Raw genomic sequence first — 576,716 nt, forward strand, 5'->3', positions numbered from 1 at the left:
GAGGGACTCTGGACACTAATTAACTGACAGAATGTGAGGAGTACATGTGGTACAGAGGATCCATTGATGTAGGAAGGGATGCAACTGCAACCTTCATGTAACATGCCTGTCATTACCCATATACAGTGCCATCATGACCACTTTGTACTACTACAGTACACGCAGAGATGGAGGATGCACCCATTGACATGATAGCAGACTTGAGAGACTCATACCTACAGGTGAACATGTGTCACAGTATCACCACTTCTTATCCTACATGGCTCAACATAGCGACCGTCACACACTCCTACTTGTGGCAACCAGGACTGTACATTCCCTAAATCACATCTGACTACGTTCATTCTAAGTCCAAGGAGGGTGACAGAGCACAACTATGTGGTAGTCACTTGACAGTCAACACTTACCTTGTGGCTGCTGTGCTGCCTTCAAGCACCCATCCAACTCAGGGTACGCCACCCCCAGAATGCAGGCCATTGGGGGGCTCAGGGTCTGACGTGCACCCCTCCCACATTGGGAGGCCGTCCCCAGCTGGGCCTCTGTGGTCTTTCGGGCCCAACATCGCAGGTCCTCCCACCGCTTCCTGCAGTGGGTGCTCCACCGGCAACAGACCCCCAGGGTCTGCACTTCCTTGGCGATGGCTCGCCACAACCCTTTTCTTCTAGTGGACGCTGACCTGAATGGGAAACAGTGAGAAAAGGGGGGCATGCTGTAAATGATACCAATCCAGCAGTAAGCTTTGGCGATACACAACGAACACTGCTCATGCACACTGGCAATATCCCACACATATCATGAGCATGCTACACACCTGATCAGTCATGACATGTCAATGTGCACACACATACATCGTCAAACACCACCTGACATGTGGGACAAAGGACATTGTACTGACCTGTTGTCCTGGAGCTCCGTACAACCACCCATACAGCGGTAGGACCCCTTACATATGTTTCTCCAGCTCCGCTGTTGAGAAGGCTGGGGCCCTTTCCCCTGCAGTGCGTGCCTTCATTGCTCCAAGAGACAGGACACAGCAGCACACAAAGTGGAGTTCTGTCTATCCCGAATGCCAGGAGTCAAGTGAGGTGTCCCACACAAAATGGCAGTTACGACCGCAGCAGTCATGACCCTCACCGCTGGCGGTGATCGTCATTGGTCCCAGTCTGCCATTGCCATCATTGTTAACCAATGAGGAGCTGCACAGTGGCTCAGACCGCACTCCTGCACTCCGCCATGACGACTTCCGCCGGAGGAACGAGATCACTTCCAGCAGTCCAATGCATGGATGCCATTTTAATCTGTGGCATTACTGTCCTGAGTTTACACAGCGTAACTACCTGCATGTCGTCACAAATACATACTTCAGGTCTGACATGGTGAATATAGACAAATGTAGTACGTGTCTAGTGACATTTCCGAACTAGTCACAATTGTCAGCATATATGATCAGTATAGTGGAACACATGGAAGGTGTAGGTGTACGTGTCCTGGATTTGTCCATTCCAACAGGAATTATGTGCCATCGTCTGGTTAGGTACGGAGGGTGGAGTAATGTGTACTCCCACAACATGACAGGCAACTTGCATGACTATTACATAATGACTGTCGTGTGTCATACTGAATAGCCTACAGTGTGAGAGATTCCCAGATTGTTGTTTGTGTCCCTGCACAGATTTGGCCACAGTGGAGTGATGAGGAATGCACCAATTTACTGGCCACTCGTAGATCTTGAAACAGTGGAAGAGCACCACATCATCATGACCTATCGACTAAACCGTTGTGCATCAAGAAACTAGTTGCCCAGTTGAAGCCAGAACTCCTTCTGGATTTGAGGATTCCCCATGCCATCCCTCCAACAGTCCAGGTGCTGAATTTCCTGGCGAGTGGCTCAATTCAGGTCACAGTGGGACTGGCTGCAGGGTTTTGCAGCCCAAGTTCTGTAAGGTGTTGCAGGATGTACTGGATGCCCTACTCAAGCATGTGCACAGGTACATTAGGTTCCCACTTCCTCCAGATTTTCCCACTGTAAAAGCAGCCTTCTAAAACACCTCAAATGTCCCACATGTAATTGAGGCCATTGATGGGACTCACATTGCTCTGGTACCTCCGAGGATCAATGAACAGGTCTACAGAAACAGGAAAAGTACATACTTACTCCATGTACAAGTGGTGTGTCTTGCAGACCAATACATTACACATGTGAACACTAAATTCCCTGGATCAGTATATGATTCCTACATCCTGAGGAACAGCAGCGTACCTGCAATGATGTCACAGCTACAGGAAGAAAGGGCCTGGCTCATAGGTATGTGTACTGCCCTCCATGTCAGACGTTTATACCCCTCATGACACAGTCAGCACTCTGTCTAGCAATGTTACCTATGGCCATGTTTCCTTTTCCACCCAGGTGACTCCGGATACCCCAACCTGCCCTGGCTCCTGACACCTGTGAGACATCCAACTACAGTAGGGGAGAACAGGTACAATAAGGCACATGGCAGGATGAGGCGTGTGATTGAACTGACTTTCTGTCTCTTGAAAGCTAGATTTTGTTATCTTCATGTGCCTGGTGGTGCCCTACAGTACAATCCAGGGAAAGTCTGCAAGATCATTGTTGCGTGCTGCATGCTCCATAATCTGGCCCTCACAAATCACATCCCACTGTTGGAGGAGGGGAACATTAATGCTGGAGAAGTGTTTGTGGCCAGTGACTCTGATGCTGAGGGGGAGGCTGACAAGGATGAGGCACATGACAACAAGACTGACATGATTTGTCACTACTTGATGTACAGGTATGTCTGCATTACATATCATCTGCGCATGGGAGATGTTTTGCTGAAGCCAATCTGTAGCCAGTATTTGCATTCATCAAGATATGTGTGGAGACTAGAGCCTTACATATTCGTTAACGACCTTGAAGGGTAGGTGACTCACCATGAGAGGTAGTGGAAATACACAGCTGCTAAGTTAATCTGTGGAATGCTGGTGCCATTGCGGTACAGCCTTCTAGTTGTACTAAAGGTTTAGGGTCCTCAGGCTGCCTGTTTGTCGATATGTTAGGGGGACTTATCAGTCTTGTCCTGCTGCATAGGCATGTCATGCATTGTCATCTGCTGTGTGTCAAGTACCTGTTCCTGACTACTCAGGGAGTTGTGCAATTGAGGATGTTACCTATGTTTCATCTTTCCTGTCCCACACAGATCCAGACCCTTACATACGGTGTAACATTGCTGCTGGGACACTCATCCTGTGTTTGTGTTCAATTGCTATTGATGTATTACTGTGGATTACATTCTTTACAACATTTTTTCTCATTCCATTTATTTGTCCCTCTTCAGGTGGCATATCTGTTTGCAGTCTGCTTGCTGATTTGCCTGTTAGCATAGTTGACAGTGGATGTTAAAACAATATGGATGTACTTGCTCACCTTTTGGAGTATCCCACTACATCAGTAACTTTGACATTATTGTTGTGTAGACATGTGTATTCTTTAGTTGTTCTGTTACACATTTGGCAATACAAACAATAAAGAGACATAAACCATGACTTGTGATAATAGGTGTTTATTTAGTGTAGAATTTCACAGTACAGAGGAGTGGTGTAGTGCTCTAGGTGATGATCAGAGTGGGTAGTCCAGCTGTTAAGTTCATAGGTCCTGTGTCCATTTGCCTCGGAATGATGTGACCTTGGTATTGGTCAGCCAACAGGGTGTGACAGTGGCACACAAGGGTGACATTTCAGAAGAGGGATTACTTCCTGGTGGAGGGATTGGCCTTGGCCTGAGGTCCTTCAGGATGTCTGGATGGGCGACCTCTTTTATGAGGGGGTTCCTGAGCTGCAGGGGTAGCGATTCTGGTGTCCTGTGGGTCCTCCTGCTGTGCCTCCATTCCAGTAGCAGGTACTGATGTTGAGGGCAGAGGTGTTGACTGACTACTGGATGGGGCCTGCTGTTGGATGGAGAATGTCTGCAGGATGCGGTTGAGTTCCTTGAACTTCCCTAATATGGAGGCCATGGTGGCATTGTGTGCCTGTTACTGCTGCCTGGCCTCCTGGTGGTATTCCTCCTGCAGCCTTTGTGTGTCCTGCAAGGTGGTGAGTATCTGGCCCAACTGGTCCTGGGTTTGCTGGTAGGCTCCCAGGACCCTGGAGACGGCCTCCTGGCCAGTCGTGTCCTGTACAGCCTCGTCCCTTGTCCCACGGTTGGCCTTCCACTGCTCCCTGTGCCTGTGCAGTGCAGTGTCCCCCCTCCGACTGACACCAGGATCGTCATTGTCTTGGGTTTGCAACCTTGACTCCTGCTCCTGTCCTGTGGGGCACACTGATGACTGATGTGACCTTGGGACACAGGTTTGGGAAGGTGGGCTCTCCTGTGCACTGGCTGCCACAGGAGAGGTAGTTTTGGTTGTTGGCAGGGTGAGGCTGCTGGTGGTGGACTGACCACTAATGCCTGATGGGCCAGGTTTGTTGTCCAAATCCAGACTTGCAGGTGCTGCATTCAAGCCTGCGCTTCCTGTTACTGGGCTCCTCTGCTGTGTGTCAGTACTTGGGAGACCTGTGGGATGAGAGGTATTGTGTCAGATGATGGTATTGTAGTGGTGACACAAATGGTAGTATGCCGTCATTCACTGTATTTGCAGGACAGTAATGGCATTGACAGTTTCCAGTCCACTGCTTGCATTCCCATCAGTGGAAGGTTGCAATGGCCCTATTTTGGAGTACAGTTTACATTTGTCTTGCTACTGTCATTGCTATGTACTGATGTGCATTCCTACAACGTATTGGTGATGGGGAGTGACATGGTTTAACGTGCAATTGCAGAGATGTAATATGGACTTAGCAGTCAGGCAAGGGTAGGGAGTGTTGCATTGTCGTAGTTGTGGTACTTTCTGCTGTGTGAGGTATACATGCACTGGGTGGGGCTGTGAGGGAATGGCTTCAGTGGGGACCTGTGGCATGCAAGAGTAGGTATAGGGCCAATAGTGGGTTTGTACATGTTCGGGTGGTTTGAGGGGTGAAAAGGTAGTGGGGGTACATGCTGTGCACATGATCATGGTGGCCAGTAAGTACAGCAGACTTACCAGTTTCCAGTCCAGTAGCAATTCCCGTCAGCTCTTCCGGATGTAGTATGGCCAGGACCATCTCCTCCCACGGTGCCATTTCTGGGGGAAGTGGTGGGGGTCCTCCACCAGTCCTCATGACGGCTACTTGGTGCCTTTAAGCCATGGCCTGTGCCTTCCCCCTAAGGCCATTCCACCTCTTTCTAATGTCCTCCCTGGTGCATGGATGGTTCCCCACTGCATTCATAGTATTGACTATCCTCTGCCATAAGTCGTTCTTCCGGGCTATGGATGTCTGCTGGATCAGTGCTCCAAACAGTTGCGGCTCCACTTCGACCTTTACCTTGAGCTCCTCGTCTGTGAATCTGGTTTTTTTTTGTGGTGTCATGTTGGTTGTGTTGTAGGTGGGGGTTTATGGTGTGCAGGGATTCTGGGTGTGCTGTTTGTAGTTGTGAATATGTGTAATGGTATGTGCGTGTGCTCCGTGGTGTTTGTGTGCATTGGTGTGTTGTGTGATGCATGCTTAGTATGATGGCGCCTGTGGTATCTAGGTGCAGTGCCTCCTTTCAGTGTGCTCTTGTCTCACTCTGTCAGGGTTTCTATTTGCAAAGGGTTCTGGGTATGTGTGGGGGTGTGTTTTGTAGTGCTGTGAACAGGTGTGTGTATGTGTGTATGTGTTTCAGGTATTGGTGTTATCCCATCTGGTGCAGTGTTGATGCGGTGGTGGCTATTTTTTTTCTGCAGCGGTTTGGACCGCCAATGGATTACCGCCGTGTTGGTTTCCGCGATGCTGATTTGTGACTCGGAATTTGGCGGGTGGAATTTTCTCTGCGTGGCAGGGGTGGTGGTGCAGCCGCCTCCTTCATCCCATCAGAAACATGCTGCGCCATGGGCATCTTCCTGACCGAGCAAGCTGTTATTTTTCAAAACATAACACAAGTGCTAACATGCATCCTGAATGTCAAAAATAAATAATGTGCCATAATCTAAGTTTAAAAAAATTAAGGTTTGTCATTAAGTTAAACAGGACCAATATGTATCTCATCGGGGCACATCACTAATTTAAAGTACACATCAACCACTGCCTGCTATAATCACTTTATATGCTTTGATGGCAAGCAAAACAGCAGCACCTTACTCCAATACGCCACATTCATAGTGCTTATATCAGGAACCAGCTATTTCTAAGTAATTATACAGTGACTGTATCACAGCTCCCATGCACCTAAAAAACCTCTTGCTGATAACTCCTCCACTTACTAGAAGAGGAGAGAGGCTATACGAGACCCTCTGTTCTCAGTGAAGACCACATCTCAGCTTCAGTTGTCTGTGAAATGCTCTTCCCTAAGCATTCATGAATGTCACTTAAACTGATGCATGCAAAAACAACAGAAGATGGACGTAATGCAGAACACATCAAACATTCACCCCCAGTCACAGATCTGGGTCTTCCCTAAGCATTCATGAATGTCACTTAAACTGATGCATGCAAAAACAACAGAAGATGGACGTAATGCAGAACACATCAAACATTCACCCCCAGTCACAGATCTGGGTTTAATCCATCCGTTTTTTTTGCTTGCCATGCCATTACAACTCAGGCCCAGCCATATGCAAATCAGTCTTGACCCTGTTCCCCATGGGAACAGTCCAGCCCGAACTGCCAGGCCAGGTCCTCCCTGGACCAGAAACAAGCATCCTGGGACCGGTTTAGGGTATCACCCTTCATCAGCCAGGCTACCTTGAATCTGGTGGCATAGCAAGCACGGGACCCACATCTGGGCATACCCTTCCCACTTGGGGCGACAAATGCAAAAACAACAGAAGATGGACGGAATGCAGAACAAATCAAACATTCACCCCCAGTCACAGATCTGGGTTTAATCTATCAGTTTTTTTGCTTGCCATGCCATTCCAGCTCAGACCCAGCCATATGCAAATCAGTCTTGACCCTGTTCCCCATGGGAACAGTCCAGCCCGAACTACCAGGCCAGGTACTCCCTGGACCAGAAACAAGCATCCTGGGACCGGTTTCAGGGTATCACCCTTCATCAGCCAGGCTAGCTTGAATTTGGTGGCACAAACTGATGCAGCAATGCTCAGCCATCAGTTGCATCGTTATGTCCCTGCGTGGGGAATGAATGAAACATCCACTGTGGGCACCAAAACTCATAATTTGTGCACTTTTTCTCTGCAAGCTCTTTTTTCCTTTCCCAACACAGTTCTACTGTGCAGGTAATCCAACACATCTATGATTTATTAAAATGCACTTTACACATTTCAAAGCTGCTTTTCATTAAGTCCACTAATAGCGACCCGGTGTTGCATCTCTCTACACACCAGGCTCAGGACAACAAAAAATCCTTTAAACAGCTTGGCACCTTCTACACACATCTCCTCAGTAGGTATCTGTGGATTTACTGGAAGGCCCTACTTTACATTACCATACTAAGTATCTCTGCAGTTCTTACCCCTGCAGACTGACACAACAGCCTTGAAGGCTCTAAGCCCTATTCTCATCAAGTAGAAGATACCTTTCTTCTTCTTTGAGCCTGTTATATGTTCTCTTTTCCTTCAATTGTGGTTTCTTTAGGTCTCTGTTGAACCACTCCCCTTAGTTCTCCTTGCTGCCACTGTTGCATTGGCAGAAACAAGTCTTCTTCGTGCAGTGCATTCAGGTACAACATAAAATGACTAGTTACAGGCTACATTTGAGGTTCACGTACTTAGGCAACAATAAATCCTACCAGGAGCAATTCATGTTTCTATCTTAGTGTCCTAGTCCTCTCTGACGCTTCCAAGAGACACTAGTAGACTGTGACCAAAGGAACATTATATACAGATAACATTCCATGCACCAGGAGAGAGGACACACAGTATACTATAAAGCACTACTTGGAGTAATTATAAAATGTCCTTTTTGCCTGTGAGTGAAAAGTGGTGCCTGCTCTGCTACTTATTTTTCTGATCCATGTATTAATTTCATCTGGAAAAGTTTTCTGTGGCACATTTTTTAAATTGTATCTTATTAGCACACAATCCTTAGTTGGTAAAGTGTCTCAAATGAAAAAATATAGATTTTGACACTGCATTTTTCCTTCAGCTGGCCAATTTCGCTATTTTTTGTCTGGCCCAAAAGTTCTGTAATATTTCAAATTTTTTGCTGTGTTTAAGTGGCATCTGTTGTTATGATCCCTCAAACAACAACTCTAGTTAGTGCCTTAGTGGAGCCAACAGAGAACCAAATGCTCTTCTGGTTAGCGCTGGCAGACATATAGATTGTTGGGTTCTGCAGGGTGACAGTGGTATTGAGTGGGTAAGTTCTGTGGCCGTTGGTGTCTATTATGGGAAAGGAACTGGATGAGATTTATAATATTATTAGTGCCACTGTGAACTCTGCAATGTTTATGCTACCATCCAGTGGAGGGTGGGTGTAATTTCTAAAAATATTTGGTGACAAGTTAGGAAACAGTTTGACTGTTAATTTTAACGGTTTATTTATATTGAATATTGGCTTGAACTTAGCTTAGTAATATTAGGGAAGTACTACAAACTATTTGGCAGAAGATAAGAACTTTATTTGAGATTATCATGAGAGGTTGCTGGAGCACTAATAGTTAAGTGAGAATTTCCATTAGAAATGCATTTTTGGTTTTCTTAAAAATGTTGGCACAGTTCAACTACTTTGCACAAACCTTTTGCAAACAACGTTCATCTGCCCTGGCTCTTTCATGGAACATGTTGCTCCAATCCGTTAAGTGGAGGCCAAGAAAAGAAAGTGTGGGGGAAGGAGGTCCCAAAACATTGATTTTCCAGATTCATTTCCATTGGGAACTTTGCTATCTGATGCAGAAAAAACAGCTGAACTGAAGTACTTTAGATTAAACAAAAAGTTAGAACCTTACTCAGAAAGTGTGTCTTTTGTGATTTGGTGTAAATGTGTCCATCCATTTACAAGAAATTTGCTTTTAAAGAAGTATTTAGGGTGGGTTTGAAGGATATAAAAGTTAGGTATATCTGGATGGTTGGTCCCATGAGAATCTTGTGGTTTTGAAAATTTTAAAAGAAACAGCTCTATCTGATTAGTTGAGTGAGATTAACTCCCATGAGCCATTCTGGTACCACACGGCACATAATATAATGTCCATACCAAACAAATGAACAATAACAATCAGAGGAGTAATGTAGATAATAAACAATATGGAGCTCTGGGAAGAACCCTGTGGTACACCACAAAAGGGAGAAGATCCTTTAGAGCAGTACAGAGGGAGTGAGACAGTTTGGGTTTTGTCTGACAGGAAGGAACAGAGTAATTTTAAGGCATCTCTGCAGATGCCAATTTTGAAAAGGCCTTGAGGTGGCATGGGGACCACTTAAAAATGGGAGCCATGTCAAGTAAGACATGTGCTGCAGAGTTGCCTTTGTCCAACAGCATCTTAGGAGCAAGAATCTGGATGGTTTGGGCTCCAGTACACCATTACTTCCCAAAAAGTGCCAATGTTGTTTATTAACTGCTTTGTCTAAGACTACGGGCAAAAGAGGCAGAAGGTAAATGGACTTATAATTGCTGAGGATGTTGGGATTAGCCAAGTCCTGGTTTGCTTGTGATTTGGTTCAGAGGTCCTGTCCTGGCAGTTCGGGCTGGACTGTTCCCATTGGAACAGGGTCAAGATGATGTGCATTTGCATATTGCAGTGTCCAAACTGAGGTAGCATTGTGCGAAAAATAACAATAGACTGGGATTCAGCCTCAAGTAATTAACAGTGGCTGAGATTAATTTAAGAATTCCCTTATCACTTATTTGTATACTTCAGTGCCTCACCTACCTCAGCAATGCACTCAGTGGATATGCATGCATGGTTTCACCATTTTTCCATGTGTGTTAGTTTTAAACAAAGGTCTTTAATGATAACCAAATACAAACAGACCTATTCACAAAAGCAAATATACAACTGTACATTGACTTACTATTGCTAAGCCGAGGTGGATGGAAGTCTTCACTTTTTTGTAATTCACCTTTGTGAGTAGAGATTTACACCTCAGTGTAGGCTTACATGTTTCTATCCCTCAAATCAGGGGTGGGCCCTCCAACACACGGATTTACGAGCAAAGTTCTCTTATTAACTATGCACCTGTAGGAGGAGACCTCTGTCATGATGACGGACATATCCCTAGGAGAAGGCTTAGGATAAATTATTAATGTTTATTATTCTTTTAACAAACATTACAAATATACATTACATTCATTTTACATATCTATTTTTAACCAAAAACGAGTAAAATACAGTGTCACGGCCTATTAACTCAATAAATTAAAAATGTACTAAATAATTAAATATAGTAATTTAATTCATATAAATAATTTAAAAATGATAATTAAAGAATTAAAACGTTTTAAAGAAAAGCTTCAATGTTTCATTCACTTTATTGCTAAATTTGAATTGCTAAGCAATTTTTAAATATATTACAATAATTATTTAAGAATTATATACATTTGCTATTACCTACTGGGGCTTGCCAGTAGGTTGTTATAGTTGGAACCTAGTTTCCATAGACAAAGTGTTTTTTGTTTTGTGAATAACTTTGATGTAATTTGACGGATCTACACAAAATTAAAAAAAACTAGTGTACTAGTCACATCAGCTGCTGTCTGGAAACCTTTGGGATAATCTGCCAAGTGGGAGCCGAGGAAAGGGGGAGAGGGGAAAACATACAGATCTTAGTCACAACTACAGCCCAAATTGTTGGATGAAGTTACACCAAATTTGGCTGAAAGCTACCTCTTAGTCCAGAAAGAGCCCTTTTTGTAATTTAGTGTAAATCCATTCAGTAGTTTTAGAGTTATTAAAGAAAAAGAAAAGGATGTGAATGATCTGCAGATCTGACAGATCTCAAAATGAGACTGATTAATTTCAAATATATTATTAATAATATATATAGTTTAGTATTATATAACATAGTCTGCATGTCAGAGCAGTTAACTTGCAGCAAGCTGCAAGAACAATTACCCTGCCTTTGTCATCTCAAATCTTAGCTCACTTTTTTAAAAACAATTGAAAAAACCTGATTTAAGACTTCTAGTGACTGTGTAACTTGCATCCTCGACATAAACAAAATTAATTTCACAGTCCCTTAACCTGAAACCGTTGTAGGGTGTTTCATCAGCGTTGTTGGCTGAAGTTTATTTGTGTGTTACTTTTGTGCCCACAGTTGGAGACTGGGCCTTTCATTGCTGGGATGTTGAACCAAGCCTGGAGTTCTTCGCTGGATGCCTTCCACTCTCCGGGTGAAAGCACATGAGCTGGTCTTCTCTGCTTGACCAATCAATGTTGTTTATGAAGATGAACCTGTTGAACTACTTGTACCTGGAGAAGATGAATGTAGGAAAATGGCTCTTTGTTGCAGTTACCCCCCATTTTTGCCTGATATTGATGCTGACTTGACTAAGAAGTGTGCTGGGACCCTGCTAACCAGGCCCCAGCAGTGTTCTTTCACTACAAATGTACCATTGTTTCCACAATTGGCACACCCCTGGCACACAGATAAGTCCCTTGTAAAAGGTACCAGTGGTACCAAGGGCCCTGTGACCAGGGAAGGTACCTAAGGGCTGCAGCATGTGTTGTGCCACCCTAAGGAACTCCTCACCTGACACATGCACACTGCCATTGCAGATTGTGTATGTTGGTGGGAAGAAAAAGGCAAAGTCGACATGGCATCCCCCTCAGGATGCCATGCACACAAAATACTGCCTGTGGCATAGGTAAGTCACTCCTCTAGCCGGCCTTAAAGCCCTAAGGCAGGGTGCACTATACCACAAGTGAGGGCATAGCTGCATGAGCAAAATGCCCATACATTGTCGAAGTCTATTCTTAGACATTGTAAGTACAGTGTGGCCATATTAAGTATATGGTCTGGGAGTTTGTCAAAACGAACGCCACAGTTCCATAATGGCTACACTGAACACTGGGAAGTTTGGTATCAAACTTCTCAGAATAATAAACCCACACTTATGCCAGTGCTTGATTTATTAGAAAATGCACACAGAGGGCATCTTAGAGATGCCCCCTGTATTTTACATAATCCTTCAATTTAGGACTGACTGGTCTGTGCCAGCCTGCCACTGAGATGAGTTTCTGACCCCCGGGGGTGAGAGCCTTTGTGATCTCTGGGGCCAGAAACAAAGCCTGAACTGGATGGAGGTGCTTCACGCCCCCCCCCCCTTGCAGGAACTCATAACACCTAGCAGTGAGCCTCAAAGGCTCGGGCTTCGTGTTAAAATGCCCCAGGGCACCCCAGCTAGTGGAGATGCCCACCCCACCGGACACAGCCCCGACTTTTGGTAGTGAGTCCGGAGGAGATAATGAGAAAAACAAGGAGGAGTCACCCTCCAGCCAGGACAGCACCTAACGTTCCCTGAGCTGAGGTGACCCCTGCCTTAGGAAATCCTCCATCTTGTTTTGGAGGGTTCCCCCAATAGGATTAGGGATGTGCCCTTCCCCACAGGGAGGAGGCACAAAGAGGGTGTAGCCACTCTCAAGGACAGTAGCCATTGGCTACTACCCCCAGACCTAAACACCCCTCTAAATTGAGGATTTAGGGGCAACCTTGAACCCAGGAAACCAGATTCCTGCAACCTGAAACAAGAAGAAGGACTGCTGACCTGAAAGCCCAGCAGAGACAACGGAGACGACAACTGATTTGGCCCCAGCCCTAACGGCCTGTCTCAAGACTCAGAGAACCTGCACAGCGACGCATCCAGCGGGACCAGTGACCTCTGCCAACTCAGAGGACTGCCCTGCACCCAAAGGACCAAGAAACTTCAGTGGACAGTGGCTCTGTCCAAGAAACCAAGAAACAACCATCTATAAAGGGACTCCAGCCTCACTCTGGAAACGTGAGTCCCCAACACTCTGCACCCGATGCCCCCGGCTTGTGTCCAGAAGAACCAACACTGCAGGGAGGACCCCCACGCGACTCCCACGACGTGGACACCCTGAGATGAGCTCCCTGCACCCCCACAGCGACACCTGCAGAGAGAATCTGAAGGCTCTCCTTAGCAGCGACTGCCCGGTAACAAAGGAACCCGATGCCTGGAAGAAGCACTGCACCCGCAGCCCCCAGGACCGAGAGAAACCACCAACTACCGGTGAAGGAGTAACCAACAGGTGACCCTCATCCCTACCCAGTCAGTGGCTGGCCCGAGAAGCCCCCCTGTGTCCGGCCTGCATCGACAGAGTGTCCCCCGGATCTCTCCATTGATTTCTACTTCAAACCCGACACGTACTTCACACACTGCACTCGGCCGCCCCTGTACCACTGAGGGTGTACTATGTGTGCCTGTTTGTGACCCTCCAGTGCTCTACAAACCCCCCCCCCCCGGTCTGCTCCCAGAGGATGCAGGTACTTACCTGTTAGTAGACTGGAACTAGAGCACCCCTATTCTCCATAGGCACCTATGTTATTTGGGCCCTACTTTGACCTCTGCACCTGACCGGCCCGTGTTGCTGGTGCTGGGTGTTTGGGGTTGACTTGAACCCCCAACGGTGGGCTGCCTATGCCCCAGAGGCTGAATTTGTAAGTTCTTTACTTACCTGAAAAACTAACCAATACTTACCTCCCTGAGGAACTTTTGATCTTTGCACTGTGTCCACTTTTAAAATAGCTATTTGCCATTTTTGCCAAGACTGTGTACATTACTGTTTTAATTTAAAGTTCCACTTACCTATGTCAAGTACCTTACAATTTATGTACTTACTTCAATTCTGAATCTTGTGGTTCTAAAATAAATTAAGAAAATAATATTTTTCTATATAAAAACCTATTGGTCTAGAGTTGTGTGTTCTCATGTATTGCCTGCGTGTATACCACAAATACTTAACACTACCCTCTGATAAGCCTACTGCTCGGCCACACTAACACAAAACAGAGCATTAGTATTATCTGTGTCTTTCCTCTCATTTGTAGTCGATTTGTCCAAGCAATAGACCTGCTAATTCACTCAGTGCCACCATGTGACTTACGATATTGGCTTCCATTACATGGTCACCTGGTGATGAGCCCATGTCACATGTTTTTTGACTACCAATGTTCATTAATGGGAGTGAAAACCATCCCAGGACACTGGCAAAAGCATCAGCAAGGTTATTTCTATTCAGAGGAGGGGTTTGAGGCCTGGTTTTAGTTGAAGCTGGCATGTCTGGCGCAGCATTATTCCTGGTGAAACACGTATTTAAATCGACTGAACTGGTTGATGTTAACTGAGATAGGCAGTCTGATTTCCAAAAGGACAGTTTGAAACATGTAGCAAAGTTACGCTCTGATTATGCAAAGTTAGAAGTAACCAGTCGGTTACGTGTCAAGTGCTTTTCTTGCATTTGCAGTATATGTTTTTTTTATGGTTCAGTCATGCTTTTGAAAATCAATGTTAAGTCATAACTATATATGTTTAAGTAATATGTAGATAGACTTCGAGGAAAAGAAAGTACATTGAAGCAGAAAAATCTGCATGTTCCTCACTTTTACAAATTAGGACACAGTACTTGCTTTTGAAATAAAAAATATGATTTTATATTGTGTGCTTGTGTTTATGCAGTAATCCAAAAGTTTGCCACTTTTAAAAAGCAGTACATAGATTTTACTTTGCACACTAAGGCCCTCATTACAACCCTGGCGGTCGGTGTTAAAGAGGCGGTAATACCGCCAACAGGCCGGCAGTAAAAAAAATTGAATCACGACCATGGTGGAAACCGCCAACACAGCCAGCCACTTCAACACTCAGACCGCCACGGTCGTAGCAACAAACACCGCGGCAAGAACCGCAAACAGACAGGCGGAAGACAATGTACCCTCCACACTATTACAAGGCACCAGTCCGCCAGCTTTTCAGGGGCGGTACCAACGCCATCAAAAGCACGGCAGAAACAGTACTCTGAAGGGAAACCACTCACCTCTCAACATTCCACGAAGAACCATGACGCCATGGAGCCCGAATAGCAGATGCTACCCATGTTGCTGTATCTATTAATACACCACCACCACGACGGTGAGTACTGCACCTAGCACACAGGGGAGGGGAGGAGGGAAACGAGAGTGACACACACATGTAACAAGCAACACCCCCACCCCCCACCCACACCAACATACACACACACATATCCAATAACATCACAGATACACCCCATCACCCCCTGGAAGACTGCAAGGACCAAACAAAATGAGTTTAACTAGTGTAATATTAGAACAATCAGATAGACCAAGAGAACAGCAAATAATCAGTATACACAAATATTTACAGCAAGTACACAAGTCCGTACACTGTCCCATGAAATGTCCGTGGACCAGTGGTCCCAAAAAGCATGGGCGAAGCCCATACATGACACCTGCCTCAAAATGGAAAGAACACTGCAGGGGCATCAGGTTGAAAAAAACACAGGCACCTCAGGGGGAAGGGGAGGAGGGGCACCTCAGCCGGATAATGGTACAACACCACTGCTCCTCGAGGGGGTTCCATGCCCACTGCTTGGTCCTGGGGAGTGAAAAGCCACAGTCTCTCAAGTGGGTGCACTGCCCACTGCTTGGTCCTGGGGAGTGCAAAGCCACAGTTTCCCAAATGGATGCCTTTCTCCACTGGTTGTGGAGGGGGCTTTGTGCCCAGAGTGCTTCATCCTGCCAAGGACTGGGTGAGTGGATGCATTTCTCCACTGGTTCTGGAGGGTGCTTTGTGCCCAGAGTACTTCATCCTGCCAAGGACTGGGTGAGTGGATGTATCTCTCCACTGGTTCTGGAGGGGGCTTTGTGCCCAGAGTGCCTTATCCTGCCAAGGACTGGGTGAGTGGATGTATCTCTCCACTGGTTCTGGAGGGGCCTTTGTGCCCAGTGATGCTGCACCTGGGGTATCAAGAGACTACAATGCCCACTTGGGGAAAGAACCTATTAATAGTAAGCAGCATAATAAAATCAATGTAGAAAACACATAATTTATTAAAATACAAACGATTAAATCACATACAAAACTACAAAAAAAACCCTAACACAACCTTAAAAATATGTAGGACAGAATAAAGTGCTCGGAAATAAAGTGCACGTGATCATAAAAGAAAGGACAGATATGGTCCATCCAATAGAAACATAAATTCACAGCAAAGGAGCCTGTTGTTTCAACTTTCGCCTCATTGAATCATTAGAACAGGAAATAATAAATCCTCAATAAAGTCCAAGAAAAACTACATCCAGGCCCAAAATACTATAGTCGACGTTTCGACCCATCCAGTTCTCGGGCTAAATCTGGGCTCACATACGGGTCTTCATCAGGACTCAAACGATAGGGGTATATTGAAATAAAATAATAATCAATCTTGGTCCACTCTTATAAACAATTCCATAATTAATAATTATTTATTACTATGCTGCTACAACACCATTAAAACCAATACTTACACTGATCCCAATTCCATTAACCAAATCTTCTTCCAGAAAACACCACACGTCACATCTAAAAACATACAAAACACTATAGTGACTAAAACACTAACCCACACAATATTCCTAAATCAACCAACACAACCCATATTCTTACCAAAAGTTCCTAAAATGGTACTCCTTATATTTTCATTAAAGCCATTTACTCCACAATAGCACCTTAAAAGCAAACATAAATATATCATAAGAACCTCTCCAGACATAAACCAACTATCTCCTATACAACAGACATAACTCATTAGTACCGCTATCCCATATTTACTAATATACAATAATTACCTCCGACACCCTTATCTACTCACAGCACAAACCCTTCTTACACCTCAGGTATGGCAGTTGACTTCGTCTCACCTGGGTGTCTCAGCCACGCGATGTACCTGGAACAGGTAGCATGATACTCCATGGAGGCAGAGCCACACTCCATCCTGTGGCGACTTAGGCTGCCAATTGCTGGTTCGTGTCAGTGCTGGAGGTGGTGTCTCAAGTGGCGTGTCCAGGGTCCAGGACGTCACCTGCAGACTCTGATGGCTGCACACTGGGGATGGGGCTGACGTCCCACAGAGTGGCATCTGCTGTGCACGTGGCGGTGCAGGTGGCGGTGTTTGCGGCGGAGATGCTGCCAGTGGTGGCCGTGGGGCAAGTGACTGTTGTGGTGGATAGAGACACCATACCGTCTCCGGCAGCCTCAGATGGCTGATCCTTGGAGAGGATACTGTAGACTGACGTCGTGGCAGTAGCGGTGCAGGTGGTGGTGGTGACTGTGGTGCATGTGGCTGCAAACCCTGATGATATGGTGGTCACCAGCCTCTCACTAGGAGACATCGTGCCCAGAGGTGAGGTGCCCTTTGGCTTGTGGCCCTTCCCCATCTTGGCAGTTGCTGCAGGGACCTTGGCACTGTCCACTCGGTGTTTGGGCGAGGCCTTGCTGGGTGGGTGGCGTGACTGTTCCCTGCTGGAAGCCGGCCCCTTTTTGACCTTTGTAGGTGGTGGAATAGGGTGGTCCTTCTTTTCTGTCTGTGGCACACTGGCAGCTCTGACGGGTGCCCCTTTAGACCGTACTGGAGTAGCAGGGACCACAGCGAATGCAGACTTGGTGGCTGAGGTGCTGGGCTGGGATCTAGACATCCTGGCACTAGGGGAAGGACGGGGGGAGGTGTAGGGAAGAGGTTAATATTTGCTAGGAAAAGTTTTTTTGACACACTGGGACGGGAAGATGGAGGGGGTGTGGGAGTGGAGGAATAGGAAGTGGTTGTTGGAGGTGTACGTCTGCTGAGTTTGGGTGAAGGTGCATGGGTTGGAGGCTGTTGTGAGGTGGATGGCTGTTGAGTGGGTGTGTACCTGCGTTCGTGTACTTTGGGAGGAGGGCTCACAGACACACTGGGAGAGGACACAGGGGATATGTGAATGGTAGTGGGGTGGTGATTGCACGTGAGCGGTGTGTAGTGATGGGCGTGCTGGTGATGGAGGCAGTGGCTAATGATGTAGTGCATGCAGGTGTGAGTGGAGACGAGACTGGGAGGGAGGTGGAGGACGTGGAGCAGGGGGACACAGTGGAGGAAGTGGATGTTGGTGTGTGTGCATGGGTATGGCACTTGTGTGAGTGCCTGTGGGATGTGTGGTGCTTATATTTTCCTGAGCCACTTTTGTGTGTTGATGTGTGTGCATTCTGGTCTGATGGTGTGCTTGGGATAGGCTGAGGTAGAGGGGATTGGGTCTGGGTAGTGGAAGTTGGAGGGGGAGGCTTGACACAGGGACAATGGCTGCCATCAGTGCTGAGGCCAGAGCCTGAAATGCTCTCTGTTGGGCCACCATGCCAGAATGAATGCCCTCCAGGTATGCATTTGTTTGCTGCAAATGGCTCTCGACACCCTGGATGGCATTCAGAATGGTTGACTTCCCAACAGTGAGGGGTCTCAGGAGGTCAATAGCCTCCTCACGTAGGGCAGCAGGGCTGACTGGGGCAGGGCCGGAGGTGCCTCGGGCGAAGGAGATGCCCACCCTCCTGGGTGAGCGGGCACGGGAAACACGCTGAGGGGCTGCTGGGAGTACAGTGCTAGTAGGGGGGTGGCGGCTGTACCTGGAGTGGGGGTGGGCACAGAGGTGTCCGCCACCGCCAGGGAGCTTCCATCAGAGGAGGAGTCGCTGTCGCTGGTATCCCCTCCTGTCCCTGTCGTGGAGCTCCCCTCGCCCTCCGTCCTACTGGTGCCTTCACCCTCCATCGATTCACCCTCATAGGCCATGTGGGATGCAGCTCCCTCCGTCACCGGTCCCTCTGCTCCTCCGCCAGATGATGCTAATGCACACAAGGACAGGGTGACAAAACAAGAAGGGGGGGGAAAGACAGAAAACACACATGGTCAATGCCAGCAACATCACTGCCGTTGGCAGACACAACACACAGGGAGCAGCCCTATGCACTAGGCCATGCACTAGCAGTTAGTAGGAAATTCACCAGACCATGGGGTACTATGCCTAATACCATTTGCTGCACACCTGGAACCCACAGGAGCCTGGCCAGTTGTAGATGCCCACTAAAAATATTGGGGTTGGAGTGCCTCAGAGCCTGCCCAACAAGGGACCTACCCTACCAAGTTCGCCATGGCTTAGGGGAACCCACAACCGACATCCCCCACCCAGACACTTCGTAAAGCGTGCAGAGTCAGTTTAATGACACTGTACTCACCCCCTTGTGGCTGCTGTGATGGCCTCAAGCGCCCATCCAACGGATATGCCACCGCCAGGATCCGGAACATCAGGGGGGTCATGGTGTGACGGGCACCTGTTCCACATTGGGAGGCCAGCCCCAGCAGGGTCTCCGCCATCTTCTTGCTCCAGCAACGTAGGTCCTCCCATCTCTTGCGGCAGTGGGTGCTCCGTCTATGATAGGCCCCCAGGGTCCGCACTTCCTTGGCGATGGCACGCCAGATGTCCTTCTTCTGGTGGGCGCTGACCTACAGGAATTGTACAGCGGAAAAGAGAAGTAATTCCCAACTGCACCGTCACAGTCATTGGCCTGCATCCCTACCCTTGCCATGACGCACATGCACTCACCGTCGTTTCATGCACGCCTCATTCTCACCCCCCCTATCTTTCATCCACCCCACTCCACACAGGCATTGCCCATACAACATGCTCACAGTGTACTTACCTGTTTGTCTGGAGGACCGTAGAGTAGCGTGTACTGGGGCAGGACCCCATCCACGAGTTTCTCCAACTCCTCCGTGCTGAAAGCAGGGGCCCTTTCCCCAGACACACGAGCCATTGTCTCTTCCAGACTGAGGTCACAGCAGCACTAGCAGTGTAGGTCCTCTCCTGTCGATAGTCAGGTATGGAGTGATTGAACAGAGAGAAAATGGTGGTCACGTCCGCGGCGGTGTGTACCGTCACCGCCGACGTACATCGTCATTGGCTCCTGGGACCCATAGGGACCAATGTTAACCAATGCAGAATTGCGCTGCGATCTTCGACCGCCTACCGCAATGGTGTACAACGCCAGCGCAGTTACCTCATATCCCCTTGTCCCACCTTACAGGTCAGGCAGCCACCATTTCAGGGGCCCACATGGCTTTATTTGTGACTGCGTCACACATACCTAGGCCTTGCCTAACCACTCATACAGGCAAATTTCAATTTATGAATATGTTCAGAGTAAGCTGTGCTTATGTACCTCAGAGTTGGTTGACTCTGTGCTTGCTGTTCTCCTCCATAGGCACCGTCCGCTGGGGCATGTGAGGAGATGGCGGCATCCTCCGGTGTACAGACCGCTGGTGGACCTATCGACAATGGAAGAAAGACATGTGATCATCACCTACAGGCTTGATCGTGCCACAATCCAGGAATTGTGTGCCCAGTTGGAGCCAGACCTGATGTCAGCTATCCGCCATCCCACAGGAATCCCCCCTCAAGTGCAGGTGCTGTCAGTACTCCATTTCCTAGCAAGTGGGTCTTTTCAAACAACAGTGGCCATAGCATCAGGGATGTCCCAGCCTATGTTTTCCAATGTGTTGTCCAGAGTGTTGTCTGCCCTGCTGAAACACATGTGGAGCTACATTGTTTTCCCTCAGGTGGAGGAATTTCCTACAGTGAAAGGTGACTTCCATGCCCTGGGACATATCACCAACATCATAGGTGCAGTTGATGGGACACATGTGGCCTTGGTACCCCCCGCAGGAGTGAACAGGTGTAAAGAAATCGGAAGAGTTACCATTCGATGAATGTGCAGATGGTGTGTTTGGCAGACCAGTACATCTCCCATGTTAATGCAAAATTCCCTGGCTCAGTGCATGAAGCTTACATCCTGCTGAATAGCAGCATCCCTTATGTGATGGGGCAACTACAGAGGCACCGGGTGTGGCTATTAGGTGAGCACCTGGATCCAAATCAGTGGGAATAGTTGTCTGGGTCTGTGGATGTCCCTATGAGTTAGTGTGCGTCTAACAGTTGTCCCTCGCCATTTGCAGGTGACTCTGGTTACCCCAACCTGTCATGGCTACTGACCCCAGTGAGGAATCCCAGGACAAGGGCAGAGGAATGCTACAATAAGGCCCATGGGCGAACCAAGAGGATTATAGAGCGGACCTTCGGCCTCCTGAAGGTCAGGTTCAGGTGCCTCCATATGACAGATCATCGTGGCTTGCTGTATGCTTCACAACTTGGCTTTGCAACGACAGGTGCCTTTTCTGCAGGAGAATGGTCCAGATGGAGGTGTTGTGGCAGCTGTGGAGCCTGTGGACAGTGAAGACGAGGAAACAGAAGAAGAGGACATCAACAACAGGAACACGGTGATCCTGCAATACTTTCAATGAGACACAGGTAAGGAGACAAACCTGCCTGCTACATCTAATTTAAGTCGACTACCTCTCTACTGTCTGTCATTTTCACCCAGTGTATGGTCACTGAGTTGACACTTTCCCTTACGATTTCACAGATGTGGGTCCCACTGTGTGACATCTGCTTTGTTTCCTCATGGACTAGAGCTGTGTGACATAGGTATGTTGACATTACATTTGAAAGAGCATTTTGGCACTGAAATTGCTAATACACTATTTCGAAATCACAGACAGACTCCAGATTGTTTTGTGCTTTAAGGGAGTTTATTTAAGTGCTCAATATTGGAGGGGGTTGTAAAATGGTGAGGGGTGATGGTGGAGGAATGTCCATGGCAGAGTCCAGTCTATTAGACTCACAGGTACATTGTCCAAAGGGGCATAGGAAGTGGAGCTGGGGCAGTTTAAGTATGGACAGGGTGACAAGGTGGGACACATGGATGACAATCAGGGTGGTCTCATTTCTTGGCGGGGGTCTTGGCATTGTTCTCTGTCTTTGTCCTGGATCTCAGGGACCATTTGCGGGGTGGTTCTCCCTCTGCAGGGGGTGGGGTGCTGGTGTGGTGGTCCTGTGGCGGTGCCTCCTGTCCACTAGCGCCAGTGGAGGTGGTGGGAAGTGCATTGTCCAGGCTAGTGTCAGGGGCCCCTTGTTGTGCCACAGTGCCATCCTGGTTTTGAGGAGTTCCTTCAGCACCCCTACAATGGTGCCCAGGGTGGAATTGATGGATTTGAGTTCCTCTCTGAAGCCCAAATACTGTTCCTCCTGCAGCCGCTGGGTCTCCTGAAACTGGGCTAGTACTGTTGCCATCGTCTCCTGGGAATGGTGGTAGGCTCCCATGATGTTGTAGAGGGCCTCATGGAGAGTGGGTTCCCTGAGCCTGTCCTCCTCCTGTAGCACAGCAGCCCTCCCAGTTCCCCTGTGTTCCTGGTCCTCTGTCCCCTGAACTGTGTGCCCACTACCACTGCCCCCAGGTCCCTGGTGTTGTTGGGGTGGTGGCTTAGCCTGGCTTCCCTGTAATGGTGGACACACTGCTGCTTGACGTGTCCTGGGGACAGAGGTATGGGCCCGCTGGGTGGGTGCTGTGCTGGTGTTTCCAGAGGGGGGAAGCTCTGTGTTGGCCTGTGCCAGTGTGAGGGAAACCGACTGTCTCGAGGTCCCAGATGGGCCGGTCGTCTAGATCCAGTTGGACAGAGCTGCTGTCATCACTGTGGGCCTCTTCTGTGGGTGGAGTGGACATGTCTGGACCTTCCTGTCTGGTGACATTGGGTAGGGGTTCTGCAGGGGTGAAAAAGCATGATTATTGCATCTGTGTGTGCCATGGTGTGCAATGGGTGGGTGACCGTGTACCCCAGTGCTTGCATTCCTGTGAAGGACCTTGTGTGATGATGTTTTAGTGGGGTGTATGGGTATGTGCAGTGGCCATGCTTTGTGATGGGTGTCCATGCTTTGGTGTTACATGCAGGGCTTGGTGTTGGGATGGGTGGTTTGTGATATTGGGACATGTGTGAGGAGTTGGAGTGATGGGGGTGAGGGCGAGGGTGGGGGTGGCGGTAGGTGATAGCATGCAGGTGGGTGGGGGATGAAGTAATGAAAGAGTTGACTTACCAGAGTCCCTTCCTCCAGCTACTCCTGTGAGGCCCTCAGGATGCAGAATAGCCAAGACCTGCTCCTCCCATGTTGTTAGTTGTGGGGGAGGAGGTGGGGGTCCGCCGCTAGTCCTCTGTACCGTGATGTGGTGTCTTGAGACGACGGAACGCACCTTCCCCCGTAGGTCGTTCCACCTCTTCCTGATGTCATCCCTATTTCTTGGGTGCTGTCCCACTGCGTTGACCCTGTCCACGATTCTTCGCCATAGCTCCATCTTCCTAGCTATGGAGCTGTGCTGCACTTGTGATCCGAATAGCTGTGGCTCTACCCAGATGATTTCCTCCACCATGACCCTGAGCTCCTCCTCAGAGAACCTGGGGTGTCTTTGCCGTGCCATGGGGTGGTGTGGGTTATGTGTGGGGTGGTGTATGTTGTGATGTGTGGGGTGATAGTTTAAGGTGTGTTGTGTGAGGTGCGTGGATGTTATGTGGGAGATGGTGTTGAGTGCCTGTGGATTCTGGTTTGTAGATGGTGGTGTCTCTCTGTGGCCTTCAGTCGCAATTCTGGTCGTAAAGGTTTGTGGGTGATGTGGGTGTGTGTTTTATATTGTAGTGGGTGTGTGGGAATGGTGTGTGTATGTGTATCAGGTGTGTGCATTTCGAATTGTCCAATGTGGATGTGTTTTGTAAATGTGTGTGTATTTTGAGCGCAGCGGTGTGTACCGCCAATGGAATACCGCGGTTGAAAGACCGCCGTGTGGATTCGTGGGTCGTGATAGTGTGGGCGTATTCCTGTTGGCGCGATGGTGGAGGATTTCTTATCACCAGTTTATCACTGACCTTTGGTGTGGCGGACTTGTGTGGGTGTCTAGATTTTGACGGATTCCAGCCTTTGGGTCATAATGACCGTGGCGGAATTCCGCAGCACCGGCGGTGTGTTGGCGGTCTTCTGCACGGCGGTAAGGGGGTTTTACCGCCAATGTTGTAATGACCCCCTTAGTGTCTAAGGGGGTTTGGTGCGACATCAAGGCGCACACCGATTTCCCCTTTCTAACGAAGTTCATTTTTTGTTTTATGTACGTGCAGTTTGAAGGGCTTCTAATGGGCAAGTTGAGGGCGAAGAAAAGGGCACTGCTGCCCAAACTGTATTTGGCTGGGCAATGTTTTCACTGTCACCGCAGAGCGCCAGCCTCTTATGTTAAAGAGCCACATCAACCCCACCTCTCCTCCATTGTACAGCCCTACTTTAGGGACATAAACTTGAGTTTAATAATGGTCCTACAGAAAGAGTAGGCCCTGTTCTATGGATTTATTTTCAGTTTGTGCAGGGAACACTGTTAAGAATGAGGCCGGGGATAAGGGTGTTGAAACAGTTGCGACTTTAGTTTGTAGGCAAATAGGTTGTGGAATTTGGGCCCAGACACTTATAAGCCACGCCGGAAATGTACTTTATTCTGGAACTGCCAGCGACATGCAAATTTTTGGTTGAAGTGGTCTGAAGTATGTCCAGCAGAGAAACAGGGGGAAATCCAGATGTTTATAGTGAAAAACAATTATGCATTTATTACCTATTCAAAATTGCATGTCATGGGGCTTCAAATGCAGAATGGGATACCAAATACCAAATCAATGTGATATTTCATAACCACCAGTTTTTCAAAAGCAGCAATCCCACCTGCATGTCAGTTCCAGTAAAAAAAAGCTGTAATTGGATCACTTTGAATATTGTCAGTATTGGAGTCAGTATTTCAGGCATATTAGATCATTCAGTCTTTCCCCTTTGGACAAAATTCTTGTATATGTTGGATGATCTGCCTGTACCCAGAGATATTGTATATGAAATTGAAGGCTGTGCATGGCATGGGGTTGGCTGCATGCAGGGAGTTGGTTGAAGGGCCAACGCCCTTCTGCACATGCTCAAAGGCCATGCATGGCAGTTGGATTAACGTATGTTAATTATATATTACTTTGCGTTAAAAAAAATAGAACTTTACTGAAAAACGCAAAGTTACAGGGAAGTTATAGTTAGCAAAATCCTCAAACATTTACTAAAAAAAAAAAAACATTAAAGGGGCGCTATATTTAGGTTCAGATTTCACACACACAGAGCCATACAAATTCAGCAGTTATAATTAGAAGTATCTCAATCAACTACAAATCATGCCCTAAGGTAACTATAACTCACATCATTGCCATGCACTGCTAATTACTGCATATATTTACATCACTCATGACATCTTCTATGACATCATTGATAATATCACTGTAACACTTGCTGTAAAGTTATTCATGAGAAAACTGTGCATGGCCGGGGTGAATTATAGTTAATTTATGGCACAAACTGATACAAGTATAACTATAACTGCTGAATTTCGAAGGACTTGTGTGTAAAATCTGAACCTAACTATGGCATCACTGTAACCTGGTTGAAAACTATATATATATATATATATATCTGTGTGTGTGTGTGTGTGTGTACATATATATAGATTTACACACTATATATATGTACACACACACATATAGTGTATATATATATATATATATATATATATATATATATATATATATATATAGTTTTCAACCAGGTTACAGTGATGCCATAGTTAGGTTCAGATTTTGGGTCTGCAGAAAAGTTGCCACATCCACAGAAGATTAAACATGTAAACATGTAAAAGATCGCCATTTGATTCCATACTTTTTAGGAAATGGACACTTTAAACACTCCTTTTAAATCAAACAGCAATACAGTTATATTCAAATTAAGGATATACCTTTCCAACTGTCAAGGTAACTCTACAATGTAACCTGTTCATGCCCAGACAGGAATATTTCATAAAAGTTGATTTCTTGAACACTCGTGAAAGGATTTACACTAAGCCGTACTAGCAAAACAACACTTAAAGTGAAGTTATAGTTAGGAGTGGCCATAATACCCTAACATATAACGCAAATCCAAATTCAAAATAATTGTGAATTTGATAGGACAATGAAACCATTTTCCCTTCATCTGTTTTGGGTCATTAAAACCAAAGCTGAGTTTGGTGCACAGATTGTGATTTGTATGGCTGTGGTGTGAATCATGGATAGCAGAGCTAACCATAAATGGTAAAGTTCATGGTGTTGTTTTAGAAACCATAATGATAACTTAATTTCAACTGTTTTATATATGTGTGTGTATGCAATTAAGTATCTAGAATGATACTACACCATACTTTATGTCACTTTATCATAATTATCATAACAACCACTAACACATCCACACATCCCCCACGTAACACAAAGCCACATTATACATAACTTTCATCCATCCAGACATAAACTCCCTGTTCAAACAAAACACCAGCACTATCCTACTACTAAACCCCTTTTTATCATGACAAAACCTATAATCAGCCTTCCATCACACCATCCACCAACACCCTCCTCATCTTTTTACCAATTACACACAACCATACAATCCTTACACTCCACTCCACCACGCATATTACCTCTTCCAGTGATCAAATCTAACTCAAACACTCTTAACTCTTGTCTAACCCTCCTACATACCCCAGACACTCTTCTACAAAACACATCACCACCCCGTACTATTCAAATGGCACTCACCAACAGTATGCAAATACATCACTGGAAACCACTACATTAATATCTCCTCTCACTACTCCACAAAGCCTAAACAAACCACACACATCAGCACATCAAAATAACACAAACTTTCATAATACTTTCCGTCACACCCACTCCCACCCATAGGACTACCCACTCTTCAAAAACATCTACCACGTGCACCCCAACACAGCAACATTCATTCAGCTGTCTCTCATCCATTGTACAATTTAGAGCCTTAGATTATGATCCCCATGCTCCTCCACCACCCCTAACCCATACTCCTTCTACCCTAAACAGATGCAAACAAAATAAACAACATGTCACTCTTAACTTCGCATCCCCTTGTCTATTACACAACAAGGCTACCCTACAAAAAGAACTAACCTCATCATGTCACTCTCAGCCACCAAGCCCACCACCAACACATACAGACCCAACAAAATGCCTCCTAAGCGTGATGGATTAGGAACACAATATAGAAAAACAACACTATTGTGACACTCATACAGTTATTACAACTGATAAAACACCTGCTACAAGCTGAAAATATACTGCTCCCCCTTCTCCAAACCAAAATGACACCACCACCAAAACACATTTTCTAAACTGCCTGCTCATAAATGCTTGATCACTCCAAAAAAACAAGCACCACATCTACGACCTGCACACTGACACACAACCTGACTTACTATTAATAACTGAATCATGGTTGAGAAATGACATGGCCCCATTGTTGTATGAAGCCGTTCCTTCAGGCTATCAAACCATCACACAAAGTTGTACAGGCAGAAGAGGACTAGCTATTCTATTCAAACAAGCAATAAATCTCAGCTAAACAGAAAACATTTCCATACAAGGTTGTGAGGCCCTCATCACCAGATGCAACCCGACACCAATTTCCTCCTGTAACTTTCTCGTTCTTTACAGTCCTCCGCCTAACAATTCAACATTCCCAGAAACATTTCTAGACACAGTTTCATACCTTATAATGTTATACTCCAACCTTTGCATCCTTGGGGGCCTAAACATTTGGTTTGACAAACCCAGTATGCCACATCCAAAAACTATCATCACTGGCCTAGTCATATTGAGCCTACATCAGATTGTACACAATCCCAAACATATCGCTGGACACATCCTAGATGTCATTTTTCAGACCCAGAACTAGTTATCAGTCACATGTTCACACCACCATTTGGTAACTTTACAACATAAACCACCACAAATGAACACACCCAAGATCACTTTACATACATACATCTGTCAACCATGGAACAAACTCAATTGTGAAGACTGAGAAACACAACTAACAGCCAACACATATCTAGACACAATAAATTCTGTCCCCAAACAGGAAGCGTTCGATATCCTAATACCACTAAAAAAAAAACTAAACAGGACAAAAAAAACAACACCTTGGAGAAATAAAGAACTGAAAAAAAAGATAAAACAACCATTAATTTAATTTGATAATTAACCGGCCTGTCCAGCCGGGAAGGCAGCACCACTGCACATTTTCTCTGCTGAAGAAGGGATTGACCTAGAAACACGTGTCCAGAGATGATTTTATAACTTAAGGCCTGGAATAATGAAACTGCCTAAAGAATTCACTGTGAGTTGCTGGCTTTGCTTTTTCTTCCCGTTTATATAACCTGTTGGGAGTGCGCTTTCACATGAGGACAACTTAGTTTTTGATAATTAACCGGCCTGTCCAGCCGGGAAAGCAGCACCACTGCACATCGAAGCAGGTCTGTGTGACTAAAAATGGATTGTCACATAAGAGCAGTCAGGTTGGGATATTCACAGCAAATCTGACAATTTTACTTTCGATTCGCCTACAAAGGTTTTGCACTTTGGGTCATTATTTCGTTTGGCTCCAGCAACCCACTTGGGGCAAAATGAAAAAATTGCAGGACCACCACAACCAGCATGCACTGCTCACTTGAGAGGCCCACTGGGGTGGACTAGTATTTAAAGAGACTAATCAGGTGCCTGTAATTAGACAAGCTGAAGCCATGCCAGTCTTTTCAGTAATAAAGAGATGCCTGGAACACCTCCAGCACTGGCTGCACCTACGAGGGTGAAACACTTTTATATTTTTCTCTGCTGAAGAAAGGATTGACCTTGAAACACGTGTCCAGAGATGATTTTACAACTTAAGGCCTGGAATAATGAAACTGCCTAAAGAATTCACTGTGAGTTGCTGGCTTTGCTTTTTCTTCCCGTTTATATAACCTGTTGGGAGTGCGCTTTCACATGAGGACAACTTCGTTTTTGATATATATATATATATATATATATATATATATATTTTCGCCATCAGTTCTCTTGTAGTTGCAGCTTGCGTATTAAAAGCAATGCACATACTTCAACTGACGGGTTTCAACTGTAGCTTTTAGGCAGCAATAAAAAAGTCAAGTAACTTGTGATTATGTTTCTGCTACAAAGGGATCTGACTTTTGTCTAGTGGCAGTTTCTAGTAGAAGATTTATATGTCTATTGCAAAGATCAAATCTGTATTTTATGTAAATAGCTGAGTGGATTAGTAAAGCCAGCCATTACCTGCACTATATAATACAAATGAAATGTATGTGCAAGGGGGCTATGGAGAGTTGAAGGGCACTTTTGCTGGGTGGTAGTGAGGGAATCCGAGGAGGAGGTCATGGGAGTGGGAGCACCAATAATGATTGTTGGACTGGGCGCCAGATGCGCTAAAAACTGTGACGATTGGTATGTGACAAGATGAAATAATAGTGTGTCTTTTTAGTTTTTGGAGTATCTTGAGAGAACGTGCTGATTGAGAGAAGAAGCAAAGGTAAGGTGACCGACCTTCACTGTTGCACGCATCTCACACACACCCACCAGCGATTTTGTGACTGTCTTCGTAGGCTAGTGTTTTAGAGCGGGAGTTTAGCCAGTAGCAGAGATGGCATCTTGTTGGATGACTGCTGCTCAAGTCCTAACTCGGGTTATGGGGGACTGCTCTGACATAGGATCAGAGACTTGAGACTGCACATACTGAGACAGTATCTGAGGGATAGGACAATGGTGCAGACTCCTCTTCCAGTGATTCAGAGGAAGGTGATGAAGACAGATCTGTTGTCCCTTCGCAAACGCAGTCTGTGCAGCGGGACAATAGTGGGTTAGCCCAACCCAGAGAGCAGGTGCATGTAGCGGCAAGGACAGAGAGAGGGTGCTCTCTTGAGAGCTCCCCAATTTAGTTCAGCCCCCAAATTCCACTGCCCAAATCATATTGGGGAAACATCAAAATCATCTATCACAAAACAACCTGGTTTTGTAAGGCAGGCCTCTGCGTTTTTGGTCCTGGGCTCTGCTGAATTTTTGGGAAGCCTACCAAACCCAGACATTTCTGGAAACTAGACACCCAGGGGACTACACTGAGGTGCGACTTATGTGGATTCCCCAAAGTTTTCATCCCCAGAATAACCGGCGAAGGTGAAATGTTGAATAACAACTGTACTTCTTCTTGCATTTCTGTCACACAAACTACAGGAATATGCTGGGATCCACAAAATTCCTATCACCCACTGTTTCCCCACCTGTCCTGATAAAAATACTATCCCACTTGAGTGCCTGTACCTAGTGCCTGCGTTAGTAATGGATCACCCCAGGGTCAACAGTTGCCTTCATGTAAGGACTAACATTGACCATTGTGTGATCAATTCCTGACACGGGCACTAGGCCTACCCACACAAGTGAGGTACCATTTTTATTGGGAGACTTGAGGGAATTCTGGATGGAAGGAGGTTTGTGGCTCCTCTCAGATTCCAGAACTTTGCAGCACTGAAATCTGAGGGGAAAGTGTTTTTTTGACAAATGTTGAGGTTTGCAAAGGATTATGGTTAACAGAACCTGGTGAGAGCCCCACAAGTCACCGCATTCTTGATTCTCCTAGGTGTCTGGTTTTCAGGTTTGGTAGGTTTCCCTATGTGCCGGCTGAGCTAGAGGCCAAAATCCACAGCTAGACACTTTCCCAAAAACACCCCAGATGTCAATGTAAAAATGTGATGTATCCATGTTGCATTTCCTGTTGCGGGCACTAGGCATACCCACACAAGTGAAGTACCATTTTTATCGAGAGACTTGGGGGAACACAGAATAGAAGAACAAGTGTTATTTCCCCTTGTCTTTCTCTACATGTTTTCCTTCCAAATGTAAGACAGTGTGTAAAAAAGAAGTCTATTTGAGAAATGCCCTGTAATGCACATGCTAGTATTGGGGCCCCGGAATTTAGAGATGTGAAAATAACCACTGCTCTCATTACCTTATCTTGTGCCCATTTTGCAAATAAAAAGGTTTCCTTGATGCCTATTTTTCATTCTTTATATTTCGCCAAATGAATTGCTCCATACCCGGTATAGAATGAAAACCCATTGCAAGGTGCAGCTCCTTTGGCTCTGGGTAGCCCTATATATCTCCGCAACCAGAAGAGTCCACAAGACGCAACAAAATATTGCTTTCAAAAATCTGCCATGGCTGGAAAACTTTATAGATGAAAACTTGGAGAGAAATGGCTGTTCTTTTCACCTCAATTTCAATTTATTTTTAAATTTCAGCTGTTATTTTCTGTAGGAAAACCTTTTAGATCAACACAAGTGACCCCTTGCTGAATTCAGTATTTTCTGTACTTTTCAGAAATGTGTAGCTGTCTCCGATCCAGCAATGGCTTCACACCCATTTCTGTCACTAACTGGAAGGAGACTAAAAGCACAAAAAATATTTAAAATTAGGTATATCCCAGTAAAATGCCAAATTGTGTTAAAAAATGTGCTTCTCTGATTCAAGTCTGCCTGGTCCTGAAAGCTGGGAAGTTGGTGATTTTAGCACCACAAAGCCTTTGTTGATGCCATTTTCGGGGAAAAGTGCATGCTTTCTTCTGCATCCCTTTTTTCCCATTTTTCGGAAAAAAACCAAATTTTAGCTGTATTTTGGCTAATTTCTTGGTCTCTTCCAGGGGAACCCACAGACTATCGGTACCTTTGGAATCCCTAGGATGTTGGAAAAAAAATTACACAAATTTGGCGTGGATAGCCTATGTGGACAAAACGTTATGAAGGCCTAAGCACGAATTACCCCAAATAGTACAAAAAAGGCTCAGCACTAGGGGAGGGGGAAGGCCCAGCAGCTAAGGGGTTAACCTTAAATATTACAAATCTTGAAAGTGTGTTTATACAACACAACTTTTCTCAAATTATATCCATTACTATATTTCCTACACATATATTTCCTTACTATGTATTTAGGTATCTATTTATTTATTACATTAGTCCTACTGTACAAGGGGGAACAAAATAATTCTCTCTCGTAAGATTTAGTCTGTCTCCTCATCACCCTATACCTCTATCAATCTATCCTCCATCCCACTCTCTGACTCATCTGTAACCTATTCTACTACTATGATCTCCAAAATAACCCTGCCTAAGCTCTTCCCTCCTTTACTGCTCCTGGCTCACCCCGAACTACAGTTTACTACTATGATCTCCCAAACAGCCCCACTAAATTCTTCCTCACTTATCACACCTTTGACTCATCTAAAACCCCTTCTACTACTATGATCTCCCTCACCACTTTCTACAGATTCTTCCCTCCTTCATCTCTCCTTTCCTCATCCAAAGCCTCATCCCATTACTATAAACTCCCAATTAACATTTCTAGATTCTTCTCTCATCTATCCCTTCATTATTCTATTCAAACCTACTAATGAACTCACATATTCTCTGCTCAAATCAACTCATACTAATACTAATACTCTACTCATATTTCCCATACTAATCCACAACAAATCCTTTTGGGTTCCGGAGTAGCCTGCTACTTTCGAAAACGTGCTTTGACGCCTCGTCAGGGGTAGTAAGCACTGTTAGAAATCGGGTCTCTAGTAGGCATAGGTATACACCCTTGTCCAAGTAGGGACTACAATCCCAGTCTGGGTAAGTCACACACAATCCAAATTATCCAGTGCCCACCCTCTGGTAGCATGGCACTGAGCAGTCAGGTTTACCTTGGAAGGCAATGTGTAAAGTATTTGTGCAATATATCATGCAATAACACAGTGAAAACACCACAAAAATACAACACACAGGTTTAGAAAAATATAAGATATTTAGCTGATTGAATTAAGGTCAAAATGGTAAAGATTTGATAAGCAGAAGTCGCGTCAAAATTACATGCACGGAGACTGCAGAGGAGGAGATGTGTGGAAAAAGGAAAGTGTGCATCAGGTTCCCTGACGTGGCACAGACAGTGCATGCTGTAAGAGCTTTGCGTCGATTTCTGGCATGCAGAATTTAATCCTTACTGCGATGCAGGGTCTTTTTGATGCCCAGGGATGATGTGTAGAAATCCTGAGCATGCGGGATGAAGTCACAGGTGGCGCGTTGATCCGATGGGCGATGCATCAGAGTTTCTGTTGCATGGCAGGCTCTGTGTCAATTCTTCACTCAAGAAGTCGGGCTGCGTCGTTCCGGCTCAGCTGTGCGTCGATCTGGTGTGGCTGTGCGTCGAAGCTGCGGTCGCAATGCAGGTGCTGCATTGATCTCCACTCGTGGAGCTGGGCTGCGTCGTTCGAGTTTGGTGATGCGGCAATGTTATTGTCGCTAGACAAGCTGTGTGTAGTTTCCGGCAGGCTGTGCATCGAGTTTTGCTGCACAAGGAGTTTTCTTGAAGAGAGGAATTCTTTTTCGCCCTGAGACTTCAGGAACAGGAGGCAAACTCAATCCAAGCCCTTAGAGAGCAGTTCTCAGCAAAGTCAGAGGCCAGCAGGGCAACAGCGAGGCAGCAGTCCTTCACAGCAAAGCAGTCCATGTGAGTCCTTTGGGCAGCCAGGCATCTCCTCTTGACAGGTTGCAGGATCTGTTCCAGGAAGTGTCTGATTTGGTGGGGTCAGGGACCCAGTTTATATACCCAAAATGTCTTTGAAGTGGGGGTGATCAGTGTAGCAGTAGGGAAAGATGCGGAAGACATTGTAACGCGAAGGGTTAATTAGCTTGAACAGTGTAGATGAGCGTGATGCCTGCCGAAGCCAGAACAACGTGAAAGAAATTTACGATGTTCGCTTTCAAGCTTGTTTTCTTTTGACATTCCATAGATAAACTTATTCGCAGCTGCATGTGTGAGAAACAGGCTGTAAAGGAGTGTCAGTCTCAGCCTTGAGAACGAGACCACAGTAAAAGATGGAATGAAAACAATGGCCAGGGAATGGCAAGGCAGCCAAGAGACACGTACTGATAACATACATAGCTAGAAAATACTGGAAGGGGGTAGAATCCAAGCTTCAGGTTATTTAAACACTGAAAGGTGGGTGAGGGAATTTTGAAGCTCGCAGATGGAGTTGCAGACCCAGCGCTGCCACCCTGTTTTGCTGTTCCAAGACTGTGACGCTCGAGGGGGAGAGAGGTTCAAGCGGGCGGTAGAGGGCTTCCCAGCACTCGTGGACTAAGTGACTAAGTTAAGTTTCACCCAGGGATGAAAGGCTTTTCGTTTCTCTGCTCTATTATTATGATTGATTATTATACTTGCACTGTGTTTATAATCTGAGAAATTCAGCTCATTTATAGTTCTTTTCCTGCCTTACTGAACATCGTAGTGTGAGTCTGCCACAGTAAATGAAATGTGCATTTTAGTGTGCAGTAAATCAAAGCTTATCTGAAGTGCTCAACTTGTTAATATTCTGCTCCCTGAACATCGTAGTGTATCACATGTTGGTATACAGTTATTCCAAGTTTATATCTGTCAATGAACTCTGTACTCAGACGTATGCATAGATGCTCTTTGTAGTGTACTGATATATAAACATTTATATAGATTTTTTTTTTATTTACTATTCTTACTCTGTCAATGAACTCTTTGCTCATTCGTATACATAGATACTATCTGTAGTGTACATATATATGAATAGGTGCTTTTCATTGTCATGCTTATTTCACTATTGTTAATGTGCTAAATGCCTGCATTTATCTGAAATTGTAGTAAAGCCAAATTTATTCATAATTTGCGTGTGGTCCTTCATTGAGCGTCCTTATTGACTTATACCGAACAGGTGAACCAGACACCTGGATAGAACAGGGGGAGACTCCAAAGAGTGGTTTTGAAATGCACAAGGCCCCCTTTCAGTACAGGTCTGTCTGTCAGGGTCCCATTGAAATGGAAGTGTCAGGCCCTCCACCCTTCCAGCCCAGGAAGACCCATTCAGTATGCAGATAAGTGCAGGTGTGACTGAGTATCCTGTGTTTGTGGTTGTCTGGGTGAAATGCACAAGGGATCTGTCAACCAGCCCAACCCAGAAGTGGATTGGAGACAGGCAGTAAGGCACAGATTTATATTAAGTGCAGAAAAATGCTCACTTTCTAAAAGTGGCATTTCTAAAATAGCAATATAAAATCGAACCTCACCAATAAGCAGGATTTTCTATTATCATCCTGGCCACACTAAACATGACCTATTTACATCTTTCTGATCAGAATCTACCACTCAAACAGTATATGAAAGTAGCCCTAATGTTAGCCTATGAAAGGATCAGGCCTCACAGTAGTGGAAAACGTATTTAGGAGTTTTCCAATACAAGGACATATAAAACACACAGGTATATGTCCTGCCTTTTACCTACATAGCACCCTGCCCTATGGGTTACCTAGGGCCTACCTTAGGGGTGACTCATACGTAGAAAAAGGGGAGTTTAAGGTTTGGCAAGTACTTTCAAATGCCAAGTCGAAGTGTCAGTGAAACTGCACACACAGGCCTTGCAATGGCAGGCCTGAGACATGGTTAAGGGGCTACTTATCTGGGTGGCACAACCAGTGCTGCAGGCACACTAGTAGCATTCAATCTACAGGCCCTGGGCAAATGTAGTGCACTTTACTAGGGACTTACAAGTAGATCAAATATGCCAATTGGGTATGGGGCAATGTTACCATGTTTAAGAGAAATAGCATATGCACTTTAGCACTGGTTAGCAGTGGTAAAGTGCACAGAGTCCTAAAACCAGCAAAAACAGTGTCAGAAAAGTGGAGGGAGGTAGGCAACAAATTGGAGGATGACCACCATAAGGATTCCAGGTCTAATAAGCGCTATATGAATACAACTACAATTACAATAATGCTTTGAAGTCACTATTATTCAACATATTAGTACAATATAAAACTCCTAATTACATACATTAAATAAAGAAACACACCTGTTACCATCAGAACGTGTGTGCATATAGTTTTATAGATGCTATTTGTCTTACTTATTGCTCCAATTCAATTTTGTATATGGTCATTTGTGTAAGTCTTGAAAGCTACTAATAAATCCTATTATTAAATGGCAACATAAAGGCCACCAACTTATAACTCGAATCACCAATAATGAAGCATCAGATGTATGGCAGCCAGAAAGCGAAGTAAATATTTCACCTGACAAAACAATCCCCGTTGAACACAAATCCTATAAAACTATTCTTTATAGCGCTACATCCAAACAGGATTGCTTGACAGCAGAGCCCATGTACCTTTAGATACCACCAAATTAAAGTCTTCATGTTAGTATACAAAGTTTACAACTCAATGGAAACACTTTACCATATTTATCCGAACTTGTCATTGTACTCATTTTGACATAGCTCCAAAGTATTCCCATGCCCTGCGTGATATTTTCAGGCAGGTCTTGGTTTCAGTCAAACTCTCAATTTGCATTCAGGTAGTTTCATTTTCCCTACTGTATTTTGTTCGGGCATTCGAGCCCCAGCACGGCTACAAAGTCAGCACTGGCTTGAGATGTCGCACAGGGCCACTTAGCAGCAGTTTTGACTGTAACATTACAGGCCTTCTGAGAGAACATAGTTTAAGCTTGAAGGGATTCCAGTCGGAGGTGGCATATCAGGTATCAACGAGATTAGCATCTTGTCTCCCCCCTCTCTCTACTCCAGAAAAGTTAGAGTCAGGAGAGAGAGATGGTACCAGGTATGGCAAGAATTATGTTGATTCGAGGTTTGTGCTATGCAGCAAGCCTGGGAATTACCAGCGGGGAGGACAGAGACTAAAGCAGTTCACATGGGATTCGGGCTGGGCCCTAAGAGTGAGATTGCTGGAATTTACTTTTCTTTCCATTAACTGTAAAAGGTATAAGTTCACTGGCACCTTAATGCCTAAAAGACTTATCCATAGGTACTATTATTATTGTGAATAGGTATAGGCAGAACATTAGAGTATTGTTGGACGATTGTCATATTTCTGTCAATTTTAAAGGGCCAGTTGAGAGCAATAACTGCAGAATAATAAGAACAATGTAAAGTTTCCATTCTTTTAAGAAATAGTTCTTAGCTGATAAAAATTATACCACAAAAAATAAGTCACTAATTTATAATTTAATAAAGTTTATAGCCGATTGCTAATATTGTGCTCGAGAAATTGCTGGAGAGAACTAATTTTCAGGTCTCGCCTACAGACAAATAAAAATGACATCTTGTAGACGAAACGAAAAACTTACTGTGAGCCTACAGCTGACCCATTGCTTACCACTGGTTGTCTTTCTTTTCACTCTCATTTGCTTTCATTTTATTTGATGACTTTCTTTCCCCATCGTGTGTGTCCCACCCATGGAGCTCAGCCTTTCAGCCGACCTTTTGACTGGATGAATTGTATCCTTCAACTGCTCAGTTTGAAGGAACTACTAATTTCTTGTTGTTTCAGCACTCAATAAAAGGTGTGTGCTTTGCTCTCTCTCTCTTGTGTACTACTAATACTCCAAACACTCACCCCATGCCTGCTCCTTGGATCGCTCCTCCCAACACTTGCTTTCTCCGTCCTGTGCCGCAAACCCCTTTAAAATCCACTTTTCCTCCCATGCGATCTGTATTTCTATCTCAATCTCCCACCAATGCTTTTTTTTTCCTTCTGTATTCCCACGACTACTCCCTATTTCTCTCTCCCCCCCAACTGCTGCTCCATTGCTCTTCCACTCCTCACAATCTGCAATACTGAAATACATTATGTTTACATTTTTGGGAAGGCCTGGTAGCTTCTATTTGCTTCTGGGCTCCTCTGCTTTCAGAAACACTTTCACATAATAAAATGTATTTTTCATTTGCTGCTCACTGTTAGCATCTGCCATCTTGGATCATAAATAAAACAAACATTAGCATAGCCAATAGGTCTTGCCATTAGGACCTTGTAAGTATTTAGCCATGCAGTACATTACATTCGGGATGGAACATACCCTAGCTGACAATGTGCAACCACTGGTGAACCCCTAGAAGGGGCACCCAAACATATCAAGAGTGTTCAAACAGTCATAGTGTAATAAGGATGTTATGTTGGCATAAATCATGGTCATAATTGCAAAAAGGAGAGATCAATAAAACATATACAATCATACACCCAATAAAAACCTATATCAGAAAAAAATCTTTGTTTGTGCATTTCCTTGGTACACTTGGCATTAGAGTTCTATGCTCAAAAGATCCCCTTAGAGGGCCCCAAAATAAAAATAGCACTTGGAAGAAACATGGTAATGTAACCATATAGTCAGCCCCTAGAAGGCATAACCACATGAAAACAGAATGGCAGAAAGCAATGCAGTGTAACAATATATTCAGCCCCTAAGGGACATAGTGCATTACACATTTCAGGCCTAGCAGGTCTACTAGAATATTATTCCAAACAAGACCCTTAAAACACAAACTACTCCCAGCTGTAAAAGAAAAGTTCCAGCCTTAAGACAGCTTAAGAAGACACTCAATGGTGGGAGAGGTTATCATTTTGACGTAGACTGAAAGAAAATGTTGTGCTGAACATTTTGATGGTGGTCCCATTGTCCTAGGACCACCACACAGTGGGTTATGGACACAAATGTTTTGCAAAAGGAATGCCCCACAAAGCACAAAGGGGCGAGTTTCTGAGTGCAGTGAATATTGTAGTATCTTGGCTGTAATGCTCAGAACAGCCTCCAGAGGGCACCACAATAAAAATAGCATTTGCAAAAATCATGGTCATGTAACCATATGGTCAGCCCCTAGAGAACATAACCACATGAAAACTGAATGGCAGAATGTAATGCAACGTAACCATATATTGAGCCTTTAGAGGGCGTAGTGAATTACACATTTTCAGGCCTACTCGAATAATATTACAAACAAGGCCATTAAAACACACACTACCCCAGCTGTAAAAGAAAGGTTCCAGCTATGAGAGAACTTACAAAGACACTGAATGGTGGGAGAGGTTATTATTTTGGGGTCCCCCAACCTAGTGTGGGGACCCAGAGATAACCTAGACAGAAAGAGCTTGTTGTGCTGAATGTTTTGATGGTGGTCCGATTGTCCTAGGACCACCACATGGTGAGTTATGGGCAAAAATGTGTTGTAAAAGGAATGCCCCACAAAGCATTATGGGACGAGTTTCTGAGTGCAGTGAATATTGTAGTATCTTGACTGTAATGCTCAGAACAGCCCCTAGGGGGCACCACAGTAAAAATAGCATTTGAAAGAAATGTGGTCATGTAACCATATAGTCAGCCCATAGAGAGCATAACCACATGAAAACAGAATAGCAGAATGCAATGAATGGTACCTTTATCTTTAGCCCCTAGAGGGCGTAGTGCATTACACATTTTCAGGCCTACTAGAACAATATTACAAACAAGGCCCTTAAAACACAAACCACTCCCAGATGTAAAACAACATTTCCAGCCATGAGAGAGCATAATAAGACACTGAATGGTGGGAGATTTTATTATTTTGGGGGCTCTCCAACTTAGCGTGGAGACCCAGAGATGACCTAGACAAAATGAGTGTGTTGTGCTGAACGTTTTGATGGTGGTCCCATTGTCCTAGGACCACCACACAGTGAGTTATGGGCAAAAATGTTTTGTAAAAGGAATGCCCTGCAAAGCATTATGGGGTGACTTTCCGAGTGCAGTGGATATTGTAGCATCTTGACTGTAATGCTCAGAACAGCCCCTAGAGAGCACCACAACAAAAATAGCATTTGTAAGAAACTTAGGGGGTTATTCCAACTTTGGAGGAGGTGGTAATCCGTCCCAAATGTGACGGATTTACCACCAGCCGTATTACGAGTTCCATAGGATATAATGGACTCGTAATACGGCTGGTGGTATATACGTCACTTTACCGTCACTTTTGGGACGTATTACCACTTCCTCCAAAGTTGGAATAACCCCCTTACTCATGTAACCATATAGTCAGCCCCTAGAGAGAATAACCACATGAAAACAGAATATCAGAAAGTAATGCAGTGTAACCATATATTTAGCCCACAGAGGGTAAAGTGCATTACACATTTTCAGGCCTACTAAAATAACATTACAAACAATGCCCTTAAAAACGCAAAATACTCCCAGCTGTAAAACAAAAGTTCCAGCCATGAGAGGGATTAAAAAGACACTGAATGGTGGGAGAGGTTATTATTTTGTGCTCCCCCAACCTAGAGTGGGAATCCAGAATGTGTGCTGGACATACAGAGCACGTTGTGCTGAATATTTTGGCGGTTGTCCCATTGTCGTAGGACCACCACAGGCTGAGTTATGGCCAAACATTTTTGTAAAAGAAATGACCTGCAAAGCATTATGGGGCGTGTTTCCCTAGTGCAGTCAATATGCAGTATCTGCTCTCCCATTGTTTCAGGAGAGCCGCACTTAGTTTTCTGTGTTTTTCTGTTTAAAATGTGCTAGTTTGCATATTTTTCAACTGCTAAACTTGTATGTAAATGGTACCCATGTAAAGTGCTCTTTCGATCGAGTTCCCGCTATATAAAACTTCAAAAAAAAAAAAATAATAATAATAATTATCTCCCTCCAGCTTGCAGCTTTTGGGTGCAGACACCACAAAGAAACAGAGGCATGCCCAAAAAAACAAGAAAGAGGAAGAAACAACATATGCCACGGAGAGCGAAGCAGAGCGGCAAAAGAAAAAGTAGTGCGTCACACTAAGGCATATGGTCGATCGTGCAATAATCCATGTAACAGGGTCAGTCTCCAAGGTGGTAACAAAACAGCCTCAAGGCAGGACAAACATTAAGCCTTTACCTATGAAATCAAGGGAATTTTGAAAGGCAGGCCAAGGAAAGAATGAAAGTGATTGGCGTGGTTAAAGTCCATAAAGTAGATTGCAGCATGTTGAGAGTAGTACATGCGTGCTGCTAGGCACCACCTAAACAAACTGGTACACACATCATACCTTGGTCGTACGCATGTGTGGTGATGCATGTGCGCACATTAAGAAAGATGTACCAGTAGCAACAATGAATATATGCTCATGCACATCTTTTTCCTTTCTGTTTTTTGCTGATGCAGCACTGCATTGGCAAAACATATTTTGCTTTTCGATAATGTTTTACAGTATCGGCAACAAAAATTGGCTACGTGTTTAGGTTAACAAGGTGATCTAGTATGAATGCTTGATTAAAACTGGTACTTAAACAAACCGGCGTACAGAGTAAATAGTGCTCGCAAATATCTGTTTAAACTACATTCTCAAACTGTTGCTGAAGTGGTCACACTAGTTCTTTTAGAATTACTAAAAAAGTAAAGTATGTCAATGCTCATGAAGGTTCAGGTATTGTAAGTGATTTTAGTATTCTATTTTGTTGCTCGTGATATTTTATATTGTATAAATTAATTATTTTAAATGTCTAAATAGACTTGTCTATTAAAATTATTAATAATTATGTCAGTTTATATTTCTTGAGAAGGAATGTTGGGGGCGCTTTTTGTGAAACATGGCAATGTGATGGTTGTCCTCGAGCATCATGACGATGGCCAGGAAAAGGGGCACTACAGCGCACCTTTCCAGGAAGGAAGACGCAACACTGCATCATTTCCACTGGGTAATTTGAATTCTGGTGGACTCTTCTGGCATGCCCATGAATGTACAATGGCCTAATATAAACATAGGTTCATGCTTCTCTTTCAACTCCTGAATTGACAGAGCACAATTCCGCTTCACAGGGCTATTCATTTAGGTAGAAAAAATATTGTAGACTGACTGAGCTAATATTCTTATATATGTAGAGCCTTTGTGTTTACTATTAAAATATGCTTTCTGACAGCTACAGTATATTCTTTAGGTATCGTCTAGTGCTCTGATGCACTTGGAGTCACTTCATGCTTTGTAACATACTAAAGATGGAAATGTGTTTAATGGCAGCTGTCGGAATCCACACACTATGTTTGTATAAGATCTGTAATGCTGGTTATTTTTGTACTAATACTGTGCAATCCTTTCAAGAGTTTGCGAGTGTAAGAGCAGTTGTAAGCCATTTATACGTAGTGACATTGCAATGATGTAATGTCTTAATGGAAGCAACAAGAACAAGCATTTGCAATGCAATGGGGTCTCGCATTTCTCCTAGTTACAGCTATTAGCAGTTGTAAACTCCCAACCGTATTTTTCTTGCCACATTGAATGGAAAAAAACAGCATGATCGTGCTGCTACAGTTCACTCGTAGTGAAACCTATCGGCAAAAGTGCAATTATCTACATAACCAGCAAAAGTGCAATTAACTATGTAACAGGGTCGATGTTATGCAAAGCGCTCGACTTCTGCCAAGCGAGATCGCGCTGCAAACAAAAGATAAAAAGTAGTCCACAAACCTGAAGGGAAACAGCGAGCCTTGCATGTTTTCAGTACTTGGTCGCTGCGCTCGAGGAGGGCTAACCACCACAAAAGGCATGACGTATGTGTGCCTTCAACTAATGAAAGCAAGCAGATTTTAACAGGCAAGTCCAATGAAAGACACTGACGTGACATGGACGGGGCTCCGAGCCCTTTTTTAACTCCTAAAGCGTCTTGCAAGCAAAACGCATGAGCAAGCGCATGCGGCGCAGGCTCGACCCTAAAAATGGAACCCCTCACCACCAGCTGAGTAGTAAAAGAAAGCCATAGTTGAGATGTGTCAGGCCTCTTACGCTCTGGGCACCATTGATACCGCATCGGCTGCACTAATGAGAGATACACCCCACCTTATGCTTTGCAACAAAACGGAAATCTATTTGCAACTCACAATGTCACTTTAGTACTTTGTAAATAGTATTTTTAAACTCTCAAAGCTAGAGCAAAAGAAGAAATGTAACAATTTAGTGAAGTGAGAAAGCAATTGTAGCAGTGAACAAACATTTTAAATGTTCCCAAACAGCCTTTAGCAGCAGACGTTTTTGAACACAGACACAGATTAAGAACTGTGGAAGTACATGATTAGCAGAAAGTGCTGAATAACTGCTGTACACAGTGGCCCAGATTTGTGTCAGGTTTGCGTTACTTTGTTAATAGAAATCTGACACAAAATGTAGTGGTGATATTTACAATCCAACGCAAATTTGCATTGGATTGTAACCAAAGTAACACAAAGCTGCGCAATGTATTGCTTTGCATTAATTTGCATCAAGGAGGCATTCCTGGGGGTTCCCATGCAATCACCTATTGGATTTGATGCAAATCCCTATCTTCAAAGAATTGCCTCCTTGAGGCAGGAGTAACAAGGAGAAATATTTTCATTTCATCTCATTTATCCCTGTTTGCATCTGTGATGCATTTTGCAGCACACACACAATGTAGGAGATGCATTTAAGCATAGTTTTAAATTCAAAGAAACCCTTTTCTCTACAAAGACTATGCTTACCAAAATGAGAACACCCTTGCACTTTGGCAAAAGGGTGCCTGCATTGGCACATGGCAGCAAGGAGAGAGCAGACCAGTGCCATATCTTTGGAGATATAGCGTTATTCGGCTCTCTCCCATTCACAAAACGCAGCACTGAACCTTTAGTTTCTCTGTTGCGTTTCATGACGTTTTAGTAAATCTGGGCCATGATTTATGTTATTATTGTGGCAAACTTTCCCCAGCAGCAAAAATGTACTGGAAACATTTTTGAGAATTACTAGGAGATGTGTGTCATCAACCATGCATCTTTATGTAATAACAGACATGTTTTCGTAATGGTACAGAGTGGACAAAAATATCTGATTGCTGTACAGTTATGGCCCAGTTCATAATCTAGTCCATACCTGATGGACAGGTTACACTAAATCATTATGGTATCATTCAGTTTATTCTAGCAGAGGAGAATGAGTTTATGTTTGTAAAATTACATTCATTTTTCTTATTATTACAGCTCCAGGAAATTAACTAAGAGGTTCCATTCTTGACCTTTCAAGGTTGCACTTTTAAAGCAATGCAGGTAAATTTCTATGACCCATGCAGCAGGGAGGGGTTGGTTTGACATACTTGCAGGACCAAGCAGGCTTTATATTCCATCAGGCATTTCCCTACTGGGCTACCTCTCTTGGAGGCTGATTTTGAAAGCTCAGGGCAGCTCCAGGTGCCTCTGTCACTTTTCCTCTAAGGTAAACACAAAAGTGATGAATAGAATGCTTCAATTAATCTCAGCTACTGGTAATTACTCTTGCCACATCCCAGTCCACTGTTGTTTTGCACACCATGCCATCTGAGTTTAGACCCAGTCATATTCCAATCGGTCTTGACCCTGCATCAACCCAGCCAGAACTGCCAGGCCAGGTCCTCTCTGAACGGGAATAAAAGCACCCCAGGCCAGTTTTGCTCTTATTTGGGCTTGCCATTCGGTTTTAGATTGGTTCCGGTGGCACAGAGAACACGGGACCCACATCTGTGGGCATTGCACTTAAATGTACAAACATGATGGCTGCTCCCTGAGGTTAATTGCTGCTGGCATGTGGAGGCTTCAAGAGAGAAGGAGGGAGGGGTGCGTATAGGGAAAGCAATCCGAGTTAGAGAAGAGTACTAGGAGAGAAGGAAAGAAAGAGAGAATTGAAGGATGGAAAGAGAAAGACTTCAAGACAAAGAGAGTTGGGCAACTTTGAGCACTTTTGCTGTGACTGCTTTAGTTTCCCAGTCCAGCCCTGGTTTCTTGCCTCACCAGACCTTGTGGTTCTTGGGAGCCAATGAATAGTGAACATATGCCCACTGCATTACTATAGTATGCACGGACTCCATATTTGTCAATTGATCTCAGGGTGATAAACTAGTGTCACACTTCAAAATGATACCTCATCAGCTCCATCTCATGCCAAACCCCATCCCCACGCTCAATGAGGCAGTCACCGAACTGTATGCTTTGAAAGGAACAGGTATTGGAAATTTCGAACCTGAAAAAATACTCGGACCCCTGTGTTCACAGAAATCTCAGTGACATACCTGAGATTCTGCAGGAGAGGCTGACATCCTCGTTCTTTCGCACTGACTGGGAATGCAGATTGAGGATGAAACGAGGCGCTATCCTCAAAGGTTCAGTGGAGTCTGTCATCCTGTCATAGCACCTGAAATTGAAACAGGGATCAACAAATCATTAACAACATCTGCTTTTTTCTACTCAACCATTTGCGTGGAATTTTAAACGAGGTGTTAAAACCAAAAATAGCCATTTTAACAAGCATCTTTATCATAATTATACTACGTTCTCCAAGTGCACAAATATCAAACTATGTCTAGAAAAGGTCAAAAATAATTAGTATTGGCTGATAATGTAACTCGCAAAATACAATTTCTGTCTGTGTAGATGTGCTAAATAAAAATGAGAGGCACTGCAGAAAATTTGAAGCCGTCTGAATTCTAAAGTAGGTGTTGATGCAAAGTTCGGTCCATCATCTAATGACAATTTTAATTACATCCAATGATTTGTTACATGGCAGGTTAATCTATCACCGAATATGTTTAGATAGGTAAAAAATGTACTGTAATTTATGTAAAGAAAACTCATTAAAATAAAGATGAACAAGCCAAACTTCACGAATCACAAAAACAACGTAAAAATAAAAAATGCAATTTCAAAATACCATGCAGGCCATGATTTCTTTGTTTTTCGTTGATCATTTTTAACGCAGTGTCTATAACCTTCATGAGATACAGCCTGATTAGGATCGCTGAGTTACAAGTTCCATAGGATATAATGAAACTTGTAAAACATCTGCCAGGGTATTTGTCACATTGGTGGCAGAGTATTCCATCTACCAAGGACGTAATCAGGCTCATAGTGTTTAGTTTAGTTTGATCCTCCATGAAAAAGTCTGAACTAGAGCATCCACTGTCCTACATTAGAGCTACAATTACATTACCAACTAAAGTGATCTGTTGATTCTGAACTAGATCTGGATAGGTCTCGCCTTGGGATCTACTGACCAACTTGCGTTGTCAATGGTTTTGACCATGCTGCACAGCATTCCTGTGCAGCGTGGCTACAAAATAGAGAAAAAAAGCCTATGATGTGGCCAGCTGCATCATTTTGTAGGCGCATGCCCCATGCATGCACACATGCATGCACACACATACAAAATGGTGCAAGTGCTATTTAGGGGCGAGAGCAAAGGGGTATTTTAACCACGCACATGTTACGTCAGTCACATTCAGTGGTTCGTGGGCTAGCCTTTTGAATTCCGCTTGTTTTCATTCATGAAAGGCATGCATACGTCATGCCTTTTCCGGTGTTTAGCCCTCCTCGAGAGCACCGGTAAACTACCAGAAACATACGAGGCTCCATGTTTTCCATATGGTTTTTGGACTACTTTTTCTCTTGATTTCGCAGCGCGATCGCACTGTGTTTTACACAGCGTGATCACGCTCAGGTTTTTTTTCATCTAATGTGGCAAGAAAAGTCCGGTTAGGAGTTTACAATGCTAATAGCTCTAACTCGACGTAATGCGAGACTCGTTGCATTGCAAATGCTTGTTTTTCTTTGTGTTTACCAATCTGAGTCAGGGGAGAAGCACACGTTCGAAAAAGAAGCAGGGGTGAGACGCACACATGGGTTAGTGCATCATAGTGAAAGGGTGGGGAGAAGTACATGGACAGAGAAAAAGCAATGCATGCGTGGCAAAGGGGTAAAATACATGATGGAGACAACTAGGAAACAAATGAACTCTCATGGAGTTCTTAAACAAAAAGACAAAAGTAGTGCCTGAAAAGTGAGCAGTGGAAGGACATAAATTTAAGTCCATGCTCCAAGGGGGGGACAAACACATGAAGAGGAAGTGTAAAGCCCACACAAGCTAATGAGCAACTTAGAGTGACAATGTAGTCAAAGATGGCAGGCAATTGGCAAGTTCTAAGTCCACTGTAAGCTGACAAGAGATCTTTCCACATACACTTCATGCACTTTTTAGTAGACAAGACCTTAAAAGTAGCTTCTCATTAAAATAAAGTCTACTACTGTGGTGCGCCCTGCGGCCAATCCTGACGCTGCTCAAAGCAGCATCAAGATTGGCTGGGAGCGCCCTTGTTGGGTGCTCCCAGGCAGACTGGGAGGCTGTGCACGCACTCTCCAGCCGGACAACAGTGTTGTCGGGCTGAAGACAGCCTACTTCGCATGTATGTTTGACCGGCCGTCCAAACATACATGCTCACTGAAGGAAGTGCACAGTGCACTCCCCTCACTGCTCGTCACCCCCGTGGTCCCGCCCCTTTCATAAGGAAGGGATAATAAACACAGTTTATTATCCCTTCCTTGTGAAAGGATTCGCAGCGGTTGCTGCTGGCGGACTTGGGGCGACGCTCCTCGCCCATATGGAGGAGCCGCCCCTGGGGGAGACACAGGGACATGGAGGGAAGGGAGTCAGGTGAAGCAAGGGTGCGGTGGGGTGAAGGTCAAAGGTGTAGCAGGGTCTGCAAGAGGCAGGCTGCTGTGGGGTAGGCGTTCATCAGATGAGGTGCAAAGAGGCCAGATGACGCGCATATCTGCACACCACTGTCTCTGGCAGCCACTTCAGAGTCTGTTTACACAGGAGGAGGCCCTTTGTCTTTCAAAGTAGATTTACAAGACAGATGGCTGGGGAAGTTAAGGCCTCTACTACTGGCCTGTGACTCACCCGCCTTTTATAGGTCAAGTAGCAGAACAGAGCCTGTAAAAAAAAGAGTAAATTTTTATTTTATTTTTAACTTCATGTTTTTTGAAGGAAGTTTGTAAATATTGCAGGACTTTTACAAAGTGCAGATTTTGCTTCGTTTTTTTCATTTTTTGGCAAACTGCGAAATCCAGGGAGTTTGGGAGACTTAAACAGCGCGCACCTCGTCAAGTCTCCTGGCGACGCCTTGCATCATTACACCCTAAGCTACACCCAGGGATTTTCATACACTTTTCATGCACTCAATTAAGCCACACCTTGCTGTACTAGACGCACACATTTAATCAGATGACAAACAAAATAGACAAAAATATACATTTTCTCAACAATGTACAGCCTCTAAGCGTTTAAAAGGGGGGGGGGGTCCTTTACATCATTTGTAGTACCGCAGCGGTGGCTTGCATCTGCCTTATCTTTTTTTCCTAACGATTTTTAGCAGAATATATTTTTTACTGTTTGGTTATTTTTTAAAGTACCAGTCACTGCATTTATCAAATAGACTAAATCGGCATACAGTTTACACGTTTTCATGCCTCCAGACCATAATTTGTTATGCATGTTTTAAGTTTGGGTCAGAACTGCAAAATAAGTAATCTGCTCCACTTCTCAACCATTGCAGCTGCTGACCACTTTGCGTCGCTTCAAATTGTCTGTCTTTTGTGCTACTAAGGGCAGCAGTGTGAGACTGTCGCCAAATATTTCATCTTTTTTAGTAATAAATAATTTTCCATATCCCTTTACGTTTCATTTTGTTATGAGGCTACCGAAAAGGAGGAGATTACAGAAACCTATAGCGTACTGCAAAAACACCGATTTGCACCAAGTGTTTGCCCTTTTTAAATCTCTTTTCCGTTTCATCTCTTGTTTGACTCACCAAGGCGTGTTTATGCGGTGCTCCGCAGCAAGCATTTAGGGGTCCTGGGACCCTGTGAGGTTCACAGGGCACCCCAAAGAGGTAAGTTTATTAGGGGAATGACACACTCAACGCAAGGCGCCAAGTTTTCAGTTAGTTTATTTGTGGCATTTCCATGTTTGAGGTTTGCTTATGTGTGACGCTGTTGCATCTTATGCGTTACAATTAAGAGTGACACTTATGACTTCCATCTACTAAATGTTCTTGGACACACTCTTAATTTGGCTCTCAGTAGAAGACTCATGTGACCCTGAAAGTCACCTCGAACCTAGTAGTGTAATGAAAATTGAGGGGGCCACCTGCAAAGTACGTGGAGGGGCCCCCTCCAAACTCAGGAGTTCTCAGGCCGTGATACCGTGTTGAGGGGGGTCCCTGGACTTGGGCCTATGATACGCCACTGTCCGAACCCCTTACTGGCCCTGTTGAGACTTTACACTACAAAGCTCCAAGATTCTCCAGCAAATCTCAGAAGCGTAAATGCATAGTGCTTTGATGGAGGTAGGATTCCTGTCCGCCGTACACACCCCAGCTCAAGAAACTTGGTACATGCATATAAACACAGGCAATACAAGTATCAGTAACAGCAGGCTGCCATATTCCTTATGGATTTAGATAGTCCATGCATAAATTGTTCTATATTGTAAAGTGCATGCACAAACCCATAGAATATATGAATTCATTTGCTCAGACTGTAATGCACATTTACAATGGCACAATGCCCAGCCTGATGGGCAAGAGACCTGCTGCCTTCACGCACAACCTTTTCTAATCAATCAACTTGTGCAACAATGTAGCAGATGTATGGTACCGCCATCTCCAAAGTGACCATCATCTCAGGTAGGTGCATGTTCTTTCAGGATAATGCACATGTCTCAGACAGAAAGTCTACTACTATTCTCACCTGAGCCCCACACTCACTGACTCTGCTCATACGGTCCGCTGTGATTCTACGCATTCACTCTGACCTTGTGCTCTAACTCTGACCCTACATTATGACTGGTTCATGCTGCCATATTGCCATTTTCCTCTACTTTACCCCCTCATCCTACCTCTTCCCATCACTTTGGCCTTAATAATTCACTTTTTTTCCTGACCCCTCACGCAGCCTGGCACTCTGTCACAACTTCACTCTGCTCCTATCGTTTTTGCCCTCAATTTGCACCCCCTCATTATACCTCTCCTTCTACCCTTGGCTCTTTCTTTAATCTCATAAAGGCCTCTCACGCTGTCCCTACCTCCTCTTTCTATTACTATCATCTCAATCTGCTCCCGGTACCTCTTTGCTCAGCTCATAAGCTTCCTCTGTCTGACTCTCCAACCTCATTATTCCACACCTCTTCACTCTGCTTAAACCCATTTCCTGGCTCTTCTATCTCACTCTGCTTATAGCCTGTCAGTTTGCATCTACTCTGGCCCCAATTTATTGAACTGCATTCACTCTCTCCACATCTTGTCTTTTTAATGCTTCTCGTGCTCTCCCTCCAACTCCCTCTACCCCTATCTGGTCACACCTTTTTAGTGCCACACTTGTCTATTGTAGTCTACCTTATTTCACTCACTCTCCTTATACCCTATCCAACTGCCTACCCTCTGGTTGTGCCCTACCACCTCATGCTACGCCTAACCTCCCATTGTACCCTACTGCATTACTCTACGCCTACCCTCTCATTTTGCCTGTACACCTTCACTGTACTGGAGGTACATTCCACTGATAAGACTGTCCCTCTGCTCTACACCGTCACTTCACTGCTTCTCTTCACTCTGCTGCTAGCTCCTCACTGTTGCTTCCAGTATTGTGTGTACCCCTCACTATTTCCTTGCCCATGCCCCTGCCTTAGCAATCACCTTGCATGTATGTTACTCAATATAGTCCTTATGTGTAAAGCAGCCTACTCATGCTGTCCTTACTTTGCTCCTACCCCTGACACTCATCATAATCTACAATTCCCCTACTATGTCCTCACATTTCACTTTGCTCCTACTCCCTCACTCTCAAATGTTAACCCCTCACCTTTCCATAGCTCCTCACTGTGTTTTTATGATTTACTCAATCGGATTCCACCAGTATCTCTGCTTTTCCTTTCTACTCCCCTTACCTCTACTGCTTCTGCACATTCATCTCTATATACACACACTATCCCCCTGCCCCCTCAGCTGTGGCCCCACCTAACGCATGCCAAAACCAATAACTATTTGCTGTTAAATGTATACTTATGTATCCGGCTGGTTCTGTGGTTTATCACTTTGACCCTGATTATGATTTTGGTGGATGGAAAAGCCCATCCACCGAAATCCCGAAGGTTAGGTTGCCGCCAGTGTGGCAGCCTCCCCGCTTGGCCCATTACGAGTTTCCCACTGGGTTAGCGGGAGGAACCTCAGTTTATGTCTGCTGGCCCAGCTGGAAATGTCCTACAGCATTGGCTCTGGCTCGTAATAGAGCTAGCGGCAATGCTGTAGTGTGTAGGGTGCACTAGCAGCTTTTGCAATGTTCAGTGTCTATAAAGCAGACAGTGAACATTGAGGCATGCTGGTCAGGGGGGGCCCTGCACTGCCCATGTCAAGTGCATGGGCGGTGCTGGGGCCCCTGGGGAGCCTGCACCCCGTCTCCACCAGCCTTTTCATGGTGGTGTTACCGCCACAAAATCACTGGCGAAGAAGGGGGTCGTAATCCCCAGGGCAGTGCTGCTTTCAGGATGACTAATCCCGATAGTCCGACTGTGGCACAACCGCCGCAGTCATAACCAGGCAATCAGACCGATCGCCACCACGGGTTTGGCAGCCAGTAGACCCCCAGACTCGTAATGATGCCCTTTGTGTCTAAACTGCATCTCCCCCAATTAACCACCTATAAACCTTCCGTAGGACCACTGTTGTCCACAGAGAGCCTACAGCATCCCACTTACCTCAAGTGGAGCTATGCTGGAAAACAACAGGCTAGGCACCGCCCACAGATCCACATGAGGACACTGCAGTAGCCTCATTTTTTTATTTTTTTATTTTGATTACACCATGTGCCGGCTCTCAGACCAAGAGGTATTGCTGGAAGGAAAAGCCGGGCTTGGCTAAAGCCCTGTCCTGGGGCCAGGAAAAGGCAAATTTAACTATACAGACAGCTTGGTTTTGCTGCACCAATTAATATATTAAAGAGGCCACACTGTCTGTGAGCAGCAGGTACAGGCAGCACAGAGAGTGCACTCAATGGCAGCATGCTGGCTGCTAAATTTTGCTCCTTGTTGAGCGTGCCTTGCACTGGTTGGTCATGGCGCTATAAATGCATGACTAATGCATTTTAGTGCAGTGGTGCGTTCAACACACTAAAATGTGTGAGTCCAACCGCTCATTTGTGGCACTTGGCAGGGCTGTTAATGACTATTTATGGGGTCTAGCATGAGGTGCGTCGGGCAGGCTTTAGTCGGCTGTTAAAAAGTTCCCAATACAAACCAGCAGCTTCAAATACAGTGAGCCTGGCTGTTAAGGCTGCAGGTAGGGGGGCAGTCTAGGTAGGCCCCTAGTCAAAAGTAGAAGATTGTGGGTAGGGGTGGGCAAGCCAAGAAATTAAAAGGGGGAGCGCAACCAAGGGTCTGCACTGGCTCTTAAAGCTTATGCACGAGCCAAGCTTGAAAATGTTTCCATGTTAATTATGCACCAAACCTTACATAAAATACAATAAAGTCTCTTCAAAATTCTAAAATGTTTAATTCTTTAACATTCTGAGGCCTTGACACTAATATACAACATTATCTTACTGCACTGGGAGATATTTAGTTTCCAGACCTGCCAGCTAAATAAAAAAATACACGTGTGAGAAAGCGATGGGGCCTTGAAGAGGACTGTGCCTCGTGCTGAGAAGCACATTAAGAGGCAATTGTACCCCCACCCTGGCCCCGAACCCTCTTATAAAAAACAACAATCAAACAAAAAACATAGGGGGTTATTCTAACTTTGGAGGAGTGTTAATCCGTCCCAAAAGTGACGGTAAAGTGACGGATATACCACCAGCCGTATTACGAGTTCCATAGGATATAATGGACTCGTAATACGGCTGGTGGTAAATCCGTCACTTTTCCGTCACTTTTGGGACGGATTAACACCTCCTCCAAAGTTAGAATAACCCCCATAATTTGCTGAGGCTATTGCCGGTGTCCTGGGGTATTTTCACACCCAATAATGGACGTCAGAAGATCGAAGCCCCTGAAAACAAATTGAAAGCCATTATTTACAGTGGTTTTCAGCTCGTTTTCCCTTCCATCCTGTGATATCGGCTCCTCACCGGTTGACCGTGTAAAGCGAGTCGATATTGTGTGTCACACAGTGGCATCGTGAGAGTTGGCAAGTCTAATTGTCACTGTTCATGCTTCTTGCACCCCACCCCACAGCTGCATAAAATATATTGTTCAAGGCTAAAGGGTGTGACCCTGAGAGTGTATTAGGTGTGAAAGGGTGTGTGAGATCACTTTCGCCGCCGCTGGCGTTCAGGTGACTCAACATCACGTGTTCTCCAGTGTTAATGAAGGTACATAGATCTCACAAAACCTGCAGCATTATCCACAAACCTAACCATGTAACAGGCTTGGTTGCGCCATTAGCACATTCATGTTGCTGCAGCATTTCCATTTTGTACGAGCACATTCAGAACCTAACTATAATGTTCCTGTAACCTTTGGTTTTTTTAAGTAAATTTCTATGGTTTTTTAAAATTCTATTTCCTTAACTATAACCTTCCAGTAACCTTTGTTTTTTCAGTGAATTTCTATGTTTTTTTTCATGTAAAGTAACTTTAATTACTAGACGTTAAACTAACCATGGCCGCGCACAGCCTTTGATCACAGTGCCCTTACCCACCCTAAATCCTAAAAATACCCTTGCCGCCCAAACACCCTTTCCACTCTAGACTCTAAAAATACCCTTCCCACCCAAATATGCTTACCCACCCTAAACCATAAAAACACCCATACTACCCCAATACCTCTAACCACCTGAAACCCTAAAAATACCTTTACTACCCAAATGCCCTTAGCCACCCTAAACCCTTAAAATTATCCTTGCTACCCAAAAATGCTAACCTATCCTAAACCATAAAAACATCCCTACTACCCAAATACCCCTACCCACCCTAAACCCTAAATACACTCTTGCCACCCAAATATCCTTACCTACTCTAAACCCTAAAAAATACCTTTCCACCCAAATACCCATACCCACCCTAAACTCTAAAACATTCTTGCCATCCAAATCCCCTTGCCCACCCTAAAACCTAATATCTATACCACCTATACCCTTGGCCACCTTAAACCCTAAAAATACCCTTACCACCCAAATGCCCTTACCCACTATAAACCCTAAAAATACCCTTAACACCCAAATGTCCTTGCCCACCTAAACCCTAAAAATATCCTTACCACCCAATACATCTACACACCCTAAACCCAAAAATTACCATTGTCACCCAAAAACCCTAAAAGCGCCCTTATCTATCTATCTATCTATCTATCTATCTATCTATCTATCTATCTATCTATCTATCTATCTATCTATCTATTGATCTAGTGTTTTCCACATGCAGGAAGCTAGATCTTGGTGTACAGATCATGCTTTTTGTTATTTGCACCCCCCCACCTGGATCCACTAATGGCCCTAGGGACCACCTCCCTCCAGGTCCGGCTCCCTATCTCCTGACGTGCATACCCTTGGGAGATAGCAGTTTGCTTTTGCTTGGCGGGAGCTTTGACAGATCCTGCCAAGCTAGAGCAAACTTTAAGTCCGCTCCCAGCGGACGGGAGCAGGAGAAATGCTCCTATTTGCTGGGAGCGGACTTTTCATCTGTTTTGACAGCGGGCAGGAAAACAGATGAAAGGATTTCTCCCACACACAGGAAGCTGCATTTTTTGCAGCTCCCAGTGTGCGAGTGCAAGGCCGGCTCCCGCAGGAGGCTTGGAGCCAGCAGGGACAGCGGGGGCATTCAGGCTCCCCGCGGTCCCTTTTGCAAAGGAATATGGGCACATCTTCATCAAACAAAGAAGCACTTACTACATATAATTAGGAGGCAGTATCCTTGTTTGATGCTGATTCAACTCTTTGTAGTCTTGTCATCTTCACATCAGGTTTCATGTTTTTGCAGATTTCAGTATGTAGACATGTGAGGAACTATCACATTGCCAAAATTACAGACACAGGAGGTCACTGGAGACATTACCTCCATGTCCTTTATGCAGCTATGGTGCATAATATGCACAGTACATTTACCGAACGAGGTACTCAAGCTGGGTAGACAATTTGATCTAAACTGTGGGCTATTCTTACATAAATAAGCAGGTTTGAATGTATTCAGACACTGATGCTCATTTCACAGACGGGGAGCACTTACAAATATAAACAAAGCAGGAGTGTAGGAGGCTGGCCTGGCTTATAGTGGGTACGTTGTGGCATTTACACCTTGTGCCGGGTCCAGTTATCCCTTATTAGTAGATTAGTAGTATTCTAGCAGCTTAGGCTGATAGAGGTCGCTATAGCAGAGCAGCTTAGGCTGAACTAGGAGACATGCAAAGCTCCTACTATACCACTTATATCATATAGCCCTGTATCATAAGAAACACAATACTCAGAGTTACTAAAAATAAAGGTACTTTATTATAGTGACTGTGGCAGGTTGGCGCAATGAGGACAAGTAGTCAGTGGCAGTGGTGTTACGGGATTTTATTGGTTATCTCTTTTCAGTCTCATACAGTTAGATTTTCCACAGGAGTGCTTGAATGTCTCTTTAATCTTCTCTCTGTCTTCTCGTTATAGGGCTCCCAGGAGGCGCATGGGGAAACAAGAAGGAGAGAAATACAGGTAAGTGTTTTGAGTATTTGTCAGGGTTCTTAGATCTTTTGCTATTGTTTCTCTCTTCTTTTTCTGTTCTTCCGTCTTTCTCTGTCGTCTCTTTGCCTCGATCTGTCCCCTTTCCTCCTTTCCAGTGCCCTGTCCTGTCTGTTTTTTCTCCCTTTTCTCTCTTATTCTTGGGCTGGTGTGTGTGTGTTGCCTGGGTTCTTCCTTTCCTCCCTTTATCTGGGTGTCCCTTCCTTTTCTCCCTCACATAGACGTCCAATTTGGTATTTTCTCCTTCCTGTCTCCTCTATGATTCGTGCGACCCTTCTCGTTTCTTTTCTGGATCTGTATTCTAACTGACCCTATTTTGCTCCTAAGTCCTCAGGTTATCTTCCCCGGTCTCTGTATGTCCCACCTCTGTTACCCCAGGATGAAATAACAAAACAAAAAAACGACGATAAATGTGTTCTGAATCAAACAATATTCACGGCTTTGTTATCGGACTCTGTTTGATTTCCCCCTCAGCGCCTTCACCTCCCCTGCACTTCTCCCTCCCTCCCCTTTCTTGGTGTGAAGCACACACCTGTGGTTTACGCTTTCCTTCAAGCGTGGCCGGGTCTTGTGCAGGGTGCCTCCCGCGCCTCGAATTCGGCGTGTACGTCCTCCGGGTTCTCCTCCTTCGTCGGCTCCTCTTGATCCTCTCTGGTGACACTCCTTGGCTCCTCATTCCTAGCGTCCTCTCCGTCGCCGCCGCCCAGTTCCGGGCCCTCCCTTTTGAATCCACCAAAACCACACGTCGCCTGCTCCTGCCCTTTCACACCCGGAAGGGAATCTGGATTGGCCGCTACTATGTGCTCTTCCGGGTCGGAAGAGGTAGAGCTAACATTCTTTCGGCGCAACGGAGCCACCTGCCGTAGCAGCGGTCCGTCACAGGGACAATATGCCAAAAGTATCTCAGCGGGTATACTCCCTTAGGAGGTAAGAGAAATACACAAAATATACACACAAACCAAAATCAGGTAAGTAAAACACTTAGAATAGTAGTGCAAACACTATAGAACACAATAGAATGCAATAGGAGACAATAGGCCTAGGGGCAACACAAGCCATATACTCCAAAAGAGGAATGCGAACCACGAATGGACCCCAGGCCTAGTGTAGTGTGTAGAGGTTCGCTGGGAGTGTAAGAAAACACTAAGGGTGTCCAAGATACCCCACCCCAAGACCCTGAAAAGTAGGAGTAAAGTTACCCTACTACCCAAGAAAGACAGTAAAGGCGAGATAGGGGATTCTGCAAAGACAACAACTGACTGCAAAGCACTGAAGATGGATTCCTGGACCTGAGGACCTGCAAAGGAAGGGGACCAAGTCCAAGAGTCACACAAGTGTCCAGGGGGGCAAGAGCCCACTAAACCCTGGATGAAGGTGCAAAAGGGCTGCCTCTGGGTGAAAGAAGCTGAAGATTCCGCAACAACAGAAGGTGACAGGAACTTCTCCTTTGGTCAGAAGATGTGCCATGGCGTGCTGGAGGATGCAGAGTTGTTTCCACACAGAAATACTGCAAACAAGCCTTGCTAGCTGCAAGAGTCGCGGTTGAGGATTTTGGGTGCTGCCAGGGCCCAGGAAGGACCAGGAGGTCGCCCCTTGGAGGAGGAGACAGAAGGGGCGCTCAGCAATAGAGAGAGCCCACGCAAAAGCAGACGGCACCCGCAGAAGCACCTGAACAGGCATTCAGGATATCTGAGCATGGCGGTCGTCTCAGCACAACAAAAGAGGGCCCCACAAAGTCGGAGGTGGTCAACTCAGCGAGTTGGCCAATGCAGGACGAAGTGCTGGGGACCTGGGCTGTGCTGTGCATGAAGGAAGTCTTGCAAAAGTGCACAGATGCCCTAGCAGCTGCAGATCATGCAGTACACAGGATTACTGTCTGGTGTGGGGAGGCAAGGACTTACCTCCACCAAATTTGGACAGAAGGACCACTGGGCTGTCGGGGTCACTTAGATCCAGCTCCTGTGTTCCAGGGTCCACGCTCGTCAAGATGAGAGGGGACCCAGAGGACCGGTGATGTAGAAGTTTGGTGCCTGCGTTAGCAGGGGGAAGATTCCGTCAACCCACAGGAGATTTCTTCTTGGCTTCCAGTGCAGGGTGAAGGCAGACAGCCCTCAGAGCATGCACCACCAGGAAACAGTCGAGAAAGCTGGCAGGATTAGATGCTACAATGTTGCTGGTAGTCTTCTTGCTACTTTGTTGTGGTTTTGTGGGCGTCCTGGAGCAGTCAGCGGTTGATCCTTGGCAGAAGTCGAAGAGAGAAGTACAGAGGGACTCTGGTGAGCTCTTGCATTCGTTAGCCCCAGAGAAACCCACAGGAGAGACCCTAAATAGCCCTCAGAGGAGGATTGACTACCTAACCAGGTAAGAGCCTATCAGGAGGGGCCTCTGATGTCACCTGCTGGCACTGGCCACTCAGAGGTCTCTCTGCATTCAAGATGGCAAAGTTCTGGGACACACTGGAGGAGATATGGGCACCACCCCTGGGGTGGTGATGGACAGGGGAGTGGTCAGTCCTCTTTCCTTTGTCCAGTTTCGCGCCAGAGCAGGGGCTGGGGGATCCTTTAACCGGTGTAGACTGGTTTATGCAAGGAGGGCACTATCTGTGCCCTTCAAAGCATTTCCAGAGGCCAGGAGAGTCTACTCCTCTCAGGCCCTTAACACCTATTTCCAAAGGGACAGGGTGTAACACCCTCTCTCAGAGGAAATCCTTTGTTCTGCCTTCCTGGGACTGGGCTGCCTGCTGAGGGTCGGCAGCAGCGGTAGCTGCAGAGAAAACCCTAGAGAGCTAGTTTGGCAGTACCCGGGGTCCATGCTGGAGCCCCGGGGATGCATGGGATTGGCACCGTAATACCAGATTTGGCTTGGAGGGACAATTCCATGATCTGAGACATGTGACATGGCTATGTTCTGAGTTACCATTGTGAAGCTACACATAGGTATTGACCTATATGTAGTTCACGCGTGTAATGGTGTCCACGCACTCACAAAGTCTGGGGAAATTGCCATGAACAATGTGGGGGCACCTTGGCTAGTGCCAGGGTGCCCTCACACTTAGTAACTTTGCACCTAACCTTCACTAACTGAGGGTTAGACATATAGGTGACTTATAAGTTACTCAAGTGCAGTGTAAAATGGCTGTGAAATAACGTGGACGTTATTTCACTCAGGCTGCAGTGGCAGTCCTGTGTAAGAATTGTCTGAGCTCCCTATGGGTGGCAAAAGAAATGCTGCAGCCCATAGGGATCTACTGGAACCCCAATACCCTGGGTACCTAGGGACCATATACTAGGGAATTATAAGGGTGTTCCAGTGTGCCAATCAGAATTGGTGAAAATAGTCACTAGCCTACAGTGACAATTTAAAAAGCAGAGAGAGCATAAACACTGAGGTTCTGGTTAGCAGATCCTCAGTGATACAGTTAAGAACCACACAGGGAACACATACAGGGCACAAGTTATGAGCACTGTGGTCCTGGCTAGCAGGATCCCAGTGACACATATCAAACAATCTGACAACATAGCATTTCCAGTATGAGCACTGGGGCCCTGGATAGCAGGATCCCAGTGAGACATTAAAAACACCCTGACATATACTCACAAACAGGCCAAATGTGGGGGTAACAAGGCTAGAAATAGGCTACCTTCCTACAAGGAGCCCCAGTTGATGCTCTATTTCTGTTAAGTACGAATCGTTAAAACTTGTTGTGGACAAGGGAAAGCACTTGTGTTCTCTCTGAAGTTCCAATATTTAAACAAATTCCCTTTCGTGCAACCTTATTCAAAGACATTTAATACTATTGTCCGCCCTCAGATTTAATCAGTAATGCCTAAATGGGCATCAATTCACGAAAATGCCAGGGACGCTATTTAACCTTTACTTTGACTCACACACGCATGCTTGCACAGACACACATATTCACACACTCACTCTGTCACATAAACACTTTCACCTGCAAGCACGCACAGAACATACTTTTAAAAGCATTTTACTTGCCTTAGCTGCCAGATAGTGTTATATGCCAGCAAATTGTACCCATGTTTTATTACACAAAGAGTGAATAATATTATTCACTATTTGTATAATAAATACATTGACAGAAAACCAGGAAACTGAATGCCATCTGTATTCCATCTGTATTCCAGGCACTGGACTTTGCCACCTATAAGGCCAGGCGTCGCAAAGGTAGGGCCAAGGGTTGCAAGGGGCAAGCCAATGGTTGCAACCGCCTAATACTGTCTTTACCCGTTATTAGGTATGACTCTATGGGCTACTGATGTAAGTATTGATGCTCATTAATCTATATGAGCCTTGACCAGTAATCCCGAAAAACATGGACCTAGAATACATTTTAAGGAAGCTGTACTTGGGGATAGATTCTTATACTTCAGATAAGTGGTAACCATTGTATATTACCATTTGTATACCACTCATTTATAATGTTATTTTTAATGTCAATGGTGGTTAGTCGATTACAGTACTGCAGCATTAAATTGCTTTTACGTATCTTTTAGATATTACAGAATCTTTACAGTCAATATTTCTATCTAAAGGGAGCACCATTTGTTATACTCCTTGTTGCTACTCAGTGAATGACGCCATTATTTTAGTGTCCTTGTTTGCAAAAATAGGTTCTGTAGTACAAAAGTGGTAAGAGACTGCAGTTTTTCTCCACTCACTTAGGTGAGCAAAATAAAGTCTTTGGTTTAATTAATACTTTTTGCATCCTAGCATGTATGTCATTGATTCGGCCATTGGGTTAAGTAGTTGGCCTCTTTAGGACATAATTGCAAGACCTATGGTCCAAAAAGCAACGAAAAAAGGCTGCCTTCTGGTTCAATGTTGGATCAATCAACTTTTAGATGCATCGGAATGGCGTGTGAAGCTGAAATTTAAACCTCTGTGAAAGAGAAATCCCAAAGCAGGTCATTTTGGTCTCTGGTTCTACCCCTACAGAGCCAGACGTAGACACAGGCAGCTGACAACGACACCCGTTGGGGTTACTCTTTCATCAGTAGCATTGGTTCTCCTTTTGGTAGCTTGTTTCCTCAACCATGCACGAGGTGCAGGAGGGCTCTGCGAACAACAAGCACAGCAAGTAGAGAACAAAGCACTCAAGCTCAAGTATGTTTAGCACTTTCGGTGTTGCAGCCTCTGTACGCAGAAAAGACAAAGGAAAAAAGGTATATTACAATGAGCAATGTCATGGATTACACAACAATATTAACTAGTGGGAAACCACAGTAGCAGGGGCAGCAAAACATTCTGTGACAGTCAGAATTAGAAATTTGCACAAAATAGGTGGAGCTAAAAGAAAATCAGCAAGGGAGAGCAAAGAGAAAGGCATAGGATAACGGCAAGCACCTATTGGTCACAATAGTAGCTTCATCTTTGAGGAACAGTTGATTAGTCTTTGGCTAAGGAAACATGGCAAGTTACTGTCCCCTCACCCTGTGATGATTCAGTCTGATGACTGGTCCCAATCATCCCAATCCTAACCATCATCCTCCCCAACAACCTCATATCTTGGAACCACACCTATCCATGTGCAACATTATCCTTTAGCCAGGTAAAATATTTATTTTTAAGAGAATCCAAACACCGCTGTTTTGTGATTCTGACAAATTTCCATGTTGTAATAATCAGGGACCATGTTTCCTTGTCACTCATCAATGGGATGGGTAACGTTAAATTCAGGAGGAAGCTTTCAGAAGGTGCTTGTAGTTCCTGAATTTTGCTTTAGCACTGAGGCTTCACAGTTATTTTTCTTTTGGGTAATTATTTGTCGGTGGCATAACACAATATTATGGTGCACCCTACAGAATTTGATGAAGGCCCCCTCAGTCTCCCATATCTCACATATAAACATTGGTCTTGCCCTTATAGCTGAGGGAGCTGTGTGCTGTTTTTCACTAGCGGTGTAAACTGGGTTAAGTCTTGCCTGGGAAGCTTTGTCACCAGTTTCATGGCTGTTATGTATCTATTTTACTATCCAAGCTGTTGAACGATTACTTTGAGCTTCAATGTTGCTATCAGGTTGCTCTGCTGTCTCAAATAGGATTTCCCAGAGTTATTGCTGTTTGTACTGAACATTCATTCTACATAAAGTGATGGAAGTGAAAATCCTTGTACATGATTTCAAGAGCATCCTCCTAAAATCTTCACATTTTCTTGCCTTCGCTGATGCACGATGTGTGGGTCTGCAATCCAGTATTCACTTTATAATACGTGAAACCATGTAATTCGTACTTCAATGTCGCTGTTGGTTGATTGGCTTCTGAACTTGGGGCATTTATGGTCCGGAGCTCAAAAGTCATTTTTTGACTATAGCTGGATGTCGGATGAAACCTTGGAACAATATTATTGTCTTTTATTGGAGCTGTCTTTAGGACCATTGCCCCTGATTAATATCCATCTGCCCCAACCTCATTCCTCTACTGCCTCTAAAATGTATTTATTATGATTGGCAAACAATATAGGTGTACAAGACCTAGCTTCTCACACCAAATAGATTACATGTACCTAATGGGACTTTAGAGTGGAGACTTTTGAACTGGGAACATTCACCACCTTTGAATCGTGGAGCCTTGGGGACTGGCTAGAACCTGTAGCAAGATGAACCTTTGCTTTCTTTTGTCTTCTTCGCAGAGAGTGCTGGTGGCTTACTGTGGAGCATCTATCTTAGGAATGTGGCCCTCATTACGAGTCTGGCGGTCCCAACACCACATTATAACCCTGGCAGTCAGATCGGAAATCCCAGCGGTCTGGCGGTTGCAGCAGTCCTAATCTGCCAGGACAGAGCTGCAAGCAGCGCTGCCCTGGGGATTACGACCCCTTCTCTGCCAGCGGTTTCATGGCGGTAGCAGTGCCATAAAAATGCTGGCAGAGAACGGGTGCAGGGTGCCCCAGGGGGTAGTGCAGGGGTCCCCCTGGCCAGCACCCCCTCAATATTCACTGTCTGTTTTGCTTTGCAGACAGTGAACATTGCGAGGATGCTGGTGCACCCTGCGCTCTACAGCATTGCCACCAGCTCAATTACAAGCTGGAAGCAATGCTGTAGGCTGTTTCCTGCCAGGCCAGTGGGCGGAAACTCAGGGGCAGGTGGGGAGGTAGCCACCATGGCGGCAACCTCTCTGTCGGAAGTACACCGTCCTCCGAACTTATAATGCACCCCCATGTTATGTTATTTTTTTTATTTATTTTGTACCGCGCACAGCTGCCCCAGCAAAGGGGCGTCCCGGCGCTTTGAGAAGGTAAACACAACACAGCACTAAAAGCGGGCAAAAGAAGACAAAACACAACAGATAAGCTTAGACAAATAAAAAGGTCTTAATAGCCCACCTAAACTGAAGGAGCTCATCAATGGCCCGGATTTGTGGAGGAAGAGAATTCCACCAACTCGCTGCCAGGACTCGAAAAGAGCGGCCCCCAATTCTGCTCAGCTTAAAGCGCGGAACCACTGCTAAGTTCTGGCCTAACGATCTAAGAGTGCGAGAGGGAACATAAGGAATCAGCAATTTCTCCATGATTTGCGGGGAAGTACCCTTTAAGATTTTAAATGCAAAACAGAGAACCTTAAATCTAATCCTCTGCTGCACAGGGAGCCAGTGGAGAGAGCGCAGAGTATTGGACACCGAACATCGCCTGGGGAGACCAGTCACCAGTCGGGCCGCAGCGTTTTGAACCCGCTGGAGCCGCCGAAATTCTGACTGGTTTATCCCCGCCAGTAGGGAGTTGGCATAGTCCAACCTAGACAGCACTGATGCTTGAACCACCAGCTGTCTTGTAGGTGCATCAAAGAATTTGAGGATAGGTCGAAGTCCTCTGATGATGCCATAGCAAGAAGCCGCCACCTTCTTGGTATGACAGATGAAACTCAGAGAAGAATCAAACCATACCCCCAAGTTTTTTATCTCTGCCGCTGGGAGGGGAGTCACACCCAACTCCGAAGGCCACCATTTATCATCCCACAAAACCACCTGTTTACCAACCACCATAATCTCCGTTTTTTTGGTGTTTAACTGGAGACAGTTGGATTTCATCCAGTTAGCCACTTCCCGCAGACCATCACAAAACCTGGGAGCCTCCAGGTCTGAGTCCCCACTCAGTGTGACCGCCAGCTGCGTATCATCTGCGTAGGATACCATGGTTAGGCCCCACCGCTTGACGACCGCAGCCAACGGTCTCACATACAGATTGAAAAGGGTGGGACTCAGTGAAGACCCCTGTGGGACTCCCTGGTCTAACGGGTAGAGTGACGACTTACCGGGCGGGATCGCCACCTGGAATGACCTATCCATAAGGAAGGAACGAAAGCAGTGCAAGGCGGAGCCAGAAACGCCCACCTCCTCAAGACGCCGAATCAGAATTCCGTGCGAGACCGTGTCGAAGGTGGCACTAAGATCTAATAACAACAGTGCCGCCGTCCGACCGGAATCCATCACGGAGCGCAGATGCTCGACCATCGAGAGGAGGGCCGTCTCCGTACTATGACCCGCGCGGAACCCGTTCTGGGTAGGATCAAGAATGTTAAACCTACCAAGGTGGTCTGTAAGAGTGGCATTCACATGGGCCTCTGCTATTTTCGTGGCCCAAGGAAGAAGGGAGATAGGGCGGTAGCTTTCAGGTTTAAGGGGGTCAAGGGTCGCCTTCTTCAGAATTGGCGTAACTACTGCCTGCTTCCATCTAACGGGAACCACTCCAGAAGAAAGAGACAGGTTGATCAAGGACAGTACCGGGGAGCGGCAAACCGGTGCCAGAGTCTTAAGTTGGGCGGGTTTCAACGGGTCAGCCGGAGAGCCAGACTTAATTTTGGCGCTGAGATAGTCAAACATCTCCAGAGATAAGGGGGGTAAGATGGAAAGACATTCCCCCTCACCTAAGGTGCGACCAACCTGCTCTAGCATCAGGGAACCCGTTGGGAAAGTGCGATAGATGGCTTGCACTTTTTCATGAAAGAAAGAGGCCAAACCCTCACAATGTGAATCCGAGCATATTTCCCCTGCAATTACTCTCTTCGCCATCAGGTCCTTTAATACTTTAAAAATAAGTTTCGATGGATTGGTAGAATTCTGAAACTGTTGAGCATAAAAGGAGGCACGAGTTTGACACACTGCCCTGTGATAAATCTTGATTTTAGCAAGATAACATATTTTCAGATCAGAGTCATATGACTTCCTCCATAATCTTTCGGCCTGTCTACAGACCCTCTTAAGAGATGCCAAGGAAGTGTCATACCAAGGGCTTGGCTCCTTCCGGTGACACTTAGACCAACACATAGGAATCAGAGAATCGAGGGCACCAGAAATCCACTCACAGAAGGAGTCGTATCCACAATCGACCTCAGTGAGCGGACCTAAAGGAGCCTTCTCGAGCTGATGATAAAAATCCTCCAGACTTAATTTGTTCCAGTGTCGTTTAAGAACAAATCTATCCTGAGATACAAAAGGAGAGTCAGACAGAGAGCATGCCATTTTCACCAGCATGTGGTCTGTCCAGACCAACTGAGAGGAACCAAGAACTCTGAGACCTTCTAAATTTGTGAAGAACGGGTCAAGAATATGACCACCTTTATGTGTGGGGAAGGTAATCATCTGCGAGAGCTGTAAAGACTCAAGATCCGCCAAAAAGCTCCTAATAGTAGGTAAGGAAGGACAGTCCAAATGGAGATTAAGATCTCCCACAACATTAAAATTTGCGCATCCTAGTGCCTCTATGCTAATATACTCAGGAAGAGTAGCCCTAAAAACAGAATCACAGCCCGGAGGCCGGTAAATTAATAACCCAGAGAAGGTAAACTGATGACTAAATGCTATTTAAAATAGGGCACCCTCACACCCCAAAAGTTCAGCGGCTTTCCACTGACAGGGATAACACAGTTTGGTGACCATCGCAATACCTCCACCTCTAGTCGTACGATTTAAAGTAAAAATAGCATATTCTGGGGGAAAAGCTAAGTTAGTTATCGAGGAGTCAGAGTCCTGGAGCCACGTTTCCGTCAGAAAAAGCACATCCGGCGAACCATCAGCAAGAAGGTCGTAAATCTCCTGATAGTGCTTTACCACAGATCATGTCTCTGTGAACTCAAATCTGGACTAACTGGAGTGCCTGGGGTATTATTCTATCACACTAGTTTTGACAACTCAACACTTTGAAAGCCAATTGTAATGTCCTCCCAATTTACAATTTTTGGTAACTAAGCACTATGTATTGACAGAGTGTTTGATCACAATGTGTGATTTTACATCATTTTAGGGACTTGTATCCCCACTTAATCTATTTTTAGAGTCCCCAGGTTTACCCACAAAATAACATTCTTTCATCCTCTCGGCTGCCTGCTTGTGCACACCATTCTTGCATACCTCTCTCCTGTGGTATTAAAGCCCAGATTATGACAGAGATTCATTTTACTCTGTCCGATTACGAATGGACCGCCTCTCTGCTTACCTCCTTCATAGGGTACACAGACTGTGAGGTGCCATTGTCAAAGGTGTAGTGCCTTTTTGTGGAGGCTTCTATTTGATGGTACCTTAATCAGAAAAGATGGTACCTTCATCAGAAGGGATGGTGACTGTGAATAAGCTGGAGCCCCTGCACCTAGGATGCCTAGTATCACTAGATGGCTTCTGGGGGACCAAGAAAACAGCAAACCATGGAATGACACAGCAAGTGGCACACCAGATTCTCCATCTGATCTCAGGCTTTACAGCTCATAAGTCACTGCCACCTGACCCTGATACTTAATCATGTACCTACAATTTTTATTGGGATTTCTCTGCTGGAAATAAAGGCTCATCTGATATGTCACAAAGACCGCAAATCAGAAAGCTGTTACCTAACCTACTTTTAAGGCAGAAACTACCTACCTTTGCAACTGACAGCTATCTAAAATAGAATGCCTGTAAGGTGTAAATAGTTGCCCTACAGTATATTACCTGCGTACAATTACAGAGTAGTAATCTCGTAGAGAGTGAGTGAATCAAGGTGTGGTTTGACTTGTAAGTTTATGAAAGCCCACAAACTTGTTTATGAAAGACCAACTCCCCACCCTGAGAATAAAGTTTACTCCTGTTACAGTCTGAATCTCTTTGCAGGGTCTGACGCAAAATATATCATACCAAGGCTTTCTGGGGATTTAGAGGAAGGGGTTTCTCCATGGTGACAAATGTTTTAACAATGGAGGAAAAAAGAGAAATGCCATGCCATGTTATATTGACTAATTGTACACTATGTACGTTTCTACATTAGGAAAATAATTGCCTTTTTAAACAAATATTGACAATGCCAATGGGTATGACTTATTATGGGGGTCATTAAGACCCTGACGGCCGGCGGTAAGGTGGCAGTAACACCGCCAACAGGCTGGCGGTGTTCCGCCAGCAATTATGACTGTGGCGTAATAGCCACGGCCATACCGCCGGCCCCTCCAACATACCGCCAGGCTTCCGCCTGGCGGTCAGAATCCCCAGGGCAGCGGTGCAAGCACCGCTGCCCTGGGGATTATGAGTCCCCGACCGCCAGCCTGTCCGTGGCAGTAAACACCGCCATGGAAAGGCTGGCAGTAAGGGGACTTGGGGTGCTCCTAGGGGCCCCTGCACTGCCCATGCACTTGGCATGGGCAGTGCAGGGGCCCCCAGGCATAGCCCTGTGAAATGCGCGACGGGTGCTACTGTACCCGCTGCACATCAGCATTGCCGCCGGCTCTATTACGAGCCGGCAGCAATGTTGATGTGACATTTCTGCTGGGCCAGCGGACGGTAACACTGTTACCGTCCGTTGGCCCAGCAGAAATGTCAGAATAGGGAGCCAGGAATACCGCCGGCAATGGTGGTATTCTGTCTCCCGCAGCCTCGGCGGTCTTTTTGCAAGACCGCCGAGGTTGTAATGACCCCCTATGTGTGTTGCATGCAGGAAGTTGTTTTCCCTGCGGAGAAAATAAATAAATAAATAATATGCACTCGCACGTCGGGCTGCCTTTCATTGGAAAAGAAGAGTACACAATGTACATTTTGACACTGGAGAAATAGCAGCTTTCACAACAAGCTTTATCAATACCAAATGGTCTGGCTCGTTATTTATGTGGTGTGTAATAGTTGTGAGACTATGTGTCAACAACTGTTGAAAGAAAAGAATGTAGTGTTATATTTCTTTTTAGGTATACAATATAGTCGCATTATGATAGATACACATATAAATGTGTAATATTTGAAAAGGAATACTGAAATTGAATTGGAAGTCTTTAAAATGGAAAATAAAGTAAATTAGGTTGTAACATTGTAAATTGGATCGCATTTATTTAGTACTAGTACTTATGCAGTACTGGAAACGTAAACAATATAGAAAGTAGTGGAAACGTGTTGGCAGGAATCTTTTCTCCGGTATTTGTTATTATTAATTTTAACAATAGGTTTAATGTGCTTTTAAGGTTTGAAGTAGACAGAATTGTAATTTGTTTTAGTGCTATTGTTTTGAGGAAGTGAGTGGTTGGCTGCTGTGGGCATACCGTTAGAGTGTTAGCTTTATAGGAAAAGTGCATTATTAGTATATGTGAGCTGTTATGCATGGTGTCTGTTAATTTAGAAGCCGTTCCACGAAAATTGGTTTGTGATATAGTGCAAAAGGTTAGGAAGTGAAAAGTATGTGTTTAGTATGTGTGGAATGTGTTAACCTAATAACAGAGTTTAATAATTTCCACGCAGGAATGATAACTAAGTATGGTAGATATGATGCATGGCCAAGATGGTGACCCAGTAAGACCCTGAACTCTGAGCTCCGCGGCCCTTGGTCCAATCTAAATAATTCTGTGCCTTCCTGCGAGCCTTGTAACATGAAGATGGCCATCAAAGAACAGCCAGACCAGTAGGTTTCACAGTGAGGTCCCAATGTACTGCCTAGCACCTGATGCGGTTCCCGAGGGGGCTCCTGCATGAGACGGCCTAACACTTCCGTCCTGGAGGTAGTCATACCCGAGAGGACTGGTTGGACGTGCTCGGTGGCCATGCAAGGACCAAGCAACAGTGCGTCACATTCCTGAACTGCTGGAACTTGCAAGTGGTGATCCCTTGTGCACACTCACTCCAACGACATCTGAGATAGTGTTCATCCCCTCAACCCGGTACCTCACCCAAATGGGGAACGTGGCCTTCAGGCAGACTGCAGAAATATCATTCGAACAGCAGTGGAAGCCTGTCCCTGTGCCATTCTGCAACTACGACCCCCACAAGGTGAGCCCGCAAGCGAAGAGAATTGGCTCCCCCAACTGGCTGCACATTTGAGTGGTGAAAATAACCACATGTGTGGGCCATACACAGCACCAACCGTGACCTGTGACCCATCCCTTAAAACCCAGCAAGAATAAGCGATGACACATAAGCGACCCTGACCGCCTCACATGCCCAGAAGCGCACAATTGCCCGACCGTACCAGGTGACAAAGCCTGCGGAAAGTCCCTGATTTCTACACACAGAGGTTTGAAAAGTGGGTAATCTTATCCCCACATCCGCTGGACAGGTGGAACACTGGGGAGACCAATGGGCACAAGAGTACTGGCTCAAGGTTGCCCCCCCCCAGGCAGCATCCTGAAGCAATGGCAAGAGCCCGCAGGGAGCACTCAAACCCCAAATATTCAGTTAGGCAAATCACCCAACACCAGGCATGTAAGGCATCAAAGATATCTGCACTTGATTTAAGAGTCACTGGGGGACTATAACTGTGAGTGCCACCAGCTTGAAAAGGCCTAGTTGTATATAGAGACAGCCTTAAGGGGAGTCAGCCCCTCCCCTGCAGCCTCAAGAATCAAAGACTCCTGCCCCATAGTGATTGAGCAAACTGTATCTAGTGGTGGGGCAGGCCCTCTCACTGTCACTCTTCACCCCTTAGACTTTATTGCCTACATAGGGAGCTGTGGTGACACGCTGTGGTGGCACTGTTTGACACTGACAGGTCTGACCTCATCACACAATGGTGGTGCACAGAGTCAGCAAATCATAGAGTGGCCACCAGCAGCACCCGAATACATACCACACATTGCTGGCCATGGCACTGAGGTGCCTGCAACGCAACCAAACTTAGATCCTCTGCTGTATATTCCTGGTGCGTCTACCATGACAATGGACATTATCCTCAAAATGGTGCTCACAAAATCAGATAACACCCAGGCAGCACCAGCTGGAATTTGGGACATCCCGAAAGGAGAAGAGGAGGCAAGTTCCTCAAATGGCTCCCTCGCAACCATGCTGACAGAACACTCTCATAAGTTTGAAGAACGACTAACTGCGGTCTTAGATTTTAAATCTACATTGCGCCCAAAGATCGATGCACTGTGAATTGGCATGGGACACATGCGCAAAGACCACAAGAAATTAAAGGAATGAGTCCATAACACAGAATTGATGTTGGCCACCCTATGGTCACCGATAATGGAAAGTGTCTGCAGGTGCTACAGGACTAAGTCAACTTCCTCCGCAGATTAATAAAAGGCCAAGAGGGTTGATCGAGGTGTAACAATGTATGGCTTGTGGGCCTTCCAGAATAAGTAGGGAACCCAAGCATGGAAATGTATCTAGAGGACTGGTTTACCAACGTGATCCTGCTAGGCAAGCAATTGACCTTCTTTTCAGTGAATGTGCCCATATGGTACCAGGCAGACCCCCACCCACACTCCCTCATTGCTCCCCCTCATCTGGTGGTAGCTCGCCTCTTAAATTATAGAGAAAGAGATCACATTCTGCAGGTAACATGCACCATGGGCCCAGGGACTGTAATAATTCCCAAGTAAACATCTTCCCTGACTCACTATGGAAGTACAACGGCACAGGTCCTCCTTCCTGACTGTTAAGAAATCCTTGCTGGATAACAGCATTAAATATGTACTTCAATTTCGTGACACGCTCTAAATTATACAGGATGACGCCATCACCTTCTGTGCCACACCTGAGTATGCCTGGACTTGGCTGGAGCGCAAAGGAATCTCGAGCCCACCCAATGGTAGAAAAGACACCCATATGGAATATACTGCATAACGTAGATCACGACCTAACCACCGGGCACTCAGCCCATCCAAGGAACAAGCTGTCAAAGACAGAGCACAAGTGATTGCTGAGGTGAAGCTGCGAGTGATGGGAATGAGGAAGCAATAACATCGGCCCTTTAGAGACACCAGACTCCTTGACTGACATTCAATGAGGATGGCCCAGCAGTTACTCCTCAAACAGCTGAGAACTTGATATAGACTACCGGAGGCAGGAGGGCATCAGACCTTGCAGCAGTCCTTGTGAGTATATACAATAGTGAAGCACCGCATGGGTTATATGATATGTGTTAAGGCTGAGGATCGCGAGCTCACCCGCTAAATGTGAAAGCTATCAGCACTTCTACACCACCCCTCCTAAGATGAAACATTGACACTAATGTAGACGAGTGACTTCAACAGAGTTGTTATTGCATCACAAGGCATATGGCTGGGTTCCAGTTGGCGGACCAGCCAGGGAGTGGGCGTTGGGACTTAACAATATATGTTCATGACTGATTGTTCGGTTTGTTGTTGTGTTATTGTATTGGATGTGACAGGGGGAAGGAAAGATGGGGGCAGGATGTGGGGGGGAAGAACACACAAGGGGATGACAAGCCGTGAAGAAGCAGCACATTGCAGTACGGAAGAGCACCAATAATGACTCACTGGGGGCATGAACCCTCATTATGTCCTGGAATGTACGTGAGTTGGCAAGTTATAAGAAAAGAAACCAAGTCTATCAATAACTACGCAGACGCAGGATCCAGATAGTGTTACTCCAGGAAACGCACCCTACTGCCCCAACACTAGAGGCAATGCACAAATGCTGGAGAGGCACTACCTACTCTAGCTATTCTAAAGGAGTCCTTATATTGGTGGCCCCAGGGGTACCTCTGGCAGTATTACATACCACTCTAGATTCAGAAGGAGAGGCGGTATACTAGAAGGGCTTTTGGAGGGACACCCTCTAGTGCTAATCTCTTTATAACCCCCAACAGTAATCAAGTGAATTTTCTATGGAGACTTTAACTGCACTCCGGATTCAGACCTCAACAGATCTATACCACTAATCCCAGGAGCTCAATCAACTGTCCTTATACAACATTTACAGAAATGGGTTGCCAGTAACCAACTCATGGACATTTGGCGCAGACTACACCATAATCTTAAAGAATACTCACATTACTTGGGCCTTCACAACCTACAAATGCAATTGTATTGGGGGCGTTCTCACTCCCATTTTCCGACCTGGCGCTTACATGATGCAGCATTTCGTGCCAACCTTACAGACCTTATTACAAAATACTTTCCGGATAAAACTAACACAGCACCAAGCACCGGGTCTGAATGGGATGTAGTCAAGGTGGTGCTCCGCGGACACACAATCAAAGCAGTATACAGGACCAAACTACTCTATGTGAAGAACTACACACACTTGAGAAAGACGTTTGTAAGAATGAACAATTACTGCCAGTTGACCAGATGGCCGCCGCTCCTCTGGCACATTCCAAACTCACACACCGGGCAACAATGGACAAACTGAGCTCCTTGGACTATCGGGAATATTTAGCCAAAAGACATACGAAAGGAGACAAAGCAGGCAGTCTTCTAGAATGGCTCATCTGTGCAGATTCACCCAAATTCCCGATCACTGAAATCCGAGACACAACAGGTCTGCTACGTATTACTCAGGAAGAGATAAATACAATTTTTAGGTCATATTATGCTAATCTGTATGCAATCCCGCCATAATAAGATCCAATAGCGTTAACCTCTTTCCTGGAAGGGCTCAACCTCCCACAAATACAGGTGTCCCACACAGCAGACTTGGAAGTGCAATTTACGGAAACCAAAAGCACCGAAGCGAAAGCACAGATGGTGTGTGGCAAGACACCTGCAGCGGATGGCTGGACAGTGGAGTTTTAATCCACATATCAGTCTCAATTAGCTCTGCACCTCCTTAAACTCTATACTGGAGGTTTGACTGAAAGTATGCTTCCCCCAGTGTTACGCAAGGCGGTGCTGGTGGTCCTGCCTAAACCCGACATGGACCCGCTGATCCTGGGCTCATATCGCCTGCTTTCACTGTTAAATGCAGGCTACAAAATCCTTGGTGTTGTGTTAGCCAACCGCCTGATTCCTGTAGTACAGCATGTGATACACCCCATGCAAAATGGGTTTATACCAGGCAGAAACACATTCCTGAATATGAGTCACCTGATTTCATTAATGGACTGGGTGGGAGCGAGTGGCGGGTAGTGTCCCTAGACATCGAAAAAACATTCAACACCCTGGGGTGGGAATACTTCATGGAAACAGGTTTGGGATTAGTCCCAGATTCCTGAAATTGATATCATTGCTATACAACTCACCTTGCACCCAAGTGAAAACTGGCACAACTATATCAGACCCCTTCACAATAGAACGTAGCACACATCAGGGGTGCCCCATGTTGATTATTATTTTCACTAGTCATGGAACCTTTGGCATATGCACTCAGGCTTCTAACTGGGGACTATGCAATGGCAACCGCTGGCATGTAATCTCAATGTATACGGATGATGCACTGGTGTACCTTCAGAACAATAGTGCAGTGATCCTGAGCCTCATGGTATTGTTGCATCGATTTGGTGATGGCTCTGGGCTGCAGGGATTTAAATAATTATATACACTCATGATCGCTATGATATGGGGCAAAGAAAGAAGGCATGTGTTGCTCGCTTAGCAATATGCGCTGATGGAGGAAGGAGGGCTAGGGGCACCTAACTGCAAATATTTTTACATAGCTGCCCAGCTCCGGTGGCCTACCTGCTTGTTAACGAACCATAACGTAAGTGAACTGAGCCTACGTGCTGGGGAGCCGTGCTCAACTTGAGTATTAGAATGGTTGATGGGGACTGACATGGAGGTCACCAGGGCCTCGGAAAATATACTAATATGAACAACGATGACATGCTGGTCCACCTACATGATCAAAGCACACCTGTGTCTCCCTTATACTCCCAAGCTACCTCTTTACTTACATCACATGTACCTAATACCCGAGAGACAGGCCCGCATGTACCTGGGGTCTCCCGGCATCTGCCCTCGATGCCACAATACTGAAGCTAACTTTACCCACATGGTTGGGCTGTGCCCCCGAATTACCCCTATTGAAAAGAGGTAGCAAACTTCCTCTCCACTGCCTTAGGCTATACACTCACACATTTACAGATTTAGCATTAGTCTTGGTAAAACGCAGCATAGCCATGCATTGGAAGTTGACCACAGCCCCCCCACTGCAACAGTGGTTACTAGATCTGCGTGTTGGCATAACAGCTGAACAGACAGCTTTGGGAGGTGCCAGTTTGAGCCGACAGACCCCAAGTAACCATCCAAACTGACAAAAATACCTAGAAGCAAATACCCAAATCTAATTGCACGACATGAGATAGACCATAACCAAGAGTATCAACACTCCTGTTACGCCCCTTCCCCCCATCAGCTCCCCCTCATCATGAGTGAACATAACACTAGCTGAGTGATGACCTGAACCGGGCCACGCACCACACACAACTTCCTTCTTCCCCACTGAATGACCCCTTTCTAGCAACAAGAGAAGGTACCTACACATCCGAGGTTTTCTCAGTTGGGTTTTTAGTTACCTATTAGCAATATAATGTTGGCCTAAAGAGGACTGTATGGGTACTTATACTGTATAGAAACAGCGGGATTACAGTAACGGGAAACTCCACTGGATCTAACTGTAGGATAAACTGTATTCTTCCTTGTTGAAAATGACACCCATTGAAAAAGTCCTGCTTATTATTGTACTTGCAGATGATACATTTGCTAATAAAAGAATTATTGAAGAAAGGGTATGGTAGATATACTAGGTGTGTATGGAAGGTAGGAAGATATGGTTGGCAGGAAGATTTGGTAAGTAAGTGGATGGCTTAAGTATCTTAGGTTAGGTATGGTAGGTGTGATAGCTAGCTTAGGTATGGCATATATAGTATATAAGAATATTAGGTAGGTTTGATAGGTTAGGTATGGTAGAGGTAGGGATAGTAGCAGTTGGACATGGCAGGTAGCTAAGGAAGGTATTCTAAATTAGGAATGTTAGGTAGGTGAGGTGGGTATCATAAGTGTGATAGGTAAGTTTATGTTATCAAATCAAATCAAATCATTAGCATTTATAAAGCGCGCTACTCACCCGTGCGGGTCTCAAGGCGCTAGGGACAAAGGGGGTGGTTATCGCTGCTCGAACAGCCAGGTCTTTAGGAGTCTCCGGAAAGCGGAGTGGTCCTGGGTGGTCCTGAGGCTGGTGGGGAGGGAGTTCCAGGTCTTGGCCGCCAGGAAGGAGAAAGATCTCCCACCCGCCGTGGAGCGTCGGATGCGAGGGACGGCGGCGAGTGCGAGGCCAGAGGAGCGGAGGGGGCGGGTGGGGACGTAGAAGTTGAGGCGTCTGTTGAGGTATTCCGGTCCCTTGTCGTGGAGGGCTTTGTGTGCGTGGGTGAGAAGTCGGAAGGTGATCCTTTTGCTGACTGGGAGCCAATGCAGGTGTCTCAGGTGTGCAGAGATGTGGCTGCTGCGGGGTACGTCGAGGATGAGGCGGGCCGAGGCGTTTTGAATGCGTTGTAGGCGATTTTGGAGTTTGGCTGTGGTCCTGGCGTAGAGGGTGTTGCCGTAGTCCAGGCGGCTCGTGACGAGGGCGTGGGTCACGGTTTTTCTGGTGTCGGCGGGGATCCAGCGGAAGATCTTGCGGAGCATGCGGAGGGTGAGGAAGCAGGCGGAGGACACGGCGTTGACTTGCTTGGTCATGGTGAGAAGGGGGTCCAAGATGAAGCCGAGGTTGCGGGCGTGGTCTGCGGGGGTCGGTGCGGTGCTGAGGGCCGTGGGCCACCAGGAGTCGTCCCAGGCGGACGGGGTGTTGCCAAGGATGAGGACTTCCGTTTTTTCAGAGTTCAGCTTTAGGCGGCTGAGCCTCATCCAATCTGCGACGTCCTTCATACCCTCTTGTAGCTTGGTCCTGGCGCTGGCGGGGTCCTTGGTGAGGGAGAGTATAAGTTGGGTGTCGTCGGCGTAGGAGGTGATGATGATGTCGTGCTTGCGTACGATGTTAGCGAGGGGGCTCATGTAGACATTGAAGAGTGTCGGGCTGAGTGATGAGCCTTGAGGTACGCCGCAGATGATCTCAGTGGGTTCTGAGCGAAACGGTGGGAGGTAGACTCTTTGGGAGCGGTTTGCGAGGAAGGAGGCGATCCAGTACAGGGCCTGGTCTTGGATCCCGGTGGAGCGGAGGCGGGTGATTAGGGTGCGGTGACAGACGGTGTCAAAAGCAGCCGAGAGGTCGAGAAGAATGAGGGCGACTGTTTCACCGTTGTCCATCAGGGTTCTGATGTCATCTGTGACTGAGATGAGGGCGGTTTCAGTGCTGTGGTTGGTTCGGAATCCGGTCTGTGAGGGGTCCAGCAGGTTGTTGTCTTCCAGGAAGGTGGTCAGCTGTTTGTTGACGGTCTTCTCTATTACTTTGGCTGGGAAAGGCAGAAGGGAGATGGGGCGGAAGTTTTTCAGGTCGCTCGGGTCAGCCGTAGGTTTCTTTAGTAGGGCGTTGACTTCGGCGTGTTTCCAGCATTCGGGAAGGTAGCAGAAGAAAAAGAAGAGTTGATGACGGTCTGGAGGTGCGGGGCGATGATGTCGTCGGCTTTGTTAAAGATGAAGTGCGGGCAGGGGTCCGAAGGGGCGCCGGAGTGGATAGAGTTCATGATGGATTTGGTTTCTTCCGTGCTGATGTGGGTCCAGTTGTTGAGGGTGATGGTCGGGGAGGTGGGTTCTGTGGTGTTTGGTTGGGTCTGGTGTTCGAAGCTGTCGTGGAGGTCGCTGATCTTGCGATGGAAGAAAGTGGCGAGGGATTTGCATAGATCCTGTGAGGGCGTGACGGCGTTGGCGTTGGCGCTGGGGTTGGAGAACTCCTTGACGATGCTGAAGAGTTCTCTGCTGTTGTGGCTGTTTTTGTCCAGTCTGTCGGTGAAAAAATTCCTTTTGGCAGTACGGATCAGGTGGTGGTGTTTGCGGGTAGCGTTCTTGAGGGCGGTCATGTTGTCAGCGGTGCGGTCCTTGCGCCAGGCTTTCTCAAGTGCGCGACAAGTTTTCTTTGATTCTTTGAGGGTGTCAGAGAACCAGAGGGGTTTCTTGGTGTTGTTCTGTCGCTGCGAGCGTTGGAGGGGAGCAAGGTTGTCTGCGCAGTTGGAGATCCAGTTTGTGAGGTTGAGGGCTGCGACGTTGGGGTCTTGGGGAGGGTGGGTTGGTTGGCGGCGAGTGCGGCGAAGAGTTGCTCTTCAGGGATCTTGTTCCACTGTCGGCGAGGGATGGGTTGAGTTCGGAGGTGGCGGGTCTCGCGTCGGAATGTGAAGTGGACGCAGCTGTGGTCGGTCCAATGAAGGGCGGAGGCGTGGCTGAAGAAGACGTGTTTGCTGGCGGAGAAGATAGGGTCGAGTGTGTGTCCGGCGATGTGGGTGGCAGTGTTCACCAGCTGTTTGAGGCCGAGGTTGGCGAGGTTGTCGAGCAGGGTGGGGGTGTTGGGGTCGTTGTTTTGTTCCAGATGGAAGTTGAGGTCGCCTAGGAGGATGTAGTCCGGTGAGGCGAGGGCGTGCGGGGAGATAAAGTCGGCGATGGCGTCGCTGAAAGGGGCGCGAGGTCCGGGAGGACGGTAGACGAGGGATCCTCTGAGGATGGTCCTCGGGTCGGTGCGAATCTGAAAATGCAGGTGTTCAGCGGCGAGAGGGGAGTCTTCAGTGGAGGTGGTGACGCTGATGGAGTCTTTGAAGACGATGGCGATACCTCCTCCTACTTGGTTGGTGCGGTCTTTCCTGGAGATCTTGTAGCCTTCGGGGATGGCGGTGGCGATGTCTGGAGCAGAGGAGGCGTTCATCCAGGTCTCCGTGATGAAGGCGACGTCCGGTGCTGTGGAGTCTAGGAGGTCCCAGAGTTCAACGGCGTGTTTGTGAACGGAGTGAGCGTTGACTAGGATGCACTTGAGGTGGTTGATGGCGCGTGGGCTTGTGGTCGTAGTTGTTGCGTGGTGGAAGATGCGTTTGCAGGAGTTGCAGGCGAAGGGTCCATGGGTGCGTTTGGGGTGAGCTTGGAAGCAGGTGAAGGAGCGTCCTGGGTTGAGGGCATGGAGGGTGGTGGGGTCGTAGCGGATCATCGGGGCTTGGGAGCGCTGGGGACCAGGGGTCGTGGCGCTGGGCGCGGGCCAGGCGCGGACGGGCGCAGACGGGCTTGCCTCTGGCGCGCCTCCGGCGTGCCCGCTGCGCGGTCGCGCAGCGGCCGCCATATGAGGTAGGAGGGGGGGGAGGGGTCAGCTGGGGGAGAATGGGAGCTGGGGGCGGGGGCGTGCAGGAGGTCGCGGCGGGAAAGCGCGAGGGAGGCGGGGGGACAGGTAGAGTGAGAAGAGCTGGGGGAGGGGGGTTTAAGGGTGGAGGGGGAGAGTGTTAGGAGGTTTAGGAGATTAGGGAGAAAGATAGGTGTAGGGTTGTGAAGATAGGGGAGGGGGGGTTGTAGAGGTGGGTGTGGGTGAGAGGTAGAGTGAGGGGATAGGAAGATAGGTAATAGAGGGGGTGGCGGGAGGGGGGGAGAGATAGAGAAATAGGTAGAGAGAAAAGGTAGATAGAGAAATCGATAGATAGGGAAAAAGATAGAGGGATAGGAAGAAAGGAGGAGGTGGAGAGTGAGGGAGTTGGATGGTGGGATAGAGAGATGGAGAGATAGGTAGATAGGAGGAGTGAGGGAGGTAGAAAGTGAACGGGTTAGATAGGGGAGATAGAGGGGGGGATGCGAGTGGGGGAGGGGGATGAGGCAGGAGCAGGAGGGCAGGCGCGGGGAGAAGAGGACGGAGGAGGCAGAAGAGCCGAAGGCAGAAGACAAGAAGACAAGAAGAAAAGAAGAACAGAAGAAAAGAAGAACAGAAGAGCAGAAGACCGGAAGGACTGAAGACCGGAAGAGCAGAAGACCGGAAGAACAGAAGACACACAGAAGAACACAGAAGAACCGAGAGGAATACAGAAGAACACCGAGGAAGACAGAAGAACAGAGAAGAATACAGAAGAACACAGAGGAAGACAGAAGAACACAGAGGAAGAAAGAAGAACACCGAGGAAGACAGAAGAAGAGAGGAAGACGGAAGAACACAGAGGAAGACAGAAGAACACAGAGGAAGACAGAAGAACAGAGAAGAATACAGAAGAACACCGAGGGAGACAGAAGAACACCGAGGAAGACAGAAGAACACAGAGGAAGACAGAAGAAGACAGAGGAAGACAGAAGAAGACAGAGGAACACAGAAGAACACAGAAGAACACGGAGGAAGATACAAAAAACGAAGAAACAGAGTGCAGAAGACCACAGCAGAAGATGAGGAAGAAGAGAAGAGGAGAGAAGACGGGGAGAAGAGGAGTACAGAAGAAGAATACAGACGAGGAGCGAGGAGGAAGAACAAAGAAGAAGAAAAGAGGAAAAGAAGCAGGAGAGAGGGTGAGTAGCGCGGGGCAGAACGAGGGGCTGGGAGGTGGGGGGTACTTACTGTGGGGTGGGTCTCAGGAACTCAGGAACCTGGAGGAGCTGCAGCGGCAGGGGGAGCGACCTACCCTTGGGTCAAGGGTCGCTACCACTGTCGCGCAGCGGCCGCCATATGAGGTGGGGGAGGGGAGGGGTCAGCTGGGGGCGAATGGGAGCTGGGGGGCGGGGGCGTGCAGGAGGTCGCGGCGGGAAAGCGCGAGGGAGGCGGGGGACAGGTAGAGTGAGAAGAGCTCGGGGAGGGGGGTTTAAGGGTGGAGGGGGAGAGTGTTAGGAGGTTTAGGAGATTAGGGAGAAAGATAGGTGTAGGGTTGTGAAGATAGGGGGGGTTGTAGAGGTGGGTCAGGGTGAGAGGTAGAGTGAGGGGATAGGAAGATAGGTAATAGAGGGGGTGGCGGGAGGGGGGGAGAGATAGAGAAATAGGTAGAGAGAAAAGGTAGATAGAGAAATCGATAGATAGGGAAAAAGATAGAGAGATAGGAAGATAGGAGGAGGTGGAGAGTGAGGGAGTTGGATAGTGGGATAGAGAGATGGAGAGATAGGAGGAGTGAGGGAGGTAGAAAGTGAACGGGTTAGATAGGGGAGATAGAGGGGGGGATGCGAGTGGGGGATGAGGCAGGAGGGCAGGCGCGGGGAGAAGAGGACGGAGGAGGCAGAAGAGCCGAAGGCAGAAGACAAGAAGACAAGAAGAAAAGAAGAACAGAAGAAAAGAAGAACAGAAGAGCAGAAGACCGGAAGGACTGAAGACCGGAAGAGCAGAAGACCGGAAGAACAGAAGACACACAGAAGAACACAGAAGAACAGAGAGGAATACAGAAGAACACCGAGGAAGACAGAAGAACAGAGAAGAATACAGAAGAACACAGAGGAAGACAGAAGAACACAGAGGAAGAAAGAAGAACACCGAGGAAGACAGAAGAAGAGAGGAAGACGGAAGAACACAGAGGAAGACAGAAGAACACAGAGGAAGACAGAAGAACAGAGAAGAATACAAAAGAACACAGAGGAAGACAGAAGAACACAGAGGAAGACAGAAGAAGACAGAGGAACACAGAAGAACACAGAAGAACACGGAGGAAGATACAAAAAACGAAGAAACAGAGTGCAGAAGACCACAGCAGAAGATGAGGAAGAAGAGAAGAGGAGAGAAGACGGGGAGAAGAGGAGTACAGAAGAAGAATACAGACGAGGAGCGAGGAGGAAGAACAGAGAAGAAGAAAAGAGGAAGAGAAGCAGGAGCAGGAGAGAGGGTGAGTAGCGCGGGGCAGAACGAGGGGCTGGGAGGTGGGGGGTACTTACTGTGGGGTGGGTCTCAGGAACTCAGGAACCTGGAGGAGCTGCAGCGGCAGGGGGAGCGACCTACCCTTGGGTCAAGGGTCGCTACCACTGTCGCGCAGCGGCCGCCATATGAGGTAGGGGGGGGGGGAGGGGTCAGCTGGGGGCGAATGGGAGCTGGGGGGCGGGGCGTGCAGGAGGTCGCGGCGGGAAAGCGCGAGGGAGGGGGGGGACAGGTAGAGTGAGAAGAGCTGGGGGAGGGAGGTTTAAGGGTGGATGGGGAGAGTGTTAGGAGGTTTAGGAGATTAGGGAGAAAGATAGGTGTAGGGTTGTGAAGATAGGGGAGGGGGGGTTGTAGAGGTGGGTGAGGGTGAGAGGTAGAGTGAGGGGATAGGAAGATAGGTAATAGAAGGGGTGGCGGGAGGGGGGAGAGATAGAGAAATAGGTAGAGAGAAAAGGTAGATAGAGAAATCGATAGATAGGGAAAAAGATAGAGAGATAGGAAGATAGGAGGAGGTGGAGAGTGAGGGAGTTGGATAGTGGGATAGAGAGATGGAGAGATAGGTAGATAGGAGGAGTGAGGGAGGTAGAAAGTGAACGGGTTAGATAGGGGAGATAGAGGGGGGGATGCGAGTGGGGGAGGGGGATGAGGCAGGAGCAGGAGGGCAGGCACGGGGAGAAGAGGACGGAGGAGGCAGAAGAGCCGAAGGCAGAAGACAAGAAGACAAGAAGAAAAGAAGAACAGAAGAAAAGAAGAACAGAAGAGCAGAAGACCGGAAGGACTGAAGACCGGAAGAGCAGAAGACCGGAAGAACAGAAGACACACAGAAGAACACAGAAGAACAGAGAGGAATACAGAAGAACACCGAGGAAGACAGAAGAACAGAGAAGAATACAGAAGAACACAGAGGAAGAAAGAAGAACACCGAGGAAGACAGAAGAAGAGAGGAAGACGGAAGAACACAGAGGAAGACAGAAGAACACAGAGGAAGACAGAAGAACAGAGAAGAATACAAAAGAACACAGAGGAAGACAGAAGAACACAGAGGAAGACAGAAGAAGACAGAGGAAGACAGAAGAAGACAGAGGAACACAGAAGAACACAGAAGAACACGGAGGAAGATACAAAAAACGAAGAAACAGAGTGCAGAAGACCACAGCAGAAGATGAGGAAGAAGAGAAGAGGAGAGAAGACGGGGAGAAGAGGAGTACAGAAGAAGAATACAGACGAGGAGCGAGGAGGAAGAACAGAGAAGAAGAAAAGAGGAAAAGAAGCAGGAGCAGGAGAGAGGGTGAGTAGCGCGGGGCAGAACGAGGGGCTGGGAGGTGGGGGGTACTTACTGTGGGGTGGGTCTCAGGAACTCAGGAACCTGGAGGAGCTGCAGCGGCAGGGGGAGCGACCTACCCTTGGGTCAAGGGTCGCTACCACTGTCGCGCAGCGGCCGCCATATGAGGTGGGAGGGGGAGAGGGGTCAGCTGGGGGCGAATGGGAGCTGGGGGGCGGGGGCGTGCAGGAGGTCGCGGCGGGAAAGCGCGAGGGAGGGGGGGGACAGGTAGAGTGAGAAGAGCTGGGGGAGGGAGGTTTAAGGGTGGAGGGGGAGAGTGTTAGGAGGTTTAGGAGATTAGGGAGAAAGATAGGTGTAGGGTTGTGAAGATAGGGGAGGGGGGGTTGTAGAGGTGGGTGAGGGTGAGAGGTAGAGTGAGGGGATAGGAAGATAGGTAATAGAGGGGGTGGCGGGAGGGGGGGAGAGATAGAGAAATAGGTAGAGAGAAAAGGTAGATAGAGAAATCGATAGATAGGGAAAAAGATAGAGAGATAGGAAGATAGGAGGAGGTGGAGAGTGAGGGAGTTGGATAGTGGGATAGAGAGATGGAGAGATAGGTAGATAGGAGGAGTGAGGGAGGTAGAAAGTGAACGGGTTAGATAGGGGAGATAGAGGGGGGGATGCGAGTGGGGGAGGGGGATGAGGCAGGAGCAGGAGGGCAGGCGCGGGGAGAAGAGGACGGAGGAGGCAGAAGAGCCGAAGGCAGAAGACAAGAAGACAAGAAGAAAAGAACAGAAGAAAAGAAGAACAGAAGAGCAGAAGACCGGAAGGACTGAAGACCGGAAGAGCAGAAGACCGGAAGAACAGAAGACACACAGAAGAACACAGAAGAACAGAGAGGAATACAGAAGAACACCGAGGAAGACAGAAGAACAGAGAAGAATACAGAAGAACACAGAGGAAGACAGAAGAACACAGAGGAAGAAAGAAGAACACTGAGGAAGACAGAAGAAGAGAGGAAGACGGAAGAACACAGAGGAAGACAGAAGAACACAGAGGAAGACAGAAGAACACCGAGGAAGACAGAAGAACACAGAGGAAGACAGAAGAAGACAGAGGAAGACAGAAGAAGACAGAGGAACACAGAAGAACACAGAAGAACACGGAGGAAGATACAAAAAACAAAGAAACAGAGTGCAGAAGACCACAGCAGAAGATGAGAAAGAAGAGAAGAGGAGAGAAGACGGGGAGAAGAGGAGTACAGAAGAAGAATACAGACGAGGAGCGAGGAGGAAGAACAGAGAAGAAGAAAAGAGGAAAAGAAGCAGGAGCAGGAGAGAGGGTGAGTAGCGTGGGGCAGAACGAGGGGCTGGGAGGTGGGGGGTACTTACTGTGGGGTGGGTCTCAGGAACTCAGGAACCTGGAGGAGCTGCAGCGGCAGGGGGAGCGACCTACCCTTGGGTCAAGGGTCGCTGTTATGTGAAATATGGTAGGCAGATATGCTAAGTATGGTAGTTATGATATAGTAAGTGTGATAGTATTGTGGGTTAGGTATGGTAGGTATGATATGGAAGCACCGTATTGGTAGGTATGGTAGGTTATGTATGGTAGGTTGGGTTAGGTAGGTAGGTATGATATGGAGCTATGGCAGGTATGGTACAAAGGAATGGTATGGTAGCTAGATATGTCGATTAGATGAGGTACAGTAGGTGTGTAGGTTTGTCACAGTAGGTACGTATGGTAGGTAGGTAAGTATGGAAGGTGAAATGTAGGTCAAATGTAGAGTGGCTGCAAAGTTATGATATTATAATAAGTAGAACTATTAGTTTGTTTTCGGTTTATTGTTTTTATTGTGTACTAGATTAACCTGTTAAGTGCTGGCGTCAGCCAGTGGCTGATGCCCACACTACTTCCCTGGTGCAGGTCATGACAAGTGGCCAACACAAGGGAGGGCGTTGCACAAGAGTTTTTTTTTTTATTTAATTGCCCATTGAGAGACACGGAAGAGCTTCCATATCTCTCTGCACCCCCCCCCCCCCACTCGCCCCTTTGTGACGTCAGCGCACCTTGCACCCGCTGATGTCACAATCTGTTTTCCCCACCAGAGCAGGAAGTGGAGGTAAGGCCGCTTCCTTCTACGGTGGGGAAACGGCTCAAACGGGCCTCCCCACGTTCAGGAGGGCCACGTTTGAAAGGGGAGATTCTCTCCTTTCAAACAAGGCCTTCCTGAAACCCCACTAGACACCCGGGATTTCACTTGGGGGGTCGGCCCCCCTCTGGAAACGGGCAGCCCCCCGGGGCATATGTTTTATTAAAAAGTACGTTTAACCCTGAGGTTAAAAAAAAGAATATATATATATATATATTTTTTTTTTCATTAAATTAACAGTGGGCTGCCCGTGAGCAGGGCGACCCCCTGTGGGGGCAATTATTTTTTTAATAGCTGTAGGGTTTCCCTGGGGGCCACTATCTATAAACATATAGATCTATATATATGTATAGCTCTACAGATAGAGATATTTATATAGATATATAGATATAGATATATAGATATAGCGAGAGAGAGCGAGAGATCGCTTTTGTCAATGCGTGTGTAGTTTCCATGGGGGCTGCGATAAGCCCCCAGGAAAACCACACCCATATATAAAAGTGATCTCTTTTTTATAGAAATATTCGCCACAAGATCTCTTGCAGTTGCGGCTTGTGTCTTCAAAGCAATGCACATACTTCAACTGGTGCGTTTCAACTGTAGCTTTTAGGCAGCACTAAAAAGTCAAGTAACTCTTGTAATTATGTTTCTGCTACAAAAGGATCTGACTTTTGTCTAGTGGCAGTTTTGATGCTATAAAATAGCGCAGAAGGTTTATATGCCTACTGTAAAGATCAAATCTGTATTTTATGTAAATAACTGAGTGGATTAGTAAAGCCAACCTTTACCTGCACTATAATACAAATGAAATGCATGTGCGAGAGGGGCTATGGAGAGATGAAGGGGACTTTTGCTGGGTGATAGTGAGGGAATCTGAGGAGGAGGTCATGGAAGTGGGAGCACCAATAATGATTGTTTGACTGGGTGCCAGAGGCGCTAAAGACTGTGACGATTGGGATGTGACAAGGTGAAGTAATAGTGTGTCTTTTTTGTTTTTTTGAGTGTCTTGAGAGAATGTGCTGATTGAGGGAAGAAGCAAAGGTAAGGTGACTGACCTTTACTGTTGCACGCATCACACACACCCTCTAGCAATTTTGTCTACGTAGGCTAGTGTTTTAGAGCGAGAGTTGAGCCAGTAGCAGAGATGACGTCTCAATGGATGACTGCTGCTCAAGCCCTAACTCAGGTTATAGAGGACAGCTCTAACGTAGGATCAGAGACTGAGACAGCAGATACTGAGACATCATTGGAAGGATAGGACAATGATGCAGACTCTGGGTGTGTTTTTTTTCGACAACTCCTCTTCCAGTGATTCTGAAGGAGGTGATGAGGACAGTTCTGCTGTCCCTTCGCAAGCACAGTCTGTGCAGCGGGACAATAGAGTGGTTAGCCCAACCCAGAGAGCAGGTGCATGTGGCGGCAAGCACAGAGAGAGTGCTCTCTTAGGAGGTCCCCAATTTAGTTCAGCCCCAAACACCACCGCCCAAATCGTATTGTGGAGACATCAAAATTATCTATCACAAAACAACCTGGTTTTGTAAGGCAAGCACCTGCGTTTTGGTCCCGGGCTTGGCGGCCAGATAGGGAAACCTGCCAAACCCAGACATTTCTGTAAACTAGACACCCGGGGAAGTCCAATGAGGTGTGACTTGTGTGGATTCCCCAAAGTTTTCTTACTCAGAATACCCTGCAAAGGTGAAATGTTGACTAAAATCTCTATTTTTTCTTGCATTTCGGTCACAAAAAGTACAAGATTATGCTGGGGTCCACATAATTCCTACCACCTAGTGTTTCCCATTCTGTCCTGATAAAAACGCTACCCCACTTGAGTGCCTGTGACTAGTGCCTGCGTCAGGAATGGATCACCCCAGGGTCATGTAAGGATTAACATTGACCGTTGTGTGATCCATTCCTGACACGGGCACTAGACCTACCCAAACAAGTGAGGTACCATTTGTACCGGGAGACATTGGGAAATGCTGAGTGGAAGGAAATTTGGGGCTCCTCTCAGATTCCAAAACTTTCCCTCACCGAAATGTGAGGGAAAAAGTGTTTTGTTGCCAAATGCTGAGGTTTGCAAAGGATACTGGGTAACAGAACCTGGTGAGTGTGCCATAAGGTATCCCATCCTGGGTTCCCCTAGGTGTCTAGTTTAAAAAAAAAAACAGGTTTGGTAGGATTGCCTAGGTACTGACTGAGCTAGAGACCAAAATCCACAGCTAGACACTTTAAAAAAAACACGTCAGTTTTCAATGTAAAAATTTGATGTGTCTATGTTGCATTTTGAGGCGTTTCATGTTGCGGGCTTTAGGCCTACAAACACAAGTGAGGTACCATTTTTATCGGGAGACTTAGGGGAATGTTGGGTGGAAGGAAATTTTTGGCTCCTTTCAGATTCCAGAACTTTCCATCACCCAAGTGAGGAAAAAGAGTTTTGTTGCCAGATTTTGAGGTTTGCAAAGGATTCTGGGTAACAGAACCAGGTGAGAGCCTCACAAGTCACCCCATTCTAAATTCTCCTAGATGTCTAGTTTTAAAAAATGGATAGGTTTGCTATATTTCCCTAGGTGCCGGCTGAGCTAGAGGCCAAAAGCCACAGCTAGGCACTTTGTAAAAAACAGGTCAGTTTTATCTCGGAAAATATGATGTGTCCACGTTATGTTTTGGGGCATTTCCTGTCGTAGGCACTAGGCCTACCCACACAAGTGAGGTACTATTTTTATTGGGAGACTTGGGGAATTGGTGGGTAGAAGAACGTTTGTGGCTCCTCTCAGATTCCAGAACTTTGCAGCACCGACATCTGAGGGAAAAGTGTTTTATTTGCCAAATTTTGAAGTTTGCAAAGGATTCTGGATAACAGAACTACGTTACCCCATCCTCGATTCCCCTAGTGTCTAGTTTTCATAACTGCACAGGTTTGGTAGGTTTCCCTAGGTGCCGGCTGAGCTAGAGGCCAAAATCCACAGCTAAGCACTTTTCCAAAAAACACATCAGATTTCAATGTAAAAATGTGATGTGTCCATATTGCGTTTCCTGTCGGGGGCATTAGGCCTACCCACACAAGTGAGGTACCATTTTTATTGGGAGACTTGGGGGAACATAGAATAGTAGAACAAGTATTAGTGCCTGTAGGAGGCTGGCCTGGCTTGTAGTGGGTACCAAGGGGTACTTACACTCTGTGCCAGGTCCAGTTATCCCTTATTAGTGTAGAAGAGGTGTTTCTAGCAGCTTAGGTTGATAGAAGGTAGCTATAGCAGAGCAGCTTAGGCTGAACTAGGAGACATGCAAAGCTCCTACTGTACCACTGGTGTCATATGCACAATATCATAAGAAAATACAATACACAGATATACTAAAAATAAAGGTACTTTATTTTTATGACAATATGCCAAAAGTATCTCAGTGAGTACCCTCAGAATGAGGATGCCAAATATACACAAGATATTTGTACACAATACCAAACATATGCAGTAATAGCAAAAGGAAGTAATGCAAGCAACGTAAAGTTACAGTAGATTGCAATAGGAGCACATACGTATAGGGGCAACACAAACCATATACTCCAAAAGTGGAATGCGAACCGCAAATGGACCCCAAACCTATGTGAGCTTGTAGAGGGTCGCTGGGGCTGTAAGAAAACAGTGAGGGTTAGAAAAATAGCCCACCTCAAGACCCTGAAAAGTAGGTGTAAAGTGCACCTATAACCCCCAGAGAGCACAGAAGTCGTGATAGGGGGTTTCTGCAAGGAAGAACAACACCAGCAAAGCAACAACAGTGGATTTCCGGACCTGAGTACCTGTGAAACAAGGGGACCAAGTCCAAGAGTCGCGACAATGTCGAGAGTGGGCAGATGCCCAGGAAATGCCAGCTGAGGGTGCAAAGAAGCTGCCACCGGATGGTAGAAGCTGTGGATTCTGCAAGAACGAAGAGGGCTAGAAACTTCCCCTTTGGAGGATGGATGTCCCACGTCATGAAGAAGCTTGCAGAGGTGTTCCCATGCAGAAAGACCGCAAACAAGCCTTTCTAGCTGCAAGGGTCGCGGTTAGGGTTTTTGGATGCTGCTGTGGCCCAGGAGGGACCAGGATGTCGCCACTTGGATGAGGAGACAGCGGGGCGCCCAGCAAGTCACGGAGCCCTCATAGAAGCAGGCAGCACCCGCAGAAGTACCGGAATAGGTACTTGGAAGAGGAGTGAACTGGAGTCCACCCGAAGACACAAAAGGGAGTCCCACGACGCCGGAGGACAACTCAGAAGGTTGTGCACTGCAGGTTAGAGTGTCGGGGACCCAGGCTTGGCTGTGCACAAAGGAAATCCTGGAAGAGTGCACAGGAGCTGGAGCAGCTGCAAATCACGCGGTACCCAGCAATGCAGTCTAGCGTGGGGAGGCAAGGACTTATCTCCACCAGACTTGGACTGAAGAGTCACTGGACTGTGGGAGTCACTTGGACAGAGTTGCTGAGTTCCAGGGACCACGCTCGTTGTGCTGAGAGGGGACCCAGAGGACCGCTGATGCAGTCTTTTGTTGCCTGCGGTTGCAGGGGGAAGATTCCGTCAACCCACAGGAGATTTCTTCAGAGCTCCTGGTGCAAGAAGGAGGCAGGCTACCCCCAGAGCATGCACCACCAGGAAACAGGCGAGAAAGCGGCAGGATCAGCGATACAAGGTTGCAGTAGTCATCTTTGCTACTTTGTTGCAGTTTTGCAGGCGTCCTGAGCAGTCGGCGGTCGATCCTTTGGCAGAAGGTGAAGAGAGAGATGAGGGGAACTCTGATGAGCTCTTGCATTCGGTATCTGAAGAATTCCCCAAAGGAGAGACCCTAAATGGCCAGAAAAGGAGGTTTGGCTACCTAGGAAGGAGGATAGGCTAGTAACACAGGTAAGAGCCTATCAGAAGGAGTCTCTGACGTCACCTGATGGCACTGGCCACTCCGAGCAGTCCAGTGTGCCAGCAACACCTCTGTTTCCTAGATGGCAGAGGTCTGGGGCACACTGGAGGAGCTCTGGGCACCTCCCCTGGGAGGTGCAGGTCAGGGGAGTGGTCGCTCCCCTTTCCTTTGTCCAGTTCTGCGCCAGAGCAGGGCTGGGGGATCCCTAAACCGGTGTAGACTGGCTTATGCAGAGATAGGCAGCATCTGTGCCCATCAAAGCATTTCCAGAGGCTGGGGGAGGCTACTCCTCCCCAGCCTTCACACCTATTTCCAAAGGGAGACGGTGTCACACCCTCTCTCAGAGGAAATTCTTTGTTCTGCTTTCTTGGGACAGGGCTGCCTGGACCCCAGGGGGGCAGAAACCTGTCTGAGGGGTTGGCAGCAGCTGCAGTGCAAACCCTGAAAAGGCAGTTTGGCAGTACCCGGGTTCTGTGCTAGAGACCCGGGGGATCATGGAATTGTCTCCCCAATGCCAGAATGGCATTGGTGTGACAATTCCATGATCTTAGACATGTTACATGGCCATGTTCGGAGTTACCATTGTGACGCTATACATAGGTAGTGACCTATGTATAGTGCACGTGTGTAATGGTGTCCCCGCACTCACAAAGTCTGGGGAATTTGCCCTGAACGATGTGGGGGCACCTTGGCTAGTGCCAGGGTGCCCACACACTAAGTAACTTTGCACCCAACCTTCACCAGGTGAAGGTTAGACATATAGGTGACTTATAAGTTACTTAAGTGCAGTGGTAAATGGCTGTGAAATAACGTGGATGTTATTTCACTCAGGCTGCACTGGCAGGCCTGTGTAAGATTTGTCAGATCTCCCTATGGGTGGCAAAAGAAATGCAGCAGCCCATAGGGATCTCCTGGAACCCCAATACCCTGGGTACCTCAGTACCATATACTAGGGAATTATAAGGGTGTTCCAGTATGCCAATGTGAATTGGTGAAATTGGTCACTAGCCTGTTAGTGACAATTTGTAAAGCAGCGAGAGCATAACCACTGAGGTTCTGGTTAGCAGAGCCTCAGTGAGACTGTTAGGCATCACACAGGGAACACATACATATAGGCCACAAACCTATGAGCACTGGGGTCCTGGCTAGCAGGGTCCCAGTGACACATAACAAACATACTGACAACATAGGGCTTTCACTATGAGCACTGGGCCCTGGCTAGCAGGATCCCAGTGAGACAGTGAAAACACCCTGACACATACTCACAAACAGGCCAAAAGTGGGGGTAACAAGGCTAGAAAGAGGCTACTTTCTCACACACCCCGCCCCCCCCAAACGAAGGAAAATAAGGCTAACCTTGGCCAGTTGAGACTTTATTGTCTAAGTGGTGATAAGTGGAGAGTAGCCCTGCAATAGACTGGTTACTCCCTTTATCATCCACTATATGGTTACTTCCCTGTGGGGATGTAAACCACCCTGTTTGAAGTTTTTTAGCTAACCAACAATGTGAAGATATATTTTCAGAGTTTCTATCAGTAAGTTTTAGTTTAGAACAGTGGGAATTGTCCACTGGACCTATTTCTAGGGATGAAAATGCCAGACAGGGATGCTGTCTCAGTAAAGCCATAGCTGGACAAAGAAATTGTCCATATGGCTGTAAGAGAGAACAGGGATGCTGTTTCTCTTGAGTTGGAGCAGGGCAGGGATGCTGTCCTATGAGCTCCACACTAGGGCAGGGCTGCTGTCCTAAGTGTTGGGAGGCAGTGCAGGGTTTCTACACTAAACTTTCTCTGGGAGGGTTGGAGGGATGCTCCATGTTAACTAAAATGGTGCTCTTTTTCTCACCAATATTAGTTATCCCACAGAGAGGTACTTCCACCTCAGGGAGTACAGCTATGCCAGCTGATGATTCCCTTGGTACAGGTGCCACCCCAGGAGAGGTTTCTCCCACCACAGGAATGGTATCCTGAATGGTAGGGTGGGTAGGGGATACTGTGATACCCTTTTTACCTGTTGTTGGAGAGGGGTCCTGAGTTTTCAGGCCTTTTTCTCTCCTTTGCTTTTTCATTTCAGTAGAAATGAGAGGGAACAATTCCTCAGGGATACCCAGCATGGCTGCATGGGTACAAAACTCTACCTCAGCCCAACCTGAGGTCTCTAGATCATTACCTAAGAGACAGTCTACAGGTAAGCTAGGTGACACTACCACCTGCTTAGGGCCAGTAACTCCACCCCAACTAAGCTGAACTATATCTAAGGGAAGAAACTTAGTGGAGTTATGGACATCAATAATCTTGTACTGTTGTCCAATGATGTGTTGTTCAGGAGCTACTAGGTTTTCAGTCACCAAAGTGATACTGGCACCTGTGTCCCTGTAGGCCTGGGCCTCAACACCATTTATTGAAACTGTCTGCATGTACTTATCCATTGTAAGGGGACAAGCAGCCAGTGTGGCAAGGCCAATGCCACCAGGTGTGACAGAAACTGTCTGGGACTGACTACCCCAGTTTCTATGATGGACCCATAAGTGAACCCAACTACACCCTTAGTTTGACTGTTGCCAGTAGTCCCACCACTATTACCACTATTGCTAGGGGCACTAGAGTTTGATGTATTAGTGGTGGTAGTTTCAGGGGGTTTACCTGGACAGGACTTATCCCCTGGCCTTCGGCCTTTGTTTTTACACACAAAGCACCAAGGCTTTTTAATGTGTGTATGTTGTGAAGAAGAGGAAGAATTTGATTTATCCCCACCCCCTGAAGAGTGTTTAGGATTTGAAGAAGGATCTTTGGTTTTACCCTTATCCCCATGCTTATCCTGAGATTTCTCACCATATTTCTTCTTGCCATCCTTGTCACCCCCTGTATGAACTTTTCTGTTCACTCTTGTTCTGACCCATTTGTCTGCCTTCTTTCCCAATTCTTGGGGAGAGGTCAGATCTGAGTCCACTAGATATTGGTGTAACAAGTCAGACACACAGTTATTCAGAATATGCTCTCTCAGGATTAGATTGTACAGGCTTTCATAGTCAGAAACGTTACTGCCATGTAACCACACCTCCAAGGCCTTCACTGAATAGTCAACAAAGTCTACCCAGTCTTGTGAGTACTCTTTTCTGTTTTCTCTGAACTTAATCCTGTATTGTTCAGTGGTTAAGCCAAATCCATCCAAGAGTGCATTCTTCAAAACTGTAAAATTATTGGCATCACTTTCTCTAACAGTAAGGAGCCTATCCCTACCCTTTCCACTGAAAGATAGCCATAGGATAGCAGCCCACTGCCTTTGAGGGACCCCCTGTACCATACAGGCCCTCTCAAGTGCAGCAAACCACTTGTTAATGTCATCCCCCTCCTTGTAAGGGGGAACTATCTTATGCAGATTCCTAGAATCATGTTCTCTTACAGGATTGCTATCTGGAATACTGCTGCTACCACCATGGGGTCCAAACCCCAACCTCTGTCTCTCTTTTTCTAAGGCTAGGGATTCCCTGTCTAGAGACAGCTGTTGCTGTTTAAGCTTCAGCCTGGTCTCTTCCACTCTCAACTTATTGAGTTCCCTTTCTAACATCTTGTCATCAGGGTGGGTGGGTTGGGAATGTTTTGACACAGAAGAAAGATTTGAATGAGCAGAGGGAGAAATGTCCCTAACAGTTGGCACTCTAACAACCTAGCCTCCAGGAATAAAAACATCCCTACTGTTATGGGAGCTTCTATTACTACCAGCATTGCTAGGTGGTCTGCTAAGGGGCAAATTAAGAAGGGAACCCTGCAACACTCCTACTGGGGGCTCCCCTGAGTCAGAGTGTGAGCTATCTATCAACCTTTCAGATGAGGTGCCACCCTGGGCCTTATCATTCTCAATAAGCATATTAGACAGTAGCTCTCTAGAAGGGTTCTTACCTACCACTAAACCTCTATCAATGCAGAGACTCCTTGGGCTCTTAAAGTTAAGGTGGTCATAAGTAGTATTGAACAGATTAAGAGTAGTTCCTACACCAGACATGATAGAAAAAGATTTAGAGACAGATAAAGGATAGAAAAAGTTTTAGGACTTTTTAAAGAACAGGAAAAAAAACTTTTTCATACTTTTGAAACTTTTTGAAAGTTTAGGAGTACTTTTCAGCACTTAGCAGATAGTGTAAGAGAAGAAAAGCAAAACTTTTTGGTTAGGTGTACATACACTGAACTTGTTTTGTATATTATTCTCTTATGAAAAGTACACAATGACAAAGTGGTAAGTAGTTGCAAGTACTTATCCCACTGCTGCACAACCAATGAAGGAGGCTGGCCTGGCTTGTAGTGGGTATCAAGGGGTACTTACACTCTGTGCCAGGTCCAGTTATCCCTTATTAGTGTAGAAGAGGTGTTTCTAGCAGCTTAGGCTGATAGAAGGTAGCTATAGCAGAGCAGCTTAGAAAGAACTAGGAGACATGCAAAGCTCCTACTATACCACTGGTGTCATATGCACAATATCATAAGAAAACACAATACACAGATATACTAAAAATAAAGGTACTTTATTTTTATGACAATATGCCAAAAGTATCTCAGTGAGTACCCTCAGTATGAGGATGCCAAATATACACAAGATATATGTACACAATACCAAAAATATGCTGTAATAGCAAAAGGAAGTAATGCAAGCAACGTAAAGTTACAGTAGATTGCAATAGGAGCACATAGGTATAGGGGCAACACAAACCATATACTCCAAAAGTGGAATGCGAACCACGAATGGACCCCAAACCAATGTGAGCTTGTAGAGGGTCGCTGGGGCTGTAAGAAAACAGTGAGGGTTAGAAAAATAGCCCACCCCAAGACCCTGAAAAGTAGGTGTAAAGTGCACCTATAACCCCCAGAGAGCACAGAAGTCGTGATAGGGGGTTTCTGCAAGGAAGACCAATACCAGCAAAGCAACAACAGTGGATTTCCGGACATGAGTACCTGTGAAACAAGGGGACCAAATCCAAGAGTCGCGACAATGTCGAGAGTGGGCAGATGCCCAGGAAATGCCAGCTGTGGGTGCAAAGAAGCTGCCACTGGATGGTAGAAGCTGTGGATTCTGCAAGAACGAAGAGGGCTAGAAACTTCCCCTTTGGAGGATGGATGTCCCACGTCATGAAGAAGCTTGCAGAGGTGTTCCCATGCAGAAAGACCGCAAACAAGCCTTGCTAGCTGCAAGGGTCATGGTTAGGGTTTTTGGATGCTGCTGTGGCCCAGGAGGGACCAGGATGTCGCCACTTGGCTGAGGAGACAGAGGGGGCACCCAGCAAGTCACGGAGCCCTCACAAAAGAAGGCAGCACCAGCAGAAGTACCGGAATAGGTACTTGGAAGAGGAGTGAACCGGAGTCCACCCGAAGACACAAAAGGGAGTCCCACGATGCCGGAGGATAACTCAGAAGGTTGTGCACTGCAGGTTAGAGTGTTGGGGACCCAGGCTTGGCTGTGCACAAAGGAAATCCTGGAAGAGTGCACAGGAGCCGGAGCAGCTGCAAATCACGCGGTACCCAGCAATGCAGTCTGGCGTGGGGAGGCAAGGACTTACCTCCACCAGACTTGGACTGAAGAGTCACTGGACTGTGGGAGTCACTTGGACAGAGTTGCTGAGTTCCAGGGACCACGCTCGTTGTGCTGAGAGGGGACCCAGAGGACCGCTGATGCAGTCTTTTGTTGCCTGCGGTTGCAGGGGGAAGATTCCATCGACCCACTGGAGATTTCTTCAGAGCTCCTGGTGCAAGAAGGAGGCAGGCTACCCCTAAAGCATGCACCACCAGGAAACAGGCGAGAAAGCGGCAGAATCAGCGATACAAGGTTGCAGTAGTCATATTTGCTACTTTGTTGCGGTTTTGCAGGCATCCTGAGCAGTCAGCGGTCGATCCTTTGGCAGAAGGTGAAGAGAGAGATGCAGAGGAACTCTGATGAGCTCTTGCATTCGGTATGTGAAGAATTCCCCAAAGCAGAGACCCTAAATAGCCAGAAAAGGAGGTTTGGCTACCTAGGAAGGTGTTTAGGCTAGTAACACAGGTAAGAGCCTATCAGAAGGAGTCTCTGACATCACCTGATGGCACTGGCCACTCAGAGCAGTCCAGTGTGCCAGCAACACCTCTGTTTCCAAGATGGCAGAGGTCTGGGGCACACTGGAGGAGCTCTGGCCACCTCCCCTGGGAGGTGCAGGTCAGGGGAGTGGTCACTCCCCTTTCCTTTGTCCAGTTTCACACCAGAGCAGGGCTGGGGGATCCCTAAACCGGTGTAGACTGGCTTATGCAGAGATGGGCAGCATCTGTGCCCATCAAAGCATTTCCAGAGGCTGATGGAGGCTACTCCTCCCCAGCCTTCACACCTATTTCCAAAGGGAGAGGGTGTCACACCCTCTCTCAGAGGAAATCCTTTGTTCTGCCTTCCTGGGACAGGGCTGCCTGGACCCCAGGGGGGCGGAAACCTGTCTGAGGGGTTGGCAGCAGCAGCAGCTGCAGTGCAAACCCTGAAAAGGAAGTTTGGCAGTACCCAGGTTCTGTGCTAGAGACCCGGGGGATCATGGAATTGTCTCCCCAATGCCAGAATGGCATTGGTGTGACAATTCCATGATCTTAGACATGTTACATGGCCATGTTCGGAGTTACCATTGTGACGCTATACATAGGTAGTGACCTATGTATAGTGCACGTGTGTAATGGTGTCCCCGCACTCACAAAGTCCGGGGAATTTGCCCTGAACGATGTGGGGGCACCCTGGCTAGTGCCAGGGTGCCCACACACTAAGTAACTTTGCACCCAACCTTCACCAGGTGAAAGTTAGACATATAGGTGACTTATAAGTTACTTAAGTGCAGTGGTAAATGGCTGTGAAATAACGTGGATGTTATTTCACTCAGGCTGCACTGGCAGGCCTGTGTAAGATTTGTCAGATCTCCCTATGGGTGGCAAAAAAAATGCTGCAGCCCATAGGGATCTCCTGGAACCCCAATACCCTGGGTACCTCAGTACCATATACTAGGGAATTATAAGGGTGTTCCAGTATGCCAATGTGAATTGGTGAAATTGGTCACTAGCCTCTTAGTGGCAATTAGTAAAGCAGAGAGAGCATAACCACTGAGGTTCTGGTTAGCAGAGCCTCAGTGAACAGTTAGGCATCACACATGGAACACATACCTATAGGCCACAAACTTATGAGCACTGGGGTGAGACAGTGAAAACACCCTTACACATACTTACAAACAGGCCAAAAGTGGGGGTAACAAGGCTAGAAAGAGGCTACTTTCTCACAGCGCCCCTTGGTTTCTCTACACTTTTCCCTTCCAAATGTAAGACAGTGTGAAAAAGAAGTCTATTTGAGAAATGTCCTGTAATTCACATGCTTGTAAGGGGACCCCGGAATTCAGAAATGTGAAAATAACCACTGCTTCTCAACACCTTCTCTTGTGCCTATTTTGGAAATACAAAGGTTTCCTTGATACCTATTTTTGACTCTTTATATTTCACCAAATGATTTGCTGTATACCCGGTATACAATAAAAACCTACTGCAAGGTGCAACTCATTTATTGGCTCTGGGTACCTAGGGTTTTTGATGAACCTACAAGCCCTATATATCCCCACAACTAGAAGAGTCCAGCAGACGTAATGATATATTGCTTTAAAAATCTGCCATAGTTAGAAAAAGTTATAGAAGAAAATGTGGACAGAAATGGCTCTTTTCTTCACCTCAATTTCAAGATTTTTTTATTTTAGCTGTTTCTTTCTGTAGGAAAACCTTGAAGGATCTACATAAATGACCCCTTTCTGAATTCAGAATTTTGTCTACTTTTTATAAATGTTTAGTTGTCCGGGATCCAGCATTGGTTTCACACCCATTTGTGTCACTTGCTGGAATGAGGCTGAAAGCACAAAAATAGTAAAAATGGGGTATGTCCCAGTAAAATGCCAAAATTGTGTTGAGAAATGTGGTTTTCTGATTCAAGTCTGACTGTTCCTGACAGCTAGGAAGATGGAGACTGTAGCGCCACAAACTCTTTGTTGATGCCATTTTCAGAGAAAAAACCACATGATTTCTTCTGCAGCCCTTTTTTCCAATTTTTCTGAAACAAAACCAAACTTTTGGCTGTATTTTGGCTAATTTCCTGGTCTCCTCCTGGGGAAACCACAAACTCTGGGTACCTTTAGAATCCCCAGGATGTTGGAAAAAAGGACGCAAATTTGGCGTGGCCAGCTTATGTGGACAAAACGTTATGAAGGCCTAAGCGCAAACTACCCCAAATAGCCGAAAAAGGGCTCAGCAAGGGGGATGTAGGGCTCAGCAGCTAAGGGGTTAAGATTGGTATGTGTGCTGGGTATAGTAAGTGTGATAGGTAAGTTTATGTTATGTAAATATGGTAGGCATATATGGGAGGTTAGGTATGTAGGATGGTGAGTATGGTTGGTATGGTATAGTGAGCATGGTGGTATGGATGCTTAGATGTGGTAGATTTGGTTTGTAAGCACAACATTGGTAGGTAGGGTAGATGATGTATGGCAGATATGGTACATAGGATTGGCACGGTAGCTACTTAGGTAGGTTAGATATAGTATGTTAGGTACGGAGGAATGGTACAGTAAGTCCATATGGCAAGTAGGTATAATTAAGGCTCACAGTTTTCCGTTTTTATTGATGTTTAAGGTTAAATACAGACAAAAAAACATTTATTTTTCTCCCTGTGTTTATTTTTAAATATGGAAAATATGTCTTTTGGATGATTATTTCTAATGTCAACCGTGAGGTCAGTAGACATGCAAATTGACAGGACAAGGAGTTAAAAAGAGAGCAGATTTCCTAATAGTTTAAATAACTGCATATGCACTGTTTACAATGTAGATGAGTTCAGAGGATTGCATTGTAGTTAATGGCTAAACCCACTAGACATTAAAATGTGAATATACATTTATTGGTTAAATAAACGTGGGAACATACTCAGTGCACCTTCATGTTTATACTCACCCCAAAATATAAATGGATAAATACATATACAGTGAGCAAAAAATAAACAAAGATAAATACAGGTGGTAATATCAAACAGATAAATACCATAAGCCAGGGAGCCTTAGGTATAATGTAGGTCAAATATAGAGGGTTACAAAGCTATAAAATTGTAATAAGTAGTGCTAATAATTTATTGTTATAAATGTGTCTCAACAACAACAACAAAATCGAATAACAACTAAAATTGTGCGTTCATACCACTATATTACAGGCATTGATAGACTCGGTGACAATGGAATGCTGCAGTTTTTATTAAAGAAACGAGCTGTGAAACACCATACAATAGGTAACATCTCTTGTTTTGTAGAATACTTTCACAGTCTGGGACTCTGCATTATTGTGAGGTATTTAGGAAGCATATTTGCGCTCACCTATTGACTTTGTTAACAAAAAGGTAAATTAAATTATCATGACAGCAAAGTAAAACAAATGAACACGCATTGTGTTCATTTGATTAGGGAATTATGAAAGCAAAGGTATGTAATCTGCAGCATTTTCTCAATATTTTAGACACAGATCGGTAATTAAAATGACGTTGTGTCAGCAAAGTAAATACAAGAAAAAACACAAACTGGTCGGTGAGTCTTTAGTCAGACAAAATGAGTACTTAATGTCCCATCACCAAAAACTAGCATGAATACACTGCAGCAATGCAATCGCCCAATAAATGTCATATCCTTGACGGACAAGACATTGAGGCAATGGCAAACCAGGAAAAACACACAAAAGCTAATGGATGAAGAGGACTGACCAGAACACTCTCTATATATCATTCCTGCAGTTTGTTGATGACGTGATATCTTCCAGAGAGCTAAAGTTGTCTCTAGACAGGCCTACAAATCATGGCTCGCTTATTTGCACATCAGAAACACTGATACTGGCACAACTTTAGAGATTTACTCCTGCTAAATTAGGGACTATAGAGGAACACTGTAAATATGTACATGTCAAGACATGCACTTCTGCAAGTGCAGATTACAATTACTGAAAGTATTTAAACTACATGCAGAAATTATTTTAAAACAAACATGAATTTTATTTCAGATTGGTAAATTTACATTAATAGTTTTGCGAGTATATGGCTGAATCAAGGTGATCCTTGTTTCACACAAGCTGATTTCATATGCTATTGGAATGTTCACAGCTCCACTGCTAAATTAATCTTTGTAAACTCCCTGATTATTGCCACTTCTGAATAAAATGTGCTTTATAAAATTACTAACAGCATAATTGCAGTCACTGTAATTTCCCATGAGCAGGTACCGCCTAGCAAAGAGTACCAGCCCGAAACTACCCTTTAAGGTTATCTAAACGTATCTTGTTCATTTCTTGACTTAAAACACACATAGCACTAACTAAAGTGTGAAATCATACACTTGAGTTATCATAAATGTGACTATATGTGATTTAAAATAGTTATTTTCCCATTACAACATGTTGTGCATAATGAGGGTTGATTTAACATCATCTATAAAAATAATGTCAAGTTAAATCAAGGGGTTATACCGTTCATGAAGCAATTTTCTTCATTTAATAAAAAACTTGTCATGTGGCCAAAACAAATATTTATGAGGTCACTGTACTTATAAGACTTTCAGTGTAGATCATTTTTATAATTGTTGGTCATTCTAAAAACTGGATTCTACTCTTTGACGGTGACATGTTCAGCCCTTACTTTATAGTGAAGGCCTTTATCTTTCCCATCTTACTCCTTCATTTGCAGTGCAAAGCATCACCTCTGAAATAAATGAATCTTCACTGAAATATCAACTGAAGCACTAAACCTTCTAGAAGGCCTTTTGAAGCAAGGCATCACTTGCTAGACACAGGTGATAGATGTATCTCTTCCTCATGGATGGGAAAGCCTGAACAACTGAAAGGCACATTGAACCCTGCGCATGGAGGGCACAGCTCTGGTATTCATCCAGCCTCCCAGATATCACACTAGGAAGTTGTCAGGGAGACCAGATCCTCGGGGCCTGCGCACGTTCCCAACATGTCCACCAATAGACAGCTCCAAAGCTCCGATAGAAATATCACAGAGCCTGAGAGAGTCCTAGTGGGGGAAAAGGGGATTAGGTAGGGAACAGCTGGGAAGGAGACCTGTAGGAAGCAAAAGGTTAAACAACACAATATCAAGATATAATCACATTGATTTTCCTAAAAACTCTCTGTTGAATCTAGGGTCCCATGATACTCGAAACATGAAATAACACTCTGTTGAATCTAGGGTTCAATGATACTCGGAACATGAAATAACACTCTGTTGAATCTAGGGTTCTATGATACTCGGAACATGAAATAACACTCTATACTGAAGAAACATGAATGGCCTAGAACTTGACTCCAACTAGGCCTCAACAAATCTAGGTACCTGGAAAAATCAAGAATGGGTTAACACAATGTTTCATATGAGCTTTTCATGAAATGTCACATACTGTCTAGAATACAAGTACCTTCTAGAATAATGTTTCAGAACAAACATTGCCTTTTTACATGAGGACAAAAGACTATCTGGAACATTCCCTGGAAAACAATAGGAATTGTACTAGGGACTTAATATGCACAAAGAATGTCACATTTTTAATTTAGCACCTTCACAAAAAATCCAAAAGTTCAGGATAAATGTGTGCACTTCAACAAACACTACACACCAAAGTTTTAATTGCCATGAAATGATCGCGCACACTATTGCCGATCTGAACATCAAGTTTTACATGCTGGAAATGAATTACGCACACTGCCGATTCTAACAAGAATATGTAAATGCCATGAAATGATTGTGCATGCTGTTGCCGATCTGAACATCAAGTTTTACATGCGGGGAATGAATCGCACACACTGCCGATTCGAACAAGAATATGAAAATGCCATGAAATGATCGTGCAAGCTGTTGCCGATCTGAACACCAAGTTTTACATGCGGGAAATGAATCGCGCACACTTCCGATTCGAACAAGAATATGCAAATGCCATGAAATGATTGCGCAAGCTGTTGCCGATCTGAACACGACATAAGAGCAATGAATCACGTACTCGGAACATTTCCCGAGTAGGACCAAAACTCGAGTTTTTGAGAACGGGTCGGGGGCCCAGCCCGACCTCTGCCTTACCGCCCTGCTCAAGGATCACCAATATAATGCAGGGCAGGCCTGGAACATCAAGGTAGGCCTCCAGAACAGGAGCTCAGGAAGTTGCTGCTGCTCTGCCCCGGGACCTCTGAATAGTGAGCATGTGGAGCTGGGCTGGCTCCCTTATATAGAGTCTGGCCCAGCTCACAAACCACACCCAGTCATGCTCCAGGGAAAGCTTCTAGAAGGTCCTAGAAAGGGCCCACACCCTAACACACTCACTAAGCCTGCAGCAATACCTTGCAAATGAACATTATTTGCAAACATCATTAATAGTGGTTTCAAGGTAAAACTCTGCAATGCAAAAGGTTAACAAACTGCATATAAATACAGTGCATGAAACATGTTTTTGCAAAAAAGACTGGGTTTTTACATTTTAGCCGCCCGTAGAGCGCGCACTGTCCTGATGTTGACAGAAGTAGTATCTCCACTTATGTGTCATAGGTGATACAACAATGGCAGAGTACTGCTCACAAACCAAAAGAGTTAATAAATATATTTCCTTCATATTTCTACTTAACTAATCAATTGTTCTAGTGTAATGGGTAGGGATTGCACATATTTAGATTCATGTGGGCAGACACACTGCTGTAACTAGTGCCCTACATTCCTTTCTTGGACACGTTCCATGGGAATGTGGAGCCAACCGTGCCAAGTGGGAAACCCAACAGTAGTCCTACGTATCCAGCATATGGTATAAATAAACAGGAGCATGCAAGCGGAGACGTCTGTGTAGAAACCGAGAATGGCTACAATAAGAGGAAGAGATTGAACTGTTAAAAAGACCATAAAAAGACTGTCCCGTGTGGCCTGGCCTGAGCAGTACTTACCCCTACATGGACAACAAGCAGAAGGACATACAAGAAGTGCTGGTCCCCTCGCAGAGGAGTGGTGGGTGACGAGAGGCATAATGAGAGGGGGGTTGGTGGCTGGGCCTGGTGACATGTCCCACTGAAAGTGTGTAAGACCTGCTGAGAACCGGGGGAGTAAGAAAAATGATAGTCTTCCCTAAAAAATATGATGAGGGACCCCAGAGTCCTCCAGATGTTACAGAAATTCATTGGCTGTAACAACGCCTCAAGCGATCCGGGGAGGAGTGGGGGGGAGAGGGGGCAGACTCTGACCAAAAGAATCATCCGGCAGGTAACAGTGCTTTGTTTTAAGCAGAAAACGTTTTTGGCATTCTTAAAAAGGTAACAGAACATAACCGCAATGTTTAAATAAGTCCAGGCATGTTTAAACATTGCCAACTTAAAAGAATAAGTATGAAACATTCTGGGGGGAGGGAGGGTGATTGTTTTTTCCTTCCACTGCGGGGGGCGCGTCATTAAAAAGTTTGAAAACTATTTCCTTGAAGATAGGGGACCCTCTTGCAACGCAGGGGCTGTGTTTTGCTCCTGCCCATGACAGGCAGTTGTGTGGAGGACCCTCCAGCCCTGTCTCCTCGAGTAGGCTCGGTTAGGAAGCTGGAGTCCTGCATCCTTCTACAATGTACTTTATTTCCAACCTGGGCCCCAGTGAGCAAGTTCCTTCCTCTCAGTGAGTCCTGCAGGGTGTTTGTTACACCCACAAATTCTCTCTTTCTCTCTGCTCTCTCTCTCTGTCTCTGTCTCTGACAGTGAGACCCATTAGGAACCTTGGTAGTGCCCTCCTCTTAACTAGTAACATTCAATGAACACTGGCAGTTTTGTAACTTTCTACTGGGACAAACACTGTGCTGTTTCCCGGGGTTTTACAGCAACTGCAACCATTCTGCAGACAGCAGTGGTGAGAGGCCCCGTTCTGGATAGGGTAGGACCTGAGGGAGGCTGCGGGGCCCTGTGTTATGTCCCTGCTGAAAATCGCAGATATCCTCTGACTGAAATAATCAATCCGAGATTGCCCATTCGTTTAAAACCCTGACCGCTCCCCCATCCTTACAGTTAGCAATGAAATTATAACTTATCTGTGATGGAACGGAGTCTGGCTCCAGCAGCTATCCTTTTGCTGAAACCCGTTCCAGTCTGGGTCCTTGGGAACTCTGCCAACTGTGTCTTGGTGCAGTGTGCCCACACCAGGACACCTAGCAACAAGCAGCCCAAACAATATCAGTTCTAGCTATGATGTGCTGCGTCTTTCATGGAGACTGTAGACGGACTGAGGGTTGGACACCCCCACCCACCAATGCCTCCCAGGCAAAAGGCCTCACATTTTGGAGAATCAGTAATGTATGCCTTTTGTCAGAGTGTCCTGGCAAGAAGCAGGACACCTTTCTTCCGTCCTCAGCACGTACACTGTGTGTCACTTCAAAAGCAGCCTCTGCTTACATAAACCAAGTAAAGTGCATGCATGCTCCAGTACGTACATAAAGCATGTAGGCCTGTGTGTGATATTACACTAAAAATAATCACTTATACAGCATATCAAAAATTAATTATACTTGGCAACTAGTGATAGGTATACTTGTAACCAGCTTAGAACAAAAAGTTGCGTTTACAATGAGCTATTTTACCTAAATTGTTACCTGTGGCTTGCAGAATAGGAACTCTGCCCAATGGATTAACCCACTGAGCTATATTACTAGGACATGGGCATGAAGCCTGCAGGGTCCACGGGATAGGTATATAAACTCTCTAAGCTGTTCATGGCGGTTCTACTTCAGGACGAGCAGTTAGCACAGCGATCGCCACGATAAGTGCCTTAACCATCTGGCCTAGCTCCTTATACACTGAGACTTGCTGGATACACATTCCTACCGCCCAGATGCCTGAACCCTCCAGAATGTGCAATAAGGAGGTCTGTCTGTCACCAACATAGTAACCCAGGGAAAGCAGTTCTCTCTGTGAAATCATTTGAGGGCAGAGTTTCTGGAAAAGCACAATCGGTACGCACTGCACACCACAGGCGGTCACTGCCTCCACCTTCCTGCACTGGTCTCCCCCCTCCCGCCTCCGTTCCCCACTTCCATTCACAGTACGTAAAACATATTTGCTACACCTGCTGTTGGTGATACTTAATAGGAAACGCACTATTACAATGAACGTCATACAAAGTAGTTACATTAATAAATGCCAATTTATTACTTTCTACCAAACACGAGGTTGCTGGAAAAAAAACAGCAGAACTTTCACGCCGCAACACTTCGACGTCCATCTAACTTCTGCCACAGCGATTACCATAGACACCTTAAATGTAAAGTTTAGGCATGCCACGGCGGTACAGCGTGTTACCGCCAAAGGTTGAGCATTGCAGTGAAGACACGTTCCAGAGAGCCCTCGCCCGGCACCTGACGTGGCCCTCCCGCGTCAGGAAGCCCATTGCCCCGCCCCAGCCAACAACAGCAAACCGCAACGGCTATGGAATAGTTTTATATGTCCGAGTATGAAAGGTTGACAGCACACCTACCTTAATTCGCCCACAGGCTTATGCAAAGTGAGCAATCAGGCAGCAGCGCGAAACCCATCCTGCTGATCCCGGCTGCATCTATATTTAACCGCCTGCCAAGGAGCAGTAACTGACACTCAGAACATGTGCCTTTCACCCGCAGGAATCATACACGCAAAAAACTACAGGATTCAGCTCTGATGCGCCATGTTCTTGCTTATGTACGGTAGGGAAGGAGGCACGCCAACCAGGGCCGTCCTTTAGCATAGGCGAACTGGACCAAGGCCCAGGGCGCTAATATTCCATGGGGCGCATGGAGCTTAGGGTGACCACCTGGCATTGAGGTAAATTCTGGACAGGACTGTAAAAATTCAGGACAAAGGGTCAAAATTCAGGACGAAAATTCAGGACACAGGGTCAAAATTACACAGGGTCAAAATTCAGGACATAAATTCAAGAATAAATGTCAGTTTTACAGACACACCCAAGAGAGGCTATGCCTCATTGTTATCGGTGCATTTATTTACTATTTTTTTTTTTAACATATCACTATTTATTCACCGTGGTCTTTTTGTGATTGCCTCCTGGCATGCTATATTCAGGTGTCACATTACCTCCTTGTTCAGTAGTAAATTTATGCCCTTCAGCACAGTGTCACCACTACCTAAATCTACCCAATCTTTCCTGAAGAGAAAATAACAGCAACATTTTGATTATGTTTCTGAACATTTTAAACCCCTGGCAGACAGTTTGGGAAACATTAGGGTAATTAACCTTATGCTAGTTTGAACAAAAATATCTGACTCACCCCAACCGCCCATGGACTTTCAACCTAAAAATAAATTAATGAGGCAGGGCAGATGGTGTGGGTGACAGTCTCACACAGGATGTGAGGTGCCCACAACTTGTTTGCAGTCTCACAGCACTAGAGTGTATGTCTGGGACTCTACATTTATCTCAGAGCTGGTAGCCAGGACTACCTATCAAAGACAATAAAAGAGGAGGATGAAATTGAGATCAAATGGGAGAGCCAAGGCAACTGATTCATAGGGTTGTTGCTAGGAACTGGATAAATAAGGAAGAGAAAAACAAGGTGGAACAATTCCTAAAATCAGATAAGTTTGGCCCACCAAGACTATTGGAAGGTATTGAGTACCTGGGGAGTTGTCTCTGCGGACAGGAGAGAAACAGAAGGTGCAAACTCTTCTGGTGCAATAGTCTGCTGTTCGTGCTTGTGAAGGGTGAGCAGGGGCCTGTCCCCTTGAAAGGTTGTGCAAGGCAATTGCCCACTTTGTCCATGTATTAAAATGGTTTTGAAATTGGGCAAAAGCCAAACTAGTGATCTGGGTTATCCCTAAGTGGCAAGTACACATAGAATCTTCAAAATATTTGGGATGTAAATTGCACAAACAAAATGCAAAAACAAAATTAAAATGTAATTAGTGTTTCTTTCACACATGGCACTGTTTTCCCCTTTACATAAAATTAGACCTCAGATTGAACTGGGAACCAGTTACCTCTCGAGATCTAGTGATTAATATCTACCATTCTCCCAGTGATTTGCAGGATGGAATTCCCGGCAGAGCGTCACGGTTCCGCTGAGCGCAGTTTACTTTTTGGTCTTCTCTTCTGCTTTCTGTAGAGGGCCACATGGCACTAGTGAAGATGGTGGACTACCCCAGTGATAGTATTATTTTGCAAACCTTCCCCTGCTCCTCCTTCATTCCGTCTTTAGACATGCCACACATCTGATTTGGTCGTTGGGGCGCCATCGAGTAGCTCTTTCCAATCCAGAGCTACCCGTGACGGCGGGTGGATTAAGCCTTCTGGACTTAGAACGCTATTATTCAGCAGCACAGGTCCAATGAATGGCTTTCTGGCTTTCTGCCCACCCCCTGCATGAGATGGAGTTTATCCGTAAAGACTTTTAAGGAGGGTTTACTGCACTGCTCATTGTTTCCTACTGACCGTTCTACAGATCACCATCCACGATTATCATACACAGCTTTTCCTTGCCTTGCTAGAACTTGTAAACTTACTGACACGAAGAAACCATGTGCTCCTGCACTACCTTTGCTAAGCCTTCCCACTCGCACAGGACAGCTGTGCTCAGAGCAACTCCATCAATGGCATGTTGCAGCTGTTATAAAATTTGGGTATTTGTTTCTGGACGGTGAGCTACTAATTTTCCAAACCCTTGTGGCAGACTACCATCTTCACCTGGGTCAACTCCTTACTTACAACCACCTTAAACAATCATTAAATGCCCTATTTCATGTCTGCCGCCTAGCACTAACCCTACATGAGGTGTGTCAGAAGCTCTACATTCTAGGGACTGGTAACAAACTGATAGAATGGATGTACAGACCTTTCCTGCAGCATGGAGACCACTCCAGATCTTCTCGTCATACTAACGGAGTCATTGATGTGGCCAAGACGCTGCAAGATATGGAATGGACTAAAATACTGGACTTTCGCCGCAAAGTATTCCATGACTGTCACTTTAAGTACATTCATAGAGCTTCCTTGGGAATGCATTCCGCCTGTTTCTTGCCACTGGCTTTGTGGTTTGTAACTCACATTTCATTGCTTTCAATTTGCTGGCTGTATTTGTTTTAGGCTATGCAGCTTGAGTTTGTCTCTTCCCTTGCCCAAACCTTATTTATAGTATCATTCTGAGTGCTCCCTTTCTGTAAATAGGCCTGTAAATCTTGTTCTTATCTCATCACATTTGCTGTGCATTTAAAGAACAAGGTCAAATGTCAGGCTCTGTCTTCGGTGGGAACTCTGGCCCTCATTATAACATTGGCGGTAAATCCCACTTACCGCCAGGCTGACTGCCGTCAACATGCCACAGCTGCGGCGGATCTCTGCTTACCATATCATGACACACACATTCCAATCCGTCACTATACAGCCACAGACACAACTGCGCCACACCAAAGGTCAGTGATAAACTGGTGGTAGCAAAAACCCACGCTGTTACTCCAACAGAACTACGCCCACAACATTATGACCCACGAATCACCACAGCGGACATTCAATGATGGTAAACCATTGGCGGTACATACAGCCGCGCTCAAAATACACACACTCAAACAAAACACCACCACATTGGACAATTCAAACTACACACACCTGACACACATACACACACCACACCCACACCACTATAAAACACGCACCCACACTACCCACAACCCTTTACGAATACAAACAATTACCAACAGGGATACAGCAAGAGCACACACACATCAAGAGCCACATACCACCATCACCTATACACCACTCACGCACTTCACAACACACACCCTAACACATCACCCTACACACCCTCACCCACACCACCCACACAACACCCATGGCACCACAATGACACCCCAGATTCTCTGAGGAGGAGCTGAGGGTCATGGTGGAGGAAATCATCCGGGTAGAGCCTCAGCTATTTGGATCACAGGTGCAGCAGATATCCATTGCGAGGAAGATGGAGTTATGGCAGAGAATCATGGACAGGGACAACACCGTGGGACAGTACCCCAGAACAAGGGATGACATCAGGAAGAGGTGGAACGACCCATAGGGGAAGGTACGTTCCATGGCAGCAAGACACCAACTAGCTGTACAGAGGACTGGAGGTGGACCCCCACCTCCTCCCCCACAACTAACAACATGGGAGGCGCAAGTCTTGGCAATCATGCATCCTGAGGGCTTGGCCAGAGTAGGAGGAGGACTGGACTCTGGTAAGTCAACTCTCTACTACTACCACCCCCCTACCTGCATGCCATCACATACCCCCACCCTCACTTTCATCACTCCACCACCTTCCACACCCCCCACAATCACATCTCACACATCCCAATCCCAAGCCCTGCATGCACCACCAATGCATGGACACCACTTACAAACCTGCATGGACACCTATCACTAAAGCATGCACACCAGAGGGAAACAGTTAGCCCACCAAATACCAACTCACACAAGGCAAAGCTGCCAGGGCAACAACAACCATAGAGGGCAACCCACCCATGCACAATAGGTCACACACAGACAATAACACTGCATTTACATCCCCACAGGTATCCCTGCCAATGTCAGCGGAGAAGAGGTGCCAGCAACATCCAGTCCCCCCACAGAAGAGGCCCAAAGTGATGACAGCAGCTCTGCTCACCTGGATCTGGATGACCAACCTGGCCCATTAGGGACCTCCGGACAGTCGGTTACTCAAGCTCAGTCACACACCACCACAGAGCCTCCCCCTTCGGGAAACACCACCACAGCACCCACCCAGCAGGCCCATACCTCTGTCCCAAAGGCACGACAAACAGTCCACCTCCACAGAGACCTCCCCACAAACCCAGGACAATCAGGGACCTGGGCTCAGTGGTAGTGGGCACACGGTTCAGGGGACAGAGGCACAGGACAACAGGGAAGCTGGGAGGACTGCTGTGCACCAGGGGGAGGACAGGCCCAGGGAACCGACTCTCCAGGAGGCACTCACTGCGATCCTGGGAGCATACCAACATTCCCAGGATACGCTGGGCCAGATCATGGACAAGTTGCCAGAGAACATGTAGCTGCAGGAGGGATAGTACCTGGGGGGAGGACTTGAAGTCCATTAACACCACCCTGGTCTCCATTGCAGGGGTGCTGGCAGACATGGCCAACATTATGAGAGAGGCAGTGTCACACCAGCGGGCCCCTGCCACTAACCAGACTACTGAACAGCCCTCCACCTCCGCTGCCGCTAGTGGGCAGGAGGTCACAGGACCAACAGGCCACCAGCACCCCTCCCCCTGCAAAAGGAGAACCACCCCGGAAATGTTCCCTGCGATCCAAGCAGTAGCCAGAGGTTATTGCCAAGACCCCGCCAGGAAATAAGACTTTCCTGATTGTCACCCTTGTGCCCACCCTGTCCACCTTGAACTGCCATAGCTCCCCTTCCTATACCCCCTTGGACAATGCATCTGTGCTACAAAGAGACTGGACTCTACCCTGGACTTTCCTCCATCATCAACCCAGCCCATTGCACTTGCCCCTCTACTTATTAGCACTTAAATAAACACCCTTTGAAAAAACACAAGTATGGAGTATGTCAAATGATTTAAGCATGTATCCGTTTAACAAGGTTTAAACATTGCAAATCAACTGTACAGTAATGTAGCTGGCTGCAGTGAACACACCAGGAGCGATAGTGGGGCACCAATATCTGCAAATAGAGATGCCAAAGGGTACAGTGAGTGGCCATAGAAGTAGGAAGTCACAGCCTGCCAGTGACAAAGTCAAACATTAAAATGTCAATGAAATGTGAAGCTAGACTGTCTTACCTGTGTGTCATTGAAAGTACTGACGTATCACTGCAGTTCTGTTGTCCTCATCCTCTGCCTCCTCATCTTCACTGTCCACAGGGTCCACTGCTGCCACACGGCCATTTCCAGCCTCCTCTTCCTGCAGAAAAGGCACATGGTGTCTCAAGGCAGGGTTGTGCAGCATACAGCATGCCACGATGATCTGGCAGACCTTCTTGGGTGAGTAACACAGGAATCCACCTGTTAGGTGGAGGCACCGAAACCTCGCCTTCAGGAGGCCAAATGTACGTTCAATTATCCTTCTTGTTTGCCCATGTGCCTCATTGTAACATTCCTCTGTCCTTGTCCTGGCATTCATCACAGGGGTTAGTAGCCATGAGAGGTTGGGGTAACCAGAATCACCTGCAAATATCGAGGGACAACTGTGAGCCACACACTAACCCTTATGACCCACACCATACCCATACACCAACATCCACTGGGTGGGAACCAGGGCTCACCTATCAGCCACACCTTGTGCCTCTGGAGTTGGCCCATCACATTTGGGATGCTGCTATTCATCAGGATGAAAGCATCATGCACCAACCCAGGATACTTAGCATTGACATGGGAGATGTACTGGTCCGCCAAACACACCATCTGCACATTCATCGAGTGAAAACCTTTTCAATTTCTGAAGACCTGTTCATTTTGGCGAGGGGAGAAATGCTATATGTGTTCCATCAATAGCCCCAATAATGTTGGGGATATGTCCCATTGCAAAGAAGTCAGGCTTCACTGTGGCCAAATCCTCCACCTGGGGGAAAACGATGTAGCTGCACATGTGTTTGATCAGGGCAGACAACACTCTGGTTAGCACAATTGAAAACATTGGCTGTGACATTCCTGCTGCCAAGCCCACTGTCACTTGGAAAGAACCAGTTGCCAAGAAATGGAGCACAGATAGGACTTGCACAAGATTTTAATAATTCATTAGTGGCATATGTCCTGAATGTACAATTGTGAACAGTGACGCAGTTGGGATATATGGCCTGCCCCCGCCTCCCTGAAATGGCGTCCACCTGTCCTGTATGGAGGGACAGGCGAAAGTGAGGTAATTCCGCTGACGTTGTGCGCCGTTGTGGGAGGCAGTCGGGAATGGCCGTGCAACTCTTCATTGGTTATCATTGGGCCCTATAGGGTACAGTGGCCAATGGTGATGTATGCCGGCAGTGACTGTATGCACCACCGCGGACATTACCGCCATTTTCTATCTGTACACTCACTGGCTACCTGAGCTTCAACAGGAGAGGACCTACACTGCATGTGCTGCTGCGACCTGTGTCTGGAACTTACCATGGCTCATGAAACTGGGGAAAGGGCCCCTGCCTTTACGTCGGCGGAGGTGGAGAGACTGGTGGATGGGGTCCTACCCCAGTACGGACTGCTGTAGGCCTCCAGACCAACAGGTGAGTACACTGTGAGCACAATGCATGTGGCATGAATGCATGGAGTGGGGTGTGTGAATACTCGTGTTGGGGGGGTTGGTGGATGGGCCCTGGCCAGCGTGCAGCATTTATGCTGGGCCATGTCTGTGCGTAAGGGGAATGGAAAGGGGTATGGTTGGCAATGAGTGTAACAGGCAGGACGGTCTAACTAATACCTTTCCCTGTGTATATTTCCACTGCAGGTCAGCACCCATCAAAGGAAGGGTATATGGCGTGCCATCGCCAAGGACGTTCCACCCCCAGCTGCTGAAAGGAAGAGAAAGATGCCATCCCCAGCTTCTGAATGGAAGGGAAAAATGCTACCCCCAGCTGCTGAAAGGAAGGGAAAGGTGCCACCCCCAGCTGCTGCCAGGAAGGGGAAGGAGGAATCCCCAGCTGCTGCCAGGAAGGGCAGGGGGCCTGCACCATCAGTCAGAAAGGACACGGGGCCTGGTGCTGGGACTCAGTCTGAGGCTACACCACCAACCATGGTGGTGCAGCCATCCAAGGCTGCAGGGGATGAGCAAGAGCCTCCACCCACCACCAGCTCCACTAGCACCACCGCCACTAGAACGACCACCAGCAGCAGCAGCACCAGTGGGCAGCCGTCCGAGGCTGCAGGGGATGGGCTGGGCCCTCCCCCCACCACCAGCAGCACTGCCAGCATCACCACCACCAGCAGCAGCAGCACCAGTGGGCAGCCGTCCGAGGCTGCAGGGGATGGGCTAGAGCCTCCCCCACCACCAGCTCCACCAGCAGAACCGGCACCACCACCAGCAGCAGCAGCACCGTGGGCAGATGTCAGAGGCTGCAGGTGATGGGCTGGAGCCTCCCCCCACCACCATCTCCACGAGCAGCGCCGCCACTGCTACCACTGAGCAGCCGTCACCGCCGGTGGACAGTGTGTAGTCCTGTATCCATGGGCTGTTGTGCCCCTACAAATCCTGTGGGTATGACACCCAGCTGAGAGATTGTGACCTTGCACTCCCCAAGACCAGCATCACTGGGCACAATGCCCCCTCTAGAACCAGTGGAGAAGCCATCCACTCACCCCATTCTTCCCAGGAGGAAGAGCATAGGGCATGATGCCTCCTCCAGAACTACCAGTGGCGATGCCATCCACTCACCCCATCCTCCACAGGATCAAGATCACAGGGCACGGTGCCCCCTCCAGAACCAGTTGAGAAGCCATCCACTCACCCCATCCTCCACAGGATGAAGAGCACAGGGCACGATGCCCCTTCCAGAACCAGTGGAGATGTCATCAACTCACCCCTTCTTCCCCAGGATCAAGAGCACAGGGCACGATGCCCCCTCCAGAACCAGTGGGCAAGTCACCCACCTGAGAGACTGAGGCCTTGCACTCACCAGGTCCAAGCACAGGGCATGTTGCCCCCCCCAGAGCATGTGGGCAAGTCACCCACTCAAGGGACTGTGGCCTTGCACTCCCCAGGACAGCGCACAGGGCATGTTGCCCCCTCGAGGACCAGTGGATTTGTTCCATCTTCCGGCTGAGGTGCCCACCCGTCCCCTGTCCTCCTGAGATGCCTGCCTATTTTCAAACTGATGCCCCTGCAGTATTCTCTCCGTGTTGTTCCAGGAGACAAGTGGGGCCTTTGACTTTGTATTGTGGTCCTGTGGCCCACGAACATTATGGACTGGACAGTGTGTCTTCATTATTAAATATGTATATAGTTTTGGATTTGAATGCATGTATTTCTACTATATTTATCTTATTACACTCACTTTGACCTATTGCTGTAGTCCTTGCTTTATTCCTGAAGAGTTTGGGGTAAATATGTTATGTTACTGCATCTGCTTGCGTGTATGGTGTTGGGGGTGGAGGTGTTGTATGTTGCGTGTGTGTGTGCCACTCTCTTTTTCCTCCCCCCTCCCCTGTGTGCTAGGTTGTGGTGGAGCAGGACGTAGAAGATCATTGGGAAGATATGCAGCTTGGGCTCCATGGCGGCGTGGTTGTTCCCAGAGTCTCCAAAGGTGAGCCGTTTCCCTTCTGTGCAGTGTTTCCGCCAGGCTTTTGATGTCGTTGGTATCGCCCCGGAAAGGTGGCAGATTGATATGTCAATAATACAGTGGGTGGAACATTGACTTCCGCCTGACTGTATGCGGCTACCACATTGGTGTCTGTCGATTCCATCCTGGCGGTTGGTGTGTTAAAGTGGCTGTCTGTCTGAGCTGTTTCTGCCATGGTCATAATTTGGTGGTATTTACTGCCAGCCTGTTGGTGGTTTTACCGCCGCTTTATCACCGACCGCCAGAGTTGTAATGAGGGCCTTAATGTTTACTTTTCTTTCTCTGAGAGGATTTATGCGACAATCTTGCTGGATACTGAGGCTAGAAAAGAGTTTTTTCTATCACATGACAACATTTAAATAAACTTCAGAATATATCAGAATTAGGAGTTAAAATTAAGCACATTTTTGTTAATTCTGAACTGTGCTGGAAACAAAAACCTTTATATGATTAAAACAAATCATTGCATTAGGTGATGCAATTTCCACACATCATTGTCCGTGCGCTGTATAGTTTTATTAGAAAAACTGTATGTCTGTGCAAATGTAATGGTCATTTCAATCAAAAACATGTTGTCTGTAATGGCAGTGTGTTACCACACCATGCATACTCCACTCTGCGCTGCACCGCTCCACACCACTGCACTCTACTCTGCATCACTCCACTTTACACCACTCTATGCCACTGCACTGTGGGCCACTCCACTCTTCTCCACTCTTCTCTACTCCACTGTATGTCACTGCACTCTGTTACTTCACACTATGCCTCTCTACTCTACTCTGTACCACTCTACTCAATGCCAATGCACTTTACGCCTCTCTACACCACTGCGCTCTGAGCCTCTGCAAGCTATACCACTCCAGTCTAGGCAACACCAATCTAGTCACCACAACTCCACTCTTTGCCACTCTGCAGCACTGCACTGTACGCAACTGCACTCTATGCTAATACACTCTATGCTAGTGCACTTTATTCTGTAACACAACTTCATGCCCCTGCACTGTACATCAATACACTGTACATCACTCTAATCTACTCTACACCACTGCATTCTATGCCACGGCACTCTACACCACTTTACTCAATGCCATCACACTCTATGCCACTTTACGCAACTCCACTCTACCCTGCACCTCTCCACTCTATGCCACTTCACTCTACTGTGAAATAATCCACTTTCCGCCACTGTACTCTGCACCACTGCATTCTATGCCACTGCATCCTACCCTGCACCCCTCCACTTTATGCCACTGCACTCTACACTGAAACAATCTATTCTACGCCACTGCACTCTACGCCAATGCACTCTAAAAAACTGCACTATACACCACTGCACTCTGACACTCTACTCTGCAACACTGCAATGGTCACCACTATACTCTACACCACTCTACTCTAAACAACTCTACTCTGTACTACTGCATTCTGCATCATCACGCTCAATTCCACTGCATTCTATACCACTCTAGCTCTGCATAACTCCATTCTATGCCACTGCACTTTACAGCACTATACTCTGCTCTGCACTACTCTACACTGCTTCACACCACTCTACGCCACTGCACTCTGTGCCACTCAAGTCTACTCTGTACTCTATGCCACTGCACCACTCTACACACCTGCACTCTCTGCCACTCTGGTGTATGCCACTTTACTCCAATGCACTCTATGCCACTCTACTCTGCCCTATGCCACTCTATGCCACTCCACTCTACGCCAATGCACTCTAAACAACTGCACTGAACGCCACTGCCCTTTACTCTGCACTACTGTACTCTACACCACTGCTCTCTGTACAACTCTACTCCACTCTACACCACTGTACTGACATTCTACTCTGCAACATTGCACTCTCCGCCACTGTACTCTACAGCGCTCTACTCTGTACTCCTGCATTCTACACCACTGCACACTATGCCACTGCACACTATGCCACTCTACTCTGCATCCCTCCACTCTATGCCACTGCTCTCTACAGCACTATACTCTGCACTGCACCACTCTACATTACTCCACTCTACACCACTCTATGCCACTGCACTCTATGCTATGTGAGTCTACTCTGCACTCTATGTCACTGCACCACTCTGCACTACTGCACTCTCTGCCATACTGCACTGCACTCTGCCACATGCCACTGTATGCCACGGAACTCTACACCAATGCACTATAAACAACTGCACTGTATGCCACTGCCCTCTACTCTGCACTACTGTACTCTACACCACTGCTCTCTGTACCACTCTTCTCCACTCTACACCACTGCACTGACACTCTACTCTGTACTACTGCATTCTACGCCACTGCAGTCTATGCCAGTGCACTCTGCATCACTCCATTCTACGTAACTGCACTCTACAGCACTACACTCTACTCTGCACTGCACTACTCTACACTATTCCACTCTGCACCACTCTACACCACTGCACTCTATGCTCTGCTATGCACTCTATGAGTCTACTCTGCACTATATGCCACTGCACCACACTACACTACTGCACTCTCTGCCACTCTATTGTATGCCACTCTACTCCACTACACTCTTTGCCACTCTTTTTTGCCCCACGCCACTCCATGCCACTGAACTCTAAACCACTGCACTGACACTTTACTCTGCAACATTGCTCTCTCCGCCACTGTACTCTACACCACTCTACTCTGTACTACTGCATTCTACGCCACTGCACTCTAGGCCACTGCACTCTACAGCACTATACTCTACTCTGCACCACTCTATACTATTCCACTCTGCACCACTCTATGCTACTGCACTCTATGCCACGCGTGTCTACTCTGCACTCTGCGCTAATGCACCCCATTACACTACTGCACTCTCTGCCACTCTGTTGTATGCCACTCTACTCCACTGCACTCTATGCCACTCTATTCTGTCCCATTACACTGAACTCTAAACCACTGCACTCTACGACAATGCCCCTCAAACAACCTCACTGTATCCCACTGCACTCTACTCTGCACCACTGTGCTCTACACCACTTCTCCTATGCCACTCTACACCACTATGCCACTAACTTTTAGCCATGCTGAACAGCAGCCACTCTTGTGTATAACATGGCTAAAACACATTGGCAAAGCCAGTAACTCTTGCGTAGACAAGACCTATTGGCTTTGCCAATGTTTGTTAGTACTAGAGGTACCGAGGTTCCTGAAAGAATTGTGAGTATGTAAGCCCTTATTTTAAACATGCATTACACACATCATAATATAGGCTGCTAAAAAATGCGCAAATACATTTCGGTTAAATAAAAATAAAGTCCTTCTAAAATACAGATTTGAATAATTTACAGTTTATACCTAGTACATTAAAACCATATACTCCACAGCTCACCTTGGAATACCATTACAGTACCTCACTAAAAGAAAATATTTTCAGATGTCATCAGAAAGATTCAGGTGACTCCTTTGATTAAAGTCAATGCAGGTTCCCAAGCCCCTTTACCAATTTTGCACATTTGCATTTCTTTAGGGAAGGGGACTCCCTTGCAAGCAGGCCTGTTTCTTCTCTGTCTGTTCCCCCCCCCCCCCCCCCCAGAGCACAGGAGACTCCCTGCCTTTCAATCCAGCTGGGAAAACTGATCTGTCCTAATTATGTTTTGTCTTTTAGGTGAAAGGCTAAAATTACAGACAAATTACGGGCAGTCCATGAAAATTACAGACTGGTGGTCACCCTAATGGAGCTGCGTGCATTAAGGTGCCAACAGCAGAGCCCGTCTCATCTTGCTCCAGCCTTGTCCTTGTCCTGCCCGTTCGTTTCTCTGACTGTCTGATTTGCCAGTTTAAAGTGGTTTTAATCCTTTACTATTATACCCCGCTCGATGTTTTAACAGCCCCCACTTCCTTGCCTTCCCTTCACCCTCTCAACCCTCCTGACACACATCAACAAAACCATCATCTGTGTGAGGCAGCTAAGGTGAGCTCAGGGAGGTCCGGGGATGTTTGTGTTCAAAAGGGACCCCTTACTGCCCCATTTAATCACTGCCATCAATAAGGGCGCCAAATTTCTCTCTGCCCATGCCCAGGGCACCATCTTAGCAAAGCCCGGCTCTGACGCCAACAATGACAGCTTTCATCTCCATCTCCTTTAGAACAGGCACCGATCTGTCAGCCCTGTTCTATCTCTGCTTACATCACTATCGTACTACACAAGGAGTGTGCTAGCAGTGGTACAAAAAACAATGCAAAATCAATTTACACTTTTAAAATAGTTAAAAGTTATCTTTTTCAGTAAAAAATATCACTATGCGAAAAAGCACGGGTAGGGATGCGGAACGGCCTATCTCTTTCTTGGACTTTTTTAACCTTCTCTTTAAATGTATATTTTTCAGACGCATCAAGTGTTTCTTCACTTGGGTTCAAGTAGCTGCTTCGTGAAGAATAGTACTGAGTGGTCACTGTTGCGGGGATTGCCGATCTTTCTCTGCATTCGATTAGCCGTACTGCAGGCCAGATAAAGATGCTGTGGCTCGTCTCGCGAAGAGAAGCAAAGGCAGAGGGTGTCCTTGGACGACTGTGCTCTCAGATGAATTAAAGTATGTCTACAGTGAGGAAAGAGTTCCTCTTGCTTGCACGAGCAGCAGGGACACAAATATCATTACAACTAGTCCTACTTTTCCTCATCACAAACCTTATGGCATGAGGGCAAATCATCCCGAAGAGAATTTATCTCTGTGCCCCACAACAAATATTTTGAAATATCCCACCCCCAATTAAATGTCTCTATATTTTAAACATCTTCCTAGCCCCAGGACATAAAGCAAACCTTCTACAGGTGAACCCTATTTTCATCAACAAAGCCAGTAGGTTTTCCTATTTTAAGTGATTTTTCTTTGTAGAAGTGGCTGTGCTTATTGTGAGCTGTGTGGATGAACAATCAGACAACATAAAAACTAGTACCTGTTAGAAATGGGGTCTCTGGTTGGCAGACGTATACACCCTTGTCCAAATAGGGACCGCAGCCCTAGTCAGGGTAATTCACAACACAATACACATTATCCTGTGCCCACCCTCTGGTAGCTTGGCACAGAACTGTCAGGCTTAACTTAGAAGGCAATGTGTAAAGTATTTGTCCCTAAATCATACTTAACACAGTGAAAAAATACACCACACAGGTTTAGAAAAATAGCTAATATTTATCTGAACAAAATAAGATAAAAACGACAAAGGTCCAATAAGTACAAGTTGAAATATTACTTTTAAAATGTTTAAAAGAGTCTCAATCCTTAGAAATCAATAGTTGTTTCTTTGTTACACACAATACCTGTGATGCGTAAAAAATAACGACGCACGGAGACTGCAGAGAAGGAGATGTGTGGAAAAATAAGGTGAGGCGTTAGATTTTCTGGTGCGGCAAAGACGAAGCGTTGTTTTTTCCACACTGCAAGGGGTTGGGTTGTTTTCCAGGCACGTAGTCTTGGATCCTCACTGCGATGCGGGGATATTTTGATGTCCAGGGACGATGCATTGAAAATCCACTCAGGGGGATTCCACAGGTGATGAGTATGTGCAAAGGCCTGGAGATGCCCATGTGAACAAACTGATGTTGGGTGGATGGGTAGAAGGAGAACCAGTGAAGTATGTTTCCAGTGAAACTTACAGGGGCTGCTCCTTCGTTATGGCGAAGGAGCGTCGCCCTACTGGCTGTGCCAGAAGAGAGTTTTATTTTTCTGCTTCTGGCACAACCAGCAGTGCAAGGAGGGGCAGGGTTAGGCCACATGAGATGGGAGGGGGAAGTAGGGAAGAGTGCACCTAAGTGCACATGTGTGTTTGGCCGGCTGTCTGAGGCCGGCCAAACACACAAGTGCACTTAGGTTTCTCAAGCCCGGCAGGTTTTGCATGTTAGCAGCACCAGGATTGCTGGGGAGCCTGTGTTAGTGTCCCAGCAGTAAATGCTGGGACACCAGAAGAAGAGGAACGTGAGGTGGCAGGGACGGGGCAAGCTAAGTTCTTTTTACTTTTTGTAATTTTTCCCTCGTCTCCATTCTCCGCCCCCCATGCTCTCCCCATCCCTTCCCTTGTGTTATGCAGCAGCCGCCACCGGAAACCAATTTAAGACTGTGGGGTGTGGAGGAGTGTGGGATGATCAATGGTGTCGAAGGCAACTTCAACACCACTAGTCACTTTTAACCATGGACAGAAGGAAACTGTCCATTATTTGTAAAAAGTTGTATCTGTGTTACAGTATGATCTGAAGCTTGTGTAGGAGTTAGGCAGAGGATGGTTGGCATTTATCTGATCTCAGAGTTATGCGTACACTACTTTTTCAATGATAATACTGATGAAGAGTAGGGGAGCGATGGGATGGTAGCTGGCGAGATCTTTTGTGGGCTTCCTCAGGAGTGAGGAGTCTGTAATAAGAGCTTTTTTTGCATTCTTCAGTGATGACCTAACTGTGACAGTATGCTCAGACATGTGTCCCGTCTCACTGTGCCACTCAGACCAAGCTGCATCTGACTAAAGAGGGCCAACTAGGCAAAAACCAGTCTTGGTGTGTGTGTGTCTTTACGGTTCAGAGAGGGCTTGGTGTGGCAGGTCAGGCTATACTGTTGCTAAGAGAGCAGGACCAAAACTGATTTACATATAACTGAATCTAATCTAAGGTAGCATGGTTGGAAAATAAATGATGGGTTGGGATGCTACTTCTAGCTATTGGCTCTCCCTCCTTCCAAGTATGTATCCAGTTCAGGGCTCTGCAGATAAACATTGATTAGGGGCAGGCAGGCTTGCCTATCAATGTCATTTCTATCTTCCTAGGGAAAGTTCTGGCAATGCATGATCGCAGACATTGAATAAGTCTCCTGCCCATAGACAGGAGCAATAGGTCAAATGATCACCTGTTGGCAGACATCAGAGCTATTCCTTGGTCCACTGATTCATCCCGGGCTCTGTGCAGAAAACAGGACCACTGAAATGATGTGGCAATGCCATGCAAATAAGGCACAATATACAACACATTCTTCAGCATCCTTATCTAGATATTTACACTTTTAAGGCACATTCATACGCATGCGCTAGCAATTAATAGGTTTATTGGGAAAAAAGTTGTAAACATTCAGCTGATCATATTCAAAATGTATTCACTGGCAACGAATGCTTTTGTGCCACACGGAGGCTTAGGTATGCCATTTTAATATGACTGTCCTTTCAATTTCCGAGTGGCATAGATTGTACAAAACAAACAAATATCTACATTTATTTGATGCTTCCAGGTGTTGTTCGAAAAAGTGTCTTCAGATTTGAGTTTGCCTGTGTTAAGAATAAAGATGCAACCATGAATTTGTGTGAACAATGAAGCAAAACATTAATAAAAAAATATGGATTTTTTTCCCCCAGTGTTCGAATTACGTTTAAGAATTTTATGTTTTTCTTTCTGTTAAGGATAAAAGGCCTCCCCAAAGCCATCATTTGGAGATGATTACACAGCCTGAGCAAAACCCTCACCTTTTTTAATATCTGAATAAAGTTACCAAAAGTGGAGTTTTGACAAGCTGACTTTCTCAAACTGCCGAGCACCGCATTGCTCTCCATGTGCAGTGGCTATATAATTCTATTTTTCCAGTAGCCCTGGCTATTCTCTATTGGACAAAGACAGCAGACCTATCCCTCCCTTCACCCACGCAGTAGTGCCATGCCTTACCCCACTGATTGATCCTCGGCTCAGTCCGTGCCTATCAGTCTAGGTGTCCATTTGATCAGTCGTTCTGCACTCACCCACCCGGGGAAACCTGGGACAGAGAGTTTAAAGAACAGGACAACTCAGGGACCACGAGCCAGGGGACAATGACTAAGAGATGCAGATCATGTGATACAGGGAAATCAAAGTCACAGGGAGATCCAGATATTATCTCAGTGAGAGACTCTGGCTTCGTAAGCAAAATACGTGGGGGCAACATAATCGAGACCAATTGAAAGAGGGACATAAGTAGGTACCTTTGTAACAACTACAGGGAACAGGCTTAAGCAAGAAACCTCATCAAAACTGGGCTAACTCGACCCTACATCAGCTAAACACAGCACTGTTTGTAGAAAACTGCCATAGTTGTTTCAGGTTAAGTGGAGTCCAGCCAGACCTCAAAACCTCTACCAAGATCCTTATAGAATAATCCTTGACATGATTCTCACTCACACACATAATGACTGATGGTCACAAAATCCAACTCTCTCGCCATGAAAGATCACAGGAGGAAAACCCCCACCTCCACATCACATCACCCAGACTTACAAGAGTCATTGGAAGATTGACTGACTGGCCCCATGTCTGATAAACACATGAATTAAGGTATTTGCCCTTTAGATCCTGAAACACCAAAGGGGCAGCAGCTGGTGCCTCCTTTAGGGCGGAGGAGCATCACCATTTCAGCTGCGAGGGCAGCAGCTGTAGCAAAACCATAAATTTGATAAAATGGTCAATGGACATGACCATTTTAGTAAAGTGCACTCACTGTGTCTCATCTCAGGGGTGAGGCTGTTCCTGCTGCTGATTGGCAGCAGGAATGACTTGCCTAAAGTGCGCATGTCGGACTTGCCAGCTGTTTTGCGGTGACCAGACCGACATGCGCACTACAGCTCGCAACAATATTCTTACTTTGTAAGGGCAGACTGCAGGAACAGGCTCTAGTCTGAAAAGGAGCGCTGTGTTTGCCTACTCTGACCAATCATGGCACTACTCTCATGCTGAAAAAGGCATGAGAGCCGCAACAGGACTGGTCTCAAGTGGCTCTTCACTTCAGGCTTCATGGGTTTCCAGGAACAGAGCAGTGCACAGCCGAAGACACCAACCGGATGAACCAACATTGGTAAGTACTTATGTTTGTTTTTATTTATTTAAAGTACATGATTGCAGGTGCGGTGCACATGCAATGCACAGTGACCCTGGTGCCACCCTGATGGCCGGCGGCCTCCCCGTTGCAAGGAGGAGCCCTGCTGCATAAGCTGTGCATGGCATATGCTGGAGAGTGTCTGACAGCCATGCATGCCGCTCCTTTGTGAAAAACATTATCATGAGCTGTGTGAGCACCTGATTGAGCATTGAGCCCCCATGCGATGTACTTTAATGTGTCCAGAATGTTCAAAAGTGCGTGCCCACTGATCTACTGGTCATTTATTGTTTATCTGTGTATGGCAAGTTATTAATGAAAGTAACAGCTCATGCAGGGCTTGGTAACACAAATAACTGTACTCATATATTGGTGTATAACATAGCTCTTGACTGCTACTTTCCTTGAAAGAGTCCTGAGACCTGCTGCTCTTGATTCACCCCACCACTTTCAAATGTCATTAGCCATTCCTACAAAGGGGCAAGGAATTTGTAAACACTTTGTGATGCAAAACTGCAACATAACATACTTCTCTTCATGTATTTTTCCCACCATCCATTCTAACTAGGGGTGGGCAGAATTAATGGAGTTTCACTCTGTGGGATTCTGTGGAGTTACATAAAACTCTGCAAGATTCAGCGGAGTTCCACTAATGGGTAGAAAATATGCACCTCACACTGCAATTTACCATTGGTAGCGTGAGCAGCACTGAAAATTCAGTGCAAATGTCACCAAGTGTTGCAAAAGAAAGAACAGCCATTTGAGTTAATTTGGATGCAGCTTGAATATACAATCCACTTGAGCTGCAGCAAATCTACTAGTACGGCAGCCCTCTGACTACGAACGCCTGCATTAGAAAATCATGCTAGACGGCCATCAAATACCACCAGCACTAATTTTCTGGAGCCTCACGGGAGAAAAAAGCTGCCACAAGGTGGTTGGTGGAATTTGGCTAGAACTCTGCATTAAAGAGTAAGGCAGAGTGACCAAAATTCTACCAATTCCACTGACAGAATGATACATTACTCCCACCCCTAATCCTAACCTCTAAATTGCATGGCTGTCAACACCTTTAGGTACCCCTTTCTCATAATCACACGCGGCACAGTCCCAAAAAATAGCTTTATCAGGGAGTGGGAGAAACTTTATGCCTAATCAAATTTGGCAAAATGTCTTTGGGCAGACATAGGTAAAAGTATGTCAGGTTTACAATCGCATCTTAGGCAATGTTTCCACACATGCAACATTTGACATTGAGACATCATAATAAGCTGTCACTAATGCAGCCCTAATAATACAAAACAAGGGAGATGCTTTGAATGATCCTGCCCAAAGTACAAGAGTTTGGCGTTAAATGAAAATCCTCACATTTGTGGAGGAAATTAGATACAAAGGAGAATCTACTGACTGAGTTTCCACCACCAAAGGGACAGTATGGAATTCAGTTGGTCAATCAGTAGTTAATTTGTGCGAGTGGGTTCCATTGTCACTCATTTCAGGGGATTGTTTTTGCATCTCAAAAGTGTTGCATAAATAATGTGAGATAGGTGCTGCCCTGCTTGCACAACATGGTGGAAAAAGAGAGAGAGAATGTGTGTTAGTCCGGGATTTATGTGGATGGGTGCTCAGCACTTCCAGTATGTATGTATTATATATAAGGTATTTCTAGAGCGCAAAGTAAGAAAAAAGGCAGTGGAGTGCTGTACAGGGTCAAAGGCAAGCATAAAGTCAACTAGTAATAGGAGAGGAAACTGGTTTGTGGAAAGTTAAAGCATTGTAATGTAGTGTTCTTTAAAGAAATGGGTCTTCTAATCCTTGCTGAATTTGAGCAGCATTGGGGTCATCCTGGGTGCATAGATGAAAAAGGCCTGGTGCCTTGTTTTTTTCTTGTTTTTCCATTTTTTACACTTTTTATTCTGAAGTCTGATGGTGTCCTGGCAGATGTGTCAAGAACCACACGAGTTGGTGAGCATGTCTGCAAGATACACAGGGGTGCTGGTCGTGATGGCTGTGTAAATTATGCAGCTGTTTTGGCAATGATGTGGGATGCTAAAGGGAGCTAATGGAGTTTCATCTCTTTAAAATGAGACTTTGTAACTGGTGTGTATCTTGCCCTGTCTTTCAGGTCTTTAACCTTAGAAGCAAACAATGTTTTTGAGACAGTGTGTGTGCAAGAGCCTTTCTAGTAATCCAAGTAATTGATGCAAGCACTATTATATTTCACACATTTTACTCTATGTTAAGTGGTATGTATGTCCCTATTTCCTAAGAGTGTTTTTTCTAGGAAATGTTTCTGCAATTTGATTTTCATTTGACATATAAGTCTTCTACAGCGCAGAAGGAGAACTGCATATCTCAAGGTGTCAGGTGAGTTCAGGAAGTGCACGCGTGTTTATCATAGCATGACTGAGAGCTCTGAGTGGGGGTTGAAGGCATTGTGATTTTCTGCCAATCACTGTGTCATGAAGGTGTACTTACTACATGCTCATTCAATCTTTGGTCTGACTGTGCAATAATCACATGTGTCAATTGTTATTTTTTATGGGGAAGTGTGTGAAGGAACTACACAGTTTTTGAAACATGGAAAGTGCTAAGGATTTTTTTCTATTGGGAAACTCTCCCACAAAGCTGCCTCACTTGCTGTAGTGTCACTTCCGCATTCTCTGTACAGGCAGTGGGCAGCACCAGTGGGAGTTGGGGAAGTGGGAAGCAGCCTCCCAAGAAACATTTAGGGCACTTGTTCTTTTGTTTGATTTTATTTACAAATTACACACTGTGGTGGATTATACTGCATATTAGGAGTTTCCCTGAGAAACTGGAGCATTTTCAGTTACCAATGAGCTCAGAATCTTACCACATGTTTTTGACTATTGTTTTCTTGGGAGCTAAGAGAGGGTGAGAGCTGTGTGAGATAAAGACCTGGCTGTCACCTAGTGAAATATAAAGCAGATTAGTGCAATACTGGAATTGTGGAAAACGTAAGGCACATAGCTCTCAAGTTTCCAAAGTCCAAGAGTAACCAAATTTGTTATGTCCAACTACAAGTCCCAGAACGCAAGAAAAATTAGTTTGCCATACCAGTGAACATAAATGTGGCTAATGACAAATGCCATTTACAACAGGAATACTAATGTACACGTTCATTACTAAAGGGTACACATCAAAGTCCATGTTATCTCAAATGTACAGAGATGTTTTCTAGTACTATTGTTAACAGAGAGGCATCGCGACGTACTTGAGGCTTTGTCAGGTCCTGTTCTTCACACATATCCATGATAATAAATTGCGCAGCAAGTCTACACATCTGCTATTTTTACTGTATTGTTTTCAATGTGTTCAACTTCCCAACATGCATGGCTGAATGTAAATCACTCCATGTATCAGTTCTGAACTTTCTTATCACAAGTCATTATAAGATACACTGGTGCAACTGGTTCATTTGAAGCTAAAAAATAAGGCCCAAGTAATCAATTGAACACTTCTGAGTTCATACCCAACATCAATATGAGAGATGGAATTTTTCTAGAGTTGTTAAGGTCTATATTTATGGTCCGTGTTGTTCGCTAACAAGGCTAGCTGAAGGGGTCATGCATGATGGAGCACTACGTAGCCCAGTGCTGGGGCACATTCATTTTACAAACAAAAATGCATTTTACTGAAAAGAGTAAACACTTAGGCTAATTTCCATAGGTATAATAAATATAGTTTATACAGGTAATCAGACTTAAGTATTGCAAGCATACAAAAGAAACAGTAATGTTCTGACTTAAGATAGCCTAACTACTGGTACCATATTAACATTGATTCATACATCACAATTTAAACGCCTGTTTTTCGCACTTAACTGCTTTTTTTTGCACAAGATGTTTTTGTCTTTCACTGCAGATGCTGTAACATTCCAGAAACCTTCTATTAGCTAGTGAGTAGGCATTTGTTATGTGTAAGACAACTGACAGTAAGGTTTCCACAGGGAGGAGAGGAGATGACAGTACATATGATTCATGGGAAGAACTGTCTGAAATGCAAAATGTAGATGAAGTATTGTTTCAAGCCTGTGATTCCGTGGTCTATTGTGAAGATATGAGAGACTAGCGAGTTTACCTGTTCCAAGGGTTTGCTGAAATCTGATTGGATGCCGAGTATGTGGAATGCATAAACTGTAACCACATTTTTGGTAGAGAAAGGCATTGCGAGAAAATGTGAGCACCCTGTTCACTAGGCCATGGGGCAAGTAGAGCCTACTGGGCCCAACAGTGGGCGTTGAGGCCTTCCATTTCTGATGTCTGGGGCCCGACCTACTATGGGTCCAAAGCAACTGGACCAAGTACCCCTTCAACATTTGACTCTCAATGGTAGTGTGGATTGAGCAATGTTAGGCTTTTCAGGGGGTAGGTAGACACAGAGTAGTGAACACAGGCTCACAACTTAAAATACATCAAGCAGCAATAACTTGTTTTTATGTAAAAATGTGTATTTATATACGATCACAAACAAAACAACATCCACTAACAACATACATAGTCCCCTGAGGTCAGGGCTCTAATGCTTCATAGGTGAGTCCCTGAGTCTCACTCCCCTCAAACAAGCAGTAGTGGTTATTCCCCATTCACTGTAGGCTAATTAAGGTTAAGCTCAACTAGTAGTATGAGTCCCAGGAGTCCCACCATGACTCTTAATTAAAGTCAAAAGTCTTCCAGCGCCTCAATGGTATGGGCTGTTCGGTGCAGCAACGGTCATGGCTCACTTCATGGTGGAATGTATGTTATTCCAATATGTTGGTACTGTTTATTTTCTTCTCGCTGGTCACCACCATTCTAATATTGTTATACCTCTTTTCCCTAATAACTGCAGCTCATATATTTTACTGTAGATTGCATTGTTTTCAATAAATGTATTGAAAACGATCCTGCATCTCTTTCTTTGCCTATGTGTGTGTATGACACCTTTTGCTAATGAGAGAAAAGGGTGAGACTTGTCGATCATGACTTCCCCGGAGAGGTAATAGAGTGTCATGTTTCAGGCTGCCACAAATCACCTTCTCTTGCAGGTTTGGGTGCGGTGCTGCTAACTAGCCGAAAGGGTTGGGCCGACAGCGGTCAAGACAGTATGGGATTGACTCAGTCACCCACAAAAGGTGGTGCTGCCGCCTCTAATCCAGCAGTCTCATTCTAACAACGGGAGTCCTACGACAGAAGTTTCCCCCACCCACAGGCTGGCACTGCGCATAAATATGGCAAACTATTGGTGGGGTAACTGATGAAACCCCACTGCAAACAAATGGAATGCAAATTGAGAATGAGCCCAGACAATGCAGGCTGGAGTGTATTGAGTTCCGCTGAGAACTGCTACTACCAAATAATCTTGACCACCAAACATGTCACTTAGGCTGACTGCATAGATGCCAGCACTAACAGAAGCAAATAAATCTTGGCAATCATGAAAAATTTCACCTCACCAGCGGCCACCTACGACTTGATCACCTCCTCACAGGGCCCCTGTAACAATCCCTCTCAATTCTTTAGCAACAAAATCACCGCCATTTACAGCAACTTCAACCACAACCAACTCCTGATCTTACCCAAAGAACCACTGCTAACCACGTGGTGTGTCTTTGCCCTAGAAGAAACTGCTCCTACAATGAAGTCCATCCACTTAGGAGTCCCATTGTACCCCTGCCCCACCACCCCTACTACAGAAGACTGAATCCCACACTTGCCATGCTGACACCAATTTTGAATGCCTCCACCTCTTCTGTGACTTTCACAGATTCTGGGAAACATGTAACTGTCCTCCTATTGCTGAAGAAATGGACCCTTCAGTGCTCGCCAACTACAGACTCTGTTACCATTCCCACATGACGCCTCACCAAATAAATTAATGTCCACCAGCTCCTCATTACCACTCAATCTGGTTTCAGATCCAATTGTATCATGGAAACTGCCCTCATTGATGTCACAGATGGCATCCGCATGACGCTGGACAAAGGAGACCCAGCAGCCCTCATCGTCCTAGACCTCTCTGCAGCATTTGACACAGTCTCAAACCCCATCCCCATCCAACACCTAAACAATATCAGAATCCAAGTACATGTGTTTAGATGGATCTGCTCTTTCCTGACTGGAAGTATCCAGTCAGTTAGCCTAGCACTCTAGACCTCGGAAGTCCGCAACCTCATCTGCAGAGTTCTTCAAGGATCTTACCCAAGCCTGACTCTCTTTAATGCATAAGTGATCCCTCTAGACATCACCATCGACTGTCACTACATCAATAGGCCAATGAAACGCATCTCATTCTCTCCTTCATGAACAAGATGCTGAGTACCCGGATCAAATTCAAAGTCTGCATGACTAAAACCACCTACTAGATGAAGACCAATTGTCTGAAGCTGAACACCAACAAGACTGAAATTGTAATATTCCGAAATAACACTTTACAGAGGGACTCCACCAGGTGTGCAGCAAAGCTAGGACTGTCAGCCAGCTCGCTACCCACACCAAGAACCACATGATCATCATCGACAGCAAACTTGACATGACAGCCCAAGTCAATGTCATCACAGCCTCATGCTTCCATACCCTGAAGCTGCTGAGGAAGATTTTTTAAGTGGCTCCCAACCAGCACCTGGAAAACTGCTGCACACGCTCTTGTCACAAACAAGATGGGCTATGAGAATACCCTTTATGCTGGGATCAACAAAAATCTCACCTGAAGGATGCAGACCATTTAGAACTTGCCGGCCAGAATCATTCTCAATCTCCCATGCCGCACTCATATCACACCACACCTGATAAAGCTCTACTGGTTCCCCATACACAAATGAGGACAATTTAAACTCCTCATCTGCACTTTCATGTAACTACATAACACTGGCCCAGCATACCTCAACAATTGCATCTGCTTTCAAAAATCTTCTAGACACCTAATTCGTCTGGACCCCTTTTGCACACATCAGACGCATACAGAAAACAAGATCCAACAGTCAATTCTTCTCCCACATCCCTCCTAAAGCATAGAACAACTTGCCACTACACATAAGAAGCTCCTCCTAACTTCTTGAATTCTGACAGAAGCTGATGACCTGGCTGTTCAAGGAGCCCCACTAGGCCCTTGATTTGGCCCTATCCACTCAGCACCAGGATACCATCACAGGTGATAGTGTGCTTTACAAATCTGCATAACATAACAACACCACAGGTTGTTACCACTCTTCATAACACCTCAGGACTTGTGGAAGACAGAGGAAGGACTGCAGCTGTGATCTGTGAGGAGACCCCCAAGGGCTCAATCTCTTCCCACTTGCACCCAGGACTGAGAAGTGGACTCCAAGGGTCAATTTGCTGACCCCCTGTTAACCTACAGGTACACAAATGCTGCAAGAATCCCACTTTCCTGAAAAGCCCAACTGACCAGTTCCAACTGTAAATGCCCTGGATCTGCTGGAGGATTCTACAGGAGTGAATCCTGACTGCTAAGTAGTGTCCCTAAGGTCCTGGGGCCATTAGATAAGTGTTAGTGTGTACTCCCCCTGCCTCACACTAAAAGCTATGACTTATAAACTTTTTCAAAGATTTGTGCCTGAAGAACCAATTGAAGACTGGAACCAACCTGCCATGTCAATCCAATGAAGTTGAGTTGCTGCCGGGCCAAGATTTAGGTTACTTCCTTTCAGAGCTTTTGCAGAGCAGCAAATCTTTTTTCAGTGGGCTGTTGCAGAGTATGTATTGGGCCTTGTGGAGCCCTCTTCATCTACAGCTTGTAGCCTTGCCACACTGGAGGAATCTGATCTCTTCAAAAGTATTTAAGTCTGAAGTCTGAATTAAGTTTGAAATCTTCACCAGGCAAAGGTGCCGAATGTATCCAGCCAGCTTGTCGCTGCCCTTGGGTGTGAATTTTGATTTTTCTCCACTCTGAGCTTTCTCACTAAAAGCCAATGGCTTCACCGGGATTTTGTCCAACAGCTATCTGGCCTTGGGGAGCTCATCTAGGCCACAGCTTACTGCCTAGCCCTCTGAAGATTTCTGACTTCCATTTCAGAGACTAAATCAAAAGGTAAAACTTGTGATCAAGACAAACCTGGTCTCTGTATCTGACCCATACTCCATTGCTTTGGTCTTAAACCTCACCATTGTCCTGGCAACCAGTTGCCCACAGTTGAAGCTTTGCTTTTTTTGGCGTTATTTTTATCTAAAACTTTAAAACTTAATACCTCTGATTTTTGTCAATTTGGTGTCATTTTGTTCATCAAAATATTCTCTTTTTTTCTAAATTGGGATGGGAGTTTTACTGGGTTGTGTTTTTGACTTTCTGTTTTCGTACATCTAAATGCTTATACATTTTCTAAAGCCTGCCTGCTCTGTGCCATACCTACCAGGAATCGAGCTCGGGTTGAATTTAGTGAAAACATTTTTGAGCCTAATTAGGATGGTGCTGTAATTACCTGTGGGAAACTACCATCCACCGCAAATAATAATCCACTTTCTCACATTGGTGTGCAGTGGTAAAATCTAGAACTGAAAGCAAAAAATGCTTTTGATTTTAAATTGCCATCAGGTATTTGATTGGGTAATTTGTATTCCAATTTTGCACTTTTTAAAATACAAAGGAACATGGAGATGGATATGGCTCCACTGACAATTATCACAGTGTTGGAGATAAAAGCCCTATGCAAGAAAAGAAAGTTGAAGCTTTGACACACTGCCAAGAAGGTAGATTTTTTGAGGGCCCTTAGGGCCTGAAGGAAAGCCTGACAAGCACAGATGCCCTTTGAGAAGGAGGCAACTCCAGACAATGAAGAAGAAAGGAACAACTTGTCCCAACATGGTTTCTCTAGTGCACCATCCAGAACCTCAATTGATGCAAGGTCTGTAGCTTTTCTGAACTCACGCGTTGACGGTTGGAGCTTGGTTACATGCAATCAGAAAGGGCTCTGCAGGCCAAACTGGCAGCCATAGCAATGGGGGAAAAGAAACTGTTACAGGAGGAGACACAGTTGGCCTTGGATGAAAGGAATGACAATCTGGGTTTGATTCCTAATGAAGATGGTGGAGGCAATGGTGAGGTGCCTACATGGGGGCCGCACACCCTTCGCTTGCCCAAGGGTATTGTGCATAGCTTTGTTGTAGGGATGACATTGAGACTACGCAGAGTGGTTAAAAAGAATGTGGGAGCCTAGCTGTGGGAGTTATTACCAATGCAGGGGAGGGATACACTTTTGACTCTAGAAGAAGGGATAGCTAACTCCTACACATTCCTGATGTGTTTGGTCTCATACCTGAATAATACATCCTGGGACACACACAAAGACACACATCCTGGGTTGACTTTGTAGATGCCTCACTAAAGGCACTGGACGGCTGGGTGAAAGGCAGTAGAGTACTGCTTATGGTAGGCTATACATTCTGATCATGAAAGTGCACATCTCGAGTAATTGTCATTCAGAGCTACACTAGCATTTAGTAGATTCCAAGCTGTCTGACCCTAAAAAACATGGAAGGGCAGCTGTTATATGGGTATGCACTAAGGTGCCTAAAGGACCCCAGGAGGGTAATCCCAAAAAGATGGGCCACGGCTAACCAAGAGAAAAGAGGGTAAAAACAAGCCTCAAAAGACACCTCGTGTCCCTAAATGTCTGAGAATGGGAAAGAGTCCCAAACCACTTCTGACAACTGGGAAAGGAAAAACCCTTGAGAAGAGTTAGTGCTCTGATTCCCAGCATCCAGGGCATGGAAGAGGGGATGCCTCATGCCTCAGACCAAAAGCTAACACTAGTGGACTCCCCACTGGAGGAACTAATCTAGCTTTCAGGGAGGATTACCCAGAGAGGGCCTTAACAGACTTTAATTAAGTTGGTGATCCCTGAGGGTGGTAGGAATCACTTCCACTGGATCACAGTGAAATTGTCCCTTGCCTTTACTCTGAGAGATAAAGGTGCAAACCCCATGGTGTTGGGAAAGTTGGTTTCACCAGACTAGAATCTGCCAGGAGGGGTTTGGAGGGTAAGGAATGCCCATACGTGGAAGTCTCTCCACCCTGTGGTCTTCCTATCCCTTGAATGGGAGGGGGTATGCTCAGAGATGGCTAGTTGTATCTGTGGCAGTGAGTTCCCTGAGGCAAAAAAAGAGCTAGATGGGGCGGCCCCTCATGGGCCCCAAAAACCCAGATTTCTAGGGGCACGATCTCTCAGCAAAGGGTAAAGAGATGCGGGAAAAGATGAAAGGGTAGGAGGAGGAGGCTACCCAGAGTGAAAGGACTAGAAAACCAGGGGTTACCTGATCTGATCGGAGATGACCCCAATACTAGCACTAGTAAGGCCACTGCTGACCTAGAGATGCTGCCCAAGCTGTCAAAGTCACAAAAGAGACAGGATCTGTGCCAGACAGACTCCCCCATGATACCATCAGAGGGTGCCACCCTTGAGGAGGATAGTGTGTCCACCTTAGAAATCATAAATTGCCATTAAAATGCTCATTCTCAGGATCCAGACCCTGAAAGGGCAGAAGTGAGAGTAGGGGAGGGTGTCTGCATCCCAAGGTTGTAGCCACCCACTCTGGAAAACCTAAGGACCAGAGGGATCTCAGGAGCAAGTGGGGGACTCCTTACCAACCCCCAGGCTGGAAGTGAGGCCTGCTCCAAGCACCAGATTGGAACTTTCACCTGTCAATGGATTGCTAGGGGCCTGGTTCCTGACAATTACAGATATTAGTGGTTCTGCCTTTGGGTCAGCACTGGCCTTCACCAGGAGCGGTTTGCTGTGCTTAGTAGAGGCGGAGCAGCATGTGCAGGGGGGATTAATTTTTAAAAAACGTACCTGTATCATTGCCACTGCTGTTACCACCGCACCGCTCCTCTGCTGCAGGCAGGCTGCAGGCATAGGCTCCAATCCTGCCCTGCAGCCAATACTGACCCTGCTCAGAGTAGTGTTAGGAATGGCTGGGAGTGCCCAGCCAGGGTGCTTTCAGGCAGACATGGAGCCTGTGCCTGCTCTCTCCAGCCCGGCAACACAGTTCTGGGCTGGTTAGGGCCCAATGTGCATGTGTGTTTGGCTGGCCTGAGATGGTTGGCCAAACATACATGCTCAGTGCTCGTCACAGCCCGTGGCGCCGCCCCTTTTACTAGAAAACAATAACAGACATAGTTTATTATAATTTTTTAGTAAAAAGTTTACAGCTGCTGCTGCTGGTGGGGGGGGTGGGGGGGGGAGGGCGATGCTCCTCCACCCTAGCGGAGCAGCCGCGCCTGGCCCGCACACGAGCAGAAAAGTCTGACTTGGGAGGCAAGATGCGCAACGTCACCTTGCTGGCCATGGTGGTCGTATTTATCTGCTGGGTTGCTTCTGTACATAGGCTAAGGTGAGCTTCATCCAAAGAAGGGTCTGCAGATGAGAACGATGTCCCATGGACCAGGGTTGTTACTGGGGCTGAGCTGGACAAAGTAGCAATGCTGTCAAAGGCAGAATTTGAGGAAAGGCCTAGAACTGTTGAAGTGGTCAAACTTCCCACAGGAAGTGGATTTTACAGGCTGATGTGAGGTTGAAACAAACCTCGCCAAAAAGAGGGGGCTTTTGCACATCCTCTTCACTGAAAATCAAGGCAAACTGCCAAAGAAAAGGGCTACTGCTTCTTGCCTTTTTAGCTTGGGCCTGTGTAGGAAAATGTCCCGTTTTGGATGATAACCCCCCTTTTTTGCTAGGATTTGTTTCTGTTTTTTTAATCTGCACACTAGAACACTGATGTCCAGTGCCCAGGGCATGTGCTCTGCTGCCAAAAACATGTTGAAACTGACTGCACCCCTGAATGCCAAATTTGCCTTACTTTTAAGTCCCTAGTATATGGTACAAAGGTGTACAGAGGGCCTGTAAATTAAATGTCACTAGTGGACTGCTGCACCTTTTGCCACCCCTAAAGTGACAACGTAAAGCATGTGTCCAGGCTTGCCCCTGCAGCCTGGTACGCAGTTTTGAAATTTCCAATTTGACCTGGCAAAATAAACCTTTTTACACACAAAAGGTGATGGGAGGAATACTTGCAATAAGGCTAACCAGTGGCAATCACTCAGGGTAGTATACCAACCCATCTTTCTTTTGCTCACCATGCCAACTCAGTTTGGACCCAGCCATATACAAATCAGTCCTAACCCTGCTCTAATTGGAACAGTCCAGCCTGAACTGCCAGGCCTGGTCTTCTCTGAACAGAACACGAGCAACCCAAAACCGGTTTCGTCCTGATTGAGGTTCTTCGGTTGGATGTAGCTTATTTCCAGTGGCACAGTGAGCACTGGACCTACATCCGGGCATATCCTTGGCCCACCCAGAGCATCACATCGAACACTCAAAAGATGGTGGGAGGAATGCTTGTAAAAAGTCTAACCGCTGGCAGTTACTAGGGTACCATTCCAACAACTGTTCCTTTGCTCATCATGCCACCTCCATTTGGATCCAGTCATAGTCAAACCAGCCTTGACCCTGCTCCAGTCACAACAGTCTAACCTGAAGTGCCAGGCCAGGTCTTCTCTGAATCAGAACACAAGCAACCAAAGACCAGTTTCACCCTGACTCAGGCTCTTCAGTCGGTATAGCTTAGTTTCAGTGGCACAGCTGGCACATCTCATTTTGTTAAGTTAAACCTGACTGCTCTGTGCCATAACTAGCAGGGCTGAGCTGAGGTTTCATTTACTGAAACCCTTCCTAGACCTAATGAAGATAATGTCATTATCACTTGTGGGAGACTACCGTCCACCTCAACGAATCCACTATCCAGCAGAAACTGGGCACAAAGACAATGCTACCAACAGGCCCTCTATGAGCACTACAAACAGTATAATGCTGATGATTTAGGACTACAGCTCCAAAACTAGACTTAACAGGGACAAACTCACTTAGGTCAAACCACTGCTGCACAAGAGTTTCTTCTCCACTCCTCACCAGTGACTCTGGGGAGGAGAAGGGGCCCATGCCGCAGCTTTTTTTGTCCTGCACCCTACCCTTGAGCCCCCTCACCACAGGCGCCAAAAGTGCCAGCAGGTGACACAGAAAAAACAGGCACTACACCTTGTCACACACATTAATCTGTCCAGCTGCCATTCATTGCAGAGCAGTGGTGGTATCTAAAATGCTAACATCTTGCTTTGCATGTATGTGTGTTTATCTCTATGACTAAATGTGCATGCATAGCTATATATGCACACATACAGTCAGATATAAATATTTTAAACATGGGGGTATATATATATATATATACACACACACATTTATTGGAGGCCCTACCCCACTGCTCTTCACCTCAGCTACCTCATTACATCACTTACCTTCAGCCACATCTGCACCGTCCACGAACCTCCTCTCCACCCCTCCGTGGGCCGGTCCCTGGGAGGCACCTCCTCCGAAGCAGGAAGCGCACTGCCCTGCGCTATACCTGCGACTCCTGCAGATATGTCCGACGCGCCGCAGCTCCGCTCGCAGAACATCAATCAGGTGAGCGAGCCCCTGCGGAGAAAGGTGGCCGAGCTGCTGGACCACAGCAGCGACAGGGGCTGGAGGAGGCTGGCCGAGCTGCTGGGGGCCGGAGGGCGGTGCAAGCTGAGGTAAACCAAAGTATTTTCTCACCCTCCTCTCGCACGCTTCACACATAACACCCCTTTCAGTAAACCAGGTAGTGCTTCAAACTTAAAAGCAAGACGGAAACCCACACCAAGCCCACAGAGAGCTTCCGCTGTACGGCGTGTGTGTTACGGTGTGAAACACACCTAGGTAGCCAGCCTCTCAACTAACATTTCCGTAAAACGAAAACAGCAGGAGAAACTCGCGAGCCGGACGGTGCATCCTGGGCGTAGGACCGGTTTCGAAATAGTAGAAATACCAGACAAAACGTTTTTTTTTTTCACCCGCATTTTTTTGGTTTTTTTCCGTCCACCTGGGTTGCAGTGCCTTTGGAAAGTTTTGCTTTCTGAATGTTTAGAGGCATCACACAGGCGTCTAAGGGTTGGAAAAGGTCTTATCACGGCACATTAATCGCACAGCAATTTAGATTGTGTAGTTAACAATCTGTTTATACTTTATAATAGATAGTTTGGTTGTCTTGGAAACCTCCAGTTTGAAAGCAGATGAGCGCATACTTGGTTTCGGTTTCCTTTGTGCCTTTACAAGTGGCAAACATTGCGGTATTGTCTGTGGCAGTAGACTGGCGCTTTGTCCCAAATTCGCTATCACTTTTTTGGGCTCTGCGAACTTCTTAGCTGGTCTGTAAAATGTGTCTCACTCAACCCATAGTGTCAAATTATATAAACTGCACTGTTGAAAAATTGGAACAGATCTATTAAACCTTGGCAATGCTGTCATGCCTATTTACGCACATAATAAATAAAGCTGTGTTCTGCATACAGCACTTCATTGCTATAAGGAATAGATGTCATTATTAATTAATTTAATGGTACTTGGGTTACTGACCTCAGAAGGAAGGAGGTCTAAATTGGTCCCCCAGGTGTGTGACTTTCAGATCAGTGCATATTCCAGCGCCAAGCATTAATTGACGGAGACATTTTATTAACCATGTAGTTAGCAGTTAAAGAAATACATTCGAAATTTTGAAAATGAAACTGTTGGGGAAAAAAACAATCATTATCTAGATCCGTGCTTTATTGCATATGTGATGTAACTGTCGAAAAATCGGTGTTACTTATTGTTGGAAATGGCCTTTCTGCAGGGCCACCCCCAAACTTTTTGCCTTTCTCCTTCTCTTTTTCTGACCTCATTTTTGCTGGCTTTAGGGCTCAGCGCACTTTACCACTGCAAAACCAGTGCTAAAGTGCATATGCTCTCTCTTTAAACATGGTGACATTGGCTTATACCCAATTAGCATATTTGTTTTACTTGTAAGTCCCTAGCAAAGCGCACTACATGTGCCCAGGAAATTAAATACTACTAGCGGGCCTGCAGCACTGGTTGCGCCACCCACATAAGTCGCCCTTAACCATGTCTCAGGCCTGCCACAGCAAGGCCTGTGTGTGCAGTTCCATTACCACTTCTACTTGGCATTTAAAAGTAATTGCCAATCTTTAAATTCTTTTTTCTACATGTAAGTCACCCCAAAGGTAAGCCCTAGGTAACCCATAGGGCAGGGTGCTATGGAGATAAAAGGCTGGATACATACCTGTGTAGTTTATATATCCTGATAGTGTAAAACTCCTAAACTTGTTTTGCACTACTGTAAGGCCTGCTCCTTTCATAGGCTAACATTAGGGCTACCTTCATATACTGTTTGATTGCTAGTTTCTGATCTGAAAGGAGTAACCAGGCCATATTTAGTATGGCCAGAATGGTAATAGAAAATCCTGCTTAATGGTGATGTTGGATTTAATATTACTATTCTAGAAATGCCACTTTTAGAAAGTGAGCATTTCTCTACACTTAACTCTTTCTGTGCCTCACAATTGATAACGCGTCCAGCCCTTATAAATTACCTGTACCTGGACACGTTGGAGGTCGGTGGATCTTTTAACCGAGTCGGACTCTCCTCATCCTAAAATAGTCGAGTCACTCAGATCAATAATCGATAACTATTGTAATCGGTAATCAATACTCAATTAATACATCAATATAGCACATCAGAAATCAATAACAGTTGGTATTTCGGCGCACCATGACCTTTCAGTCATGAATAACCACACCAGTTTATTAAAAGTTAGTGAATTTATTTCCCTATATTAACAAAGCTAGCACGATATATATATGTCTCAAAACCAATTGATATATGTATATGAACATTACTAGCTGTCCATGACGGCGAAAGAAACGCAATCTACGTAAAATCTGAATAATGATACACTCTGTTATTGCAATGCAAATCACCAATGTGACTAACTGTATTTGACTAATTGCATACATTCGGTCAGCATAACAAGATTTCAATTCGGCATGGTACATTGGATGTATACCTCGACTAACCTCTAATTAGCATCGGCATGTGGGACTTCATGCAAAACGAATTTAGTCAACACAAATTTGGAAAACTTCTAGCTAAGGCCCTGTCAAAATAGCAGTTTGTACCTAAAAGGAAAAACACAATGCATAATACATTTATCCTTTCATATTTACCAAATACAATCAGCATTCAAGAAAAGTCTTCGTCCTTCAGGTACCGGTTGATCAGCATGGGGCAAGTTTCAAAGGGGCAAAGTTAAGGGCAAGCTTCCTTACAGCGGCAAGGAGAATGGGGCAAAGTTACTGCATGGGCAAGACTGGGCAAATCAAAGTTAAAGTCTCTAGGGTGAGAATTTTCAAAGTCTCTTTCTCTCAGATAGAGAAAAAGGCATCAGGGTGTCGTCCAAAATGGAGTCTGGCATCAGGCTTCAAACTGGCATCGAGGAAAAATGGCTGACTTCTCTTTGTCCGGTGAGTTTAAGTAAGAAACATTCCAAATTCTGCATGGTCTTCCATTGGAGGGTTCATAGGTTGGCTTCAAATTGTCCAATCAAAATTGTCTTTTACTAGCGCTCATTTATGCATACACTGTCCTTGGAGCCTTGGAACACAAATTGTAACATGGTTTGCCAATTATTTTACTATCTGTACCTTCATTGTCCGCACCTGCAGACTGACCTTGTATCAAAGGGGATGAAACCGGCCTAGCACGAAACCTTGAAGATAAGTGTACCAGTCAGCTCTACTGGAAAAATACAACTTCAAGCAAGAATATATGTTTCATCAGTTCAAGGAAAAAAAATCACGCAGTTAGAATTTGAGACCAGGCAACTAGGCCAAAGCCTATACTAAATTTGAGCTAAGCAAAACGGTTTTCAAGCAAGAAATCATAGCATACATTTGCAATTATGATGGATTACTAAATTTTTCAATACTTCATGATTAATAAAGCTCGTTTACAATGATGGCTAACTACCCCGAGGGCACAATTTCCCTCGTACATATTTTTCTTTACTAAAATGACTCTTTATTATATGTATTGATTACATGGTATGTATGAATATATGTCAGACCTTCTTTTTCTGCGTCATCACAATCCACGTCTGGCTAGGTTAGTTGACAGCGTCCTTGTGCATTTTCACTCAGACAACCCCAAACACAGGATGCTTCCTGGGCTGGGAGGGTGGAGGGCCTGACACTTACATTTGAAAGTACATTGGCCTGCCCTCACACAATGGACTGCTAAACCCCCTACTGGGACCCTGGCAGACAGGATGGAACTGAAAAGGGACCTTGTGCACTTCTAAGCCACTCTTTGAAGTTTCCCCACTTCAAAGGCACATTTGGGTATTTGAACCTGGTCTCTGACCCTACCAACTTAGACACTTCCTGGACAAGATACCTACTGGGAAAGAAACTCTGAACCAGAACCTGCAACCTCCCAAGAGAAGCTGCCTGGCTGCCCAAAGGACTCACCTGACTGCTTTGCTGAAAAGGACTGCTGCCTTGCTGCCCTCTGGCTCTGCTGAGAAGTGCTCTCGAAGAGCTTGGATTGAGTTTGCCTCCTGTTTTCTGAAGTCTCAGGGCCAAAAGGACTTCATCTCTGCAAAAAACTCCTTGTGTGGCGAAAATCGACGCACAGCCTGCCGGAACTGATGCACATCCTGCATCGCGGTGAGAAAATCACCGCATGCCAAACCGGAACAACGCAGTCTGGCTCCCGAGAGGAGATCGACTTAGCACCAGCATTGGGACCGGAACTTTGATGCACAGCCCACTGGATCAACGCATAGCCAAGCTGGAATGATGCATCTGACTTCCTGCGAGAAGAATTGATGCAGCACCTGCTGTGCGACAGAAATTTCCCCGCATCGTCCACCGTATCTACGCAGCTTGTGCGACTTTGTCTTGTATTCCCAGGATTTCTCTGCATTGTCCCCGGGGTGTCCAAATACCCCGCAACCCAAAGAGGATCCAAGATTGCGTGCCAGAAATTGGCGCAAAGCCCTTGTTGCGTGGAAAAGAATCGACACATCGTCTGTGTGTGCCGGAGAAACCAATGCACAACTCCCTGCTTTTCACGCATCTCTTCTTCTGCGGTCCCGTGTGGATAATTTTGACGCAAACCAGGTACTTTGTGCATGCAAGAGACACTGATTGCTCTTTAAGAACTAAAGACTCTATCACTTCCAAAGTGATATTTTAACTTGTACTTATCAAATCTTGATCGTTTTAAACTTATTTTAACCAGATAAATATTCTATATTTTTCTAAACCTGTGTGGTGTATGTTTGTGGTGTTTATACTGTGTTATTGCATGATTTATTGCACAAATAATTTGCACATTGACTTCTAACTTAAGCCTGACTGTTCAGTGCCAAGCTACCAGAGGGTAGGCACAGGATAATTTCTACTGTGTGTGACTTAACCTGACTAGAGGGTGGGCCCTTGCTTCGACAGGGGTTATCCTGACTGCTATCTGAAGCCCCATTTCTAACACTTATTTAAAAAAAAAATGGTTAGGGTTTTATGTGTTTGATGCATTGCTAACATTATCACAAAAGTAAACAATGAAGTCTTAAGTTGTTTCAAAATTAGTTTTTACTGCAGATGCAGCAGCACTAAAGATCATTTTCTCAATTTTTGAAAAAAGTGCAGAATTGTATGTAAAATGGCCCATGACTATTTCTGGTGAGTTACAGCTTGTGCTTTTGTTTGCAGTTCTTTGATATCCAATGTTTTTGGTACTTTTTACAGTAGGACAGTTTTGGTACATCTCAGTAAAACTACTAGGCTTTTGTGTGGCAGTGTGATATTTGTTAGTTGGAGTGCAGTACCTCTAGAGCACACTACTTTAACTTCTGAATAGGAATGCAGTAACCTTTATTGGGACAGTACTGGCATGTCTGCCATGTACTGTAGTACTTTTGACGACACAGTACTTGTACTTCGTCCCTGAGTATCATTACTATAAAATACAACTTTAAGGCATCCCCTCGAAGACTGCAATCGCAGTATCAGTCCTGTACATAGGCAGGTACAGTCAACATTGCAGTAACAGCACTTCTTTTTCTGTGAAGTGGCACTTATCTGAATGGACAACCAGCCTTGCAGTAATTACACTTCTTTTTCTTTTTAGTGGCTCTTCTCTCTCTTTGTAGTGGCATTTATTTGAATGTACAACCAGCCTTGCCTTAATGGCACTTCTTTTTCCATGTAGTGGCACTTCTTTCACGTTGTGGTGGCACTTATCTGAATGTACAATTATTCTTCCAATAATGGCACGTCTCGCTGTATGTGCGGCACTTACTTGAATGTACAGCCAGCCTTGCAGCATTGGCACTTCTTTTGCATTATATTGGCACTTAACAGAATGTGCCATCAGTAGTGACATTTACCTGCAGGGCCGCAGTATTTTATGCGAGCCCTTCGCAGCCGGACTGCAGTATTTCATTCAGAGCAGTTCTCGCACTTCTCTGCATGACTATGAACACACTTGTTTGGCTTGTGGTGTGACTTCTCTGCAGTACACTTGAAGGGACCAATCTGTGACCTAGCAGAACTGCAATACAGTAAATGCAACTAACCTGGCTTCTTTAAAAGATTACAGTAATGTTAATGGGGAAATCTGTCAATTGACTGCTATTTTTAAAATAGGACAGTGGTAGTGCTTTTCCACAAAAGAACAATAGTTCTATGAATAACTCACCCCGTTGAAAGCGTACCCCCGGTTAAATAAAATAGGGGTGCTATGCCTTTCTCCTATTGTTATTTTTTTATTTCATTGTAGAATAAGATGAGGGGGAGTTAGTTACCTATATGTTTTCAAATATTTGTCTCTCTGTACAAATCCAGATCTTGCTACCAGTGCTGCGAGGGATCCCTCCTGGCTTGTGGGCAAGATTTTTATGTATCTGTTGGCATCCAATCTAGTGGCATGCAAAGGGGCCTCCGTGATAAACACTGCACACCCTTTTTATCCTATGTACAGATGACCACTCTGCCTCCAGCATAGACCTAGTGGCAGTCATAAATTCCGGAAGTAGTTGAATAGGTTTGTTAGGGGGATTCATATAAGAAAATTCCACAATAATCTGTCTGCTTTGTAGGTTTTGTTAAGTCTAAGGTTTATAGAGCTTTATCTTCCTGTTTTTCTCTGTATTATCCTATTTTCGAACAAGTTGTGTGAGCTCAGCACTCTCCAGATACTCATTATGGTTCTTTTTTGATACTCCATATGTTTATGAAGCCCTTGAACAAACGTTACTGCAGCTGCTTTATGGGCTTCTTTAACTAAAAGGATAAGTTACCTGTTACCACCGACCCAATAACCAGAAACGACCTCATGGTAGTGCCACGTCTCGTGGCTCTCACTGAATACAGCCCCTACTCTTCTCCATGGATCCCATCCTCTGGCGAGAACTCTACATCGGAGTAGCAGTGTGACCACATGGCAGTGTGACTATCTAACTAAATTCCAACTCCCATTAAAAAGTAATATTTAAGATGGTGAATAATGCATTTTAAAATTCAGGTTAGGTCTCTGGTATCATTCAGTCCTCTTCATTTCCATTCATAGCGCCTTTCCTCCTATATTTGTTGTTTTTAGGTGCCTGTGGTTTGGAGATCTGCACATTTTGCGCTGCTGAATTCCGTGTCCATTTTCCACTGGCACCATCATACAGCCTTCAGTTAACATGAAGACATACCTATTTCCGCTGCAATTCTGCAACTGCAACCCACAGGGTGATAATGTCCATCTTAATCTAATTTTTATCTTCCTGTTAATTTTGGGCATCTGTGATGCCCTTGAGTTCTTTCCTTTGGAGCAGGATCGATAGCCATGTCTTCTACTCTTTGATTATTTGCCTTTCCTTGAACCTCTGATTATTGCTTCTTCTGATGAAGAAATGTCACTCTTCCAAGGATATCTGACAGCCTCTAGGCCTTGCCATTCATTTTTTGTGTCTGCCTTTTCAGTTCTTCCATCCACACCTTCCTTCAGGCCTGATTACTGTGCCTTGTTGTTTAAAATGGAAACCTTAATCTTGTCTCCTCTGGCCCTGTTCTGCAAGTCTTTACATTTTAAATGTAGCTCTTCTACTTTTGGTTCTCTGGTGGCCAAATATGTTGCTTGGTTGTGGTCGAATTCTTTGAGCTCCATAAGTGTTCTGAATTTGGTTAAGGTTGTGCCTCAAGCAGTAGTAATTCTAGAGACATCCTTCCTCATTCCATTTTAAAATTATTTTCCTGATATTTAACTTGACATGCTCAAGATTTTATTTTGTATGTTTCCTCACCATTCCTTAGGATGCATTTGAGTATTTGTTTTATTGCTCGGAATATCCAGTCCTTGTCTTGATTGCTTGATTGTCGCTGCTCCTTCTTCAGTTCCGAGGTGGGGAAGCTACACATCAGGCACACTAGAGGGAGGCCGTCTAATGCATTCATTGTTGTAAGCATACTGCTGTCAAAAGTCAAACAAAAATCAGGTTCTTTCATTCTCTGTCCAACATAGCAATTTTTGTAGTGGGTGTATTACACTGCATCTCCACATGATTCCCTGAACACAGATGCCTCAACTTGCCTCTGACCCTCTTGTTCGAGTAATTGGGGTGTCTTACGAGGCATTCTTTCCGTGGGATTTATGCAGTATCTTCCTAGCTCTCCATTGAGAGTATGCTGCTATTTGGGATCACATTGCACAACCTTGCTCCATATTTGCAGCTTTAAACCCACTTTTGAGGGTCAAGGTTAAATGTTTCCAGGTGTAGCCTGTCCTTTAGGGCTGAGGGGCCACCCCTCCCCACCTTTTGCCCCTCATGAAGAATGTCTGTCAGGCTGAACAAAGGTCAGCCTGACAGACACTCTTGATTTTCAGCTCAGACAGCCAGGAGTGAGACATGCGCGATTTGTGCAGACTCCTGGCTGCCTGAGCTGAACTTTGCGGGGCTGAGGAGGTCACAGCTCCTATGGGCGTGACCTCCTCGGCTCAGCAAAGGTGCCTTGAGGCACTCCCTTGGGTGATGAGGAAAGCGTCACCCATTGGCTTCGACCTGGGCGCTTCAGGTTTAAGCCGTGAAGCACCTTGGGCGAGTGTCAATCAGTGACACTTTGTCACAGAGTGGGGTGGGGTCAGCAGTCTCACTGGCCCCATCCCACTCTGTGACGAGGCTGGGACTGCTGCCTTCCCTCATTAAGGCAGCAGTCCCAACCCTCCTGGGACCTCAAGGCTGAAGGTAAGTGTGTGTGTGTGTAATGTTTTAAAATGAAGGTTTGCTGCGTGCGTGCGCGTTTGAATGTTATAAGTGTTGTTAATGGATGTGCGTGTGTGTGAAAGAATGAGTGTGATCTTTTAAAATGAATGTTTGGTGCATGCATGTTTGAATGTTATGAGTGTTAATGGATGTGCGTGTGTGAAAGAATCAGTGTGTGCGTAATGTTTTAAAATGAATGTTTGGTGCGTGCGTGCATGTTTGAATGTTATAAGTGTTGTTAATGGGTGTGTGTGTGTGTGAACTTTTAAAATGAATGTGGTGCGTGTATGTTTGAATGTTATGAGTGTTAATGGATGTGTGTGCGTGTGTGAAAGAATGAGGGTGTGATGTTTTAAAATGAATGTTTGGTGCGTGCTTGCATGTTTGAATGTTATGAGTGTTGTTAATGGATGTGCGTGCATGTGTGTCTGTGTGAAAGAATGAGTGTGTGTGTGCTTCCCACCCGCCACCTCCCACCTAAGGCTGCCGACAGCCACTGAATGTTTCTCTTTTTGTGTTATTTTGGACTTTGGCGGGTAAATTACTTACCGGATGAAGTCAGATGTATGTATAAAATCTACACACATCAGCTACGTTTGATGTTATTTATTAGGCACACAAATAGGATACGTCCGTTTTGAAAGGGGAGCATCAAGTAACTGAACTCAAAGTGCAATCTTTGTCAAAGAGAACACAGGGCATTTTGGGCATACATTAATTCCACAGGATAGGATGCATGAAGCAACTAACTATGTAAAGCATTACCTCTTGATAAAAGACTTTAAAAAGTAATTGTAAACTTGTAAATTGTAAATATGATTTAGAAGGTCCAATAGGACCTTCTAAATCATATTTTTGAAGCAAAAAAAAATATATATACAGCGATAACCCAACATAAGACAGTGTGTTAGACTTAGTCCATAAAGCCTTTCAAGCAAACTAGCCTCAGCTTCTTGCCTCGACACACCTTACAAACAGTCTGCTTCCACCTACCCTCTTTTGTACAATACTGTCAGGGACCGTGGACAAAGCTTTACTCATTAATTTTCCCAATTTAGCTCCTACCAGATCACCCACTTTGACTTCCTTCCCTCTTTTCCTTCTATAACCTCCACCCATTCATCTGATTCTTACCATAGTTTTCTTAATTTGACCACCAAGTTCTCCTCTGTTACACTTGTTCTCCAACATACATTCTTGCCTTAACAAAGTGCAAGTATTTCTTCCTCTCCGCTTTTCACATGGAGATTTATTCCTACCTTTGTGGGGCGTCACTCTATATGATTACAACAATTCATCAATCACCTCCTTCCAACATCTTCCATTGTCAATTGAATTCTGTGTTTGAGTCCTCTGTTCAAACCTTTCAGCCAAACCAATACTTTGTGGACAGTAAACAGACATGCGTATGGGTGTGAGGCCCAGTTTTTCCAGAAAATACTTCATCTTCTTAGAAAGTTGTATCTAATTTGTTAGCAAAAATTTCACTTTATTTTAGGACTACATTCAGTTGCTTGACTAATAAACTTACATTCAAGCCTTCGTGAGTCGTGATATAGTACTACTACAGTATACCTTGCTCCTGTTCCCCCTAATTGGAAAGGACCAGAAATACTGAGAGCATTTTTACCCATACTTTAGTAGGCCTTGATATTTCCTCATTGGAATATAAAGTTTCTTTTTTGTGACTTATTACTCCCAGGTGCATGTAACACACAAACATACCATTGCTTCTGCATTTTTGTCCACCTCTGGCAACTTAAGTCTGTGCTCAATCTGCGATTTTCCCACCAATCCCAGGGTGTCCTTCATGAGCCGGGTCTAGCATTTTTTGACTCTGCAGGTACCACCAAGAACTCTCTCCTATGCAATAGTCCATCATGAATATTCAGCTCATTTATCAGACCCTGGTATTTTCTGGCTGCTTCATGCAAGTACCTTTTACTCGCTCACCCCTGCTCAATATATGTTAACACTGTCTCAAGAATTTCATCTCGCTGAAGTGCCCTCAACCATTTGTCTTTGGAAATACCCTTCAATGTTGCTCCTGAAACACAAGCAACCATGATATTTTCATCATCTTCTACATACTTCTCAACATCCATGGTCAAAGACAACTGCAATATGCTATTGCATTTTTACAACTGAGCATGTATAAAAAATAAAAATTATAATCTTACATTTTGAAGTGCCATTTGGAATTCCCATGGTTTGCCTTACCACCACTTCCTGTAGTTTGAAGATTTATCAAAGTTCTATGGTTAGTGTACATGGAAAATGAAGTACCCTCAATAACAGACCAGTGTCTCCCTTTCTATCATTGAGTACTTATGCTTTACACGCATTAAAGGCCTTGAAGCATAAGCATTTGTTTCCATATGTCCAGCATTATCTTATAACAAACCTGCCCCAAAACCTATGTTGTTGACATCAGTCATGATTATAGTTTTGAGATTAGTATTGAACAGCTTTTAAGCAGGAGCACTTCAATCTTTTTTCACTGCGTTGAATTTCCCTCATAGTTCATCCCACACAAACCACTCATTTGTTTTCAATATGTTCCTCGTGTTCTCTGTTTTACTGCATACTTTGGTATAAACCTTGCATAGTATTCTGCGAGTCCACAAAACACTTTGTGATCCTTATTTTTTGTACTAACTGCCTCCACAATTGCTCCAATCGGACTCTCTTTGAGTGCAACTCCATTTTCACTGATCATGCCCCAAATTCTCACATTTTCCACTGCAGTTTCTCAATTTTCAAAACTTTTCCTTCTAAGATCGGTAACACTCTCTCCATCCTTCAATCTGAATTTGTGTGAAAACCCTCTAATAGCCCCAACTCTTCCTTGAAGAAGTCCGAACTCCTCTTTGAAGACCCCAGCATACCTTTATCTTGAGTGTCTATGCCTTTGTTTTCTGTGATTGACGTAATGTTATCTTCATACCCCAATCCTTTAGCGTGATGGGGATCAAGACTGACCATAAGATCACTTAGTGGAGGCCAACTGGCCAGACACAATTTGTTCTTAGCTACATAAACGTAACTTGAACATACTCCCCTCAATATTCTAAACTTGTGTTGAAATGTCCTAGAACATCAATATATTTAACCCCATAACTCTTTAATCCTATATCAGGTAGAATTCATTTTTGTCAATGAATTTTGTGTTTGATTATCTCTGATAAATATGTACTTTTCAATTAAATCTGCTATGACCGGTACTTCTACTTCATTCATTTTTATGGTGCAGTATTGATATTTTCTTCTATCCTCTTCCACTTCCATAACTTCTGGTGTGACTTCTTATGCCTGATACTTATTTTCTCATGCGTCACTTGCACATGTGTTGTTCCGCATCCTACTACCCCTCTGCCATTGGACCTTGCAGTTGGACTTTGCAAGCCCTCACATAGTGTTCCTTACATCTCCTGTAAACCTCTACTATGGCAGGACATAGCCACTGATAAGCTATGTGTCTATATGCCCACATAGAAAGCATACACATTGTTTATTCCCCTTGCTATTCTTCACACCCTTGACTTTATGCATAGTCTATTAGATATATTTACTAAACCTGTTTCTTGTATGCTTCTAGTTTGTTTCTCTAGTAAACATTTTATCCCTCCATCAGTTGCTTTAAATTGGCGTGCTCTTCAAATAGCCTTAGCCAAGGTGATTTTGTTTGGTTGATGTCTCTTGTAGCTTCATATTGGTGGTTCTATAAACAACCTGATCTCTCAACATGTCACATTGAAATGCCTCATAATTTCAAGGGCAGTTAAAGCAGGTAAGTCAGATACATAGTTATAAATGGATTCACCTAAATGTTGCCCTCAGCCCATAACCTCGCCTGGTCACCTTTTTGCTATAATGTTCATCAACTGTCTTTAACACTACTTCAAAATCATATAGCTCATATTATTCCTCATTTTCTGCTGTTGCCAGTGGTAAGCGTTTAAGGCATCTTCTGCCTACAGTCCCTAAGAAATGTTTAGGAAGGGCCTATTTGAAATTTCACCTCTTCCTGCTTCAATGTCTACATCAAAGCCCCCTACCATTATTCCTAGTCCAGTACTGGATATACAGAAGTTGTCAGGCGTGCATTTGAGCTGGTCAGTGCACTGCTCTGCCTCCCATAGCTCCACCTGTAAGTAGACCCCTCGTTCCTCTGAACTCCTGACCTCTGTCAGGAGTTCGAGGCCCTCCTCCACCCGCAGGCTTCTGCCTGCGCCTCATCCCTGGTGTCTAGTGGGAGAGCTCTGCTTTCCTACTAGGCTGCCCTCTGCATCTCTCCTCCTTTTCTCTGCTTCACTCTCAGTGTGCTCTCTCTTCCGTGTCTGCCCCCTTTGTGCCCCTTTTGCAGTTCTCTCTCCACAGTGCTCCCTTGACTTTTACATTACACTCTTTCTTCGGTTTTCCCTCCACTCCTCCCTCTCTCTCTCACTTTAGCTCTCCCCCCTCTTTATCTCCCCCACCGCTGCTGCCCCTGCGGCCCTGCCCCCCTCCTCTCTCTCGCGCTGCACTCCTGCCGCTGCTGCCCCCGCAGCCCCATCCCCTTTTTTTTTGCACTGTTTTCGTCCCCGCTCCCGCCTCCCAGCTGTCTTTTCCCCCCCTTCTTAATGGCAGCCGCTGGGCTGTAGGACAAGCAATACTACTGTCCTAGTCAATGAACTGCTCTGCCTCCTGTAGCTCCACCTGTAAGTAGAGCCCTCATTCCTTTGAGCTCTTGAGTCCTGTCAGGAGTTCTAGGCCCTCCTCCAACAGCAGGCTTCTGCCTGCGCCTCATCCCTGGTGTCTAGTGGGAGAGCTCTGCTTACTTACTAGACTGCCCGCTGCCTCTCTTCTTCTTTTCTCTGCTTCGCTCTCTGTGTGCTCTGTCTTCTGTGTCTGCCCTCTTTGTGCCTCTTTTGCCATTCGTTCTCCACAGTGCTCCTTTTGACTTATGCTTTACAATCTTTCTTTGCTTTCCCTCCACTCCTTCTCTCGCACCCCCCTCCTCTCTCTTGCTGCAATCCTGCCGCTGCTGCCCCCACGCCCGTTCCCTTTTTTGTGCCGTTTTCACCCCCACCTCCCAGCTGTCCTCTCCTCCCCCCTACTTAAGGACGGCCGCGCCTCTGGTGCGCCAAAGGCAAGCTCGTTTGCACCCGTCTGTGCCTGGACCGAACCCAGCACCAGAACCCCTGGTTCTCCCCCTTCCCACCACCGCTACACTGACTCCGCTACGACGCCACCACCTTCCACTCACTTAACACCGGCCACTCATCCACCTGCCATCAAGCAACCCCGCACCTCACCTGCGGGCCCTTCTCCTGCCGGAACTGCACCTTCACCAGCCTCCACGGCAACAGCGCACCCACCAAGGCAGGACGCAACCATCTCAGATGCATCCTACTCAACACCTGCTCCGGCCACATACATGTAGTCGAACTTTGTAATCTATTCGACTCAGCCTCCCCAGACGTCGCCTTCCTGACCGAGACCTGGATGAACCCCTTCTCAGTGCCATAGCCATCCCGGACGGCTAAAAGATCACCCGCAAGGACTGCACCAACAGGAGGCATCGCCATCGTCCACAAGAATACCCTCAGAATCACGATGAGCACTGAAGACACCCTCAGAACTGCCGAACACCTGCACTTCCAGATCCACACCAACCCAAACACCACCCTCAGAGGGACCCTCATTTACAGACCCTCCCAGCCCCTGACATCAGTTCAGCGACTCCATCACCGCCGTCATCAGAACGCACGCTCCTGCACCCACAGACTACATACTCCTCGGGGACTTGAACTTCCACCTTGAGAACGACAACAACTCTACCACCCTGCTCGAGAACCTTGGCCTCAAGCAGCTCGTCACGACACCCACCCACTCCTCAGGACACACGCTAGACCCCATTTTCTCCGCCAGCAAACATGTCTCCTTTAGCCACACCACCGAACTCCACTGGACCGACCACCGCTGCATCCACTTCTCCTTCGAGAAAACCACAACACATCATCACCCCCAACAGATTCCCCACTGCAGATAGAACAAGGTCACTGAAGACCAACTAATCACTACCCTTTCCCAGAACCCACCTATCCACACCACCGACACTGACACAGCAGCCCGCAACCTCAGGTAATGGATTGATGACTGTGCCAACAGTCTTGCCCGATCAAGAAACATTCTAACAGACGCACCAACAGAAAGGCCTTCTGGTTCACTGCCGACCTCCAAGATTTCAAGCAAAAATGCCAAAGACTCGTAAAGAAGTTGCGCCAAGATCAGACACCGGACAACCACACAGCCTTCAAGAACTCCATGTGCAGACAGCACCAACTCATCTGAACCGCCAAGAGAACTGCCTTCAAAGAACGCATCGACAACGGACACAGCTACAAGGAGCTCTTCAACATCGTGAAGGAGCTCTCCAAGCCCGGGTCTAACGTCAGCGACATCCTTCCATCACAAGACCTCTAAGACTGCCTAGCCACCTTCTTCTACCACAAGATTGCAGACATCCATGACAGCTTCAGTTCTCAGACCCCCACCCGTCAACCACCGACACCACAGACTCACCAGCCTCCTGCTCTCCTGGACCCACGTCAACGACAACAACACCATCAAAATCATGAACACCATCCACTCCGGCTCACCATCCGACCCCTGCCCTCACCACATCTTCAACAAAACAAGCTCCGTCATTGCACCCCAACTCCGGAAGATCATCAACTGTTCCTTTGAGACTGCCACCTTCCCGAAGAGCTGGAAATATGCTGAGATCAACGCCCTCCTTAAGGATCCCAAGGCGGACCCAAGGGACCTCAAGAACGTCTGGTCCATCTCCCTGCTCCCCTTCCCGGCGAAAGTCATAGAGAAGATTGTCAAAAACACAACTGACCTGTTTCCTCTAGGAGAACAACACTCTGGACCCATCCCAATCCAGATTCCGCAGCAACCACAGCACCGAAACCGACCTCATCGCCACCACAGACGATATCCGGACCATATTTGACAACGGCGAAGCTGCTGCCCTCATCCTGGACCTCTCAGCCATGTTCGACAATGACGCAGAAATGTGCGACAGTGCCCTGGACTGGATCACCTCCTTCCTCTCTGGCAAAACTCAGAGAGTCCACCTCCATCCATTCCGCTCTGAAGCCACCAAAATTATCTGCGGCGTACCCCACGGATCGTCCCTCAGCCCGCTCTTTAACGTCTACATGCTTCCGCTTGCTAATATCGCCCGATCTCACAATCTCAACATCGTCTCATACGCCAATGACACCCACCTGATCCTCTCCCTCACCAAGGACCCTGCCATCGCCAACACCAACCTCCACGAAGGAATGAAGGCCATCGCCGAATGGATGAAGAACAACTGCCTGAAACTAAATTCCGACAAGACTGAGGTCCTCATCTATGGCTCCACCCCCTCCGTATGGGATGACTCCTGGTGGTCTGCCACACTGGGAACCTCACCGACACCCACCGACCACGCACGCAACCTGGGATTCATCCTAGACTCATCACTATCCATGACCCAGCAAGTCAACGCCATCTCCTCCTCCTGCTTCAACACCCTCTGCATGCTTCGGAAGATCTACAAATGGATCCCCACTGAAACCAGAAGGATGGTCACCCAAGCCCTCGTAAGCAGCAAATTGGACTACGGCAATGCCCTCTACGCAAGAACCACGGCCAAGATCCAGAAAAGACTACAGCGCATACAGAACGCCTCCGCACGCCTCATCCTGGACATCCCCCGCCACTGCCACGTCACAGCCCACGTGAGAGATCTACACTTCCTCCCCGTCGACAAGAGAATCACATTCAAACTCCTTACCCACGCTTAGAAGGCACTGCACAACACCGGAGCAGAATACCTCAACAGACGGCTCTCCTTCTACACCCTGACCCACCATCTTCGCTCCGCCGACCTTGCCCTCGCCACCGTCCCACGAATCCACAGAACGACCGCCGGTGGCAGATCATTGTCCCCCCTCATCGCCAAGACGTGGAACACTCTTCCCACCCACCTGCGTCACAGGACCTACTTACCTTCAGGAGACATCTCAAGACATGGCTGTTTGAGCAGTAGCGCCTTGAGACTCTCATGGGTGAGTAGTGCACTTTACAAATACTCTGATTGATTGACTTATACCATCCATTAATGAGTTGGTGAAGTAGGTACTAAATGCTTTTTTCCAGACATTTTAAGTTACTGTAACTCTGTTTACTTATAATTCGCTTGACACAATGTTTAACTCTATCTCAGTATCTTACTTTACTGAGTGGTAAGTTATGATTCACATTAGAGGTGTATTTTTATGATTACCTTCATAGTTATCATAGCTTGAACTTAACACTGTCAAAAAATCTTCCCTAGGATGGAAACATGCTGAATAATGAGCTCAGGAATAATTTAATGTATTATTTCACCAGACACCAATGCACAAACCTAAGTTCCCAACATGGTGGCACGTAGAGCACAGTGATGTAAAACACCCAGGAACATTTCTTCGTGCTGAAGAAGGTCTTTCTGTAAACACTTGCTCCAGATCAGTGCGGCAGTCCTCATGAAATGCACAGACAGGAAATTAGTCCACTTGACACTTTAATTAAACATCCACCTACAATTGTTATTCCTGGGTACTTTGGAACCAGTACCCTAAAAGCAACAGGCAGCATATTTGAGTATATGCTGCACAATTATACTGCTGTAGTTGAGGACTTGATGTAAGCATGCGCCACCCGCTCACAGCCAGCTTAGACATCACAACCACCGCGGCAACTAAATAGTCCACACCTTGGTCACTGGGCTGAACAAAGCAGTCTGAACCAGCAGCAACAATTCCACTTTTTCAGTGCAAACAGCAGCGAGCACAGACAGGTTACATCCATTAGGAGAAGAATCACCTAGTAACGTTTGTCAAAGACAAACACACAGGGGAAGTTGGAGATAGAAACATTCCACTGTGTACAATGTATGAAGCAACCAACAGTAAGCTTACCACATTTACACCTCCCTGGAGGAGCCAGAAGTTCAGTTTAATCAGGAATTGATCTTTTGGATTACTCAGTATCCTCAACTTCACCTGAATCTTCTTACTGTCAAGGACCCCTCACTGTCTAAGAGGGAAGTGAGCCACTAACCTGCTCCTCCTGTCGAGTCACCATCTCAGATAGCCACAGCAACTGGAGTCACTCTTATGTTATCCTCATCAATACCATGGAGGGGGCCTGCAACCATTCTACCCTTCCTGATTGAAGCAGTAGCAGCATTCAGAACCCCAAAGATTAGATGGGGATGTTGGAGCCATGTGATCTTTGGGATTCCAGAGCACCAGCGTTTAAAAGGTGAGAGGAACACCCTGATCTCCACAGCCCTAATTTCATGGAATTATTTGTGTTGCAGTTTGTGAATTGTGAAAGGGAGCCACTGGATCACAGTATTTTTCAGAGGAGGTGCCTGATTAGGTATCCAGCACGGTCATGCCTCAGTCATCTTGGATTTTAAGAAGAAGTTGTCTCAAGTAACTTAATTATTTTATGATCTAATGTCTAGATCTCTCCTTTAAAGATATAGTTTTGTTCCCTAACCTCCTCGATCGCCTCATTATCTTTCCTCATTGACACAAGAGCTTGTCACTGTAAATATCTAGTACAGAGAGTGTGTACTTGTTTACCACCCACTTTTTTGGCTCTGGATTCTGCTTTCCTGTAATCCTATAGAGAGTGCTAAAATACTGATAGAATACTGCTGCCCATAAAGTGTTTGACCTATCCTGAAAGCTCATAGGCTTTTACTCCTTTGTATCTCCATGGTGTTACACTCTTAGAGAATTGATTCTGGAGGCCTCATCTGACTTTGCCCTCAGGGAAGGTTTAGTTGATAACCAGCTTTTCCCCAATCTCAGGTCGCAGCTGCAGTCCTAAATGACTCCTTTAGTGAGGGGAACGGCCTGTCTTCTTTACGTCCTTAAGAATCCTTGATAAATAGGCTAGTGATGAGAGCTGATGGAAATAAATATTTCTAGAATTTTGTTAGTGATGAACTGAACTTTTTTCCTGTTGGGAAAAAAATATCAAGCATTAACATCATGGCTAACTCACATTATCCGTGTCCAAATTGTGGCTTGTTTGTGATCCTTGATTGTTGTCACTGTCTTTTCTCTTTGTTTTCATGAAGTTTTCTCACTTTGTGTTTTTTTTCAGCGTTCCAGACATTAATAAAAAAAAACGAATCTTCTGTCCATTCTCCTGCCTTTCCTTGAGCTGATTGCCCTATGAGCTCTGGCTGCAAGGATCAGGGTCTGGTATCGGGTGTGGGTCTTTCCCAACCTCCATTTCGTGGCTGCATGCTGTGTCGGATGTAGTGCCTTCGGCTGTTGTGCTGGTTGAAATAGCCCTGGTTTCCTATTTTTTATCTTTGTTTGCATTTTGATTTCAAAACATTTTTCTAGTCGGTGGTCCAGCCTTTTCTTGCACGGTGCACCCAATGGTAAGACTGCTCTTGGGGATGCCACAGTTCTAAATTGTTGGAGACTATTTTCCAATTTACATGGATGATTTGTCACCACACCCAAAATTGCATTTCTCATGTGAAATGGAGTTTCAAGACAATCCCCATCTTGAGAGTCCTTTCAATCCACCAAACTGGCTATTTTACCACTCCACGCTGATAGCCTGTGTCAAGCATTGCTGAAACCTTTACATGCACTTCTCTGCAGTACAGCAAAAGCTGCGTCTTGCAGCAGGTACTTCAATACTTTAAGTTAAACAGCACTGGCACATTTTAAGCATCAGATTTTCACCCAATCCATTTTAGGCAATCCTATTATTATTATTTGATAGCATATTCAGCCAGCCTTTTATCAATGGTTTCAAGTTTTAAGCCCTTGTTCATAAGTAGCAGAGATGGGAATGGTATGTTATGTTATGATTGCTTGTATAGCGCTTAAACTGCCCAAAGGCCTCGTAGCACTTATATTGCAGGCAGAATCGCAGAAACAAACAACACCTCCTAAGTTCACGCTCTGAATAACCATGTTTTCAGGGTTTTTCGGAATGTAAATTCCTGAGAGCTTGCTCGAATATTAATAGGCAGACTGTTCCAGAGTTTCGCTCCTTGATGGGACAAGGATCTTCCTCCCCATCTCGCTTTCCTCACTAAAGGAACATTCGCTAGGATGGCAGAGGAGGATCTAAGTTGTCTACTTGGTGCATAAAAAGTGGCTAAAGGTCTAAGCATCTCAGGACCAAGGTTATGTAATGCTCTATACATATAACATAGGGTCTTGAATTGAATTCTCTTGGCAACAGGGAGCCAGTGTAATGAGGAAATTCCATTACGTATAGGCTGATGTTTTGGGATTTTTAAGAGCATCCGTGCTGCTGCGTTTTGTACCCTCTGAAGTTTAGCTATAACATATTTCGGTGACCCTACAAATAAGGCATTACCATAGTCAATCTGGGACCCTATCAGGGCCTGAACGAGCAATCTTTTTGCGGCAAAAGGCAAAATTGCCAGTACCTTCCTAAGAGTCCTGAGAAGAGCAAAGGAGGTTCCAGCTATTCTGTTGGCATGTTGGGACATTAATAGAAGGGGATCCAGCCAAACCCCCAAACTTCTTACAAGATCTTTAGGCGGCGGGAGAGTGCCCACCACTTCTATTATTGTTGAGGCTGGTGATACATTTTTTTGAGGGCCCAAAAAACGTTACCTCCGTTTTTCCGTCGTTCAGCTTCAGTTTACTCTCCGTCATCCAGGCAGCAACTGCTTGTAAGCAAGGTCCTAGTGCTGTCCCAAGATCCGGTTGCTTGGTAGAGAAGGAGACAATAAGTTGTGTATCGTCTGCGTAGGATACAAGTTTTAGACCAAACGCTTGAACAGTCTCTGCAAGTGGCAGCATGTAGATATTAAATAGCAGCGGACTCAGGGAAGAACCCTGAGGTACCCCGCAGCCACTCGTAATGCGTTTAGATAAACAGGATCTCTCTAGTACCTGATAGGATCTTCCATTAATAAAAGAGGAGATCCAATCAAGAGCAGTCCCGGAGATTCCAATCTCTTGTATCCTCTTTTTTAGAATATCCAAATCTACTGTATCAAATGCCGCACTGAGATCTAGGAGAATAATGGCTGTTTCAATCCCGTTGTCAAGTTGTATTTTTGCTTCTTCCGTGATCGTGACTAATGTGGTCTCTGTGCCATGCCGTGGCCTGAAACCCATCTGAGTAGGGTGAAAAATCTTATTTTCTTCCAGGAGAAGGGAGAGTTGGGCCTGCACATGCTTTTTGGCTATTTTAGCCGTAATGGGTAGCAATGAAATGGGGCGATAATTATTCATCACCTCTGGGTCCAAATTAGATTTTTTTAAGAGAGGCTTAACAATGGCCTACTTCCATAGGTCTGGCACTATTTCAGAGAAAAGTGAGACATTGATGAGATAGGCAATTACTGGACTTAACACTGGCGCTCCCATAAGAAAGATCTTAGGCATAGCTGGATCCAACGGGGAGCCTGATTTGATGGAACCGAAAAGTCGAGTTACATTATCCGTATTTATCGGAGTAAAATTCGAGAAGATTACTGCTTCCTTGGCCTTGTAACTGATGCCTTTGTGTTCTCCTTTTTGAGTAGTAGCGAAGGATGAATAAATATCCTGTACTTTTTTGTGGAAGAAGACCGCTAGGTTTTTAACATGAACCTGCGGAGCATCAATGGGGCCTGATTCGTTAGGGGGGGTAAATAAGGTCTTTGAGAGCCTTCAAGATTTCTTTTGGAGAGTTAGCCGCCGCTTCTATTTTTTGGGAATAGTAATTTGTCTGTGCAATTTTGATTTCAGTATGATAAAGTCAAATCAGTTTCCTATATTCCTCTTTCAATCGTTCATCTTGAGTGTGTCTCCATTTCCTTTCTCCCCTTCTACACTCCCTTTTTAGTTCAAGTAAGTCAGGGGTATACCAGGGAGACAGCCTTCTCCAAGATCTATCACTTGGATCAGAGAGCGGTAAGTGCATATTGAAACCCTATTTCATTGAACAGTAGAGCAAAACACACATATTTAAAGCAGTACCATACAGGAGCTGTTAAAAAACAGTTGGTGGGTTTTGTGTCTCGATAAATAAGCATATTTACTTTTTTCTCTGTTCTGCTTAGTGAGAATTTAGATTTGCATATAGTAACAATAACGTTGGATGCAAAGCCATGGCAGCGCACAACATCAAGCACAGCAGAGAGCGACTTTCAGCTCTCCCAGCTGGAATATTTCTCCCAATGAAACCAAAATGTTAACACTGTCATATAAGCTAGCAGCCGAATAAGCTCCTGAGTCCTTTAAATTTCAAGTAATATTGTGAACCAGTGTCTGTCCCCTCTCTGTTGTTTTTACCTCGTTATATTCTCTACTTTCTGGGACAAAGTGGTATTATGTTGACTGAGGTGATACTCCCCTCTCAGCCTCATGTGGTTATTGTGAGAATACTTCTGTGATCCCACTATCCCAGCTCATTTGTTCCATAAGCTTGCGAGACAGCAAATCTCCCTCCGTCCTTGAACTTATTCCCAATAAAGCAGCCAGATTAGTAGTTGGAAAGAAGCCCTAAGACTCCATTGTCTCAGCCTTTAAGTCACTATATTGACTTTGTTTCAGTGCTGAAATCACTTGAGGGCCTCTGAGTACCGCCAAAAATCAATGTGCGTAGCCAATGAAAAAAAATCGAAATTCTTATTTGTGTATCCAATTAATCCATAGTATGCTGGAGCTCAAAAAGAGACAACCTTTGAAGACCTTGGACCCCATGTGTAAAATTCACTTCCAATGGCCCTCAGCAGCAAGAACAATCATCTCTCATAAGTAGAATAATACTCACAAAATTTCTAGTAAGACTTTATACACTCCGACGTCATAGGCTGAAAGCACCTAGAGGAAAGTTGCTTACCAGATTCCCACATGCATTCACCTTGAAACAATCTTATTCTTTTGGGGTTTTATATATATATATATCCTTTTAGAAATGGGGGGGCTCTGGTTGGCAGTCAGTTTGCTCTCTGTCCAATCAGGGACCCTCACTCCAGTAAGGGCAATTAAGGTACACACTCAAGATAACCCCTGCTTACCCCCTTGGTAGCTTGGCACAAACAGTCAGGCTTATCTCAAAGGTAATGTATAAAGTGTTTGTACCAAGACACACAGTAATACAGTGAAAACACTACGAAATGGACACCTTATCAGTTTAGAAAAATAGGTAATATTTATCTAAATCAAACAAGACCAAAATGACAAACATCCAACATAAACAAGTCAAGATAGGAATTTTCAAAAGAATAAGAGTCTTACTCCATAGAAAACAATTTAAACGTTGATTTTACACAAAGTACCTGGTTTGCATCAAATATAAAGCCGCACGGCTGAGCTTGCGTTGGAAAAGTCAGCGATTCCTTGATTCCTTAGTCACAAGTGAGGCTCTGCATCATTTCTTTTCCGGTCGGGTCGGCGATGTGTCATTTTTCTCCCTTGCAAGATTGCGATGGGTCGATTTCCGGACAGGGCACCTCAGATCCACACAGGTTCACGATTACTTTGATGCTCAGCGACGATGCTTGAGAAATCTGGTTGCACAGTGTTAGAAAACCTCACTGTGTAGGGTTTGCATTATCAGCAGCCACAAGCGGGTGTTGTTGTTTCTCCAGCCGCGATGCATCGATATCCCAGTGCAATGCAGTTGGGGTGTTGGTTTCAGCCGCTAAGCAGGTGGCGCGTTGTTTTTCAGCTGCGTTGCAGGTGGTGCTTTGAAACTTTCCCTGCACTGTGTTCTGTGCATGGATTTCAGTCCTTGTTCTGACAACTTCACCTTTCAGGGACCCAGGGACTGGATGGGGCACCACTTGGCAGGGCAGGAGTCTCAGCAGAGAGTCCAGGTGCTGGCAGAGGAAGTCTTTGATGGCCCTGAGACTTCAAAACAGGTGACAAGCTCTTTCAAGCCCTTGGAGATTCTTCTCAAGCAGGTATGCACAACAAAGTCCAGCGTTTGTCCCCTTTCACCGGCAGAAGCAGCAACTGCAGGATAGCCCAACAAAGCACAGGCTGTGACAGCACTTCTTTTCAGCTCTTCTCGTTGGCAGAGGTTCCTCTTGAATCCAGAAGTGATCTAAAGTCTGGGGTTTTGGGTCCAATGCTTATACCCCTTTCTGCCTTTGAAGTAGGCAAACTTCAAAGGAAAGTCTCTGTGGTTTACAGGATCCTGCCTTTCCCAGGCCAGACCCCAGACACACACGGGGGTTGGAGACTGCATTGTGTGAGGGCAGGCACAGCCCATTCAGGTGTAAGTGACCACTCCTCTCTCCACTCCAGCCCAGATGGCTCTTCAGTATATGCAGGCTACATCCCAGCTCCCGTTGTGTTCCCTTCCAGAGGAGATTCACAAACAGACCAACTGTCACTCTGATCCAGACAGGGAGTCCACAAACAGGCAGAGTCACAGAATGGTTCAGGCAACACAAATGCCTACTTTCTAAAAGTGGCATTTTCAAACTAACAATCTAAAAACCAACTTCACTAACAGATGTATTTTTAAATTGTGATTTCAGAGACGCCAAACTCCAAATTGTAATCTACTCTCAAAGGGAAACTGCACTTTAAGATTATTTAAAGGCAGCCCCCATGTTAACTTATGAGAGAGAGAGATCTTGCAAGAGTGAAAACCGAATTTGGCAGTATTTCACTGTTAGGACATGTAAAACACATCAGTACATGTCTTACCTTTTAACATGCACTGCACCCTGCCAATGGGGCTACCCAGGGCCTACCTTAGGAGTACCTTACATGTATGAAAAGGGAAGGCGAATTGGCAGTGCAAAACTGCACACCCACACACACACATTGCAGTGGCAGGTCCGAGACATGTTTACAGGGCCACTCATGTGGGTGATACAATAAATGCTGCATGCCCACTAGTAGCATTTGATTTAAAGGCCCTAGACACCTCTAGTTCACTTTACTAGGGACTTACTAGTAAAACAAATATGCCAATCAGGGAAAAGTCAATTGCACATAAGCAGCACTTGCACTTTAGCACTGGTTAGCAGTGCTAAAGTGCCCAGAGTAATAAAAACAGCTATAACGGAGTCCAGCACACAGTCAGCAACCTGGGAAGCAGAGGCAAAAGGTTAGGGGCGACCACGCCAAGGATGCCAGGTCTAACATATCCTATTCATTTAACTTTTAGTTTTGTGAAGTGCTACTTATTGGCTTTCACATAATTTAAAGCACGGAAGGCTCTGATAAAAAGTGTACTTGGAGGGAGAGAATGGAAGTTAGAGTCCAGTTTGGCTGAGTTAGGCAACTTGCTACTTTAGTTCCACACAAAGATCAATTGAAAATAAGTTGTTGCCTGACCTGCATACAGTTCAATTCTCACATTTTCTTTCATGGCATGTGCAACCTGGATGCCTAGACTCCCATGGACATAACCACTCCATACATACATACATGATGGATCACGTTTCTTGTTGTTTGACTGTAGTTTTTTTTATTTGTGCCTAGTGGTGGGGCAGTGCCTTCAGATCTTTAGGGGCTTTCAATAAATAAAAACTAACTTGAATGTAATTCTTGGAACAGTTGTGCCTCTTTAATGCTAGTATGATACAGGCATACTTACCAAGGATTGAGCACACTGTGCATGTCTGGTTTTATAGCCATTGCAAGCAGATACTGAGTTTCTTTGGCTACTGATATTGATACACTTGTTCACTGTGTTGACCTGGGGTGTGAAGAAGAGCTTAAAATCTCAAAGAATACTACAGAATCTTTTCTTTTATTGTGGTTGGTTCCAGCAACTGTGGAACAGACAAAGAACAAATGATCCATCTCTTCTCCACTCATTAACAAAATCTTGGTCTAGCCTCAGCGCGTGGTGTAAACCATTCTTAATCCAGTGAAGCCCATAGTCCAGGCACACACTGATATTAGTCTTAGAAATAATGTATGTCGGAAGTTTCACTGATACTAACAAAGAAGCTGTATCAAGAGATTCTGGATTGGTATATAGGAGTGGGATGATTCTTGAGGTCCCATTCATACTTTTAGGGCTGCAATTGGAGAGAGAGGATTGAACCTCAACCAAGGCTGAACCAGACCACTCACCCATTTTCTCACTCTTTCATGTAGTATTCTGTTTGCCATATGACAGCCAGCAGGATTTGTAGAATATTTAGGTAGTTTCTTGGCTTCATCCAAATAAAGATGGTACTTTCTGATAATGGCTTTGGTGGATTACATGGCCGTCCGTGGCCATTTGAATGCCTGAACCCTTACATATGATCATGAACATGATGATTCAGTTCCACATGTCTTTGAAGTTATATCTTAACTCTCTTCTCACATTTTTGATGGTGATGGGTGGGTGGAATGTAGTGAAGTACACTGAAAAGTTGATAGTCTGTTCATAAGCTCCAGGCGGTAAGTGATGGTGGAGAGTTTAATCCATTTAGAAGAGGTTAATGTATCATTATTTCTGATGTATACTGTGTGAGAGGAGTATATTTATTTGATGGATTTAGTGGGCTTGGCTGCAAATGAAAGAGGTGTTCTTCTTGAGGCAAAGTGTAAACACATTCTTGTGCTCTAAAAGTTTGAATGTAATGAAAGTTGACCAAGTAGCAAGACTGCATGGGTAGTTAGATGTACTGGATTGTTGGAGATGGAACCCCCGGATTAGTTTGATCTCCTTGAAGTGGTGTTGTGATGCAAAAGGGTTTTTCCATGGAGTATCAGTATCCGCTCTTGCTATATATTGATCTCCCTTGTTTGGTTGGGACATTAACAATGCATTGTTTGACTTTTTGGCTATTTTGATGGATTTCACTGGTATCATGAAGGGAAATTTAGTGTCTCGTGTGTTCCTATTCCCCGTATGTTTGAGCTAGTGTCTGGAATGCGGAGAGAGAATTATGTAACAGAATTTTGGTGTGCATGTGCGTCATGTGAAGTGGAGACATAACCACAGTTGGAGGGAGAATGGAACCCTAACAAGACAAATCAGGATGTGGCTTTAACCGAAGGGCCTAACATGAAATAAAGAACTTACCTGAATTGCTCCAGAATCTTGTATGATGACCCTTACCTCCAGCTGCAACAAGGAATGTGCTCCATTTACTCATTTATGTGCCCCCTTCATGTTCTAGGCTGAAACCAGTAGGTTTCAGCTCCGTTATTCATGCCCCCAGATATCCACTTATTGTCAGATTTGATATAAAAAACAGACATTGATTAATCAGGGCCATATTCCACAAAAGGTGAATGTGTTTTTTGATACACATTGTTATTTCTAGCTATGATCTGCCATCTAAAGTGTATTCAACTGAAGTAGGCTGTATTGACAGTTCTTTCAAAGGGTGAATGAGGGAACTTTTATAGCATCCAACGCTTAACGATTGGCCTCTCAGCAGAGCAAGGCTGAATAAATTGATCCTTGCTATTTAAATAACACTTAACTCTCAGACTAGTTCAGACTTTTTCACATGTTTAGCCAACATGGTGAAAGACGCAACTGATGCATTTCCATTATTTTTCATGATTTCGAATAACAAAGCATGATTGTTTGACTATCACGAGGATTTGAAAAACCTAAAGTGTGCAAAACCTGTTGGAATGTCAGCAGTAGAAAGAGCATCTTACAATTGTACGGAAAGTGATATCCGAAACTGTACATTCAGGATCAATAAATTGAAACAGATGGCAGATTACAACCCCAGTTGAGAAGATCTTGCCTTAAGTTTTGTTTGTAAAGCTTCAGTGAAGCCCAATATACTTAAAATATTATTTGATGCATAATCAAAGCTGCAGGTCTTAGCTTTTTTTTTTAAATGGAAAGCTATAGTTTTCACTTAGAGGTGGAGCCCTTTAGACCTATCCATTTATTTTCCCCAGTGTGTTAAGGTCTTTGCAAGAAATTAAGGTGCTCATTTTCGAAATACCGCCGAAGCCGCGGGCACCAAAAGACTGCCAGTGCTGGCAGTCCGAAGACCACCATATTATGACAGTGTGCCAATTTCCACCCAATTTTGGATGGAAATCCAAGACCGTTGACCTGGCCGATGTCATAACAGAGGTGGTTTCCACCGCTGGACCCACCACGGCAACAGGGTGCTGCCTGCTGTATTACGATCCGTAATATGGTGCAAGGGTTTCCTGCGCGGCGGTGGGATGCCAGAGGTGGAAAGCACTGGGATCCATCCGTCCCAGACGGCCCCCGAAACAGGTAAGTTGATCGTCTGAAGGGTGGGGGGTGTTGTGTGGACGTGTGGTGTCTGCATGTGCGTAAGAATGCTGGGGGAAGGGGTGTTGTTGTCTGCATTTGTGAGTGCGTGTATGTTTGTGTGAATGCCGAGGGGGAACCGGGTGTCATTTTCAGTGCATGCGAGTGTATGTGTCTGAGTGCATGTGTGCGTGTGAATGGGTGTGCGTGTGTGAGTGTAAATGGGTGTTTCTGAGTGCATGTTTGGGTGCAAGTGTGTGGGGGTGTATGTAAGTGAATGAATGGGGGTGTGTTAATGTAGGTGTGTGGAGGTGTGTCTGCCGGCAACTGGAATGGAGATTCCTGTCGCCGGGTTCATGATCGGCAGCATTTTCGTGGCGGTGCGACTGCCACAAAAATGCTGACTGTCTGTTGAGTCGTAATACCGATGACGGAATTATGGCTACCTCCGGAGGTGCAAACCTCTGCCCGACGGCCAGACCGCCATGGTGGTACTGGCAGCGTTCCGGTGGTTTGGCTTCAGCCAAACTGCCAAAGTCATAATATGGCGGTCTTTACCAGTGGCGGTAAGACCGCCACTGCGAGTCTGGCAGTCCAAGACCGCCAGACTCATAATGAGGGCCTTAGTGTTTTTCAGAAATATGAGATGGCAAATTCAACAGGCTATATTCTGTTCCTAGCAATGTTACAAAAAAGTTTATAAGTTCAGATTATATTTCTTGATTCTAACCTGGGCTTTAACATTGGAGAGGGCAATTTTCAATTGACGGTAACATCATTAGCACGTTTGTATTTGTTTTGCAGCTTGCTGAAGGGTGTAGCTTTACTTAACCATACATGATAAATGTTGATCTCATTATTTCACTGGCCCACCAAAGGGGCTAAAGAAGCAGGAGGCAAGGCCTCACCCAAGGGACAGCAATCCCTTCCATCCCTCGTGCCATCTCATCTCATCCATCCCCACCATGGAGAGGAAAAGTTGAGTTATCCTCACCTGCAGCACAGGACGTGCACACCACGGGATCAAGAGTTTTCTGTAGAGGTTATTAGGAGTACTTAATGACAAAAATGATCATTCGGAATCTAACATTAATAAGGTGTCCTTCAGTAAGTCAGCTAGTAGCAATCTGTTGTTTACATCAGTGTCAGGGCCCAGCCATGATACTTGTTGTTAGACCTGACAGCCTTCTGGTGGTCTTCCCCCAACTTTTTACCTGCCTCCCTTCATTTGTCTGACCATGTTTTTGCTGGTTTTAGGACTCTGTGCACTTTGCCACTGCTGACTAATGCTAAAGTGCTTGTGCTCTCTCTCTCCTAAACATGGTAACATTGATTCCTACCCAATTGGCATATTTAATTTACCTATAGGTCCCTAGTAAATTGCAGTGTATGTGTCCAGGGCCTGGAAATTAAATTCTGCTAGTGGGCCTGCAACACTGATTGTACCACCCACAGAAGTAGCCCCTAAAGCATGTCTCAGTTTCAATGCCACTTCGACTTGGCATTGAAAAATATTTTATAAATGAATAGGAATGGCCTGCACACCACTTAACTAGTACAAGTTATAACAATCTCCACTGTATTCAATTCTTGTGTGCCACCGAGAAATGTGCCCTGCCTAGAGCAAGTGACAACACAACTGAATGACCCAACCACACATGGTGAGAATCCTGCACAGCATTAAAATATACAGTTAAACCTAGTTCTAACACAATTAATCACAACATACACGTTGTCACAATGCTTTAATGACAATGTAATTTAAATCACTTGAACAATAATCAATTCTCACATGGATTGATGTTTACTTAAACCTCTAAAATGTGGTATCTTGACCTCTGTAAATTGGAATTTTACCCTTTTTGTCTTGTTTTGTTCAGATAAATATTATCTATTTTTTCTAAACCAGTGTGGAGTACTTTTTGTGTTACTTTATGAGTTATTGCACAAATTCTTTATACATGCCGCCGCCTGCAACCGACTCCGTGATCTTCGCTGGAACGCGACGACCTTTGCAGGACCGACGCCGCTGCAGCCCTGCTGAAGTCCACGACTTCGTGGAAGTCGCCGCACCACGTCGTGACTGACGCCGCTCGAAGTACGCGGATTCAGCGTTTCGCACAGATGCCACGATCCCCGACTTCGCACATCGACTTGTTTTTTTTACTCTTCACCAAAGGTACTGTACTTTGGAGGTCTACGCGACTCCGTGTCCGGCGCCGCTGGTGTTGGCTTGTTGGGAACGACTCCGTCACGACGCCGTGTTAACACCTCATCGAAGCATTTTGTGTTTCTAAGCGCTATTTTTTAGTTTAATCTTTAAAAATTCATAACTTGACTTGTGTATGTTGGATTTTTGTCGTTTTGGTCCTGTTTTGTTTAAATAAATAGTTCCTATTTTTCTAAACTGGTGTTGGGTCATGTTGTAGGGTTTTCATTATGTTACTGTGTCTGTTGGTACACATACTTTACACCTAGCACTCTGAAGTTAAGCCTACTGCTCTCCCAAGCTAGCTGAGGGTGATTCTCTTTTACCCTTACTAGAGTGAGGGTCCTTGCTTGAACAGGGGGTAACCTGACTGTCAACCTAAGATCCCATTTCTAACTTTGGTAGTAGCGGTTGGAAGAGTTGGTTTCAGGTGGTTGTGAACCAGCTGAAATGACCATTGTCTCACTAGGGGACAGTGAGATGGTCCAGAGAACCCTAGTGCCTGAAAACACTAAGAAGTACAGGCAGTAGGTGAACATCAATGAACAGAGGGTGGAGGCTCTGAGAGACACAGGAGCCAGTGTGAATACAGTGAGGAGTCAGCTGGTGTCCGAAGGCCAGATAGATCCCCGGGTACTTCACCAAGTAGTTGCAGTTGACAACTCAGAGAGCCTGTGCAGAGTGGCGCCGGTTCCCTTTAAATGGGGGGGGGGGGGGTCTCAGGTTCCTTGAAAGTAGCTGTGAGTCCAACCATGCCTGTTGATTGTTTGCTAAGCAATGACCTGGAGGATTCCCATTGGAAGGAGGTGGAACACAGGTCTCACTTGGAGATGTTGGGTCTGCCTGGGTGGGTATGCGTATCCACCCGGTCAATGGCAGCCCGTCATGGTGATCAAGAGCCCCTGGAGCCTGAAACAGTGGCTCAGGGAACCGCCAAAAAGAGGAAGGGCAGGGGGCATGGGAAACCGACCCCCGAAGTTCCCATGGCCCGGGAGGAGGAGGCAGAGCCTGATGGTGTCGCCCTGGAGCCTACAGGGGAACAGGTGGCTGAACTGGGGGAAGTCCCTGAGCTGTCGCAGTGGCAGCAGGATGGGGGGCCCACCAGAGAGGTGTTCTGTGAGGCACAGAAGGTATGCCCTACTCTAGAGGGGCTGCAGCAGCAGGCTGCAGCCCAGGCGGCTGGCCAGGAGCCAGGATCACACCTAATCTACTGGGAGGATGGCCTCCTGTATAGCGAGCCTAAGGTTCCTGAGACTGGGTCAGCCCGTGTGATGGTGGTACCCCAGTGCTTTAGGGCCTTCCTACTGGGTCTGGCTCATGATGTGCCTTTAGCTGGACACTTGGGGCAGGGCAAGACCTTTGACAGGCTTGTCACCCACTTTCATTGGCCCCAAATGCGAAAGCACTCTGATACCTACTGTAGGTCTTGCCAAACTTGTCAGGCAAGTGGCAAGAGTGGGGGGAAGTGTAAGGCACCCCTCCAACCTTTTCCTGTAGTTAGTACCCCCTTTGAAAGGGTTGGTATTGACATTGTGGGCCCTCTGGATCCCAAGGCAGCTATGGGCAGCAGGTTCGTCTTGGTGGACCATGCCACCCGGTATCCCGAAGCCATTCCTCTAAGCACCGTCACTGCCCCTGTGGTAGGCCGTGCCTTGATGGGAGTTTTTACCCACATGAGTTTCCCCAGGAAAGTGGTATCTGATAGGGGTACCAACTTCATATCTACCTATATGAAATCTCTGTGGAAGGTGTGTGGGGTAACCTACAAGGTCACCACCCCAAAGGTAATGGTCTAGTTGAGAGATTCAACCGCACCTTGAAAGGCATGATCATGGGCCTGCCAGAGGACCTGAGGCGGAAGTGGGACGTCCTCTTGCCATGCCTTCTGTTCGCTTACAGGGAGGTGCCTCAAAAGGGACTTGCTTTAGCCCCTTTGAGCTCATCTATGGCCACCCTGTGAGGGGACCTTTGAGTCTGGTGGAGGAAGCTTTGGAGAAAGCTCCTAGTAAACCACCCCAGGATGTATTTAGCTACATGCTGGCTTTAAGAAACCAAACTGCCCGCTTTAGGAGTCTCGCTCAGGAGAACCTAGAAGCAAGCCAGGAGGATATGAAACGGTGGTACGACCGGAATGCCACTCTGGTCGAGTTTTACCCTGGTCAGAAAGTGTGGGAGATGGTGCCAGTGGAGCCTAGGGCACTCCAAGATAAGTGGACTGGGCTATTTGAGGTGGTGGAGCGCAAGAGCGAAGTCACCTACCTGGTGGACTTGCGTCTCCAAGGAACCCTTTAAGGGTCCTGCATGTCAACTGCCTCAAGCCACACTTTGAGCGGACTGAGCTGTTGATGCTCCTTGCAACAGATGATGGGGTGGAGGAGGAAGGCGAGCCTCTTCCTGACCTCCTATCTGCAGGAGAAAAAGATGGGTCAATGGAGGGAGTGATCCTCTCCGCCTCCCTGAGTGAGGAGCAGCAACGTGACTGTCGCCACGTGTTGGGGCAGTTTTCCTCACTGTTTTCCCTGATCCCAGGAGTCACAGACCTGTGCACACATGATGTGGACACTGAGGACAGTACACCTATTAAACAAAAGGTTTACAGGGTGACTGACAGGGTCAGGGCATGCACTCGGGGTTATTGAGCACTCCAGCAGTCCTTGGGCCAGCCCAGTGGTATTGGTCCCCAAAGCTGCTGCTGCACCTGGTGCCTCTCCAGAACTCGGGTTCTGTGTGGACTACCGGGGACTCAATGCGGTCAGCAAGACTGACGCACACCCCATTCCCTGAGCTGATGAGCTCATTGATCGGTTGGGAGCTGCCAAGTACCTCAGTACGTTTGATTTAACATCTGGGTACTGGCAGATTGCCTTAACTGAGGGGGCCAAGGAGAGGTCAGCATTCTCTACACCAGATGGACACTTTCAATTTAAAGTGATGCCATATGGGATGAAGAATGCCCCTGCCACCTTTCAGAGGTTGGTCATCCAGGTGCTGGCAGGACTGGATGAGTTCAGTGCCCCCTACCTGGATGACATTGCTGTGTTTGGTTCCACATGGGAGGAACACTTGCAACACCTCTGGAGAGTGTTAGAGGCCCTGCAGAAGACAGGCCTCACTATTAGGGCGAGCAAGTGCCAGATAGGGCAGGGTTCTGTGGTGTACTTAGGACACCAGGTGGGGAGTGGCCAGGTGGCACCCCTACAGCCTAAGATTGACACGATTCTGGCTTGGGAGCCTCCCAAGACCCAGACTGAAGTGAGAGCCTTTTTAGGTCTCACTAGATATTACAGGAGGTTTGTTAAGGGATATGGTACCATTGTTACCCCCTTAACTGAGTTGACTTCCAAGAAGCAACCCAGGAAAGTGATCTGGACAGAGGCTTGCCAGAATGCTTTTGATGCCCTGAAGGCTGCCATGTGCACAGCACCTGTGCTGAAGGCACCTGACTACTTCAAGGAGTTTGTTGTGCAAACAGATGCCTCAGAGCATGGAATTGGAGCAGTACTCTCACAGCTTAATGAAGAGGGCCTAGATCAACCCGTAGCCTTCATTAGCAGGAGGTTACTACCCAGGGAACGTAGGTGGAGTGCCATAGAACGTGAAGCGTTTGCTGTGGTCTGGGCACTGAAGAAGCTAAGACCCTACTTGTTTGGGACTCACTTCCGAGTTTAGACCGACCACAGGCCCCTCAGATGGTTAATGCAGATGAGGGGGGAGAATCTAAAACTGTTGAGATGGTCCATTTCCCTACAGGGGATGTAATTTTACGGTGCAACACCGTCCTGGTACAGAGCACGCCAATGCTGATGGTCTGTCCAGGTTCTTCCACCTTAGTGATGAGAACTCCCATGAGGTTGGGTAGTTGCTCCCCACTTTCAGCTGGGGGGGACACGTGTTAGACTTTTTCATCCTAGGCGTGGTCTCCCTTAACTTTTTGCCTCTGTTCCCCAGGTTGTTGATGTGTGCTGGACTCTGTTTCTGCTGTTTTTGTTACTCTGGGCACTTTACCGCTGTTAACCAGTGCTAAAGTGCAAGTGCTCCTTTACAAAATGTGTATGTCATTGGCTTATCCATGATTGGCATATTTGGTTTACTAGTAAGTCCCTAGTAAAGTGCACTAGAGGTGTCAGGGCCTGTAGATCAAATGCTACTAGTGGGCATGCAGCATTGGTTGTGCCACCCGCATGAATAGCTCTGTAATCATGTCTCAGACCTGCCACTGCAGTGTCGGTGTGTGCAGTTTTAACTGTAAATTCGACTTGGCAAGTGTACCCACTTTCCAGGCCCAAACCTTCCCTTTTTTTACATGTAAGGCACCTCTAAGGTAGGCCCTAGGTAGCCCCAAGGGCAGGGTGCAGTGTATGGTTAAGGTAGGACATATAGTAATGTGTTTTATATATCCTGACAGTGAAATATTGCTAAATTCTATTTTCACTGTTGCACGGCCTGTCCCTCTCATAGGTTAACATGGGGGCTACCTTTAAATCTGATTAAAGTGTAGATTCCCTTTGGGAGCGGATGGACATGTGGAGTTTGGGGTCTCTGAGCTCACAATTTAAAAATACATCTTTTAGTAAAGTTGATTTTAAGATTTTGCTTTTGAAAATGCCACTTTTAGAAAGTGAGCATTTTCTTGCTTATACCATTTCTGTGACTCTGCCTGTTTGTGGATTTCCTGTCTGGGTCAGTTTGACAGTTGGGCTGGTTGCACCTCACACTAGACTGTGATACAAAAGGAACTGGGGTGTAGTCTGCATTTCCTGATGAGCCATCTGTGCTAGGAGGGAGGAGAGGAGTGGTCACTTACACCTGAAAGGGCTGTGCCTGTCCTCACACAATGCAGTCTCCGACCCCCTGGTGAGTGTCTGGGGCCTGGCCTGGTCAAGGCAGGATTTCACATTCAAAAGAGACTTTACTTTGAAGTAGGCCTACTTCAAAGGAGATATTGGGTATAAGAAGGGCAGCCAAAACCACAGACTTTAGATCACTTCTGGACATCAAGAGGAACCTCTGCCTCGAGAAGAGCTGAGGGAAGTGCTGCCCTGCCTGTGACTGTGCTTTGTGGAGCTATCCTGCAGTTGCTGCTTCTGCCAGAGTAAGAGGGCAAAGACTGGACTTTGTGTGCCTTAAATCTTGTGAAGAAATCTCCAAGGGCTTGATTTAGAGCTTGCCTCCTGTTGTTTGAAGTCTCGGGGACAGCAAAGACTTCTCTCTGCCAGCACCTGGAGTCTCTGGAGAGACTCCTTCTCTGACAAGTGGTGCCCTATCCAGTCCCTGGGCCCTTGAAAGGGAAGCTGGTGGAAATCCAAGGAAATCGACTTTGGACCGATGCCGAATCCGGTGATGCCACCTGCAACCGACTCCGTGATCTTCGCTGGAACGCGATGACCTTCGCAGGCCGACGCCGCTGAAGTCCGCGACTCCGTGGAAGTCACCACGTCATGACCGATGCCACTCGAAGTGCGCAGATTCAACATTTCGTAAAGACGCCGCGATCCCTGACTTTGCGCATTGACTTGTTTTCACTCTTCACCAAAGGTATTGTACTTGGGGGTCTACGCGACTCCGTGTCCGGCGCCGCTGGTGTCGGCTTGTTGGGAACTTCTCCGTTACGACGCTGTGTTAACACCTCATCGAAGCATTTTGTGTTGCTAAGCGCTATTTTTGAGTTTAATCTTTAAAAATTCATAACGTGGGGGGCGTGGTCTGGCCGTCGAAGGAAATGGCCACCTGAGAGGAGAGCTCCGCGCGCCGGGTAGGCCATGCTGATAAATGGAGGGTCTTCCCCTACATTTCTGACCTCCGGCTTGGCCCCCCCAGGTGGTGGAGAGGACGGGCCTGCGGGGTGGCGGATCTGCGGGACACAAGCGACAGCGGGCGTGACCGGAGGCGCTGGAGTGGATGCGACCTCCATAACTACGCAGAGCCGCGGACTAAGGTACGGCGCCGCCCGGAATCGGGAGCACGCCGGGAAGCGGAGGTGACGCGGCTGGGTGCCCGGATCGACCCTCGACCCTCTCCCACTTCGGCTCCCCGGGTGCTGAAACCCTGCACTGCCCCCCCAATTATGGAGGTAGGGGGGTGGTGAACACCGGAGGCGATGAGACGCTACGGCGCCAGGGCCTAAAAACGACGGCGCAACGGTAAGGAAGTGCTGTATCATGAGGGCTACGGAACCCCCTGAAAACAAACAAAAACAACGAACCTGAGAAGAGGCGAGGTGGCAAAACTTGAAGCGGCCTCTGCATCCTGTGATGGGAGACTGAATCGTGCCTGCTGGGGACTGGTAACAACACGCTGAAGTGGAGAGCCAAATAGGTGAGATTCCCCAAGCAGTAATAAAACAACAAGAAGACCCCCCCAGCAGCAAACAAGGGGCACACCCCCTCCCCCTGATCCCTTGAACCAACATACGGAAGAAGAAGCCAAGAAAAAGACTCTCAGTGACACCCAGAGGGAGAGCGGGGGAGAAGGGGAAGGAAGAAAAGGGGGGACAGCAAAAGGACAACAGAGAGAAATGGAGGGAGGAAGAGAGGAACAAAGGATAAACACATGAGAAACGGCAAAGAAGAAAAGAGGGGAGAGGAAGGTCGGAATAGGAAGAATGAGGCAAGAGGGGAGCAGGACTCCGTACAGCACACGCTTAGCTAATCAACCCAGCTCCTAGCTCAGTTGCCCCATTGTACTGGGCAATAATACAGGGGACTCATCTAACACAAAGCATAGTTGAGATGTCCCCCGCTGGTGCACGCTGCAACTTAATCAAACTCGCTGATCCCTCTTTAACCCTCTATCAATGAACATACCTCCCCCCACTATTCTCGGAAACGGAGCGTATTCTAGGTTGTCTTCTACAGACCACGCTCTGAAGCCTCGTGGGTCACAGCAGAATAAAGAACCGAGTGGGAACCTTACCCACGGACCCTATAACCCAAAGACTAATCCATCCTCGGCAGACGTAGAATCCGCCCGTAGGTCTGAACAGACTCCTACAACCTCATGAGTGCTTTCTTTAAAAAAAAAAAAAAGTATCTCCTATCTGACCTCCACTCAATGAGAGGAATGCCCAACGACAAAACCGCAAGTAAACATTCTTGCCAATTGTTATTCTCGGAAGCCATTGCTCAACCCAAAACCATGGCGGCACAAACGGCGCCACAGGGACACGCATCACCCCCAGTAGACCAACCTTTGCTAGAAGCCGCAGATCGTATACTGCAAGAGATTGCCTCGGTTGGACGGCGCTTGGAGGTAATGGACCTAAAAATAACAGATCTTACTCTGGCCTCTTCCTCAATCCACGCTGACATAGCAGGCTTCAGAGAAACAGTAACCAATCTGGACCAACGTCTATCGGCAGTGGAAGACCATGTAGCGGCAATCCCTGATCAGGAAGAGGAACTAAGGTCACTCAGAACAAAACTCACTGACCTAGAGGACCGAAGCCGCAGAGACAATGTACGCTTTTTCCATATCCCAGAACAAAAAGAAGGATCCGATATAAAAACCTTCCTTAGCTCGCTTCTGACCGACCATTTCGGTATAGAGCTTTCGCAATCCTCCAGAATTCCAGAGGGTACACAGAATTGGTCCCCCACACAAAGCGTCTACAAATAAACCGTGCCCTATCATTGCATGTTTCCTGCGCCATGAACAAGCCCGCCAGGTCATCTCCATAGCCAAAACACAAAGACCGATATCACTGGATGGACATGAAATCAGAGTGGCGGCAGACTTCTCTAGGTTAACAAATGATAGAAGAAGGGCATTTCTTGCTCTCCGCCCACAACTAAGATCCCTGGACATCAAGTATGGTCTTTTTGAGCCGGCACGTATGTGGATCACACACCACGGCATATCCAGAGACTTCACTGACCCCGAGGACCTCAGCGCTTACTTAAACAGCGTGACCTCACAATCTATGGATACCACCTCCGGACATCTGGAATCTACATCGCCACATGCAGCGACTGCTCTTAGCCCGACATCTCCATGGCCTCAGCCCCAGCGTCCCTCCTCACAAAAAAGAGGCCGAATGTATGACGACCCCCAAAGACACAAGAGTCACAGGAACATATCCTTCAAGCGGTGATTGATCACACCCAAGATGCGGGCAGAGACAAATCCCGTTCCCCCTTGAAACCATCATCAGAAGACCATCATGTTGAACACTAATATCACAGTAGAACAGACGAATCGGGGATCCGAACCTGCTCCTTGACCAGCTATTCTCTACCTTGGGACAGCTAAGTGACATGCTCAACCACTCTATCTGTTGCTTGCTCAGAAGGGGGAGGGGGCCTGTCAAAAACACGCCTACTAAATGCTGTCTAATGCAATACAACGTATAGGGCATGACACGCCCACTGATTGCCAGCCCCACCACAGCAATGGGGCCCATCCAGGCCCCGATGTAGGGCTGGGGGGCAGAGAGAGGACTTCTCATACGAACAAAAACAAGAAATAGATAGAAACAGACTCACTAGGTAACACACAACACCACCCCCAACCTCATTGACGGGGAGGTCCTCAACATAGTCGTAATCAAATCATCTGTATGCCCCCCCTAAGACAGACACACACAAACGTGAAGATACACACTGCACCCCCCACACCATATCGTCTCGAACACTATACATTTACTGGACAGGCAACTAACAGGGGAGTTCACCCTGCTGACGGCCACTGTCTCTTCCTCCGCCCCCCACCTCCCCATTCCAAGAGGGAGCGGGCAGAACACTCGGTACCCTTAGCCCAAGCAGTACAAGCGCATCAGTGCTGATAGCACCCTCCAGGAGAGCCCCAACACCCCCACCCACAAGGAGGGCCTACAGATGATTTTAACAGATAGCATCACGCCCCTAACTCTATTGAAGGGGCACCATGGAAGGTACATCCGTCGAACATTACAGCAAACTCTCACGCGCATAATAACCACCCTGAGGGGAGTAATAAGATTAACACAACCCCTGTTTGCAGCGGCTCCGGGACTGCCCCGCGGGACGTCTTCACGGGCGATCACACAGAACGCAGCATAATAGATCATAATATACTGCAAATTTCTGCATTCTACAATAACTTAACAATTAGCAAGCATAGTATACGTATTATAAGATGTCCCGTGACTCGCCACCCCGGGCCCCTTCCTTTCCCCCTTCCCACCTTTAGACCCCAATGTCTATTCCGGGTCCATACCCGGAACCCGCAGCCTTTTATGCACCCAACTACACGCCCACACGACTGGGGGTCCCCCCAGGAGGTCTCACGAAACCATGAACAAAGCATGTATTCCCCCACTACGTCCCATTGATATAATACCTTACCGGCGCGCAGGCCTTGCAGGTTAGACCTGCAGATTAGAAGGCTTTAAGCAGTAGTAAGTGTTCTCTCACCTCGACCAATTTCCATTCCCTATTTTCTCTGTTTATTCTATTATTATTATTATTATTATTATTATTATTATTATTATTATTATTATTATTATTATTTACTCCCTCGTTTTAGTGAGATTCCTAGTCCCGCCCTCTTCTTACCCCATACTCACTCACACCCACGTAGTAATCACTGTTCGTTTCTCTAAACACCTTACTCTACCTCCTTCCATCCTCCTCCTCTCCTTTTCTTTAATATTTTTCGTATTGTGACTGAGGGGATCCTTCTCAGTATTACTTATACACCACCTCCCCTCTGTAACCCCCTTCCAAGTCCTAAATAAACAAGAAACCTTCATTGCTTGCCTCTCAGGCTTACCATCACCCACTTCTTGGACCTATCTCACGGACCTTAACACATCCAATATACCATAAACCATGACACACCCGGCATCGCTGGGAGCGACGACCCCACTCACAGTCCTATCCTGGAATGTGCACGGCATGACCCACTATATTAAACGACAAAAGATACTGTCCTATCTCCGCTCCAAACATGCCGATATTGCCTTGCTACAGGAAACACATCTCTCTTCAACGGAATCAGAGAAGCTGCGCAGGGTCTGGGTGGGAAAAGCACTATACAGCGGAACACCACCTATACTGGAAGGTACACAGGGAACAGGAAGGAGATGTGGAGTGGCAATACTTCTACGTCGCACACTACAATTCCGATTAATTAAAACATGGCATGACCCAGAGGGATGCTACGTACTAGCCAAGCTAGTGGTAGGATCCTCCACAATATGTGTAGGTTCAATATATGCCCCCACCGGCTCTAAGCGCTACTTTTTTCTCTCTCTGAATCGCCTTCTAACACTGATAGGTGCCTCACAATATATTATTGGGGGGGATTGGAACATAGTCCAAGATGCTATCCTAGACCGATCAAGTGGCCTTGACATGGGCAACAACGCAGATAGAGCCGTACTAAAAGACATCCTCTCAGATCATGGCCTAATAGACTGCTGGCGCCTCTCTCAACCCTCCAATAGGGAATATACCTTTGTCTCTTCGGTCCACGGGACTCAATCATGGCTAGACTATTTCTTACTTAATCATAGAATTATACAATCGATTAAGTCAGTAGAAATACTGGCGGCCGCACTATCAGACCATTCCCCGGTATTAATAACACTGGAACTCGGGATGATTACACCTGGCCGCAAACCCTGCCGCCTCCCTAACCCTAGGTACCGATCCCCGAAAGGGAAGGAACAACTCAAGACTCATATTGCCACATACTGTACCTGAATGATAACAGGGGCTCAGTAACCTCACCGCAACTTCTCTGGGCTGCGGCGAAAGCAACTATTAGAGAGCAACTAATGAGAGATGCAGACATCTCCAATGCTCATAGAAGGGCTCAACAGCGCACGCTAGAAGAGAAAATAACACAGGCCATGAAGAAATACACAAGACAACCCACCCTCCCCAACCGCCGTTCTCTGGAACAGGCCAAAATGGAGCTTAATTCCCTTTATACCTCACAGGCAGAATATGCCCTACAAAGGCTGAAGGGACGACACTACGAGCACAGGGAGAAAGCGGGCCGCCTGTTGGCTGCCCAACTACGTCAACGAGAAATAGCCATACCGGCACTGCGCACCCAAGATAATATGCTCATCACGCACCCCCAAGCAATTGCGGAGGAATTCGGTCGGTACTACCAAACTCTGTACTCCTCAGAAACATCGGAGGATACGGCCCGCCTAGACGCATTCCTGCAGAGGACACAAATACCACGCCTCACAGATGAGGGCAGAGCACTTTTAGAAGGAGGCATTAGTAAGGCAGAGATACAACAGGCAATAGCCAATCTATCATATCACAAAGCGCCGGGGGAAGATGGGTTCACATCTGAATTCTATATATGGACGGGAACCGACAAGGTGGATGCCTTATATGAGGCGTTCAAAGGGGCAGAGAAGGAGGGCTCCCTACACCCTCTGTCTAATAAAGCCACCATCACAGTCTTGCTGAAACCCGGAAAAGACCCACTTCTCAGCAGAAGCTATCGTCCTATCTCCCTCTTGAACGGAGATATTAAAATATTAGCGGGAATACTGGCCACCTGCCTCAAAAAAGTTATCACTCCCAAGTAGGCTTTGTACCAGGAATCACCTCCGCACACACTTTCGTGCTATCTGGACAGCCCGTGATACACGAGAGGAAGCCTTGCCCTCTCATTGGATGCCGAGAAAGCATTCGACCGCGTAGAATGGTGGTAGCTCTTTGAAATCTTAAAACGTTTCGGGTTAGGAGACAGTTTCATTAATAAAGTGCGCCTCTTATATGACTCCCCGACAGCACAGGTAAACTGTGGGGGGTTCCTATCGGACACTTTTATGATTCGGAGAGGTATATGTCAGGGTTGTCTGCTGTCCCCTCTCCTATTTCTACTTGCGGTGGAACCTTTGGCAGCGGTCATCCGTAGTTCTAACCTCATATCAGGAATCCCGCTACCAGGCGGAAACTCTGACATATACCTATACGCGGACGACATCCTACTTACCCTCACTGACCTACCCAACTCCATCACTGCTTTGAGAGAGATTCTAACGGAATTCGAACACATATCAGGATACCGAATCAATTGGGATAAAAGTGAAGCCCTACCACTTTCCCCAGTCACAGTTAGTACATCCATACAAGGATTACCGATCAAATGGAAACACTCCCGACTAAGATACCTAGGTATTGATGTAAATACAGGGCTGGTTAACGTAGTAACAGACAATATAGATCCACTGATCAGTGCTATGAAACGGGATTTTGAGAAGTTGGGTCAACTGGGCCTCTCTATGCGGGGCAGGGTACAAGCGGTGTGGATGGTGACCTTGCTGAGGTTTCTATATGTCCCAGGTATGATCCCCTACAGATCATCCTGTGTTACGAGAGATAGACCGCTGTATCCACACCTTTGCTTGGGGATCCATGCGCCCATGACTACCCAGAACCACCTTATTAGCCCGACGAGAATGCGGCGGACTAAGTCTTCCCTCAGTCGAACATTATGCTTACGCATTACACCTCTCACAAATGGTCCTCCTACTCCAGAATGTAAGAAACCCGCCGTTATGGGTAGACGTAGAACGAGCTCTTACAGGAGCCCCCTACGGCCTCCAGATATTATGCGATACGAGCCAAAAGCACCCCCGAACCACTAACCCTATGATAGGAGCCATGAGGAAAACCTGGCAACGGGTGCACCGACTCCTTAAAATAGACCCTCACCTGCATGACAGAGCCACACTATGGGGCAACAAAGGGCTCCAGATTGGAGGGAAAACTATTATCTGGAAGGACTGGTGCCAGCAAGGTGTCATGCGAGTGGACCAACTTATATCAGGGGAGACCTGGAAAACATTCAATCTCCCGGAATGTCACTCATGGCGCTACCTTCAACTCAGACATTGTCTTATACAAAGACTAGGTGTCCATCCCCGACAGCTCCCACGCTCTCCTATATTAAATTATCTGGAGACTTGGGGGCAACTGAAAGGAACGGTATCGGGACTTCAGGCATTGCTGAATCGTCATCTTTTCTCACTTCCACTCCTGACTTCCCTCAAGAATAAATGGCAGACGCACCTACAGACCGAATACGACTTGGAGGACTGGGCAGATCTGATCGAAGCCAGAGACCGCGGAACACGCAAGGCCCGCCTAAAGTTCTGTCTCTTTAAGACCCTACCTGAATGTTACTGGACCCCACAGAAATTACATACGGCAAGACTTCTCCCCCATGCAGACTGCTGGAGGTGCCCGCACACACACACTGTGACTTACTCCACATCCTTCACGATTGCACGGCCATACAGCCTTTTTGGAGGTAAGCAGAAAACACTCTTCAAGAAGTTCTACCTCTCCCTTCACTCCTCACCCCATCTCTCCTACTGTTAAACAATACTGGGGAACTCTATAAGATTACACGAACACAAAGTAGGCTTCTACACACCGCGCTAGCAACGGCCAAACTATGCGTCCTTAGACATTGGCGTGCATCGACCGTTCCCTCCCCTGATGAATGGTTGGTAGCAATGTACCAAGCAGCCACACATGAACGACTTCTCTATAGTCTACAGGACAGAACAGGTGTTTCTCCAGACCTGGTCACCCTTCATCTCGGGACACTAGGATCGGATCTCCCCCAAAGAACTCTACAATATATCATGCAGTGGGAATATGTCATTTCCGATACCATGCTTACGCAGTCACACCCTCCCATACTTAAAGCACCCTCCCTCCAGAACTCAGATGAACCCCCCACTAGAAAGCCACCACATAACTCACGGTAAACCAACTACCCATTATCCATTATTCATTGACCTTTCGCTATAACCCTTACCCCTATTCCTATCCAGATCCTTAGAGACATATTATCGCTGTTCATATCGCCGCACCGCCCCTCCGGCCCTTCCGCCCCATAACATCCTGTAACCTGGCCCTATTCTCTTCATATCGATGCAGCCAATATAATGATTTGTCTTTTGAGTCTACACGACCCCCCCCCTCGGTCACTATCACTATCAATATCATTACTACTGTGGTTATTACTATTATTATTATCGTTGCTACTTTCTTATTGTTCCTTTACCTATTGGATATCATAGATATTAATATTATTCACATGGATGGTTTTTCTTTTCTTATCCCTCCCATGTCTTTTCTCATTATTCTCTTTCTTGTATCTTTCCTGATTTATACCCTAAACCCCCCCCATCCACCACCCCTCTTTTTTTCTTCTGTTCATACATCCCACCCTAACCATGGCTTGTCCTTATACTTCTCAGAGAATTCCTAATGGTCTCCCATCACCCCTGACCATACCCCATCCTTATTACAAAACATTGCGACTTATACCCCTTAATGACTAGCAGTACATCCTTGAGAGACTCGAAGACATGACACCTGGGGCATTTGACTAATATTGAGCTAGACTGTTACTATAGTAGAGTTATATAATGAGAACATCATGGAGAGAATGGGTTCTTGTTCTTTTGGTTTTCTTCCTTTTCTTTTACAAGATTGTTATAATGGACCGTCAAACGAACTTCTGTTTGTATTTGTATCATTGTATGAAACATGTCACGGCTATGGCAAATGACATGGATGAAGACAAGTGAGATATAAAAATGTAATCACCCATACATAATGTTTAAAGAATGCAGACATGTATGTTGATTATGAATCACAGAATGTATATTTGTACTTGTTGCGTACACTAAGAGAAAATATGATTAGACGTAGAAATGGCATAGAATAATAGAATATTTTCTGTACATTATGTAATATGATGCAATCAATAATAAAAAAACACAACACAAATAAATAATTCATAACTTGACTTGTCTATGTCAGATTTTTGTCGTTTTGGTCTTGTTTTGTTTAGATAAATATTTCCGATTTTTCTAAACTGGTGTTGGGTCATTTTGTAGGGTTTTCATTAAGTTACTGTTTGTGTTGGTACAAATACTTTACACCTAGCACTCTGAAGTTAACCCTACTGCTATGCCAAGCTACCAAGGGGGTTAGCTGAAGGTGATTCTCTTTTACCCTGACTAGAGTGAGAGTCCTTGCTTGAACAGGGGGTAACCTGACTGTCAACTAAAGACCCCATTTCTAACAATTGCCTTCTAAACTAAGCCTGCCTTCTCTGTGCTAAGCTACTGAAGGGTGAGCACAGGATAATTTAGGTTGTGTTGTGACTTGCCTTGACTAGGATTGTGGTTCCTACTTGGACAAGGTGCATACCTCTGCCAGCTAGAGGCTCAATTTCTAACCATGGTGAACAGCGGTGAGGATAGAACTTGTGTTTGTGCAGTGCCATACAATAGCTACGTGTACACTACCTAGGAGAGAGAATTTCAGATGCAGTTTGCAAATTAACAAATGATGGCTGAGGAAAGGAAGGCTGAGCCTGAAAGACCCTTAGCTGAAAAGAAACTTTTATTGGCTCGTGAACTGAGTCGGAAAGTGCTGGAACTCAAGGCAAGACAAGCATATTCCAGCAGGGATGGTGGCAGCATACATACAGTACCTGATGGAGACAAGAAGGTTTGTATACTCAAGGATTTGATGCCCAGATATGTGGTGGGAGATGACATTGATACATGGTTTTGTGCTCATGAAGTTGCACCAAAGGTACACAGGAATCCTGAAGAGCACTGGGGGGCGGATCGGTGGAAACACATGTCAACACTTGGGAGGGACACACTTTTAACATTAGAGTTTGGGGTCCAGACCAAGAATACTCCTATGAAAGCCATTTTGGTTGCCAAATTTGGACTGACCCTTGAGAAGTATAGCCAAAGATAATGGGATAGTCAGAAGCTCCCCAACCAATCCTGGGTAGATTTAATTGATTACTCTGTTTAAGGCACTGAATGGCTGGTTGCGGGGCAACAAAGTAAAGGATTATGTTGGATGATTCAATTTAATCTTGAGAGAGCACATGCTTAGTATCTGTTTTACAGAGTTGGGCCAGCACCTAGTTGACTGCAAGCTGACTGCTCCCAGGAAACTTGCTGAGGAGACGGACCTCTGGGCTAGCACCAGAGTGTCCAAAAACACATCTGGGGGGGACACCCACAAAGGTGGTCAGGGTTCCTACCACAAGCAAGAGGGGGCGAGAAAAACCTGAAAATAAGGAGCTCTCTAAAGGCAGCCAAAATAATTCCCAGTGAAGTGCTGATATCTAATCCTAGGTTTGCACTCCAATGTACAGAGTGCTCCAAGTATGGTCACTCTAAGGGGGGACTTCAAATGCCCCAAGAGGATGCAGCTCCCCCGCTGGTGGGCAGACACCTGGGTTAGCCAGTGTAGCGCTCGGGGAAATGATAGTCCCAGCTAGTTTTGGGAAACAGACAGAGGTAATCCTAGTGTCTCTAGGAGCTAAAGATATGGTGCCAAAAGCCCACATACCTGCTAATACTTCCAAGTATTGGCAGTGGGTCACCATTAATGGGCAACAGGTGGAGGCTTTGCGTGACACAGTAGCCAGCATGACAACGGTCAAGTGCCGGCTGGTGTAAGCAGAGCAGGTCCTACTGAATACATTCTCCCATGTCCTAGTCGGCGACAATTGTGACAGCCATCTACCAGTGGCTCTGGTTCCCTTTGATTGGGGGGTGGATCTCTGGTAATCTGAAAGTTGTTGTGTGCCCTGCCATGCCTGTAGATTGTCTGTTAGGCAATGACCTGGAGCTCACTACCTGGAGGAAGGTAGAGCTCACGTCTCACTTGGAGATGATGGGATTGCCTGAGTGGGGTCTGGATGACCACATGGTCCATGGTTGCCTCGGAAGGGAGACAAGGGCATCTGGACCATGGAACAAAGCACTTCTGCTCTCTCTTCCCTAAACATGGTAACATTGCTTCCTACCCAATTGGCATATTTAATGTACCTATAAGTCCTTAGTACAGGGCACTATATGTACCCAGGGCCTGTAAATTAAATGCTACTAGTGGGCATGCAGTACTGGTTGTGCCACCCACATAAGTAGCCCTGTAAACATGACTCAGACCTGCCATGGCAAGGCTTCCGTGTGCAGTTTCATTGGCACTTTGACTTGGCATTTAAAACTACTTGCCAAGCCTTAAACTTTTATTACATATGTCACCCCTTAGGTAGGCCCTGGGTAACCCACAGGGCAGGGTGCTATGTAACTCAAAAGCAGGACATGTACTTGTACATTTTACATGTTCTGGTAGTAAAACACTCCCAAAGTAATTTTCCCTATTGCGAAGTCAGATCCTCTCATAGGCCAGTTTTGGGAAATTCACTTTTAAGTGGTAATTTCTGATCTGAAATGAGTGGCATTGTCATGTTTGGTATGGTAGTGAGAAATCCTGCTTACTGGTGAAGTTAGATTTAACATTACTATTTAAGAAATGCCACTTTTAGAAAGTAGGCATTTTTCTGTACTTACTACTTACAGCCTGTCTCTAATCCATGTCTGGTCTGTGCTTGCTGACCATTCTTCTTATGCATTCCACCCAGACAGCCATAAACACAGGGCGCTCAGCTGCATCTGTGTTCATCTGCATAATGATGGGTCTTCCTGAGCAGGAAGAATGGAGGGGCCCTCAATTGCACTTCAAAGGGTAGTGGCTTGACACCACACAAAGGACTGATAACCCCCCTCCCACCCCACCCCGCAGATCTCCTAGCAGACAGGGCTGATTTGAAAGAGGAACTGGTGCACTTCAAAACCATTCTTTGAAGTCTCCTCCACTTCAAAGGCACATTTGGATATATAAACTGGGTCTGTGACTCCTTAAAATCAGACACTTCTGGACCTACAAATGGACTCTGTCAAAAGGACTGCAGTGCTACCCAAAGGGCTCAACTGGACTGCTTTTGTGGAAGGACTACTCTTCTGCTTGTTGCCATGCTTCTCTCTGACTCTTCCAGAAGGACTTTGCCTTCCCACTCTAAGTGATTTCTAAGGGCTTGTCAGCTTGCCTCCTGTTGAGAAGTCTCAGGGCATCAAAGACATTACCTAAAGGAGAAGAAAATCCACGGCTCAATGCACCGCGGCCTAAAAATCGACACAACTCCAGTCACGGGGCTGACAAATTGATGCAAGGCCTGCAGAATCAAAGCAGTGCCTGTCTCTTCGCTGAAAAATCAATGCAGTGCCTGCAGAATCGACACAGTGCCTGTTTCACCGTGGTCCCATCATGTCAGTTCATCTGGATTTTCCATGCATCATCCCTGGGCGTCAATTTATTATTAACCCTGCACCACAGTAAGGAACTGAGGCTATGTGTTCAGAAATCAAAGCATTGCCTTTCCTGTGAAGAAAGAATCGATGCATTGTCTCTCCTGCACAGTAATGAAACAACACATTGCTTTGCATTTCCGATGCCTCACCTCCCCTGTGGCCTGCATGGTCTTCGTTTTTGACGTATCCCAGTTACTTTGCGTAAAAGAGATACATCCATTGATTCCTATGGCTTAAGACTTACTTAAATGTCAAGAGATAACTTGACCTGTGTATATTGGTCTTTTTCCTTTTGGTCTTGTTTTATTCAGATAAATATTATCTATTTTTCTAAACTGGTGTGGAGTGCTTTTTATGATGTTTTCACTGTGTTACTGTATGAGTTATTGCACAAACACTTTACGTGTTGCCTTCTAAGTTAAGCCTTCCTGCTCTGTGCCAAACTACCGGAAGGTGAGCACAGGATAATTTAGGTTGTGTTGTGACTTACCCTGACTAGGATTGTGGTCCCTTCTTGGACAGGGTGCATATCTATGCCAACTAGAGACCCAATTTCTAACACTTGCCCGGCTCACACTGTCACTGTTACTGTAGATGTAGACTGCTGGTACAGAACTCAAAAGACCTTTCATTTCATAAATGCCCCTGCATTCACAAGGGATAGTATTCCTAGAGGCAGTCTCAATCTTAAATGCAAACAACAGGCAAAGAAGAACCATTGTAGTGACCTTTACCCTTATTTTGATGCCTTAATAATATTATTAAGGGCATTATTTTCTCCAGTCATAATTGATATTAACCACTGAACTGCTGAGGGTCCCAAGTGCTAGGCTGTTTTTGATACTTGGGGCAATTTGCACTTAAGTGTTCATAACGTTTTAGCCACAAAAGGTCACCAGGCCAAATTTGCATCCTTTTCTCCTCATGTTGAGGGATGCTAAAGGTGCCCAAGGTTTATGTATCCCTCTGGAGTAAACCCAAAAAAAGACAAATGTAATATTTTTTTGTAGGGAAAAAAGTGATATGCAACAAGGTATAAGTTTGTTTTATAGGAAAATGTATTTTGTCTTGTGTACTTTCTGCCTCCTCCTACCCCCAGGGTCTATACCTGTTTTGTCTCCTAAAGAAAATGTACAAAAGGAGACGTTAAGTTAGGAGTGGATAAATCCTAGGCTGGTCCAACATCAAGAGGTCAGTGACTCTTATTCATCTCTTATTCATATCTTTCTTTGTCTAGATGTTGAGGTTGAACCATGTGATATACTTACTGTACACAGACACATTACTAGGACCTTAACTATTTCTGTTAGTAAATATCATCCTTGCAAAACTGGTAAATGATTTTATAAGAACTGAAGTATAATGAATGGGAATCTGCATAGTGGCTTCAAATAATCCTCTCATGATCATGGAACTGTAGAAAACCCTACAAAAAAGTCTTTATCAGTTAAAAGGCTGAACTTCCTATCAGCACCTGTCGCCTTCCTTCCATTTATTTTTGCTTCTAACACTCACCCCCATTGCATTTGAGTGATGTACTTTAAGGGGCCTCCGATGCCCTTTCCTAAATGTCCACTGTTACCAGGTTTGGTATAACAGGACCCTCTCTGGTCCCTTCACCCACAGTCACCACACTCTGTATCAACCGTTTAGCTGGTATAGGATCTTTCACCTGATAGTCTTGTAATGCCCTTCCTGTGAGACTTCTAGTGAGTGATCACCTTGGGCTTTCAGGAGTCTTCTTCTGTCCCCTTCCTCTTGTGTTCCTGGATTGGAACCAAATTCCATTGCTGCTTGTGTCATCTTGTGTAGCCCTGGGAATTACACTACCTTACCCTTCATTTGGAACCAGTACATTAAAGCCCTTTGGCTACAGCTCCTTCGAAACCTGTTAGCTAAAACTGTAGGTTTCTCTGGATTTCTTTCATTCAAGACAAGTGTTGCCTAAGTGGGTAGAGCACTCCTCCTCGAGTCACTCTGTCACCATCAACTGCTTAAGGGCATGAAAATTCTTAGAATCCAATTCCCCCACACCATGTCCTTTGTCATCTAACAGACCACAAATCAAAGTTTCAAATGGAACACCATCTGATCTCTTGCTTTATTTATTTCTGCAAAGGTACTGGGTTTTAGCCAAAGCTATCTGATCAGAGCATCCTTTTTTCACTATTAGTTCCTGTACTCTGCCATAGGCTTTCCTCTGATGACTACTGTATGTCTTCCATTAGAAAGCAACTCAGAGTGTCTGTTTTGTATACATAATTCAAAGCCTGTCCTCTGTAAGCATCTCAAAGCTCGCAAACAATTCCAAAATATCTTGACCCTCCACATACATACGCACAAACTCTTTTGGAACACTGGCAAGTACTCTGGTAGAGTTGGAGGTGAGATAGCTTTTCCCAGATGTAGCTGTCTTTGCTACCATCATGAGATTCTGTTTCTCTAAAGCTGTCCTCTCTCTCCAGTTCTCTCTTTCTCCTTTTCCTGTCTCCTTTTTAAATCAGTTTTTCTCCTTTTAGTTTTCCTCCTGAGCCCGTTCCCCCAGTCTCTCCCCACTTTTTCCCCCCTTCTTCCTGGTAAACCGATCTCAACGTTTCCCTCTCAAATTCTCTTGCATCTCCTCTGCCTTAGCCTCGGCCTTCTGGAGCGCTAACAGCAGGTTTTGTGACTTAGCTAGAATTAACCCATCCATGGAAATAACTCCTGAAGTTGGTGACAGGATACCCATGAAGTCAGATGAGGGAGAGAATATTGTCTTGAGCAACTATTGAAAATCAAATTTGGGAACAACTAAGGGACAGAGAAAGCCTGGCACCACAGCACTTCTCCTCCGGTTTCTATCTTGGTACCTTCCACTGAATCCCATTACTGTTTCTTCTCTACTGCCCAGTTTCTCTAACTAATCCTTAATAAACCTAATGAGGACCTCACTGTCCTCGTTCCTGGAAGCCCTCCACCCTCTATCCAAATACAGATCCCTGAAGTGTACACTAAGGATCGGGTGTCGAGGATCATCCCAATAATTGGTGAAGTATTCCGTCATTCTCAAGTATTTTACCACTTCACAGGATGAGCTAGTTCTCTCAGGGTTGCTTTCAGGTAGTCTTGTGCTTGGAAGGCTCACCCGCGCCCTCCTGAAGGCAGCGGGCAATTGACCAGGGCTGTGGGTATGCTCACCTTCTTGGTGGTAGCTAAAAGATCAGCAGTTCTGAGATGTTACTGTCCTATTTGGACCACGGGTAAGTGTAGTCCCTCAAGGCCCACCCATTTGGCAGCTGCAGTCTAAGCCTGGGCCAGCGGGACCACATGTGTAGTCCCTACTAGGTCCTCTGACACTTGGTTAGTTTCAGTCCCACAAGGGCAGGTCACACACTCAGCAGATGCAGCCCTACTTAGGCTAATCAGTAATTTGGTAGATGCAGCCTCAGCTAACCTGGTCACAGATTCAGCAGATGCAGCCTCAAATAGGCCAATCAGGAAGTTGGCACATACAGCTCCACACTGGCTGATTGGCAACATGCAATCACAGCCCGACCAGGCCTCAGCATTGAAACTGTCACTGAATCACAGTCCCTATCTGGAACCATTGGGAGAGTCTGGGAGGGCTGTCTTCTGACACCCAGGTTCTTCGTGATCACTTTCCTGCAGAATGCTTCCTACGGCTGTCCCACAGCCACCTGGGACTTACTGGACCTCACTCCTTCCTAAAAATTATCTCCTCGTACTACAGTCTCCTTCCCTCTACCAGCAGGAATGCAGGCTTCTAGGTGCTTCAGAACAGGTACTCGGCTCCTTTAGCAGGAGATTCACATGTCAGTTGTTGGGCCCTCACCTCGGCAGACTGGCTCTCAGGCAGGCACTCCTGCTGTACAGCAGCCCTCTGAGTACTCTGCAGAGCTCTCCCGTTCTTGGTCTTAGCGGGCTTGAAACTGGAAGAAAGTAAGGTTTTTGTGATCCCACTTTATACACAACTGACAGACAAAAGATGTGGATATGGTGTCTCAAACTGTAAAACCGATTCTTCTTTCAGGCGTCGTTTCCAGGCTGTTCTCCAGAGACATCATTTATGGAGTGATGCTTATTGCACCAGGGTTGTTGCCATCTTGGAGCACCCACAACAGGGCCACTAAGAAGTGTAAGGTTTCTGTACCTGTCTCTCATCAGCCCAACAGAAGCAAAAATCACCTTTCACAAGAGTCTGCAGTCCAACCTCACACCCCAAACAACCACCAAATTACAGACTTCAGGAAACTAATCAGCAGCTTCTTGCTATCTAAAAGGCTTCATAGAATATCTAAAGGAGGCCAGTCTAGACTACACTCACTTCAGTTTCTAGGGCTCCTCCCTCGAGCTACAGAAACATTCACAATACACTTCCACTGTCCTCCCCCTCCATCTTGTGCAAGACCAGGCCTGTGGCATCCAAAATGAATCCCACTACTTTCCATTACTCTCACCCGCTCACAAATATGCATGTACAACACATTATATGGTACTAACATCATAGATTGTCAGTTGTCTCTGTGCTCCCAGTGCCCAAAGAAAATACAACACAGTACTTAAAGTACCTTTAAGTTGTTGAAATCCTTGATTTTTTTATTTAATTACTTTATAATGCTTAAATTACTACTTTTGCTAAGCAATAGGAATGCTATCCAGATTATCTTCATTATATCCTCCTCTCTCTTATAGCTAACAGGTTGACAATAATATGCCAATGTATGAAAACGTAACGCTCTGCATGCCTGAGTTTGATACCGGTTTCCCAATGCATTTTTCACAGTCTTCAGGCAATCTGGTATCTGGGTCATTTTAGTGGTATGTGGTTTCATCTCATTTGTATATTTCTTTCTTTTTACAGATATTTTATATTCTTAAGTGGTTGTTGTTGGGCTTTTCTGCTTGTACATATATATAATATTTTATTTTTCCTTTGTTTGCATTTGACCTGTTCCCTTTTTTTTGTCTTCTTTGCATTTTCTTGGGTGTCATCAGTACTTCGATAGCTGTAAATACACCCTCGCATCAGGAGAAGCTGCTAACTTTGTGGCTCTTAAGTTTCATTAGCACTTAATTCACTATTTTGTTCTTGAAAATGTTATTTTTGTCGCCTATTTTCTTTTTTTCAATATGCTAACAGAATAATATGTGGAACAAAACACATACCAGTCCCTACTTTGTGGTCTAATAGGCCCCAAGCAAAACATAAGCAGCAAGATGGATCTGTACATTTGTTTCCATTACTTAAACTACAGGAGCACCCATTCTCACAGTAGTCATACAGATACATGGGAGGATGCAGGAGAGACTTCCTGGCAGGTGTTAATAGTGGAGGATCTGCCCAAAGCAGTCATCATCATCATATACTACTGTGTTTGAGTCCATAATTTCCAGAGTGATGGGGCTTACTGAATTGCATTTATGCACTCACATGTGTTTGCCAACACCTTACCATGTCTATCTGCTGATGTTCCCAGAAATGAGCTGGATGGATTCATAGAAAGGTCCAGTGCTTTATTGTGAGTCGGTGGTTGCTTGCAGGGCCCACCAATACTCTTTTTTGGGGGCCAGCAATTAGTTTTCCTTATTAGATAATGAGCTTGAGCAACAGAGAGATAAACATACAAGCTGAAACAAGGAGAAAAAGAAAGACCACAAAAGTCACAAACGGACAAAGCAGGGACTGACAAAAATGATGGGGCAGCAGTGTCCGGTAGTGGATCACAGAGTCCTGAGATTAATTCAACATAACGCAACTTTGGTATTTGTCACACTGATTTTTAACCACTGCTCTGGAGCAGAGCTCTGGGAGTAACAGCACTCACAAACTAAGCGTTCACAAATTAAGCACTGGAAAGTTCTAAATTGTGTATGCTGACTGGAAGCAGATGGACACCCAGCGACTAACCATTATAAGGAAGGAAGCAGGGAGTGTATATTGACATAATAGTGACAGAAACAACAGTATGATTTCATTTTCTATATTTTCAAAGCTAGTGCGAGAGATTTTTAATTAACAAAATATTGGGTGCAGATTTAAACATATAGAATAACATATAGATCTGAAAATGAGAAAGAAATTCATTTATTTGTTTTAATTTCTGTGCTTTCTTAAGCAGTTGAAAAAGCACATGGCAACAATATCAATAGACTTTAGTTGAAGAATGCACCATAGAGCATATATTTACTTCTTTGTCACTTGTTGACCCAGGCCAGCAATGTATTATGTATAACTGTTGATTCTGTTAGAAAAACTAAACAATTGTTCTGTGTAGAAAAATACATTCCTTTAGCCTTCACCCATTCATAGGTTCATTAAATGAAGAAACGTTTCAGTTTGAAATCACAAAATGTGTTTCTTTATGAGAACGTTGGATAGAAGAGGCATTTTGAAAAAGAAATGTGATATGCAGATATGCAAATATGCATTACAATAGCCATGATTTTTCTTTCTCTTCCATTTTCTACAACTGTGTGAACCAGCACTTAGTAGATAGTTTAGTTACAGCGTTAGAACATTATAAATAAAATGTTTCATAGCAGATAGATTAGTAGACTGAAGCTGCCCTGTTCCTATGAAGTTATCGAAACGAGATGGGCTGAACCAGTAGCGGAGATGAAGAAAGAAGTTAAAACTTATGTTGTTTGTTTATCATTAAATGCATGATCCTATAGTAGAGGGAGAGATTCTTTTAGGCCCTTTGTGGGTTTTCAGATTTCTGACTAGACTACTTGCAGACGCCCTCTGAGCTATTTCTTAGACTCACTTTATGATCCTTTAAACTTGACATTCTGATTCATTCTGAGAATCCTTGCCTATTTTGCTTTGGAAACTTCACTGAGTTTCTTAATGCTTTCACACCTTTGATTATGGGTTCTAACAAATTGATTATTTTCCTTTACAAAACCACCCTTTAGATTAGACTAGATAATATTTGTTATATGGTAAGCACCATATGTATTGTTCTGTTTATTATTGATTCTAATATTCTTTGATTATTAAATTTGTTTCTGTCAAAGATGAAATTCTAAAGACTAATAATAAATATTCTAAACCTTCTCCCAACTCTTATCATTGACTCTTAGATAGAAATGTGATTGATACATTAAGAATATTAGATGTTTTTGATTTGCGTCTCTTCTCTTCTTACTCATCTCAAAAGTTCATTGCCTAGGTTCCAGTACTAAGCAGAGATTTAAACGAGACAGAATTAAAAGGTTTTTTTTCAAGTGTCCACGCTGACACTGGAGAGCACAGTAAAGGAATTTTTAAATCCGCATAGAAGCCAAAGGCTGTGTCAGGTACTAGAAGCGATCAAGTCCTTTCTTTAAGCAGTCTTCACTTCTAGTTCCTCCTCTCTTGGTACACGTAACAATTGTTAGAGTGCTTTTCTTTCTTTTACAGTTCCCTGGAGCTGGAGCAGTGTTCTCTGCAAGTGCTGGAGTCAGATGGGAGTCCCAGTCTCAGCCTGCTTCGGATGATGGGTGAAAAGGGTTACACCGTGCTTGATCTCGTGGGCTTCATGCAAGCGTTGGGGCACATCGATGCAGTCCACCTACTGAAATCCTCAGGTTGGTAGTTATAATTTTTCTTTTACTCTGCATAATTGTTCTGCCATAACCATATTATGCACGTCGATAACGAGCAGCTGCTTGTCACAATCAATCTTCATTATTTTTGCACATCAAATAAAGGATCAATGGTATGCATATCCACTCTGACAAAAACATTGAACGCAGAATAAATGCTTAGTAGTTAAAGTACCTCTAAAGAGCAGAGTGAGAGCACCTTTAGCATACACTGAGATTTACCACAGGAGTATACACTAGAACCAAGATAATATTCATCCCTCATGGGGACAAGTGCCAGCTTCAGATAAGAGGGGTTTATACCACATCATACAGTTATTTTGAATAAATTAAATTACTGGTATGATTCCTTGCAAGTTGGCATTTTTGCAAACATTTTGACGAAATTACATCTGTAACCAAGAGTGGGCAAAGCAAATGTCTCTGAAGAGAATCTAGTTTCATTTATTAACAAAATTTGGAATTTTTGACAGCCTCCCAGGTAGACGTTTCCATAACATTGCTGCTTGCAGAAGCATTTATGTGGTTTGCAAACAATCGGCGTGCTTCCAGAAGGAATGGGTAACTACTTTTATAATGGGAAAACTCGTTTCTAAAAGGTACATTATTAACACATTAGAAAGCACATGCACTTGTTAGGTCTTGCCCATGCATAGTTGCTCGCAAGACATTTTGTTAGCTTAAAGAGGACTTGGAGCCCGCACATTAGTTTCCATTGATTGGCTTCATTGTCACTTTCATTTCAAGAATTCTTACTGTCAGACAGTGCCGGCTTCACTTCTCTCGTGTGTTTGGCTCTTCCCTGGAACTTGGACCAGACCATCTCTCTCCCACCTGGTTTCATGTTGTTGCTTGCATCCGCCTCCCCCCCCCCCCCCCACTGCATCTCGTTCTTGCTTGCCCATATCCTTTCCACCCCTCCTGCATGTCATTGTTGCTTGTCCCATCCCTCCCAAATACTCCAGAATCCTGTTGCTTCTTGGCCTGTCCCTCCCTCTTCCTCTGGCATACCATCGGTGTTGCTTGCTTCAATCCCTCCCACTCATCCCCACATCTGTCACTTAGCTTGCCCTGATCCCTCACCCTTTTGCTTCGCCCCTTTGTGGCTTGTCCCATACCTCCCTCCCGCACCCACTATTGTTGCTTGAACTGTACCCTGTGGCTGAAAGTTAAAAATAAATAAATAAAAGCGCTATGATGCAGTCACTGTTTTTTTTCTTATTTCAACTGTGCTCTACAGCATGGCAAACAAAAACCTTGAGAAAGCCAAATAGCTCTACTATTAGGATTTGCCATTGTTTTTTTATGCGCTCTGAAGCCACCAGTGTTAACTGCGTCATAGTGCTTACTTTTTTTTTTTTTTTTTTTTTTTACCTTAAGCCACGCTGCACAGCATTCGAGCTACTGTGCAACATGGCTAAAAAACGACTGTCAAGGCAATAGATCTTGCATAATACAGTTATATTGGCTGCGCCAATGCTTGTTGAAAGTAGCAAAGGGAGGAGCAAAGTGCCAATATGCATCAAATATACTCTTCCCTTTTTTAACATTTCTAGAAATAATTTGAATTGAATCAGAAGGCAGTGCCTTCCTGTGATGCTTTTACAGTGTAAGTGTATAGATAACAGCTGTTTCTGCAGCCACGATTTCTCAATGACTAGACACAGACCTTCTGTCAAGATAGGTAAGAACACAGCTGGTCCTCTTGTTCGTGGTTCTTATAAATGTCACGTTCTGTCTTTTGCTCCATCACCTTTTGCTTACAGCACTGACAAGCTGTTTACTACTTGTGCTCTGAACTCCCTTTCACATACCCCGGCTGATCGGACTCAGCAGCATGTGTGGCACCCCCCGAAGCCAGGCACAGTGGGCCCTCCCTAACACCTTAGCTATCGCACAAGAGTGGCCCACTAACACACTTTTTAGGGAAGTCGTCTCGAACAACAAGTCTAGGTTTACTGCCATGTATTACTTGCAGTCCTGGCTGCATCGCATTATATAGAGACAAGAACCCGCCCATTGCGCATTCAAAGAGCATATAATGCTGGCAGATCTCGTACTAATTGCTCAAGGGCGCAGTGCTGGAAAATGACTAGCCTTTTCCCTGATATAGCATTGTTAAACAGGCATATTATTAAAGGAAACTAAATGCAAATAAAAATGTAAATTACTTCTCTAAGGCACTCCTCCTATAAAATAGGGCGCTTGGCATCTTCGTGGTGGGTTAATCTGTTGTTATGGCATGAGGTGCGGTCTGGAGTGCCAGGAATTCGGAAAAAAAGTGTGAATAGACTGCTCGGATAGAACCTTTCACGAAAATGGCCGTGTTTAATTTTGAGTTATGTATCGAACGTTTTACCACTCTAGGCAATGGAGTAGCCAGAGGTTTAACCCATCTCCCCCTTGAAATAAACCTCTAGCCAAGCAAGCAAAGCAAATGAGCCCAACTCTTCCCTAGAACGCCCTTGTCTCTTCCATCCATGTATCTATCTATTCATCCTTTCACTCTTCCACCCATCCGCTAAAAGCCACTATTTAACCTTCACATTGTCATCCATCAACTCGTTCATCCATCATTCAATCTATCCCTAGTCCATCCGTTTATCGACTCTGCCATCCATTCAGCCACACTCTGCCATCCATTGGTCAGTCAGTCCGTCCACCCAGCCACCCATTGATTCTTCCATCCATTCACCCACTCTGTCACCCATCCTTTCATCTACCCACCCTCCATCCAGCTATCCATCCACTCTCCCATCCATCCATTACTCTATCCATCCATACCTCTGCTATCCATCCTTCCACTTACGCTGCCATCCACTCCGCTGTCCACCTCCCACTCATCCATCCATGCCCTCTGCCATCCCTTCACCCATCCACTTTGCCATACATTTATCCACCTACTTTGCCATACATTCACCCGTCCACTCTGCCATCCATCCTTTCATCTATCCACTCCGCTATCCTTCTCTCCACTCTGCTATCCTTCCATCCATCTATACACTCTGCTATCCTTCCATCAGTTCTGAAATCTATCCATCAGTCTTGCCACCCACCCATCCATCATACAGTCATCCACTCTGGTATCCACCCATTAATGCATTTGTCCATCTACTCCGTCATCCTTTCACTCATCTTTACACCCACTCATCTTTTTATCCTTTTATTTTGCCATCCTTTCACCTGTCAATCCACCTATCCATACATCCCCTTACTCTCTCATACTTTCACCTGCCCGTCCACATATTCATTAATCATTTCAGACTACCAGCCTTTCACTTGTCCTTCCCCCTCTGCATTTACTCACTCATCCGTTTACCCATTTTTCTACTTTGCCATCCTTTTACCTGTCATCCCCTATGCATTCACTCATCGTTTCACTCACCCATCCAACAACCCACTCACCCATCCGCTCATTCATCCGATTCTGGGCGGTGAGGGGGACACACACCCATACCCTAGCAATACAAAGCCTGGCCATAACTATTGCAATAGCCAACAGCCGCTTATGTCCTACATCAAATTCTGGTCTATATCCCAATAGGATATCCTTGGGTGTAAGCTGTATATCAAGTCCCAGACAAGGACATTAGAAGTTGGGTCACCCATACCCAGAAATCTTGCAGGGCAGGACAAGTAACAAACCTATGTAATATGTCAGCTGCTTGGCAGCCACACTAAGGCCACTTAGTCTTATCTGAGCATAGATTCCCATTTCATTTTGAAATTTTCTCGGCCATGTAATATAATATACAGATAGTTTTAAACTGTTGTAATTTTAAGGTAATAATGGAGTGCCATGAACCATCAATCGTCTCCAAAGGAGAATGGATTTCAGAGGTCAGGATCTCCAATGAGAGTATCTTACTCAATTTAACAGTGAGTTGCGAGCTATCATCTACCCTATGCTTACATAAACCCCGGGCTGATTGAGCTGATAAATCAACCCTGAGGTGCCCTATGTAGAGAAGAAAGGATATCCAACCCAAGAAGATAAATACATCTGTAGAAGACTGGCCTTAACAGAAGGCAGCTAGTATTGTCCAAGTTAATGATGTCTGATGAAACAATTAACTCATTTCATTGGCACAATTTCAGTTGTCAATAAGATGAAAATATCGAACATGTTTAGCCAAACCTACTTCATTCTGATTACTGGCTGTCCCTGGATGCTATCCAAATTGTTCAAATGTGGGTTGAGAGATCATGATAAATGCTGGCACTGTGGCAAAGGTTTTACTACATATTTTGACTGTAGGAATTTGGGTTATTGCTTGAAGGGGTGGAAGCCCACACAGGCAACACCCATAATCCTTGTCAGGTATACCACAAAAGTCGCTAGATTAGCGTGTGCTTAACTTTCTTGTCGCTTGGCACAAAAGCAATTAGGTTTATGTTGGAGGTAATCTATAAAGTATTTATGCAGTACGCAAACATTAATGAAGTGAAAACACAACACAGGATAAATCCCAACAAGTTTAGCAAAATAGAATACATTTCTATTAATTAAATGACATACAAATGAATTAAATCAAACCATTAGAACAGCAGTTATGAATTTGTAACATTTAAGTACAACCAGCACAACAACCAAGGAACCAGACCTGGTGGGCACCTTTTGGGGGGTTAACTCGCTATAGTTGAGGCTGACTGCAGGGCTCAAGACCTCAGAAGCTTGTTATGTCTCTATATATCACACAGGAAGCCAACCAATCAATATTTGGAGTTGCGTCTGGTAGTCCTGGGTCCAAGTATATGCTCCTGTTCTCCTTCAAGCAGTAAGGCAGTCCTTTAAGCAGCAGGGCAGTCTTCTGGTGGCAAGACAGGCGTTTCGGAAGGCTTCCACAGGTCCAGGGGTGTGCTGAAGAGTTTTCTAAAGGTCCATTATTTATACCTGGTGCCACCCTATGTGTGGGGGGGCAGCCTGTCCTACTCCCACATTTAGTCCTGGAAAGTTCTCCCCCCTCTACTGGGTGACAAGACTAGTGTTGAGTTCCTTTGTGTGCAAGTGGGGCAGGTAACAGCTCCATCCCCAGCCATCGGGCAGAATGGCCTATTCTGCCCACAATTAATCCCCCCTTTGTGTCACTGTATGGGAGGAATACACAAAGCCCAGCACCAGAGCGCCACACAGTCATGTGACCCAGGACACTAGCTGAAAGTACAAATGTTTAGGACAAGAAAATGCAAACTTTATACAAGTGTGATTTCCAGAACTGCAACTTAAATTCCGACTTTACCATTAAAGAGGATTTTAAATGACAATTCATTTGAGTCTAAACATAACATATCTACTTGCTCCCCATCCAAAGACAGCACTTATTAAATATAATAATGTAACTCAGTGTTAGACTCTAGAAGTGACAGGCCTTAACGTAGAGAAAAACTACTTTAGGTATTTTGTCAATACCAGGACATGTAAACCTCAACATTTCATGCCCTACATTTTAAATACAAGGCACCCTGCTTTCAGCTTTGACTTTAGGTCCTATCTTAGGGGTGACAAATGTATTGAAAAGGAAAGTTAAACCTGGCAAAAGGTTTATTTTGTGAAGTTGAAATTGCAGTTCAAAACTGCACTATAGGCTGCAGGGGCAGGCCTGAAAAAGCTTGGACCTGGCACATCTCTGCTCAGCTTGCCATGTATGTGATTAGAAGCTCTCCGTTCACTTCAAAAATTCATTTTAATTCACAGATGATTTATGCACTTAGGTATCTTACAAACGTAACAAAATGCAGTTTGTTTAATAGATGCCTATCTCTTTTTCTTTTTTAGGAATAAGAATTGTTGTGCAACCGGAATCCATGGCAGTCTTACCTGGTCAGCTGGTTAAGCTATGCTGCCAAGCAGATGGACACCCTTATGTCCAATATCAGTGGTTCAAAACGAAAAATGAGGTAATCCTTTGTCATTATGTAGAAAGGTGAACGAAAGAGAGAGACTTGGAGATAAATATACAGTTTACTGAAAATAACAAGATCTGTTTATTTATTGGACATTTAATTTACAGAATGTTAAACATTTTTTTGAAGTTTATAAAAGAGAGACATTCATGAGATTTTGGATCTCTAGTGGGGTGCCAAACACACCCAACAAGTACCAAAGCTAATTCATATTTTCACAAAAACTATTGACTATGTAAATTAGTTTCACTGGGATTCTTTCTGTGTGAATTTACCTGATAAAGGTCTCCTGAATATCTAGTATAATTCTGGCCCTCATTGGCCAATGTTGGAAACTGCGTTTGATCTTCTGATTAATATCTTTATCAAGCACTTTTATCAGTCCAAAATCAGAGTCTTTAAATATTCGAATATGTATATTCTTTGAGTAGGCACACCAATTCCATAGTCTTGATTCATTAAAAACCTACAGTTTAACTACAATACATAATTTACAAATATTTTGGACTGTATCTCCCTTCTTCAAAACTTAAAAATATTTTAACTTCTGTTTCTTCTTGAAACATTCTTTCAACTAGTAGCATGTCCCTTGAATCGTCCCGTCCTACTGTAAATTTTCTTCTCTTGTCCATAATTTTCTGTGTTGTTGCATAGTGCTTTGAGGCATTTGGTTAGTACCATTTTGTAGGTCATAGGAATTCTAAATAAAGGTGTGTAATTAATTTTGTTGCTGTACACTTTTCAAAAGTATTTGGTATGTTGGTTTTTCTTACAACAAGGTCTTAACCTTTGTCATTCCATTTCAGTAGTTAAAAGTATAAGCTGCTACCCCAGGTGTGTCCTTTTGTACCCCTACACAAACACTCGTCACCTCAATGGCTGCTTCTCATTATGGGTGGTGTGGCTGTGCCATCTGTTATCTACTGATTTTTAAATATTATACTAAAAGTGAACAATAAATTGTTATTCACTGTCAGTATAGTGGGAAAAAATGCGAACCCTTATGAGAGTCGGGCAGCCTGAGGGAGACAGTGACATTTGTGTGATGGCTGATGCAGGCATGTGAAGGTGCCTAAAGGCACCTGCACCAGCCATCAGACAAATTGACTAGGACTGATGAGGTCCAAGGCCTGGCCTCAGGGATATTCCATGCTTCAGTGCCTCCCCATTTGTTTTCCACTGCTGCATCACTGTTAAAGATGGCCCCAACATTTTAGGCTTTGACCTTGTAGTGCTTGGGTCTACAAGCCAATCAGCCAGCCACCCTACCCTTTCCCAGCTCATCAGAGTTTGCAAAGGGCAGATTGAGAGAGAAAGTGGCTGAAAGGTGGTGTCTTTTTCGTGCACCTGCATGGGCCTTGTGATGTTGGCCCCATGCTGATGCATTACCAGGTTCCAGCTTTCAGCTTACTGCCTGAGTGCTTGAGGGAGGAACTCTAAGTGGAGCACTGGCTGCTGAGGAACAAAAGCAAGAGTCCTTCAGACGGATGTATGACAATACAAAGCATGCCTTTACCACACATAATTTAGCACACTGTGCCTTTACAACACAATGCCTTTACAATGCATGCCTTTACCACGAAGAAGGGGGGGGTAAAAAAAAGTGTGTTTCCCATGTTAATTCCCATAGACTCTTCAGACACATGTGCAGCCTGAACCGCTGGACAGAATTACACTGAGTTTGGCAAAAAGGTATCTTTTGGCCTGCAGATCCCACTATTTTAATTTGGTGTAAATCCATTCAGTAGTTTTTGAGATGTTAAAGGGAAAATAAATTTGTATATCTAGGGTCGCGGATCCAGGGATATCTCCTGCTGAGATCTGATTGCCAACATTTCAAACAAGAAAAGTTGGCAGCTAAATCCCATACAAAAAAAGAAAAAAGAACGGAGAACAGTGGGCAGGGGATGTATGCCCTAACACCTAGCCTTGGTTTACAGGCCCCCGGGACCTCACCAGGGCTTAAAAATATATATATTTTTTAATCTCGGAGAAATTAGCAGCTGGATCCATGGATTTCGCTGAGATTTTCCGTTTTTTTAAATGGTACCCATCGTTTGTCAGTAATTACCCCCAGGTGGGCCAGGTCCTGGGGGCATTATGGGCCAAAAAAGAAGGGGGGCGCACAGTGCCCCCTCCCTCTAGGGCTTTTACAATTCCCGGGCACCACTACCTCCCCGGGGCGATGCTTAATAAATATGCGGGGAGCTCCTTGGGGTTAAATATAAAATAATATAATTAGGAGGCTGCATGGCCACCATGCTCCGGGGACCACCACCTCTCTGAGGCAACATGCTATATTATTAATAGGGGGAGTCCTGCCGAGCCTCTCGGTGACTGCTACTTCCCTGGGGCAGTGTATAAAAACTATGCGGGCTGCATGACACTCCCTCACACCGTGTGGACCACCACCTCCCTGGGGTAACATACTTAAGAAATAATAGGCGGGTCCTGCAGATCCCCTCCGGGAACCGCCACCTCCCCAGGGCTACAAAATTATTTGAGGAGGGGGTCCGCACAGACCCCCGATGACCACCACCTCCCTAGGGCAAAATAGAAAACACTGAGGGGGCCACGTGCCCGCTCCTGGAGCCATACATAGCCCTGGGGACTGCCAGGGCCAGCATCTGCTACCTCCTGAGGTGCCCACCCTCTGGAGGTAGCTGTTTGCTTTTGCTTGGAGGGAGCTGACTTCTCCCACCAATTAAAAAAACACTCTGCTTTCAGCAGGCATGAGCTTTTAAAATGCGCCCGCTTGCTGAAAACAGGGTTTTTATCTCTTTCCCTGCCTGTAGAAAGGAGGACATGGAAAGAGATGAAAACATTGCTCCTGCACGCAGGGAGCTGCTATTTCGTTGCATGCAGGAGGAATGTCAGCTCCCTGCATACTGTAGGTCTGAGCTGGCCCCCCCACAGGAGACAGGGGCCAACTAGGGCCTTGATACCCCTGCACACCTCAGAGTTTTTAATGGGTGCCCTGGAATATGTGGCCGGGCCCTGGAGGATGTGGTCTCCAGGGCCAAAATCAGCATAGTGAGGGGGGCCATGTGCCCCACCTCCTCACTTTTTTGAAAATATATTTAGCCTTGGGGAGGTGTTAGTCCCCAGGGCCTGGAGGGTCCTTGCGGTCCCCCTATGAATATTTTTTAATTATCCCCGGGGAGGTGGCGGAGAGGGAGGGTGGATGGGGGTGTGAGGTGTCCCAGGGGTTCTGAAAGGTGAACTTGTAAACGCTCAATAATTATTTGCATGAGCAGATCTACACGTGCATATTTACTCGTGGTAATACACAGTTCACAAATATTTTCTTGGAGTATGATTTTATAGTCCACTTGAATAGTCTTGTGAATTCATGAAAGCCATTCATTCAAAAACATATAGCATGGGTGCACTTTTGTTACTTTGTTAAAGATTTGGGCCCCTAACTATGTGTGAAGTTAACCAACACATTTTGGTTTTTCATTAAAATTCAATTTCTCTCTCTATCGGCTGGCTTTACTGTGAGTGACAGCATTCTGCTCTTCCACCAGGAGCATATTGGTACACAAAGCAGTTTTGCTCAGTGCCAGGAACCACTGGCAATGTTTGCTTTTTGAGACCAAAAAAAACTTTTTTTTTCTGCCAATGTTTGTTACAGTGGTCAGGGCCTGGCAGCTCCCACAACAATAAAGTGTAAAAAAAAAAAAAAAAAGCCATGTCAAAACAAGACATGCATTGACAAAACCAAAAGACTGACAACCAGTAGCCAATCGGTTGGCTTTGCCAGTGCTTCTTTTTTCATTTTTCCCATAATCCTGTTGAAAATGGTTACATTGATTTCCTATTATGAATATATTTGGAAATCATAGCATGCATCAACACATTTTACTAAATGATGCTCCAAAGAAATTGTATCTACAATTTCACAGTAATATACCAAAACGTTTTTTTACTACTTGCATTTTTTTCTGAACATTTTATTTTGAAAGCAAACAATCATCACTATTGCTTACAAGCTTCTGCAAACATTTGCATCTAATCAGAGAGCATTCTGGGATCATTTTACATAGCCTCATATTGTTAAACATTTTAAATGTGTACACTTTTTTTTTTTTTTTTACTGGAACCACGGTCAGAAGTGCAGTGTGACCTTACAAAGTTTATCTTGAGCGATCACCCTAACAATAAAGGATTTGCATTAATGAACTAAAATACGAGCTCGAACAGGATCAGCATAGGGACTCAAATATTACCTCAAGTACAGACGGTTCCCTTCCCTGTAAACTAGCAGCCAAAGGGTTTGTGTTGTAGGGGGTTGGGCCTCCGTGTGGGCCCCCATATAGTTTTTTAGTTTTGTCCTGGGGAGGTAATGGTCCCAGGGAGCAGGGGGCAGGGGCATGCTGAATTTCTTTGGTTTTGGTATGGGTAAAACGTCAACCTAACTAGAACATCCCTGTAACCTTTGGGGTTTTTTTCAGTGAATTTCTTTGGTTTTTGTAACACACACGTTAATATTTGTCAGGTTGTGGCCAGCCAATCAGGGCCTGGCTTTTCCTCAGGGGGTCAAGGAGGATCCTCAGAGGATTTGCAGATAGGTAAAAAAAAAAAAAAGGATACCTGTCCCTTGTGTTTTTACACTTTTTTTTCCCCACCCTCCCAGGCAATGTGAGAAACAAAATGGTGGCCGCAACTTTGCTGTCAGGTTGCAGCCAGCCAATTAGGGTCTTGCTTTCCCTCCGAATCTGCAGAGGGTCCACGTCCCTATGTATACTAGTTTGATTTTCATTTAATAACTAGAAAACAATAGAACAGATTTACCCCAAATCACAAAAAGGGTGTTTCTGGACCAAGAGCTAGCTTTCTGACAAATGTGGTGTAAATCCGTCCAGTGGTTCGGGCTGTAGTTGTTTTCAAAATTCCTATGGAAGTTAACATGGGGAAACCACGTTTTAGGATTCCCCTCCCCATTTTTTCCAGCCCCTACTTGACAGATCACCACAAAACATTCCAGACAGCAGCTGAAGTGAACGGCAAATTTCTTTGGAAAATGTTATGAAGGTTCATCAACTGGCAACAAAGATCTAGGCAAGTCAAAAAACGCTTTTTCAATGGAAATAACTACCTACTGGCGACCGCCAGTATGTAATATATATATATATATATGTATATATATATATATACACACACACACACACACACAGTTACACACATACCTTAAATACACTTGACTTGCGTTGTAAAGACATGTGTGGTAAATGTATGTATTGCCCTTGCAAGAAGCTGAGGGTAGGGTTAAAAAGAAAGATGTCCGCCAATGTTGTGTGTGGGGTGGGCATGTGAGTAAGCATGTGAAACAGTGTGGGTAATACAGTGATCATGTGAGTGAGACAGTAAGAATGTAAGTGGGTCTGAGAATTTGAGTGATACCTTGAGTGAGATGGCTTGTGAGCAAGGCAGTGAATATATGACAGTATGTGATGAAATTGTAAATGAGACAGGGACTCTGAGTGTGCCAGTGTGTGAACATGTCAGTGTACAAATGAGCATGTAGTAGCAGGAAGTAAACAGGTGTATAAGATTCTTGCTTCCTTTGTGCAGTTTCCAGTCCCAATCCAACCCCTAAGCAGCATATACAAGGTTGTTTAAGGGTATAGGTAGAAAGGTGCTTTCCTCTAAATTATGTATTTGGTGGTAAAATAGAAGTTACTTCCTTTACTTCTCGCATTTTGGTGAATCAACTTACCTGTTCATGGGGGGCATGGCCTAAGGATGCTCTAAGATTGCGGTGTTTTAACTCCACTCTGCTGTTTGGAATGCTTATCCTGCATGTCGCCCCAGTCTGGCCTGTGTCATCGGCCAGCCAGGGGGCTTAAAATGTTCATCAGCAGCATGTCTTAAGGTGGATGAGGCCAGGACCCACTGGGGTACCTGACGTGTGGTTCCTGGAGGAATGCTGCCATTGTCGAGCCTGCGCTGCTGGGTCGCTCTGGACTCCAGGCCTCCATGACGGTGATCACCGCAGGATTCAACTTGGGTGGCGGCAGGCCCTGCTGCACTGTATATGAGCCCAGGCTGCCACTTGGGGCTCTTGGTGGTGCTTGCCGTACTGGGGACGGCTGGGAGAGTGCCTAGGCGCCACTACGTGTGACGACCTACCCACGGCCTACTACCGCATGGCTTCACCACTCGCCAAGAAGATCCGAAGCGACATTGGAGTGATGTTCTCTGCTACTAGGGATGCCAAATCCAACACATGTTGCCTAGCAAATGAAGGGTGTGGAGATACTTGCCTGCATGTATGGATCACCATGAACGGACTACACTACTGCATTTTGGGCATATACGCTGACTCAATACTCACCCTTCACTCCATGAACTATTTGCCATTGCATGACAGTGTAAAACACAATATCGTCCTGCCCATAGGTGGGAGCTTTACTACTAGACACTTTTTAGGCCTGTTCTGCTGAGCCATTGCTGCCATTTAGCTTGGCTTACTATTTCTGCATACCTGATACTCGAACACAATATAGTGCGAAAAGCAGACACTAAGCAACAGTGCCTCACCTTTGAATCTAAAAGCCAATTGCACCAAGCGCACAACCAGCTGATCAGTTGCCCGGAGGAGATTGAAAACTTCCCCTCCCCCGGAGGACCTAAAGTGGATCCTCCTTGAAATGCGAAGCAGTCTAACCACTATTGATTTTAAGCTGGGCTGTCAGACCAGGTGTAGGAGAAACAATGTATGTATTTTGGGTTTTCCTGAAACCACAGGGTTGGGGTGCACTGAAGATTATATTCTTAATTTGCTTCTCAAGTTGTTTGGTGCTGAGAAGTTCTCCCAATGCTTTGTCATCAAGAGGGAGCATAGATCCTTGGCTCCTCAGCCGATTCTGGGCGCCACTCCCAAGCCTATTATTGTGAAGTTCCTCAACTACAGGGATAGAGACCAGGGTCCAGATGTAGGTAGGTTTCATTTTGCGAGTTGCAAATTGCGAGTACTAGCGGCTCGCAATTTGCAACTCGCAAAATGAAATGCAGAAAGGTGTCTCAGACACCTTCTGCGACTCGCTATGGGGTCGCAAAGACCCACCTCATGAATATTAATGAGGTGGGTCGCAGTTTGCGACCCCATAGCGAGTCTAGGCACTCACAGGGATGGTGGCCTGCTGGAGACAGCAGACCACCATGTCTGTGACTGCTTTTAAATAAAGTTTCGTTTTTTTCAGAGTAGGCAGTGGTCCATTGGACCACTGCCTGCTATGAAAAATACTTTTTTGTGAAAAATACTTTTTTGTGGCATTCACAAAGGGGAAGGGGTCCCATGGGGACCCCTTCCCTTTTGCGAATGAGTTACCATCCACTTCAAGTGGATGGTAACTGCGAGTTGGTTTGCGACTGCTTTCGCGGTCCAAAGCAACTCAACATCACGATGCGGTCGCAAATAGGAAGAGAACACCCCTTCCTATTTGCGAGTCGGAATCACATTTTGCGAGTCGGTACCGACTCGCAAAATGTGACACTGCATCGCGTAAGGCCTTTTGCGCCTCACAAACTGCGTTTTTCGCCGTTTGCGAGGCGCAAAAGGCTTCCTACATCTGGCCCTACGTGTTCTGTTTGGCCCGAGAGGCCAGGAAGGGTCGCTATGATAGGATGAACCTAACTTTCTTTCCTGACTCCACACAATCTGCACACGATGCCCATATGAAGTGCCTCCCTGTCAAAAAGAAACTCCAAGAGCAGAGCCTCACATGCACCATGCTCTATGCAGCAAGACTGCGTTTCTCATGAAAGGGTAAACTGAAGATCTTCACAGACTCAACAGCAGCTCTCTCCTTCCTGCAGAAGCACCTACCCTCACTGGGCTGTTCCTCACCGCATGAATGTGTGAATGATACATTGTCCCTAAACGAGGTTGAATAACTGGCTATCAGGTTTATGTATGCTCCTCAGAACATTTTAAGACAGACGTGTTGGTTACTCAAACAGCACTCTTTCTTCCGTCGCACTCTTTGTGCTACAGCTCCTGTTTGAGTTGTATGGATTATACTGCATGTTGTATCACATTGGCTCATTCTGTGTGTTTTACGTTGCTATCCACTGAGAGCCCTTTCATAAGGCCTATGTTGTCATGACTCTTTTGCTGGCTATTGATACCTTATCTGTGCTCTGCCCACCCTGGGCTTTTGGCCATGTTATCTAATGAGATATATGATGCTACAACTAGTTTGTGCAATTTACCGATTAGTCTATTCAAATTGTTTTGGGGGTTCACTGGGAGATTGGTTACTGGTGTGTGATGGAGGGGTGTTAGAAATGTTTGCACTGTTCATAAGTGGGTGTCTAGCATATCAAACTGTGCCGTGATGTCAAACACTAGTGGGCGAATTACTGTGGCAAATGGCTGAGTCTTCATGTACATGATCACATACTAGCAGCTCTTCTGGTTCTTGATGGTGTATAAAACTAACCGTGAAGGAATAGCATTAACAGTTATTCCTTGGAATGTCTGGGGTCTAAATAACTCTTATGAATGTCACCAGGTCCTTCCTTATCCCAATCGCCATGATGTGGACATTATTTATTTGTAAGAAACACACGTTAGGAAGAGGGACAAGCTTACCCACCTAATGGGGCCCTTACCAATACTTTGCTTCTTATTCATCCTACTTCAGAGGGGTGCTATCATCATTGGAAAACAGGTGCCATTCTGTCATCACTGGACCATAGCGGATCCGGACACGGTATTTAATGCACCAAGGTCTCATCACCTACACTAAGGTTATGCTACTTAATACATATGGCCCTAACATTGATTTTCCAAACTTTTTCGGCACAGTACTCAACCTGCCTTACAGTTGACCCTGGCACCATCCTCTTGGGGTGGGGAGAGGCCATAATTTAGTATTGGACATTGTCTTAGACTGCTCCGACCGCCACAAGTGCCACCTGAACAGAGTGTATGTTGCATTCTTTGACATCATGGCACAGTTTGATATGCTAGACGCTTGGCGTGAATTGCATGGAGTGGCCTGTGAGCACACATTTTACTCCTTGGTGCATGGTACCTCCTCAGGGCTTGATTTCTGGGTGGTTTCATGAGATGTGGTGGGTTGGACAAGAGATGCGAGATACCTGCCCAGAACTTTATCCAATCACTCTCTGGTGGTTTTACTGCTCACCTTGCCTACTACCTGGGTGCAAGTGTTGCTATGGAGCCTCCGACATAAAATGCAGCTAGATGCAGTATTTAGGGAAGCAATCCGCTCCACAATTATGAACTGCATAACTTCAAACAAGGGTTCCGTTACCACAGTTGCCACATTTTGGGAGGCCTTGAAGGTTGTTATCCGCGGTGAGTGCATTGCTAAGGGGCATGGAATCCTTAAATCAATCAGAGGGAAACTTACACAACTAGAAAACGAGCTTCATAACCTGGAACTCCATTATGAGGTCTCTAAAGTAAAGACCAAAGCCTATTGAAATCGCTGAGGGCACTACTCCTGGAGTTCCAGGACGAGGAATAAAGAGAGGGTAAATCCCTAAGTAAATTCTCATAGGCCAGAAAATATGGAGAGGGAGACGGGTCAGGGCACACACTTGCCATGTTGCTGGTGGACTTTTAACTATGTTCATAATGTTCATACTCCTGATGGGCACTCCCTGCATGACCCCAAGCAGATAATGCAGGAATTTGTTACCTTCTACTGAGGGCTGTATCCCTCTCATACACAGGCTACACCAGCAGAGGTGGAGACTTGTGTACAGTTGGTTGCTTTGGCATGGTTAGATTGGGCACACCATAGGGTTCTTTGCTGATCCATGTCAGTTATGGATATTAAGCAGGTTATTACACAACTCACGAATGGGAAAGCACCTGGGAGTGATGGACTCCCGGTGGAGTTTTAGAAAACCTACACCAAGGAATTGGCACCTATATTGCTTGAGGTATATCCTAAGGTGTTCCAACAGGGCTCACACTTCCTGATATTGAGAGAATACATCATAATCACTCTCCTCAAGCCAGACAAACCCCCGCATAGATGCAACTCATACTGCCCCCTTTCTCTTATAAATGTGGACAGCAAGATTCTGGCCAAATTATTGGCTAATCAATTAATGCCTTTGCCCAACTTGACAGCTCCACACCAGCTACACCCAGAGAGTTTATTACTTAGTGGCGTAAGTACAATACATCCATCACTGGTTCCACAATATTAGACATTCCCCCTATGTGGCTATTGAAAAGGGCCTGAAAAGTCCCACCCGTCTCCTGGTGGTCCCTTTTACTCCGCTCCCCAGACCAACTTAAGAATTCAAATAGTGCACTGCACTGTTTTGGCCTGGAGCAGACCTGCCTTTTTGTATAATGTATTCTTGCCATATTATAAGCACATAACCATCAGGCATTATCAAGGGTTACAACTGGACCTGGGGTTTTGCAGTCACTGCAGAAGAGACATTGTCTTATACTGAGGGATTTATTTAATGCACACAAATTTAAAACGTGCCAGGAATAATGTGGGGGACTTGCGGACCACTATGGTGGATGTGCTTAAGTATGATAAACTTGCACATGAATCCCGACTTCTTTTTTGTATGTTCCCAGAGGAACCCCAGGAATGGTCTGTACTGACCAACCTACTTACTAACCCACTGCCTTCTAAACTAATATCACAACTGCATACCGCATCAATGGACTACTAGGTCCCGGAACGCCACAGGACACTCCGGGTGTGGGAGGGTGATCTGGGGCAGGAGGTAACAGCAGTGGTGATTTTGTTGACAACAAACCAAGGAGTTGTCCTCCAATGGCAGGTACAGATTCATCCTTTATAAATATCTACATTGAATGCATCTTTCCCCAGTAGATCGTGCACAATACTATTATGATGTTGATACTAAGGGCCTGATTCTAACTTTGGAGGACGGTGTTAAACCGTCCCAAAAGTGGCGGATATACCACCTACCGTATTACGAGTCCATTATATCCTATGGAACTCGTAATACGGTAGGTGGTATATCCGCCACTTTTGGGACGGTTTAACACCGTCCTCCAAAGTTAGAATCAGGCCCTAAATGTACTTGTTGTGGAATGCCAGGAGCACATTTTCTTCATTTAGCATGTACATACTCAGTGGCGGCCACATTCTGGTCCCAAATTATGATGGCATTACTCAATATCGCCGATCATGCTTACCAACTCACACCCATCGTGGTGCTGTGGGGATATGTTAAGGAGATTCCAAAAACATTTCAGAAATGTACTACTCTTGCCCTGCTTCAGGGGAAACGTAGAGTGGCAATGAGATGGGTCAGTTGACTCGCTCTGAGGTTTCATGATGGCTGAAAGACATGTCACTGTGTGAGGAATGGTCAGGGTTATATGCATAAACACTGCCACCGGCGGCACGCCCATGAGACTTCTGGGATCTATTGCGGTCCTACCTGCTAAATCTAGATCCGAACGGAATAGATGGGTCACATCTGTGGTGAAGCACTGTGTAGGTTCCTACTATAGGAACTATAAATTTGTTCAATACCTGCCATAGTGATGACACACACCAGTCTAGTGAGATACTGTGCTGTAACTTATATGCCGGTAATTACTGCTCAGTTCTTGTATTCGCAGTATTACACTTGACAACATTGTGTACGGAAGATCTCAATTGTGCTCATTTTGTTTTTGATGATATTAACAAAATGTGAAAATAAATAAAAATTAATGTTCTGGATGCGTTGTGAAATAGCGTAATCTTTACACCTCTAATATCAAATTACAAAAAACCCTGTGGATGTGGCAGAGCATAAAATAGGTGACACCCTCTCTAGTTGCTTTGTAACATTAACACTGTGCTTTGTCATATTTTATTCTGTCTTTTAAACTGAAGAATAAATACGGTGATGTGTGCTATTTCTTCTGCTTCAGAAATACATTTCGAGCGTATGGTATGTTTCTGTAGAGCACTACTATGCGATTTGTACATAAATACATTTGGTGCTGCAGGGGCATAATTGCCCCAGGTGCTGAGGCAGACCATACAGTGTTGCATTATTTCATAACCTCACCTTTAGAACTTTCTCTAAGTTCATTTTTAAAACTTTACGTTTTTTGTCTATGATTTGTGTAGATTTGCAGCCTCTAGCGAATTCACAAAACTCCCCGTGAGTAGGGCTGTAATTGGAAACAAGCTGTGGATTTCCATTCATCTCTGTGGATTGTCTGTAGAAATTGTTCTCCTTACCACAATTAAATAAAGGGTTTTGGGGAACCTTCTGTCCCAATTAAACATTTAATTCAAATGTTTTTGTGAATACATTTATGAATGCAATTAAGCTTAAAAAACACTAGTAAGGTATACAAAACCCCCAATGTTTCAGTTATGTAGGTGTTTACTCACTTCGCCAAGATCCCCTCTTCAACCTCCTTCCTTTGAAAACACCATGCACCCACCCTAACACTAAACTTACAATGGCAGAGAGGTTGCTATATCAACCCTCAAGACTAATGCATAGGTGTAGGCCCACGAAAGTGCAGGTACCTACACTGTGGTATACTTTTTCATCAGCCTCTAGAGAGAAGCAGAATTACCTAATTTTCAGGAAAGCACTGAAAAAATGTTTGACTTTGAAACAATACCCTAAATCGTAGCATAGAGAAAGTATAGTTGTAGCTTACTTTACAAACTTTACAATATCTGCAGGCCACCAGTCTGATACTTTTCACACGCAGCCCACTATAGATGTCTACAAGCCTTGTCTAGAATGCATTAGTTTTCAACAAATGGACAGTCACTGAGGGTAGATAACAGTGGCCCAAACTGAAACTACCACAAGTAACACAGATGGCATTTACTTTTCTTATACATTTTTTTTAAGATCTCGCCTGTTAGACAGCACATGCACTATTTATTGCAAGATGAATTGTTGATTACAGTGGGCTCTAAGCCCACCCATTGCTTACCATTGGTTGGCTTCTTTGTCACTCTTGTGTGCGTGCTTCTTATTTGTTAACAAATGTGGGCTTTCCTTCTTCTTCTTGTTTCCCTTGAAGCATGGATGCATTCATGTGTCCTTGTACTGCTTTTTCAGGTGCTTTTTTCTTTTTGTTTAAGAGCTCCAGAAGAGTGTATGCATTTGCCAGCTGTCTCACTAGTGTGCTTCTCTTCCCCTCTCCATGTTTCTCTCTTCCATCCATGTGCTTCCTTGCCACCCCCTCTGTGATGCGCTTGCTCGTGTGTGCTCCCACATTCCATGCTGCGTTCTTGCTTGTGTGCTTCTACCTCCTCCCACTCTAAATGCTCTCTTACTAGTTTGCTTTTCTCCGTCACCCCCTCCTGCCCATTTGTTTGCTGTGTCCTCTGTATTGCTCCTCCCACATCTGCTCACGCGGTATTGCTTCTGAAACCTTTGTTGCTTCAGCCCAATCTGGCCTCTGTGTTGCTTCTGTGGCCCCTGCCCATGTTTTGGGGCTATTGCTGTTCAGAATTTCCTAAGGGAATTAATATTGGAAATGCTCTGATTTTGACCCTCCCCCTTTATCTTGCTCCCAGCTTGACGGATCACCCTTAAAACTTTCCAGACAGTGACTGTGGATTTTTTAAATATTTTTTTATTTTAATTTCCTGAAGATTTGTCAAGCGGCACCAAAGATATAGGCAAGTAAAAAACAGCTTTTTCTATAGAATCTAGTGTCTTAGTGTGTGACTGCCACTAATATATATAGTCTGCTTTTGGCTGCCCCCGCACAGGGGTGTCACATTGTGTTGGGTGTGAACCTGGCTTGTACTCCACCATTGGAAATCTAAACACTCACTCGATATAAATTTGCAAGATTTTATTTCAGCCCAGCAGCACAGGCTCCCACAATACAACCACAGACTAAAAGATGTAAAAACAAGACATTGCAAATAATTCTTACCTGTGACTGCCCTTCTTCCTTCTGGTGATTGCAGGAAGAAATGGGTAGGGGGGATCAGGCCAACCAGCTGGAGTACATTTCAGTTGATATTGCCTTATTTTCATCCTGTAAAAAATAATTATATACAAAATTGATAAAAAAATAAAATAAATTACATGGTAATAATCCAAGTATCTATTTTTCTCTATCAATTGTTACGTTTATGAGCCCAAAAACATTAGTGGCTATATTGTTATTATGCTGGGCAGGAGGAATATTAATATTAAGCAATAGCAAAGAATTACCTTTCTCCCCCTTCCTTATTCAATGGAAAATTAATCCTTAGACACTGAAGATGGTTATTATTGTATGGAATTAAATGAGTAGCCCAATCAAAAGCAACTGAAAGAAGGATAGGCAGACCACCTTTCGCATGACGCCACTTGGATTGATTGGCAGGTCTATGGAAAACATAATAAGATGTAACTGAGATGTCTTCAACAGACAAGTCTCCTGAAGACAAATAAGTTGTTTTTTTGTATGCTCAAGTTTTGATTTATCTTGCTTGGCCATGCTCCAGGTAATCATTGACATTTTATTGTTATAGATAACTAAACTTGCGCGTTATTGCCATACAAGGCTCCAAAGAGCCAAAACCACAAAATGTTGTAATTCCAGTCTTGGGTCATTATGTTTCGATCCTAGGTCTTTATTGTTCTCCCAGACATTGAGATATTCACCATTATAGAGTTATGCATGCTCCTTTATAAAAATTAAAGGTTTTAGGTGTTGTTTATTGCATAGTTTTGCAAACCCCTTTAATTGTTATTTACCGTTGTCTTTTTGTGGCACATTAAATTTACCTTTTTTAATTTAGATTCTAGAACTAAGACGTTACTTTGAGACTGAACTCAGTCTTCCGTAATATTTCCCCTCCCTTATTATGTAATTCATTGAACCACAGGTCACATAATCATCTACAGTGTAGATAATATTGCCCCATTAACTACCATTACTGATTGTGTTTGAAATTTAAGCCGACTGGGACTAACACTGTTTGTTGTGTGCATATTGCCACAACTATATCATTCAACTAATACAATGCTTCCATTTTGTTTTTATACAGAGAGGACCTTATATAGAGTGCATATACTGTTCAAAAACAACTTCCACGCTGAGTTCTTGAGAGCACTCTTTAGGATGAGAGGTTCTATGATGCCATGCTCAGCAAAAATTGCTAAGCAACAAGCCCAGTAACTGGTTATTTAGTACTCTCACTAAGAACCCACACCCAATCAAGAATTCCTTTCCACCCTTAGCAGGCAACCATTGTGACATTCACCTCCTCCCATTGAGATTTATACTTTTTCTCTTTATTTTGCTGAAAAATAAATTACTGTACAAATTTACAACAAACCACTAAGGAAACCCACATTGGCTCAAGCCTTCTTTCCCACCAGAATCTTTAACATGCTTTTTTTTTCTAAAGTTGAATGTAAATATTACCCCCATAATCACTCTGTCTTAAATGTGGCTACGAAGGAGTTATTGCTCTTCTGAATGTTTCAATGCATTTGAACATAAATGAGTTTGTTTGTAAAATGACTTGTTAGTTCTTAATGGTCATAGCAGATGGGCTTTGAGAATAAAGTGCAAGCAATATGCATGCAGAACAGCAGACACTAATAAAAGTGGCTAAAGTTCAGGACATTGAAGATTATGTAGAGGAGATAACATATAGTGAAATTTGATAGGAACGGTCTGTCACTCGCTTTGAGATGAAGTTGTGGCTGTCACCGCGTGTCAGGCTGCACTTCACTGTGAAAAGATTGTTAGGAGAATCTCATCTGAATGAAAAACACTTCATAACAATATTAATTGTGATTAACAAATGCAGAAAATGTATCTTGTTAAAAAAGGTGCTTACCACTTATTCCTTTGATGCAAGGAAAATATTCTTGTTCGATCTTCATAGAAATCTGAAAATGCAAAACAATATGTTCACTCATATGCATCACTATTTTGTGAAACAGGTTCCACATGGAAATTCCCCAGAACTAGTTTTCAATCCAGTTCATGCGAATGATGCTGGGTTTTACATCTGCCGTGTCAACTGTGGAACTTCCTTTGAATTCAGTCAGTGGGCACAAATGGAAGTGTGCCATGTCACCCCAGCAGGTTCTGGTAAGTCACCAGTTTCCTAGATTTCTACTGTGAGGTAGTGCTGGATTTAGTCATAGAATTTGACATGGGCATGCCCAGACATCTGTTTTTTAAATGTTTTTATTTATTAGTACTGGGCTAACGTTTGCATCATGTAGCATTGTTCCAGTCCTGGAATTTTGCATTGGCTAGAAATGACACACCACACTATTTAGACTGGTGGGCAAATGAACTAGGCAACTCATATATGTAGACATAATGCGGTGCTTTCCCCCATATTTTATACGTGTCACTACATTAATACTGTTCAAGGGTGTATGCAGAGAGCTCATTCCATCTAATTTCTACATAGAGCCCTCCCATTATTTATACATCTATCACTAACATGAATACTGTTCAATGATGTATCAAGAGAGCTCTTTTCTTCTTATTTTTACAGAGATCTCTACTTAGAAGAGGAGCATCTAATAAGAGTCTCTGAGTTAGATTGACTTCTAGACTCGAAACGCTTGTTTGCCAAATTTCGGAGTTTTTTTTAACCAAATTTCGGAGTTTTTTTTTATCAACTTAAGCATAAACACCATAGGTATACAATATTCGTTGCATCATTCAGTATCCTCATAGGTTCATGTACCTTATTCCTAAAAATTACAGCGACAACCCTAAGGATAGACGAATACCAGCCATGTATCTCTATTGTGCATCCCAGAAACCAAGTCATTTATGGTGGGCTCACTGCTTGAATTAGTCCTCGTATTGTGGAACTCTGTAAACTGAGATTACTGTTGGTTTAATTCCCTGTCCCGGACTAAGTCATCTTTGCAGAAAGTGACCTGGGGCATTGTGTTATGTGTGAGGAAGAAGATCTATCTGCATTAACAGTGCTTGCAGATCTTAGTAAAGGGCCACTGAACATGTTAACTTCCTCCCTGACTTTAGTCATTAATTTGAGTTTATTATCAACAAAATGGTAATTTGTTGCCTAAAAAGACCATTTTCTTGTCCACCTCTAGGTCTTTTGTATTGTATGCAGCTATAACAGAAATCAAAATTGCATAGTCAGCCCAATGAGATAACCCATCTTTTGCTATTTTGGGAAATGGAAAGCAGTTTCTCCATCTATCATGGTCGACTCTGGTCTACAGTAATGTTTACTCAAGGTATTTATGTAGACTCCCCTTTGTGCTTTTATTGTAGCCGAACACAAAAATATAAAAATCCATGATCTCAGAGTCGTAGAATACCCATTTTAGAAGTCAATTCAGTGAAAGTTATGCCACCACATGCTTATTTTCTTACACAAACTTGTTGTCAGACATATGGATATATTTTGAAATAATATCAGCACCCTTGGTACAATTAAAATGTTCCATGATGTCTCCTGACATGCAGTGCCCCCCCCCCCCCCGCCCCCCACACACACACACACAGCTCAATATGTCTTAGGAAAGTTTCCACTCCACTGGGGACATTGTGTTGTGGTAGATCTTTATCTGATCTATAAACCTATATTTGTAAGTATTTCAATGTATCTATTTATTTCCAATGATAGCATGGTTAATGTGTGCTCATCTATATTCTAGAGAATTCACCAGCGGGAGCAGGGTTTATGTAATAAGGAAAATGTTATTTGCATTTATTCGCTTTAAAAATATTTAAAGTGGGCATGTGTAGTAATGGGTTTATGTTGTAGAATGGTGAGGGTAGAACGGGAATTTAGAGTGCAGAATGTCTGGTATGCTCTATGTATTTAAGGTGCGGTGTTGGAATGTTGGGGCAGTTGGAGAGCTGGGATAGGACTTTTAATGTAATGTATTTGCCTGCATCGTATGAGGTTGTTCTAAATAAAGAGCTTGAACTTACCTGATGGTCCTTCATCACAACAGTGTGGCTTTGGGCGTCAAATGTTGGTCGCTCTCTGAGTACTCTGGACCCCTCCCTCATCCGCCGTCATAAGCTGCCCTCACAAAGCACTCCCAAGGCACCTCTTCGCCACCATAGATTGTTGTGGTCTGGTTGTTCCTGACAGGGGCTGGCAGGAACTGCTGCTTCCCCAAATGTGGCTCCAGATTGCAACCTGCTCTAGGAGCAAGCGCCAGTGATGCATATAATGGCGGCCCTCTCAGTCCACAGTCCTCCGCTACACTCATCACTTTGTCTCCGTGGGCCTAATGCTCCAAGGAATGCACTTGTTGGACATTGAATGTTTCTTCTTGCTCCGTCACTAGTGTAACAGGGCTTTCCACACTGGTTTCGCCCTGGCTACTGATGGGTGGCAGTCCTTTCCCGCTCCCTTCCCATGTAATCACCCAAGTCCTCCCCGATATAGCGCCCTGGAGGGTCGAGTGGAAGAGCGAGGCCTTAATCTGCTGTATGTCTAGCGCCCCCTTCTGGCTCATGTACCCTTTCTTCAGACCCTAACAAAACTCATTTTGCCATTCCCACAAGGTGTTACAGTGGTGGAAGGGGACTTCAGTGAAATCCTGGATTCCCAGTTTGACTCTATGGGTATTCCCTCAAGAAATAGTTGCACGGGGCTCATCGGCTGTCCAGCTGGATGGATACCCATGGTTTGGGTGACACTTGGAGACTATGGCATCCCTGACAGTGGCAATACACACACACTTCAGCAGTCCGTCACACTCCGGCTGCTGATTACTTGCACATTTCAGATATACAGATTCTTCCCAGAGGGGTTTCCAACTACTCTCCCGTGCTCTCCATCTCAGTTCCAGGGTGCCAACCAAAAACCTATTCGGCACCTTAACACATGGCATCTTAAAGACAAGAATTGCTCCTGTGCAGTCTCTGAAGTATACTTTCAGATTAATCGAGACACCGTAGAGTCGTCTGGCACCTTGTGGACGACATTCAAAGCTACCACCAGGGGGTACCCTAAAAGTGTTATATTGAATAAAGAAGTAGACAGTGTCCACCGTGTGACTAGGCTGGAGGCTCAGGCACTGCGTTTGGAGAAGCAGCTTCTAGATCCCCCTGCCCCCCCCCCCCCCCCCCCCCAGGGTGAGGTTTCTTGTCAACTTGCAGTGGCCTGTGCCAAGATACAGCAGGTATCGCTGGAGGAGGTGCACCAAGTCTGGCACACTTCCACTGTGAGGGTCTATGAATGTGGAGATTAAAAACAGCAAGGTGCTCTGCGGGGTGTCCACCAGACCCCCTGCATCCTGCTAAATCACTGAAGTTCTGGGCATTGAGGGCACAACGCTTCACGCGTCCACTGACATAGTACAACCATTTGCAGACTTCTACCATCAGTTCTATGTCATCGTTCCGAGGCCAGATGCTGAAAGGGCCTCCCGCTGCTTTACAACATCTCTTTACCCATGGTGTCACGGGCTGAATGGCACGAGATAGACAAGCCAATTACGGTCGAGGGGATAGTACCTGCCATCTCCGGCCTTCCCACCGGAAAACACCTGGCCCAGATGGCTATTCTACAGAGTTTTATGGTTCATATAAGGATATCCTTTCCCATATTTGCTTGCACTTTACTTTGTAGCCGCTAAAAAAGGGCCAGTTTCCGGTGTTGGTTCCACTCAATCTGTCTTGGGAGTGTATCGAATGGCAGATGTCCATTTCTGTGAAACGCTTGAGCTTTTATTACTTGGGAATCCATATTGCTCTCCTTCCTGAGTTTGAGTGGAGCCTTAACTTCACGCTCCTTCTCTGGAAGATGAAAGCTGACTTGAAGAGATGGGAGGCCCTTCCACTTTATGCAATAGAGAGGGTTGCACTCTATAAAATAACTGCTAAAAGTTTGGGTGAACTGTTCAAGGTGATAGACTCCCTGGCAAAGTGGACCCTCTGACACAAATCCAGGCCAAGAATTGCCCTAACCAACAGGCTTCACATGATGGGAGTTTAGCCATGACCAATCTCTACCTGAACTACTTGGCATCTCAAACCTTTGTCATCAGCGATTGGTTTAGTAGGGACTGGTTAGGCCCAGCATACAGAGTAGAGCTGACCTCGATAGGCTTCAGCATCATGCTAATGATGCTCTATGACACCCCATTCTCCAAAAGCTCCCCGTGGTGACTAGTGTAGTTCTTCTCTGCTGGTGTGAACCACTTCAATACACGGGCTGGGACTCCAGACTAAAGATGCAGACTCCCTTTTGGAGAGAGACCTGGCTGCGTGAGATGGCTGGCCTGTGGGCTTTACCCAGTGGGACTTCATAGGCATTTCCCTGCTTGGGGTCATTTGGTCCGGTGGCCATATACACTCCTTTTAGGTGCTCAATCAACATATGGTCTATCATCCATACAGTTTCACAAATAAATTCACCTGCAGCACGCATTAAGAGTACATGTTTCTCCAGGCTCTGAGCTCTCCAAACAGAGCCCCCTCGAAGCTAAGCTCTTGATGGTTGCACTGCCGAATGAGGGAATATCCCAAATCTACCACTCCTTAATGATCAATACCCCAGACACATTTGTGCAACAGCAAGCTCAATGGGAGGAGTAGATTGGACTCTTAGAGGAGCAAGACTGGCGGATTGCCAGGATGGCACCTCGCACCATCACAATCTCATCCTGGTTGCGACTTGTGCAAACATACCACCTTCACTATGTCTGTCTTACCCTCAGGGACCTGCACCAAGCATGTCTCCTCCCTGCCCCCACATGGTCCAGCCAGGTGTCCTCCATGCCCCAGCAGACGACTACCATATGTTTCTGAATTGCCAGCTACTGGGGTGAGATGGCTCTGATGCTATCAGAGGTGCTGGGTTGGGAAGTAGGGTTGTCATCGAATATTCTCCTGTTTTGTTTTTGAAGAGATGGGGGGTACGATAGCCGACCAGGCACTGGTCAGAGTGGCAACTATGGTTCAAAGCCCGAAGATGAAAATACCCACACTGGGCTCGCTGTCTCAGTGGTTCCAGGATGTCTACTGGTGTGCTCAGAATGAGAGGCTGGTGTGTGAGGTGTGGGCTGCCTGAAAAAACACACTAAGATCTGGAGTAAATGGTGGGATTACTTTGGCCTTGACATGTTATATTTAAAGTTAGTTATAAGGTAAAAAATTGCTGAAATTGGCAACTTGCATACTCAACCTTTAATCAGCTATATCAATAAACAAGCATTTGCAATGCAATAGGTCTAGCATTTGCTTGAGTTAGAGCTGTTGGCATTGTAAATTCGTAACTGGACTTCTGTTGCCACATAAATTGGTCAACCCTGCCTTATAATTGTGTCTTTTCCTGCCATATAATTCCAGTGGCCCTGCATATAACTAAAACATTCCATTTACCTTCTTCCTCTATCTGCAGCAAAAAAAATGTAAATGTTGCCATTTAGCATCCTAATGTAAATCCGCTATGCTAATTCCAAAAGAATACCACTTTCACCAACCCACCGTCAGAGTTGTTGGCTGGCTAAAACAATTCCCCCCCAAAAAAAGACACACGATGGCCACAGAGGAGTATCGTTAGCCCCCAGAGGGCATAACCCCATGAAAAAAACAGGAAAAAGTAATGCAGTGTAACCATATACTTAGCCCCTAGAGGGCATAGTGCATTACACATTTTCAAGGCTAGCAGGCTTATTGGAATGATATTAGAAAAAAAGGCCCATAAAACCTAACTTCTCTCAGCTGTAAAACAAAAGTTCCAGCCATGAGAGAACTTGAAAAGATAATGAATGGTGGAAGGGGTTATTATTTTGGAGTCCCCACCAACATAGTGCGGGGACCTAGAGATGATGTAGACGGAGACAGAAAGAGCACCTTGTGATCAATGTTTTGAATGTGGTCCCATTAACCTAGGACCACTACAGGCTGATTAATGAGCAAACGTGTTTTGTAAAAGTAATACCCAGCAAAGCATTATGGAGCGATTTTCCCGAGTGCAGTGATTATTGTAAAGCATTACGGGGCAAGGTCACGTGCCATGAATATTTTAGTATTTTGACATGACTGCAATGCTTAGAACAGACCCTAGAGGACACCTCAATGAAAATAGCATTTGAAGAAACATTGTCATTTAACTATATAGTTACCCTCTACAGGGCATAACAACACAAAAAGAAAATGGCAGAAAGTAATGCAATGTAGCCATATATTTAGCCCTTTGAGTTGCATTACACATTTTCAGACCTGGCAGGCCTACTGCTCTAGTGTTTAAATTCTATCAGTTATGTGCATCCACTGATTAACAAAGGGAACAGCAGAGATCCATGGGTATCACTGTAATCCAGTATAAGCTTGGACAAATGATATTTACTTGATGATAGACATTGCTATCAAATTAATTGGAGAGCTAGACATGCTGACCTAGTCTCTCAAGTGACCTACTAGAACCTCAGGGCTGCCTATGTCAAAGGACACCAACACATCCAGAAGATTATCCAACGGTGACACATAAAACCTCTATCTCAGGTGGTTCTTGGAGACCCTAGCTGTCATCACTACACGAAGATCCCGTGTTTGTATAGATTGGAAATCTAGCCGATTGTCACAGTGTCAGTTAGCCTCAGTCCCATCTCAGAGCTGTTGACAAATCGGTCGTTTCAGGGTTTTTACAACACTAGGGACGATTCCAAAGTGTTGCATGAGTTTTCAGATCAATGGTAATTTTGTGGTTGATACAACAATCAGGATTCAGTATGTGAGAAGAATGAGTAGAATGTAGTTATAATCACCATTGAAATTTAATTCAAAGTGGATGCGCTAAAGGCGCATTTGTTAATTTGGGATGGAAGAGAAAACAGGCACGAAGATGATATCAGAAATCTTAAAACTGCTTCTTAAAAATAGTCAGAATGCATATATTTGAAGAATGTTATAGACATTTATGGAAAAAAATACAGGAGTACTCACAGGAAGTACACCAAAATGTGCCTTGCCAACAGGTCACCATGAATTCTCTGCCACACCTTATAGCATCCATGCCCTTCTGTGATGTCCAGCTACCGGCATTAGGTTTCAATGTGATAAATCGGAGGAATGTCCATTTGTAACTGACGCACTGACATCCGTTTTAGGATGATCTGCAGTCTCCACATGCCACAGAGACATTCCACAGGTTATGCAGGGACAGACGGTCAAAACAGAACTGGAGACTGGTTTCACTCCTAGGTCAGCCCACAGAAAACAACTCCCAGAATTTAATCTACCAAAAAACTAGAATTATGGACCCGTCGCTCGGCTGTGTGTAGTTATATCTTTTCCACTAATCTGCCTCTGGCCTTCCTAGTTCAGCCTACTAAGCTTTAAAGGAAATCCCCCTGAGCCACCATACAGCACAGTCATCTTCTTGTGACTCGAATAACAGCAAACTTCCTCCTTCCAGGCTTTCCCATAGCCAAGCCTTTGAAGCACAGATGGTAGGCATCCCAGAAGTTGTGAAAGTGGTGTCATTCTAGACAAAAATGTGCATCCCTTTGCAAAGTGCTCAGCTTACCTCAGGCATAATATGTCTTATTTATAAACTAGTGAAAAGGTTAGAGATGAATTATTTTAACATAACGGCTGGTCTTTCTTTAGGATGTATTATTATCTGTATGCTGTGATTTTGTTTTGTTTTTTTAGCACTTTTTTACCGAATATTTTTGATTTGTGGTATAAATATGTTGCCATGTAGCCTGGCAAGCATCACATGTAACGCTTTACGTATAGGTGGGGAAACACTTGGTGCTCTCTGATTCCCCCATGTATTTAACATAAGTCTTTCTTCCGGCCCCTGTTAGCCTTAGCTTCTTCCGTTCACCTTGCCTGGAGGAACTGAGCTGTCTATCCCTGTGGATATATATTGGTCGTACCCTTAGATAGTGACCTACAGACTATTCTCCAAATAAATGCTGTCACCAGTAATACTGTCCACCAACTATGACTGCCAAAGGGTGTTCTGGCATTGCCCAACTGTTCCCCAGAAATCTCTTGAGTACTCCAACAGCTTACAACCCTACCCTCTCCAATGCATCTACCTCATACCTTCAGTGTTCAAAGTCATATAGTCAGTCTGTTTGATTAAGAATTGCCCACTGGCTCCCAGTAAATCTCGTTTCCTACTTCAAGAGGCCAGTTACTGAATGACCTCACTAAACCTACCGTCCAGCCAGAATCCTCAAGTCAGCCGATAAAGGTTTCTCGACTACTCACAACTGAATACCAGAGACACCAACCTCTTCCTTTTCTGCACTGACTGTGGAACTCCCCACGCCTAAGATTTGAAGAAGACTTTAAAACTCATTATTTTTCCTTGTCATTTGGATTACTCAAGCATTCAAACTCTGCTTATCCTAAGGTCCTGGCTGGTCAGATGCTCAAGGCTGGCTTTCTTGTTGTACCTTTGACTTTCAGATCTACAAGGCTTTGTCATCTTGGTATATGTTCGATAACAGGCGTAAAACTACATGTTTTACATCAACATGTTTTATTGGGAACTATCTTGTTACCTGCTACGTGGCCACATCCCAAAACCTCTCTGAGGGTACGGAAGGATGGTTTGCAGCGCTTTACGTAAAAAAAATCAGTTGACTTAACAAACTGACAGTTATAACAGTTTGAAAATAAAAATGGGGGACGTTTTCAACATAAAACATGTGGCTGAGGCACGTTCTGAAAGTCATGGTCAAAAACACCAGATGTTTAGAGAAAGGAAATGGGGAGAGTCAGTCAAGATTGATTCCCCTATACCTCACATTACGCCATTAACAATCCTTTCATAAATGTGTATTGCAATTGTGTGCTTACGTCATAAATGAAGGTATAAATGCATCCACGCAAATAGTGTTGTGACCTGGACCCCTACAGATGCTGAACATGTATAAAAACGTCAGTTTGGTTAGGCCTTGTCAAGTCCTACAGACCTATCCTTTCTCAGCCCATGCGCATCACTTTCATTTTCAGATTTATTTCTTTATCCTTAAAGAAAGTCCAAAAATTGGAACAGGTTTTTATCTGTCCTTGAAGATCATGCACATTTTATATGAAACACCATGCACGATTAAAAAAAAAAAAACGTTGCCGTTGTAATGTACTATATGTACATCACTGTTTTTTATTTAGCATACATACAAGCCTCGGGTTGGTAAAAGCATCATTATGCATGAGCAAATGTTCCTGTTGGCTAGTCATGAGACTAACCTTTGATCACGTGAACGGGTCTCTTACCACTAGTTCATGAATAAACATTGTACTTAAAGGCTAAATAGTTTACTTTTGCTCCATGCTTTAAACTGTAGGACTAAATGTTCATCTAAAAAAAAAAACTGCTTTGGGACAAAATGAGCGACACGGAAATAGCTCTTAGAAGCGGAACAAAGTCAAAATTATGTGCAGCAATGCCTCCATTTGCTCGTATTTTGTGCTAAGAAAGAAAAAAGCTACCCCTGGCTTGTAAATGTTTCCACGCACATGTAGGGCTTCGTAGGAAAGTGAATTGTACGCTGGGTAATGGTAATTTGGCCACAACTTTGAGGTGAGATTTGACGCAGCGCATGTAGTTCCCAAAAAATCTCTTCCTCCAAACACGCCAACTGGTTTCCCTCGCCCTTGGCAGTCTGACACAGAATAATTGCGCTTGTGCATCAGTTAAACAAGACAAGTGAGAAATACACACCAAATGCAAAGCACTTGAAATCACCCCTGATGTGACAGATGGACTTACAGACAGATGTGACAGAGATAACATATTATGTTACTCCTAACACCATGAGAGAGACACATTGAATTTAGTATTTCATTAAGTTGTTCTTTTATGTGGTGTTTCTTCTTGGGATAAATACTGTGAGCCTTTAAGCATTCCATGTGCTGTGCAAGTCATGGGTTTCTTGTCTATTGTGCGAGTTCCGAATTCGCGGTCTCTACCACAACTTGCAAATTTCAGTGTTTTTTCAGTTTAAATTCCCAACGATTACTTCATTTTTAACAGTTTTTTCGCTCAGTTTCTAAATGTTTTTGTTTAAATATATGCTAACGGGTTGTAACAAAACCTAAGCGTACCTGCACCATAACTTTGGGTTTTTTTGAGTGATTTTTTGATCATACTACAGGCAGCAGTTTGGTGTGCCCAAGCATCCATGGATAGCGAGCCACTACTGCGCATAGCCTTTGATTGTGCACATTGGCGGTTGACCACAGAGACTGGCGTGCCGCCATACCCTACACCCATCCTTCTACGGGAAATCAAAACTCATTGTGCATAACCTTTGGCCAGGTGTTGTGTTGTTGGTGGGCTGCAGCTCATGGTACACAACCTTCCGCAGGAGGCCTATCCCCTCTGGTCGTTGGCCATGCACAGCACAAGTTGGTTGCAGGTGGTCAGGTCCTACTTCCAATCCACAGTTAGTGCTTAATTTGAGCCTGTGTTTGCAGGTGGGGCCCACCGGCACTTACTGTTCCTGAACAGTCTAATCTAGATCAAGAGAGAGAAAAATGCAAAACAGGGACAGGAGGAGGAAGAGAAAAAATTAAATCCCTTACAGTGGGGGAAGCAGGTTTAACAGCGATAACAGTGGTATAAAGAGACAGGGAGTATTTGTTGGTTGATTAAAGAGGCATCAGATGGAAACAAGACTACAGAGCCTGAATATTCAGCACTGTGACCTTTGATAGTGCCGGACACAGGCTACTGAGCAAAACTTTGAGCCCAACACTTACTCTTTTCCAAATTAAGCACTGTGCACAGCATGTGGCCATGCTTTGCTGAACTTATTTTTCTATGCTTCTTCCCAAAGGTAGGCTGGGTAAAGAATAGCAAATTACACAAGTTAGGGGTTTGATTGTCAAAACCCCATCTTTTGCTCCAGAGGATGTCACTCCCTAATTAAACCTATCTGTGCTCTTGTGTGAGGCATAATAACTGATAAAATCCCTACCCTAATGACATCTCAGCAGTAAAATTACCTTTTGGGCAAACATTTTTTTTTAAAAACTTAATTCCTCCATGAAGAGTGCCTAGAATGTCTTTTGCCATGGAACAGCGTTTATCTATTTTTTGTTGATGTGACAGAGCTGTCCTCCCCTCCTTACATTTCATCTTGGAGGAGCTCAGTCAGCGCCTATAATGTTTTTTGCCTCTTCATTTATGGTGGTCTATAGGAAGTCCAGACCTTACCGCTTTCAGTAGGTTCATGTTTAGAGGCAATCACTGAACTGCTGGTGGTTTTCACTGAACATCATAAGGACATAGGCCTCACATCTCCATCCTTTTGTTTCTTTAACAAGGGTGAAATATGAATCAAATTGTTTGTGAAAGGTGGGAAAGAAGAGGTTAACTTAAATAATAATCTGAGGGTAAGACCCTGTGAATAGATGTTGGCCTAATGGTATCCCTTCATTTGGCCAATGTTTTTATCTATGAAATCTTTAATAATATGAGGGAATTCACTCATTGTCTCTATAATCTGCTCACATTTGCAAAGACAGCTGTGTTGATTGTGACACAAATCTTTCATTTGTGGAGATCGCTGACAGAACTTTTTCTTTTCTGTTTGCCAATTCATATTCTCAAGTGATGTGACACTTTACATTTTAGACCGTTTCATCCTCGTTTGATTTTAATTTTTTTGGGGTAGCAAACTGACTGTTTTGAAACCTTGGTCTGTTGGACCTTATAGTCACAGGACCTCTCTTTTCATCCCTAGGGATCCTAAATCATCAAATGAGTTTCTAAAGAAGTAAAGACAACAAGTGTTCAGATTGCTCTGTGTTCCCAGTACTTGCAGAAAACAATTGATTCAAGGCATATTATTTAAATTCTCAGGTATCGTAGAGGTAGATTCTATATCGGAGTAAACATTAGCTAATATTTGGGGTTTATCGATGTTAGTTGAGCAAACCAAGGTTAATAGAACATTGTCATTGCTGGTGTGTGATTTAAAGATGAGCAGAATGTAATGCCTTTCAATGAAGCCAAATAATCTGTGATACCCAGTTTGTGGGAGGATTTTTTCAAACAACAAATTTCTAAGATCATTACTGGATAGCACACCCTTCATAATATTTTTTGTTGGTACAATTTTATTTTTAGACTGTCTCCATTTCTGGCAGGATTAGTGGAACTACTTACAAACTCGATCTGAAATTTAGTATCTTCCCTGGACCTAGCCAGTGTCCAACAGCCAAGGAGACTTCAAGCTTTGCTCTCTCTGCTTAGTTCTGCTGCAACACACCACAGAAGGATGTTTGGTGTAAGGGAAAGCTGTGGGAAGAGCAAGGCTACAAAGCGATCCTTTCGTTTTGCTTGATCCAAGACCTTAACGGCCTCTGATCTCCAGCATCCCCAGTTCCAAGGCCATTGCTTCCAGAATGCAGCAGCGGGGTCCCAGCAAAGCCCCTAATATCAACGTGCTAATGCAAGTTCTCAGATTTAAAGTGCAGATCTACATGTTGCAGTGCGCTTAGTCACGTATGACGGGTAGAAATTAACACAAAGGACATCAAGTGGAGTGAAACCACATTCTCGGAACCGGAGTCTCTGTAAAAAAAAATTATTGAGACCCAGAACGGCTATTTTCAGTCAGCGGTATATTATATGCGCTGATCTACTAGTAGCCAGTAGCTTCATCTTAGTGTCTTACCTTAACCAGAAGGAAGTGTCTCTAGGTATAGAGACATGGTGGGATCTGTGAAAGAGTGAAGTGAAGTAAAATCACTTCCTACTCAAGGGAGTATTAAAACCGGATTGGGGTAAGATTTTTTAAAAAGTGAGATGTGTTGGGGATGAATTATATATCCTTCACATCTACCAATATGGTTGACAAGTTTCAGAAAACTTGCGCCTGGGAAGGTTGTCGTCTTTCTTCAGGACCATATTGTGTCAGATCCCAGATGGTACCAGATAGAATTTCTATTCTATATCCCCATCCAAATGTTCAGCCTAGGCAATTCTGTGATCTCATAGTAGTACCTGGTTCAGTAGGTTTCAGGGACAACAGGCAAAACTTGTTATAAGTATTGTGTTATAATTTGTTTTGCTTTGATTGCATTGTGCTAGAATTAAATCTCCTTGAGGTTCACTTTTATTTGTCTGAGTGGTGGTATCACAAGCTTGGACAGTTAATTCCTGGCCAGCTGGGGACCGACCACGCTTTGTTGTAACTCAAATAAATCTGCCATTTAAAGAAGGAAACTGTACCTGCTGTCTTGTTTACAAAAAATTGCCCAGTTGCCCTCTAGCCCACATTCCCACAAGAACTAGCCTGATAGCTACAATAACTGAAAACAATAGATCAGTCACTATTAGAGGCTTTTTCTGCCCAACCATATGGGCCTGGTCTGCACGTTTTGAGATTTACCCCTATTGAGCTTTGTTTATTGACTCCAACTTTAGTAAGTCTTTGTTTTTTCTGTGCTTTTTTTCTGGCAGTTCTGGATTACGGTGAGAAACATGAGCAGAAAATGGAGTGCAAACATTTTTGGGCTAGTGGAAATTTCTCACCTAAACGAGATAAATTATGTGGAAGAAACAGTGGTGAAAGCCTTTACTTATGACACGCTGGCAAGATGGGTCAGTGAGTTAAATGCTTGCCAGGCTTCCGGGAAAGCCCTCAATCTTCCATCTTTTGGAGGTCATTAAATTATACCATCAGATGGGGTATTATAACCCCTTAGAAAAAGCAAAAATGTTTAATGAAGTACTCCATAGAACAATTTATTAATATTGTTGGGCCGTGGCCCTCTTGTTCCCTACCGGCAAGATATAGCAATTTTTAAGCAAAAATGGTTGGCAACATTTTTTCTAACAAGTAATGAATGTTGATCATGGATTAATATTTATATGGTATTACTGTGGCACATTTTTGACAGCAGGAGATTCTGCAAATACCTAGGTTTGGATTCAGAAAGATAGGGGGCAGATTTGCAGCCCATGACCCTCACTGTGAAATGAGCTTTCTACAGACATTCAGGCTGTGCATGCATTTACTCAATTCAAAAAATGTGTTTCTTTTTTGCAGCTAGCAGGTGTCCTAGTTCCTTTTTACTCTCCTCTGCCATACCTTTCAATTCTTTTCATTTGTAATATTTAGGCTCCTTTGGTGTCTAGATATATGTTTCACGTTGTGCCTCTCACAAATCAAAAAATGGAAAGAAGGAGCCCCCAACTGTTTCTACAGTAACATTCAATTACGATCTAGTTCAGCGCTGCGTAACATATACAATGATTTGTGCGCACAAAAGAAAGGTGAACGGCTGTTATTGTGTGACGTTTTTGTTTCTCCTTTGAGGAGGGCAGCTGTTACAAAATTCTTGGCGAATAAATGTCTTGCAGAGTTACTGTGAAACCTTGTCCATTGTTTTTCATTTTTAACCTGGAGATTAGTTGAAGGACGTCAGGTGGATTATTTCTGAAATGTGCTGTGGCTCAGTTACTGTTCCATGGATAGCTTCCACGCTGACCTTTATCCAAAGGGACCTTTCGCTATGGGAGCTAGAATTTAGTAATTTAATAATAGGAGGTGCGGTGTTATTCAGATCTAAGTGGCGAACAATCGGGTCCCTTTGTTGCTAACCACCCTTTAGTGATATACCATGGCAAGCTTAGGAAAGTAGACTTTGTCTACTCATAACTTTGCTGTGTACTTGTTTTCACTTGTAATTTTGATGCTTATATTTTTCTATCTCCTATTCCTCCCATTTATTTATACAAAGGGCTAATTTGGAGCCTTTGATTACGTTATAAATTGTTGTATAAATACTTCCGACAGAATCAGCATATCTTAATGGAAACAGAAGGGTGGCATTGCACACGGCTAAGTGTCTGCTCCCTACTGTCCTCAAAGTCATGTAAAACAGTGACCAGGAGGACGGGGTAGAGAGGAGACAGAGCTCTGTGAGGCATGGTCAAACAGTGACAAGGATGTGATGCAAAATAGAAAGGCCTGAAACCGTGCCTTTCCCTTCCGGGTGCAGAAGCCGTGGACCTCTACAAAATGTAACTCCTTTTGTAAACAAGCCTGTGGCTGAAGGAGGCTACCGCAGTCTTCCACTCTGCGTGTTGTTCTGTGGACCCTGAGAGCTGAACAGCGCAGTAGCAGTCGCTTGGTGGGCCCATTAAAGCTGTCTCTACTTCAGACCTAAAAATGTATCATTGGTAACTAATACTGGGGCAAACCAAACATGAGACATTCTTCTTGCAGGCTGCATGGCTATTTTGTGATTCATTCTGCAATGATGTCTGCAGATCATTCAGTATTTTAAAACAGGTTTTCACTTTCCTACTTTCTGTATGTTCATTTCTGATGATTTGACAGATAATTTATATATTCTCGAAGGCACGTACATGCGTTATTATATAAACTATTCGTGAATCATGTGTCCTTTATCAGGAAATGTCGATCACTATTCAGTCCCTTGGGTTAAATCGGACCATCCTTAATCCCTTATCAATAAAACAGGTAGGGCTGGCCAAGACCGAACAGGAAACCTTCTCAGATGTAGCTGAGGTCATCAGTCAAACATGATGGTCCTGAGACTCGCTTGCACATGTTCATTAAACAAAACTGTACTTTGCTGGTGGTTGAGCCATTGATGCTTTGGGATGGTAGCTTAACTGTTTCCATTTCCGAGTTTCTGTTCCATACTGAATACAAAGTAGCAATTAAGATGGAGTCAGAATCATAAGTGCAGACCGTAAGGTTCCCCAGGAGGAATTGTCTGGAGGGATGATTCTTTAGTCTTTCTTCAAGCAAAAAGGCTTCTCTCCCTGTCCTTATTGGCTAGGCTCAAACATGATTGTGCCATCACAGTGTCCCATGGCTGAGAGACAGCGTAGGAGTCTGATGACTCAGTGTTTGGCTGCAGTAATAAAAACCAATAGTGGTTTGTGTGTAAAGAGACCTTCTGTAGCAAACAAAGCAGTCTTAGAGGCAGGTTGCGTGGTGCAAAGGCCAGTTACAGTGATGGCGGCCTTCGATAGTCATTGTGTAGTATTCCTATTCTGATGTCATCGGCGACAACAGAGGAGAATCCGAACGCAGACTGACGGAGTGGCGAGGGAGCTGAGAAGAGGGAGGTGAAGAAACGTTTCTGTCTTGTTGGATGGCTGAGCTGTTGTAACCTACTAAACTAAATAAACAAAGGTTACACACATCAACAAAACCGAAGTGAACTTTGTTTCACTGGCAACGAGGAGGGGATACGAACCCATGCGTGACCCACACAAAACGTGACCGGTGGGCAGCTGTTTAAACAGAAGGTGTACATCATCCAGGAAATTAAAAAAATAAATAAAAAGTAACAAAGACACTGCCACGGTCATGCTTCACTGTACACTTCTGAGACTACTGTTCTTCAAGTGCCTGAAATCGTTTTATTCTAGACCTTGATGATTGCGGTGATGGAATCTTTTGTCAACACTGTTTCTCTGCGCCATATCAGAATTCTGGCATTCCTAAGGCTTCACACTGACTTAACGAAGGATTTATTAGACACGCATACAACTTTGGCACATCACTGATGTGCACAGCTTTAACTGAGGATCTATTTAACAGCCATACAACTTTGGCACATCGCTGATGTGCAAAGCATTATTAATCTTGAAGGGCATTAGGCACATCTCTGATGTGCACAGCATTGATACTCTTAAGAAAGCACTGAGCACATTGCTGATGTGCAAAGCGTTAGTTATTTGTTTACTGTTGAATACAGAACTACAGCTGCACGCACATCGCGGATGTGCACAGCTTTAATTTTGGTTAAAAATATATGTTATGTTATTATTTCCTCCAATTGGTGATCTATGACATTTCATACATAATACTCTAACATTATTTTGTTAACACGTATTTTACAACATGCAAAATGTCACGGCACCTCCGTTTTTCCTGTCATCTCCTGGTTAGCCCCCTATCAAATGGGCCAAATGGAAAAAATTGTTTGAACGTTATCCAAAAGTATGTGGAACCTCTTTAAGTGCTGAAAGAAGAACAGCATTATTACTTCACTGTCTAGGCTCAGAAGGTCAGGAAGTATTTGGTCACCTACCAGATATTCCAGACAGTGAAGCAATAGACCTTAATGAGTATGAAACTTGTATATGCAAATTAGATATTCACTATCTTCCAAAAGTAAGCACCATTTTAGAGTGTTATTATTTTGGGAAGAGATTACAAAGAGAATGAGAATCTATTGAGAATTATGTAACAGATCTCAGACGTCTTGCATCTTTGTGTAAATTTGGGGTGCCAACTGATGAGAGAATAAGAGATCAGTTCATGCTAGGATGCCACATTGAGAAAGTACGTGAGGAGTTATGGCTCAGGGATGAACCCTCTCTTGAAGAAGTGCTTGCCATTGCTAAAAAAAATTAACATTCACTAAAATGTGTTGATATAATTAATAATGATACATCCAACCAGGTGTGCGTTGTTACTAAAGGTACCAATACTTTTGCAGGTACAAAATAGAAGGAAAACATGGGTTCCACAAGAGACGAGATGTTTCAGATGTTATAGATCAGGTCATTTTGCCAACGATAAAAACTGTCCTGCCCTAAAAGCTGTACTTACATATTGTAAGAAACAAGGTAATTTCTTCTCGGTTTGTAGAATGAGGAAATCTAAACAAAGCATCTGTGAAGTTCATACTAATGATAACGAGAATTTGTACTTTGCGGATTTTGATTGTAGACAAATTGTTGTACAGATAGGAACTGGGAACTGTGTTGGTCCTTTGGATTTCATTCAGGTCGAAGGGAAAAGAACCAAAGTTCTGTTTGATTCTGGTGCTAAGATCACAATTATCTCTAATGACTTCTTCTGTCATCATTTGAATAATACTGTTGAGTTGCTCAAACCTGACATTAAACCATGTGCCTATGGAGGCAAATTGATATATTACATGGATATTTCATAAGTTTAATTGAGTATAAAGATCACTATACCTCTGGGAAAGTATATGTGTCAAAGAAGGGTGATAGTATTATAAGCTGGCGGCATCAAAGGGACCTAGGCGTTATGTTGGATCCTAATAGTGATAATCCTATCATGTTAAAAGAGACAATTCCTGTCAACGCACTTACACAAAAATCTACTGAGATGGATTTGACTTTATAACAAGTATTGTGTGGTGAGTTTCCTGGTGTGTTTAGGAATTAACTGGGTCGTTTTATGGGTTATCCGCACAAAATTTAAAAATTTCCTGATTCAGTTCCTGTTTGTAGCAAGGTAAGGAGTGTTCCACTGAACATAAGAGAGGAGATGCAGTGTGAGTTGAACAAACTCAGGGATCAAGGTATAGTTGAGGAGGTTGAGGGTACTGCTTGATTGGCTCCTGTTGTTGCTGGTAGGAAGCCTAATGGTTCTCTTAGACTATGCATTGATCTTAGACAATTGAACAAATGTGTTGTGGTTGATAGTTATCCTTTACCTAACATTGCCCAATTGCTCATGATGATAGGCGATGCAAAGGTTTTCAGTACTATTGATCTAGCCTCGGCCTATCACCAGGTACAGCTTGATGAAAAGTCTATGGATCTCATTGCATTCATTACGCCCTTTGGTGCGTATAGATATACCCAACTTCCTCGGCTGCTTCTGTTTTTCAAAGGGTTATGGAAAAGGTTTCGAGAGCTTTGAAGGGAGTCTGTGTATATCAGGATTACATTTTGGTGTATGGTAAAGACCGGGATGAACATGATGCAAGGGTCAGACAAGTCTTAAAGAGGTTGTGTGATAATAATCTGAGTGTGAAGTTAGAGAAATGCAAATTTGGTATGAACACCATTGATTACCTGGGCCACACCATAACAGGTGAAGGTGTCATTCTGAAAGCTGATCTGGTAGATACTATTCAAGAGATGGTTCATCCCACTACTAAAGAAGAGCTCATGCGTTTTTTGGGTATGGTGGAGCACTATCACAAATTTGTTATGGAAAAGGTTTTGAGAGCTTTGGAGGGAGTCTGTGTATATCAGGATTACATTTTGGTGTATGGTAAAGACCGGGATGAACATGATGCAAGGGTCAGACAAGTCTTAAAGAGGTTGTGTGATCATAATCTGACTGTGAAGTTAGAGAAATGCAAATTTGGTACGAACACCATCGATTACCTGGGCCGCACCATAACAGGTGAAGTTGTCATTCCGAAATACTATTCAAGAGATGGGTCCTCCCACTACTAAAGAAGAGCTCACGCTTTTTCTGGGTATGGTGGAGTACTATCACACATTTGTTAAGAACTTTGCCGAACATACAACATGAGGGGTCTCTTAAAAAAAGTAGCAAGCTTTGTATGCAATGAGGAGTGTGGGAAGGAGTTTGAGTCAATCAAAAGAATGTTAGCTCTAGCCCCTAAACTTAAAAATGTTGATCCAAAAGAAAGTTCTCTTTTACCACTGATGCCAGCCTCTAAGGTCTTGCTGCGTTCTTACAGCAAGGTGGGTGTGGTCAGGATAATACTATTATGTTTTTATCAAGAAGCCTCAAAGGTTCAGAATGCAGGCATTCTGTGATTGAAGGGGAAGCCCTTGCAGTACATTGGGCTATAAAAAAACTGAAAACATTATTGTGGGGTACTACGTTCACTGTTAAAACCGATCACAAACCATTGTGTGAAGTTTTCAATAAGAAGGGCATTGATTCTATTTCATCCAGAATATCCAAATGGGTGGTTGATCTACAAGAGTACAGTTTTGAGGTGAAATACATTCCTGGTGTAGAAAATGTAATTGCAGATACTTTATCAAGATTGGTGGATGAGGACAAAACTGATCATCTAGACAATGGTACTACTGAGAACTATACAAATGTTGTGTGTGAACTTGATTATGAAATAATTTCGGAAAATAGATGGCGTGAAGTAGTTAAGGGAGATTCTACTTTACAAAAGGTAATGGATCTTATAAGTCCTGGTTGGGAATACAAACGTCAGGGGGGAGATCTGTGTAAAGCCTTTTGGTTGGTCAAAGATCAGTTGGCAACCAAGGAAGGCTTGCTATTACGTGGCACAGGACTAATCCCTCCAGTCAAATTAAGGGAAGAGTTGATAAACATAGCCCATAAGTGTCATTTAGGCATCTCTAAAACAAAGGAGAGGATGTGGGCCAGCTATTGGTGACCAGGTATGGATACGCAAATTGAATGCCTGGTAAAAGAATGTATGCAATGTGCTGGGAGTGAGAAAAGCAGGAAGCCAAAAGTTCAACCGTTGATGATGATAAATCTCCCTGAAAAACCGTGGAAAGACATTGCGTTGGACATTTTAGGGCCAATGCATAGTGGTGGCCAAGAAAGCTATGCCATAGTTGTGATAGATATGTTCTCCGGCTGGCCTGAAATGTGTTTTTCCAGAGGCTTTGAAACTTTACATGTCATAAACTTTCTAAAAGATCTTTTCATAAGGGAAGGTATTCCTGAAACATTGCCTACTGACAATGGAGTACAGCTAATTTCCAAAAAAATTGAGACATTTCTTGGTGTGTGTGTTGTATCAGGCACAAAAAATGTGCTCTATACCATCCGGAATCCAATGGAATGGTAGAGAGGTTCAGTAGAGTATTAAAAGAAAACATAGCCTTAGCTGAATGTGACGGTAAGAGCTGGCAGGATGAAATCATCAAAAGAGTTGGAGTGTACAGGTTTACACCTCATACAACCACTGGTATGTCTCCTTTTGAGTTATTTCGTGGGAGGCATCCCAATACTGTAATTGAACCATCTTGGGTTAACCCATTTTTGGGGAACGATAATCGGACCGGTAAAGATAAGCAATGGAGAGAGAGTGAATCTGCTAAAATAGATAATAGCAAGCTATATTTTGATCGTAGCCATTCTGTTAAGGTGACTAAGGTAAATGTAGGTGACCTAGTTATGATAAAACGTCCTGGTTTACAGTCTTGTGGTAACAAGTTGTCTAAACCGATGAGTCATCAAAGTTTTCAACAATGTAATCAGAACTAATGATCATCGTGTTTAGAATCTCAACAGAGTGGTTGTGTGTAAAGGGAGAGTTGTACAAGACAATTCACAGAAGGTAGAAGACAACATTCCCATCGGTGTACCGCTAAGGAAGTCTGATAGAAAAATGCAAAGCCCTGCTTATTTAAAAGACTATGTTTAATCTATATGGTGTTCTCGAAGGACGTCTGTTCGGAAAGTGCAGGGTTGTTTCTTTTTCTCAAAAAGTCTATGTTGAACATTTTTTTTTTATTGTCATTTGTATATATGTTTTTTTGTTGTGTTATTCTTAATTCTTGTACAGCAGTGCTTTAACTCCCTCAGTCATGAATCTTCAAGTCTGTATTGAAAGGAGGGGGGTATGTAGTATTCCTATTCTGATGTCATCGGCGACATAAGAGGAGAATCGGAACGCAGACTGATGGAGTGGCACGGGAGCTGAGAAGAGGGAGGTGAAGAAACATTTCTGTCTTGTTGGGTGGCTGAGCTGTTGTAACCCACTAAACTAAATAAACAAAGGTTACACACATCAATGAAACCGAAGTGAACTTTGTTTCACATTGCTTTCCAGAGCCTATAGAATCAGGAGTTCAGCCCAGGTGAGCCCCAATTTAGTGGAGACCACAAGCTCAAGATTTCCAACAAGAGAAGTGATATGGTATTTGATGAAGTTTTTCTGCCCTCATTACACATTTCTCAAGGATGGCTGGTACTCCTCTTTGCATGAGCAACAAGATGTCCCCAAAGGAGAAAGGAGAATCTCCACAATGAACAACCAGATATGTTTTTCAGACCAAAGTCCAACATCCCACTACAGGAATGGCGGATGGCAGCTAAGTTAGAAAGGAGCCAAATCAGAAATCTTTAAAAAGATACAACCATTCATCCTTGTGGTAAACATATAATTCTCCATACTTTCAGTCACCAATGTGCTAATGCATCCATCTCTTGACTCCTTCTTAAATTCACCCACTTATGCATCCACACAACCGCTTGTCGGTTTTACATTTCCCTTTAAAACATGGTGGCCTTGTTTCTCATGCAGGTGTCAGCCATATCTAAATTTGTGATTGGAGTGACAAAGAAATGATGGTGGCCTACATCAGAGTTCACTATCCATTCTGCCCCGAAAAGCAGGCTCTGAAAGTGCAGCCTTTGTTCTTGACTGAGGAACGGGCTGTGAGTGTGTGGTTATTTGAAACGCAAGGCGTGCCTTATGTTTGTGTTTGTGATTCATTACTACTGTGGCAGCTTCTGTCCAGGAGCAGCCTGAGTCCTGGTGCAGGCTGATGTGCATTGGAGCATGGAGACTAGACTGATATTTCGAAGCGTTACAAGGTTCATTATGAAGCAGGTCTTCTTCAGATAGCACGGTGACAGCACAGAAAGAAAGTCCACAACAAATACATTTTCTACATTTGTGAGGCAGGGCAACTGTTCATCTGAAGTGTTGCAGTGCTGGCAGAGCAAGCTTGCTGTTAGCAGTAGCCCTCCGGTAGAGAGGTTGTGGTTTGTGGATTCCCAGAATATCGAGCTAGGAATTTCATATGCACCAAATATCGTGGATGCGATATCTAATGACAAAATATCGAAAGTTAAGTAAGTATAGACTTTCTATACCTAACTGCATATATACATTGACTTTACATATACCCATTTATGGACCCATGCAACCGCTCATACGAACTCACCAGTCTTACTTTCAACCGCTCATGGACCCACACAACCGCTCACACAACCGCTCACACTAACTCACCAATCTTACTTTTAACCGCTCATGGACCCACACAACCGCTCACACAACCGCTCACACTAACTCGCCAGTCTGTCTTTCAACCGCTCATGGACCCACACAACCGCTCACACTAACTAGCCAGTCAATGAACAAGCACCTTAATTTTTAAAATAGTCAACCATATTGGCTTCACCAATGCTTGATCAATTTATTTTCTCTCAATATTTTGTAGGGTTGAAAATAAAGTTAGTTATTTTTGGACGTAGTGATAGTGCTAGTAGATTCCATTATTTCACCATCTTTTTGTAAACCGTTTCGGTGACGCAGCTGTTTATTCAAAGGCAGCCGTTGGTGTCAAAATAATGATGTCCTTGACTAGTCTTAACACTGACGTCAGGAACTAAATGTGTAAAGGGACTGGAGCGACATGTTTGCCATAGACACCTCGTATCTGGCTGTGAAGCGCTGCCTGAACTCCTACTTTACGAGATCATCACAAAAAGCAGTCGGCCATCTATATGTGGTGGAGTGTGAAAGTGAGCAGAGCGACGTGATTTATTTTGCTACAAACTGGGAACGTGACAAAAAATAATTCTGACACTTGTCCAGTGGAAGAATGTGGAGAGTTATTCTATGCATGTTTAAGGGGTAAGGCGCGGTTATGCAATGAATAGGCAATTAAAAGGCAAAATTATACAGTGCTTGCAAAATTAAGTTTTAAAGGCGGATACAAGAAGCAAAGTTCTTCTTTTATGGTATGAGGGGATATCCGCTGATCAGTAGGTAGCTCGATGCATTTAAATATTGATATGTGCTTATGTTGTAGGCAGCACGGCAGGCTTCTCTGACAACCGACTGAACATCGTGGTGCAACCCCAACCTCAAAAGCTGGCTGTTGGGGACACGCTTGTGCTCGAGTGTGAGGCGACTGGCAAACCCCTCCCTTGCTACCAGTGGTACAGAAATGGCTGCCTGTTGAAGGATGGAAACGCCAAGCTCTACAAGGTAGGACGTTATATCATATACCTTATCGAATGTCACTGCACTGCATTCGACAAGCAATAAAATACAGTGTCCTCTTCTTTAAGAACAGCTGGTGTGCCCTGATTCGAATATAATCTCATTTGCATAATTAAAATGGACCACAAAGTCTCATCCCAGTCTAAATACGGAATAAATACACACCTCCACTGAGCCAATGACACTTGAACCAAAACATGGGGTTTTATGGCTGATACTTATTTGTCTTTCAGATGAAGGCAAGCTGCTGAAGGCTTTGGTTCATCATGTGCTACAGCTGGGGTGTTGTAGTCATGTCCAGGTTAATTTTTAATCACGCTGGAGTAACTTGCGTAATTATGGGAATTTTGCATAACAAAATCTAAGCAAAACTATCAATATTACGTCATTGCTCCACATTGTATAGTTTTGGAGAGATTTATTAACACACTATGTAATGTTCGGTTAATTTTTTAACACAAGCAGCTTTTCAGGTAGATTTTTTACTCTGCTGACAGTTCAAGTAATTTTTGTGTGTGAAAGTGCAAATGTTAGTGTGAACTGCAGTGTTTTGAACGCCCGTGGCAGTTCCCTTACTGTAGATGGTCAACAAATATTTCAGGTAGATTTTTTTTTTTATTTTTTTTACCCGAGCTGACCATTTGGGTAATTTGTAAATGCAAAACTGTGAATCCGAACCCGGGTAACCAGAAATCAACTTGAAATTACATTTTCAAGTTGAATATTTACCCAAATGGACCGTTTGGCTAATCTGTTTAGTGCAAGATGCCTTTCGAGTAATTATGCACAATCTTGCGTAATTATTATGCATAATTTCGTGTAACTTTTCTGTAATTTCAGGGATTACACTACCTGAAATTACACGAGTTAGGCCCACCCCTATCCATGTCTCCTAGTTTAGTAATATCCAGAGAGTACTTTTGTAGCATTTCCCATAAAAAGCACATGGTTGTAGACACGCTACCATTAAGGACAAAGCTGTGCGGCTTATAACAGCCTTTTTGAGATGGTGACTTGCTAAAAAAATATTGTTCCAGTTTTATATAAAACATAATTTTAAATTCAGTAATAACTTTTAAACACAATCCACCAAATAACTGGATGCAGTAGAAATTACAATAGTTGTGAAAAATGTATTGCTCAAAATTAGCCCTACTTCAGAGCTCGTTTGATGAGACTTATCGTGTGCTCCATGAAGTGTTCCATAAAACTCCCAAAGAAATACTTTTATTCAGTAAATTTACAATAGAAATCCGATTTACATATGAATCTCTTGGTATTAGCCAATAACAGTCAAATCGCCTATCAAATTTTTTGTTTCCAAATTGACAAGCAGTATCTTTTAGTGGCATTTTAGTGTGGTTGGAGGCCATACTCATGCATACATTATTCTTACCTGAGCCTCGAATCTGACCAACATTGTTTTATTTTATGATAAGTTTAAGCCAGGTCGCACTCTGATCTTTGAACTCTAGTGAGGTCTGGGTCCAATATGCCTGCGTCAAACATCACTGGTTCCTAGTAGTAACCCACCCTTCTTATGTTCAGCACACAAATTAAATGACTGGCTTTGCAGCATGTAAAGGTAAAATAACGAGTCTGCTGTCTCTGGTTTGTAGAGCATTGAGGCATGCATAAATTGGTTTACAGTGCTCAAATGCAAGATTTGATGCTTTGTCATTTTGCAAGGATTAAATAGCTGCTTTTGGGGAAGCTTTAGTCGATTTTGCAAGGCTAAAAAGATGCATATTTTTTTATTCACAGTGCAATATAGGAAGCGTGTATTTCCCATAGAAACTTAGTGACCTTGCTTCTCATGGAAGTGTCAGCCACTTATAAATGTGTGATTAATATAGACTTCCTATACCTAACTGCACATAAATCTGCATTGACGCTATACATCTTCAAAGTTACCTTTTGATATTTCGTCCCTCGAAATTCTGTACACACTATTCGTGTATCTCAATATCCCTAGCTTCGATTCTGTAGTTGCATTGCTGCCACCATCTACCAGATGCACTGCACAGACTTAGAACTAGCGCTATCTGGAGATACAGCTGTTAGTTAGCTGTTCTTGGGTTTTAAAAAAGAAAGTTGTTTTAAATTGCACTGAATGTGAAGGCAGCCAGTTAAGCGTATTTTGAAATTGCAAAGGGAGCACAATCTTTTTCAGATTAGTTGTTGCATTTTAAAGTTTGAGTGCTTCTCGGCTATGTGCTTTGTGTGTGAAGTGTCTTGCACAGCACTTGCACAGTGAGTGTTGTGCAAATATGTTCTAAAATGTATTGTTGTCCTTTCTGATCTGCAGTCTTGCTCAGGGAATGTTGCTGCCCGTGTTTCAAGCAGGGAGTGTGACATAGCCTGTAGACACTGGCATAGCTCTGCACCCCCTATGACAGGCACAACCTCTTCTGGGTGGAGTTACAAAGCATTGCTTCAAACAAGCCCTTGCGTCCGAGTGTGTTACACGTGTCTTTCCAATAAAGTCACTTCTGGGGTAGGGCCCAGGTGTAACCTATGACCTCTTTTATGGGTCTAAGCCCCTTGGATGACTAGCATGGGGCCATGTTGTGGACTGGTCTTCTAGTGACCAGCAGCCAGTTTGAGTTTGGTTCGTATGAGGTGAGTTTAGGGTGAACGATCCTACTGCTGGGGCCTCTTGCACCCCCCCTCTCCCTTCCCAAATGCTACATTCAACAAATGCTCTCCTGCGCTCTGTGGACTTGTCGGTTGGTCAGTCTGACCTCCGATGTAACCACAATAGGGAACCAGCAGTCTTTGTTGCGGCTAGTGCTGCACCGCCAGCATATTAACATCTTGTGGGGCTTGACGGGTATCCGTTCCATTGTTTCATATGCCCTGCCTCAACCTTGTCATTTAAGCGGGCCCACATCTGTTCCTCAGTGATGGGTTGGTGCGCAGTTCCTTGGTAGTAGAACCAGCATTTTCATGCAAAACAGAACCCCAGTCCACCCCTTTCTCCCTATGTCCAGTGCCTTATTTTCAGCACTGCTTTGGGCTCTCGTCGTTTGTATTGTCACAAGTGTTTCACAGACCCAACATCAGATTCTTGAGGTGCTATCTAATATATAGTTTTGGAGACCTTGGCTCAGCAGCCTTGAAGAGGTCCAGCCTGGCCATTTCTTCCCCAGGGTGTTTTCCAGGTTGCATTAGAAGAAGTTCTCAGGTGCTTCCATTCTTCAGTTAACAGCAGGCGCTTGGAGTTGCTTGTCGTGGTTCGCCACATCCCAGTCAGAGGACGAGGCTGGGACAGCAACGGGTTTGCAGTGAACATATTTGGTTCTCCAGCAGGTAGCCTGGTCCACTTATTGAGTGATGCAGATAAGTAGCACTAGGTAAATCCTCCCTGTTCCCCCCCATTGGACAAGTCTGGGGATATTGTCATTGTTAGATGAGCCCGTGTGCATTCACATATATTAAACGAAATTACAGGTCCATTGGCAGATGTAGCTAAGACACACACTTTCCTTGATTCCATATGCTGCTATTGCACGTTTGGCCTGGCAGCCAAAAACCACAGCAGGAACGGTAACTATAAGTGCCACCATCAGGTGATTTGAATTTTGCATGGGGTTCACAAAATACAACATGGCCCTGTTGTTTGCTTTAGCACTTGGACTCGGCCTCACAGGAGTGTGGCAAATGAGGACGAGAGGTTGGGGCTCTACATACATACGGATACGGAGACGAGCTAAGTATGTCCGGTGATATACAACTATGGACACCCTAGCCAGTTCTGTTCGGCTTCAGAACTACTAATTTTTAGGTTTGGGGGACCATGCCTCACACCCTGTTTAAAATTTGGTGCAAAACGTGTGTCAACATACTGCATAATAAATCAATACACTGTATCAAAGTTGGCAGGGGTCTCCAGTCAAGAAATTGCATTAGATAAAATAAATTTTAAAAAAATGAATTAGAAAGATTTGTTACTCTACCTATTTGGATGGTGGTTTATTAGTCTGCACAAATGAAGTCTGTGTAGGCTTTCGATAAGGACAAGCAAATTCATTTTGACGAAATGCACTTAGGTATTTCAGAGAATCCCAAATCGAAAACCAAGCACACCCTTGGGTCAGGGCACAGAAAGCAGAGCAGTCAAAGGCACCACCAGGAAAGTCGTGATGTGGGTTTAACCCCCTTCACATACTTAACACTCAACATATTCTCAGTCTCGTTCTCAATTTAAAGGGTAGTTCTTTATAAGACAGAGGTAAATACCACACAGAATTACAGTTATATCCAAAGTATCCAGGTAGAACCATAGTATACGAAACTGAAGCCCCAGTTACAGTGAGACAACATTAGAGGACATTTCTGAGAACATTTAAACCTACAAGCTTTGACTAGCTAACGTACAAGTGATAGCCTATTGCCTTTAACAATACCTATGATGCGTTAGACCATAATTCTATTGTGTTTACAACAAAAGTACTTATCCTGACTTAAAGGCCAGACCTGACCGAATATTTCATTCGCAGTCTTCTTTCACACCGGGTGTCTAAGCATTGAAGGAGTGGACTTACCAGTTGTGGTACTCTAATCTTGTCCACACTGCGATTAGGATGCCTTCTCCTTGGGTCAAGTCATTTAAGGTAACGTCATAAGGTGTATAACATTCATAAGAATTATCCAATGTACAGGACCGTCTCAGTTCTCCTCCCCTAGTTTTTACCCAGGTTCCAACCTATCACTGGAGTGGTAACATCGGTCTGTGTAAGAACCACAGGTATGCAGCTAGGCAGCATGGCGGCGCAGTGAAATAATGCATCCATGGCAGGGAGCGCTGTTTGACGTCTTGGCACATACTCGATGAAGGCAGGTCTGCGTAACCTCTTTATCTTTAAGGGGTTGATACCAGGCTGTGGCAGCAATAAGTGTCTTTGAGTTCACTCATAATGCTTTCCATAGACACTGAGCTAAGTGTGGCGATCATTCAGGTCTATGACCCAGAAGTGGCCCTGGAAGCTGCACAGCACTTGGCTTGCAAGGCAGACTGCAGTTGATCACTCCCATCAATGCGCGCTTGGCAGCACCTGTGCATTCTCAGAGGACCATGACGTCATAACAGCCAAAGTTTTTTGTCACACTACTTTCTGATGCTGCACATTTCTGGTTGCAAGAGTCAACATTTAGCTGTCTGTATTGTGGCAGCAACAAACACCATAGCTACAACACCATATGCTTCCAGGATGCCCTGGCAGTTGAAAAATGCCTTTTGCAGAGGGGAATGGGCATAACTGGGTTTGTGCAGTCCCAGGAAGCAGGATGATTCCTGCCGTATAAGACCTTTGTCTGCAATAGAGCATTCCAAGGAACTTGACACAGATGTGATTGATAAAATTACCAGAATTCAACATTCACAGCACTAGGTGCACAGTAGAGTTATTGGGCCATTATAGTCCACAGTTGGCTGCTGTATTGGTAAAATGTCTAGCAAAAACACTCCAAATAACCAGTAGCTGTGTTTAGGATGTACTGAACTTCCACTCGGGGCATACCAGTTTAGAAATAAATTGAGCTCTAGAGGCGTGCCAGATTAACAGAAGGTGCATCTCTTAGGATAAACCTGTTTGTGCAGCATAGGTGGGTCAGACAAAGTGTCATGCCTCGGCAACCCCTACAAGCAGTTCATGGTTTGGCTATAATTGATTGGCAGTAGTACCTTGACAGGAGACTTCAGTAAAGAGAACATCTGGCACAGGTCATATTGTTCAACACAAATTGCCATGCCTGACTTGCAATGATCATTTGCTTTAACATATCCACTGATAACGCATCCAGCCCTTGTAAATTACCTGTACCTGGACACGTTGGAGGTCGGTGAACCTTTTAGCCGAGTTGGGCTCTCCTCATCCTTGAATAGTCGGGTCACTTAAATCAATAATCAATAACTATTGTAACCAATAGCCATTACTCAATTAATAGATCAAAATAACACATTAGGAATCAATAACACTTGTATTTCGACGCGCCATGACCTTTCGGTCATGAATAACCACACCAGTTTATTAATAGTTACTGAATTTATTTCCCTATATTAACAAAGCTAGCACAATGTATATAAGTCTCAAAACCAATTGATATATGTATACGAACATTACTAGCTGTCCATAGTGGCGGAAGAAACACAATCTACGCAAAATCTGAATAATAATACATTCAGTTATAGCAATACAAATCACTAATATGAGTAATTGAACTTGACTAATTGCATACATCGGTCAGCATGACAAGGTTTCAATTCAACATGGTGCGTCAAGTGCATACCTCGACTAACCTCTAATTAGCATTGGCATGTGGGGCTTCATGCAAAACGAATTTAGTCAACACAAATTTGGAAAACTTCTAGCTCGGGCCCTAAAAATAGCAGTTGGTACCTAAAAGGGAAAACACAATGCATAATACAATTATCCTTTAATAATTACCAATTACAATCAGCATTCAAGAAAGTCTTCGTCCTTCAGGTACCGGTTCGATCAGCATGGGGCAGATTTCAAAGGGGCAAAGTTAAGGGTAAGTTTCCTTGCAGCAGCAAGGAGAGTGGGGCAATTTAAAGTTAAAGTCTCTAGGGTGAGAATTCTCAAAGTCTCTTTCTCTGTGCCAGAGAAAAGGGCATCAAGATGTCGTCTTAAATGGCGTCTGGCGTTTGGCTTCAAAGATGGCATCAAGGAAAATGGCTGACTTCTCTTTGTCCAGTGGGTTTAAGTAAGAAACATTCCAAATTCTGCAGGGTCTTCCATTGGAGGGTTCATAGGATGGCTTCAATTTGACCAATGGAAAGTGTCTTTCTCCTAGTACTCATTTATGCATACATTGTCCTTGGGGCCTTGGAACACAAGTTGTAACATGGTTTGCCAATTATTTTCGGTATCAGGGCTCTTATTGTCCGCACCTGCAGAGACTGACCTTGCTTCAAAGGGGATGAAACTTGCCTAGTACGAAACCTTGGAGATAAGTATGTTAGTCATCCCTACTGGAAAAATACAACTTTAAAGTAAAATATTCATTTTATTAGTTCAAGGAAAAGCCACGCAGTTAGAATTTGAGACCAGGCAACTAGGCCAAAGCCTCTACTAAATTTAAGCTAAGTACAAACGGTTTCAATAAGAAATGATGGCCCACATTTGCAATTATGATGGATTACTACAATTTTCAATTCTTCATGTTTAATAAAGCTCGTTTATAATATTGGCGAACTACTCTGAGGGCACAATTTCCCACGTACATTGTTTTGTTTACTAAAATCACACTACATTATACGATTTTGGTTACATGATATATGAATATATGTTGGTCCTTCTTTTTCTGCGTCATCACCACTGATAGCCAAACGTATATATTGTGTTTAGAGGCCAAAGGTGTATAGGTACCCCAGACTGTAGTTTACGACAGGGGGAAAAGGAATGTGCATGGTGAGTAAGTTAGCTTAAAGGACTCTGTGTCAATGTAGGATGGCATAATTGTCAGTGATGCAGCCAGATAGACAATTTCTCACTATAGCATTTGGCATGCAGTGGAGGCACCATTTAATATTAGTCTATATACTCCTTGGGTATATGTTGATGCAATATGTGTGTATATTGAGCCATATGGTTCGCAGCAAGTTTGCAGGAAAGGGAACGTCCATAGCAAGTGTGTATATATAAGAGGCTTTGTGCCAAACGAGGATGTCCTGCAGCCAGATAGGTGCTTCAGCACTGTAGTATTTGGTGTGCAATGTTGGCAGCATTTCAATATTAGTCCAGATACTTTTTTGGGTGTATGTTGAAGCAGGTCATGTGCCATGCAAGATTCAACAGTTACCTTGTGTCATCAGTAGTGTATAAAATGTTATTCTAGTTGTAGGGATAAAACAAAAAAAAAACTAAGGGTGCTGTTTAATTTTCACCCCTCCCAGTCTTGCAGCATAACTGACAAAGAAATATTTCTCTGCACAGTGCAGCCATTGGAAGGTCTACAAGTAGACTAACTGGGGCAGGAAGCTTCTGGTGTAAACTCAGAGGTACATCAGTGGGGTGCACCTTTCCAATTTTCAGCTTGAGACAGTGCGCCATCTGGGCAAATGTAAAATGTAAAAATGTATGACTTTCCAGTATGACATTTTTCCTACACCATTCTTGCCATCCTCTCCAGGCCCAACTCTTAACGATTACAGATTCAGGAGGAATGCAAAATTTCCTAGCTATTGTGAAGGAAAGTTTCAATTCTATTAAGGACACGGAGGCGAGGATTATGCAGATCTTTCTTCACTTTTTATTATAGAGCAAGTTCAAAGTTAAACACAGAATAAACAAAAAAACTACAAGTTCCATGAAGCCGCCGCCATGGTAACCAGTGTCCAATGAGGTTCCGTTCCTAACGCCGGTATCAATATCCACGAGCGCGTCACACTTCCTCGACTTCACTGCGGAAAGAATCCTAGAAGACTCAATTGGTTGTAGTTTCGGATCCTACGAAAAAATTGTATAATTAGAAACAAAACTGATAAGACAATGTCGTATTCAAGTCGCAATATTGAATGGTTCATACAAGTCGTAAATACTTGAATCAAAAAATACAGTCATAATAGCAAGCAACTCAGCTTAATGTGAACTAGAAATATGATCAAGGAAAAAGAATAAATAAGGGGATGAATGCAAGCATACCACCGTAATACGAAGTTACAAGTGCTCGGGTGGGAAAAAAACTCGTGAGTAGTATTTGGGTGGGATAATCCTCGCCTCCGTGTCCTTAATAGAATTGAAACTTTCCTTCACGATAGCTAGGAAATTTTGCATTCTATATCAGGACCGGAGGCGAGGATTATGCAAGTTCAAAGCTTACGCACCACCAATGAGGCTGCTTCATGAATTGGTTTAAAATAAAACTTTTTAAAAGTAGATTCAGAAGACCAATCAGCAGCATGCATGATGTCCTCTAATCTACCCCCCACCTGAATGGCTTTTGAAGCCATGGCCCCCGAGTAGAATGGGCGCCAAACACCTGAATATTGATACCTGCTTCGGATAAAATCCATCTGACCCACCTGGCAATGGAAGGAGAAGAAACTGCCTTAAACGGTTTCTTTAGGGGAATCAACAATTGATTTTCACCTGGAGGTCTGTGATCCACTGTCACTTCTTCTTTTTGACTTTGAGACATCTAACTACGCATAATTTTGGGGAATTAGGAAAACCGGATAGGATACTGACCTGGTATTATTCTTCGTTCTCCTTGAAATAGTAAAAGTGACTCCTTCTGGAGTAAACACTCTAGCCGATATATCCAGGGCTCTGACATCTGACACCCGTTTACATGAGATGAGGCACAAAAGCATGGCTAATTTGGCTGACAACTCTTTCCTCAACAGATGCTGATTATCCTGCCATGAGGATAAAAGATTAAGAACTATGTTTACATCCCAGAGCTCTGCATATCTACAGGGAGTGCAGAATTATTAGGCAAATGAGTATTTTGACCACATCATCCTCTTTATGCATGTTGTCTTACTCCAAGCTGTATAGGCTCGAAAGCCTACTACCAATTAAGCATATTAGGTGATGTGCATCTCTGTAATGAGAAGGGGTGTGGTCTAATGACATCAACACCCTATATCAGGTGTGCATAATTATTAGGCAACTTCCTTTCCTTTGGCAAAATGGGTCAAAAGAAGGACTTGACAGGCTCAGAAAAGTCAAAAATAGTGAGATATCTTGCAGAGGGATGCAGCACTCTTAAAATTGCAAAGCTTCTGAAGCGTGATCATCGAACAATCAAGCGTTTCATTCAAAATAGTCAACAGGGTCGCAAGAAGCGTGTGGAAAAACCAAGGCGCAAAATAACTGCCCATGAACTGAGAAAAGTCAAGCGTGCAGCTGCCACGATGCCACTTGCCACCAGTTTGGCCATATTTCAGAGCTGCAACATCACTGGAGTGCCCAAAAGCACAAGGTGTGCAATACTCAGAGACATGGCCAAGGTAAGAAAGGCTGAAAGACGACCACCACTGAACAAGACACACAAGCTGAAACGTCAAGACTGGGCCAAGAAATATCTCAAGACTGATTTTTCTAAGGCTTTATGGACTGATGAAATGAGAGTGAGTCTTGATGGGCCAGATGGATGGGCCCGTGGCTGGATTGGTAAAGGGCAGAGAGCTCCAGTCCGACTCAGACGCCAGCAAGGTGGAGGTGGAGTACTGGTTTGGGCTGGTATCATCAAAGATGAGCTTGTGGGGCCTTTTCAGGTTGAGGATGGAGTCAAGCTCAACTCCCAGTCCTACTGCCAGTTCCTGGAAGACACCTTCTTCAAGCAGTGGTACAGGAAGAAGTCTGCATCCTTCAAGAAAAACATGATTTTCATGCAGGACAATGCTCCATCACACGCGTCCAAGTACTCCACAGCGTGGCTGGCAAGAAAGGGTATAAAAGAAGGAAATCTAATGACATGGCCTCCTTGTTCACCTGATCTGAACCCCATTGAGAACCTGTGGTCCATCATCAAATGTGAGATTTACAAGGAGGGAAAACAGTACACCTCTCTGAACAGTGTCTGGGAGGCTGTGGTTGCTGCTGCACGCAATGTTGATGGTGAACAGATCAAAACACTGACAGAATCCATGGATGGCAGGCTTTTGAGTGTCCTTGCAAAGAAAGGTGGCTATATTGGTCACTGATTTGTTTTTGTTTTGTTTTTGAATGTCAGAAATGTATATTTGTGAATGTTGAGATGTTATATTGGTTTCACTGGTAATAATAAATAATTGAAATGGGTATATATTTTTTTGTTGTTAAGTTGCCTAATAATTATGCATAGTGATAGTCACCTGCACACACAGATATCCCCCTAACATAGCTAAAACTAAAAACAAACTAAAAACTACTTCCAAAAATATTCAGCTTTGATATTAATGAGTTTTTTGGGTTCATTGAGAACATGGTTGTTGTTCAATAATAAAATTAATCCTCAAAAATACAACTTGCCTAATAATTCTGCACTCCCTGTAGGTTGTGGAGGTCTGGAGAGTCTAATACCCTTGAGAAGTTTACATATCCAAGGATGTTCGCTGATCGGGCAGTTATTAAGAGGGGGATGACCCACTGAAATGGCTGATCGAAAAGAATTGACGTACAATAAGCCAGGCCGGATTCCACTAATTCTGCAAGGAAATTGATGATGTCGGTAATACTGGCCCCCATGGGATCGCAGTGTTTGCCCACACACCAACAAGACCATCTATTCCACGTGGATCTATATCGTTTGCATGTACCAGGGGCCCAGGCCTGTGCAATGAACTTTTTAGCTTCTTGCGAAAGTCGGCCGTCCTGCCAACGAGACCTGAAATCTTCCAAGCTATGAGAGTTAGATGGCCCTGAAGGACCAGGCGGTGAGAAAAACCTGACGGGTCCCGGAGAATCGAGGGAAAGACCGGGAGACGAATAGGACACTCACAAGAGAGTTCCAGCAGAGTCAGGAACCACGCCTGAGACCTCCACCAGGGGGTTATCAGGATCACTGTTGCTTCTTGACGGCGAACCTGGGCTGCGACCCGTGGGATAAGAAGGAAGGGGGGAAAAGCATAGCCTTGAAGTTTCCCCCAGTTCTGGAGAAACGCATCCACTGCCGCAGCTCCCGGATCCGGGCGCCAGCTGAAGTATAGGGGTAGATGAGCATTCCACCTGGACGCAAAAAGGTCCACTGAGCAGGGACCCCAACGAGCTATGATCGCCTGAAAAATCGATTGATGTAGTTGCCAGTCACTGGAATCCGTGAGAAACCGGGAATTCCAATCTGCCCAAGTATTCTGGGATCCCGGAAGATACTCTGCTGTGACAGAGATTTGATGCTGTAGACAAAAATGCCAAAAGTCCTTTGCTAGCTGCGCTAGGGCCCTTGATCGTGTCCCCCCCAAACGATTTATGTACTGCACCGCAGACACATTGTCCATCCGTAGTAGCACTACACGTGAGATCTTGTCTCTCGTTAGAGATCTGATCGCAAAAGAACCCGCAAGGAGTTCCAGACAATTGATATGCATGGTGAGCTCCTGCAGGGTCCAGCATCCCCCAAACGAGATGTCCCCGCATCGAGCCCCCCATCCCTGGCGACTGGCGTCCGATTCTATCACCAGGTCCGAGGCGGCCCCGAAAATGGCCCTGCCATTCCATGCTTCCATGTGGTCCAGCCACCAATGTAATTCCGTCCTTGCCTCCTGAGACAGGGAGATCAGTTCGGAATACGTCACCCCCCGATGAAGGTGAAAAGCCTTCAGACGTTGAAGGGCTCTGTAGTGTAGGGGGCCTGGAAAAATGGCCTGAATTGAGGAGGAAAGCAGGCCGACTACTCTGGCTAACTGACGTAGCGAAATCCTGTCGCGCCGAAGGACCTTTCTCAGTTCCTTCTTTATCTTGGATATCTTTGGTGTCGGAAGACTGAGGGATGCTGACCGGGAATCTATGAGGAAACCCAGGAAGACCAATGACTGGGTCGGAGTAAGTTCCGACTTCTGTTGGTTGATCACGAACCCCAGATCCTGCAAAAGAGCAATAGTTGTGTTCATATTGGATAAGAGTTGAGACCTGGATTGATCCATTAGAAGAAGGTCGTCCAGGTAGATGATGAGGCGTATGCCTTGCAACCGCAGTACTTCCACCACTGGTTTGAGGAGTTTGGTAAAGCACCATGGTGCTGAAGAGAGACCGAAGGGGAGAGTGGTGAATTCGAATACTTGATCGTTCCAGAGGAATTGCAGGAATCTGCGATGGGGAGGAAAAATAGGGACGGTGAGATATGCGTCCTTGAGATCTAGACGAACCATCCAGTCCCCTTGTAAGAGGAGGTCGCGGAGCATATGAATACCCTCCATTTTGAAATGCCTGTAAACAACCCATTCGTTGAATGCACGAAGATTGATAACAGGCCGAAAACCCTTGTCCTTCTTTTCTACCAAGAAGATGTTGCTTACGAAACCTCTGGGATGAAGGGACGCGAAGGATATGGCATCCTTGCGAAGGAGAGCCTGAACTTCTAAGTTTATGAGCTCGGAGTCCGCTACAGAAAATACTATGGGCGCTGGCAGTTTCTCCTGGAACGGGGTACCCCAGAATTCTATCTGAAAACCTGAAACAGTTTGTAGAACCCAGGCGTCGGAGGTGATGCGACTCCAATTGGTCCTGAAAAAACGTAATCTCCCTCCGAAATTTTGAGGGGAAAAAGGGATAAGCCTTACCAGAAGGTCCTCCTGGGGCATTAGATGCTCCTTGTGCATTCCTGTTAGTTCTGCCTTTCCCCCTACCTCTGTTGGGGAAGAAAGTTCCCTGTCGGCCATCTCGCCAACCGTTTTTCCGGAAGGAGCCGGGGCCTTCCTGGTAGTGGCGGCCAGAAGAGCGACCCCTGCCTCGTCCGGCCCCACCAAAAACCTTATTGGGGAAGATCTTTTTGATGGATGATTGGGCTTTGTCGAGAGCCGAAAAAGTAGCAACGAATTTTCCCAATTCTTTAACAAAATGGTCACCAAATAAATTGCCTTGGGCAATAGCCCCTGCCTCCGAGTTAGAAAGCTCCCCTAATTTGAGGTCTATTTTGATGAGTAAAGACCTGCGCCTTTCAGCTGAAATGGCGCACTTTGCGTTGCCCAGGAGACAGACAGCTCTCTGGGCCCATCCCGCTACAATGTCTGTCTGAAGGGGTGTGCTTGATTGCTTGGCACGTTCCGCCAATTGAATTATCTGTGTGAGGGGTCCCAACACATCGAGGAGTTTATCCTGGCATGCCCTCCAGGATCGGTCAATCCCCTTCTTGGGATCTTTAGTGTACTTGGCAAAAAAGGTACACATTTTGGGGTCTATATCAGGTGTGAAAGCTACTTTATCCGACAAAGACGGGCATGGGCATTCCGCCCGTAAACGTGCACGCACCTCTTTGTCAAGAGGTTGTCTAATTTTACTGGCGACATATTCAGCCACCTTGTGGTCTGGACGCCACTCCGAGGAACGCGGATGGTAAATACCCTCCGGTTCAAACATATCGGAGTCAGAATCTCCCTGGTCAGAAGGATCCAGTATGGTAGCACCAGGACGCCAAGGGCGACCTGAGTCATCATCTAAAGATGAGGAATCGTCGTCTGAGCCTCCAGTGACACCTTTAGGTGACCCAATATCAGGGTTCCATAGGTGGTGAAACATGTGACCCATTGCACCGGGTAACAGACCCTCCCGGGAGGGTAAATGCTTATGCGCGCGCGCACTCTTGGATAAGTTATTTGACAAAAATTCAATATTGTCCAGGTGCCCCGCGTCGCGCTTGCGCAGTTTCTTGGGGGCCGAAAGGGTAGAGTTACCACCCTCTGCTCCCGTCACGCCAAACATGCACGTCCCTTTGGACACCTGTTCTGTGAGCTTAGCTACGCTTTCTTTAAGAGGGGCCAGGGCATGAGAAATAGCCTGCGAAAACTGTGCGTCCACCCCAGGGGGGAGGGTACGGTGAGAAGGTCCCTCACCTGGGGACATGTTGGCAAAAGGCTCATGGTCCTGAGAGGATTGCATCCTGAGGTTCAAACAAAATGATAATGTGACAGAGAACACCCTCTAAAAAATTATACAAAGGGTATTCCCTACCCCCTCTGTCAGTAAATAGCCAGTGAAAGCTAAGAAAAATTCTTCCCAAAGGGGTAAATCTTACCAAATGTGGTGTCACAGGGTGGGGAACAGAATGAGAGAAACAAATGCCAAAAAAAGAAATTGAAAAGAGAAAATGAGAAAAAAACCCGAGCGCCGAGTGTTTGAAAAAACACACGAGCGCTCAACGCGTGTTGAAAAACCAGCGCGCGCCCTCTGTCGGGCCCGACGTGTCCTCAAAGAGAAATAAAGGCGCTCGAGCGGAAGGCCTGCCGCGCCGAAGACACGCTCGTAGCAACACTAGTTGCTACCACAGAAATGCTAGGGAAAAAACTTGTTAAAGCACACAAGCAATGTTTAGAAATAAGCGTAATAACTGGGAGGCAGAAAGGCACTTATCTGGTTTGAAGCAGTGAAGAAAGAGGAAGTGTGACGCACTCGTGGATATTTATACCGGCGTTAGGAACGGAACCTCATTGGACACTGGTTACCATGGCGGCGGCTTCATGGAACTTGTAGTCTTTTTTGTTTATTCTGTGTTTAACTTTGAACTTGCTCTATAATAAAAAGTGAAGAAAGATCTGCATAATCCTCGCCTCCGGTCCTGATATAGAATTGTATTCAGAATACTCCTGCCTTTGGGACCTCATTTTACACCAATAAAGGCTTCTTTTTCTAGCGATAAATGAGTCTCCATCTATGACTTCTAAATAAGCTTCAGAAGCTTCATGCCCCTGCTCCCAGTTTAATGGTGATGTCCTAGGCAAAGGAGGAAAATGATGCGGAGCTGCTATTCTGTCCATGTTGTCTCGACAAAACTACAAAACTTTTATAAAAAATAGTATTTTCTGTTGGTTGTTGCCCCGTATTCAACCAAAATGAAAAATAACAGTACCAATAAGAAACAGTTTAGTTTCAACAGTATTTAAAACAACCATAAACTTTCACAGATTGGGGAAAGATGAGTAAAGTTAGGATGCGTGCCTGTCACAGTCAATGCAGGCTGATGAACCTATGAGTACCTGTAACGTGGATTTATAACTGGTGAATGATAGCTTTCTAAACAATTTAAACTAACTTCCAAAACAACATCAGAGGTATTTTCTCTGATCAGTAGGGCACAAAAACATTTCCCAAACAAAGATGGCTGCTGAAAAGATGTTCATGCAGCTTGACATTAATTCAATAGGAATTCGGACTTGTTCCGTGCATCACTGCATACATTTCTAAGGAAATTGAAGCAGATTATGCAACACATGAGTAGACGTCAGCACCCCAGTGTTCAGAGTCTGTCAACCAGCACTAAATCTAGCAAAAAGTGGGGCGATCCTGCAAAAAGGGTCTTTCCTTGCACAATTAAGTCATACAAGTTATCCTCTCTTTAATGCCTTAACCGCTCACTTCCAATCTAAAATGTCTGCCTGTGTTAGTGTTACCCAACACTAAATGCCCCTTTGCTTTCTTGTGCTCAGTTCTTAAAAAAAAAAAAAAAAAAAAACTAGTTCTGCCTGCCATCGCTGCTATCAAGGACCTCCCTATTCCTCCCCGTTCCCTGCCGGATTCCACCTATGGCAAGATTCTAGGCATTCTATTTTATCCTAAATCATTGTCTCTTCATGAAGACCAGAGGGAGGGAAAGGAGATACGATTTCTTTTTTTTAAAACACAGTTTCGCAATGGCTTATGAACGCATTATACTGCTAGTGTAGTAAGTGCCTTTAAATTCACTGCTATTTACAGGGTTTTATAACATTTGTTATGGTTCTAATAACATCTGAGCATGTTTTTTGACTCCTTTCCCTATGCAACATTCTGTTGTATTTTATGTTTACACAGATTCCATATGTTGCAATGGATAATCAAGGAGTATACCAGTGTCGCGTATATAATGACCATGGACACCAAGACAGCAAGGCCGTGGATGTTACAATAGGTAAGTAGTTGTACACTTATGTAAAATTCTGTACTGAGACAACATATGTGTAATTTTATTGAAAAGTATGCTACCAGCTTCAGGTTGTTTTGGACTGATCTCCATTTGCCTTATTTTACTTTGTGTATATATCTTTAGCTCGGTTTGCGTATTTGCGGATTTCTGTAATTATACATCCACAGAAGAAAAAAGTTGTCCCCAGTCAAAGGCATGTGCGGTTTTAATCCAGATTAAAAAAAAATACCACAAGCAATGGTTAAGGCAACGCCTAAAAAAAGGGCTTCAAAATTCTTACCACCATAGGAATAAAGGCTTGGGCGACTGTCTTCATGATCTGATCGAAATGGAGCTCAAGCAACCCTTCCATCGTTCATATAATGTGGTATTCTCATTGGAAAACAGCAGCCTGAGACTGCATATGTAGAGCTTGGCTAAAGAGTAGCTCAAGGTTGCACATTTGTCTCTTGGCACAATGAGTACCTCAAGTAATATGTTATCGAGATAGCCATAGCCCAGTTTCAAACAATATTTATTGCCTTGATCAGGAATTTAGATAAACCCGAACTTCAATAGTATCTTTTCTATTGATCACTGGGAGGGTCAATCAGTATATCTACTGGCTATCTGTCCAGGCTTTGATCTTCATAGACCCATGTGTTCTATTTCCATAAAAAAGTAAGACAACGTGACTAGGAAGGAAGTCAAACACAGAAACAATATATTAATCATAAATAAAGTATCTGCAGGAAGGCACTTGAAGGTGGAATATATTTAATCCTTGACTATAGTTAAGATTTAAGAAGAACAACATGCAGGTGTGTTACATTTGGTGTGTTACACTTGTGTTACAAGTTAGTGTGAGAGATTACAGGAACACGTGATGGAATAAACAGAACTGGGTTCTAGCTGAGGGAACAGAGCAAGGGTAACATATTACAAAATCAGGACTAGGCAAAAAGCAGGAATGGATTGTAAGAAACCCAAAGTCGAGCAGGAGTAATACAACACAGAAAGGACCAACAGATCCACTCTAGCTAGGAAAGCAAGGCTGGCATAGCAAATCAGACAAGCAACTGGAGTTTGGATTGGAAGTGTACAAAAAGAAGAATTAAGCAAATGATCAGGAAATGGAAGTCTGTTCAGTAATTGAGAGCAGACGTAACTATAGAAGTCAAACCAGAATTCAGGAACAAAAGGAGACATAGCATCAGGACACCAAAAAGGAAGTTGAAAATGAAAAAACGCAGATGAATAAGGAATTGTCCTTATAGCAGTAACCTAGGCCAACATCCAGCAGCATCTCGGAAGTTAATATGACTATAATGTATTACTGGTTATGATTATGTATCAGTGAACAAATACAGATGTAAGCTGAGACCAGGTGTGGGCAATTGGCCGGGGCATGGGATTTACACCTCCATCCTTCTGAACACCATGTGCCAGGTTTTGCTAATGTTTTCTTTGAGTAGGTGCAACTTACTGAAAGAGATTTAGGAGAAACTCCTAGTACTCACAAGAAAACAGCTTCTCACTCAGTGTCCACATATAATTTACTGGATCGCAAACCTTGAGAAGCAGTACCTTTCTTAGTGTGGGAACCAAAAACCATCAAGGCTCAATCACTCTTGCACTGGTGATGAAATCTGCAAAGCACTTCCATCCTATTTAAGATGAGCTGCATCAGCCACATACAGAATAGGTACCCCATATCATTCAAGATAACAACTGTGCTAATTCTGTTAAAGTTTTAATTTGAGGTTCGTCAGACAGAGGCTGATAGCATGCTGATAATTGTAGAAGATTCTATAGGCGGTACAGTAATCAATAAAAAGACCTTTGTAATGCACTGTGATGACAGGATGCTGACTGTAAGGATGGGCTTAAACTTTGGCATAAAAGAGAAGGATTATGCTAGGAACAAGAAGAAAATGTTTATATATTAATTGAAAAAAACCATGCTTTGACTTTTGGCATCAACAGTATTGCTTAACAGTTTGAAAGAACAAAGTAGATTTTTACTTGTTATATTTGGTTTAACCAGGCTTGGAATAAGGAGCATTCCTGGCCAGGTGTGGGCTAGCAAGCCCAACTATGGTGCCCTATTCATTAAGATAAATCTACATGTGCAGATTTATTACAAGTAAATTGGTTCTTACACTGTTGAGTACTTTACTACTTTTGGCTGTTCATCATTTATGAATGTAAATGTACTCAGGAACGTAGACTCCCATGTCCCCACCCCTGAAATACACACATGATTGTAAAGTTACAAATAGTAGTGCGTTTACAACCTTATTTGATGCTCCATGCACTTGGCAGAGACCTCCGCAATTGGGGCTTGGATCTCCTTATGGTAAAGTATAGGGAAGAGTTAAAAGTTTATTAAACTTAAAAAAAAATATAGAAAGTTATGTTTTGTTAAATAATAATGTTGATGTTATATATGGATAGATATGTTTTTACGTAAACAATATAAAAGTTATAGAATTAGTAACTTAATGTTAAGTTAAAATGTTAATTATTTTAAATATATCAAAAACAATGCACTTATTTTACTGATGTTTAAATTTAAAAAGATCTCACCAAAATGTAAAAAACAATATATATTTTATGTATGAAAAATGATTAAGTGGTGTATAGAATCAATTAAAAGTTAATGAAAATATTTCAACAATGTTACATTATTCTTTAAATTTAAAAAAGGTTAATAAAATATTTTAAAACAAAATGATTGTGTTATTTATAGACAGTTTTTCTAAACATGAAATACAATGTATTTATTTTATAGTATTTTTTTATTTTAACATTATTTGCTATCTAGTTGTATATTAAGTCCCTATCACCATTATTTTGTATGGGAAGATGTTGCAGTATCAGTGAGTGGGCATGGATGGTCTGGACTTACTCCGTCTCTTAGCCAGAATACATTTTCCACCATTTTGGGTCCTTTTAGGCTGCAGTAACTATGGAAGTGCTGTTTGTGAATAGGGAAGGACTTATTCTTTTGTTAGTTGGTGCCTATCCCTTCCTAGCTGCCCCTCCTTTACATTTCTCAAAACAACTCCTATTTAGCAGTATTTACTATTTTGCAGCCCCTCCCAAAATCCACCCACATTTATTACTAAAACATAGGTGTGCGGAGATCGCCACAGTCATGGTGGAGATCTTTCCACTTAAAAGTTTGTAGATTCTTAGACATCCACATGTAAGTATGTGAATAGCAGTTTTCAGTATTTGTAGTACAATTGTCATATTACAAAAATGCAGTTTGTTAATAGGCCCCTTTCTAGAAAGTTTGGAGCTGAGTTTGAAATTTTGCATATATTATCACTGTTTTTGGAGGTGGGGGATTGGAGCAATCTCACAATAGATTGAAAGCTTTGTACTATTAATGGTCACAAAAAAATAATGGGATCCATTTTAGGATAACTGATTACATTTCAAAACTGAATGGGGATAAATGGTTTTATTACCTATACTGAAAATTGTATTATATATGACAGGAAAACTATTATAATATGCCTAATGCATTATGTATTGTATTATAGAAATATTTGGGAGGTGAATAACTATTTTAAGAGTAGTATCTTAAAATAAATTAAATATATTATGGTACAAATTTCTCAAGTTGCAAGCACAATTTTCTCTGACCGCATTTTACTCCTGCATGAATGCTGCTCCCTGAATCTCATCCTTATTTTGGATGTTGTTTATGTTCCCCACAGTGGAAAGCTAAAAGAGACATTTCCAATCCCCCCTTCATTTCATCATAGATAATAAGCTGAGAAATGTCTTATTTCTGTCCTTATTCCATGTAACTGTTCAAAGAATCGGTGTCTACAGTCAAAATCCTCTTTTCATATTCAGATGTAGACAACAGTGGACTCTGGACATGAATTCTGTTTACTTTCACTATATTTTGACTGCACAGGTGCTCGCTGTTTAGGGTCTGAATATCAGGGTAAAGGTGGCTTAGAAGGCATAAAGTGTGCTGTCATGTACACCTACACCGACTACACACAATTCATTCTTTACTTCAAACACAATGCATGCAGTACCTGGATCAAGTTCAATGTCTGCCTGACTGAAATCAGCCAGTGAATGAAAACCAATTGTCTAAAGCTGAACACTGTCAAGTCCAAAATCATGATCTTCAGAAAGAGCACATCACTGTGGGACTCCACCTGGTAACCAACAGAACTAGGACTGACACCCACCACCTACCCCAAGAACCTCTGGATTATCATAGACAGCAAACTCAACATAATAGCCCAATCAATGCTGTCATTGCCTCGTGCTTCCAAACTCTGAAGATGCTGAGTAAGATTTTCAAATGGCTCCCAATTTGCAGTTTGATTGCAGCAAGCTAACCTACGGAAACACTGGATCAACAAAAACCCACCAGAATGCTGCAGACCATTCAGAACTCATTGGCCAGAATCACTCTTAATCTTGCAAGCAGCACTCACATCACACCACACCTGGAGGACCTCCACTGGCCCCCCCATTCACAAGATAGCACAATTCAAACTCCTCCCCCACACTATCAACACAAGTAGATAATACTGGACTAGCATAACTCACCCATCCCATCTCCTTTCACAAACCATCCAAACTCCTCTGCTCGTCCAGACTCCTTTGCACAAATCTGACACACATAGAATGCTAGATACAGTGGTCATTGCTCCTAAAGTATATAACAACCTGCCACTACATATAACAGCCTACTCCTCACTTGTTGAATTCCACAAGAAACTGAAGACATGATTTTTCAAGTAGTCCCACTAGGCCTTAGGTGTAGCTAGACTCAAACCTGCTGAGTGGCAGGAGACCCCCCCAAGGTGATAGTACAGTCTACAAATCTGCATAACATAGGGTATTCCCAGAGTTTTTCTTCCCTGATGGATCAGAAAATGGCCACCTTGTGAAGAAGTCTTGTCTAAGGATGTTGTTGTTTTATTGGTGGGTTGGTCCCACCTATTAGATGTATCTTTCAGGTGATATCAGCTTCATTCTTCTTGAACATGAATCCTGGTTTGAATGTTTGCTTAGGGAAGATGGCAATGAGGAGTCTATTTTGTGTTGAAACTAACTGCCCTGTTTTGTATTTAGTGGTTTAGTCGAAGGTCACTTTGGGACCTGAATTTGTGTAGGAGCCCTGCTGCCATGTGTCCTGAGGTGGTTTGGGAGAATCTTAGAGTAGCTGTGGGGTGTTGTTTGGTACCGGAATGGTGCTGTTCCCATGCTATATTTTTTCATTGGAAGATTAGTGAATGGATTCGTGATGGCAGCATTCTTGACCATTACACCCTCTAACTTTGGCAGAAAAGTGCCCTGTGGGAGGGTGGTATGAGGTTGTTGTTATTGGATTTTGGGGGATTATGAGCAGGTGTGAATGCATACCACTGCTGTCGAGGTCATTGTGGTTTAGTGGATGCTCTTTACAGAGTATAAGAGTACAGCACGATATTATGCTATTGCTGAGGTGCATCAAACTGCAAACTCTTTGAGAAAGAAATACCAACGAAAGTGGAACCTTCACAAAGTGCATTTCATCATCCCTTGAAGATTATTCATATTAACCATACTTTCCCTCCATCACTTTCACAGTTTGTAGATGATTTAATTTTCGAAATTTACTACTTTTGTTTCTAGTCAGTCTGCCAATGAATAAAATGGAGAATGTACTCCCTCATAGGTATGGCCTTTGTACGCTTAGTAGAGTTTTTTTGTATGCACTGACAAAGATTTTGAAGTGTGTGATTCCAGCTACATTCACAAACTTTATTAGAAAATCCGCTTACATGCTTCCAATTGCTTTTATTGCAGTTCTAAAGACCAGGTTTGTAAGAAGTCACAGGTTTGTGTTTAAAAATAAGTTTGATATCACTATATACTTGCAAGCATTTAGGGTTAAGCCCTGAACCATACAGTTTTCATGAACTGTATGAGGGTTAAAACTGAAACCTCATTTCATTAAATATATTTTATATTACAGCCATCACTTTTAATTGCTGTGGAGCATTTTTAGGTATGCTCTAAACGAGGTCGACAAATCTTTTCATCCTAAGCAGGGAGTAAGAGATGGCAATTACCACAAGCAATCAACATTTAACTTATGGGCATGGGCAATTTGTACACACAATGAAAACCCAATTCAGAAATAAAGTTAAAGTGTGTTTATTACAGATTAATACTCAGGTTAATGTAAACAATTCTCAAGACCAAACTATAAAGATACCGTACTATAATTGGGTAACAAAAGCGGCAGAAGAAGTTTAGAAAGACTAACCAGGAACAAACTAATCATTCGAAAAGTGCAATACAAATATCCATAGCAGGACTTGGTGTTTAGAACATAAATGTTATCCCACTCATCTAAACATCAGTGCAAACAGAAATCATCTGAATTGCTATGTAAGCAGTTGCAAACTTTCAAAGACAACAGGTCACTAAGTAACATGTGCCAGGCTACAAAACATGGGGACAAAAAGTAAAAAGGAAATATAGGCCAAAAAGATTTTGAAAAAAATGACATCTGGGGCAAAACTAAGGTTGGCAAAAAGGAAGTAAAAAGGAAAGGTGTCAGCACCTCAGAAGCTGTGTCAAGAGTCATCTCATGGGTCAAAGAAAAATCTATGTCCTCTAAGCAAGCCTTTGGGAAAGTGCATGGCAAGAGCAAAGAGGTCTGTACCTCTCAAAGTCCAAAGGGTCTTTTTCACTGTGATTAACTGGAAACAGTAAATTAAAGTCCAAAGTGAAAGATGATTTGTCCATTGACAGCATCATATGGATCGAAAGATTTCAATTGTCCAATCAGGGCAATCATATGACAGACATCTGCAACATCCAGACAAGTTCCCAGGACCCTCAAGGGAAGGTACACATCTTTGCTCTCCTGTTATGAATTTTTCAACAATTTATAATTTCGTCCAATTTTCACATTCTCAATTTCTCTGTGTAATTTCCTTAAGGTTACTTTCTCAGGCTCTCTATGGATAAGACAAACAAATATCTATTTCCAAACTAACATTTCATGTAAAAGTAATGTCACATTAACAAAAAGAAGACAACTTTCTCACATTCTATGATGCTGGGGCCTAGTAGGCCTTAACACGACAAAATAAATCAGAATTACAATGGCACACTTTGTCAATGTTAAACACACATAAAGGATTCAAATATAAACTCTTCATTAATAAATCTCATCTAATTTGATGTTACACTAATTTGCAAAAGTAAAATAACTTGTTACTACATGTCAGTAAATTTGAAGGGAAAATACATTTCTCAGCATTATCATTATTGCATTTCATATACATCCATCAAGAAATTAATTATTGTTTCAGTGAAAACTATTCCTTAACATCGTAAGGAAATGTATGAAATCAAGTTAGATGACTATTTCTTAGTTGGCATGTCTATACGGCAAGCATTACAGTACTAGCCTACAGTGAATGCACCTTATTATAGACTTTTAGTGCACCACTTTATGGTTAGCTTGTTAACGATTCTCAAAATATAATATGGTCAACGTTGTGATGTCAAAGGTAGTAGCCAAAACTCCACTGTACCACCCCTCTAGCCATGTAGGACTTTACAGACTCCTCTTAATTGGCATTTGTTTGTGCATAGAATACTGAGTAATGCATTTGTAAACAGTGAGTGTGTGCCAGGAGCACCTCTGTCAGAATATCGCTCAAGGTTGATCTTTGAAAATGATTCTAGGATGTCATGAAAAAAGCTTTCAACTTCAAGAGAAACAAATCACAGCGAAGGAGTGAAATGGAATAACTCAAAAAATTTCAGTGTTTTTGTTTATTTAAATATCTGCTGTTCGTGTTCATCTTTAAATAAGAGAATGCATAGGGCCTCATTAAGAACCTGCGGACTTATGACTGCCAGGTTCGAGGTGGCAGTCGGAACTCCACCAATGCTTCGGTCCGAGCGCCATATTACGACCACAGCGATAGCGCTGCCCTGGGGTTTACGCCTTTGTTTTCTGCTAGCGATTTCATTGCGGTAGCACTGCCATGAAAAAGCTCGCAGAGAATGCACCTGGCATGGGCAGTGCTAGCCAGCACTCTCGCAATGTTCACTGTCTGCTTTACAGTGCCCCTTGCCCACCACAGCGTTGCCTCTGTCTCGTTTACTAGCCGGAGACAATGCTGTAGGCCGTTTCCTGCTGGACCAGTGGGTGGAAACTGTGTTTTCCGCCTGCTGGCCCAGCGGAAAACTCTTAATGGGCCCAGGTGGAGGCAGCCACAATGGTGACAACCTCCCCCTTGGGATTTTGGCGGACGTCTGCCGAAATTGTAATGACCCCCCCATAGTGTCTTGATAAAACATAGTAAGGCCAAGAAATATGAATTGATGAAAATGGGAGCTCGTACGGTTTTCAGTGATCAAGAACAGTTTTTTTTATCAGTAAAGTAGCCCCAATCAGCCCGTTTTATGAGTGACAATTGCCAAAACCCTTAGTTATATTATACGGACCTTCTGTGCCACAAGTGAAGGCAGCCTATGTAAACCTGCTTGCTTGCTTGATTTACATAATCATTATGATATACATTTATCAAAGTTAATGTACAATTTTTTATTCGGCACTCAATGCACCTAATGTTCAGTAGAGAGAAAACACCTGGTCGGAGTGAAAGTTGCCTCACTCATTAGTTTCACTCAACGTAGTAAATAGTGACACAGCAAAGAAATTTCAGCCTGTGCGACACAATCTTCCCTGTTTTGTCTCTGATAGTTTCATGGGTTATAAAGGTGGGGCAGATCCGTGCTTGTTGGATCTTTGAGTGCTTCTAGCTTCCATGGCAGTCTGTTTGCAAATTCCATACATGGAATTGTAATATTGAGCGTACACGAGGCAAGTTGTACTTAACTTGGCTCACGTATTCATGATCTCTGCGAGCCTTCTATTGCATTGTTTCAGCATGTGTATATCTGAATGCAGAGGAAAGAAGGCAAGTAAGGAATCCTACTATTGGCAGTGGAGCCCAGTCCTGCCACATTTCAGAATTTTACATTAGGATGTCTGTCATTGCTCCAGACTGGTAATGCCTGTGTTTTTTTGCTCCTTGATATCAAAACTATGCACCAAATTAAAATACAGGAGCAAAAATGGGTGGATTATGAGACTTGGTCAAATCCCCTTCTACGGTGTGACCTAAATATCTCATGGGATGCAGTCCATGAAGGTATAGGTTATAATACAGTGCCTCTTTAAGAAGAAACTATCCTAAAAATGTAATGCAATATACTGTGTTGCTAATTAACCATTATCAGGTCCCCTTTGAAATGCAGCAAAACCTAATTACCACACTGTTTCTGCACAAGTAACTTTCACAATTTGTTCAATATTTGGTGCACTGAGCAGGGCAATCGAGCTTGTGTGCAGTTTACCTGTGATTATATTTGCTAATGAGCTACTTAGGTGAAATCTCCAGCCACTCTGTTCTACTAAACTGAGATTTCTGCGACACTAATGGTAAGTGTTATATGATGTGGGTACCTGAGCACAGATAACCCTAAAATGATACCTTTGTGAGTGGTTAGTTAAATGATGTTGCATTAAATTGTGGCCTTTACTTTCAGTATAAAAGAAAATGTCAATATTTTCTGCTTGAAAGATACAACTAAAGTTGCTAAAGATGTATTAAAATCAATGTGTGGCAGAAATACTTCTATATTGTTTCCATTTTTTAGTGAAGTGAACGCAATTGAAAGTAATATGTTTTTAAAGTCCTGCGAACACAACTTCAAAAAATATACAGCATTCTCATATGCCTAGGGGGCTTTTTTCCTTGGACATTTGACTCAAGAAGCTAATAGGCCCACTTTTTTAATTTTGATGATTTGATGTTATATTTTAACTGACATTTTCACCTAACAGTAATGTCTTTTTAACCTTTGTTTTTTTAGTGAATTTCCGAATTTTGTTTGAATGCAAAGTAAGATATTACTACCATGACTAACTATAATGTGTCTTTAACTTTGTTTTCTCCAGTGCCTATATCGATCTATGTAAATTATATATCACTCTATCACAAGCCAGTATGTAACTATGGTTAGAGTAGAATTTCTATAGAAGGGAACAGGCCTTTAATGACTGGAGAGTATAGCCCTCTACAGCAGGCTATTAGAATATTCCTCCCTATGAGGGTTGAATTTCATAATAAAAAAATGCCTCTCACAGCCTGAGAGATTTGAAACTGTCCCTCCCCCCGCAGAGACTCTGAAGCTTTTGTTTCACAGCTGTTGCTGTGATTGTTCACCAGATGGCATCACAACACTATCTGTGAAAGGAGGCTGAAGTTCGCACCTGGTTATTCCTGGGGTAAGCTAAACTGCTTTATCTCATTCAGCTTAACCAGGAAGTCCCAGGAGCTGAATAGCATTCTCTCGTCCATCCTTCTGAGGCTCCAGTGACTCTAAGATCTACAGGAGGACAATGGTGGATAAGGTCCTGGCTGCTATGCTGCTGAGGCTCAGCCTATCTTTCCCTTGTGCAATCTATATATTTTGGAGAAGCAGAGGCTGCGTATTAGGACACTGTAATGTTGAGAACAGTGGGACTATACAGTTTATATAGGCTGCAGCTGCTCTACAACGGAGCACTCAACATTCAATCTTATAATTATGGTTATATTAGAGTTTCTATTGAGAAGCCATTTTTGTCTTGCTAATACTTTAGACACAATTTGAAGAATCTGCATGACACTTTCTCAAAAAAAGATTACTCAGTTTGAGTTGGGCATGCTAAGTTTCATGCTTAAAATTAAAAGGTGCGTCAAAAAGTGGAATAATTGTTCTTAACTTCAGGAAAAAAACAATGAAAAAAAGCACCAAACTTGGCATAAAGATATAATTTTACTCGCAGAAATGCATTTGCTTGGTTTAATGTAAATTCATTCAGTAGTTTTCAAGAAATTAGTGTTATAAAATGTGTGAGTAGGCTACAAAGGGTTAAAAAGTTTGAGATATCTTGACAAATAAGGTGTTTTTTTTTTATTTGCCTACTATGACTTCTATACTAGTTGATGTATCTGCATGATATTTTGCAGAAGCTTAGCATATTTAGCTTACTCTTGCATTCAATTGTACAGATTTGTTTAAAGGGGGCTGGCACAATAAAATGGAAGTCAAAAAAGTGTTCAGTTTCTAAATCCAGTAGCAAGAATTGATGAATGCACATAAATAGTACCACAAAGTTAGCATGTTTAGTTCTCTGTGGATAGAGGAGACAAAGCTGAAACGTGTGTGTGAGCAAAAACATTTTATGTGCTAATAAATCTGGAGCATATTTTTATGAACCTGCATGAAATTCGCAGGATAAAACTATGCCCATTTATGGAGATGCAATAAAAGCCTAAGGCAAAGTTAACAGAGGTAAAAAAATAATTGATTTACTAATAATGTTGACATAGACGTTAGCAGACACTAATATATTTAGATTACTCTTAATACTTTGAGTTTCATATGTATTTCAAGCTGAGGGAAGGGGGCAGTAACCAAAAAGGAGAGCAATGAAATTGTGGGCAGGAAATAAGCTATTCCTATTTTAGTTGTCTTAAGAAAGTTTGCTCTCCACTACAGAAAAAATGCTGAACAGAATTACATAAAATCAAGCAAATCCAAGCAGTTGTACTTGCATGCAAGGTTTAGTGTAAGTGATACGGTTAGATGTTAGATACAATATTATAATTTACTTTAAAGTAACCTCTGTAATTCATCAAAAAACACATTAAAATGATTTCATAGTTAGAACTCACATAAAATAGCATAATTTATATTTTAGAAACATGGTTCCCAGTCAAGCACTGCTTATGTTCTCGTACATATCATCACTGATGACATGGTAAATGAAATTATTTATTACACTGTTGATGACATCACTGCTTACATCATTCAAATGGGCCTCTACTTTGTTCATTTTGCATTAAAACCTAAGAGTAATGTAATAGTTAATGAATATGTTACCTATCATAATATTATAACAAACAATGCACTCATTATTTAATTATTAAGCCACTTAATTTGCCCAACATGATCTGTATAATAATCAATGCTGGAGAAACACTTCACATTATAGTAAAAGACCTCCTTTGTTTTTTTCATAATACAACAGTTGGAATAAAACAGTAAACCAGAAACTATGAACACATACACACCCAGTATTTTACTAATACATGTTCACCAACACTGTATGAAACAATCAGCATAATAAACCACACAGCTGCTATAGAAACTGCAACACCACTTATCCAACTTCAACAAACCTGCCATTGTAAAAAAAACACTCATGGGACTAAACCTTGCAAGCAATGCTGTATGGAAAAACATCCCTTATTAAATAGAATCACTAAATCGAGACACTCAATAAAAGAATATTCAGCAAGAACATATATACCATAATGCACTCTATCACGCTCAAACAAGCTGCAACATGGACACCACTATACAGACACAAAAGTGGTGTTGGAGGCCCATAATCCATTCCAAAATATAGTCATACACAGTAAATCATCTAGCTATATAACTTATATAACTTATATGTAGACCTACAACTACTATTATTGTTAAAGAAACCAGTCATTACAAAACAACATACAAGTAAAATACAAATGTATGCAGTACTTTTTCCAAAACAGCACTGCAACAAAAGCCCTACTTCAAAATCAGTTCATTCCAAAACAATTTTATTCAGTTGTGTCTGTTAATAATAAGATCATCATTCACATCAATACAGAAATAAAAAACTAATGTTTACAGGACAATACTATATCAGTTATATCAGCAATAATGTCATTTGACATGTCATCAGTGATGGCATAAATGTCAGTTAGCATGTCATCCGTCATGTCATGTGGGAAGTTATAAGGAGTGTATTGAGAGGTCACGAGTTATGGTTAGTTAACCTAACCATTACTGCAAATTTCATTGGCTGTAGGCTTTGTTTGGTAATCTTTAGGCATGGATTTGTTTCAGTGAATTTCTGAGGTTTTTAAAAAAATTGGCTACAATAATTTATGTGCCTTATAACCATAACTAAATTTTAACTGGAAGTTTTCAGTGAATTCAAAGTGTTTTACTAAATTTTATTTATGAAAAGGAAACGTTTTCAACTTCTCTAGTGTCAAAAACACTGAGACAGGATCACCAAATCCTTTGTCATGACTTGTCTGGTTTATTGCAATATCATTAAATTTCTGCTCCACAACCAGACCCAAACATTCATTAGTTTGTCCTTTGGCCCTTGGTGCTGTTTGGTTTAGGGAGATATTGGTACACTGATTAGCTCAGACAGTGTTGCAGCCTTTTCTGTCCTATACGATAATACTACATGATCAGGAAAGTGGTGTTCTGGGTGCAAATGACCCTACACATTTGTTATTATGAATCCCTTGTTCTATATTTCAAGTATGTTGGGTTTATGAATACCATTTAGAAATTAAAGTTTTTAATGTCTGTCTTATTCTTTTCTAATTGCTGTTCGGTTTACAGAAATATTATATCAACAAACCATATCATTTCTGTTCTACTAAAGAACAACAAACACCAAGCAAACTGCCGGATATAAGTTCTTGATTGTACTTTTGTATCACTAAGTGTTGCATTCTTCAAACGGTTGTAAAGTGTGATTTGTCGCTCTATAATTTTTTAAAGTTACTATCTCGCACTTGAGACGAATATACCAGTGTTAGCTGTTCTTTCACTAACAGTGTGTCACTTTTGTTACATATCCGTCATCTGATCACTTCTGCTTAAAATTGACTTTGATCCAGTTCTGTGTTTTTAGGCCATCCGGATTGAGCATGCTATGAGTTGTAGTTTTACTTGCACTTTACTTGTATTTGCCTACAAGTTCCAGCATACCAAGTGGTCTTCAGTAAAAACTCAAAGCTGATTGAAAGTCACTGTCACAACAAGAGGCATCTGCCAGCTATGAAACCAGCATTTGCTTGTCTGGGCCCCACATAGGGGGTAGTAAGCGATATATAAATACTACAATACAATAAAACTGCCATACAGTACAACATCACAATATATTTTTGTTGAGTCTTTGGTAGCATTTCCCATGAATCATTTTAAATGTTTTTTCTCTTAACACTAAGAGGGACAGACAAATGCGAGAGCAGCAGTGGAGACCAGCGAAGGTAGTGTAACTCTACAGCCTGTGGTATGCTTGTGGGCTTTTCATGCTGGCAGCTTTTGGGAAATGGCTTGCATTGTTTGAGAGTTGCATTTGTGTTGCTCTCCTACATGAAGTATTCTAAACCACAAGCATACTGGGTAACAGCAGGTCCCTTGGTGTAAAGTTAAAGCTCAAGTACAGTTGCTTACACTCTGTCATTGGATTGCTTTTTTTGTTATGCCTAATATACGCAGCTGGACCAACAATGTATAGCTGGATCTTACATTTCAAACAAATAATCATGCCATACATGCACAAACAGGTTCACCTGAAACTCAAGAGTGTTTATGGCATTGTTATTTGGAACTGGCTATGGTGCTTTGCTCGCATTTAATATCTACATCCATTTTTAAAGCAAATGTATAATTTTGTGTGTGTGTGTGTGTGTGTGTGTGTGTGTGTGAGTTGTCTAGCTGGGTATCCAAAGTTAAAACTCTCAGCTGGATTGGCAGAGGCTCAATTCACAAATGTTTTGTGGGACAGTTCTAAATTTAAGCCTATGATTTGTGAACCTTTCCACTCATCGAAGGTTTTTGGATACCCTCGCAGTCAGTCTGCTAATGTATCCCTAGTGGAAATGTGCATTCGCAATTCTTTTCATTTGTCTTTTATTCCACATTTTGTAATGTTTCAAACAGACTTGTGGCTGCTGGGTTCAAACTGTTAACTTCGAGCAGTTTGTTTAGTGGTTCAAGGGCTTAGAGGGGTCTTTCCCATTGATCAAGGAAGACTTTAAGGTAAGGTTTTGAGTACTGATCAGTATATGTTCTGTACAATACATTCCTGGAATCCAGATCATCTTCACATGTAGGGAGGGGCATTAAATAGGCTTTCAGGGTGATAAGATGAGACCTACTTTGACAAGATATAAATCATTTGGTGAAGGAAAAGAACTGACAAAATTGGTTGTGACTTTACAGTCAAACAAGTGTGTTTTGTCTGGAACCAGCTGATATGGAAAGTTTATTTAAAAATAAAAACAACATACATAAGCAGGGTCTTGTCTGCTTTCTCTGTTTAATTTATGGCGGATTCGTCAAAATGCACTGCTTAGCCACTATTGTTTCTATGAAGTTCTGGTAAAAATATTATTCAATTTCTTGACAACAGATTTTGACAAAGGCTTTTATGGGATTATTTGCAATTCTTATCAAGAAATACTATGACTAAAAGCAACATTTAGGCCATCAGTACACTTATAGAGCGTCAGCTGGTCTGGGTTACTATTGCAGAACCTAAGTGCTGGTGATTGTCATGTGGCTTCCTAAATGTTCCTCTATTTCGTGCCATTTGCTTTGATCGGGGCTTTTTATTGCCATTGCCAATGGCAGAAAAGGGTGTTTCATATGAGACCAGTTCGAGCTCAAGTGTAGTTCCTAGTCCACCGAAATGCTGTGTAATAGGGAAAGAGCTGTATGTTGATTCAACGTGCTATTCTAATATGGTCTCTCCTTAGTATATTATGATTTGAGGAACAATAAATATAGAAAGTAGATGACCGAAGAAAAATAAAATTGACATTTATTAAAACATGGATCGATCGGCATCTAAAGTTGGAAATGTCTGTAGCTCTCACGCAAATTAGTCTCCAAAGACTTTTTCAAAACGATGTGTTGGCTCTCTCAATGTGGAACTATTTAAGGGGATCTTGAGGAAATGTGTCAAAGTTCAAAAGACTTTGGGGGAGGTGTTAATCCGTCCCAAATGAGACGGATATACCACCAGCCATATTACGAGTTCCATAGGATATAATGGACTCGTAATACGGCTGGTGGTATATCCGTCACTTTACCGTCACTTTTGGGACGGATTAACACCTCCTCCAAAGTTGTAATAACCCCCTTTATCTCCAATTGTGTACATTTTCTCTAGTCGAAACTGATATTAGTGCACAAGGATGGCACGTAATAGAACTGATTCAAAATTAGCAAGAAAGAACAATCCACTAAAAAGAAGGGTCAATGTGAAAATAATTTTAATATTATAAAACGAAATATGTATTTTTTTGAAAAATATATTTTTTCAAATTGTAAAAGGTATAGTTTTGTAGTTGCCTTTTTTCACGTGTACCTATTCGTCCTACTTTGCAAGAAATCTTGGGGGTGAAAATAAATTTGTACTTCCTGCCGTTTTTTGCTTCCCTTGGTATGCACACACTACTATAAATTAAGGTACCTCCTCGTTGATTGTGTGCCTGTGAACTATTGTAGATCTGTGAGTGAGTGAATACATGAATAAATCCATGGATGGATGAGTTGTTGCCCAAGGGCATGGATGCGTGAGACAGTGCACATATGATATGTGATTAAGTGCTTAAACTCTGCAGTCGATTATGAGGCACTGTAAGTTATAAGCCAGTCGTATGGAAATGCCAACGTTTTATCCCAGAGTGAGACAGAGAGGAGTTATGGTAACATTTACAAACTATTTGGCATTCAGCCTTGTGGTTTATGATGTCACCAGAACCCCTTGATGGCAATATGCAACGATTTTACACAGTTACCCGTTACATATACTCATATGTTGACTTTCTAATGCTGTCTGAAGCCGGATCTAAAAGGAGAATCAGCTCATGTTTAAAAGCTGCAGAAGGGCTTTATGTTTACGGTCTATATTGGGCTTCACATGTTTGCTAACATACATTTTATTGCTGCTGCAAACCTTATTTTTCATATCGTTATTTTTAAAGGACTTCCACTGAAATTGGGCTTTTATTTCTTCATTATTACTGGCATTATTATTATTATTATTATTTCATTGTACATACATCGATCCATAATTGACACATCACAACCATTTTCTGTAACGCCTATTTATCACATCATCATATCTCCATTATGCATCCATTGTACCTTTGATTGTGTTCATTTAGATAATGTACATATCATTTACGCTGTCTTAACATTTGCCCACGTCGGAGGAGGTGATCTTACTTCTGAGACGCAGGCTGTTGTGCTTTTAGTACCTCTCCCTATTCTAAAGTCCTATTGACTTCATGTTGAATGTTGTTAGAATGCACAAACTTTTGTACTTGGCATGTTGCTCCTCCTTTCAAGATATTAATGAGAGACAATATATTAGATATGCCAAGCATATGCTGGGTTCTGTGAGTCAGCTGGTAGTTTCCTAAGTAGTGGTTTTAATATTGTGTATAGGTATTTGAGGTTAATGAAACTGTCAATGTCTAGCATAATCATAATGCCATGTCTCTCTTATTTTCTTTTAACATACATCAGTGCTTAATTTGAGCCGGTGGTTACCGGTGTGGGGCACTAGCCATTATTTTTGAGGGCTGGCACTTATTTTTCTGCCTCAAGCATTTACTGCGAGCAAAAGATATATGGGAAAGATGAAGAAAGCGAAAAACGGTCACAAGGGGCGAGTGCAGAAAGCTGCAAGAGTGTGCTTGAAGGGCAGGAGTGGCTGCAAATGGATTAAAGAGGCCTTACATATTTAATTGCAGCAGCTACATGTTTCAGAGGAGAGCTTTGGGCACCGGCACATTTTTATTTACAAATTAAGCATTGACATATTTCCCTTTTGCCTAGCACAACCTCTATTACAAATGATAATTAAAGATTGAAACACAAACAATAGAAATGAAGCTCTGACAGAAGTGTATCATTTATATTTGAAGGTCACTTGAATTACCTTATTTATTACTTTATTGTATAATCTGATCAGAAGAAGCAAATACTGTTTAACGTATTGATAAAATGCTTTCAATTTTAAAACTTTTCAGATATTCAGTTTAATGCAGTAGGATTTCACTCTGTTCTAAGCAGAGATATGAGTGTAGGCTTTGTGTCTTGAGTACAAATTGTAATCTAACTGCCTGCTGTTCGCACAGAGAGAGGTGCATGTCTGTAATCAAAAAGTAGACCTTACAGATGACTTTTGTCATACTTATTTAGATTTTCTAATTTTGTTTTGTGAACAGAGGGTCTGTCATTTATAATATTTAGGGTCACATGCTTTAATCTTATTGTACCTAGGATGTGTAAAAAGTTACCATCCGCCATATTTCTTCTTGTTTGCATTTGTTTTGGGTACTGTAATAATCTTGTCTTGCTTTGGGTGTTTTTTTTGGTTATGTAATGTACCTTGCAAAGTCATACTGTGGAAAATATAGTTTCTCTTTTTATGTTTTGATAGATGAATTGACCTACTTCACAAACATTGGTAAGTAGCAACTGCACATAATAATTACTGGGGTTCTTTTTGCAGTGTAAATGAGACCTATCATGCTGGCATTTCTTTCCTCTGTTAAAGCGGTTTCCAACTACATGCTATATTCCCTTTAGCAATGAGACATAATAAGTTTGTGCGCTCACAATTGTCAAACTGCCAAAAATTAAAAATAAAATTTGTTTTGATATTGCCCTCTTCAGGGGCATTGAAGTTTAGACCATCCTTTATTTTTCATACATAAAAATGTCTTCTGTGCACATGGGCAAGATCAGGGCGTTGTGCACTGGTTTACATTTCAAAGTCCTTTTCTTATTGGATAAATGCAACTAACAGAACAAGCATTTGCAATGCAATAGGTCTCGCATTTGTGAGCGTTAGAGCTACTGGCGTTGCAAGTGACAATGTCTTTTACTTATGTGTTTTGGTTTAAAGTGTAGAGGATGTATTAACAGACACTCCACTATTCACATCCTGTGATTCGGGGCAAATCACGTATTCTCTCCTTGCTACCAAAAATGAATGTGTCCTTGTGTAATGTAACCGGTGTTCATGTAAAGTGCTCTAATACCTTTGTGTCTGGTTCTTGCTATATAAGGCTGCAAAACAAAAAGCGTTGTTGAGTTTGCGCTCCATAAAAGTGCAAAAAAAGTAAATAATAATACCTTCATGTCGAGTTTGTGCTATATAATCTGGCAGAAAAATAAAGTGCTACAATACCTTACCCTTAGACATCGCAAAGAAACAGTAAGCTGTCCGAAAACAAGCAATAGGAAGAAACAGCATACCACCATGAGCTCGTTCAACAATGCCATGTTGATACACCAGCCGAGGCAAACAAAAAAAACGAGTGTGAACAAAGGAAGCTAAATTTTAAAAAAGAGTCATCCCATATTTGCCAGGGTCAGTCCTGATGGGAGGTTACAAAAGTGCACAAGGAGGGAGTGGTAAGCATTTGTACCAATAGAAAGCAAGTATGTAGGCAAGACTATAAAAACGACCCAATTTCAAAGATGGGCAGAACTTAAAGCCCATATTCTAAATACTACATGTCTCGAAGAGACAGTGCAGGCGCTCCCAAGGTGAGACCTAAAAAGGTAAAAACAATGCCAAGAAATGAGCAGGGTTGGAAAACGAGTCCTGTACATCTCTGCAAGTGTTAATATATAAAGGAGGTTATTAGTTTGTGTAGCAGTGATCCTTGTGCATTCATGACAAAACACACAGCTAAGAGAAGAGATAAAGTTACAGTTGCTTTGTAGCATTACTTAAGGCAAGCACTGACAATCAATAACTAAAAGTTATCTACGGCGTTTCAACCCCTTGGAGCTCAGATTGGCAGGATCATCATCAGGACAAGAAGGACATAGTTGATGCCGCAGTTCAAGTCAAGAACAAAGGGGTTCATAGCCATCCACCCCAAAAACAATTTTTAAGGCTGGTGCCCCACATCAACCAAAATGGAAAAGGAAGTGGCCTCCAAAGTGACATGGAAAACATTGTGAAACAGAGTATATGTCATGCGCCATTGTATGCTCTCTCTTGTGGCAGCAGATATGACTCTGCTCTTTGGCGTTATTTAGTATCCAGTATTCCAGTGTATGTACCTGATACATAGGAGTAGGCTTTGCCAATGAAGGTTGAATGGATTGCAAGCTTTTAAAGAGGCAGGCTTGGCATCCCACTGCTGATATGGTAATTAAGTACTTTTGAATGCCGGATTGCAGTTGTCTACAGGAGCAGATCACCTTGCTCAAGAAGAAACGGCGGCATCTTAATTTTAGGAAGTTACCACCTTCTAAGCTGAAGCACTACTGAAAGCTAGAGGAAGGAAAAGTAAGGAGATGCAACCTGGGCTATAGTTCGCTCTATTGCATGAAGGTCGGTGAGCCAAAGGTAAGGTGGGACAGCAAGGATAGACTGGTGGATGGCCAACATGTGTTGAGATGCTAGAGTACAGAATAAATCAACTCTGCCTTCGGCTCACCATCACTGACTCAAATTTGCTGCTAGATCAAGGCATGGAATATTACTTCCACATGGTAAGAAACAGGAGATTAAGCTCTCAGTCAATCAGTTTGCCTGAGCCTAAACCTCCTGATCCCTTAAACATCTAAAAGCACATATCTGATTTATCATGAACTTGTACTCTGTTGTGGTGCCTCCTAAAATATATAGTGCACCTACTTTGCTTATTTTATACCAACTCTTCCAAACCTGTGCTATGCAGAACATGAATGTGCAAACTCACTTCACTCCCTGACAGAGGAGGCACTTCTTGAGCTAAAGGCACTAGAATGACCCAACTGCTAATGCTAATTCTGTTTTCATTAATGTGGGCCATGGTTACATTAGAGCAAATCATCTTTAACCGAAGAACAAAGGATGAGGAGACGTTATTAACTCGGAAATTGGAACAATTGCCTTTTGAGCAAGGTTATGGGGAACCACAAAAGCAAACAGTCATTAGGGCATTTTCTAAGGCACAGTTATGTGCCTGCATCAAGTGCAATAGCCATCGGCATTAGAACGATGTTTATGACATTCTATTTCAAGTTTTTTAATCTGATGTATAACATCAGACCATCATCAAAGGACCACAAAAACAGCATTATTGCCAAATTTCCCCAAAAAAAATTGGCAATGTTGGAGCAGATCTTCCTCACCTGCACATCACAGATTAAGAGGAGACATAAGTCCTGCATCTAGCACTAAAGGCTTCAACTATTAGGAAAGTCAGATGGCATTTACGTGGTGCTTACTGGGGTTAAATTGTGAACTGTGTTTAAAGATTGTTTTGTGCATTTTTGTTTAGTTCAGATCCTACCTTAATTTGTGTATAAATCACCTCGATTAATAATGCATTTTATTTTTTCTGGTCTATATCTTGACAGTGGGATTGTCAGTAATATTCTTTTCAGAAAAATGTCTGTGCCATTGTTTTGACGTGGGTATCGCTAAGTAATTTTTTTTTAGTATGTAAAATTGAGGAACAAGATATGGAGTAGGACGGGCTCCACTGTGGTGTTTGCTTTTCCACCATGATTATCATCAAACAAATCAAAGCGAGTAGCAGAGAGCGACTTAGCACCTTGAGGGGCAGCGCAGGATTGGACTGGGACTGGGAACGGTGTTGACTGTAACTGCCCCGTTGACTAGTATTTCATCATACGCTGGTTACGAACGAGAAATTACAAAACGGATATATCAATGTTGTTAGCAGAACTGGTGTCACCTTCTAAAGCGGAAGTGCCATGGATGCCCCAGTATATGGTTTACTGTGATCTCTTTCTAATCATGGAACCCTTAAGCATCCGACTCCACTCTCTCTTTGCGTTGCTACTGTCGTACCTGTGAGCTCTGAGGATGGAGGCCAGGTGCACATGCACTTTCCACTTTCAACTCCAACTAAACTGTTATTAACTTCCTTTCTCTCTGTCAGTGCTACAACCATTCAGAGAGAAGTGTTCATACTGGCTTCTGAATTAATTTGTCTCCCATTTAATCTCAAGTCCGTTGGTAGGAGCACATCTTGGGCCGTCAAACCTCCTACTGTGATACTCGATTTTCTCTGCTTCACAATTGCGTGGAAATGGTCTAATCAAGGCTAGCAACAGTCTGCTTTTATGTTTTGTAAAGTGACCTTTTGTCGCCTATGTGTTTTTTAAGTCCAGTCCTGGTTTTCCCTTAACCAATGTAGCATTCTATGAGTTGTAGTCATGGTTCACTGGAAGGCAATCAGGCGCATTAAACTATCAAATTACAATTTTTCCTAGTATGTAAAATATAGTTGTGACAATGGGCATACCTTTGTGAGACCCGCAGCCCCAGCTTCTAATCTCTGCAACGTTAAACTAGCCTTTCATCCTTCCACTGCTGTGTTAATTCTTTTACAACTCAATGTAGGCCGTTAGTTCCATGCCACTAGTTTGTTTCTAATCCTGTTCAGTGTAGCAGTTCCGTCCTTCTAATAATAAAGCTTACTTTATAAAGTGGGCTCCACTACAGTCTTGCTGTCTTGTGCTAATGAAAATATAACTATGTAAAAAACAAGGATTGTTGAAGGTTCAGGTACCAGCCATTCAGATGAGTCGGACAAACATGAGTAGGAAACAAGGACAAGCAGCAAAGCAGTACGGGTTTGGGGGATGGGGGAAATCCTTTCACTTCAGAGCAAGAAAATGACCTTGCATCTGGCATTTGACCTCCATCTTTGAAGGCACAGCAAATGTGAGGCGATAACAAGAGTTACAGCCCTGTTCACATAAACAGAAGTCAGAGAACATGCAAACAGTAACAGGAGCAGGGAAGAAATGAAGTGCTCTGGTCAAATGCTCTTAGAGAAAGGGAAAAGTAGTCCCTAAACACACCCTACATTGACACAAGTGGAAGGGTACAAGTGCTAGGTCACTGCTCCCTGGATTGAAAAGGAGGGACAAATAGGAACAATTGACCACTAGCAAGCGAGGATTTTTAAAGGCCACTGATGCAAGCCAATGAAAAGCAGAAAGCCCACAAAGAAGTATATACTAATAGGTACAAGAGGTCTCGAAAGCTCAACCTACAAATGGATGCTTTAGCTTGTAAAGGTGAAGCTCGTAAACATACCAGTAAATCTTTTGCACTCAGAAAATTCTAAACATATACCAAATTTCTCAATATCTAGTATTCACTTCGTATATTCATGTACAATAAATAGTGCACATAGAAAACACACCATTATCACACATTAATCTCTTTAATTGTATTTTTTGAAAGCTCCTTCTCCACTGAAAGTAGCATATAGCTCCTCAGTTGATTACCTTATAGTAGTACTGCATCCTTAGGTTTTATGATGGCAGGTCCTTGGTCAGTCCACCTAGATTTTGTGTCTCTAACCCCAAAGCCTGAACAGTACACCCTAAGTATGGACCTATATAATCTTCTAGGGTTTATGTAAGAGTGTCAGTACAAGTGTGGAAGGGGTCACAAAACTGTGGACTGGCAATTTTAGATATTTTTTCGACCATCTGGAGATCCTGTTGTCAACTGTCTGGTGCTGAGACTGTGTGGATACAAAGCTTAAGAACTACTTAGAGAGCTGGGTGCATCTGCAGTTCTTGCATTTTCAGTATAAAGTTATGACTTTGCAAAAAGTAGCTGAGAATTTTGAATGGCAGAGCATGCTAGCAGTACAAGACAAGAACGCTCTCACTCCAGTCTAGCACTTTCCTAGGCTGAATAGACTAACAGTTTAGGGGCTATTCTGACCGTTTTCAGTCCACACATCTCTCTGGATAGATATTAAGGTACTGTCCATTGAACATTCCATGCAGGAACTTTGAGGGATTAGAGTCATCCAAGTAGATGAGAGCTGTCTTACACAGTATACCTAGATCATTGGCAAGTTCTTGTGATGTTGCTTTATAGATCAAGCTTTTCAAAAACTCTTTCTTGTTGATTCGAAAGCCTTCCAGGGTTTGGGCTTTATGAAGAAGTATAGCAGTTGTTTGGGAACAAGAACTGTCAGTAATCTAAGTTTACAAAGGTCACCAGCATTACTAGTAGTGTTCGTGTGATCAAAATAGTACCTGAAATAGACTGGAGACTGTCAGGACCCAACAACTCTGCCTAATTTGTCAACATCTTTAGGGGCATTGTTTCAATCATGTGAGTGTAGCACCAATGGGATGCTTGTAACGTCATTGTACTGTCTACATTTTAGGATAGATATTGCACAATGTTTGATATGTTCTTGATGTTACCAGTGCTTGTTGCACTATACAGTGGTTTTCACTAATGCTTGTTGACACGTGACTGTGTCAAGTCCTCGTGTTTCTAAATGTGTTAGGTTCACTTGTTTATTGGTTGCCAGGCAACCACCACACCCCCAAGGTCTCCAGGGAGCAGCTGCCTCATGTTTTCAAAAGCACCAGTCGTGCAGACTATAAATGCTCTTGCTGTGCACATGACTTTGCTTGACTTTCTTCCTGTCTGGCAAAGAAAGCCCTCTGCACTCTGGAATTCCCTCCAGGCCCCACCCGCTGCCCTCTTGACTCAGCTGGCAGCAAAGAGCCTCAGCAGAGATCTTCTGGAAAGAACACACTTCTGTCAGCTAAGTGGAGCATGCTGTCTTGAATCTGTTTGTGTAGAATTTTATAATGGTTGCTTTGTTTTTTGGTGAAAGCTGAAAACTGAGACTGATTGTACTCTAGCCTTTTTGAGACTTTGAAAGGCCGCTTCTAAGGACCAAGGCATGATTTATGAGTGGGGGCTAGATGAGGGTTGAATAACTGATTTAGCTCAAGGGCCTTCTTGATGTGCCAACTTTCATTTGGCAACTGAGAACTGTGACAGAACTTCTCTATCATCCACTTGTTTATTTTTTGTACTAATACTGATTAAGCAATTCAGTGCTAGGATTCCTTTATGTGTGAGTTTACTTGCTTTTGGTATTGCAATTCATTTTCTGTTAATAGTTATTATGCAATTCAGTGCTACGAATACTCTATATGTGAGTTTTATTGCTTTTGGTATTGCAACTCGTTTTATGTTGTAGTTTTACCATAGAAAACTTAATGTGAAAGTGCAGATCCATGAAAGGGACTTGCAGAACTTCCTAATTTGTTTAGAGACATTCAGATTTTGTGTATATTAATCCATGAGAAGGGAGGGCCAAGTTGCTGATATTACCAGGTGAATGTGCTGTGATAACGAAATTAGATGAAATTAATGAGATCAATGCATGCCTTTTTGTATGCTGTTTAATGAGACCAGTGCATGCTTTATTGAATGTTGTGAAACAGTCTCTTAATAGCACATAGCTTCACCAATACATAATTCATCACAGAAAGGCAACTTCCAGGGGCTCCACTGACAGTCCTCCATAAGCCGAAGAACCCCACCCAGCTGGACCTGGTGAAAAGGAGTGCAGTGTTTCTTGTCTCTTTTTTCCAAATCCCCTTCCCTTTTGGGGCACCTGCCAGGGCTCCTGGTGCAATTAGCAGCACTGAGAGGTGCCTCAGGAGGTCGGGAGAACAGCCATCGTCCCTGCAGACAGCCTGGTTTTCAGGTGAATGGCCGTGCCACAACAGAGACAAAGGTATGATTCTCATTCCTTCATGGGCCCCATGAAAGGTGTGGCTGATTCTGGACCGCTGATTTAAACTAATCCCTTCAGGAAAGAGAAATTCAAAATGATGTTAGGTCAGGTCTTGTTGATCTTAGACCACAAGAACATGATTGCATTCTTTGACTTGCAGAATACAGATTTTCTGTACCATTCCTTCAATTTTGCCGGAAATACTTCAAATTGCAGCTAGGTATTCCTTTTGGACTTACATCAGACCCTCTGATTTTCCCAAAGGTCGTAGTGGTGGTTGGTGCCCATCTACACAGATCGATGGTACATGTATAACCGTACCTTAATGACTCGCCGCAACTAGTATCTGCCCACTTGCAAGGCATGAGGTCACTGCTGTTCAACCTGGGGTCCCCCATTAATATATCCAAATCCTGCCTCCAATCAATATAGAAACTGTCCTTCATCAAAACCATCCTGGATGTTGTTGTTTGAAGGCCTTTCTGTCCGCTGAGTTGAGCCCTAGGCATTCAGAATAGGATCTGATTTTTTGACCGAAAACTTTTCCTTCATTCTCAGGACTGTTGTAGTTGATAGGCCCATTTGCCTCCTCCAATTTTTTGGTGCCCTTCAGTTGGTTGAGTATATGGACAATTCCATGGAACATAGGCCTGCTGCAGTTTGCTCAACATTGGTAGTTGTCTCAGTCAGGATTTGCATTTTGAAAGAGTTCTCTTGAGATGTAGAGTTGTGGATGACAAAAAACAATCCTATGTGCCACAGACCCTTTTGTTCTGTCACCCCACCATTGGCCACAACGGTAGGAGATACATCAGCCAATAGCCGGGGAAATAACTTGGATAAGGTAGAAATCTAGAGTGTCTTGTCCTCTTTGGAACAACACTACCACATAAACCTGTTGAAACTTTGTACAATACAGTTGTCGCTGAATGATGATGATCTACTGTTAAGCACTAGATCTAGACATGTGCTCACTCACAACATGATCGCCATGTGATACTATAATAGTGGGGATGACATGGGTTCGCCGCCTCTCTGTCTAGAGGTACTTAGGCTCTGGTTAATGCTAAATAGGATCTCACTGTTTGCAAGTCATCTACCAGGGCTCCTCAGCCAACTGGCAAATTAGCTCAGTAGGTGTCATCTTGACTATCACAAATGGTTACTACACCCACAAGTGGTTTAAAGGCTCTTCACCAAATCGGACACACCTTTGGTGGACCTTTTTTCTACCTCGAAAATGCTCAGTGTCCTGCTTTTTGTGTGCCTCAGATACTTTTTCCATGTTCCCTGTAGATGAATTCTGAAAAAAATTAGATGGAACTGAATGCAGACCATTCTGGTAGCCCAGTGTGGAACTCCAAACCTCTGCCCATGAGCATCCATATTCCACGTTGTGGGAACTTCTGTCCCAGCAACAGAACTTTGACAATCTGTACCTTTATGCATCGAGAATGAGTGAGACCAACCAAGACATTTTGCCCTTTCAGTGGAGGTGTGTCTGTCATACTGGCTGCATTTAGCCCTTCCACCAAATTCATGCATCCATGTACTATGGTTGCTATGAGGAGAAACTTGTTGATCTAGTACGGGTAAAAGTTGGCTGTCATTTACCTTATCTTTGGCCCATCAAGATTTGTTTCAGTACAGGTACAATTAAAGTTTTCTTATTGACCTTGCTGGCCTTTTACTGCTTACCTGACCAGCCTTCATTATTCAAATCATGTCAATACCTCCCTCACTGTTCCAAGAAGACCTCAAGAAAGGCTGAATTAGCCCACTTCTAAAGAAACCTACACTTGACCCTAATGACCTCACCAAATGCCACCCATCATTCACCTACAATTAATTGTGAAGATCATTGTGAAAGCAGCCTATGTTCAACTATAAAATCATGTTAATGCTAACTATCTTCTGCATGGCTACAAGTCTGCTTCAGATCGCACTTCTGCACAGAGACTGCTGCCTTACACATTGTAGGTGATGCCCTGCTGACCACAGATATTGCCTCTTGGTATTGCTGGAACTCTCTGGGCAGGATGGTTGACACAGTTAATGTCCTGTCCTCATATGCACCCTGGAGCCTTTATTGGCAATGCCTTTCACTGATTCAGAGCTTCTCCGCCTACCTTTTCAACTGCAGGTCCCAAACAGTCCCTTCCACCTGCTGAGTCTTGCATGTTTCCATACCGTCCCCTCTCATGCATAACAGCATCAAGATTCACCAATACACAACTCCTCTGGATGTCTAGCACCTACCTGAAGCTGAGCACAACCATGACAAAATTCCTGTTATTTGCCAAGAACAATAAACAATCGAATCAATGAGTGGCTAAATGACATGAACCTTGAGGGGTTTGAACCCCCAACATTCACCAAAGCCAAGGCACTTGGATTCACCCTGGACACCAACCTACCCTTCATGGAATACATTGCCAAAAAAGGCTGTCTGCATCCAGCTCTCTCTTCTAAAGAAATCTCAACATTTATTTTCAGAAAATGACTTCAGACCTGCTGTTAATGCCCTTGTACTCTCACACTTATATAAGGCCCTGATCCATGGTCTCTCAGACTCAGCAATGACACCCCTTAATGGCATTCTTTAATGCTGCAGCAGGTTTCACCCAGGGCCTGAAGAAATATGATCATATTACCCCCATTCTGATGTAACTCCATTTGCTTCCCTTGCCGGTCCCCAGCATCTTCAAAAACCACTTTGTTTACAAATCCATCATGACCAGCATCTCTGTGTATCTTCTTGACAAGCTCACCATCTCTGGTTCTTCTAAGCACACCTACAGCCAGGACACAATCAGACTACAGACTAAGAAGTGGAAAAACAAAAAAACTAGGCAGCAGGCATTTTCCATCTGTGCACCAAGGATCAAAAACAACATCCTGTATCCATTAGTGCCACCCCAGCGCTGCTCTAATTTAGGAAAGAGTTGACAACGCACCTCTTTAAGGAGCACTACATCACAGTGTATTAACTGTCCACAAACCAGCTACCTTTGCTATCAATTGTTGACTTTATGGTTGTCTTTAAGCCATATAGTGCTCTGCTTGCTTTTGGCGAGGTTTGTGTGGTCTCGTTTTCACCTTCCTGATGTGTTCTCCTTTTGAGCCTCCTAATACTTGCACTCTTCAGCCTTCCAAACTGAAAATTGTTTTCTATATCACAGTCACTTCTGCACGCCACATTAGGAAGCTTCAGGTTTTGTCAGTCCATCCTCCATATCCATCCATTCTTTCACTGTAACTATTGCATTGACTCTTGGGTTTGTGGACTCTGCTGTTTTGCTTGGTCTTTCCTGCAGGACTTCTTGGTATAACCTAACGCCTCAGAACCACCGCTGTTTGTAAAGGGGACCAGTTTGATATTGATTCAGTAGGTGATGCATCTGCTTGGTAGAGCTATCCATCAGACAAATCACTGACTTTTAGCATATTTCAGGAGAGGATGGATGGAGTCATGATGGAGGCCTATGGTGCCATCTACCAATGAGTAGGAGCTATGGAATCCTTTATGTATTCAATTTGGGACCTGGGAGGATGAGGTAGGGGATTGGTGGGTTGATAGAATATCCACCAGAAAAAGCATTATAGAAGAGAATTATCATATTTTTCTGGACTCTGACACAGATATTCTGCCTAGAACTAGCTGCAATAGGAACTGCTGGGCAATATGTGTGTCCAAGGGCACTGAAGTTTTGGATCCATGAAAGAGACTATAAAAAAGGCAACTGATCAGGGACCAGGATCCATTTGAATGTCTAATGCAGTATTTCAAGCAACTATGTTGGTTTCACATTTCAGGGCCAAGCATTTTTGTAATGGGTTAAAACTGTGTGTAGTGAATTAAAGCACTGCAGACCCATTAATAGATATGAAATAGTATAATATAAAAGTAACAGAAAGACTGCACTTTAGCTACAATTGTAGAGCCTACAGCTAGTGATAAGCCATACCTTGCCGAAATTCACACTAGTAAGGACGATTCTGATGGATTAATTACATGGCTTTATGGCCGGAGTTCTAAACATAAGGTGATGGAACATCATACAACTTCATCTCATGGAGCTAGCCCTCAGAAGAGATAGCCTTTGCTTTGCTTAGAAGAAACAGTCAGAAATGTATTTTTGTCTCTGGGATCATAATTTCGTGGGGTTCACTTCGTCATCTCAAAGAGATGCTATTTTATTGCCTGTATAGTAACAATTCTCTGTGTTATGTTTTTCAGTCTGTGTGGCCATCCCTTTCTGTCCTCTGTTTTGAAACCTCAAATAACTTAAAATACTTGAGGCAATTGTTCACTAATTAGAACAAAGATTCATCTATGTACTCTGCTTGCAGTATACCCACCTCACTTTGTGTGTTGCTGTGTAACAGCCAAATAATCATAATTTATTAATATTGATTTCAATTTCAGTCCAAATTACTGGTTGTACCTGCTTAAAAATGTATTAAATAGTGCACAGAGCCAATGCACCTCATATGTCTGAATGGCTAAGGTGCGAGTTAGAACATCATTTTGAAGGATAAGGCAAATGTACTTGAAATATGAGTTGATGAATGGTAAACAGTTAGTTTGCATTTTGAATTCTACAAATACTTTGTTGTAGTAGTGTCATCATCGTTGACATTACACTTTATTTTATTAATGGAAATAGTCATCCTACGCATGTCTCCCCATTTGTATTTTTTATTTTAAAAGTAACACCACCATGGTTTATTTATGAAGAAATCTAATTTAATTATGTAAAACGTTATTGACATAAAAAACTAGCAGTATCAGAATGGAGTTCTAAGAGGCAGTTCAATTTGGGTGTAATATTTTAGATAGTCAAGACTATTGCTATCTGGAATATGGTTTGGAAAAAAGGGTTACTTTAGACAGCAATACCTCTCTCTAAACTGGCTGCAACCACTTAACTAGTATATTTAAAAATATCCTGACCAACAATACAGCCAGTGATGGAGATGTTTAAAAACAGTTTTTTCCATCACTACTTATGGTTTAGAGTCTCTGTCAGGGCTAAATAAAGATCAAGATTTTGGCCAATGTAATTTGTTTTGCTCTATCTTTGATCTCCCCCAATTTACAGCTGAAACTCTAATCTGAATGAAATTTCACATTTTGTTGTCACTCCTTGTCATTAAGAGCACAGATGGTAGGTATAAGAACAAATATAGTAATCTTTTGTGACCTGCAAAGTCCAAGACTGTGAAACCATTAATAAGGATCTAATTTTGCTTACTGAATTACAAAAGGACTTAGACAATTTATCTAGCGCCAGCCGTAAACCTATTAAAGATTATAACCTGTTGGGAAGGGAGGCCCCAATATATTATGCTGAAGGCCACTTGAAAAGATAAGTAACCTAAGAAATTTGAGCTGTTCATTATATCAGGAAAAGTTAAAATATATTGTGAATAAAGACTACCATGTACGAGTTGTATTTATGTTTTTTCATGCCCTTACAAAGTTAGTTGCAACCAAAATGTATTAAGATTAGAATTTTTTCAGCTTACTTTGTCTCACATTAGGAGCATTTGCTACCCTAAAATGAATGGTAAAAAACAAATGCATATTGTGTTGACACCTGAAGGAATCCCTTGCCCATATTTTATGCGGTCGTCCTTATTGCAAATAGAAAGCAACATTAAAAATAAATTAGTTGGGCAGTAAGATTAGAACAGGTTAGGGTACATTTACAAGTGACATAAGCAGTTAATTTTTTGATATGACATTTAGGAAACTTACTATACATTCTTTATGTCATTGCAAGATGTCCGCATTAAGCAGTGTTCTAGAGCCTGACAAAGTATTCTACAACTATTAATATCTCAAGATCTTCTTTTACTGTGTCTGTTTTTAAACCATGACACTTCTGTTTAATTTAATAACTTCTCATAATTGCACAATGAACCTTTGAACCTAGAAGCTTGGGTGTAACTGTGATATTTGAAATTAAAATAAAATCCATGGATAAATATATGCTGAAGAACCATATTTTTTTAATTTTCTTTTAGCTGAACCAAAGGACAGACCCTTTGGTAAGTATTCAAAAGCATGTGTTTAGATTCACATCATCATGTCATAAAAAGTATATGAGGATTTCCTAAGCATAATTGCTCACTGACTCTTGGGTGATGGACAATGCGAACCCACATGTGAATCACTAATTGATCTGTGGCTAGCACAGGCCAACATAAGTTAAGACCTGAATACCAAATTTGTATATTTTTTTCTTAACTTTACTACAGCTTGCATGTTCTAATTGGCCTAGTAGGTTCCATCCTGGTCCCCTTTTCAGTCATCTTTACCATGGAGTTGTCTTTCAAACTATTCCTTCCTTCATTTCCTCCTCCCTTCTCATCACCCCCAGTATGCTTTGGTCACTGCCCATCCCATTCCTGTTGTTCCCATTTTCAATATCTGTTTCACTGTATTGTGTCAGCCTGTTGAAGCCCTAGCCTATCCATCAATTTCCTCACTCTTTTCTCTCTACATCCATTTCAGTTGGCTATCTTTTGTGTCTTTGTTTCTGCCCTGCACACCTAGGCACCTGCTTTTCATTCTTCCTATTGTTTCTTCATGTATTGATTTGATCTAGACATCTTCAGAACAAAGTGCTCAAATACATCTAAGAGGCAATTGGTAAATCTGTGAAACTATAAAACAAGCTGTGCAAGCACAATAGAAAACTAATTGTAAATATTGACAGTACACATTGTTCGATGTTGGGCTCTCTTCTCATCCATCTGTTCTAGAATCTCCGCTGTCTTGATTTCGGTTAGTTGTCATATTGCAGTGCACCAACTCATTGAGCAAAAATACCCAATGCTCTCTTTTGGCATATTGATTGACTTGATTCCGTGTGACTGCTCCCTTGCTGCAAATAGTATCATGAATAATATAGGTGGGGGGGACATTCATGGCTTGGTGAGAGGCATGGGGTGCCTGGTATGAAATATAATGTGTAATACATATGTGCATAATATATAATAGAGGAGGTCATGGGGTTTCCCATATCTGCAAAAGTTTGACAGAGTTCTTTTTATTCTCACCAGAGGAAAATCTATTCAGGATTATTTATTTCAGTGAGTAAAGGAAAGGAAGGTGCAGGCTTTGCCATAAAGCTTTTAACAGTAAAATGATAGAATAAAATATTCTCAAAAGCTATTTACTCCCTACTCAGGTCAGCTGTGTCTCTGCACTACTAAAATTAATTTAGATAGGCTTGTTGCATTGATCTTTCCAGCTACTTTAACAATAGAAGATGCAGAATACAAATATTATTCTATCGTTTTCAGAAAGATAAATGTGACATTCCTTGCCATCAATCAAGAAAGATGCATTCTGGACAACTCATCAGACAACCAATCCAAGAGACATCAACTACTGTGACCTTAGATAAAAAACATTCTTGTTTGGACCCTTATAGACTAATCCAGATCTAAAGCTCTAAATTAACATCACCCCAAGCCTATGGAGAACCATGTTTCAGAACAGGATATATATTTCCATCTAGCTGAAATTTGTAGCTCTCCATATCTCTTTCCTGTAAAAATATAGGCTTGATGTACAAAACACTGGTCACAAAATACCAATGGACAATGTCGGTACACCTCAAACATGAAGCCTTTAATACATTTCAGACATTGAGTTTTTTTCACTAGAACAATCTTTTTAAATGGTTTGGTTTCAATGCTTAGTGTATCTGACTTAATATTTCTGTATTTTTTGCAGCTACAGACAAAGTAGCTTTATTGATTGGAAACATGAGTTACTGGAACCACCCTCAACTCAAAGCGCCAATGGTTGATGTATACGAGCTGACTAACTTGCTGAGACAGCTGGACTTCAAGGTGGTCTCTCTTCTCGATCTCACAGAACATGAAATGAGGAATGCTGTAGATGAGTTTTTACTCCTGCTGGACAAAGGAGTATATGGTAAGGAGCCTTAGTGCAGAATTTGTGCACTATATGTATAAACATTTCTGTATCATGGTCTCACTTTTAGTGTATTCAATGTATATAGGTATGTGTGTACAGGTATTTGGATGATTATTGGGAATAGGAGCCTGCAGACGCTGCCAATTATTCTCTAAAAGATCTTTTCAATAGAAGTTTGGATACACAGGAATTACATATTCACTGTATCAATGCATATTCAGTTGAAGGTTTGTATAAACAGATAGGATTGTAAAAATTTCCAGAAAGGAATTTGTGTGTCTTTGCTTCAGGATGAGAATGCATGTACCAAGGAACAGAGCCTTGTACTTCAGATTGTTTCTGTGTGGTGCAAGTCTGACTGGAGTGCTGTACCCAATGCACAGGCGATTGTATATGATGAGAGACTTAACAGTTTAGCTGACCTCACTGAATGGAACCACAAACATGACATGCGCAGTAACTTAATGAAAACACTACAAAATGACACAACACTGGTTTAGAAAAATAGAGAATATTTATCTAAACAAAACAAGACCAAAAAGACAAAAATCCACAATACACAAGTCAAGTTATCAATAAAAAAGCAAAAAGAGTCTTCATGTAGTTTTAAACACACACTAACACTGTTAGCGTGAAAATGTACCTAGGGTGCGTAAAAATAACCCCGCACGGGCGAGTGTGCATCAAAAAGGGCTTGCGATGCATCGATTCCACTCACGAGCGGGACCTTGCGTAGTTTCTCCTTTTGTCGGGCCGGGGCGCGTCATTTCTTCTCTCCGCAGGAGAGTGATACATCGATCCAGTCAGCACTCTCGGCAGGGAGGCCTTTCATTGTTGTAACACGCCCAATGGTACTTGTGTCAGAAATCCAGCTGCACGATGATTTGAAAACCATGCAGTGCGGGTTGCGATCTCACCAGCTTCCGTCAGCGATGCTGTGTGTCGTTTCTCCAGCTCTGTGCGTGGATTCTTCGGTCGCGTTGCAGGCGAGCGTCAATTTCCAGCTGTGAAGCCAGTGGCACGGAAATTTTTCAGCCGCAGATCGTAGTCGCGACGATCTTTTCCCCGCACGGTGTTCTGTGCGTGGATTTCTTCCTCTTGGGCTGCCAGCTTCTCCTTTCAGGGTCCCAGGAACTGGATGGGCACCACAGGGTAGAGTAGAAGTCTTTCCAGAGGCTCCAGGTGCTGGCAGAGAGAAGTATTTGCTGTCCCCAATACTTCAAACAACAGGAGGCAAGCTCTAAATCAAGCCCTTGGAGATTTTCACAAGATGGAAGGCACACAAAGTCCAGTCTTTGCCCTCTTACTCTGGCAGAAGCAGCAACGGCAGGATAGCTCCACAAAGCACAGTCAGAGGCAGGGCAGCTCTTCTTCCTCGGCTCTTCAGCTCTTCTCCAGGCAGAGGTTCCTCTTGGTTTCCAGAAGCTTATTTATACCAGCTTGTGTGATTCAGGGACCCCAGCCTCTGACTGGAAGAGAAGTAAACATACAAAGGAATAGTGCAGATGAAGGAGAAAGTTAAAATATGGTGATGGACAACTAAGAGAGGAAAGGTTAAGGTTTGTTTGAAGAGAGTGGAAAAAGGCTCCAAGTCAACAGAGCAATGACCTTGATTGTGGTGAGGGGCCAAGGAAGAGAGGTTCTATGAGAAAACGGGTGTTTTTGGAAAGGATTCTGAACAGGAAAGGGCATGGTGCAGAACCCTATGAGACAGACACTAAAGGAAATTCTTTCTGTGTTCCCTGTAGTCACCACCATTTTGCAACTCAGACAGACAGGAGAGTGAAGCAGGGTATTTCGTAGACAGACAGTGTTCATTGACATTTTTCAGTCACTGCAGTGAATCTTTTATTAACCAGGAGCAGGGGTTAAGGTGTGAACTGTCAAGGGTGAAAGGGCTCAGTATCTTCTGGGCCCAATTGAAATTTGTAACCAACAGCTACATCCACTATATCTTGCTGAGAACCCTCCCATTATATCCCTTATGCACTACCTTGTAGGGAATTGACTGAGCCCTCTCAAATGGCAACAATAGTATGTGAGGCCTTTATCCAGAGTAACTCCCCAAATAACCCCCTGCACATTTACAAGAAAATCAACATTTTGGTATTCTACCTCCTTTGGGCTGCATAAGGTTCCAGAAGCATTTGACAACATTCCTTTCACCTCTGTCTCAGGTTTTTCACCCCCTTGTGGCAGAGCATATCCACTGAACTGTAAACTTGAAAATAATCAAATCTAGTCAAAAGATGGATCGCTTAGTCTTCTATCCGGTCCAACATTTGCAGGGGATATCCTCTCTTCTTGACAGCATCATCTTCCAGGCTCATGCATGCCATTGAGTTGCTTGAATTCACAGGGGTGTATTTATATCCTTATCTATCATGAAATCTGCATAACCAAGCTAAATGGCTATATATTGTTTGAGTACCAATATCGCAAATGGAGGATTTGGAATTCTTTTGAGTTTGGAGTCATATGTATGTAATAGGACTTTTTGAACCTCATGTGATGATGTTTACAAATACGATTTTGAGGCTATGTAAAATGCTTCAAGATTATGTACAGCACCAATAAATGTTTCAAAATGTATTTAACATTATATTTCTTTGTCTTGGTTTTTGATTTTGACATTTACTCCCCATGTCCCACTAGTAAATACTGTATTTACATCCATGCTCTGAGGCTTCTCCGTCTCCAGTTAGTGTATCTCTCGCCATATTCGTACCTTGCAGTGGATCCTGGAGAGGACAGGCGTACATCTCTGATTCAATCTTTGTGGAACACTCTTGAATCACCAGTTACTCCTGTAGCTGCCTATTATTTTATACCAGTAGGGGTGGTTGGGCCAGACACATGCTCTAGTGGAAAGAAGCCTGTGTACTGAGGGAGTTGGGATTCATTACAAAGAGAACCCAGGAACCAGTTCCAACTGAAACTTGCAATGTGGGTCAGTAGTTATGGGGAACTCCCTGCAACTGGGAACAGTTAACTGATGTCTAAGGAAGGAGTTCTGAAGATCTGAACATTTCTCCACTGGCTATTTTTTTAAAACAAACATCTACTGCTACAAGTGAGTAGACATTTTAAGGACTAAACAACTAAAAACTATTCTTTCACACAAAATAGGCAATGGGCATTGTTTTCTTACAGTGAAAGAACAAATGCATTTTTGCCCTTTAGTGGTTGTTTTTGAGAAGTACATCTAACATATTACTTTGTTAGATTGTCTCTCCAAAACTGTATTGTGATTCCATAAAAATCCAATATTTGCTATCACCATAACCTTTGATCACTACATCTGGTTCCCTTTAATTTCGTTGTATCTTTCTTATTATATTCATACTTTTCAAACCAACGTTACACTAGCTTTTTGTATTCTTTATTTTCTTAACTGTAATGTTATTTCGGTGTAGCTGCGCATGTAATCATGGTCATTTTTCTCTTACCTGGTCCTTTCTGCTTCTGTCAATATAGCAATAGTGCATGAGGGATTCCTAACAGAAATCAGTTCAACCATTCAGAATTAGATTGTTTTGGTTTCATGGGAGCTCAGCCACAGTTTGGTAGCTGTAGCAGTGCTGTAGCCTCTCCCCCACCAGCTCACCAATTCAGTTTCCTAAAGTATTAAGGCATTTTGCTCTAGGAATGGCCTCTGTGGTATCCCCATTTTACCTTGGAAAAATGGAATGGAGCCTGAGGAGTCTGGAGTCTGAGACCGAATATATTGGAAACTATCTCAAGGAGGCAGTGCTACCAGAAGATGTACACAAATTTGGGACACTGCTGGAGTACTGAAACAACTCTAAATGACAAAGATACAACCTTGGAAACGTTTTCTCAGAGTATTGTCTCTGCTCACAGCATTCTGACAGGTGGATCGAGACTACAGCAGGGTTATTCAACCTATGTGACCACGTGGCGCCCTTTACGATTCCAGCATTAAGACTTGCCCAGTTTCTGATACTTTCCTCCCAAAAAGTGTTTAAGTAGGAAGTTCTAAACTTTCAGAAGGATCAACCATTAACATTTACCGAGGTGCAGTCACTCACAAAAGATGCATCCTTCCTACTGTCTGATTTAACACATATACCACATTAATTAACTAGGAGGAAGATTCTGCTGCATGTGCCAAGATACCAGGGGTGAGCCAGGGATTCCTCACTAAAGCCAGTTTGCCTTAGTGACTGATTGAGCTGTGTTCTCATGCAAGGTTTTGCTCTTTCTCCCTTTAGAACACATGGATTTCATAGCATCACTTTAGGGAAGAGTATGGTTATGTAAAAAAAAAAAAAAAAAACATTTGGATTCGTTTTCCAATACTGCTCTAACTGGAGTTTGTGGCTTAAACATCACTGCTTTCAACAGTTGTCCCTGTGTTCCTCAGATAAAATATTTCTTAGGTGCATTAAGCAGCCCATTGTGAGGCTGTCTCTTGAAAGGTGCAATTGCAATATAGCTAACATACAATTCTAGGAAGTCTACTTTATGCCATAGAGTTCTGCAACCCTTTACATTTCATAGGCAATTGAATACTTTGCATGACACCCAAAACAGCAGGGAGGATGCATTAACCTAATTGTGTTTAAGATTAAATAGTTATTGTTAGACTTTTCATCCTTGGCGTGGCCTCCCTTAACTTTTTGCCTCTGTTTCCCAGGTTGTTGATGTGTGCTGGGCTCTGATTTTGCTGTTTTTGTTACTCTGGGCACTTTACCACTGCTAACCAGTGCTAAAGTGCAAGTGCTCCTTTACAAAATGTGTATGTAATTGGCTTATCCATGATTGGCATATTTGATGTATTTATAAGTCCCTAGTACAGTGCACTAGAGGTGCCCAGGGCCTGTAAATCAAATGCTACTAGTGTGCCTGCAGCACTGGTTGTGCCACCCACATACGTAGCTCTGTAATCATGTCTCAGAGCTGCCACTGCAGTGTCTGTGTGTGCAGTTTTAACTGTAAATTCGACTTCGCCAGTGTACCCACTTGCCAGGCCTAAACCTTCCCTTTTCTTACATATAAGACACCCCTAAGGTAGGCCCTAGGTAGCCTCAAGGGCAGGGTGCAGTGTATGGTAAAGGTAGGACATATAGTAATGTGTTTCATAACAGCGAAATATTACGAAATCCATTTTTCACTGTTGCAAGGCCTGTACCTCTCATAGGTTAACATGGGGGCTACCTTTAAATATGGTTAAAGTGTAGATTCCCTTTGGGAGCAGATGGACATGTGGAGTTTGGGGTCTCTGAGCTCACAATTTAAAAATACATCTTTTAGTAAAGTTGATTTTGAGATTGTGTGTTTGAAAATGCCACTTTTAGAAAGCGAGCATTTTCTTGCCTACACCATTTCTGTGACTCTGCCTGTTTGTGGATTTCCTGTCTGGGTCATTTTGATAGTTGGGCTGGTTGCACCTCACACTAGACAGTGGCACAAAGAGAGCTGGGGTGTAGTCTGCATTTCCTGATGAGCCATCTGTGCTAGGAGGAAAGGAAGGAGTGGTCACTTACACCTGAAAGGGCTGTGTCTGTCCTCACACAATGACGTCTCCAACTCCCTGGTGAGTGTCTGGGCAAGGCAGGATTTCACATTCAAGAGAGACTTTGCTTTGAAATAGGCCTACTTCTAAGGAGAAATTGGGTATAAGAAAGGCACCCAAAACCAGGGAAGGAGGGTGGTCTCAGAAGGGCCCCCTTTCCCAGGCTACCTCAGATCTCATTGATTGCTGGAGAACTGCATTTTGTGGTATGGATTGATGTGCTTTCCTACTGTAGTTTTCAGAATTTGTCATTGTGTATATTTTTGTCCCATTTCATAGGTTACTTTTTGAGCAGCTTTGCAAAGTTATACAGTTGGCAGTGTCTCACTGCATACTCCAATAAAGCTAAAGTTAAAAAACAAATAACATCACTGATGTCACTGCATCTTCACTACCTCAGATACACTATCTCGATCAGTGGCAAAGATTTGAAAATATCATTATTGAGAATAGCACTGCATTGACCAAGGTAAATCTATAAATAAGTGTAAGGTTTAGTGTTACAGAAGGGGCTAGGTTTAGGTTTGCCATTTAGGGTAGTGATTTGTTAGGATTCATGGCAAGGCAGAGGGATAGGTTTAGTGGTAGGTTAGGATTAGTATTCCGGCTAGAGTTAGACTTTGTGTTAGGGTAAAGGTTAGGATTAAGATTCAGGTAAATTATAGGGTTAGTGTATAGATTAGGGTTAAGGTTTAGGTAATGCTTAGGGGTTTGACCATACACCACTGTGAGAGTGGAGACACCAGGGCAATCTCAGCAGTGCAAACGCTCAGCTACTCACTAAAAGAGTTGTCTCAGAACATGCCGGCTTACAACATGAATAGTGCTCCTTCCTCTTCATGCCACACAAGGCCTTTGGTATGGTCTCAACTCCATTCTTGGTCGAGATGCCCCCTTCAGGAGCTCCGGACATAATGGAGTGCTGCGGAACGAAACAGTGAGACATAATTTTCCTAGGAATGCTCACTGGAGGGATAATCTTTCTAGTGGATCAAGGATTGAAGTTGATCTCAAATCTTCAGTGAATCAAAATTTCTTTAAACTCCTCATCTCGTTCTTGAAACATAACTGTGTTAGGCTCAGACGGAAGCTGATTATGGAACATGAACATATAGCTTCAGTGAAGATGAATGAAGGACAGTGTGAATCTGCCAAGGGGCAACTTCAGTCAAAAGGCCACGTTATTGATTTGATGAAGAGTCACAAATGGGCCACAAAGTTGCAGTTGAAAGTTGATTGACACTGTTATGACAGACAGAAAACAACAAGTCTACTAAACGTTCTCTCCAGGAACAAAAGAAGCAGAATTTCAGCACATTTTGTCATGTTGACCTTTGACTGGCACAACATTCAAAAGCAAGCTGCCTATGCTTCTGTAACAGATTCACTACAGATCAATATGAGAAGAGGGTGAAAAACTCCCGGGTGAAATCCTTGCATACAGAACAAAGGGTGAAACCTAAAATGCATAATGAGTTGCCTTATTATTTGAGACTTTCACAACTAGCAAGTACGAGTCCTAATTATCTTGAGCAGAATTAGAGCAGCATTGCAGTTGTTGCCTGACTTATGATTCATTCTGTTTGTTCATATGCATGAGGGAATAACCAGAAGAAAAAAGGAGCTTACTAACCACCCAGTGCTTCACACCAGGTTTTCTAAAGGTGTGAATGATATTGAGTACCATTATCAGAAAGGATTACATCAGGCAATATATGAAGTAAAAAAACAAACCGTCAAAAACACTGGGCAGTTTATTCAGCTGTTAGTGATTTTGGCTAAGGAGAACAACTGGGCCTCACTGGTAAAAATGTCTACTGTGAGCATTATCTCAAAATATCCTTCTGAAAATTGAAAATCTGGTAAGCAGTTTGAAGAGATCACATAATCAGGAGTAACATCTGTAAATAAGTAGTTTAGAATGTTAAGATTTATGGCGAGCACAAGTAGGAAAAGTGAACACATCCAAAACTGAATCCAGACTAGTCCTAAATCCTCTATGACAAGAATTAAATGAATCATGACACATCTTCATTAAATCCACGTGTAATTATTGCTTGTTGATTAAAATACAATTCATATCAGTGAAGTAGAGAAGTCTTTATCTGAATTTCTAATTTCTTGTTTGTTCTGTTCTTGAGCATTCTTGACGTTGTCCTAATAGGATTGCCCAGATGCAGCCATATGCTAGGAGGACTCACAGGCTGGGCATTTGTGAGTAATTACGCAGGATAACATTGGGGTAGAGCATGAGCTAACACATTCTTCAAACCAGAGATGTATGTGGATTCCAACTGTGCAAAAGAAAATGCCCATCAACCTTAACTGCTGTTCTTACAATGAAGATTTCTCATATAATGTAAATTCATCTGTTGATGGTATCCAGTCAGTGCAAGCTTTATCCAGTCAGTACGAGCTGTCTTCATGGCTAAAGGTTCCTTCTCAAGCACTAAATAATTCTGTTCAGATTCTGGCAATGAGTTTTACCCAAAACAAGAATGTTTTGACCGTCACCTTCTTGCCTTTATAAAAGACCTGACGAAGCTGCTCTTTCAGAGGCATCGGTTTCCACAGTGAATTTCCCTGAAGTAGCATGATGACATGAGATTAGTGTTCGGATAACATCTGTTTGAGTATAATAAAAACGTTGTCAACTTCACCATCCCAACAAAAGTTTCTTTTCAAAGCCTCCTTTTTCAAGACACAAGTCACTCTTGAAATGAAAGTTTATAAGCCCCAAGGAACTGAGTCTCTTTAATATTTGTACATGAAGACCAATCCAAAGTAGAAACCATATTCTTATGATCCATAGATCAACCAGAACCATTTTGTCTATTAGGCTTACAGGTAAGATGATGGTATTAGAGCATTGACATCACAAGTTTCACATGTGCCCTGTGTTCTTGCAAGAGTCTTTGAAAACAGTCAAAACACTACAATATACTCTAAATAAAGTAGATTCAGACTGATTCGAAACATCAGAAAAGATAGAATCCATAAAACGTTGAAAAATGGCTAGAGCAATGCACAAACCATATATCATGACACTACATTCAGATTGCCCAAGCGTGATGCTGCAAACAGTTTGCTCCTCATCGCCTTCCTTTATGCATTGCAAATAATGAGCACCTCATAAATGAAGCTTGCAAGTCATGAACTGACTCCAGTAGATCTTTTACATGGAGCAAGGAGTATCTGTGCTAGATTGTGATCTGATTTAAGCCTCTCTAATGAACATAAAGGTAAAGAGTATAGTCTTTCTTGGGTACAAAAAAGGGTGCCCCAACAAGTAATGAAAAGTAAACCATTTCCTAAATTCTCAAGTCAATCAGCCTTCAGTTTTTTTTCTCTTTCTCAATCAAGGAATGAATTTGGCCAAAAGGAACAAGAGTGCCTAGTTTGATTCCTTTAGTGCAGTCATATTTTTTTTGAGGTGGAGGAGAGCAAAATCAGGAAACATCATACTGCAGTGGCATTGATGATAAATTGTCCAGTGTTAAATTAATCACTCAAGTATCAATTACTTTCTAAAACATAATTATAATCATGATAACTGTAACAATAAAGACATTGTTTGAGTTGATAAGTTCACTTACAGATTGTGCCACTTCACCCAAGGAATTCCTAAAATTGTAATTTTTATTATTAAACTATTTTTTGTATTATATTTATTTTATTATAATTAGGAGAGACAATAATGTTAAAAATAACACTCCTGTATGATCCACAATGGAGTTTTGCATTGGAAAAGAGGCCTCTCATGTTTAACCAGATGTAGGGGGGTGAACCACCAACTGTTCGAGTTACTTCAGAAGTCGTCTTGGCTCTCTTATAGATTGATTGTTATCCTGATGGTTAAACATACCACAGTTGTCACTATCCAACAAAGTAGAACTATTGATAATGTTTCAAATTTCTGTCTTGATATCAATGTGCAACGGAAATAAATCAGTGTTATGCATAGATGATCCAATATGAGGACTTCTCACTGGAGCCGATTGAATTCTTCCAGTCTTCTTGTAAGGCAGTTTAGGATAGGCTTGAATCCCATGTCAAGCATCACCACAATCCAGATGCACTCCAGCTTTGCACCACCACTCCTTCTCACTTAGTCAAAGGCCCTTGTACAGCTCCTACTTGCATAGTCTCCTCTTCTTCTGACCCAATTGAAAGTGGAGCAAATTCATCCCTAACAACCTCTTTAAGCCCAGGCAGTTTCAGCTGCCATTGGTGAAAAACGGATCACAAAATCAAATCATCCATTTCACCTTGTTAAATACCGCTTCCTTTGCAGAGTACTTCAAATCAAGAAAAATGCACCACAATAGAATCCAAAAATTCCTTAATTTCGTAGTATTACCAAGAAAATGCAAAACACCTTGAAGGGGACTACTGGAATATCTAAAGACTGCACCACCAAAGATTACTATAGTGTCAAATTCTCAATGTGCAGGTTGCAAAAAGGATCCATAGCGTTAATAATGCAAGATGCTGTTGTAATCTTTTAAGGACTAGACACTGTCTGTTGAGTACTCTTCTGGATTGCATGAAGAAAGGGCAACTCCTCTGAGTAGCCACAGTGCCATTCTGAACAGAATAGTATACGTAAAAGATGTCTAGTGTCTTCCAAATGCAGTCTTAAGTAGGAGGAAAAACCTACAAAGGGGAATAAAACTTCCTAGCCAACATCATGAATCTTGATTGACGATGAACATTATTATTGAAAGAGAAGAGCAGGGTACCAAACTCCAGAGGTTGCATTCAGTACAAAATTTAATCCACAAGGAGCAGGAATTAAGCAAATGAAGAAAGTAACATGAAATAAGGGAACAAATATGTTGCCACACATCGTACACTAGGAAATGTGTATACACATATGTGATTCTAACAGAAACTAATATCACAGGAAGAAGAATTTAATTAATCTTGTATTGAGAACATCAAATACATGTTATGGACTGACCACCATCTTGGAAAAGGCATGTTAGATGGCTTGACCACACCTTATTCCAGAAATCATGGGGTTCACTCGTGAAGTGATGAAGTCCATGTTTGACATCTTTCACTGAGTAATGCATTCCGTGATCCTAAGGACACCCATTGAGACAGAGGCATCAGGGTCGCACTGGAAGTGCAAGCACTCTGCTGTTCTCTGAACATTTTATGGTGCACTTCTTGACCACGTAAATAATGTTCCTGCCTCCTTGTTGGAAAATGGGTTATTGGTAAGGGCAGGTAAGTACCTACACTTAGCAATAGGCCACTAACCTCCACTTAGGTCCAGTTAGGTCTCAATAAATTAAACCCAACTCAACCCTTGGTAGCTTGGCAACGAGCGGCAAGGCTTAATTTAGGAGACATGTGTGTAAAGCATTTAAAAATCACAAAATAGAAAATAAGTAAAACACAAAACACAATAAAAATCCAACACCAATTTATAAAAGTAGATTATGGGCCTGATTACAACTTTGGAGGAGGTGTTAATCCGTCCCAAAAGTGACTGTAAAGTGACGGATATACCACCAGCCGTATTACGAGTCCATTATATCCTATGGAACTCGTAATACGGCTGGTGGTATATCCGTCACTTTACCGTCACTTTTGTGACGGATTAACACCTCCTCCAAAGTTGTAATCAGGCCCAATATTTTTATCTTTAAAATGACACCAAACTGAATAAAATCGGAATTAATGCTTTCTAACGCATAGAAACAAAAAGCGCCAATCTGGTCGCACCTCAACCAGGGCAAAGTCAAAGTTTAAAGCTGTCCGCGATGGAGCCCGGCTCGGCTACAGCCAGCGGGAGGCCTCGGTCAAAAGTTTACCTTAGGACGTAGTCGTTTTTCTGGAGATCTTCTTCAGCCGGAACCAAGTCGCCAGTCCAATCCGACCTACTGGAACTCTTCCTCGGATACGCGTCGCAGGAGTCCTCGGTGGAGATTTTTACCTTCGGACGTAGTCGTTTTTTTGAGGTGAAAATCCTTCGACCGGGGCAAACCTGAATCTTGATCCAACATCCTTAGAGCCCTGTTCCGATACACTGCCTGGTAGGTCCCGGTGAACTTCCTATTTTCGGAGATTTTCTTCACCGGGATGAACCTGCAAGTGAGGCCGGGTCGCGGTTGAGGCAAGCCGGCTAAAGTTGCTGCAGCGGGTAAGTCCCTTTATGGAGCTTTTTTCCAAAAGTTCTCCAAACTTCTGGATCTTCTTCCAGCTGTTACTTTGAGGTTCTTTTCAGTCCACAGCTCACCACAAGGTTCCAGAAGCTCTGAGATGCTCCTTGAGGGTACAGACTACAACTCCCAGAATGCACCTGGCGCAAACTCCTTTTTGGCCACTGGACAGTGGTCCTCTGGTCAGTTTCTTCAGGAGTTGGTGCAGGGGACTCTGGTTAGCAATTTTTCACCTGTAGCAAACAGGGAGTCCCTCCTTGAACCAGTTGAAGTCAGGCAAAGTCCTTCTTGTGGTGAAGCCCAAGTGTGCCGCTGGTGCAGTCCTCCAGAGTGCAGTGTCCAGGTGCAGGTCAGGGGTCCAGCAGGGCAGTCCTTCTTCTTCTGTAGCTCTTCCTTGTTAGAATCTGATAGGGATCTGTGGTGTGGGTGCAGGCCTGCCAGTTTTATCCTTGCTCTTGAGTGAAAAACAGGGGGGTCCTGGTTCTCCAATCAGGGGTAGGGACCTTCCCCCTGTGATGATCACTTCCTGGGAAGTTTGGCAAAAATCAATCCCAGGGTTCAACATTCCACACAAATCCATCATGGCTGAAAGTGATTTTTGGAGGTTACATTTGGCTGAGCACACCCACTGGTGTGGCTAAAAATCCTAAACACACCCCTGTCCTGCCATCTCCTAATCTAATCAAGGGGGCACCTAATTGTCTGGGTTTGCAGGATGTGAGGGTGTTGCTGGGTTGCTCCAAATTTCCTTCCCTGCCTTTGAAGACCAGTTTGGCAGCCCTCCCCCCTTCCTGCTTCCCCATCTGCTGAGGGGAGATCTCCTCCCTCAGGCACATCTCTTTGTGTTGAGCCAGGCCACTTCACACCTCATCCAGGCAGCCTGGCCAGGCTGCCAGAGGCTGGCCGATCAGAGCAAAGCAGCAAAAACACTGCAGGGCTGAAGTTGGCAACTTTTCAGGTAAAGTTTTAAATTCCTTACCTGAACAAGTTATATTAAATACAACAACTAGAAGTTGTGGGATTTATTATAACAATTAATTTGATACCAAACTTGTGGTATCTGTTACTTAAGGGGACTTTTAAAATTAAGTATCCCCATTCTAGCCTATGAAGGCCATTCACTACTATGAGGGAAAAACTAATTTGGCTGTTTTACCTCACCAGGGCCTATAAAACTATTTTATAAGGTCCCTGTTTATATTTACATGGCACCCAGCCCTATGGGCATTATTTGTAAAAATAAGGTAGTTTAAGACTTTGGAACTACTTTTAATTCTGAAGTCGAATTTGCATGCAACTTTGATTTAAAAGCAGCCAGCAAGGCAGACCTGCCTTTAGAATGACACTGGGCACCTCAGATGTGCGCATATGGGGGTACCACCTATGCTGGGGTCCCTAAACCTACATGCCCTACCATATACTAGGGACTTATAGGTAGCTTGACTAAGTCGATTATAATTAGCCTAATTTGCATACTGATTTTACACAGAGCACAGGCCCTGGGACTGGTTAGCAGTACCCAGAGTACCATTAGAGTTAGGAAAACACCAGCAAAACATGAAAAATGGGGGCAAAAAGTCAGGGGGCCTCTGCAATCAGCCCTGTTTTCTCACACTCCTCATCCCTCACAGAGCCACCTGTAAACCATGGCTGAACGGATTTACAAGTAATAAAAAGTGCACTTTCTGAGTAAAGATTTAACTTTCTTCCATATGTGGTGTAATTCTGTTCAGCTGCTTTTTTTCCACTTCCCAAAATTACCTATGGGAATTAACATGGGAAAAGAACACTTTGGGACCTGCTTCCCTTGTTTCCCGGCCCCCACTTGACAATTCACTTTGTGAAGATTTGTCATACAGCTCCAATTTTCTTGGAGAAACAAAATATAGATTTCCTTTTTGCTAGCTCCCTAGTTACCAATGCTATATCTTTTGCAACTTAGGTTTCTGAGGGAATTTCTTTATAAAGTAGGTTTTAAGAAAAACACTTTATGTATCATCTAAATAGGTATGAAACACACTATTATCATTTTTTGTAAAACGAATAATTTGTTTCCTAATTTTTTGTCATATTTTCAAACCCAAAACAGACAATTATATTGAAAAATAAAACTGAAAGTATTATAATCAGTTACTTGTGTCATGAATGCAGTTTTTCATTTTAATCCATTGTTCACCCAAAAGATATTTGCCATTGTGTAAATACTGAACCCTTTACTGTGTAAGCCATCATGTAACAAGGTAATGGTCTTAGAACTCTGCCATCTGTCTTGGAAACCATTTTGGAAAGGTGAATTTCCCCCAATAGAAGCAACACGAGCCACATAAAGAACATCAACTTTACATATTATGCAAAAAATAATCTTCGGGTCTTATTGTTCGATAAAGTCATTGTTTTTCTATTTGACTGCCAAATATAGTAAACTACATTCTTATTTACACCGGAATTGTATTTTTATGCTGCTAAAACACTTCCCTTAAAGCTATTTGCCATTCTAAGATGGCCAAAACCCCTTTATGCATAAGCCTATAATCATACAATCATGACATGGCTTGCAGAAATCATATTAGAAAGGAGATAAACACTACTTCAGCATGACAAGCTCCACACAACGCAAACATATACTTCAAATGTCATCTTAAGTATGTACACACTATGGCATCAGATATTTTTTCAATAAAACAATTTTACTATTTGTTAAGCATCTTTGTCTTTCTGCACAAAAATTAAATAATTTAATTGAAATACAACTTTCATTGTACATTGTAGTGCTTTCGTATACTTGGATCATACCTCAGCTAAACAGCTGAGCATGTGGGGTATGTTGCATTTCATGGGAGAAGCTGTGTTTTCAAAGTGTATTTGCCATTTACCAAGTAGTTCCTGTCAGTTGCTGCTCCTGAAAACAATGTACCTCAGGCACTGCAATAAAAGCATTCCCTAAAAGGTGGAATATTACTCCAAACCGCCAATAACATGGTGAGAGAGAAGTGTTCCTTTGACGCCACATTGTGACTGTCTTCAAAAGTAATTTGTATTTTATTTTTTGGAAATTTTATGTAGCTCAAACAAGATTTAAAAGGGTATCTGAGCTCTTTACAAGAGAACAGCTACTCTACTGCATGCAGGCAGTTTCCAAAAGAAGTTTCATAGGTTTCATTCCATCACAACATTTTACACAGTAACATTAGTTTAAACAAACGTGTCACAAAATAGCGTATTCCTACAGGTCATTATAGAATTTACCAAGAGGTTTGTGATGTCTGTAGGTGGCCATTTTTACTTCCAGCATACCTACTGCAATCCTACAAAAATTGAAAAGAAATAGTTAAAGTAAATCGGCTATCTTCTTATTGTCAGGGACTTCAGGGCATTTCATGACTACCGTCATAGAAACCAGATGGAATTGTAAGTCAAAACAGACCCCGCAGTCATGCCAGCATACAATCTATCTGCCCTGAAAATACTCCTACAAAAAGGGAAATGCTGCACTTCTGTGGGTGGAAGCAGATGGCTGGATGCAATAAGGCAATGGCACAGATTGAGTAGCTTTTTTTGTTCCTGGGTATTTATATACCCAGTAATGAACCCAAAAGTAAGTGCAAGCAGAAGGTAGAAGGTTGGGCCGCTGCCCCGTGGCTCCCAGAGCCCAGAAGTGCCCTGTGCCCAGCGTAGACTACTGGGCAGCTTGCTGTGAAGCTTAGCCCTGGGGTCACGTGGCACCTCTCTACTGTCTCTCGGTAGCCAGTGCTGTGCCATTAGATGCAGTCAGCTGAAGGCAGCAGACAGCTGGTGGTGAGTGCTGTTAGACGTTTGGGGGAACCATAGTCCTTAGAACTCCGTGAATTAGTGCCTGATCTTCAGACACAGCCCCTTGTTAAGGGCTGAGGGGCCCCACTAACCCCCACTTTTTTCAAACAATAAAGAGTGTCTGTCAGGATCAGCAAATGTCAGCTTGACAGACACTTATCTTGTTTGGGTCAGGCAGCCAGGTGCACATAAATTGAAAATGAAAAGTAAAACAGTTGACATAAGCATATCAATTCAAAGCTCCACGGCTGCCATGAGAATCAGCGCAAGAGTATTTTGCTCCCTGCGTGAATGTCTAGAAAGGATCGCGGCTGGGATAAAAGGAAAACCGAAACCGGAGGAGGGGCCATCACATGCTGTAACAGAAGGAAGCATCACGTAGTGGGATGGTCAACAAAAATGTTCACTTAGTGAAATCGCCTGGGAGGGAACACAGCACACAAAGGAGGGACATTTCACAAAATGCACCAATAAAAATGAAGCATTTAAGACCAGCAAAACAAAGAATGAATAGCAGCAGTGGGTGTGGTTAAAAGCCCACAGAGATATTACAACTGGCCAGAGCGCGTGTGCACTCGACCCTAAAAATTACACTTACGGGCACTAAAAGGATACACCTACTGGCCAACGAGATAACATCTTGTACACAAGCAGCAGACCAGGCGCGGCTCCTCTGCAGTGTCGCCCCCACCCCAGCAGCAGCTGCAAACCTTTTACCAAAAAAGGATAATAAAGTATGATTATTATCCTTTTTTGGTAAAACAGGCAGAGCCACAGACTGTGACATGCACTGAGGGGGAGCGCACTGCAGTCCCCCTCACTGCGCATGTATGTTTGGCCAGCCGTCTTGGGCTTTTGTACATCAACCTTAGTAGAGCGTTTTTTTCCTACTTCGGGAAGAGATTGCAATATAGTACTTGTTCCCCGTGTAGTTCAGGTCCACAGGAAACTTGTTGCCGTGAACATACAGTGGTGGCAGGAGCATCGGGCAGCTAGATTTACGGCGGAAGTTCATGGGAGTTGGTCGCTGTTATTTTATGTGCTGTGAAATGGATTGGCCGTGCGTCACGAAACTTGACGAGTTACAGCAAGCTAGTGTCTACTACCTTTTTATAGGCCCTGTGTTCACTGTAGGTGCTGACAAGCAATTTAAAACAAGAGCATTCCATTGGACACTCAAACCTGCCAGGGCTTTTCACGGCGTTGGGTTTCTGGTATTCAATTTCTGCGCAGTATCTTTTTTACTGCCCCCTTTTGTTTTGTTTTTCACTGAGCCAAAAGGTAAAATCCACACAGGGCTCCCCTTTTTAATAACATTATTATGAGGTTATGTTAATGTAAAAATGACCAGTGATGTATTGACTTTAGCGGGCTCTGCTCAAAATGCAAGGGAAGCAGCTGTTGGCATATTCCGGCCTCGCTGCACATATTCCTAATACCTGTAATAGCACAGCTTTAACACACTTGACTGCCAGGAAAGTGACATTTAAAGCACACAGCTTGAGGAATGTTGCTGGTAAACAGCGCGCCGATATGTTAATACAATTAATTATTCTTACAATAGCTGTTAAATTGAAAACAATCAAAAGGTATTTCCTCGAATGAAGTCAGATGATTTGCGTGGCATGCTTTATACAGACCCACCAAAGTAGAACACGCTTCACTTAAACAGTTACGAAGCAGCAGGCGGAAATACAGGAGCTCTGCACTGGCGAGCTGCCTGGCACCAGGAGATAGGAGCTACGCGCTGAATGATGGGATTGGCTGCTCCGCCAACAACTGTCCAAAGAATGTGTTTATTTTGATTTCGAAAAATGGAAGCGCTTTTAGCCCCTGCCTGTGCTTTAGTTATCAATTTGTAGCACAAACTCTCCAGACCACTGGCTTCCTGTGGTGTTCCCTTGCTGCTGATTTTGGCTTCTAACATTTAGCAAAATATGTGTCGCTACTAGTATTGTTGAAGTGCTAAGGAGCCATCACTTCAGAGTCCAGAGTGGTGCAGTTTCTGCCTCAGTTCAGATAATGTGGGCGCCTGGAATGGAACGGTATATTGTGGTGTGCCAGAAGGGGCTTGAGACTTAGGGACCTTTCCAGTGCCTCTCCTGCTTACCCCCTGAGGGGTGAATGTAGATGGGTGGAGTGGAATATGGTGGTACGGCCAGAGCTGACAACCTGAGAACTGGGGAACTTGGTTCGAGTGTCTGCGTAGGCTCAATATCCTGTGATTTGGGGCAAATTACTTAATCTTCATGAGCTTTAAAAGCAGAGCCAAATAGATCCCGCCTACACAAAGCTATTGGCTTTGCCAAGGTGTTTTGGCTATGTGGTGTACAGGAGCGTGGTGTGGAGTGGAAGGGAGTGACTTAGGGCCAGATGTAGCAAAGGGTTTTTCCCATTCTGTGTCAATGGGAAAATGTGTTCGTACATATGGCCTTAGAGCAGTGGTCTTCAAACTTTTTAATGTCGTGCCCCCCCCAGTTAAAAAATAAAAATCATTGGGCCCCCCCTCAGAATTCTTCACAATTATTTTAGAAAGATGGCAATGTTTAAATATGTCTAAACCTATTTAAACATTGCAGTTAAGTACGGTTACCTTTTTAAAACTGCAATAACATGCTTCTGCTTAAAACAAAGGCATGTTATCAGTATAATATTTCTTTTGGCCAGAGTTTGGCGCCCCCCCTGGGATCACTTAAGGCCCCCCAAAGGGGGCCCGCCCCCCAGTTTGAAGACCTCTGCCTTAGAGTGTTGTGGAGGGACTACAGTGTCGTAGAGTAGAGGGTTAGAGTAGAGAGGAGTGTCATAGAAGAGTGTCACGGACTAGTATTGTAGATCAGAGTGGCATACAGTGGATTGGCATAGAGTGCTGTAGAGGGGAGTATTGTGCCTTAGGTGAAGGGACATAGAGTGGAGGGTCGCAGAGTGGCATAGAGTGGAGTGCCGTAGAGTAAAGTAAAGTGTTGAGTGGAGTAGAGGGGCGTAGGGTGGAGGAGTGTGAAGGGCCTGTTGTAGAGTTCAGTGGGCTATTGTAGAGTGGAGGGGCGTGTTGTACAGTGTTGTAGAATGGAATTGATTAGAATGAAGTGAGGTAGAGTTTAGAGACTTTATAAAGTGCAGTGTTGTGGAGTGTCTTAGGGTGGTGTGGAGAGGAGTGTTGTAGAGTGGATTGGTGTGTCATGGAGTGGGGTGTTTGGGAGTGTTGTCGGGGGCATAGAGTGGCATAAAGTGGAGTGATGTAGAATGGACTGATATGGTATGGAGTATGCATTATATGGTAGTGCCCTGCCATTACATACAACACATTTTCAATTGACAGACAACATATTTTCAATTGAAATAATGACCAATACATTTGCACAGACATATAGTTTTACTGATAAAACTATACAGCACACAAGCAGTAATGTGTGGAAATGGCATCACATGCGGTATTGATTTGTTTTAATCGGATTAAAATATTTAGTTCCACCACACTTCAGAATTACAAAAAAGTTGCTTAATTTGTGCTTTCCTAGTTATGATATATTCTGAAATGTCTGCACAGTTCATTTACAGACATCTAAATTTTGTTGTGTGCTAGAAAAAACCTTTCCTTTCACAACCCCAGCAAGATTGTCACATAAATCCTCTCACTTCGAAATCAGAGAAAGAAAAGTCAACACCAAGTTCCCTTGAAGACTGAGCCTGACATTTGACCTCTGTTGTTGAATGCAGAGAAAATGTGACAATGATAAGAACAACATTGAAAGGCCTGTTTACAGAGAGCGAGCACTCCAGGAAAAATACATGAAGCCAGGTAAACGGACCATGCTCCACGGGAAGAACTAACTCTAGCTAGACAGCCTAAAATAAAAAAAAAAGTCAGCAAATGGAAAGCAAGCAACTGTGAAATACAAAAAACAAAGGCAATGGTAAGCCTATAGATTGAATGCATTACCAGGAATGCTTTCTGAATGTCCCCAAGAAGTCTTTAACAGACCAGACAGATGCATTGTCAAGTAGGCTCTGTCCTAAAAAGTGACTTTGTATAATGGAACTGGTGCTCATGTAAAGCACTCCAATACCTTCGGGTGGAGTTTGCCCTAAATGAAACTGCAAAAAAATAATGTAACAAATCCGTGGGTCTTTTGGAGTTATCTGATATGAATGTACTGCAGATGATTTCTGTTACAGAAGCATTGTACCACTGCGTCTCCTGGAAGTTAGTTTGGTTAATGTTACCCCATGGGAAGGAAATGTCCCTTGCATTGTGAAAGATGTGTAACCCTACCAGTTATGCCCCAGCTGCATGGATATCTGGATTCGTGGTACTGATTTATAATTATGGGTAAACACAGATCATACGTGTCTACTATAGCCTTACTGAAGAAAGTCAAATTGCAATGAAAGGACAAGAAGTTCTATGAGTGTGTTAACCCAAAATGGAAAATGCATATTTGATTGAAATATATTTAATTTGAGATACTAACATACAGATCTTGGAAAACAAAATGATAGAAAATCCAAAATATAATTAAGCTGCTCTTTAATGATAGTTCATACTGAGTTGTGGAGCTTCACAGCTAATAGTATTTCCTTTGTGCCACAGGGCACTCACGACTGTGGTTGTCATTTCATTAGACATTTGGAGGGATTTTACTATGATAAAACTTCTCCTGATGTTGTTAGTAACCGTCGGTGTGAGTTGGGGTTGTTGATATTCTCCTACAATATTGAATTTTAAATATCCTCTTGCCAATATATTGTATCCAGAACATAGACTACCACAATATAATGAAGGGAAGTATATATAGTACGCATCATTTTAAGTTCTGAACTCTCTATCTGCTTATCTTGAAAATATGCTCTTCTTCATGTTATGTAGACAGATTTTTAGAATGGTAAATCTCTACTAACCTGTATATGCTCTTTCATGATTTTGTATTACTCAATATTCTTATTGTGATATTTTGTATCACTCAGTGTTGACACATACATCTGGGTGGTAATTGTTATTAATCCTGCAAGGTGTGGCCCCTACGGTAATTGTCTTTGATGGGGCCACCACTGAAGTAACTATCAAAGTCAGTTTCTCAGGACTATTTTCACTGATCAGACGTAGCTCAGTTTATAAAAAGGGATAAAGACCGTGGGCCTAGAGTCTGTCTATCAGAGAGCCTTGTTAGGAGGACAAGAATGACTGGTGGGAGCGAGGCCCAGCGGTGAAAGTGTGAGACAACTGTCCTGCCGGGACCATTGTGGGAGTGTGGGCCATCTGCCCGATCCTGTGGAAGCCAGGGCTATTTTCCTAGCATGTGGGCGCTGTAGTCGATGACTTCATGTATCCGGAGGGGACTGCTTTGAAGTGTGGGTGATTGTCTCTGAGAGTGCTGTAGTCGAAGAACCCATGTGACAGGATGGGGCCACCATGAAGTGCAGGCCATTGCCCATGCAAGTATTGTAGACAGTGACCCCGTGTGCCAGGAGAGGGGCCACTGTAAAGTGCAGGCCTTTGTCTGTGGGAGCACTCTAGTCTGTGACCCATGTGCATTGAGGGGGCCTCTGTGGAGACCGCACCGTTGCCCTGGTTCATTGTGCCAGGGATGCTATAGGGCACATTTACCGATTGCTGCTAGACCTACAAGAGGGTGCCTGAAACTAATACGGGTCGTCCCGTGACTGAGGAGTTCCAATTCGATGTTGGGAAAAAGACCACAAGAGTTTGCAGACCCTCGGAGAGGGGAGACCAGAATTGCGAAGGAGTACCCGTATCTTCCTGTGATCGCAGCCTGCCACTGGAGCCATGTAAAACTATTCTGTGCCATTGAAGTTGCTGAAGACTTGCACAAATGTAGCACTGATGCTCAGATGAACTCTTAAGGCAAACCTTAGGCTCTGGGGTGCGTGAGACTAGTGTGGGCACCTCCATTACCCATTGTAGAATGGACACAGGCTCTCAGGCATCCCACCCAAGATAGTGCTAGCATGCTGCCCTTAAAAGGGCTGTGTGCAGGGTCAGACTGGGAACTCAAAGCAGCCCTGGCAAATCTTGTCAGACTGGCCCTCACAGGGTGCATAGCGAGTGAGCCTGACCACTACAATGGGGCTTGCCTCCCACCACCCCAAAACATTTTTGGAAAAAAATGACAAAAACAATGCATTCTGCAACAAATATTTCATTATATATTCAATTGTTTTAGATTTTAAATCATAGTAAATAATGGCCTTACAGTGCACCATGCAGCAATCTTTATTGGGGCTCTTCAATGATTGCCTCACCATCACCCTCTAACAGTGCCTTTCATCTCTCCATAGCCCCTCTATCACATATATTTAATTTGTTTTGTGGCACCTCTCTTACCAGCGTAGGGTGTTGGAGCACTTTCCATTAAATACACATACAGAGTAAATCAGGGTGTAGAAAAAGTTACATAATGTCACATAAGACAAAGGGGACTACAAGTTATCAGATTCACGTCATCCATATTGGTAGGCATTTTTTGAGAGTGCGTGGTCTAGGGAAGCATAAACTCAGGATTCAGAATGTTACACAGAGGTTAGGGTTAACTTTACTAAGAACAATTTATTTATATCCAAAGAAACCCTTTTTAGCAAAATTAGGATAGTCAAAGACTCAGAAAAACATAACTTTCTGACCTGAACCATGAAGTTTGCATGCAGATCTTTGATGACAGCTCATAGCACACTGTGATAGATTATTATTGTAACTTATGAACTGCATAGTAACAAAAGGAGATCTGTGACAAAAGCAGTACCCCACTTAACCATGCACATGAAATATGGTTCTGTGATCTGCATAGTACCCGTTCAGTAGCCATATTATCCCTCTGCACTACCTTAGATGAGTCAAAACTGCCACTAGACAAAAACCCCTATCTCTCTCCCTCACATACATTAATCACCAGAGTGATCTTGGCACCTTTATTGTTGCCTAAAAACTGTTGGATGTACAAGGAACTCTGCAGTACTTTTAAAACTGCTGCACTGCTACAAAAATGCCCCCTCAGCAACAAAAGCAGCCCCATACCCTTCTATCCTCCCGGAAAAAACCCCGATGCCCGGCACAGCCAGTCGGGCCATGGCTGTGTGAATATTTAGTGCGTCAGACATGCTTTGTTTACATTAAATATTCCTTTTTTTTAAAATAAAAGCAAGTATTTGACTAGACAGTTGTCTTATTGCTGCTACTGTACGTGTGTTGAGTTCTGAGCCTTTGTGGAATCGCTCTCAGTAAGATGGAAGCCAGGGCCAGCATTATTGAGATTCCCTTCTGTAGCTTAAAGGTTCGAGGCAGATTTCGTCATAGAATGCACTGTCCCCCGAGTTATGTTGTCTGGAGGAACATGGTGGCATCTTATTGACTGTATTGTGATTATTCAAAGTTATTTTTACCCACTGCTTCTAAATGGCCCATGAACTGTAAAAGTTGTAAAATGTCTTGAGGCTTGAAAATATCCTAGCGGAGCAGCAAGGTGCTGGATGGAGAGGATTCCGACAGGATTTAAATATAAGATGATCCCTATCTGTCTATAATCCTGTGGTTTCCAAACATTTTAGAACCATGACCCTGTTTTTAGAACAGCAAATGTTTGCGACCCGCCTACCTTTAATAGGCGTGGTGGGGCCATTATTGAATGTAACTAAAGGATGGTGTGGTACAGCATTGTCAATTACAACATTTTCAATGGAAATGGCCAATTAATGAGATTGTGTTTTTTTTGTATCCAACCAAACAGACAAAAAACAGAAATTGGACAATGCAGAATGGTATTTCACTTATGTGACCACTGTAATCCTTTCATTTCCTCATCAAAGAGAATTAGTTATGACCAAACCCCTGTGTAATATCAAAATAGGAAGACCAACAATTTACAGACGATTTGGAAAACAGCAAGAGTAATAATGCAGAAAAGCAAAATGTTGGCAAAATCTTACACAAGTTATAAAAATTTAAATGCCCCCGCCCAAGTCAATTGTTTAATTAGATTTGTCTTTAACACAGGCGTATGTGTAATAAATGATGTAATGTAAGAAAGACTGGAGGGAGAATAAGAGGGAAAAATAAATAGGAGGAAAAGAATGGACAATAATCATAACACGGTATTATGACAAATCTCAGTCAGGTTTCAGTTAAGTGTTCGGTGTCTGTGGAGTTGAGCTTTTTCTCTAAATATGGAATTAAGACACATTAATTGCTGAAAATAGTAATCTTTTTAGGCCATGGCAAATATTAATTACTGGAAATATGAATAATCTGATCCACACTAATTGCTAAAAATTGTGATCTGTGTAGAATAGCGGGAAATCTGATCAGTGGATCTTTCTTTCCAAATAGAATCAGGCTCGTGTTTTGGTAGTTCCAAGAAAATGCCTCCTTTTGCACAGTTACCCCCATTTTCTTGGTCTGATGCTATTGGATTTTGGACTCCTTCATTGGGACCCTGCTAGTGCATGTGCTCTGATCCCTTCAAACTTCTTGAATTGGCTAAGAATCCTAATTGGCACATTTAACTTACCTGTAAGCCCCTAGTGTATGGAGCCCAGTGTACCCAGGCCTGTAAATTAAATGTCACAAGTGGACTGCAGCACTTATTGTGCCATCACTGAAATAACCATGTAAAATATGACTCTAGGCTTTTCATAGCAGCTTAGCGTAGCAGTTTTAAAACTGTCATTTCAACCTGAAAGAATCACCCTTTTAATAGGCCTAAACTTTCCTTTTTAATACTTACAAGTCACCCCTAAAAGTGGCCATTAACTGCCCACAGGTCAGCGTGCATGGTATTTGAAAAAGTAGGACATGTGGATTTACAAGTCCTGGTAGCGCAAAATCACCAGTTGTGGTAAGACTGGCTCGCCCATTGAAAAGCACTGGGTTACATTTTAACAGCTTATAGTGTATAACTTCAGTTTGGGAATAGATGAAGCAATGACTCAAGGACTCAAATTAATAGTAACTTAAAATCCAATCTGATGGTAAAGTTGGATTTTAAATTACTATTTTGAAAATGCAACTTTCACAAAGTTGGTATTTTCCTGCCTACAAGCCTCTAGTAGACTTTTCAGAAATTAATTCCCAACTGTTACCTGGCAGCCTGCTGGGACTTGGCCTTGGCTGGGAGATGTGAGCTCATCCTAATAGTTTGTGGTTGTGCCCACTAACTTTCCTAGCATCAAATTGGCATCCCCTCTCACAGGCAGCTATACCTAACACTTAGATCTTTGTCAAAGTTGCCAGAGTGGCAACAATGCCAGTGGGGGAAAATCATGTTCCAGAATTGATTTCCAGAGGGAGTTTCTCATTTGCCTAAACACACTGTATAGGTGTGCCTAGAGCTCTAATTAGGGGAAGAAAGGTTCTGGCATGTTGGAGTTTGGCAGAGCAGGGCACTGTGGGGTTGTTTAGGCCCAATCCCCCAGGAAGTAATGTCAAATCGCATAGGGTTGCCCCAGGGAACCGTTTCCCTATTGGTGAAATGGCCACCCATACCACAAGCTGATTCTGTACAAAAATGTGGCACTACCTTCTTCGGAACACTCCTGGACTTGAGGATGTCCAAAGAAGGAGTATACCTACTGGTCCTTGACAGCAAAAAAAGATAAGTGCAATGCTGTAACATGTGCAGAGAAACTTTAATGGCTGGAACCACTCCTACTTGAACCAATGATAGAAGAAATGTTGACTTTGACCTGGTCTAATGCCACCAGATAACTGTAGTTGGCTCTTTGAGCTTTTTGGCGCTAGAAACATTTAAAACTTTGAAACATCATATCTTGGGTCCCCTAAATCGGATTTGTGTTGATTTTGTGTCTATTTAACAATTAGAATGTACTCTATTTTTATAAATTAGAGTGGGACATTGCTAAACGTTTGGGTATTAATTGACTTGGGTGTGAGCCCTGGTCAAACAGCAACCATAATACTAGTTACGGTAAGGTATAAGCAACCCCAAATTAACCTATTCTCAACCCCCTGCTAGCTTGGCGGAGAGCAGTCAGGCTTAACTTAGAGGCAAAGTGTAAACTATTTGTGCAATACTTCAAACAGTAAAACTGTGAAAACACCTCACAAAAAAATCCCACATCTGATTAGAAAAATGAATCTGAATTTACCAAATACAACAAGACCAAAATGACAAAAATCCAATCAGTAGAACCAATGTTATGAATTTAAAAAAAATGAACTTCCATATAGAGCCTAAAAGCGTAAAGTGGCAACCATGGCTAGCTGGTCGTGCTGGACTTAGTCAAAGTCAAAAGTTCAGGCTGTCGGCAATGGAGCACGGGTCAAATACAGTCCCGTATAGTGTAGTTGGTGACAGTCAGCTTGGTGTGAAGAGAAGGCCTGAAGTTGTGGACAGGCAGGCTGGTGGTTCGTGTTGGCTGTCCCCTATGGACTGTCGATGCTACTCTGCGAGGAGGCGGGCTGACAGTGGCTTGTGCTGAATTCCGATGCAAGTGCATGGTTCTGGTGTGAACAGGCCTGTTTGCTGTCACACAGAGCCCAAAAGCTTGATTTAAAGAGCCTGTGGGCCACATCAAGGGTGCAGGACCTGAGGAGCACCAGTTGGGGGTTAGGAACTCACTGAACGCAGGTCCAGGAGCTGTTGGGGAGTCTATTATGTCCCTGAGGCTCAGATCAGGAGGCCAGTAGACTAGTCCTTTGAATCACTCTGAGGTCCTGGGTTCAAGATGAAGTTGCAGGCCCAGTTCTTCTTCCCCAGACAAGTGGGCAGCAGGTCACCACAGCATGACAGCAGCTCCTTTAGAGCATCAGTCCAACGGAGTTGGCAGTTCTTCTTGGAGAGTAACCACAGGTCCAGAAGAGTACTGAAGAGTTGGGGTCTGAGGCCCTTCTTTAATACAGAGATGTGCTCTTGAATTGACGAGAAGCTTCTAGAGGCATGTCTATGAAGTGCACATATGCCCTGCCTGCAGTCAGACTTGTTTTCTCAGTGATCACCCCTCCTCCTCAATGGAAGTTCCTTTCATCTATTCACTGTCTTTCTAACCATAAAGAGATGATGCTTACACTGGGCTAAACAATGGTAAAAGACTAATAGAAAAGAATCAAAGAGAAAGCCAGGTGCAGAAGCACATGAAATATCCATGAAATACAGTGTCCACAAGCATTAAAATTCTTGGAAGAACTCCAAGCAATAGTAGTCCGCTACAGTCCATATTTTCTGGAAGGCTGCAAAACAAATTATGACCAGGGTCGCAATACTTACTGTGGCATTAGATGCTAACTGGCATCTCCTGTGTATAACTGATGGTGAGACATGCCCCAGATACCTCAAAATATGCCTTAAGCTGGCATCTGGGGTTGCTATGTGGAACATAGCATGGGTTTGGTGAAGGGGGGAGGCACAGCGTATAGCTGACTGGGAAGCCGATTTAGATTGGTCTCAGAGGACTGAACAGGTGATCTACCAAAGCCGGGGTTGTCTGACGATAAGGGAAAAGATTTGGGGCAACTAGAACGCCTACAGGGGATAGTGAGATTCATCATCAAGGGGATCACTAACAAGGGAATTAGTTTTAGGCTACTGAGGAGAAGTGGCCCTCAGGCACTAATTGAGACTGTCTGCAATTGTCTTTCCAGTGTATTCTGACATACGTTATTTTCTATGATGCCTATTGGGATACTAATGAATCAGTTATGTATGATGTACATTTAGCAATTGTTTAATAAAAGTATATTTAAAAAAAGACTGTGAGCCTAATGGATATGAGCTAAAATAATCTGTGTAAAGTTGCTTCAGATGTTATCACTCTCTGAAGCCCTTACTATGTAGCTATTTCCAAGTGACATACTGTATATTTCTGAAACCATGCACCATTAAAGGTATAGGAGAAGTATGACCACATATTGACTTTGTCATTTTAATCACTTACTTCCTTATAGTACAGCGTGCATACAGGTGATTCTTTCATTAAACACCGGGTGTACCATTTCAAAAGCAGTCAGACTTGGTTCCTCAGTGATCACCCCTCGTCCTCAATGGAAGTTCCTTTTATCTATTCACTGTCTTCTAGCCATGATGAGATGATGCCTAGACTGGGCAAAACAATAGCAAAAGACTAATAGAAAAATATCAAAGAGAAAGCCAGGTGTAGAAGCACATGAAATATCTACAGATAAATACCATGTCCACCAACATTACAATTCTTGGAAGAAATCCAAGCAGTAGTAATCCACTGAATGACGAAGACCTCTTGATGAATGTATGCACTAGAGGTGGGCGAGCCAGCAAATTAGACTAGACTAGATTAGAGTGTGGAGTCAAGAGTCGGCTCGGTCTCTAAGAGCCTGCGACCAAACAGAGCTTTGAAAACATTGGGCATGTAACTCATGCTAAAACCATCATATTACATTATGATATGGTGTCTTTAAAATTCAAAAAGAATATTTCTTTAACACAAGTGTTCCATTTTATTACATCAGATTATATCTCTGCATTGAGAAGAATTTATTAAAAGTCAGGGTAGTTGCACTGGGAAATATTCCTGTCCCCGTCCTGATGACAATGCTATTAGTGAACTAAAAGACAAGTCATTTGGAATGTGTACCCTACGTGTGCGCTAGATTCATGCATAGATGGAGCAACATTATAGGTTCAAGAGTCTTTCTGTAGAGCCCACATCCTGAACTCAGGTATTTGACAGTTCTGTCAAATAAAATATGGAACAAAAAGGAGATTCGCTGAAATAATGTATTGTCATATGATCATAGTATTTTTTCATGCTGGGAAGCCAGGATCAATCACAGGTTTTTCAGTTTCACACTGTGCAATTCAGCCACTATATGGGTATCTCTTTTCATGTCAGAGTTTATTGCTTTCTCCTCAATTATTTTAGGATGAGATTTGAGTGTGGTTGAGAGTCATAATCCACATTTAGCTGTTGGCAGTTTCACACAATGCAAATCTTGCCCCAGGACATGAGTGGTTCACATCAGAGAGAGACTACATTATACACTTTTTTCAACACAGGAAGACTTGAAAACAATTTGCAGGATGCTGATGCAGACTGGGATTCAAACTTGTTTTCCCATGTTGCATGGTTGGTGGCTGTAGCCACTAGGCCACATGATCTTCCATGAAAGCTTGGTTTATTTTGGGCTCGAGGTTCCAGGAAGACCTCAAGCAAAGCTAGATCCAGCCATGAGCCTTGAGTTTGCCGCAAGCTTTCAGTCGCTCGGCTACCTTTAGTATGCAGCCAGTATTTATATAATGTGAACCTAGCGGAAAAGCAGCAGAGCGGTATACAAGATAAAAGTCAAGGGAATAGTCAACACGTCATAGAAGGGGATATGTGTGGACTGGCACTGCATCATGATATAGTGTGAGTCTTTTTAAATTTTCAGCAGAGTTACAGCAGTCCCGATTACTTTCTTCTTAGAAGTACAACCAAGTTGATTTGTCCTGGCAGTCCAGGGTCATCTGCAGAAGGCCACTGCAATTGCACACTAGATCTCCTCCATGAAAAGAATGAAAGCATATCAATACCATTGCATGACTGCCTTTAGGAAACAAAGGGGCAATGTTCATCGCACATCTTCTTTACCTACTTATGTCCCCATGCAGCCTGTGAGAAAATGCTTATGTCCATGAGAAGAGTGGTCCTATGAGATATCCTCTACCCAGCGCCACAATTTCCATGAAGAGGTAATGGAATTGCTTAAGATTGTGGATCCCATGTTTCAGCAAGACTCAGATTCTGCTTTCCATCACTGAGGGCCCATTCTCCTTCTATCTGCCACCACTTAAGGAATCCTCCATATGCCTTAAAATGGAGATGGCTGGTTGGACCCTGTAGATCCTTTTCGAGTGCTGGAAAAATGAGAGCGACGTATGTAATATATTGGACACTTTTCCCATCGCAAATGGTGGGTCCCCTCATAATACTTAGGATTAAGAAGAGGTACTGACTACTCTACTGCAGTTACTATGCGGTTAACCATTTCCTATACGTTTGTCTATCTAATAATGTAATCAATCACATGGTCTACCTATTGAAAATATTAATATAAATGCAGGAAAATTGATTGATTAAAATGTTATCTATAATATTGTAGATTCAATAATGTTGGCATGTTTCTTCTTTTACAGATGTTGGTATGGTGCACTGGCTTTAATGATTATTATTTTTCATTCCAGGTCTATTGTATTATGCTGGGCATGGATATGAAAACTATGGTAATAGTTTTATGGTGCCTGTTGATGTCCCAAACCCATACAGATCTGCAAACTGCCTCTGTGTACAAAGCATCCTCAAGTTGATGCAGGAGAAAGAAACAGGGCTCAATGTATTTCTGCTAGACATGTGCAGAAAAAGGTATTTAGCAAGCTTTGAAGAATATGGAATTGTTAATACGAACACTTTAATTTAGTGGACGTTTATGGCACATACAATTTAACTTAGCAGCTGGGATGATGTGAGATGGATAGGTTTGCGTGTGGGTGTTCATTCTATGTATTGAGCGGGTGCTCATTGTCTCTTTCCTCTAAAACTATGTAAGTACCCACCATGTTCTTGACCAGAAGGAAAGAACTTATTGTGTAGCGGTTATCACCTAGCAGACACTGTTATTTCAGTTTAAAGTCTAAATGTCAAGGAACGTTAATAAAGTGGGTAAAATTGGACATCGCATTGTGGCATTATGTCCAATTCATCACTTGTCACTTGCTTCTAGCACTGATAGTGTGGAGTACATAAACCTGATTCACATGACTCTGGCATTGATCTAGTATTGAAATGTAACCATGGTGCCGATCCCGGTGATCCATCCTTGTGTGATCCGACTGTCACATTTGGTGTTCCTCCATTCCTGTTTTTTAGTGTACTTTTTACCCCATTCTGTCTCTCTCGCTGCCCAGGCCACTCCCAGTTCTGATCTGTGCACTTACCCTTCCTCCCCTTTGCCCATGCCTACCCTTCTCTCAGTCCCTTTATTCCCTTCTCTCTCCCCTACCTATCATGGATGGTGTCCACTTCTTTTTATCTCATTCAAATCCCCTGCCTCTTTGTCCACCTGATGGGATCCTTCCATGTTCCTCTCTTTGCTGGTCCTTGTTCAACGGTCTCTCCTACTCCACTCGACAATTTCTAATAGTGGTCACCTTAGCATTTATGCCAGTAAGTTCTTTATTACTCTAATCACCCAGCACCTCTGTTCCCTAAGCCTTAGATAGGGTTTAGGTTGTATGTAAATGGCATAATTTACATATGATATCTGTTTTTTTCTTGATTCTTCTCCCTCTCAGGATCCTCTAATACTGTTTAAAAAGCAACTTTTTACTGTTCTAGAAGATTTTCTGCTTTCTTTTCCTTAATTTGAACTTGCTAGCCAGGATGATGGGGAGATGGAGTGTAGTAAGTCAGAATGCTGAGCTGTTGTTTTTTAGAGGCTACAGACTTGTTGCGTACAAAGTGCTGCACAGATTACACCTGGATTCTGTAAGAATTTATTTGCCCACTGTATGTTGATTGGCCCTGGCAGCAAGGCTTTTCTTAGAGAAAGTATGTTTTTTATGTGTATGACAGCTAGTCAAACAGCAGTACAGTTAGAAAAAATACATCCTATTGGTCCAAAATGGGTTAGTAAAAAAAAAATATATATTCTTAAACAACTTAGTTAGTTTCAGATTACAGATATGCTAGGGATCCAATGAGTAAAAATGATGTGATGGAGATTTCATTGAACAAAAAAGTAAGTAAATATTATAAAAATATATACTGGTGAAACTATTGTGCAGTGGTGTTGCACAGTGGGACAAACCGTGAAGGATGAGCTATTTGAGTTGAGATCAAATCCAGATTCAGGAGGTTCAAAGTCTTTGGCAGAGACAATACTGTACAAAAGTCAGTGTAGATACCAGTTATGGAAGTGATTTGATGATGGCTTGCTGTGGTTATCTTGGCTTGAACATGAGCTTGATGTAGGCATTATTTGAGAAAAAAACTGACATTGTTGATTTCTTTAGGGTTAGCTTGTCACAAACCAACATCCTCAGAATATGCAGTTGTAATTTCATCAGGCGCCAGTGAGTGATTATTTCAAATGATTGGTTTATTGATCTTGGTTTGAAAGGTATCTGTTTAGAATGGTATTATTTTGATGCTGTACTAAATATGCAGTATTGCGCTTTTTAATAATGTTCTCAATCTGTTTTATAGAAATGAGTATGATGACACCATACTGATCATGGAAGCCTTACGGGTCACTGCAAATATCGTTTTTGGATATGCCACGTAAGTGAGCTTTATAGTCGGAGCACTAGACTTTATTGTGGAAGCATCAAACTTTACCTCTGGATCACTGCACTTCCTCTTAAAAGGATACACCCAAGTATGACATGCAAAGAAATGAATGAACCCACTTTTATTGGTCTTTAGCAATACTGTAGGTTGTCTTGGCATGGGGCCTATACCACTCACCCTCCCTGTTTGTTATGATGCATGATCACTACAAGTATCTGTTTGTGGAAGAATTGAATTTACTTTGTTGCACTTCTGGCTCCTAACTGCAAAGGAGCTCAAATGTGCAGTTTTACAGAAATGTAAATAGGCTGAAACCTGAAGGGAGATAAAAGAATTTCTGGTCTTGGTACATTATTGCTACGTTAATAAAATTCCATGTGAATCAGTGTTGGGACGGGAAGTCTTCAGCATGTCGCTGGAGAGTGTGCTTCCCCTGCCTTATGCTGATATCCAGGCAAGCCACTTAAAAGTTACTATATGGTTTCTAGATCCCTGCCTCAGTGAATATGACAATCATGCATGTACACTGAGGATCTCCCTGTTTACATGGACTGACACCCTATAGCTTAAATCTGAGATCAAGGGGGCATGCCTATTGCATCCCTATTTCTGCCTTCTCTATCCAGTCTGTGGTAGACTGACCGTGGTGTCAGAAATACATCTATAGTCAGGCTATCCTTGTACCCTTGGTGAGGGGAAATACTAGACACTCTCCTAATCAAGCCTGCAGTCTTCTTTGCCTGTGGTCCTGTTGCTTTTGTCTACCGGGGATGTGTGCTTCAGAGCCAGTAGGCTCCCTAGGGGAGAATAGTGAGGTGAAACATTGTGTTTAACGTGAGCTCAGCTGTTCTGCTTCCTTGTAGAAGCCTGGTGGGCTGGGGGGTAGACACTTGCTCTTATGTGTTTAGTTGCACTTACTCTGCTAGGAGGGAGGATGATCAGTGCCTCCTGGTCTGGAGTTATTTAAAATCCTCTCTGGGGAATAGCCTGGGATGGCACCAAGACCCTGTCACAAAGGACAGTAATTCATGCCATTTAACACATTGTGAGCATGACACACGTGCTTCATGATGATTGGAGGGGCACCCAGGATTCAAAAGCAGCAGACCCTCTGATTGGATGAGCCTAGCAATTAGAGGTGACAAAAGTCTGACCCGACTGGTCAGTTATTAAAGACTGGTCTTCTGCTCTAACAAGTATTTTCGGAAGCCAACTGAGGCCCGTGGTGAAAGGCAAGGGAAGCTTGCTCACCACTTCTGAACTTGAGAGAGTTTTCTCTGTGATGGATGGATTCTGTTGTGAAGGAATTTAGCAACTTGGCGAGGAGCAAGGGTATCGGTCAGCATTCTGAATGCAGAGAACCAGCTGTGGTGTGAGGCTTGTGGAGCATCCACTTAGAACACAGGGAAATTGCAGACAGCTGCTCAAGATAAGGAACTTGCAGCACATAATCAGAGACAGGGGTAGAAGGGGAAGCTTTATCCCAGTCCTTGAAGGTGAGATCACTTTGCCCAAATCCCTCCTGTGTGCTATGGGAACCTGTTGGATACTTCAGTTGCAATCTGAAGCTGGTAAAGTGTGTCCTGTGATACAGGTCCCCACCTTTCTCTTTGTGACATCTGGTGTTACCTGGGTGTACTGGCACTCTGGCCAGCCACTACCCTCCGACAGTTAGATAGTTTGCTACTGGACTAGTGGGACTCCAGTAAACTGTGCCAAGACATCAGGCCTCTGTGATCAGATCCCTGACACCATTAGAGTGGTGTCCTCGCTTAGGATGGGAGGGCACTTCTGTTCATTGGGTGGGGGGTTCTGGGGCTGATCTGAAACATTTGACTTCACATCATATGCTGAAACTACATCATTGCAATAGAAAGATTGGTATCACGGCTCTAGCTATTGAGAACAACCCTGTGCAACATAGTCTGTAATATGCATTGCCAATTGTGTGTCAACATATTAACTATGTTTTCATAGTGCTTAGCATCTAAGCGTTATAATACTGTTTGGGATCACAACTCTGGCCCAGAGGGTTGTAGAGATGTCTGGTTTTCACTGTTTATACTGGTTTTATGTGCAGTATATTTCTCTTATGTGTATTAAAGTACTTTTTCTTTTTAAAAAGTAAAGCACTGACTGGACATTGATCATATTAGCTGGTAGTACGGTGTGCATTGTATTCTGAATGTGTAAACCTACCTCACCTCCTTAAGTAAGCATTGGACTGTTCTGTCTCGCTACCCTGAGAGAGTCAATTGCTGGAGAGGGGAACTTGGTTATCCCGTTTTGGATCCACTAGCACTGAGGCCCCAGGTCACCAGTGGGGAACATTCCAGTTGATGCGATTGGAGGGAAGTAGCCCCTGAGGTGCCCAGGAAACTGGGCCTAACAATCCGTATGTATGTACTGCCAATGTAAAGTCTCACCCCTCTGTTCTCTATGGCGAGACACCTGTGAATGATTCAGTCCAGGGCCATTTAGATGATTGGACGTCTTATGGTGATTTCTTGTAATCGTTTACCAAAAACCAAATTGTATAAACCTTGATTCCTCCCATTGGTGAGGAAGAATAAATGGGTGGTTTGTGAATCACATACAGGACAGGCAATTCTCAGGGTAAAGGTAATATACTAATTTGGGATGATAAAAATGCTGTATGCAGGGCTTTTGTCATTCCTCTTGATCATTTAAAATTTCAATTTTTCCACAAAAATATTTTGGATGCTGGCAATAGTGTTATAGGAATTCACTGACAGTTCACAGTCTGGCCTCACAATATCCAGGTTAAATTCCATATTTAAGTTGTAGATTCAAGCCAAAAATGAAATACTTATATCAGAAGCAATAGCCTAGCCTGCTACTGAATTTAGCACAAGCATCAGACTTCATTTTGGGGAAAAGTTCTTGAGTCCCTTTAAAGAGCCTAGTCTTGTTTATAAATGTGGGAAGCACTTGAATGCTGTAGACTAAATGAGCCCTCTTGTTACATGTTCATTATAGCTATTGCAAACTGCAATGAGATTTTCCACCTACTCGCCAAGGAATGCCTTTGCTCAGGTTAGATCTAGCTCCATCTAGATAATTGTAGGGAATTACTGATGATAATTGTCGGGAATTGGCCGAAAAACATATATTTTACGCTTACTTCAGACTCTTTATAAAAGCTTACGGTCGCATAATTGTTGATAGCCTTTCCATTAACAGAGTTGTTTTCAATGATGAGTCATGTGGGCCTGATGTGCAGGGCCATTATGCGGTTCCAAACTCTGCGATTCTCAAAATCACAGACTTTGCAACAGCGAAATAGCTTTTTCTATCTACTATACTCATTTTGTTATTTGGTGGAGCAGAACAAATTTAGGCATTCATTATGACATTGGCGGTAAGTCCCGCTTACGGCCATGCTGACATCAACATACCGTGGCGCGGCAGATTGCCTCTACCCATATTATGACACACACACATAGCAATCCGTCCCTATACTGACACACACACAAGTCAGCCAGCCCAAATGTCAGTGATAAACTGGCAGTAGCAAAACACTGTTAAGCCAACAGAACTACGCCCACAGAATTATGACCCACGAATCACCACAGCGGACATTCAACCGTGGTAAACCATTGGCGGTACATAGCGCAGCTCTCAAAATACACACACACATACAAAACAACATTACATTGGACAATTCAATCTACACACACTGGACACACATACACACACCACACCCACCCACCCACACCACTATAAAACACAAACCCACACTACCCACAACCCTTTATGACTAAAATAAAATGACAACTGAGAGAGAGAGAGAGAGAAACACCAAGAGCACCCACAGAACCTGAGCTACATAACACCATCACCCATACACCATCCATGCACCTTACAGACACACCCTCACACATCACCCCACACACCCTCACACACACCACTCACACTACACCAATGGCACCACAAAGACACCCCCAGGTTCTCAGAGGAGGAGCTAAGGGTCATGGTGAAGGAAATCATCTGGGTAGAGCCACAGCTATCCTTCTTGTCCGCCCATGTGCCCTTGTCCTGGGATTCCTCACTGAGGGGTCAGTAGCCATGAGAAGATAGGGTAACCAGAGTCACCTGCAAATATTGAGGGATACCTGTTAGACACACACTAACCCTTATGGCCAATACCATACACCAATATACACTGGGTGGGAACCAGGGCGTACCTATTAGCCACACCCAGTGCCTCTGGAGTTGAATCATCACATATGGGATGCTGCTATTCCTCAGGATGAAGGCATCATGCACAGACCCAGGATACTTTGCATTGACATGGTAGATGTACTGATCCGCCAGGCACACTATCTGCACATTCATGGAGTGAAAGCTATTTCAATTTCTGAACACCTGTTCATTTCTCTGGGGCGTGGGGTGACAAATGCAATATGTGTACCATCAGTAGCCCCAATTATGTTGGGGAAATGTCCCATTGCATAAAAGTCAGCTTTCACTCTGTCCAAATCCTCCACCTGGGGGAAAACGATGTAGCTGCACATGTGTTTCATCAGAGCAGACAACACTCTGGTCAGCACTATTGAGAACATTGGCTGTGACATTCCTGCTGCAAAGTCCACTGTCACTTGGAAGGAGCCAGTTGCCAAGAAATGGAGCACAGATAGGACTTGCAAGAGCGGGGTGATCCCGGTGGCCTGACGGATAGCAGATATCAGGTCAGGCTCCAATTGGGCACACAGCTCTGTGTTTGTGACCCTGTCAAGTCTATAGGTGAGGATAATGTGCCTATCCTCCATTGTTGCCAAGTCCACCAGGGATCTGTACACGGGGGTATGTCTTCATCTCCTATTCATCCACAGCAGTTGTAATCTAGGGGGCAAAACGGGGAGCAGCTGGTCAGTATTCCACATTTACAAACACTATACTGCATTGCATTTTGTGACTGTAACAGTATATTGTTGAATAGGCCCAAATGGTGCGTATGTGTACTGTGACGCAGTTAGGTGCCATGACCTGCCCCCCCCCCCCGAAATGGCGTCCACCTGTCCTGTGTGAATGGACATGTGGAAATGAGGTAATGCCGCTGACGTTGTGCGCCGTTGCGGGAGGCGGTCGAGTACCACTGTGCAACTCCTCATTGGTTGTCATTGTGTCCTATGGGTTACAGTGGCCAATGGTGATGTACGCCGGCGGTGACGGTACGCACCACAGCGGATGTGACCGTCATTTGCTATCTGTTCACTCACTTGCTACCTGACCTTCAACAGGAGAGGACCTACACTGCAAGTGCTACTGTGACCTGTGTCTGGAACTGACTATGGCTCGAGTCACTGGGGAAAGGGACCCTCCCTTCACCGCTGCGAAGTTGGAGAGACTGGTGGATGGGGTCCTACCCCAGTACCGAATGCTGTATGGGCCTCCAGACCAACAGGTGAGTACACTGTCAGCACAATGCATGGGGCATGAATGCATAGGCTATGCGTGAGGGCCTCGTGTAGGGGGAGGTTGGTGGAAGAACCCTGGGCAGTGTGCTGCATGTATTGGGGGCGATGTCTGTGCGTAAGGGGATGTGAGGGCTATGGTGGGACATGAGTGTAATAGTCCGGACGGTCTGACTGATACCTTTTTTCTATGTGTATTTTTCTGCAGGTCAGCACCCATTAGAAAAAGGGTAGATGGAGTGCCATCCCCAAGGACGTGCGTACCCTGGGGGTCTATGGCAGGCGGAGCACCCACTGTTGCAAACGGTGGGAGGACCTGAGACACCGGGCAAGGAAGACGGCAGAGGCCCAGCTTGGGATGGCCTCCCAACGAGGAAGGGGTGCTCGTCGAACCCTGACCCCCCTAATGGCCTGCATACTGGCGGTGGCCTATCCGGAGCTGGATGGGCCCTTGAGGGCATCACAGCAGCCACAAGAGGGTGACTACAGTTCCCCAGTCTACTACTTGGGCATGGTGGGGTGGTCTCCGGGTGGGGGATGTGGGCCTGTGGGTGCCCCTAGGCCAGGCCGGACATTGCAGGGTAGGTCCCATGTTGGGAAGGGTCTGATGTATTGCACCACCTACCAAGCTAGCAGGCATCCACTCATGGGCAGGGGTCTGTGGTTATCAGGTATACTGCAATTGGTGTTAGGTATCCCTGTACAGTGGGACGGAGGCGAGGGGAGCACCACGACGGTGACAGGAGGGGACAGTTCGGACAGAGATACCTCCTCCGATGAAAGCTCCCTGGTGGTGGTGGGCACCTCTGTGGCCACCCCAACTGCAGGTACAGCTGCCTCCCCTGTACCAACACCGCCCCCCCCCCCGGGAGCCCCTCATCGAGTTTCCTGTGCCTGCTCACCCAGGAGGGTGGGCATCTCCTTCGCCCCAGGCACCTCAGGCCCTACCTCAGCCCTGCTGCCCTGAGTGAAGAGGATATTGACCTCCTGTGAGCCATCTCTGTTGGGCAGTCAACCATTGTGAATGCCGTCCAGGAGCTGGCAGCCCATTTACAACAAACAAATGCATTCCTGGAGGGCATTCACTCTGGCATGGCAGCCCAACAGAGATCAATCCAGGCTCTGTCCTCCTCTCTGATGGCAGCCATTGTCCCTGTTGCTAGCCTCCCCCCCCCCCCCAACTTCCTCTACCCAGTCCCATTCCCCTCGACACCATCCTATCCCAAGCACACAGGCAGACCAGCATGCACACAAGACAACACACAGGAGTGGCTCAGGCAAACACAAGCACCATACATCATCCCACAGGCACTTACACAAACACCATCCAGATGCAGACATACCAACATCCACTGCCTCCACTGTGTCCCCCTCCTCATCATCGTCCACCTTCCTCCCAGTAGCGCCTCCACTCACAGCTGCATGCACAACATCCTCATCCACTACTTCCATCACTCCTATCACTACACACCCCTCACTGGCAGTCACCACCCCCACATCCATGCACACGTCCCCTGTGTCCTCTCCCACTGTGTCTGTGCCCCTCCTCCCAAAGTACACAAACCCAAGCACTCAGACACCCAACAGCCATCCACCTCACAACAGCATCCAACCCATGCACCTGCACCCAAACTCAGCAGACACCTCCTACAACCACTCCCTCTTCCTCCACTCCCAAACCTTCACCCTCGTCCCACCCCAATGTCCCTAAGAAGCTTTTCTTCTCCACCGTTGACCTCTTCCCTACGACTCCCCTCCCTGTCCTTCACGTCTGGCCAGGGTGGTCAGAACCTAGGCGACACCCAGTCCACGGCCACAGTAGTGTCGACAGCTACGGCAGGTGGGAGAGGCTCCAGGGAACCAGGCAGCAGCACTGAAAGTGTGCCTGCACCTGGTGCGTCGAGGAAGGGCAAGGAGGCACCAACAGCTGCCAAAGGGAAGGGCAAGGAGGCACCACCAGCTGCCAAAGGGAAGGGCAAGGGGCTTGCACCAGCATACAGGAAGGACAGGAGGCCTGGTGCTGGAACTTATACTGAGCCCCCACCACCAACCATGGCAGTTCAGCCGTCCGAGGCTGCAGGGGAAGGGCTGGAGCCTCCCCCCACAACTGCCAGCACTGCCACCAGCACCACCACCACTGGCAGCAGCAGCCCCTTCCCCCCCCCCCAGTGGGCAGCCATCCGAGGCTGCAGAGGAGGTGCTGGAGGGTCCCCCCACCACTGCCAGCACCGCCACAGGCAGCAGCAGCCCCAGTGAGCAGCCATCCGAGGCTGCAGGGGATGGGCTGGAGCCTCCCCCCACCTCTGCCATCCCCTACACCAGCCCCGCCACTGCCACCACTGAGCAGCCGTTCACTGCCGGCGGGCAGTGTGTAGTCCTGCCTCCATGGGCTGTAGTGCGTCCTGGACCCTGCAAATCCTGTGGGTGTGACACCCAGGTGAGAGACTGTGAGCTTGCACTCCCCAAGTGCTGCATCACAGTGCACAAGGCCCCCTCCAGAGCCAGTGGAAGAAGCCATCCACTCACCCCATCCTTGCCAGGATGAAGCACACTGGGCACAAGGCCCTGTCCAGAACCAGTGGAAGAAGCAATCCACTCACCCCATCCTTGCCAGGATGAAGCACATTGGGCACAAGGCCCCCTCCAGAACAAGTGAAGAAGCCATCCACTCACCCCATTCTTGTCAGGATGAAGCACACTGGGGACAAGGCCCCCTCCAGAACCAGTGGAGAAGCCATCCACTAGAGAGACAGTGGCCTTGCACTCTCCAGGACCAAGCAGTGGGCAAACCACCCACTAGAGAGACTGTGGCTTTGCACTCCCCAGGACCAAGCAGTGGGCAAACCACCCACTTTGAGAGTCTGTGGCTTTGCTCTCCCCAAAACATCGCACAGGGCATGTGGCCCCCTCCAGGACCAGTGGCGTTGTACCATCTTCCGGCTGAGGTGCCCCCCCATTCCCCGTCCATCCCCCTGAGGTGCCTGTGTATTTTCTACCTGATGCCCCTTCAGTGTTCTCTCCATGTTGTTGCAGGAGTAAGGTGGGGCCTTGGCCTATGTGATGTGGCCCTGTAGCCCACTGACATTGAGGACTGGGCAGTGTCCCTCCATTTGTAAATATGTATATACACTTGGTATTTGAAGCACATATTTATACTATTTTGTCTTATTACACTCACTTTAATCAATTCCTTTTGTCCTTGCATTATTCCTGAGGGGTATGGGGTGAATATGTACTGTTAGTGCATCTGGTTGTGTGTATGGTGTTGGGGTGTTGCATGTTGCGTGTGTGTCACTCCTCCCCCCCTTGTGTGCTAGGCGGCAGTACTCACCGTGGTCGTCTTTGCCTGCGTTGATGTCCGTAATGCAGAAAAAGGTATACAAGCATGAGGAAGATGTGCAACTCTGGCTCCATGGCGTTGTGGTTGTTCCCTGATTCACCAGAGGTGAGTCCTTTGACTTCTGTGTTTTGTTTCCTCCGTGCTTTTGATGTCGCTGGTACCGCCCCGGAAAAGGTGGCGGATAGGCCTGTCTTAATACCGTGGGTGGAACATTGACTTCCGCCTGGCTGTTTTTGGTTTCCGCCGTGGTGGTCTGTGTGTTAAAGTGGCTGACTGTGTGTGCGGTTTCCGCCCTGGTCATAATTCAATTTTTCTCGCCGCCGGCCTGTTGGCGGTATTACTGCTGCTTTGTCACTGACCACCAGGGTTGTAATGAGGGCCTTAACGTTTTATAATGTAATTTTATCTTATTTGCCTTTTCTTGATTGAAACACGTTCTCATGTTTAATGAACGGTCTACACCAGCTTAAACCTTTTGTCTGTAGCAATTTTAAGCCAAGTGTGGATTGACAGCAGTTCATTGAATCACAATATTGATGGAATCACTGAGCCGACTCCTCTACACTCACCTCCTAGACATGTTCTCAGTTCTGGGAGAAGCCTGGTAATCCAGTGCCTGCTCTTTTGGCAAATGCATATGGTGTGCTGGCATATATTATATCCCAAAATCGGAAGTCAGCCTTCAAACCAGGTGTGGGAAAGTCCTCCTTTTTGCCCTGGTCACCCCCACACTTTTTGGACAGGTACTGGTGGTTACTGACTCTTGGCTGTGCCCTGGGTACTGCTTACCAGTCCCAGGGCCAGTGCTCTGTGTAAAGTGGATATGCAAATTAGGCTAATTATAATTGGCTAAATTAACCTACTTATAAGTCCCTAGTATATGGTAGGGCATGTAGGTTTAGGGACCACAGCATAGGTAGTGCACCCATAGGTGCACTGCTGAGGTGCCCAGTGTCATTTTAAAGGCAAGCCTGCCTTGCTGGCTGCTTTTAAATTAAAGTTATATGCAAATTCAACTTTGGAATTAAAAGTAGTTCCAAAGTCTTAAACTACCTTATTTTTACATATGTCACCCCCAAAGGTGTGCCCTATGTGCCCCTGGGGCTGGGTGCCATGTAACTATAAGCAGGGACCTTATAAAAGTAGTTTTATAAGCCCTGGTGAGGCAAAAACAGCCAAATGTGTTTTTCCCTCATTGTAGTGAATGGCCTTGATAGGCTAGAATGGGGAGACTTTATTTAATTTTTAAAGTCCCCTTAAATGACAGATACAAAGAGTTTGGTATCAAATTAATTGTTATAATAAATCCCACAACTTCCAGTTTACCTGAAAAGTTGCCAATTTCAGCCCTGCATTGTTTTTGCTGCTGTGCCCTGATTGGCCAGCCTCTGGCAGCCTGGCCAGGCTGCATTGATGAGGTGTGAAGTGGCCTGGCTTCACACAAAGAGATGTGCCTGTGAGAGGGAATTTCCCCTCAGCAGATGGTGAGGCAGGAAGGGGGAGGGCTGCCAAAATGGTCTTCAAAGGCAGAGAAGCACATTTGGAGCAACCCAGCAACACCCCCACATCCTGCAGCCCCAGACAACTGGGAGCCCCCTTGATTAGATTAGGAGAGGGCAGGAGAGGGGTGTGTTTGATTTTTAGCCACACCAGTGGGTGGGCTCAGCCAGATGTAACCTCCAAAAATCATTTTCGGCCATGATGGATTTTTGAAGAATGTTGCCTCCTGGGATTGATTTTTGCCACACTTCCCATGAAGTGGTCATCACAGGGGGAAGGACCCTGCACCTGATTGGAGAATCAGGACCCCCCTGTTTCTCACCCAGGAGCAAGGATAAAACTGGCAGACCTGCACCCACACCTCAGATCCCCATAAGATTCCAACAAGGAAGAACCAAAGGAGAAGGAGGACTGCCCTGCTGGACCCCTGGCCTGCACCTGTAACGTGCACTCAGAAGGACTGCACCAGGTGCACACTTGGGCTTCACCACAAGAAGGACTTTCCCTGGCTTCAACCGGTTCAAGGAAGGACTCCCTGTTTGCTACAGGTGAAAAATTGCTAACCACAGCCCCCTGCACCAACTCCTAAAGAAATCAACCAGCTGACCACTGCCCAGTGGCCAAAAAGAAGTTTGCGCCAGGCACATTCTGGGAGTTGTAGTCCACACCCCCAAGGATCATCTCAGAGCTTCTGGACCCTTGGGGTGAGCTGTGGACCCCAAAAGAACCTTAAAAGAACATCTGGGAGAAGACCCAGAAGTTGGATAAGTTTGGAGCACTTTTGAAAAAAAGCTCCATAGAGGGACCGACCCGCCGCTGCAACTGTAGCCGGCTTGCCTCAACTGTGACCCGGCCTGATTTTCGGGTTCGTCCCGGTGAAGAAAATCTCCAGAAAAGAGACTAAGGCCCTCATTACAACCCTGGCGGTCTTTGACCGCCAGGGCTGTTTTGTTGGAAGCACCGCCAACAGGCTGGCTGTGCTTCCCTGAGAATTACGACCACGGCGGAAGCGCCACGGTCGCACCGCCGGGACCGGCAGTTTCCCGCCACTTCTGTCCCGGCGGTTTAAATCCACCAGGGCAGCGCTGCCCACGGGATTACGAGTCCCCCTCCCGCCAGCCTTTAAAGAAAAGGCTGGCGGAAAGGGGAGTCGCGGGGCCCCTGGGGTCCACTGCACTGCCCATGCAACTGGCTTGGGCAGTGCAGGGGTCCCCTGCAGCTTTTCACTGTCTGCATAACAGGCAGGGAAAAGTGCGACGGGTGCAACTGCACCGGTCGCACAGCCGCAACACCGCCGGCTCCCGTGTTGCGGCCGAGATACCCGCCGGCGCAGCGGGGATCTCCAAATAGACCCAGCGGGAGTGCGTCCGCATTGGCGGCCGCCCGGCGGTTTCAACTTGCCAAGGTTGAAATCAGGGCCTAAGTCTGAAGGTAGAAAGTTGACCAGGTCCTCCCAGCCAGCGTATCCGAGGAGGCCTCCAGGGACGTCGGATCAAGATCCAGGTTTGCCCCGGTCGAAGGATTTTCACCTCGAAAAAATGACTAAGTCCGAAGGTAAACATCTCCACCGAGGGCTCCCGCGATGCGTATCCGGAGAAGAGTTCCAGGAGGTCGGATTGGACTGGCAGGTTCATCCCGCTGAAGAAAATCTTCAGAAAAGAGACTAAGTCCGAAGGTAAATTTTTGACCGAGGCCTCCCGTGAGCTGTAGCCGAGCCGGGCTCCATCGCGGTGGGCCTTAAACTTTGACTTTGCCCCGGTCGAGGTGCAACCAGATGACCCGATTGGCGCTTTTTGTTTCTAGGTGCTAAAAAACTATAATTCTTTAAAATTTAATATCTCCGGTTCCCCTTATCCGAATATATTTGTTTTTGTGTCATTTTAAATATAAAAATATAATCTATTTTTATAAATTGGTTTGGGATTTTTAAACTGTTTCCTGTGTTTTATTTAATTACTGGTTTGTGATATTTCAATGCTTTACACTCTGTCTCCTAAGTTAAGCCTTGTCGCTCGTTGCCAAGCTACCAAGGGTTGAGCTGGGTTTAATTTACTGAGACCTAACTGGACCTAAGTGGAGTTTGGTGGCCTATTGCTAAGTGCAGGTACTTACCTGCCCTTACCAATAACCCATTTTCCAACACCAGGGATTACACATGACCCACCTGCTGAAAGCGGTCTGTGAGAGCACTCTTGAGCAGGAAATGCAACTCTTGTCACACAAAATTTAGTTTGGCAAAGGGCGTAGGCTTTAACCTTTACCAAGAATGGTAAATGTTATTACTCCCAATTTATTTTCCAATAAAACATCTTTGTCTTTCACCGTTTCATAGTGCATTTTAATAAATCACGATGTTTAAAAGTCTGACCCCCAAAGCATTTCCCGGAACTGTTCTTCAAGGCATCAAATCCTTTACAACCAGCCCTACTGGCATTATCCTTGTAGCCCTGAGAAGCACCAGTGAATCTTGTGGTAAACGGTTCAAAGCTCCAAATGTTTCTGCCAAGCAGACTTGAAATTCTTCTGGTTAAATGTAGGGCCTGTAAAGTACTCACCACGGTATCAGTCAAGGAGGGACATTCCCATGTGTGCAATTCTTTATCACCCTACTAGTCAGGTGTATCCCAGAGGCTGTAAAAGATCTTCATCTGATGTACCACCAGCGATGTACGGCACGGAGATCTGTCTACTTAAGCACAGCTGTACATCAGTGATGATTTTATCCAGCTAAGTATGTGTGGCAACACATACTAAAGAAGTATTTGCTTGCACATTGTTAGAAATTGGGTCTTTGGTTTGCACTCAGGTTACCCCCTGTCCAAGCAAGACCCTCACTCTAGTCAGGGCGAAGGAGAAACGCAAAGGTCAACCCCCACACACTCCCTTGGTAGCTTGCCAGAAGCAGCTTGGTAGCTGAGCTTCTTAACTCAGAAGCAATGTTTAAAGTAGTTGTACCAACACACACAGTAATACAGTGAAAACACTACAAAATGGGCGAGTGTGCGTTGGAAAAGTCAACGATGTGTCGATTCCTTACTCGTAAGTGAGGCCGTGCGTCGTTTCTTCTCCAGTCGGGTCAGCGATACGCGTTTTTCTCCGGTCAGATCGGAGGTGCATCATTTTTCTTGCTCGCAAGAGAGCGATGTGTCAATTTCCGGATGGGGCACCTCGGATCCGCGCAGGGTCAAGATGACTTTGATGCCCAGGGACGATGCATTAGAGAAATCCGGTCGCACGGTGTTAGAAAACCATACTGCGTGGGGTTTGCGCCATTATCAGCAGCCGCAAGCGGGTGTTGAGCACAGTTTCTCCAGCCTGATGCGTCGATCTCCCTGACGCGATGCAGGTGGAGCATCGATTTCAGCTGTGAAGCCGGCAGGGTGTCGTTTATCAGCCGTGTTGCAAATGGTGCATCGAAAATTTCCCCGCACGGCAGCCTGTGCGTGAATTTCTGCCCTTTCCGACCAACTTCACCTTTCAAGGCCCCAGGGATTAGATGGGGCACCACTTGGCAGGGCAGGAGTCTCAGCAGGGATGGTCCTGAGTCTTCAAAACAGGAGGCAAGCTCAGTCTAAGCCCTTGGAGATTCTTCTGAAGCAGGAATGCACAACAAAGTCCAGTCTTTGCCCCCTTTCACATGCATAAGCAGCAACTGCAGGATAGACCAACAAAGCACAGTCACAGGCTAAATCACCACTTGCTCTTCAGCTGTTCTCCTTGGCAGAGGTTCCGCTTGAATCCAGAAGTGATCTAATTTTCAGGGGGTTTGGGTCCACTACTTATAACCCTTTCTGCCTTTGAAGTTGCCCAACTTCAAAGAAAAGTCTCTGTTGTTCACAAGATCCTGCCTTGCCCAGGTCAGGCCCCAGACGCACACCAGGAGTTTGGAGACTTCATTGTGTGAGGGCAGGCACAGCCCATTCAGGTGTAAGTGACCACTCCTCCCTCCTCTCTAGCACTTATAGTTCATCAGGATATGCAGGATACACCCCAGTTCCCTTAGTGTCATTGTCTAGAGGAGATGCACGAACAGCCCAACTGTCAAACTGACACAGACAGGGAATCTACAAACTTTCTAAAAGTGGCATTTTCAAGCTAACAATCTAAAAACCAACTTCACTAAAAGATGCATTTTTAAATTATGAGTTCAGAGACACAAAACTCCATATTTCGATCTGCTCTCGAAGGGAATTTGCACTTTAATAATCTTTAAAGGCAGCCCCAATGTTAACCTAGGAGAGAGATAGGCCTTGCACAGTGAAAACCGAATTTGGCGGTATTTCACTGTTAGGAAATGTAAAGCACATCAGTACATGTCCCACCTTTAACATACACTGCACTCAGACCATGGGGCTACCTTACATGTATAAAAAGGGAAGGTTTAGGCCTGGCAAGTGGGTACACTGGCCAAGTCAAATTGGCAGCGCAAGCCTGCACACAGACACTGCAGTGGCAGGTCGGAGACATAGAAAATAAGAAGAGTCCAGCCAGTTGACTTCCTTAGAATGCCATTTTTATAAGATAAGTGTGAGAACTCTAGACCGGAGGGCCTGGACTCTATGCCTCCCAATAGTAATAGTGCTAAATTGATTATAGGTGAGTTCCCACTTCAAAAGTTTCAAATAGTAAGCACAGTGCTTGAATAGTCGTTTAATGCATCAGAATAAAGAATTCAGTTCCATAAATATATGATCCAATTGATTAATGACAGTCTTGAAGTTGAAGTTACGTTCCAAAAAATCAACAAAGTAGTAATCCAATCAACTAATAAAGCGATCAAACCAAGGTTGAGAAAGTGATCGAGTAGCAGTTTTTGATGGAGGAACAGCCAACACGTGTTTCGCCCCTTTAGCGGGTAGGCGGGGGCTTTCTCAAGGCCTGTTCAGAACCAAAATGCGAACTTCTGACATCAATTGTCATAAACTTGAAAAAGTCAATTTTAGTTTGTGTTATGTTCCAAAAATTTGTAGGACAGTAGGACAGACCTTTATTGAGAATGTGTAATTCAGGTGGAGAAAGAGAATGATCTGAGAGATTAACTACTAATTGGTCATTGTGTTTGGAGGTCAAAGATTCTTGCTGCGTGCCCTTGTTTGTATACCGGAGGTGCCCGGCATAGTTGTTGTAGTATCTGGTGGTTTTGACCGGGATTCTTGTAAGGATCCTAGGCGAAATCGCCTTGCTTCCTCTAAAAAATTAACCCTAGGTCTGGTAGGAGGATCCCTATCTGAGTCATCAGATGTTTCAACTTCTGAGGAAGGAATGGTGTCTGGACAGCTGATAATGTCTAGCTGGGAATTGGAATCCTGAACATGATCATATTTCTTACTAAACGTGTACACTCTCCCCTGCTGGTAATCACGGAGATCACGTCTGAATTTACGATTTTTCCTCTGAATAATGTCTGCCTCATAGTTATCAATGATATTATTGAGAATGGCGTAGTTCTTTGTTGAAATGTCACCCCACTTGGCCTCATCTATTCGTTGAGTAAGCTGATCTACTTCTTGTTTATGACGCTCATACTGTTCCTGGGAGATGTCAATGAGTTGTTGGATCATGTTCATCGAAGCCATTTTAAGATTAGCTTCCCACTTCTGAAGACTCTCTTGGGAGGTGGTATCAGTGGGTGGAAAGATCAATATGCGTAACCCCTGGGGGATACGGTCGTTATCCAAATATTTTTTAGGTGAAGCCACCTCCCACCATTTAGCAGTTTCCTTTTTAAGTGATTTTTCCAAAGCCAAGAAAGTGCTTTTTGCAGAAGTCAAATTTGTATTGCCCGGGTTAGGGGTGCCAGTATCAGATGTATTAAAGACTTGATCCAGTTTGGCATTGCGTTGTTCTCTTCTATTAAGTGTAAACGACATCATGAAGTAGGGCTTAAGCAGGAAGTCTGTACGTATGCAACTAGTTGCTACAGAGAAAATAAGAAGAGTCCAGCCAGTTGACTTCCTTAGAAGCTTACTCAACGAATAGATGAGGCCAATTGGGGTGACATTTCAACAAAGAACTACGCCATTCTCAATAATATAATTGATAACTATGAGGCAGACATTATTCAGAGGAAAAATCATAAATTCAGACGTGATCTCCGTGATTACCAGCAGGGGAGAGTGTACACGTTTAGTAAGAAATATGATCATGTTCAGGATTCCAATTCCCAGCTAGACATTATCAGCTGTCCAGACACCATTCCTTCCTCAGAAGTTGAAACATCTGATAACTCAGATAGGGATCCTCCTACCAGACCTAGGGTTAATTTTTTAGAGGAAGCAAGGCGATTTCGCCTAGGATCGTTATAAGAATCCCGGTCAAAACCACCAGATACTACAACAACTATGCCGGGCACCTCCGGTATACAAACAAGGGCACGCAGCAAGAATCTTCGACCTCCAAACACAATGACCAATTAGTAGTTAATCTCTCAGATCATTCTCTTTCTCCACCTGAATTACACATTCTCAATAAAGGTCTGTCCTACTGTCCTACAAATTTTTGGAACATAACACAAACTAAAATTGACTTTTTCAAGTTTATGACAATTGATGTCAGAAGTTCGCATTTTGGTTCTGAACCGGCCTTGAGAAAGCCCCCGCCTACCCGCTAAAGGGGCGAAACACGTGTTGGCTGTTCCTCCATCAAAAACTGCTACTCGATCACTTTCTCAACCTTGGTTTGATCGCTTTATTAGTTGATTGGATTACTACTTTGTTGATTTTTTGGAACGTAACTTCAACTTCAAGACTGTCATTAATCAATTGGATCATATATTTATGGAACTGAATTCTTTATTCTGATGCATTAACCGACTATTCAAGCACTGTGCTTACTATTTGAAATTTTTGAAGTGGGAACTCACCTATAATCAATTTAGCAGGTCGAAGACATGTTTACAGGGCTACAAATGTGGGTGGGACAACCAGTGCTTCAGGCCCACTAGTAGCATTTGATTTACAGGCCCTAAGCACCTCTAGCGCACTTTACTAGGGACCTACTAGTAAATCAAATGTGCCAACCATGCAAAAGCTAATGACACATACATTTTACACAGGAGCACCTGCACTTTAGCACTGGTTAGCAGTGGTAAAGTGCCCAGAGTATCAAAAACAGAGTCCAGCACACAACAACCTGGGAAGCAGAGGCAAAACTTTAGGGGAGACCACGCCAAGGATGCCATGTCTAACATACATCATTCGCCAATTGCTTTGTTGGATTAACTGCAACTCAGTTAAGGCAAGAGGACACAGTAGGACTGGAGTAGGTCTCCCCTGAAAAGTGGCTGGTGCATTTAAAGATAGGTGTGGACTGTCACACCAGTCGGCCATGTGGTTCAGGCCAACTCAGCCTTGAGCTGGGCTAGAAGGTCCCCACAATCATGAATGCTTGGTTTAATTACTGAGTTCTCACTCGCTCTTGCTGATTAGGTGCATCAGTGCAACCACAAGCAGCCTGGCAGCTCTAAAGTCCCAGTGGCATGTATGTCTTTGCAACATGCATTCCATTCAACCGCGTTTTGTTAATACCTTTCTTCTCTTCTGCTTCATTTTCAAGGAGCCCTAGCGGAAGATGGACAAACCGTAGGAGGGTGGAGGTTGGGAGGGAAGGGGTGGTGAATTAACTTTGCACCCAGTTAGTGCATCCCCTTAGTGCGACCATAGGAAGGGTGCTTAGAGAGTCAGATGGACTCCTGCAAGGGACAACCCTTCCAAAGACAGGACAGTTTGCAATTAGGGAAACAATGCTCTTTCACTGTTCTACTTTCACTAGAGAAGGAGTACACTTCGAGATTATGCCTCTGCTAGAGAGACTATTTCTAGGTCTCGGTTACAGACTGCTTAGGCTGTCAATAGGCAGACATATTGTTCTTAATGCATTACATATATTTAGAGTAGGCTTTGGGTCAGCCCCATGCTCGCGTTTGAATGGCTTTATTGTCTTTCTCACTTCCTGCTTCTGATTCAGTGGCTTTGATTCTTTTTCATGTAATTATCCTTCTGAGGAGCATGTTGGTGTCCGTGTTTTGATTGTTGGTTGATGTATCCATCCACTGCTGTCAGAGCTGGCTTTGTAATGCATCTGAAGGACTCTTTTCTCTCTCTGTCCTTCCCATCCCAATCTTTTTTATTTCTCTTCCCCTTCTTTACACCTCTTACACAGCACCCACTATCTCTCCCAGCACCTTTGGTTATTCTCTGTTGGTCACTGTATTATAGAAAAATACAATTCTTATCATATCAAAATGGTTGTGTACACTTTTCTGTTACTGTGTCTTGTAAAGTGCACTAATACCAGTAAGATGTCCTGGTGCTAAAACTGTATATAGTGACCAAAATCAACTGCCATGCATTCATTCAAAATGACAAACATGCTGAAAACCAGCTGACGTGGATGTGTGCTCGTCTGCAGTGGCCATTTATTGGGGCAAGAGAGCATTGGCAAAGCTTGTAGGTTTCACTTTGGACACGTTTGACTTTCCCAATTCTGTTTTCTGAAGGAGTTGTATACGGAGGGCGCTTTTGTTGCTCCCTATTGTCCTTTAGTAGTTTGGGCTGGAGGCAGACTTCTTTATACAACAGATTGTGCTTTCTTATCAACACACCTTGGAAGAGTTTGATTGCACATGCACTTATCCCCCTTCATCCGCTAAATCGAGGGTAGCCCTTGTTACGTAAACTGTGGAGAGTGGAGGTGTCTGTGTGTGTGTGTCTTTTAACAATTTTAGTGTGTAAGTTGTATAACATGTAATTGTCCTAGGAGATAAGCTAGTTTCCATTTCCAAGAGAGGAATTGCCATCTTTTAACTGCACACTACCCATTCTGCAACAGCAACGTTCTGCCCTTTATTTAATTTCAAGGTCTGCGCAGTGGGCATTCTTTCTGTTTATCTCAGGTTACCAGGTCTTTTTTTTACAGTAGTTCTTTTAACTATCTGTGGTAGAGGGTGAACAATTTTCTCAAACTTATGAAGTCTCTTGACATCATCTCTGAACAATGTTACATGTGCTCCTGTAACTTACAGAACATAATAAAAACTTTATTTTGGTCAAATACTGACCATAAAAGCCACAGTAATAACAATTCAACCACATAATTTAAAACAAAATGACAAAAACAAAATCAATGTATTCGATAAAACAAAATCATTAATGCAATATTTCATCACATATTTTCTCACAGAAACCCACTTAAAAAATCTTTGAGTTAAAATGCATATCAGCGTCTGACGACTAGAGCACTACTTATAAAATTGAATATTGCTATACCAACTTCTAGCGACTATATACGTTGTAAGAAAGTGAAGGCCGCTTTATGCTGTCTAATGTTTTCCAATTTTAAACAAGGTAATAAAAACCTCTTAGGTCGGCTAACAAACAATGGACAAAAAAAGAGTAAAGTGCCAAGTGCTTAAAATTATCATAAGTGCAACCTGCCAGCATTTTGAACCAAGATCCCTGGGTGGGAATGGCACATAAAAAGGGCATGACGCTCAATCTGAACCTTGTTAAATAAAATCTAACCTGGAGACTTCTAAAAGGAACAAGATATAACTCAACATCTTGGGACAGGCCCAGTTCTACGTAGGCTGTTAGACTTTTCATCCTTGACGTGGTCTCCCTTGCTTGCCCCTTGTGCCTCTGTTTCCCAGGTTGTTGATGTGTGCTGGACTCTGTTTTTGCTGTTTTTGTTACTCTAGGTACTTTACCACTGCTAACCTGTGCTAAAGTGCAAGTGCTCCTACACAAAATGTGTATGGAATTGGTTCCTCCATCATTGGCATTTTTGATTTACTTGTAAGTCCCTAGTACAGAGCACTAGAGGAGCCCAGGGCCTGTAAATCAAATGCTACTAGTGGGCTTGCAGCACGGGTTGTGCCACCCACATTAGTAGCTCTGTAAACATGTCTCCGACCTGCCGCTGAAGTGTTTGTGTGTGCAGGCTTGCACTGCCAATTGGACTTGGCCAGTGTACCCACTTGCCAGGCCTAAACCTTCCCTTTTCTTACATATTAGACACCCCTAAGGTAGGCACTAGGTAGCCCCAAGGCAGGGTGCAGTGTATGGTTAAGGTAGGACATATAGGGCCTGATTCTAACTTTGGAGGATGGTGTTAAACCGTCCCAAAAGTGGCGGATATACCACCTACCGTATTACGAGTCCATTATATCCTATGGAACTCGTAATACGGTAGGTGGTATATCCGCCACTTTTGGGACGGTTTAACACCGTCCTCCAAAGTTAGAATCAGGCCCATAGTAATGTGTTTTATATGTCCTGACAGTGAAATACTACTAAATTCGTTTTTCACTGTTGCAAGGCCTGTTCCTCTCATAGGTTAACATGGGGGCTATCTTTAAATATGATTAAAGTGTAGATTCCCTTTGGGAGTGGATAGACATGTGGAGTATGGGGTCTCTGAGCTCATAATTTAAAAATACATCTTTTAGTAAAGTTGATTTTAAGATTGTGTGTTTGAAAATGCCACTTTTAGAACGTGAGCATTTTCTTGCTTATACCATTTCTGTGACTCTGCCTGTTTGTGGATTCCCTATTTGGGTCAATTTGACAGTTGCGCTGGTTGCACCTCACACTAGACAGTGACACAAAGGGAGTTTGGGTGTAGCCTGTGTAGGAAAGTACCATCTTGCCTGGCATGTTACCCCCATATTTCACTGTATATATGTTGTTTTAGTTGTATGTGTCACTGGGACCCTGCCAGCCAGGGCCCCAGTGCTCATAAGTGTGCCCTGTATGTGTTACCTGTGTTATGACTAACTGTCTCACTGAGGCTCTGCTAATCAGAACCTCAGTGGTTATGCTCTCTCATTTCTTTCCAAATTGTCACTAGCAGGCTAGTGACCAATTTACCCAATTTACATTGGCATACTGGAACACCCTTATAATTCCCTAGTATATGGTACTGAGGTACCCAGGGTATTGGGGTTCCAGGAGATCCCTATGGGCTGCAGCATTTCTTTTGCCACCCATAGGGAGCTCTGACAATTCTTACACAGGCCTGCCACTGCAGCCTGAGTGAAATAACGTCCACGTTATTTCACAGCCATTTTACACTGCACTTAAGTAACTTATAAGTCACCTATATGTCTAACCTTTACCTGGTAAAGGTTGGGTGCTAAGTTACTTAGTGTGTGGCACCCTGGCACTAGCCAAGGTGCCCCCACATTGTTCAGGGCCAATTCCCCGGACTTTGTGAGTGCAGGAACACCATTACAATGTAGCTTCACAATCGTAACTCCGAATATGGCCATGTAACATGTCTATGATCATGGAATTGCCCCCTCAATGCCATTCTGGCATTGTTGGCACAATCCCATGATCCCACGGGTCTCTAGCACAGACCCGGGTACTGCCAAACTGCCTTTTCAGGGGTTTCACTGCAGCTGCTGCTGCTGCCAACCCCTCAGACAGGTTTCTGCCCTCCTGGGGTCCAGCCAGGCTTGACCCAGGAAGGTAGAACAAAGGACTTCCTCAGAGAGAGGGTGTTACACCCTCTCCCTTTGGAAAAAGGTGTCCGGGCTGGGGAGGAGTAGCCTCCCCCAGCCTCTGGAAATGCTTTCATGGGCACAGATGGTGCCCATTTCTGCATAAGCCAGTCTACACCGGTTCAGGGATCCCTCAGCCCTGCTCTGGTGCGAAACTGGACAAAGGAAAGGGGAGTGACCACTTCCCTGACCTGCACCTCCCCTGGGAGGTGCCCAGAGCTCCTCCAGTGTGCTCCAGACCTCTGCCATCTTGGAAACATAGGTGCTGCTGGCACACTGGACTGCTCTGAGTGGCCAGGGCCAGCAGGTGACGTCAGAGACTCCTTCTGATAGGCTCCTTCAGGTGTTGTTAGCCTATCCTCTCTCCTAAGTAGCCAAACCCTCTTTTCTGGCTATTTAGGGTCTCTGCTTTGGGGAATTCCTTAGATAACGAATGCAAGAGCTCATCAGAGTTCCTCTGCATCTCTCTCTTCATCTTCTGCCAAGGAATCAACTGCTGACCGCGCTGGAAGCCTGCAAAACTGCAACAAAGTAGCGAAGACGACTACTGCGACACTGTAACGCTGATCCTGCCGCCTTCTCGACTGTTTTCCTGGTGGTGCATGCTGTGGGGGTAGTCTGCCTCCTCTCTGCACTAGAAGCTCCGAAGAAATCTCCTGTGGGTCGACGGAATCGTCCCCCTGCAACCGCAGGCACCAAAGAACTGCATCACCGGTCCTCTGGGTCTCCTCTCAGCACAACAAGCGAGGTCCCTTGAACTCAGCAACTCTGTCCACGTGACTCCCACAGTCCAGTGACTCTTCAGTCCAAGTTTGGTGGAGGTAAGTCCTTGCCTCCCCACGCCAGACTGCATTGCTGGGAACCGCGTGTTTTGCAGCTGCTTCGGCTCCTATGCACTTTTCCAGGATTTCCTTTGTGCACATCCAAGCCTGGGTCCACGGCACTCTAACTTGCATTGCACGACCTCCTGAGTTGTCCTCCGGCGGCGTGGGACTCTCTTGTGCAACTTCGGGTGAGCACCGTTTCACTCCACTTTGTAGTGCCTATTCCAGCACTTATGCGGGTGCTGCCTGCTTCTGAGAGGGCTCCTTGTCTTGCTGGACACCCTCTCTGTCCCTTCACACAATTGGCGACATCCTGGTTCCTCCTGGGCCACAGCAGCATCCAAAAACCCTAACCGCAAGCTTTGCAGCTAGCAAGGCTTGTTTGCGGTCTATCTGCAGGAAAATACTTCTGCACGACTCTTCACGACATGGTATATCTATCCTCCAAAGGGGAAGTTTCTAGCCCTTGTTGTTCTTGCAGAATCCTCAGCTTCTACTGTCCAGTAGCAGCTTCTTTGCACCCACAGCTGGCATTTCCTGGGCATCTGCCCACTCTCGACTTGATCGTGACTTTTGGACTTGGTCCCCTTGTTCCACAGGTACCCTCGTCTGGAAATCCATCATTGTTGCATTGCTGGTTTTGGTCTTTCCTGCAGAATTCCCCTATCACGACTTCTGTGCTCTTTGGGGAACTTTAGTGCACTTTGCACTCACTTTTCAGGGTCTTGGGGTGGACTATTTTTCTAACCCTCACTGTTTTCTTACAGTCCCAGCAACCCTCTACAAGGTCACATAGGTTTGGGGTCCATTCGTGGTTCGCATTCCACTTTTGGAGTATATGGTTTGTGTTGCCCCTATCCCTATGTGTCCCCATTGCATCCTATTGTAACTATACATTGTTTGCACTGTTTTCTATTGCTATACTGCATATTTTTGGTATTGTGTACATATATCTTGTGTATATTTGCTATCCTCATACTGAGGGTACTCACTGAGATACTTTGGCATATTGTCATAAAAATAAAGTACCTTTATTTTTAGTATATCTGTGTATTGTGTTTTCTTATGATATTGTGCAAGTGACACTAGTGGTACTGTAGGAGCTTCACTCGTCTCCTAGTTCAGCCTAAGCTGCTCTGCTAAGCTACTTTTTCTATCAGCCTAAGCTGCTAGACACCACTATACACTAATAAGGGATACCTGGGCCTGGTGCAAGGTGTAAGTACCCCTTGGTACTCACTACAAGCCAGTCCAGCCTCCTACATTGGTTGTGCAGCGGTGGGATAAGTACTTTGCAACTACTTACCACTTTTGTCATTGTACTTTTCATAAGAGAAAAATATACAAAACAAGTTCAGTGTATGTACACCTAACTAAAAAGTTTTGCTTTTCTCCTTTCACTTCTTTGCTAAGTGCTTAAAAGTACCTCTAAACTTTCTAAAAAGTTCTCAAAAGTTTAATAAGTTTTTTTTCTGTCTTTCAAAAAGTTCTGAAAAACTTTTTCTCACTTTTTCTATCCCTTAAACACTTTCAAAAATGTCTGGCACAGGCCAAACTGTTGATCTGTCCAAACGTGCTTATGATCACCTTAGCTGGAAAGGAGCAAGGAGTCTCTGCATTGAAAGAGGTTTAGGGGTAGGGAAGAATCCCTGTAGAGAACTGTTGGTTAATATGCTCATTGAACAAGATAAGACCAGAGTTGGCACTTCTGTTGAGAAATTAGCTGATGGTTCCCAATCTGACCCTGGGGCACCCCTAGCAAAAGATTTAGAAGGGAAACTTCCTAGCCTGCCCATTAGCAGACCACCTAGCATAGCTGGTACTGATGTAGAGTCACATCACAGTAATAGTGTTGCCTCACATCACAGTAAGAGTATTCCTTCTCATCATAGTAGAAGTGCTGTTTCTGTTAGCCAGGCTGTTAGAGTGCCATCTGTTAGGGACAGGTCTCCTTCTGTTCATTCTCACCATACTTCTGTTTCAAGGCATGTCCCACCCACCCACCCTGATGACAGAGTGCTAGAAAGGGAGCTCAATAGATTGAGAGTGGAACAATCCAGACTGAAGCTCAAGAAGCAACAGCTGGATTTAGATAGGCAGTCCTTAGAAATAGAAAGAGAAAGACAGAAAATTGGGTTAGAACCCCATGGTGGCAGCAGCAGTATTCCCAATAGTCATCCTGCAAGAGAGCATGATTCTAGGAATCTGCATAAGATAGTTCCCCCTTATAAGGAGGGGGGTGGCATTAACAAGTGGTTTGCTGCACTTGAGAGGGCCTGTGTTGTACAGGATGTCCCTCAAAGGCAGTGGGCTGCTATCCTATGGCTATCATTTAGTGGAAAGGGTAGGGATAGGCTCCTTACTGTAAAAGAAGGTGATGCCAATGATTTCAAAGTTCTTAAGAATGCACTCCTAGATGGTTATGGCTTAACCACTGAACAGTACAGGATGAAGTTCAGAGAAACCAAAAAGGAGTCTTCACAAGACTGGGTAGACTTTGTTGACCATTCAGTGAAGGCCTTGGAGGGGTGGTTACATGGCAGTAAAGTTACTGATTATGAAAGCCTGTATAACTTAATCCTGAGAGAGCATATTCTTAATAATTGTGTGTCTGATTTGTTACACCAGTACCTGGTGGACTCTGATCTGACCTCTCCCCAAGAATTGGGAAAGAAGGCAGACAAATGGGTCAGAATAAGGGTGAACAGAAAAGTTCATACAGGGGGTGACAAAGATGGCAAGAAGAAGGATGGTAAGTCTTCTGACAAGGGTGGGGACAAATCTAAAAATGAGTCTTCATCAGGCCCACAAAAACACTCTGGTGGGGGTGGTGGGCCCAAATCCTCTTCAAATCAAAACAATGAAAAGAAACCATGGTGCTATTTATGTAAAATAAAAGGCCATTGGACAACAGATCCCAGTTGTCCAAAGAAAAGCACCAAGCCTCCTACCACTACAACCACTGCTGCTACACCTAGTGCCCCTAGTAATAGCAGTGGTGGTGGGAGCAAACCTACTAATAGCCAATCCAAGGGAGTAGCTGGGCTCACTTTTGGTAACTTAGTTGGGGTTGGTCTTGTTAGGGAGACCACAGAGGCTGTGTTAGTCTCTGAGGGGGCTATTGATTTAGCCACCTTAGTTGCTTGTCCCCTTAACATGGATAAGTACAAGCAACTACCCCTAATAAATGGTGTTGAGGTTCAGGCCTACAGGGACACAGGTGCCAGTGTTAAAATAATAATGGTAATAGAGAAACTGGTCCACCCTGAACAACACCTACTTGGTCACCAGTACCAAGTAACCGATGCTCACAACAACACACTTAGCCACCCCATGGCTGTTGTAAATCTCAACTGGGAGGGGGGGTTACTGGTCCAAAGAAAGTTGTGGTTGCCTCAGATTTACCTGTAGACTGTCTACACCTAGTGCCCCTAGTAATAGCAGTGGTGGTGGGAGCAAACCTACTAATAGCCAATCCAAGGGAGTAGCTGGGCTCACTTTTGGTAACTTAGTTGGGGTTGGTCTTGTTAGGGAGACCACAGAGGCTGTGTTAGTCTCTGAGGGGGCTATTGATTTAGCCACCTTAGTTGCTTGTCCCCTTAACATGGATAAGTACAAGCAACTACCCCTAATAAATGGTGTTGAGGTTCAGGCCTACAGGGACACAGGTGCCAGTGTTAAAATAATAATGGTAATAGAGAAACTGGTCCACCCTGAACAACACCTACTTGGTCACCAGTACCAAGTAACCGATGCTCACAACAACACACTTAGCCACCCCATGGCTGTTGTAAATCTCAACTGGGAGGGGGGGTTACTGGTCCAAAGAAAGTTGTGGTTGCCTCAGATTTACCTGTAGACTGTCTACTAGGGAATGATTCAGAGACATCAGCTTGGTCAGATGTGGAGTTGAAGGCCCATGCAGCAATGCTGGGCATTCCAGGGCATATTTTTGCTTTAACCAGGGCTCAGGCCAAAAAGCAAAAAGGACAAGGTGACTTGGATCCTGGAAGAATGGACCAAGTGCTCACTAAAGCTAGGGTTAGTAAAGGTAAATCACTACCTACTATCCCTCCCTCTACAGTGGATTCTACTTCTGAGGAAGAAGAATTTCCACCCTGTGCAGAACCTACACCAGAAGAGCTGGAAGCAGACACTGCTGAGCTTTTGGGTGAAGGGGGGCCTGCCAGGGAGGAGCTGAGTGTGGCACAGCATACCTGTCCCACACTAGAGGGTCTAAGACAGCAAGCTGTCAAACAAGCAAATGGGGATGTCAGTGACTCTCACAGAGTTTACTGGGAGGACAACCTCTTGTACACTGAAGCAAGGGATCCAAAACCTGGAACTGCCAGGAGATTGGTGATTCCTCAGGAGTACAGAAAGTTCCTCCTAACTCTAGCCCACGACATTCCCTTAGCTGGACATTTGGGGCAAATGAAAACTTGGGACAGGCTTATCCCCTTGTTTCATTGGCCTAGAATGTCAGAGGACACAAAGGAATTTTGTAAGTCCTGTGAAACCTGTCAAGCCAGTGGCAAGACAGGTGGCACTCCAAAGGCACCCCTTATCCCACTGCCTGTGGTTGGGGTTCCCTTTGAAAGGGTAGGGGTTGACATAGTTGGCCCCCTTGACCCTCCTACTGCTTCAGGCAATAGGTTTATCTTGGTGGTAGTGGACCATGCCACCAGATATCCTGAAGCAATTCCTCTAAGGACCACTACAGCTCCTGCAGTGGCAAAGGCCCTCCTGGGAATCTTTTCCAGGGTAGGCTTCCCAAAAGAGTTGGTATCAGACAGGGGAAGCAATTTCATGTCTGCTTACTTAAAGGCCATGTGGAAGGAGTGTAGTGTTACATACAAGTTCACTACGCCCTATCATCCACAAACAAATGGACTGGTGGAGAGATTTAACAAAACTCTCAAAGGCATGATTATGGGACTCCCTGAAAAACTCTGCAGGAGATGGGATATCCTCTTACCTTGCCTCCTTTTTGCTTACAGGGAGGTACCCCAAAAAGGAATGGGCTTCAGCCCCTTTGAACTCCTATTTGGTCACCCTGTGAGAGGTCCTCTAACACTTGTTAAGGAGGGTTGGGAACAACCTTTAAAAGCTCCAAAGCAAGACATATTGGACTATGTACTTGGCCTAAGATCTAGGATGGCTGAGTACATGAAAAAGGCCAGTAAAAACCTTCAGGCCAGCCAAGAGCTCCAAAAGCAATGGAATGACCAGAAGGCTGTTTTGGTTCAGTACCAACCAGGGCAGAAAGTGTGGGTCTTGGAGCCTGTGGCACCAAGAGCACTCCAAGACAAATGGAGTGGACCCCACATAATTGTGGAAAAGAAGGGTTAAGTCACCTACTTAGTTGACTTAGGCACTGCCAGGAGTCCCCTTAGGGTGCTCCATGTCAATCGCCTGAAACCCTACTATGACAGGGCTGATCTCACCCTGCTCATGGCAACTGATGAGGGACAGGAAGAAGAGAGTGACCCTCTCCCTGATCTCTTCTCTTCCACAGAACAAGATGCTTTAGTGGAAGGTGTAGTTTTGGTAGATTGTCTTACTGCTGAGCAGAAAGACCACTGCATAAATCTCCTGGGTCAGTTTTCTGAACTCTTCTCTACTGTGCCAGGTACCACTTCTTGGTGTGAGCACACTATAGATACTGGAGACAGCTTGCCTGTCAAAAGTAAAATCTATAGGCAGCCTGGCCATGTCAGAGACTGCATAAAGCAAGAGGTGCAGAAAATGCTTGAACTAGGAGTGGTTGAGCACTCTGAAAGTCCATGGGCCTCTCCTGTGGTACTTGTACCAAAACCTCATTCCAAGGATGGAAAGAAGGAAATGCGGTTTTGTGTAGACTATAGAGGTCTCAACCAGGTAACCAAAACTGATGCTCACCCTATACCCAGGGCAGATGAGCTAATAGATACACTGGCATCTGCCAAGTATCTAAGCACTTTTGATATGACTGCAGGGTATTGGCAGATCAAATTTTCAGAAGATGCAAAAGCAAAAAGAGCATTTTCAACCATTGGAGGCCATTACCAATTCACAGTAATGCCTTTTAGATTGAAAAATGCACCTGCCACTTTTCAGAGGTTGGTGAATACAGTCCTGCAAGGGCTGGAAGCTTTTAGTGCAGCATATCTAGACGATATAGCTGTCTTTAGCTCCAGCTGGGATGATCACCTGGTCCACCTATGGAAAGTTTTGGAGGCCCTGCAAAAGGCAGGCCTCACTATCAAGGCTTCAAAGTGCCAGATAGGGCAGGGGAAAGTGGTTTATCTGGGACACCTGGTAGGTGGAGAACAGATTGCACCACTGTAGGTGGGTGTCGTTCACCTCGCCTACCGCGCTGCAGTCCTGGCGCCGATGAAGTATCTCTTCTGTCTCCACTATGCGTCATCATGGAGACGCGTGGAGCTTGGACAGCGGCGCGCAACCGGACTTCCGGGTTGCCGACTCAAAAGGAATGGAGGGCGCCATAACGAGGAACGCCGGAGCTGATAGGGGGCCGCAGACCGGAGCAGCAGGCGAGCGAACAGGAGAAGAGAAAAGTGTGGAGCCGCTGGAGGACGAACCAAGGAGGAAGAAGCAGGAGCCCTGCCCTCGCGCTGGAGCGGAAGAAACCTCCAGAGGATATGAAGAATCCTGCCACGACCCAGGAGGGTCGTGGCTAAGCAAGGTACGGAGCCTGTTCAGGGATACTCTCACTAGAGGGGTTGAAGGGAGGGGAAAGGTGGGTAAAGGAACTGGGGAGGGTGGAAGGGGAACAGGGCAGCCTGGGTTGGGAAACTGGGAGCTCGGGAACCACAGAGCACGTCAAAACCCCTTCACTACTCTGGCACAGCCTCAGTAATCACCCAGGTTTTTGCTCTCTCTCTTTTCCGGATCCAAAACCCAGTAACAACACCAATCCCATTGTTTCTTTTCCTCACACCTCTCCCCTATACTAATAAGATAACAAAGATAGTAACTTAACATTCCACTTACCAAGATCTGTCCTGTTGTTCTGTCGAGAGTCCATGAGCGTCCAGGAAGAAGCCGTCAGCAGACCACCACCTGTAAGAAGGACAGAAGGAAATATTGAGGATCTACACCACCCATCACACCCCTAAACCAGAGACTCCCCGGAGAAAAGACTAAGGAGAAGACCAGTTTTCTATTTTGAACATCATTATTTAGAACCAATAAACCTTGGCTTCGGCCTTCTAAACCCTTACCAAACTGACTCTGAGCCTCTGTACTATTGAGCCCTAGGCCCACGCCCCTCTACAACCACTTCAGGGGAAAATCCAAACTATTATAGATTGGGTTCCCCCTACAACTCGGACCCAGGTGAGAGCCTTCTTATGCCTCACTGGGTATTACAGGAGGTTCATAAAGAACTATGGCTCCATTGCAACCCCTCTTAATGACCTCACATCCAAGAAAATGCCTAAAAAGGTATTGTGGACAGCTAGCTGTCAGAAAGCTTTTGAGAAGCTGAGGCAGGCCATGTGCTCTGCACCTGTCCTGAAAAGCCCCTGTTACTCCAAAAAATTAATTGTCCAAACTGATGCATCTGAATTAGGGGTAGGGGCAGTCTTATCACAGCTTAATTCTGAGGGCCAGGATCAACCTGTTGCTTTTATCAGCAGGAGGTTGACCCCTAGAGAAAAGTGTTGGTCTGCCATAGAGAGGGAGGCCTTTGCTGTGGTCTGGGCACTGAAGAAGTTGAGGCCATACCTGTTTGGCACTCACTTCATTGTTCAAACAGACCACAAACCTCTAATTTAGCTAAAACAAATGAAAGGTGAAAACCCTAAATTATTGAGGTGGTCCATATCTCTACAGGGGATGGACTATACAGTGGAACATAGACCTGGGAGTACCCACTCCAATGCAGATGGACTCTCCAGATATTTCCACTTAGACAATGAAGACTCATCAGGTCATGGCTAGTCTTATTGTCCTTCGTTTGGGGGGGGGGTTGTGTAGGAAAGTACCATCTTGCCTGGCATGTTACCCCCATATTTCACTGTATATATGTTGCTTTAGTTGTATGTGTCACTGGGACCCTGCCAGCCAGGGCCCCAGTGCTCATAAGTGTGCCCTGTATGTGTTACCTGTGTTATGACTAACTGTCTCACTGAAGCTCTGCTAATCAGAACCTCAGTGGTTATGCTCTCTCATTTCTTTCCAAATTGTCACTAGCAGGCTAGTGACCAATTTCCCCAATTTACATTGGCATACTGGAACACCCTTATAATTCCCTAATATATGGTACTGAGGTACCCAGGGTATTGGGGTTCCAGGAGATCCCTATGGGCTGCAGCATTTCTTTTGCCACCCATAGGGAGCTCTGACAATTATTACACAGGCCTGCCACTGCAGCCTGAGTGAAATAACGTCCACCTTATTTCACAGCCATTTTACACTGCACTTAAGTAACTTATAAGTCACCTATATGTCTAACCTTTACCTGGTAAAGGTTGGGTGCTAAGTTACTTAGTGTGTGGGCACCCTGGCACTAGCCAAGGTGCCCCCACATTGTTCAGGGCCAATTCCCCGGACTTTGTGAGTGCGGGGACACCATTACACGCGTGCACTACATATGGGTCACCACCTATGTGTAGCTTCACAATGGTAACTCCGAATATGGCCATGTTACATGTCTATGATCATGGAATTGCCCCCTCAATGCCATCCTGGCATTGTTGGCACAATCCCATGATCCCACGGGTCTCTAGCACAGACCCGGATACTGCCAAACTGCCTTTTCAGGGGTTTCACTGCAGCTGCTGCTGCTGCCAACCCCTCAGACAGGTTTCTGCCTTCCTGGGGTCCAGCCAGGCTTGGCCCAGGAAGGCAGAACAAAGGACTTCCTCAGAGAGAGGGTGTTACACCCTCTCCCTTTGGAAAAAGGTGTCAGGGCTGGGGAGGAGTAGCCTCCCCCAGCCTCTGGAAATGCTTTCATGGGCACAGATGGTGCCCATTTCTGCATAAGCCAGTCTACACCAGTTCAGGGATCCCTCAGCCCTGCTCTGGCGCGAAACTGGACAAAGGAAAGGGGAGTGACCACTTCCCTGACCTGCACCTCCCCTGGGAGGTGCCCAGAGCTCCTCCAGTGTGCTCCAGACCACTGCCATCTTGGAAACAGAGGTGCTGCTGGCACACTGGACTGCTCTGAGTGGCCAGGGCCAGCAGGTGACGTCAGAGACTCCTTCTGATAGGCTCCTTCAGGTGTTGCTAGCCTATCCTCTCTCCTAAGTAGCCAAACCCTCTTTTCTGGCTATTTAGGGTCTCTGCTTTGGGGAATTCCTTAGATAACGAATGCAAGCGCTCATCAGAGTTCCTCTGCATCTCTCTCTTCACCTTCTGCCAAGGAATCGACTGCTGACCGCGCTGGAAGCCTGCAAAACTGCAACAAAGTAGCGAAGACGACTACTGCGACACTGTAACGCTGATCCTGCCGCCTTCTCAACTGTTTTCCTGGTGGTGCATGCTGTGGGGGTAGTCTGCCTCCTCTCTGCACTAGAAGCTCCGAAGAAATCTCCCGTGGGTCGACGGAATCGTCCCCCTGCAACCGCAGGCACCAAAGAACTGCATCACCGGTCCTCTGGGTCTCCTCTCAGCATGATGAGCGAGGTCCCTTGAACTCAGCAACTCTGGTCAAGTGACTCCCACAGTCCAGTGACTCTTCAGTCCAAGTTTGGTGGAGGTAAGTCCTTGCCTCCCCACACCAGACTGCATTGCTGAGAACCGCGTGTTTTGCAGCTGCTCCGGCTCCTGTGCCCTTTTCCAGGATTTCCTTTGTGCACAGCCAAGCCTGGGTCCACGGCACTCTAACCTGCATTGCACGACCTCCTGAGTTGTCCTCCGGCGGCGTGGGACTCTCTTGTGCAACTTTGGGTGAGCACCATTTCACTCCACTTCGTAGTGCCTGTTCTGGCACTTCTGCGGGTGCTGCCTGCTTCTGAGAGGGCTCCTTGTCTTGCTGGACGCCCCCTCTGTCCCCTCACGCAATTGGCGACATCCTGGTCCCTCCTGGGCCACAGCAGCATCCAAAAACCATATCTGCAAGCTTTGCAGCTAGCAAGGCTTGTTTGCAGTCTTTCTGCAGGAAAACACTTCTGCACGACTGTTCACGACGTGGGACATCCATCCCCCAAAGAGAAAGTTTCTAGCCCTTGTCGTTCTTGCAGAATCCTCAGCTTCTACTGTCCAGTAGCAGCTTGTTTGCACCCACAGCTGGCATTTCCTGGGCATCTGCCCACTCTCGACTTGATCGTGACTTTTGGACTTGGTCCCCTTGTTCCACAGGTACCCTCGTCTGGAAATCCATTGTTGTTGCATTGCTGGTTTTGGTCTTTCCTGCAAAATTCCCCTATCACGACTTCTGTGCTCTTTGGGGAACTTTAGTGCACTTTGCACTCACTTTTCAGGGTCTTGGGGTGGGCTATTTTTCTAACCCTCACTGTTTTCTTACAGTCCCAGCGACCCTCTACAAGGTCACATAGGTTTGGGGTCCATTCGTGGTTCGCATTCCACTTTTGGAGTATATGGTTTGTGTTGCCCCTATCCCTATGTGTCCCCATTGCATCCTATTGTAACTATACATTGTTTGCACTGTTTTCTATTGCTATACTGCATATTTTTGGTATTGTGTACATATATCTTGTGTATATTTGCTATCCTCATACTGAGGGTATTCACTGAGATACTTTGGCATATTGTCATAAAAATAAAGTACCTTTATTTTTAGTATATCTGTGTATTGTGTTTTCTTATGATATTGTGCAAGTGACACTAGTGGTACTGTAGGAGCTTCACTCGTCTCCTAGTTCAGCCTAAGCTGCTCTGCTAAGCTACCTTTTCTATCAGCCTAAGCTGCTAGACACCACTATACACTAATAAGGGATACCTGGGCCTGGTGCAAGGTGTAAGTACCCCTTGGTACTCACTACAAGCCAGTCCAGCCTCCTACAGCCTGCTATCCTGATGAGCCATCTGTGCTAGGAGGGAGGGGAGGAGTGGTCACTCACACCTGAAAGGGATGTGCCTGCAATCACACAATGCAGTCTCCACCCCCCTGGTGAGTGTCTGTGGCCTGGCCTTGGCAAGGCAGGATTTCAAATTCAAAAGAGACTTTCCTTTCAAGTAGGCCTACATCAAAGGGGAAAATGGTATAAGAAGTGCGCCCAAAACCACAGGCTTTAGATGACTTCTGGAAACCAAGAGGAACCTCTGCCTGGAGAAGAGCTGAGGAAGAAGAGCTGCCCAGCCTGTGACAGTGCTTTGTGGAGCCCTCCTGCAGTTGCTGCTGCTGCCTGTGCGAGAGGACAAAGACTGGACTTTGTGTTGCCTTCCTTCTTGTGAAGAACTCTCCAAGGGCTTGATTTAGAGCTTGCCTCCTGTTGTTTGAAGTCTCTGGGACTGCAAAGACTTCTCTCTGCCAGCACCTGGAGCCTCTGTTGAGACTCCTACTCTGCCAACTGGTGCCCATCCAGTTCCTGGGGCCCTGAAAGGAGAAGCTGGCTGGGGACCAAGAATGAGAAATCCACGCACTGACCGGCATGCGGGGAAAAGATCGACGCAAATCCAATCTGCGGCTGAAAAATTGATGCACCGCCGGCTTTGCGGCTGAAAATCGACGCTTGCCTGCAACGCGACCGGAAGATAGATGCCCGTGGCTGGAGAAACAACGCACAGCATCGCTGACAGAGGCTGGTGAGATCGCAACCCACGCTGCATGGGTTTCGGATCATCGTGCAGCAGGATTTCCGACGCAAACATTGCTGGGTGTGCAAAAACGATGCAAGGCCTGTCTGGACCGAAGAGTGCGGTTCGAATTGATGCATCACTCTCCTGCGGAGAGAAGAAACGACGCACGCCGACTCGACTGAAGTAGAAACGATGCACGGTCTCGCTAGTGAGTGATATTGATGCATCGCAAGCCCTTTTTGACGCACACTCGCCCGTGCGGGGTTATTTTTTATGCACCCAGGTACATTTCCACGCTAACAGCGTTAGCATTGTGTTTAAAATTACATGAAGACTTTTTGGTTTTTAATTGAGAACTTGACTTGTGTATTGTGGATTTTTGTCATTTTGATCTTGTTTTGTATAGATAAATATTTTCTATTTTTCTAAACCTGTGTTGTCATTTTGTAGTGTTTTCATTAGGTTACTGTGTGTGTTGGTACAAATACTTTACACCTAGCACTCTGAAGTTAAGCCTACCTGCTCGTGCCATGCTACCAAGTGGGTAAGCAGGGGCTAGCTGAGGGTAATTCTCTTTTACCCTGACTAGAGTGAGGGTCCTTGCTTGGACAGGGGGGTAACCTGACTGCCAGCCAAAGACCTCATTTCTGACACTAAGGTTACCATGGCCATGAAAGGTGGGAAGTAGCTTAATTAAAGCCTCACCATAAGGAGTGTGTTGAAAATGTGTAATTGAATCCCCATTTGGGTTAGTCAAACCCACACACTGATGTGGTACAAAATGTACAGAGCTTTGAATTAAAATACCTAGCCCATAATAATGTGCATTTATGATCATTCGAAGAACCCTATCAAATTGTCCACCACCTTAGTCTCTGGTCAAAGATATTATAGTAATAATTCACTATGACCAAATTCCTACATTCTTTAGTTGACAACTGGAGCATCTAGAACAAGCTCGAGGCATATATTTGTGTTACTTTGACAGCAGATGAACTTATAGATATCAAACCAGTTAGCCCTTCTTTCGAAGCCTGTAGCTGAAGCACCGCAGGGCTACAATAAGTGTGGAAGCCGTCAATTTGGAGTGTGGTTGCAGCCCGAGTTTCCTGTAATAGGATCAGATCAGAATTATTTATGAATGCAAGCCAATCTGGAATATTAAGTTTACTCCTCACGCCAGCAATACTCCATGATAAAACACGAATCGCACTCCGTAAAGACCTGATATTCCTTAACCCGTTTAGTGCAGGTGTCGGCAGCCACTGGCAGACGCCCACACTCCCTCCCTGGTGAGGGTCACGACCAGTGGCCGAAACCAGGGAGGGGGATTTTTAAAAAATAAGATTAAAAAAAAACCCTGGGAGACACTAAAGATCTTCCGTGTCCCCACTTTCGATTTTAAATCTAAAACATGCTCATACTTCCCAGGAGATAGGGTACAGGGAAATTTTTCAAAATTATAACATACGGGTGCAAGCCAGGGCCAGGTGTAAGTGGTTCCACGAGATATTATCTGTCAGCCTGGTTCTAGCATCTCTGGTGGAAACCCCCAATGGCCTACTTGGGCCTGTATTACTGTTTTCAAGGAAGAGCAATTCGTCTAACCTTCCTTTACTGACCTTTGATTTACACTTTTCTCTACCACATTAGAAGGCAGCATTACAGCATCACTACAAGTGGGCGATTCTGGTACAAGTTCAGCCTGAGCTAAATTTGAGGAAACTCCTTACAATTACGTTTTTCCTCACGCATCTCCAAACGCCCACATACACTTTCATAAAATGTTTTCAATTTTAAATCCTAACTATTTAATAAGTCCGTACACGTCTTTTGAAAGCAAGAACTAAGTGGGTTGATTAAAGCCTCAGCAGTCTGAGGGGAGGTAGTCCGCTGTAATGTACTTAACACATGTGAATTGCGATGTACTTTGTCAATTCGATCTTCCACTAAGTTTTTTTTCACATTAATTGCCCCCATTACCGAGGTAAGGTGCGAAGTAATAGTTGATGTCACTTTAGAGTCCTTGGCAGCATCCCCTCTTCCATTTCCTGTCTTATGCTTCCCCATGGCAGCTTAAGAAGACACCAGAAGAACCCAAAGTATTAAAGAGGACCAGGGCCAAGAGGGGTGTCCCAGCTCAGTCTCCTCTGGGCTCTGAGGGATACAGATGGGCCGGGGCGCGCCCCTGAACATCCCGCGATGCAGGAGCGCTATGCTGGATTCATCCCCGCGCCTCCTGGGGCACAACTGACAAAGGCAGAATCCAGCAGTGCAACCTGGAGGAGCAAGTCCCGACAGCATAGCACGTTGAGCATCTCGCTATTTGGGAACGCTATGCTGGATTTATCCTCCTCCGTCCTGGCGGCGAAACTGATACAGGTGGAATCCTGCAGTGCAGTCTGAGTGAGCGAATTCCACCAGCACAGCGCATTGAGCAACTCCTGTAACTTAGTTAAATAGCCATCACTGTCTTGTAACAAAATTGAGGATATCCAGCAATTGGTTCTTACTGTATGTGTGAATAACCATTAACATATAGAACACCAGTGGAATCTCCACATTGTACTGGTCTGCAATAAAACAGAGCCTGCAGATTAAATGGATTCATGGAATCTTGGCAGTGCTGTGGAGGCACTGATCACTTGGCCATCTGGTACCCAAAGTCCCCTTCCATTAGTTAGGCCTTCACACGTATGCAATTGAAACTGGAAGTGTATGAACAGCCTTTCCTTCTTTGTAGTAGTATTGCTTATTCATGGCGTATACGAAAGTTGTACTTTTTAATGCTCCATTAAGAAAGTAGCATGCTCATAGACAGGATCTGGCTAGTTGACAGTGTCGCGTAGGCTCTCATTATCCTAATGAAACTACTAGATTTGGGCGGCAGAATCACTTGTGCTGTGGGGAACTGAGTCTAAACCCACTACAGGTGACACCTGTCACCGTATCCGGGTTTTGCTCCAGCTATTTAGCAGTGCCTTATCTCCACCCAAGAGCAGGGATGATTGGTGGCATCTTGCTATTGCTACTTTTTTACAGCCGAGCGCATGACACAATTGATTCCTCAGGGAAATCGTGGTCACTCAGATCGTATCGGTTTCTCTCAGTTAAATTAGTCTCACATATACAAGGACAATCAGTGGGAGAATATACTTCAATACGATTTTATTGAAGTAGCTGCATCTTAGATACTAAAGCATGTCCTGAGGCTGTAAATAAAATGGCTACACAACACCATCCCCTTGCCGGTTCAAAGGTGGTTCAAAGCCTAATTATGTATAAAAGCTATCAAAATCTAACCTAAGGCATAAATAAAAATTTGAATAATGACAAGTTAAAAAGACACTTGAGCATATGAAAAAAGGACAATTAAAAATGTTAACTGTGGTGTAAAAAAGGCTGAATTTCAAGAGTCAGAGTCATTTTGGAAGTTGCCAATCGAATCCGGGATAATTGAAGACAGGAAATCTTCCACTTCGGCAGGTGGTAAAGTAGGAAGTTCATTGCCAAGGAAAACCAAGGAGCATTCGTGTTCCAAAGCCTGAGCTCCAGCCAAGGGAGCAGCGTTCCGTGGTGTGCCCAACAATGAGTTTAGAGCTTAACCCTCCATGAAGGGCAACTCATAAGCAGCTTCTCGTAGCAAACGTACCCTAAACACGCATGTCTGGTAATGAGCCCTCAGCGAGAACATCAACAGATCAGCGTCCAATGAAAGCAAGTGCTGCGTAGAAAGACAAACTTTCAGTGAATGTTCGAACGAGCACCAGAGGCACCGAAACACGGGCTGCACACAATGCAAAACTGGTCTGAATGACAGAGACCAGTCACACTCCACTTGCTCCAGGTGTGATGCTCCAAAGTACTGCATCATACGTTCACGATGCAGCTGAGCTGGTGGAAGCGCTTTCCGTCCTCCTTGCTGCGGCGTGACAGCCATTGCGCAGAAAAAGTAGCAATAGCAAGATGCCACCTATTATAGCCAAAGTTATTGGAAATCCCATGAAAATACAGGAGAATATTGAGTGGATGGCTGATGGAATTAAACCAAATATAGAGGAGAAGGTGTGAACGAAACCAGAACCAACAGCTTTAAGGAAATTTGGGATTCCAGTAGTACTGGACGTATTAAATATTCATCCCATGAGCTCACCAAAGTGTCTTGGAAAGTTAGTACTTAAAAGGGACTGTATCTCTGCTGATGACCTTGCCACCCGAAGCACAATAAAGCCTTGAGTCTGCTCACCTTGTCAAAATTCACATTTGAAGTAGCGATATGGGACCAAATCTCAGCTACTGCCCTCTGTCTTGTGAGAGAAAAAGTACGTTCCCGCAGCATATAACAAACTTTGAGACCAAAACAACATAGACTATTCCGGCTCGCATCCCACAACAGTTTTCACAATTGAGGAAGACATAGCTGCCATTGGAGAGCACCTGGAACGCAGGTCTAATCAAGGGGACTGGAACTCCCTTCAGATAACAAGCCAAGTTCAATGCTGAAGCGTTACACGCCCCGTGCATGGGCAGCTATTTACAAACCATCAAATGGCTGACAGAAGTCTTGCATTTACTACTGCTAAGAAAGACCCCTTTCATGCCACTGAGAGATTTGCATGAGAAGGGCAGCTCCCACACCTCATGGATGTAACTATCTCCTAGCCTTGCATATCTTCCTACTGCAGGATGTAAATTGAAGTGTTGCAATGGGCAGATTAATGACCCCGTGTATTAACCACTCAGCAGATGGTATTTCAGCCACAGTAAAAGGCAACTTTTCTAACTTTTCAATATTTAACATGACATAAGTCACTTCTTTCTTAGCCATTAGTTGTTGTTGTCGCATTAAATTAAAGGTAGAAAATATATCCCTTGTGCTAACGTGTTGCTAGGGAACGCGAATGCGACCTGCCTTCAGTGTTTGAAGTGTCCAACCCAACTGCATAATGGACTTTAGTTGACTCTGGACAGTTGACTCTGTCCATTGTGTAAAGAAGACATATCACATTGTATTATGTCTATTGTAGAAGAAATTATGTTGTTTAAGATATATATCCGGTCGGACAGGGTTTTAGTCCCATTACCTACAACAGACAATGCCTTCTGTAAGTTTTACTGATCTATTTGCCTTAACCGAGCAGCAGCTTCTTGTTGAGAAAGCTTCCAAATTTCATTATAGACTGCATATAAGAAACACTTTCTGCATTGTTTTCTGGGGCCTAACAGGAAATTCTGTAAGTCAGTGTTATTAGACAGTAGACTGAGGTGTTCTCTAACACCATCTAGTGAGGAACTCTTCAACCATTGCTGGCATAGTTTCCCTACACTGTATGTTGTTACTATACCCGCATGTTCGGATGACACAGAGCGAGGGTCCAGCCTACTTGTTCTAAACCCCCCCGGAGTTTATTAACTGTTTGACACCCATTGGTATCTATTGGCCACAATAACCATCCACCAGGACATGACAGTGAAGCATTAAACATGCCATTCTAGACCCATTCATCGAGCTGATCTTCATTTGCATTTATTTACTTTTGCCATTTGTAAAATGTTGCAGGGGTAGGAATACTGGGTGCATTCAATTCCTTAATCATTGCTAAGCCTAAGCAGCTTGTCTGCTGTACAGTTTTATTTACAAAATATCTTTGAACAGGTATTCAGCCATGCTCTGAATAAAGCTTCCTTCCCCCTTATTTGCCACTTTTTTGTTCCCCACACACTTTTTAAGTCAATCGACTTCAGCCAATATTCATAGCCTTCTGTAGCCAACCGGGAAACAAAGGAATCCAAATAAATGAATTTTGTATCTGTCAATAATATATGTACATTTTCCATCAATGGCAATTTGAAATAATATGACTCAGCATTTTTAACATTGTGCCCAGAAAAATATACAATTTTTTCAGAATATTTTTTAGAACTCCCTTGTGGTGGAGTTGCACAGTGTTCCCATTGTGTGTAATTAAAAATATTTTTGGGGTACTTGCTCTGTGAATGAAATGGTGTCCATAATAATTATAGCAAAACATGTCACCATAATTCTCTTTAGATTGATAGAGATCCTCACTTTCAAATACAGTAAAATACTGCAACTCAGTCATCATAGAATCAACTGTTTTCACATCTCGGTCATCAGAAACAACTCGCTCATAGAAAGTTTATACACATATGGTATTTGAATGACCTCCATGGGGCTGTATATATTAAATGTGACATTATCCCAAACAATCCAATCAGGAATTGGTATAGTGGATATGTTCACGAAAGACAAGTCTCTGTGGACCTTGTGAGAAGTCTGTTCTGGTCTTTCTGCATCTCGTACTGGAACTCCTCTCTCTCTGGAACTCGTGTTGGAGCTAACTACTGGAACTGACTCTCTTGCCAAGTGTAGTTGGGGTATATTAGAAGTAGACAAAGTATTTTCTCACGTTGTCATTGGTCAGAATATCGGCTGTTCAAAGTTGAACCAATAATTATTAATTCTCAAATCTGTGATACAGTTAGACAGTCTTTCACATGTCATAATTGGCTCCTCATCTCCTGTCACCAGTTTCCGTTAGGTAACTTTTAGTTGCAATTCATACTTTACTCAGTGAGTCCATTGTTAGATCCTGAGAACATTTTTCTTCTCGCGCATCAATGCTACAAAAGTATCATAAAAGGTGCACTACATTACAGCAGACAGTTCTCATGAGAAAGTTAAGACATCATCTAGTAAACGTTGCAACATTACAAACTATTTGGTCAACTCTGTGTGTGTAAAAGGACAAAGAACAAGGAAACGTTTCTCTGTGCATCAGAAAAACGTTTACAAACACTTATTCAATGCCATGAAACTTAGCATGAGTCATAGGGCCAGATGTATCAAAAAAAATTGCACTCGCAAACGGCAAAATCGGCCGTTTGCGAGTGCAAAATAGTGGTCTGCAATGCATCAAAGGCATTCGCAGACCACAAAATAGAAATCGCAAAAATTCCGATTTTTTGCGTTGCGACCTGGATTTTGCGAATCGCAATTTGCGATTCGCAAAATCCAGGTCGCAAGGCAATTCTGCAAAAAATCGCAAATTGCGATTTTTCGCAGAATGGTATTTTGCACATGCAAAATACCATGGTCTGCAACCAGGTGGTAACCTGGTGCAAAAATTAAAAATGCAGTAAAACTGCATTTTTAAATGTAACATGTGAAGCACACATGCCCTTTTGGCATGTGTGTACTTTACATGTTGAAAAAAAAAAAAAATGGGGTGCAGGAGAGGGGGCCTTAGGCCCCCCAGCACCCTGCCCTTTTGCATTTCCAAAATTGCGATTTCTGGTTCAGAAATCGCAATTTTGGAAATGCAAAAAATTCGCAGCTATGGGCCAACAGGCCCATAGCTGCGAATGGGACCAGTATCGCAATTTGCGATTAGGTAATTGCATTTGCGATTTGTAAGAAATCGCTATTACCGATTCGCAAATGTGATACATGGCCCTTTGCTAGTCGGTAATAGCGATTTCTTAAAAATCGCAATTACTGAATCGAAAAGGGCCTTGATGATACATCTGGCCCTTAGTCGAGTAGGCCTAAAATTCTCAACTAGTCTATGCATAATAAGTTTACAAAAATACATACCAATTATAAGTTAATATGGTCTACTAATATTTTATTTACTTATGCACATTATTTTAACAGTTAATACGATGTATTTATTATTGTTGCACACAAAGGGGTGGTCACTTAGGTGGGCACATTTTCCAAAGACACTAGTTTTCTCTATATTAACTTAAATCATGTAGAATTCTTAATTACTTTTCAATGCTAATTTATTATTGATTAGTTCAGCTTACACACTATAACTATCTGAGAGTATGCCTCTCTGATAACAGAAAGGATCATGCACAACTACATTATCTTACGAAACAGTGTCTGGAGTCATATTTGCTATCTGCAAATTAAATAAACATCTACACAGTTTCCTGTGGTCATCAAACTTACCTTGGGAAACTGTCAATCACACTAGACAAGATATAGTGTAATACCTAAGGGCGAATTTTCAGTTTTTACCAAAACACACAAGGCAGTAGCTGTTATGGCTGGAGTTCAGCCTTACTAGGCAAAAGGTGGAGTGCAAGGCATTGCATATAAAACATTACCCCTTACTAGTTACTGCTGACCCAGGACACTTAAAGAAGGCCCTACTTGAGATTTATAAGACCGTGAATAACCCTGGGGGGGGGATTGGCGGGGGGGCGGGGGTCATACTTAGCAGCCACGGCCAAACATTTAAAGATCAGTTTAGAGTCAGTCTCTACATCAACTGTTACATCCTCGTCTATTAGGCCTACTCTGAAAAAATAACGTGCGTCCATTTCTTGTAAAGATGACATTGAGAAAATAGTGGACATGCCCTACTCACATGTAATCTTTAAATCATGCGAAAATGTAAAGATCAAGCCTTATCTTAGAGTCTTTAAATAGAGCGACTAGATGCTCAGTTTTATGCCTTATGCTAATGACTCTGCCTATCCAAGAAAATCAAACAAACTAGGCAAAACAATTGAACTGGCAACTTAGTAGATTTTGTGACTACTGGCGAAAATTAATGCTTCATCTACTATGCTGCTGCCCGGCATTTTAAAAAGCATGTGGCACTTTGAAACCAATGTTTTTAACTTGTGAAATTCTGACCTATAAGTAGGCCTTTGCATACTCTCTGAGTACCAGCAGACTAATGAACCTCATCGGTTTGTAAAATATACAAAAATCTTGCAAGCTGCCATGAACTGCCTTAACACCCCTGCATAATAGAGGGTTCATTTCAACTACGTTAGGTCTCTAAACTGTTGTCCTTTTTGCACAAAACCTGTGTGGCTCCCCGTTCTTTTAAATCCATTTTATCATATTGTTATATAATACTATAACTTTAAAAGGTGTTATTGTACCATTTTTATTAATTGCCGTAATAAAGGTTTTAAACTGTATTTTGTGCGATCTATTGTTTTTTTTTTTTTTTTTTTTTAAACCAAAACTCTAAAAAGGGCTTTTAGCCTGCCCATTACGTATCATTGGTGCTTTTAGCCCGCCCAGTGCTTACCAATGGTAACCGCTAATATTTCCTTGCTACTCATTGGTCTGCGTGTCACTTTCACTTTGAGCTACTTCCTGCACTTCACTGTTCAATGGACCTTGGACCCAGTACAGATTGTTGCTTTATTGGTATACTTCCACTGCTGGCATGCCATGAACAGTAAAAGAGAACTACATTTCAGCAATGTATCTTGAACAGACCCCAAACATTTGCATTCCGTTTGTTATAAAAGCAAAGACCCGATGTGCAAATATTAGCGACGACAAATCTCAGCCACAGGTTTCTGTATTATAACAAAAGATGACGTTTTGTGTACTATTTAACAATTGCCAGATTTGCTTTTCCGTCTTTTTAAATGTAATAAAATATTTATGGATTAGTAAATATTTTCTTCCTAACGGAACTACGCCGACAGCGCCAATAGCTTAGCTTCCCATAAAAACTACAACTCCCTGTGCGCTCTGCGCAAACTGTCCCGCCTCCAGAGGCTCACTTGCACTTGCGTTATCTATTGAACTTCCATCCTACTGCACCAAGATGACGAAGAGTGTTCTCTCGGACCTTGGGTTAAACTGGTCTCAGAGTTTAAAACTAACAACTCGGGATAAGGGGCTTAGATTTGGGAGAAGCTGCTGTGTTGTACAGAAGCATCCAGTACCCTTGAAGTAACGGCCAGAGCTGCTGCCTATATGGAGCTAGGGAACCAGTTTGAACTTCTGTGTCTGCTCAACACCCTGTGTTTCTGGCCAGATCGCGTAATCTCCCTGCGTCTACTGAAAATTAATGTGTGTAATGTAACTGGCGATCATGTGAAGCGGTACAATTTGTTCGAATCGGATGTGCGCTGTAAAGAGTGCGCGGAGAGCCATGCGGGCTCTCCCTGTTTGCATAGCGTGCTCTGCGTGTCCGGGAGGGGCACGGAGCACGAGGTTATAAAATAAAGAAGGAACTGCGGGTGACGCAGTTCCATGCGTGTTGGCAACCAAGCACTGTCTCTGTGTCTTCCATGAACGGCTGCCTGTTCGCAAACTACATTGGCGACAAGCGGGATGTCGAGGCATCACGCAGTAAACACAATAAACAAAATGTCGACATAAAGCTGGCAGGCCCCTGCTGGGAGGAACAACATACCGGGGAAATCGTGGTGCAGTGTCGGCTGCTGCGCGAGCGATGACGAAAGCGACCGGTGGAGCCGGACCGCCTCGCGGCGTGTGAAGAGGAAGTGCGGGTCGGCTTCCCGATTGAGAAAGCCAGAAACGGTGAGCCGCGCCCCGCCCCCAGACGGCAAACACCACGCTGAGCTCCAGCGCTCCACCTCAGGGCGTCTCCTCGCTGCCGGAGAGCAGCTGAAACTGACGCGTGCTCTCCCAGCCGAGCGCTCCGCTTCCGAGCGTCTCTGTGCTGCGAGAGAGCAGCGAATACTGACGCGCATCTTCCCCGAGGCCGGGGGATTTCGCAATCACGATGCCGGGAAGGCGTGTCTCCACCTTAGAGCAAGGAGACCAACTTTAAAGTAATAGCAGGTGGGGAAAACAAAAAAAAAAAAGAGAAATAGTAGCAGAGGGCATTTGTTCAATAAAAGAAAAGGAACTTGAAGATCAAAAAAAAAAAAAGAAAAAAAAAGGAAACAAAAGGAGGGTGAAGCCTAAAAGAAAATAGGCATTAAAAAAAAGACAATATTAACTCTTGTATATCACTGGAGTGAGAGGGTGCAAATATGAGTGCCCCACCACAAGATAATGCCAATCCTCCACCGCCACCAGGGAACCCCCAACTCCCAGCACAGCTAAACAATAGTATTCACTCCTCACTCACTTCGTTACCACCGTTTAGCCAACTGATTGACCCGGCTACTGTTGCACCCAGGTGGCGCTTATGGATAAATCGCTTAGAAAATTATTTCTGCGCCACCCGGTAAACAGATGGGGCAGTGCGGAGGTCTGTAATGCTGCTGATGGGTGGAGATGAACTACAGGAGCTCTTAGATTCTCTCCCTGATACAGGGGACAAGGGGACAAGGCTGACTTTGATGCAGCAGTAACTGCTTTGAACAGGCATTTTGATCCTCAACTTAACTCGGATTACGAACGTTTCAAACTGAGACAGGCACAACAGACCGAAGTCGAGTTGATGGACATGTTTTACGCTAGGTTGAGAAAACTAGTGAGCTCGTGCACAGGACTCAACCAGAAAGAGGAGATCCGAGCACAGATCATCCAAGGCTGTCGGTCCAATGCCTTGAGAAAGCTTATTCTTCGACAACAGGGTATGTCCCTTGATGACATTCTGATTCTTGCAAGGTCACATGAACTGTCTGCGGTACGAGCAGATGCGATGGCGGCCGTGAGAGGTCAGTCGTTAGCTGCAGCGTCATCGTCTTGTGTAGTCCAGGTAAAAGAGGAACAAGTGGATGCTATCCAGACACGTCAGGCAGCACAGCGCAAGATAAACCCTGCCAAACCCAGTGATAGGGCCTGCAAAAGCTGTGGCTATGAACACCGACCGAACATGGGATGCCCGGCAAAAGGACAGTCCTGCAACCGCTGTGGCAAGCCAAATCATTTTGCTAAAGTGTGCAGGTCCAGGAGGAACAAGCCAGGAGAGCAGAAGGGACGGGATACAAGTGTCATAGCTGTATCCAAAAGTACGGAGGAGGTAAGGGACCAGGCGACGGCGAGTGGCCTGGTCTTTGAGGAAGACGAAGAAGAGGACATTTTTGTGATATCCCTCACGGGAGGGAAGCCACGGAAAATGAGACCGCCGCCCATGAGTGACGTTCACGTCAATGGCATGCTTGTCTCCGTACTCATTGACACAGGAGCATCTGTCAATGTCATGGATGAAACTCTCTTCCAAAAACTAGTACCTGCACCGCCACTTACCCTGACAGCTACTAAGATATATAACTATGGAGGGCGAGACCCCCTTCCCCTCAAGGGAATAGTGGAGGTGGCTGTAAGCAGTGGGGACAGATCAACGGAAGCAAAGTTCTATGTGGTGGCCGGGGATCACAGCACTTTGCTAGGGTGTCACACGGCAGAAGAGTTGGTGTTCTTTGCACGACAAGTATACGATACTCAAGTGGAAAGCCTTCTCAATGAGTTCCCGCAGCTCTTTGAGGGGTTGGGACGGCTAAAAGGAAAACGCATCAAATTGCACATAGACCACAGTGTGGTTCCGGTGGCACTAAGACATCGTCGTTGAGAAAGAGCTGCAGCTGTTGGAAGACCAAGGAGTCATCGAGAAGGTGGATGGGCCTACGCCATGGGTGTCACCGTTGATGATTGCGCCGAAACCCAAGCAGCCAGGAGCAATTCGCCTCTGTGTTGATATGCGCCTGCCAAATAAGGCTATTCGAAGGGAGAGGCACATAACGCCCACCATGGATGACATCATTGCAGACCTGAATTGGGCGCAGTAGTTCTCAAAGTTGGATCTCAATGCGGGGTATCATCAGCTGGAGCTAGACCCCGAAAGCAGGAACATCACTACCTTCTCGACACATGTGGGGCTGAGAAGATACAAGAGACTAAGCTTTGGAGTGTCCTCCGCTGCTGAAGTGTTTCAGAATGCGATTAGAGAAATGTTGTCGGGATTACCGGGAGTAATCAACTTAAGTGATGATATCTTGATACACTTCAAGACGAGAGAGGAGCATCATCGTCATCTAAGAGCAACGTTGAAATGGCTGACTGAAGCAGGGCTAACACTTCACAAGAAGAAGTGTGCCTTTTATCAAACCTCCGTAGAATTCTTTGGCTATGTATTTTCGAAAGATGGTCTGCAAGTAGACCCACGGAAGGCTGAAGCCATCCGTCAGGCTCCTGTTCCGCAAAGTCCCACGGAAGTTCGCAGTTTTCTAGGGATGGCCACGTATTGTGGAAGGTTCATACCACATCTGGCCACCATGTCTGAACCTCTCTGACGACTCACGAAAGGGCAACACCGTTGGGACTGGACTCCAGAGGCACAGCAGGCCTTTATGGATATTAAGGATGCGTTGCTAGATAAGGCGACTATGGCTTACTTCAACCCCAGCAGAAGGACAGAAGTGGTGGTAGATGTGAGCCCCGTTGGGCTTGGAGCCGTTCTCTTGCAAGAACAGAGGTATCAGGAGTGGATCCCAGTTGCATATGCCAGTCGGGCGTTGTCTGCAGTTGAAGCCAGGTATGTGCAGATTGAGCGTGAGGCTCTAGCCATTCGATTGGCATGCCGCCATTTTCATTTGTACTTGTACGGGCACGAGTTTCAAGTAGTGACTGACCACAAACCTTTGGTTTCATTGTTTGCGGGCAGCCCACGTCTTGCACCTCCAAGGATTGAACGATGGACAGTTCTCCTTCAACCTTATAGGTTCACAGTTGTTTATCATCCGGGTACGAACAATCCGGCAGACTATCTGTCTCACGACCCTTCTCCGCAGGTGTTCAATGCGCAGCAAGAACAAGATGAGGAAAGTACTGAGGTTTTTGTCAGCATGGTCGTGCAGTCGGCGTGTCCTAATGCTCTTCTCGTAACTGACATTGTAAGTGCTACACAGGAAGACGTGATGTTGAGTCATGTCAAAGAAGCTTTGAGCCATAAAAAATGGAAATATTTTCTAGAGAAGACACATGCGTCTTGCCCTGATCAGAAGGTGGCTATGCAAAGTATATGGAAGGTGCGTGATGAGCTGTCTACTGATAATGATGGATTGCTTCTGAGGGGAAGAAGAATCGTGCTTCCACAATGTCTCTGGTCTAGAGTGATTGAGTTGGCTCATCAAGGACATCAAGGGGCTGCTAAAACCAAAGCGAGATTACGTGCCAAAGTGTGGTTCCCAGGTATGGATAGCCAGGTTGATGAAATGGTAGGGAGGTGTCACTCCTGTATGATCACATCGATGGAACCTCCGAGTTGCCCAGTGGTGACCGAACCGGCCACTCTGAAACCTTGGGCTAAAGTAAACATGGACTTTGGGAGCTTTCCGGATGGGAGGTTGACTGCTGTTTTAATTGATTCCTATACTAAGTTCCCGGTGGTTGAGGTGGTGGCGTCAACGGCGTTTGAAAGTGTGCGGCCAGTTCTGCAAAAGACGTTTGCCTTGTTTGGTCTGCCTGACGAAATTCGAACTGACAATGGTCCCCCATTCCAGGGGCAAGAATTTCGGTCGTATCTTGATGGTTTGGCAATTCGTCATCGGAAAATAATGCCTTACTGGCCTCAGGCAAATGGGGACGTGGAAAGGTTCATGCGGACTTTGAACAGGGCTCTTAGGATTGGAGTGGAGCAGAAGGAAGACAGTGAACAGGGTTTGTACCAATTCCTGAGTGCTTATCGTCAAACGCCCCATAGCACCACTGGTTGTGCTCCCTCCTCTTTGATGTTCAAAGTATCTCCACGTGACTGTATTCCATCAGGTCCTAAATGGAAACCTCCTGTATTGGATGTTAAGGCCACTCAAAAACGACGAAGAGCTACTAATCAGAGGGCGAGTATCCAACGACAAGCAAAGTATCGAGGGTTTCAAGAAGGAGATCAAGTGGTAGTGAAACGTCGGAGAGGAGGAGGAAAGTTTAGAACACCGTTTGAGCCCGAGGTATGGGAGGTTATTGGCGTAAAGGGATCAATGATAACTGCGGCCAGAGGAAGACAAAGAGTGACACGAAACGTGTCACATTTTAAGAGAGCTGGCCGGAGGGAGTCGGCTGGTAAAGAAGGAGAATTAGATGACATCACAGGTGGTTCATCAATGATGGCCAAAGAGACGGAGAGTGTCACTGGGCCAACGCTGACTGAACAAACCCGGCCTGGTTGTGCTCCCGAGCATGGAGGTTTGCGCACAAGAAGCACGAGATATGACTTACGCCCCAATCCTGTACCGAGCAGTCAGTTGAAAGACTTTGTCTGTCAAATATATTGCTTATAACTTGGGTTTCGTTGCCGTCTGGTAATGGCAGGACACTGTTGGAGACGGATGTTGACAGCGTGGAAAGATCTACAGCTGTTTAAAGTGGACAGTGTTTGCGATAATGGGGCTCGGGGTGTTAAGGAGTTGCAGTTTTTCTTCGTTATTAGTTGTTTACATTGTTTCTCTCAAGGATTATTTCTGAAGGGCTCGGCATGGTCATGTGTTAATCTTTTGCTTAAGTTTTTCTGTGAATCCTAATTCCATGTGGAGTAAAACATGGGGGGGATGTAAAGAGTGCGCGGAGAGCCATGCGGGCTCTCCCTGTTTGCATAGCATGCTCTGCGTGTCCGGGAGGGGCACGGAGCACGAGGTTATAAAATAAAGAAGGAACTGCGGGTGACGCAGTTCCATCCGTGTTGGCAACCAAACACTGTCTCTGTGTCTTCCATGAACGGCTGCCTGTTCGCAAACTACATGCGCTATGGAACAGAGACATCCTGACAGTTCCTGTCATGTACCCAGGGCATAAGCGTGTTAGCACATTTACGGTTCTACAACCATGTGCTTTGTATTCTTATTCCCTTCCCCCACTCCATCCTGTCCATCCTTGTGTTGCTGTATCCCTCGTGAGCTGCTTTCCCCCCTCTGTTGCCCTCACCCCCTCCTCCTTTGCACCCCACTCCACAGTTTTTTTTATTTTTTTAATTTTGTTTTGCTGTTACTTCGTGTGAATAACACAAGTAAACCCTCTGCGCCAGGAAAGTATTGAGTGTGGCTGCTATGCTTAATGTATGAAAATATAAAGTTGTATGCTGACTTAAGAATGTTGGGTGACTTGTGATGCACTGGCTGAAATTACACACATTCCAAATACTCTTTGTCCTGTTGTGATTAATGCTAGGGGTGGGCGAAGAATTCCGCTCTGCAGGCGGAGTTCACAGAGTTTTGTCCACTTCGTGCTCTGCCTGGAGCACAGAGTTTGGAAAAACTCCATAAAATGACGTGTAGCGGAGTTTTTTCTCTTGTGAGGCTCGCCAACGTTAAGTTGGTGAGCGAGAGACATTTCTGTGTCCGTGAGTGAGATTTCTGAATGCGGGCAGTCGTGGCAGGTCATGCCCGCTCGTCTTGAGGAAGCTGCTGCTCGAGTAGAAAGTCTACTCGAGCTGAAGAAATAAATTAGTGCCCTCTGGCGCTCCTGCGTGATGCCGCTAGTGCTGATTTTACAGTGTGGAAGAATCTACTGGCGCCGAAGATCTGGTGCTGAAGATCAAGGTGAACAAGGTGACTTTACCAAACTCAGCCGCTTGTGGAACTCTGCGTAGCATGGCTGAGTTTTTTGGCCAGGTAACACACTCCCCATGCGCACAGCACCACCAAGCCGTGCCCGTGTCTCCCCATCCCCGCCCGCGCTGTGTCTAGGGATCGAGGCCCTTCGGGACCCGTTCCGCTAGAGTGTCTCTCTGCCCCTTCAGCCTTCACTCCTTTTTCAGTCAACTTTGACTCTCTTCTCTGCTTTCTAGCCTTTGACTCCTTTTTTCACCTCTTTTCTGCCTTTCTGCCTTTTCCATCTTTTTCCATATTTTTCTCTTTTGCCTTTCCGATTTCCTTGCTTTTTGCCGTTACCCGCTCCTTTTCCCGCACCCCCGCACCACCATTCGCCCACCCCGCCCGCCTCCCAACTGCTCCTCCCTCCCACCTCCCGTCTTAATGGCAGTATCTGCACGCTAGGTCGAGTGTCTACTGACCTATTTTGGCCAGGTAGCACACTCCCCACGCGCACAGCACCACCCAACTCATCCTTTCCCTCACCAAGGACCCTCGCACCACCAAAACCAACCTCCATGAGGGACTGAAAGCCATCGCCGACTGGATGAGAGACACTAGGCTAAAACTGAACTCGGACAAAATAGAGATCCTCATCCTGGGCCCACCCCCTCCGCCTGGGACAACTCATGGTGGCCGACATCGCTGGGTCCGCCGCCGACACCCACCGACAGCGCACGAAACCTCGGCTTCACCCTCAACTCATCCCTCTCCATGTCAAAGCAGGTCAACGCCGCCTCCTCCTCATGCTACAACACCCTCCGCATGCTCCGCAGAGACTACAAATGGATCCCAACAGAAACAAGAAAAACAGTAACCCAGGCCCTCGTCAGCAGCAGACTCGACTACGCCAACGTCCTCTACGCCGGGATCCCATCAAAACACCTACAACGCATCCAGAACGCCTCCGCCCGACTTATCCTCAACATCCCTCGCCACAGCCACATCACCCCCCACCTTAGAGACCTTCACTGGCTCCCCGTCGAAAAGAGGATCACCTTCAAGCTCCTCACCCATGCACACGATGCACTCCACAACACCGGACCAGCATACCTGAACAGCAGACTCAGCTTCTACACCCCTACCCGGCAACTCCGCTCCGCCAACCTCGCCTCCATCCCCCGCATCCGGCGCAAATCTTCCGGTGGCAGATCGTTCTCGTACCTCGCCGCCAAAACCTGGAACACCCTCCCGTCTGACCTAAGACAGACCCAGGACCTGCTCTCCTTCAGAAGACTCCTCAAGACCTGGCTCTTCGAGCATTAGCAGCACTCCACCCCACCGCCCCCCCCCCCCTACAGCGCCATGAAACCCTCACGGGTACGTAGTGCGCTTTACAAATAATTGATTGATTGATTTTGTCACTCCGCAGAGTTCCGCATAGCAGAACTCCGCAAGCTCTGCCCAGGCCTAATTATTGTGCGACTTCGCCATTAACAAAGACATTATCTGGTCTGTAAGAATAGCTACAAAGAAAAAGTTAAGCACTCTCATTCTGCGACCTGGGAAACTTGAAAACTTTGTAACCAATGGAGCCTCTGCTCACGGGGAACATGTCCTGATTTAGAAGCAAACAGAAGGGATGGAGCTGGTTCAGTTTGTGCTCAGCTGGTTGCTGGGCGAAAGCCAGAACGCATCACACATTCAAGTGTAGAATGACTGTGTATTAAGTGTTGCATATCTAAACGAAATACAAGTGTCTATGATGGGGAAAAAAAGCAGTAAGAAAGGATGCGAGGCACCCATCGCCAACAAACCCAGTCATGCATGGGCGCTTTTTCATGTTGATGGCAGTGAAAAAACACACTGAGAAAGCCAGTAGACCTATATCTAAACTGGCACATGAGTTTTTTCCCCGCCATCTCGTATATATGCCACATATTTTACTACAACAATGCACTTCTTAAAAAGAAAAACAATACACCATTCCTATGATTTAGTAATTTTGTTTTTCAGTGTGAAATAGAAATTTGTGTGTGACGCTGCCATTTAGGCGGATGGTTTATTAATTTTTATCCTAAAGCAATCTCCAAGTACACGTTGAGATTCACAGTGACTTCTAACAAATATGTGCGATGTTAAGTCTTTTTGACACTTTAATCATCGAGTTTAGTTAAGCCTCGCTGCTTTCCACTCCAAAAGTGCCACATCTGCTTAGAATTCTTAGATTAGGAGCAACGCAGGAAGGGCCCTTTCTGGTAGGCACTGAACAAATATTCCAACATCTACTAAAGAAAAAAATCGTGAAAGTGCTTGAAGTTTATCTACCTAGCTGCAAAGGTTCTGCAATACAGTGAGCACCTACAAAGTTGATGGGTAAAAATGTTTTACCATTGTTCGAAAGGAGTTGTTTTCTTAAAAATGTAGGAGAAAACCTAAGATTTACCCTCGACTAATTTACACCGGGGGTAGGCATCTAGTTGGAAAATAAACTGTCTGTACTTCCATCCTGCAACACTGGTCAGGTCCACTGAACTTGAGATTTAACTAGTCAATGATTAATAGATTTGATTTTAGTATCATTGAAATAGATTATGCCATATTTGTTCTGTTCATTTATTAAACTCTTAAGCTACCACCAGAAGGGCAAGTGATATATTGGCGTAGTGTTTGAATCAGGGTGCATTTAAGTAATTCATTTTGATACTGACAATCCTGTATCTCAAAGATGAGTGTATTAGATTACTGTTGAATCCAGTGTGATCAAGAGGCAGCTAATATCTATTGACCTCTACAATCCCTAAAGAGCTTATTTTCTGGTGATATATGTAATTTCTTTCACATTTGTTGATTGGACTCTCAATTCTTTCTTATTAGACATGTATGATATCTATATTGTTCTATATCTACCATACTCCCTTAACTGACCTGATTAGATTATTCAACCTCACCTGTTTTTACTCTGCAGAAGAGCTGCAAATCATTCTAAAAATGGATGGCGTGGAAGGCCTCTACAACCCAAAATTTGATGGCCGTCTTCATGCCATAAAAACATGGATGATGAAACTTAGAGTTAACCATAGATTTAGACCTATCCTTCATACCACGTCAACAAGATAACAACGAGCATCTTCTAAGCACTGAAAACACTTCCCATTCCTAAAATGCCAATAAATCTCCAATCTTAATCTCCAGTCTCGACTAAGTTGACATCCTCTATCTTGGTGCACCCAGTACCATCATTTGCAAAATACAACTAATCCAAACCGCTGCTACAAGACTCTTTCTCCACCTTCACGCAAGAGAACTCATGACGCCAGTCCTATAATTGCTCCACCAGCTACCTACAGTGAGAAGAGCAATGTTCAAGGCACTCTGCATTACCCACACAGATTCCTAAGGAAAAGTATCACTACACCAAGTTAAATTCAGGCAATACAAACAAAACAGGACACTGTGTTTCACACTTGCACCATGGATCTTCATATCACCTTACTTTATATACTAAATCCACAGGAGGCACTGCTCTCAGTAAAAGCCGCCTAGCTACGAAACCCATTACCAGGCAACACTCGAAGGATGGACTGTGTACTATCATCCCTTATCTGATTGTCATTGTGAGATGTAAAGAAGTTAGTTTGGTCCTCCAGAAGAGGACTGTAGGAGTCCTAAGATTGGCCTGCAGTATTTGGCAGATCTCTATAGTTGTTCCATGCCTGTTCAGTTGCTGATGGCTAGTACAGTCCTAGGTGGTTGAAAATATCCACAGCAGATATGTGTCATGTCAGTGTGAAGACTAAGCAGAGTAAGCGTAAGCGCTGGAAGTATTGGTGCTGCCACACCCCCATAAATATGATGGAGTTCAGAAGGTGAATGAGCAATAAAGATGCCTTTAAATAATGTGTTTATCTTTTCACATTTGTTGCACATTCAAAGACAAAGGTAAAATATCAGGCTGTGTCCTCTGACACACTGCTGCTTATTCCGAAACAGCTTTTTACTTTTATTTCTCTCATCAAAGTGAGAGGATCTCATAATAGTGGTCTAGGTGACAATCCTGCTGTAGTACAGGAAACAAAAGGAAAGGTTGTCCGTTATCTGTTTTTTTCTAACACATTTAAATTTTGGTAAATTAACTATACAAATACTTCAAATTACATCGGTAGTTAAGAAAGCACAAATTTAGTGCTTTTTTTGTAATCCTTAAGTGTGATGGAAAAGATTTTAATAGGATCAAAACAAATCAAAACACTTTACTTGGTAGTTTGCGAATGATAAATATTTGCTGATACTTTGTGCTATGTAGTTTTACTAATAAACTGCATGTCCAAAGAAATTTAGTGGCCATTTCAAAGGAAAATTTACTGTCTGTAAATGACAGCACACTTCCTCACCAGTGCTCCAAAATGCACCATCAGCTACATACCACATCCTCATCACTCTTCTACTGAACTGGCATGACTCATTTGCTACACTTTTTTGTCTGATGCTTGGATTTTTCACAACACAGATATGGTTTCTTCTGTTCAGCTGACTTCTGTGAGAAACACCCACTGAATTTGAACAAAAGGAGTTTTGCTTATTAGATATAACAGTGAAAACTCTTTAGGAGTGCTTTCAGGTAGGCTTAAACAAAGATGTTGTGGGTGATCTACATGTGTCACCTTTGGGCAGTTAGACCACTTCCCTTGATTGCTATGATCTTCAGGGGCTTTCTGTCAAAAAGCATCCAGAACTTGAGTTTGAATTAGTCACAGATGTCACAGATGAGAACTTGATGTCTTGTATGTTTGATTGCTTAACCCTCCTCTTTTGCTCATTTAGTCACTTTTGTGAAGTTGATTGTTCCAGTTGGTGGCTGTTAGGCTCCACGAGTGTTGTGAGTGAATAGTGCCATGCACTGGGGGGGATAGCTAGGGCTACTATAAAAGATCGATAATTACAGAGTGAATTGGGAATAGTATTCACTTGAGATTTCGCACCAGGTTCTCATTTGGCATATGGGCAGTGTGGCATGATAGACCAGGGAGGTATCCTTTTTCCTAATGTTGAAATTCCTTGAATTGTGAGGAGGTCTTTTGTCAGTCTTTATTTCTAAAGCAATTCCAATTTTTTATGCATTTTTTTATTTTATTTTTTTAATTTTTAGGTCGAGCCTAGGCAAGCACGCAAGTGCTTTTGACATGTTGTAATCTACATCTGTGAGCATTCACCATGCCCATCACTTTCGTTCGTTCCATGGCCTGCCGTTCAAAATTTCCTTGATTTTGTAGGTAAATGCTTTACCTTTGTCCCGCCTTGATGGTGCTTTGTTACTGCCTTGGAGACTGCCCCTGTTACGAGGATTGTTACTGCACGATCGGCCATATACCTTAGTGTGGCACACTACTTTTTTCTTTTGCCTCTCCGCTTAGCGCTCCATGGCCGTATGTTTTTTCTTGCTCTTCCTTGTTTTTGGGCACGGTGTGTCCTTGTGGTGTCTGCACCCAAAGGCTGAAAGCTGGAGGAGTGATCTTTTTAATTTGTTTTTTTATTTTATTTATTTTTTAAGTTTCATATAGCACAAACTCGATCGGAGGAGCTCTTTACATGAGTACCACTTACATACATGAAGTTTCATATAGCGCAAACTTGATCGGCGGGCGCTTTACATGAGTATAACTTACATACAAGTTTAGCAGTTGAAAAATATTCAAACTGATGCATTTAAAACAGAAAACATCACAGAAATCCTCAAGCAGCTCTCCCGGTACAGCGGGAGAGCAGACACTACACTATTCACTGCACTTAGGAAACTCACTCCATAATGCTTTGTGGGGCATTTCTTTTTCAAAACATTTTGGCCCATAACTCAGCCTGTGGTGGTCTTACGACAATGGGACCACCACCAAACCATTCTGCACGACACACTCATTCTCTCTCGGCCATCTCTGGGTCCCCACACTAGGTTGGGGGGACCCCAAAATAGTAACCTCTCCCACCATTCAATGTCTTTTAATCTCTCCTGCCTGGAACTTTTTTTTTTACGGTTGTGAGTAGTTTGTATTTCTAAGGGCCTTGCTTGTAATATTATTGCAATAGGCCTGCTAGGCCTGAAAATATGTAAGGCACAATGACCTTTACAGGCTAAATATATGATTACGCTGCATTACTTTCTGCCATTCTCTTCATGTGGTTGTACCCTCTAGGGGCTGACTATATGGTTACATGACCATGTTTCTTACAAATGCTATTTTTATTGTGGTGTCCTCTAGCGGGTGTTCTGAGCATTACAATCAAGATACTACAATATTCGCTGCACTCGAAAACTTACCCCATAATGCTTGGTGGGACATTCCTGTTATAAAACATTTTTGCCCATAACTCACTGTGTGGTGGTCCTAGGACAACGAGACCACCATCAAACCATTCCCCACGATGCACTCTTTCTGTCTAGGGGATCTCTGGGTCCCCACACTAGATTGTGGGGATCCCAAAATGATAACCCCTCCCACATTCAATGTCTTCTTAGGCTTTCTCATGGCTGGAACTTTTGTTTTACAGGTGGGAGTAGTTTGTGTTTTAAGGGCCTTGTTTGTAATATTTTTCTAATAGGCCTGAAAATGTGTAATGTGCTATGCATTCTAGGGGCTAAATATATGGTTACATTGCATTACTTTCTGCCATTCTCTTTTCATGTGATTATGCTGTCTAGGGGCTAACTATATGGTTACATGACCATGTTTCATACAAATGCTGTTTTTATTGTGGTGACTTCTAGTGGTTGTTCTGAGCATTAGGACAATGAGACCACCAAAATGTTCAGCACAATGCACTTTGTCTGTCTAGGTCATCTCTGGGACCCCACACTAGGGATGGGGGGACCCCAAAATAACCCCATTCATCATTCAGTGTCTTTTTAAGTTCTCTCATGGACAGAACTTTTGTTTTTTACATGTGGGAGTAGTTATTGTTTTAAGGGCCTTGTTTGCAATATTATTCTAGTAGGCCTTGTAGGCCTGAAAATGTCTAAGGCACTACACCCTTAAGGGGCTTAAATATATGGTTACACTGCATTAGGTTCTGCCATTCTGTTTTCATGTGGTTCTGCCCTCTAGGGGATGATTATATATACGAGGTTCCCAACCTGTGGTCTGCTACCCCCCCCCCCCCAGTGGTCTGTGACAGATTCCCGGGCGGTAAAGGGGTGCAGCCCTGGGCCAGCAGCAAGGTACTTTTCCAACTGGAGCCTCTCGGCAGAAGTGCATGTTTTCATATCTATTACTTCCTTTGTGCAACAGTTTTAAAAGCACTGCAAAGCTCCTTGTACACCCAGCAGCTTTTGGGCAAAAATAAAAGCATAAAGATAACTCTGCAAGACGAAAAAGCAACCAGGGCACTCCACAATAATAAGTCCAAGATGAGTAAAGTTGCAGGAACTATTTTAATCCTTTTTAATGGGAAATTGAATTAGTCCTCAAAGAATGTTCAAATCCAAATGTTATAACAGGCACATGTGAATTCCAAAACAGCCAACACGTGTTTCGTCCTCTCTGACTTTTTCAAGGCTCAGCAACAACTACTCTGTTTTACAGAACACGGCAGCGTTATCACGCGCTGCATCTATTCACTTACGTCGGCTTTCCCCTGCCTCTCGACTCCGGGGCAGCACAGGCTGGGTCTACTCAGGCCCTAGATGTTAGGGTTATCCTATACTACGGATATACTCCACGGTACAACCCTCCGGTTCCCCACATCACAAGGAACAACCCTTACATTAATGGATCACTTATCGATTTTGGATTAGAACCGATTTTTTGGAGGTTAACAGAAGGACTCAAGGAACTTGCCTTCTTCAACTGTACTTGCTGAGCCTTGAAAAAGTCAGAGAGGACGAAACACGTGTTGGCTGTTTTGGAATTCACATGTGCCTGTTATAACATTTGGATTTGAACATTCTTTGAGGACTAATTCAATTTCCCATTACAAAGGATTAAAATAGTTCCTGCAACTTTACTCATCTTGGACTTATTGTGGAGTGCCCTGGTTGCTTTTTCGTCTTGCACTTTGTATTCTACAGCACATGGCATAGGTGGTGAGGTTTCTCCGCCTGTGTTCTGTGCATTCTGAAACCCTTGGTGGTTGAGTTTCTTAACCAGGATGGCACCCTTCACAAGACTGTACATATGATATGATACCCTGGAGCTCCCTGTTTCAGATGTGCAACAAGTAGCATCAATCACCTTTTCTTTAGTAATAAAGATAACTCTGGTGATTAATGAGCTTGCTAGATAGAGATGAGAGTTTTGTCTAGTAGCAGTTTTGTCCATGTAAGGTAGCGCAAATGGTTAATAGGCCTGCTGCAAAGAACAAGTATCTTGTAAAGAAAAGTATTTTATGTGCATAGCACAGTGGGTTACTTCTTTTGTCACAGAGATTTTGTTACTGTGCAGTTCAAAAGTTACAGTTGTAATCTTGCACAGTGAGCTATGAACTGCCATGAAAGAGCTGCATGAAAACTGCATGGCATAAATTAGAAAGTTATCTGTTTTCCCCAGTCTTTCATTATCCTGATGCTGCTAAAAAGGTTTGCTTGTGTAGAATTATGTTCTTGTTATTAAAGTCAATGCTAACCACTGTTGTTTTCTGAATCCGAGGCTTGTGCTTCTCCAGACCAAGCACTCTTAGAAAATGCCTACCAGTGTGGATGACATGTGAATTCTACTCCTTGTAGTCCCCTGTAAAGTGCTCCGACACTATACACTGGTATGAGAGGTGCTATAAAACAAGACAATTAATTACATGTTACAGAGAGGCTATGGACAGATGAGAGGCACTTATGGTTATACTTCCTTTCCCCACCACATATTCATGTAAAAAGCTTTCTCAAATCTTTTTTTTTGTTTTGTTGGTTTTTTTAACTGTGTTTATTGACATTTTGCTTTTTTGCTTCCTCAATACATAGTATCACAGTAAGATTAACTTTTCTAGTCACAAAGCATAGTTAGAATGAGACGTCCACGCACAAGTAAGTACAATACGTATACAAGGCAGACAATTGGGCCCAATATTAGAGTAAGCACCATACATCGTGTATTTGTTCCTGTGCCCCATTGCTTTGTCGTCTCTATTTCGTTTCAATCCCCAGGATCTTATGCTCTGTAACCGTAGTATCAGTATGTCATCCAAACGATAGTAAGTATAAAGTGTAACTGTGCGCTAGTAGGGTAAGTTAACACTGGTGCGAGGTTCAGGGTAAAGAGGGTCACTATCATGCTAGTTCAGATACATGCACCACCTCACTGCTGTCCCTCCCTACTATTCCGCCGCTGGGGACCGGTTGTTGCGCTCCTTGGCTAATGTCTCAGTATAGTATGCGGTAGGTTCAGGGTGCCCCCAACTACGTCTCTGCCATGCTGTTGCTCAGTCTCTGTTCTGAAGTTAGTCTCCGCTCCCCTCTAGGCGTCGCAGTAGTGTGCTGTTGGTCACCTATACCAGACGTTATATGCACTATGTCCGCACTCCCCTCCTGGGCCACCGGGCTAGCCCCATTTCTCGTAGCTGCTCTTCCCATGTGTCCAGTATTTCCACCCAGAGTAGGGCGATAGGACATTGACGAATCCCACGTGCCTCCTCCCGTCTCAATACTTGTAACTCAGCCCGTGCCCATACCGTCACATCACGTCTCCAGTCCCCTATCGAAGGGCTCCTAGGTGACTTCCAATGCATGGCGATGCGATGCTCAAAAAGCGCCAGTGCCGGGTCCAGGAACCTACTGCCAACCTTCTCGGAGGCTGGCCTGGAGCTCAAGCCCAGCAAGCAGAAAGAGGGATCTAGTTCCATACTTGCGTCCAGTGTTCTTCCCAGATCATCCAGTACACCCCGCCAGCACCGCCGCATCTCAGAGCAATGCCATACCACGTGGTCCAAGTCTAAATCCAATACACAACATTTGGGGCATGCCCTAGGGTCACCCCCATATATTACCCGTATCCTATGTGGGGTAAGGTACGTTCTATGAATATAATTGTACTGTATGTATCTAAGACGGGTGTTCCGTGATACTCTTCGAGGGTATTCTAGTGCTCTCTACCCTGCATCTTTCAAGTCTCTGCCTAGCGTTCCTTCCCACTCCACCCTGAGAATCTGGAGAGATTCCAAAGTGCCTTCGATCTGGGCTCTATAAAGCTTAGTGATGAGGTGAGTGCCCCCCCCCCCCCAAGGTCAGCCGGAGGTGAACAATCCTGTGTGTGTGTCCGGCTCCCCATTTACTGTGCACCAATGTTCCTGTATATGATGTGTCAGAGTTTGATATTGTAGGAATTGCCCTCTTGGGACTCCATTCTCCTGTGTCATATTAGCAAAGGTTCACATAGCTCCATCGCGGAAGGTCAGTGGTATCGCTGAGAAGTAGGCCACCTTTGTCCGCATACGTTGCATACATTTCCTCCAACAGGAGAATGCCACCGTCAGGAGAACGTTCCTCACCGGGAGCGTTATCCGGCGACTAAGCATTCGTGCTATTATTAAGTCTCCTCCCGTCTCACCACCAGCTGTGACCCGGTCCAGCCTGCCCTCCCCCGCACACCAACCGGAGATCCATTGAAGTTGGCACGACAAGTAATAGAGCTCGAAGTCTGGTGCCCCCAATCCTCCCTCTTCACTGGACAGCAGAGAATAGACAGAGCAGTTCGTCTGCGTCCCCCGTCCCAAATGAGCTCCCAGAGCAGCATATTCAGTTCCTTAAACCAGTTTGATGGAATAATCACTGGAATGTTGGTGAAATAATATAGGAGACTGGGCAGCATAATCATTTTGGACAGAGATACCCGGGCCATCGTGGATAACTTAAGGGAGCGCCAGAACCCCACGGATGCCCGAAGCGCCTTTCCGAGGTTACCCTCACGAAGTTCCCTCAAGTCATGGAAAACCTGGGTACCCAAGTACTTAAAGGTGCGGGGAGCCCACCCGATGTCCGCATGGCAAGCGGGAGGCTGCAGTTCACCCACCGTCCACAGGAAGACATATGTCTTACCTCTATTCAGCATAAGGCCTGAGTGGTTGCCGAAATCCTCTAGTAGTGCAAGTGCCCAAGGTAGCCTAGTTGCGCCTTCCCTCAGATAAATTAGTATGTCGTCTGCGTAGAGTGAAATGTTATGTCCCGCTGGGCCCCACGTCTCCCCTCTACCCCTACCCTCCACATGGAACTGGGCTGCCAGTGGCTCCATGGTAAGTGCAAACAGTAGTGGGGACAGGGGGCAGCCCTGCCTAGTACCTCTAAGTATGGGGTAGGCTGCTGACACCGTCCGGCCCGTCCTCACCCTTGCCATTGGTCTACAGTACAGCAGGTCAACCCACCGCACCCAGCCCTCACCCAGGCCCATCCGAAGCATCACTGCCCTCAGATAGTCCCAACGCACCGAGTCAAATGCCTTCTCAAAATCTACTGACAAGAGCACTGCCCCTGATGGTCTCTCTACCTTCGGCATGTGCAGAAGCGCGAACAATCGCCTGCGACTGAGGGATGTATTACGTGCCAGTATGAACCCATTTTGGTCATCATGTATTAGGCTAGAGAGATGCTGAACTAGCCGATTGGCCAGAATCTTGCTTAGTATCTTAAAATCGCAGTTAAGCATGGAGAGTGGTCGGAAATCAGTTACTGATGCCTCCCTGGACTCAGACTTGGGCAAAGGGACCACCAATGCCTCCCTCATTGACTCAGGAAGTATACCCTGCTGGAGCACCTACGCGTACAGCTCAACCAGCATGGGTGCCAGAATGTTCGAGTACTTCTTATAAAACTCCATAGGGAGTCCATCGGTGCTTGGTGTCTTATCCGCTGACAACTGTGAAATGGTATCTTTGACTTCCTCTAACGTCACTGGCCCGCCACATGGATCCATGTCTTCAAATGCCAGGGTTCTTAGCGGTAACAAATGTAGGCGGCTGCCCAACGATTCCGGTATGACCACTTCTGGTTGCCTGTAAAGGGAGGCATAGTAATTCATAAAGGCATTGTTTATTGCAGCCGGACTATGCACACGATCCCCTCCCATGTCACGCACGCTCATTATTGGTGTGCCCTACCCTTTGGGTCTCACTAACCACGCCCACATCCTACCCGACCTACCCTCCTCCACATGTATGGATGCCAAGTACCCCTGCAGACTGTGACAGCGTAGCTGTTCCTCGATCAGGGCGTGAGATTTTTTTCCCCTCGATAAGTCTGTTGCGCTGCCAGGTCTGCACCCCTGTTTCCCTCTTATTCATGTATAATCTTTTCTAAACGTGTGAGCTCTCGCTCCAGAGTCCGTTTTATCCCCACTGTCTGACCCAAACAATGCCCCCTGGTTGCAACCTTAAGAGTTTCCCATTCCACGTGTCTGGATGCAGTGGACACCCTGTTAATGTCAATGTGATCCGTGAGATAAGAGCGAAGCGCTTACCTGTATGCCGGGTAATCTAGTGCAGCTGGCCCCAGTCTCCACATTGAGATAGGCGGTCTGGTCTCCGCGCATCGCCAAGTGAGAAGTAGCAGGTTGTGATCTGAGAGGGTGCGTCCTAGATACTCAGAGTGTATGATTTTGTGTGCTATGTTCCCAGTGCACACCACCCTGTCCATTCTGGTATGTACCTGATGTAAACCTGAGTAGTAAGAGTATTCCCTATGCCCCGGGTGCTGATTCCGCCACACATCTTCTAGGCCCCAACACTGCATCCAGTCCCACAATCCTTCAGCTATCTTATGCGATAGTGCACCTGCTAGCGGAGGAAGACAACGGTCCAACTCAGTGTCTAGGACACCGTTAAAGTCCCATCCAATCATTAGTTCTCGCCCCTGTTGTCTGGTGAGGCAGCTCGAGAGACGCTACATAAAAGGGATCTGGTCCTGATTAAGGACATAAATACTGCTCAGCACTACCGGTCTTCCGTGCAGTCTATCCTCCACTATCACAAACCTACCTTCTTGGTCCACATCAGCCGTTGCGACCTCAAATGGCACCCCTGCTCTGATCCACACCAGTGCACCCTGTGCAAAAGCCGAATATGTGGTGGGGAACACCTGCCCTCTCCATCTGTGTCTAAGCTTATCAATCTCTCTTGAAGTAAGGTGGTCTCCTGTAATAGCGCCACATGCACTCCCCTTCTTTTCAAGTATGACAAGACTCTGTCTTTTGGTCAGCGTCCCTATCCCCGTATGTTCCAAGTTAACAGATTGTAATCCGCCATTCTATCGTAACAACATCAGGGTGAGTCTTCCACCCCTCCATTGATCCCACACCCAGTCCCCGCCCCTCGTCTCCCCAATCACTAGTATCAATTTTGGACAGTTAAATCTCAGCCCCTTGCACATAACTAAAACACATAACTGCAAATCCCAACTCCCTATCCCCAGGGCACCTCTCCAACTGTAGGTCGCCCAAGAAACAGTGCAATACCACAACCAAAACAACAAGTCATTCTGTGTTCTTGCCATTCACAACTCTGTGGCTGAGAAACCAAAGGGAGGGGTCCGTGGCCATCAGGGCCCCATGTTCAAGCCACCATCCTCACCTCAGGGCCGGAGCAGCAAAGTCTGTTTCAACCCAATTCATCAGCGGTTTGAGGTGTTACCTTGGGAGCTCCGCCAGAGCGGCAGGAGCCCGCTGCTGATGAAGTAGAGGCACAGTCCGAGTCTCTCTCACTGGCCTCTGATAAGGAGTCCGCGCACCGCAATGACACCAAAGCCTCCAGGGCCACTTTCTTTGCAGATTCCTTCTGGGACAAGGTCGGCTCCGCGTTCAGTCGATGCTTGCTTCACTGCCTTCTTGGTCCTCTGTGGCCCCGATGTCCCATGTTGTCCGTTTTGGCGTGGGGAACCCCCCCACCCCCGGCCTTGCTTGCCTCCAACCATTCCCATGCTTCGTCCGGGTACTGGAAGAAGGTGGTTTGGCCTTCGGATATCACCCTCAGTCTGGCCGGGAACAGAAGGTAGTATTGAATACCCTCTTCCCGGAGTGCTCTCTTCACCATGTAGGAGGCCTGCCTGTTCTGTACCTCCACTGTGAAGTCTGGGAACCACTCCGTTTGCCACCCTGAAGGGTCCAGCCTTCTGCCTCCTCTACTCTAGGCTCCAGCCGTTGGACCCGGTCTGTCAGCTGCAGAACTGTGGCTGTGAGTTCCCCCTGCATCGGAGAGAGTTCTGCCAGTGCGGTCTCCGTCTCCTGGACCCTATCGGCTAGCTTTTGGTGGTCCGTCCTCAGCAAGCCCACCTCCACCGACACCTGGCCAATGTTGCGTTGAAGCGTCTTCGTGGTGTCTTCTATTGCCCCCAAAATCTTGTCCAGTGTGGCCTGCATAGGAGGCTGTACAGGGTCCGCCATGATCCCTTGGTTCAGATCGCCCGTATGTTTGCGGGCTAGTGTCTTGCCCTTATTCCGGCCTCTGGAGGTCATCCTGTTCATGGGGGTGGTGTGCTAAGGGCCCGTGCATCTCAGCCCTACATGGCCCTGGAAATCCTGCACGTTGCCTCAGGACCAGGTATTCTCCCTGCCGAGACCACCCGCTCCCTTTGTTTCAAAATCTCCACGCAGATCGCTTCCGGAGGCATTGAGTGGGTCCCCGATGGTTCCACTCGGGATCACGGTGACCGCCCGATCCATGACCACTGCTTCCAGCCCCAGATGGGACCTATTTAAAAAGGATAAATGCTAGGCCCGGGCGGAGCCGTGATTTCACGCGTACGCCATCTTGGCCAGGCTAGCCACGCCCCCAAGCTTTCTCAAGTCTTATGTACAGAAATCGCTTGGGAAATGTAGAATCTGACCTGAGGATTCAGCTTTCCTAACTTAGACCAAACTTTGAAAAGTTAGTCGCTGAGATGCTACGCAAACCTCTAGGGTGTGTTCTGAGCATTACAGTTAAGATACTGCAATATTTGCTGCAATCAGAAACTTGCCCCATAATGCTTTACGGGGCATTCATTTTACAAAACATTGTGGTCCATAACTCACCCTGTGGTGGTCCTAGGACAAAGGGACCACCTTAAAATGGTCATCATGATGTTTCTGTCTAGATCATCTCTGGGTCCCGACAAAAGGTTGGGGGAGGGAACCCAAAAATAATAATATAAAAAAATATACTGAATAATGGCAATATTTTTTTTTTTTTGCTGCAGATAGAGGAAAAAGGTAAATGAAAGTTCTTTAGTTATATGCAAGGCCACTGGAATTATGTGGCAGAGAGGACCAAATTATGCCGCAATTTATGTGGCAAGAAACGTCCAGTTATGTATTTACAAGGCCAATAGCTCTAACTCATGCAAATGCAGGACCTATTGCACTGCAATGCTTGTTTCATTTGCCACCACAAAAGAAGTGGAGCATATAAATTCAATAGCCCAATATCAAGATTGTTTGCTATAATATATAGGAGAGCTGGTGGCCATATATGGCACTGCATAAATGGGTGCTCACTTTCTCCCATATTTTTTTCACACAGTGGTTTAGATGTGATGGGAGTCACTTGGTTCCCGGCTCTAGTAGCATAATGCGGAGTCAAGATACCTCTTGTTTCACTTGGGTATTTATTCCTAAACACTTGACTGCTTCGACAACTCTCGACTCTGTCTTCACCATGCCATAACATCCAGAGCGGGACAGTATCCACTTTCTTGCACCAATACTTTTAGAGTGACTGCTTTGGATAGAGAAACAGGGTGACCTGCCAGGACCCTCTGTGGAGTTTAGACTAATGACACTCCACTTTTAGGTCAATTTAAAGAAAAAAAACACTTTGCTAAGTTTGTACCCAATGATCAAGTACATTGTGAGGGTGATATGGCATTCTTGATTGATGGTTTTGTTTAGGGGGTTCATGTCAATGCAGATTCACACCTTTCCAATTCATTTCAGTTGTGTTACCATGAAGATTGTCAGGTATTGCAGTTTCTTCAGAGAAACTAATGAAGGTTGGTCAGAGCCTGATGGATATGAGATTTCTGATGCAAGTTCAAGACAGTCCTAACTGCAGCATTCTGGACAGGTAAAATGCACCTTATTAGATCCTCCAGCTCGGAAGAAATGTAACCATTGATTACATCCATTATTGGATGAATTGAGAAAACCTATGATTTTGAGGCCTGCCTCCATCTCTAATTGCCCCCAAAATAGATTTCAAACTGCGAATGACCCCACAGGATGTTGTGATCATATTCACACACAATTCAATGGTTTACCTCTGTTAAGTTGCTGTTTAAAAATAAGATAGCTATTCAACAATGTAATGGGAGAAAATAGCCATATTTATAAGCATGTGTGCACCCTCACTGAATGAAGCAATCATTCTTTATATCACTTTGTGGTTGGACAAGTTTTTTTGTTGTTGTCCAGAGTGGATCCTGACCTTGATATTTACAGCTTCACTGGGCACTCCTTGTAGTTTATTTAAATGCATTTTTCAGGCACCTTTGCTGTGGATTATTACCTCCGGGTGTGTATTCAAACTCCTTTAAGGGCGTTAGACAGAGCTTGTAGTTTAATACTTGTAAGCTGTTGGGTGGGCATAAATGCTCTTGTATAACCACAAAAGGCATACATAGGCTTTACTTGTTTTGACTGAGGACAGAAACATAAGTCTATGGGACAAGGAAAATATTTTTTTCAGCATATGTCTTACCTGGCTTCTCTCATGTCCTTTAAATTGTAGCACACAACAACATGTAGTGATTTAGCATATGGGTTGAGTTTGTATTCATGTCTTCTTGATACATTAAAAAAATTATACTTGTTTTCTAATAATTCCAAATACATAGCTCCAACCAAAACATTGCTGCTATGTATGGTTTTGATTGAGAATCATTAGCGTGAGTAACTGGATCCCATATCTGGTTATTCACTGCTATGATGCAGCAGCGAAAAGCAAAAATGGATTACCACTGTTGCTGCATTATTAGAGGAAGCACTCCCTTTCCCTATGATTCCTCTGCCTCTTTTGGATCATTACAGAACAGAGGTAGTTGGGAGAACATGAGCCTCCTTCCCCCGCCTGTCCTGTGGGTCTGCACCCTTCAGAGCTCCAGGCCCTGCTCCTTCTCACCAGCAGTCTATTGCTTTTTCTGTGTTCTGATGTTTCCCTGAAGTAGAGATTGGTGTTCTCAATTGTTGATCTCTTATTCTCCCACTCATTGTCCCCCTCTCAACCACAGAGGTCTTTGTCTCAGACACTTCTTCATACGGAACTTTGGTCTGGGGATATCCTACTTTCTCCCCTTCACAGTGGCTTTTGCTAGTGGGAGTAAGTAGATGCAGATAGTCAGGTATTTTTTAGTTTGGTTCGCAGAGACCGTATATACCTAGGGTGTGAAAAGAAACTGGGTATTTGTTTTATATGTGGGAACGCTAGATGTGGACTAATGCTGGGTGTGACGTGGGAGGGATGGCAGGATGCCAGGTATTAATTTCTTAATTTTTTGTGAGGCAGGACGAATGGCTAGAGGGTAGGGGTGATGGGTGGCAGGACGTGAGGTGTATCACAGGGTAGCAACCTGAGAGAGGTGAGGCCATGTTCTGTATGACTCCCCCCTTATTGTTATATTCCTGCTTAGATATTAAAAGCAGAGGTAGATCATTTAGGGAGCAGGTCATGCATAACGTAAAATTATAGATGGTCAAAAAGTGAATAATTGGGGATATTTTTCAACTCAGAGTTTGGAGTAACCTCGTAGACCACTCAGGCTTCATTCTCGTCTATTTCTTGTCACCCGGGACCTTTCAGTGAAAAAAATCTCTATTCGCTGGCAGCCATCTATAATTCTCTGTCATGGCTCTGCTGTATGGATGAGGTTACTTAAGAGGTTTGTGCTTCTTGAAAGGGTTATAAATGGAGTTCTCTGCATGCTCTCCTTAACAGTATTAATCTTCCTCTTGTTATGATTAACAGTTTCTCGTTTAGCAAGGTCCACAATGCATCACTTTTATTGTCTATCCAATCATGTAGGTCAGGTGTTCTACTTGTTATTGTTTTGTTAAGGGAGCATAGTGGGAACATCAGCTAGACTTCCCTCTGGTTGCATTCACGTATTTTGAAAGCAGATAAGCTCCAGGTTCTCAGATCAGTTGTATTTGTGGTATCTCAATAGCTTAAAGCTTTCTTTAAATATGATATTTGAGGAAGGCGCATCATGTTCAGTATTTTAAAAACTACATGAAAGTATCATAAGTCAGTGCTTTTAACCCATCCCTTTTTGCCACTGAGATGCCTGGGTGGCATGTCTTCTCTTTTTGATGCTTTTTAGAGGTACACTGAAATGTTTGGGATTTACCTATGGAATAAGATCTTATTCTAGACATTTTAAAGTGTTGCTGTTACTTGTTCAAGGAGCTATCTAAAACAGATTGTAATTGAGTTTTGTTTATAACGCTTCTGTCATTTGATGTGGGGTGCTTTTATAGGGTTCATTGTGAAGTTGCGAAGTTTACCGACTTTGCCCCACAAACCCCCATAGGTCACAGGAACGTAAACTCAACTACCAGTGTATCTTGATACATTGGTTTTGCTTCCCAAAATGTTAGGATATAGGTAATCCATAGTTTCTCATTTAATCACAATCTTGGACCAGTCTGCCAAATGCAGATTTTCATGTTACCTTTTTTATTGTGTGTTGATTATACAGGTGCCAAGGAGCTGAAGCTTTCGAAATCCAACATTCGGGATTAGCCAATGGAATTTTTATGAAGTTTTTGAAGGAACGTTTGTTAGAGGACAAAAAGATCACTGTGCTGCTTGATGGAGTCGCAGAAGGTAACTTATAGCTTGCCTTTCCATTAATTATATCAGTTTCTACATAACTGATGTCTCCAGTGAGTAGTATATCTATTTTTTAGAGCTGCGCCTAGCACAGAAAGTTGGTTCTCCTATTCTTTATGCCTGGCAGACTCACCTCGAGTAAGGGATACTTCTAACCGCGGGAGATTTTGAGTGACGATCACGGAGCCAAATATTGACAAAACCTGTAGATCTGGCTTTAGTGCAGTGCTTTTACATTGATAAACATGATCCACAAATGTACATGCACAGACAGAGCATGAGTGCAAACCAGTACAAACAAAGACTCCCATTTGCACAAAGACCAGCAGTTCTACAGGCATCAGTGCATACAGACCAACAACCCTAGATCTAGACCCAGAAGGAGGCACCAGTGAAACACAGAGTGAATTCCAGTAGCGGTACAAGGGGAAATGCATTAGGGAGGCACCGAGTGACCGACCCATTGGGAGCAGCGAGTAATGTACAGGAGAGCAATGTGTACTGCACCTTTGAGTGTACTTTGGGGGAAAGTTTTACCTCAGTAGAATAGACACAGGTGCACTGGATGCTATTCATGAGGTTAGCATTGGATCATGTGCATGAGGTTTGCATTCATTGGTATACATCAACATTCCATGATGTACAATTCAGAGGCACATGGTGATTTACATTGAGGTACATAATTATGAACAAGTATGAGAACACCTCTCGAGTGCCTGTCAGTGAAGCACATTCAGTCAGTCTTAGGATGTTGGTCAGCATCATTTTGATTGATGGGTTATTTCAAACCTATGCTTCTAACGGTAAACACCAAAGACGTCCCGCAAAGGTCTGATCACGAAAAAAGTAGAACTAATTGGAAGTATTTCACATGACGTGACTATCTGGGTAACTATGCACATGCACTGTAAAAAAAAAAAAAAAAAAAAAAAATAGAATTACATGGCGGAGTGAGACAGGAGGCCCTAAACACTGGGACAACTGTAACGAAAATTCGTTCTCCAGGATAATACATATATTCCTTGTGGGAAATAAAAAGGAAAAAGTAGTAATTAAACAATGTATACGTTAAATGTACATTGGTTACTTTATTGAATGGAAAAATGTTTTTGCATGTGAAAGCATGAAATTCACAAAATAATTCCAGAACTAATCCAACGAAATAGCAACAGTAGCTTCCCAGGAGTATTCCCGGAATCCTCTGAATTCCACATTGTCCTTAAACTTAAACAGGCCTAATTCTACAGTTTTTAATAGAATTGGCGCTTTCACATTTCCATATTACTCCCTTGCAATGTCAGTGCTACATCTATAGCTTCTTTCCAGATATATTTGTAACGGAGCTTAATTGAAAAAAAGTTTAGTAACTCCATGATGGGTACTGTTTTTACTGCACATTGTGACCACTATAATTCTAAATGTCTACCAAGGACTTACAAAAAAGAACAAAGCCAAAACAATGTTAAGACCATTGAGAGCTAGTCAAACAAGCATTGGCACAGTCAATAGCTCTCACTTTTGTGACCTTATAAGTGTTTAGCCAGGGCTATTGGCTTTGCCAATGTATTTAAGCTATGTTGTAGAGCAGTGTGGGTGCTGTGCAGCATGCCGAAAAGTTCTAGTCCAACAAACAAAAAAAAGTGAAAATCTACATAGTAAAAATTGCCAACTGAAAACCATTGAAACAATGAGACACCAACAACCAGCTTAATTGTGCTAGTGAAAACACTTCGAATTTCCTGAGTGTAGTTTGTTATGAGTCCAAACACCCATTTGGTAGGAAGTAGTAGGTATACTTCAACTGGCTGCCATTCAGTACCCAGGGCTCCAGAGTACAAAGTCCCCCTGGCCCTCTCAGACAAACCTACTCCCCCGTCACCCTCCACTCACTCAACCCAGGCCCCCGCCCCACGTGCACCCCTTCCAGCCCCACACACACTCGTGGCCCCTTCACCTGCCACACCTGTCATTTCTCCTGCTCCACATCCCTCACACCACACACCAACCATAGCGACCCCCCCTTCAACAAACACAACACCCCCAATGCCATACTCACCTGCTCTGCCCCACCCCACCAACCAACCCCGCTGCACACCAGCCCACAACCAGAACACACCCCGAAACATCACCCTCATGCACCACACCAATACCACCCACCACAACCACCTCAACTGCCTGCTCCTCAACACCCGCTCCCTTCACAAACATGCCATAGAACTCTGGGACCTCATCACATCACATCACACTCACCTGACATCACCTTCCTCACTGAAACCTGGACCAACCCCTCCTTAGAACCCGACATAGCCATCACCACCCCCAAGGGATACAAACTCCAACGCAAAGACCGCCTCAACAGGACAGGTGGTGGCATCGCTATCCTACACAGGGACACCATAAAAGTCACCACCAGCTCCCAAGACACTATAGACAACACAGAACACATGCACTTCCTGATCCACATTAACAACAACCCCAACCTCAGAGATACATTCATCTACAGACCACCAGGACCACGCCCTGCCTTCTGCGACACCATCACCGACACCATCAGCTCGCACGCCCTCACCTCCACAGACTACATCCTCCTCGGTGATTTCAACTTTCACTTGCAAAACCTACAAGACCACAACTCTACCTCCCTCATAGACAACCTCACCAACCTCGGACTCAAACAACTGGTCACCGCACCCACCCACTCAACAGGACACACGCTTGATGCAATTTTCACCTCAAGCCAACACTTAGACTACACCCACACCACCGAACTCCTCTGGACTGACCACCACTGCATCCACTTCTCCTTCACCAAACCCCCCACACACCACCATCAACACACCACACCCTACCGCATGTGGGACAAGATCCCCACAGAACGACTAAACTCCCAACTGGCTCACAACCAGCCAACAACCCCAACACAGGAGCACACAACCTCTCCAAATGGATCACCACCTGCGCAGACACACTAACCCCCCCTCAGAAAACACATCGCCACCCGCAACATCAAGAACGCCCCATGGTTCACCCCCGAACTCCAAGACTCCCTCCACAACAAACTTCTCCACCCTCAAAACCACCATTCGCACCCATCACCAACTCATACGCACCGCCAAAAGAGATCACTACAAGACACGCCTTGACAACAACTCTCAAAACAGCAAAGAACTCTTCACCATCATTAATGAACTTGCCAAACCCAAAGCCAGCAACATAGACCCCTCACACACACAGCCCCTATGTGATGCCCTCTCCAACCACTTCCACCACAAAATCCTGGACATCCACAACAGCTTCATACCACACACACCCACCGCACACACCCCTCACTCACCCAACCCCCACTCATGACCCCCCCACCACACTCACCATTGGGCCCCCACCACACACGAAGAAACCGAAAAAAACATGAACTCCATCCGCTCCGAATCACCCTCCGACCCCTGTCCACATTGCATCTACAACAAAGCCAGCCCAACCATCGCCCCCATACTCCGCAACATAATCAATTCCTCTTTCGACTCCGCCCCCTACCCAGACCCCTGGAAGCACGCGGAAAAATCACCGCTCTCCTATCCCACTTCCTCGAAGCAAACAACACTCTTGACCCCTCACAATCCGGGTTCCGCAAGAACCACAGCGCGGAAACCGCCCTCATCACATGCACTGACGACATCAGGACCAAAGTCAACAAAGGCGAGACCGTCGTACTCATCCTCCTAGACCTCTCCGCAGCCTTTGACACCGTCTGCCACCGCACACGCCTCCACAACATAGGAATTCGCCACAAAGCCTTAGACTGGCTCACCTCCTTCCTCACCGACCGGACCCAGAGAGTCTGCCTTCCACCTTTCCACTCCACCACTACCAAGATCATCTGCGGAGTCCCCCAAGGCTCCTCCTTCAGCCCCACACGCTTCAACATCTACATGATCCCCCTAGCCAAAATCCTCAGAGCACACGGAATCACTATCTTCTCCTACGCAGATGACACCCAACTCATCCTCTCTCTCACCCGAAACCCCACCACCACCAAAACCAACCTACACGCTGCTCTCCTCGACACCGCCAACTGGATGACTACTAACCACCTCAAGCTCAACTCCAACAAAACTGAGATCATCCTCTTCGGCCCCAACAAAACCACATGGAATGACTCCTGGTGGCCCACCGCCCTAGGCCCCGCACCCACCCCCGCAATCCACGCACACAACCTCGGCATCATCCTAGACCCCTCCCTCTCCATGACACAGCAAATCAATTCCCTAACCTCCTCCTGCCTCCACACACTCCGCACTCAAAAAAAAAAATCCTTCAAATGGATTCCCCCAGAGACCAGAAAGACAGTCACCCATGCACTCATCAGCAGCAGACTAGACTACGGTAACGCCCTCTACGCCGGCACCACACTCAAACTCAAATGCAAACTCCAGAGAATCCAGAACACAGCCGCACGCCTCGTCCTTGGCCTCCCCTGCCACGAACGAATCTCACCACACCTCAAATCCCTTCACTGGCTCCCCATAGACAAGAGAATCACATTCAAGATCCTCATCCACGCTCACAAATCCCTCCACAACACCGGCCCAACCTACCTCAACGAAAGAGTGAACTTCCACATGCAACCTCAGATCAGCCGACCTCACCCTAGCCACAGTCCCCCGCATCCAATGCACCACCACAGGAGGCAGGTCCTTCTCCTACCTCGCCCCCAAGACCTGGAACTCCCTCCCCACCAACCTTTGCAAAACCAAAGACCTCCTGCTGTTCAGAAAGAACCTCAAGACATGGTTGTTCGAACAATGACCCTCCCTGCCCCCCTCTTGATTCCCCCCTCCCCCCCCCAGGGCCTTGAGACCCTCACGGGTGAGTAGCGCGCTCTATACATTTTTTGATTGATTGACTGTGTCTCCTAAATCATCGTATTGTGCACTTGCACTATGCATGCTTGTGGCTCCCACCGTACAATGTATTAAAAAGTTCAGTTTGTTTATTGGAGTTCTGTCCTTTATACTGTACATCTATTTACAGAAATCATTGCACACTATGTTTTATACAGTGCAGTATATATTGCGTCATAATGTGTATTACAGGCCAGATCCCGTGTACTCCTCACTATTGGTGCTTAAAACTAAAAGGTATTATAGCAGGCAATATCTAGCCAAGAGTACCTGTCTGTCACTGGGAAGTGCCGGAACTCTGCCATTAAAAACACTGCCCAACTCCTTCCATTGAGATGTGCAGGTACGTTCCCTTTAAAATTAAGCAAAGGACTACAGGAAAAAAGAATGCTGTGTTGCTGAAAGGACGGTCACTCTGTTGGACTTTGCTGTGCCTGCCTTCCTGCCTGCTGTCTCCTTGCCTGGGAGTGAGTACGACTGGATCTACATCTCTACATCCCCAGAACCAAAGTGACTCCAAGGACTCGCCTCCTTTTCCGCAGTCTCAGGGACATCGAACACTGCCCGCATCTCTCCTACAGCACCTGGACTCTGCCACCTGTGAGTCCTGCTCTGTCAGGTGGTACAAATCCAGTCCTAGGCCCTAGAAAGTGGGTTTTTCTGTGCTGCAATCCTCAACGTCATCGCCTTGCTGCTGTTGCAAAAATAGGCACACTGCATCCCTCCTTGACGTGGAGGACGAGGCCTTCGCATTACTGACTGCACGGCTCAGGACCGACGCATCACCATCATCCTGATGCATCACCTTTGCATCACGGAATGGGCAGCTCGACAACAAAGCACACCTTTCATTGAAAGGGTTCGATGTTGCAGCTTGAGGACATCACATCGACAACTGCGCAGCTCGACAATGCACCCCCTAACTGTGTGAATCGGAACCAACGCATCACCTTCGCATCGCCTCCTCAACGTCGATGCAAGCCTCCATTCAAGGCACTGTTTCAGTGTAACAAGGTTGGTCATTGTAGCCCCTTGCACTCCATCAGCCTGCACTTTGGAATTAACCAGGTCTAGCATGAACAGATAGCCCCGGTTGCCACTTTTTTAGTTTCTAAGCACTACAAGTGCAGATATTCCTTTAAAAAAATCATATCTCGACTTCTACATAGTGGAGTTTTGTCATTCAGGTCTTGTTTTGTTCGTTAAATCAGGGATCTATTTTTCCAGCTTGGTGTGGATTGTTTTTGTGTGGTGTTTCCACTGTTTTGCTGCTTTATGATTTGCACAGATATTTTGCACATTGGCCCTCAAGTTAAGCCTGCCTGCTCTGTGCCAGGTTACCAGAGGGCAAGCAAAGGTTAATTTGACTTATTCTGAGTAGGGTTAAGTTCCCTACTTGGACACAGTGCATACCCCTGCTAACTAGAGATCCAATTTCTAACATTTGTCATCAGCAGCGATGATAGGACTTTGTACCTTACAAATATTTGGTGTGCACTGCCATCCACATAGAAGACCAATTTGAATCAATAGTCTCTGATCCCCATTAGCAGCTTATTTTATTCTATTCTCCTTGATTTGCATTTTTGCTTTTTCCTAAAATCATGTCTTTGACTTGAGGTTCTACATCTGCAAAAAAGGATTTGGTGGTAGCCAAGCTTGAGGGAACATTGTGGCCCAGCTCTGAGATTTCTGCAAGGACTTTGGGCTTCCTGTAAAAAACATCTAGCAGGAAGGTGGAGCTGCAAAAGGCACTGATAGAATGGCCAGATTCCCATGCTGCATTGAATGTGGGCCAGAGGAAGAACAGGATATGGAGGGTGATCTGGACCAGGGCCCAGAGGAGGGTCTTGGGCAGCTCCCTGTGGAGGAGGGGGACAACATCCTTCCAGGATTGGAAATTCCATCCCGGATGGGCAGCAGTGTGGCATCCAGAGTCCTGTCCCCAGAGGAGCTGGAGGACAGGAGGGACAAGAGGAAATTGAAACTGAATTTGGCCAAGCTCCAACTAGAGAAGGAGGGAGCCTTAGAAGAGAAAAAATGGCAATGGAGGAGGAGGAGATGAGGATGTTGGCTAAGGAACTGAGCTTGAGAGAACAGACCCCAAACCGAGGAGGGTGGAGCATTTCTTCAGTGCCCTCAGTAAGGTCCACATACACAAGGATGTGATGTCTGACATTGTGATGGGAGACGACATAGACAGAAGGTTTGAAGCCTATGAGATTGCTATGCCGATGCACAAGGTCCCTGAGGAGGATTGGATAGCTAGTGTGTTGAGGTAAATTCCTAGTCAGGGGAGGGACACTCTACTGGCCCTAGAAGGGAGAGAGAAGTTGAGGTATCCCCCCCATGAAGGAGACCCAAGTCAGAAAGTTTGGATTGACCGCAGAAAAGTACAGGCAGATGTTCAGGGACAGTCGAAAGCTATCCCAAGAGACTTGTGTGGATTCCTTTTGCAAGGCACTGGATGCTTGGGTGAGGGGCAGTGAGATAAAGGATTACCAGCGGCTGTATAATTTGATTGCAAAAGAGCACATGTTCAATCTTTGTTTTCCAGATCTGTGCCAACAATTGTTTACAGTAAGCTCTCTGACCCCAGGGAACTTGCTAAGGAGGAGGATCATTGGATCAGAACTCGGGTCCGCATGAAGGTACCTGGGAGCAACACCCAAGAAGGGTGGTTCAGGGTCCCCTCAGCAGTGTGAGGGTGAGGTCAAGGGAGGCACAGACAATTCTCAGAGTAAGGGGGGAGAAAAGGGTTTCCATGCCCTTACTGAAAAACAGGGAGGAGATTCTGGTAGGCCGTGGCTCAGGGTGCCCCAATTCCAACCATGCTGCTTTGATTGTTCTCAGTTAGAACACAAGCAGGCGGACTCTGTCCTAAGAAACCACCCACTGGTGAGATCTCTTCAAGGGTGGTCATTTTGGCCTGGCGGGTAAATAGCCCCTAGGGACAGGTAATAGAACATGCCGTGATCTCCCTCAGTTGGGAGGTGGACTCAGAGGGTGAGTTGGTGATCCCTGTGGGTGGAAGTCGTCAGGTGAATGCAGTCCCAGACACTGCTCTAAGGGATACCAGGGTGAGCTGTACCATGATAGTGGAAAGGGTAATTTCCCCAGAGAAGTACACCGGCCAGGCGTGCATAGTGAGTCTAGCACATTGGCAGGACTTCTTCCGCCCTATGCCCAAGTTATCCTGAGAATGGGGCAGGGAGGTGGCCCAGAGGAGGGTCATATGTAGTCCCCAGATGTTTCTGGGCTGTCTTCTGAGAAATGAGTGGCCCTGTGTTAGGGTAATTGGGAGGGGTGGCTGCCACAGGCAGGGTGCCTGTCAGTCCAGTTTTCTGGGGGTACCACTCCCAAGGGGAGGGTACAAGACCCCATGTTGGGGAAAGGGGTGAGGGAGAGCCCACACGTCTTCCCCACTTCAAAGGCACAACTGGGTATAAGAACTGGGCCTCAGACACCATCAAAGCAGTACACTGCTGGACCTGAGAACATTCTGCCAGGAAGTAGGACTGCTGTGCTGCTCAAGGGACTGCCACTCTACTGGACCTTGCTGGACTACTGCTATGCTGTGCCCACCCTGCTACATCATTGCCTGGGAGTGAGAAGGACTGGGCCTCCATCTCCACACCCTAGAACCAAAGTGACTCCAAGGACTTGCTAGCTTGCCTCCTGTTCTGCAGTCTCGGGAACATCAAAGACTGTCTGCATCTCCCCCACAGCACCTGGACCCTGTCACCTGAGAATCTTGCCCAGCCAAGTGGTGCTCATATAGTCCTGGACCCTTGAAAGTGGGTTTTTCTGTGCTACAACCCTTAACATCGCCGCCTCGTCACTGTTGCACCGATGGAAACAGCTGCATCCCTCCTTGATGCTGATGCATAGTCACTGAGGATGAGGACTTCACATCACTGACTGCGTGGTCAGGATCCACACATCACCATTAGCACCAATGCATCACCTTCACATCTCCGACTACCCAGCTCGACAACCTAGCATTGCCCTCATTGCAAAGGGTTCAATGCTGCAACTACAGCACATAGCATCGATGATTGCGCGGCTCGATGATGTATCCCTTGACTGTGTGGATTGGAACCGACACATCACCTTTGCATTGCCTCCTCAATTTTTAAGCAATAATCCATCCAATGAACTGTTTCAGAGGGACATCATAGTGCTCCACTGGCTCCACTGGGTCGGCCTGAGCTTTGGATTTACTCCTGTCTAACGTGACCACATAGCTCTGGTTGGCGCTTTAAGTTCCTAAGCACTGCAATTGCAGGTATTCTTTAAAGATTCATATCTCGACTTCTACTTTTTGGATTTTTGTCATTTTAGTCTTGTTTTGTTAATTAAATTAAGAACTAGTTTTCCAGCGTGGTGTGGATAGTTTTGGTGTGTGGTTGCCACTGTTTTACTGTTATAAGTGTTGCAAAAATACTTTACACATTGCCTCCTAAGTTAAACATGCCTGCTCTGTGCCAAGCTACCAGAGGGTGAGCACAGGTACATTGACTAGGACTGTAGTCCCTACTTGGACAGAGTGCATATCCCTGCTAACTAGAGACCCAATTTCTAACAAAGAGTAAAATGAGATAATTATGGAATGTATTTGGCACACTACACAAAATTGTGCATAGCAGTTATTTCACACAACCTTAGTATTAAATGCCCAGTCATTGCCACCTACATGGTAGAGGTTATTTCTACCTGTAGAGCAATGCAACTGAATAATGCCCTGTAATATGTTAAACTCTTCAGTTCAGTCTGTGTGGGCCGTTTGTACAGGTTAATGAAGAGTAATGCACTAATGATATGGCTTCATTCTGCCTGCCTTTCCAATTTCTGAAATTACCTGTGTGCTCTCAAGTAGCCTACATGACCTATAGTGCTTTATAAAACTTCTAAATAAATGTTTGTTTAATAAAGAAGTACTGCTCTATTCACTTTACTTTATCTTTTCTGTATGTGCCTTATTAAGTTATGCAATAATTACTGTACAGGTTGGACTCCTTTTTTTAATGGACAGTCTTTCTGTTTTTCACTTTTAAACTACTGGAATAAGATAGCTCAGTGAGGCCAATTACTACACAGTCAACTGCTGGCTACTGTTTTGGATCACTGGAAGTCCAGCTGGGCCTGCGAGCTTCACTAGATGTGTTAAATTGGTTTATAACAAGATATTATTCAAATTCCTAGAGGCGATTACAGCACTATAAATTTAGTCCTGGTTATTGGAATTAAACAAAGGTTTCCTATAGTGTTTCTTGAATTGTAAAGCAAGTGTCTCTTCTGATATTTGTTTCTTAGACATGGGCAAGTTCCACCTGACCAGAGGCAAGCAGGCCTTGGAGATCCGCAGCAGCCTGTCCGAGAAGAGAGCGCTGACAGATCCTGTACAGCAGTCGGAGTGTTCTGCCGAGTCCTTGGCAAGGAACAAGCAGTGGGCAAAAGCACACGGTAAAAGGATCTCATCCGCATTGACAGTTTATAGACATCGGATGAAACTGTGGGAAAGAGGAATACCCGAGGGTTATCATCAGCGGTCGACGTGAATTAAAAAAACATATGGGAACTGTAACGTTGTGCTCACTAGGGGGCGGGACAATCAATCTGGGGTCAAAGGCATGGTTAAAAAAAAAAAATTCTGTAGTTTTGTTGGTCTTTCATCTTCAGGTAATTACATATAAAATAATGCACAACTTGAATGAAAAAAATGCAAGTTAAGTTATTCAGTGTGAAATGGCCTATCGCACATTATGAAATGTCAGAGAGTCACAGAATTGAGCCCTGGTTGGGGCAGTGGGAGTAATGAGAGGTCCCAATTTTTAGCAAAAAAAACAGTGAATATGGAAGTCGTTATTTTAAACCTGCTTTACACACACTGAGATAGGCTGCTGAAAAATGTGCAAAAAGGTTTAAGCAAAAATATAGATTTAGTAATACACAGACTACTTACTGCAGTTTTTTAAATAACTGTCTTTTAAAAGGACCCACTGCACAGCTCAGCTGGTATCATTCTCGCATTATTACTCAAAAATAATACATTTGTGTCATCAGGAAGGTTCAAGTGTTACCAGTAGCGGCCCATCCTTTAGGGCGGAGGGGCCACGCCCCCTCACCCCATGAAGAGTGTCTGTCAGGCTGAACAAAGGTCAGCCTGACAGACACTCTTTATGTTCAGGTCAGGCAGCCAGGAGCAGACATGCGCGATTTGCGCAGACTCCTAGCTGCCTGAGCTGAACTTTGCTGGGCTGAGGAGATCACGACCCTTATGGGCGTGATCTCCTCGGCCCAGCAAAGGTGCCTCCAGGCCCTCCCCTGGGTGACGAGGAAAGCGTCACCCATTGACACTCTCCCTGGGCGCTTCAGGTTTAAGCCCTGAAGCGCCCAGGGCGAGTGTCAATCAGTGACACTTCGTCACAGAGTGAGGTGGGGTCAGCAGTCTCACTGACCCCATCCCACTCTGTGACGAGGCTGGGACTGCTGCCTTCCCTCATTGGCTGACCTAAGGTCAGCCAATGAAGGAAGGCAGCAGTCCCAACCCTCCTGGGACCTGGAGGCTGAAGGTAAGTGTGTGTGTGTGTGTGTGTGTGTATGTGTGTTATGTTTTCCTTTGAATGTTTGGTGCGCGCGTGCATGTTTGAGTGTTATGAGTGTTGTTCATGGATGTGCGTGCGTGTGTGTGTGTGAAAGAATGAATGTGTTTGATCTTGTAAAATGAATGTTTGGTGCGTGCGTGCATGTTTGAATGGAATGAGTGTTGTTACTGGATGTGAGTGCGTGCGTGTGTGTAAGAATGAATGTGTGTGAATTTGTAAAATGAATGGTGCGTGCGTGCATGTTTGAATGGAATGAGTGTTGTTAATGGGTGAGCGTGCGTGCGTGCGTGTCTGGGTGTGAAAGAATGAGTCTGTGTGTGTGTTTGTGTGTGTGCCCCGCCCGCCCTCCTCCCAAAGCTGCCGGCCGCCACTGAGTGTTACCATCAATTAAAGCCAATGCTGGCTTCTAAGAACACTTTACATTTGCAGATTGACCAGTTGCACACATTTACATTTCTTTCAGGCAAGCAGACACCCTGGTAAAAAGGTAAGTTTAGCAGACTGGGCTCGCTGCTCGGTGAAGGGGTAGGGTGGCACTGGGGATGTGTTTGGGGGGTAATAGACATTAAATTGAAAAAAAAAAAAACGTTTACTTGCCTCGCTTCCTTGCCGCACTGCTGCTCCTTCTTCCTGGTGACAGGAGGCACAGGCTCCCAGCGTGCTGTGCAGCCAGCCCTAATGTTGCATGAAAGCAGCGTTAGGATTGGCTAGAGAGCCCTGGCTGGGCGCTCCCAGGCAAACTGGAAACCTGTGCATACTCTTTCCAGCCTGGCAACACAGTGCCGGGCTGGAAAGAGCACCTTGCACATTGTGTTTGGCCGGCTCGAGAAAGCTGGCCAAACATACATGCGCACTGAGGGCAAGTGCTGTGCACTCTCCCTTGTCCCCAATGTCATGCCCCTTTACTAACGAAACGATAATACACATAAAGGCATTTCAACTCTCAAAATGAACCGTCGGGACAGTTGTCTTTTCACAATTAGTAAAGGGAACTGTTTTTCTTAAAGTATGGGCAAATCGTGCCCCTCAGTTCCCGCCCACCGCGACTACTGATTATAATCAGGAAACGACCAATGTACAAATATGTAAGAGCAGGATTTTAAAGAATAAAAGCATTGTATCTGTTTAGAGAATTTACATTTGCAAGGAAATTGAAAACCTTTTTATGAAATGATTATCAATTGAAATCAACATTTCACCATGCCAGATCAGGAAATAGCAGGGAAGCTAGTGCAATATTTAAGTGTGTTTGGCAGAGCCTCAAATCTCCTAAATTATGAACAAACACTGACAAAGCCAATAGTTTTTTTTCTATCATAGAATGCAGTACTTTATTGCTGAGCAAGGGATTTCCTAACAATTGAATGGGTGTCCAGATGATCGATGGGTGAGTGGACAGACATGCAAGTCGATGGGCCTTCAGGAGTGGGTACCTGTGTGAAAGATTGTGATGATGCATGACTGAGCGGCTAGATGAATGGATGGTGAATTATTGCGTCGATGAATAAAAGATTGATGGATGGATGGATACATGCATGGATGTGAGGATAGATAGATGAATAAGTAATGCAGTTGCTGAATAGTGATCTCTAAGTACATGGTGTGCCACCCACACAGTAAAAAGGTAGTGTCTTCAATCAGACATTCTTGGCATGCTTCTTGATGCCCATGGGGGTCCTCTGTCATCACCCAGTCACTCTCTGTCACAGTTTGCCTAATTTTTCACATTCCTTACATTAAATGTGTTAGCTGCAATTATGTCTCTTTATGCTACTGCAAAGGCAAAGTAATTACATTTGTAAAAAATTTCCTGTGGCTTATTAGTTTTAATAGTGTAAAAATCACTTGGGCATCTCATTTAATGAGAGTGCCTAGAAACAGGGAGACTGGAAACAACAGTGTTCTTCACAAGAGAAGGATGCGATCAACCATTATTTTAAAAGTTTCATTTTCATGGAAAATGGGGAGTGAAGTAGTTGCATGGTATGGTGTAGCTCTGTACTGACCACACAGGTACCTGCAAACAGTGACACATTGTGCTGAAATTTTAACTCCGACAAGAAATGCTGATACCTCCCGCATGTTAATTATAAAATACAATGTATGTGTTTTTATAGCCGGTGTTATTCTCATTTAGTAGCACTGTAGTAGGTCAATGGTGTGGCACTCTTTTTATTATAATGCACACAATATTCATGGAGGAATCATTTGCATTTAAATATTTCATCGATATTAAATACTATTAATGTAATTAACCATAGATTAAATTCTATAAATGAATAAATCTTCAAAAATCGTGTAATTAAGAATTTTTATGTATGCACTAATAATATATTCATCAATATAGCAAAGCAACAAAGATAATTTTTTGTGTTTTCAGAACAGGATAGTCTGTCAAAGTGGATTAACTCAAAATAATTGTTGCTTTTAACATCAGCTTCCAAGAACAGCACTGCTTAATCCTTTTAGTTCGGCACATCCGATGCTAGTCAGTTACTCCAGTATAAAGAAAGGGGATGCAATTTCACCACAGATACGTAAACTACAACCGGGCTCGAATCAATGATAGAGCTTTGACACATTGTCCTGAGGATGGTCTCATGGACGGTTTAAGCCTTGGGAGACTAAAACGTCGACCTTATAAACTCCATGACTCAATTCTTCCCATGAGCTGCTGGAGTCCATTAGGTGTGATTTCTCATTGCTTGAAAGACTGCACATAGGACTCAAACCTTTTGTGGTTGGAGAGTCCAAGAGGGTAGGTGCTTTCCTTCTGTCCCTTAGATGCAAAGGGATTGTGGACTAGAGGGGTCACCAGTGCATTTGTATAAAAATACTACAAATTATCTTTGTTGCTTTACTGTATTGATGAATATATTATTAGTGCATATATAAATATTCTTCATTTTTCCAGAAACAAATTACACGCTGTTTGAAGATTTATTCGGTTATGGAATTTGATCTATGGTTAATTACAATATTAATAGTATTTAATATCATTGAAATATTTGTATGCAAATGATTCCTCCATGAACATTTTGTGCTTTACAGTTTAGATTACCCAGTTCTGTGGGGAATATTGGGTTACCCTGTTTATTTGTGACTCATTTTATTGTGGCATCATTTTAGAAAGCCTGGTAAGATAAATAATTGGGTTAGCAGCAATCCTGGGATTTGGAGAAACAACTTGAAAGTAATGCATTTTTTGTTTTATCTGCACAACATCAGAATACAAGGACCCAGTCAGTTAGCCTGCCACCGTATTACTTGTGTGCCCGTGACCTCATCGGCGGAGTTCCCCAAGGATCCTCCCTGTCCCCAACCCTCTTCAACGCATATATGATCCTTCTAGTCAGTGTCATCTGCTGTCATGACATCAAAGTTCTTTCCTAAGCCGATGGCACACCACTGATTTTCTCCTTCACAGACAAGATGCCCGTACCCTGATCAAGTTCAATGCCTGAAATCACTCACTGGATGGAGACCAACTATCTGAAGCTGAACACCGACAAGACTGGACTTGTGATCTTCGGGAAGAGCATTTCACTGTGGGACTCCACCCGGTGGCCAAGAGAGCTTGGACAAATACCACCACCCATGCCAAGAATCTCGGGATTGTTATTGATAGCAAACTTGACATGATCACCAAAGTCAATGCCGTCACCCCCTCATGCTTCCTTACCGTGATGATGCTGGGGAAGATTTTCAAATGGCTTCCAAACAGCACACAGAAAACCATTACACAGCAAGCTGGATTACGGGAACACCATCTATGCCGGGGTCAATAAAAAATTCACAGAAAGGCTGAAGACCACTAGGAACTCGGTGGCCAGAATCACTCTCAACTTCCCACACTGCACTTACATCACACCACAACTGAAGGAGCTCCACTGGTTTCCCATACACAAAGGAGCACAATTCAAACTCTTCACCCACCCTTTCAAGGCATAACATAAACCTGGCCCAGCAAACTTCAGAAATCTCATCTGCTTTCACAAACCTTCCAGACGCCTTTACTTTTCCCTACTCCTACTTACACAAAGCATACAGAAAACCGGATCTGGCAGTCAAGACTTCTCCTAAAGCGTGGAACAATGTGCTGCTACACGCAAGAGCCTCCTCATGTATTGAATCCCACAAGAATCCCACAAGAAGCTGAAGACCTAGCTTTTTGGGTAGGCCTACTAGGCCCTAGGTTTGGATAGGCGCCCACTTTCTCAGCTCCAGGATGCCCCTCCAGGTGATAGCGTGCTCTACAAATCTGCATAATATAACATAAAATCTAGACACAACAGGGTAGCCATCTTGAAAGTATGGAAAATATAATTTTCTATACTTTCAAATTAAAAGATGAATAGCCACGGTTATTGGGTTTGTCAGTACCTGTACAATTTCAAAAGCATCTGTTGTGGCGACTCTTGTCCCTGGATCCTATTCTCAACCTGTTAACAGAGTTCAACCAGGTAAACACTCTTTTCATTCTAAATAATGTATTCCACAGTGGTAATTCTGACTATGACCTCTTTTAATTCTTAGCTGTCTGGTCCTTTGTATTCTGTCTCTTTGGGGGGTTGGGGTTAATCCTCTCCTTTTCTCTCTATTCAACTTGCAGCTCATAATCAATTTCTGTTTTGTATTTTTTCAGTGTATATGTTTCTCCTTTGTCAAATCAGTTTTGTTTCATTTAATGACTCACACACCCCTTAAATCATTTTGGCACTCTATTTCTTTCTCTTCTCTCCCAGTTTCTGTGCTTTCTGTCCATCTTTTTACATGAAGGTGAGTAGAAGTAAAATTCACATATCCCTCTTTCAGGATCGTGCACCTCTTTTCCCATTCTGCCATGACCTATCATTCTCCTCTGTTTTACTCTCTCATCTCCAGCATGCACTCTTGCCGTTATGATGGAGTCTTTGCATGCCACCTTCCTTTGATTTTCAGTGCACAAGCTGCCTGTCATAAATTTTCACCCTCCTATGTGCCCCACTTCAGAGTCTTTTCTTCTTATTCATACTTCTAATTGTGCCTTTTTATTTTGATATTCAAATATATCTAATCGCTGCCTACTTGCATTTCTTTATTTGATGATTATCCCTTTTGCTTACCATGTCTTCTTTGATTTTAATCTCTTTGTTTGCAGTCTGTAACACCTATGAAACCTTTCTATCAAGGCTCCTCAAAAAATAATTATCTTGCTGCTGTATCTGGGCATGTCGTATACATTGACGGGAGATGTGACTGAGCTCAAACATTACACAAACAAAAAAAATACCCATGGGTTGCACTGAATGGGCCACATTTAGCGGGAATTTATAGCAATAAGAAAGAGAGGGAGGGAAAGAGATACCCGTACAGCAGTTTATTTCAGTCTCAGCTCCTAAAACCGAAATAAAACAAATAAAAAGTCATGCTGTTACCTTCAAATTTGCTGAAAAGCAATAATAAACAAGTTGAGAGACTGATAAGGCAGCAAGGACTCGATGTACAAAGCAGAAATAAAAATATTGCATGGACTATAGTTCTCGAAGTGTCTGATTTGCATATACTTAGGGTTTCCTTATGGTTCTGAATGCTGTCGTTTTCAATAGCCATTTCCAAGTGCTAGACTAAAGAACAAGTGCAATTGTAACAGGTTGTAGATTGACCAAGAACGCCCATTATATGTGAAAGATGCAAGCAGTAAAGTGTCTGGTCTAAATTGGAATCCATAGGACTTTAGCCTTCACTGGTTCCACCTCATTCAAATAAGATTCAGAGACTGGAACACTTTTTAATGCTAAGAATGTATCTGTCCTATGGGGTAACCTTGGCAGCCAATTGATTCTCTCTAAACCAGGCTTCTCCAATGAGTAGATTGTGAGCTACTGGTAGCTCTCCTCCTACCTGTGGGCAGCCCAGCCTACTAAATTAGACAGTTTTGCTTGTTTGAATACATATATTTATTCCAAAATTGAAAAGTGTGTTTTTGAGATAACGTGTGTATTTTCAAAACTCATAAGCTAAGATTTAAAGAAAAATACTCAGATTTTAAAATAGTTTTTAAAGATGATATTTGAGTGATAAATGAGATAGCACTGGGATGACTTATTATTGCTAAATATTTACCACCACTGCAACTACGGATATTGTGTATTAAATATGTAAAGACATCCCAAAGAGACAAATCCTTTTTTTTTTCTATTTTTTTTTTAACATAATTGCAGGGAACCATATGTTATGCATGGTGACAGTCTTGCATGGGGTGCCCACTAATATTATCTTGTCCATTCGGTCAATATGATAATGCTTATAATATTAGGAGCTTAGGATGCTTTTCATTGAACATTCATAGATAATATTACAGAAAAGGTTGGAGGAACCTGATCTAAACCTTTCACTTGAAAACATGTTATAATCCTGCTGTGTCCCCCTTGGGCTCATCCCTCAGCCCCATGCCGTTCAACGGATATATAACCCTGCTGGCCAACATCATCAGATCCCATGCTCTTAATATAAATTTGTACGCAGACGACACCCAGCTCATCCTTTCACTCACCGATGACCCTCCACCACCAGAACCAGCTTCAACAGATGCATGACAAGTGTTGCTGATTGGATGAAGAACAACTGCCTGCAGCTGAACACAGACAAGACAGAAGTACTGATCTTTGGCAACAGCGGCAGGAATGACTCCTGGTGGCCATCAGACTTAGGACCCACACCCACTCTCTCCAACCACGCCAGAAACCTCAGAATCATAATTGACAACAAGATCACCATGAAATCACAGATCAACACCATCTCCTTCACCTGCTTCCTCACTTTGCTCATGCTACGCTTGATCTTCAAGTGGCTACCTCTACACAAGATGCACCATGACACAGACCCTCATCACCAGCCAACTACGGCAATGCCCTTTACATAGGAATCACCATGCACCTCCTACAGATATTTCAGACCATACAGAACGCCACAGCCAGACTCATCCTTAACCTTCCCTGATAAACCCACATCACACCCCACCTCAAGCAACTCCACTGGCTCCCAATACAGAAGAGTTGCCAATACAAGCCGGTGACCCACACACACACAAGACTCTACACAACCAAGGACCCATGTACATTAACCAGCTCCTGAACCTCCATCAACCGTTGAGAAGACTAAACTCTGCCTCCCTTTCACTTCCCCATCCCTTCTGCATCTACCGAAGTAGAAGTGGAGGACGCTTCTTCTCACGTTGATAAAAAAAACCTGGAATGGACTCCACACACACCTTTGGACCATCACCTCACTTCTGGAATTCCGAAGTGCCCTCAAGACATGGCTGTTTGAATAAGCCCCCGGGATCTGCAAGTGCCTGGATACCCTATTGGGTGATTAGCTGTGCTTTGTAAATCCTGATTGATTAATTGACATAAAATAGGTTCTGTTTTACACAAACTGGTCAGGATTGTGGTGTCTAAAGATGCAAGCACATGGGTAAATTAGTCAGCATCCTTGCTCATGACCAGTGACTTGTTGTAAGGAAACATCAACTATTTCGATGCTGGTATTCCTATGCAATGACGAGAAGTAAGGAAACCATTGGTACCCTGTTATAAGGGCCTTGAGCTTAGCAACCAAGGGCCTGATTAAGATTTTGGTGGATGAGTTACTCCATCACAAATGTAATTGATATCCCTTTCGCCTTATAACTAGTGCATTATATCCTATGGCACTTGTAATACAGTGGTCTGGGTGTCCGTCACGTTGTGATGGAGTATCTCATATGCCAAATTCTAAATCGGGCCCCAAGTCTTTTCCACCAACTAGATGCCAAAAGATTACCAGTAACCCTAGCTACCTCAGGGCATTCAGTCTTCCGAGTACATTCCCAGATGTCCTATTTCTCCTTTTAGCAAGGTTAGGTTTTTTAAGCCTTGCTGTAGGAGCACTTTTCCACACCATTCGTACTTTTTATGGTGGCAGAAAGAGTTTTTTGCTATTCTACATTTTCTGCCATACTTGGTGTGTGATTTCCCTTTAATTTCTGAATTCTACTGACAGGTTTGGTCACGAGCAACCCAGTTCTCACACAGATACCACAACATATTGATAGAGACCTAGTGAATCAATGCACAAGCAACCCAGAAAAGCTGTAAGTAGGGTGCAAATAGTAAACATGCATCTCACTTCCCTGGAATCACACATCTGTGTTCTTTGACTTTTTGCTATAAGTAAAATATTACACAATTGGTGCAAACTTGCTTAAAATCACTTGAATCAAGATATAAGGGGCTCTTAACCATATTCCTCTATCTGTCTATCAAATGGTGCCAGATTGATTAATTCTGGATTATACCATTGATTGGGCTACTATACTACCAATTACTAAAGGTATAATTTAGGATGAAATCTTCATGGGCTTCCACTGCATGCATGGTTTTCTGCTCCACCTAGAAGGCTGTAAACTCCAAAAAACACAACTAATTTGGTTGTCAAGCAATGCATACCAAGATCGCTGACTCACAGCATAACAGTCAGGCTTGATGCAAAGGAATGTAAGAAGAACAGGACCAGATAAAGAACAAGAAAAGATGAGACCTTCTCCTGCTATTCTCCAATATCTGGAAATCCCTCTCTACCCATATCTTGCAAGCACAAACACCTCTGATCTTCAGACGGAGCTGAAGCCTCTCATTTTAAAACAATACCACAACCATCTACCACTCTATGGATGATGGCCCCAGCTGGAGCCTATTTGTACTCTGAGTTCCTAGTCCCAATACCTCTGCCTCTCAGAGCTACACCATAGTTGGGCACGATGTCTAGCCAAAAGGATTACTCTACCGATAGAGAAAAGACCCAGCAGGCACACCCACCAGGGTCATCAATACTTGCCCCAAAGCCAGGAATCAAATCGAAAGCAGCATAACATTAATGCAGCTTTAGATGGCACCAGGCATCCCCCATGGATCACCCAACAATTGGATCCACAAAGTGGTAAGGGGCAGCATCACATATATTGTACCATCCACATCACTGTTGGCTGGAACAAGCTGATTTGTATGAAGAAGGATGTGATTGCCACTTCAGCAGTCCTTGGAGGTCACACCACCATGTAAAGGTTATACTAGACCTTTTGACTCCCCACCCCTCAAAACCCCCTTCCCAGAGAAGTCAGAACCCATCAAACCTAGACAAGTTGAAGGAGCTATAAGGCAATGTAGGGGCACCTCACTCAAGGGGACATTATTGGTGCTGTTTGAGAGATTGCAAGGATTTCCACTGGAAACCTGCTCTGGTTATCAGTGTATCTGGGTGCAACATGGATTCCCCTGCACTGCAGGGTATTGCTGTAGGTACAGAGTTGCTGGTAATATGCAGGTTCTCTGTCTGATGTCCAGCTGGTGGAGGAGCTCAAGAAAACAAGGCCGGCTATACCACCCCCATATTGTGAGCACAATCTAAGGAAGCTAATCCAATTGAAACTGCAGACCCATGAAACTACTAGCTAAATGGTTTGTTTGCTTAATGTTGACGTTTCAAAGAAAACCATTTGATCCCTGTTGGTAGAGAGGTACTTTAAACAAAGGTGGACAATAGCAATTGTAAACTCTTCTGCTTCTCTAAAGAGGAAACGTTAAGTTCAAGATAAAAATCCCCAAGGTAAAGAAAGGAGGAAGAGGCATTCTGGTGGGAAAATAGTTGTAGAGAAGAGTGGAGCGATCTGTTTCTCATATCCTTGGGAAACAGAAATGGCTCACTAAACACAATAAAATGTGATTTATTTTGAAATACTGGTCCTAGTACCAGAGAACACTTTGCTCTGCCCCTTGAAGCCTAGTGGTCAACTACTAGGGCATTATGCTTGCTTTAACTGGCTAGCAAAACTCAGGTCAACATTGTATGAATATTATTGTGAGCTGTTCCTATGCCATAAATGGCATCATTATGGAATTGTTTTAATGAAATATGGAAAAAAGATAAAGGCATAATGTTAGGAAAACCAAACGAAGCTGGTTTTAGTATGTATGATTATATTCCAAATAAGAATTCAAATATTGCACTGGTTGTCTTTCCTGGCAGCGTCGGACTGAGACAAAATATAGGCCCAGGCACCAACATAGAAGCGGTTCCCCAACTGGCGAACCAGACAGCTAAGTTGAGAGCAGGCCAGTTTTTAATTTGTAAATACACATTGTATGGGTATTTGCAAGGTATGAGAGACTGAATGCATTATGTTTGCTGTAGGCAATGTTTGTAGTAATATCAGGAAAATCAAGAGTAAAAACCACCCCACTTGGTCATGAAACAGGCCCGCAATCGATTACAAGCACTGGTATAGCCAATAGGTCTTTGCAACCAGCAAAAAAATGGAATGGTAAATGTTACAGTTTTAAACCATTTTTTTGCTGGTTGCTGGTGGTGGGGTGGGGGAGCAGGAAGGCATGAAAAGGACAATAACATGTGGGGAAAATGGTCAACAAACAGAACATCTGTGCTATGCATCACTGCCAAACTTCCAAGTGGTGCCAGCGCACTGAAGCACAGACAAGGGATCACGACCACCAGTTATTGCCGTTCAGATATTGATGAATTGAATGGGTGAAATTACTAAAACTCCAGTATGTTGCAGGTCGGGCTGAGATGAAGCATCAGCACAGGGGTGAATGCCTCCTTTATAGTGGAGCGGTGAACCACCGTGGTCTGCTCAGCTTTCCTTAAAGGAGACAGACCAATTCTTTTTCAAACCTCTGAAAATGAGGACAGGGAGAGTAATATACAACAAAGAGATCAGGGGAAGGGGATGCTTCAAGTTTAGTGTTCATCTACTGTATTTTATTACCATGGGCATGGACATCAATGCGGGTTCACCAGTTTCCACTGCTTTTCTCCTTTGCCTGCTGCATACACATGTGTACTTATCTACCGACTGGAGCTGCCTTTCTTGGGGCAGTGTGGTGCTCCACTGCTGCATTCTACTGTGTGCGCAAAGCAGTAAATCAGCAGGCTTTGTTGAAACAGCAAGCTCTTGCTAATTCCTTAAGGCACATATCTATATTTAATACTTCATAACTGCTGCCAGCCAAAAAGCAATGGAAAAGGGTATTGCATAAACCGACACATTTCAAATGCTTTTTTATTCTGCATTAACTGATACATTGTTAGTTGAGCGTGCATTTTGTCTGGGGCAAAATGAATGAATCTAGTATCAATATAGTTAACCAGGGGAGTCCGGGAGAGTAGGAGTTCGTGAAATGGGCACTACGCTGAGACAGGGAGATGCTCGATCAAATTATAAAAAAGTTCCTGAACAGAAAGTAAAGTAGAAAAAAGCAGAAGCCTACAAGTCCTAGGGTGATACTCCAGGGGAGTGAAAGACTTACAAAAAGGAGGGGCCAGGAAGACAAATTACCCACTGGCAAGCAAAGAATTTTAAAAGACAACTAATTAGACAAATGAAAAGCAGTGGGAGGAGTTCAAGCCCACAAAGTACATACAATAGATCATCCTGACAGCCCAAGCGCTGTTTAGGCTCGACCTAAAAAAACAACTCACACATTTATCAGTCAGACCAACTCGTATGGTGCTGCCAGATTACTTTAGAGGCCAGTCCGACCCTGTTTCCAGGTCCCATAAGCTACAGAAGTAATCTTGGGTATAAGTGTCTTGTGTCAAAGTTGTGAAAATACACAAACATCTTATATACCTAGCTTCTTACTTGCTAATTCCTGAGCCTGTTGGTACTCTGATTTAGCATATTAATGGTAGCTGGAGCTTTCCCGTTCTGGTTTTCCTTATGCGCCTAGCCTTTGCTTCAAATGCTCACAGGTTCTCTGTGAGTAAAAATTGATCAAAAATCTATTTGTAAACTAAGATTGTGTTTCAGTTGGGTGAAGCAGATACATATTTGTAAAGAATAATGTTTTATCAGTGAGGCAGTGATGTGCCCTTTGCCATTTCATATGTGTAGGTAAATTATTTGTATCTTTGAAAATTCAAATTGTTAAATCATGCCTGCAGTATCGCAGTAGTGCATTGCTTTTGTGATGGTACTGTGTGCACAGGTTCTATCGAATTGCGATTTCTAGCAGCATAATGCTAATATGAATGATTTGTTACTTGATGATTATCAACCAGTTTCCAAATGCTAATATTGCAGTATGGTCTTTACTAACTTCTTAAGGAGAAACCGTGAATAACCCTGTAGATATGTTTGTACTCCTAAATGTGTTTCACAAATTCTTATTTTTAGAGCTTCCTGAGAGCATGTCATTTGAATTTGACTGTGGAGTTCAGATCCAGCTAGGATTTGCAGCAGAATTTTCTAATGTTATGATAATATACACAAGAATAGTGCAGAAGCCTCCAGAAATAGAACTTTGTGAGGCGTACGTCACTGACTTCCCACTTGTAAGTTGTATTTTACTTTTAATAAGTTATATTCTCTTTATTGAGAACATTGTTTGGACCTTAGCCATTCATAGGATATATATAACGCATGTTTTATATAATGCAGTGCTGAAACTGACTGTGCAGATAAGTGTGAAATCGTTAGTATATTAGAATTAAAATGATAGAAGGTGTTTGACTTGTTCATGAGTAGCACCTCAATTGAGGCTCAGATTTGTTGCCTTTGTTCTTGGCCCAAGCTCTTTGCTTTCTACTTTTAAGAATAATTTACTGGGCCTACTCTCTGGGATAGGGAGTTGTTCAGAGAGAGTTGTCACATGCATTCCATGAGATCTCAGTATAATGACTTTCACTGTGCTCAGAGGACGAATAGGGGCATGATATTCAGCATAACAGCTAGAACATGGCATTAGTAAAACATGGAGACCTTGCCTTCTGATGAGATCATCATAATCATGATCTAGGAAATGTTTTTCTTGTACTAGATAGCTCTTGACATCTTTAAAACTGGCATGAAATAAGGTTAGGTGCTGCCTTATCCACCACTTCATTTAGAAGTTGAGAGTAATATGTGCATGAAAGACTGGTTAGTATAGTTACTTTATAGATGTAATTGGTGATATCGCACATTGCTGTAAGTTGCATTGTACAATTGAAAACATGTTTCATGTTAGAAATAGTGTTTCGGAGGGTTGGAGTTAAGGTTGAATGATGACATCAGGTTTAAAGCTAAAGTATTGTAGCCAGTTTTACAACCCCACCTCCCTTAAAAAGATTTGAAATCTCATAAATATTACCTGGTGAGACAAAATTAATTCATAGTTGCCAAAACCATTGTCCTAAGCATGTAGTTAATAACGTAAGAAAAAAATGAATCAAATCAAGTGAAAGTCTCTTGTAAGAAAGGGAGAGCCTTACTTGCTTTCTTCTTGCAGTCAAGAATGTTCAACAGACTCGGAACTCCTTTAAACAAAAGTATGCGTTGCCTTCCATAGTCCATGATGATAATTAATTTGATGGCACTTTTCAAGGGAAAAATTCAAAGTCTCCAATCATTCAATACCTAGATAAAATGTGCAATAACTTTTTATTCTTTGAGATACAGGTTATATATTCACTTAAATCTGTCTTTCAGACAAATTACCACAAATGTGCTTTTAGCAAAACTAAACATGAACCTCACTTAATCAAGCCTGCCTACTGAGTTTGTTGCATGAAGGTGGTCTTGGAAACTTAGAGGTCCTCCGTTGTTCCTTCTTTTGAGACTTGCCCAATTATGTGGGACAGCTTTGAACAATTCTTGAGTCAAATTGCCATTCCAACAGGATGTCATATTTGTCCCTATTTTCCCACTGGCAATACTCAACATTAAAGAGCCACACACAAGCCCACCTGTTAACCCATTGTGAGAATTAGAGAAAACTACAGTACAAAAGCACCTCCATATGATTTGGGTTATTGGCCCCTACACTTGAACAATTTACATGTTCTACTTTGTGATTGGCTTTCTAATGATAATCCCCCTGAGAAATAAGACCTTCATAACATAATAGTCATGTGGAAACAAAAACACTCTCTAAAGTTCAGAAGCAGAACTTTTTCTGGGCACAGTGTAGTCTGCAATGAAAATATTCCCAATTAAGAATCATTAGACATCCACTGCAGCAGTCACAGCTGGTCCTAGATCTGTAATTCTTGATGATAGGTGCTCTTGTTCTGGCATATGTGAGGACTGTGGCGTCAAACAGCCCTGCAATATCCTTCTTGTATGTCATGAAGGAAAGGCAATCCTAGGTGTCAGATTCTACCATCAGACACTAACATCTTTTAACAAAGTAATCTTGACATAAAGTTTGCTATGCCTAAAACTTTTAGTGAGAATACCTTGCATGCTTACCAGCAACAGCTCCTCTCAATGTTTTTGTTGTACCTTTGAGTGTTCTTTGATTTTTATATTGTATTTTATTATGACAATGTATTTCTCCATATCCACATCGATAGACATCATGATTTGCTCACAATGCATGCGTAATATGAAGAGCACAGATATCTAGCAGTGCGAATCCTGCACCATCTACACCAAAAGTGTGGATTTGAGTAGGTTATAACAATTCTGCATCTTTATGGAGTGCAATATATTACAACAATGTGGGATACACCAAACTTCAACAGGTCAGAATCTCTGATTCAGCATGACAGTTTTTAGATTTTGCTTCTGTTACTGGCTTGTATATTTGTATATGTTTGTGTTACCAGGACCTTGATGTGGATCCGAAATTGACCAATAAAGGCACTCCTGAGGAAACTGGCAGCTACTTGGTATCAAAGGACCTCCCTAAGCACTGTTTGTACACGCGGCTAAGTTCATTGCAGAAACTAAAGGTTACGTATCTTTGCTGCCTTATTTACTCAGTTCTATACTTGTATTTCTTTGGGTATTACATAATCACGTTTAAGATGACGAGGAAAAGTGGTGAATCATTTTACTATGTTTAGATGAACTTGACAACTATGAATGGATCATGTTGTATTTGGTCACAACTACCTGCTGATTGTTCTTGCTAATTTCAAAATGTGTAAACTATGCTGTTTTTAGATATAATGTGCTTTTATTGACACTCATGATTTAGTTGGTGAGCAGTATCAAACGTCAGGTTGATAATAAATTGTACAGTTGGAATTCTGTATTTTTTATGTATGTATTCTGCATTATTTTGCTCTGCCCAGTGGCCTAACAGTGACACTGTCTTCTTTAGAGTGTATTAAATACTGTCATTTGCTTACTGTGAGAAACTGGGTTACTTTTGGAGGGGGTGAGACCGATTCAAGCAGCAACCACAATCCCTGTCAGGTTGAGGCACAAGCAAACCCCAAACTAACCTGTGTTCAACCCTCCGATAGCTTGGCACAGAGCAGCCAAGCTTAACTTAGAGGCAATGCTTTGAAGTATTTATGCAGCACTTCAAACAGTAATAAGGTGAAAACACCACACAAGAAAAGTCCCAGACCAATTTAAAAAAATTGAATATATAATACAAAACTAAAACTTTAAAAATCCAATTGGTAAAATCGTAGATATTCAATTTGAAAGATTTTAGTGAAAATAGCACAAAAAATCCCAAGGATCCACTCACAGCAATCTAGTTGTCACAAGTTCAGACCGACCCCTATGGCGCACAGGTCAGATACAGGGACGAGGTTAATCCCACTAAAAAGTTACCTTCTCACTCCATCGCAGAGTCTGGAGGGGACCCCAAGAGGCATAGAATCAACATAGCGGCAACAGTAAGCCTGGCAGGCCTGTCATCGTGGATGGTCAGCACTGTAGCATGAAGATCCTGTTGTCATCCCAGGCAGGCAGGCTGGGGCTTTGTGGTGGGGGTCCCAGGGAGCAGGCAATGCTTTAGCACAAAGAGTCATGGATCTTCGCATTGTGGTCTGTGCAAGCGGAAAGATTTCAGTGCCAACTGGTCTGCTGGTAGTCATGAGGAACCCAAAATTGTCAATTCTGTCTCTCTTAGGCTACACAAAGGGTCTAGGGCCTCAGGGCCAGCACTTGGGGGTCGGTGGCTGGCTCCAGCTGGATCTGGATGCTGGTTTTGGTGGTTGAAAGCCTGTTATGTCCTTGTGGCTCTTAACAGGAGACCAGCAAACTAATCCTTGGAGTCATTCTGGGAGTCCTGGATTCTGGGGCACGTCAAAATCCCTCTGACTCAGGTAGGAAGGCAATAGGGCCTCAATGCAGCAAGGTAGCAGTCCAGGGCGCCCATAGAGACATGGGGATTTGCGCAACTGCTGGACTGTAACATGCACCTCCCACCCCAAGTGGCACTTTGGAACTCTGCACAGCAGGCTGTGGGGTCTGTTTTTTGCCCCACACTCCCAGTCTTGATACAGACCTGTCCTGTACAGTACCCCCTTCATTCGAACCGGGGGGGCAGTTAACCCATACTTTGTGGCGAAGTCTCCATTCTACTCCATCCAGCCAGGTAGGGCCTAAATTATACAGGCCCAGAACAGGGGTGCTACAGGATGCGAGTGCACTTTGTTGTTGCCTTCTGTGTGGTTATCCCAATATTTCTATCATGGGACTGGGAGTTGCTGGGGCCACCATACCCCCTATGTAATACCAGCCTTACTCCCACTGGGTGAAGCCTGCTTCTTGACTGCTGAGCCCTCACCTTGTTCATACTGATCCCTCACATTGCCTGGTACACATCCTATTTGCGCAGTATGTGTCACGTAGAACCTGTTTCATGTAGGAGCAATAATCTTGTCTGTCTTTCTTCTAAGCACACTGAGCAGAAAAGACTGGGTGCTTCATTTCTTTGTCGATCCCATACAACTGACTTCTTGGGGATCTGGGGACTCCACCCCTGACCTACACTCCGTAGCACAATGATCGCCCTCATGGTATGTACCAAACATCATAAGTGCCAGCCCGTGGTGCCTGGCACCTCCTGCAATGTAACTGATGGGGATTCACAATGCCCTGCCAAAGGATCGCTTTAGAGTGCATTAGCTGCACACTTAAACAGATTTGATGAAATCCTAGGGCCCGTGTTAGACATCAAATCCCAGCTGGAGCCGAAAATTGATGCTCTCTGGATAGACATGGGTCTACTACGAGAAGACCACAAGACATTGAAAGATGGAGTTGAAAACGTGGAATCCAGATTGGCCTCCATCAGACTGATAGTCTCTGACACTCCTGCTCAAAGCCCTACAGGAAGAAGTGGACTATCTCTGAAGATGTGCCGAGGACCAGAAGGGCAGATCATGGTTCAAGAATGTTAGAATAGTGGGCCTCCCGGAGGGAAGCGAGGGCCCCAGCATGGAATTTTACCTTGAGAAGTGATTCACAAAGATGATCCTGTAGGACAAACACTCTACCTTTTCTCCATGGATCATGCCCACCAGTCGTCGCTCAACTTTTCAGGTATAGAGACAGAGATCACATCCTACAGGTCCTCGGGCGAGGGGCCCAGGAATGGTGGAAAAAGCTCAAGCAAGCATTTACCCTAACTCCATCATGGAAGTGCAGCAAGGAGGTCTTCCTTCCTCGAAGTGAAGCAGTACCTTTGGGGACATGGCATCAAATATGCCTTACAATTTCCTACCATACTTAGGATTATGCAAGATGATAGTACCATCTTCTATACGACACCTGATGCGGCATGGGCATGGCTAGATAGGGGCATCCCCAACTCGCTTCAGTCAGCATCAGGCACTTCCTATGAATGAAAGGTGCATAAACAATGAGGCCAAGGAAAGAGCACTGGCAGTTGTGAAGGTGGAACATAGGGTGTCTACTCCCTCCCCTCCTGGATCAGAGGCAGGCAGTCCCGGCATGGAGACACCGGACATCCCATAGACTGATATTTTACTTGATGGGAGGGAGCCTGCAGGTCATCCCACAGATGGCGGAAGAGGTGATTTGATCACATGGGTCCCTTATACTTGCCTTTCTGCTTTGACTTCAGCCGTGGTCACAAGGTATGGCAGGAGCAGGGACCGGGCTACTATCGATGTGGCCAGGGGCTGTGAGAGCACCTTCTCTCTGTGCTACTACTACCCTGTTGATACTATCCCCCCAACATAGTGTCACAGTCTTCACTGTCCAAACGTTTTGCATAGTTGCATTTCAGTGCTGCTGGCCGGTCATTCGTTGGTGCATTGGCCTGGATGGGGTGTTCTGCGTTGAGCGTGAACTCACTATTTGAGTTATTCCGATTTCTTTTCTTGTTTGTTTACTTAACATATTGTAGGAATGGTGTGTGGGCAATTGGGTGGGGTTGGAAAAGCTGGGGCAGGTGGCAGTTCACGTTGTTCTGTTGTTTACATGACACTACCTCACACAAGAATGGGGACACCATATATGCAATTGAACTGGAATGTGCAGGGGTTGGCCAGGCACCAGTACCTGCGTAGACACCAGGTCCACATCACGCTCCTTCAAGAGACCCATTTGACAGCTCCAGATCTAGAAGCCATGCGTAGGTACTGGTGCGGCACACTGGTTGGGACCACATACTCCCACTATGCTAGGGGCACTCTGATTTGGGTGGCACTGGGTATACCGTTGGAGGTAGTGCACACCAGAGTAGATCAGGAAGGTCACTGCAGTCCTGAAGGGGAATCTAGACTGTCTCCTCATAACCATTGTTTCCGTATATGCCCCCAACCTTAACCAGGCACTTCATGTCCAATCTCTTACCCCAGCATTGATCCAAAATGCATTGGCACCCTGCAACTGGGGGTGGGGTTTAATTGTGGCTGTGATGGTTCCTGCCCGCCGGTGCTGGGGACACAATCAGTGGCACTTACACAACACCTCAAGCCCTGGGCCTCCCATACTCATATGGCTTAGCCTTAGCCCTCTACTTTGTGAGTACTCATTCTACTCTGAACGGCACGATCTCCATACGAGGATCGATCTTGTTTAATGCAACTCAGTAGCCCTCACAAATGTTACTCGAGCTGAAAACTTAGGTCCACAACATCAGACCACTGCCCCGTTACTGCTTCATTTGACTTGGGGCAATGGACACCCCTGTATACCTACTGGCACCTTCCTACAGATGATTTGTATGACAAGCCCTTTCTCGATACTCTATCTAACCTAATCGCCCATCCTCCCTGGCACAGGTCAGATTCTCACACATGATGAATGCATTGGAATGATTGGGTAAACTTGATTTCCAAGAATATCAGGCCAGGAAACAAATGGAGGGGAACAAGGCAGTGTGACCCTTAGCCTGCCTGCTGTGCTCAGACCACCCCAGGGTACCCATGACTGCCACCCGAGATGAGACAGGTTCAATACTCAAGAGGCTGTCAACACAGCTTTCTGCACTTATTATGTCATACTCTACACAGCCCTGCCTCCCATCAATGAGACCCAGATCTCCATGTTTCTAGACACACTACACTTATCGCCAATTCATACATCACAGCGGCAACTCTCAAAGCCCTCTTTTCAGTAGCAGAGATTATAGAAGCCATTGAACAAATGGCTTGTGGCAAAACCCCAGGAGTGGGCGGTTGGCTGGTGGAGTTTTACGCTGCCTTTCAGTCCAAACTTGCCCCAAACCTTTGATGGTCTATGGATCTGCCCTCACTGCAGGTGTGTTCCCAACCTCCTGCTCGGAGGCAGTGCTGATATTACTGCCAAAGACAGACAAAGATGCCCTGCTCATACCGATCCCTCTCATTATTGAATATGGACTACAAAATCCTAGGAAAGATATTAGCTAATCATCTGGTCCCTACAGCTCAATCCATAGTACACCCAGATCAAAGGGGGCGTATACCAGGTAGAAATACGTACCTAAACCTGCGTCACATATTCATGCTGATGGATTGGGCGCAGTCAACAGGCGTCTGCCCCTGGGTGCTTCGCTGGACATAGAGAAAGTGTTTGACACTGTGGTTTGGGAATACCTGAGGGAAGTGCTTTGTAGACTTCGTATTCGACCCACGTTCCTTAAATGGATTGCCCTGCCTTACAATTACAATGCACTTCTGGACCGGGTGAAAACTGGGCGTACTATCTCTGATACATTCACTATAGGTCACCGCACCCAACAGGACTGTCCCTTAGCCCCGATAATTTTTGCTCTAGCGATGGAACACCTCGTCTGTGCACTCAGGGCAAGCGCCTCTGAATACGGCATCTGTGCTGGGGGTAGCGGGCACATTATTTCATTGCACACCAATGATGCCTTAGTTTACTTGTGAAACAAATGCCACAATACTTCCCTGCGTTATGACATTACTGAAGCATTTTGGCATGGCCTCCGGCGTGAAGGTGCACTGGGACAAATCACAGCTGTTCCTACTGACGACTCTTACGGTGCCCAAACAGAGAAAGCTTCCATGTGCCCGGCTCACCTGGTTATACAACTCTATTAAGTACTTAGGAGTCAGTATATAACATTTAGACAACGACCTGATAAAGGCAAGGCCCTTACAAGTGCAAGGTTCTCGCTACCGTTCTGGCTGTCGTTGCCACTTTCGCCAACAGACAGGGTGGCTATTTCTAAAATGTTAATCCTCCCTAGATTTTTGTTACTTTTATCTGTCCTTCTGCTGCCAAGATGTTCGCAGACATGCAATCACTCCTAACAGCATTGATTTTGGAGCAAGGACAGACATCGAGTGGCACTTACCAGATCATACACCCCCTTGGTTCGGGGCAGCTTGGTTGCCCCAGACTAAGAACACTATTACGCGGCAGCCCAATTACAATGGTTAATACGTTGGCTTGCAGAAATAAACAAATTAGAACTTGGGCATTAGTTCGAGTGTACACCTCAGCTCTTGGTATTACATTCGCTGCTGGGGTCAGATGAAGTGCTACCAGGTAGAGAAGGTAACATATTATGCACATAACTAAGACATGCTGGGCTACCTCTGTAACTAAAAAGCATACTTGTCTGAAATATAAGTGCCTGAATTGTCCTTGTGGGCACTACCGGGATGTCACATACTACAAATGAGACTGGATGCAGCTGCTTGACTCGAAGCTGGCCTGTTGGATTGGGGTGACTTGTTCACAGATAAGACCCTTATCACATTTGAAACCCTGCCGGATAATTATGGTATGCCGAAGGGCTCATTCCTCATCTACGTCACTCTTCTACATGTGACATGGTGGAAATCGCACGACAAACCTGAAATCTCCCTTCTCCTACAAACCTAATCGATGCATGATGGTGCCTTCAAAGCTGTTACCCATTTCTATAACTCTATAGGCATGGTTAACAAAGCGCCCCTTCTTTCTCTAGGAGCTTATTTGGACACCGCTCTCAATGTCACACTGACAGACAAGCAATGGACTCAGTGCCTGGAAACACTGAAATTGATGTCTACAAATGCTAGGTTGAAGTATATGCAGTTCAGTTATTTGCATCATACATACTTTATACCAGAACGCCTGGTGCAAATGTACCCAGGCGTCACTGCTGCTTGCCCTCACTATCACACTGCCCAGGGGACTTTACACATATGGTGTGGTACTAACACTAGCTTATCCCCTACTGGGACAAAGTTATGGAAGTGATTTCAGATGTTTCAGGTGTCCCCTTGCGGAGAGAAGTTATACATTGCTGGATAGGCATCACCTCTTGTACGGCTGCATGCAAGCCGATTAATAAAATTGTAGACCTTGCTTGTGTGCTGGCAAAATGGAGAATAGCTATGTACTGGAAGTTATCTATGTCTCCTCCCATTAGACTGTGGCTGTCTAACTTGCGCATTTGTATTTTAGCAGAACAACATGCCTGGGCCAAGCGATGCCAACTACACAAATATTCGGAAAAAGTGGACGCCAAGTCCGAAACCCAGCCACCATAGATCTCTGTTAGACCACCCCGATAATCAATTCCATTTTTATGATCTTTGGTATGTCTCCTCCACGAACATTGGTTGTCAATTACAACTGTGTGTGATTCTGTTGGCTTGTGCTGCTGCCCTCCTCCCCAACATATTCATATTCTTATTCATATCTTCCCCACTTCCGTGCTTACGCCCCCACCATGAGTATGTAACTTCATGTCATTGATTGCATTATTGCTTATAAAATGTGAGCGTTATCACAATTGTCCTCCTTAATGTCTTGGGTATGTATACTGAGCTATTACAATATGCCTCGTGTGTGACGATGTACGCTTCTTGGTATACAGCTGTTCATGAGCTATTATGAGGAATGATATCCTGCATTACTAATAATGTATTGCCAGAGATATTTGAGCACTTTTGTAGGTTTTTTTGTTTGTTAAAACAATAAAAGAATTAATAAAAAAAAAAAAAGTAGGGTTGTGCAAAGCTCGGCCGTCCCATCTTGCCAGAAATGGCCCATCCAGGTACACCTAAGCTCTCTATTGCATGTAGCTGTCTAAGAACAATACACAACGCCCAATGTCAGCTACAATGTAGGCTATATCAAGTCATGTGACCCAGACATAGGCTAAAGGCACTAAGTGGCTAAGGCAGGAACATGGCAACTTTCTAAAAGTGGCATTTTCAAAATTGGAATTTAAAATCTGATTTTACCGTAAGAGAGGATTTTTCATTACAATTCCAAAGAAACCAAACATGAACTGGTACCTGTTTCAATTCGGAAGTTACAGTTTATTGAATGCAATAAGGTATTATCCTATGGTAGAAGTTGGTCTTGCTGTAGTGAAAAACCACAGTAAGGCAGAAGCATTCACTACCAGGACATGTAAACCTTAAAAGTCCATGTTCTACTTTTTAAATGCACTGCACCCTTCCCTCTGGGCTATCCAGAGCATACCCTTGGGGATGACATATGTATATTAAAAAGGAAGGCTTGGGCCTGGCAAAAAGTTTATTTAGCCAGGTCAACGTGGCAGTTTAAAACTGCACAAACAGGCTGCAAAGACAGACATTAAACATGCTGAAAGGGCTACTTAAGTGGGTGGCACAAGCAGTGCTGCAGGCCTTCTAGTAGCATTTAAATTACAGGCCTTTGGCACAGGTAGTGCCATTTTACTAGGGACCTGCAAGTACATTAAATATGCCAATTTGGTTTAAGCCCATTCTACCATGTTTTACGAAGATTGCACAAGCACTTTAGCACTGGTTAACAGTGGTAATGTGTGCAGAGCCTCAAGGACAGCAAAAACGAAGTCAGCAAAACAGGAGGTTTGAAGATAAAAAAAAGTTTGAAAATGCCCCTGGAGAAAGGGCTAAGTTCTTCATTTACCCTGTAGTTAAAGCCCCAAGTTGAATGAGAGCAATAACAATGAGAAGACATATCTATGAAGCACATAAGACACGAACTCATTCACCAATACGTTTATTAAAAGCAGTTTAAAATGTTTTCTGTGGCTGTCACAAGCTTGGCGAATTACTCACGTTTGCTTCTCTTGTATCAGGTCTTAGAAGTTAAAGTTTGAGCCACATCATTTGATATAGCAGTAGACAACGATCTTTAGGTATAGGTGTTTAATTTATTCTAATATCAGACTTGCCTGTGCATACTTGTACCAAATGATTATCTATTGCTGCTCATTCGATTATGTATCCGTAATAGGCACCTTTAAGGATGCTTGGATAATGTGTCTATTACCAAGATCACCTGAAGTTCCACATTTGTCCTATTGTAAATATCTCTGTGATGTCTATTATTTGATCTCTCCTGCATTCATGGAAACATACATATTTTCAATACAATTATAAATGTATAGTGTTTTAATCTATATTATTCAGTAATTGGCAAAGCTTCAATTAGTTATTCTCTAAAATGGTTGAAAAAATTGCTACCTAACCGTTTCAGAGATATTGTGACATCAGTTATATTCTGGATATGACTTGCAATTGGTCTTTTGCCCAGTGGATGATACAGTGGCATCTTTGACATGATGCACACGCTGCATAAGGAGATTTCACTATCAAAGGAGTATGCTGGATGATTGACGCAGAGGAGTAACCCAGAAACCCAGATACATTTTCTTTAAAAGAAGGGATCTTCGAATGGTTAAGGACTCAGATTTACCCATACAGTACTTAATTTCATCAGTTTACTTGTGCGTACCTCCCACTTGTTCATGGGTGAACTAAGGGTTAATTTTCCTGGGTTCCCACATTTAGCAGTTATGGTTCCACTGTGTGCTATCAGATTGTAGTACTGGCCAGTCATAGGGTCCCATCCCTTGCACTGGCGAAACCTGGGGGACCACTGGAACGACTGGATTGTGGAACCATTCAATAGAGGGGGAGACGAGGATGTGCAGTGAAGAACATACATATCCCTACTCAGCTCTTCCCTCTCATGCCTGTGTTCTGTCAATGCACAGCACCTTGCTGCCTTAGCCTGACCACCTACTATTAGCCTGGGAGCTGGCACATACTAGCCTCGGGCCAAGAAGGTCGAGAAACTACAGACTGTAGCTTACAACATGTTGGGTACTATTACACTATGCGGTGCAGCACTTTGTGGCTGGATCACCTGCTACATCACTCACCGGGATATTCAGAGCTGAAGGTGAGCTCTGAAGTTGGATTTCTGTGGAAACCCAGTACATTATGCTTCCTCCATGGCTTTGGGTTATACATAATGCACGTTTTGAGCCACTTCTGCTGGAAAAAGAAGTACCCTAAAACGAACACATGCTAATTGATTGCATTGGGATCTGAATTTCTGTGTATGTATGTGGTACTTATATAAAGCACACCTAGCCAAAAAACAGCAATGTACAGGGGCAAAGGCAAAGAGGCATTATGTGTGTGTTTATAAGGAAAGGATCTGTGAGAACCTTGTGTAATTTGCTTTCATGTAATTACACAAAATGTCAGCAAAATCGTGTGAAATCACTAGTAATTTCGCAAAAAGCGACTCCATCATTTCATGCTTAATTTTAGCGTGAAATATGTCCACCCGCTAATTGTTGTCACAAGGACACATGTAAATGAAAGCACCATGAACAACAGCCTTTTGGGTTCTGTTGTTTCTATTCGTTTGCAGTAAATTTTTACTGCAAGGGGCACATAATTACACAAACTGGCATAATGGTGTAGTTTCGGATTTCTTGCATAACAAGCATAAAGGGAAATTTTTGAAAGTACACAAATTAAACCAGCATAATGAAAATGTTGTCAACGCCAATAGAGACGTAGCTGGCTTCTAAAAACAAAGGAGGACCATTAGCTCACCATGATGTAGTGTTCTCTAAAGTATTATAGCTTCAACTCTTTCCTAAAGTGAAGCGGGGTGTGGATAGCAGTAATTCCATATCCCTGGTGCAAGTTGGAGAAGGCTTGTTGCCTTGTTTATACTTTTTTCACCTCTCCTGCGATCTGATGGTGCCTAGCTGAAGTTGTATGGGGAGCCACTAGAGACTTGTGAGCTTCTCCACTAGAGAAAAAGGAGTGCTTGTCGTGATGGCTTTGTAGCTGATGCAGCTGGTTTTGAAGATGGTGTGTACCAGCATGGACAGCCAGTGGAGTTCCATCATTGTGGTGTTGTGATCATTTTTCTTCAGGTCCTTAATGAAGCATGTTGCAGCATGCTGAATGCCCTTATGGAGAACCAGTATGAAGTCAGGGAGGCTGTGGAGTAGGGTATTGCCCGCACCCAGATGAGAGGGCATGTGATCTTGAACTGTAATCACTTTATGAGAGGAATGGCTTCAGTTTCATAGATAGAGGCGGACCGGCCATCTTAGGGTTTTTTGGTGATGGATTCTTTCGGGATGATGTTGGTGTCCAGGCTTAATCTGAGTGGTTTAGCATTGTGTCAAAGTTTGGTATAAATTTAAATCCATCCATTTTCCTCTCTGTGTACCAGTTCTTTGGGTTCATCGGAGGTTAAGCCTTAGCTATATTTTGTTGGATGAAAGCTTTCATGCTTACTTACCTTTTTGTCTTTTTGCCTGTGTACTTATATCTTGTGTACCTGCACATGCATGTGTATTTGTATATTTGCATATTTTTGCTCTTTTATGCCCACATGCAAGCTCATATTGTAGTTTCCAGAATCTGCAGAAATCCACAAAATTTCTACCACCCAGCATTGCCCTACCTGTGCCGATAAAAACTCTGCCCCACTTGTGTGGGTGAGCCTAGTGCCAGCTATATGAACTGATCCAACCAAGGTCAATATGAGTCTCCACACAAGGGTTCCAATTGTCCTTGGCTTGATCTGTTCCTGTTGCGCCACTAGATCCAGCCACACAAGTGGGGCAGTGTTTTTATTGGCACAGGTGGTGCAAGTCTCGGCAGTAGGAATTTTGTGGATTCCTCCAGATTCCAGAAGCTTCCATCACAGAAATGTAAGGAAAATGTGTGATTTCGGAAAATGTTTGAGGTGTGCAGGGCACTGTGGGTAAGAAAACCTAATGTGATCCACACAAGTCAGCATACCCTGGATTCCCCTATGTGTCTAGTTTTTAAAAAAATGTACAGGTTGGCTAGGTTTCCCTAGGTGCCAGCTGAGCTACGGTCTAAAATCTAGAGCTACCCCCATTGGAAAAAGAGGGTCAGTATTCGGTGGAAAAATGTTTGTGCATCCATGTTCCGTTTTGGATCGTTTCTTGCCACAGCCTACCCACGCTAGTGAGAAAACATTTTTATTGGGAATCAAGTGGAAGCATATAATAGTAGAACATTTGTTATTACCAATTGGATTTCACTCAATTTGTGCCTTTCATATGTAAGCCAGTGTATAAGAAAGATGACATTTTTAAAAATACCCTCCAAATCATATGCTAGTACCCACAAATTCAGAGATGTGGAAATAACCATTGCTTCTAAACTCTATATCTTGGGCCCATTTTCGAAAACAATGAGTTTTCTTGATACCCATTTTCCATTCTGCCTATTTCTCTGTAAGAATTGGTCTATGCTTGGTACTCAATGAAAAACCATTGTATGGTGCAGCTCAGTTCTTGGCTCTGGGTACCTTAGGTTCTTGGAGCACCTACAAACTCTATATATCCTCGCAACCAGAAGGGTCTAGCAGACGTAATGGTAGATCGATTTTGTCACTCAGCCATTGTGACAAAAAGTAACAGATAAAAAGATTGTCACAAATGCCTATTTTATTCCTACTCATTTTCAATATTCCTTTATTTCAACAGTTATTTTCCTTGAGGGATCTACACATCTGACCCCTTGCTGAATTCACAATTTTGTCTACTTTTCAGAAATCTATAACTTTTCTGGATTACCCATGGGTTTCACACTGATTTCTACCACAAACTGGAAGTAGGTTGAGAGCACAAAACTAGGGTAAATAGGCTACTGCTTAGAAAAATGCTACAATGTAGTGACTTTAGTGCAGCAAACCGTTTGTGGATTCCATTTTTAGGGAAAAAAGCAGACACTTTTATCGGGAGCACTTTTCCCCTATTTGTCTATTTAAAAATAGTTTTGCTACATTTTGCCTATATTCTCAGTCCCCTCAAAAGGAACCCATAAACCCTGGGCACCTTTAGAATCCCCAGTTTGTTGGAAAAATAGGACACAAATTTGATGTGGATAGCTTATGCAGATGAAATGTTATGGAGACCTAAGCTCAAACTACCCCAAATTGCCAAAGAAAGGCTTAGCACCTGGGGGGAGAAAAGGCCTTGCAGCGAAAGGGTTAATGCTAAACTAAGGTTCAGTACCATGAGTTTGGGGAGGGGGCTGACTGCAATGAATCATGCTATAGACTCGCTCCTCACAGGTTCTGAGCTACCATTTTACATTGCAGCATGGAATCTTATTTGTGGTCATCCAGCTTTTGGACAAAGATGATCTCCCGGTGTCAACTTTTAGAGGGCGGGGGTCGCCTTCTATTATTGATTGTATTTTTCCTTTGCACAATTTGCCCTCTATTGTTAACCAGGGCTATACGATAGTAACCGTCTGGGTTGAACATAACGGGCTGGTGGTAACTGGGCTCTTCCCTATTTTTAAAAGTGGTTCCCCTGCCAGTCAGCTTGCGCTGCCATCTCCTGCTAACAGTAGCCAAAGGCTATGTTCATCCCTGTCGCCATCTGGGCCTTTTTTTTCCTCCTTCATTGCTAACAACTTTTAGGGCTTTTTCTTGCCTGTTTATCAGATGTTTGAGGGGAGGAACAATATGTTGGTTTGTTTTGGGAATCTTTGTCTGTTTTAAAGGAAGTCTAATGAAGCCAGTGAAGGCTGTTCCCGTTGAGCCTAGATGCTTCAATACTGAATGGTGCGCAGCTAAGGGTAACCTCAGGAGGGTTTTGGCTGTCAAGCCGAGGGGTCAGGCCGAGGTTATAAATGAATGAAAAGTTTATAAAAGCATGCTAAACAGGGGAAGAAATGACTTGTTAATGGCAGACTGTGAACAGCTGGAGGCTACAGCGCTCCACAATAACAGTAAAATGTTCTTGGGTTTAGTTTATAGAATTTGTCAAAGGGATGCCCCAGCTAACATGCATTACTGGTAGTGAATGGGTTTCCTGTTTCCAGGCAATTTATCTAGTTAAGGAGGATTTAGAAGTTAACCCAGTTGTTTTCTAAGTAGGTTGGAGGACACTGCGTATTTGTCATCACATTAACCAGTCATCCTGGCTATTAAGCGGAGTCCAGGGGGCAAGGCCCCTGGGCCTGATGGTATGCCCATAGATCTGATTAAGTGTAAATCTGAGGACCGGGGATCTCTGCTCACCAACAAGTTTAACATCTTTTCGACCAACAGGTTACCAAGCTCAAGTTCTCACTCGGTGAGGGGTCTGATTTGTAAGAAGGATGATCTAAACATCCTTAGGTGCAATAGACCCATTTCACTGATTGACATCACTGTAAAGAATCTAAGCAGGGTTGTTTTCTCTCACCTTAAGCTCTAGTCTAAAGAAAATGAAATCATTAACCTTTGTCAGTATGTGTTTAGGACGGGACTGGGTACAGTGGAGCCGTGCCTGAACTTGCATCTTATTTTAGGCAAGCATAACATCGCCAGGCGCTGCCCACTGTACCTACCCTTTATGGCAAAATATAAATGATACACTGTTCCAAACAAAAAGAACGGAAACTAGTGGCAGGGGTCCTAAATTCTAGGAGCAAGAGGCCTCACACATCCATAGGATGTCATGCTTCATCATCGGCACTGCTCCTCGTCAGACCGGCACTGCAATGTCTGACGGTCACCACCCCTGGTGGGGGGGCTCTTTGCCGGAGATCTTTTTATAAATGGTGGTGCCGTGACCCCAAAGGTGAGAAAGTGACAAAGGAGATCAAAAGAAAGCGTGGTTAAAATTGGCTCTCAAAACCGCCACTGAGACAATAGTTTTATTAGACCAGATGGACGGTCAGGGCCAAGGTTAAAAAATATATATAGTCATAAGAGTGAAATTAGAAATTAAGATCAATCACTCTATAGGAAAAAATATATCAAAGGGAGGAGTCTGGAGATTTTCCAAAGACTACCCTATCATGGGTCAACATGTTTCGCATCCTGGTGGTCCATACGGATCCAGTGATGCTTCATCAGGACCTAGATGACTATGTGTATCTCCTAATTATAAGGGCCACATAAGCTTCCTTAAAAAGTGTACAAATTACTGAAGACCAGAGATTACCTTGGAGAAGGAACAGTCACTTACATAAATGCAGAACCAATAATTCCTAACTGTCGCCCTGTGAATGAAAGTACACAGGTTAAACAGGGGTAAGGGCGAATCATAATCAATATATATCGTGGGAAAAGAAGGCGACCGTGCTGTGCAGTGAAAGTGTTAACTCGTGAACAACACACATGCATTTACTCATGGTACACGCTTACCGTCCTAAATTAGAGAACGAGCTTCCTAGGAACACATAGACCAATGGTCCAGCGCTAATGAAGTCTAAAAGGAAGATATGAGACAGTTAAACACGGGAGGTAAAATACTAATTAGGTATCCAAGTAAAACACGGGCATAATAGCATGGAGATGTACTGTGTTGTAGTAACAAGTTCAAGGTCCTGTTGAGAAAGTCACAGAGACAACGCTGTTACAAAAGAGACCAGTACACCAATAAATACCTTATTTAACAGTAGACTGGCTGGTAATAGATTAATGGAGCGGAGAATGATCCCGCTCCATTAACGGAAGCTAGTGGCAGGGGTCCTAAATTCTAGGAGCAAGAGGCCTCACACATCCATAGGATGTCATGCTTCATCATCGACACTGCTCCTCGTCAGACCGGCACTGAAATGTCTGACGGGCACCACCCCTGGTGGGGGGGCTCTTTGCCACCATTTATAAAAAGATCTCCGGCAGATGCTTCATCAGGACCTAGATGACTATGTGTATCTCCTAATTATAAGGGCCACATAAGCTTTCTTAAAAAGTGTACAAATTACTGAAGAATTTAGGACCCCTGCCACTAGTTTCCGTTAATGGAGCGGGATCATTCTCCGCTCCATTAATCTATTACCAGCCAGTATACTGTTAAATAAGGTATTTATTGGTGTACTGGTCTCTTTTGTAACAGCGTTGTCTCTGTGACTTTCTCAACAGGACCTTGAACTTGTTACTACAACACAGTACATCTCCATGCTATTATGCCCGTGTTTTACTTGGATACCTAATTAGTATTTTACCTCCCGTGTTTAACTGTCTCATATCTTCCTTTTAGACTTCATTAGCGCTGGACCATTGGTCTATGTGTTCCTAGGAAGCTCGTTCTCTAATTTAGGACGGTAAGCGTGTACCATGAGTAAATGCATGTGTGTTGCTCACGAGTTAACACTTTCACTGCACAGCACGGTCGCCTTCTTTTCCCACGATATATATTGATTATGATTCGCCCTTACCCCTGTTTAACCTGTGTACTTTCATTCACAGGGCGACAGTTAGGAATTATTGGTTCTGCATTTATGTAAGTGACTGTTCCTTCTCCAAGGTAATCTCTGGTCTTCAGTAATTTGTACACTTTTTAAGGAAGCTTATGTGGCCCTTATAATTAGGAGATACACATAGTCATCTAGGTCCTGATGAAGCATCACTGGATCCGTATGGACCACCAGGATGCGAAACATGTTGACCCATGATAGGGTAGTCTTTGGAAAATCTCCAGACTCCTCCCTTTGATATATTTTTTCCTATAGAGTGATTGATCTTAATTTCTAATTTCACTCTTATGACTATATATATTTTTTAACCTTGGCCCTGACCGTCCATCTGGTCTAATAAAACTATTGTCTCAGTGGCGGTTTTGAGAGCCAATTTTAACCACGCTTTCTTTTGATCTCCTTTGTCACTTTCTCACCTTTGGGGTCACGGCACCACCATTTATAAAAAGATCTCCGGCAAAAAGCCCCCCCGTCTGACATTGCAGTGCCGGTCTGACGAGGAGCAGTGCCGATGATGAAGCATGACATCCTATGGATGTGTGAGGCCTCTTGCTCCTAGAATTTAGGACCCCTGCCACTAGTTTCCGTTCTTTTTGTTTGGAACAGTGTATCATTTATATTTTGACGTTTCCATTAGGAGGATATACACTGGACCATAATTCCTCCTGATCCCTCTTTTTTGAGTAACCTACCCTTTATGGACCTGTCCACTGCATTTAATTGTGATTACCGAACCAAGTTATGGCTACTGTTTTTGGATATAGGGGTTGAAGTTTCCACATTAACTTGTCAGCTAGACTTTTCTATGGCACTGCGGGGGAACTAACTGAGTCTTTTTAACATTCTTGGGGGGTAAGCCAGGGATGTATCCTGGCCCTGTATTGTTTACTATTTATATCAATAACCTTATACCCTGTCTAATTAATGCTTCAGTTGTTCTGGTGATGGGAAAGACCTGGATGCTAGCATTACTATACACAGATGACGCAGTTCTTACGGCCCGTACATCTAACACTCTTTGTAAACTTGTAGGGTCCTTTGTATCTTTCATAGGTGAACTGGAGCTAGTTACCAACTTTAGCAAGTCCTATATTATGGCTTGTGACCCAGGCAAAACTTACATTTTGAATTTACCCATTGGTGATAACATCTTAACAGGGGTTAGTAGTTTCTCATGCCAAGGTATTTATTTCAACTCTTCTGTCACTTGGCGCACCCAGGTTTGGAAAGCTTCTCTGAAGATGTCTAAATCTTCAGGAGCTATATTTAACGTTCCGCAGTCCCAAGCCAACCCTACTATGCTGCTTTTACTTTCTGTGTATAAAGCGGAGTGTGTCCCAGCAGCATCATATGGGATTGGTGTGTGAGGCTATTCCAATTCATCAACTCTCCAGTATGAGAAAACAGAGTCTGTAGGCGACTTCTCTCAGTCCCACAAGCCAATTCACACTTTATTTTGCATATGGAATTATCACTGCAGTATATCTCGGATTTAATGCCTCTGGCACCTCTGATGCATTGGGTATCTATCTGGTCCTCACTGGAAGCAGGCCGGAACAGGGCTTAGCATGTAAGCACTGGCTGAGACTACTGTGGCTTGATTATTTGAAGGATTCCTTATGTAAGATTGGCCTTCCACATTTTTTAAAAGGCCAGAGTCCCTTTCTAAGAGCGACAAACAGAGTGTCAAGCTTACTTTTTTGGAATTTAGTCAAATAGAGACGTTAAAAGATGAATAAGTGAAGCCCTCTGTTGAGGATAATAGCCAACTTAGGCGAATTAGTGGTACTATTCTGTACTTAGAACTCCCTTTAACTCAGTAGGAAAGGCCCCTTTTAGCTGACGTTAGCAATGGGACTGTTTGGGGATTACTAAGCTTTCTGCTTGGGCCTGACATGCTTAGTAGCAGCCCACAGGTTTTTTTAGGATGTATTTTGATTTATTTAAAAAACCTTTTTAAGGCATTTAGCATTCATACAGTGTAGAATTTTGTTGCTTTATTCGCAACTTATAGATAACGCTGAGATTTTAGATTTAGTTCCTTTTTGAAGGTGGTGGTTAAAGTATGTCAATCTATTGAAGGTTAACTGGCTTTCAGTTTATTTTAGTTTTTTTTATGTTGCTTTATAGGACCTTTAGAGGTTTTTTTTTATATTAGATTTGTTGATTGATGGCGGGTTCTGTTGTATTGTGTGTTGCTATTACCTTTTCTGATATATTCCACCCTTTAGAACTTTACATTGTGTTAGCATTTTACTGAGTTCCCTAGTGTGTTATGTTATTGTTTTTGTGCATGATATATATTGTAGTTGCACTTTTATGGTTTTACTTAAAACCGGATAAAGATTTTCAAACTGGAAACAGGATATAGTCAGCGTTAATGTGATCTTTAAATTGTGCATACAGTGCGTTTTCAATTATCTTGCTGATGAAGGGTAGATGTCTGATGGGCCAGTAGTTAATAAGGCCATTAGAGACTAATCTGGGTCTCTTCAGCAGTGGGAGGATCTGGCTTGTTTTAGAACTTCAGGTAACATGCCTTTAATGAGGGAGGTTATAACAATGATGAGTAGGTGTGAGAGAGCTTTCAAGAGCGAGATCTGATGACAGATTAGGGTAAGACATCTTTAAAAGAGTTGTGTTAAGGGAATTGATTATGTTGGGGAGACCTGTAATATATAGGGCTCTGAAGGATCACCATTGATGAGTTCTACAAGAAGGGGCTGAGTCTAAGAGGAAATGGCATTGCACTTGTTATTGAAGTGTGCAAAAGTAGGGTTGGCTATAGATTGTTGATGTACTATTCAGCCATTAGTTTATGCAATGATGTGTTGTACATGGAGGGACCTCATTATTGTGAGGTCATTGTTGGTTCTCTTTTTCTCTAGTTTTTCTCCTGTATGCAGATGAAGTGCTTATTTTCATGGACTACCAAGGTACTGAGGGGTTTGGCTTGCATGTTTGTGTTCTAGTTGGAGCAGTTTAATAGTTCACATGGTTTTCCAGAAAGGCATTGATGTCCTTCCTTACGACGTTTATTGACATCTGCTATAGAGGTTGTCAGGGTCATAGATGGTTTTTAGCTTTAGGTTGCATATTGACAGAGGTGTGAAGCGAGAAGTACGGGGGGCTGAAATAGGATATGTTTAGTACTGGTTTGAGCAACACCTGAAAATACATAGATTTTCAGTCTAGAATTATTTAATGAAATGTAGAGGTAACCATTTTCTCAACTATGGCCATTATGATGGGTTTGAGGACACCAAAGAATGGTGATTGCTCAACAAAGACATTTAACCACACTGCCCAGAGAGAGCACTGACCTCTACCAAAAGTGCAATTAGTACGACACAACTGAGGCTATGCAGTGACAAGTCAGAGCTTTATGCCTAGAATGGGAGATTATCCCAAGCCAATCTTTAAAAGGTTTGCGGTACAGAAAGGGGGTGGGCTCATCCATTGGTGCTGTGGCCACATGTTATGTACAGTGAATCTCCATGAAAGTGCAGGTGGCTCTTCTGCTTCTGGTCCAAGATTATCCCCAAACAGAACAGAGCAGATTGTCTAGCTGAGCAAGTCACTTGTACCCAGTGGACTGTCATTCAGCCAATCCCCACTTCCCAATGTTATATATGTCTACATATTTCTCATGTACTTAACCTCCTTGCAGGAGTGAGGAGGGGACAGTTGGATTGAGCTTTTGATTGACTCTCACCTGTGCCTGGCAATCAAGCCTCAATACTTAGCCCAGGTTTGTTTCAGTGCACAATAAAATCAGCCAGTGCCTGTCAGACTGGACCACCTCTGATCAGCAGCAATAAAGCCAGTTTCTGCGAAATTGTTAGCAATCGTAATAACTAAGGAATAGAGGTGAAGAAATAATTGTTCTATTATACAGGTTATGTCGTGCCCGCATCAGCAATTTGTGCATAATATGTCTTGGTTAAAAATGTAATCTTTAGAGAAAATGTATGCTTGAGTCAAACAAGCATTGGCAAATCAAATAGGTCTTGGCTCTAAAGGGCTCAGCTATTGGCTTTGCCATTGTGTTCTTATTAGCGGCATATACTTGTATCATAATATTTTTTATCAAGTGCTTCATAGCAGTTTCTGCCATTTTTAAGGCCTGTAAATAAACAACTTTACTATTACCCCACTTTTGGTATGCATGGGTGGTAAGTCTGTGGTTTATGTCCAACTCCAGTAATTTGCTTCACTGGTATGAATTCATGAAATCGTGCCAGTTTAGCACTGTGGCTTTGAAAGACAGAACCAAGGCTACAGATAAGCAACATCTGATTCCTGAGGAATCGGGAGCGTACTCCCAGCAGCAAAAAGGTGGGGAGTAATTTTAGATTCCAACAGAAAATATGGGAAGTATTGAATACACATGTTTATGCCCCCAGACCCACCCCACACTGCTCAGCAGACTGTTCATTTCAGTCAAGGCCACTGGAATTATATAACACGGGAGGATCAAATTATGCGGCAGGCTTGAGAACATTGTGTGGCAAGGAAAGGCAAATTATATGGCATAATGCAGCATATTTTATGATAGTTTTGCTTCGTTATTTTTTTTTCTTCCACATTGTATCACTATCTGGGCAAAGATCACAAAAAGGGGATGGTAGCAGTGGTTAAACAAATGCAGCACTCCTCTAAAGTAAATAGAGTTCTTACAGATGAGAGCTCTATGCTACCGGACTAGTGCCACGTGTAATGAGATAAACTCTTACATTAACATCAACAAGTAAACACCCAGATCAGATCAAAAGTTCCCTAGATTGTGAAAAGACATTCAGTGAATCCTTTCCAGACAAAACTTCAGTAGCAAGAATATGATGTTTATTCCATTTAGGAGCAGGCATCTGACACGTGTTTCGTCTTTGACTTAGTCAAGGCTGCAAACATACAACATTATACATCATGTATGGGCACAAAAAGTATTCCAGAAACTTTACTGTATATACCCAAACCTAGCACCAAAAACATGTCAGGGGTATGTTCAAACCTGTAATCACCTGAAATGTACACTGCAGTGTGCAGAGATGAATGCTCACTACAAAAAGTGATACAATGGACATAGGAGACGCAACCAGATACAATGTGCAATAAGAGAAAAAGAGTGTAAATGAATGTGTCAAACTAAATCATTCATCAAACAAAACACCAAAATTGATTGAGAAAATAAGAAACAAAGTAGTACTACACATACAATTGTCTAAATGTATGTTGCCAGTAAGCATTTAATATATTTGTGATCGAAAACAATTTGGAGTTTGGCGAATATATATCCTTAATATAGTCTAGAGAGAGAGCAGGGCCAAGATGCAGGCTCCTATGGATGAGTCATCATCTAAAAAGAGACGGTCAAGAAGAGGACGAGGGTAAAAGATATATAAAAAATGGTTGCTAAATTGTACTTTTAGATGTACATTTAGCGGGACAAGAACCCGATGATAGTGTACCTGTTTGTCACACACGAAAGCTCCTAGAAGTCAAGTCAACATGAAGCGCATGGGGGCTTGGCATTTTTTATGGACCTTGATAAAGAAAATTTAGCACAATATACTATGAGATTATACCCACAGTTTACTTGCTTTTTCTATGCTCTAACAGAAATTGGGGAACCTTATCATGGCTCTCCCCCATGCGCTTAATGTTGACTTTACTTCCTGGAGCTTTTGTGTGTGACAGACAGGTATGCTAAATTATACTTTTCTCACAGGTACATATTTCGCTTAGCGTACATCTAGAAGCACAATTTAGTGGGCAGTATTTATATATTTTTTACCCTTGTCCTGTTCTTGACAGTCTTTTTTAGGTTTGACTCATCCGTAGAAGCCTGTACCTTGGCCCTGCTCTCTCCGTAGACTATCTTACGGATCCTCCCATTCTCCAAACGGTTTTGGATCAAACTATATTGGATGCTTACTGGCATCATACATTTAGGTAATCATACGTGTAGTACTACTTTGTTTTTTCTTATTTTCTCTATCACGTTTGAGTTTTTCGGTTGATGAATGATTTGGTTTGACACATTTGTTTCCACTCTTTTTCTGTTATTGGACTTTGTATCTGGTTGCATCTCCTAGGTCACTTTTTGTAGTGAGCATTCACCTCTGCACACTGCTGTGTACTTTTCGGGAAATTGCAGGTTAGAACGTACCACTGACATGTTTTTGGTGCTAGGTTTCGGTATGTACAGTGAAGTTTCTGGAATACTTTTTGTGCCCATACATGATATATAATGTATGTTTGCATCCTTGATAAAGTCGTCAAAGATTAAATGCGTTTCGGCTACCTGCTCCTAAATGGAATAAACATCACATTCTTGCTACTGAACTTTCCTCTGGACTGGATTCACTGAATGTCTTTTCACAATCTATGGAACTTTTGATCTGCTCTGGATGTTTACTTGTTGGTCTTTTGGGCAAAGGTTGCAGCTCATTAGTACCAGTGTAGCAATCAAATACTGTAATAAACAATTGAAAGATGACCATTCAACCTTTGTAAAGGGCCATCAACTGCGTGGGCTACGTTTTGTAAAGGTGTTAGTAGCTTTTGATCCAATTGAGCTAGAAACAATATTTTAGTTAAAATCTGCGGATTATGCAGCAGATGATAGATTAAATGGCAAATGCAGCAAATCCATATTTATGAGGAAATGCTGTTTCCACAGAATCGCACAATTTCAGTGTCCTTAATTTCAATTGCTAAGTTCAACAAAGAGATGCTCCTGCTACCAGGTCTGTACATGGCATCAAAGGAAAAATTGTTTTAATTTCCAATGCACGTGCTTTTGGCAAAGAAAGCAGCGTGTCAATTCAATAATAAACACACATCTAATTTCTGTACCACATATTTAAGAAATATTTGTTAAGGTGGCTTTTTTTAACACTTTCATTGAAGAGCGTTACGTGAGGCAGGCAGTGCTTGCACACTGACAGGAAAACAGCCCTTCAAGTAAATACATTCCTTATTTGCTTTCTTGTTTGGAAGCTTTACACAAGTCACAATAATTGATCTTTCTTCACTGTGTCCCGAAAGCTGCACTCACACAGCTGAATTGTTGATTAAATTATTTTTTCCGCCGGTGGCACGTGTCACTTCATCCGGCTCGAAAGCTGCTTTTGAGGAGACCAACTCGCGAGGGATTTAAGTAATAACTCCTTGAATGCGTCATCCATCGGATCAGAAGCAGGAACTGCAGAGCCCACTAGACTGCAGCCATCTTTTGTCACGCACCACTGGAGTCCCTGTGTAATGACAGAAATATATAGCCAGTGAAATCCCTATTTTAGCAGGGAGAGCTCTGCTTTAGAGGCATCATTACTGCTCCACACATACTATGGGGTGTATGGTGCTTCTGCGGTATCTCAGCTCTACCAGTGTTGTTCGATTTTTAATTTAATGTTACCATGCTAGCCTATAATCTAAAGACTACATATAGAAATTAAAGGAGGAGGAGAGAGGCCAGTTACAATGCCCCCTCCTTCTCTTAATGGCTCTGTGAGTCACTTTTATGTAGGACTTTGTAGGTAAAGAGATTGAATTGTGTAGACGAATGCACGGTTCCACATAAACACGTGACAAATGTACCACTCAGAAGGAGCCTCTGTCTGCAGGTTGAACATTAAAAGAACACATTTTAAAAGTTGTTTTGACATTAACCTCTTAGATGCTGGGCCTCCCCCCCCCCCCAGTGCTGAGCCCTTTTTTGGCTATTTGGGGTAGTTCGGGCTTAGGCCTTCATAACTTTTTGTCCACATAAGCGATCCACGCCAAATTTGCGTCCTTTTTTTCCAACATCCTAGGGATTCTAATGGTACCCAGAGTTTGTGGTTTCCCCTGGAGGAGACCAAGAAATTAGCCAAAATACAGGGAAAATTTCGTTTTGTTTTTTTTTAAATGGGAAAAAAGGGCTGCCGAAGAAGGCTTGTGTTTTTTGTTTTTTTCCCTGAAAATGGCATCAACAAAGGCTTTCTGGTGCTAAAATCACCATCTTCCCACCTTTCAGGAACGGGCAGACTTGAATCAGAAAACCACATTTTTCAACACAATTTTGGCATTTTACTGGGACATACCACATTTTTACTATTTTTCGTGCTTTCAGCCTCCTTCCAGTTAGTGACAGGAATGGGTGTGGAAACCAATGCTGGATCCCAGAAAGCTAAACATTTCTGAAAAGTAGACAAAATTCTGAATTCAGCAAGGGGTCATTTGTGTAGATCCTACAAGGTTTTCCTACAGAAAATAACAGCTGAAATAAAAGAATATTGAAAGTGAGCTTAAAAAAACAGCAATTTTTCTCCACGTTTTGCTCTGTAACTTTTTCCTGCAATGTCAGATTGTTTAAAGCAATATACCGTTACGTGTGCTGGACTCTACCGGTTGCGAGGATATATAGGACTTGTAGGTTCATCAAGATCCCTAGGTACCCAGTGCCAATAAATGAGGTGCACCTTGCAATGGGTTTTCATTCTACACCGGGTATACAGCAATTCATTTGCTGAAATATAAAGAGTGAAAAATAGGTATCAAGCAAACCTTTGTATTTCCAAAATGGGCATAAGATAAGGTGTTGAGAAGCAGTGGTTATTTACACATCTCTGAATTCCGGGGTGCCCATACTAGCATGTGAATTACAAGCCATTTCTCAAATAGACGTCTTTTTTACACACTGTCTTACATTTGGAAGGAAAAAATGTAGAGAAAGACAAGGGGCAATAACACTTGTTTTGCTATTTTGTGTTCCCCCAAGTCTCCCGATAAAAATTGTACCTCACTTGCGTGGGTAGGCCTAATGCTCGCGACAGGAAACGCAACATGCACACATCACATTTTTACATTGAAATCTGACGTGTTTTTTGCAAAGTGCCTAGCTGTAGATTTTGTCCTCTAGCTTAGCCGGCACCTAGGGAAACCTAGGAAACCTTGGCATTTTTTAAAACTAGACACCTAGGGGAATCCAAGATGAGGTGACTTGTGGTGCTCTGACCAGGTTCTGTTACCCAGAATCATTTGCAAACCTCAATATTTGGCTAAAAAAACACATTTTCCTCACATTTCTGTGACAGAAAGTTCTGGAATCTGAGAGGAGCCACAAATTTCCTTCCACCCAGCATTCCCCCAAGTCTCCCGATACAAATGGTCCCTCACTTGCGTGGGTAGGCCTAGCGCCCACGAATGGAAATGGCCCAAAACACAACGTGGACACATCACATTTTTTCACAGAAAACAGAGGTGTTTTTTGCAAAGTGCCTACCTGTAGATTTTGCCCTCTAGCTCAGCCGGCAGCTAGGGAAACCTACCAAAACTGTGCATTGTTGAAAACTAGAGACCTAGGGGAATCCAAGATGGGGTGACTTGTGGGGCTCTGACCAGGTTATGTTACCCAGAATCCTTTGCAAACCTCAAAATTTGGCTAAAAAAACACATTTTCCTCACATTTCGGTGACAGAAAGTTCTGGAATCTGAGAGGAGCCACAAATTTCCTTCCACCCAGCGTTCCGCCAAGTCTCCCGATAAAAATGGTACCTCACTTGTGTGGGTAGGCCTGGTGCCCGCGACAGGAATAGATCACACAACGGTCAATGTTGGTCCTTACATGAGGCAGCTGTTGACCCTGGGGTGATCCATTCCTGACACAGGCACTAGGTGTAGGCACTCAAGTGGGGTAGTGTTTTTATCAGGACAGGTGAGGAATCACTGGGTGGTAGGAATTTTGTGGATCCCAGCATATTCCTGTAGTTTGTGTGACAGAAATGCGAGAACAATTGAGTTTTTATTCAACATTTCAGCTTTGCAGGGTATTCTGGGTAAGAAAACTTTGGGGAATCCACACAAGTCACACCTCTGTGGACTCCCCCGAATGTCTAGTTTCCAGGAATGTTTGGGTTTAGTGTGTTTCTCTATATGGCCGCCGAACCCAGGACCAAAAACACAGGGGCCTGACTTACAAAACCAGTTTGTTTTGCGATAGATAATTTTGATGTCTCCACAATATGATTTGGGCGGTGGAATTTGGGGCTGAACTAAATTGGGGAGCTCCCAAGAGAGCACACTCTCTCTCTGCTTGCCTCCACATTCACCTGCTCTCTGGGTTGGGCTAACCCACTATTACGCCGTTGCACAGACTGTGCTTGAGAAGGGACAGCAGGACTGTCCTCATCACCTCCCTCATATTTTACTGGAAGAGGAGTTATCGAATGGGACTCCTCCGACTGAAAAATCACTCCCAGAGTCTGCGCCATTGTCCTATCCCTCAGATGCTGTCTCAGTATCTGATGTCTCAGTCTCTGATCCTATGTCAGAGCTGTCCTCTATAACCCGAATGACGGCAGCAGTCATCCATCAAGATGCCATCTCTGCTATTGGCTAAACTGTTGCTCTAAAACACTAGCCTACGTAGACAGTCACAAAATCGATGGTGTGTGTGAGATACGTGCAACAGTAGAGGCCACCTTACCTGCGCTTCTTCCCTCAATCAGCACGTTCTTTCAAGACACTCAAAAAACACCTGTCACATACCATTCGTCAGTCTTTAGCACCTCCTGCGCCCAGTCCAACAATAATTATTTGTGCTCCCACTCCCTCCTCCTCGGATTCCCTCATTACCACCCAGCGAAAGTGCCCTTCATCTCTCCATAGCCGCCCTCCACCCCGCACATACATTTCATTTGTATTATAGCGCAGGTAATGGCTGACTTTACTAATGTACTCAGCTATTTCCATAAAATACAGATTTGCTCTTTGCAGTAGGCATATAAACCTTCTGCGCTTCTTTATGGCACTAAAACTGCCACTAGACAAGTCTGACCCTTTTGTAGCAGAAACATAATCACAATACTTACTTGACTTTTTTATTGCTGCCTAAAAGCTACAGTTGAAAAGCGTCAGTTGAAGTATGTGCATTGCTTTGAAGACGCAAGCTGCAACTGCAAGACAACTGGTGGCAAACATATATATATATCACTTTTATATGTGGGCCTGGTTTTCCTGGGAGCCGATCGCAGCCCCCAGGGAAACCACCCACGTATTGACAAAAGTGATTTATATATATATATATATCTCTCTCTCTATATATATATATATCTATATATATATATATATATCTATATATATATTTATCTACATGGATATATCTATAGATATATCCATGTAGATAGATATATCTATATATATAGATCTCTCTCACTCTCTCTCTCTCTCTATATATATATATAGATCTATATTTTTTTTAGTTGTTGTATGGTTTCCTTGGTTTCCCAGGGAAACCCTACAACAACTAAAAAAAATATTGCCCCCACAGGGGGTCGCCCTGCCCGCGGGCGACACCCTGTCCATTTCTTTGTCTTTTTTTTTTTTCTTTAAAAAAAAAAAACACAAATTAGCCCCTGGGGGGGCACCTACCTTTTTTTTTTTTTTTAAATATGCCCCTGGGGGGGGGGGGGGGGTGGACGTTTTCCGAGGGGTCCGACCTCCCCAAGTGAAATCACTGGTGTCTAATGGTGTTTCCTGGCACCCGAGCGCAGCTGTGCTGCGATCGGGGGCCAGGAAACACTTACAGGAAGGCCTCGTAAGAAAGGGGAGAGTCTCCCCTTTCTTACGAGGCCTTCCCGAACGTGGGGAAGGCCGTTTGTGGCCGTTTTCCCCATCGGAGCAGGAAGCGGGCGCAATCCACAAAGTGACGTCAGCGCGTGGGGGGAGACACGGAAAAGCTTCTGTGTCTCCCGGGGAATAAAAAATAAATACAAAATCCTCTGGTGCAATGCACCCGAGGATTTATTAACCCCTTCCCTGGTGTCGGCCACTGGTCGTGACCCGCACCAGGGAGGTAATGCGGGCGTCGGCCAGTGGCCGATGCCCGCACCCAAGGGGTTAAGCAGGACAGCTCAAGGTCATGCATGATGCTCCTGAAAGATTAATTTAATGGTTGTAGTTTCCAGTCCTGACAAGGGCGATAGTGCTTCTTTTGAGGCAGTTTGAAACAAAGGTGAAAAACTAGTTAAAAGATTGAAGTACATAAAAGAAAACTACACGCTAAATGCAACTCGGATTTAAAGCCTAGGTTGGTGCTTTTCGTGCATTGTGCATGACTCAACACCAAGCAGCAGAAAGTAGAAGCAAAGCAACATAAAGGGGGATGTGGCTGGTCAGCTAATAGAAACAGTGACAATGTTTGAATGCAGTCAACAAAATTAGGGGAGAGAACAAGTAAAAACATATGTTTTTGTGGAGCAATAAAGGCACAGAAGAAAGTTGATACCTGAATGCAAGCATTGGAAGGATACAAATCAGCATGCCGTGCATCCGAAATGCTCTTTGGTGGGACAAACAAATAAATAGGGAGGAAAGCCATCGAATAAATTGGGTGACCGACTGAGATCGACCTCAAAGCCATCCAATCATGAACAAGGGGCTGGCACAAAGCCCATTTTATGTATGTTGGAAACAGTAGGTCTGACCAACAGACACTAAAACAGTTTGTAGCCGACACCTAAAAAGATATGTGGGAAAACCTGAAAAAGGTGTTTGGGTACAAAACATAAAAGTCTGTTCTTAGCACCCTGGATGAGCTGAGATCAGTGGTTGATTCATTCAATGTCTGTGCACTGATGTTTTTAAATCTTTGAGCAATTTTTGCCGTTGTCAAACATTCTTCCTACCTGGCTATCAATGGGCGGTCAGACTGACTGTTTTTGGCTTCCAGCAAGGGCCTTCAAACGTGGGGGTGGGCTCCCCTAGGGGGCCTCAAATGATCCAGGGGGTGGGGGCAGGCCCTGGCCAAAAGAAGCATTATGTTGATAACAGGGCTTTGTATGAAGCTGACAAAAATGAGCAGCAGCAAGCTGCCCTGTAATGGGCCATCACTAACATGTTCTGTCATTTATATCCAAGCTGGAAGTATTTGTGATAAAGGAAAGGGACTCCAAATACTCTTCAAACCTCCAACCCTTCTAATAATCACACTGCGAATACATTTGCACGTTAGTGCGGCCTGCCTCACCAGAATAGTATGTTTGGCATCATGTATTTGAATGCATTTTTAAATCAGTAACAGAACTTAACTGCAATGTTTAAATAGGTCTATGTATAAATACATTTACAGAGGGGCCCAGTATAGTTTTTTTTTTGCTGGCGGAGGGGTCGCAGCTTTAGAGTTTGAAGACCACTGCCTTAGAGTGACTGGATTTTTTTTTCTTTGGAAAAACCAGTTTGATTTTCTGTCATCCAACCCGTCTGACCTTTATGCACTTATATAAATAGTCCCCCCTAGGGTCTGTGTGGTCTCCTCACATTTTTAACATTTATATTTAGCCAAATGCATCCACTCTCGTGGGCTCTGCAAGTACGACAATGACCATTTGACATCTGCTAGGACAGCACACTGTTGTCGAAAACACCTTTCCAGATACACAGAAGCACGTTAGGGAGTATGTGAGTGGTCATAGTTTAACCTAAATGCAGGTAAAACTGAGATTGTGGCAGTGAGTAGGACTACTAGACCAGTGAAGTGCATCTTTCACCTGTGCACTATCTTGGGACCTGATTCAATGCCAGATTGAACCTTTTTTTCCAGGTTTCCTGTTATATCCACATGTACACTCCGCCTGCACTACCTAAAGTATGTCTTTTGTTTCTTGGACAAGACTAGTGACTGCAGCTACCATTGACTCCCAAGCATGTCATGGTATTTTTTTTATTTATTGTGGCTGCCAAAATACCAATTTAAACACTAGTTAATCTAGAATCAAGAGGTATGGATGATTGCCACACTCCTTGGTTGACTCGCGGAGCCTGTTTTTGCTGCCCTCTACTGACTCGTCCTCAAAGACCGGGTTGGGTGGTGTTAAAACTACTGGCCATAGCACACAGGTTTGCATATGACCAATTTCCTGCTTTTATTAGATTGAGATTTTGGGACTGCAGTAGAGTTTACCTGTCACAAATGTGATGGCTATTCCGTCCACCTTATTACAATTCCATTATATCCATTATAAGGCCATCATATCAGGTTTGTGACACTGTACTCATCAGACAACCTCTAAATCAGATTAAGTTCGGATTTGAAACTTAAGATGTTCTTTAGTCATTCTGTTAATCATTCCAGGTTTTATAGGTTGTCAGTTTGGTCAATGTAGCTTTGCAATTCATGATGCTACAATTTGGAACTCTTCCCTCAGTCTTTCGCTCTATTTGTTCCTTTCAGTGTATCACCATACATTGGAGACGTCTTTTTATTGATATATACTGATTACTGAAATTTGTTGCTATAAAAGCAATTGTGGTATACCGATGCATAGGAAAACCAGTTAACACTAGACTTTGAAAATATGATTTAGTAGAAAAATGATGTTCCAGTGTTGATTCCATTATTAGAGCTTTGGACGGAAGTAATCTGCAAAAAGGGCCTGTTCAGTCTCTGCCTCATGGTACTTATACAGAGTCTGCAGTATTAAAATTATCATATTTCTTCCCAACCCACAGCGATACTAGCCACGCCCCTTTCCCCTCACTGTCAGTCATATTGGCTAAGTTGAATTTGACATGTCACTTACAGGGGTGCCATTTCTCTGCTACATCATTTTTATCCTTTCCCCCCTTAGAGAAGTGCGCCTCTCCTCAATTAAGATTAAAGTTAGGAGATTGAAGTAACTGCAATTAATGGAACTACCATGATTAAAGAAAGGGAGAAATGAACAATCTCGCTCATTGCTATTTGTCAGGACGTGTGCAAGTAGAACATTATAGGAACTTCATAGTGTTCAATGTGCCCATAGCACTTTGGGCTTCCAGTTCCCCACGACTGTCGAAAATTATGCGATAAAGTATTACTATTGCAACATCTGGCTGATTTTCTGCCATCTGGTAGCCAACATAACTAAACTAACAGAGTGATACTGTATCTTCACATTAGTGGAAAGTAGTGTGACTTCTCATCCCTGCAAATGTAGCTACAGTGCTGCAGAAACTGGGGCATGGAACAGGATGGCCAGATCCCGCATTCTTAGTCTGTGGTCTACTTACTACAGAATTTTCTTTCCTTTAGGGTGCATCATTTATATACCATTTATTTCATACTCCACCCTAACGCCTGAATATATACCTGTCCTGGTTATCTATATCTCACTTCTAACCAATAATATAGCACTAGAGCCTAGGCCAACGCTCTACTTTGTGTAATAAGTTGATTATGAGCTAGTAGTGACATGCATATATGTAGTTATGCTTTAAATTTAAAATAATTGCTTTCATGTTTTCCCTTAATGTGTTCGCTTATTTATTGGAGGGGATATGTGTTATTTCTGAGCTAAATCATGAGTGCTTGCATCATGTGTTGCTTTTTTTTTTGTTTTTACACAAATCTTTCTCTTTTTCTTGACATTCACTATCCACAGGAACCCTTAGTCTTCACGGTTTGCCTGCACTATCAGTACGAAGGAATGGACGAGACTGTTGAGGAGAGCAAACAGGTGGATGTTGGCAAACCTCTCATTGCTAAATTGGACATTTACACTACCTTTAAAAGAAGCACCTGTCTACAAACCTGCCAGATGCCTCACAGCCCATGCAGCAGCAATGTAGCCGGAGCAGCAGAGCCATATCTTTATGCACAAAATATGCAGGTTTCAAATTCACACCTCAGTGTCTATCACCCAGTTCCTGGTCCTGCATCAAGTGTCACACAATCAGAAAATTGGCAACACAGTGTCTATACAAATGCCTTGTTCTCAGGTCAGGGGTCACCACACTATTCTGTGTACTCAACTAGACCAAACATCCCAGTAGAAACTACTGAAGAGATCAATGATATGATCAATAGCTTTGTGGATAGTGTTAGAGTGTCAGATACTTAATGAGATGTTTCACTGTTGCTCCAGCGACTTGTTATTAAACCACTACACTGAGGATCTGTAAGTGGAACATGTAATCCTGTCATCAGAAGTGTCACATAAAGCAGATAGCCATACTCTGTCGATACAGCCAATGATATATGCAAAATGTGGTTGCTTAATATGTTGAACATGCTAATGTGCCTAAACATTAAGCATAAAGTGCCTAAGTCATAGTTAATAAGATAGATAGTGCTAATTGAAACGTAGTAAAAATTAATGACCTCCTTACTCATCTTCATCATCCCAGTCATTACATATATGACGATGTGAGCATCTGCAGAGACAGGAAAATCTCAATATTAAAGCCTGGAGGAAGACTGTTCACTCATTGAATCTCTTATGAAAGAATTTCTTCCCTTTTTACTTTTTCTTACCACAGCCCTTGCCCAGTATTCTCCACCTTTCCCAATCAGCACTTGTTTCTGCATCCTGACAGCCAAACCTGGTTTGTTAGCAAAGCTGTTCTGCAGCTACAATTGTTTTTTTTAATCAGAGATTGTGTTAGGACATACTTTGTGTTCCCAATTGGTGGTTTTAGTGTAGGGGGCCAGTCTTTATTGATTTGGGTATCTGCTGTCCGCTCACTTCTGTGCTGCAGCTGAAGTGGTGCAGTGGAATCTAGCTTCAGGAGCACACTGCTGCAGTGGGTGCTTCTGTTGCTTAATTTGTAAATAAAATTGTGCCTGAGCCTGAAACTCTCCTGTGAAACATGTGGCTGTTGCAATTAAATGCGCGAGCACAGAATACTGAAGTGGTGTAATCCTAAAGCCATCTTGGGCCTCTTTAATCCATTTACAGCCACTCCATGCCCCTTCATCTCACTCTTGCAGCTTTATGCTTTCTCCCTTTGTGACGCCTTTCCATCCTTCTTTTTCTCTGTCTTTCCCATTTGTGCTTTTGCTTGCAGTAAATGCCTGATGTAGATAAAAATAAGCGCCGGTCCCCAAAAACAAAGTGCCGGTGCTCTCCCGCCGGCAACCACCAGCTCAAATTAAGCACTGTTGCGCGGGAACACAGTTCACATTAGTCATGTGCTGCAGCAGGATCAGGGCGAGTGGTTCATCTGCCTCTTCTTCTGGCTTCCCTGCTTTAATTGGTGGTTCTCTTTCCTATGAGAGGCCTTTAAGAGGCTGTGGTCCATCATGCTCAGATGCTGTACCTTAGGTGAGGCAGGTGGTGCTCTCTGGGCCTTTGCATCAGACTACCCGTTTTGTTCCTTCCTTCATTTGGGAGTGTGCCATGGTATACACGGAATCTGCGATTTGTGGGACAGTCTGCCATGTGAGGAGCGAGAATATCTTGACATGTGGGATTAAAACAGAAAGTCTCCACTCAGCATTTTTCGCTGCTGTAAGGGTAAAGATCACCCAAAACCTCCCACCATAGCTCCCCACATAAAGTGTGCTCCATTGTCTGGGATGCTTTACATGGGAATGCAGCCATATGCACATGAGACTCCATGCTCTTCCATAGGATCAGCAAATGCCATCCTTTTGAAAGCATGGAAGAACCATAAAACTGGGTACCCGAGCCTTCTTTTTATGAAGTAAAAACAACTTTTGAAGAAGACTTTCTCCAGGTCCCTGAAGTTAATTCCACCCTAGCCAGCAGGGCCTCTAAATTCTGTTTGGCTTCTGAATTATCTGCTCTCTTTACACTACTTTTTTCGCTCAAGCTATGCTGGAAGACTGCAGAGTCTTCATCTGTGTCGTGAAAGGATGAAAGGAAACAATTTCACTACCTTGTTAGACACAACAGAACTCACGACGTTTCCTTTCAGACATTACTTTTGGTCTCATCTTTGGTCTTCTACTACTGCTTCTTAGGTGTAATTTGCAGCTAGATGTCACCTCTAGAAGAACTTTAGGAAACTGAAGGGTGGTCTGTATGCTCTGAAAAATTACTTGCCTTTTCTTAGCGCTAATCTGTTTGGTTGTGGATTGAATGATCAAATCCAGAAGTCAGATAAGGAATGGATGCATCCAACAATAGCCGCCTCCTTAGGATCCAAAAATTATTGAAGTCTCCCCATGGAGGCTGCTCTTTTTCTGTTTTCACTGCTAAATTATGGAATAGCCTCCCCCTAATCTGTGTCAGGTTGAGTCTTTGACAACTATCAAAGGGAAACTTATAAACTGCTGTGCGCGTTATCAAGTTACATTTGATTTAATTAATGATTGAATAAATGATTGATGCATCCACAGGCTTTTCAGGTAGCGCCTGTTCACCGATTCTTTGCCAACCACTGCGGAGGTTTCCAAAATGGTGGCATCAATTATGTTCCAAGCCCATGTCCCAAGGGGCTGCACTGCCTGATAACTTCTAGTACGTCTCAGTTGCAACAGCAAATCTCTAAAGCATGGCAAAGCTTCTCAGATTTTCATGAGAGACCAATTCCAGCTGTTCTTTGACTCTTTGTTACTCCTGATTCAAGACATTTTGATTCAGGGCATTATTTGAGATGTTTATTCATAGAACTTGGATTCCTTCTGCAAGAGCCTCTCTTCAGAGTTATTCCTGTTCCTCATTTGCTTATGTGTCACCAAGCCTTCCTGAATGAGGTCAGATATCTTCTTTCCGGAATTGCCATCATCCCAGTTCCTCTTACACAGACAGGGTTTTTCCCCTTTTCCAACATATTTCCGGTCCCTTTCCAGACAGGGTTTTTTCACATCATCCTGGACATGAAGTCACTTTGTATAACGTGTCCTCAAAGTTGTTCAACTATAGCCTGTGATTACTTTGTCTTGGGGAGATCTGCTCGTGGCTACAGACGTGAAGGATGTCATGTGTCTAATCAGGGTACACTAAAGTATACAAAAAAAATCCCTAAAATGTGATGAATGGAATTCTTGATTTAATCACAACCACTGGTAATTACTGGGGGCCACGTCCTAGTCCATCATTATTTATCAGGATAGTCAGTCTTCCCTTTGGCCACTTAACCCTTGGATGTTCCAGCTTTCGCCTCCTGTAGTAGCATCTTTGTAGTTGGAGGGGATATGTTAAAACCCTTTATTTAGCCAATTGTTTAATGTTTTATCCTTCTTTTTCTAAGGGAGAACACAGCACAAACATGTTGTAGTAGATTTAGAAGATCTTGATTGACCGTCTTCGGCCTCGTCGCGCCTGGTTTTCTGTCATTCACCAGCTGGTGGTGCCCCTTGTATTCACCTTCCATTCACTTTTAACCCGTTCAGCCTCTCGGTCTCTCCCATCGGATTATTTGCTCTGTTCACTTCAAAGGATGGAGGTTGGAAGGGTAGGGCTGCAGAAACAGATGTTCCACTAATGCTTTCTTAGCTCTCTATTAGTTCTGACAGCTGTTTGCAGTTGTTTGGTATGTAGAGAATTGAGACACTGTAGAAGGAGAGGTCAGTTAGTCCTAAACCCCTTTCTTATTTTGGATTTCTGTTGGGATGGTTACCTGAAAGGCTTGGCTTCTTTCAGGTTGGATGGTTAGTGGACTGCTATTCCTGGTTTCTTGGATTTGGTAACTTGATGCCTTAAGAGATTTGGTAAGAGGTATTCTATGGTGCATTCCTTTGTATCCTCCCAGAAGAGTTCTACAACTTTGAGCTGCTTGCACGGTCTGCCATTCAGAGCTTTGGTTTCTAGTGCACTCTCTTGGCTCATTGCTAAGGTTTCCTCTTTGGTTGCTATCATGTTGACCTGCAGATTTGATGAATTGGAGTCATTAGTGATATCTTACACTTACCTGAGGCTTTAGCCAGATTGGGTGATTTTGCAGTCTGACCCTGGGTTTCCCCTACTTTTTGCTCCGATTTTCTTGTGTCTCATAAAATGGTTTTACTGAACTGCATCCTAAAGAGAAGGATGGTGGGTCAATCCCTGTACTCTCTGGTTGTCTATTATGCTACGGTTATTTATCTGGAAAGGATCAGGGACACCTGTACTGGGGAATCTTTGTTTCTTTTGGGGCAACTATTATGATAAGAGACCTTCTACTGCCAAGTTGCTGGATTTGACTCCCCATTTCTCAGGTCTGTTCCCTTGAGCCAGATTGCTCATGTGGGGGCGCAGAGGCTTTCCAGTAGGGGTATGGATGCTTCTTGGTTGTTGACCATAGCGATTCTCTTAATTGGGTTCATACGGCTGCCACATGGGTTCATTCCCACATGTTTGTGTTCTACATTATCTTGGGTATTTAGAGCTCTGGTAATAGTATTTATGGCTCTGTCAGTTTCTGTGTGGTCATTTTCAATACTTTCTGTTTTCTGCATCCTGGGTCCTGTCTTTTTAGCGTTTTATTTGGTGGTCCTGGCGTTATACAAATTTATACAAGGACTAGAACAAGAAGGATGGATGACAAGGTAATGGCCCAATTACTTACAGATGATCTTATTTACTTCAAGTGCCATTTTTTTCTCATCCCATTTATCTCACCAACCTCTGGCTCTGCTTGTCTTCTTCCCCTTTACACCTTTGGCCATGGGTGGGGATTTTTTTTTTACTTTGCTTGACACTTCGGGTGTTGTCTTGTAGGAAGAGGCTATAGGGAAAGTGGCTGGGTTAGAAAAAGTACAAAGGGAAGAGTGGCTTACTTTAAAGAAAGTCCTAAGTAAACACCGATGTAAAGACAGGGACGTGGAAGACTAGGACTTAAAGTAATGTAAATTACCAGCAGGATAATTGAGATGCTACTAGCTGTTGTGTGTATCCCCATTGTAGAGGGGCATTTACACACATTTAATGAAAGTCTAACATAGAAATTGCACCAAATATTATATTTCAAGGTATTTTGGTTACGTTCTGTCTGATGTAGAGTGTGTAATGCCTTCCTTAGTTTCTCAAATCCTTCCTGGACTTTCCTAAAAAAAGTAATATCTTTTATATTTTTATATGAAATTATATATATATTTATAAATATGTATAGTAAAGGATTAAATACAATAGCACTCTATGGCACTTTAAATGCTTACTGCTCAATTTGAGTATATCGGTTCAGCAACAGCATTTTAATTTGTCATCATTGCAGGAAATGATGGACCCGTAACGTCAAACAGCAGCTTCAGATGACAAAGGCCATGGCACAAAATGCCTCCTTCCATCTCTGCATACATGTATTGGTTGGCAGTAGGTCTCAAATCCATCTCACATGATTTTGCGAGTATGCAGAGATGGAGGGAGGCTTTTTGTGCAACTTTCTTTGTCGTTTGAAGCTGGTGAGATGTTTTGATGATAAGCCGTTGAGTTGTGGAGCATTTATATAGCACTTTATATGCTGAAACTTCTCTAGGTGCTGTCATGGGGGCGGGGTACATAGGAACAATAAGAGAAATATAAGAATGCAATACAAAGACATTAATTCTCTTAGCATTACATATCTAGAGGGGCAGACACGTCATGGTTTCAGTCTGAGAGTTGCAAGATAATCTCTTTTATGAGGATCTTTCCGTTTGGGCCATCTTATGGGCACTAAACAGCACCAAAGTAATGGTGTGGACGTTGCACTATATAAAAACAACTGCCTGAGACTCTGCAAACGCATTAGATTACAAGAATCTAGAGATTCTATGAGTAGTCTGGGGCACCTATAATATGTACGGTAGCATAAGCAAACATTGAAGGTGAAATATTTTGCATTTCTATACATTTTACATTCATTTCTTACCGCTAAACTTCTGTATGGCCATCAAAGGTTGTTTTAAATGCAAAAATGTAAATAAAACTCTCTCATGTCAAATCAACAGTATCATAGTCTATGAGATTTCTTTGGGCAAAATGAATCTGAAATGAGTAGTGATTTCCTAGTTTGGCAGGTGAATTTATGGAATCTGCAATTACACACTTACATTATCCGTGAAGAACAGAGTAGTTTTTCATGAGAACGTAAGACAGCTGTCAAGTGCAAGTTATGCACTGTGTCCAAAAATAACTATATCCTCAGTAGTTCACTTTTAGCACACGGTTGCTAAGACAACTCTTTTGGAGTATGATTTTCTATACTCTGTTGCAGTGGTGCATGTCTACAACACAAGTGCCAACATTTCTAAACAAAAGCATTGATTCATGCATCATAAGTAGGTTGTGTGTAATCCATTATAAACTGTCCGTCTTGCATGGTCAGGGCTCAACGCCCCTTATTGCCTGTCCCTGTTGAAATAGAAGTGGTCTACATGTCGCCGCCATCTTTGTATGGAATTTAAACAGTGAAGTAACCCTTTTTCTATCCACTTGAGAATAGACAGAGGTGGTCAGGCCTTTTCAGGGTAACCTGAATTAAATGTACATTGGTTACAGAACCTGCCGTGTTGACCTACAAACGTTTGCCAGCAGCAGTGGCAGTGGACATATCTGCGCTTTGGTAAGTAGTTAACAAAAATATGAAAAAACAAAGTCCTCACATGCAACAAATGTAGAGCTGGATGTTTGTGTGCAGGTAGTTATGCTACATACATGCCTGCCTGGAAAATCTCTCACTCAAGATCTATCGGATTTAGTTTTTCCCAGTGGTTGGGGATGTATTTGCTTCTGGTTCACTCCTGGAGCTGCACACTTTTTGTTGGGTAATTTCTTCTGTCTTTCCTCTCCTGTTCATGTGGGTGGTACTGACGTGCCAGGAAAGTTTCATTTTTTAGGACGAAAACCCTCACCCACCCTTAGTTAGGATGCTTTATCATACGGTTCCTCCTGACATCCAACGAAGTTGCAGTGTGGGCTACAACTCATAATAAAATCAGGAGGAGCTCTTAGGATGTTCCGAGTCCCTACATAAAAAAGGGGTGAAAAAGTGCAAATTAAACTAACACTGCAACAATTCTTTATAGTCTGTTGGGGAAAGGTTTAAAAATTCTCCAAAGCGAGTGCTCAGGAAGGGAATCTCCAACCCTGGTTTAATCGAAATATACTTTCAACATGTTTCTGACTATAAGTTACCCTTGTTGAAAGTGTAAAGACATCAGGACCTAAACACTCTGCTATATCAGTGTGCTAATTAGTGCAATGAACAACCATGTACAAAATGTTAGAAGAAAAGTGGTCACCAAAGCTTTCAGGCAAATACCATGGCTACCCCAGTCTTGACATTACATGGACCTAAGGGTATGACACTTGCTCACAAATATCAGTCTAGCTGTTCAGATCAGGCAAGAAACATCATTATTTATGGGCAGGTGTATTGCCATATGGACAATCAAGACAACAGTATCACGGTACAGGTAGAGTAGAAAAAGGCCGGAGACTTATCACAGTGGCGTACTCTTGATTCTTCTCAAAGGAATCCATGAAAAGCTGTACAGAAACAGCACCAGCACACACCTCTGCCTGGCAACGTAATGATGGGGAAAAACATTAAGCATCGTCTGTGTGGACCACATCCATATATGACACCAATATTGAATGAGGGTGTAATCTCTTGAGCAACTCCCCTGCATTGCCCTCTAGCCCCTCTCCTTTAAAATCGACAACAGCTGAGCTCTGTTGACAGAGGAAACATGGATATTACCTTCTATCATATTTACATATTTGGGGATGGGGAGATTGAGATCGAAACAATGTTCAATAGTGGCCACACCTTTTGCCCATCAACCATCAGATTGGCTTCGTATCTGTGGCAGCGCTTAGGCCAGGTCTGCTAAAAGAAATGACATTCTTGTATATCTCCTGACATCATTTTATGCCATTAATGTTATTTAATGTGGGAAAGTAAATGTCTCCCCTCCCTTTAATGTGGCTAAACTCATTGACTATTCCTACATAGGTTGTAATGCATTTTGGAAGTGGCAAGGCATTCATTTTATGGTTATGTTTACATGAAAAACACTAACGGGTTTTGCCGGTTGGTAAACCTATTTTCTTTTAAGCAGATATGCATGAGTAATGATTGAGTTTTACTGGAGTTTATATTGATTAATCTATTCATGAATCTAGAATTTTAAGGTATGGATGCAGTAGTGAAGCCACTGATGTTGCTAAATATTGTAGGTTAACTGGATCTTTGAGTAGAGGGTTGTGTACTAGAAGGTTTGTTAGTTTGACTGATCAGGGATGGAGGGCAACCTAATTTAAACTGGGAGGTTCAAACAAAATATGTAAGAAAAAAGCTGATTTGGGGGTACCAGATTCCTATTTGTACTACCTGAATACTCTGGCATACCATGCTAAATGTTGGCTGCTATAAAACGTGGCATTTGCCACATGTTAAAATTGAGCATACATTAGCTCGACCATACTCACGCCAAGCAATACTGGGAAAAAGCCAGTGACTTGTTGTGATTAAATTAATGTAATAGAGATAACTGTGTGGGCCTGGTGGGAGATTGCAAAATATACAGGAGCATCCATATCATATTCCCCCTTACTTGAGATAGATAATAACTCACTGCTTACACCATCGTTAGAAAGAATGTCTATACGTTTCTTGCAAAGACTGGGGATGGCAGCAATGGGAGATATGTTCCGGAAGGGAAGTTCGTGGATCTACAGAACTTTAAACAGAAGGGTGGTGGTACACCACTGGGGATTCTACTCTATTACAGACTATAACATGAGCACGGACTGTGTTACCAGGGTTCTCTAACTCAACTGCAGAACTAGAGTTACTGACTAAATTGATGCAAAGAGGTAACAGGATCTCATTTATGTATGATGATCTATGTATCACTGGGATATTGCCCAGTTATTCGGCTAGAAAAGCTTTGGAGACTGAATTAGGCAGATTACTATCTGATAAGAGTTAGGGGTATGCTTGTGCACAAATGAAAGGCATACCCTTTACCCAGAGGCTTGAACTAATACACTTTTAAATATTGCATCACTTGTACTATACACCTGAGAGTATTTCCAAATTCCCCCAGCGAGTGTAATAAAATGCAATAAATGTAAGGCAATTACTGGAGCCTTTTTACACATAGCTTGGTATTTCCTCAAGATGGAAACATCTTGGTCAGAGGTATTTGAGGTGTTGTCTAACATGATTAAATGTGAATTAGAGCCTACCCCAGAGATTTCTACATTGGGCATCACTGATACTGTTTTATCTTCAGATTGCAGACTGTTACCAATGGCATTGCTGTGAAGAGGCGGGGGGCAATGAACTAAACATCCATTAGAGGCCCTATACTAGAGACCTGGCTAGGGGATCTGGCTTATTTTGGTGCACACACACAGTGAACTGTTACATCTGAAGGCATGGCCATGTGACTTTTAGGAACCTTTCAAGTAGTTTATGAGAAGCAAGACCTACATCAGACTAATGAGGATGATGATTCTGCTGGGATTGATCTTTAGGAAAGGGGGTGGAAAAATGCTTCACTCAGTGATCTGTAAGTTATGTGTTAAAACTCTTAGATTAAAATAAACAATATTATCAATGTATCTATATGAGATGACCTGTATGTTAATCTTGTAACAGATTTGTGAAGCACAAAAAAGGTTTTAAAAGCAAAAAAACTATGAATGGGCAGGCTCATCCTCATCTCGTTCAAGTCACTGACGTTCTTGAACCTTCCCAAACTGCCTTTTCTGAGCTGATATGTGTCACATACCTCACACCCAGGTCTTCATTCCAAAAGGCTTAAGCCATGGTTATTGCGCTAGGAACAGTTTTCACACCTCATTCAGGTGAAGCACTGACAGGCCAGTTGTTGAAAATGCTAATCAGCCTACTGGAGATTCAGGCAGGCAACGTCTAATGTTCAAAGGTGAATTTTCTTGAATATTTATTAAAAATGTAACTTCACCTCCTAATTTGTTTTTTTAATAAACATTAAAAAAAGTGTTTGAATTAATGTGGTAGCTTGTCCAAAACCAAAGTTATCAGAGTTATGATTTTTATTCTGAACCTTAGTTTTTCTCATATGACAGCTTCTTAGTGAAAATACATTTTGGGGGCTAGTAAATGTGGGTGCTTGCCAACTCTAAATTCATGTATGTACTACTTTTAAATACTAGGTGCCCTACCCTTTGGGGTACAAGCCTGATGTAGGGGTGACTTTCATATTTAAGAGTAAGGTTCTTTCCTCTCAAAAGGGTTATTTTGACAGGTTCGTTTACAAGATTAAAGCAGGTTTGCTAGCCTAATGGATGGCACAACACGTGCTGCAGTTTTTGTGACATTTTCCATGCCACATACGATGGCCTTACTGAAAAGTGAAGTAGGCCAATTAGGAGTTATCCAACTTTACTATGTTTTATGGTCAGAGCACAAACACTGCGGCTGGCAATGTATCTACCTCATTCTCATTGTCACAAGACGCTATTTTGATATTAATGCTATAGCTCTCCTGAGAAATAAAAGAACATGCACTACATGATCACCTGGGTAGTACTTGAAAGAGTTAAATGCCCAAAGGAAAGACATGTAGTATTGGAAAAGGAAGGTGTGGTAAAATTACTCATTCTGTACGCAAAGAAAGGAAAGGTCATAAAAAAACAACAGCTATAGGGTTAAGGCCACCTTTTCAAGTACCCAGATCAACAAGGCCAAGAAAACAAAAACAGGTTTTGAATGTGGTCAAAGTGTTGTCACAGCCACGTGATAATCCTAGGCTGATATCTATGCCAAGTAAGCTACATTTTTAACTCTTTAGATCTCCAACATTAGACAAACTTTGATCACAAGTTAAAACCAGGTGACTGCATCCAAATGGTTATCTTTTAAGAGGTTTACTTTAAAATTTCATTGGCACAAAACAATAGCAAACACCAAACCCCCATCCTTCACTGATGACCCAATCCCCGCTTTGTTCACAAAAAAGAACAAAAGCTGAATTTAATTAAGTATGGATAAACATCATTAAGGTCTCTGCTAAGCAAGGGGGATACCAGACTCTCAAAACTAATTGAAGGTTCTTGAAAGCATAAAATGGGTAGGGACACTGCAGACCCAATCACCAATCATTAGCCTACAATTTCTGCCCATGCTATTAAATCTATGTGGCTGATCTAGTGAAACGGGACATATTGATAACCAAATAATCAAAGGGAACACAGATCTGAGTTTAATTTGAGACTCTGATCCAAACCAAGAGAGACAAAAACACAAAAAGGGTAATGCAGAAACAGAAGGGCAAAAAGTGACAAAGGGAGAAAGCAAGAATGAAAACCAACCTGCAATAGTGACACAAAGAGGCAGTGAGTGTCTAGTGGTGGATTAAAGAGGCATGAGGGGGACTGAAGACAAGACAAGCTTGGTATTCAGCACCCCGGCATTTGATAGCGCCTGCTGCAAGCTTTAGAGCAAAACTTTGGGCCCTGACTCTTATCATTAATATTATTTTACAAATTAAGCTCTGAGTCTGGCAATCTAGTTTCAGATCAGAAGAAAATGGAAACTGCTTCTTGGGTAGTACAAGGTGCCCTTAGCATCTTAGACAGTAGAGACAGCTGTTTCTTAACCATACTTGACTTCTCTGCAGCTCTCAATACTATTAAGCATAACATACCCCTAGATACTCTGAAAAACAGGCTTGGCTTAGATGGTGTTGTCAATGGGTCCCTTGTATCTAGCCAGAAAATGGAAATTCTTGTGTGAAACACCCTTTCTCACTCTTACCCCATGAGGCATTAAGTACTCATTGCTGTATTCTTGCGCCACTATTCTGTGTTCCTTATTGGTTGCTTATTCTTTTAAAGCCATGCAAAAGTTATCAACTATCACCAATACGCTGATAATACTCATCTGTACCTTGTTAAAGTGCATGAAGACGTAGTTTCCACCCATTGCCTTCAACAAACAAAAACATGGGTGACACAGTACAAGCTCACCCTTTATATGTTATGTAGATTTTTAGAGTGCACTGTCACCCAGGAGGGTGTCCTGACATGAGCAGGTGTGGGCATAGCCAAACCTATGACATGGTGGGTCTGCTTGAAAAGCCAGGTCTTTAGCATTTTGTGGAATTAAAGAAGTGAGAAGGAGGCTCATATGTGTGCAGGTTATCCCACGCTTTAGGAGTGATGTAGGAAAGGGCTTGACTGCTGGATCTGGTTTCAGTGTGTGGGATGTGTGCAAGTAAGAATCTGGATGAGTGGAGATATTTGAAAGTGTTTTGAAAGCAAATGAAATTGTTGAGGTGTGCTGGGCCAGTGTTATATAGTGCCTTAAATGTATGGGTGAGAAGCTTGAATTGTGGTAGTTTGTGTATGGGGAGCCACTGGAGCCATTTGAAAATCTTCCTCAGCCTCTTCAGGGTATGGAAGCATGAGGCATTGATGGTGCTGACTTGGGCGGTCGTGTCGACTTTCCTATTGATGATGGTCCTGAGGTTCTTGGTGTGAGTGGTGGGGACAGGGGTTGGACCAAGTTGGCCACCAGGCGGAGTCCCACAGTGCAGTGCTCTTCCCAAAAATCACAATTTCAGTCTTGTTGTGTGTTCAGCTTTAGCCAGTTGGTCTTCATCAAGTTGGTGATTTCAAGTCGTGCAGCCTTGAACTTGATCCAGATACGGGTGTCTTATCCATGAGGGAGAGAAGGTGCTGTGTGTCATTATGGTAGAAGAGGAGGGTATGTGTTTGCCATTAAAACTAATATCTTTCTCCTGACAACACCATGAAACGAAGCCCCCTTTGTTTCCCTCATTTACTTATTAATTTTGCCAATGTCAACTTAAGAGACAAACTATTCGTGATTCATACTTGATACCACACTTCATTTTTTTCTTTTTTTCTTAAATCATTTTATTCATTTTTATACAGAGAGATAGAGATACAAATCGTATTCATCAATCGTAGTTGGAGAGCTAGAATTGCAACGTTCATTGCATAGCGTTCATTTCAATCATGCTAGGTGACGCAAAGACTTGCATCTGTTGACAAGTAAAATGTACAAGCAGCGCTGAGGTGGTGACCTGTTAGGACTATATAACAAAACCTGTCACCAACCTCTGGGGTTTTGTCAGCACGGAAGACATATTACATCGACACATTACTCAGCAGGCGGCTGTCGTACATTGTACATCAAAGAGAGTAAAATTCAGCATAATTCTCATATACAACAATATAACAACGCAACAGTAACCTTGTCCGGAATCCAGTCCCCAGCTGGCTCCCCTCTTCCCCCACTCAACCCCGACCCAACCCCGTGTCATTTCCCAGTCACTTGGTCGCGTTGCACCAACGCATGCCCCCGGGCCCCCACTTGATGTGTTCTGCCAAGCACCCCCTCCCCTACAGCGGGGGAGGCAAAGCCCGCTGCCCAAAGAGGACTACATTGATCCACCACATTCAGCCAACTCAACCCTCTGCCCTCAGCGCAGTGTCCACATTAGCTGCATCCGTATCAGGCCCTTGCTCTTGTTCCTGTAGCTCTAACACCACTCCATCCCAGCTAGAGGCCAGGGGAATTTTATGCAATCCCAAGCTGTCGTCCCTTCGCAGTGCCACCCCCTCTGCCTCTGCCCATACCATAAATGATCTTTTCCATGCTTTTATCGAAGGAAGCTCTGCAGGCTTCCATCTCCTGGTGTTGAGTCGCTTAGCCGTCAGGAGGCCCAGGTGCAGGAATTTCATGGAAGCCTTGTGCCTTTTAGCTCTAGGGAAAAGGCCCAGGATACATGCTTCCCACGTGGTCAGCCGCGGATGTGCCTTGCAGATAGAAAGTTGCGCTAGAATTGCCCTCCAGTAAGAACATAATGAGGGACAGGACCATAACATTTATAACAGGTCCGTTGATAAAACACTTCATATAGATGAGTATATAAAAATATTGTCAAATGCGCCCAACATAAAATTCGGAATGCATAGATAAAATAATTCGATATTTCTAAAGCAAAACCTAAAGCAAGTCGTTCAAAAGCAGGTCCTAAACATAACTGACTATGATAACATGCTCCTAATTGGTCTTCCTATATGTTGGTGAGCATCACTCAAAATAAAAATCCATAGAGATGCATTCATGCATCCAACAAGGATCACATCACCCTTGTGCTAAACGACACCCGCAGGATCCCACTTGATGCTAGATGCACCTTCAAACTTGAATGGATAATATTGAAAGCAGAAAGCACACCGCGGACACACCCAGCTACTTAGCACAGACATTTATGGTTTTTGAACCGTGTCTAGGGGTCCTGTATGTGGCCCTAAAGAAAGCATTCTGTGGAACAGCCCCTCTCCTTTGGGCCGCATTGTCCCTCTCCTTCAAACAAGCACCTGCCTTCAGCATCTGCAAGTCTGAACTTAAGAATTTATCACCATAACTGTCAAAATATATATTCCTCTTGCATGCTACACTGGCAGCCTTCTTTTACTACAGTACGAAATCACGTCTACATATGTTGATGTTATTATTACAGTGTTTTCCTTTGCTCTCTGTGGTGTGAGTTCCGCTACACGAAATTGCGAAACACACATTGTTATGCATATTCTTTCTGTACTGTGTTCTGATGCCCATGATATTTGATTTGTGGTAAATAAACGGTGTAAAATGAAGAATAAAACTAATGGATGTCCTTGAGGCTACGTCCCTAGCGCCTATGTGCCATGCTGTCAACTGTCTGCTCCTGTTTACTGTAAAGTAGTAAACATTTTTTTCTTGGATTAGAGACTGTTTAGGTATTAAACGTGGTTTTCAATATAAACTACGCGCAGTAGGAAAATCAGCAGCATATATACATTTGAGAAACTTATTTGACTGCTGTTTGAACAGTCTGATTTTTTTTTTTTTTATAGTTTATGCCATGTGTTTACTACTCAGCTAGTTTTTCAGGGCAGAACACGTTTGTGAAATAACTAAATGTTGCCTTTTCTCACACAGAGGTAGATAGGTTCATTTTGCAATATTTTATGTGATTTACCAAAAGTAGCTGAGCTGCCTCAGATGTGGCTGATTTGAAGTAATTTAAACTGACATCACTTCCCCCAATTACAATTACTAGAAAGTCATCACTGCTTCCTCTTTCCGTTTGTATTACTCTGGAAATGTGACGTGCTCTGAGACCTAAATAGTATGCTTTTGTTTGTCTGTTTTCTACAATACAATCACAGCCTAATCAGTGCTCTTTTGGTCGATTCCCATATGTTGATACAATATTTACATAGAGCTGTTTGCCTGCAGTTTCCCTTTAGGTTGGAAAAAGTGTAGCCATGTTTTTTCTGGCTCCCTCCAGATTTAACATTTTGTCTGCATGTTCTCGTGAATTCATATTTGATAATCCATTGTTCTTTTCAAGGAATCTGTGGGCAGATACTTCCAGACATTTGCACATAAAGTTGAAAAGAAAGATGTCTACAAATTGAGGCTCGTGTACATAGAACACTTTACAAAACGTCCCACTCCTTTTGTGTATGTGTGAGTAATTCCTTACTAACTTTGATTAAGTAATTGGAAGAACAACCAAAAATAATGTTAGATATCCGAAATAAAGTTTGTGACATTCTCGGGGGGCAATGCACGTGTTCCAATGATAATGTGAGGGATATTTGACCTCAAATCATTTCAGGTATCCAGGGTAGACCCACAAGTTTCTGTGTGCACCGAAATCACCATCAGAGATTATGCTATAACGTGGAAACCTTGAGATCCAGTTGTCTGAAACTTCGTGTGGGATTTAATTTGATCCTGAACCTTTGCTGTGAATCTATTGCTGTATCTCCTTTAGAGATTCTGTGAAGATCAGCAATAAATCTCGAAACCTAGCTCTGAAATGAACATTTGGGAGCAAATTAAAACAACAAATCTCAGGAAGACGAATCTTATATTCAGGGTGACTCTGATTAGTATTCTCATATAGCCCTTGTCCATTTGTGTGGTTAGTTCATCTGCAAAAGATTCAGTAATGGGAAAGTCACAGTAATAGCAGTGGGGCTAACCACCATGCTGTGAGCAGCACCTTTGCGGAGCTCTTTGCCCAGATGGGGCCTTTTTTGCTGATATCCTGTGGTCAACATTCACTCCGTCTGGGTGATGACGGCCCCACTATGGCTAAAGATCCCTAGAATGTAGGCAGGGCATCTGGAGGACATTGGTGTGGCCCAAGCAGGGTCTTGCTTGACCAAGATCTTTGGTCACCTACGCTCCACTAAAATGGCGGTGGTGAAGCACGATGGCTGAGAGGAGGAGGCTGGTGGCACTTGCTGCAGCCCGGGATGGAGCTGTACAGAGGGGAGCAACCTCTACTGTTGCCAGATTATTGACTTGCGTCCCTGCTCGGAGACTCTCTGGCTGAGGACCTAGTTTGATGAGCCTGCAGTATGAGGGTGAGCCAGGCTGGGACCTTGTTGAGAGTGGCATTCAGCCAGGGATCTGAGGAGCTTGTTGATGCATGCAGCTTGGGCCTTTCTGCATGGCCCTTCTGGGGTGCCCTGGAATAGAGCCGCAAAGACAGCAGATGGCATGAGGGCCTGGAGACTTTGGGGGGGGGAGGCACTTGCATGAGGTAACTGCATGATTGCCCTTAGGATTTCCCTGACAGCCTCCTACACCTAGTGCCTTCCCTGTGCTGCTCTCCATCTTCTACAACCAAGAAGAGTGCTGTGCGCTGGAGCAGCCTTTCCGTGCTCTAGTCAGGTGGACCTGTGGCCTTTCAGCTGTCTTTAATCCACTTGGCAACTTGGGTGGCACTGATAAGTGATGCTTCATGCTGAGTCGCTGCTGATGTGAAGGCTAGTTAGGGAGCTATACTGCGACTTTCCCCAGAAGTTGTTCTTTGTATGTACCTGCCTTGTCTTCCTGGCATTGGTATAACAGGGAGATACTTACCTTGGACCTGTGAAGCTGCTTGTGCTGTGGGCACTGGACAGTGGCTCATCACTGCATGGGAGGGAGAGGCCTCTGTTGTCCGGTGACCCTTGTTCGCCTATCCCCCTCCCCCCTTCCCTGTGACTTTTAGGAAAGGGTGCCCTTACTGGTGGAGGGCCTGCTGAGAGAGTTAACCACATTTTCAACCTGCTCCCTTTTCTCTGTACACTGACCTGCTCCAGTTCTGCTCTAGACGATAAAGTGGCTACTCTTGGTCATGGCTTGGTGGAGACTGGTCACTGGTAGCTGGTGTACTTGTTGGCTCCACCTTCTCCTCATGTACTGTCAGACCTGAGAGCGCAACATCTTTGTCTGCTTTTATTCAGTTGATATTTTATATAAGAACTCCCTGGTTGAGTCCGCCCTTGCAGTACCATCTTACCAGGGTGTGGATAGACTGCCTATGATGAAGCATGCCACGACTAGTGGGTGAGGCGTCTACTCCATTTCTTGGAAGAACCCACAGGTTGACTCCTTGGTGGCTTAGCTTCTTTTGTGTATGATGGTAAATACAGACACACAGGTACTGAAAAGCATGAAGTTCCCAGAGGAGTTCATGTCCTACTTCCAGTGGCACCACTGTGGTTGTTTCAGGTGTGTGCTGGGTAAATGTGTTAAATTTTTCCCAATTTATTTGGAGTCCTGATAATCAACCATACTCCTCTATATCATGGAAGGCCCCATCCACATCCGAACATTCACACGAAAAAAATAACAGGTCATCTGCTTACAGGGATATGAAGAGGAGGAGACCATCAAGTATATGCTCCTGAAAGTACTGAGCAGTAAAAATACCTGTTGGTATACCCTAGGAATGTCCTTTATTTAAGGGTACCAAAGGTATGAAAAAACCCAAATTAATTGGGTCTCATCTGAAAACAATGGTCCAAGGTACCTCAAACTCCAGCCAAGGTACTTCTCAATGAGCCCACTGGATCTAGGGGCCTGCGTCAGGGCTGTTGTAACTATCCCTACCTATAGACTAACTCAAACATACATGTGAGGCCTAAAGCTCTCACCTGATACTGGAGGATAACGCCTTCCAATGTACCTAAAAGGTGAACATAGAGAACAAACAAAGAATATTACTCCACCCGTGTTCTTATCAAACTGTAGCAAAGACCTTTAGATGTTATGTATATTCAAATATTTTACTTGATTTCTTCCTCTCAGGCTAGTTGCCTTATTTATTGTTTAATCACCCTGAGCTATTCAATTAATAGTCTCAGATGCATCCACTTTGTGGGACTATTAAGGGAGAAACCTTCATTCGAGCAAAATACCACCAACAATCTTTTCTATAGTACTATCAACAGACTAAATAAATATAATTTTGTTTTTACTTGTATGTGCAGCAGTGTGTGACCTCCTCACTAACACATGCTTGGTGAGTTTTTTTCTAATAATTAGTGAGGGCGTAATAACACCTCTTAAATGGCTTCACCCAGGCCATTATGCTATTAGTGGAGAAGTGTGGCACAATGGTTAGAGCGGCAGATCCTGATGCAGAGATCTGGCCCAGGACCAGGGTTCAATTCCCACCTGGTGGGTCTTGGGCTCCATTCCCTTGGACCAGATAATTCTCGCCTTGGTGCCTAATCTAATTAATGGGTCCCACTCTGTAACTCTGGGCAATAGCTTGCTTAATCTCCACAACAGCCCTCACAGCGCTTGGATGCCTGGCTTCACCCTGGGGCTGTCCAGGAGTGGGTGCCTCACAGGGAAAAGCCAGGAGGGGTTCCACAGCGGTATGCGTACAGCGCCTTGAGACCCTAACTGGTGAGTAGTGCGCTATACAAGTGCAAAGTTTACAGTTTACAGTTTTATGCTACTGGATTGGTTAGCCTAGTTAAAATACATCCACTATCAAACCTCCGAGTCGTTACATGATCCAAGGGAAAAAATGTCTTTTAATTCTGGTCATTGAACATTTCGATTCATTTTTAAGCTATTTCCAAACAGGCTTTTACGGAGGTTAAATTAGTACTGGATACTCTGTTAGGATACAGTCCTACTAATTGCAGCCCAATCATTGTGAAGTTAGCCATCTAAAACAAGGTAGCCCATCCCATCATATTAGCTTCATCAAGATCAAATTAAACAGATCTGGTGCCGGGTCAAGCACTGGTATACATGCAGATGACTGGTGTTCGCCGAACTTCGGTTGCCTACTCCACCACAATGTGAAGTAAGGTGTAAACATACCTTCATTCATGGGGCAGTCATAAACCTTACCCTTTATAAGGAATGTTCATGTGTCATGCATGTCCGGCGGGGTTGTCGTCCTGTAGTCGCACATTCAGGAGGTAAGAGTAGTTACAAAAATAACTAAATATGTTTTTTAGAAGTATAAACCAAAATAAATAAGATCATATCCTTCTGTGCCACCCATTCCTTTTCAAATCAAAGCTCCCACCAAGGGTTTGTATGCTTAAAAATGAGGCCAGATGGCAGTATACGTACGTGACGCTTGGTCTCGATCCTTAATTATACTCTAACTTACTGCCCACGCTCAAAGCTCCCACTAAGATTGTCAATGCTTGTGATTTCGGGACATGATTCATGTGCATGGGGCCCAAGTCTTGCACCCTTGAGAAGACTGAAGGAAAAGCCACGCTATGAATGAAATGATCATCCTTTATATGAAGCTCTTGTGTTATAGTAATAACTATGAAACCACCCTTTTTCTGCAAGAACCAAGTTATTAACCCAAGAACTTGAGCTACTCCTACTTCGTCAAGGATCAGAACACCGCTCCTGCACCTAGGAGTCCTGCCATCGGACTGCCAAAGAACGACATATTCCCTGTGGTCCCAAACATAAATGGATTACTGTCCTGCGTGTGATGCCTACGTGGAGAGCCCGGCGAGTGACATCTAAGTGGAGCGCCCAGCCCAGCTCTCCTTGGGAATTGTGGTTCATAGTGACGGAAGCTATCCGTCATGTTCATCAAGGCTCTTGCGTCCAATAATCCTAAAATTGCCGCCAATGGATCTTATTTACAGAGAACAGGAAATTATATATTAAAGGCTATTTTACATTAACAAACCTTTCCTACCTGAAAACGGGCCTATGATTTTAAAATAAATTTAAAATGGGGCTGGTGAAAAAGGATCTTAACAAGTAGTATCTGGGGACAGTGCTTGTGTGCTGAAAAATGACCCAATATTATGATTGTGCATCAAAAACATTTTTTTGCTGTTTATTTTCCATCACCAGGGATCCTGGGATGTCATCATTAAGGCCCTGACTATGGTGGTGTGCTGCAAAAAAACAAGTATTATGATTATGGATCAAAGTTTTTTTACTGTTTAGTTTCCCATCAGCAGGGACCATGGAGTATCATCGTTGAGGCCCTTACGTGCAGTGCATAATCTGTGAATCCATCTTTTTTTCCGGTTGAGTAGTTGCTGCTAACTTGCCCTGGGCAACTTTTCAATAACATAACATGTCAAATCATTTTCAGAATGACCACAGCTCACAAAGTGACACATCAGTTTTGTAGTTGTTTTTTTACATCTAAAAGTACTTCTATGTTCATTTATGCGTACTCTTACTTTCCGTGTTATTATGTATTTCAGATCACAGGGACAAATCAGAATGTAAATAAAATTCATTGTGTCACAATTCGTGTGATTCTTAAGGACCCGTGGAGTCAATAAGCCCATATCTAATTCTCTCTTTTGCCTCATGAGAGGACAAACATTACATTTACCACATGGAAAATGCCCTACGATTGGTGGTAGACCCCACATCATTTGTAGGGTTTTTGCCACCACCCATTTCCTGCGTGGTTTAGTATGGACTACTATAACTCTCAGGGATTTCCCTCATTTAAAGGCAAACAAAGGTTTATCTAAAGTCATGGGGCCCAAATTCAGAATTTTCCAATGTTTTTGGATACATTTTTTTTAATGGTTTTAGTGGGTGCCAAAGGTGGAGATACATATCAAACGATCAGTATGTGGTTTTTCAAAAGATGTTAAAGCTGTTCCCTGGCATTATTTCAGGTCTGTTTCTTTGCCTTGTTGATTAAAGTGAGTGGATATCCTTTTGTCATTAACTTATCAGAAAGTAAGCAAGCATGTTTTTCGAAATCACTTATATTTCAACAATTTCTTTTTAGTCTGAGGAATTGTCCAACTGGTAGATTGTCTCTAAGGGATTTTGAGTGGAAACTGTCATGTCTAATTAAGTTTTTGCAGTCAGTTGGTTCATAACAAACTTCAGAGCATGGCTTCCCTCCTTCCACCCAAATCCTCAAGTCCAGAAAAGTATTTGATTATTTTTCCAGAGTAAGAGCAAAATGTAAGTAGGTTTGAGTTTAACCACCCAACAAAGTCAACTGCCAATTGTTTATTGCCAGACCAGATGATGAATATGTTGTCTATCTACCTTTTCCATGGGCGGATACTCTTTATGAAGGGATACGTCTGCTTGTAAATGTATTTTGTCTCAAAATCATGTACATACAAACAGGCCACACTTGGGGCAAATCTACTGTCTATCGATGTCCCATGGCTCTGTAGATAAAAGGTATCTTCAAACTAGAAGTAATTTCTAGTCAGGGCCATGTGCGCAATCAAGGAAAAAAATCCTGTGATGTTAGACTCCCATGTCATGGCTTCTATTAGAGACTCCAGAACTTCAAGAGAAGCCTCCTGTGGAATACTGGTGTACAGCGCTTCCACATCCAAAGTGATCAACAGATCCATGCCTGGTTCAAAATCAATTTCCTGTATCATATTGAGAACATCCTTGGTATCCTTTAAAAAGGATGGTATCTTAGCCACCAAAAGTCTGAAAAAATGGTCTGTGAATTTAGGGTTCCAATAATGACCCTATTCCTGAAACTATAGGTCTGCCAGGGGGAGGACTTTTTCCTTTATGTAATTTTGACAAGATGAAAAATAGGGTACCATGGGATTTTTTTTATAATCTGCTTCTTTTTTTGTTATCCGTTCCTCCTCTAATGCCCTTTCAACCATATAGCTGATGTCATCCTGGATATATTTTGTCGGGTCTCGCTCAAGGACCTTATAGTTGCGAGAGTCACCAAGGAGTTTCAGACATTCTTGACTGTACATCTGCTTTGGAAGAATGATCGTGCCCCCCACCCCCTTTTATCAGCTGTTTTTATGACCACTGAATCTATCTCCTCAGTCTCTTTCAAGGCCTGTCTCTCAGCCCTCGATATATTCTGAAATATAGAACTTTTATCATCCCTCAGTCGGTACACATCTTGTGTTACTGCCCTTTCGAAAGCTAATACTTCCGGAGGCATAGTATGCAAAGGTGGAAAGAAGTTCTTTTTTTCTGTTTCTTTTTTCCTCAGACCCCGGTGTTATCAGGGTCTCTCAAATCCTGAGATTTATGATTGGCAAAAAAATATAACTAACCAGATGCGTCTAAATAATTCTGCCTATTCTTGTCTTAGGCCCAAGACATCTGGTCTTGGTTTAGGCACAAAACCCAATCCCTTCTCAAAAACCTGCATTTGAATAGCTGTAAATTCGTGTTGGCTCAGATTCAGTATCCCCCGCCTGTCTTGTTGGTCCCTGGTTGGGTACCCAGAACTTGGTCTTTTTGGGGTTCTTCTGCCCACTGTACTTTTGTTCCTCTCTTTCTTCCTCTTCCCAGATTTTGGCCTCTCTCTAAAAAAGGTGGCATAGGTTGCCCATGGAGGCCCTATTGTGGTGGGTACGGAGGGAATGCAAGTTGGGGGTTACAGGCATATGGAAATGGCATTTGTGATGGTTATGAGACACTACCTCTGCTCCAATGTGGGTAACCTCCTCGCCTACCCTGATGTCAGTTAGGTCAATTGCTAGATCTTGCTCTTGATGATTTCCCTGAGTAAAAACTGTCTGTGTCTGAGAGTTCACGTTCCTGTGGTTCATAATCCTGTTTGGAATAGGGAAAAATACCATTGTATGAAAATGTTTTTATTTTGCTCTCTGTCAAGTTCTCTTTGTATTCATTGATGGTCTTATTGTTTTCTTCAAGTTTCTTCTTAAAAACTGCATAGATGACTTGTGTTTTCAGCCCACTTTTCATCGTTCTTATTTCGATCAAAAGGGCATCTGACAACCTTTTTGCAGTCTTTCTAATCAATCTGTATTTACCACAGTGGCCGATAAGCTCAATGCAAGTTACCCTTTAGAATATTGGCCACCGCGTGGTAAATACAGACACCCAGGTACCAAAAGGTATGAGGGTCTCAGCGAAGATCATGTCCTACTCTACTCCTCTTCGTTCCTCTGTTCATTTGTGGCTCACCCTTCCTTTGTCGGTAGAGGGCAGTATCACCCTCTCAAAGATGGTGTTTCTTCCCCCTTTTTATATTATTTTGTAGCACTGCTGATTCGCCTCCTAAAAATCAACTTTAGTGAGATGGACAGCCTGTTAATTTACCTAATTTGGGACTGGGATGCAGATGACTGGTGTTCGCCAAACTTCGGTTGCCTACTGATGGTGGAGCACTTGCAGTCCCAGACCTTAAACTTTAGTGCCTTGTGGCGCAACTCAAAGGAGCAGCCTATTGGAGATATTGCAGGTAGGGGGTTGCCACTAGGGGTAAGTTTCATTCCACACCCTGCCACTTTACTATCCATATTGCTTAACACGAAGGATCATTGGCACAATGATCACCCTGGCCTCTCCCTGGAAACTCTGCAATTGGTATGGGCCAGAGCCTTGCAGTGCATGTGGACGAGTACCCTCTAAGCCAGTGGTTCCCAACCTATGGTCTGGGGACCCGCGGGGTCCTTGAAGCCTCCTCAGGGGGTCTGTGACTGCTTAGAAAATTCAATAATGTTAACAGATTTGGTCCCCAGCTTTCAGTAATGAATCATTGAGGGGGTCCCCAGATTCCAATAAGGATTCAGTGGGGGTCCCCGGGTTCCAGTAATGATAAAGTGGGGGTCCTCAGAAGTCAAAAGGTTGGGAACCACTGCCCTAAGCGAAGGATCTCCCTCTGAAGAGATTGCTACACCTCCCACATGAGGGAGACTGATCAGGGCTGTGAGATTGGGAGAGAAGGGGTATGACAGTGCTTGGAAATTGGTATGCAGATGGAGTACTGCAAGACTTTGCAGAGCTCATTGATGAATTTGAGCTCCTGCCCACCATTTCCTACTCTATGGGGCTGTCATGGCAGATGTGGGGGAAGAACAGACAAGAATACTAGGGCCATGCAGGCCTGGAGATGAAATGTGCCATCGCTGGCCAATCACAGGCAATTACCATTATCTATAAAGCACTGTTGATACAGACACAAAGTGCGAAATGGGTGGTCTCAAAATATGGGCCAAGTATTCACAGAAGGAGACTGGCACCAAAACCTAGGCAGGGTGCCTTGCACTTTTTGCAGCACCCAGTTACGGTTAATACACGTATTACAGCCATAGAGCATAACTTACACTAATCAGCATAAATCTTATGTTCCCGGGGACACAGGTGGCATGTCTTCATTGCTGAGAACTAGGGGTGGATTTCTTACATATGGTATGGGGGTGCACAGAACGTGCCTCTTATTGGGATACAGTAGTGTACTTCATTAATACTGCCAAGAGTCGTAAAATATCTGGATCTCCACCGACCTGTCTTTTGGGCCTGTTATCCAGAACTAAAGCCAATATGATCACTTCAGGTTTTTATTGATTTAGCTCTGATCCCAGCACGAAGGCAGAAAATGTTGTGTTGGAATTCTTCCAGGTAACCTTTGCTAACGCTCTTGGTCCTTAGTAAGTAAACTTGCAAGGGGACGCTTATAGGCCGATGAACCTTTTGTATCGCATGGAATATCCTAATTATGTAATGACCAATGACATCAATAACCAACTATAACCGTCAATTCATGAATAACCACAACTCGGTAAAGCGTTTAACAATTTTTATTTCCCTATTAGTTACAATACTAAGTCATGAGATTAGATCAAACTTTATTCAATCATCTCAGAATTAGTTCATTAATGAACACCAATAACACAATCTAATCAGAACTCGGTAAAACATATGCTCGAATGCTTCAACATAAGCCAACAAGGATGAATATAACAGCATTAATAGCAGAGTTCAGCAATCAGTCCGTCAATCATTGTCACTGTCAATGTCACGTACAGGGCCCTTCCCTAACCCAGATTAGCATTTAGCATGTGGGACTTCATGCAAAAACAATTTAGAAAACGTAAATTTGGAAAACATCTAGCTAAGGAGAAAAAGGCTTCATCTTCAGGTCATCAATAGATCAGCAACGCATCAGGCTCTCAAGAGTATGAGCCCAACAACAGAATCTTGAACCGCGTCTCCTGACGTCATCAATTCTCCTCTCGCATCTCAAATTTTAGCCCCTTGTCATGACTTTTTATTAGGGTTTTCCAGTCCATCCCCCTAATTTCCAATTGGTCAGTCAGTCAGCAGATATGACTCTAGCCTATAATATTAATTTTTCATCACCCCCAACCTCCGGGGTCTCCACTGGCTGCCTATGCACAAGAGGAGCAAATTCAAAGTTCTTACCATCGCATACAAGGCTCTCCACACCATCGGACCCAATCTAATCAACCAGAGACTCTCCTTCCACCAGCCTACCAAGAAACTCTGTTAAACAACTTGTGCCATCGTGCTTGTCCTGAGAGCTTGACGCAGCCAAAGAGGAGGGTGCTCCTTCTCCTTCACTGCCAAGATCTGGAACAACCTCCCGTCCACCTGTGCACCTTGCACACCCTCCTCAACTTCAGGAGAAAGCTCAAAACATGGCTCTTTGAGGTGTAGCTACTGATTCACACTGACAACTCTCAGTGCCAGGATACCCCCCAGAGTGATAAGCCATGATTTACAAATCTAATGATTGATTGACCCCTGTGAAATCATGCACAGTCGATCCTGATAGACCGAGCGGGTATATACGCTACGAGGCAATTGTTTGCATATGGGTTTTAAACTGTCCTAAAGTCCAAATCCGTTGTCTGCTGTCATGTACACAAAGTGCCTTTGTGGGAATTTTTATCAGTTGTCATTGACTTTCTATGTGTATATTACATCATGTTATTTATCAATATTAATTCAAACTTGTGTTATTTGCCATGGTGATAGGCAAAAGACTTAAAGCTGTACACTGGCTAGACCTGATGGTACGCATCTGTTTTCTCTGTCCATTTATAGCCAGTTTGAATGTGTTATACCAGATGGTGGTGGCCTTTCAGCCAAAGATTATGCGAGTGACACTTTACATCTGATGTACTGTATCCTTCAGTATTCTTCCATGCTGTGTCCTGCCACTGAACTGTTCTCAACACAGAAGACCTACAGCAATGGGATGACGAACATACAGTTCCCCCCTGTACTTACTATGGATATTGTTTGACTGTGTTTAAGTGAGAGCGCAAACACAATTTAACTAAAAGGAAGCAGGCCCACAAATCAGGATGTAACATTACAACCATGGGGAGTGTGGGAACAGATAGCACATAGGAGCGCGATGGTGGCCACATGATTGGTGTCATGGGGGTTGTGCTGTATCTTCTCGGACAATGCTGATTGCGGCCCTGACAATGGCACGTTATGTGCTAAGCACAATGTAGATTACTTAAATAGAAAAGGTACTTTACCTGCTACAGGATAACTGAATGGTGAATTGTTGCTGGTTCTAATCACAATCCATCATTATGGGAACCCTAGTGAACAACTGTGTTGTCTGAGTTGAGGACTGAGCTTTTGAGATGTGAAACCTAGGGTGATACGTTCCTTGAACTGAGCCTGGCATCGGGAGAATTTGTTAGGTGGTGAAATCTTAGTAGCCACTCCTCACAGGCTGGCACATCGAGCAGAATTCTGGCATATTTGAGTAGCACACCTAGCATGATAGCACATAATTCACCTTATTGACATTTTCTAAATCCTTTTTTTTTGTTATTATGCAGTGCTCTAGAAAGTTTAGGCAGCACTTGAATACTTATTGAGAATCAATTCGGATAGTCTTTATATTTATTTTAGATGTACTGAGTCAAAGTACCGGTGGATCAAGGTAGTGGTGTAAAGGTAGTGGTAAAGTGAGGCAGTAACTAGCAAACTGTCAAAAATACTGTAGGGATCATATGCAGTGCGGCAAATGTTGCATTGTCTGTCGGTTTGTTAATCCTTTCTCCTGACAACCTGGCAACATTACTTGTGAAAGGGATGGTGCTTCCCAATCAGTGCTGGGAACTTGGAATGAGACAGAAAGTTGACCTTGAAAGCCTGTTTGACTCCCTGAGTAGCCTGATAGAACAGCCAAAGATCACTCATTCCGAACTCTTTTCAAACAGCTCATTTTCCTATTCCCCAAAGAAATTCCCATACACATCCGTTGTCTATGTTTCTTGCTGCTTGTGAGTGGAATACATCCAAAACGGCACAGATATTTAGGTAACATATTAATGTGAATGTTTTTTGTTCACCCTACAAAGATAGATTTGAAACGGACCGGCAGTCACAGTAAATCTTTAATTGCTGAACAATCCTATAAATGTTACATTTTACTATCTTACAAGGGTCAGATAATATTTCAATTGCCTGGCATATAAAACTTTACAAGACCGTTACAATCTAAGCTCTGTATAGGACCTCTACAATAGGTTTTCACATTAAGAAAATATTCCTTTTTTTTTGGTACATTTAAAGTGTACCCTGCTAAAGAGTGACACACCTTTTAAAGACTAAATGGTTCCTGTGATGTAAATCAGTGGTTTCCAACCTTTTGACTTCTGTGGACCCCCACGTTATCAATATTGAAACCTGGGGACCCCCACTGCATCATTAATGGAATCTGGGGACCCCCAACGGAGTCATTACTGGAAGCCCAGGGCCCTGGCCTAAACAATGTCGATGATTTGAAATGTAAAACAATACACAAAAAATACAGAAATAAGCATGTATCAAGCGCACACACAAATGATAACACCTTTTATTCAATTGGCAATCAACTATAAATAAAACAAAAATATTAGGAAGGTTGCAGCTTTTCTATTGAAGCCACACATCGTCCATACTGTGTTCTGTTTGATGCACCTGCACTGCCCCCACAAATCAATCCGAGGATATTAATTTAATTTTTAGCCTCCAATTCACATTCCTTGACATTTACAGTAAGTTAAAAAAAAAAAATGTACATGTAACCACTTTATTTATATAAACGCTATTCATCTGTTAATATTATGTAATTTTCTAAGCAGTCGGGCCCCCCCTAAGAAGTCTTCTCAGACTCCTAGGGGTTCCCGGAGTACAGGTTGGGAACCACTGATGTAAATGGATAGCAGCCTCCTAAGAATTTGTTTTTAACAAATTCAGCTATAGAATCGCCTCGAAGCTATATATTCTTTTCAATAATTACTTCCACCTCCACCCTTTGGGGAATGGTGTGACACTTGCTTCAAAGAACCCCTCATTTTCTGCAATCTGGGAGCAATTCAAAACTGTGAAACGGTAATGTATGTGAGCAGGAAATAGTATTTTTATGCGGGCTAATTCATGAATAAGGAGTCTTAAGCATACAACAAAATCTGTGGTAGGAGGGGGAGCCCTTAAAGGAAAGGCACTATGGATCCATAATTTGAAACCTAGAAAAGCTCCATCTGCACATCAAAGTGAGTTTTGCATGGAAATGTGCCAGGGGGTCTTTGCTGATGGGCAGATTGAGAAGTGTGTCACAAAGACATAGATACCATGGAGCAGACCCTACCGGGGCCCTGTAAAGGTATAGAAATAATCATGCCCTCTACCTTTATCAAGGTGTTATTGAAACGTAAATTCAGATATAGGAAACATTCAGCGAGTTACTTTTTTTCACACCTAAATAATCTGCACGTTTTAGGAGGGCAGCCCTCATTGTAATGAGAATAGGTTTCTGGCACCTGTCTCATGTCCTGGGTTGCTCCAATTGTAGTCACTTCAGCTATGGTTGATGCACTCTGCCTAGTTTTAACCTTGCTTTGGTTTTCAATTCCTACTGTTTCACGTTGTAGCGTTTTTCATGCAAACTCAGTACCTGGCGTTTCAATAGCACAGGTCCAGGGCATTAGAGAGCCGAAATGTTAATAGATTGATACTTAAAGCTAAAACACGATAATTATCAAGCAACAGAGCTCGAAATTGTAAATTCTGTAGTCAGGATGTTTATAATTTGGAAATACCACTTCATATTCTGATGTACTTCAGACATATGTCTGCAAGGAGGCGGCCACGTCTGCTATGAACAGGTGCTGGTCGCTATTGTGTTAGGTTGGATAGGCAGAAGAGGCTGTCGAGAGATTGAAGTATGTTGTGCATACACACAGTTATTCATGGGGGCATGGGGCAGGACCAGTGCACCACTTAAAGCAAAGTCAGCTTAGGTGAAATCTTTTAATGGAAAAAGGTGTAATATTCGTGTAGGTATCAATAGTGTAACAGGTGCAGTGGCCTCAGGGCCTCCGGTTTGAGGGCCCTGCTGCACCCTACATGTAGCTGTTGTTAAATACTAAGGGCCTGATTTATACTTTTTTTGCATCATTTTTTGACGCAAAAGCGGCACAAACTTACAAAATTCAATTTTATTTTCTAAGTTTGCGCCGCTATTGCGTAAAAAAAAAATGACGCAAATGTGGCGTAAACAGAGTATAAATATGGGCCTAAATCTGGGAACAGGGCCCGTTTCCTTTCTTACATTAAGGCCCAGTGTACTTTTGCTAGGTCACTGGCTGCTTGTGGGGCAGGGAGACAACAGAGTTTATACCCATTTTCAGAGGGACAAATGCAGCAGGACTGTGAAGCCAATACACAGAGTTGCTCACAGGGTAATGGTCTTCTCCATTTTTACAAATTTTCGATCTGTTTGAATACGTTAGACTCGGTATTAAGAGAATGGATCATTCCTCCTGCCATTAGAAAGGACCCTCCCAACACGAATTGCCTCAGTATAACACCCCACAATCACCCAGTTACTTCTTTGCAATGCAACTTCTGTTAGAGCTACTACTTCTACACTTGGCAGCCACCATCTTTCTTCCCCCTGGCTGTTCTCTCACACATTTCACGTAGCCAAGAGGCACGTGATCCTGTGTGACTTTCTGTAGACATTTTGGAGTGTTTCACCAAAAGTCGCTCGTGTCTCTTTTGCGCTTAAAATGTGTCACAGAACAGCAAGGAAGTAGAAAGATGGTGGCTATCAAGCAAACAAATTCCAGCTGTTTCAAAGCTGGAAAAAGTAGACTAAAGTGGAACATTATAATGTCTAGAGGATTCTGGGACTTTGTACTGTGGGCCATTAACTATCCAAAAAACGTGGGTGACACTTCCCTTTAGTTGAGGATCATGTATTTATTATGTACTGTCAGAGTAGGAGAAATGTTTTAAAATGTTGCCTTGTTTAAGACTGTTTATTAAGGTAAATTTAAGAGTTGGACTGAAGGAAATGAGACATTTTCTGCAAGGCTAGTTCCTGAACAGAGTGAAAGTGAGTGGCGGCGTGGCAGGGTCGAATTCAAGATTCAAGTATTGTTTGAAAGAGGCTGGGAGACAGGCTCTGCTGCTCTCCGTTTGGCTGCCCAGCCAATTGTGCACATTCATATTGACAGTCCCTAGGCATCCGTGCACAAACAACCTTCTTTCGCTGTGGCATCCTCATCAATGGGTGAGGACAATTTGGGGAATGATGTGAGATGTGCTGAGATGGATTAGGATGCATGTAAGGGGAAATGAAAGGGGGAAAGGTGGGCACTCAGAAAGGGGGTTCAACCAAAGCAGCGCCAAGTGTTGATGACGTATTTACTTTCCAGCACAAACCAAATTGGCGCTGGAAAGTAGTATCACAAATAGAGCTCTGTACTCATTTGCTTCAAGGAGGTGTTCCATGGGTGCTACTGGGGTATTACAACGCTACCATCAACAGTTTTTGAACCAAAGACAGTCAGACCTTGCTTTGCATCAAAATCACACCTCCTTAAGACAGGCATAAAGTTGAAGAAATGTTTTAATTTCTCCAAACATTTCACTCATTGCATGTGTGGTACACTGTACAGCCCCCATCCAGTGCGAAAAATGTTGAAAAAGGTTGTTAAACTGTAAGTTTTGTACTGGAATTGTAGCCTTCACTACAAAACCTATGCTGGACATTTTGCACACACCTTTGCACTATCATGTAAAGGTGTGCGCATTGTGCCAGGCAGCCTGTTTTTGTACCAGGGCGTTTGCAACTTTGACTGGTTACTGTTGATTTCACAGGTACATAACCACACTTAGGTCCCCGGAAAAGTACAGGCAGCAGACTGTATATGCTGTCAAGCAGTGATAAACATTTGCTTTCTGACTTATAGCTAGGGCTTTAAAACCTTTAGAATTTTCTATGTCTGGCCTTGGTAACGCGTCCAGCCCTTATAAAATTACCTGTACCTGGACACGTTGGAGGTCGGTGAATCTTTTAACCGAGTCAGGCTCTCCTCATCCTCAATAGTCGAGTCACTCAGATCAATAAATCAATAACCGTTGTAATCAATAATCAGTACTCGATTGATAGATCAATATAGCACATCAGAAATCAATAACAGTTGGTATTTCGGCGCACCATGACCTTTCAGTCGTGAATAACCACACCAGTTTATTAAAAGTTAGTGAATTTATTTCCCTATATTAACAAAGCTAGCACGATATATATATATGTCTCAAAACCAATTGATATATGTATATGAACATTACTAGCTGTCCATAACGATGGAAGAAATGCAATCTACGCAAAATCTGGATGATGATACACTCTGTTATAGCAATGCAAATCACCAATGTGACTAACTGTATTTGACTAATTGCATACATTCGGTCAGCATAACAAGATTTCAATTCTTCATGATACATTGAATGAATACCTCGACTAACCTCTAATTAGCATTGGCATGTGGGACTTCATGCAAAACGAATTTAGTCAACACAAATTTGGAAAACTTCTAGCTAGGGCCCTAAAAATAGCAGTTGGTACCTAAAAGGAAAAACACAATGCATAATACATTTATCCTTTCATATTTACCCAATACAATCAGCATTCAAGAAAAGTCTTCGTCCTTCAGGTACCGGTTGATCAGCATGGGGCAAGTTTCGAAGGGGCAAAGTTAAGGGCAAGTTTCCTTGCAGCGGCAAGGAGAATGGGGCAAAGTTACTGCATAGGCAAGACGGGGCAAATCAAAGTTAAAGTCTCTAGGGTGAGAATTCTTAAAGTCTCTTTCTCTCGAATAGAGAAAAGGGCATCAGGGTGTCGTCCAAAATGGAGTCTGGCATCAGGCTTCAAACTGGCATCGAGGAAATGGCTGACTTCTCTTTGTCCGGTGGGTTTAAGTAAGAAACATTCCAAATTCTGCAGGGTCTTCCATTGGAGGGTTCATAGGTTGGCTTCAAATTGTCCAATGAAAAATTGCCTTTTACTAGAACTTATTTGTGCATACATTAGCCTTGGAGCCTTGGAACACAAATTGTATCATAGTTTGCCAATTATTTTTGGTATCTGTACCTTCATTGTCCGCACCTGCAGAGACTGACCTTGTATCAAAGGGGATGTAACCGGCCTAGCACGAAACCTTGGAGATAAGTGTACCAGCCAGTTTCTACTGGAAAAATACAACTTCAAGCAAGAATATATGTTTCATTAGTTCAAGGAAAAAAAGAATCACGCAGTTAGAATTTGAAGCCAGGCAACTAGGCCAAAGCCTATACTAAATTTAAGCTAAGCAAAACAGTTTTCAAACAAGAAATCATGGCATACATTTGCGATTATGACGGATTACTACATTTTCAATACTTCATGATTAATAAAGCTCGTTTACAATGATGGCGAACTACCCCGAGGGCACAATTTCCCTCGTACATTATTTCTTTACTAAAATCACACTTCATTATATGTATTGATTACACAGTATACATGAATATATGTCGGACCTTCTTTTTCTGCGTCATCAATCCCTCCTCTGATGACTAATTATGTCATCACATCAAATCTACCCACAAATTTTATTCCATTAAAATTCTGTATAGTAATTTGGCACTTCAGTCAATTCCCTTTTTCTTTTAGTCCCTTTTGATTTTTCTCTATAAATTTCCACCATTTTGTTTTCTATTTTCTCCTCTCTCTTTCTTTTGTTCCTTGCTTTTATTATTTTAATAACTTTCCATATTCCCCAAGGACCTAATAAACAAATTAATACTATTAATATTCCCTTTACTATCTTTAATAACAATCCGTTCCAAACGTTGCTGAGCCAATTTCCCACAGAAGCAAATCCCTTTTCAACCTTCTCCCAAACTCCGGGCTCTTTTAATTCCTTCAAATCCACGCTTTCTTTGGTTAAGTTCGTAAGCATTGTTCTAATCTTTCCACTACTGTCTGGTATATAGGTACAGAAGTGACGTGTACCAAGCATTTTGCAAACGCCGCCATCCTTTGCTAAAAGAATGTCTAAGGCAAGCCGATTTTGAAGAGTCATAGCTCTTTCTGCAGCAAGTTCAGCATCCATCAGGATTATAGCTCCTGAAAACTTTGTCAGCATGTTATCCACAATAGTAGACAACTTTCGTATTTTGATTGAATTCAATATGACTCCTACTGAAGGAATCAATGCTCCAAATATGTCTCCTACCACACCAGAAGCTGTCTCCCTTTTCTGAACACGATGTGATTCAGACAGCTTTGGAAATTTCTTTAAGTCATCTAGTTGGTAAACTTTTGGGAACACTATTCCCAAATAACACCTCCCATACCATCCCTTGGGAAGACGATAATAGGCGTTGAGTCCACAAATATAATATACTCCAGGAATAACTGGATCTTGCCCATTCAGCATGAACGTCCACTTAGATTGAAATGCATACGTATGTTTACATTCACTCGTTCCCACAAAAACTGTGTCATAATATGATTGAAATCTATGTATACAAAATCTGCCTACATGCAATGTATCTAAAGCTATTTTCCCTTGTGTTTTTATTGCCGCAAAAGCATAATTATCCACAGACGTCCTTTCGTGTAATTCCCTCTCTAATTTCTCCTTCATTTCATTCTTCCTATCATCAGTGCGATCTAAAAATTCTATTTCTACTGGTGAAAGCAAGCATGTAAAGTTCTCTCTATGTGCGTGAGCTGTGTGAAAAGGTGACATTGGTTCAAAGAATTCCCTCATTAATTTGGCATAATAATCTCGAGCTATCTTACTTAAATGCCCTATTATGGGGACATATGCAAATGTAACATCGTAATTAGTATAGAAATAATGAATGTCCTTTTGAGCATAAAATCTGGAAGCTACTATACTACATGTTATTCCATACGTAAGAGGCATGCTGTGATACGTTACCCCTTCCACTACTGAGGAAGGTATTTGTGTACACACATAACAATCTTTCGCATCCATGGTCTCAACATACTCACTCAGTAAGCGATAGAAAACGTTAGATGAAAGTTCCTTTTTATCATGCAAGTGTCTCTCGTCTTGTTCGAGTCTTTTCAGAGCGGTTAGTTCAGTAACAATAGTAGGTTTAGAAGTAGTAGCATCATTCGTCTCACTCTCACTTTTACCATGCATTCCAAGAATTATTGCTACAATTATTAGTACGCATGCGGTTATCAAGCCTATACACATGTATTTACAATACTTCATTTTACGCCCCTGTGTAGTGAAACTAGTCATGATCCGTATAGAATCAGAGAGTTGAGGACACCATATCAAAGCGGTTTTGCAGATATTTACAAAGCTGAACGAGTTCAATGTTCACACAGTTTTCTTTAGCAGCCTAGTCTCTTATCGGTTAGCAGCGTTGTCTCAAGATCAGTTTCAAAGTCAATCAAGTTAGCAATGTCTTAGCCGGTTGAAAGTCAATCAGGTGACCAATGTCTTCAATCAACAGAGTCCATAAAACTTTTGTTTCCAAAGTGTAGTTCTGCTTCTTCGTTCTCGAGACTGAGGGATACAAATTCGTCTGACCAATCGTTATTGGCTATGTAGGCCCACTCCGGACCGGAATACCTTCTGCTCGGTATCCTTTTTCTTTTCAATTTTGCATCTCTCTTTGATTCTTTCTCACTCGTACTTTCCTCTTTGGCCAAGTCTTTTTCTTCACTTGGTGTTGGTACTACGACAGACACTTCCTTTCTTTTCTCTTTCACTCTTGGCCCTTCACTGTCGTTCAACGCTTCTCTAGTTCTTAATTTTACTGGCGATATGCTTGGTCTTCTTTTCTCACTGGGTCCACTTGATGGACCTGCAATCTCTTCTGAAGGAGTTTGAGCAGTTTCGTTCTGTTCTGCCTTGTCCCCTCCTTCTGGGGAGTCAATCAGGTTTTCCTTTTCTTTTTCTGTATCGTCTGCTTCCGGGAAAGCCCTCCTCTGATCAGGCTCTCCTGCTTCTTCACCTGTTTCGAGCCCTTTGTCACAGTTACTTTCTTCAGGCTCTTTGTCACTTTCAGCTGCTTCAGGCTCTTTGTTACCTTCAGCTGCTTCGTCGCTTTCTGAGGCTCCTCCTTGGTCTTCCCCAAGTGAATCAGTTGCTTCGTCCTCAGAGAATATTTCTCCCTCCTCTATTTCTGCCTGTTCGCTTTTAGTTCTTTTTCGCTCTGTCTCAGCGCTTGGCACTTTGTTATCAGGTACTGGTAACTTCAGCGCTTCAACTTCCTCGTCTGTGGGACACAATACCCTCTTTGTGTGACTGGCGTGAATCCAATTGGGAACTCCCGCACACTTCACAGCGGTGGTAGTCGTCAAAATCACTTGGAAAGGTCCTTTCCAACGGGGTTCCAAACACGACTTCCTCACGTGCTTCTTTATCACAACCCAGTCACCTGCTTTCAGGGTGTGTCCTGGACCTTGGATCGGTGGCAAGGTGGTTGCCTCCACCTGGTGAGAGAAAGAGCGAACCACATCAGCTAGACCTTTGCAGTAGTCTAACACCATATCATCTGTAAAATTCAAAAGTGCATTTGCAGGAACTACTGGAAGTCTCATAGCTCTGCCCATGAGAATCTCGTGTGGAGACAGTCCAGTCTTTCGGTCAGGGGTGTTTCTCATTGACATTAACACCAAAGGCAATGCGTCGGGCCATTTCAAGTTTGTTGATGCGCATATTTTCGCCATTCTTGATTTCAATGTGCCATTCATTTGCTCCACTAAACCTGATGCTTCAGGGTGGTAGCTACAATGCAGCTTTTGCTCAATGTTCAGTGCTGCACAAAGCAATTTTATTACTTCATTATTGAAGTGACTTCCCCTATCTGATTCTAAAGAGATCGGGAATCCGAAACGTGGTATTAACTCTCTCAAGAGTAGTTTTGCAACTGTGAGACTGTCATTTCTGCGTGTAGGGTATGCTTCAATCCAGTGACTAAAAATGCACACAACCACCAACACATTCTTCAAGCCTCCATGCACAGGCATCTCAATGAAATCCATTTGCATCCTGCTGAATGGACCCCCTGCTCTTCCAATGTGGCTCAAATTTACTACGGTTCCCTTCCCTGCGTTCATCTGTTGGCAAATGACGCAACGGTGGCAAACTGCTTCAGCAACTTGACGGAATTTGGGGTTAAACCAATCAGTTTTAAACAACCTAATCATGGCATCCCTCCCAAGATGAGCTTGTCCATGGTAAAATCTGGCTATCTGTGTCAAAAGGCTATTTGGAAGAACGAATTTCCCTTCACTTGAAACCCATAATTCATCTAGTCTCTTTACACATTGTGATTTGGTCCACGAGAGTTTCTCATCCTCACTGACATCATTCTGTAAGGATTTCAATTCGTCCATTGTATCTATAACCTTTAGAGCAAAGATTTCGCTTTGTTCAAGTTCTGGTTCGCTTATCAAATTCCATTCATCCCTGAGCAATATACAGTTCAATGCGCAAAACCTTGCGACTTGATCCGCATATCCATTTCCCAGGGAAACAGAGTCTTGTCCCTTCGAGTGTGCACTGCATTTCACCACTGCTACTTCCCCTGGTAACTGAATGGCATGTAACAATTCTCTTATTCTTTCACCATTTTTCACTGGTGATCCTGAAGAGGTCAAGAAGCCTCTCTGTGACCACAATTGTCCAAAATCATGCACTATTCCAAACCCGTATTGGTTGTCAGTGTAAATAGTAACTTTCATCAATGCAGAAAGTTGGCAAGCTCTAGTAAGGGCTACCAATTCCGCTACCTGTGCTGAGTAAACCCCTTGAAGCCAAGAGGCTTCCAGAACACCTGTTACAGTACATACAGCGTACCCTGCTTTCAATACGCCCAGTGCATCTCTTAAACATGAACCATCAACAAAAATGATTTGATCATTTTCTTCTAATCTGGTATCTTTGATATCAGGCCTTGGTTTGGTGCAAAATTCAGTCACCTGAAGACAGTCGTGCTCGATGTCTTCAGCGTTCTCAATTTCAGCATTTTCACTGGGAAACAAGGTTGCTGGATTCAACGTAGTGCACCTTTTCAGCTGCACATTAGGTGATCCCAGAATTATTGTTTCGTACCTTGTGAGTCTAGCACCAGTCATGTGCTGTGTTCGGGAACGTGTCAAAAGTATCTCGACTGAGTGAGGGACCATGACTGTTAAAGGGTGTCCCATCACTATTCCTTCACTCTGAGTGAGGCTGATACCAACTGCGGCTACGGCGCGCAAGCACCCTGGCAGTGCTGCTGCGACCGGATCCAAAGTAGCTGAAAAATATGCTACTGGTCTGTTTACGCCACCATGGGCTTGGGTCAAGACAGACAAGGAACATGCATCACGTTCATGACAAAACAATGTGAAAGGTTTTGTGTAGTCAGGCATACCTAAAGCTGGAGCCCTGCACATGCATTCCTTTAATTCAATAAAAGCATCCATCTCATCTCCTTTCAGCTCAATCTCATCCAACGCATCTTTCTGGGTTAATTTCAGCAAAGGTTTTGCTAGAGTTGAGAAGTTGGGAATCCATTGGCGACAGTAGCTCACCATTCCCAAAAACTTCCTCACTTCCCTCCTCGTCTTTGGGGGACTCATTTGAAGTACACTTGTTATTCTTTCGTTTATTATTCTCCGTGACCCTTTCTCTATTTGGTGACCCAAATATTTCACTTTCTTCCGGCAGAATTGTAATTTTGAAGGAGACACCTTGTGTCCATTTCTTCCCAAATGGTTCAATAGGGCAATGGTGTCAGCTGTGCAGTCACTTTCTGTCCTGGATGCAATCAGTAAGTCATCAATGTACTGTACTAGGGTTGACTCGAATGGTAATTCCAACGCTTCCAAATCTTTCTTTAGAATCTGATTGAAAATTGACGGTGACTCCGAAAACCCTTGAGGAATTCGACACCAACTGTAAACTCTGTCTAAGAATTTGAAACAAAAGAGAAATTGGCTGTCCTCATGAAGAGGCACCGAAAAGAATGCTTGTGACAAGTCGATGACTGAGAACCACTCAGCATCGCAAGGGACTTGAAACATTATCACAGCTGGATTTGGTACTACAGGGCAACATTTTATTATTATGTCATTTATTTTCCTCAAGTCCTGCACAATTCGGACCTTTCCACTTGGCTTTATTAGTCCCATGATTGGCGAATTACATGGACTGCTTAACACTTCTTTCAGTACTCCCTGTTTTACAAACTCATCAATGAGTTGGGCGACTTTCATGAGGGTGTCTTGTGCCATATGGTACTGTGGGGTCTGGGGAAAGGTTACATTGGGTTTTACAGTCACTTTCACTGGTTCCACTCCTTTCACCAATCCTACCTCTTTTCCTGTCATATCCCACACTTCTTTTCCGACTGTTTCCTGTAACTCAGCTGGAATATCTGCTTCAGTGATCATCGGAAAAAGGGTAATCAGAGGATACTCTTCATCGACAGTCTCCATCTCATCCCCTTCTACACTGTCCTCTTCTTCCCCATCACTACTCGTCTGAATTCTAATTCCATCGTTCGAACACATAATCGAACATCCCAATTTGCACAATAGGTCTCTCCCTAACAGTGATATCGGGCTCGAGTCACATACCACAAAATTATGTGACCCTTGATAGTTGCCAATTCTGACTTGTACTGGATCTGTGATTGGGTTTGTCAGGTACCTGTTTGCTACTCCCACTACTTGAACTGTTCTCCCTGAAAGTGGCAGATTTGGCACTTCAATGCTCCTAACAGTGGAACGTGTAGCTCCTGTGTCAACCAAGAATGAAACGCGATGACCCATAACTCTTCCCTCCACATACGGACCCTTTTGATCAACTTCCAAAGATGCTGCAAGCACACAATTTCCCTCCTCATCTGAACTTCCACTCTCCCATACATCGTTTATTCCGTTCTCGCTGTGTAGTGGGAATTGGTGTACTGTGTCATTTTGACTCATTCCCTGACCCGTGACCTGTTGAGGAAGCATTGCTTGCTGCTGATTCATTGGTGCTAAGGGTATTTGCATTTGCTGATTAGGTACCATGGGAAACTGCTGTTGCATTGGCTGCAATTGTGTCATTTGCACACGGGGCATTTGCACCTGCTGCGGTTGCATGGGTTGTAGACCCTGCATCTGGTTCATATTGTTTTGAAAATTTGGGTTCGGACCTCTCAGTTTCGGTCCTCTCATAGTTTGAAATGCATTGACATCATTGTTTTGCTGACCTACACCTTCCTGCACCATCATTGGGCACTCCCGTTTCCAATGCTCGACAATTCCGCACGTGTGACATGGCATCACCTTCTTCATTGCCTGTATACCATTTGGAATCATAACAGTATTCAAATCAGGACCATTATTCACAAAACCTCCTCGGCCTCTGCCTCTCATCTGCGGCTGAAACATAGCATTTCCCTGTTGCTGCTGCTGCGGCATCTGTTGTTGAAAACCTTGCAAACCTTGTAAACCTGTCTGAGCTGCTCTGAGCTGCATCACCATCACCTTTTCCTTCAATCTTTTCTGCTTTGTCTCAATCTCATCACTGCAGTATTTTGCATAATTCAACACTTCATCGATCGACTTTGACTGCCAACAAATCAAATGCGATTTAATCATCTGGCTAATTTCAGGTCTCAGCCCTTCCACAAACCTGAACACAAAATGAAGCATGTCCTTTGGCTCAATCATTTCCGTGCCACTGTAATTTTTAAACGCTTTCAACAACCTCTCATAATATGCGTGTATAGATTCTTTAATCTCTTGGGCGGTCCTGTCAATCCTTTGCCAATCCACATTTTTCGACGCAACCTTGGTTTTCAAGTGGTCGATCACCTTGTGGTACAAACTCATTACCGTAGGTGATGGCGCACCTGTGTCCCTATCTCTCTCTGGTTCACTCGTCAGCCAACCTACAGCCCTTTTACAATCTTCCCACAAATCAGCCGGAACCACAATCTCAAATAAGGTATTCAGGTCTTCCCAGAGACACTTCGCGAGTTTCACAAATCTATCTGTTTGTTGATACCACTCGATCGGTTTTTCTCTCAATTTGGGAAAGTCGTCCGTAAAGGATTGAATATCGCACCTGTGCCATGGTACATGCACAAGTTTTCCCCCTGCTGTCTCTCTCATTGGTAACATGGTTATCAGATCGTCATTCTGTTGTTTTTTCTCACTTCGTTCTGAAGTATTTTCCTTCTTTTTATCCTTTTTCTTGACCCACCTACTTTCCCACTTGTCTAAACATCTCCAGACCTGTGCACTTTGCAGTATCTCTTTAAGGTGTGTTTTCATCCCTGCGGATCTCATGTGTTCGAAGTCTTTTGTGTCGAAATCTAACCTGTAACTTCTACTCAGGTGTTTAGTCTTACCTATATCAATCTCGTGTCTGTCTGCAATTTCTTGTAATTTCTTATGTATGCTGCTCACTTCTCTTGTAATCCTAGGGCACATGTATCTTAGTTCTTCCTCCGTGTATGATTCTAATCTGTTCAAACCCATTGTTCCCTCAACCAGTTCATCTGCCTCCATACCCAACCTTATTTTATTCAGGTATTCTTCTCCCTTCCCGCTGGATACACTCTGTGGGGAGTTCAGGCTGTTGAACCATTGTGTTAGCTGTTGCGCGTTCAGTCCCATCAGTGTAGCAGTTACATCAACTGCCACTGACGGTTTCTGTAATGTTTCAGTCTGTGAGGTTAACGGTACTAATAGTGGTGGATGTGACCTTACCACGGTTGACGGAGCACAAATTGGAATTGGACTAAATTCCGACAAGGACCCAGATCCATTTGGCAGTGCCGCTATCGGAGTTGTCTCTGGAGTGGTTTCTATGCATCTTCTCCCTGTCCCATTCTGTATCATTAACCCTTGGTCGCTGGTGCTTGAATTTGCCTGTATGTACAGTGGTACTGGTGGACCTACAGTGATAGGTAGGGATATCGCGTCTGGATTCTGTCTGTTCCCCGAATTCTGTGGCATGTTAATCCCCACATTGTGGTTCATCATTGCTGGCATACCTAACTGGCTTTCTACTACTCGCACTTCTTGTGTCTGCTTTTGGGGCATCGAGAACTGTGTTGATTCAGCTTGAATCAATGTCGGTCTCTGATAGTTTTGTCCTCCCTGCGCCATTGAATCGGAAGTCATTCCCACATTATGCTCATCACAACAGTGCCTTTGAACCTGTGGCTGATAGTTATCAGCAGGTTTCAATGTTGGCACGTCTGGGTACATCCTCTGAACCCGTGGTATTCGTGGTGAGAAAGGCATGTCAGAACTGCTCGGCCTCTGAGATCTTCTCAAATTTGGCGTTACATTACCCTGTATTGGTTCTGGAGGGGCAGTACTAATGCTTGAGCCTTTTTCGCTTTCCACATATGGCGGTGGGCGATCATTCAGCAATTGTATAATGAACTCCTCATCATCTGACTCGTCTCCCCTTTTCGAGTTTCTATTGCTCTCTCCCTCTCTGGACTGACTCCTGTTTGTCTTACAGGTGGCTTTCCTTCCTTCCGTCTCCGCTTCCTCGGCAATCGCTGGAAACAATTTAATTCCCTGCAATACGTCTGATCTCCAAACCTTTTGTGTGCTGTCCCATCTAGCATCCGCTAGTGTCTTTTCTACTTTTCTTATTCTTGTCTCAAATTTATTTTGTTGTTGGTTTCTAGCTATTAGCTCCCAAATTGCCAATGCCTCAAACTGTGCTGGCCTTGGGGGTACTTTCATGTCGTATAGCGCAAACCTCAGATTTTCTAAAACCCTTAGGTTAAACGACCCGTGGATAGGGAACGCTACGCTTCCATGTTTTTCTGTTAATTTGCACCATTGCTTTAGCCAAAGACATGGCGCTACACCCTTTTCTTCAATGACAATGTAAGCTGGTGTACCCTCAGGCGGTGTTTCTTCTCCTACATTTGCTTTAATATAAACATCTCCCCTCACGGCACTCTTAAATGCTTTGAAAAATTTCATCTTTCCGTCTTTTGTTTTTCTAAAAAAAAATATGTAATCAATAAGTGACTTTAATTCCCGCAATACTCTTCGCTTGCCTTTCCCCTTCCAATTGCGCTTCACGGACTGCGTCCAATCCGTGCGCGACCCTCCTCACCAACCGACCTATCCCAGCGCGGCTCCTATTGACGTCACACTCACACACTGCGGCTGACAAAGTCCTGCGGCTTGTCCTCTTTTCATTCCGCTTCACTCATAAACTAATTTCTGCAATATAACGCGAGCACTTAACCAAAAGAATAAAACAGATCTGTCGGTTTACTACAGGAAAGGTAATACAATCGCTTCAGAAACCTTAGGGATTTTTCACTAGCCTCAGCAGTTATTCCATCTTTCTCACTTTCGCAAGCAAAATTTGACCTGCAAACTTTACTCTCAACTGATCAATGAACTATTCTAGTGCACTTTAGAATTCGTCAAATCTCAAAGTCGAAATTTTCTTTCACTCTGCAACATTCATACCGACTTGTTGACCACGCCCGATCAACCTATTAAACCGACCAGATCACAACATCAAACAAGTGTCACATACACTTTTCAACATACTCCGGAGTCTCTTGACCTCGCAGGGCCCGTCTCAACATCAACAACCACGTGGACAAATTTTTTCTGCTCAAAGCGCTACACACACGTGAAGTTCGACGACTTCCCTACTCTCACACCTTTGGAGGAACAGTCCTCTAATATCTTTTAACCCCTTAAATCCTCACAAACTTCTCAATTAATCTGCGGCGATAAGCTGTGCAAGGGCGAAACCCTAACTTCACTCATACCGTCACTAGAAATGCTGAGACCATTCTCATACCTCTATATTCCTCATTCGCAAGCTCCGAGATCCCGGGAAAGTCATTGGGGACTTAGGGCATCATCATCTCTCCGACTTGTTTTATCAAAGAAAATTCTAACCTGACTCTGTCTATTGTTCGGATGGGGTCCCAAAGAGCTAAACCATCCTCTGCTACCATCTACTGGTAACGCGTCCAGCCCTTATAAAATTACCTGTACCTGGACACGTTGGAGGTCGGTGAATCTTTTAACCGAGTCAGGCTCTCCTCATCCTCAATAGTCGAGTCACTCAGATCAATAAATCAATAACCGTTGTAATCAATAATCAGTACTCGATTGATAGATCAATATAGCACATCAGAAATCAATAACAGTTGGTATTTCGGCGCACCATGACCTTTCAGTCGTGAATAACCACACCAGTTTATTAAAAGTTAGTGAATTTATTTCCCTATATTAACAAAGCTAGCACGATATATATATATGTCTCAAAACCAATTGATATATGTATATGAACATTACTAGCTGTCCATAACGGTGAAAGAAACGCAATCTACGCAAAATCTGGATGATGATACACTCTGTTATAGCAATGCAAATCACCAATGTGACTAACTGTATTTGACTAATTGCATACATTCGGTCAGCATAACAAGATTTCAATTCTTCATGATACATTGAATGAATACCTCGACTAACCTCTAATTAGCATTGGCATGTGGGACTTCATGAGAAACGAATTTAGTCTACACAAATTTGGAAAACTTCTAGCTAGGGCCCTGTCAAAATAGCAGTTGGTACCTAAAAGGAAAAACACAATGCATAATACATTTATCCTTTCATATTTACCCAATACAATCAGCATTCAAGAAAAGTCTTCGTCCTTCAGGTACCGGTTGATCAGCATGGGGCAAGTTTCGAAGGGGCAAAGTTAAGGGCAAGTTTCCTTGCAGCGGCAAGGAGAATGGGGCAAAGTTACTGCATAGGCAAGACGGGGCAAATCAAAGTTAAAGTCTCTAGGGTGAGAATTCTTAAAGTCTCTTTCTCTCGAATAGAGAAAAGGGCATCAGGGTGTCGTCCAAAATGGAGTCTGGCATCAGGCTTCAAACTGGCATCGAGGAAATGGCTGACTTCTCTTTGTCCGGTGGGTTTAAGTAAGAAACATTCCAAATTCTGCAGGGTCTTCCATTGGAGGGTTCATAGGTTGGCTTCAAATTGTCCAATGAAAAATTGCCTTTTACTAGAACTTATTTGTGCATACATTAGCCTTGGAGCCTTGGAACACAAATTGTATCATAGTTTGCCAATTATTTTTGGTATCTGTACCTTCATTGTCCGCACCTGCAGAGACTGACCTTGTATCAAAGGGGATGTAACCGGCCTAGCACGAAACCTTGGAGATAAGTGTACCAGCCAGTTTCTACTGGAAAAATACAACTTCAAGCAAGAATATATGTTTCATTAGTTCAAGGAAAAAAAGAATCACGCAGTTAGAATTTGAAGCCAGGCAACTAGGCCAAAGCCTATACTAAATTTAAGCTAAGCAAAACAGTTTTCAAACAAGAAATCATGGCATACATTTGCGATTATGACGGATTACTACATTTTCAATACTTCATGATTAATAAAGCTCGTTTACAATGATGGCGAACTACCCCGAGGGCACAATTTCCCTCGTACATTATTTCTTTACTAAAATCACACTTCATTATATGTATTGATTACACAGTATACATGAATATATGTCGGACCTTCTTTTTCTGCGTCATCAGCCTCATATGTGAATTCACCATCCCCTATGAATGTTTTAGCAGAAGCTGAAACAGCTTTCTATCCCCAGCCCGCTAATGCTGAAACAAGATGGCTGAACAGTGGAGGTTTAAAAAACAATACGTATACATTAGCACATCAGATCAAGGATGGGGCCCACAGTGATGGGTTGTGTAAGACTGTTGATTTTTCCCCAAATGATTTGCCTAACCTTCAGCCAATCACTAAGCTTTCTTCACCGGCAGAATGTTTTGATTTCCTGTTGTAGGCTCAATAGACCCGCTTTCCGGAATCCTTTACATTTTTTGAGGTGCGAGTTTGGAACTCCTGCTGTGACAATGCTGTCTCGGGTGTACGTCTAGACCAGGAAGGTTTCAGAGTTACTGGCTGGTATTTTTAGATGGTGCTATAGTGACCCAGTCAGTGTCATATGTATGGATTGGGTGTCCGACTAATGTAACAATTTTCATCTATTTTCATAATATACCTTTATAACAAGGTCACACAAATATTAATACAGGTTCAGGAGTTTTATGCAATATGCTTACCTTCCAAAAATGGTGTTAGTCGCTGCCACCATCTTCCTTGACCTGCAAACCCTATTAGGGCCTGGCTTGGAATCCTGGCACAAAGGCATGGGGGTAAACTTATATTGTCCTCCTGAATGATTTTAAAAGGTTAGTAGTGCCAGGCAGGAATGTCTGTCCACGTGCACAGGGATTATTTTTAAATATGCACTTACCATACAAATGTATCCTCAGACTGGTAGGCAGTACTAGTGTGTGGATACCAGGTTGAACGGTGTTCCCTTTACAAAGATACACATAAGGGATGGAGCAAAACTAGAGTCCATGGTCCTTATTGGAGGTCCACAAGCGAGGGTCCAGCCATCTCTTGGCGTTCTAACAGTGCAGATGGTTGCACAAGGTGTCCACTGTCAAAGGACCTCTGGTAGTAGGTCAACATGACTACCCAATGTTTATCGGAGTTAAGACGTGGTGTATTGTTGCAGTACAATGATTGCTCTTTGATTAATGCGCTAATGTGGTTGCCTGCCTTTTCAAAAAGCTGTGGGTGTCTTGGTCTCAACAAGTAGAAGGGATATTTGTGGATTTCAGGTGTGACCTTTATGGTAATTTGAAAAGCAAGGCGGAGGAAGTAAGAGTCACTGGAACTGCTGGTGTCATGGCAGATCAGCACACTAGAAGAACCTTGCGCTATTCGGAGATGATGACGATGGACAGATGTCAGCATCTGGGGTGAGTTACTTTTCAATGTTTATATTTGTTTCAATTGCTGACCTATGCTGTGTGACTTTTGTCATTCCTTTTCAGATGGCTTCCTGTACAATTTACCGCACACACATTATCTGCTATGTAAGTGAGCAATCATACTCTTTCAGAGCATCTTAGATGTGTATAAAAATTATATCTCTCACTTATTTTTGACAAACAGTTCTATCAAACCACTGCCTAGTCGTTCTCTAGTATGGACATTGTATAACTATCTATTCAATATGGATCTGCTTCCATCAGGACTAATGTTCCTAACATTGATGGAGTGTGTTTCTCTAAAAACGTTCAGTATTACTCAATGGCGGCTGGTAATTTTAGGAGGGAGGGGGGCAGGCGTGACACACTGCCACACATTCACACTCGCACTCATTCATTCACACACACGTGCACACACACACATCCACAACACAACACTCATTATCAAATATTCAAACATGCATGCATGTACCAAACATTCACTTTAAAAAACCACACACACACTTACCTTCAGCCCTCTTTGGAGGCCCCAGGAGGGTTGGGACTGCTGCCTTCCCTCGCTGGCTAACCTAAGGTCAGCCAATGAGGGAAGGGCAGCAGTCCCAACTTGTCTCAGAGTGGAATGGGGTCAGTAAGACTGATGACCCCACCCCTCTCTTTGACGAGGCGTCACTGATTGACATTCAGCCCTGGGTGCTTCAGGGCTTAAAACTGAAGTGCCCAGGTCCGAAGCAATCAGTGACGTTCCGCCTCCTCGTGGGGGGAGGACCTCGAGGGACCTTTGCTAGGCTGACTAGGTCACACCCACAGGGCTGTGACTTCTTCAGCCTAGCAAAGTTCAGCTCAGGCAACTGGGAGCCTGCACAAATAACGCATGTGTAGCTCCAGGCTTCCGGACCTGAAAATAAAGAGTGTCAGGCTAACACATTTCTCTATTGACTACAAGAATAAATCAAGCACCAGATGATTTGGGGATATTTCCCCTGAAGACCCAGAACTGATCAAGACGGTAAGGACCACGTGCATCTGTATCTCACTCTGCAATATTAGCACACTAGTACTAGTCATTCCGCCACACAAGACACAAAAACAAGCCCCACATAAGCCCACATATAACCCCCCCCCAACCACAATAACTTAATATAAAGCTATTGTGGTAAATTCTTTGCTCATCCTTACCTCACTACTCACTTAAAATACCAAAATAAAGAACATAATATAGCAAAACACAGAACAGAACACAGAGCATAACACGGTAAATATACTACAATACATTTACAAAGAGTGAAGCTTTAAAAAGCAATCTTTCTGCACTCACTCTAAACAACTGCACTGCCCTTTACTCTGCACCACTGTACTCTATGCCACTGTTCTCTGTACCACTCTACACCAAAGCACTGACACTCTAGAGATAAATGTAGAGTCCCAAACATACACTCTAGTGCAGTGAGACTACAGACAAGTTATGGGTACATCACATCCTGTCATTAGGTGTGAGTCCGTCACCCACACCATCTGCCCTGCCTCTTTAAAAAAAATTAGGTTGAAAGTCCATGGGTGGTTGGGGTAAGCCAGATGTTTTTGTTCAATTTGTTTAAACTAGCAAAAGGTTAATTACCTTAATGTTTCCCAAACTGTTTGCCAGGGTTTTTGAAATGTTCAGAAACATAATGAAAATGTTGCTGTTACTTTCTCTTCAGGAAAGATCGGGTAGATTTGGGTAGGGGTGATGGCCTTGCCGTGAAGGGCATTAACTTACTACTGAACAAGGACGTAATGTGACACCTGAATGTAGCACACCAGGAGGCAATCACAAAAGGTCCACAGTGAATAAATAGTGCTATGTTAAAAAAGAGTAAATAAATGCACTGACAACATAGTGAGGCATGGCCTCTCTTGCGTGTGTCTGTAAAACTGACGTTTGTTCTTGAATTTTTGTCCTGAATTTTGACCCTTTGTCCTGAATTTTTGTCCTGAATTTTGACCCTTTGTCCTGAATTTTTTACAGTCCTGTCCAGAATTTGCCTCAATGCCAGGTGGTCACCCTACCAGCAACGAGGAATGTTCAGTAAAATCTGGTGAAAACGAGTTAGCATGTAGGCCCAGAGCAGCTGTTAAAAAAATCATTTTCTATTGTTTTCCCGCATATCTCTTGTATCGATGCCTACATCTTTGGCCACAGCGGCGTGCCAACTTGCAATTAAAGAACATATGTTGAAGGTCCCCTGTAGCTTGCCCACATCACCAGTATGCATCAGAGCCTCTCAAGCCAAGTGCGTGAAGTCTGGATGAAGTCCAGTATGTTTTACGAATAGACCAAAATCTAGTTTGAGCTAGAACTGGTGTGGTTTGTGCTAAAAAGAGAGATTGCTATATTTTCTCCCCGACTATGTCTCTGAAATCCATGGATCGTGTGTATTGTATGCAGGCTTCTCATTTCCGGGCACCTGATCTCAGGATATGTCCCTTGTTTTTTTTAGACATTTGTAGATATGTGAGGCGGTGTGACCTTCCTTTTAAAGTTACTCAGTGATCTTGGGAAATCCAGAGGGTGTGGAGACTTCAAGCTTCTGATTGCATTTTTCAGCATTACAAACCTATAAAAGCTTAGGTTGGGTAGGTCAAACTTAAGTTGCAAGGATGAATATTGAATAGGGTTTGTTCGTGACCCTAAATCATTTATGGAGTTTATGCCTTTCTTTGCCCATGAATCCCAGAATATTGTTTATCCATCTAGTTTGATAGTGTGGTTGTGCCACTGGGAGGCCATGGAGGAGCCACCTAATCGATTGTATAAACGCTTATCGAATAGTAAAAGGGACGAGACTGTGTCCATTAATATAGATCTAGAATGTTCCATGGGGAGATTGGACAAGTTGTGTATCGTGAGGGTGGCACTGAGAGGTAAGGGATAAGTTAGGTGGGACTCAATGACAAGCCATGGGGGAGGGCAGTTTTCATGTGTCGGAAACCACATCGAGACCTGAATTATTAGGAATACCTGTTGATATTGCAGGTAATCTGGGAGGTTTATACCCCCAGAGGTTTACTCATCTTCAGAATTTTCAAAGAAATTCTCAGTTTTGTGTTTTTCTATAAAAAATTGGAGATGCATTTATCCACTATTTAAAAAAAGGAGTGGGGCACAGTCACTGAAAGCATGCTGGCAATAAAGTTGACTAGGAGAGCTAGCTTCATCTTAACCGTGTCCACTCACCCCCACCAGGTGATGTTATTTGGGGATCAGGTGTCAAGGGCCTCTTTTTATTTTGGAGAGCATCTTTTGTTCGTTAATGGTGATAGATTACTTAAGGTCGGAACTGAACCACATATCCATGTATTTAATGGTGTCTGGTTGCCATTTTAAGCCAAGATCAATGATAACTGCTGATGTACAATGAACGCTCAGGGTTACTCCTCAATTTTATCTTTATTGAGGGACTAGCCCACCACTAGCTATTTTCATAATAGTTGGGACAGCTCATGGTGCATCTTTGCTGAATAGAAGCACTTCGTCTGCATGAGCTGCCACTACTTGTCTACCAGAGGTAAGATTGATATCTGTGATATCTGGGTTCTCCCTAACAGCTAAGATTAAAGGTTCGATGACTAGCAGGAAGAGTAGGGGTGACAGCGGGCATCCTTGGCAAGTTCCTTGGTAGAGTGTGCATGGTTGAGCTAAGTGGCCATTGTCCCTGACTCTCGCTATTGGGTTTGAGTACAAAGCCATAATCAAGCAGATTAACTCTTCCCCTAGTTGGTGTCTATGTAGGATAGCTTGCAAAAAGCACCAGGAGACCTTGTCAAAGGCCTTTTCTGCATCTAGTGAAAGGGCCATACTGGGTATGTGGGATAGCTTTGTTTTTTCCAAGACATGGCAAAATGTTCTACTGTTGTCTGATGTAAACCAAACTTTTAGGAATCCCACTTGTAAGTTAGCTATCAGGTTTTGAATAACCGACTCCAGTCTGTGGGCTGCAATCTTTGTGTAAACTTTACAATTGAGGTTAATGAGGGAGATCTGTCTGTAGTTTTTAATGTTTAGATGGCCTTTCCCCTCTTTTGGAATCACTACAATTGTAGCCTCAGTGGCCAAGGCAGTAATGTAGCTTGAGAAAGCATATTGGTGGATGACTGCATGGAGAGGACCTGTCACTTTGTCAGAAAAGATTTTTTACAATTTGGTCGAATAATCATCCGGGATGAGGGCTTTCCTGATTTGAGAGTGCATATTGCGGTTTTAATTTTGTCTTCTGTGATGGGCTTATTGATGTCAAGGGCATCTTGGTGTGAGATCTTTGGTTCAGGAATCAATTTAGTTGTTGATTGCCGATCGGGAGGTGGGTCGTTGGAGTTGTAAAGGTTGCATACAATGATTTAAAAGCTTCAAAGATATCTTGTTATGAGGAACCCCTAACAGATAAAAGTGCTTTGGTTTTCATATATTTTAGGTAGTTAGCCAAGGTTTTCCTGGCTCTATTTATGTTACAAAGCATTGTGGCGTTTGCCACATCAATCCATTTACATGCTCACTGACTATGAATTTGGTGATATTCATATCGTGTGGTGTGAAGCTTGGTCAAGTTAATTGAGCCTTTAGTGTGCCTGAGTTTTGTGTTTAATGTCTGAATCTCCTCTTCTAGTTCCTTGAGATAGCTTTTTTTATAGGGCCATTTGTTAGATCGTAGTGCCGCTCAGTGTGGTTTTGAGGGCATCCCCACAAGATGGGTCATCTGGGTGATTTTCTATGTGGAAGTGGTCAATAGCCTTTGCTATTTCTTCTCTGTTATTAGGGTCATCTAATAGATCATCATTTAGGCACTACTGCTGGGGCTGGGGGTAGGGTAATTTAGAGTTGGTTCTAAAGAGCCCACCATATTATAGTCGAAAAGGAGTGATGGGGGGATGAGTAAAATGTGTAATCGCTACAAGTAGGGTTATATAATCACTAGATGTCTACTAAATTATTTTTGCTGCAACAGATTCTCATTTTTTTGTGGCAGTTGTTACCTGTGAATTTATGTGCTGATATTCTGTCAAGGTTATCATCCATTGGAAGGTTGCAGTTTCCACCCATAATTATGCCATGGTTGTGTGGGAAATCTGACAGTTGATTATCGAGAAACCACTGCATTATCATTTGGTGCATAAATATTAACAATAAGGGATTCTAGAACTCTTTTCTTCATCCTTGAAATGAGACATCTGCCGTGTTGGTCATGTATGTGTGATAGTACCAAGATGTCTCCTTCTGCTACCTCGCCCCCAAAACCTGGAGCTCCCTCCCCACGACCTTCGCAAAACCAAAGACCTCCTGGTCTTCAGAAAGAACCTCAAGACATGGTTGTTCGATCAGTGACCCTCCCTGCCCCCCCTGATTCCCCCACCCCCAGCGCCTTGAGACCCTCACGGGTGAGTAGCGCGCTCTACAAATTTTTTTGATTGATTGATTGATTGAAGATGTCGAATATTTTGGATTTTAATGTGACAATTCAGTTCTTTTTTTTGTGGAGCAGGAGAGAGGTCGATCCTCACAACCCACAGGCTATAGAATTTCGCATCTTGAATAGATTTTAACCAGGTCTGTTGCAAAAGAATAATGTCCTGTTTAAATTTGTTGCACTAGTCTCCCATCACTTCCTGCTTTACCGGGTGATTGATGTCCTTTGTTTTCAAAGAGAGCAAGATGAATGAAAGTGCCATTATGTGTACCTGAGATATCTTAATATAGTAAAAAGATGCCTGGAGTGTAAAGTTTCTGGCCTGAGATCATGAGCGAAACTACATGGGTTTGAGTATATTGCTTGATATAACACAGCAGATAGGGCCATATGTATGAAAGTTTGACCTTGTGATTCCAAATAGAGAATTTGTAGAAATCGCCAGTAGGGAATCGCAAAATGAAATGTACATAGGATTGTATTCCTCTAATAGCAATTTCTACAGATTCACAAAGGCAATTAAGAAATCGAATTTAGGAAATTGCTAACTGCAAATTAGGAAAAGTCACCTTCTGGATGCAGAATGATGATGTTAAAAATACCGTGAGGGATCTTAATGAAAACACCTTATACACTACATACAACACATACAACAAAAAGAAACGAAATACCCCATTGGCTGTAGATTTCCTATGCTTCTCTACAGTGTATGAGATGAGTGATTTAAGAGAATCCACTGGCAAAGAAATTAAAGAGCCAGTAGTGAGACAGGTGCAGTCCTTTCTTTCTAGACAGGTGGGAAGGCCTAGACCAATATACACATCGGAATCAGAATAGGAGTATCAGTGTACAAACGGTCCTGTGCTATCATAAAATAAACTGTCTCACAAATAATGCAAAGGTAATGACTTTTTAATGCCCATGTAACTAAGTATTTGAAATATATATAATTATTCTGAAATATGACACCTTTCTATGTCCGTTGGTCTGTTGTTGTGCCTTCCATGTTTTTTGTTCCACCCAATACAGCATACAAAATGGGGGAAAGGGTGAAACCACTTATGGCGAAGGCTTACATCACTGTGAGTGATGGCATCCTGCTCCTTCAGAATGTGCAGTTACACAGAAAAATTAATCCACTTCAATACCAGGGACCACTGGCTAATATGTGCCTTATCATGAAACAAAAACTCCCTTATATGTTTAATATTTGTTTATTTATTTAATATTATTTTTGGCAAGGACCTGGCAGCTCTCTTATCACTGTCACAGGGCAGTTCATGTCTCTTCATGTGTGCATGTTGCATGCATAATTCAATACTGCAGCTGTACCTTGAGGCGCCGCACCTAGTTGAGAACATCTGGCTTTTCAGGGGATGTCCAATCCACTCTTACGGACATGCCCTTTGATGGAACATGTCTCTTTGGAGACAAAGCAGACTCGTCACTCGAGCGCTTTAAGGATTCTCGGGCTACGGCCCAGTCCCTAGGCCTCACAGCTGCCCAACGCCCCCTCAGTCTGCTTTTTGACTCTTTTGTGGCTACAGAAGGGGTGCCCAGCCACGTCCGTTCCCTACAAGCCGCCTTGCCACGCATGCTGCACAGCCTCTGCGCAGCCAGGGAGTTAGAACCAGTGTCTGCGTGGATCAGGGAGCCAGTGGTCTAGCTAGACCACTGCTATCCCCCCCCCCCCTCCGCTTCCACACCTTTCTAGTATGACACTTCCCCACCAGGAGCCATTCGGAGGCAGGATTTGCCATCCACCTGAAATGCTGGCAGAACATCACGTCAGACAGGTGAGTTTTGCAAATAGTCCGAAGGGGCTACTCCCTCCCCTTCGAGACTATCCTTCTATCCATGCCACCATCCTACTAACTCATGACGGAGGATCTCATTTGGCACTTCGCCGCTAGGAGGTTCCGTCTCTCTTGGTAAAGGGAATTATAGAGATGGTCCGTATGCCAGAAGTAGGTCGTGGCTGTTATTCCTGCAACTTTCTGGTACCCAAAAAGGACTAGGGACTCAACCCTATCCTAGACCTTCAGTCCCTCAATCTCTTCCTCAGGAAGGAGAAGTTCAAAATGCTCAACCTAGCTCAGGTTTTATCTGCGCTGGACCCAGGAGATTGGATGGTAGCTCTGGACTTGCAGGATGCTTATTTTCACATCCCCGTCCCGCTGGCCCACAGATGTTACTTGGGGGTCAAGGTGGGCAACACGCACTTTCAGTTCACTGTGCTCCTGTTTGGCCTCACCAATGCTCCTGGGGTGTTCACCAAAGTGATTGTGATGGTCGCAGCTCATCTGCACAGGTCAGGGGTTTCAATCTTCCCCGACCTCGACGACTGGCTGTTGAAGGAGGGCTCCCCCCAGACTGTTGTCTTCCACCTCCAGACTCTGGTGGACCTCCTGCATTTGCTGGGGTTCAAAATAAACATGCCAAAGTCACACCTGACTCCCTCTCAGACGCTCCCTTTCATTGGAGCTGTTCAATGTGGTTTCGGGCCTATGCTCCAAGTGGCAAGTCCAGGAGATTCAGGCCATAGCCATGTTTCAGTGTCTATTGTGGATTTAGGTGAGAATGACTGTGAAGCTGCTGGGCCCCATGGCCTCCCCCATCCTGTTGGTCACACATGCCAGAAGGCATATGTGGGCTCTGCAGTGGGACCTGAAGTTCCAAAGGGCGCAGCATCCGAGAAATCTCTCTGAAATGGTCCAGATCTCAGAGGGAACTGCGCAAGACCTGCTGTGGTAGCTAACAAACTACAATTGGGTCGCAGGCCGATCCCTCTCCCTGCCCCAACAAGATCTGACAGTAGTGACAGTTGTGTCACTACTGGGATGGGGTGGCCACATGGGAGAGGAGGAGATCACCGGCATTTGGTCTCTGGCGGCGCTCGGGGTGATTGGACTGGCAGTGAAAGCATTCCTTTCATCTCTCGAAGGGAAAGTCGTGCAGGTGTTCAAGGACAACAACACTGCCATGTGGTACTGCAAGAAGCATGGTGGGGTGGAGTCTTGGACCCTTAGTCAAGATGCTCTCGGCCTTTGGACATGGCTGGAACAGCAGGGCATATCTCTGGTGGTTCAACATCTGGCAGGCTCTTTGAACGCCAGAGTGGATGAACTCAGCCGACAGTTCCTGATCGATCATGAATGGCGTCCCTATCTGAAGGTGGCGCAAGGTCTCTTTCAGCAGTGGGGAGAGCCTTGGTTAGATCTGTTCACCTCTGTAGACAATGCACGTCAGCAGTTTTACACATTGGACTTTCCAAGGCGGCACTTGCTATGCAACGCGTTTTGTCTCGAGTGGAGCTCAGGCCTCCTGAACGCCTTCCGGCCCATACCACTTCTGCCCAGAGTTCTCAAGAAGATCAAGAATGACCGGGCCCAAGTAATCCAAGTGGCTCCGGTTTGAGCATGAAGAGTTTGGTATCCAGAGCTATTGAGCATGGCCATCGATCTTCCGATCAGAATGCCTCTTAGGGAGAATCTTCTGTTGCAGCAAACTCAAATATGCTGCAGAACCCACATCTAGTGCTTAGTAAAGTTTGCCCCTAAGCAAATCACCTGCCCTTGCATGGGCCAATGATAGCTGTTGCCTTTGAGAAATGCTTACTTGAGCCAATGCTTGATTTAGAACTTGTGTAGGAAGCTAGGGCATGTGTCAACTTGTTGCCTGAGCTTGTGGCATCCTCATGACTAAGACTGGGTGTGTCCAGGTACAGCAGCCTTATGACTCAGACTGGGTGTTGTCAGGTGACTCAAACTGGGTGTGACCAGGTGCAGCAGGTATTTAAAACCACACCAGTCTTGAGGTGATTGCTTGCTCTCAGAGGTCTTCAGATGCAGAGTGAGATTCCTGATACTCTGCGCTTGTTCCTGGATCATCTATTCCACAGCCCAGTGTCGCGGATGCAGATCATAGATAAGAAGAGATCAAGAAGATTAGCATCATAAAAGGAAGTAACACACTGCACTCACTTGAAAGGCTTCTTACGGGTTACCTTTAATAGTTAATTGCCAGATGTTCAGATGGGCATGTTATAAGTGTCCTTGGTTACTTGAATACTTGCTGTCGGCCGAATAATAACGCTCATTGTTGGTAGCTCGCAATGACGGTACAGAATTGAGCGCATCTTGGACAATTGTTATTTTAACTATGTACTATGCACATGTTTGTTATAGTTGAGTTTTATGCAGCATTTCTGTGGTACAAATCATTGCCTATGATAAAGAACAGTCAGTGCTTGGCACACAATATTTTCAAAATGTAAATCAAAGGTCTGTTATTTCCATGTCCAATTGTCACTTTGATGTAACAGTGATGACACCAATTACATACGAAAGTGAGCTTTAGTATAGTAACCCCATGCTCTCAGTGTGGGTAAAACACTGAACTGTGTTCTTTCCGATACTAACACGCTGCACTGAATAATCCCTCAATATTTGAGAAATCTAAATATTTAAGAATTGATTTTCATTTTTGATCCCTGTTATATGTCTATGATTGTGAGTGTGACTGTGTTTTAGAAAGTGTCATCAAGACCCAATGAGCAAGACTCACACTGAATTTATAGAACATTTTAGGTAGGTCTTCCAGTGGGGCCTCATTGACTTGGGAACAGAATAGGAATACATATAAATAGAATAGAAGGCTAAACATTGTATCTGGTTCCAGGTCCCATACTGTTTCTTGAAGATCCCTAGAGAGAGGGGAGAGCCATCAAAAGCGGGAAAGGGGACCCCGACAGGTACACTTAGTTTGTGGGAATTGGCGAAGAGTAGTTTTAGGGTATCGGTTAAAAGAAAAGTGTTATTTGACTAAATGTTTAATTCAGCATAGGAGATGTGTTATTTGACTAAATGTTTAATTCATCATAGGAGATATCTGCTCTTGGTAGACCACCGCTAGCCAATCTGATCCTGCCAGGAGACGTGCGTGTTTCTCTCTCTCTCTCATCCATCCCCCTTTCCCAGGAACATTACCGTGATGATCACTTACAAGTAAGTGGGAGGCACGCTACGTCTAGGTGGAGCTGGGAACAAGCAACTTGAGTCAGCACTGTGTCTCCGTGGGACGAACAGGTTAGTGCTTGATAGGAGGGTTCTCCGCCCGAACCTGTCCAGTCTCTTCCTTCTTGCGTGAGGATTGAGCGGTGGCAGTTGACCGTTTTTGACCTTCCGCACAAAGTCTGTAACGTTATCTTGGCAGCCAAGTATCCTTCCACCAAAACGGTATAAACCTGTCAATGGAACAAATTTGTAGCATGATCTTCAGATAAGTCTGTTGACCCTCTGTCTGCCCCTCTTTCTGCAGTTCTGATGTTTGATCTTTCTCTAGCCCAGCAGGGCTCTGCTCTGGGCACCCTCAGGGGCTATTTGTCTGCCATCTTGGCTTTTCTGAGACTACCTGACCAACCCTCTTTGTTTAAATCTCCTATTGTAGGTAGACATCTGAAGGATCTTACCCATATGTTTCCTTCTTCTCCGTTCATAATCCCCCAATGGGATTTGAACTTGGTTCTTATTTTCTTGATGTGTGCTCTCTTTGAGCCACTTCATAACTGTCTACTTCAGCTTCTTACTCTAAAGACAGCCTTCTTTGTCGCCACACTTCTGCTTACAAAGGGAGTGAGCTGCAGGCCCTTTCTTCGAAGCCACCTTTCATTTCAATTCATCCTGATAGTGTGGTGCTTTGTACCAGGGATTCATGTTTACCTAAAGTGGTCACGCTCTTTCTTGTAGGCCAATCCTATTTTTTACGCGCCCCCACATCCTTCTAAGCAAGAGGAGAGACTCCATTGCCTGGACACAAAAATAGCATTGGCGTTCTATCTTGATCATACTACAGAGTTCTAGGGGGATGACCAACTCTTTGTTATGTTGTTATGTTTTTTTGTAAAGTGCATAGCTACCCAGAGGCCTCCCAGCACTAATCACAAACCTATAAGACATAATCTGAGGGTTAAGCTCTAAACAGCCAGGTTTTAATTGCTCGCCGAAAAGTAAGTTCATGGCTGGTAGGGCAAAGACCAAGAGGAAGTGAATTCCACAGCCATAGAACTGCCCCCCATTTTGATTTTTTTACTCTGGGGATTGAGGCTAAAGTTTCTGACAAAGACCTGAGCTATCTAAAGGGCTTATGGAAAGAGGCTAGTGTCTTTCGCAGTGGGGGACCTCTATTGTGTAAGGACCTGTGGACACAACACAAGGTTTTAAACTTTATGCATTGTTCAACTGGGAGCCAATGGAGAGAAGAGATAACCGATTTGCCTGATTCATGTCTCGGTATGTCTAGGAGAAGATGGGCAGACGCGTTCTGCACCACCTGCAGCTTTTTTTTCACATATTTCGGGGAACCAAGGTACAATGCTTTGCCATAGTCCAACCGAGAAATGATAAGAGCCTGAATAATGAGTGTTTTCACAATGACCTTCCTCAAGAGCCTAAACAAACCAAAACATGTGGAGGAAATCTTATTAACATGATAATCCATGGTAAGCCGCGGGTCAAGCCAGACTCCTAGGCTCTTAATATATTCCTTAGTGGGGTGGCAGATCCCCCAGGGATTCCAAAATAGCAGTGTTGAACCCTAGCCGAGGGCTCTGTCCTAGTATCATCACTTCGGTCTTGTCTCCATTAAGCTTACATTCAGACATCCATCCTGACACCGCCTGCAGGCAGAGGGCAGGTGACGAATAATTAGTGCTAGAGGTTATGTGGGTGTAAAGAAAGGTTGGGTAGTGCAGAAGAGAACCATCTCTAGATGGGTTGTCCTCTGCATTAAAATGTGCTACGCATTGGCTAAGAAGCAACCTCCAAAGGCTTTGAGTGCTCACTCTACCAGAGCAACAGCTGCAACCACTGTGTTAGCAGGCAGAGTTCCAGTTCTGGATATCTGCCAGGCAGCAATGTGAGCGTCATTGCACATGTTCACATAACACTACGGCCTAGAGAGTCTGATCCAAAGGGACTGGTACTTTGCCCGTTCGGTCCTGCAGGACTTCCTAGTTTGAACTTTGTTCGCAGACCTTCCTCTGGGGATGGTATTGCTTGGCTATCTATTCTAAGGTAAGGAATCTGCAACTAGAAGTCTATCAGATGAACAAATTACTTACCTTCTGGATCGAATTGTCTGGTAGAGACATATTCTGGTTGCAGATTCCTTACCAACCCACCCACACTTCCCACTCTGTGAACTGATTTCTAGGGACAAGGGCTTCCCTTTTAGGGCCCTAGTTCTAGCGCACCAGGGTTAGTGTTCTTCATGGCTCTGTCCTTGTGGCGTGGAAAGTCGTGAAAAGAAACTGATGACAGCATGCCGGGATGACGCCTAAATGCGACCTGAGATGTTCTATCCAGCAACCACAATGCCAATGACAGAGGTGGAGTCAACCAACGCCACCTCACGGCATGCATGGGTACTGCTCGAAGAAAAATCTCCGGATCCAGACTAACGCCTGGGAGAAGTTCTAAGGTAAGGAATCTGCATCTGAAATATCTCTGTACCAGATAATTTGTTACCAAGGTAAGTAACTTGTTTGTTATCGATTCGCTATTTAGAAATCCCCATTTGGGATTTCCAATTTAGCGATTTCCAAAATCTGATTGCTACTACATGGTAATCACATTTTGCACCACAGCACATGCCTTTCATACATACCAAACGGACATTTTGCATTTTCTAATGATCCGAAATAGCAATGTCCACCATTAAGAAATGCAAAATGTCTTCGTACATATGGCTCTTAGCCTCTGGGATTGGGTGCGATGTTGGAGAGTTTGGTGTGTGTTGGAGAAGTGTAAGCTGTAGGTCCACCAAGGCAGCTGAAGGGAGAAAGAGAAGCAACAGAGAAGAGAAGAAATGGAATACAGACAGAACGAGGAACAGGGAAAGAGAACCAGAATAACAAGACATTCAATCAAACTAGAACAAAAGCCCCAAACCATACCCACCCTCCACCTATCCCCTGAAATGTGAATGGGACACATTTCGCCACCCCTAATCTAAGTGGGACATGGACAGGCCACAAGGTGGCATGTCCCAAACCAACTGGATAACTACCTGATCCGTCAGGTAGGTTAACGTGCTTCAGAAAACAGACAAATGGAAATGGCAATGCACCAATATTGTGAAAAAACTTTGAGCTTAGTAGCAATACAGCTGTCAGTGTGTTGATAGTTATCTTGCCTATATATTCCTTTATAGCCATGGTACAGTTAGGATATCCATACTTTAGTACGGGTAGTGCGTCTTTAGTACATATTGAATTGTGTTTGTCGAGATCTGGTAGGATTACATAATAGCAATGCACATGGAGTTCTGCCCTCCACCACTGCTGGTGAAATGGAGCTAGACATTTGATATTTATAGGGAGTGAATACAGATTTACGTCGTTGTTATCGTCCTATGCAATGGTGATGTATGCATAAAATCTTTAGGTAATAATGAGCGTAACACTGTACAATGTAAACCAACAACGATTATTGTGAATTGCATCAATAAAAGGTCATCACATCAAGATGTGGTTAGGCAAGATTACCGATAAGGACCAGTTGCAAAGCTTAATCTTAGCTATATGTGACTATAGGGCCACCATGAAACCCAGTAAGTAGTCCCTGATGTACATTATGTTACCATATCAGCAGGACCTGAGGATTCCATACATTGCAGGTTATTGGGTTCCGTAAAGAACAGTGATTTTGCTTGGATGACAATGTGAAATTTTGATATGCTAGCAAATCCAAGTGGGATGCTGTGACCTTTGAGTGATTGGTGGAGGGCAAGAAATCATTTCCTGATGGATACCATCACTTTTCAGTAATCCTGCACGATGTTGATTTTGGACCTGTTCCATTGGATATGTTAAGTTTTCCTCATGTGGACGAAGATAAGTTTGGAGTGACAATATCATGTAGGTCAGAATATCACATCTTTTGGAGTGGAGGACGAGTTCTGTGTCAAATTTGATTCCCAGAGTACATGGTATCCAAGCTTCTAGAAATTCGACACAAGCGTTTGCAAAGTCTTCCACCTTTTCTGGGAGACCAAATACCCACCAGTTGCTTCTGTGGTTGCAATCTTCTAGTTCAGATATGTCTCTATTTAGAGCTTTAAACCTACTGGTAGTTGAGGCAATTATTTTTTTCTCAGACAATGCTGAGACTTCTAGTGCACCGATCCTTGTCTCCGCTTTTGTTAGCCCGTCTGCATACTCTGCAAGTCATTCTGTAAAGCCTGAAGATCATGATGCATGTCATCTGTATTCACTTTTGTTTCTTGGACTAGGTCATGCAGGGCTACAAGTCGTTGCAGCATCATATCCAAGTTTGCCCTGGGTTCGCTTTTGGTTTAATTGGGGAGTCTGGCAGTCGAGGCTCATTTTGCAGTTATTTTATTGTCTTTGGATTCTCTGCTCTCTTTAGAATCTCTGTCTCTTTGATCCGCCATTATGAGGGGGTGAGAGGGCCTGGACCTGTGAGCTAAAGTGACCACTGGTGAAGTATCTAATAATGATGAACTCTGTTTGGTAGGTTACTAGCCCACTGAAATTTTTGTGGGGATTATGTCAAAATAGCTTGGACTAAATGGACAGTAAGAATCCAAAGGTGAGGTCTTGTTCTGCCAGGTACGATAGAGAGTTTATGATGGGAATTGCCACAGTGTCTTTCACATAACCAGCAGGAGCGTGATAACTGATTCACACGAGTAGCGGTATACCATAACACAGGTGGGCTGATAGTCTGTATTGAGGAATTTTTAGGTTGCTGTCACCTTGAAATTGGTCATTTGTGGCAAGTATTTAGTATTAGTCCACGTGGTGTGACCTCTTATTGGGTACACGCACCATTTACATTATTTGGAGAGAAATAGTGACATTCATGTAAGGTAGAGGAAGTCTCGCTGAGTGAGGTCCTTCACTCGCAGATCTCGATGGATTCAACCGTTTCTCATCCATATGCCTGCTCATACAATTCTATTCTGATATTTGGGTGCGTAGAGATATAATATGTTGTGACCGCTCGCCATTTTGTCTGACACACGCACATAGTCGCAGAAGCATCGGCTTCAACAGAGTGTGCACCTAAAGGACTGTCCTTTTGGGAGGCCCCATGTAATTTTTGGCAAGGGTTCTGTTGATTTATGCTGTCTTATTGGAGGTGTATCTCATGGGCTGTGTGCGCTACTGTCATACCATTATGTAGGGCCCGAGTGCTGTGTTGTTAGAAGTCATGAGGCAATCTATTAATACATTGCGTTGAAGTTGGGATATTGCCAATAATGACACTGGTGCACATAGTCATGGCAATCAGGAGCCCCGAAGACCCCTGAGTTCCCCTAAGTGAGAGCATTAGCGTTTGCCTAAGGCAAGTCTATTTATTTTTGCTGTAGCATTTCCTGATGGTTAAGCGGAGCCCCATGCAGTGCTGTAATCATTGGAGAGTACTTAGTACCTTGAGTGATACAGTGGTCTTCTGGGCCAGGCTATAGCAAGATTTTATGCTTCATACCTCCCTTTTGTATTAAGGTTCCTGTCTATAAATCATTCTGTGGGACGTTGAGCTGAGCTTGGTCACCATCTTGTTTTTTTCCTGCAAGGAGTCTGCACTTCCAAAAAAAATTCAGAATCTGTCATGTTATACCCTGGATCCCCGTTGCATAGCACACCACCGGAGTTTGTGTGCTCTGACGGATGTTGATGCGTTGTTAGTGGTGGAAAGGTGCACTCTGAATCTTTAAAACTGAGGATCGGGAGCAGAGCAGTCCGTTCAGGCAGCCGTTTCGCTTGGGCTCAAGCCACGCCCCTCAAAGCACTTGAGTCCGTGTAGTTGACCTCCTGGCCAGCGTCTGTTGCCCTCCCCAGCTCCTCCTGTGGCTGTTGCTGCCTCTGCCTCAGGGAACAAACTGAGAGTCTGGCTGACTCTCAGTTCGAGGCCCTCCTCCACCCACAGGCTCCTGCACAGAGGCAAAAAGATTCCTTCATTTGCAAAACACCCTCTGATGATAGCGCAGAAGCTACAGGTGCACCAGCGCTATCTGTATTACAGAAGGGGCTGCATCAACATCTGAAGCCCAATCTGTAATACCAAAGTGTCCTGGGGGCATGCAAAGTGGGCACAAACACCTGTTGCGCCCATGGGGCTCTTTGTGTAATATGTCCCCTGGAGGAGCAGGCATATAACCCAGGCAGCCAGAAAACGCCTTTCAGCCCCTCACCCTTTCATGCACTAGCCAATGTCACCTCAATCCCCACTCTGGCATGGTGTCCTACAGCTTGCTGGACAAAGAGGCGGATGGCACTGCAGCTCAGTATATTTCATTCGCATTTGAATGTGCTGGGTCAGTCATCAACAGAAATCTACTTCAGGTCGTGGACACTGGGGGGCGAGGAATCACTCCACAGAAGTGGTCTCCAGCACACGACACAAACACACAGGAAGGTGCATAATTGGGATCAACTGTGCCCGTAAAAGTTCTTATAAACTTACCAGTGAGGACGGTGCCAACATGATGCATTACTGTGGTCATCTCCTGTCACTGATTCTCCCTGTCTCTCTGCTCTGAGGGACAAACGGGGGGGCTTTAAAGATAGGAAGTGAAAAGCGACAGTGATGAGGACTGATTGGGGGAGGCCTCTTAAAATACAAGGTGGCGCCTATTACACATTTACCTTCATAAAGCATTCAAAAGAGGGCCCATCCACTCCTTGCAGGGGTCTTCTACACAGCTTGCAAGATGATTCATCTTTCAAGGTCACTGAGGTCAGGCTCATTCTGAAGATCACTGAAGCTTTTGCACAAGCAGCAGCTGAAAATTGCATCAGCTGTACTACCTGAGATCCCAAGGGCTGCCTTTGTCCTAGGATCCCTCATGCACCACGAGGCCTGCAGGAACTTTTGTTGCACACCTGGCAGAAGTGATTTGTATTTTGTCATAACCTATGTGTCTAGAATCTTGCTGAGCAAATGCCATTACTTCTATATTAATATTTTCTCCGTGTGAAGTCAGATCATCAAGGGCTTTTGTTCTATGTATATCTTCAAGTATATGTAGAATTTTTTGTATGACGTTTTATGGGTGGTTGTGCTTCCCGATGTACTCGGCCATGGATATCCGTGCATTATCTGATAAAGTAAAATGACCAATATTAGTATCAGTCACCCAAAGCATTTGTTGATCAATAATCAGCAAATGGTTTGTCTGGTGAAGGATTTGTGAACCACAGAGTAGGCAGTGGTCTGTTTCGTCAGGGTGCTGGATCCACCCAGGGAAGAGAGACTAGCGTTTGTTTTCTTCATTTAAATTTGAAGACACTGAGCAGCCGGGCCACAGTAACGATGTGTCCTTAACATTATCCATTGCAATATTTAGGTCTCCTCCAATTCTTACTTCCTCTTTTGCAAGCACTATGATATTTGAAATAGTGGTCGAAATAATTTCTCCTGGACAGATTTAGGAGCATAGATACTAGCTATTGTATAAGTCTATGACCCCAGCCATAGGACAAGTGTTAGAGATTTCCGGCTGTCACTGAACATAACCTTCAGGCTTTCCAGTTGGCAGTCATGAGATGCAAGACTTCAACCTCACCTGTTTTATTATTACCCGGCAAGAGATGCCGATATGGAAACCACTTAGATCTAAGAAGAAAACAATATTTATTTTAAAAGATGGGCTTATTCAAGTAGGTATGAGTAACTCCCAGACCCGTGTAAGAGGTTCAAAACTACCAGTTTTTTTGTCAGTGCACGAAGGTTTTTGTGTTAAAACAGATGAGTTTCACCATATATCTGGGTGGTATTTAAAGGACAACATAATTATGCTTACTTTTCTGGCAGCATAAGTGGGATTTGGGTCAGTCAGGGTTTAGTAATGACTATGGAAATAACCAATAAATCTTCCCTCAAACCCAAGTGTAGCAATAAAATAAAAAGAGCACGTAATACATTTTCAACTAGATAACATATAGCCTATGTGTCCAAAGCAAACTGAAAATAAACTAGTAAGAATTTTCTACCCCTAATACAATGACGGGTTCCATCATTTATGAAGACTTCCTCAACAGCGCCTCCACCTCTGCCCCCTCTACCCAATTATACTTCAAGGCAGCCATGCTGTTGGAAATGGCCGTCTCTGCAAGGTCACCCCCAAACATTTTACCTTTTTCCCTCCACTTTCTGCTGAATTTGCTTTTGTTGGCTTTAGGACTCCGTGTGTTTTACCACTGCTGACCAGTGCTAAAGTGCTTGTGCTCTCCCCCTAAAACATGGTTTAAATGGCATATACCAAATTGGCATAGTTAATTTACTTATACGTCCCAAGAAAAGTGCACTACATGTTCCCAAGGTTTCTAAATTAAATGCTACTAGTGGGCCTTCAGCTGCAACCCACTTAAGTATCCCTTTAAACATGCCTCGGGTCTGCCATTTCAAAGCCTCTGTGTGCAGTTTAAAGACTTGGAATTTAAACCCCCATGCCAAGCTTTAAACTCCATTTTTACTACATATGTCACTTCTAAGGTAGGCCCTAAGTAGTGCATAGGGCAGGGTGCTATGTACTTAAAAGGTAGGATATGTACATTTTAGTTTTATATGTCCTGGTAGTGAAAAACTCTCCAATTCGTTTTTCACAACTGAGGCCTACCCTTATTACATTTAATAAACTGTAATTCCTAATTGCGAAGGAGTAGATATATAGGCCCTCATTATAACCCTGGCGGTCGGTGATAAAGCAGACAATGTACCACCCACACTATTACCAGGCACCAATCCGCCAGATTTTCCGGGGCGGTACCAATGCCATCAAAAGCACGGCGGAAAAAGTATTTGGAAGGGAAGCCACTCACCTCACAACACTCAACGAAGAACCAGGACGCCATGGAACCTGAACTACAGGTCCTGCCCATGTTGCTGTATCTCTTAATACACCATGAAGTGGGAAGAAGGCGGCGACGACCACGGTGAGTACTGCACCTAGCACACAGGGGAGGGGAGGAGGGAAAAGAGAGTGACACACACACGCAAAACGCAACACCGCCACCCCCACCCACAACAACACACACACACACATATCCAATAACATCACAGATACACCCCGCCACCCCCTGGAAGAACGCAAAGACCAAACGAAATGAGTTTAACTAGTGTAATATTCAAACAATCAGATAGCCCAAGAGAACAGTAAATAATCAGTATACACAAATATTTTCAGCAAGTACACAAGTCCGTACACTGTCCCATGAAATTTCCGTGGACCAGTGGTCCCAAAAAGCATGGACGAAGCCCACACATGACACCTGCCTCAAAATGCAGAGAACACTGAAGGGGCATCAGGTCGGAAAAAAAACAGGCACCTCAGGGGGAAGGGGAGGCACCTCAGCCAGATGATGGTACGACGCCACTGCTCCTCGAGGGGGCTCCATGCCCACTGCTTGCTCCTGAGGAGTGCAAAGCCACAGTCTCTCAAGTGGGTGGGTTGCCCACTGCTTGGTCCTGGGGAGTGCAAAGCCACAGTCTCTCAAGTGGATGGGTTGCCCACTGCTTGGTCCTGGGGAGTGCAAAGCCACAGTCTCTCAAGTGGGTGACATGTTCCACTGTTTCTGGAGGGGGCTTTGTGCTCAGAGTGTTCATCCTGCCAAGGATGGGGTGAGTGGATGCATTTCCCCACTGGTTCTGGAGGGGGCTTGGTGCCCAGAGTGCTTGATCCTGCCAAGGACTGGGTGAGTGGATGTATCTCTCCACTGGTTCTGGAGGGGGCTTTGCACCCAGAGTGCTTCATCCTGCCAAGGATAGGGTGAGTGGATGTTTTTCTCCACTGGTTCTGGAGGGGGCTTTGTGCCCAGTAATCCTGCACCTGGGGTGTGGCACGTTGACTTCGTCTTACCTAGTTGTCACAGCCACAGGATGTACCCGGAACAGGTAGCATGATACTCCATGGAGGCAGACCCACACTCCATCCTGCGGCGACTTAGGCTGCCAATTGCTGGTTCGTGTCCGTGCTGGAGGTGGTGTCTCAAGTGGCGTGTCCAGGACGTCACCTGCAGACTCTGATGGCTGCACACTGGGGATGGGGCTGACGTCCGACAGAGTGGCATCGGCTATGCACATGGCGGTGCTGATGGTGGTGCAGGCGGCTGTGGCTGCAGCGGAGATGCTGACAGTGCTGGCCGTGGTGCAAGTGACTGTTGGGGTGGATCGAGACGCCATACCGTCTCCAGCAGCCTCGGATAGCTGATCCTTGGGGAGGATGCTGCGGACTGATGTTGTGGCAGCGGCGGTGCAGGTGGCATTGCAGGTGGCGGTGCAGGTGGCGGTCGGAGCAGCGGTGGTGACTGGGGTGCATGTGGCTGCCATCCCTGATGATTTGGTGGTCACCAGCCTGTGGTGCAAATCGTGCCCAGAGGTGATGTCCCCTTTAGCTTGTGGTCCTTCCCCATCTTGACAGCCACTGCAGGGACCTTGGCATTGTCCACTCTGTGTTTCAGCGAGGCCTTGCTGGGTGGGTGGTATGACTGTCCCCTGCTTGAAGCCGGTCCATTTTTGAGCTTTGCAGAGTATGGAAGAGGGTGGTCCTTCTTTTCTGTCGGTGGCACACTGGCAGCTCTGACGGGTGCCCCTTTTCACTGTACTGGAGTAGCAGGGTCCACAGCAGATGCAGATTTGGTGGCTGAAGTGCTGGGCTGGGATCTAGACATCCTGGCCCTAGGAGAAGGACGGGGGGAGGTGTAGGGAAGAGCTCCAGGTTAGCTAGGTAAATTGTTTTGGAAACACTGGGACGGGAAGATGGAGGGGCTTTGGGAGTGGAGGAAGAGGTAGTGGTTGTAGGAGGTGTGCATCTGCTGAGTTTGGGGGAAGGTGCATGGGTTGGAGGCTGTTGTGAGGTGGATGGCTGTTGAGTGGGTGTGTGCCTGCGTTTGTGTACTTTGGGAGGAGGGCTCACAGACACACTGGGAGAGGAACCTGGGGACATGTGAATGGTGGTGGGGGTGGTGATTGCACGTGAGCGGTGTGTAGTGATGGGTGTGCTGGTGATGAATGTAGTGGCTGAGGATGTAGTGCATGCAGGTGTGAGTGCAGACAAGACTGGGAGGGAGGTGGAGGATGTGGAGGAGGGGGACACAGTGGAGGCAGTGGATGTTGGTGTGTCTGTATGGATTTTGGTGCTTGTGTGAGTGCCTGTGGGATGTGTGGTGCTTATTTTTGCCTTAGCCACTTTTGTGTGTTGATGTATGTGCATGCTGGTCTGATTGTGTGCTTGGGATAGGCTGAGGTAGAGGGGATTGGGTCCGGGTAGTGGAAGTTGGAGGGGGGAGGCTGGACACAGGGACAATGGCTGCCATCAGTGCTGAGGCCAGAGCCTGAAATGCTCTCTGTTGGGCCGCCATGCCAGAATGATTGCCCTCCAGGTATGCATTTGTTTGCTGCAAATGCCACTCGACACCCTGGATGGCATTCAGAATGGTTGACTGCGCAACAGTGAGGGATCTCAGGAGGTCAATAGCCTCCTCACTGAGGGCAGCAAGGCTGACTGGGGCAGGGCCTGAGGTGCCTGGGGCGAAGGAGATGCCCACCCTCCTGGGTGAGCGGGCACGGTAAACACGTTGAGGGGCTGCTGGGAGGGCGGTGCTGGTAGGGGGGGTGGCAGATGTACCTGTTGTTGCGGTGGGCACAGAGGTGCCCGCCACCGCAAGGGAGCTTCCATCAGAGGAGGAGGCGCTGTCGTTGGTGTCCCCTCCTGTCCCCGTCATGGCGCTCCCCTCGCCCTCTGTCCCACTGGTGCCTTCACCCTCTGTGGATGCACCCTCCTGGGCCATGTGGGATGCAGCTCCTCTGTCTCAGGTGCCTCTGCTCCTCCGCCAGATGATGCTAATGCACACAAGGACAGGGTGACAAAACAAGAAGGGGAGGGACAGAGGAGACATATGGTCAATGCCAGCAACACCACTACCGTTGGCGGTCACAACACACAGGGAGCAGCCCTATTCACTAGGCCATGCACTAGCAGTTATTGGTAAAATCACCTGCCCATGGGGGACTATGCCTAACACCATTTGCTGCACACCTGGAACCCACAGGAGCCTGACTAGTTGTAGATGCCCACTACCACTATTGGGGTTGGAGTGCCTCAGAGCCTGCCTAACAAGGGACCTACCCTACCAAGTTTGCCCTGGCCTAGGGGAACCCACAGCCCACATCCCTCACCCAGACACCTTGTAAAGCACGCAGAGTCAGCTGAATGACTGTACTCACCCCCTTGTGGCTGCTGTGATGCCCTCAAGCGCCCATCCAACTCCGGATATGCCACTGCCAGGATCCGGAACATCAGGGGGGTCATGGTGTGATGGGCACCCCTTCCACGTTGGGAGGCCATCCCCAGCTGGGCTTCCGCCAGCTTCTTGCTCCAGCGGCGCACGTCCTCCCATCTCTTGCGGCAGTGGGTGCTCTGTCTATGATAGACCCCCAGGGTCCGCACTTCCTTGGCGATGGCACGCCAAATACCCTTCTTCTGGTGGACGCTGACCTAGAGGAAAGGTACAGGATGAAAGGAAATTACTCTCCTGTCCGGACCGTCGTACTCATTGTCCACCCGTTCCCACCCATGCCCTGATGCACATACACTCACCATCCTCACATGCAGGCCTCAGCCCCCCTCTCATGTATCTTCCATCCACACCACTCCATACATTCATGGCCCATGCATCATGCTCACAGTGTACTCACCTGTTTGTCTGGAGGACCGTAGAGCAGCGTGTACTGGGGGAGGACCCCATCCACCAGTTTGTCTAACTCCTCCGCAGTGAAGGCAGGGGCCCTTTCCCCAGACACATGAGCCATTGTCGCTTCTAGACACAGGTCACAGCAGCACTTGCAGTGTAGGTCCTCTCCTGTTGAAGGTCAGGTATCAAGTGAGTGAACAGATAGAAAATGGCAGTCACATCCGCAGCGGTTATGTACCGTCACCGCCGGCATACATCGTCATTGGCTCCTGGAACCCATAGGGCCCAATGATAACCAATGCTAAATTGTGCGGCGGTCTTTGACCGCCTACCACGACGCTCCACAACGCCAGCGCAGTTACCTAATTTCCCCTTGTCCCTCCTTACAGGTCAGGCAGCCACCATTTCAGGGGGGCACATGGCATGGCACCTAACTGCGTCACAGCACATTTTGGCAGAAATACGGACAAACAACGCCACAAACGGATTTTCTCACATTACAGCAAAAACACTTGTGCAACCTATGTGGTACATGACCCTCTGCTCACCATTCACCTCCATAGGGCACATCCGCTGGGGCAGATGAGATGGCGTCATCCTCCGGTGTACAGACCCCTGGTGGACCTGTCGACAATGGAAGACAGACACATCATTATCACCTACAGACTTGATCGTGCCGCAATCCAAGAACTGTGTGCCCAATTGGAGCCAGACCTGATGTCAGCTATCCACCATCCCACAGGAATACCCCTCTAGTGCAGGTCCTGTCAGTGCTCCATTTCCTGGCAAGTGGCTCCTTTCAAACTACAATGGCCATGGCATCAGGGATGTCTCAGCCAATGTTCTCCAACGTGTTGACCAGAGTGTTGTCTTCCTGCTGAAACACATGCGCACCGACATCGTATTCCCCCAGGTGGAGGATTTGCCCACAGTGAAAGCTGACTTCTATGTCCTGGAACATATCCCCAACATGATTGGTGCCATTGATGGTACACATGTGGCATTTGCCCCCCCCGCAGAAATGAACAGGTGTACAGAACTCGAAAAAGCTACCATTCTATGAATGTGCAGATGATGTGTTTGGCAGACCAGTACATCTCTCATGTGAATGCCAAGTATCCTGGCTCTGTGCATGATGCATACATTTTGAGGAATAGCAGCATCCCTTATGTGATGGGCCAACTCCAGAGGCACCGGGTGAGACACTGATCATTTCATATCTGACTACTGTAAAATATTGTATAAGTCAGTCTCTTAACCTCTGTGTGTGGACACTGACAGTTCACTTTGACTTTCCATTTCACAGATCTGGGTACCTCATTCTGCCTTCTGCTATATTTACTGCTGCCCAACAACTGTCATACATTGGTATGTGGAAATGAACATTTACGTTGATATTTGTGGAAGAAGTTGAAATTATACATTTGTGAAAGTACAGACTGACTCCAGATTGGTTTGTGATTCAAGGGTGTTTATTTATGGGCTAATGTGTATAGGGGTATGTGGAAGGGGCTGGGTTGATGGTGGAGGAAGGTCCATAGTAGAGTCCAGTCTCTCTGTATCACAGGTGCATTATCCAATGGGGCATAGGAAGTGGTGCAATGTCAGTTAAAGGTGGGCAGGGTGACAGAGTGGGACAGAAGGGTGACAATCAGAAGAGTCTTATTTCCTGGCGGGGGTTTTGGTGATGTTCTCTGTCTTCTGCCTGGATCGCAGGGACAGTTTGCAGGGGGGTTCTCCTTCTGCAGGGGTGGTGTGCTGGTGGCCTGTTGGTCCCGTGGCGGGACCTTCTGTTCATTAGCGCCGGCGGACGTGGAAGGCTGTTCATCGTTCGGGCTGGTGTCAGGGGCCCGGTGGTATGCCACTGTCTCCCTCATGGTATTGGCCATGTCTGCCAGCACCCCTGCAATGGTGACCATGGTGTTGTTAATGAACTTCAAGTCCTCCCTGATCCCCAGGTACTGTCCCTCCGGCAGCTGCTGGGTCTCCTGAAACTTGGCCAGTACCGTGCTCATGGTCTCCTGGGAATGGTGGTATGCTCCCATGATGTTTGATAGTGCCTTGTGGAGGGTTGGTTCCCTGGGCCTGTCCTCCCCCTGTCGCACAGCAGCCCTCCCAGCTTCCCTGTTATCCTGTTCCTCTGCCCCTGAACCGTGTGCCCACTGCCACTGACCCAAGGACCCTGATTGTCCTGTGTTTGTGGGGTTGCCTGCGGCCCCTGTAGTGGTGGACACACTGCTGACTGATGTGTCCTGGGGACATTGGCATGGGCCCGCTGGGTGGGTGTCCAGAGGTCCTTGATGGGCCGGGCTGGTCATCTTGATCCAGGCGTGCAGAGCTGCTGTCGTCACTGTGGGCCTCTTCTGTGGGAGGACTGGATATGGCTGGCACCTCCTGTCCGGTGACGTTGTGTAGGGGTCCTGTTGGGGTGTAAATGCATTGTTATTGTATCTGTGTGTGCCATCTTATGCAATGGGTGTGTTTCCCTCTACTACTGTGCTTGCAATATCGCCTTGACCCTTGTGTGAGTTGTGATTGTGTGCCCTGGGTGAGTCTCTCCCTTGGACATGCTTTGGTGATGGGTGTCCATGCATTGTTGTTGCATGCAGGGCTTTGTATTGGGATGGGTGGGTTGTGATAGTGGGGTATATGTGAGGTGGTGGTGTGAGGGTAGGGGTAGGTGTTTGTGGTGGCATGCAGATAGGGTGGGGGATTTAGTAATAAAGATTTGCCTTACCAGAGTCCGGTCCTCCTGCAAGGCCCTCAGGATGCATGATCACCAAGACTTGCTCCTCCCATGTTGTTAGTTGTGGGGGAGGAGGTGGGGGTCCACCACCAGTCCTCTGTACGGCAACCTGGTGTCTGGATACTACGGAACGTACCTTCCCCCGTAGGTCATTCCACCTCTTCTTGATGTCATCCCGTGTTCTGGGGTGCTGTCCCACTGCTTTGACCCTGTCGACAATTCTCCGCCATAGCTCCCTCTTCCTAGCAATGGATGTCTGCTTCACCTGTGATGCGAATAGCTGTGGCTCTACCCGGATGATTTCCTCCACCATGACTCTGAGCTCCTCCTCAGAAAACCTGGGGTGTCTTTGAGGTGCCATGATGTGGCGTGAGTGATGTGTGAGGTGATGTGGTTGTATTTTGTAGGTGTGTGTGTATTTTGAGCACGGCGGTGTGTACCGCCAGTGGTTTACCGTGATTGAATGACCGCTGAGTTGATTTGTGGGTTGTGATAGTGTGGGCGTATTCCTGTTGGCATAACGGTGTGGGTTTTGGTACCGCCAATTTAACACTGACCTTTGGTGTGGCGGACTTGTGTGTGTGTCTGTATTATGGAGGATTTCTAAGTGTGGGTCATAATACCCGTAGCGGATTTCCGTCGCGGACACGGTATGTTGGCGGCCATCAGCACGGCGGTCAGCGGACTTTACCGCCAGGTTTGTAATGAGGGCCATAATGTTTAGGGCCTATGGAATTGTAATGATGAAACCTCTTTAATGGTAAAGTTGGATTTTTCAAAAGTTAGTGCTTTCCTGCTCCTAGCCCTGTGTGCCTGCAGCCTTTCTGCAATACACATCTGGGATGGGTGATAGCTGGACTTTGTGAAATCCCTCTAGTCAACTACACATAAAGGGGGCTTTGGTGTGACTGATGGTCCATCAACATTTTGGCAGGCAATCAGGACAGGATGGGATGGAGGAGCTGGCCACAACATCACACTTACACCTAAAGAGGCTGTGTCTTGTTTGCATACAAAGGGCTGCATACCCCCTTTAGTGAGTCTGGAGCCAGGGCAAGGAAAAAGGACCTCTGTGCATGCCAATTACCTTTTTTTTTTATGTCACCCCCACTTCAAAGGCACAACTGGGTATAAGTACTGGAGCTCTGATCCTACCAACGAGGTACACTACTGGACCTGTGAAGAAATCTGCCAGAAGGAAGGACTGCGGTGCTACTAAAAGGACTGCCACTCTGGCCTGCTCCTCTGGAAGGGCTGTGTTTATGCTGTGCTGCTCTGCTGCCTGCTGCCTGCTACCCTCTGCCCTGCTGAGGAAGGACTGGACCCATCTTAGCACGGAACTTCCACCAATAGATCTCCAAATGCGTCAACACCCTAGCACCACTCCGAATAACCTCAGGTAAACACAACCTCAAGAACACCAGCTTGTTCTCCCCCCACACTCCAAAATTTCAGGCATACCTGCAGACGTCTAGAAAAGAGATGGAGAAACAGCAAGTCCCCGGTGAACCTTCCAGCCTTCAAATCAGCCATCATATGGCTCACCACCACCTCATCAGATCCACTAGAAAAGCTGCCTTGCAGGACCATATCAACGCCACCGCACACAATACCAAAGAGCTCTTCATTGTGGTTAAAGAGTTTGCCAAACCCCAATCAGAGGCTACAAACATCCCTCCATCTCAGGACCTCTGCATCAGACTAGCCAACTTCTTCCATCAAAAAATCAAGGACATCCACGATAGCTTTGGACCCCGAGATCCTTCGAGCCTACCAACAACCCTCCAGCTCGGATCCCCGGAACCTTTATAGATCCTGCACTGCTGGGTCACCCTCACCAGGGATGAGACCCGCTCCATCATGAGCAGCATCAACTCTGGGGCCCCTACTGATCCCTGTTCCCACCACATTTTCAACAAAGCCAAAACCTCCATCACACCCGAGCTCCGCTACACTCTCAGCTGCTCTATGGAGATAGCTACCTTCCCCGAGGACTGGAAGCACGGCAAAGTCTGCCCACTGCTTAAGAAACCCACGGTCGACCCATTGGGTCTCAAGAACTACGCCCCATCTCTCTGCTGCCTTTCCCAGCCAAGGTCATCGAAAAGGCCATCAACGCACAGCTCCACAAACACATTGAGAATAAAACTCCTAACAACGTCCTGGATATCTCCCAATCAGGTTTCAGGAGCAAACACAGCACGGAGACCACCCTACTCACTGCCACAGATGACATCCGCTTGCTCTTCAACCACGGCCAAACAGCAGCCCTCATCCTACTGGACCTATTGGCTGCCTTCAACACAGTCTCCCATCGTACCCTCTGCTCCAGACTCCACGCAGCTGGCATCCGCAGCAAAACCCTACAGTGGATACGCTCCTTCCTGACCGGTAGAACTCAGAGTCAGACTCCCACCCTACCAGTCAGAACATACAGAGATCAGCTGCTGAGTGCCCCAGGGATCCTCCCTGAGCCTCACACTCTTCAACATTTATATGGCCCTGCTCACGTCGATCGTCATAAACCCCCAACTGAACATCATCTCCTATGCCAACAACATCCAGCTGATCATCTCACTGACCAAAATGCTATAACTGCCAAGAAGAACTTCCACAATGGGATGAAAGCCTTTGCCACCTGGATGAAGGAGAGCGCCTCAAGCTCAACTCAGACAAGACCGAGATCCTCATCATGGGACCCTCCACAATGGCCTAGGATGACTCCTGGTGGCCTGCGACACTCGGCACCCCCTACCCCAACGAACCACGCATGCAACCTCGGCTTCATCCTAGATTCATCTCTCGCCATGACCCGCCAAGTCAACTCTGTCACATCTTCCTGTTTCCACATACTCCGACTTCTCTGGGAAATCTTCAAATGGATCCCAAATGACTGCTGCAAGACCATAGCCCACGCGCTGGTTACCAGCAGGCTCAAATATGGCAACACCCTCTACGCCGGCACCACCCAGAAGAATCTGAAGAAACTACAGCACATCCAGAACACCTCAGCCAGACTTATCCTGACTGTCCTCCACCGCTAACACATCACCAAACACCAGGGAAACCCCTACTGGCTCCCCGTTGAGAAAAGGATCAACTTCAAACTCCTCGTCTATGCATACAAGGCTCTCCATGACCTAGGACGATACCTACCTCAACCACCGCATCACCTTCTACTCCTCTGCCAGACCTCTTCACTCTGCTCAACAGGCACTAGCCACATTTATTCGCTCTCTCTTCGCTGAAATGAGTGTTTATCGAAAGTAGTATTTTAACCAGAATGCAGCAGAATATTGTTTCTCCTCCTGCCTTTTTGTCTACACCAGGGGCTCCCCAGATTGAATGGGAACAGTGTAAAGACAGCTTTGAGGCGTATTTGGAGGCCATAGAAGGGGAAATGTTTACACAAAGAGGGAATGTGCCATTTTTAGAGATTTCTTGGGTTACAAAGGCAGAAAAGTGCTAAAACATCTTCCTACTGTCAATGTGATGGAGGAGGGTGATGTTGTAGATGAGTACACAACAGCCATTAAGACCTTAGATTCAAGGAAAATAAACATTATAATGGAAAGGCATGCATTTTATGCCAAGCAACAGCTGTCTGGTGAATCCATCAATTCTTATGTGGGAGCATTAAGAATTTTGGCTGCTAGGTGTAATTATGGAGTATTCGAGGAGGAGATGCTCGGGGACCAGATTGGGGAAAAAACAAACAACAAAAAGATTCAAGAAAAGTTGTTGACCACAGAGGCCCTAGCTCTGGACTAAGCTATTGAGATTGCTAGCATTAGAGAAGCAACTACAATTTACATAGAACAAATGTACATGCCTTTCAGGGAGGGGTCTCTATGAAACATATGGAAAAGAAGTTGGAAACAAAAATAAAATGGTCATGGAATGTTACAGATGTGGAAACAGAAATCATTAAGGAAATTCTGTTTGTCCTGCTACAGATAAAAAAGTGTGTGAAGTGTAAGAAAAAGGGGCATTTCACCAAGGTGTGCTAATCTGGCAATTACAAAAGTATTTCTAAACAGATTAATGCATTGAAACCACTGGTAACAAGGGAAACAGCTCTGCATTGGATGAAGATAATGTTGTATTTTGTGTGCAAGAGGTAGGGGAGGATGGTGAACGAAATCTAGGTAATGACGTAATACGAATTGGGTCTAAGAATGTAAAAAGGCCATTTAGTTTAGTGAATGTGGCAGATGTTCCTGTCACCATGATGGCTGACTCAGGATCCTTTGTCACTCTGATTGGTACAAAGTAGTGGGAGAGATTCAAAGAACCTACTATGAAAATGTCTAGTGTGTGACCAGTTGCGTGTGGAGGAAAGTTCGATAGAGATAGTGGGCGAATTAGATATGGTGTTGGAGTTCAAAGGGAATAAGGCACAAGCCACTGTGTAAGTAGCGAAGGATGGGTCATGTCTATTAAGATATGTAGAGCAAAGGAAATTGGGGATAATCCTCGACCCCAACAGTCCTAAACAGGTGTTGTTGAAGGAACAATGTGTGTGGCAACTGTGAGTATGTGCCCACGATTGAAAGCATTACCGGAGGTTTTCCAAGAGAAATTAGGAAAACTCAAAGGATTTTTCTCATCAAATAATAATAAAATCTGGGGCTGTTCCGGTGGTGCACAAGGTGATGTGAGTGCCTTTAACCATGAGGAAGGAACTCAGCAGGGAACTTAAAAATCTATGTGATCTACTTCCAATGTACTAGCAAGGAAAGCTAATGGGTCGTTGAGGATGTGCATCGACTTAAGGGACCTCAACAAAAGAATTTGGGTGGACAGGCATCCTTTACCAAACATAGCAGAGATGTTGGCCACTCCTCTTCGGGTGCCAAAGTATTTACGACTCTAGATATGACAGCCGCCTACCACCAGATTGCATTAAAAGATGAGCAAGGAATTTAACATCATTCATTAAGCTGGAAGATGCATTCAGATTTAAAAGTATGCCATTTGGTTTGGCTTCCACTTCCTCTGTTTTTTCAAAGCGTGGTGGAGGAGCTATGCAAGGGTATATCCAACGTTTCATGTTTTAAGGATGATATTCTGATTGTTGGTCAGAATAGGTCTTCCCACGACAAATCATTGGAGATGGTTTTATCAGTTTTATGAGAGAGAGGAATGACATTGAGGGCAGACAAGTGCACATTTGCAGTCAAGTTTGTTGACTATTTAGGTTACAAGATTTCTGAGAAAGGTGTGGAACCAAAGGAGAGTTAGGTAAGGGCAATATCCAAATTTCCTACTCACACCAACAAGGATCAGGTTCAATAATTTTTTGGCATGCTGGAATTTTATTCTCGCTTTATTCCCAAATGTTCTGAGCTAACCTAATGTTTAAGGAAATTGCTTACAAAAAGCGAAACATTTGTGTGGAGTGAGGAGGTAAATAGTGAGTTTGAGGTAATCCACAAAGAAATAGCAAACATTATTCCTTTGAAGCCATTTGACATATGGGACCCTTCGGTCATAGTCACAGATGCCACTCAATATGGATTGGTGGCTGTACTGTTGCAAAAGTGTGAAGAGATAGGATGAAGTGATGGCCTTCGCATATTGTGCCTTAAAGGGAACGGAGAGTACATACTTGGTTACTGAACATGAGGTTTTGGCCTGCTGGTGGGGGGGGGGTGGGAGATTCATCATTTTTACCTACTACCTGTGAAGAGTGGAATTCACTATCAGGGTGGACCACAAGTGTTTAATAAATCTGTTCACCACTAAAGGTGCTTAAAATGCCACGCCACATATTGCTAAATGGCATTTTAGACTTTCAGAGTTTCAGTACTGGGGTAGAGTACATTCCGGCTGGGAGAAACATTTTTGCAGACTGTCCTGCTTACTCCAAAATGATGTGAAGGAGGTTATTGATATGGATGTTGATGATTTTTACACAGTGGGAACGATCTCCAGTATTACTAATGGGTGCATTACTGAAGTTGAATAGAGTTCCGCTTTAGAAGGAGATAAAGATTTGTTGGATATCAGGAGTCTCATTGTCAAGGACAAGTCTTTTGTACATGTTGATGCTTAAAAGCATGTATTTTGTGAGTTAAATGTTATGGATGGGTTGCCAAGAAGAGGAGATACTTTGATTGTACCCAGTGGAATTCATGGTAGAGTGTTGGAATTAGCACACGGTGGTCATGTAGGAATGAGGGCCATAAAAAGGAGAATTAGGGACAGGTTTTGGTGACCAGGTTTCAACAAAGAATTAGAACATTTTGTGAGAGAGTATATATCGTTGGCCATTAGTGAGAAATCCCCCATCACTGTTCCTAGTCTGGTGGAGGCTGTGCATTTCCTGACAGAGCATGGTCCAAGTTGGGTGCTGACATAACTGGACCCATTAATGTCGTGAAGGAAAACTCTAGGTATGGCATGGCACTTATTGATTACTTTTCACGATGGCCTGGGGTGGATTTTATGAGGCCATCCGACTCACCTGAAGTTACTGAGTACCTGCAAACAGTGTTCATGAGAGAAGGTGCTCCTGATGAGGTTGTGACGGACAACAGTGTTCAATTTACGTCTGGCATGTTTAAACAATTTTTGTCACATTGGGGTGTAAAACACACCAAAACGTCTTTGTACCATCCACTCAGTAATGGCCTGGTTGAAAAGTGTAATAGGGTCATCAAAGAAAACATTAAGCTGTCTATCGCCAATGGACTGGATTGGCGCAAAGAAGTAAGGCGTTTACTGTGGGCAATCTGTACTACCACAAGTCACTGGGGAATGTCCCTTCACCCTTCTCAAGGGCCGTGAACCTGCAACTAAGTTGTCTAGTCCGTGGATGGGAGGTTCTATGAAGGAGAGAGACCTAGCATGTGTGAAATTAAGACATGAGTTATCTCAGAAGAAGCATACTCTTGTAGTAAAACTGGAAAGGGCTCACACTTTGTTCATTAAACCGGGAAATTTGGTCAAGGTTCGGCTTCCTGGTTTCAGGTAGAGGTGTGGGTGTGGCCAGGTGTGCTAGGGAGCACAAGCCGTGCATTATCCATTCCCTGGCAGCTCCATGCTCCCCGTTGCAGGGGGGAGCACTGGAGTTTTCTGAGGCTCTGAGCCCCCCCTCAACCGCAGTAGAAACTAGCAGAGCGAGCCAAGAAGGAGCAGGTGATGTAGGCCAACGAGCAACCGGACGCATGTAAGGCAGCGAGGTAAAAGGGAGTGTAGAGTATTGAGGTTGCCTCTCCTTGCACAAGGAAGTGAGCACACGGTACAGTGAGTTTAGGCAAAGCCCCAGGGCTGTGGTGGATCTCTGGTAGGTACGGAGGTGGCCGGCAGAAGGCCGGTGCGACTTCTGCCCAAAAGTTTAGCCCCATGCGCCTGCTCAGCCCCCCCCCCCCCCCCATTCCCCATCAATGGTTATTTAGAGAACAGTTGGAGCCTCTTCAGACCTTTTTGGCTGCATTGGCCAGTAAGCCGTCCCAGAGTCTTGTTTTAGGCTCTGAACCGGTTAAGGCTATTCAGCTTATTAGATCTTTGTAGTAGGGTCATGCTTCCCTCTCCATCAAGCAAGTTAAACATCTAGGGAGAGAGGTGTGGCGATGTTTGGGCCTGACTAGATTCTGGGCACTTCTTTCCAGCTCACGTGTATTTACTTCCTGATTAACCTGCTCTGCTGTATTTTCCTCTTGGAGGCCTCTTTAAATGTTATATTACACCAGTTACAACAGTGTGCCCGTTTCATTCTCTTCACTAAGTGCAGCAACAGAGTTGTGTACCATTCGGATGCAGCAGTCAGTTCTAACAGCTGGGAGGATTTTGTGTTGAACGGGGCAGGCCCTTTACAGTTGCCGCGGACGTTGTTCTCTGCGCCTCAGAATTGCTCCAACATCAACAAACTGCTGGCTCTCTCCTGTTGGAATTCAAATGAAGTTGTTGTCTGCGCTGCAGAATTGCTCCAATATCAATAAACTGTCGGCTCTGTCCTGTTGGGATTTGAAAGAAGGAGCTCTGCACCGTTGACTGATCAGTCAGTGCTTGGCTTTGAGGGAAGAACTGGGTGAGTGCGGAAGTGGCTCTGCTAGGTCTGAGGTGCGACTTGCTCTCCTCCGAGTGCTTCTCTACCATGGCTTTTGAGGGTCTTGCAGCAGATAAAGGTGTTGGTGCATTACCATCTGCAAGAGGTTCAAGGTATTTCCACCTCCATGACAAACAAAAAACTAAGAAATCGCACCATTGTATTGAAAAGGATGGGTACAGCTGAAGCCTTAAAGCAAAGTAAGCAGAAATCCGCACACATCGGTGCCCTAGAAGGGCTAACAGCAATCCATACATTTTTTCCCGAGGAGCTCCTCGACACAGAATGGAAACGAGCAAACAGAAAAAGGATGCATAGCAGTGCTTGGCAATGTACCTAACGTTATCCTAAAAACAGACTGTCAATAAGTTGTGCTAAAAGTTCCAAGCACTATTGAAAACCTTGGGTCCAACAATTCCGCTGTTATAAGTAACCAGAGGTCAGTCCATTAGGTTTCTTCAATATGTTTACACTTCACGATATTGAACGGAGCCAGTTCCCCCGCTCAGCCAAGAGTAAACCTCCAAATGAGACTCTCAAACTCCCCAATAGTACCCAAGCAAAGCACTGGATTTAGACTCTAAACTATCTCATTACCCGGATCTACCTTTATTATCATCATTTCATGCTGTAGATGAGCACCTAATAAATTTCTGATTATTTTACAGTCTCTTCTAAGGATACTGGAGTTTATACTCTCACTATTAGAAAAAAACAACAAACAACTTGGTCCACTCACTGGAAATTCAGTCTTTAATTCTAGAGGCCCTAACTAATCGAATTGGCTTGCTCACAACCGCAAAGGCTGCCCCCGTAGAGAGTGGGCCCATAAGTGAGATCCTGGTTTCAGGGTAAAAGTTCGATCAGGTTTTCTCAACCTAAGAAAGTCATGGAAGTTAAAGATTGTGTGGTCACGTTGAAGGATAAGAAATGGTGGAACAAAGAGAGGGTATCATGTCAGCATACCAGCAATAGGCAGGCAAAATGTGATGGGGTGATCTTGTGAATGGGGCTGGTGTTATGTGTGCTGGGAATACACATGTTAAGGTCATCTGGTGTGGGGAGGCCTCCTTCAAAATTCTAGGACTATGTGTAAACTATTGGTAGTGAGCTATGATGATATTATATTGTTTCATCCCAGATCATTCTATTTTTGTTGGGGTTTTTTCTTTGTTTTTTTTTATGGTAGTGTTTATTGTTTGTAAGGGGGAAAGTGTGTTGGGTTTTGATTCTGACACTAGAACCCTAATGGGTTCTTAGATTGCTATGTTGAAATGGTACAGAATGAGACCAGCAATTGGAGCTGTTTTCTTCTGCCTGTTCGGTGGTGTTTACGGAGCTTGCTTGTGTCTTATGTAATGAAAGGATTTACCCTATATCTGGCATCTTCAAATCATTCTTCACACTGTGTTTTGCTGCTTTCAAGCAGCTTTATCAAACAGGAGTCATAAGGTGTAGGAGAAGAATAATAGTGAAAAAATAAGAGAAAGACAAATGACATAAGAAAAAGCATAAGTGAATATGTTCCAAAAATTCTAAACCATTATTTAACCTTTTATTTTACATTTCTAAATCACTGTAAGAGAAGTAACACCTCCCTCTTAAAATATTTATAACTTTGGTGTATATCACAAAACATTCCCAAAAACAATGTCAAACATTTTAGAAGTAGAATAAAGAGGCACCACAGCTTCATTGTACGTAAAAATGAATACATACCCATTACTAAATATGCATGCAATTTCATCATGGAGATTACTTTAGATTCATTCTTATGATAAATTCATACTAGTAGCAACTAGATTATGTTGCAAGGGCTTTTGCAGAACTGTGCCTTGGGACATCAGGACGTCAAAATGCAGGGACTGTGCCACTTCTGCCATATCAGTACAGTCATACCAAAATACATGACGAGCTCACAGTGCCTTACTTCCCCTCCTAACCTTACAGAGTGATTGTGGCAACCCAAAAGGCACAACACTCGAGCCCCTTCTCAGGTAACAGTGTAAAAACAAGTCAGTTCTCTATGTACATTAGCTCAGTCATACATATCCATAGCAACAGAAAAATGACATAATTAAAGTACACAATATATTTATCGAACAAAAGTCTTATGACGAAATTAGATGTGATTGTAGTACTGGCAAAAATTATAAAAATCATAATAGCAGTTAAAAAACTGTATACCACAAATAGTGCCACCATAATGCAAATCCAGTGGCCTTAGCCTACCCTGTAATTGTATGCGCAGGAAGACTATTATTATTATTTATTAACTCTGAGAGCTGAGAAACCCGTACCACTGTTTGCGTAGTTAAGCAGTCCTCATAGGGGATTGTAAACCCCGTTTACACAGGCTGCATGCCATGGAGGGCCTCTCTTCCACAGACAAGTCAGGACTGCTAGAATCTTCCTCTCTCAAAATAAACACTAAGGGACCTAATTTATAATGCTACCTTGATACAGTGAAAAGCTACTAAGTTATCTCTATAGGAGTATGGGAAAAATTGCTGGATGGGCAGAAAACAACACATGGCACTTGTTGTACCCATTGAGCAGTCAGAGAATGTACAGACAGAATGCCAGGCAATTGTCTGACCAACAAGCAAAATGAAAGTGTGTTTCAAAACAGTGGCACAAAAGAAAAAAATGTGCAATGTATGACAGTGCACAGCAAAGACATTGTGATTTCTAGAGTACTAAGAAATGAGGCATAACTTTAGTGAGTCCATGAATAGACCTCATGACACTATTGATAAATAAAAATATATTTAAACTATGCGGCATTCATACTTAAGATACTTATATTATGTACATTCAAATTTACGATGTCTGCATATTGTTAGATCGCAGTGGTAATGTTGGATATAAGCAATCTACAAAAAGAGATAGAGCAGCAAGTGATAAATTAGTACCTTATGAGTCCAATATGCAAATTGTACTTCAAACTGTCAAAAACTTTACCTTATAATCACTATTTAATTGAACAACGTACTGCGTCTTAAAAATGTGTAGTTGTTTGAAGACATGATACTGTTCCTGAAAATAATATCCGCTGCTAATCATTAAAAACTAAAACTAAATGCAGATCAAATTAAATAGCTTAAATCTATAAGTGTACCACATCTTGAGTCACAATACTTACCAACAGGATTTCCTCTTGTGACTTATATGGGCAGGCACAATCTGAACATGAGCCAAGCGGGTCTATTTTTATCCCCTCAGCACCAAATACAAAACTCATGCCTAAATTTTGCATGGGGTTGGCCATCCCTGACATGGTTGGAATCCTTGATGTTTATTACTAGAGGATACCATCTTGGATGTACTTACCGACTACAGCTTTACTAGAGCTAAATCACCTTGTGGAGGTTAAGGCCACAAACGTGGATGGTACTTGCAATAGATGGTAAAAATAGGTGCCAAATATAGGCCAATCCTGGGAACCGAACACACAATGGAAAGATGGAAGTTTGCTGTGTTACTCTTGGTGCTATTCCTATAGTTGGATAATCAGTTTTCCTGTCAGGATAAAGGTCATTAAACTTCTAATCCCAAGATAAATTGCAGTTTTGAGAACATCTTTCAAAATACAACAGAAACATGAAACTTGATTGTAAACGGAAAATCTTTTGGAAAGTGGAACCTCGTTAAATGCCATATCAGATATGGGATAAAGTATCCCTCTGCTGTAAAATATAAGGATATTGCTAGTCAGTTAAGAGAACCATGACCATGTAGAGGAACAAGGCCAAAACTCAAGTTCCTTTCTAAAGTTGTGGAACTCCAAGGTTGGTGAGCCCCTGCAAGCTTGACCAAATACCTTGCCTTGGCTCAGGTTGTGGTCCTTTGGGCGCCTCGAGTCCAAAACAAGTTGAGCTTACACTGCAAGCAATGTGGCTACAGCTTCCGACCATGTATCATCAGGAGCCAGGTTTGAATTGCTGCCTCTGCTCAACGTCCTATGAATTCAGGAATCCTGTGAGGGGAAAAAAGGACATGTAATATAGTGTGTCTATTGTGAAGGCTCTTATGCCCTTGGCTAAAGTCCACCTGTGTAAAACTGCCAAAAATAAAATGTGGATTCCGCCTGTCACCGAAACTCCACTTTCATCCTCCGAGATTTAAGAACAAAGCATTAATCTTTGATGACATAAAGAGATATCAATCTAGTAGCTCAATTGCACAGTGTGAAAATTGAAAATCTGGGATCAAATCCTAGCTTCCCTGTTTGACAATGTAGGGTGATTTTAGGCAAATACTTTATTTAGAGCATCGTTTTTGTTCATTATCACATATCAGAGCACCTTCAAATACTTGAGTTCAGGTTGTGTGTTGTGCAAAAACTGCCTTGTGGTTGAATAAATAGCTCGATCTGTGTTAAGAATCTAGGCCAGGTATACTGCAGACATGATAACTGACTTGCCTTTTAGTTCACTAATAGCATTCTTGTCAGGTTTGGGGCAGGGATGTTTCCCAGCTCATGTTTAAAAGGACCACTTTCACAAATGCTTCTCAGGTGATCTCATGTTGGAAGGTAAACTGCCTCTCCCTGTTAAATAAATACACTTTCTTGAATTTTGAAGCCATCTTTTCATACTTCAACTTGATGTTTGTTGCATGATTTATATGTGAAATATTATCAGTACTTGGCTCGTGACATCAGCAGCCAGTGCCCACCCTTGTCTCTGGCTCGGTTCGCCCTGATAATTTGTTGGCTCGCCCACCTCATCACTAACTAACCCAATGTTAGTATTTGAAAGCGAGGAACTGAACGATACAAAGGGGCAGCACCAACCTCCCTCTGATGCTGAAGAAAAAAAACACAACCTCAGCTTAGTTGGAAAAAAAGATCGCTATTTCCGTTTTTTTACTGCAACGCTGGTACAAAATGAGATCTTGCCAGATGCTCAGAAAACTCCCAAGGTACTCGGAAGCATGCAGAAGCCATGCCTCTTTATCTGTCAGTGCAGAGGCTCGCACACCGCCAGACCTTGAAGGCCTCTGTGGGGGAAAAACATGGCTCCTCAAATGTGATGTGACAGAGGCCCCGAGAGACACAACCAGGAGCTGGAGTGCGCATGCGCTCTCTTCCGTAGCTTCATCCCACAACTATACGGTGTCGGGTCTTTATCAAAGAAAGAAACCCAAATGGCGTAACGAAATTTTGTGCGTGTGTGTTGGTGGGGTGGAAGGGTATTGGTCCCCGCAAAGTACATAGATTTACTCCCCCACACCCCACCCAAACCAGCCAAGAGCTTTCAGACCAGAGTCCAGCCCCGGTTAATAGTGTGCTGTGCAGAGGGGGCCTCCTGGAGCCCGGGGCCCTCCCCGCAACGGCGAGGCTGCTGTTATCCCCTGTGAAAACTAAAGAAGCAGACTTTGCACTGTTCAACCGGCATAAATCCTGTAATACAAACAGGTTTGGCTTCCGATTCTTTGGTGTGGTCTGCGTTGCATAAACAATCTAGATTAATACCGTGATTGGTACAGTGATAATACTTCACCGGAGCACTTCAGAGCTCTATCGCGATACATGAACGTTGTTTTAACGCTAACACGTTTATAACATGTAAATATGTTAAAGGGCTATGTGCCATTGTATACTGCTCAGAATACTTCTGCAATGAAACACATCCATAATCCATGCTGCAGCTGGGCCATATGTATCTGTTTATTTTTCTCCCCCTTGTCCGAAATGTTTTCAATGAAACGACACTGCCCTCTAGCGGCACGCGCTTTTGTTTAAGCATGAAATCTGAATTCCATGTGTAACATAATAAACCTAAGCTATATTTAATGGTACGTATATTATCATCAAACTTGCTGCCTTATGACCTGTGACCCATACCATTTTAATAAGCATTAGCAAAGTCAAGTGGTCTCGCTTTTAAAAGCTGTTGCCTGATCTATATGTCTTCACCAATGCTTGTTGCCCACGTTCCCTGAATGTAAGCTCTGGAAGATACAGTTTATCCACGCAGAAGCAATGTTAAATAGAAATGTTTCGTGAGAGGTGCGAACTTAAAAGAATATGGAGGAAAGCCGTCGAATAAGGAACAGAGAGCTACGATTGACAGGTAAGCCATCCATTTATGAGCAAAGCACACTCATATGTATTTTACACAATGGTTTATGTAGAGAGACTGAGGCATATCCGTGTCTGGTATCTACTTTAACATGGTAAAATGTGTCAGAGAATGTTACAAAATGGGGTTAATGGAGGACACTAAGGACTGGAAGAAGCCAAAATGGATGCCATGGAAAAGACAAAAAGCTTGATTGAGAAACAAATAAGATGAAAAGCTATCAAAATCCTGGCACCAGTACAATTAACGGAAAATAAACCTCCCCCAGCATACTAACATAAACTGATGGCTGCAAATCCAAGCCATCCTGTAGAAATGTCAGAACCATTGGGAGATTGCAGGACTCGGAATGTACACAGTTGTACATCAATTAGGGAAGGAGAACCAGTGATGTTGCTAACCGTTCAGTTTAGATCTTTCGACTGCAAGCCGAATGCATATGCTTTTAATAACCAGAATATTGTGCTACCAGAAATAATCTGGCCCTTTTCCTACCTGATCATTTTCAGCAGCCTGGGATTCAGATTGAAATGAATACAGAAATATAGGCAATGGAAAATGAAGCAGAAGGTTGGCCTTGTTTACAAATATTTCATTATCACGATAGCGTGGAAGACAGGGAAATAAAATGACTCTTTCATACGACAAAAAGGGACTCTCATGAGAGAGACAGAGAAATAAACTTTCTGTCATGACAGAGAGAGAGGCAACTCCAGCTCTCTTCCTCTCTAATAAGAGAGAAAGAGCGAGGAATTAAATGGAAAATTATAAAGCAGAGCGATAGACAGATCTAAGATTAGCAGACCTTTTCCCTGATGCCTTGCACTTGTGCGTGGAAATGTCTTTCGGTTTTTCAACGGAAAGAAGAAAAAGGAGAGAGAGAGATCAAACGATGCAAATATCTCCTGAGCTGGTCATATGATTCTCCAGAGATTCGTCTATCCCCTGGTGTACAAAGACTTCAGATACAACAAGCATTGGCAATGGCAATAGGTTGCGCCTGTGGGTGAGCTTTTGTCTTTGGCAATGTTTATGCAGGCGGTCTCAGTATTGTGAATGTTGTATGGTGACTGTGACGGCATCACAGGAAGCCCAGCCTAGTCACCGGACGTGCATAGCTAATATGACTTCTATTAGTCAGTCAGCAAGGAGCTGTGATTGACAACATACGGGTCTCAACACACGCTTGTGCACGCGGCCTGCGAGATGTGCTTTGGGAACTGGAAAGATGCAGTGAATATAGGTGTAAAGTTACAACGTCAGGCCAGTCCTGTGTTTCACCAACAACAATGTGAAATTTGTAGTTGTGTGTGTTCCATAACAATCATGAGCACGAAATACAAGCATACCAAGTGTTATGTGCTAAATAAAAACTCAGGATTCACAATAATAAATGTCATAGATTATTTCGGTAAATTGGTGATTTCCTCAGCTATGCAAATTCACCTAGCATTTCACATGAAGTATTTTGATTAAAAGCACACCCCGTTCCTAGTATTAGAGCGTGCACCTAAGTGATTGGAAACCAGGGGTGTCACAATCAATAGCCAAAGGGCAGAGGCACTGGAGCTCGAAACTGGAAGGGGTTCTGTGGAGCCTGGGACATGACTTTTGCTTGCATGAGAGTCCATGACACCCTTGCTATGCCACTGCAGGATACTGTTCCTGTTCCAAAGAATACTCTGCACCGTTAAAAAGCACAATCTTCCAAAGAGTTGTTTGAGCTCAACGTCCGTATATAACCAATAGTGGTAGGGTACCCCTCCAGTACAACACTGGAAGGGGGTTCTGGAAGGGGTTCTGCTTTCGTAATAAGCCACAAGCCTGAGGCCCAGCAGTTTGCTTGAAGCCCCTGATGCTAATTATTGACCCATGTCATAGGTTGTATATTATTATGTGCAGTGCTTGAAATGGAAAAATTAAAGTGCAGGTACTCTGTGCCAGAGTACCTGCTTGTTTCCCAGAAGTGCCGGTACTCTCCAATTAAAAGTATTACGTTTTTCTTGAGATGTGCCGGTACTCTCCCTCTCAAAATAAAAAAGTGCCGGTACTCAGTACCGGACAGTACCGGCCCATTTAAAGCACTGATTATGTGCATTTTAACAAGTACAAGAATGTATTGTTGACTTACCATTGGTTGAAATCTGTAATTGCTGCCTAAAGCCTGACTTGAAGTTGGCTCTGCCAAATCAAAGCCATTACCGGGGAATCCCCAAGCAGTGTTTGGCTGGGAAAACCTCAGTTCTGATCCTGGCCTAACAATTGAATAAACATTTTGAACCTGTGCACAGTGCTTAATTTGTGCTTGTTGATTCCGGCGCTGAGCACCGGCACTTATTTGTGAGGGCCGGGGTTTATTCTTATGCCTCAAGCATTTGCTGCAAGCAAAAGACACATATGTGAAAGACAGAAGAAGGAAAAACTAACAAGCATTTGCAATGCAACGGGTCTCGCGTTTGCTCATGTTAGAGCTGATGGTGTTGTAAACTCCTAACCCGACTTTTCACCTATCGGGCAAAAGTCCATTTATGTACATAACCCGAAAAAGTGAAATTAACTATGTAAAGCAATTGACTTCTGCCAAGCGAGATCGCGCACGTAAATGAGAGAAAAAGAAGTCCACGAGCCCGATGGAAAACAGCGAGCCTCGCATGTTTTCTGTACTTGGTCGCTGCGCTCGAGGAGGGCTAGCCACCGGAAAAGGCATGACGTATGCGTGCCTTCGACTAATGAAAGCAAGCAGATTTTATTAGGCAAGCCCACGAACCAATAAAAAACACTGATGTGAAGTTGACAGGGCTCCGAGCCCTTTTCTAAATACTAAAGCGTCTTGCTGCGATACGCATGCGCGAGCGCATGCAACACAGGCTCGACCCTAAAAAGGGTCATAAAGGGGGAAAGTAGAAAGTTGCAGGATGAGCTGAAGGGGCAGAGGTGGCCGTAAATGGATTGAAGAGGCCCGAGATGGCTTCAGTATTACGCTGCCTCAGTATTCAGTGCTGGCAGATTTAATTACAGCAGCCTCGTGTTTAAGAGAAGGGCTTTGAGCACCGGTACCTCTTAATTTACAAATTAAGCACTGCCTGTGCACACCCTCATTCTTTGTTGAATGCACCAGCACAGCCTCCCTCAATACCTAACCCCCCTGGAGGTCTGCGTCACCCGTGGCCGGAACCGGTCGCTCTGAAGCACTCCCGCCCAGGCGGCTTCAAGGCACTTTATTCACATCAGGATCTTTAATGACATAGCGCTAAAAGAAATGTATAAGTGCTCGCATTCTGACTTTAAAATTTAAGTGCTTCAGGAAATGGGACATATGGGCGATCTCGGTATAGTGTCTCGCGACTCGAATCCATGTTCTTGCAGGCGTGGTCTACCAAGAATGGGCATGCAGCACCTTGAGATGGCCTATTGCAGAGTATGTTGCAATAATGGGCACGCTGTCAGGCTGGTGTCAGCGCCCGTCCCAGACCAGAACCGGTAGCTCTAGCACGTCTTGCCTGGTAGGCTTTGAAGCACCGACATGTTTTTTTTTAAACTTTTTGTTCTGGTTTTATGAGGTCCACCCGCCAATTAAGTTAGAGCGTTTTACATCTATTATAAAGTTACAAGTGAGTGGCAAAAATATATAAGTAAATGTATCTTAAAAGAAAAGAAGTGCAAAACTACTCGGGAAAAGAAGGTGACAGTAGCAAAGGGAAATGTACTTTGCTAATGCCAGGATAGGGCCATGTGTCTACATACATGTATTGTAGATTCCCCATTAAGGCCTAGGGTCCCCCACTCTGGATCGACACTCGTTTCAGAAATCCTGTTCCAAGGCGTTAATGCCGAAATCGCATCTTATGGGAAGTGTCCGGTGGCCAGCGCTTGGAGGTAGTGAGCTGTGGTGTAAAGCGCTATACGAGCGCTGCCTCGTTCACACACTTACCCCTCTGCCCGCGATGGGCAGGAACCCAGTCGGCATGGCTCAGACCTGGGTGGGAAGCTGTTTAAGTCTCGACCTTGGCCAAGGTGAAAGGTCACCAGAGGTTGGGCCCCGTTGAGCTTTCCTTTTGCAAGAGGTTCTCAGTTCTTCGCGAAGCCATGGGATGGGGAGTCAGGGAGGGACAATTAAAGGGTGATGGGGTGAGAAAGCAAAACTATTTCACAATAGCGCCAGTGCTGTGCAGGCAAAACCAAAAAAGTGCACCTCTGGCAAAAACCTAATCTGAAATTCTAAATCTGCTCAGCTTCTGGAATTAGTCTCCCCACTCAGTTTGCACAGGACTTTATTTTATCAGATTGTCCGCCTGGACTACCGCAGCCAGGGCTTGAGGCTGAGCACTGAATACCTGTAGGAAAAACACAATATTGATAGCTCATTCTGACTGGGAGGCTTGAACTTCTCTTTTTGAGGCCACAGATACAGAGTGGATGCCACACCCCTGGTACATTCTGGAGAGACAACCACCGCTCCCCTCACTCTGCTTTGAATAAACTCCTTGCAAAGTTGGGAACGTAGCCTCCTATAGGAGCTGGCCCAGATGGAAGCTTGGAGGTAGAGATTTTCTTTTAGACTCCACCCCTACCCCCCCCCCCTGTGTGGGGGGCGGGGGGTAGCGTGGGGGTGGGGGTGTTGGAGCCGTTACAGGGCTGCCCTTTGGAAGGGGCTCGTAGAGAGAGAGGGATGTAAGCAGATGAGACTCAAGGGGCAGCATTTAGTTGCCACTGAAGGATGGAACTATGTGATAGCATCTTTTATTCCCCGAGCACGAGCTGAGAAACTTTCCTACAATCACTGGGGGAGAAAATATGGCATTTTTTCTTTCGTTCACTGAAGCCGTATTCCTCATCACAGACTAATTTCACCATATAAGATATCGTGTTTGAGCAACACCCAGCAAAGAGGCGACCAGTCTAAAGAAGAAAATAAGGTTTTCCTGATTGCTACGTTGAAGAATTCCTATGTCAGACAGAGACCTGCTGAGATATTTAGTTGAAGCTCTGCCTTTCATCCCTGAGACTATTTGGCTTCTCAAAAAGCTAGCAGCGCCTACTTGCTACTGGCCCTCGACTAAGTAGGGGCCTCTATACCCACCCACCAGGATTGAAGGTACTTTTGTCCAGCAGGCCTAACTGGGTATCTGTAGGTGGCCCACTCTCCATCATGGTCAGCGTGAACGTCTGAATTTGCCCTGTCGTGAGGACCCCAAGAACCAAAGTTGGTCACCCCTATTTTATTTTTGTTTCACTGTTCATATTTTTTTTTTTTTTAGTAAGGCTGGTTTTTGAAATGCTTTTTACATATTATTATCAGCTTGCTTTTATTCTCAGAAAAAGAGGATCAAGCTGCTTGTCTAGTTAGCCTTTTCATGATCTTTAATCAGTACTTTCTTTCCAAGGCTAAAGAACACTGCACATAATATGCTAGTTTGTGTTGCCCATTCAGGAGGCAGCTTCTAACACTTAGATAAAGCTTTTCATCAGAACTGTACTTCCAGCACAGCATGGTTTATTATATAAACGGTGCATTGACCCCTCGGGGGCAAAAGGCATTCCCTCGATGACTATCCTGGGATGCATGCTGTGCAATATGCTGCTCAGCTGGCACTGATCTATCAACCTTCTGAGAGGATTGCCATCTACAGCACTGACTAACTGCTGACAGTGTTTTCAGGTAAGGGGTTGGGGTTAATCCCTGAGAATAGGGAGGCAGAAGGGTATACCCCCTATGCTCTCATCAGAGTTAGAGGGTTAGGTAGGGACCTCTAGAACATATAAAATCACATACATCATGGGAGGTTTGTTTAATTTTTCCACCATGTTTGTAATGCTGATTACCTTGCTTTGTTTCATCTGCCTAATCCTCACAGCTCACTCTTTATGTGCCAGATTATGATAGTTTCAATAAATGTCTTGAAAACGTATCTTGCATCTTTTGTGTCTCACCTTGGCATGCATTAGTAATAACACATAAGGGGTTAAATATGTTTCAATGGCTTCCCTGGGGAGTCAGAGTGTCATGTTCAGGTTGCCATAATCACATTATACCCAGGAAGGTTTGGGGGTTGGGGTGAGGCACTGTGATCTAGCCAGGAGATAGGCTGACAGTTACTAATGGTGTGGAAAGTCACAGGCCCTCATTATGACCCTGGTGGAGAGTGATAAAGTGGCGTTATACCACCAACAGGCTGGCAGTAAGTTCAGCCAAATTATGACCATGGTGGTGATAACACCCATAGACAGCCAATGTACCACACCATCCGCCACGGCGGAAACAACAGTCACCATGGCGGTAGCCAGGCAGGAGACAAAGTACTGCCCACCATAGTAAGACACAGGAAACCGCCACCTTTTCCAGGGCGGTACCAACGCCAACAAAAGCCTGGCGGAAACAGAGCTCAGAAGTGAAAGGACTCGCCATCGGAGACACAGGGAAGAACCACGCTGCCATGGAATTCGAACTGCAAGTTTTCCCGATCTTCTACGTCATGCTCCAACTGGAACACCAACGCCGACAAAGACAACGGTGAGTACAGCCACCTAGCACACAAGGGAGGGTGGGAGGAAAACGAGAGTGGCACACACACACGCACAACACACACCTGACACGCACATGCCATACACACAACCAGCTGCACACGTAAACCATTGGCACACGACACACGACATAATAAGACCCGGACCACAATGCTGGAGTACCGACAATGTATTAGCATAGCAAAACCCACCACACAAACTAAATATATACAAATGTTCATAAAGGGCCAATGTCCAGTCTAAAGTCATAAGGGCACACAAGGCCACAGGGCCCAGTCCAAGGCCCAACCTGTATCTTGACACATCTGGAGAGAACACTGCAGGGGCATCATTTTGCAAGTGGGAAGGTACCTCAGGGGGGGCATCTCAGTCGAATATGGGAACGTCCCCACTGGTTCTGGATGGGGCTCCATGCCCATTGCTCTGTCCTAGGGAGGGCACAGCCACATTCTCTGAAGTGGGTGACTTGCTCACAGGTTCTGGAGGGGGCAACATGCCCATTGCTTTGTCCTGGGGCGTGCAAGGCCACAGTCTCTGAAGTGGGTGACTTTCCCACTGGTTCTGGAGGGGGTAACATGCACATTGCTTTGTCCTGGGGAGTGCAAGGCCACAGTCTCTGAAGTGGGTGACTTGCCCACTGCTTCTGGATGGGGCTCCATGCCCATTGTTTTCTCCTGGGAAGTGCAAGGCCACAGTTTCCAGAGTGGGTGACTTGCCCACTGGTTCTGGATGGGGCTCCTTGCCCATTGCTTTGTCCTGCGGAGTGCAAGGCCGCAGTCTCTGGAGTGGGTGACTTCCCCACTGGTTCTGGAGGGGGCAGCCCGCACAACAGCCCCTGGAGGGTGGCCTACATGGTGTCCACTGGCGGTGACAGCTGCACTGTGGTGGTGGATGGGGGAACCTCCTGGGCAGCCTCTGCACTGTCCGATGGCTGCACTGTGGTGGTGGATGGAGGAGCCTTCTGGGCAGCCTCCTCACTCTCTGATGGCTGCACTGTGGCGGATGGAGGAGCCTCCTGGGCAGCCTCTGCACTCTCTGATGGGTGCACTGTGGTGGTGGATGGAGAAGCCTCCTGGGCAACCTCTGCACTCACTGATGGCTGCACTTCCACAGCTGGTGGTGGGGTCCCTGTGACAGTCGGTGGTGGTGTCAGCCTGACACCTTCCGCTGGCATAAAGTGCCTCGTCTCTTCCTGTACATGGGTCCTGGATACCTTACCCTTCCTGGCAGGGGTGAATGGGCTCTTCCCCTCTCTGCCTGGTGGTGCAGGGTCCTTCCCCTTCTTCACAGGTGGTGCAGACCCCTTCCCCTTCTTCACAGGTGGTGCAGGCCCCTTCCCACTCTTCCCTGGTGGTGCAGGCCCCTTCCCCTTCGTCCCTGGTGGTGCTGGCTCCTTCCCCTTCTGTGATGGAGGTTAGGTATCCTTACCACCACGAGTAGGTGGTGCTACCACTGTCCCTGTGGACTGTTTGGCTGAGGTGCTGGGCTGTGTCCTTGGTACCCTGCCCAAACATGCAGGACGGGGGAGGGGTAGGGAAGAGGTCAAATTGGGAAAGGAAAAGCTTTTTAGGGGTGGTGGTGCGGGAGGAGGGAGGAGTATTGGGAGTGGAGGATGAGGGAGTAGTTGTTATAGGTGTACGTCGGCTGGACTTGCGTGTGGGTGCATGGGCAGTATGCTGATGTGAGGTGGGTGGCTGTTGGGTGTGTGAATGCTTGCGTTTGTGTCCCTTAGGAGGGGGGGACAGACAGGGCAGGAGAGGACAGAGGGGACACATGTATGGCTGTTGTGGAGGTGTCTGCCAGTGAGGTGTGTGTTCTGTTTGGTGTGGTGATACTGGTAGTGGATGTAGTGCATGCAGGTGTGAGTGTGGACGTGACTGGGAGGGAAGTGGAGGAGGAGGAGGAGGGGGATACAGTGGAGGCAGTGGATGTTGTCGTGTCTGCAACTGTATGGTGTTTGCATGAGTGCCTGTGGGATGAAGTGTGGTGCTTGTGTTTGCCTGGGCCACTCTTGTGTGTTGCCTTGTGTGTATTGTCATCTGTCTGTGTGCCTGGGTTGGGTTGGGTTGGGTTGGGATGAGGGGAGTGGGACTGGGAAGTGGGAGTTGGAGGGGGGATGGTAGAAACAGGGACAATGGCTGCCATCAGAAAGGAGGCCAGAGTCTGAATCGATCTCTGTTGGGCCGCCAATCCACCTTGAATGCCTTCCTGGAATGCATTGCTGCATATGGGATGCCAGCCCCTGGATGGCATTCACAATGGTTGATTGCCCTACAGAGTTGGATCTCAGGAGGTCAATAGCCCCCCACTCAGGGCAGCAGGGCTCACTGGGGCAGGGCCTGAGGTGCCTGGGGCGAAGGAGATGCCCACCCTCCTGGGTGAGCGGGCACGGGTAACTCGCTGAGGGGCTACTGGAAGGGAGGTGCTGGTACGAGGTTGGCAGCTGTACCTGCAGCAGGGGTGGTCACAGAGGTGTCCGCCACCACCAGGGAGCTTCCATCGGAGGAGGTACCTGAGTCTGTGTCGTCTCCTCCTGTCTGCGCCGTGGTGCTCCCCTCGCCCTCCGTCCCACTGGTTACCTCGGCGGACTCTGCCTCCAGGGTGCTGTGGGATGCAGCTCCCTCTGGCACCGGTGCCCCTGCTCACAATGCACACAAGGACAGGATGACAGAACAAAAAAGGGGGGATGAGAAAAAGGAAACACTGGGCCAATTACTGCACCAACACCACCATCAATGTACACAGCACCCTCACACACAGGGAACAGGCCTAAGCAATATGCATTGCACTACCAGTGATATGGCTAGTCACCAAGGCATGATGAGGAGCACACACTGCCAACTGCAGCACACCTGGGACCCATGATGCCCTCCCTGAAAGTGTCTACTAATAAGCTAGGTTACCTGTATTTGACATGCAACCATTACCCTAGAGATGACCCATGCTGCAATGTCTGGCCTGGCCTTAGGGGCACCCACTAACACACAACCACCACCCGGATACCACCCCACCAGCCAAAGATGTAATGATACCCACTGTACTCACCACCTTGTGGCTACTGTGATTCCCTCAAGCGCCCATCCAGCTCAGGGTATGCCACTGCCAATATGCGGGCCATCAGGGAGGTCAGGGTCTGACAGACACCCCTTCCTCGTTGGGAGGCCATCCCCAGCTGGGCCTCCGGGGTCTTCCGTGCCCAGCATCTCAGGTCCTCCCACCGTTTCCTACAGTGGGTGCTCCTCCTGCAATAGACCCCCAGGGTCCGCAACTCCTTGGCGATGGCACGCCATAATCCCTTCTTTTGATGGGTGCTGACCTGCAGAGGTGATACGTACAGGAGAACTCCATTAAACTAACAGTCTAGCCTGTCACATACATGGCCCACCATACCCATTTCCATCACCATTGGCACACACATAGCCCAGCGCACAACATGTACACCGCCAACAGATAATCCCCCCCCTTCACAATGCCTTCACACACATCTCCTTGCATCCATGCCACATCCATCGTGCCCACAGTGTACTCACCTGTTGGTATGGAGGCCCATACAGCAGTCCGTACTGGGGTAGGACCCTATCCACCAGTCGCTCCAACTCCTCCGAAGTGAAGGCTGGGGCACTTACCCCAGTCACACGGACCATGGTAGGTTCTGGACACAGATCACAGCAGCACATGGAGTCTAGGTCTTCTCCTGTTGAAGGTCAGGAAACAAGTGAGGATTGAGTTAGAAAATGGCGGTCACGTCTGCAGCGGTGTACACCGTCACTGCAGATGTACAGCCCCATTGGCCACTGTACTCCATAGGGCCCAATATTATCCAATGAGGAATTGCACAGCGGTGCACGACCGCCTACCGCCACGTCGCCCAACGTCGGCGGAATTACCTCACTTCCACCTGTCCCTCCACACAGGACAGGCAGTCGCTATTTCAGGGGGGGTGAACAGGCCTATTGAGAATTGCTGCGTCACAGGATAATAGGCACATACTTCGAAATTTACACTGTCCCATTACATAAGTGCACAATGTGAACTGCTGTTATGGTTTAGTTGTTCAAATTGTGACAGCCTACTCACTCTTGTGTCCCTTAGATACCTACCACTGCGGATGAATAGGAGATGGAGACATACCCCCGTGTACAGACCACTGGTGGGCTTAGCTACACTGGAGGACAGGCACATTACCTCCACCTACAAACTGGACAGGGCCACAATCACAGAGCTGTGTGCCCAGTTGGAGCCAGACCTGACTCATCTGTCCGTCATCTGACTGGGATCCCCCTCTTGTGCAAGTGCTATCAGTTCTCCATTTCCTGGCAACTGGTTTTTTCCAAGTGACAGTGGACTTGGCAGCAGGAATGTCACAGCCAAGGTTCTCAATTGTGCTGGTAAGAGTGTTGTCTGACCTGGTAAAACACATGTGCAGCTACATAGCTTTCGCCCAGGTGGAAGATTTGGCCACTGTGAAGGCCGAATTCTATGCAATGGGACATATACTCAATATTATAGGGGCGATTGACGGGACACATATTGCTTTTGTCCCTCCCGCCACAATGAACAGATGTACAGGAATCGTAAGAGTTTCCACTCCATGAATGTGTAGATGGTGTGCCTGGCAGACCAATACATCTCCCACGTCGATGCTAAATATCCTGAGTCGGTGCATGATGCCTTTGTCCTGAGGAATAGCAGCATCCCAATTGTGATGGCCCAACTACAGAGGCACAGCGTGTGGCTTATAGGTGAGCCTTGGTTACCACCCGTTGTATGTTAGTGTATGCCTCTGATGTTAACCTCATAGGATAGTGTGTGGCTAAATGTTGTCCCTCAATACCTGCAGATGACTCTGGCTACCCAAACCTATTGTGGCTGCTGACCCCTGTGAGGAATGCCAGCACAAGGGCTGAAGAACATTATAATGAGGCACATTGGTGAACCAGAAGGATCATTGAGAGGACCTTAGGCCTCCTGAAGGCCAGGTTCAGGTGCCTCCATCAGATGGGTGGATCCCTGTGCTACTCATCCAAGAAGGTCTGCCAGATAGTAGTGGCATGCTACATGTTGCACAACCTGGCCCTCAGATGGCATGTACCTTTTCTGCAGGAGGAGGAGATTGGAGATGCCCCTGTGTCTGCAGTAGACCCTGATGATAGTGAGGATGAAGAGGCTGAGGATGAGGACAACGGAACATCAGTTGTCCGTCAGTACTTCCAATGACACACAGGTAAGACAGTGCAACTTAACATTTCTATGCTTATTGGTGTATTCCGTGTGGCTGTGGCATGATGGCATTACCCACTTTTTACCTCTACTTAATGTTGCATATGGATTCTCAGTTTACAGGTGTTAGTGCAATGACATCTGTGTATTGATGTGCTGACTACAGCCAGCTACAGGTCATTATTTCTATGCTCTCACACTGTACAGTTCATTTGCAATGGATATAACTGTTTCCATTAATACACTGTTTCAAAACATGAAATACAAGTATTTGAGTTGTGTTCAAGGGTGTTTATTGTAGTGCTAAGAAATTGAGGGGAAAGTGCAATGGAATGGGGTGATGATGGAGGAAAGTCCAAGGTATTGTTCCAGTATGTTTGAAGCACAGATGCAGTGTCCAAGGGGCCATAGGAAGGGGAGCAATGGCAGTTCAAGGTGGACAAGGTGATAGTGTGGAACACAAGGGGGGCAATCAGGACAGTCTCATTTCCTGGCGGTGGTCTTGGCTATTGTCTCTGGCTTCTGTCTGGGGTGCAGGGAACATTTGCGGGTGGTTCATCTTCTGCAGGGGAGGGATGCTGGTAGCCTGTGGGTCCTGTGGCAGGGCCTCCTGGCCACTAGTGGCAGCGGAAGTGAAGGGATGTTCTGTTGACTGGCTAGTGGTAGGACCCCACCGGTGTGTTGTTGCTTCCCTCATGATGTTGGCCATGTCTGCCAGCACCCCTGCAATGTAGATCAGGGTGGTGTTGATGGCCTGTAAGTCCTCCCTGATCCCCTAGTACTCTCCCTCCTGCAGCCACCTGTTCTCCTGCACATTGTCAAGGATTTGGCCCATTGTATCCTGGGAATGTTGGTAGGCTCCCTGGATCTCGGAGAGTGCCTCTTGGACAGTTGGTTCCCTGGTCCTGTCCTCCACCTGGCGCACAGCTGTCCTCCCAGTTTCCCTGTTGGCCTATGCCCCTGTCCCCTGAATGGTGTGCCCTCTGCAACTGACCCCAGGTCCCTGATTGTCTTGGGGGCGAGGTGTGGCCTGGGGTCCCTGTACAGGTGGGCACACTGCTGATTGACGTATCCTGGGGACAGAGGTTTGGGTACGCAGGGTGGGTGCTGTGGTGCTGGATCCTGATGGGGGAGGCTCTGTGGTGGTCTGTGATGGTGCTTGGGTGAACGGCTGTCCAGTGGTCCCTGATGAGCCAGGTATGTCCTCCAGATCCTGAAGTCCAGAGTTACTGTCATCACTGGGGGCATCTTCTGTTGGGGGACTGGATAGTAGTGGCACCTCCTCTCTGCTGACATTGGCTGGGGTACCTGTGGGGATGTAAGTGATGCATTATGCTTCAAGTGTATGACTTTTGTACATCCCTGGCTTCCCCTCTGTCGTTGGTGTTGCCCTGCCAGCTTTTGCTTGTGTATGGTGATGTATTGTGGGTATGTTAGTTTCCCTATGCTTTGCATGCTTTAGTGATGGGTGTCCATGAAGGGCTGGGAGGGGTGTCCATGCATTGGTATGGCATGCAGGGCAGTGTTTGGGATGGGGTGGAGTGATGGGAGTGAGGGTGTGGGTGTGAGATGGCAGTTAGGTATTGGGGGGGTAATAGGTAGTAAATGTTGAGTTACCCGTGTCCAGTCCTCTGGCTACTCCAGCGAGTCCCTCAGGATGCAGTAATGCCAAGACTTGCTCCTTCCATGCTGTAAGCTGGGGGGGATGAGGTGGGGGTCCACTGCCAGTCCTCTATATGGCAAGCTAGTGCCTTGCTGCTGTGGAACGTACCTTCCCCGTAGGTCGTCCCACCTCTTCCTTTGTTCTTGTGTGCTGTCCTTCGGCATTCACCCTGTCCATGATTCTCCGACATAGTTTCCTCTTCCTTGCAATGGAAATCTGCTGTACCTGTGCTCCAAAGAGCTGTGGCTCTACCCTGACAATTTCCTCCACCATGACCCTTAACTCCTCCTCAGTGAAACAGGGTGCCTTGTGGTGCCATGGGTGTTGTGTGATGTGTGTTGGTGTGAGTGTATTGGGTAATTTGGAGGGGTGTGAGATGTGGAGTGCATGAGGGGTGTATGGGTGTGAGTGGTGTGTGTATCTAGTTGTCTCTGTGCTCTTCTTCTCAGTCTCTTGGTAGCAATTGGTGTTCATAAGGCGTTGTGGGTATTTGGGTGTGTGTTTTATAGTGGTGTGTGTGTGGGTGTGGTGTGTGTATGGATGTCAGATGTGTGTTTTTGGTATTGGCCAATGTAGTGTTGTTTGGTATGTGGGTGTCCATTCTGAGCGCGGCGGTTTACTGCCGTTGAATGTCCGCTGTGGTGATTCGTGGGTCAAAATGTGGTGGGGGGTGTTTTGTTGGCGTAAGGGTGTTGGTACCACCACTTTATCACTGACCTTTGGACTGGCGGATTTGTGTCTGTGGCAGTATTCTGTCGGATTGGTGTGATGTTGGCGGTCATCAACGTGGCGTTAAGCGGGATTTACCGCCAATTTCATAATGATGGCCTCAGTCTCCCACAATCAGCCACTCTGCCATTCTAAATATGCAGTTCTATTATGTAAGTGAGAACCGCACAACATAATGCCACCAATGCATTAAGGTCGGGTAAGTGGACCTCCTGAGTAGTTTTCTCTTGTATGCCTAAGGTGCCATATTCACCTTTATACATATATGTCCGTGGTGTTAAGGAAATATTCTCCTCAGCTGTATAGGTAGCACATACATTTGTCTGCAGGTTGGCTTGAACTTTTAAAATGATACCCCTATTAGTGTTTCCTTCTCTGAATTTCGTTTTAATATTACTAATCCAGTAGTTATTCCAGTAAGTTGTAAACATGGTGTCACACAATGTTTTCTTCATCATGGGCTACCTAATGGGGGTGGAGATGTTACATTTGTGATAGAGGCACACATTTACAAACCTGAAACACTTTACTCATAGGTCAGTTTTCCTGCAGTCAATGCCAATACAAATACATTTCATACACATACAGTAGCCAACGCTCCAAAACAATACAGATCATACAGTGATCGAGAAATACCTTAAATTTGGTTCCAAGTGGTTGACTGCCACACATTGTTGAACACATTAGATTGCATTACCTCAGTAATGACAAGGTCACATGGCCAGTTCAAGGTCCAAATATAGAAAAATGTAGCAGCAGCCGATCTGCGCCCATTATACAATAATCTAGTTAGACAATGCAAACATTGAACGCTACACTAGCAAGGGCTGCTCCAAATGTCCAACAACAATTGGCTACACCTGGAGTTACCCCAGTGACTGTTAATGCTGTTATGAGTAAGGTACCCACCAAATGGGAGGAAATTCAATTTTGGATTGCTAAAAAAACAAATCAGCTGGAAGCAGTGTTTCCTCATATGGGACCCCAAGATAAGCATAGAATTCTCACAATGTGCTTGCCACTTGGGATGGCACCCTCTATTGATGACTGTGCTAATTGGGGCACTGTTTTCGCTGCAACATATACCATAATTCATGAAACGCCATATTTTTGCGGTTATACTGGAGGTGTTAAAACAGATACAAAATGAATATGGGGCTGCCCCTGCCCTGGACTTGGGAATGAAATTCATTGGCAACTTTGCCACAGTATCCTCAATTATTTTAGGAAACATAAAAGGGGAAGCAGAGCATTGGTGGTTCGCAAATGTCTCACACAAGTTCCTTTAAAAGACCAGGAGCGCGAGGTACCAAAAATAATTAAAATTTATACGTGTATAAGTATCAATAATTTGTGGGCCAGAGCACCCACCAACCCATGCCCCCACCACATGTTCAACCTCAGATCCAATCACATCAGCACAGAGCTCACCAGCATCCTCAACACCTCCATTACAACAGCAGTCTTCCCGGACAAAATGGAAAAATGCAGAAATCAGACACCTCCTAAAGAAACCATCTGCTGACCCCAGCCAACTCAAAAATTACCTATTGATTTCTCTGCTCCCCTACCTCACCAAAGCACTCAAGAAGGCCATCAAGCAAGAACTCACCAAATTCTTAAAACAAAGCAATCTGCTTGACATCTCTCAAACAGGATTCCGTGCCAGCCACAGCATGGAGACTGCCCTCATCGCAGCCAAGACACTCCTCGAATCAGAACACTCCTCGAATCGCGGGGAGACTACTGCCCTGATCCTCCTCAACCTCTTAGCTGCTTTCTACACTGTTTCCCACCACACCCTCATCAACATACTCCACAACATCGGCATACAAGAGAACACCCTCAGACGGATCACCTCGTTCCTGACAGGACGTACTCAGAGCATCCCGCTACCTCCCTACACCTCTGAACCAAAGAACATAATATGCGGCATACCCCAAGGATCTTCCCTCAGCCCCACATTGTTCAACACCTACATGCCCCCCCAGCAGACATCATCTATCTCATTGTCTCAACATCATATCCAATGCATATGATACACAGCTCATCCTCTTGCTTACTGAAGACCCCTCCACCACCAGAACGAATTTTCACAACACAATACCTAACGTAGCAGACTGGATGAAGGCAAACTGCCACAAACTCAACTCCAACAAAATGGAAGTACTTATCTTCAGGAGAAACGCATCCATATGGGACAAAATCTGGTGGGCAGCCAAACTCAGACCAATCCCCACTCCAACAGACCATGCATGCAACCTCAACAGCAAACTGACCATGAAGCGATAGATGAGCGGACTCGTCTCCTTCTCCTTCCACACCCTCTGCATGCCCCGGAGAATCTTCAGATGAATCCCAGTCAACACCAGGAAAAAAGTAACTTAATCCCTTGTCACCCGCCAGTTCTATTAAAGCAACACACTCTATGACTGCATCTCAACCCAGCTCCTCAAAAGACTCCAGACCATAAAGAACATTGCAGTCAGACTCATCCTGGATCTCCCCAAACAGGTCCACATCACCCTGCCTCAGAAATCTCCACTGGATTCGATATCCAGAAGAGATGCCAATTTAAGATCTTCATGTACCCCTACAAAGAATTACACAACCAAGGACCAGCCAACATCAACCACTGACTGAACTTCCACCAACCCATCAGACACCTGCGCTCCTCCTCACCCTCACACCCCGAATCCATCACAGCTGCAGCAGTGGCTGTTCCATCCCCTACATCGCCACCAAGACCTGGAACGACCTGCCCCTCCACCTCTGAACAGCACCCTCACTTATGGACTTCAGAAAGAAACTCAAGACCTGGCTCTTCGACTGAGGCCTCACACCCCAGTGCCCATATACCCCCCAGGGTGACAGTGCCATGCGCTAATATTGCTGATTGATTTATTGATTGACATGCTTGAAGCAAAACATCTACACACTTGTGAAAACAAAACACATTTCATTAGCCGGATAATTCTAGTGCTATTGGCTTTACTTATGTCACATTCAATGAGGGTTTGACAATGATGATTGTATATAAATTGCATTTGTATTCCAATGGTGAAATGCGTTTTGCATCCCCTGAAAAAATGCTGACTGCAGTTCGTATGCATGTCATTAAGGAAAAACCACTGGCTCAGGGAAAATGCATCATTGTCGGAACCCCAGTTCCAGCCTTAGAGGCTGGCACAAAGGCTAGTATTCCCGATGCAAAAGCCTTACATCCTAGATGGATACAATGGCCATTTCCTTGACTGCCACTGATGTTGACTATGTATTTGACCCGAAATTACAAACTCAGGAGTTTCTCCCATACGAACTGGAGTACCTCATGCCCACTCCTTGTGCCTCTTAATCAAAATTAATATTTTATTTACACTGATGGTTCAGCTAAACCTGCTGTAGGTTCCAAACATCAATACTCTGTGGCATGCACAGCTGTTTTTGGAGAGATCAGGGATGAAGAGTTCCACCCTCAACAAACCTTTAGGCAGTCCCTTGGGGATTGCACCGAAGAGCTAAAAGCATACATTTTGGCACTGGAACATATGGATCCCCAAATTCCCAACAAATATTGGGGGTCATTACAACACCGGCGGTTGGTGTAATAGTGGCGGTAGTACCGCCAACAGGCTGGCGGTACATAACGCTATATTCTGACATTGGTGGTTTGGCTATAGCCAAACCGCCAATTTAACACACCGACTGCCACGGCGTTAACGACCGCCAGGCTGGAGACTACAGTCCCAGTCCGGCGGCCATTACTAGGCCGCTCATGGCATTATGACCCTGCCCACCGCCATGATTTCCGTGGCTTCAATACCTCCACGAAAACCATGGCAGTAGGCACTATCAGTGCCAGGGAATTCCTTCCCTGGCACTGATAGAGGTCTCCCCTACACCCTCCCTCTCCCCAGAGTCCTCCCCTTCCCGCCCCGACATACACACACCTACACACACATACATACACACTCATACACACATGCATACCCCCATTCACCCACCCATGCATACATTCATACACACACACACAGCAACACTCCCAAACATACATACTAGCACACACGCAATCACACAACAAAACATACACATACACTCACACCCATTCATGCACACACGCCCCACACCTGCATGCACGCACACAGTCACCCCCCCACACACACAACACCCCCCACACCCCTCCCCTGTTGGAGAACCCGACTTACCTGCTTGCAGGGGGTCCTCTGGCAGGAGACAGGACGCGGCGCTGCTGCCAGAAGCAGCGTCCGCCAGCAAAACACCGCCAGGCCGTATCATGGCTCATGATATGGTCAGCGGTGTTCTGCTGTCGTGGCTCTTCTGCTGGCAGCAGCGCCACCTTACCGCCGTCCGCCGCCATGACCACAGCCGGAATTCCACCAGCCTTCTGGTGGAATTCCTGCTATGGTCATAATTTGGTGGATGTTCGGTAGCCAGAGCGATGGTATGTTGGCTGCCGGTAGGCGGCATTTGCTGCCAATGTTATAATGAGCGCCATAGTGTGCGATTCATACTATTGTGTCCAGTCTTTCAATGAAAATCTGCATTACTGGTGCCTCAATGGAATCAGAGACTCTAAAGGAAACACTATCAAGCATGAAGTGCTTTGGGAAAAGGTGGCAGAACTCAAAGACAAACTGTTACAGGCTCCTGTAATACATACAGTGGGCCAGTAAAGTGTTGGAATACACATTGTAGGGAATTCACTTGCTGATAAAGCAGCCAAATCTGCAGTCATTACTGCAACTGTAGCTGTGATTACTAATTTCCAAATGAAGATTAATGAGGAAATACTGGTTGCGATGAATGCCTCGAATGACGACATCCCTTTACCAAAAGCATATCTAGAAAAGTATTCCTATCATTTAAGTGCCCAAAACATTCCATATGTAACCATCCTGGGGGTGGGTGATTGTGTGATACTCAATCAAGACCAAAGGCTAGAATTAATTTAAGAAGCACATGAGGGTGTTGCTTCTGCCTATGGTGGTGTGGCGGTGACAGTCGGTTGGTGACATGGTCTGTACAAACAGACAAAATTATATGTCCATAGTTGTGACATATGCCAGAAATTAAAGGCTCCACCCTTGAGCGCCCACTGCAGACCCCCCGCTTAGTCTCAAATAAGCCTATGAAGTGGGTGTACCTTGCTCATTGTGACACCTTAAATTCTGATGGTGCAAACAAATACATTTTACTTGCTGTAGATTTCTGCTCCAGAATTCTTTGGGTGTGTCCACAACCATTGGCTGACTCTTGCACTGTTATTAAACATTTCAAGTCTTTGTCTTGACATATGCAGTAGCTGCATTTCATTCGGACCAGGGTTCTGCTTTTGCCTCAAAAGCATACAGCCATACCAAGGGAACACTGGGTGTTGCTGTCCATATTTCTTTCCCCTATCATTCAGAGGGAAATTCGATAGTGGAGAGAAAGAACTGAGACTTAAAGCAATCCTTAACAGCTATGTATTAGGTTCAGGTAGTAGTTGGATCCATCATCTTTATAGGGTCCACAGAGCATTAAATAATCTGCCTAGATCTTTGGGTGGCAGCAACCCATATGACGTCCTTCTTGGCTTCCCAATATATGTCCCAGATTTTGATGGCCCTTTCACAGTGGGGGCAGAGACTACTTTTGACATAAATTATCATCTGACTGTCTTACAGAAACTCCAAGACTTCTGAGATGAGCGTTCTACTACACGTGCCACTGCTGTGGGAAATAAGGATACACCAGCATCCACTGGTTGGATTCCAAAATTAGGGGATCTAGTCTAAGAAAAGACTGCAAAGAGAAAATAATTTGATCTATATACCATGCAACAGTACCAGTACTTGTAATTCAAGGCACTAGAATCTTGCCACTGCTTGCTGGTTGTAAAGAAAAACGCTTCGTCTCCATTGATCAACTAAAACTACATCATGTGGTCAATTCTGCACATTAGACCTCGAGGACTCCTGGCTAGTTCCCTAACCCCTCTCACCCCCTACAGGAAATACCTCTTCAAGCATTAAACAATATTGTGATTATTTCCCCTAGGCTGGGGAGGGTGGAGAATGAACTTTAGTTGATTCCAATTACCGCTACAAGCACCAGACTTACACCAGATTTAAGTCTATAGTCTTAAACTACTTCTCAAAACAAGAGAGTTGTTTATGATGAACCACCTTTAGAAGCATCTACCAGTTCCCTTTCCCCCTCAGTGGCTCCTGCCTTCACAGTACTTTGTTGATATTGACAATTCTTCTTCAGACTCTTCAGAAGCTTCTCTTCATGGTATACATAAGCTTCCTGAACGCCCTGTTTTTGAACTGGTAGATGAAGCCTCATTTGACTTCCCACAAAGTGCGAAGAGACTTGTCCCTAATGAACATTTCTGCAGTTCCAGTTCCTCATGGGATCGTTTGAGATAAAGTTCCATGTGAAATATTTGATCCTACGGAAACTATTCAGATTCCTTATGTTTTTAAAATGTCTGTGGACGATATCATAACACCGAGTGTTACGATATTGTCATGGGATGAATGGGATGTTAAAACAGTTTCCTTAATGCTTTCTGAGGTTGAATGTTATACTGTAATTGAAATTGAAGACGTGTATGAACTCTGCAAATTATGGTGAAATATATTGTTGTCACCATTATGTGCACCAATTACTTACATATAGCTAGTATCTTTAGCTACATATAGCTAGAAACTTCCACCTCGAGAACACCAATGACAACAACACCGCCACCCTGCTCGACAACCTCTCCAATCTCGGCCTCAAACAGCTCGTCACGACACCAACCCACTCCGCAGGACACACACTCGACCCTATTTTCTCCACCAGCAATCACATCTCTTTCAGCCACACCACCGAACTCCACTGGACAGACCACCGCTGCATCCATTTCTCCTTCCAGAAACCCACAACACACCACCACCCACAACAGATCCCCCACCGCAGTTGGAACAAGGTCACCGTAGACCAATTTATCGCGACCCTCTCCCAGAACCCACCTATCGACACCACCGACACTGATGCAGCTGCCCGCAACTTCAGGCAATGGGTCAACACCTGTGCCAATACTCTCGCCCCAGTCAAGAATCCCTCCAGTAAACACACCAACAGAAAGGCCTTCTGGTTTACCGCTGACCTCCACGAATCTAAACAAACCTGCTGAAGACTCAAAAGAAAGTGGCGCCAATATCAGACTCTGAACAACCCACAGCCTTCAAAAATGCCATCTGCAGACACCACCAACTCATCCGAGCCACCAAAAGAACCGCCTTCAAAGACCGAATCCACAACAACGCACACAGCCACAAGGAGCTCTTCAACGTCGTGAAGGAACTCTCCAACCCTAGTTCCAACTTCAACAACATCCCGCCATCCCAAGACCTCTGCGACTCCGTAGCCTTCTACTTCCACCGCAAGATTGCAGACATCCACGACAGCTTCAGCACCCAGACCCCCCCGGCAACCACCAACACTTCAGATTCACCTCCGACCAACCTCCTGCTCTCCTGGACCCCCGTCAACAACAACGACACCATCAAAATCATGAACACCATCCACTCCAGCTCTCCATCTGACCCCTGCCCTCACCACATCCTCAACAAAGCAAGCTCCGTCATCGCACCACAAATACGGAAGATCAACAACAGCTCTTTCGAGTCCGCCACCTTCCTGGAGAGCTGGAAACACGCTGAGATCAATGCCCTCCTCAAAAAACCCAAGGCAGACCTAAAGGACCTCAAGAACTTCAGGCCTATCTCCCTGCTCCCCTTCCCGGCAAAAGTCATCGAGAAGGCCATCAACAGACAACTAACCCGCTTCCTAGAGGCGAACCGCACCCTGGACTCTTCCCAATCCTGATTCTGCAGCAACCACAGCACCGAAATTGCCCTCATCGTCGCTACCGACGACATCAGAACCATACTGGACAGTGGCAAAACCGCGGCCCGCATCCTCCTGGACCTCTCGGCTGCGTTCGACAACGTCTGCCACCACACCCTACGCTCACGCCTCAGCAATGCTGGAACCCGCAACAGAGCCCTGGACTGGGTCATCTCCTTTCTCACCGGCAGAACCCCAAGAGTCCGCCTCCCCCATTCCTCTCGGGGGTCACTGAAATCATCTGCGGCGTACCCCAGGGTTCGTCCCTAAGCCCGACCCTCTTCAACGTCTATATGGCCCCACTCGCTAACATCGCCCGATCCCACAAGCTCAACATCGTCTCATACGCAGACAACACCCAGCTGATCCTCTCCCTCACCAAGGACTCCGCTAAGACCTAACTCCACAAAGAAATGAAGGCCATCGCCGAATGGATGAAGAGCAGCTGCCTCAAACTCAATTCGTACAAGACGGAAGCCCTTATGTTCGGCTCCACCCCCTCCGCATGGGATGACTCCTAGTGGCCTGCCACTCTCTGAACTGCTCCGACTCCCACCGACCACGCACGCAACCTAGGATTCATCGTGGACCCCTCACTAGCCATGACCCAGCAAATCAACGCCATCTCCCCCTCTTTCTTCAACACCCTCCTCATGCTCTGAAAGATCTACAAATGGATACCCACCGAAACCAGAAGAACAGTCACCCAAGCCCTCGTAAGCAGCAAACTAGACTACTGCAATGCCTTCTTCGTAGGAACCACGGCCAAACTCCAGAACAGGCTGCAACGCATCCAGAACACCTCCACACGCCTCATCCTGGACATCCCCCGCCACTGCCACATCACAAACTACCTGAAAAACCTGCACTGGCTCCCAGTCAACAAGAGAATCACCTTCAAACTACTCACCCACACTCACAAAGCACTGCACCACACCGGACCAGAATATCTCAACATACAACTCTCCTTCTACACCCCAACCCAGCATCTCCGCTCCGCTGACTTCACCCTCGCACCCATCCCACATGCCACAGAACTACAACCGGTGGTTGATAATTTTCACACCTCGCCGCCAACACGTGGAACACACTTCCCACTCGCCGGCACCAGACCAAAGACCTCTTTACCTTCAGGAAACTTCTCAATATGTGCCTGTTTGAGAGGTAGCAGCACCCCCCCTCCCCCTCCATGACTTCCCTCTCCCCTCTTCAGCGCCTTGAGACCCTCATGGGTGAGTAGTGCGCTTTACAAATCCCTGATTGATTGATTGATTGATAGTATTCCATGCGCACAATTTTTAACTATACACAATGGGAACACTGTCCAACTCCACCAATGGGGAGTTCAAAAACATAGTCAGATACATTTATATACTTTTCCGGGCTTGATGTTACTGATCTAGTATCTATGTCAAATTACCTTTGATTAAAGCTAGGAAAACCATGCTGACCATGAATAAATTAATTTATTCAGATTCATTTGTTTCCCAACTAGCCATTAAGGGTTATGGATATTGGAAAGACATAATTGATTTAAAATCAGTTTGAGGGACAAAATATTGGCAAAATATTGGCAAACACAGGGCATGGATGCCTTATTTAAAGCATGTCTGATTCAATTACAGATGATTTCTGTTAACAACACCCGCCTTAGTTAAACAAAATTTAAATTCATGAATGTGCCCAGTATGCCTTCAATTGCAAAATTTGACAATAGGTAAAGTCTGGTAACATACACAGAAGATCAGCTCAATGGTGTGGTTAGAAATGGAACATTTAATTCAACACTTACAGGTCCCAACGGGTGGTTATTGTGGCTAGTGGACACAAATGGTCCTCATGCACATTTTATAAACTCGATATAGGATTTTAAAACAAGCAGGCTGGATCCTCGCTATATCGAGGCACAATATGCAGGAATTGTCGCTACATACAATATTGGAAAGTTATGTCAGCAATGGTTGCAACATTTCACCTTGACAGCCATAAAAGAGCACTTTTCTCTCTGATGACATGGATTGGCAAGATTTCTTGTTAGGTCCTAGATCACCACGCTCCAAAAGTTGTATGCAATATACAATGAAATATGAAGACTTTCTCAAATGGAAGCAGCTGCTTGTTTAAGGCAAATAGACCAGGCAAATTTAGAGAAAGCATTAGCCATTGCCGATAATGGCATGAGTACATTGTCCACTTGCATTTACATGTTTAAAAACATTGGTGGTCATTTGCTTTTCACAGTCATCTGAACGCCATGGCAGCAGTGGCGGTCGGTCCGCTGCCTGGCCAGCGGTGAAGACCGCCATATTATGACTGCGGCGGTGAACCGGCCCAAACACAGCCACATCACTGCTAGTACCGCCAATGCGGTCGGACTGCCGGGCCCGTAGGTGAGCACCTCCAGCCCAGTGGCAGCCGTGAGACCGCCAGTGGTATAATGACCCGGCAGACCGCCAGGCTTTCCGTGGTGATCGCATCATCACGAAAATCCTGGTGGTAACGCATCCGGCGACAGGAATCTCCAATCCTGTCTCCGGCACCCTCTCCCCCACTTCTACGCACATGCACGCACCCTCTGCATCCTTTCATGCACTCCTCCACCGTATCCAGTCACGCTCTCCCCTTCTCTGCATTCATGCACAAACCCAGACACCACATACATTCACATACTCTCCTTCTCCGCATTAATGCACACACCCAGACACCACATCCATTCACACACTCCCCCCGCTGCATCCATTCACGCACTCCCCCTCTCCACATCCATTCACTCACTACCCACCACATCCACTCACGCACCCCCCTCTCCGCATTCAGGCACACTCCCAGACACTGCATCCATTCACACCCCTAGATACCCCCATTCACACACATAGACGCACCAAGACACCCCCATTCGCACACATACACGAACACACACCCCCATACACCCAACACTCCCCCTTTCGGATGATTAACTCATCTTTTCTGGCCATGTATCATAATGCAGCGAGTGGAGTCTTGTTGGCGTGGCAGTGCTGGTGGTGGAACCGCCTCTCTCCCTCCATCGGCCAGGCCGACAGGGTCAGATTTCCACCCAGAAATGGGCGGAAATCCTTCCTAAGTCAAAATATGGTGGTCTTCGAACCGCCAGCACTGGTTGGTGGCAGCAGCTTCGGCGGTCTTGGAAAAAGACCGCAAAAGTGTTAATGACTACCATTGTGCCATCTGCAATTGATATTATACAAAATGGTATGCCATTTTTACAACATTGACAGAGTCAACTTACATCCATAACGCAGGTGAGTTGGACATTACATGCCCTGAAATCAATCCTCATGCTCCGGAAGCATGTGAACTTGAAAGAGTTATTCTTGCCCTTCAATCTAACACACAAACAGATAATGGCAAAGAAGGATGCAACGTACTCAATGTTTTAATATCGAAAAGTTAGAAAAGTTGCCTTTAACAGTGGCTGAGACTCCATCATAGTATGGTTTAACATGGAGTTATCTCCCTGCCACTTTCCAAGTTTCAATTCACATTCTGTTTGAAACATTTTCCGTTAGATGGATTCAAAGTTGAAGGGGAGAGTTTAATTTATGAGTGGTGGGAATTACCTTTCTATTACAAATGTATGAACAGGGAAAAGAAAGTATTTGTCAGTGTACTGATTGTGAAACTTCTGTAAGCCACTCAATGACTTGTAACCAGGAGATATCACATGGTATATGTGACACATTGGTGGCTAATTTAGCTTGTTACTTGAAGGGAGTTCCAGTCCCCTTGATTCACCCAGTGTTTTAGTTACTTTCGAATGGAGGTTACTACTTGTTGAGTTATCAAGGCTTCTGTGAGATGAGAGCAGGTGTCACGTATGTGATTCCTGTTCCTCAGATAGTGACCTGCTGTGGTAAAGTATTATTTCCCCCTCCATATGAGATTAGGGGAGCGAGTTTGTGACCTTCCATCCTAACTTTAATGTTAACTTCAACAACCTGAGCTGACTAAAAGCACCATTGTTTCAAAAACGCATGGCACTTACATCTGCACTTGAAACAACTGAATTGTGAGTGGTGAGGTCATCTGCCGAGATACAATCGCTTTTAACTACCAACTTTCCAAGGCTGTTTGGTGAACTTGTGAGCCACATTTTTAATGCTTCCAACACCATGGGTGTTGTACACTTTTTTAAAGTGATTGTGTCTGGTTTTGAACAGTACTTCAGTACTTTCTAGGCTGTCTCTGAAGTAATTCCATCCTTTACACACTTAGGGGGTTATTACAACTTTGGAGGAGGTGTTAATCCGTCCCAAAAGTGACGGTAAAGTGACGGATATACCACCAGCCGTATTACGAGTCCATTATATCCTATGGAACTCGTAATACGGCTGGTGGTATATCCGTCACATTTGGGACGGATTAACACCTCCTCCAAAGTTGTAATAACCCCATTAGTGTTTTTGGAGGCATGCCACTGGTGTTGGCAATAATTGATGGTATTTTACTATTATTATGTTTGCTCCGAAATGGATGTCTCATTTCGAAACTGAATGGTTGTGGAATTACCGAACGTCCAGCTGTGTCGTGAACACATGCTAGAGCACTTTGGAGTATCTTTGTTGAAGGAACTAAACGACAACTGGTCTTTGTATTTTTGACCAGTATGGTTCTACTATGTACAGCCTGTGTTCCACTGTCTTTGTTTCCCTGAAGACTGTGCACTGGATGTGTGCCTTGCACAGCATTTGGTACTATCTATGGACATGGATCTTGAGATGTTCCCCCTTCATGGTTCATTTCTGGAGTTGTCCTATGAGACTATGGTTGCTTCAAGATGCTTTTTATGAGTCATCCCACGTGGATATTGGTGCTGTGGCTCCAAGTCTGTTTTCATCTGGTTCAGCTACTGAGGGCATTGCGTAGGATGCTACTTCCTCTGCGAAGAATGAGGCTCCGGATCTTGTCTGCTCCTTTGATTTGCTCACTGAGGCTTTGATGGTTCTGTTGTCCACGAATAAGGAATCCTCTTTGGACTACCTTCCCACTGATGTGTAGGATGACATCATGGCTGCCTCCAATGACTTTTAAATTCAGCCTTTGTTTTTAAACAAATTGTCTATTTTAATGAGACATTTTAATTATTTGTCTGCTTGTTGATGTGAGCATTTTATTGCCTTTAGGATTTTAGACATTTTATTGTTTCTAGAATTTTAGATGAGTTATTATAATCTGTCTTCTCTGACTGGCAAAGAGAGGGTTTCATGAAGACCACTAGAACCAGAGTTGGTCACCCGTTTCAGCTTTGTTTTACAGTTCAGATTTTATTCTTTTTAGTAAGGGTTCTGATATTTTTATCAGTTTGCTTTTATTCTAGGAAAGGAAGGAACAAGCTGCTTGTCTAGTTAGCCTTTGCATGACTCGTAATCAATACTTTCTGTCCAAGGCTAAATAACTGTGTACACAATATGCTAGTTTGCGTTGTACTTTCAGGAGACAGCTTCTAACCTAGACATAGCATTGTATTAGAACTATACTTTCAGCACAGTGTAGTTTATTATATGAACTGTGCACTGACCCAGAGGGGGCAGAGGGCAATCCGGCTATGCCTATTCTGAGACGCATGCTGTGCAACATGCAGCTCGTCTGCCGCTGATCTACCAGACTCCTGAGAGTATTGCCATCTACATCACCAAATAACTCCTGACACTGTTTTCTGGTATGGGTTTGGGGCTAATCCTTTAGATTGGGCCAGGCAGAAGGGCACACCTGCGATGCTCTTAGAGTAGGTATAGGGCGATGTAGGAACCTCTCGAACATCTAGAATTAGTGACACTATGGTAGTATTGTTTATCATTATCTCCATGTTTCTAATGTTGATTACCTTGCTTTGTTTCATCTGGCTAATCATCGTAGCTCACTCTTTATATGCCAGATTGTGATTGTTTGAACAAATGTATGGAAAAAGTATCTTGCATCTTTTATGTCTTGCCTCTGAATGCATGAGTGATAATACGAAAGGCATAAGATCTGTTTCCACGGCTTCCCTGGAGAATCAGAGTGTCATGTTGCCATAATCACCTTCCACCCCAATGGGTTTGGGGGTTTCGGGTGAGCTAGCCAGGAGTTGGGCAACAGTTACTAATGGTGTGCATGTACTCAGTCCCCCATACTCTGTCGTTCTGCCATTCTAAACACAAAGCCCTATTATCTGAGTAGGACAGTCCTGGTACGGCACAACCAGATATCTGCAGTTGGTGCTTTATGCCTTTTAGCACTATTTTGTCTAAAAACTTTAAAATTTAATATCTCAGTTCTTCTCATTGGATTTCCCCATTTTCCTCTTGTTTCTGGAAGCTTCTGGCACATACAGCAGTGAGCAAAATTCCATTCCATCATTACTTTGTTCTGGCAGTGGAAATGGATTGGTATGTGCAGCTTTTCTCTGTTTTATGGTCAGTTCAGTGATATGCAGAAGCCATGGTGAGAACGAGCATTGCAAGCAAAATCTCACTTTGGGATAATGGGAGAACCAACCTTACATAACAAATTTGGCAAAAATACTGCCTTTTAAATCTCATTGAGCCACACATATTAGCTAGAAGCTTTTAGTTTTCTGAGAGGTCTCAGAAGGGAAGCTAATTAAAAAGCAGATTTGGATAATCTGCCACAATATTTAGCAGATTACTCCTAGGATTAAAAAATATAGGCCCTCATTACAACCCTGCTGGTTGGTGTTAAAGCAGCGGTAATACCGGCAGCAGGTCGGCGGAAAAAAATTTAATCACGACCATGGTGGGCACCGCCAACATAGACAGCCACTTTAACACTCCGACCACCACGGCGGTAGAAACAAACCCCGCTGCGGTAACCACCAACAGACAGGCGGAAGACAAGGTTCCTCCCACTGTATTACAACACGCCTATCCGCCACCTTTTCCGGGGCGGTACCAACGCTATTAAAAGCATGGCGGAAACAGGACTTGGAACGGAAACCACTCACCTCTCGACACCCAACGAGGAACCAGGACGCCATGGAGCTCGAACTACAGGTCCTGCCCATGCTGGTCTTCCTCCTCTTGTATCAGGAGCATGAAAGACACCGGCGACGACCACGGTGAGTACTGCACCTAGCACACGGGCGGGGAAGGAAAAGAGAGTGACACACACACGCAACATGCAACACCCCCACCCCCACCCACAACAACACACACACAAATACATGCAGCAACATTACATATACACCCCCTCACCTCCTAGAAGAACGCAAGGAGAAAAGGAAATGATTGTAACAAGTGTAATCAATAAAAATCAGATAAGGCAAATTCAAAAATTAGTATATACAAATATGTACACCAACTGCACAAGTCCGGATATAAATTAAATCATTGTCTGTGGATCAGTGTCCCAAAATGCATGGGCGAAGCCCACACAGGATACCTGACTCGAAATGGAGAGAACACTGCAGGGGCATCAGATGGAAAATAAACAGGCACCTCAGGGGGAGGGGGAAGGGGGCACCTCGCCGGATGAACGGACGACGCCACTGTTCCACGAGGGGGCACCATGCCCACTGCTCAATCCTGGGGAGTGCAAAGCCACAGTCTCTCAAGTCTTTCCAGTGGGTGGTTTGTCCACTGCTGTATCCTGGGGAGTGCAAAGTCACAGTGTCTCAAGTCTTTCCAGTGGGTGGTTTGCCCACTGCTCTATCCTGGGGAGTGCAAAGCCACAGTCTCTTAAGTCTTTCCAGTGGGTGGTTTGCCCACTGCTCTATCCTGGGGAGTGCAAAGCCACAGTCTCTCAAGTGGATAACAGTCTCTACTGGTTCTGGAGCGGGCTTGGTGCCCAGAGTGCTTCATCCTGCCAAGGACTGAGGTAGTGGATGTGATTATCCACTGGTTCTGGAGGGGGCTTGTTGCCCAGAGTGCTTCATCCTGCCACGGACTGAGGTAGTGGATGTGAATCTCCACTGGTTCTGGATGGGGCTTGGTGCCCAGAGTGCTTCACATGTAGTGTGGGAGGTCCCATTCCCTCACCTGGGTGTGTGTACTATGAGATTGCCTGGGAACAGGTAGCATGATACACCATGGAGGTAGAGACACACTCCACCCTGCTGCGACTTTGCCTGACACCTGCAGGTACAAACAGTGCTGGGAGTCATGCCTCATGTACGCTGGGCAGGGTCCAGGACGTCACCTGCAGCCTCGGACGGCTGCCCACTGGGGATGATTGCCATGTCAGCTGTGGTGGCACTATCTGAGCACGTCACGGGCTGGTGGCGGTGGTTGCGGCGGTGTCTGTGGCGGAGGTGCTGGTGGTGGAGCATGTGTCTGCACCTGTTGAGGGACACAGCAGGACGTCTCCTGCAGCCTCCGACGGCTGCCCACTGGGGATGATGCTGGGGACTGTTGCTGAGGCAGCAGACGTGCAGGTGGCGGTACTGGTGGCGTTGCAGGTGGCGGTGTTCACCGCCGTACAGGTTGATGTTGTGGTTGACAGAAGGGGGGACTCTGGTCCCTCATCCGGAGCCACCGTGCCCTGTCCTGACCTGCTCTTCGGCTTGTGTCCCTTCCCCACCTTTGATGTTGCTGCTGGTGCCTTGCCACTGTCCCCTTTTGGCGTGGAGGAGCCCTTGCTGGTAGGTGTGGCTTCTCCCTCCGGCATGTGTGTGCACCTTCTTCACCTTGGCAGGTGGTGGAATGGCCTGCTCCTTGGCCTCGCTAGGTGGCACACTGGCAGCCCTGATGGGTGGCGCCCGTGATGAGACCGGAGTTGCTGGGACCACTGTGCTTGCGGATTTGGTGGCTGAGGTGCTGGGCTGGGATCTGGACAGCCTGGCCCTAGAGGAAGGATGGGGGGGGTGTAGGGAAGAGGTAAAAGTTTGCGAGGAAGAGTTTCTTAGACACACTGGGATGGGAAGATGCAGGGGGTTTGGGAGTGGAGGAAGAGGTAGTGGTTGTAGGAGGTGTACGTTTCCTGAATTTGGGTGAAGGTGCATGGGCCAGAGGCTGTTGTGAGGTGGATGGCTGTTGGGTGGGTGTGTGCCTGCGTTTGTGTAGTTTGGGAGGAGGGCTCACAGACACACTGGGAGAGGACACAGGGGATGTGTGAATGCTAGTGGGGGTGGTGATAGCACATGAGCGGTGTGTGGTGATGGGCGTGCTGGTGATGGAGGTAGTGGCTGAGGATGTAGTGCATGCAGGTGTGAGTGGAGATAAGACAGGGAGGGAGGAGGAGGACGTGGAGGAAGGGGACACAGTGGAGGCAGTGGATGTTGGTGTGTCTGCATGGGGATGGTGCTTTTGTGAGTGCCGGTGGGATGTGTGGTGCTTCTGTTTGCCTGAGCCAATCTTGTGTGTTGATGAGAGTGCATGCTGGTCTGATGGTGTGCTTGGGATAGGCTGAGGTACAGGGGATTGGGTCTGGGTGGAGGAAGTTGGAGGGGGAGGCTGGACACAGGGACAATGGCTGCCAGCAGTGCTGAGGCCAGAGCCTGAAATGCTCTCTTTTGGGCAGCCTGGCCATAATAAATGCCCTCCAGGTATGCGTTTGTTTAAATGCCTCTGAACACCCTGGATGGCATTCAAAATGGTAGATTGCCCAACAGTGAAGGATCTCAGGAGGTCAATAGCCTCCTCACTGAAGGAGCAGGGCTGACTGGTGCAGGGGCTGAGGTGCCTGGGGAGAGGAGATGCCCACCCTCCTGGGTGAGCGGGCAAGGGAAACACGCTGAGGGGCTGCTGGGAGGGTGGTGCTGGTAGGGGGGTGGCAGCTGTACCTGTTGATGCAGTGGACACAGAGGTGCCCGCCACCGCAAAGGAGCTCCCATCAGAGGAGGAGTCATTGTCGCTGGTGTATGCTTCTGTCCCCGTCGTGGAGCTCCCCTCGCCCTCCGTCCCATTGGTGTCTTCAGACTCAGTTACTTCACCCTCCAGGGACATGTGGGATGCATCTCCCTCCTGCTCCGGTGCCACTACTCCTCCGCCAGATGATGCTAATGCATGCAAGAACAGGGTGACAAAACAAAAAGGGTGGGAAAGACAGAAGAGACACATGGTCAATGCATGCAACACCACTACCGTTGGCGGACACAACACACAGGGAGCAGCCCTATGCACTAAACCATGCACTAACAGTGCAGGGGAAAAGCATATGCCCAAGGGGGACTCTGTCTAGACCCATTTCATGCACAGCTGGAACCCATGGGAGCCTGACTAGGTGTAGAGGGCAAATACCACCTTTGGGGTTGGAATGGGAATGAGGCTGCAAAACAATGGCTCTACCATTGCGCGTCTGCCCTGGCCTAGGGGAACCCACAGCCCACCACCCCCACCCAAACACCTTGTCAGGCGTGCAGAGTCAGCTGAATGAGAGTGTACTCACCCCCTTGTGGCTGCTGTGATGCCCTCAAGCGCCCATCCAACTCCTGATATGCCACCGCCAGGATCCTGTACATCAGGGGGGTCATCCCCAGCTGGGCCTCCGCCGTCTTCTTGCTCCAGCGGCGCAGGTCCTCCCATCTTTTCAGACAGTGGGTGCTCCGTCTATGGTAGACCCCCAGGGTCTGCACTCCCTTGACGATGGCATGCCAAATACCTTTCTTCTGGTGGGCGCTGACCTGGAGGAAAAGTGAAGTTAGAATGGATGTTACTCTCCCATACAGTTCTTTTCACACATTGCCCAAAAACCTCCCACCCTGGCCCAGAAAAACATACACACACACTATACTCACATGCTGGCCTGTCCGCCCCCTTCCATCCATGACACTCCATACAATCATGTGCCAACCACCATGCTCACAGTGTACTCACCTGTTTGTCTGGAGGACCGTACATTTGCGTGTACTGGGGGAGGATCCCATCCACTAGTTTCTCCAACTACTCCGAAGTGAAGGCAGGGCCCTTTCCCAGACACTGTAGCCATTGTCGCTTCCTGACACAGGTCACAGCAGCACTTGCAGTGTAGGTCCTCTCCTGTTGAAGGTCAGGTATCAAGTGAGGGATAGAAAATGGCGGTCACGTCCGCTGCGGTGCGTACCGTCACCGCCGGCGCACATCGTCATTGGCTCCTGGAACCCATAGGGCCCAATGATAACCAATGCTGAATTGGCCACGGTCTTTGACCGCCTACCACGATGGTGTACAACGCCAGTGCAGTTACCTCATTTCCCCTTGTTCCACCTAACAGGTCAGGCAGCCGCCATTTCAGGGGGGCCACATGGCAGGCCAAATAACTGTGTCACACCTACTTATGCCATGAATACGGACAGACAAAGGCACATAGAGAAAATTTAACGTTTTTGCTAAACAGCCTTGTGATACAAAAGTGTTGTATGACCCTCTGCTCACCGTTCTCCTCCATAGTGCATGTCCGCTGGGGCAGGTGATGAGATGGCGTCATCCTCTGGTGTACAGACCCCTGGTGGACCTGTCGACAATGGAAGACAGACACATCATTATCACTTACAGACTTGATCGTGCAACAATCCAGGAACTGTGTGCCCAGTTGGAGCCTGACCTGATGACAGCTATCTGCCATCCCACAGGAATACCCCCTCTAGTGCAGGTCCTGTCTGTACTCCACTTCCTGGCCATTGGGTCTTTTCAAACAACAGTAGCCAAGGCATCAGGGATGTCCCAGCCAATGTCCTCTAACGTGCTGTCCAGAATGTTGTCTACCCTGCTGAAACACATGCGCAGCTACATCATTTTCCCTCAAGTGGAGGATTTGCCCACAGTGAAAGGTGATTTTTATGCACCGGGACATATCCCCAACATCATTGGTGCCATTGATGGGACACGTGGCATTTGTCCCCCCCCCCGCAGGAATGAACAGGTGTATAGAAACCGGAAAAGCTACCATTCTGTGAATGTGCAGATGGTGTGTTTGGCAAACCAGTACATCTCCCATGTGAATGCCAAGTATCCTGGCTCAGTGCATGACTGTTGGACCTGGCTTTTTGACAGGGACATCCCCAAACTTTTTGCCTCCTTCCTCCTATTTTTTCTGACCTGTTGTTGTTGGCTTTTGACCTCTGGGCACTTTACCACTGCTAACCAGTGCTAAAGTGCATATGCTCTCTGGGTAAATTGTACTACTGATTGGTTTATCCATGATTGACTATTTAATTTACTTGTAAGTCCCTGGTAGAGTGCACTACATGTGCCTAGGGCAGGTAGATTAAATGCTACTAGTGGGCCTGCAGCACTGGTTGTGCCACCCACCTCAGTAGCCCCTTAACCCTGTCTCAGGCCTGCCATTGCAAGGCCTGTGTGTGCAGTTTCACTGCCACTTCGACTTGGCCTTTAAAAGTACTTGCCAAGCCTAGAACTCCCCTTTTACTACATATAAGTCATCCCTAATGTGTGCCCTAGGTAACCCCTAGAGCAGGGTGCGGTGTAGGTAAAAGGCAGGACATGTACCTGTGTAGTTATATGTCCTGGTAGTGTGAAACTCCTAAATTCGTTTTTACACTACTGTGAGGCCTGCTCCTTTCAGAGGCTAACATTGGGGCTGCCCTCATACACTGTTGAAGTGGCAGCTGCTGATCTGAAAGGAGCAGGAAGGTCATATTTAGTATGACCAGAATGGTAATACAAAATCCTGCTGACTGGTGAAGTCGGATTTAATATTACCATTCTAGAAATGCCACTTTTAGAAAGTGAGCATTTCTTTGCACTAAAATCTTGTTGTGCCCTTTAATCCACGTCTGGCTAGGTTTAGTTGACAGCTCCTTGTGCATTCACTCAGACACACCCCAAACACAGGGTACTCAGCCTCACTTGCATACATCTGCATTTTGAATGGGTCTTCCTGGGTTGGGAGGGTGGAGGGCCTGCCCTCACACAAAGGACTGCCACACCCCCTACTGGGACTCTGGCAGACAGGATTGAGCTGAAAGGGAACTTGGTGCATTTCTTAGAGACTCTTTGAAGTCACCCCCACTTCAAAGGCACAACTTAGTATAAAACAGGGCCTCTGCCCTACCTCATCAGACACTTGCTGGAGAAGAAACCTGAACCAGAAACTACATCCGGCCAAGAAGAACTGCCTGGTTGCTCAAAGGACTCACCTGTCTGCTTTCTACAAAGGACTGCTGTCTTGCTGTTGCCCTGCTGCCTTGCTGAACTCTTGTCTGGCTGTGAAAGTGCTCTCCAAGGGCTTGGATAGAGCTTGCCTCCTGTTCCTTGAAGTCTCAGGACCAAAAAGACTTCTTCCTTTCACTTGGACGCTCCGTGCGCCGAAAATTTCGACGCACAGCTTGTTTCGCGGCGAGAAAAACGCCGCACACCGACGCTGATCAACGCGACGCCCTCAGGACGATCGAGACTTCGACGCACAACCTCGCAAGGACAACACCGCCCGACTTTCCAGGAGAAATCGACGCGACGCCTACCGTGAGCGTGAAACTTGGACGCACGGCCTCGCAAGGACAACGCCGCCCGACTTCCGAGGAGAAATCGACGCGACGCCTGCCGTGAGACCAAAATTTCAACGCACGGCCTCGCAAGGACAACGCCGCCCGACTTCCAAGGAGAAATCGACGCAACGCCTACCGTGAGATCGAAACTTCGACGCGCAGCCCCGCAGAACGACGCGCAGCCGGAAAACAAGTAGGAGAATCCACGCACAGACCCGGGACATCTGGTAATCCCCGCGATCCACGAAAAGAGACTGTCTGCGCGCCGGAAAACGACGCCCGACTTCCCCGCGTGGAAAAGAACGATGCAAGTCTGTGTGTGCTGAGCGGAAATCGACGCACACACCCCTTTTTCCACGCATCTCTTCTCCTGTGGCCCTCTGAGGAGATTTCCCACCAGAAACCAGGTACTCTGTGCTTGAAAGACACTTTATTGCTTTTTAAAGACTTAAAGACACTTAATATCACTTTTCAGTGATATCTTTACAAATTCCGTATTGCAACTTTGATCATTTTGACCTACAATTACCCAGATAAATATTCTATATTTTTCTAAACACTGTGTGGTGTATTTTTGTGGTGTTATACTATGGTGTTGTATGATTTATTGCACAAATGCTTTACACATTGCCTTCTAAGTTAAGCCTGACTGCTCGTGCCAAGCTACCGGAGGGTGAGCACAGGCTGATTTTGGATTGTGTGTGACTTACCCTGACTAGAGTGAGGATTCTTGCTTGGACAGAGGGCAACCTAACTGCCAACCAAAAACCCCATTTCTAACATTGGTGATCAGCGGTGAGGATAGGACTTGTGTTTGTGCAGTGACATACAGTAGCTAAGTATTTCACTACCTACCCACAGTTGAAGGTCAACTTGATTTTTCACCCTTTTTTGCTTTTGGTTCTCTGATGTCCTCCTGGATATACTATTGATATTTGGGACTTTGGATTTTGGTTTTTGCTAGTAAGATCTTATCAGAATGGGATTGCTTACCTACTCACTCTTTGTGCCTACTGACCACCTCACTAAGGCTGACTTAAGGAGGCTTTGCAGAAAATGGGGCCTTCCTGTATCAAGGAAATCTACTAAGATGGAAATGCTACATGCCTACATAGTCTGGGAGGAAGAAAGATGGGCAGAGAGAGAGGCAGAAAAAAACCAAATGACTAAATACCCCTCAGATGAGGAGGGGGACTACTCAAATGAGGAGGATGACTACTCAGATGAGGAAAGAGATCCAGTGAGAGCAGAATGGCTCCGAGCTCGAGAGGGGTGGATGGAAGAACTAGATGAGTTTCTTGAAAGGGCTGAGGCAGCGAGTCTCTTAGCCCTGGAGGAAGAAAAGATTGCAGCTCAAGAGCTGAGCTGTAAAGAGCTGAAACTGGAGGCCGGAAGGGCTGAGTCCAGTTCAGATGGTGGCAGCAAAAATCTTGCATCTAGTACTGCTGAAGAAGGGCACAAGCCCAGAGATGTGGTGCCCAACTTGAAGAAGGGAGTTGACACACCCCAGGCAGTTCAAGGGTATGAGGTAGTTCCCATTATGCACAGGGTCCCTGAGAAGGATTGGGGAACTGGCACAGGGAGTCATATTCCTACTGGGGGGAGGGACACTTTACTGACTCTAGCAGAGAGTGACAGAGAAAAGGGTTCCCCCCTGGTGGACGTCCTGGATATAGAGTGTAGAGACATCCCAGAAGAGTTTGGGTTGAGTGTCAGGGACAGACAGATACTGTCTCACCAGTCTCAGGAGGGTGAAGTAGAGTGCTTTTTCAAGGTTGAGTTACTGGGTGGTTGGGTGAAGGGTACTGTGGTTAATACATGTGAAGGGCAGAGTGATGTAATTGCTGGAGAGCATATGTCTGGTCCTTATTTTCCAGAGCTACGCCAACACCAGGTGGAGTGTGAGTTCTCTGACCCCAGGGAACTTACAATGGAGGCAGACTTCTGGGTGAGTACCAGAGAGTCTGAAGAGGCATTTGGGGGTGCTCCTGAAGGGAGTGGTCTAGGTGGTTCCCAACCGAGTGTGGTGGGAGAGGATTGTAGTGTCCCAGGTAGGTCCCAGGTCCTAGAGGGTTCCATGAGGGAACACCAGGAGGGAAGCCTAGCCTGTACCGTAGGGCCACCTTTTGAGGGAAGCCCCGCAGTGTCAGAAGAACTTGGGGGGGTGACTGTAACCAGCATCCCAACAGTTCTGGTGTCTGGCAGTACCCCTCCTAGGGAGGGGGTGCAGAAGTCCAGACATAGGGTTGAGAGGGGGTTGCAGACCCCAGTGGAGGACCTTGAGAGTCAGGGGACAGCTCTGAGAGCAGAGCCCCCCAGGAATGACCCAGGTGAAACCGTTTCTGGTTTGGGGGAAACCCAGACTCTGCCGGATGGGCAGAGGTCGGGAGACCTGCGCCAACCAGACTCTTGTGTGGCCCTTGGGGACGGTGTGTCCCTTGTGGGGGGTGAGAGTGCCCCCCAGTAAGTCCTGGCATGCCAGGCAAAGATTCAACCTCAGGGTGGTGACTCTGGGTTGGATACCCAGGTTCAGAGGTTAAACTTTGACCTGGTGGGAGGTAGATGTGCCCCCCAGAAAGTCCTGGCGTGCCAGGCAATTGTTCAACCTCAGAGTGCTGACTCTGGGTTGGATAACCGGGTTCAGAGGTTAAACTCTGACCTGGTGGGGGGTAGGTGTGCCCCCCAGAAAGTCCTGGCGTGCCAGGCAATTGTCCAACCTCAGGGTGTTGACTCTGGGTTGGACGACCAGGTTCAGAGGTTAAACTCTGACCTGGTGGGGGGTAGGTGTGCCCCCCAGAAAGTCCTGGCGTGCCAGACAATTGCCCAACCTCAGGGTGGTGACCCTGGGTTGGGGAACCAGGCTCAGAGGTTAAACTCTGACCTGGTGGGAGGTAGGTGTACCTCCCAGAAAGTCCTGGTGCGCCAGGCAATTGTTCAACTTCAGGGTGGTGACTCTGAGTTGAATGGCCCAGTTCAGAGGTTAAACTCTGACCTGGTGGAGGGTCAGTGTGCCCTCCAGGAAGTCCTGGTGTGCCAGGCAATTGTTCAACTTCAGGGTGATGACTCTGAGTTGAATGGCCAAGTTCAGAGGTTAAACTCTGACCTGGTGGAGGGTCAGTGTGCCCTCCAGAAAGTCCTGGCGTGCCAGGCAATTGTTCAACCTCAGGGTGGTGACCCTAGGTTGGATACCCAGGTTCAGAGGTTAAACTCTGACCTGGTGGGAGGTAGGTGTGCCTCCCAAGAAGTCCTGCTGTGCCAGGCATTTGTCCAACCTCAGGGTGTTGACTCTGGGTTGGATGACCAGGTTCAGAGGTTAAACTCTGACCTGGTGGGGGGTAGGTGTGCCCCCCAGGAAGTCCTGGCGTGCCAGGCAATTGCCCAACCTCAGGGTGGTGACCCTGGGTTGGGGCACCAGGCTCAGAGGTTAAACTCTGACCTGGTGGGAGGTAGGTGTGCCTCCCTAGAAGTCCTGGTGTACCAGGCAGTTGTCCAACCTCAGGGTGCTGACTCTGGGTTGGATAACCGGGTTCAGAGGTTAAACTCTGACCTGGTGGGGGGTAGGTGTGCCCCCCAGGAAGCCCTGGCGTGCCAGGCAGTTGCCCAACCTCAGGGTGGTGACCCTAGGTTGGAGAACCAGGTCCAGAGGTTAAACTCTGACCTGGTGGAGGGTCAGTGTGCCCTCCAGAAAGTCCTGGCGTGCCAGGCAATTGTTCAACCTCAGGGTGGTGACCCTAGGTTGGATACCCAGGTTCAGAGGTTAAACTCTGACCTGGTGGGAGGTAGGTGTGCCTCCCAAGAAGTCCTGCTGTGCCAGGCAATTGTCCAACCTCAGGGTGTTGACTCTGGGTTGGATGACCAGGTTCAGAGGTTAAACTCTGACCTGGTGGGGGGTAGGTGTGCCCCCCAGGAAGTCCTGGCGTGCCAGGCAATTGCCCAACCTCAGGGTGGTGACCCTGGGTTGGGGCACCAGGCTCAGAGGTTAAACTCTGACCTGGTGAGAGGTAGGTGTGCCTCCCTAGAAGTCCTGGTGTACCAGGCAGTTGTCCAACCTCAGGGTGCTGACTCTGGGTTGGATAACCGGGTTCAGAGGTTAAACTCTGACCTGGTGGGGGGTAGGTGTGCCCCCCAGGAAGCCCTGGCGTGCCAGGCAGTTGCCCAACCTCAGGGTGGTGACCCTAGGTTGGAGAACCAGGTCCAGAGGTTAAACTCTGACCTGGTGGAGGGTCAGTGTGCCCTCCAGAAAGTCCTGGCGTGCCAGGCAATTGTTCAACTTCAGGGTGGTGACTGAGTTGAATGGCCAAGTTCAGAGGTTAAACTCTGACCTGGTGGAGGGTCAGTGTGCCCTCCAGGAAGTCCTGGCGTGCCAGGCAATTGTTCAACTTCAGGGTGGTGACTCTGAGTTGAATGGTCAGGTGCAGAGGTTAAACTCTGACCTGGTGGGGGGTAGGTGTGCCCCCCAGGAAGTCCTGGTTTGCCAGGCAGTGATCCAGTCTGAGGGTACAGACCCTGGGCTGGAAGACCAGGTTCAGGGTGTCCCCCCGGACCTGGAGGGAGGGGCTACTGATAACCGTGCCCCTACCCTGTTGTCTTCTGAGGAGGCCACTCCTAGTTGGAGGGTGCTGGACCCCAGAAGGAAGGGCAGGGGGAGGGAAGCCTCACCCCGGGCCCTAGTCCAACCTGAAGGTACAGGCCCCAGGTTGGAGGGCCGGTTGCAGGTTAACAGCCCTGCACTGGTGGAGGAATGGTACAGGGTGACTTCTGTAAGCACCCTGACCATGTTGGACTCTGGGGGTACCGCTCCTGGAGGGAGGGTACAGAGCCCCAGAGGGGAGGACCAGGTTCAGGCTGTCATCCCTGACCTGGTGGAAGGGAGAGTGGTTAAAGGGTGCCCAGCACCTGGGGCTACCGCCCCCCACTCTCCACAGCCACAGTGGTTGGAGAGCTTTGAGAGGCCTGGGGCCTGGCTCTCATCCCTGGCAGCTGTCAGTAATCACTGTGGCTTGCTGTCCGGGTGGACAGAGTTATCCCTGGGGAGGGGACAAGTGTCACACCCCGGGGGTAGAGTGGGCAACACCACTGTGTTGGTCATGGTGGTACTATCCTGCTCCTGGGATACATCTGTGAGCAAAGTAAGGTTAGGTGCTGCACAGATGGGATCCGCAGGTAAGGAGAAAGGTTCCCCATGGGTTGGCTTAGTGGGCCCTGAGAGTATGGACAGAGTGACCCAATTGGAGTCAGGAAGGCGAAGAACTGGAGCATGCCCCTGCTGTTGTGGGCCTGGGTCCTTGTTCTGTCGCCTCAAACAGGGAAGTACATCAGGATAGTGATTGTTCTCCCCTGGCTTTAGGCTGGTAGGGGGTCATGTTGGACCTGGCTTTTTGACAGGGACATCCCCAAACTTTTTGCCTCCTTCCTCCTATTTTTTCTGACCTGTTGTTGTTGGCTTTTGACCTCTGGGCACTTTACCACTGCTAACCAGTGCTAAAGTGCATATGCTCTCTGGGTAAATTGTACTACTGATTGGTTTATCCATGATTGACTATTTAATTTACTTGTAAGTCCCTGGTAGAGTGCACTACATGTGCCTAGGGCAGGTAGATTAAATGCTACTAGTGGGCCTGCAGCACTGGTTGTGCCACCCACCTCAGTAGCCCCTTAACCCTGTCTCAGGCCTGCCATTGCAAGGCCTGTGTGTGCAGTTTCACTGCCACTTCGACTTGGCCTTTAAAAGTACTTGCCAAGCCTAGAACTCCCCTTTTACTACATATAAGTCATCCCTAATGTGTGCCCTAGGTAACCCCTAGAGCAGGGTGCGGTGTAGGTAAAAGGCAGGACATGTACCTGTGTAGTTATATGTCCTGGTAGTGTGAAACTCCTAAATTCGTTTTTACACTACTGTGAGGCCTGCTCCTTTCATAGGCTAACATTGGGGCTGCCCTCATACACTGTTGAAGTGGCAGCTGCTGATCTGAAAGGAGCAGGAAGGTCATATTTAGTATGACCAGAATGGTAATACAAAATCCTGCTGACTGGTGAAGTCGGATTTAATATTACCATTCTAGAAATGCCACTTTTAGAAAGTGAGCATTTCTTTGCACTAAAATCTTGTTGTGCCCTTCAATCCACGTCTGGCTAGGTTTAGTTGACAGCTCCTTGTGCATTCACTCAGACACACCCCAAACACAGGGTACTCAGCCTCACTTGCATACATCTGCATTTTGAATGGGTCTTCCTGGGCTGGGAGGGTGGAGGGCCTGCCCTCACACAAAGGACTGCCACACCCCCTACTGGGACTCTGGCAGACGGGATTGAGCTGAAAGGGAACTTGGTGCATTTCTTAGAGACTCTTTGAAGTCACCCCCACTTCAAAGGCACAACTTAGTATAAAACAGGGCCTCTGCCCTACCTCATCAGACACTTGCTGGAGAAGAAACCTGAACCAGAAACTACATCCTGCCAAGAAGAACTGCCTGGTTGCTCAAAGGACTCACCTGTCTGCTTTCTACAAAGGACTGCTGTCTTGCTGTTGCCCTGCTGCCTTGCTGAACTCTTGTCTGGCTGTGAAAGTGCTCTCCAAGGGCTTGGATAGAGCTTGCCTCCTGTTCCTTGAAGTCTCAGGACCAAAAAGACTTCTTCCTTTCACTTGGACGCTCCGTGCGCCGAAAATTTCGACGCACAGCTTGTTTCGCGGCGAGAAAAACGCCGCACACCGACGCTGATCAACGCAACGCCCTCGGGACGATCGAGACTTCGACGCACAACCTCGCAAGGACAACGCCGCCCGACTTTCCAGGAGAAATCGACGCGACGCCTACCGTGAGCGCGAAACTTGGACGCACGGCCTCGCAAGGACAACGCCGCCCGACTTCCGAGGAGAAATCGACGCGACGCCTGCCGTGAGACCAAAATTTCAACGCACGGCCTCGCAAGGACAACGCCGCCCGACTTCCAAGGAGAAATCGACGCGACGCCTACCGTGAGATCGAAACTTCGACGCGCAGCCCCGCAGAACGACGCGCAGCCGGAAAACAAGTAGGAGAATCCACGCACAGACCCGGGACATCTGGTAATCCCCGCGATCCACGAAAAGAGACTGTCTGCGCGCCGGAAAACGACGCCCGACTTCCCCGCGTGGAAAAGAACGACGCAAGTCTGTGTGTGCTGAGCGGAAATCGACGCACACACCCCTTTTTCCACGCATCTCTTCTCCTGTGGCCCTCTGAGGAGATTTCCCACCAGAAACCAGGTACTCTGTGCTTGAAAGACACTTTATTGCTTTTTAAAGACTTAAAGACACTTAATATCACTTTTCAGTGATATCTTTACAAATTCGTATTGCAACTTTGATCGTTTTGACCTACAATTACCCAGATAAATATTCTATATTTTTCTAAACACTGTGTGGTGTATTTTTGTGGTGTTATACTATGGTGTTGTATGATTTATTGCACAAATGCTTTACACATTGCCTTCTAAGTTAAGCCTGACTGCTCGTGCCAAGCTACCGGAGGGTGAGCACAGGCTGATTTTGGATTGTGTGTGACTTACCCTGACTAGAGTGAGGGTTCTTGCTTGGACAGAGGGCAACCTAACTGCCAACCAAAAACCCCATTTCTAACAATGACGCTTACATTTTGAGGAATAGCAGCATCCTTTATGTGTGTGGCTAATAGGTGAGCCAAAAGTCCCCACATAGTTTCATTTGCTGTCTGGGTATGTGAGATTCCCTAATGTTTGGAGTATGTCTAACAGTTGTCCCTTGATATTTGCAGGTGACTCTGGTTACCCCAACCTGTCATGGCTACTGACCCCAGTGAAGAATCCCAGGACAAGGGCAGAGGAACACTACAATGAGGCACATGGGCGAACTAGGAGGATAATCGAGCGCACCTTCGGCCTCCTGAAGGCTAGATTCCGGTGCCTCCATCTGACAGGTGGCTCCCTATACTACTCACCGAAGAAGGTGTGCCAGATCATCGTGGCCTGCTGTATGTTGCACAACTTGGCTTTGTGACGGCAGGTGCCTTTTCTGCAGGAGGATAGGCCTGATGCTGGTCTTGTGGCAGCTGTGGAGCCTGTGGACAGTGAAGAAGAGGAGGCAGAAGAAGAAGATGTAGACAAGCGAAACAACATCATCATGCAATACGTCCAGTGAGACATAGGTAAGAAGATGTCACTGCTTCCCACATCTCATACTATTGTAGGACCTAGCATAAGTCTGCCTTTTTCACTCTGTGTATGGACCCTGACTTGTCACTTTGTCTTTCCATTTCACAGATCTGGGTCCCAATTTGTGCCCTCTGCTATGTTTACTCCTGGCCTACAGCTGTGTAACAATTGTATGTGAACAAGTACATTGCTATATTCCAGAGATTTTGCAATTACACATTTGTGAAAGCACAGACTGACTCCAGATTTTTTGGTGATTCAAGGGTGTTTATTTCTTTGCAATAAGTGGAGGAGTGTGTGAAATGGGCTGGGGTGATGGTGGAGGAATGTCCATGGCTGAGTCCAGTCTTTTGGTCTCACAGGTGCATAGTCCAATGGGGCATAGGAAGTGGAGCTATGGCAGTTTAAGGTGGACAGGGTGACAAAGTGGGACAGAAGGGTGACATTCAGGAGGGTCTTATTTCCTGGTGGGGGTCTTGGCAATGTTCTCTGTCTTGTTCCTGGATCTCAGGGACCGTTTGCTGGGTGGTTCTCCTTCTGCAGGGGGTGGAGTGCTGGTAGCCTGTTGGTCCTGTGGCGGAGCCTCCTGTCCACTAGCGCCGGCGGAAGTGGATCGCTGTTCATCGTTCTGGCTAGTGTCAGGGGCCCGTTGGTGTGCCACTGTGTCCCTCATGGTGTTGACAAGGTCTGCCAGCACCCCTCCAATGGTGACCAGGGTGGTGTTAATGGACTTCAAGTCCTCCCTGATTGCCAGGTAGTGTTCCTCCTGCAGCCGCTGGGTCTCCTGAAACTTGGCCAGTACCGTGCCGATGGTCTCCTGGGAATGGTGGTAAGCTCCCATGATGTTGGAGAGTGCCTCATGTAGGGTCGTTTCCCTAGGCCTGTCCTCCCCCTGTCGCACAGCAGTCCTCCCAGCTTCCCTGTTATCCTGTGCCTCTGTCCCCTGAACCGTGTGCCCACTGCCACTGACCCCAGGTCCCTGATTTTCTTGGGTTGGTGGGTTTCCCTGGGTTCCCTGTAGTAGTGGACACACTGCTGATTGACTTGTCCTGGGGACAGAGGGATGGGCCAGCTGGGTGGGTGCTGTGGTGGTGTTTCCTGAGGAGGAAGGTTCAGTGGCGGTTTGGGACTGTGTCAGGGGAACCGACTGTCCTGAGGTCCCTGATGGGCCGGGCTGGTCATCTTGATCCAGTTGTGCAGAGCTGCTGTCATCACTGTGGGCCTCTTCTGTGGGGGGACGGGATTTGTCTGGCACCTCCTGTCTGGTGACGTTGGGTATGGGTCCTGTTGGGGTGTAAATGCATAGTTTTAGTATCTGTGTGTGCCATCTTGTGCATTGGGTGAGGTACCCTCTACTCCTGTGCTTGCATAATTGTGTTTGCCATTTTGTGATAGTTGGTTTGGGGTCTGTGTGGGTATCTGTACTGGACATGCTTTGGTGACGGTTGTCCATGCATAGGTGTTGCATGCAGGGCCTTGGTATTGAGACATGT

General features: G+C 44.7%; 1 protein-coding gene across 3 annotated transcripts; it reads left to right on the plus strand.

Annotated features, from left to right (window-relative positions):
• The first annotated feature begins 134,827 nt into the window (after nucleotides 1-134,827).
• Nucleotides 134,828-451,327, plus strand: MALT1 (MALT1 paracaspase). 3 transcript variants are annotated; one of them, XM_069220255.1, is made up of 18 exons: nucleotides 134,934-135,068; nucleotides 190,456-190,582; nucleotides 190,686-190,852; nucleotides 196,647-196,768; nucleotides 212,687-212,837; nucleotides 236,236-236,414; nucleotides 252,884-252,980; nucleotides 267,104-267,145; nucleotides 271,339-271,365; nucleotides 284,486-284,509; nucleotides 286,206-286,409; nucleotides 316,097-316,274; nucleotides 318,117-318,191; nucleotides 387,376-387,503; nucleotides 397,727-397,876; nucleotides 411,236-411,393; nucleotides 413,650-413,775; nucleotides 445,119-451,327. In XM_069220255.1, the coding sequence occupies exons 3-18, from the start codon at nucleotides 190,759-190,761 to the stop codon at nucleotides 445,575-445,577; spliced, it is 2,214 nt and encodes a 737-aa protein (XP_069076356.1). In that variant the 5' UTR covers nucleotides 134,934-135,068; nucleotides 190,456-190,582; nucleotides 190,686-190,758; the 3' UTR covers nucleotides 445,578-451,327. The 3 variants fall into 3 exon arrangements, with proteins under 3 accessions (XP_069076341.1, XP_069076351.1, XP_069076356.1); XM_069220240.1 differs by lacking the exon at nucleotides 190,456-190,582 and having other exon boundaries at nucleotides 134,828-135,068; XM_069220250.1 differs by lacking the exons at nucleotides 190,456-190,582; nucleotides 267,104-267,145 and having other exon boundaries at nucleotides 134,829-135,068.
• Nucleotides 451,328-576,716: the final 125,389 nt, after the last annotated feature.

The sequence above is a fragment of the Pleurodeles waltl genome, chromosome 1_1 (genome assembly GCF_031143425.1).
Source record: "Pleurodeles waltl isolate 20211129_DDA chromosome 1_1, aPleWal1.hap1.20221129, whole genome shotgun sequence".
Taxonomy (NCBI): Eukaryota; Metazoa; Chordata; class Amphibia; order Caudata; family Salamandridae; genus Pleurodeles; species Pleurodeles waltl.

Excerpts from the sequence above, each read along its gene's own strand:
- MALT1 (XM_069220240.1), top strand. The coding sequence starts at position 134,917 with ATGTCCGACGCGCCGCAGCTCCGCTCGCAGAACATCAATCAGGTGAGC. Across the intron at positions 190,853-196,646 it reads CCACCTACTGAAATCCTCAG|GAATAAGAATTGTTGTGCAA; the intron begins GTTGGTAGTTAT and ends TTTCTTTTTTAG. Across the intron at positions 318,192-387,375 it reads ATCGTTTTTGGATATGCCAC|GTGCCAAGGAGCTGAAGCTT; the intron begins GTAAGTGAGCTT and ends TTGATTATACAG.